The sequence below is a fragment of the Falco biarmicus genome, chromosome 7 (assembly GCF_023638135.1).
Source record: "Falco biarmicus isolate bFalBia1 chromosome 7, bFalBia1.pri, whole genome shotgun sequence".
Classification (NCBI taxonomy): Eukaryota; Metazoa; Chordata; class Aves; order Falconiformes; family Falconidae; genus Falco; species Falco biarmicus.
The window spans coordinates 42,838,250-43,343,014 of record NC_079294.1 but is presented as its reverse complement, the minus strand read 5'-3'; the positions used below and the strand labels follow the sequence as shown (position 1 = coordinate 43,343,014).

The window sequence follows — 504,765 nt, the reverse complement described above, 5'->3', positions numbered from 1 at the left end:
CCCATACTGAAGAGATTTGTCAGACTAGCCTTCTCCATCATGATTGCAAAAGAATCATGCTCATAGCCCTGACAGCTAAAGCCTCGTACTGATAGTGTTACATGAGCCAAGCAGCCTCTGCCACTCTACGTCCCTTCATGCAAAGCGCTGGAATCAGACCTACTGTTCAAAGCACTTTCCTGCGGATATAAGCTGTGTTTCTGCTAGGAGGGTTTGCCAAAACAGTTATACTGGTAAAGCGGCTAAGGTTTCAAAGCCAAAGTCATCTCCTTTTACTTCAAATCAGAGCTACACCGATCTGCACCAGAGAAACAGCTGGCTCTGAAACCAAAATAGCTCATTAGTCAAGGGCATATTCCAAGGCTTGAATCATCTTTAGCAAAGGAAAGGGACTCAGTGTCAGTAAGTTTGACAGGGGACATGGGAAAGGCTAACTGACCTTTATGGAGAATGTCAGCACAGGGAACCAACGCTTAATCCTCAAAAAGCCCTGAGGTATCACTCTGGCTGGTGCCAGGAAATTTGTGTCCCTCTGGACAGGCAGGCATGCTTACCAATAGAGCATGCAGATCCAGATGCTATGTGTGCCCCGATTATTGCATAATATTATCAAATAACATTTTTTAAAACCTTTAAAATGCCTTGGTCAAACAAATTAAGCTTCCTTTTTCAGTGGTTAGCCAAAAGACCAGCTCATTTTTTTTATGTAAATATATAACTAATGAGTATGTTGAATCTGCTCTCTCCCTGTATCATCTCTTTCCTGAGGAGAGTAAAATGGCATGTTGCTGGACACAATTAATTTCCCTTTTGCCAAACTAGAATACCACCACTGGAGCATGAATTGAGTTGAGGAATTTGCTAAGCATGGGATATCTCAGAAAAGTAACTATAAGAAGCACGGTGCTAACAGCTTTGCCTTGTAAGGATGAGAAGCTCTTGACATGCATAGGTCTCTGAATTTCCTATAAACCTACTGTATTCCTTGTAAAACATTTTTAATTGTCTTGGCAAAACCACTAAGCTTTTATGAGGATGCCTTTGTGACTTGCCTTTTTGAGCTTCATCTCCCTCTTTCTGCTTCTTTTCCAGTTAAGAGCAAGCAAGAATTACCCAGTTCTCTGGGATATACTGCTGTCGCCACTGGACAGTCTGCCACTGATGGGGGCCAGCTCTTGCATTTTGCTCACCACTAAAAACGGCATTGCATTGAGAATTAATGATGTTATGAAGGGTGCTACAGTTGTGTGAGTATAAATAAACGCAGTGCTAGTAAAAGACACTCAAGGATAAATAGCAAAGGTACTGCATTTTGCGAGACCAAAAATAACTTCATGCTGTGCACGGAAAGTACCTTCTGCTGGCTGTCGTGTACCTGCTGTTACCAGCCAGGGTTCTTGTCTTCCTCTGAAAGGCAAAAAGCATGTGTGACTTCAAAAGCCATGGGACTTTTCTCTGTCCCTCCAAGACAGTGACACTGAGAAGCTGGGACCCACTTGTACATACACTGTGAGTAACAGTGCTCCACCTCCCAAACCTGTCTATGTTCTGTGCCTCTATTCTACCTATACAGAGCTGTAAAGATCCCAAGCAAATACCAGCACCCATATGGGCTCTTCTTTTCCTCTCCCACCCTTGCAGCCACGGGGTCTCTTCAGCAGCTCCCTCTCACAGGGCCCCATTTGGGGGGTTCAGCCATGCTCTGTGCCCCCAGAGGAGGCTTACAGTTGGCAAAAATGAACTTAAACATACAAATGGCTGATGTCATCGAGAAGCAGAGGCATGACAGAAAGATTTGGGCTAAGCCAAGTGGCATATTTTGCCTGAAGGTATCTCACCAGTTTGAGTGAGAAGGTCTGGGGGTGCTTGGGAAAGTGAGGGGAGAGAAGGATGCAAACAGGTCTGAAATGCCTGTGTTTTGTTGCAGTGGGTGGCTTCAGCAAGAGCCAGGGGTCAGGTCTGCAAATTGGACCAATTAAATACGATTTAATTCTAGACTAATGGGTACTGAAAGAGTCACACTCCTGGCATGTAACTCCATTGATATTAATTCTTTAGGGATGAGCTTGGCTTGGATGATATGTCAGATGAGAACGTGAAACCACAGAAAAGTATTCTGTCTAAATGCAATATAAGGACAAGTTTCTGATCTTCAATGTAACTGACAAAGACATCTAGAAATCATTGGAAAGGTAAAACAATTGTTTTGGCATTAATAATGGTGTTTGTAAATGTCTTCTTAACACTTGAATTCCGTTCTTTCACATGACGAAGTTAGTATTCCACTGCTTCCTTTTTTCTTTGTTTATTCTGTTTTAAATTAGAGCATTATGGGGAAATCCAAAACTAGGAGCCAATTTGTCTGTTTGTTCTCACTCGATAACTCTTGCTCTCCTGGGTACAGTGATGTTTATTTTTAAAGGAATCTTTCAGTGATCTTTGCTAAAAATAAAAAATAAAAAAATGAAGAGACAATTCTTTTCCTGCACTGCTTATTGTATCACATGTAAGCCCATTTAAGCTTGATATTAAGGCTAGATTCATGGTTTTTTACCTGGCTTTCTGCTTTGCTACCAACCTTCTGCTCAGTGTTGTACATCAGTTTTCCCTTCTTTGAAGAGAATGTCCCCTCTTGGGTGGTATTCTAGTCACAACAGTCAGATGTTGTTATGATGTGCAGAGAAGGTCTAAAACTAAAAAAGAAAATAGTTCTACTCATACCAAGTGGACAGGAACACAGCAATCAAGCCTGGTTTGGAAATGAATACTTAGTATTGCATAGAAACCTATTATTTTAATGCATATATGCTCTCAGCAAGGTTTCTGATATTTCCATAGTCACACAACTTCTGCTGGAAGATTATACGTGGGACTGACATTTGGACTTCCATCAACCAGTAATGCAGACTCAACATCAAGAAGGACTACTGTTCCCAGAGATGACATGAACTGTCTACTTAATTGTTAACAGGCACATGCAACTTTGTTCTGTTCGCTTACTGCAAAGTTAAGCTCAGTGTTTGCATGGTTTTGCTCCCCAAGATTTCATCATCCACAGAGAGGTTTCAGAAATTTTGAATTTTGCTCCAGGACATTCATGGCTCCATGTAGTCAGTCAGCAGGGGACAGAGTGTCTCGCTTGTTGAGATACAGTCTGATGCTTATGGGCCTGGAAAATCTGCTCATGCTGCCAACCAGAAGTCTCCAGAGGATTAAGTATCCTCCAAGGCAGCCCTTCTAAAATAGTGTTAAAATAAGGAATGCTAACATGTCCAAAACACTGATTAAACATAAATTAAACCTGAAGTACTTATGGTAGCCTTTCTGTGGATGTGAACCTGCTGAACCAGCAGCTGTGCAACATCTGAAGAAACAGCTGTTCAGAAACAAGGTAAAAGCATCAACGAGAAAGCCAAGGTCTTCTCGGGGTATGTTTGCACTGTGCACTGAAGGTGTGCACATTGCAAGCTCCTAGGATGGGTACCAAGAGCTGTGAAGATACAGTAGCATAGGTGCCAGTCCACCCTAGCAACCTGAATACGTGCCCAGGGTTCTCAGAGAGCTTGTCTGCTGGTGCCTAATCCATGGCAAGACCATGGCACTCTGCTGCTATTGTAACCTCTGCCAGCTCGGCAAAACAAGAACAGATGCATGATCAGCTGCCACAGTTGCTTACACTGATGTCAACACAGTCTCAGGTCTCAGCCTACCCGGGACTCTTGAGAATGATCTGTTAGGGACTCATGAAGTCTTTGGAGAGTGTGACACCAACACCTTGAGCATTAGGACGTTCAAGACAGGAAGTCCTGGAGTACCTGCAGCACACCTAAAGGGTGACAGATCAGAGTGGAGCAGCAGAGAGCACTGTTTAAACCCCACTAAATCTCATGACCACCAGCTAGAGACTTTCCTGGCAGCTGCAGTCCCTGTACCACCACTATTACCCTCTCCTCCAGATTTCCACGACTCATGGGCCATTTGGGGGCTGTATGGCATTTAGGCCACGCTACATTTGATGTTGCACAATTTAAGGCACATTTCCAGGGGATCTTCAGTATATATTCAGATGCTTACTGAGAATCATAGAAAAAAATAGGTTGGAAAGGACTTCTGCAGGACTGTCATGCAATCTTGTGTTTAATGAAACAGAAGGTTTCTCAAGGCCTCATCTAGCTGAGTTATGAGTGCCTCCAAAAATAGAAATTGCACACGCTTTCTGGGCAACTTGCTTTAGTACCTGACAGCCCTCATTATGAAGAGTTTTCTTCCTTATTCCTAGCTGGATGGCATCCCATCTAGTCCCATGGATTTGTGTATATCCAGTTTACTTAAGTGACATCAGCATCACCCTCTTTAAATGTGGGTAGTACCTCTCTCTTCCAAACTATTAGATGTGGATGCCTGGGAGAAGACTCTGCCAGTGAAGACTGAGGCAAATAAAAAGTCTGAGAACCTCAGAGGTTTGTGTGTCTTTCATCACTAGATCACCTGCCCTATTCAGCAGCGGACCCGTATTTTCTTGGTCTTCTTTTCACTACTAATGTACCTGTAGAAGCCCTTCCTGTTGCTTTTCACAGCATCACCAGTTATCACCTCGAGCCCAGCTTTGGCTTTCTTAATCCCATCCCTGCATGCCTGTGTAGTTCTACACTGCTCCTTGATTGCCTGTCCCTTCTTTCCCCTACTACATGTTTTCTTTTTATGTTTGAGCTCAACCAGTAGTTGTCTGTACACCCAAGCTGGCCTCATGCACTGCCTGCTTAGCCTTCTGCATAACGGCATGGACCATTCTTCAGCTTTGAGGAGATGTTCCTTGAAGATCACCTAACCCTCTACATCCCTTCACTCTTCACAGCAATATCCCAAGGGAAGCTGCTTGCTAGTTCCCTGAACAAGTCAAAGTCTACTCTCCTAAACCCAGGGTCATTCTTCTGCCACTCACCTTTCTCTGCTTTCTCATGATTTTAAAATCTACCACCTGTTGGTCTCTCCAAAGCTGCCACTGACCATCACAACCCCAACCACCTCTTCCTTGTTTGTGAGCAGCAAATCAATCAGAGCATCTCCCTACTCAGCCTGTCCAGCACCTGTGTCAAGAAATTGTCCCTGACCCACTCCAGAAATCTGGATTGCTTGTGCCCGACTGTGTTTCCTGCCCAGCAGATTTCAAGTCAGTCAGTGCATCTTATAAAAGCCAGGGCTTGGAACAGCGACCCTTCTTCCACTTGTCTAGAGAAGGCTTCATCTCCTTGGTCATCTTGACCAGGTGATCTGTAGCAGATGCTTACTACCATGATGTTACCTGTGTTGGCCTTCCCTCTGATCCTGGCCCATAAGCTCCTGACAAGCCCATCACACAGTCCATAGCAGATCTCTCTGTGCAGACCATAACCCTCCTGTGCATCTCACCTTCCTCCTTCTAAAGAGCGCATATCCATCCAGCACAGCACTTCAGCTGTTGGAGCTCTTATAGCTTCTAAGTACAAAGAAGCAATGGGTGGGTCAATCCCCTGCCTATCCAGGTCTGCAATACTGTGTCTCCCAATCCAATCAATATAGAGATCTGGGCACTGTCTTGAGATGACTTGCTATGAACACCTAAATTAGACGGTGCACCTTCGGCTCTTGATTATTATGCTACAAAAGGCTAATAACAGCCTTAGGACAAGTCTTTAATCCACAATCCCTACACATCCCATTATAATCAGAAACACATCATGCATGCTCTTCTGGGATCAGTAGAAAGAATAACTATCCTTTTCTCATGTGGTAAAGACAGATGAACCATGGAAGCCCTCTCTCAAAGATCTAGTTTCTGTGGCAGGACTTCACAAAGTCAGGGACTTCCCTGCTTGCTCAGACATGGTTACGGTTGATGTGCTTCTGTTGGCTTGATACAGGAGAGAGAAAACTGAGGAGCCACACAGAGGGGTCTGACCTTTTGAGGTCAGCCCTTGTCAGGACCAGCAGATTTGGGAATGTGTGTGCAGCAACTGCTTGTTTGTGATTGTTTCTACTGTGTTCAAGGAAAGGGGAAAAGGCTTTCTTTATCCTTCTGTAAATAAACAAGATCACAGGAGAAATACACTACATTCATATTAGCAGTTTCTCTTCCAAATAGGAAAGTTGTAACAGGTGACAGTATACTTACAGCCTGTTCTTTGAACCTTTAAATGCTCTCTCTCACAAAAGCATTTTTTCTCTTCAATGGAAGAACCAGGGTAAGAACATCTCCTCATTCTGCAAATTGCGGTTTGGTTTCTTTGATTCAAGCTGTAAAAATCTCACTACAAAATTTCACAATTTAGTCTGAGCCACAGGAGCTGTAACTGGTACATGGTGCTTCCAGTGCAGTTTGTTAACAAGATGAAGGCCTTAGTCCCAGCCAGAGCAGGAATACATATCACAAACATTTGGAAGACTTGCTTAAGGAAATCCAGACTGACAACCTCTCTTCCTACTGCAAATCACTGTCTGGTCTAATTTCCAGTTTGACTGCTGCTCTCTTTCCCCCAGCACACCTGCAGGTAAAAAGTCATCACAAGCAACACGCCTGTCCCCAGGTGAGGAGCAGGCAGGGTGATGGTGCCAGCTGTCTGTACAAAGAAGCTGCTGTTGGTCCTTCTTGGCTGGAAGGACGATTGGTTGGTAGGTGCAGCTTTGGCTTTGAGAGGGCAAGGGAGACAAGCTACAGAACAAACAGGAGGAATAGGAAGCATCTTCAGAGCTCTGTCAAATGTTCATGGAGTGACTTGTCTATTTGAGAGGGGAAAGAAGACGGACTCAAAAAATTTCCCCCCCCCAGACAGGGAGGGGACACTGGCGGGGTCAAGAAACAAAATGGCATCTTTCACCACTGCAGTATCCAGTGAGTCCCCACTTGCCTAGTAGTAACAAAGAGTCACATTCCTGAATGCATATAGGACTGTTAGCCCACTGGTCTCACGGGAGCTTAACACTACTAAAATGCCTGTGTGAGTCCAAGCAAAAATGGATAAAACCTGCTATTTGCTGATTAAATGCTGCTTTGGCCTGTCTGTCTTGCACAGAAAAATGTGCAGGGTCAGACTGCCTTGTTTTCCATGTAGATCAGGCACTGGCCCCTAACAGGACAGGAAGAACAGGACTGAACTGGAGGGACCAGGGACAAGGAACCTGCAAGACCTCCAGGTCCTGCCATGCCAGCTCACAGAGATCTTGCTGAGCCCTGTAGCCCTGCTATGACATAGGTTACTGCTCCAAACCCACCTGCAACACGAGTAGAATGGGCATGAGCTTACTTTGCTTCTTTCCATGCCTCAAGACACTCAACTACACATTATGGCCACACCACATCTAGATGGCTCCCTTTGCGACACTGCCACCCCTCTTCCAGCTATAACACCTGAAACTCCCAAGGGCAAAGTTTCCTTAATTAATCATCAGGCAGTTGTTTTTTTCTCTGTCTTTTTTTCCATTTCTGAGTTGTGCCGCCTCCTGCCAACTTTCTGCTTGGCATGAATTTCTACAACAGAGCAATATAAGTTCTTCTGAAAATAGATACTTAAACTGGAAAGCCTGACACACCCTATATGGAGCCTGTGAGTGGCAGAACCATAATCAAAAGGCAGTCAAGACACCAGGCCATGCTAGCAGCATTCAATTAAGACTCTGAGCAAAGCAGCCCTAAGAGAAGAAAGTAAATGTGAACGCTATAAACACTGTTGCACAGAACCCTCCAGGCTCTTTTCATCACTGAGAGGCATTTGAGTTCGTACTCTTTATGGTAACCCTAGCTCAGGTGTTATTTCAATGTAGCTGGCACATTCAGAACTTCTTTAAAAATAAAAATTCATGGAAATGGCCAACCTGCTGTGATTTCCTGTTATGAAACTGCATGCAAAGCCTATGGGGAAAAAGCCAGTAGCCCTACGATACAAGTCTGAGCTCTGCCTCTCATTAGCAAGGGTGGGTTTTTCAGGATAAAATTCTCCTGGGCCAAATAACAGGAGACGGATAAATAAAGTTTGTCAACTGCCCTTTCTGACTCACTCTCTCCTGCTGGAAGGATGACTCACTGTCATGTGTAAAAGGCTGCCAGGTCTTGCTTACATGCTTAAACAAGCATGGGTTGTCTGTTAGATGTGTATTGCCTCAGAAGAAGCAGACACTTAACGCTGAGAAGGCAGCCCTGGAAAGGACTCTGCTGACTAAAGGATCTGAACTTCAAGGTATTTCTCAGTCCTTTCTGGAAAGTTCAAGGTTGTTGTTCAATTAGCACAGAAAACTTAGACCCAAAGCCATGGCTGAGGGCTTGGCTGAGGATCACAGTGTTTTAAACCAGGGCTCACTAGGACCATCAGATTTTGCCCAGGTAACTCCTGCAGAGTGAGCCAGACAGCATGTTCTAGGTGCAGACAGGAGTAACTCAGACAATGCCTAGTCCAGAACTACCTTTTGACCAAGGAAAACAGTGTGCCAAAAGCAGTCACTTGTTGCTCATTATTTCATGCCAAGAAGTAGCTCCGTGGGGCTGCTCCCCTTAAGGAGACTGTGAGAAACCTGCATTAAATCTGGAGAGGGGCAGACATGGATGTTGAACATCACCTCTCAGTCTGAGTAACTCGTTGACTCTTTTTGAGCAACACCAGTAGCTGCTTAGCGCTTCCTCCTCTCTGCAGTGACACAGACCCTGGAGGTAAGTGATAGTGCACAAAAAGCTTGTTTGCATCCAGGAGCTTTGCTGCCTGCGTAAATGCATGCTCCACCCTTTGGTCTTCTCCTGTTGTCCCGGGCCCACCACAGGCCAAGTGTGCAACTGTGAAATCTCTGCCCCAGGCAGTGCAGTTCACAAATCCCAGTTATTAGCAGGTACCACAGTCGCCCTTGCCCTGCAGGGCTGATGTGGCAAAGGACACTTTTCACTCATACTCTTTCTAAGGCTCCATGCAATGGCTGTTTGCTTGCCATGACAAAGCAACATGTTTTTGCAAGGACTAGTGCACTGGGATGTCAATCCACAGATCTGAGAGGGCGAGAGAGCCCAGTGTCACAGCTAGAGAGGCAAAGCTGTATCCATCCTTTAGCATACAAAGGTCTCCTAATGCAGGAACTGAAAAATTTCTCCCAAGACCAAGAGAAGGGAGCTGTGCTGTAGCCTCCCTCAGCACCAGGTGTTAGGCAACATCTTGCTGCATCATTTGGTAGGGAAACAATGCTGCTGCAGGGCAATGATACCACAACTGCCGGTTGCGTGTTCAGCCAGGTATGTACCATCCAGGAGTCACGCATGCAGCTGGGAAAGACAGCTGTACATGCTTTGGCCCAGCCAGGGTCTCAGAAAACCTGCAACTAAAGAACTGTCTCAAGGTCTCGTCACCATTTTTCAGACCAAATGTGCACTAACCTGCCTGCCCAAAATGGATGTATAACCTATAAATGTTAATTTTTAATAAAGAGTGTACCATTCCACATCATGTATATGAGGAAGATATAGCAGTCTCACCTACAGTTCTAAATATAATTTTTATATTTCTTCTCCTTCGCAAGAGAATATGTGTTTCCATCCCACAAAATTTCAAAGGTGTTATTTTTAAATATTTTTGCTCTATACCAGAACAGATATCTAATGAAAAGCTTGAGAGAGAAACTACAGGCCACAACAGCCTCATGCAATGGTTAAAGGACTGACCTGACACATGAAAACAAGCCTAGGCCACAATGCTACTTAGGCATTAATATAAGAGGTGCCAGTCTAAGTAAAGAGACTAAATGCTAGCTGTGAATCTGCAGTTCAAGTGTCTGTCTCAATAAGGCAGTGCAGGGCCATCCCACATAAGTGATCCAGTCCCTGGACAATTGGTTACTCTAGAAGTATATTTCTCATCATAATCATGCTGCAAAATTTCATCCTTTTAAAAACTGAACCACACATTGCAAGGGAAAATTGTATTATTTTTATCCAGCCTAGATACATTTTGCTGAAAATCTTCCAAGCCAGCACTAACATGTCAAATTTCTTCTCTCAACAATGATGGAAATATTACCTCTCTGGTTTTCTTCCACTGTTTAATCATCCATTATTTTTTCATTGATCCTTATTGACTGTGACAAAGTCAGGTTTTCATCCTAATTTTTCCTCCTGATGCTAATGATTAGCAGGTACATATAGTCTTACAGGTAAAATGATACTGTTTCTTGCCATGAATTCATTTTGTTTCAAGATACTGACATCCCAACTGCATATTTTAAGTTTGAACATCTAAGATCTGCTTTCCCAATCATGCAAACTCAATGATAAAAATAAATATCATTAAAAAGATACAATCAAATGAAGACTTGGTAGATATTTTAAATAACAGCATTTCTCTTTGCTATACTTATTTCACAATGAGTCATAAATTAGACTAGCTGTATTGAAGAACAAAATGAGAAATGATGGAAATAATAAAAAAAAAGGAAACGCAATATATTAAAGATGCCAGAGTAACTTCTTTCAAAAGAAAATTTCAGAAACTTTTAGACTGTAGTAAGTCGTGTCTCCTGGTTGCTTTGCTAATCCTTTAGAAAAAGAGTGTTGACATTAAAATCTATAATCAAATTCATCTGCAGGTGTCAAAGCACTTCCCAAAAAAAGTCAGTAAAATAATCTCAGAAATGGTGCAACAAAGGCATGGAGTTGAAGGAGGAATTGTTAGTGACAGAAACAGGCATTACAGTCCAGGTCTCCAATCACCCAGTCCAGGCCCTTGCGTGCTAAACTAACTCACCTCTGACAAATGAGTTAGGCTTCTTAAGATGCAATTTCAAAATTATTTTACTTAGCAATGTGAAACCATGCCACTCAACACAGATACCACTTCTGCTAGCTGCTCTGATTACAGTCACCTTCTGTCATTGCTCTTGGGAGCACAGTGCTCTGACTACAAAGCATTTCTCCAGATGGAGAAACCATTCCTTAATTCTTTCTTCTTGTTCTTCCTCTTCCTCCTCTTCCTCCATCGTCCCAGCAGGCATGCTTATAAGAGATTTAACTCACTACAATGAGCTCTAGTGATGCCCACCCTGTTAGAAAACATCCTTTTTTTCACTGCTTGACACAATGAAGCAAAGGAAAACAGGAGAAAGGGGGACAGATTTGTAATATTTCCTAGGTAAACCAGCAAGGAACCTTGCCTCCTTTAGCAGAAAATATCTGGTCTCCCCCAGGGAAAAACAAATAACCATGCTTATACCCCTCAGCACCTTGCACAGCATGTCATGTTTCTGTCTGGAGCACACAACACAAATTGCATACATCCAAGTGAAGCTCAGCGCTCCCTGGAAAATTTGGCCCTATTGCATATGAATTACATGACTTCCTGCATAAGCTATAAAGTCAAGATGCTCAGGATGCACCCAGCTTCCAAAGCATGCACAAAACAGTTACATGTGCATTTGTAGTAAATTCCACGCTCTCAAGAAATATCATGGCTGCATGGGAAATGGAATTCCTCTCATATGGTATACCCAGGCTTGAAAGATTTTGGTTTTATCATGAATCAGAAGAAAAGGTTCTATTTCTATTATAATCAAAATTATATTTTAAAAGTACAATGTAGTTAATAAAATCAGGTTTTTTGGAATAAAGTACATCAGTAATATCTGATCAGAACACTATTAAAAAATTAAAAGTCAAGAAGTAAGAAATCAGAATGAATCATGAGAGGGGAGAAAAAATAAACATCCTATTTTGATTTTGAGAGGTTTTGATTAACTTATGTTAAAATTTATTTTAAAGCATAGTTCCTTTCCCCAGAAAACTTTTGAGTTTAAACAAAGCACTGTGATGGACAGTAGCTGCTTTGCCATCAGTTAACCAAGAGTATCACCTCTGCAAGTTCCAGGCTCTCTCAGGACATACTCTCCTGTTCCTTTCTAAGTCTCATAAGTCAGGCCAAATCCTGAGTCCAATGGCCCCTCTCCCAGTGAGGAAGAGCTAGCTGTTGGACATCCTTCCTCATAGCACTACCAAATTTATTTAGGCAAAGGAACAGCCCCTTACTTGGTAGTGAATGATTCTGAGAAGTCCAGCAGGCCATCACATATGCCAGGTCGAGGGTTTCTGCCCCAACAGCAGTGGTTCTAGGAGAGGTACTGAGCACTGTCCTTCAGTGAGGGCAGCAGTGTGCTGAGCACTGGTGAGCGCTGGTGAACCATGCTGTTTATGGAAGGATGCTTGGCATGGACTTTTCTTGGTGGAAAACAAATGCAGGTGTTACCTCAGTGTATTCGGACAGATCAGGTTTCCTAAGGACTCACCAATGTGTCAAACGTGTGCCTCAGATATGGCAAACACACTGTATTTGTATTAGCAGTCCACTCTCCTGGTTTCTGCAAGTCAGCATTGTTCCTGTCTCTTAAGGCAGGATTGAACACGTCAGAGCAAAGAAGCCTGCCAATTTCTTCCTGAATCACTTGGAAGTGCCTCTGTTTGAACACAAGACAAGCCACATAGCTGCAGAAGTTGTAGAGGCCCTAAACTGAAAACACAGGTCCCCTTTTTACTGGGAAAAGGCCCAGAGTCCTGCTGCATCCCAGAGTGCAGGTTGGTGTCACTCCATTAAAATGCCATTTGGCATCAAACTTCACCATGCGTGCATCAGTGAAGATTTTAAACCGTTTTTTTAAAGGTGTGCAGACAGATGAGGCTAGAAATGGAGTTAGCTCAGATGGATTTCATCTTGCTCAACTCTGACCAATTTGGCTTAGTCTTGCTGCTAGAAACTGAGGAGATACGCTGAGATCACCACCCAGATTCCCTCAATAATCAATGGAAAGAGACTGATGGTGAGTCATTCTGGGGGGGGTCCTCTCACACACACCTATCTCAAGAGGCAGCAATTCACCCTCTGGCTGAGCTGCTCTTTTCTGCACTGGCTGTCAAGGCAGCCCAAGGGCATGGTCTGACTGGACAGCTACTGTCTGGGCTGCTGCAGGCAGACAAGATGATCCCCACCCTCAGTGATGACAGTACAACCACAGAAAATATTGCTACCAAAAATGAACTCATTGCCTCTCACCTCCGCATGTCTGCTTGCTGATTAAAAAACCAAAATCTAGCTCTTCACTCCTATTTAACATTTGTGATCCCTGGCACAAGCTGAATCAACTCTCAATAAATGAAATCTCTGCTAAGCCTGTTCTTGAAAAGATGGCATTGTTGGGACTGCTGTGCATCCTTGGAATTCAATCCACAGACCCCTTATTTTAAGGAAAGGCTTCCTAGTTTATGAATTACAAAGCATAATTTGGGCCCAGCTGTTTTGTATTAATTTGCTGAATCCCTGCTACATAGCTGAGTCTCATAAATAGCTGATGGACCTGTATGTGGCAGGCCAGAATAGCTTATTGGCATCTAGAAATGTCGCCAAGGGCAACAGAAATAAAAGAAGGTTGTAAAATTTCTTACCTACAGAGATGAAACTGAGGCCGATCATGAAAAGAAACCTACAGACCAGCCTTCCCAGAGGGACCTCAGGCTGTGGTGGGAACTGCCTGGGGTCCAAGAGCCACAGAGAGACTGAAACCCCTCAGCTGAGGGCTCAAGGGAAAAAGGCTTGGGGTGAAGGGCAAAGAGATAGTATTTTACAGGGACATCCAGGCCCTAGAGGTAAAGCTTTATTCTAGGCGTTCTGCCCTACAAGTAAACTACGGGGGGAACTGAAAAGCAAAGGATTTGGATGTGGGACATGCTCTGGGCTGACACTCAGTCACACTCTCCATTTATCTTTGCGTCTTTCTTACCTCAAAGAAGTTCTGATCTTTCTGCAACATTGTTTTTCTCCTAAGGCAGTGAACAAGAGCACAAAATTAATAGCAGCAGTCATCCTTTCAGTTCTCTGAACAGAGCATTGAATATGAGTCATGGGGCTATGCCAAGCTGGCATTTCACCAAGGCAATAAAGTTGTTGCTGGTCGATCCTCATTACCAGCATGTGGAGACCCACTGTCCAAGAGAAAGGCAGGACTTCTGCATTGCCTCAGAAGGAGAAAATGCAAAATATTGTATGGCTCCGTCAATTAAATCTGACAGAGAACAAAGCTGAATGTGATGAGTGGGTGAGGTTCCCCTGCTATGTTATCTAGACTGAGCTCTCTGCATGGGCCTCTCAAAAGTGGTCAGCACTGATCTAACCCAGTTCCCACTGAAGTCAATAAAAAAATCTCCTCCTGACATCACTGGAAAAGCAACAAGCAGAGTTACCGAGGGCACAAAGCCAGGGCAATGCTGAGACAATAAACTTGAAAACCAGGAAGGAGATGCCTGATGTATCTCCAAGAAGAAATGTAAAACAGGCCCAAGAATGACAAAAGGCCTTTGTTTAAGCAGCAGCAATTTGCCCAGTGGAAGCCTGAGAGATGCTCTTGCCACCCACTTCAGCCTGGGGATTCTCACACAAAGCCAAATGACTGTCTATCATGGAAATGGCCATTAAAGCAGAGGGTGACGAACACATCCCAGCAGCCACTCAGTTCTCTTGGAAATGGCACAACTCACCTTGATGGAAATGAAAGCAAATTTTCCCTGCTAGCCTACAGATCCCCACAGATCTGGCTTGGTCCTGCCAGATGTACAGGGAAGCCTGTCTCTGCATCAGCTCACCAACTCCTGATGTGTCCCTTATCTTCCTGGTAACATCAAGTGTTCCACACATCTAGGGTATCCCCAGCTGTCACGACCCCAGAAATGTCAATGCAGAGCAGATCATGAAGATAAAACCTTTTAGCCCTATCGCTCTATTTGCCAACTGCTGACTTTAATTTATTGATTTTTTGATCAAGAAGACCATGTATCTCCCTACCTGGCTCCCACCAGCCATAATCCTGCTGAAACGTCATATATTGTGCAAGGGAAAAAACCTTGACTGTGCAAGTTTGGCACGGCCATTTGCCAAAGCAGAACTCCCAGAACAACTCTGAAGCTTTTGATTCCTTATGATTTCTGGTAAAGCACAGTATTCTGTCTTCATTCAGAGTACCAGAGTGGAGAAACCTAAAGTGACCTCAGCTTCACCTTTCAACATTATATGGCTCATGCAGAGTCTTAGAACTAGTCCCTAGTTTAGCAGATAAACCTACGTATAGAATCATAGCATCATTTAGGTTGGAAAAGACCTTTAAGATCATCAAGTCCAACTGTTAACCCAGGACTGGCAAGTCCACCACTAAACTATATCCATGTACAGGCCAGCAACAGAAAACTATGCTAATAATTAGAGTAAGGCTGGGGGTCTCTACCTTTCTTTCTCCAAGTGCTTTCTTCCCTGAGGTGAGGTATTAAGCTAAGAGACCTGCTTGAAGTAAAGTTTCCTAAAATAAGTGTTGAACTAGGAGGCACCTCCCACGTCTAGGGCACAGTTGCTAATTACCTAGGAAAATACAGAAAGGGTTGGGAAAACATCAAACTTGCAAGAAGCTTCAGGACAGGACTTGTAAGAAATGTGAAAGAGTGAGCAAAAAGCATCATACCTTCTAGTAATGTAGTAATATTGATTTCTTAGGGCTCTGAGTGGGACAGGATGAGTTCATGCATAAAAGGGGACAGCACAGCCGAGGGCAAACCGTGCAGTAAGCGTGGGGTTTGGATGCAAGTTGATAGCAGCTTCAGACAAGAACTACTGCTGTGCATAGGGGCACACGGTGAAGAAATGCTTCCTGTGACATTTAGCAGCTCCCTCTACTGCAGCTGTGACTCTAATTGCCCATGGATCAAGCTAGCTTCAAGATCAGTAAGGGCTGGCTCGACTGTGTTTGTGCCATTGATGCATACAGCTTTGAGAACTCTCTGTATTTTTCCCATTATGACAAATGCCCATAAGGAAACTGGCACCACAAAAGGTTGCACAATCCCCATCAACTTAAAAGGAGAAAGCCAGACACACCTATTCCTTCCTCAGCGTTGGAGGCACAAAAGGACTAATTCTGACATACACAAATAACAGGCCTGGAAGAACTCTCTCAAATTCCAGTCTGGGACAGTATCAAGATAGGATTTTAATGCTGCATTTTACAAATCATGTAAATTGTTAAGATGAAGATGTTCTCCACCTAAGCCTCCCTTTTTAAAATTTCAGAAAAAAACTTTACATGAAAAATCAATCATTTCATATGAACACATAGACATTTGGCAGATTTGGCTGGGAAAGCAGTTTACCAACATAGTATAAGATTTCATTAAAATGTTGCTATGGTGAATTAGAGTGAAAAGCAAAAGCTTCAACACCATCATGAACCCATAGTTGGTTTGTAAGAAAATATAGTAAAACTGGGGGTGGTACATTATGTGTAGTTTCTCAGCTCTTTAATCTAAACATTTTGCAGGTTAAAAAAAACTCATCAAAAGTAACCTTCCCCACAGTTTCCATTTTGATGATGGATCTTTCCCATCCAAAACCATGTGCGCTCAAAAAATTCCTAACCATCTTTTAGAATCAAGAGTGTTAAACAGTTCTGTCCTGTAGCTCTTGTATTTAGCAGTTCATATAATGGTCTGGGAGGATCCAGATAACATTTAAGGTTAAACTGAGTCAGCCTGGAAAAGATTATATTTATATAATTGCAGTATGGTATGGGAAGTGCCCTATACTATAACATGCTCAGCATTAGCCTAACTCTGAAGTCAGCTGTAGTCAGCTACCGCCACCCTGCTATGAGTAACTCCGTGAGGTCTTTCTTCATACAGCACCTTACATCATGAAGGCTTTAAGGCACAGCTCTTTTCTAGTCTTTCATAAAATCATAGCATGGTTTGCGTTGGAAGGGACCTTAAAAATCATCTAGTTCCAACCCCCTGCCCTGGGCAGGTACACCTTCCACTAGACCACTTGGTTGGTCCAAGCCCCATCCAACCTGGCCTTTGTGTTTTCACAGCCTGGACACCATCCCAACCCAGAGCCAGCCTCTGACCCCCACTGTAATGGAAATATTAAAGAACACAGTTTCTTTTTTCAGCTCTCTGCTCTCACTCCCATGCTGGAGATTTTTGGCTGCAAGACCTCTTGCTCCCCTCAGCCCTGCACATTCCACCCACCAGACAATACAAGTGAGTGAAGAGACAGTAGAGCTAACTAGCTGGGTATACAACAGGTTGTTTAATCTTTAATCCAGCTGCATCCAGTTCTTGGATTCAAGTTACTTTCTACTATAAGTTCCTCCAAGTCTCATTAAGTGCAGACATTAGGCCACCCAATAGAAATAATGAAATGCTGTCGTGACCCTCCCTGTCCAACCAGCAAGAAAGTTAAGAGGATGCCTCTGCTCAGCAGGAATCTGGGAGCAGGGATTTGGCAGAGAAAGCTGCTCCCAGGAGTGCTCAGTGAAATGCCTATGTGCCAGGATGCAGAAGGAACACATTCCTAATTCTCAAGGTCCAGCACCTTGTGGCATGGGGCATGCTAAAATGAAAGCCCTGTTGGGACAGCAATTTCAGCTCCCTTTTAACTCCATCATTTCACAGGTTACCTTCTCCTCTTAATTAGAAGGAAACCAAGGTTGCCCCACCCCAGACAGGAGCAAGGTTACCTGGAGATGTGTTGCAGGAAGGCAGGTGAATGTTTGTGACTCCTCTGGGGGACTGGCAGCAGTTTCACACCGAGTGACTGAAAAAAATGCCTGATACCATTCTGAGAAGATCCCATGGGACTGAGGTGCTGGGTGGGGACTGCCAGGAAAACGAAACATTGTGCAGGAACATACATGGCTGAGGAAAGAGTCCCTAACACTAGCACAGTGCATGATGTCTCTCCATCCACTGACCATTTTTTGTGGTGCTTAGTTGCCAGCTCGGGTTAAAATACAGCACCCTCACCTCTGTTTAAACTCCCCTTTTCTTGTCCTCATCATTCCCTTGGTTTCTCTGCCTTTTCACTCTCCCATCCTCTCCTGCCTTCATCAGTTTCTTTTTAAATTCCCACTATGAGTCTTTCTCCCCTTTCAGTTCATTGCTGGGAGCATTGCATTTAAAGAGCAGTTGGTCTCCACCACTCTGAAAAAAAACATGCACCATCTTCCCTGCTCAGAGGTAGGAGTCCTCCTCTTCCAATGCCCAAGCAGACCTCTTCTTGTCTCTACCCCCTTCACTTGTTGGCCATTGGGAAGATGGTCTCCTTCACTTGCTGACCTAGTCTTACGCTATCTCAGACTTGGCATAACAGAAAATTTATGCAGGGATCAGTGGCAAGCAATAGGTACGTAACATCTGCTTTCAAGATTTAGTTAAGTGGAAGTGGCAGGGGTGAGATCCATGGCTGGCACTGATTTTTGCCCTGCTGACTTTCATGTTGAACCCGTTAAAGTTTCTTGCTCTGTGTATCTAGCAAGGCCTCCACGTACCAGAGCTTTCCAGTCTGGTATCCAGAGCTCTGCTGCAACTCATTGTGCCCAAGTCAGCTGGCAACAGCTCACCAGAAGCACTTTTGGAGTCGGTTATGAGATGAGATAGAGCTGCAGGGAGATCAGGGCACTCTGAGACACTTCTCTGTCTCAGGTCCCTGAGCCCTGCCTGGCTCCTTGGTTCACAAGACGTTTATTACCCTGGGCCTTCACTTGTGCCACCTGGCAGAGGCTTTGGCCCTGGCTGCCGTAGCCCTTGACATAGCAAGAGTCCCCAGAAGGGACGGGCTTACTCTCCACCAGGCCTGTGGTGCTGCTGTGCCATGCCTCACCTGAGGACACAGTCACAGGTACACCCTGGCAAGGTGAACCCTGGCCACCCTAACTTCGCCAGCACATCATCCATGTCTTTCTTCTCTAAAAATATCATAGTCTTGCTTAAAACAAAATGGGAAAAAAAGTTTAGGAAAGGTGTTCTGGACAGAAGGGATGCTAGGAAGACTGGCTGTTCCTGAGAAGTAACACAATTTTTGTGTTACTGATTACAAAATTGTGTTCAGGCACACAAACCACCATGCTGGGTGGCACCGCTGTCAGGGGACCCTCCGCAGCCCAGCCGGGCTGAGGCACTTCCAGCGCAGCTCGGCAGCACTGGTGGGGCCGCAGGGCCTGGGCCCAGACAGCCTCTCTTGCCCCACACAGCTGTAAGCTGCATGCCCACAGCCCATCAGATTGCCATCTTTGATCCTGCATACTTGTGAGCCCTTTCTGCAGCCTGCATGAGAGCCCTGGAGGTGCATTTAAACATCTCCAGGCGCAGGCTCTGTCCTGGGGCGGCCTGGAGCTGCAGGTCTGGCTCACTCAGAGGCAGCACTTACTCCTCTGCAAAAAGGCACACGAGGTGCTTGTGGGACCGCCTCTAAACAAGAACGGCTGCCACCGCAAGCCTGTATTTTAAACCAGCTCAGATCAAACACTAAGGAAATGCCAAACCAAAGGGTTTTCTATTTCCTCTGCTTCCCCTGTAATCCACCCGGCTGTCTGCCAGGGCCTGGGAGTGCTGTCGGCCTCAAAGTTACCAGCCTCCTTTCACGCTCAGGAGAGCTGGTTTTATCTGTCCTATCCCTGATGGCCTCCGGCCCTAAAGCTTCCTACACAACCCACCTTTAATAAATTAGGACAATTACTCTATGCTTCTCAAGGATAATTGCTAATAAAATTCAGCTGATTTTCCCCAAAAGACATGAAAGGGATGGAAGCAGAAACAGAAAATAAAGGGGAAAGAAAATGCAGGACAGAAATAATAGCCCTTTTTCCATTCATGTCTCATCCACTGCTAGTGAGTTTTTGCTCTTAGAGTCACATATTTCAGAGGTGAATACTCCCAAGCTGTCTCCAGTGGGGGAATGCCTCATGCCCACTGTTTTGGAAAACTGTTTGGTTGTTTTTGAAGTTAGTTACAAGATCTTTCTGAACCTCGAAAATGCCAGAAGAGCCTCAGGCTTGGATTTACAAAGAATCAGCATGACATCAACAAAAGACAAAGGCGTAAAAAGTCAAAGATGTCCAGATTAATCCTGACCTTCTCTGACAGGAACCCCTTCCAATACTTTCTTTTCCAAAGGAAGTTTAATGCACAGAAGCAATGACTTCTGAAGGTAGGATGGTCTTAGGTCTTCTCTTGAGGCACTGTGGACACTGATGCTTCTACATGGTCTAGGTTCAAGACAGTTGAGGAGCTACTCAGGCCTGGCTCCCTGTGGACAAAAGGAGGCCCAAAAGATGAGTTAGGCATCTCTCATAGGCAGCCCAAATGGCAGGAACCCCAAAACACACAAACTAGGAGCAGGAATAACCAGCGCTGTGTTACCGGGTTATCACACAGGGTCTACGAGAATAGCAGCTCAGGGACTGCACAGCTGTTGGATGTGACTATCATGTGGGAACATGAGGCTGATAAAGGACTAGGCAGGTCACAAGCCCTGTCTCCAGTTTAACTGGGAGCAAATTATAGGTATTACTAACAAGAAACATGAAATGGTACAGGCGTGTCTTGCCTCCAGCCTGTCTCTACTCGTGGCACATAGCCAGTACTACAGAGGAAAGCAAAAAAGCCTCTGAACCTAAATTATATCTTGGAGGAAGGGGGAGGGAGTTTTCTTCCTGAGCAGGTCACCAGCAACAGCCCTGAGCGTGGGATTTATGTCAGATAGATATAGGAAAATAAATGGCTATGCAGTCTTCTTTCACATTCTCTCAAATATGTAAACATATCACAGACCTAAGGATTCTTATCACAAGTGTAATTTTATGTCATTATGATTCTATTATGTAGTTATAAAATCCCTTTCACAAGCTCACAGAACTCCACCTTCAGAAACAAAGTAGTTTTCTTGGCTGCCCCCACTACTTCCTAGTGGAAGACCATTCTAGAACTTTGCTCCACAGGAGGGAAAAGACAGTCCCTGCTACATTTGGCATGAAATACAGCACATACCAAGTTCAGAATTAGACCAGGTGGATAATAGATGAAATGGAAGGTCTTGAACATGGAAAGAAGATGCAGTATCTGAAAGCTCTTCACACTGTGATTAATACCTCCTGGCTCCTCCAAGTCAGCTAAGATGCTAAAACAATTAAGGATGAACTTCAACATTAAATAGGACCTAAAATTGCCTTTTGTCATTTTATTTCCCTTCCTTTTATTTATTCTTCAGTAGATCAATACCCTGAATTCCTGCTTCTGCATGGTGTCTCTTCTTTAAGCTTCTCTGATGTTAACACTGCATGCAGGTTATCCTGACAACCAAGCCACTTCCCTTCAGGGGATGTAATGAATCTAAATGAAACAGTATTGTAGAAGTGGTAAATCAGCATATGTTTCCCACCAAAAGGCAGGATTCATTCTGGGAGCACTGCATGCCAGAGCACACTGATATGTCTCTCCGGGCAGGATTTATCCAGTGCTTATAGCTGATACCTACTAACCAGAGCCCCCTTGATCCAGGAAACATAATCCTATATTGCAATAGGTCCCAACTCCTCTTTGTTTCAGTCTGTTTCTGTATTTGCCACATCACTAGATGTTATGAGCCACACTGAGGTGTCATGACCCATGGAGGGGCCTTCTTGTCCTTTACCAGCTAAGAATGAGCGGATCATTTCACAAATTGCAGCTCAGAGCACCTCAACTGCATCTGACCTTTGTGTATGAAACTATGCTGATGGTTTTCTTTATTTATGAATTATTCCTTGCACAATGAAAGAAACACCTGTCAATCTATGGATGTAAAACAAATCAATTCCTTAAGGCCAGCAATCCCCCAGCAGTCTTTTCTTCAATCCACTCAGCCCCACTTTATATCAAGGCTTCATAAACTGTGAAGTAAGTAATCACTAAGTGTTTTAAGAAAATGGTTAATCAATTCTTAGAGACTATTATAGGCTCCAGAAAATCATTGAAGTTTCTTGCAATCGTGGTTTGTAACTCTGCAATGCTCTCTCCCGAGGCGTATAACCCTCTAACACAGCAGCTCCTAAACTCTTCCCCTGGCATCTCAACTTCCACTCTGCAAGGCAGCAAGCATGGTCACACACCCTTACTTGGGAACTGCTTTCCTAGCATATATTCCTCATGTTGTAACATGTTTCTAGCACCTAGAAACGAAGTCTTAAAGCAGCGTGACCCACAGTACAAATTAACAACCAGCAGACTGAGCTGCAACTATTTGCTGCTCCGTATTGCAAGCAGCAATGACTGGATGCTAATGTTATTACTGGAAAATGGCATTAAGGGATGGTAATTCAGTCAGAGCACTCACATAGATTTAACATTTGTGGTAGTACTAATGATTTATTCAAATTGCAGCATTACCTTACGGAGCCAAATTGTTTGGTGACCCCATTGCAGCAGGACTGGATACAGCCAGCATCTTGAAAGGGAGACTACAGGGATCTATGCCATGTTAACAACAGTGCATGCTGCTAAGGGCAAGGATAGGGAAAAGCGGGGTTCAAACCCTCCCAGACAATCCATCTTTCTACATATTCAGAGGACCGTATGTCCTGTAGAGCACAGAGGACAAGGGGACAGGAGACACAAACGGTGAGACCCAAGGGGTTTTTCTCCTTAGAGAATCTCTAAGGAGACTCTCGCTAATTCTGACATGAAAGACTGCCCTGTGATTCCACATTTTCTGGGGAAGCTCTGTGTACTTCCACCCCTAAAGTCATGTACTCACGAAATTAAGGACCTGCATGGCAATTTTTTCCAGGTAAAAAGATAGGCAGAAGAGCAAGGCCATGAGGAACTCATCTAGTTTCTCATTCCTAAATGGAAGTTAGAAAGATCACTGTGAAGTCTATGGATTTACAGATATAGACACCACCACACCATTATGAAAAAGAACAAAGTCTCTGCTCAAGGGCCTGCATTACACCGAATACTAGCTGTATGGCTGAGACCTATTCGTAGCAAGCACTCCACCCTACACTAAGACTTTGAAGGCTTTTAGAGAATTACTAACAGAGTCCAATAAACACACTGAGGAGTAGATTGAATTGAATATTACCAGACATAATTCCAAGAAGCATGTTTTCTGCACTGAACATACTAGAAGAGTGGCATGCACATTCAAAGGAAAAGGGGGACAACTCAGACACCTCTCCCCTTCTGAAAAGACAGCATGGCAAAGGCTCAACAAGGTCTAAAAGGCAATGCAGCCGCCGTATGGCCCTGGTGATCTCAGGGATATGCCTCTGAGATATAATGCTCCACCTACTGCCTCCTCACTTTTAGCCTATAGAGAAGTACTGCTGAGAAGTGACAGTACAAATAAAGAGCCCTGTAGCTCTGACAGGAATAGCAGTAGCACAGGAAGGCAGCCCAGATTTCCAGTCACGTTAGCATTACTGGTGCACCCAGTGCTGCAGATGCGCTGGCTAACGTGGAATTTAATTTTGAGTAAAATAGGTAACAACCTTTGGATTTTTAGGCCCAAGTTCTTGGCTTCCTTTAGGTAACAGAGTGGAAGGCTTTCAAACAGATGATAGGATTATTTCTCCACACGTGTCGAGGACAGCATCTATTTGGTATTATTTCCCACTGAACCTCACAGATGAGAGATTTTAAACCTCTGATGTTTCATATTCTACTTCTCATACACCCTGGTCCCTCTGCTACCATCTACATGTACCTAATTCTCAAAACAAACTCTAAATGACATACCTCATAACTGCTGCAAATGATAACATGTGACTCATTTGCTTCTTTCAAAAGCAAAGCAGCACCTGAAAATATACAGAGGAGAAAACAAATATTTTATACAAAAAATTGCTAGTGTTAGTAGTAATAGCTTTCTAACTCACATGGGTGATGCCTTGCTGATATGAAACATGAGCAATTACTCACATTTGACATCATCCAACACCTCATATTCATGCTGTACCCACTTGGACAGCCTATGCAATTTTCCTTCTTTGTCAGCCAGCCTTCTTTCAGGGAGCATTGCACTGCAGTCATCTTGGAAGATGCTAGTGGTTCACCCAATACATAACATTTAAGGACACAGAGTTAATTCTAGTTTAAGAATTAAGATTATCAACCTGGTATGTACTCTCTTCATTGCACTCACTTTCAAAGGGATAGGCAGTGAAATGTGTTTGGCAGGTATCCTGAACTAACTTTCAACTATTATAACCACAAAACAGGCTGGAGATGTTGAGAGAAATAGGACATTTCACCTCTAAGGTTGCGTCTGAAGTTGCTCTTTTAGTTGCTAATATAATAAATTGCTACGGTTTTATTTAGATCAAAGACATTTTAAGTAATGGATGAAAGTCAGCTATACCATGTTGTGAATTTATAAAATTAATAATAATAATAATCATACTTTAATCTTTGAAGTGCCTTACACAGATGAATTAATTACCTCACAATACTCTTTAGAGCAGATGAGAATTATTACCTCGTTCTGAGAGATCTGGAAACAGCAACAAAGACGCTGAATGACTTTACCAAAGTCATAGCAGGCTAGTGCCTGAGCTAGCATTCAACACCAGGCATGTCTGGCTCTGTTTTTACATTCAGACCACTCATCCACCCTGTTGAAATGACAGCTGGCTTCCTGTTTCACATGCTTTGTTCAGGCATGATCCTCAGACAATGGAGGAAAATATTTCCACCCAAATGATCTCGTTTCTTTTTTCAGCTATGCTAGTCAAATTGAAATAACCTCTTTAATGTCTCGACACGCATTTCCTGAAAGTGAATATTTTTTCCTGCCTTCAAGTTTTCCTTTGCTGTGGGACTGGAGCTGAAATACAGAGTATGAGCATGCAGTAATATGAGTTTCAGTTACTAGCAGCAGTACAAAGAGGTCAATATCTCATGATACAAAAGCGTATCTATTTTGGCCTCTAATTGGCACTAAACAAAACATCTGGGTTGTGGTGAGGTCAATATGAGACATTGCTTTCAAGAACACAGAAGCAAAGAGTAAAGGGACTTCCTCAGGTCCTCCTGCTCTGTCTCCTGCTGCCATACGCACTGCACCAGGTAAACCCTTTCAAGCAGTGTCTCAAGTGGCTTTAGAAAGATTTTAAATGTAAACTGTTCCATTCCAGAGCTTTTTGGGGGGATTACTGAGGGCAGAGCCAGGCAGAGGTCACCAGGGAGCTCACACCTCTCCCTGGAGAGCTACCTGGCAGAGTCAGCAGCGTTCCCAAGCCCAACAGAGAAGTTGGTCGGAGCTGCTGAGACACAGACCATGAAAGGTGCCTGCAGTAGCCATGTGACCAGCAGAGAGATGAGCAGCCTGGCTCCACTGTGACAAAGGCTTGGAAAATGCCCAGAAGGGCAGGAGGCAGCAACAGGCAGCGTGTGGCTGACCCACTGCTGCCGTGCTCCACCACGCTCCCTGCCCTGCACTGGAGAAGTCAGCAGCAGGGATATGGTTTGAGTGTTGGGTTTTTTTGCACCAGTGGTTTCAATGGCTTGATACAGTCTTAATCCACAGCTGCCACAGAGATTCAAAGAACAGTTACACGCACTTTGTTCCCTGCAGAGCTGCGGTTTCCCCAAAGTTCTACAGTCCTCTGGTGCTCACCATTGCACAGGGTCATATGTAACACCAGCAACAGGGAACATCACCCTGTGGACCTCCACCTATAGATTACCTGGGGTGGCATTTGGCCCCCGTATTCAGCACTGCTGCCCCAGCGCATGGTGCACATTTCTGACGTGGCAGGACTCACCACACACTTTCACCACCCCGCTGTAGTGGGTTTAGCTTGAGAACAGTATGGAGTAAATGCATATTTCTGATTTTCTCCATTAACAGGATGCCACACAACAGCAGTTAAGGAGCTCCAGTCTCAGTTGAAAAAAAAATAATTAAGAATTTGTCCTGCAGTTGATATTTGGGTAAAACAATATTAGGTTCTGATTTTACCTTACTTGGAACTGCTGTATGAAGGCCTAAACCTGCATAATTTGAAGGTAAACATCATTCTTTTTTTTTTTGCAAAATTTTTTGTGTTTGTATCACCTTTCCAGTACCACACACCTGTAGTTAGTTTTATCGTCTTCAAGAAAACAGCATAGAAAGTTCATGTCATAAATCTATGCTCAAGTTCTCAGCCTAACAAAGAATTTATAATGCAAGCACTGTGGATATGGGCCCACTTTCTATCTTTCATCAGGCTGCTTTTCACCCAGGTTTTGTTTGTTGTTTGAACAGAAGTTGTCTGAAATTAAAGGTTGCCAGCCTAAGAAAGAAAAATGTGTAACCGTCCTTTTTTATGTCTTTCAGGTTATGAATAAATAATTGAAAGTTTGCTAAGGAACATTGATTGACTGCCAGTGAATCAATAAAGACTAAGAAATCAAATGGAGCCACGCATTAAACAACATATGGCTTTTATTTGGTTTTTTTAATAATATTTATGTAATTGTAGTGACTAAGTATCAGGAGAAAGGAAACCTTTGTTTAAAAATGGAATACATTTTGCACTTTCCTGATATCCTGAGAACTTTAAATATACACCAGCTAAACTATTCAGAGGATACTGGACAAAACTACTAGTAACAGCATTTTACAGTATCTATGTATTTTTAAAAAATCCATACCAAAAAACAAATCCCTGGAAATAAATAAGAACTACTAGTCCTTTCTTAATTAGTGAAAGAGACTTGCAAACCCTTCACTACTATTTGCAGGTCACCTTTAAAGCAAAATTGCCCTTATTGCTGAAATCCTTCTGCCTATAAATTTAAACCGAGTGCAACTTCAAGGCTTTCTGTGACTTTTTGCCAGGTACCAGACAGCCAACCAGCCACAAGGCTCTCACAAACTCTTGCTCAACTTAATTTGGTAGTAGAGCACTGGATATGGGACACTGGAATAATTTCATGTCAGCAGCCAGCAGCCTATGCAATGGTTAGATCACAGAGATGAATATTAGGAAACCATGGCTCTAATCCTTTGACAAAAAGTGGTTATTTCAACTTGTCTGTTCTAGTTTTCGGCTCCAGCTTTCTAATACCGGTTTACAACTCACTGATGAAAAGGGCCATGCAAATGCTGTACCTTTTTGTTACACACAAGGGATTATAAGCCGTGAAGGCAAAATAGAAAAGGTGGTAATATGGCATAGCAAGGCCTACCAACACATCACAGGAAGGAGAAAATACAGTTCATGTGTCTTCAAAACACATCTCAGCTGCTTCTCACTAATACAAATGGCTGAATGAGTGTTCCCAGCCACCTTGCTCCCTGGCTGGGGCAGTGGGACAGGTCCCTGCCCTGCCCATGGGACCTCCCATGGGTCCCAGGACCTGCTGCAGAGGCAAATGTAAGCAGCAGCAACAAGATGGTCCTGGGAAAGGTGAGGAGACTAAGAGATAGCATAGTGCTTGGCTGGGGCACATCCAGGAGTGAAGGGGGTAAGGCAGCCACTGTTTATAGCAGTATCCTGGTGACAGTCTGCTGTCCCCTGGGAACTGCAGCTCCCAGCACATAAATCCCCTTTCAGCAGGCTCTGCACTGGCACTCATGATCTGTGTGCTCTGCTCCTTCCCAGCTTTGCTAAGAACCTTCCCTAGGTAACATTTTAGTCCAAGCAGGAAAATTCAGTGCTTTCCACACAATAACATCTCTGCAGGCACTCACTTGGGCTTACTGTGTTTTTGACGGTTGGGAGCTGCAGAGGTTTTCCTGGTTCCTGGCCCAGGGCTGGCAGCAGCGAGGGCAGCTGCACCTGGTCCCTCTGTTATGGACATTAGTGTCTGTTCAGCACTCTGAATGTTAAACATACTTTCGCTTCAGACTTCACAAGACTTAAAAGTGTATCTACCAGGTCACAAGTCTGTGACACGACCTAGGTCCATAGGTGAGCAATCAGCTCAAGATTTGCAAGTTGCCCAAGGAAATAATTCCTGTACGCTAAGGCAGGCATGATTCTGAGGAAGAGGTTTTGATCTTTGGGATACTGTGAAGCATTTGCTTTTGCAAGTGGATAACCTCTCATAGTAGTCATTTGCAGTGGATTAGTGTCATGTATAACCAGGACCGCTTAGATCACACCCAAAATTGGTACAAGTTATATTGACAAAAGCACTTCTTGCCAGTAGAAGTCAAGTCCCCACAAAGAGTGAGGTTTCGTGTTACAGCTAAGCCCGTCCTCGTTGCTAAGCTAATAGCTAGTTGTTGATGGAAGAGGCATTCTTGCTCCCATCAAAGTTTTCCCACCTTTGTGTTGATTATTTATCTTCCCTGTCCCCACAGCAAGGCGGCTCCCTAAACTGTAAAAGAAGTAATCCAGCAAAAATAAATTAGAAGCCTTCTGCTGAGTTAGCATTTTACATCAGTTCATGGTGGAATCCGAGAAGGGCCAGTGGAGATGCAGATAAAGATAAGAGGACAGGGGAAGAAGGCACCTCTCAGGAGATCAGGTCAGCTAGAAGGTGAAAACCAGCCCAAATCTGAGAAAACTTTGCTAGTACAGCTACACTAGGCCAGTTATGTAATTTAAAGAGATTAAAAGACCTGACCTAAGACTTTAGACAGGTCAGCTCAGTAAGACAGAAGGAATGTTTCCTGTGCTTTCAGCTCTTAAAAATGGCATCATTCATTTTTGCAATGGTTTCTAACTAGGGAAAACATTCCTGGAAGCAACACTGAGATGTTCCTGACTACATGGAAGAACAAATGGACAACACAATGTGGGGAAAGAAAATGTCCATAAAGCAACCTGGCCCTAACTTCCTCCCATATCCATAGCCTTCCAAACACTGCATCTTTTCTCCTGTAGGTACTCTTTAAAGGTTTATTCATGCAAACACAATCAGTCCATGGATAGCTAAGCAAGAATCTCAAATCAGCCTGAAAATTCAGCTCTGGCTCTGTTCTCTACACCCAACTCTTTTTTTTTTTTGACAATCATATTGTGTATGTTGTGTTTCCAGTTGCTATTGCAGGCTGCCAAGTACATATCCATGACTTGGCAGCCAAGTTACATATTTAAGAGGATGAGAGAAGCAGGTTTGGGAATGACCTCAGATCTCACCCATGGTAGCCAGGCAGCACTATAGAAATAGGGTCTCCATAAGGGGAAAGGGGGAGGTATGGAACTGATGGCTCATCAGCTCATTTTTATAAAGTGGGGCTGTCACCAGCCTCAGGAGACCATTGACCCATCTTGGCTCCAGTAGAAGTTGTACCAAAAGAACTGGCAAAAGTAAAGGATGTGTTGCAGACACTCAGCACTACCTGTGCTGGCGTTCACGGCGCAGGAGGCAGGGGATACAAGCCTTCAGCTGCACTAGAGTTGGGAGAAAATTGGCACAAAAAGCCCAGATGAAAGATGTAGAGAAACTAAGACTGAGAACTACCTACAGGGAGAACAACAGTGAATGTTAAGACTAGGACTGACAGCTAAGGACAGAGCCAGCTAGGCAGGCAGGGAAGGCCTAGGAATCAGTGCAGCAGATGAGAAAATGAAGACAAATCCAGAAGCAATGTGTGGAGAGTGAGACAGGATTAGCTCTGGCCCAGCACAGGGGCCAGGACAGGCAACAGTGTTAGGGGGAACCCCAAGACTGACTGAGTTACCAGGGCAGGAGACGGGATACTCAGATGCAGCACTGTACTACCCTTAACCAAGTGCTTGCTGGAGATCAGTTCAGCCCAAGTACTTCATGAGCTCAGGCCACAGAGGTGAGCACCAAACATCCCATCTGTGCTGAGGGCCCAAATGGGTATCGGTCTGGAAAAAAAAATTAAAAGCCTGGCATTGTGTTGTAAGAGTTGGAAGCTACAAAATGAGCAAGCCAGAAGATTACAAGAAGTGAAATTAAGGCGTAATGGTTGAAGCTGTTGAAGGCTACGTGGGAAACTGATTTCCACATGGGCTTGGGTCACAGAATGCCAGGCAAATCACTCCAACCCACATTCAACCCTAATGACCATTATTTGCATGCTCTTTTCTTTCTAAGCCAACAGCCCGGCTTCATGGAAGTCTGAAATGCGGACTCAGGATCCACAGCTGTGACCGAAGCCAATGGGAACTTTACTTTAACAGTCCAAGAAATGTATAATATTAAGCTGTCTGAAAAAAAACAGCTCCTTGGCATTTCCAGTGGAAAACCCCATAACAGACAGATGGCATTTGGCTTTTCCTGATTTGTTTATCACCTTCTTTCTGTGGAAATTATAGCCATCTCAGTGGTAAAAACTAAATGGCTAATGTTGTGAAGCACTCAGGATGTAATGTTGATGAGCTCCACAGGCAACATCCTAAGCAATAATTCTTCTCCAGAGCTGGAGCTGCACAACACATAGTAAATAAGGTGTATATTGAACTGGGAAATACTACTTCCCTAGAGCATACACTGCCTGTTGTGTGCACTGACTGAGGCAGGTGTCCTACAGAAGAAAAAAAAAAAAAACACAAACCTGTTACTGTGTAATTAAAAACTGGATTATGAGGCATAAGCGCAAAGAAAGCAAGAAATAGGCTTACTCTGATCGTCATGATTCTGAACAACTGACCTTGCAGCTTTAATAGGCTTCTTTTAATGTTGTTCCTTGTGGTGTTTGTGTGTCCATGTGCGTCCCAGTAGCTGAGAGCACTCCACAGTATGTACATGTATCCATTCTTTAGGTATATCTAATGTTTAATTCAGATATCACACCCAGAAAATAAACACATGCATAAACGCAACAAAAATATCACTGACTCACCATCCAGTCATTCACCTTTTTTCTGCCTCTTGTTTCTTCTTGCTGTGTCAAGTCTCTGTCTTCCATACCCACTGTATTAATTTCCTCTTCTATTCCCAGGGGCAGTTAAACGTCAGCCCTGATTTCTCTGGGAATATTAGACTCTGTGTGTGCACCCTACTGTTTGTATTAGACACACAAGTGCAGAATTCATCTTCACAGTAGCCAATACCTAGTCCATGACTATGCCATTTGCCTGCCAAGTACTTCTGCCTGCCCATTAAAAACAAAATCATGCTATATGAGTGGAATAAATAATGTCCTTAGGCATACTACTATGAACCACTAGTGTGGTTTTTCACTTCAGATTTGTGCAAAATTGAAGCTCCTAATTCCCTGTTTTCAGCAATTTGCACTGTTTTCGCATATCAACACTGCTGCATTTCAGTCCCATTCCTTGAATCATCCGAATCAAAGAGCAGTTAGACAGCTGCACTGTAACTTCTAGAGACATATCATGTCCTCATCTTCCTGTGACACCAGCACCAGCCTTGCCCCATATTCAAAGCCCTGTGGCCTGGCTACCTGCCACATTGCGTGGCAACTACATCCACAGAGGCAAACTGGCTAAAGGTGTTTGATAGGCAAAGGCACAACTAGCTACTGAGTCCAGATCAAAAGTCCAAGGGAAATGGGGAGACAATGATTGCCTAGCACCGCTTACAGGAACACAGGCTGCTTTTGGAAAGCCAGAAAAACCAGCTGCGCATTCTTTTACTGAAATCCTTACGCAATTACTCCCTTTGCATGGTTTTATCAGATGAGATTATTGAACATCAGCAGTTGTCAGCTATTTTCATGCAGCTAGGCATTTGCCTTGTGCTCCTAAAAACCAACCTTTTGTTATTAACATGCCTCTAACAGAAAGAAAGAAGTATTTAAATGTACCTCATATCCAACAGTTATTTTCAATTTTTTTAATTCTCTGAGGTGCTCAGAAATCTATGGATCTTAACAAAAATGTCATAGCCTAGTTTCTAGTTCTTCTGTAGGATATAATAACTTTTCCTGATACAGAATTGGGGGGGGGGGGGGGGGGGGGGGGGCGGGGAGTGAAGATTTAATATAGAAGTACTATAGACAAGATCTTCTCTTTTCAATTCTGTAAGATTTGAAGGTAACTATTGCAGAGAACATTACTTTCAGCTTTTCGTTTATTACAGAGACTTTTTAGCTCATTAGAATTTTTAGTTTAATTGTCTTCCACCTGTAGTGCTGGGGATAGGACTAAGGACTTGCTTAGTCTTTAACCAGGCTGTGCTAGTATGTTTGCAAACATGTTGTGAATGAGGTCTGCAGCAGGAAAATAAGGAGTCTCTGCCAAATGAGAAACAAATGTGGTTTTAAAAGAAACATGTTTACGGTTTTAGATACAGCCTGGCAAAAAGAAATGCTGCTTTCTGCTATGACATGTGATTGCTAGACTGACAGTTCAACTGTGCAACAGCTCTTACAGGGATTGACTGAAAATATTTCATGGTGCTTGCCACTGAATAGCAAGGCAATCAAAACCCCTAAACCCATCAAGTTTTCTATAGAGTCCTGCCTGAAATACATAGCATTAGCACTTCTGGAAGTGTTTTTGTCTCCTTATTCCTATTCAAAATAGATTTTTAACTGCTGATGTGCAATCATTTGGAGCAGTGACATTTTGAACTGCCCCAACAGATAGGGTACAGGAGCTGCTAACTGCTACCTAAGCATGAGCAAGAATGACCTCACGCTTCTTGATCCAGGATGCAACAGCAATCTGTCAACTTTTGCACAGGCCAACACACAAAAACCAATTCCTGAATGTGAAAGAGTTATCTTCAGCAATGAAAAGGAACAAAAATTTCCTATATTGCTCTTGATTTTCTTCAAAGAAAGACTACAAAAACATGTTGGCTTTTAGAGGGAAATTCATCCCCTCTCTAAAATTCCTGACTGGTGCTGCTGTTGGGACGACAAGAGGAACCAGCTCGTCTGTGTCTCCACCCTACTGATGCAGGAGAGAGTAAAGGCAAATGGGTCATGCAAGGGTGGATCAGGAGTTTTTAATACTGCTGTTTCATATGTGGAAGTGAAATATGTTGTTGCATCTGGAAATGCTGGCCTGCCCAACTATATAATCACCATGCTGCTGCAAGCAAAATCTACTCTAGAGGCAGGTCTATGCCATAGGCTTCTGCCTGCATAAATATGTGGATGAGAGTGGCGGAGAGATGTGATACCTGACCCACATAGGTGTGCTAAAGAAGCTTTACTAGCATAACTTGTTTCGCTGTGGGGTAGGGAGGGGTGATAACTTTCCTGTGATGAACAACTACAGAACATAATTTTGCTTCTCTAAGAGCATCCACATGCTTTGCTGGTTTCATTTCCCATGTGCCAAGGTACAGTGTCCCTGATGTAGGCAGAGATTAGACCACTGTGCACTTTCTAAAGGGACACAGTAAAGGAAACTCATGCCAGGCATAGGGCAAAGGAGGAGGAATGTGGAACACCCTTTAAATAAGTAGAACTTGAAATGCTATTACATTGCAATGCACTGACAAGACTGAAAAAAGGAACTTTAAAATTAAGTATGCATGCTGGGTGTGAGTGCATGCTTTTTAACATGATGCCTTGCGTTGAACATAAGTGCCGAGACTGGAAATGTGAATTCCCTGAATATTTTCCCCTTTTCTTCCTCTTCCTCACATGTATGCGTGGGAGTGGCTTGCAATGGGTAAGACAAAATTTATGGTAAAGTCCTGAGCCGTCACTCTCCTTCAGAATTGTCGCCCCTTGGCTGAGCCCCACAATGCCCCAAACCTTCAAGAAGAACCTTTCAAATAAATGACAGCTCCCAAGAGCAAGGCTGCCCAGCCTGCAGGGCTCTACACAGTGTCTCCCAAGAGATAAAAGGAAGGCTGCTGGGATATATTCATTCCTGTCTTTAAGATGGTATCACAAGTGATGAGGAGGGATGCAGCCTGTCTGCTAAGTTCTCTGTGCAAAACTTCAAACAGACGCTCCGGAGGCGGCAGGGCATGGGGCTGACTCACCCGGCCGGCTGGGTGGACGCTGCCTGTCCAAGCACGTTTCAGCTTTCCAGCCCCTGAGTGGGTTGCCCTCAGATAGCTCTCCTGTCCTCAGCTCCCTCTGAGGGCTCTCACATGGCACACATTATTTTAGTAATGCTTTTTGCTTTGTCTTTTTTGGGTCTTCCCTCTCCCCTGCAAAGCAACAGTGGGGAATTGCAGGCCAACCTGCATCGCACACAGAAGCGACTGCTTTGCATTGCCCCACATCTGGCTGCACCGTGAGTGAGGTGCTAAGATGCTTAAGGGTTTTAATTTGAGTGATTAATTCTCCAGTATTAATGCTAAGGGTGTTCCTCTATATGAAATAATACTATCCATATAAACTTGATCAGCAAATATAAGGAGCCATCAAAAGTCAACACTGTAGTTACACAAGTGCTACGAAGTTATAACCACTTTATATCCTTCCTATGGGCTTGGTCTTTTGCACAGCCCTGTTTAAGATTAAGCAAAGTTCAGAAACCCAGGCCGATGGTTTTGGCAGAAGGAGCTGGCTTTCCCTGTGAGTCAGGACAGCACAAAGGATGACAGACACTGAGCATGAAAGCAATGAAACTGCAGATTTTACACAAGATTATTTTCCTGTCTTTGCCAAATCAATTTGAAAAGTGCAACTACTCCCCAGAAGTACATGTACACGCCAAATACACCTCTTTGCAAATGAGGAGCAGCATTTCCCCCTCTCATTTATTTCTTTAAGAAACTGGGGGGAGGGACGGGGGACGGACACATGGGACACGACACGATGAATATAGACCCACTGGAGTCAGTGGGAAGTTCCTACTACAAGGATCAGAGTTCACTCTGAGTGTGAACTCTGAGTATATTGTGAGTACAATATACTAAAAATCAACTCAAAGTTATTTGATTTATAAACTAAGCACATGAATGCAAGGAATCTACCTCTGAGTCCTTCAAGTTTTCTGCCTCTTGCATTTTGGGGGGTTGTTCACATATATGAAAAGCTGCTTTGTCTCTCAAATCCTCAAACCTTTTTCCAACCATGTCACTCAGCAGAAGTTTCTCATCCTTTACATATCCCACACAAAGTCTAGGTGTGTCCATACTAAAAAATATCCCTTTCCTAGGCAAAAAAGAAATAAAATACACAATTACTGCAGTGTTAACCTGTTCATGTCTTCAGCCCCTGGGACACTTTAATGACCTGGACAGGTGCGTCACTTCTATGGTCTCTGTTACTCCCTGCCTGCCCCACTGCTGAAACAGGCACAGAGCAGCAGTGGCTGAGGTGAGGGAAATACCAGATGACAGAGCAGGTGTGTGACAAAGTATCTGCTGTGTGCATTTAGCTACATTAACTCTGCAATACACTTAAATAGACGTTTGGGTAAAACAACAAAAATTGTGTTTAATAACTGGAAGCGACGCTCAGGAATGCACACCAAGGGCTGAAAACTAAAGGAAACTATGTGGCAAGGCCAATTACCAGTCAGGTAATAGAAAAAATAGTTAACCTGCATTTGCAATGAACATGGGTGCTACCTAATCCTTATTGTCATCCCACAAGAGTGGGATTTGGGTTAAGAAGAGCGTATCTGAGAAATTACTACAGTTTGCAGCAAAAACTCTTCACTTACAGATAACCTACTGTTACTCATAAACATACTTATTAGTTCCTAGGGAAAAAAAATTGGAAAGTCATAGTAGCTTCTTGTTCTAAAGGGTCCTGTATATGTTACAGCCTGGTAATCAAGAGGCTGATTGCCAGGAAAATGCTGTGTACATAAACCCCAAAAGCACCCAGCCTGATTACAGCCCTTTGAGGTTTCACTGAAGCAGATGCTAAAGTTGCTGCAATTGACTTCTGCGATCTCGCTGCCATGGCACTGCCCTGTACCTAGAAACTGTTCAATAAACTTGAAGTGGTTTTGAATCACTTGCAACAACAGCTGATCAAACAAGCTTTTTACAAGCCTCGCATTCCCCCATGGCAACTGTAACCCCTTTCTGTAGCCAGCCAAGAGAAACCAGCTTTCAGTGTCCTGGCAAACCAGCCAAGAGAAATCCACACAGTAAACCAGAGGTCTTACACCTCTGCTGATCATTAAATACTAACCAACTTAATTTTTATCCGTCTTCTCACCACAAAGTATTTTTTAGAGATTTCTTTTTGTATACATCCCCTATAAGACATAAGGCATGGGGAGAGCTGGAGGGGCTGGCGGGGCAGGCCGGCCTGCTCATGGCGCAGCACGCCAACGCTAGCAGCAACCTAACACCGCCTAGCCAATGCTTCCCTCAGCTGCCCGCTGCTCTGCGGTTTCTTCCCTGAAAGGACAAGCCAGTCGAAAATGTGCGTGTCATCAGGCTCCTCCATTAGGGCTCATCAATTTGCAGCTCCTCAGACTCCCAGCACTGCGGGTGTTTGCTTTCTTAAACAAATACAGAACCTTGGAGACGGTTTGTAGTAAAGCCAGACAAGTTTAACTACTACAAATTTTGCCTATTCTATCAAGTTCTGGCCTCCCGGCTCTCAGGGAGCCCTTGGCAGCTGCACTTGGGCTCGTTTGCAGAAGGGAAAACGCACATTCTGTACAGTATCGAAAGCTCAGCTTGCACACTAGCCACCCCAGAATAACTCCGCAATTTATACAGCTGGCCCCAAACCGCTCTGTTTTCCCCAGCCCAGGCACCTGCCAAGCAGGACTAACTCCTGTCGCGCCGGTTTCCCCCCCCCATCTGTCGGTGACAGACGCCAGCAGCCTCCCCGCGCCCCGGAGGAAGAGCAGATCCTGCCCGAAAACAGCCCCCAACGAGGGGGAAACCTGTCCCCGCCGCGGCCGCGCTCACACCGGCCCCTGCTGCAGGCTCGGGGCTGCGACATCCCCCCCCCCCCCCCCCCCCCCCCCGCCGGGGGAAACGGCTGAGCCCGGGCTCTGCTCCCCCGAGCCACCCCCCCCCCCGCGCCTCACCCCCACCCCACCCCCACTGCCCCTTCACAGAGATGAGGAGGCTAGGTTTATGCTTTAAATATGTTTTATTTGTTACCAAAATTTCCCGAAGCCAAATTTGGCTTGCCTTTTTTTGTTTTTTAATCTTCCCTAAAGATTTTCATGCATAATTTGAAACTTGCCAACTGCAACAGGCGAGTGGTTACGGAGAGACATTTGAACAGAGACAAACATCCAGAGTACAAACAGCAGTGTCTGAATTAACAAAACTTGTCTATTACTAACCTTATAAAGCAGGACGTGCCTTCCCTTTTATCAAAACCAAGCTGACAGATCTGCCTTTATACACACCCAACAGAATAAACTCTGTTATCGGCAAGGACGTTTTCCTTAAACATTAGGAAAAAAAAAAAATACAAAGCAAAGAACAGAGCGACTGTCCATAAACCAGGTCTATACTTCAGTCCTCTTAATCTACTTCTTCGATGGTTGGGCCACCGGAGCCGCCTGCCCCAGCCCCTCCAGCTCCCTGGTACAATTTTGTGACGATGGGGTTGCAGAGTTTCTCCAGCTCTTTCTGCTTGTGCTCATACTCTTCCTTCTCAGCCATCTGGTTGCGATCGAGCCATGAGACCACCTCCCGGCACTTGTCGAGCACTCGCTGCTTGTCCTGGGTCACTGATCTTTCCCTTCAGTTTATCATCCTCCACCGTCTGCTTCATGTTGTAAGTGTAGGACTCGAGGGAGTTCTTGGCTGCCACCCGATCTCTGTTAGCTTCATCCTCCGCTTTGTATTTTTCCGCCTCTTGCACCATACGGTCAATGTCATCTTTGCTAAGGCGACCCTTGTCATTGGTGATGGTGATCTTGTTCTCCTTACCCGTGCTCTTGTCCACGGCACTGACATTCAGGATACCATTGGCATCGATGTCAAAAGTGACCTCAATCTGGGGGACTCCACGGGGTGCTGGGGGAATGCCCGTTAAGTCGAACTTGCCCAGCAAGTTGTTGTCCTTAGTCATAGCTCTCTCACCCTCGTACACCTGGACCAGGACACTGCTCTGGTTGTCCGAGTAGGTGGTGAAGGTCTGAGTTTGTTTGGTGGGAATAGTGGTGTTGCGCTTGATGAGAGCGGTCATCACTCCACCAGCCGTCTCAATGCCCAGGGACAGAGGGGTGACATCCAACAGCAGCAGATCCTGCACATTCTCAGACTTGTCTCCCATGAGAATAGCTGCTTGCACAGCAGCGCCATAAGCAACAGCTTCATCGGGGTTGATGCTCTTGTTGAGCTCTTTGCCATTGAAGAAGTCCTGTAGCAGCTTTTGGATCTTGGGGATACGGGTAGAGCCACCCACCAGCACAATCTCCTGTATCTGACCCTTGTCAAGCTTGGCATCACGCAGAGCCTTCTCCACAGGCTCCAGGGTGCCACGGAAAAGATCAGCATTGAGCTCCTCGAAGCGGGCACGAGTGATGGAGGTGTAGAAGTCAATGCCCTCGTAGAGGGAATCAATCTCAATGCTAGCTTGTGTGGAAGAGCTGAGGGTGCGCTTTGCCCTCTCACAAGCCGTACGCAGCCGCCTCACTGCTCGCTTGTTGCCAGCAATGTCGCGTTTGTGCTTACGCTTGAATTCTTCCACAAAATGGTTCACCATGCGGTTGTCAAAGTCCTCCCCACCCAGGTGGGTGTCACCAGCTGTGGACTTCACCTCAAAGATTCCATCCTCAATGGTAAGAATGGACACATCAAAAGTACCCCCACCCAAGTCAAAGATGAGAACATTCTTCTCTCCAGCCCGGGTACCTTTCTTGTCCAAGCCATAGGCTATAGCAGCTGCTGTGGGCTCATTGATAATACGCATCACATTAAGGCCAGTGATGGTGCCAGCATCTTTGGTAGCCTGGCGCTGGGAGTCATTGAAGTAAGCAGGCACTGTGATGACAGCATTCTGCACTTTGCGCCCCAGATAGGCCTCAGCAATCTCCTTCATCTTGGTAAGGACCATGGAGCTGATCTCCTCTGGGAAGAAGGTCTTCATCTCACCCTTGTACTCCACTTGCACCTTGGGCTTGCCACCCTCATTCACCACACGGAAGGGCCAGTGCTTCATGTCAGACTGCACTGTGGGGTCATCATACTTGCGGCCGATGAGGCGCTTGGCATCAAAGATGGTGTTGGTAGGGTTCATAGCCACCTGGTTCTTGGCAGCATCACCAATAAGGCGCTCCGTATCAGTGAAGGCCACATAGCTGGGTGTGGTGCGGTTGCCCTGATCGTTGGCGATGATCTCCACCTTGCCATGCTGGAAGACACCCACGCAGGAGTACGTGGTGCCCAAGTCGATGCCGATTGCCGGCCCTTTGCCAGACATGATGACAGGTCTCGCTGCTCAGCTGCTCACTCGCGTCCCCCCGCCGCCCGCTCCCGCTGCTGCTCGCGGTGCGATGTGCCGGCACAGCGCCGTTGGCGCCCGCTTTATAGCCGGCTCAGCCGTCTTCTGGAAGCTGCCAGAACCCTGATGGCCAATCTAGACGCCCGCGCGCCACTACTGACCAATCGCCTCCGTGAATCGCAGAAGAGCGCCCGCCCCTACCTCCTGGCCAATCAGAACCGTGGCGCCCACCCGTCAGCCCAACCCTCCCCGCTGTACCGCGGCCAGACCGTGCTGCTTCCTGTTTTTTCTCGATGCGTCTCGCCTTGCAGCTGTGCGCCGACCGCCCTCGACCAATCACCACTCGCGCTTCGCATTCGGCCCGAAACTCTGCCGGAAAGTTCCAGTAGACTTTCGACGCAAGCTCGAGGATTGACATCACCGTTATCCAATGGAGAGCGGGCAGCCACTGAGGGGCGGGGCGAGGGCCGCCGCGGCGGGGCGGGCTGGGCCGAGGGGGAGCTGCGCGGCTCGCCTGGCGCTCCGCAGGGGCACGGCGCTGGGCGCGGCCCTGCCTCCCCCCGCCGCGGCCGCACGTAGTCCGCCAGCGGCGGCCGCCGGGAGCGCGGGGGGAGGCGGGAGCGCGGCCGCGCCCCGCGCTCGCCTCCCAGTGTTGGTCATTCCTGACGGCTCAGCCCGTGTCCCCGCAGCCAGCCGCCAGCCGGTGCGGGATTTACCCTTATTTGGTTGCAAGGCGGCAGAAACTAAACCCGTGGGCTCCCCCCGCCTCGTCAGGCCGGGGGCCGCCCCCTCCCGCCGGCGGGGCCGCCGGGCCGCCAGCCTGAGCGCCGCGCTGCGCTGCGCCGCGCCGGGGGCTGCGCGCCCTCCCTCGGCGGCGGCGGGGCAGCCAGCACGGGCCGGGCGGGGTGCAGCCGTGTTTGCGCCGGAGCCAGGCCCATAGCCCCCGCGGGGGGCGGCTGGCGGCGGGCAGGGTCCGGCCGCTGCCTGAACACCGCCCAGGGGAGCGGCTGGGGGCTGGCGAGCCCTGCTGGTGCCTGGTGGCCATCGTTGAAACGCCTCCAAATTTTTGTCTGTTGTGCTAATGTAAAATGTCGTCACGCCTACATTTAGCAAAAGCTATGCAGCTGCTAACTCGGAGCTAGGAAAGTGCTTTGATGAAAATACCTTAAATATTAAAATCTGCTGTGCTTCCTCCTCCTTACTTTGAGACAAACACTTAAAAATACTCCAGTTCTAGTAAGGAGAGCAAAATACCACGCTGAGTGAGATCTGTTTTCCTCGGAGGCTTAGGGAGTAGCTCTTTTCCGATAGCTACTTTAAAAGTGCGGCTGAAGTCTGCTACCCGTAAGGCTTTACGTGTTACATGAGAGAAGGATTAAATACACGGTATGGTTAAACCATCTTCCATTAATTCTCTCCCCAGCCTTCAACATTATGCTACAGCAGCCCTCATAGAAAATTACAGCCAGTGTTTTTCCCAGAATTATGAGTTCATGCAGTTACTACAGATACTCTACCTCCCGCTCAAAAACGTCCTTGTTGCAATTAGTGTGTTTTTCAAAGCCTTTGTACAAGACATGAGGATTCCACCTCTTCTGTGTAGTATGTGTGTATGTAGTTTTGAGATGGAAGAGCTTCAGTTTCAGATGGTAAATACTGAACGTGCTTACAAAACTACTTTTCTTCCACAGAACCTGGTCTTTTTTTCACACAAGTCCAGATCTTGGAGAAATCTGAAATAAATCAATGGAAAATGGAAACGGCCAGCTCTCCCTACCTCCAACAGGAGCTGTTCTGTATATAACGTATGCATATTTCTTTGATGGGAAGGGTGCCGATTTCTGTTGTAGTTAAACCAGTGACTGATTCATCACTAAGCTATTCTCCCTGAAATTCACTGCAGCTTCATTCAGTTGACTGTATCATATGGGGCAGGGAGAAATGCCAGAGCAATACAAAGAGAGGTGGTTGATAAATTCCATTTCAGCTGAAAAGTTCATAGTTTTTATTATTTGCGAGGATTGTCCCTTAGGAGCACTAGTAATGCACGAGAACCCTGTTTGGATACCTGCTGTACAAACTCAGACCCTGTTATTTCAGAGTAAAAAGAGGATTCCTGCCTCAAAACCATATGCACAGAAACAAGAGATGGAGAGAACAAATGGACTAAGAAATAACACAAAAATATTAATTAGCACAACAAGTTGTCTTTGCAGCAAAATTAATTTGATATCTCATTTTAAGTGTAGCTGTAATCAAACAGGTCTTGACAGATTTACATGTGGCATTTCATGAATTTGGCCCAAAGCTTTTAGCTACATCAGCCCAGGCACGAAATAGGTCCAACAGCACAAGACAAAACCAGTTTGGGGTTTCCTTGGCCCAATAACCAGTATGGCCCTGATACGGTTGTGCTGATACCCAGATGTCCTGATAACCTGCTAAAGAGGTGTTTGCATTGACTGAATTATACTGCTCACCCTGATAGTACTCCCTGAGTCCTATTCATTTCATCATTTCAATTATTGTTTTGCTATAGCAAATTTGGGGAAAAGATCTTGGAGGAATATATGAGCATAGCATTTTAATGCTAATGGTGTAAATTACACACTTGTGGCCATTCTCAGGAAAAATCAAAAGGTCTTTAGATTCAGGCTACCAAATATTTCATTTAGCCTGTTGCAGAAGTATTTCTTTTCCAGTTGAGCATGCAGATGCTGTTTTCTTCTATATACAACCAATGTATAGGTCTGAGCTGCCTTTTAAGCTTTTGTTCCTAATCACAAGTTCACGTGACGTTCTTGCCATCATCTCTCACCTCTTAACGATGTCCTTAGAGAAAGTCCAGTCTAACTAGAGGGAGCAACCTCTAAAACCTCATTAGACTTATTCTTTCTTCTCAGCAGAGCTATTGCAAGCCTGCTTTTTGTCAGCAGTTCTCTTAAGACTTGCAGCACAATTTGTGAACCAACTCATCTATGCAGTCATCCTCTCATATGGGAAGAGCCACATTATTTTCTTTTATGTTGCTTCATATGCAGTCATGTTATAGGTGAGCCAAACAGACTGGTTCAGAAATTAAAGAGTGAGCTTTATGGTGAGGTCTTGAGCACAAGTTCAATTTTCCCTTTAACAAAGCATTCGCTGTTATTCCCCCATCCTGAATCTGTAAGCCATATCGTCATAGTAACTTCCAGAACTGCAAGTTGGCACCTCTGGAAGTAGCAGGCCTCTTTCTGATCCATTTATTTGTGTTTAGGATTGATAATGCACCCATGTCTCCTGTTTGGCAGCGTTACGTAATACGCTGTAGGCTATTCTCCATTACACCACCCAGCCAGAAATGAAGATGATATTTAGATTTCTTCAGTGAAGCAAGAGCTCAGTATCTGGAGCAGAACTGAGAACTCAACCCTTATCTTTATCTCGATAAAAGGAAGATTTTTTTTTCCTCCACATATTTCATAAGGCAATGTAGTATAAAAAGTAGGGGTGAACACAATTTACAGTTCAATCAGACATCAGCCACTTGGATCATTAAAATTATAAACTTGAAATGCAATGGTCTGTTCAGGTTTGAAAATCAGAAGATCTTAGACCTTAAATTCCGGTATCTGTTTCCCTCATATCCATTTCATCTCCCTAGTAAAACTATACAGAAAATTGCATAAATCAGATTGAATTGGGGAGGCTGAATTATTTTATAATACAGCAATCAGTTCAGAAAAGTCTAAGCAACAGCTGTTCTAAGAATGAATAATAGTTTGTCATAATATCTTTTCATCACTGAAAGTCTTAATCTCGTTTATATTTGTAAATATATGTATAGTAATTGAAAATCAGACAAGAACTACCAGTGTATGAAATGACAAGATTCTTCTGACAAGGTGCTGTTGTGTTAAAAAATTGCAGGGTATGTGGGGGAACTACATACCTTTTTTGTGTTCCTTTGTTTTTATATACCTCCACTTTTTGCACACAGATGAACCTTGTTAATTTGAAAGGCAGCCACATTATATGATCTTTCTTAAGTAAGTGTTCCTTTGTTTTTGTGAATAACAAAATAAAGTCCTGCAAATCAGTATAACATGTTTTTGGCAAGTTACACAAATGTATATCAATAATATGGAAATATTCAGAACAGCAGAATATAGGGCATGGTAATTTGGTATTGCCAAACCAGAAGTTCAAAAACCATGAGTCAGATCTCCTAAAATTATAAACCTAGTTTAAAATTATGAGCTTAAAAAACTCACGTGGCTTTATTCACCTTCTGGCTTTTTAATCTATGGCATATGTTCAGATTATACTTTTACAATTTTCTATATAATTTGCAGAGCTAATTCTTTTTAATAAATAAAATAGCTGATTACACCATCTCACAACTAAAACCAGGCTGCCTCAGATTGATTAGACTCAATAAAATCATTGAAGTTGTCAACACTGATTAAACTAATGCTTGGTGTTTCAAGGAATAATTATTTTATAATTAAGTGGTTTAAAAGCAAATTTATTTACATAGACTTCTGACAGTTTGCTGAGGTGTGATTAAAAGCTGAGGTTAGTATCACTAGAGCTAACTAGATAAACTGGTGTGCTGTGCATTTTAGGCAGTCAGTTCTTTACCTTCTTGTAACTGCAGCCTCCTTTTCTTGCAGCCAGTGCCAGCTCTACTGATAGTAATAAATAAGGGACTTTATTAAAGCAAATAGTTTGCAAGTTATCATAGAATCAGACCAGAAAAGGACCTCAGTAAATCCTTTAGTCTCATTTTGTGTCTAACCAAAATCTCCTTTCTTGCAATTTAAGACAATTATTTCTGTTCCTATCGATTGTGAATATGAGAAATATGAGAAATATGTGAATATAAGAAAAAGTTATTCCATTTTTCTTTGCAACCAGCTTTTATAGATATGAAAATTGTTGTGTTTCCTCTCTACCATCTCTTTCATAACATGACCTAAAATCATGCAATCTGTGCTGAAAGGCAAAGTTTTCTCGCCTTCTAGACATCCTCATTGCTTTCTCCTGGATTCTTTGCATGCAATTTGTATCAAGTCAGTGATCAAAACTGGAGATGTTACTAGCTCACACCTTAGCAGTTTTGAAGGACCAGACTGTACTCCAGTTTAGACATTTCAGTTTTTTAGATTGATTTGCAACAGCATGATGTTGCAGACTCATTTTCAGAATTTGATCCAAAATAACACGCTGATCCTTTTCAATGGAAATTAAGCAGCTGTTCCTTTCCTTGCACGCCTAGTGATCCCAGATTGCACTTGTTCCTATTAAATAACATCTTAGGTTTTTGGATCATGTGTGTACCTTCCCAGGATTATTTTGAATTCTAATCTCATCTTCTAGTATACTTGAAGTCAAACTCAGCTTGGTCTTGTTTGAAGATAGTAAAAAGATACACTATATGGTCCAGGGGGTGAATAAATGAAAACAGAGAATTTTGTCAAGAAGTGCTGTGAATGGGGTTAAACGACATACTGTAATTATTGGCAGTAACTGTAAAGCTGGAAAATTATGCTAAGTCTTAAACATGGGAAACTGTGTAAACACAGGCAAGACCAATACTTCATGCTCAGAGATCAATATAATTTGATTAATCTCTCAAATTAATTAAATGCTTAGTGTGAAGAATTTTTATAATAATTGAACTGCAGCACTGCTATAAATTTCTCTTATCTACTCATTCCAACGATTCTTTGATCTTTACTCATCTCAGTTGTCCCTCTTGTCATTCTTAGCAGGTGAATGGGAAAAACACAGGAGCAGATGAAGCAGCTGGTAAAAGGAACTTCACCCTGTTACCAGGACTGCTATTAACTGAGGTATAAGATGGAATTAAATGAGAATAATAAGCAGATTTGTAAGAATATTTTATTAAAGATACTGTATCAAAGCACAGAATAAGCTTTAAAGATGATGAAAGCTAACCTGGAATGTCTTCACTGATACTCTACAGAGACTACAAATAATTGCTAAGTTACAGAACAGTCACAGCCTGTTCTAGTTGTCCTATACTTAGTGTACCATTGAAGGCCTATCTTTAGGTGATGCTATAAACATATTTCCCTTCTCTTCTCTGCTTTGTGGTGGTCCTACCGTGAAGGTCCTTCCTGTTCCCTGTGGAAAGGCCATCCCATTTTCTATTGGACTTCCCAGCTATATTGTGCCTTCTCCCTGTGGAGTCCCCAGTGGTCTCTGGCTTTACCCAGACATTCACCATCTTCCCCTTTGCTCCAGCACAGCCACTGGGACAGAAGTTGACATTCCAATATTGCACTGAAGGCTTTTAAAATACCTATATTAATGTTTAAGGTGTTATGTGTTAATAGAGCTGCTACCTTCAACATCTATATGCTGAAATAATTGGGACTGTGTAATTAGATTAAGCAACAACATTCAAAGATATCTGAACATCTTTTCTTGCATTTGTATAGCAACTTTATAAACTCAAAAAAGAGTAAAGCAAGCACAGACATATGCCCTATACAAGCTGCAATACAGACAGTATTTTACACACTTCATAACAACAATAATGAAAATTATGCCAATTATAAATAAGATTATAGACAGACTGTTCTTGAGATAACAGTTATACTGAACAAAGAAACATCTTTCTATAGTCATGAGTAGAATTAGTAAGATGCGTAACTACAGCGGAATATAGATCAGCATGTTTAGTCTGCTTACATGTCTCTATCTGATCCAGTGTTGTCTGTGGGAAGCAAAAGAAATTAATATTTTTGTAATCCATGCTGGCCTAATTTGAAACATCTACTGCCTTGGTTTTTTGGTTACGTTTCTCCCCCCGTTATTTTGGCTGGAATTCCTAAAATGCTCAAATCTGAACATGAATACCTGATTCTCCTCTTCAAGCCAGCTTTTGCAAGTTTGGATCTGGAACAAGGTACACCCTGTGCGCTGTGAAGATTATTTCACATTTACTCATCTCTTTTTTGGTAAAAATTTTTCACTGTTCTTGTAATAAGACCAGAGCACCATTTCTTTACTCTCCGCATACAGGCACTGTGCTCCAGGAAGGGGCTCTTCAGCTTGCAAATGATGAACATGGCAGCAGGGGGAATCAGGTCAGCTGGATCTTTCTCACCATCCTGTCCTTCCTCAGGGACCCTTTGTCCTCAGTTTTTAAGATTTTTTTTCACCTCATACTCTTTCCACCCTCCCCTCTTTTTTAACACTGATAGTTTAGCATTGTAACTGTCTGAAAACACACAAGTTTTAGTTCACGAGTATACACTTCTAATGTTTGAACTAAAAAATCTAGACAGCTTTTGACATAAACTCGAAGAAGCCTCATTTCAGAAAAGGAGCACTCCAGCACATGAATAGCATATTCTGCATGCTCATTTCAGCGCAGCCCTTAACACCTGGCATCTGCCTCTTGTGGCTGTCTGCTCCATGAAAGGAGACTTCATATTTGTTTTTTTAACAGGTGTAAATAATAGTCACAAGGAAAAAAGTATTATAATACAGAGAAGAGTCCAAAACAACTTCTACTGCGTGTTCTAATTTGATTGCTTTGGTGCCTTTTGCGACTGCTGCAGTATGCCAAAAAAGCAAAGGTGGTGCCAATTCAGATCTGGCACACGCGGTTCTGAGTTTTTATGAAATCTTTTGCCGACCAGTTCTTCCTCATGTCTTCTTCAAACCTGGTTCTCTCAGTTGTTCAGAAGCTTAGAAGTCCCTATTTCACTACTGCCATGCAGAAAAGAAATGCAAGAAAAGTATTAAAAGTCAGAAGCCCACACTCCAGTACTGTATTTGCTAGCATGATGTGGTCCCTCCCACCTCACAACGGTGTGGCTTTGCTCTAAACACCCATCATTCACTTATATTCAGAGCTCCCACCACAGTCAGGAACTCTGTTTAAAAGCCATATGCTTCATTTCCTTCAACCCCTAGCCCACCAAAACATAATTTAAACAACTTTTTTTTGTTTCAGAAACTTTTGGGTTTTTTCTCCTTTGCCTTCCATTTTCAAAACAGCTAAAGATTTGCTGAAGAAAAACTTTGCCTCCCAAGCCGCCCAGAAGTTATTTTTGATACTGTATTTGTTACTTTCCAGCAGTGGTTTATGGCTTGGCTTAGTGGATGCTCAAAAAACTGCACAAGTATTATTTCCCCTCAGCCTGGACCATAGCTTGGAACATGCTCACCCTGGAATAGTTGCTACCGCTTTATATTTGTCTCTGAGTTTTTTCTTTGTTGGTTTTTTGTTTCATTGCCTAAATCAGAGGTAACTGTTATATATTTACTGAACTCCCCTCCCCAAATTCTTATTTTTGGTTAAATGCAGATAAATGATATAAATATTTACAATTAATGTAAGTCTCTTTTGACCAAACTAATTTATGACAAATATGAGCAGCTTTGCAGCCAACAAGAACAGCTGAGAAATCTGAAACATGTGGATGTAACTTTTAAAGACAGTCCTCAGGGTTTTTTCTTCTCGGTATGCTGACTTCTTTCTCTGGATATGTAAATCACATAGTACAATGTATACGGTTGTCCCGCTTCTGGCTAATTCACACACGATGTCTCTGTGCACGCTATGGAGACCCTGGACCAAAGGGTCGTGTCTACGCTGCAGAGCAGGAAAGGCTTCGAGGCTGCAGGTGAAGCCAGGTTTATCAGCTGTCTGCATTACTTACCTGCTGGTGCATCCTCCAAGCCAGCTCAGGGCTGCATTCCCTGGCACACCTTTGAGAGGAAAGCCTTGAGTGGCGCTCCACACTTCGGTGTGCGTCACAGGCTGCCCTGTGTGACACGTGGCCAGGCCTCGCAGCACAGGCCAGGCTCAGAATTGCCTGTATGTGGTATGTGCCCTCCGTGCCATCGGCACATACTTGATGGGGGGGGCCAAAAAAGCCATCTGGGACAAATGGCTTTTGTTTCATGCCAGGAGGGCGATGTGACCATGGGGAAGCAGGTCTTGGGCAAACTGCTAGCTTCAAAGTACTGCGGGTTCTGGCAGCTGGGCCATGTGCCTAATACCTTCTTCAAATCTTGGAGGGGGGTTCATTGGACTGATGCCGTTATTTCAAAGCAGCTCCTATTTGACTAGCTCAAAGGTCAGGGAATGCTTTTTTTGTTCGTTTGTTTGTAAACTAATGAAGGAGGAAAAAAAAGGTACTGTAACTATAGTATGCACATGAACATTATTTTTCCCCAGGCAACATCAGTGTTTAACGTTACTGTTTGTTATGATGCCAGCCTGCATTTGACAGTCAAAGGTCTCTGTTGCTTACAGATCATACACAGCTCACACGGCATGACTGAGCTTCTATCCACCACCACCACCCTCAAATACACAGACTATGCTGTGTGGGACCACCTCTGAGTGTGGGAAGGTAGGTTGCCCGTGTATATTAAATTACATTTTTCCGATGAGACTGCAAAAATACTGTTGATCAGTGCCAACTGCGGCATACATACACAGAACTGCAAACACCAGGGAGCTGCTGGCACTGGTAACAGCTTTTAGCTTGCAATCCACTAGAGGTAAAATGTCGTGCCCTCCTCCCAGGCTCCCAAACTCGCTAGCTACCCTACAAACAAGCTGGTTCAGGAATGCACAGCTGCAGGAGGATCTGCCGCGCTCCCCCCCGCCCCCCCCTCGCCCTGTGACCTCTGCTCAACTGCGGAAACGCGCTGAGCTTTCCCAACGCCAGGGGCGCGTTTGCGGCTGGCCGCCAGGTGGCGCCGCAGCGCCCGGCCCCCAACGGCCACAGCGCTGCAGGCAGCTTGCGAGGGATGCCGTTTCTCCCACTTCATCAAAGTCAGGAAGTCTGTGATTAACTGGATGTTTACAAATAAAAGGAGGATCTGGAGATAGATCAAGGATAACGCTCCAGATCTGGCGTGATACCAGGTTCCTGTACTAATAGCATCTGCATGGGTTTGACCGTTACATTAAGCGGTTGAACTTGGCGTACGTCATCATGTATTAATAATGCTTTTCTAACGCTTAGTGCATTTATTAGAAGTCCAAAGATTCAGCCAGCTAAGGGCCTGAAAAAAAAACAAAACCAAAAAACCCCAACACCCTCAGCTAACAAGATCTTCAAGGCTCCATTTAAGAGAAGCACCCACTGGGTTCTTCCTCACCCTGCTTTCTGCAATGTAAAGGGAATTGAAAAGCAAAGATAAACCCTGTTCCAAAATCCAAAGGATGTAGTATTTCAAGCTTAGTAAATAGGAGCAGTAGTGCTCAAAGCCTGTTCTCTAATGAACGAAGTAGCTTGGATGGTCCAATCCTACCATATATGCTGCTTTTTACTGAGAAGTCTATAGTTCATCCAGGATCTCGGTGACTTTGGCACAGCCCCAATGACTGGGGAAAAAAGCAGATCTGAGATAAAAGATTGTGGTGTGTGAAATACACTGAGTTAATGTATATGTGTTTTAAGGGACATCTTTGTTTTGACTCTGCGTAACAAACCAACATAGCTTGTGAGGTCTGGAAGGCCACAGACTTCTCCTACTTTCATAGCAGTCCTCTGTTTGAAGCTAATATTTCTATTTGGGGTCTAAGCCACAGTGAACTTGATCAAATAAACATTCTCCAAAGGAAACTGCTTTTGAACTATTTAACTCTTTGCACAGCAAATTAAAGCTGAAAGAACTGTAACAATTACTGTAAGGTTTCTTGTGTCCTAATTACCTTATTTTTCAGTTTTTAAGTTACTGTTCATCGGGACCTTTGTCTCTTCTGGAAGCATTGACCATGTTAGCAACAGCCAGTAAAATCCAAGTGAAACACAACCCTGTCTGAAAGCAGACTAGGTGGGGCTAATCCTCACACTTCCAGGCACGCAGACTGTGCCAGTGTCATGTTTTACAGCGTATGTCAGTGTATACAACTTATATTTAATCTACCTGACAGCAGTGCAGCTCAGAGGTCCGAGCTCTCTCCTGGGCTATGGGATGTAGTAAGACAGTTTCTTCATCAGTTCCAAGGGATCCTACCCTTTATTTTCTCCCACAATACTACTGTATCGAACCTGTTCCTGAAGGAAGGGTATTCTAGATTCATTTCTTAAAATGTTTCCACTTTGCATAAGTAATTAAATAACCAATGGCTAGAAACCAGAGCCCCAGTAGTTTCGTAGCTAGGACTCTACCAGTAGGTACCAGTAGTAACCCCACAGGCAGCGAGGAAACAGGAGCACCATCTTTAGCATCCCGAACAAATGCTCTAACAATGACTTGTGTAAAAGGAAGGAGCATAACCGATACCAGAAGTTCAGTGTATCTATTGCCAAACCCAGAAGTAATCTACGCTATTCTGCAAACTATTTTTAGCCAGCATATCTGCATTTCCACAAACTTTCATGGTCTTGGGGCTTATTGCCATGGAGAGGAAGACATTATATTATTTCTCCCATTCGTTTTCTGGGGGGTCAGAAGCTGAAGTCCCTCTGGTGACCATCCCCAATGTAGTGGGATGGTTACCTAAAAAAGGAGAGAATAGGTATTACTGAGGTGTGTAGGTTCAGTTGAACATGTGAGACTATTAAAAATGGCAAGTTCTTAGGCCTAGTCATTGCTTTAAAACCAGAAGAAAGCACACCTTCCCATTTAAAAAAAAAAAAGCAAACAAAGAGCCAAAAGGATGGATTTTTAAAATAGCAGCCTAATATCTGCGGAAATGGGGAAGAATAGATGGGGAAACACTGATTTTTGCATTTTTCATGTTGGCAGCGCTGCTGCTGCTGCAGAGACCTCGGCAACTGCTGACACTGGTGGCACTATGCCTGGCAGACAGGTTGAGAAGCCAAGGATTTGCACAGTCCTGATTTCCAGTGGATTTCCCACAATCCACACAGCTTCCAGTATATGGAGACCTTTAAGGAATGCTCTCTTCTTATTCCCTGTCAGGAGTCTTGGGGTGCCTAGAGAACCACAAGACATACTTATCTGAGATCAGCTCTTATTTGCAACCCAAAAAAAAAAGCAGACCCCAAAAAACTCACTGATTTAAATCACAGCTAAGAACCACAGCAGCATCAGGACTTCGTCAGAGAGGGAAGTTCTTGAACAGCTCTGAAAGGGCTAATATTTTTTTTTTTCTCCCACAGGAAATGCTAGATGCAGCATCGTTTTTGTGGCTGTAGCTGCTGGAAGATTTGCTATAGTTTTAGTATGCCAGAAGGCACAGGAAAAGATTAAACTTCTTCATTTTCTTGCAAGAGGATCGAAGATACTGACCAATTCTGAAATTCTATGTTCTTGGGATGAGGTGTGCCACACTAGACAGTCAAAATCTGGCCTTGGACTATCTGCTGATTTTTCATCTCATAATTTTGTTATGTTCCCTTGAATACATTAGTATGCAACTTTAAAAACTTCTTTTCAAGTACTTTTACATAGGGAATGTGCACAAATTACTGAAAAAAAGTTTCTCTAAAAGCATGATGTGCAACATTGTTTTCCTATGACCTAAATTAAAAAAAGCCCCTATAAGACATATGAGGGCAAAAACGTCACTGAGAAAGATGGATAGCGTTTGTCTTGTAAAGTTGGCACGGGTCAGTCAAGTACATGAAAAGGAACATGTACATGGAAAGGAACATGGGCTGTTTGTTTCAGAGCTGAATATTTATAGCCATGATGAACTGACTCCTGAGTCATGAGCTCTGTTGCCCTGTAACAAATTAAGATTTGCCTTTCTGCATGAAAAAATAAAATAAAATCACAATCAATTCCAGAATTGTAGAAGTGACTGTAGAAGTGGCAGAAGACACTTAATTTATAAAATGTGTCCTGGTTTTTGGCATCTTCCTCCTTCAAAATCTCAGCTTGCTAACACGTCTCAAGAATACAATGCACAGCAATATTTTAGGAGTTTTTTGGAAGTTGGAAGAAAACACAGAAAACTGGTTTACAGCGCGAACTACAGAAATGTCAGCTTTTAAAAACATGTTCCTAATTTCTAGCCTTCAGCAGACTTTATAAAGTCAAATTAGTCACGCTTCATCTTGTAGGTCTTTAAGTCTGTGACAAGCATCAAACCAACTGAGATTTAGGGAAATCAGAGCATTTGATTTTTAACCCTTTCAGATTAGGAAACACTTAAGTCAGAAGCAGGCACAGGGGGACAGTAACAGATACTGCCAGCATTTCCTTAACTTATGCAGGGAATTATCCTGAGCGTTCAGTATTGGACCGAAAATGAGATGACTCTCTCCCCTTATCGCAACACCCAGAAAAGCAGATGGCATGAGTGGCGAGGGGTGCAGGGCAGCAGCATGGGGCCTGCTGCTGAGCGTGGGCAGCACAGCTGCATCTGGGCCCACAGCTGGAGGGCACAAAGACCAGAGGAAGGTGGGAGCCATTCCTGGTGTTTGGCCAGACAAGGGGCCCAGCTCCTTCCTGGCCTCGGGCCAGGCCAACCACACGAACCCAGTGGTGTGGAGCGCTACGTAGTCTGTTTCAAGAAAGACTGAGAAAGCTCCAGAGCATATTTGAGGGGTGAGTGGAACGCAGGAAGGTTTCCAGTTCTCATAAAGAGGGCAGAGAGCGTAGATGTGCCTCCTTTGTACGTAAGAGGCTGGGCTGCCTTTTTTCCCTTATCAGGAAATAGGAGGTGAATGCAAGAGTTCAGCTTCCAGGAGGATGCTTGGGGGAGACAGAGACCAAGTTAAGCTCAGGATGTGCTTTGAGTTGGCACAGCTGGTTTAGGCAAAGGACCCCCCTCCCAGCCGCTCATCTCCCCTCGTGCCACCCCTTCTATTGTGCTAGCACAAGATCTGACATACAGCTGGAGAGGGGAGCACAGCGGGGAACTGGGCCAGCCAAAAAATAGCCCCACGGGGAATAAAAAAAAGCCTGTTGTTTGATTCAGTTCATTGTGAAGCTACATAAATATGTGATTTTTGACCACGGAGAGGGTGGCACACACAAGATACGAGAGCTGAAACTAGGTGGGGAGGAGACAGGGGCTGCAGGGGCTCAAGGTGGCACTGCCTTCAGGAACAAACTTAGGGCCTCACCAACAGCTGAGATACTCTTGATGGTTTAGCACTAGTGTGTTCAAATACAAAAGTATTCCAAGTATTCACTTTTACAACAACGTATTTTTGATATATTCTCCAGGGCAGTACATTTTCCGTCTTCAGCTTTAAATAAAAAATATGCTGAACTGTATTTTCTCCATTACTTGAAAATATTAAATAGAGAAGTCCCCTAATCAAAGCATAAATTCTTAGAATTCTGTGATATCCTGATCTATTCAAATCTAGATTTCTCCACAGACCTGTTGGCTACCAATATTATTATATACAAATCTAAATACTCTTTGAATTAACAAGTTGTCAATAAGCATTTACAAGTATATTTTTTTTAACATTTGAAACGTCTCCTCTGAAACTGAAAAAGAACCTCAACAGCTTTCTGTGGTATTCTAAAGCTCATTCCAGGTCTTCATGAATTCCCTCTTTTTAACCCTCAGTAAATCCTGAAAGCTAAGAGCTAGGCTGGCTACTTAGAAATTATTTTCAGGGCTGCAGACCGTACCACTGCCAAAATGAGGAAAACAACTGAACAGAGAGGTCTTCCAAAAATCAGAAAAGCAAATCACTTAAAAACCTAAGTCAGAGTATCCAGCCAGTCTTTCTGTTGCTGGCTGTGCCATGTGCAGTGGTACTCTTACACCTCCACTGCCAAAGATCCTTAAGTGCTTTTACACTCTTAGCAGCCCACATCGCACCGTATGGAGATGCAAAGGATCTATGTTATGATGACTGAGAAGTACAAACTTGTCTGAGGAAAGAGGACTCTCAATGAAGTATTCTTGCTTCCCCTTCACTATCTTTCAAGTAACAAGATTTCTAGGATATATATTGGGGGGGCGGGGGGGGGCACGGAGTTAGGTCTGCTTTCATTCTGTCTTGACAGTAGGTAAGGTTTATCACGGTAGGAGCACTGAAACACTGTCATTTCACTCTCCTGTGGCAGTTGTCCCAATCTGAGGAGAACACCCCTGTCCTCAGGGGTGATCAGGCTGCCTCAGCATCCACCCCTTCTCCCCCTTCACAGCAGCCAAATTCCTCCTTTTCTTCCAATAGTCCCATGCTGTTCCCCTGCACGCTTTTACACTCACCACAAACACTCTCCCCATCTACTTGCAAGCCAAGCTGTTCTTGTTTATGCCTTAGTACCTTTGATTTGTTCTGCTGTACTCTCCTTGATCACTCTTCAGGCTACTTCATTCTGTTTTTTTCTGCCTACATACAAGTAGAACCACTCCTAAGCTCCCTTGCAGTGCAGCTCACGCTCTTTTTGAGCCTTAGTTTGGACACTGATACACATGAACTCCAAGGCACTGGGTTTTGTTTCACAAGAACAGGAAAAAACATTAATTCAAGTTTAGATAGAAAGGTTTAACAAACTTTCCTGTGAAAGGCTACTACAACACAGCTTATAATTGAAAAACAAAGGTATTCCAGGGTGTTTATAAAGTTAGTACACATAAATACTATCATTCCTTGTTCCTCCATTTAACTCCTGTAGCTGGCAAGTCTACTTACACTAGGAAGTAGCTTTTTTTGTGAAACATTTTTGGGTCAAGTTCAGACCAATACATTGTAAACTCCTGCTCCCAACCCCGAGTAGGAGTCTCTGTAAATCACCCTTAGCCCTTCACTGTGCTCAGGAACGATCTCTTAGTTCACAGAGGTCACCTCCTCCTTTTCAACACAGTCTTTAATCTAGGCTTTGCTGTGCCACTGCAGTCCTGCAGCACAGGGGCTGGCTGTACTTGGTACGCAATCCGTGCTCGTTTGTGCCATAGCGCTAATCACCCAGGCCGACAGCTCTCCCAGCCAAGCTGAGTCACTCTCACTCCGGTCCCACAGGCATCTACAGGACATGTCATCCACTCCTCCACCCGCCCCCTCCGTGCCACCTTGGGGATTTGCTTCCCACTGCCCAGCTCCAATCCTGCCCCCCAGACTTTGCCACTCCCTCCCACTCCGGATCTCCTCTCCCACTCAGCCCTCCTGCTCCCCTGACGCCACAAGACTCCTCTGCCAACTCCCCCAGCACCCTCCAGTTCTCCCTCACTTCCTTTGGCTGCTTTTCCCAGTCCAGCCATGGCTGATGCCTAAGCGATAGCCTGCATGTCAGAGAATTGCTGTGTGCAGCGTATTAACCCCCCCAACTCTTCCACTACAGCACCTGACTACTTCATCCCCACAATGACCATTCTAGTTAAATAATTTTGTCTTTTGAGGAGTCTTAGAATTGCTTTAGCACAGATTCCAGTGCTAAAAAGTGTTAAAATACCCATCCCACTTATGCTTTGAACTCTTCCATGCTGAGCTGAGCTTTGGTGTGGGTTGGGATGGGGAATGTGGAATAAATCCTAAGAAGGGGGAAGCTCAGAATGAACTAAAATGCTGGAGTGCATTCACGTCCATGGTCTTTTTGGCCTCAGTGTTACTTGGGACTTGGTTGGCTTCTGCAGCATCCAAAGAGATATACGACTGAGCAGTTTTGGCAAAATGCTGACGGCCCGAAGTGCCCGCAGCCATCAGTGCTCGGGGAGCCGGCTGCCGGCTCAGGACTGAAGTCTGCTGGCAGGGTCCTTCTCCATCATCGCAGAACTGCACACATCTAGCAACCAAGAGAAATTCTAATCCACTTTTAAAACTAATTAAATGCAAGGCAGCTCATATAAATTTAAATAGTTATAGTGGAGATTCTTAACTGTATTAATTTCTCTAAACAGTCTAACATTAAAGCTCAATACCCCTCGTAATCCCCAAGAAACAACAAGGGATCAAAACTCAGCTCCGACAGCAACAAGTGTGTGAAAGCCCCAGGCTAGACCCTCAGCTCCTGGCTCCCATTCTCAACGCAAGGTGACAGAACAGAGTATTTCAGTTGGAAGGGACTTACAATGATCATCTAGATCAGCTGCCTTAATTGCTGAGCTAAATTGCTTTCCTCCCTCCACAGCTCAGTAGGAAACAACATTACTAACCCTCTTTGATAAAGCGAGATCTGCTGGGAGAAAGTACTGCTAGGCTTTATTTTTTAATAGTTTTCCTCCACCATTACGTATTAGGATCCTTTCCTCCCCCCATTAAAAATCGTGCACTTAACAAACGTTTAGACAGCTGGTGCCTAAGAGTCAAAGCCAGTAGTTCTCTCAAAGGCAAAAGTGCCTCACTGAATTGATGTCAGCTGGTACTTAGCAGGATTTTTAAATTCAATTAAATTAAGAGACAAGCTATGCAGATTAGGGCTATACTAGAATCAGAAAGGAATCTTAAAAGGCATAAAATGTCTTTACATTTATTAAGTAAACTCTGCAGTCTTTTCTTGTTATATTCTTGTTGAAAAACAGAACATTCAGAAAGTATCATGGAAACAAGAAACAAAAAAGCTAAGGTTCACACCAGCCACACTCCCCCTTCCCCTCCCCGCCCAAGCCATGGGACTATCTTCACGCCCATCCCACTTCCAGCTTTCCAACACAAGCAGCAAGGCACCATTTACAGCTAGGCTGAAAAACGCCGTCTTCAGCGCACGTGGCCATTCTGCATTCCTAGAAATCCACCACCACCACTCGTCCCTTGTACGTCAGGGTGAGCGGGTTATATACACCCGGGTAGGTACAGACGGTAAAAGAAAGGCCAACGTCAGTTGTACAGTTCTGCTAGGACTTCAAGTCTGGAAAATGACCACTGGGAACTCCTCGGTTATCCCGACGGTCATCAACTCCCTTTCCCTTTGCGCACACCAGTCCAAGTCTGCACGGTTTAACTGAGCCTACGTGCTCTCCCCCCTGGGATGCACGTTCCAACAATGCCAAGAAGCAGAGGACCAGGACAGCCAGCTCTGCCCTCACAGCAGAGTCAGACAGCAAAGGATTATTTCTTGGCATTGGGAGGGTTTTTTTTTCATTTTGAAAATTAATTTGGGGATTACGGGCAATTATGCTCTTGCACATTAATTACTGCGATCTAAAATTTTCACATGAAGAAACAACACATGGAAATATTAAAGCACTCATCTTACGGACATGGATCCGAGAACTGTTTAATAGCAGTCAGTGAAGGGGTAACATTGTGCTTTTAATCTACAGTTTAAAAATAATCATTTGTATATCTACTTAGTAAAACAATAAAATTAAGAACAGAAACTGATATTAGGAAACAGTGAAAATGTAATAATTAAACACATAATGCTTTTCAAAGCTATATACTTAATGAGCCTAAATAGACATCTATGGTTAGGAGGGTCTTAAAAAAAATAATAAAAAAGAGACTTATTTTCAATAACTTTTTTTTTTTTAAATGTCTACTATACTGTATGCCTTGCTTTGGTGTTCTCTCTGCTGCCAACTTAACGCTTTAACAGTATGTTTACACTTATGTTCTTTTCAAATGCTTGGCATTATAGTGAGATCTCATATCTTTCCTCAAATTAAATTTTGCTCCACATACTCCACATGTATACAGATGAACATCCATGTGCTGCTCCAGTTGCTCATTATTTGGGAATATCTGAAAGCAGACCTGGCATATAGTCTCTCCAGCTGATAAGTGAGATATCATATGCCGTACATGGTCATGTTTTCGGAAGTTTCCTTGATCACAAATGGAACAGACATACCTGGCCATGCCTTTGTGCATATCATTGTGGAGCCGCAACTGGCGCTCTCTTAAGAACTGCTTCCCACATGTCTGACAAACAAACTGTTTTTCCTTGGTATGAACGGTATAGTGTTCCCGCAAGTGGCACCGCTGATAAAATCCTTTCCCACAAAGATTGCAGAAATGCTTACGTCTGTGATCCCTCTCGTTCTCTTCCATCATGGAGCTCTTGAACAGATCTTGCTCCAGGCAGTTTGACATATGTTCAACCACTAGGTTTTCTGTTTCAAAACGCTGACCACAATTAGGGCATCGGAAAAGACAGGCAGAATGCTTGTATAACTGTCTTTTTTGAAGGCTGTTCATTTGGAAGTGACCGTCCCTGAAGTCCTCTAGCATCTCTGCAAACATCATGTCCCTTATTTCCGATTGCTCCTCAGGGTTTTCTTCCAAGTCCGTTTTCTCCTCAGAATTTCTGATACCGTTCATGGTCAGATCCTGGGGCTCTCCACAGGTCTGTGCATGATCCTGTAACTGCTTGCCTTTGACCAGTATTTGACCGCACTTGCCACAAGCACATATATTTTCTATATGTTTGGATAAATAATGAGAGGACAAATCTTCCTCGGTGATTGTTAGCCCACAAAGTTCACAGGGAGCGTTCTCCACATCTTCCTGCGCTGAAGGAGCCTTCCTGTTAAGGTGCCGCGGACTTTTCAAACACTTTCGTTCGTCATCATCCATGGACAAATGGGGTTTTAAGGTCTTCCGAGCATTTCTCTTCTCTCTGATCTCTTCCTCGACATAGTATCTGTAAAGCGGCTCTTCCTGTTCATCATCTAGGTCGTCATTGTCAGAAGACTCATTGCAGTCTTTATCTGTCACCTTAATAATATTAAAATCCTTCAGCTCATCTGCAGGATTGTCCTCTGGTTCCATCTTGATGATAATCCTCTTCCTTTCAGGGGCTCTGCTTCCTTCTTCACCTGATGTCTCGGAGGCAACTGTGCTGCTTTTTCTGCTCGTGATGTTTGACACAGGAGACGAAGAATCATCCACAGCTTGGCTCGAGTCCCCCTTGTATTTTTCTGTTTGCGTGGAGATTATTTTAGAAGTAGAGTCCTTTTCATTAAAGTCTATTTTTTCAGCCCCGTAGTACCTGGCACTTTGGTAGGAATGCCTGTTAGTGCACGTTAACACGTGCTCATCCAGTAGCTTTTCACAGCTAAAACTAAACCCGCAGCTGTCACAGGTGAAGCTTCTTCCAAAACGGCGCGAGTGGGACACGCGCTCTTTTGTGTGAGAGAATTTGGACGTGGTGCTTTTTTTGCAGACATCAAACAGTTGTTCGGGGAAGCTGCTTAGCTGCAAAGCTTCTTCATCAGGCTCTTTGTTATGGGATGTATTTACTGTTGAACTTGGCGGCTCCATACCCCACCTGTTTGCTTCGCTGCCATTTCTAGCCAGCGTGTCTTCATACATTCTCACGCCAAATATCATTTTACTATTCTGGGTGCTAGAAGCAGAAGATGAACATTTTAAACTAGACGAGTCTGTATCCTGTATATCTTCTAGACATTCAGGTACGTTATACAGCTGTAAATAGTTCATGGCCACTTTAAATTGCTCAAAATTGGCAGGGGCTGTCATAATTTTTCCTAAGTACATGAACTGTAAAATAAGATCAAAGCACTCAGCGCTAATCTTCATGTTGCTTAGATTCAGCTGGGCTGTAGTGTGTTGATGGTTCATAAAAAACATCCTAAAATAGGAGCTGCATGCAGCAAGGACTGCTTTATGTGCTTGAAAATAAATATCATCAATAGCGATACAACAGTCGCACAGAAAGCCCCACTCTCTTTGGTTGTTTAGCTGCTGAAGGACATAGTTGCTGTGGCTGGTTCTTGCCATCTTGTACTTCAGTTATAGTCCTGCATAAAGAAGAAGGCATTTGTTAAACCACGAGCACAAAAAGGAAAACCTACTTAAACACAGGGAGGAACTGCCACCTTTTTCCTCTCTAGATCTTCCCATTCTCACCCCGTTTGCAGTACAGCTTCCTGTCCAGAGATCTTTGCTGGTAACTACTCACGAATATTGATGCCAGTGAAAACATCCGTAATTCCATGTTCTCACCACTCAACTTACAAGACTAGTACACTAATAAATATCACCACCACACGTGTCAATCAGAGCAACCCTGCTAGAATAGAAATTAGCAAATAGATCTCAAAGTCCTACAGCCAAGATTTTTTTCAAGATATGAATTCTGACCGCAGAACTGCAAAAGCTCCACAGGGCAGGCTTCCGTAAGGTGGCCCCAGGACAACACCTATACAAGGTAAGCTGACTGTAAGGAACCACTCCTGAGTCTCAACTTGCCTTTTTCACCTGTCAGTCCAACGGACGTATGATGCGACACACACTGGAAACCAGGCCAGGCTCAAACTGGTCTTTCTCTCCCCATTAAAGGAAATGGAGAAGACACATCAGTGGAGCATCTGCAGAAGCTACATCCCCACACTTTTTGCTCTTTAGAGCAGCTCAGGGATGGCCTCCAGCTTATCTGCAAGGTGTCCTGCAAAGCCGGAAGGAACTGCAGACTCGGATGCATTCTGAGAAGGGCAGGGCGGCCGGGCTGCTGGCATGTCCCCCAAGGACGCCGGCTCAGGGTGGCCAGGCTAGCAGTGCGGCAGCCGCAGAGGCAGGAAGCGGTGCATGCCGTGCCGCCAGCTCTCAGCACCGCTCCTTCAGCGCGCTGGCATCTAACCGAAACGTGCACAGGGGAGACCGGCCAACGTCAAACCCAGCAAGGGCGAGCTGCGAAGGCTAGCGAGCCAGAGCTGGCACCACAGCAAAGTGAAGCCCTGACAAAGGCCAGAGGGGAAGGTCTGAGTCGCTGAGGTTGCTGCCAGTGAAAGGTCTAATCTGTCCTCAAGAGAAAAGAGGAAGAAAACATACTGGTTTGTGTTAACAAAAACATCCAGAAGAAACGTCTTGCACACAGGAGGCGTGCGTTTGATCTACAGAAGATAAACTTGACCAAGTGCGGCCAGATTCAACAGCTAGTCGCTACTCACTTCAGAAAACCTTCACTGAGACATAATCTGTACTAACTGCACAGGGAGGGGGCTGAGAAACCAAAAGAAGGTATGAAGAACACCCTAACTGAAACGAAAACCTACAGCAATAAATAACGAGCATTCTTAACATTTTGAAAGGTTATGGCAAACAATGCCAGTAACTGTAAGAGATTTGTACAAACCAAGTACAGGCTAGCAAACAACATACGTTAAATGGCATTTTACAACTCGATGAAACGCATGGATTGATTTGTAACCATCCTTTCAACTGTCCAAAATTTAAACAAAATACATACACAAATGCTCCCTATTTCTTCTTATTCCCCCAACAGCTTACATCTCCTAGAGGCTGGGAAACGGATGGAGAAATTAAATTCCACAGTGTTGAATTCGCAAGTCGCAGGTGTTGCCTGGCTTGCTAAGTAGGAAACCCGGTGTTAAGTCACTGTTCTTCATTCCACGGAAGACTGCCATGGAAAGGAACACGGTCAAGCTCTCGAGACCAGAACATGCTCACCCCACCTACCAGCCTTCCCTAATACAGCAGCACCTACTGATCACCATCAGCACAGGACCTTGTCCGGCAACAGGAACCTTTAGATTTGGGCTGAACTACACTGATGATGAGCATCTGAATGGCACCATCCACACCTAAAACTCAAGCCGAGCACCCTGCCGCAATTCTCTGACCAGTCTGGCCCAGTGATGTTCGCTGCAGAAACACAACTCATCACATGGAACTCATGTAATGGCTTTCTTACCAAACTGCAAAAGGGGGGCTTTGAAACTAGGAGAGCCTCTTGAAACAGTTTCACATCTTTTCTACAGAAAATCGATTATTGTCCAAGTCACTGGGTAACTTCACTACGGCAACGAAGCTGGGGAAGGGTCTGGTGCACAAGTCTTATGGGGAGCAGCTGAGGGAACTGGGGTCGTTTATCCTGGAGAAAAGGAGGCTCAGGGGGGACCTTCTCGCTTCCTTCAGCTGCCTGACAGGGGCTGTAGGCGGGTGGGGGTCAGTCCCTTCTCCAAGATATTAAGTGACAGGACAAGAGGCAATGGCCTCAAGTTATGCCAGGGAAGTTTAAATTGGGTATCAGGAAAAATGTCTTCACTGGAAGTGTGGCCAACACTGGAACAGCCTGCCCAGGGAGGTGGCAGAATCACCATCCCTGGAATTGTTTAAAAAAACACGCTGATGCGGTGCTTAGGGACATGGTTTAGAGGTGGACTTGGCAGTCCTGGTTTAACGGTTGGACTTGATGATCTTAAAGGTCTTTTCCAACCTAAATGATTCTATGATTCATATGTTTCTGTGAAAAATAACAAAGCCCTCAACATCAAGTAATAACAAAAGTGCATTTTATATTCTTCCAAGTGCAACGTACTTGGGATTTGAAGCAATTCCTTAGGTGCTTAAATGTAATTCAGTATACCATATCAAGTACTAAGAACAGCAGCTGCACAATGACAAAGAATTGACTTCAACTTCCACATTGTAAGGGCAACAAGAAAGTGAGAAGACGCAGTCTGAGACACTACAGGCCTCTTGGTGTGAATTGCCATCAAGACAAGAAAAGTCTCAGGATAGCTCATTTTTAATCTCGTGCTCATAAAGTGTCAAGTTTCAGTGTAAAAAAAAATTCAATAAAACACTTAAAAGTTCTCCATTGTGTCCTCCAATAGCAAAACAGCAGTACAAGCAGCAATCCTGTACCAAAAAGGTGGTCACAAACTACCTGCACACACCTGCAGACTGGGGCATTTCCAAATGGTGGGAACAATCTGGCAGCCATTGGACTGACCACAACTCACCTTTTCTAAGTTTCCTTCTTCTTTGAAAAAGGTAAAAGATACTTCTCCTTTTGCCAGAGGAACTCCTGCAGAGCTTTCAGCCACTGACGTGACTCCCAATAGGCAACAACGACCCCCGGGCAATGCCTGTCCCCTGCCACCACTTGGGGAAAAACCAACCAGAGCACCAGGTCACTTGACCAGGATGGCAAGGTGCTCAGATACGTACCCAGCCTCTACTGCAGTAGTACTACATGTAGGTATTAAAAAAAGAGTGTTTGAAGTTATTTATGTTAATGAAAGTACTGGCATCCTCCCTCTGGATGCTGTTATCAACCTGCTGGATGTAACTATATATTTACAGCTGCCAACACTTCCCACCATGAGCGCCTGTGTTGGGCTATTTAAAACCTTGACACATTTCAACCAGCAGCGGCAAAACTTTCCTTCTGAATTGTCTGCTTTGGACGGATGGGGTTTTTTCCCCTCCACAGAAAATTTCAGTCAAAACGGTTCCAGAAATGAAGCTAAGAAAAATCTTTCGTATGTACAGATCATCACGTTTTCTTTTAAAAATAATAAAAGTTTCTCTTCCAAAATCTTTGAAGAGAGATTTCACACAGGAGAAAGTGCTGTGTCTTGGATATGTCGTCGCGATATAAAAATCTGCCTGACTTTGGCGAAGCTATAAGCTTGAGGGGGAGAAGATAAAAATTACCATTTGTTCGCACTTGGGACTTTCGTTAGTTACTAAAATCTCAGATTACAGCCTCACTGAGAACATTTCACCCCCTTGCAGCTCCTTTGTATGTGGGGGCCTGCCCGAGCCATCCCACCCGTGGCGAAAACCCCCTTTTGCACAGAGCTCTGCCATCGTTTTCACCTGCAAGAGGGTAGACTCAGGCTGGAAACAAGGAAGAAATTTTTTACAAGAAGTGGTAAGCGACTGGAGCAGGTTGCCCAGAGAGGGGGCAGATGCCCCATTCCTGGAAACATTCAAGGTCAGGTTGGATAGGGCTCTGGGCAACCTGCTCTAGCAGGTGTCCCTGCTCATTGCAGGGGGGCTGGACTAGATGGCCTTTAAAGGTCCCAACCCAAACCATTCTGTGGTTCTATGTGCCACCTCCACAAAGACACGAACTGGTAACAGGGCTTGCTGGGGGTTGCTCCGTACCATAACTTGCCGCTGGGTTTTAGCATCCCTCCTGGTAGCTGGATGGAGAAGATGCCCAGCTGCAGCTGATGAGAGCCAGCTCCAGGAGAGGACTTAGTGAAAGCACAGGAAGATTAGGAAATGTAAGAAGGATGTGAGGGAAAACCTCTAGAAGTCAGGAGAGCAGGGAGAGGCAGGCTGGGAGTTGGACTGCTGAGCTGAGAGGAGGGAAGGAGCAGCGGGAATAAAAAGTGGGTTAAATGAGGTTCTACATGGTGGAGGGAAGCTGCCTGAGCAAGGGGCTGGGAAGAGCCAAGTTGCAGGGGCTAGGGCAGATGGGGTAAAAAAAAAAAAAAGACATGCTTTTACTGGGGAATGGGTGGTAAACAATTATAGCATTCACCCCTTCAGAGCTGGGTGAGTTGAACCCCAAATTCCCAATTCGGCCATCCTTTTGCCATCATGGGCTTGCTGACAAACTCCTTCCCACCAAGAGCAAGCTCTCAAAAGATGACAATTTACCATTATTTTGTTTCTTTAATTGCTCAAATGGCAGAGATCTGCATTTATCACCCATGTGGGTGGTTCAGTAACTACAAATTATTTTTGAAGTCTGCTTTGGAAAGAAGCAGAATAAAAACAGGCTCTTTTTACAGAAAAACCATGGTTTCAAAGTTAGAGCACATACCCAAGAGATGCCATAATTAATGCAGGATTAATTCTGCTGCCGATTTATGTATACACCATAATACAGCCTTTCAGCCCTCTTACCAAAGGTTCCCTTCCTTACCCAGTGCATCCTCTGGATCTGTCCAGGCATGGATCTGAGCAGCAACAACACAAGATCACTACTTATTCAGCACAGCATTTAGGGGATGAAGAAGTGAATGAAAGAAGGAGACAACAAGGACTCTCACAGCAACAAACACTGCCTTGGAGAACAGCATCCCACCGCCATCGATGCCAGGGCAAGTAATTTCAACCTTTTTTAAGAAGTCTGGCTTGTATTTTTTGGACGTCCAATGTATGCACACAGGGAAACACCATCAGCAGCAACTGAGGCCAATGGGAGCTATACTCTGCATGTATTCATCTTTGAAAAAAAATCGAAGTCCTACACAGGCAAGTTTGTCAATCCAAAATTTTTTAAGTATTTCTGATCCTCTCTGACTCTTTTTGATTTCAAAAAGAGGAAAAATGCCAGCCACTTGGCCGATGGACTAGCACACTACCTTTGTGAAGCACACTGTGGTCACAAACGTCATGAGGCCACAAGGAACACAAGTAACTCCATCTTCAGCAATGATCATCTGTGCTGTCCACACAGCAATGGGCCATGATGCAAGCAATCCTGAAGGATGCAGAGGTGTTCTGAAAAAATATGCTAGACAAGCATCTAATAGGAAGATGAAAAGTGAAGATATTTGAGTCAGGTATTTTTACTCTGATTTTCAAACTCAAAGTCTCCATATTAATTTTATTTTCCTTCTCTCCCCCCCCCCCCCCCCCCGCCACACTTTGATTTGAGCTGTTTTTCTGCCACCAGATTTTTTCTTTTGAGTCACCACTCAGATACTATTACTATTCAGATGTTACTACGAACAAGGTAAGCTGCACTATTACACTAACCAAACATGTTGTTTGTAAGTCTTGTTAACAAGAAAGAGCAGGTATGTACTATAGTATAGCTCCATGCTTTTTTTTTCACTTCCTCACATTCAATATTTTCTGAGATGTTCTAAAACTAAAGTAGTAAAAGTCCTCAAGCAAAGAACTTTTGCTAACTTCTCAGTCTTTATAAAAGACATACCACAAAGTTCAGAACTTAGCAGCCTTTCGGCTCCTAAAATTAGTAGGTGGTTTCCAAAACCCAGCATTTCCACTGCTGAGCAGGCAAAAATGGAGTGCTTACATGCTCAGTTACTGGCTGCTTTTCTTTGGAAACTAAGAGCAGGCTGGACAAAAGTATAACAAATGAGTGGAGAATTTGGTGCTAATAGAAAATGAGACTGGAAAACCTCAAGAAAACAACGCCCAGTTATTCAAAGAAACAAGCACGTGGGCAGCAGAAAGCAAATTCCCCATCGCAGTCTGACGCCATACCCCACCCTGGCACGGGTATTCTCCTCCCTAAAGGGTTACTTTGCCTCTGCAGGCCAGATCCACCCAAGATTCCCAAATAACAGCACCTAGATGCTTCGGAGAAAATTCTACACGACACATCTAAATCCTCTGTGTGATGCCTGAAAAGTTTAGGCATTGGGCTAGTGCATTGACCACGGAGTTGTCAACAGGCTACAGCTTTTATCTAGACATACTCAATAGGAAGCCACTGAGATTGCTCTGGGACTGTATAGTCCAAGATGGTGCCTCAGTTTACACAAACTTTGCAAAAACGGCAAAGAACTTGGGGCCAGGTGACCACCATCCACCTCAACAGTGGATATGGATAAGATGCAGTTCACGTTGCAAGTGTAGCCTTGATCATGAATTAAAATAATGATAGGAATTCCATGTACTGCCAGGGAAAATCTAATGAAGCTCCATTGTTCAGGCTACGGAGGATCGAAGGTGTAATCCACCCTCTTCCCACAGCCCTTTCCATCAGCTGCCTTCAGGCACACTACTTGTGAAGCCGTTTCCAATGATGTGGATACTCATCTTCAGACCCATCCTAATGGCTGAATCAACTCATTTTTAAGAGATTCATGGCCAGTGTATAGAAAAAACTTTCAGCTGACACTTGGGCTAGATCTGAACCAGGGAAAGGTAAGATGCTCCACAGCCCCCAGCCACGAGCTGCCGGAGCCACTCGATCCCCAGCAGGCAGGTCTCCGCTGATTCAGCATCCACGTCCACAAATGAGAAACAGCAACTTAGCAAGTTATGATTCTCAGCTGCTAACTGAGAATTAGTTAAGATGTATGACATGTTCTTAGGTAAGAATACTCCTCAAAAGACAACGAATAAGGTGTCAGAAAAGCAAGAGTGAATAAATCAAGAAAACAGAGTTTGCACTAAAGCCCCATCTCAACTTCAAACAACTTCAGATCACATCTATAGCCTAAAAGTACCTGAGAGAGCTTATGCAATCTTTTAAAGCAACTTTCTAGCCACAAAGGATTACTCTGGAAAGTCACAGTTATGTTTTATCTAACACCTTTCCAGCTGTAAAAAGTTGTCAAACAACACGGTAATGATATGTTTAAAAGAAGCAATTAGTGGGGGAAAAAATCATGACACCCCATTCATGCCTTGCAGCAGAAAGATGAGCCTTTTTATCTACGCTCTCTGAGTTATACCAACTTTCAACTTCAGAAGGCATCTTGGTGGTTTAGCCAGCTCCTGAGACCCTCAAATGAAGACACACGTGCCTTCCAGGAAAGCATCCTTTGGCATAACAACTTGCTGGATGCACATGAATGAGGCACAGTACCTTGTCACACAGCTTAGCCTACGGCTTTTGTTGACTCTTTCTGGTCTTAAATGCTTCACATTTTACTTGCAGCAATAAAAAACCCAATAACAAAGTCGATAAGGTATTCATCCAATCAAACAGGTTTTATACGGGGGGAAAAAAGGCAACAGCCAACTAATTCTAGGGAGTTTTGCAATGGCACAAACATGCACAAAGAAAAAGTTACCGGACAAATTTGAGGATATAAATGGTCTTCATGCAAATTACGTCAGCTGTTGTGCCCACAGGCTGTGTCTGCAGCAGAACTCTTTGGGTGCTGCTGTTACTGTGCCCATGCAGAGGCAGGGCAGGATAACCCAACCACTGGGGAGCCACTGGTCAAACTGAAAAAAGCACACATGGCTTCTCACGCTACATGCCTGTGGGGTCCGGAAGGACTCCAGTGAGAGGTCCAGCTGTATCAACTAAGAGAAGGGACACCGGGATTTTTATAAGGAAACACTGGTTATCGCAGTCCCATGCGGCTATTTTGTTTCCATACAGCAGATAAGGGGCTCTCCACTGTCCCGCAACAATGGGAAACCGTGAAAGAAGCAATTAACCTCATACACTCAAGGAAGAAAGCATCTAAAGACCAAAATCGCTGGTTGGTATGAGCACTATGAGCACTCTTAACGTAATTGCTGCAAATTCCTGTGCCAGTGACACAATGGTTGCATCTGATGCAGAAGAGGCTTGTGCAAGCAGAGCTGGAGCATCTGTTAAGTCTGTGATCTTAAGTCTACAGAAAACTTTCCGGCTACTAGGAAGAAGGGGCTTCTATTACTTCTCCGAGCTTCCCACGCAGCACTAACCCATGCCTTCATCACCTCAATCCTCCTGCAGCCACCCCCCTATCCACGCAACCCCCCCACCGGCTGGTTCCTGGCTACCTCAAACAGCACAGCAGAGCGCAACGAATACGACTCGTTACCCCTCAGGTTTTCTGGCCGCTCATCCAAAAACCTCTCCGTAACCTTGTCATCTTGCTACGCTGCTGCCGAGGATGCTGCCACCACCAACGATGGGCCGGCGGTCCCCAGGGCCAGGTGGCCACAGCCTTGACTTGTAACTCAGTACTAACTGACAAGCCCGCATCCCTCCTGCTCCCAGCTGCTCTGTGGGTTTTTCCAAGAGCCGTAATGAGGAATGTTAAACAAACACCTTTAATTAAAGGAATGTTTGTTTAATGTAATTAAACGCCTAAGGAAGGCCAGGCTGTGGCAGCCCCGGGAGCGCTCCGCAGTATGTGCTGTACCTCACCATCCCCTAGCGCAAGGGAAATACTCGAGCAAATGACATAATCTGGCAGTAAATACCCAAATATCAAGCAGCATCCAGCCCCTGCTATCCGTTTACCAATGCCTACGTGTCAAGAGGAGCCGGCACTCATCTATCAGCCGACAACCAGGCCAAACTGGGGAATCCGAGTTACCGAAAAAATCCTGGAAAACAGACAGGAATAACCCCCCCTGCCCACGCCCGCGGCCCCCTTCCCTCCACCCCTTTTACTACCTCTCTATCCGAAGAGGGGAGCGGAGTCCTTTGAGGAACGAGACTTTCCGCACCGCTCCCGGAGCGACACTGGGGTTGTTTTGATGTGACAAAACTACTCCCCTTCCTTCCCCGCCGCCTCCGAGGCGATCCCGTGCGCTGCCAGCCCGGAGTGAAACCCAAGTCTCCTGCCTGGCAGGGTGGAGCATTCCCGCCGGGCTGCCGCTCCGCTCGGGCTGGCGCTGAACTACTGCGACTCGCTCGAACTTCGGGGGGTGGGGGCGGGGGGGCTGGTTTTTTGGTTTGGTTTTTTTTCAGAGCAGAGGAGGAGGACGCGGGGCTCGGACCCGCCGGCCTGCTGGCGGGGGGGGTGGTGGGGGTGGATCGGCGGCGGTGGCGGCGCTGGCACCGTGGAGCGCGGTGCCGCCGAGCCCCGCAGGAGCGCGGTGCCCCCCCGCCCCCCCCCGCCCGCGCCTCCGCATCCCCCGCCCGCGCCGCTTCCGCAGGGCCCCGCCGCCCGCAGGTGGAGCGCGGCCCCCGCGCAGCGCCCCGGGAACCGCGCCGGACCCGCCGCCGCGGCGCCGCCGCTCGGCCCCCGCGTAGCCCGGGCGGCGCCGCGCCGTGCCAGGCCGCCGGGCGCAAGGTCACCGCGGCGGCCGCCCGCCAGGGACCGGCCGCGGCCGGAAAGCCCCTACCTGGCAGCGCCGCGCCCCCCCCGCGCCACTATGGCGGGCCATGCCGCGCCGCGCCGGGCCATGCCGCGGCCGGGCCATGCCGCGGCCGGCGCCGCTCGGCACTTCCCACCTCCCGCCGCCGGCGGAGCTGCGGCCGCCGCGCCGCTGCACCGCCTCCCGCCTCCCCCCCCTCCCGGCGCCCGGCGGCGGCCCCCGGGGACGGCGCCGAGGGGCGCGCAGCCCCGCTTACCCGCGGCGCGGGGCGAGGCGGCGGGGCCGAGGGGGAGCTGCCTGCGCCGCTCCCGCTGCTGCTGCCGGCGCGGCTGCAACAAAGGACTTCCGCCCCGCCGCGCCTGCTGCTGCCGCAGCGCCGGCTCCGCCGCGACCGCACGGAGCCGGACCCCTCCCCTCGGCGGCCGGCGGCTCCCGGCCCCGCCGCTGCCAGCGCTGCTGCGCCGCCGCCAATGCCGGGGCCCGGCGGGCGGCTCCCTGCCGCGCTCCCCTCTCCTCCCATGCCGCCGGGGAGGCGGCGGGGCCGGCGCGGCGCGGCCCGGGCTGGCGCTGCCGGCGCCCCCTCCCCATGTGCCGCAAGCCCGGCCCCTCGGCCTCCCCCACCCCCACCCGCCCGGCGCGCAGAGGGGGACCTGGAGCAGGGCTTCGTCCGGCGGTGGGCGCCCGGCCGGGACCCCCGGGGCCGACGGGGCAGAGGCAAAGCCGCCCTCCCCTCCCCGCAGCCGGCCGCGGTCGGCGGGAACCGGGCAGCCCCGGCTGCCGGCCAGCGACTGAGCCTCGGCCCCGCCGGTGGCGGCTTCCTCGGAGGAAAGAGTTGCACCACACAGTACGCCCCGTTTGCTGCAGTTCCAGCGGTAGCATCCCCGCCTTCACTCCTGGAGTTCTGCGATGGTGCAGGGCGCGCAGGGGCTGGCAGCCGCTGCCATGCTTTATCCCGGATCCCGAGGGCAGCACTTCCCCCCCCCATCTTTCTAACGGCTTTCCCAGCCCCTCTCCCCATCCCGCTCTCTGGACTTCTGTCTAATATCCAGCCCCTCCAGAACCGGCCCGTGTGCGCAAAGGGGATTTCCAGAAGCTGCGGGCGGCCCCTCTGCTACCTGCCAGGGGGCTGCAAGCAAACAGGCCAGGGCAGGCTCGCCTTCCCAGCTGCCACTTGACTGCCACCTCCCAAGCCACGTCTGTCATTCCGCACAAGCATCAGAAGCGTTTAATCTGCACGGCTCCTTCATTCTGGCACAGTTTCTACAGATCCCATCGTTTTTTACCTTTGCTGCAACTATCCAAGACCACTCATAGCTCCAGACAAGCCAAAGAGGACAATTTAATTGTGGCAACGCTAAAAGATTTGATTACAAATTTGACAAGGACAAAAGTAACAAAAAAAAGGCAACAAAATAAAATGCCACGACGTTAAAACCTACCAGCATCCATCCCTGCTTCAATGACCCCCCCTCAAGGTTTTCCTGAAGCCCTTTTTCCCCCGCTGACTATATGATGCTGGCTCAGGGGTAGGATGCCCGTGGCAGCACCAAAGCCCTCCGTGGCTGAGGCCCCAGCCCCTGCAAAAGGCAGAGGGACCCTGCACAACCTCTTCCTAGTTTTTCCTGTTTTATAAGAAGTTAAACAGCCTCCACAAGCTGACACGGTTGTGGTTTTCAATTCACGCTGGAAAGTTCTTTTTTCTCATGGTTCAAGGGTCTTTTTCTTTCCAGCTTCTTATGTGTCTCAGGGCAGCACAAGAAAGAGGGCCTGTGCGGGGCTGCGCAGCCCCCTGCTCTGTCCCAGCCCTCCCACATGCCTCACACCAGGAGTTTCTGCCACCTCTAGTAAGACGGGGCACGAGGCAGTCCCCCTTCTTCACAGGTCCCATTCTCTCAGTGCCCTCCCACCACACTTGCTTTTCTAATTTGTTGTATGACGATGATGATTATTATTGCTACTATTACTTATTTATTTTTCTGGCCACAGAGGCGAGCAGAAGCAGTTATGAAGATAGCTGTGATTATGTCCTGCTCCCTTTTTTGACCCATCAGCGTAGGCCGTATCACTGTACTTCTGCCAAGGCGTGTGATGTCATCACCTGTGTCTTATAGCAAAATACCAAATTTAATTTCTCATCATCACTTCCATCCTTTTGGCTTCAGTTTCTCTGAAGCTCTTCGAAGTCCTCTTTGGACCACAGTCAACCTAAATAACATGTAAATAATTAATCTTTTAAATAAATAACGTGCCATCTGCAAATAGCGACTCACTCTGTACGCAGGTTAATAAATATGGTAAATAACCCAGAACAGGGTACAAAACCTTGAGCCACCTGCTGCCAGCCTTTCTGGGGAAGAAAGGGTGCTACCGATATTTACAGGAGCAGCAGGATTGTAGCTCCATCAACTCTCAACCCTGCTGCTGTGCAAACACGGGAGGGAAAGATGGTCCCTGAGCCCTGTGAGCTTTTTATCTAAAACAGAGTAAAATATAGAGCAGTGGAAAAAGAGAAGGCTGTACAGTCAGTGGGATAAGTGGCAAACACTGCATGGAGCAAAACACTTCGGAGTCTACGCTTTGTTTTCCCAGCCTGTCTCCATCCTCCACCTCAAGATGTCACTGGAAACGGCCCGTAAGCTGCTGGATTCCAGGGGGGCAGGGGCATCCTTTGCCCTGAGGATTTGGGAATCACATCAAAACATCGCAATTAGGGGAATGCAACAGGAAAATGAACTGCAAAGTACAAAATGCTGAGAGAAAACCAAGAGGGATGGTCCAAAGCACCACATGCCTTCTGCAGAGGCCCTGGGCCTGGTGGGCACCAGCTGCCCGGGGCTGCCCCGGAGCCGTGACCAAAGCACGAGGGCTGCCATCATCATCATCATCACTGCCTCTTCCAGCCGCAACCCAACCTGCGGCCATCGAATGGACCTGGTGACAGCAAGCGGCTGCGGGGACTGGGACTTTACAGAGGTTCAGAAGGCGATACCACCAAACCCATGGGAAGGAGGAGGAGGCACCGCCGCGATGGCTGCGGCAGCCGGCGGGACCCGGCGGTGATGGGCTGGCCGGGGCAGGGGGCAGCGCCGGTACCCGCACCGACCCGGCCCAGCGCCGCGGCTCTCGCCCGGAACAGCCCAGACTCTGCCAATTAACAGCCCCTGCTCAGATAATTAACAGCCCGGGCTCTGACAACTGGGAAGAGACTGGAGGCGGCCCGGGTGGTCAATGGCGCGGCCGCAGGATCCACCGGCGGTTATAGCAGCGCCGGCGCCGCAGACGCGGGGGGACGAGCCGGACCGGAGGGGAGCCTCAGTTAACACACCCCCGACACCCCCAGAGCAGCCGCGGCCCGCAGCCCCCCACCCCCACCCCGGAGCGCGGCCCTTCCCCGGGGGCTGCGGGCGCACCGCCGGCACCGGCACCGCCCCCGCCAACGCCGGGCAGGGGCCGCGCTGGGGCCGCGCTCCCTTGTTTGCAGGCGCGGCCCGGCCCGGCGCGGCGCAGGAAGCGCGGGGGGGCAGCGCCCACCCCATCCGCCGGGCTGGCAGCGGGGCCGGGCCGGGCTCAGCGCTGCGCTTCCGCGCGGGTAAGCGGCTGCGCGGGGAGCCGCGGGGGGCCGGGCCGGGCCGGGCCGGGGCGGGGCGGGCGCTGGTTACGCTCCCCTGGGAGGCTGCGCTCGCCTTGCCTGCCTGCCTGCCTGCCTGCCTGCCTGCCCGCCTGCCCCCCCGCCCCCCCCCCAGTTTTCAGCGGAAACAATAGCAAATATCAGCATTTCTTTGCTAAGGGGCCGCCGGCAGGGCGGGGGCGGCCCGGCACAATAGCGGCTTTGGGGGGCGGCGCAGGGCCCCTGCGTGGCGCCCCCCCGCCCCCCGCGGCTGCGGGGCCGTGCGCGCGGGGAGCGGCGGCGCGCGCAGCGCGTGCGGCGGGGCCGTGCGCGGGGCTGGGCGCGAGGGAGCGTTGCCGTTAGTGCCGGCACCGGGGGCGGCCGGGCTGCGGGGGGGCGGCCCCGCGCGCAGCGGGCACGTGGGGAGCCCCGGGGTGTGTGTGTGAGCTCAGGGGACGCGGGGTCGGTGGCAGAAATGACGAAATCGGGGTCTCGGGACCTCCCGGGGAGTCCGTGAGGCCGCGCTCCGTGCCGGGGCCCGTCCCGTGTCAGCGGTGAGAAACCCACGGCTGAGCCTTCGGGGGGCTCCGTGACTCCTCCGTGCGGCAGCGGCGCGTTCCCCTGCTCCCAGGTCCGCCATGGACACGAGCGGCCACAGCATCCTCCTCCTCCAGCAGCTGAACATGCAGCGGGAGTTCGGCTTCCTGTGTGACTGCACGGTTGCCATTGGAGATGTTTACTTCAAAGCCCACAGAGCGGTGCTCGCTGCTTTTTCAAACTATTTTAAGATGATATTTATTCATCAGACGAGGTAAGGACACATGGCTTTTCTCCTGCCTTTTAACCTCTCTACTCAACTTGCTGCTTTTTCCCCTCCTCCTTAAAGGTATTAAAGTCTAAAAGAGCATAAGTGGGGATGTTAGATGGCCTGAGATTATTTTCCTAACCCAGCATCCGCCTTGGCTCTCTAAACATTCCCAGTCCAAGATGTGCTGTCCTTTAAAACCACCTTCTTAGTCAGCATACGCCAACATCAGGCCCCGCATTTTGGAGATGAGGCAGTTGTGTGACCAGAGGAAATAAGCACGTAAGTACCACAGCCTCCTGCAGTGAGAAGGGCCCAGATTTGCAATCTAGGGATATCCAGGTACCTCCTGCCCATAAGCAGCATGTGCGTGACATTGCCTTGGCTTGTAGGCGAGCTTGCTGGGCAGGACTGTCCCTTCTGGCAGGATCCACAGGCTTGAGGCAATGGAGGAGCCATCGCCTTATCGCAGTTCTGTGCTTCAGACTCTTGCAGATAAGGGCTGAGACTGAGATCATCAATTTATTTCAAGCTGCTGTCTGGATGCTTCACTCCCCTGGGTCAGGAGTGGTTCTGCAGGTATAACGATGATGGTGGTGCCCAGGTCTAATCTCATCTCTGATCTGGAGCTTGCTGCTTGTAATCTATTACACTCTTCTCCATTCCCCTTCCTTTTTGAGGATCGGGGCCCAGCACCTTTGCAAGATAATCATTAGCCATCGGGCCGCGTAGCCCTTCGGCTGGAAATGAGGAGATCGGCTAACTTCCTTTTCGATAGATGTTGTTTATTGACACTTAAGTGCAAAGCTCATAAAGATTACACAGTAGTGGCAGCTGAATTTATTACTTAAACAAATACTTATTGCTTCGTATTATTGGAGTGGCACACACCGGTGATGTGTAGCTTGCATGGCGTCGCTGTGGTGCCGTACGGCGGCAGTTGGCTGTGCACGCAAGTGTTGAGGTGACCAGGAGCTGGCCACCGTCGCCGTTCCTGGCTGTGGTTGTGCACATGACCTTTAAAATCACAGGGATAAATGCACGCTCAGACACTTTGCTGTGCAAACAGGGCATATGCGCTTCTGCAGGTCTTTGCGGGGAGTGCTGCTCATGAACTGGGAAGCAGGCGGCAGCGCACACGCTCTGATAGCAAACAGCAGCGCAAATAAACGGGCAGGTAATGGATCAGGACTGTAATTTGGAGCCATGTATGTACTTAATGATCTGTCTTGTTTCAGTGAATGTATAAAGATTCAGCCTACAGACATCCAGCCTGACATATTCAGTTACTTGTTGCATATCATGTACACTGGGAAAGGGCCAAAGCAGACTGTCAGCCAGAGCCGACTGGAGGAGGGCATCCGCTTTCTCCACGCAGACCACCTCTCCCATATTGCCATCGAGATGAACCAAGTGTTCTCCCCAGAGCCGGTCCAGTCTTCAAACTTGTATGGGATCCAGATCTCAACTGCACACAAATCGGCCAAGGAGCGCCTGGGAGCGAAGGAGAGTCTGCCCAAGGTGGGCAGCAGGTGTGCTGTCCAGGGCGACCACCCACAGCTGCAGCTCTCTCTGGCCATCGGCCTGGATGACAGCTCCCTGGACCAGCAGGTTGCTCGCGCCTCTGCTCAGCCTGCTGCTCTCACCAAGCCAGCAGAAGAGCGTCCGAAGCTCTCGGTCTCCATAAAGCAGGAGCAGTGTGACACAGAGCCTGTGGTGTCCCAGAGCTGCACCCCTCCTTTTCCGGAGGTGGCGAGCCCCATCTTTGCTAAGGCCAGCCTCAAGGTGCACTTGTGCCACTACTGCGGGGAGCGTTTCGACTCCCGGGGTGGGCTGCGGCAGCACTTGCACACCCACGTCTCGGGCTCGCTGCCATTCGGTGTGCCGGCCTCCATCCTGGAGAGCAGCGATCTGGGGGAGGTGCAGCCTCTGGCTGAGGATAGGGAGGCTGGGGATCGCCACCGGCTCGGGGCCTTCCTCCTCAAGGATGACGAGCATCAGCTGGACCCTCCGAGCTGCAGTGATCTGGAGCCTCTGCAGATCGGCCAGCTCTCGCTCATCTCCAAGGACCACGAGCCGGTGGAGTTGAACTGTAACTTTTCTTTCTCAAGAAAGAGAAAAATCAGTTGCACTGTCTGTGGCCGCACGTTTTTCCGGAAGAGCCAGCTGCTCGAACACATGTACACACACAGAGGGAAACAGCACAAATACAGCCGCTGCCAGCGGCTGGAGAGCCCTGCGACCCCCAGGTTCCATCCTTATTGTGACAGCGAGAGCCTGGGGAAGAGCTCCAGTTTATCCCAGGACCACTTAGATGAATGCATACTGGAGTCTGATCTCATCCAAGAAAGTGTTGATACGATCCTGGTAGAGTAGTTCTCCCCCTGAAGTAGCCTTCAGGTGCTGAAACTCTGAATATTTTGGTGTTTTACCACCTAGCGAGTGGCTGCTCCCCGCAGCTGATTTTCTTTAACAACCATTTCCCACCATCTCTGAGATAACTGTGAAAGACTGTGTACTTTGATTTGTGTACTTGCTTTTTTACTTCTCTAACTTTTACACTCAATTCAGTTCCCATCTAAGTCCTTCTCGGGAAGCTTCTGTGTAACTTGGTTACATTTTTCAGAAATGTGAACTTACTCCTGCTCTGCTTTACTAGAGTTAAGACTGTAGTGCTGGGTGTGAGGTTTAAACATTGTCTCATATGCTGCGTGGTGCCTCAGACGGTTTGTATCCCATAGCATTGCTTTTTTGAAACTAGATGAAGAGAAGCGTAGAGGGAAAGATGTACTGTGTTTCCCAGACAGTTTGTTTTTAATTAAAATAAATATCTCAAGGAGATGAATCCTGAAGTTTGTGTTGTATAACTGCAGTTAATCAATCTCTGCATAAATACATGCAGGAGTTATAAGGCTGGTCTTTTCAAGGCAACTGGCAGTGTTGATGTAGGGGTGGCAGCCTTCACTTTGACAAGCCCTGGAGCCCTCGTCAGTACAATCTTTTAAATTTACTTTTAGACTCGAGGGGTTTGCATATATTTTTCCTCATTCCTACTCCTCCCTCGTCAGCTGCTACTGCATGAGCAGAGACACGTTTTGCCACCCCTCTAGGACCACATCCCATTATGGGACCATCTTCACAAGGAGGAATGAAAGCTGCAAAGGAGCATCCTCTTCCTCTTGGAGAGGAGGCACATCCTAACCTAAGTCCTTTACAGGATTAAATACTGCACATGGATTTTCTCAGTGAAAATGATTTCTGACTCTTTGAACAGCTTGGAGCAAACACATTCTTAAATATTACGATCTGTATATTTGCTAAAAGCAAACATACAATGTGTTACTTCTTCTCTGCTTGCGGCACCACCACAAAATGGTAAAATGCAAGCTTTTTGCCTTTTGTGTATCATTGATAGCTGAAGTGTAAGATCTTAAGCAAGAGGCTTTCAAAATTGTACATGTTCCTCCTGGATTTGTATTTTGTTCCTCTGTAGTTTTTCACCTGAGATACCCCAGGCTTCCTATCAGATGGGTGCCAACCCATCCCCTCAAGAGATGCTCTTAATCAGAAGGCCCTGAAGAGGCACACACAAAGTTCTTACAGTGCAGAAGATTCTTTTGCAACGAAGAGCAAAAGCTTTGTGAGCTGCTTCCGTAATCTCATTACCCAGTTTTTGAGAAGCTGGAGGCTCCCTGCCAGTCCTGGTGGAGTTGAGTCATTGCCTTCGGAAAGGGGGAGCCTGAACAATGGTGAGAACAGTTTACTGTCAAAATGCCCCCTCCAAAGCTCTTTGTAGTCAGGACCCTTGAGCTGTCTGTCCTGGAGCTGCAATTAAATTGCTCCCGAATTAAAAGACCATCTGAGGTCTTTGTAAGGGCGGCTGCTGTTTCTCCTGGGCAGGGAGCTGCACACTCCAGGGGATGGATTGGCCACTGAGAGCTGCCAAATTGTGTTTTAAGACAAAGGAGAAAAACAAACAGCCTCTGAGCCTGCCTGGATGATGTTACAAAATGCACACTGTGGTTTGGTGTGTGCTTGTCTGCTAGGCTGAGTGCTTCTCTCGCTGCGAGTACCCATTAAAGCTGCTCTGGTGTGGATGCATTTTAACTCGGCTTAAAAAGGTTTGCTTTAAAACAAGTGAACAAAATGACACCCAGGCCTGCAAATGCTGCATCTGAACATGGAGCGATTCACATAGAGCATTTCCTAGAAGAGAGCCGCCAGGGTCCGTCCTGGGCTAATAGCATCAGCTAAATCACATCCAGCACAGACTGCTTATAACTGGGGCAAATGCCCTCTGGCTTCCACTGACCTCTATTTCTACATGATGGTTAAAATAAAAATAAAAATGGTATTATATAGTCATTCCCTATTTGTGTGCGACACTTTATCGAGTGGGCTGGCTTCTCCGGGTGCCGCTTGCTTCACTCGGGTTCCTACGTTGAATTTCAGAACAGAGAGGAGTGTCTGCTGGGTTGGGTATAGCTGTAGAGAAGAGCCAAACCTGAGTTTTCAGACTATTCAGTCAGCAGATGAGCCCCTCGGAACTTCACCTAGATGCCTAACTTGCCTGAACTAATTGATTTTGAAAGTCAAATGGCCCTTGATACCTCTGCGAAGATAACCAGGTAGTGGTAATAGAGCTCAGTACTGGGGACAGCAGGGGGGACAGCAAGCAGCAGTGCCTGGAGGCATCTTGGGGACATGCTGCTCAGCTTCAGGTTTGTGGGCAGGATTGTTTGGTTCGCTTTGTGGCCATTAAAAGGGAGCTTTAATAAAAACCATGAACTCATGTAGAAGATCCAAATGTCTATCAGCTATACATGCGTATGTGTCACAGGAGTGACTCTGTGGTACCAACTGCAAAAACATCAGTAAAGCTGAAATCGTCACTGTGTTCTTGTATGTGTTCAGTATGTCTTTGAAAAGTTACAACTGTAAGTGATTTTTTAAAAAATTGTTACACCTCTTTCTAGGGGTAACTCTAGTTAAGCTTTGTGGTACTGAACATCTGTGAAATCAAACATCTGTGAAAGGTATTTTTTGCATAATTTGCAATACAAGAAATGCATTTTCAGCAGTTTTCTACTGCAAGCATTAAAGCCCTGTTATAATTAAAGCAGTAGAAAAAGCTTGAGAGACAGAAGTCATCAGCTCCGAGTTACGTTAACTTGAAAACATCATTCTGTCTAAGTCTTATGAATAGAAAATAATTTTAGAAGACAGTTATGTTTGCTAAGTGAGGGCAGCAGCTGCTCCTGGATACATCATAAGAAGTTTTGTTACTGTATGTATAAGACACTTGAGTTACTGAGTGTTTAACCTTTATGCCGGTAGATGCTTGAAAGTTTGCCTGACTTGCACAGCTGGGCTTGGCAAATACTCATTTCTTGTTATTGTGTTTTGTTTTGTTTTGTTTTTTTTCATGAAAACATAAAATAATTTGTCACAGCGTGCAGAATAATGATGCTGGTGGTTCCTTCCACGTAGCGGCAACTGGCTACTAGATGCACATGGGCTTAGGCAAAGAAAGCCCCAGGGGTGTGATACTTGTCGGATGGAGTCTAAAAGCTCCAGGGGATTCCCAGAGCTTTGCCCTGTGTTGCGGGGTCCCAGCATCAAGGATGCAGAGCTGATGAACCACAGGCATGGAAGTGCCTCATCTGTGGGCTCTGCAGCTCATGTTTCATGAAAACATGTGAAGCCTGGGGCTGAGGCCCCGCCAGAGTCCCACGGCATGAGCAGACCCCTCGGCCAGCTCAAGTTAACCTCTGAAATGGGTCAGTGCTGCAGTGGCAACCAGCACTTTCCCACGTAGCTGGGTGCTGGCCTGAACGTGCCGCCTGGAGGTTAGCTGGCTCAGTGACCAAAGCATGCTAGACAATTTTGAAATGGGTATTTTGAAATATTTTTAGCGCTCTGGTGCTGAAGGGGCCAGGTCCAACAGAAGCCATGATTTCTTGAGCTGCTTAGGGTGCAGTAAAGGGTGTGGGCTAAAGGCTATCTTAATTTCCCCTTGCAGCATGATGTCTAGGGATTTTACTCAGAAACTTGCTTCTCACCACCTGCAGTGCTGGCCGGAGATGCCATTTGGTAGCACGTGTGCAATGAAAGCATTAAGCTGAACTGCTCCTGCGTTACTGGTGCCAGAGGGGCAAGACTTCAATGCTTGTTACTTGTCCAAGTCATCCTTCAAAGGTGACCCATCCCCTCTCAACAGTCACCTGCAAATGTTTGGGTTTTACCTCTTCCACCTTGCATTTTTGGGCAGCTGGGGGAGAGCAATGCCAGCACTTGTCTGCTGGCTGCCCAGGAGGTGATGCTGATGGGTGGGCCGTGCTCGCCCCGTCTTCACATAGGATAAAAACCCCCTTTATCTCATTTTACTTTCTGCACAGACTGTGGTTACAACATGTGTCTTCAGCCATCTGGCTGCACCAGCCACTAAGGCAGGCTCTTCGCTCACATGTTGTCTCTCAGATCACTGCCAAATCAGGCGGCAGCAGAAGGCAGCGGGTGCAGGAGGGCCGGCAGCCCATCCATGGGTGCCATGCCCCTCACCAGAGGGGTTTGGGACATTTGTGCACGCTGAGAAGGTTAAAAAGGGAAAATAAATTTGCTGTCAGGATGTAAACCTGAAGCAGTGAGCATTGCAGTTCAAAGCAAAACCATGAAATAATGCTCTCATCAACTTTCTAGAAGGAGTGTGATGCTGATACTGAATACTTTTCCACTATTTTGGAGGCAGATGGTATAAATCCCGCGTAAGCAAAGCCTCCAGAAGTGCTTTGAAGTGCAGTGAAAAGGGCTTTCAGCACATGCAGTTCAGCATCAGTGCGTTCAGGACCGTGCGCTACAGTGGCCAAGCCAGGAGGTTTTTTCTTGGTTTGTCAAAGTCCTCCCACGGCAACTTGCCAACAACAGGTTGTGCTATATTGCTGCGATTGTCTTCAGCTTCGCTGTTTAATAAAACCCAGCCTCTTCTTTCCCCTTCTTGCCATGGTGTGCCAAAATGGACTGCAATGGAGTGGGCTTCCCAACACTTTCCACTAGGAAAATATATTCTGAGTAATAAGAAATCGTGAGGAAAAAGGTAATGAGGATGGATCTGCCCTAAATTACATGCCAGTTAGATATTTACAGCCGGAGCTGTGTCAGGACTGAATTCCCTGAGACACAATTGCAGCATTTACATGTTTCATTAAGAAAAAGTAATGAGACAACTTCAAAGGCAGCCTAGGAGAGGAAGTGTTTCCAGTAACTTATTCCAAACCAGACGCTGCACCCTCAGAACAGGGGCGTAGCAAAGCTCAAAACCTTCCTGCTGAGCGAGGCTGATTTTCACCTGAGCTGAGATGCCCCTGGGAAGCTTTGCAGGGCTCTGGGCAGCCCAGCAGCCCGCGCATGGTGCCACCCTCCTGGGATGCACAGGGCAATGCTGCTGAAGGCTTCCAGTGGCAGTCGGGCAAAATGTAGTCCACGTTAGCCCACCTGTTACTGGGACAAATGGTGTAAAAAAACATTGTATAAAGCCCTCTGTCCCTCCTGGTGCTGAATTTGCAACCCAGCAGTTGCAGGATGTAAAGCCAGCTATAGGCACTGGGGTGGGGAAACTGGGGCCATGAGTCATCGGGGGTGATGCAGGGGAAGGAACCTCATGGCAGGCAGCAGCACGGTGTCAACCATCGAGCCAGGCCTCTTTGGGGAAGGAACCTCATGGCAGGCAGCAGCATGGTGTCAACCATCGAGCCAGGCCTCTTTGGAGCTGCTGCCAGCACCGGGCAGCCTTGCCAAGCCCCAGCTGCAAGCGCCGTCATGTGGGGGGTGGAGGCTGATGCTCAGCGTCACCCCCCTTTCCCCGCAGCCATCCCGGGAGGGACCCGCTCCGGCAGCAGTCTCCTCCGCCACCCCGCAGCAACCACCACCGCCCCAGCAGAGCAGGCGCCAAAGCCTGTCATTAGGGGCCGAGCATCCCCGGCCAGGCTCTGTTTATCCTGGCGGTGTGGTTGTGAGCCGCTTACTCATGGCTTTAATGAGCAGGGTGCAGGTGTGCATTCCTGTTGTGCCTGTTGCACACGCCTGCCGGCCCCTCGCTGGCGAGCCAGCCAGCCCCCAGCCCGCTGTGTCGTGCCCGCAGGCTCGCAGCTGCTCTACAAACTTCAGGGAGATGCGGGGTGAGAGGCTTCCAGCGCTTCGGCCTTCCCTGCCTTGCTCCAGCTAGTAAAGTACATGCAAATTCAGTTGCAGGCTGCCTGGGCTGCGACAAAGCGCCGCGCAGCGTCCGCCCGCGCTGCACCCGCACCGGCCAAGGCTGTTGAGCAGCAGCAGTCTGGGGGAGCTTTGGGCCTGCAGAAATCAAGTGGCTGAGGCTGCTGGCAGGAGCAAGGGGATGCATCGCTCCTCCTCCCCAGAGGGGATGCTGAGAAAGCACCGTAGGAGTTGGAGTACTTGCGCTTCCCACCCAGCTGCCATCTCCCCAGCCTCACATCACACGGAGCTGTCACGGCACTGAGCCTTGACGCATCGGCACCTCAGCCTCGTGTCTTCATTAAAATGGCAAACAGTGAGAGCAAATGTGACATGAATGACTGTTGTTAGATGACAGAGACTCCCTCCCTCTCAAGATTAAAATTTGCTGGCTGGGACGGCAGCAAAGTGATGCTTGGTGTGGCCGTGCACCTGTGAGGACTCGGTGCTGGAAAGGCACCACCTGGAAGGACACTGTTATCCGCAGAAGGGACCCCACTGGGACACCCCCCTTGGTGGGGGGTTGTCTCCTCTTCCAGATTAAAGAGGTTTGAAAGGATGATCTCTGCTAGGTCTAATTTGAGGACTGATGGGGTGACTGCCAGTCAGCTCTAGCTGCAGATACTTTCATTTTAGCAATCTGAATTGCAAAATGTGTTTTCCTAACGTCTCCCCCCATTTTGTATCCAGCATGTTTGTCAGTTTTTATGTAACAAAATCTATTTTAAAATGCTAGGCTTGGGTATTTTAGCTGAAATCCACTTTCCAGGCAAATGGGCTTTCACCCCACTGCAGAAAAATCCCATCATTTAGCACAGATGATTTGCATGCTTCACCGTTCTCTGCAAAAAGAAAGAAATGTGAACATTCTGCCTCCTAAAAAATGTTGAACTATATTGTTGCTTAAATAACTGTATAAGAAATAACATCTTCAGATTATTTTTTTAAATCACATTTAATGTGAAGATTTTATCTGATGGCAAAAGAAAGTATTTCATTATTTTAATACCACACAACAAGAGCTAACAAGAACCATTTCTCTGGGAAATAAAACTGCAGATGTAAAATAACATTAAAGCAAATTATTTAAATCAATCTGTTTTCTTGGAGCATTTCATTGTTTTGAGTTACTCATGTTGAAAGCCTGTATCTGTAAGACAGGCAGTATTAGGGTTTCACTGCCCTTAACACCCTGGTCCATCAGCAGGGCCTGGCTTCCATCCATCCATCTCAAGCACAGACCAGGATTCCTGTGTATTTCATGACTTTGAAAAACAAATAAACAAAACCAAACAACCCCCCCCAAATGCCTGGATTTTCATTTTTATACATAAGGATGCATACAAAAATGTTGGTCATTCTTGCAGGGACTGCATTGTCAATTCAGACACTAGATTCCTGGCTGCTGATTTGGTCCTTTGAAGCGTACGGAGCTGCAGTGACCTTCGACAGCTGGAGCAGACCTAAGCAGTCCGTGCATTTCTCGGGCACTTTTGGTGTCCCAGGGCAGGAAAGAAAAGGCAACATTTGTTTGTGCCATCATTGTCTACCAGCAGTTTCCAAAAGGAACTTTTCAGTGGATACCTTTGTTTTCCACTGGGCTCAGTGTTGACTTAACAGAAAAGCTTTTTTTCCCCCTGCAAGCCTTTCTGGGCATGAGTTATACTATTTAAACACTCTTTGCTGCTAATACAAAAAAGCTGTAGGAAATGAAAATATTCAAAAGGCCACATCAAAGCAGGGATAGAGGACTTGCTGAATATAAAGCTGAATTGTCCCCACCGAGGACAGCACTGGAAACATCTGGGAGAAAAGCAGCAGCACAGGCAATGGGTTGAGAAGAACCAAATAATTCATTAAGATGATGCTACAAAGCAACCACTTCCATAATTCAGAGGGGCAGCAAGCGATGAATCCCTGGGTAAAGAGCCAGACAGCCCAAAAGCAATCTGAATGGGGCTATAAGAAACAAAGGTTGCGTATTATTCCAGTTTATTTCAGCTGTCGGTGAGGAATGCGGTCCTAAAGCCAGGCCACCCTTTGGTGCTCTGGCACAACCAGGCAGTCACATCCTCGCAGCTTTCCTGGCCCAGTACTCCTTTGCAATAATAATTTTTTCCTTCCTTCTCCAAAAGAATAAATGCTTTATTAATGTTCAACTCTCTAATCATAATGAAGGAGTAGAGAGTCTTAATTAAGCCATTAGGTTCCGTAAACCAGAAGGAATAAATAGTATTAATACTATTACAAATGGATAACTGCCCCCCCCCGGCCCCTCCCATATTTTCTGTGTTATAAAGTGCCTTAAGAAATTACATGAAAGATGTTATGCAAAAAAATATTTCAGGGTGCATGGCCCATTTGAGTCGTAACAGAAAGCACTGAAGCGCCAAACTTGCTGCTCCTCATCCCAAGGTGCTATCCCTTGCCACGGACCTCATTAGCACCAAACCAGGCGCTTGGGAATAGCAGCCTGGAGCCTTGGGAGCAGAAAGGGTGACCCAGCAGCTTGCAGAGAAATCCAAACAACCTGCGCAGGATCAGCAAGAGCTCTGCCACCCCATGCACAGCATCGTACGGGACAGCTGACGGGGAATTTAACCCTTCGGAAGTAGGACAGCTTTTCTTACCCACTGGAGATTTGTGATCCTTCACAAATACTTCACAGCAGCCCCTGGGCAGCCAGGACTCTGCAGTGGAAATGACTGGTCATCCACCGAAAGGAAACCTTATAAAAAGAGCACAGGAGGAGCAAGCCTCCAAAGAATTCAGGTCCGCTACCAACTTTAAGATTTCTTTCTGCTCGCCGTATGGTTTCCTGAATAAGCTGGACACAACAGGGCACCGCTGTGAGTTTATCCTTTCACGTATAAAATCTCTCCTTAGTTGCCCACTCAATCACAAGGCAAGAAAACAACAGGTACATTCAACTTTAATGAAATAATCATCAGTTATATGTAGAGCTATAACAGAGGGAAAAAACAGCCACAGAAAGGATGCAAACACAACCCTGGATGCAGAGCAACAGTCGCAGGGGCCAGGCTGGACCAAAGCATTTCTGCCATTCTCCTCCTCTTCTGAAGATGTGTTTTGCCTAAAAGGCAATACTGAAATACATGAAACCTTCCCAAAACTGCTTAGTGGGCTGGCAGAGCAGGGCAGCCTGGCCCCACAGGGTCAGTTTGTATTTCTTTACTAGAGCCCAGACATCCTCATCCGCAGTTGACACCCGTGGGGCCGCACAGAGCCGCTGTGGCCCATTGCTCAGCGCTGACCTGCCGCCGTGCCCAGTGCAATCCCATAAGCAACCTCCGGCACCAGTATGGCTCTTCTCAGGGTGCTGCAGCAGCTCCAAAGGTACATAGAAAAGTCTTAAAAAGTCCCTTTCGAAGCTATGGCATAATACCTGGAAGGAGTAGTACGAAGTACAAAGCCATTAAAATAGTACACACGGAATTATTGGTATCTGAGAACTTATGGAACCAATTCACAAAAAACAGGACGATGCTTTTTTTTTAACATCCTCTGATTTTTCTTAAGTTTTACTTGCAGAGAAACAAGCGGTGGCACTCACTGCTCACAGTCCTCTTGTAAAAATGGAGATGCTTTATCGAAGTTTAAAACGTGGTTGCACACCAGGTACTGGGAAAGTTTACAGCCCTTGTATTTTAACAGGGATCCAAATCCTACGCTGGGAAGGGAAATCTCGTGCACCGCCTATGGTCAGTGAGCAACCGCCGAGTGCGGCTGCTATTTCTGTACTGGCTGAGAAATACGTAGGAGAATTTTCTCAGAAGAACAGGCTGATTTGCCTGCAGCTGTACGTAAATCCCAGCTGCGCAGATGCAATCCCAAATTATTAAAAGGCTCCTTTCTCTCGGAGAGCTGGTAGGTAGAGGCGATGCTTGCACACACGCTATGCTGGCGCAACCCCCCTCGGAGCAGGGCAGTTTGTGGGTTTTGACAGCGACTGGCCCATCCAGGCATTTCCCAGCCATGTCCCCAGGCCCTCACATCCAGATTTTTTCCCTGAGGACTTCGGTAACATTGCTTTGGCATTTCCCAACGTGTTTCAGAGCAAGCTACATGGCGTGCCAGAGCCAGCCAGAGCCCGGCGGCAGCCAGCCGGCTGTAATGCACGTTTCCCATGGGATGCTCGGGCTCACTGAAGTCAGGCAGGCTTTGCAGCGCGGGGGGAGCTGTGCGAGACAGGCGCTGCCAGCACCCAGGGATGCCAGCAGCGGTCAGACCAAATCCAATCAATTCCAGGGCTGGCAGCGCATCGCAGCTACCCAAACTGTGTCAACACAGAGGCAATAGTTGACTGCTAACACGCATGCAGCTCACTGCTATTTATATCACATGCCATATATCAAAAATATGCTACAGCCGAGGACAGCTTCACCACGAGGACAGCTTCACCACGGAGGAAGGAGAACGAAGGACAGGGGCTGCCTGCAGCAGTGCGCTCCTGCCCAGCCTGCGCCGCTGATGCTGACGGGAATTTTGCCCATTGAGCTTAATGGTGCGAGAACAGCCCCCCTGCCCCCCGCCAGCGAAGCACTGTCATTTTCTTGGCATTCAGGCAGCCCAGGGTCAGCAAGGCGAGCAGCTGATGCTGTGCTTTAACGTGTCTGGAAATGCACAGGCTGCTTGTGACGGGGGAAGAGGCCGAATGACAAACACAGCTCACTGCAACCATCCACCTCCATGCAACGCAAGGGGTGACTATGGTTTCTGGCATCGGCACCTTGCAAGTACCTGTTTGCAATACTAAACACTGGCCTGAGCCTGTCTGGCATCGGTATCTTCGTGTTAACACTGCGGTCACTTCACCCTCCCTTGTCTCCAGTGAACCCCAGCCGCATCCGACGTGCCCCGAATCCAGCCCAGCAGCAGGTTGGGCGCTTGCTGCCTCTCGGGACCTTTCCCTAAATGCACAACACATATAGATCTACAGCATGAACAGCAGGGAAACTTAGCATGGATGACGGCAGAAATGTGGCCTTGACATAAGGATGCCAATAAATGAAAAAACACTCACTGCAACACCTTCATTTTTCTGCAGCTGCAACCACCGGCACTGCCCGGAGCTCCAGCCCCAGGGGACACGCTGTACGTATGGGACTGCCCCATGTCCCACGATCCGTTTCACATAGACACACAACTGAACGGACATGCAGAATTAACTACACCTCAGCCCCGGGAGCCCTTGGAGCTCTCCACACACACCCCAGGCCAAGCGGAGCTTTAAATCACTCCCTGTACTCTTTATTCGGGGGGCATCGCTGCCATCACAGAAAACTGTTGTGTTTATTCTGTTCCAGGGCCATTTCGTTGACCAGCTGCTCTATGGACGACTGAATGGCCGCCTTCACCAGGGAAGACGCGGTTTCTATGAGGAGCAATTCATACTGCTCCCCAGTTCTGTGCCCCTGGTCACCCAGACCTTTCTCCTCTGCCTGGGGGTCGCCACCAGCCTCAGGGCCCTCTTTTTTACCAAAATCAAAGCTCCTGCTTGATTTTTTATTCCCTTTTTGCTTATTTCGGTGCAAAACTGGGGACGGTTCATAGGCCTGGTCGGAGTCGGTGTTGTCAGAGTCCTCAGCTTCGGTGACGGTGATGACAATGCTGACGCCGGCGCCCACATTTGCTTCTAATGTCACCTGATGGCTGGAGCAGCCCTGCAGACTCCCTGCATCATCTTTAAATGCTGACTGACTGAAATCCATCACAGTCTCTTCAGCTTTGCGCTCCTCAGGAAGAATTATGCTTTTTTCTGATCCATCCCCTTCGGGCAGCTCTTTGTGGATACTGGGGATTTCCTGCAGCTCGGTGGTTTCAGGGGTGCTGCTGGGTTGATCCTTGGGAACGGGTGGTTCGGGAGCAACCTGCCCGCCTTCTGCACATGCTGTGGTCTGGGGTCGGCTCTCCTCCTGCAGCTTTTCCTGGGCTGTTTCATTAACTGTCTCTGAATCAGTTATCTCTGACTGAGCGGTACACTCTGTATGCTCCTCTGCATCTGTATGCTCCTCTGCATCAGGTGCGGGCTCTGTCAGGGGCTGACTTTTTCCAACAGAGTCGGCACTTTCCTTTGCCGTATCCTGGTCCTCTGCATCAGGTGTGGGCTCTGTCAAGGGCTGACTTTTTCCAACAGAGTCAGCACTTTCCTCTGCTGTATCCCGGTCCTCCTCCTCTGCATCAGGTGTGGGCTCTGTCAAGGGCTCACTTTTTCCAACAGAGTTGGCACTTTCCTTTGCTGTATCCTGGTCCTCCTCTGCAGAGATTGGGCTGAAGGATTCAGACTTGTCTGCTGGGGCCAAATCCTCTGGTTCTTCACTAGTTTTCTTTGAAATGCCCATCACTTCATTTGCTTGAACGCTGCCCTCCGACTCCTCCACTGCTTCAGAGGGGCTGGGTTTTTTCTTGCCTCTGGAGAACCGTACACAGGGCATCTTCACCCTCGAGCTCGCCCGTTTCTTTGGGAAGCCTTGCACACAGCCCTCCTCAGCATCCACCTCCAGCCGCACTTGGGAATCGGAGGGCACCTTCTTTCGCGATGAGGATTTCTGCTTCCTCTGAGGTCTTGCGAGGCTTTTGATGGCTGCCCAGGCTCCTTTCGAGGACCGCGACTGATGAGAAACTTTTGCCTCCCCTTGGTCAGCGCTGACACATTGGCTTTTCTCCTCTGAGGCTCCTTCACACACATCCTTCAAGGCCAGCCCCTTCTTACAGGACTTCTTCCGCTTCTTAAAACAGAGCATGGAGGGTTTTTCTGCCCGTTCCTCTGACGGGGAGCACGTTGCCCCTGTGCTGTGAGTCTCTGCCTCTCTTGGGTTCTCCATTTGAATTTCCTTAGCTGCCTTCACCATACTCACTCTTTTCCTTCATTTGCATTATAATACCAGTTTTCTTGATGAACGCATCAGACACAAGAACGGCAAAGATGCTCAAAGCGGATTTTTTTTACTCAAATTGTTTTCAAAATAACATCAGTTGCTTTTTCACGAGCGGATATGGTAGTGGAGAGAAGTTCTGCTGAAGCTACCGCATCTGCTTTGTAACTCCCACTTTGCCTTATTACTCACTTCATCACCTCTCCAAGGAATTTCGGGTAGACGTGACGTTGAACAGGCTTCTCCTTGGCTTTGCTGGCCAGAGTCACTCTCACCTCCAGGACCACCCACTTCAAGCTGTGCTCGGTCTAACAGCACGACTATTTAATTGCCAGTCTGACATTACTTTTCTTTTTCCCCCAAAGGATGACAAATCAAGGCAAGAGTTAACAATTTTTATTCACCCCAAGGACCTGGAAAGAACTTGCACTTTTTGAGCTATCTGCAATTCCACACTGCAGAGGGAGCTTGACGGGAGCACCAGTAAAACCAGCGGCAGCCAGTGGCTGTTTTCTGCCCCCCAGTGACAAGGTCAGATGCTGCTTTGTCTCGGCTTGGCTTTCTGCTTCAGTTCCCCTTGCAGGTTATATGAGGTTTGCTGCGAAGCATGGCCAATGCTTCCATCTTTTATCTGTAACACAACAAAAATGGTAAGACCTGTAGAGCAATTAAAAAAAAAAAGTATTGATTCTTTTTTTAAAAAAATATTAAATTTTGAGAGGCGGACCAGGACTGGAAAAGCAGTTCTGCCCCTGGATGTGTTATAGCAGTTTTTTCCACTAATTAACATCAATATGCAAAGGGAAAATAGGGCCACCAAGATGTCAACCCAGCGATGTTCCACGACAGAAAATAATATTTCGCTGTTTTGTGTGGTAAAAGGGGACTGTTGGGTGTTTTTTTTTTAACTGCCCATATTATGGCAAATATGTATTATGCATGCACACGCATATATTTCCTTCTCCTACGGTTAGCTAAATCTTTCCCCCACCGCTCCATATGCACTCATAGTTCCAGCTAGGGAAATTACACCCTGAGACAGCAGATATTTTTATCTTTAATGCACCATATGACAATATGCAAAAACACAGAATACAAAAAGGAGGCTGGTGGAATACAAAAGCGAAATCACATGGCAAGAAGGGCGCTTATTTATACTACGTGCATGCCTTCCATGGCAACCTCAATTAACACCGCATGTCTTCACCAGATAGATGAGACTGTAAGATACATGTCACCCTTTACCGAAAGAAGAAAAAAATAAAATAAATAATAAAAAAAAAGCGCTGCCTGAAAACATCCTCAGAACGTTTTTGGATATAAAGACGCAAAAACGTGCTCCTGCAAACAGCCCAACTTCTGGGGGACCGGCTGAGGGACTCCAGGCAGTTCCTGGCACAGCCGTCCCTGCTCTGCCCTTCAGCAGTGAGACCATTAAAAGGGGGGCTCTGGCGGGGCGCGCTCCCCCGCCGGGCTGATTGCATTTCTTAATTTATTTTTAATTTTTTAAGGAGTAAACGAGCAAGGCTGGCTGAGGCGCGTGTGCGGGAGCGAAGCCCGCAGCTGCCCTACCCCGAGCGCAGCAGCCCGGAGTCCGGCGCCACCGCAGCCCGGGGCGTCCTGGGGGGCGACCTGGAGAGGGTCCTGGGGGGCGACCTGGAGAGGGTCCTGGGGGGTCCTGGGGGCCGCCTGGCGCCGCCGCTCCCCACCCCGCCGCCCCCCCCTGCCCCGGGCAAGGGGGACCCCCGCAAGCCGAACCCCTCCGAGGCGATGGGGGGGCTCCTCGGGCGGCCACCGCGGCTGCAGGGGCCGAGCCGGGACCCCCCGCCTGCCGCCCCCCCCGCGCCGGCGCCCCCCCCCCCCCGCGCCCTCCCCTCCTCACCTGCGGCCCCGCTCCGCACCGCTCCGCACCGCTGCGCCGCCGCCGCCTCCGCCGCAGCCGCGCCCCCCGGGCCGGCGGGGAGGGCGCTGCCGGCAGCCCCCCGCCCCCCGCCGAGGCGGCCCGCTGCCGCCGCCAGCCCCCGGCCCGCCCCCCGGCCCGCTTTACGGCCGCCTGCTCGCAGGCTGCGGAGGGGGGCCCGGGACCCCGGCCCAGCCCCGCCGGCGGGACGGCACCCCCTCCTTGCGGGGCAGCACCCCGCTGCCGGGCCGCCTCTCTCCCTGCCCGGGGGCTGGCATCCCCCCCCGCAGCGCAGCATCCCCCCTGGCGGCCGGGACCCCCCGCACAGGGACCCTCCTTCCCCTCCCAGGTCGCGCACGGTAGCGGCAGACACGCAAACCGCGAAGGCCTTTCCGGGGTCCGGGGCCGGTGGGGGCCCGGGGCCAGCGGGATGCGCCGAGAGCTGGCAGGGTCCCGCGGGAAGGGGCCACTGGCAGCTCCGGCCTTTGCCTGGCTGGGTAGGAAGGAAGGGGGGGGTCTCCCTTTCCACACCTGGAATTTGTTGTGGTTTGTTTTTGTGTCCCACCTGAAGCCCTTGCAGCTTTAAGCAAACGCTGCCTGGCTTGCTGCAGGAGCTACACCTTCTGAGGTGCTGGGCAAGGACAACTAAGTTAAATTAGTTTAGGTTTAAACTAATCCTTGCCTTGCCCAAAACACCGGAGAAAGTGCCTCTTGGTTCTCTTCCATGCATGCCTTTTTTCATCAAAGCAGCTGAGATCAGACTTTAAAAAACCCCTGCATCTCCAACTGTCAGGACTGAGGGGCAGACCTCTGGAAAAAGGACTCCCAAGCGTAGCTCGAGGTGCCCGACTGTCCCCACTCACCCCCACCAGGAGCAACTGATGCCCACAAAGGTTTTAAGAACACAAACTGCTTCACAGCAGGCTGGCACAGAGGAAGCTGGGTAAAGCAGTACACTGAACCTGCCGGTGGTCTGAGTGTAGGCCAGCCTTAGAAAAATACAGGTGCTACCCCACCTTGGCTTCTTTGTAGAAAAAAAAAAAAGGTACAGAGCAGGTTCACCGGGCTGAAACGTTAGCCAGTGGGGCAGAAACGTGGATCCAGCAAGAAGGAATTGCCTTCTCCAAAGCTCCCCTGTGAGATGCGTTTGCATCTTCATTTGGAAATGGCATCTCCCCCGAGGGTGGCCGGTGGGTCCTAATTACAACCCGCTTCTGCATGAAAGCCAGTCGGAGGCAGGAAAGCCGGCAGCAGAAGCCAGGTGGGCTATGCGCACTGCCTTGGCCTTGGGGGTGTCGAGACAGAGGCAGGCTCGCCTCAATCCCATTCAGAAACACCTCGCATGGAATTCAATTATTCCTGCCGCTCCAGGGGAAGACGGCAGCACCGCAACCGGGGCTGCAGCGTGCGGAGCAATGGTCAGAGGGATAAGCTTGAAAGAAGATCCTGGCTAAGCTGTATGCTCTGGTCTTCTTTCTGGGACCAGCACCAAAGAGCTGGTGACATGCAGCAAGACAGACAAACAACACTTTCTCCTTTTTCTTTTGTCCCTATTGTTAGTCCACCAAAAAACACCCTTCAAAACTAAAAATCTTATTTCTTACAGGATGTGATGTAGGACTCTCACCACAGCACAGCTGGGGGAACGGATGCCCATAAAACCATCTAAGGATTCTGGGCCCACAAATAGCCCACAGAGAACAAATTTGTACATAATTAGTTTTTTCTCTAGGCAACAGGAAGAGAAGATAACCTTCCAATATTCAGTTAGAAGAAATTAAGTGTCCTTTGTGTCCCATTTGATTGCATGAGAACTAGCTTGCATACTTAATTGCAAAGGAGAGTTAAGAAAAAACAACCTATTTGTGCATCGGTCCTGCAAGACATACAGCAGGGACACTGGAGAGCTCACATCCCAGCAGGCTGAAAGCACAGGTTAGAAAACCATTCCCCACTAACCTCTAGAGAGGCTTGGGGCTATTTTTTGGCCTCCACACTTTGTTGCTATCAGTTCTGCCATGCATAGCAAATCCTTACAGAGTTTCATGCCTGAGCCACTCTTTGCCTCACTGCAGGAGCTGGACCAGCAACCTCTTGAACCATCTCTCTCAAGCACATGCCTATGATCTCATGCTAAACGAAAAGGAGGCTAATCTTAGCATAAATTTGCACTTATCCCATCTTTCGTAAGCATAAAATGAAGGTGGAACACAGAGCACGCAGAGGAAAGCAGTATAGCAGGAGAGATTAAATGCAGGAACTGACAGCAGATTTGGCAGCATCAGCTCTGGCAACTTGCTTGAAGGGAAGGCTTGACCGAGGTGCTGCAGGTGAAGAGGCACTCAGCCAGGTGTGGGGTCCAGGGCAGCATGTGGGGAACACCCCTTCTGACCCCCCAAAAGTGGCCTGGGTGCGCTCTGGCAAACCTAGCTGCCAAGAAATCCTCAGCTGAATACCATCAAAAAGAAAATTTCAGAAGGTTGTGGATATATCTCAAATGTTCTTATGATGATTTAAGCTGTTCCGTCTGCTTCTGTGACAACCAGGTAATTTCTATATAATTATTCTCCCCTCCTGAATAACTTGAGAGATACAGATCTCGCTCTCTCTCCATATATATATATATACACACACACACACAGAGTATCTGCATACTACAGATGTGCCCTTACATTGGTGCACACCTACATCCTGATGTTCCAGTTCTCACCAAAATTGGAGTATTTTTAGATTCAGTTCTGATGCAAGCACATAGGCTTTGCAAGTCTTAATTCAGATCTTTTACCGTCAACTGCAAGTATCTCAAATCCAGGGAATAATTCAGGTAGTTTGTTTCCTATAGATGACACACATCCTCTAGGAAAGGAAACAAGATTAAATGCACACACACAGTGGTGCATTGCAGGCAACTTATTACTGCAATAATCACTCCTACTTGTCAATACAAGGATTGCTGCTGTGTACAATTAATCACAGAAATAAGTTCTACTTCAGTAATCTCAGTGCGTACATTACAACCCAAAAAGCACCTGAAGTATTTACCAGTTTATTTGTATTAGTTAAAAATTTGGCAGCAACAACATTTTTACGTTACAAAATGATTTCTGGCCTGCTGACAAAACCTACTACAAGTGACTTGATCACTACTCAAGTTCTCTGTTCACCAAAAGGGTACCTTAGGAAACAAGGCTTGTCAACAGTGTAAGTGTACTTATTGTTGAGCATAAAATCGTTCAAAAGACACGTCTGGCAGAAGCCACAGACATGGGCCAGAGATCCAGTCCCTACAGATCTGATATCCAGAGGTTTGATTTCTATAGTCACAGCTAGGCTTTCTAGAAAGGAAATTTGATGTGGCTCAGGTGTCTGCAGGCATAATTCACAGCAGAAGCCAGGGTAAGCACTCCTGGCGAGAGATGCGAAGCAAGGGGAATTCCTCTTTGCTCCCTCTTTTAAATGACACTGGTGGAGTTTCAGAGCCCAGCTGTTTCTCCCACACTGTGAGAAATGGAATACAGAATTCAGTATGGCAAACAGGAATATCCAGTATACAAGATTTTCAAAGATGATATATGCTACAAAACCCCTATGGTTAAGACAGTTACGTCCCAAAATGGTTTCAGAGAGCTCCAGCTTTAGGGTTTTTAACTATTAAAATCATGTCACTGAATCAAAAGAGGTCACTAAACCCAAGCTTCGATACTCCAGCTACAACTATGATGCCAGATGTTTGTAGAGGAAGCGTGCTTTATGTGTCAAGTGCTGCTTGGGATGCAGCAGTTTAAAAATCATTACAGAGTAAGTGGTTGATGCTTTAGCATGCCTCCTTCCAGTCAGTTCTTGCACTATATTCTCAGTCATATCTTGTTTTTACTTAAAAAAAAAATAAAAAAAATCAGGGCATAGTTCCATTTGCATGACTCATCAGGTGTTCTTCTGGGAGCTAAAAAAATAAAAATATTTCATTACTATTTTGTAGTACTGCAGGCAACTTTTAGAATTATAATCAAATGCCATTTGGAAACATATGGCACGAGGTTGGCTTAACTCCATTATCTCAAGATGAGAAATAAAGCCCAAATATTGAAGCCTTCAAGGCAGCACCTACCTTTGGTTAACCACTCCTTTCAGAAGAGCCCCTTTACTTCTCCTGACGCTGTGTCCAAGTCTATATCATAGAAACAGGGTCTTGTAGGAAGTCCTGGCATAGTGCTCATCTGCACAACAACAGATAAAATGTTAAGATGGAAGCAGCGCAGTTTCATGCGGAAGATCTAATACTGATTCACTGCTGAAGACTACAATGGCAACAGCTCATGCAGCTGCTTGTACACATAGATACTAGTTGATGATGGTCACGTACCATTTTGAAGCACACCAGGAGAATCAGCAACTCCTGGCTCAGTAGACAGATCTGTGGGTTTTGGTTTTTGTATTTTTTTTTTTGTTTTTTTGGATGAGGCTTTAGTTTGGCTTCTGCCTCTGCCAGTGACTGAGCCCAAGATTTGGCAAACTACTTAGATATCCAGCTGACCAGTTAATTGTTAGAGGAGAGTTCATGGACCTTGCTGTGGTGAGACAACTACTTGTGACAGTTCCCTGGTTATTAAAATGAGGATATATGTTTTAATACAACTTTGCTGACTGTAAAGTTTCAGTTGATTAGAATTCTTTGAGTCTAGAAGTGTTAAATGCTTAGGAATAATTATTGTTGAGAAGAGAGTTTAAATTGGGTAGGTGGGTGGGTTTTGTGTTTGGTTTGGTTTTGGTTTTTTGGTTTTAACTGGGCTAAAGCTCAAATAGAGATGGAGAGGTCAGTTCTCCAGACTAGAACATTTCTGAAGCATCCAAGTCAGAAGGCAGTGGCAGAACTGAAGCTAGCAAAACAGCTGCCAGCACCATGCCTGCCTCAGCCCAGTCCTCTCCAGTTGTCCCACTGCTGAGTACCCAGTTTCAGAGCCATAGAACGCAAGGCCAGCAGGGACTACACTTGGCCCGATTCACTAATGCAGCTGACAGGATTTCCCCTTCCCTAACTCAGCATTTAGCCCAGCAGCACATGTAGGCTAAACGTGGATGTTCTACAAAGGTGGGCAACTTGTGGCTGCACTTGGTAGTTTGTGCCAGTGGTCACTGACACCTTTAATAAAATAATTCAAGGTCTTGTTTTCCATCTGCATCATCTGGCCTCAGCTTTCACCACCAGTATTGTTATGCCTGTCTCCATTAGATTAAAGATCTCTTTGGCAACCTGGTATTTTCTCCTGGAGCAAGTATTTTGCACGCTAATCAAATTACCGCCCAGTCTTCCATTTGATTATAAGCTAAGCAGCAAGAAGGCAAAGTTCTATTGGCTAGGTGTCTTCTGCAGTTCTCAAAACTGTTCAGGGAGCTTTTGGAGTCCCATCCCATTTTCCTAAGCCGTTTACAAGCGCTAACGCCAGTCCCATATGTACTGTGCCACTGCAGGTCTTGCATGGCTTAAGCGGAGGTAAAAAACATTTCAAGTCTACTCTTTTTAATGAATTCTAGGACAGCACTAGCTTTTTGTCAAGAGCTGCTGCTTTCCCAGACAGAGAACAGAGGGCTACAGAGAAGACCCCTGTTCCTTGTCTTTGTGTTTAGGTGTATAAATATTTTGCCCTCAAGAGCCAAGGTATTAAGAGATTCAAAGTGCCTGGAGGGGTTTTCCCTGCTCTCACCATAGTCGCTGCCAGCCTCCAGTCATGCAGAGCAAAAAAATTCCAATTTATTTATGTACATATCCCTGAAGAATCATACAGCTTTGCAGATCTCCACCTACAGACTCGATTCAGAGGGCCACAGCAGGAGCTGAGACAGTAACATTCAGTAGAGCAGGAGATGCCACATTGCTGAAGATGGGCCTGACTTTACTATTTCTTGCACTTTCTATTTTGAAAGGAATGGTCAGTTTTCCTCCTTTCCTATCCATAGGGCAGCCCACAGTGGCTACTCTGCTACCTATTACTTATCTTAAAGGCAGTCTGCTTAAACCCTGAATTTCTAGGCAGTACAGGATAATTTCCATCCAGGCTACTAATTTTCTGTACAAGTGCCTACAATGCTTAATGCCCCAGTTATTTTCAGAGCTTAAGAAATGGAACTTTTCCTCCATTATCCTCCTCCCCTTCCATACCGCATGTGCTGAAAAAGAACAGGGTAATTCACGCTATTTACTTACATGAAAAAATAAGACCACATGGATCTCTCAATCCCCTTGCAAGTTTTCAAATAAAATCAGTAACAACCAAGCATGTATTATTTATTGCACTTGTGGAACTTCCACCAAAAAGAAAAAAAAAATAAAGTGCCATTTAGGGAAAAAAAAACCCACACCAAAACCAAGAGCTGAATAACTAACTTGTTTTCAATTCATCAGCAATTCCAGAAAAGAAACCCCACCAATCTGACTCCAACAATTAATTTCACTTTCACGTTAAATCTAGATAATCTTTGAAATTATAATTCCTTTAAAACCTCAAAGTATTTTGTACAACAGCTTCAACTTTGAGCCAGAAAGGGAAAACCCCAAAACTGAGAAGCTGAGAAAAAAAAAAAAAGGTGATATATCTTTGTGATTAACTTCAGATAAAAAGAATACACATGCACTGCTGATTAATTTCACCTCAAATTTCTCATAAAAGCTTCTGCATAGAGCTATACATTTGCTGCATTTTCAGCTCTCAGTTCAATGGCTGCTGCCAAAAATTTATTCTGAGGCTAACACACCTCCTGCTGAATGGGTTTAAAATAGTGATCAGATTCAAAATGCCCTGGATTGTTTCTCTTCCCTGGCTTTGTAGGCACCACAGGAGACTGATCTTCATGTCCTTAACTGGAAGACTTACTGTTAATTCGGGCAGAATTAACACCATGAATTACTACATGTCCAAGAAAACATTAGGAACGTGGGAAGGGAGCAGAAAGGAAAGAGTCCAACTTCATAGAAACAGAAGACGTTGGAAGAAGAGCCAAGATGTTAGTTTTAATGTCTGAAAACATCTTTCTCTCTTGTGTAGCTCATTAATGCTGTGTACCCTTTCCTTCTCCAGAACTTGGAAAAAAATATATATATAAGAAGTAATTGTTTGGCTTAAATCTTGGCTTGCAAAAAAATGCCATTAATAACAGGAACAAGCATGCCATCTTTCATTTTATCCCAAAACACACATTACTCTTTATAAAAAGATGGATGACCCAGACATTAATCAGTATGCGGTTATTTTATTTATGTTGGCTAATCTGGAAACCCTTACCTACTTTTTGTTTGTTTGCCTGTTTAGTTTTGGGTTTTTTTAAGAATTAAAAGAAAAAGATATCCTCTATTTGGCTCCAGCCGGCATTTTGAAGAAGGGATTCAACACTTAAATCAGCAAGTTTCATCATTAAGCCATGCACCCTTAGTGCTTTTGAAAGCTTATTAAAATAAACATGTTGCCATAAAGACTTCATAAAAAGGTTCAGGCCCAAAAAATAAGACAGAGCTGCTTGCTCCAACTGCTCCATCCTCTATATTCTAACAAGTTACTTAACGTTTGTCCAGAAGAGATAAGATTTCCAGTGGATGCTTTCATCCTAACATTCTTTCTCTGGATGCAAACCTGAACATTTTTTTTTCAGGTAGCTTCTCTTTCTGCCAGGCAATACATATTAACACTGTTCCAGGATCCTGTTTCCATTGTAGCTACTCTCTCTCCTCTCAGCTAACATTATGCCAATCATGTCAAAGAACAGAAACTAAAAACTCAAGGGCACAGTGAAATGAATTGTCGGAACTTAGGCAAGCTGAACAGCAAACAGATGGTCAGCAAAACTCTTGAGAACCAAAAGGGAGGGGAGACCGACAGACGACTAACGGAACAGGTCAGCTTCTCTTTGGAGGTATATCATCAACAGTTGTTTTGTAAGCTGTGCAGGAGTTGTCTTGTTCTACCCTGACCTGCAGGTGTACACAGAATTCACCTGCAATACTGCAAAGTATTTTCATCAGGAATCCAAGTCACAACAGCGGTTAGGTGGGCCAAGGATTTCTCTCTTTCCCTCTACGAGGCTGCAGTTCCCAGAATTTGTTAGTTACAGAGCTCACCCTTTCCTCAAAATCCAGGAAGCCAGAGATGTGGGACCTGAGGAGTACGGGGGCTTGGTAAATATTCAAATGGTCGGATTGTCTATTGTAGCTACCCTCCTGCCTCTGGAAAAAACAGCTATTAAGGGTATCTAGTACAGCGGACCGTTAAAACATCAACTGTAAACGACAAGGACTCTCCTAATTTAAGACACTTAAAAGTAACTGTTTACTGGAATGCACGTTTTGTTTTTGTTTTTTTCCTCAGCCCACAGCTGAGGGTTTCACTCAATCACATACCGTTCCTACTAGTGGATACAGGAATCCAGCACCAACACTGGCCCGAATGTCTCGGATTGGCAGAATAAAACCTGTAGGTGCTCCTTTTTGTTCAGGGTCATGAGACAACGACAAGTGAGTTTTAGCCATGCAGATTGGCAGGTTTCCAAATCCCTGGGAAAAGCAATGAAAAGAGAGAAAGAGGAGAGAAATAAGTGAAAAAACAGTAACCCCTCCTTTTACGCAAAGGTAATTGCTCTGTTCTGCCATCCACTACAGACATCAGACATTTTATCAGAACGTTTTACTCCTCACCTTCATCCACAGCCTGCCAGATTCATTGACATTTCTTCATCTCCATTCCTCCTCTCTCAAACTCTCTCCCTGCCCCCCTGCTAAGTATTAAAGAACAAACCACCATGGCCCCCAGCACATCCAACTGAGGCAAAAATTAATAGTATGGAAGCGTTAGATATACAACCCTGACAGCTAACTTACTTTCTCAACTCTCTTCCCAAAACATTAAACAGCTCGGAACTAAAGTTCTTGTTCAGCTGAGGTCAGTTGATTAGAAATGTTTGATCAATATAATTGCAGGTTATGAGTAAGTGGCAGCTTCATGCCTACAGTATTTTGATAGACTTGTAAAGGAATATACAAGAAAAATGAAAGTGAGAAACAATACATGCCAGTAGTAAATGGACTGCAAAAGCAAAATTACTCAAGCACACTGTAAACAAAGAATGGCTAGTTCTCACACTTCAAAGCCGTTTACAGACCTTCATTAATACAGAAGCAGGTAAATTCACAAGAGTATCATGTTAGAGAAGAGTAAAAGCAACACAACAACCAGAAAGCATTGAATTCAACAACCAGATGCCAGGTGCAAAACTTACAAGCGTAGAAGTTTTTTCCACCAGAAGTATTTTAACACCTGTGGAACTCTTATCCTGACGCAACTGTGACTGCCAAAAGCCCACACGGGCTCAAAAACGGATCAGACAACTCAGTGGAGAAAGATACAAAAAAACCATCAGAGAATATTTAGCATCAGCATGACCACTTGTAGCTCCCTAATTCCCAAATCGTTGAAGGACTGGAGAGTGCAGCAGAGAAAGATCCCAGTCCTCCGGTCCTTCTCTCCCCGCACACATCACAGATGTGATGGTGGGCCAGATGAGTCCTGCCTCCTCCACTAGAAGCCAAAGCCAGTTTCTTCCTCCCCATACCACCTCCTCTTCCATAGCAGCATCTAATGAGTCTGGACAAGGACATGATTTGAGTAATGATTCCCTTCACGCATAGTTTGACCATCACTGTTCAATATGAACATTTTAACTGAAAAGCACCACTGGTATCAGGTGATGTGGAAAACTTACTTGCTTAGTGTACATGGCGACTTTCTCCTGTGCTTCTGGAAGCAGCTCAATGTCACTTGCCCCATAGATCTGCTTTGCAATAAGCCTGATCTTATCTATAACAGGGAGCTAGGAAAAATAATAATATTAATTAAAAAAAAAGACAGGCAAGTCAGTGTGACCAAACCACAAAGAGCCATAACGTTACAGCAGCTTCACAATCCTCCACGTGTGTTGTATCTGTACATGGGCCCTGCACAAGACCCATTTCCATTTGCTGTAGAACAAAGCTATACAGTAATTTGAGGGTTTTCAAAACAGGCTTCATTTATCTTGTTGCTGTTGTTTCTCTTGGTAAGAGAGCAAAAGTAGTTTACCACAGTCAGAAACAAAATGATACAACAGTATTTCTTACAAGCTGTGCTTACAAGTTAACTACCCCCACTGCAGAAGAGGCACCTTTATTCTCTCTCAAGTCTAAGTCAAATAGTGGACAAAAATAATTTGAGGGAATAGCTCTGTGCCTCATTAGGTTCTTGAATAGGTGCTTGCTATTAAAGGAGGATGCAGGCCATACCCTGGGAACTAACAATGACTTCATCACCTCTAAGTCATCTGTCAAATTTGCTTAATGTACAAAGTCATTAGAAATACACATGCTCTCTCTTCACTCCCCCCCCCCAGCAATCTGCAGTGTGACTCCATAACCCTTACTTGCAAAGAGAGAGAGAGAGAGAGAGAGAGAAAAAAAGTTTTAAATGGACAAACTCTGTTCCATAGCCTGTATAGATTCCCATCCTGAGCCACAAGTGCACCCAGAATCTCTGCAGTTAAGTAACAGTTTGGTCAGGCTTGTTCCAGACCATGCTCTGACAGGAATGCATGCCTCAAGTTCAAGAACTAAACTTCCCCTTAAACCTGGAACACGACTGCCATGGTAGAAACCTCTAGCACAGTCACAGTAGCATCTTTCAGTGTCAAAAGTAAATGGTATTTCACTGGATAGTCAAAACAACGACAACTGACTAGGTCTTTGAGGCTGGTGAAGTAAGTGTTATGTTCTAAACCCCAAATTTTTGTTTCTCAGAGCAGCCTCTCAGCTAGCCTTCAGCAACTTAAGGTACTGAAACCAAGTAAAGTTTATAAGTGCAAGTTCTTACCTCCAAGTTATAGAGGAACCTGAAGTTGCTTGGTGTCTGCGATGCTCTCTGAACAGCTTGGGCCAGTGCAACTGCTCCTTTACCTCCCTCTGCCCAGTGAGTGCACTCCACAGCATCAAACGCTCCCGCTTCCTTTGCCAGTTGTACTACAAGGGCCAGTTCAGCCTTTGTATCTGTTCTGAAAGGAGAAAAGTTTGCACATTTGTACCAGAATGCACACACAGTAAATTAACTGTTCTAACCATTTCCACTCTGGACAAGATCCAGAAGCTGTTCAAAGCAATCGTAGAATCCAGCCATCAGGAAGCTGCTGAGGGGCTATCTACCACAGCTTTCTCCACATTGGTGGAGGAGGCTACTCCACAGAGGAGCAGACAGCAACAGGTAGGTCGGGAATTACATGCAGAAACCCATGGTTAGTGACAGAGCAGTGTTCCAGACTTTCTGCTGTTTCTGTCCTGTATCAACAATGCAACTCCTGTTTTTGTGAGCAAACTCAAAAAGGTGTTAGTATTGCTGATTTAGAGATGCTAAGGTGTGCTATATCATGTGCACACTACAAGCTAAACCCCACAATTTCTCTAGATCAGCCAAGAGGCATTCGTTCCAAATGAAGAATCCTTAGCTGGCTACTCTGTTCCAGCTGGCATCAGCTTTACACACCAGTTCAAAGCCCTTCTGCTTGCATAAAAAGACCACACACAGATGCTATCTCCCGAGCAGTGCAACGTGCAGAGCTGAAAAGCTTCTCAGCGGGGCATAATTACTCCATATAGCAGACCACTGAACACAGCATGGTTGGCAGCACTGGCACCTCACCATCTATTCTGAGCTTAGATTCCACATCATGACAGGCACCTTTCATCCACAGTAATTTGCCCGGTCAGGCTGTAATAGTCATAAAATCTTAAGCTAATTTGAACTAATGAATGCATCTGAAATGACCAAGCAGAGGTCCCCTATTTATTCAGCATCTTCCAACAATGCAAAATGCTGCAAACAATACATAAACAATACCGAAAACAAACATATTTATAAAGTGTCACAATTTTATACTCATGCATCATTTCCACATCCCAGCTCACTTACTTGAAAGCATTCACAGCCACTACTACTGGGACACCAAACATCCGTGCATTTTGGATTTGCTTGTTTAGGTTACTACAGCCTTTTGCCAGTAGTTGAAGATTCTGTAAAGACGAAAGCAAGCAGGAAGCACGTTTTATCCGGGGCAGTGAAACTTTTTTTCCGAATTCACTACATCCACAGCTAATGATAAAAACATCAAAATGGGGATGAAACCACAACTGCAAATCCCCAGTGCTGCTTTCTGAACACTCCAGACCAGGGCATCCCCTTGGATGGAAGACTGCAAAAGGAATGACTGCTTCTAATGATCACTGCTTTCAGCTGCCAACCCAAGGTAAGAGAAATCACTTTTTACCAATTTTTTGTTATTCTTAGTAAGTTAACACCTGGGCTCATTAATTCCCCACAGTAAAGCCTCATTTTCCTCTCTGACACATTTGTCTTTAAGTATTAAATACCATTAGTGTGAATTTCATGACACTTGTTTGAAGTCTATGGCAACAGCTTTTGGTTTATGCATATTTACATTTTGCAGCATCAGAGACTACTCATGGAAACCCAGACATTTCATACCTTCCTATGCAAAGAATAATCCATACAGAAGCCCCACAAGTAAAAAAGCTGCCACAATGTAAAGACAACCAACCCAATAATCCAAGTGTACACTGCCATTCACGGCACAAGGATAGAAGCTCAGACTTCAGTTCGCCTTCCTCTCTGCTTGCAAAGAAGGGGCGTATGTGGAACAAAACCAAAACTGCTGCTGCTAAGAAGAGTGTAATTACAGAGGTATTCTGCATATTTTCAGAGACAGTATTTCAACCAAGCAATTACTCCATACCGAGAGGGTCAGGGGACACAGAGTAGATACTGCTATGAAAAACTGAGTGCACAGACAATTGCATGAGCCCAGGAGAAACAAAAACGCTCCAAATACCAGCTAGGTCAAGTACAACAAATGCTTGAAACAGCACAGCCAAAGTAGCATCATTAAAAAAAAAAAGTAAGAACATTACAGCTTGTATAAGGAAGCATTTCCCTGGCAGCTAAAGAAATGACACACTAGCTATCCAGGCATGCGCTGCATGACAACATTGTGTCATGACCACAGTTAGCTGATTTAACAAGAGCTAATGAAGGTTACCTCTTCCATGTACTCCTTTGGTAAAGGTACCCCAGCAGTGACCTAGAGAAAAAAAAAGAAAAAAAGAGGGAACCTTGTAAGATCTATGACAGCAATCTGTGCTTGAGTCTTATTAAACAGCATCAAGATACAAAATTCTAGTCCAGGCTGATCCTTTTTCTAAGAAAAAAATAAAAGGAAGAACAAAAGACTGCAAGATGCACTCCTAATACAAAAAACAACTGTGGTAGTATCACAAGTGCCCCAGCATACAAGCACTTTGCTGGGACAATTAAACAAGCAGGTATGTACCTGTAACATATTACAACGAAGCAGCTTACAAGAAAGAGGGACATACAGAATCCTTTTACAATTGCAGATCTCGGGACAATTACAAACAGATCAAATGCTAAGGCCTTTAAGCGACAGGATCAGAACAACAGTAACAGCCCCTCGGGCCCAAGGAACACCTTGCCCAGTACTTACTGCAGGCCCTCCGCCATGCATTTTCAGAGCTCGAACAGTAGCAACCAACACCACCACATGAGGCCGGAGACCAGAATAGCGGCACTTAATATTAAAGAATTTCTCCATGCCTATGTCTGCACCAAATCCTGCTTCTGTAACTAGAGTAGGAATTAAAAGAAAAGAAGCTTGTGAGAAGTTGCTGGGTGGAGAAATCATGCCCCAATTATACAAATTGGAAGCTTCTTCCAAGAGGAAAACCCCCAAGCCAGTCATGATAAAAAATGGCAGATCCCTCCCTGCAAAACAAACAAACAAAAAAATGCACTCCACACACTTACCAACAAAACCCTCTTTACCCACAAGCTTCAGTGCTATTTTGTCTGCCAACACGGAAGAATTCCCATGTGCAATATTGGCAAAAGGTCCAGCATGAACAAACACTGGTGTTCCCTAGAAAATGGGGGGGGGGGGGGGGGGGGGGGGGCAGGGAGGGAAGAGAGTGAGAACGAGAAAATCAGAGGACACAATATAGAAAATCTGGAGCATTCAGAAGTTAAGTATTATGGTAGCTGAAGGTAAAGAATAACACTTTTAGAAGACAGATCTTAAAGCCTTCTGATCAAACGTTTGTTATCAGTAATAAGGACTACAGGGCAAACAGGATTATAATAATCTCCACTTGTGCAGATATTAATCTGCTTAGGAAAAGGACAGCTAATGCCATTCTCCTGCATCCACACCATTTAGATTCCCAAAACACTTCCTGGTATTAAAGACAACAGAACAGAGATACAGCAAAGTGTAGTGCATTTTCTTGGAGTCATCCCACATGCCTTCTGCCGTAGCCCTGAACTTCAGGTAAGAAACCACAGTAAATCTCCAACTCTAAGCTGAGTAAGCCCACGCTGATCGTGATGAACGAACCACACTGGTTGCTTTCAGCTTTGAGAATGCACGTACAGCAAATCACCTGTGCTCACCTCTAGCGTCTGCATGAGGTTTGGTTTAACAGCATCTTTCATCAAGACAGCCAGAGCACCAGTCACTCCCTAAAAGAAAAAAAGGGGCAATCAGTTTCCAGATGTACTGAGACCCTGAAACAAGTTCCTATGCAGTGTCAAGGCTCTGCTTTTGTCCTTGTGAGCCTTCAAGACCAGAATCAGCAGTTGCTCTAGATGTAACTAACCCTAGTCAGTGCAAGGCAGAATAATGACCTTTACATCCATGTAAGAGGATCTGTGATTTCTGCTGAGGACAGCCTCTTGGTTGTGACTTTCCTTGGCCGTAACTTTATAGTGAAGGCATAAGAACAATTGGTGTTTCAATGCTATAACAAGGTTAGTAAATAGTAGCAAAAAAAGTAACCCTTATGTACGTATGGTTTACTGGAGCCTATTCAGTGGTACAAAACAGTGTTCTTTGGCTTTGCAGGCAGATTTGTCTTGAACTTCTTCCCTCCCTCAGCAACTAGGCTCTACATACTGACCTTGAAATGTCATAACAAGCTGCTACATACTGCCCAAGTCTCTTGTGCTGAAGTAACTTAAAGTGAACATCTACACTCATAAGAAAGACTATGCTGACATCATGAAAGGCAAACACAGGAGGCCATGTGTCCTCTGAGATGCAGCAATATAACCTGCTGCGATTCTGCTTCCTGCAAGGTGACAGTTTGTGATTCCATCCATGTCTGCCTTGGGAAGAGAAAATGAGGGTCTGGTTATCCTTATGGCTGACAGTCCAGTGGAAACCAAACCAGATGATGCCCAGCATTTGCAGAAGTAACTAGAATCACTATCATGGGTACTGAGCCAAATGGTCACAACAGTTATGAAAAGTGAACCAGATTTCTTTTTCTTCCCTTTCAATTTCAATTGTATTGCAGCACTCAATTATATGAAACTTTTTTTTTTAAAGACATTTACTGCTTTGTTTCATTAGTTTCAATCTTGCCACATGAATGCTTATTTAACATTTAATGGATAAGCTTTAAACTTCCATCATCTCCAGAATAATGAAAACTACAGAGCAAGATTTCCATGGTGACATCTGAGGCTTGCAGCACTCAGTACATCCCATATCTAAAAACCTGTAGTCAATTTTTGATTCTACATTTCTTCCCAGTTTCTTTGCATTTCCTGGTACCACAATCATGACAGTGGTTACATCACAGCAGAAGGATCCAGACATTTCATTGTGCCAGTCTGGTCTCTGCAGTCACTGTGTTTCTGCCTGCATGAGTACGTAGCACAGTCCTAAAGATGAAAGCCAATGGCTGCCATGTGTGCAAACACACAACTTTCAAGAGAACCTGTTCAGCAGGTCTGATACCACCTCCATTCTGCAGTTGCATCGGACAAAATCAAACATAATTAGGTTAAAGTAAAAAAATTGTTGATATTAAAGACTTCTATCACCTGGCCTTTATATAAAACTCGAAGCAACTCCCTGCGCAGGCACCATTTGCCTCCACTGCTGATGGGCAGCAGGAGACTCTCCTGTTTTCCAGAACAGGGTTTAACTTAGGTACTTAAGGTTAAACTGGCAGCGTGCTAGCAGCAGGAATTAAGATCTCAAAGCTGCCTGCAGAACTTTGGCACGTGCCCTCCCTCATTCCCAAGATGTCTCAGATAAGAACATCTACAGACAAATGGTTCCCAGTCTAGCCCTTTTCCTGCAAGGCCAGGGTCAGGCCACATTGCTAACCTGCTGTTTCTTTGGCTTATCCTGAAAGGAAGTAAAACAAAAAGCCCATAGCAAGATAGCAAGAGCTGGGTAAGCCTTAGTACTGTGTGCCACCTTGCTGGAAACACAAGTCAGGATACCCAGGCTGTGGATTTGTCTCTCTCACTGGAAACGTTCATTCAGAAAATGCAAGACAAACCTCATTACCACCACATCATGCAAATTTGTAATACTCTTGTCTTTTGCAAAACAGGCTGTGAAATATCTACTACACGGGACAGCAGTAAGCACCAATACCGTAATTCTATTGACTAGTGCAACAGTCCTAAGCCTGTTCTCTGCCTTCAGGCCAAGCGGCAGGGCACAGTTCACACACAGGGCTCAATTCCCCTTCCCTTCTCCACACAGGGTTGCCGTCTTTAGGACATCTTGGAAGAAGTGTCTAGGTCATAGGCTATTCCTCTGAGAAACCATGTGAAGCATCATTTGGGAGAGTGCTAGCTGACACACTCCACAAACATGCCAAGTACTGTAATAATTATTGCATGGACAGCTGCAAGACAGTGCTGCAGCTAGCAACTGCTGCTTAGGACTGCTTTACACACTGGTAATAGACATCACTAGTGCTACTACATTCAGCATTCCATGCACTGGAAATCAAGGATTTGTGTCCTTCAAAGGCTGCCTTATGGAGACCCTGCACTTTTTGCAAAGGGTTTGGCTTTTATAGCATTCATAGCCTCCCAGAATAAGATACATCCTCACCTACAATTAAATATGCACGAGGTTTTGTTCCTGCTCAGTGCTGTCCTCACTCCAGGGAGCCTGAGAAACAGGATGACCAGCAAGATGCATTTTAAATTCTTCCGACAAGCAAACAGGCTTTTTATTTAGAAGCCACCATGTATTTCCCCATTAATTCCTACGGTGCTAGCTCCAACTCAACACACAGCACATCTCACAGGACCCTTTGCCCCTGCCCAGGTCACACACACACACACTCTGGATAAGGTGCTAGCCACACTGAAGTAAAACACCTTCATTAACTCCAGGGGCTATGATTTCATCTTTAATCTTCTATATGCTAATGTCTTTTCTGTACAGAACTGTCCCTATGCTTTTCAGTCCGAGAACTTTCAGAAGCAATAGGAAAAAGCATTTAAGAACTGAATGACTCTTACAAGGTCATCTGCTGTAACTGGTTCTCCTCTCTTGCTGGAAGCTACTACCATTCTGCCCAGTCGCTTTTTCATATCATCTAGCCCATCAGAGAGAGCCAGAACTGCCATGATTTCACTGCTCACCGTGATGTCAAACTGAGCCTGCAAGAGAAGAATAAAGAATGCAAAGTCATCAAGATTCCCTAGTAGCAATCTTTACTTGCATTAAATTCTTGAAACAAGGCCAATTATTACCATCGTAACAACAACAACAAAAAAATACAGACATACAAATATAAAAGATAAACTAAAGCATTACTCTCAGAACATACTTCATTTAATTTGACCATTTTAAACGGGATTTTTTTTCTGCAGAAGTAAAACCTACCTGTTTCATTGCTATTATATGACTCTCTCCTGGTACATACATTAGTGATTCATGTAAGAACGCCTGAGTAACAAATTTTATTTTTGAAGATTGAGGTTACTAACTCATCTGACTATCACTAAACAGTACAGTAAATGAAAAAAAAATCATATTCTATAGGAAATGAGGGGTAGAACTCATCTGACATAACACAGACACCTCCATCTAAGCTAAGCACCCTGGGGACGTTTCAAGTCAATAGAAAGAGGCTTTTCTGAGCACAATTCATTTGAACTATTAATTTGACAGTTACTTAAGGGATGGGAATAGTCACAGCCCTGACTGCCTATTTTACTCTATTGATTATATAATGAATCTAAAGAACAAGCTCGGATACCGTGTCTAGTTTTGGCCAGATACATCCCACCCAAAGCATCTGCAGTGGTGAAGATTAGCCACTGCCACGTATCATATTATATACCACTGTTACTATGCCAGTTAACCCAGCTTGGGAAGCCAACATTCAGGAGAGAACAGGGAAGGAGGGAACAGACAATGAAACTGAGCACTGCGCTGGTAGCGAACATAACTGCTTGGCTGAAGGGACTTTCTGCTTTCTCTTTAACAAGGTACTGGTAAAAGATGGAAAAATCTGGAGTTACAGAAACTTGCTTCAGGACCTCATTTTTCAAAGAACTTTTAAAAACATGCAAGAAAAGGGAACAATTACCGTTCGTGAGAAACCTTTTTCCGTTGGAGACTGTCCAATAGTGATTTTCCTAAGGAACCTGTCATTTGTATCCAGTACTGTGAGGAATAGAGAGAAAGATGAGAAGTCACGTTTCAAGTCATGTCACATCTGTGCACCATGACAAACACTCAAAACTCAACTAGATCACCTACGAAGGGAGGATGGCAGTTAGAGATACCATCCTCTCCTGAAGAATGGCAAGTGCTACTCAACATGATTCTTTCCCAAAACTGAACTGCAACAAAGTCAGGATACCCACCGTCACACGCGGGCCCTGCACTGCATCCAGAGGGAGCCTACCTCCCTCTGCACCCATGAACCGTAAGTCCAAAGCCTTTCTGAAAAGCAGAGCTGCTAGTATTATTCCAACTGCTTTTCCACCATCATTAGTCAATGTGGAATCAGGAAATTATCACAGCCAAAAAAGAAATGAAAGTATAATTTTAAAAAGTTAAGTGATAAAATGGTCAGATTCTGCCATTTAGTGAGAAAAGTTTCACGCAGCCCCATTAACTCAAATTACCCTGGAAACGCAAACTACCAAATACTGGCTTAAATTTGCTGTTTCTTACTATCTGCTTGAAAAATTCTAAGAATTTTATAAAATATTTCCCATGAGGCAGACTACTTTAGGCCCATTACAAGTTATGAAGCAGATTTTGGAGTACATTTCACACTGTTTTAATAAAAAGAAGAAACTTCTTGAGGTTTAGATCAAAAGAAAAATTTCCATATTTGAGATTTCTTTTGCTAGTGAAGTATGAAGTCTGCCAGACCAGAAACTGATTTTACCTTCAGGTATCTTTTAAAGCCTTTTAAAAATCTGGTCTTTATTTGCTGTCAGCCCCCAACAGAGCAAGTGGGCAGATTCAAACTGAGTTTAATCTCAGAGCAGAACCCTCTCCTTGCCCACCGGGCTTTCTCAGTCAGGTAAAAAGGCTGTTGGCTACAGCTGCCAAACTCAATCCCCTCAGTGACCAACAAATCCAGAAACAAACTTGCACCAATTCAGAGCAGATTCAAGCCCATGCATCAGACCTTTTAGAAATGGGATGCCAGCTACAGGCATCTACCCCACCAAACACTCAGGAGAGGCCAGCCCTGCCCTCTTCCCCATTTTTTCAGTAAACAGTTCCTGCTGCACTTGCAAACCTCTCTTTTGACACACGTTTTGTTTCTTAATAATTCCTTATTTAATGGCTCTTGTACCTCTTTGCCACGTTATGGTGCTTGGGTCAATGTCCAATCTCACAAAGAAGTTTACTTCTTCCTTTGTCAAAGTTGCAGGATCAGTTTTGTTAATGCCTAATTTCTATGGCAGGAAATGACAAATAAAAGAAAAAAGGTATAATGAAAAGATCCACAGAAATGAACCCTTCACTAGAGCAATGAGCCTTCGGCAGTAGCATCTGCATATTCAGAAATAAGGAGGGGCTGCCTTTTCAGTGTCCCTTCTAGACCCCACAACAACGTCAGATGATCCATACCGGTGTGTATCTGGAAGCAGAGCTTGCTGCTGGGCAGCTAGTAAAAGGCAAAGCAAACAACAGAGCTCATTAGGGTAGGTTATCACCAAGCTTTGTGCAAGGTATCTACAGAACGAGTAAGAGAGAGCGCTTTGCAGTTCCTTAACATACCTTGTTCTAACCATTAGTCTCACATGCTTACATCCACTTCTCATTAGTCTGCCTAGGGTCACTGCACGCAGCCATACGTATTTAAAGACACTGCTTTCGGCATGCTGGTTAGGCAGCACAAAGGAGGAATTAAACAATTCAGTCACAAGGCTGTCAGCATCCCAGAAAGCTGATCTTGAACATACTGAGAGGATGGGCAGCTTGCCAAGTTGCTTAATTGAGAGAAGAATTATCTCAAGAAGCCTGACACAAGCGCAAGCTTAGGAATGAGGAAAATGACTGAGTTGATTTATGAACGAGCAGGCTTTTTTTTTTTTAATTAACTAGACAGCTAAGTCATATTTTGCTCCTGAAGTAAAGCAGGCAAGAAGAAAGTCTTTTCCTCTTCAAGCACACAATTTAGAAAAAGAAATAAACGAACCAAACCCACCAACCAAACAAAAAGATATTTTTCTGGAGTATTAGCATCCTGTTCACATCTTGACATTTAATAATGAGAACAGTGGTTAGGGTAGACTTCCCTTAGCCATCCATCAGGAACACCAAGCAATATGATGTAGCTTCTTTGCTCAGCAACGGAAGCAAACCACACGTTCTCTAATGGTTGAGACATTATAGCCAATTAATCAGTTTTAGCTTCCTAAGAGTCTGACTATTGCTCCTGAATTCCAAATGGGCAACTGATCCAGCCTGAATACTGCACAAACGGGTTTGTACTGTGAACGAGCTTAGCAGGCCCCAGGCTGTCCTCCTAGCCAGAAGGTCCAAGCCCACTGCAAAACTATTCCTCTGTCAATTCTCATTTTTGCAGAAGTCAGGGACACATGCTAGTTCATATTAATTTCTAAGGATCAGAAGGGGAGCTGTGGTCTGCTCAGGGACTGCCACTCAGTGACAGGGGTACTCATCTTACTGGGAATCCTTTTTTGGAAAGAGGAGGAGTGGGCAATGTAGGGGACAGGTAGTTTTCAATTTTTTCCCCCATTCAATCTGGGTAAGACAAAATTCTGTATGTTTGCTTTTTGCTGAATTTTATAAATTGCCTTTTTTTGTGCTGTTATTAGCTATATAGCTGTCACATGGGAACTGTTCATCTCTAGCTGTAACTGGCTATAAGGTATGGAGACTGATTCTGGTCCCTTCTTAAACTGCATTAAGGACACTGAATTGACACTATTAACAAAGGGCACTAATCTCTTTGCCTACTCCCACTGAGTTACTCAGCATATGATAAAGAGAGTCCCATCGATGACTCTTCCCCTTGGGGCTGCACCTCACTGTTTTCTGTGCTGTAAGAAGGGCTATGGCTACCACACTTTTGCACTCTTACATAAAAAATAAATTCCAGCAGAATAACCTAGAGGACAACACAAGGGTTTCTGTAACCTATCTCTGCCTATGTTAAGGATGAGTAAATGGAACAGAACCAGAAACCAATGCAAAACCAGTGACCTTACCTGCAGTCTTCGGATCTGAATGTCTGAGAACTTCCTAACACCATTGACAGAAGGTACCAAACGGCTGTAAAGAGCCTTGCAGAATGAAACAGGTAGTTAATTAGCACTGTTGGCACACCCAAAACATCTTGGCCAAAGTGGGCTGGGCTCAAAAACATCACATGAAAGGATTGTACCTGGTCAGTCTGAGTTAGCTCATGGAATATACGTGCATCGACAGCAGCAGCGACCAGGTTGTTGGCTGCAGTGATAGCATGGATGTCACCAGTGAGGTGAAGGTTAAACTAGAAGAGATAAAACATATCAGTTACCTCATCCTGCTGCAATTTTCATTTATTTCAATTCATTGTAGACAGATGGAAAGAGAAGTATTAATAGCAATGTTAAAGTGAATGAGGGTGGAGGGGGAGAGATTGCTCAGTGCAGAATGTGGTAGAGAGGAAAGAATTTCTCTAAAACAGAAAAATGCCTCACCCACATTTATATCATTTTACAAACTTCCAGAATGAAGCTGCCAAATTAAAAGGTTTTTTTTTCCCCACAATAACAGTTTTCACAGGCTCCTTGACACCTGAGAAGGGCACATCTGCATTGCTCCTCCTTCACTTTCCTTCTGACCCCCTCCCATTATAAGCACAACAGGTTTCACACATACATTAGCAGAAGCTGCTGCTCCTACAAAAGTATCTGAGCTAAACTGAAACTAGCAACCTTGTGTAGTGCTAGCAGTAGAGCTGTGGTTGCATGGAGCTCTGCAAAAGCTAACCACTCAAACACTGAGCAGCACAGGCAGAACTTGTAGGCCACATACTACACAGTGACACTGCTAATAGTTTTCTTGATTCTAGCTCATTAAAAGGTGGTTTGTGTCTACATGAGCTATCTGGCTGCACTGTAGCTATACTGACAAATGGCTTGGGATATATAGCTTCCATGACAAACCTGCATTATGGTAAGGGAGTAAAAGGTGTGGTTAAAACAACCTTTTTTTCCTGTGTAGCAGAGCAACAAAGGAGGAAAACGAAAACAGGACATTAGAAAAGGTGGTATGACAGAAGACCTGACAATACTGTTCTGTTGAAGCCTTGCTACTGTGGTCTTAAAAACAGATAGCTCAAAGCAGAATGCAGCTAGTCACATGCTGACAATAAATCTTAATTAGTAAATGCTAATTGCTGTCTCATTCTACATGCACGCAACAAGAAGAAGTTATTACTACCTTGGTTCTGCAGCATGAACTCAAAGTTTTTCACTTGCTAATCTTTTCCTAGGATGAAAGACGCATGCAGAAATACCAAATGACGTATCAAGGTCATTACTGTAACTAGTGACTCCATATACTTCAGGTTTATGAGACATCCACTGATTAAAACACCCCCACAACACTATGTGTATTAATACCACACAGATCATACTTAAAGAAAGTCCTTTCAGCCAGTTTGGTTCCAAGAGCGGGGCTGTTTCCCACTGCTGCACACAGTCAAGTATTTTGGCTCATCTTATTAACACCCCCAAGGAGGAGGAGATTATTTTTCCTGTCACATCTATCATTCACACATGTTCTTGGCACCTGACTAAATCAATATTCTGCTTCCTAACATTTCTTTTTTTTTCATGGACTTGCTGCATCAACTGGAGCAAACAGCCCTTTTGATCATTTCTGCTTTTCTTCCTAAAATTGCCCCGTGTCAATCTATAGTGCATGAGACAAAGGAAGAATTCTACAGGCAATTACTTAGAGAGTTGAGAGAAGCACGAGAGCACGTGCTACACGTGCCTTTCAATTCCCTGCCCCCAGACACAGGATTTTACTTGTTGCCAAGTCACATCAGAAATGTGCTGCAGTGCCAGTCCCCCATGGGCTGAGGTCTTGGCATTACTGACTCCCAACTTCTCTCTTCTCATTTCATGTTAGTAATCTAAAACACAAGTACACCAAAACAGCTCACAGAAAGAGTCGGTAACCACTGCCACTGACAGAACTCCTTAATATGCTTCCAAAATGTATTAAGTCGTCATCATCATCATTTCAGTGCTAGGAAAAAGGGACAGGGGATGTACATTGCTCAAGGGTATACAGAAATTCAAGGCACAGAAGGGGAGGGATCAGAGGAACTGGGAATCCCCAGTCCTGTTAAGTTCCCTAACCATGCAGGCACCCTTCTGAAACAACCAAAGATGCCTGTTGTTTGTTTTGTTTTTTTTTTTTAAAATGTGCTGAAATCAAGCATCTAGTTTTTGGGAGCGCTACACTGGGACATAAAAAGAAAAGATATTTCTAAGTTATCTGACTGCAGACTGCAGTATCTCCTCAAGGTCTGTGAGCTATGTGTGCAATGAGGCTTTGTATAAAGATTTACCTCATCCATGGGGATAACTTGACAATAGCCACCACCTGCAGCTCCACCTACAGAGAGACAATAGTCAAACCATGCAAATAAAGTTGTCTCCAGCCCAGAGTGGTATTACATGTGCTTGCTTAATGGCTTTCAGAAGGCACCTACTGTCGAGCTGCTTAGTTTAAATCCCAGTACAGCACTTGAAGACAACACTGTAGAACTTACCCAAGGTTTTTGTTTCTTAAAAGAAATGCAATCGTAAATATGAATTACGTTAAACTACAAGGCAGCAGAATAAATCTCTGAATGCCACCTTCCCCCATTTAGTTCAACTGCAACCAACAGAATACCTCCTACCTTTTATACCAAAGGTTGGCCCCTGAGAAGGCTGCCGAACACAGGCAAAGACATTCTGATGAAGGTGTGCTCCTAAGGCTTGAACAAGACCGACAGTGGTGGTGCTTTTCCCCTCTCCTAGGGGAGTAGGAGTTATCCTGCAGTGAAAAAGCAGAACAGACACAATTGAACACTTGTAGTGGGTGAGACTCAACAGGGATAAAGCAGTCACCCAGCGATTGCAGTTAATGGCAATTCAAATTCTGGATTGGCTCAGACTTCAGCTAATCTTCATCAGTTTGAAACTGGAATGAGATTGGCAAATTATCCTATTATCTGCTGAAGACTTCCCCCTGAAACAACTTGCTAGTTACTCTTGAAGGCAGGCTACTAGACTAGAACTTTGACTATGATCCAGTCTTTCCTCCATAACCCTGACCTGCAGACCAAAACAATTCATTTCCCAGAGAGAAATGTTGAACTACATTCCACAATTTGCCACAAGAGATAAATCTATTTGCCAAACCACTAGATTTTCACAGTGTGATGTACCGAAAGCCAGAGCACCCCATACAGTCACCTTAACAAAAGACAATACAACAAGAAGCCATGCTAATAAAATTTCTTTCAGCTTGACATCATGTAAGTGATGCCTCTGTTAAGGCAATACCTACCCAGTTACAACAATGTATTTGCCATCTGGCTGGCTCTTCAGCCGTTCCAGAGCTGACAGATGCACCTTGGCTTTAGTTTGGCCATAGAGCTCCACCTCATCAGGGAACAGGCCAACTTCTCTTGCAACTTGATCAATGGGCTTGGGTATGCAAGACTGTGATATTTCAATATCACTTAAAGAAAGAGAGCAAGGTCAATTCATAAGTCAAAGACTTCTCACAAATTCCCCACTTCTGGATGGCACAAACTACACTTAATATATATTTTAAAAGGGAAGCTTTAACCCTTCCTAGTTAATCAATCCCACCCATACTGGCTACAGTAGAATAGACACATCCTCAGGAGTTCCTTTTATTTTTTTTTTTTAAAAAAAGCCAAAAACTCACCACAAACCAAACAACACCCCCCTGCCCAATCCTTTCACTTCAAGAATGCCTTTTTGTAGGCAATGTGTTATGCTCCTTTATGATATTTTCAACTGCTCCTTGGGGACTTGACACCAACTTCTATTTCAAGCTGCTAGGCTTCTGCCATGTCAGCCTGAAAATTTTCCAAAATACAAGTGTCTCGCTATTTGCTCAATCAGCAACTACCTAGCTGGCCTAAGAAGTCTGTGGAAGTCCATGTTCAGGCCTTAATATTATCAGGATGACCCAAGCCTACCCTTCAACATGTCACGGCACCATTGCAGGTTAGCTCTGCACTCTTAGGAAGACCTCACGGAACCTGCTCTCTACTTCTCTCCAAACTTCAATGCCAGCTACAATCTACATACCTGTATGCCCTGTATTACACAAAGCTTGGGAACAGAAGCAAGTATTATGCTGCATGAATACTGCCAGTGGCTTTATTTGAAAGCATTACCTTGGAACAGGCACCTTTAGGGTAAGCTGGTTATATTGGATGTTCCATTTTCCAGGCTGGAACTTCTCCAGAAAACGCTGTGCACTTTCCACTGTGCTCTAAAATGAGCATGAAAATGCGTTATAGCAACCACCACCATACGAACCATGCCGGTTCACAAAGACTCAGAAAGGGTTTCCTGTCCCATTTGTCTCAGTTTGAGATTAACACAAAGTGCTTTGATTAAAGCACATGCTGAAGTCCAAAATGAGATTCTGCTCGTAGTTTTCTTAAGAAGAAAAAAACCCCCACCGTGTCTATCTATCCATCTACCTATTTATCTGCCAGCATGCTGGATTTTTTGGGGTGTTCTGTGCCAGCAGGGTTTCTTAAGCAAAGCAGGAACAGAAGGAGCTGACTTATACTTCTACTCTCCTCCTTTTTATCCAGTCACCCTGTGGACAGTTCTAGAATTACAGCCAGAACACTGTAAGACAAGCCTACTCTTGTAAGATAAGCCTCACTGTTTCATGATACCACACTCAACATCACCCACCCCCCCAGAAGAACCCCAACAAAACCCTAACCAGAAAAATGCTGTCCTAACATTTCCTTAAGCTCCATCTTTTTCCTCAGTTAACTGAATCCAAATTGTTTGGACTAGAAGTTGGAAATCCTAACCAGACCTCTGTAAGAGCAAGAAGGAAGCACCAGTTGCTTTGCTACTATGCTGAAGGACAGCAGCAACATACCCCAATTGTAAAGGCAGAGGAGATGACCAGCAGTCTCAGTCTGCCCACATACCTGCATTAACATGGCCACAGTCATAGGCCCAACACCACCAGGAACTGGGGTGATGTAGGAAGCTCTTTCCTTTGCTGTACTATACGCCACATCTCCTACAACTCTTTTTCCACTGGCCTTTGTGCTGTCTGGGGATATAAGGAAAAAGTAAGTTACACATCACTGTAGGAGGCAGCACTGGCTGAAACTGAAGACTTTTCCTCTGTTGGAGTAAACAAAACAGAAGCTGAGTATCCAGGAAGCTGTAAAAAAAGATAAAAAGTTAGAACAACATCACAAAATGAAGCTGTTATCATCATACTTCACTCAGAGTGTCAACATCTCATGCAACGTGTCTTTCCATTAAGCACCATTTATCCTCAACCAGACAGATCTCCCTTGCCTTGAGACCAAGTGTTTTCTCAGTGGCACATGGCCCATAGGGCAGTCTTAAGATTACTTCAAAACAAATGCAAAGGGACCAAAGCACAGACCAAGCCTTACATCTCTGCACTAATAAACCACAAATGGGACACACAATAGAGATGTCACCTGAATGATTCTCTTACAGCTCCTGCTGCATTGCGCTGAAGGATTAGTACGGCTTCCAGTTTGAAGGAGATATAAGCTAATGGTCTAAAAGGAGTGTGAGAGAAGAAACATGGCTGACTTGTTCCAAAACTCTAGGTTTACATTTGCTCTGTTCCATCTGGGAGGACATCTTGGCCTTACTATTGAACAAAATCACCTGCCTTTACAGAAACTGAATGCAGAAAGTGCTGAACTTTTCAATTACTCCTTGCCGTTCTAATGATGGACTGGTAAATACTGCAGTTCACAGATCAGAGCTGTGTCAAAACAAACCTCACAGGTGGCTTGAGAGCTCCAGTAGAATAATCTCCTTTCTCTCTGACAAAAAAAAGTGAAAAACAAACAAACTATATCCTGGTGCACTACATGACCTGACAACGGAGAAGCAGATACAGCACTTCTTTCCAGTGGTGACCTTCAAGGTCTCCCATAAAGAGAGAAAAAGACAAAATGCATTAGTAAACTAGCACAGTCATCTAAGGAAGTTGCTGATTACGGACACAGCCTATCAAAAAAGGAAAATTTAAGTTCCTCCTGGAGTGGCAGATCCTAATTTCAGATCTGAGGACTCTAGGGAACTTAAGCAGTGTGAAAAACCTGAAGATAGATTTTAATGTTGTTACATTGCGGTATTATATTGCATACAATAAGTGTACATTTGCACAGAACACAATCAGTAAGTTTAACGTACATTTGGCGAGTGGGAGGAGTAGAAGAGAAACGAAACTCCTAAACAGCTGATTATATAAAACCAAAGAGGGAACAAAAGCTGTTCCTGCCAACACTAATTTTTAGCTGCACTGTTGCTGACAATTAACAGCTTGGATGTTTTGCTGTGTTTATGTTTTAATCAACGCTTCTCCCTAAAGTTCAAAGCCTGATCAACATCACAGCTGTTAAACACTGTTTTTACAGCAACTGTCAGCTTTGCTGCCTGAACTGCAAACCAGTCTGGCCTTCCAGCCTAGAGATCAGCTTAATCAAGATTGCAGAAGGCAAATAACATAATCATATTTTCTTCTAAGGTTACCAAGCAGGCTTACCAGCCACCCTGGCCAGGAAGTCTCCAGGCCCAAGAATGAAGAAAACAAGTAGGCACTCCAGACACAAACAGCCTGATCTGTTACACAGACACAGTGATGAGCACAAGCCAAACAAGCCCCCAGACCCTGCCCCTGCATCCTCACCTCACACCAAGCACTGCTGAGCACAACTTGGGAGCTATTCCATTACCTTTAAAATATTCTTTTGCAGGGAAGCTCACATACAACACTTTCTGCCTCTCCCCGTAATTTCACCTTCTCAGTACTCATTATCCCACTCTTAACAAAACAAACAAACCAAACTACAGAGTATCAGTGACACCATAACCATTCCCACTGCCTGTGTCTTCTCTGGTCCAGCAGGTTCTCCGGCCAGCTGGAACACACAAGAGTGCATATCCAAGGACTCTGAAACCAAAGAAGTGAAGGACATGCCTACATGTATGGAATAACAGGTATGATGATATCCATCTGTCTCCAGAGACAGCTGTATGACAGTATGTATGTTGACAGTAAGGTGCTGAGAGTTAGGTATGTTGAGTGCAGCTTCTGGACCACAGCTAATTCACAGTCTTGCTTTCACCAGGCACAGGCTGGGAATATCCACATGACTTCCAAGCAAGCCTGTGCCAACGTACGTGCAACTAACACGTGCAACTACCATGTTTCTCATGGATATATGACTGCAAATATACAAGGCCATACATGACCCTCATCTATAAAACATGATACCACCTGCCTACAGTCCGCTTCTTTTTTTAGACACCATTCTGAAAGGTGTTTCATGAGGTACCCAACACAACCTGACCTTACAGGCCTGTGATGACAGCTTGATTCCTAGTACACAAAGATACAGAGTATCAAGTCAAGGCTTTCTATATCTTTCTAGCTCCTCTGGTATTTAAAGAGCGTGGCCACCACGATCCAGAGGCTGATCCTCCTTTCCTGCTCTCATATCCTACCATTCAAGGTTCCCTCTTGGCTAGGGCTGCAAAATCCCATAGCAGAGAAGAACGTTGAATGAAGTTGCTTCCTCCATCAGGACACAGAGAAAGACACCTCAGGGACTCTGCCATCTCTAGGAATATCCTCTGCCTGCACTGTTCTCTCCTGTAGCAGAGCAATTTCTACAGGCCTGGATTAAGGCATTCAGAACATTTGGAAAGGGAGAAAGACACACTTGTCTGCTCTAATAGAGGTTTCAGGAGATCCTCTCTTGTCTCTCTCTACCTGGAAGAGATTCTGTTCAGCTGTAGAACACATGAACATAAAGCCAGATGTGCTTAAACTGCCTACTCTACCCTCCAAACTGGCAGCCTTGGGGGTATACAGGCCACCCTCCAATTAAACATGTAACAGCTGCATTTGCACAGAGCTACATGGCTGTAACATTTTTTTAACTCTGCCTCAGCAAGTCTGCAAGAGGTTGATGTCCCGATATGTCAAATCATATTGGGATTTAACTGTACAGGGCACCCCGACTTGCAAAGTATAAGCATATCCAGAGATTGCCATGTCCTCCACACAACTCACACCTACACCTAGGAGACACTAGCTGGGTGCACTTACAGCTATGGTAAGATGTATGGCAACTGTGCTATTTTTCCACCCCTGCCATGGTCAAAGCACCACCACAGCTAGCAGCAATATTCTATCTGTACACTGATGCAGCTGCAGAAGCTGGCAAACTAGCCGCTGTTCCTTCTGTAGCATTGCAATTCCCACAATTCTGGCACTGTTTTCCCAAAAGATTAATCTGAAAACTTTTTCACAACCTATTAGAAGAGAAGAAAGAGGCAGGAGAAAATTCAGCAGCTTCAGAAAACCACATGAAAAAAAGAAAGTCTGCAGCATCCATCAATTTGAAATCTGACAGTTTCCACCGTACTCTACCAAGCCCGGATTACCGAGTCTCACAATGCCATTAAGTGCATTGTCATGCAACGCTGACTAGGCTGGGTGTACAAAAAGCTCAGATCTCTGTGCACAGCCCAAGGCAGCCTAATTGCAAAGAAGCAGGGATGTGTCCTCAGAGATGCAGTTTACATCAAGCCTGAAAAAAGGTCATACCATCATATGTCAGAAACACAATGGTCGTTTTATTTGCAGCATGTTAGTGGGGGAGGCTCCAAGCCATTCTGCTTCATGCAAATCAGCAGTGACCCTGTGGGTTTTGGCACACTGCCTAAGTTTGCGTAGCTTAGCACAAATACATCAAGCAACAAACAGCAACAGCAGATGACTTTTTAACTTTAATTAAGACAGAAGAATAATGTTTTAAAATGCAACTCAATGTCATCTGTGAGGAACAAGACCGCCGAACAGAAATTTCTTTACATTCCATTAAATAATGGCAACAAAATGTCTGATTAATTATGAAAACTACCTTTTAAAAGCCTTGTGGGCGTAGCAGAGAGATAGTTGGATGGTGACAAATTTTCCATATCATTCAATATCTGCAATTTGGATTTAAAACAAGATGAAAACAAATTGCCAGACTGTGTGTTCCTCCTCTATAAGGAAGGAGTAGCTAAGTGAAACCCTATCCTAAAATCCAGTATGTTAAAGCACTTTATTCTAGGCCAGAGCCACTGTCACCAAAACTCTTGCAGAAGCTGCTTTGTTTCAAGACAACAGCTATTCAAGCCTAAGAAGTTAATGTTGTAATTCAACAAATCCACAGCTTCTTTAAGAGACCACTTGCCATTTATGTATTTTAAACATGACAGCTTAATCAGATCTAACTGCAAAGTAATGACAGCAAAGTTGTGCACTCACAAGTAACAACAGCCGCAAGACTTCACTATGTAGGTGGGGCGAATTACATTGATACTCTGTTGTAGTATTTCCTAGGCTTCCTCTTTCCTCTACTAATCATTAGCCTTATCAAAGGCAGAAACAAAACTACCCCTGATCTGCTTTAGAACAGTACTTTGGACCAAACTTTTTCTTTACTCTGGCATCTTCAGAGGTTGCCATCATTACCTAAGACAGATTTAAAAGAGAAAGAAGTCTGCATTGACTAGAAACACCAAGGAAACAGTATCCATGTACTTACTTAGCAACTGCATTTATATACAAATAAACACATCCCCACGCTTTATACATTACCCACGCACCTGGCACATGGTTAATTCCACAGTCTATTACGATTGCACCAGGTTTGATCCATTCACCTTTTACCATTTCAGCTTTACCAGCTGCAACCACCAGGATATCAGCTTTACCAACCTATTAAAAAAAAAAAAGTCAAATAAACAACTCCGTATCACACCAGTAGTAGAAAAACACAGAGCTGCTTCAGCAACAACTGAGGTCAACTCCAGTTGCAATGAAACTGTGTGCTCACCCATCACCACTGGAGGAATGAAAGGGCATCATCAGCAATTAAAGGTAGCTAGCAGTTCCTTGGCAAGGACAAATTCTTGCAGGCAGAAATTATGGCCTATTTTCACACTCTGTATACCCTGAACTACTGATAGTCAACACTTCCCAACCTCCTTTGAACTCCTCCATGATTTCAAAGTAGATCACACAGACTACTTTTAGACAAAATTAAAGCCTTCTGCATATTCTTATCTTCCTCCCTTCAAATATCCCTGCATATTCAGCTGCTCTTTTCAATGCTAGAAATAACCCAGCCACTCATCAGACAGCAGCCAAGAACAACCCCTGCACAGGATGTGAAGCGGCACTTCACTTGTGGCAGCACTGCCTTGTGGTTTTTATGTCCAGCACTGTGTAACATGCAACTCCAGGGCAAGCTGATTCTAATTCAGCATTAATATTCATTCAGACAGTAATCAGTAAATTTGACAGATCTGGTCCAAAGCTGGCTGATTAAAGCTCGTTGACAGTTCTTGCACTGCTTCATTCATGTTTGCTTAAGAAGCTGCTATCCCTTGGAATTTTTTGTTTAATCTTCAAGGGAGATAAACTATTTTTAAGATTTCATTAAGAATTAGCACTTCAACTGTTAATCAACCTAATGACAGTCTTATTGAACAGCAACTTAACGGCATGAGGCATTGCAGTGTTTCTGATCATCTTTGTGAGTTATATTCAAATACACCTACCCCCTTTTCAGCTGTAATACTTGCCTACAGAGCCTGGCAATGTTGATTGCTCTACAAAATCCAAGTAGGTGGCAGCACAGCAACACACTATTTCTGTCACTCTCACTGCTAAAGAGGAAAATGGTACCAACTCCCAATCACAGAAAACAGACTGAAGAAAAACCCTGGAGAAAACATTTGGTCTAGCATTTCCCAGCCATTAGAGCAAAAGACCACCTGGCCTTTTCAGAAAAAACCCAAAACATATGCTACCTTGTGGGCCACTACATGGAGATTAGGAAAGGATGATTAAATTCTCAGCTTTTGCCCAAAGAAAACAAAACCAGTAATTTTATCGTTATACTTAAAACACTCTAAAGGGCCAAAAATAATCCAGATCCTATTCCACCAGAAGCACTTACACAACCATGCAATGAACAGGACTAGGAAATTCTTTCAGATGAAAGACAACCCCGACCCAATGAATTAAGAGTATCAACACACCACGTAGCAACACGCAGCTGGCAGCATTGGCTTGCAGCAGGTAACTACAGCCTCGTGCATCCAGCCTGTCCTTACCTCCTCAGCCAGCGTTGTGGTCTTTGAATGGCAAGTGGTTACTGTTGCATGATTCCAGAGCAGCAGGTCATGCATGGGAGCACCAACAATCTTACTGCGACCAACAACTACAGCTCTTTTCCCTGCAACCTGGACACCTGCACCACAGAAAGTAAAAATAAGTCATTGTGCATAACAGTACAAACTAATCCAAATGGCTCTGGAGTCTTTTGGTCAGTTTAAGTCTAGCTCTGGTACTTCAGGATACTCTTTTTCTTCTGGATTGTGTATGACAGGGAATTGGAGTCGGGAGGGAAGAGGGAAGGACCATTTTAAAACTAGTTCTTTTACTACCTGAAAATGCAGAGATGAAATGTGGGATCTTAACAAAAGTTTGCATGTGCAGTCTTGTAATGTGCATAATTTCTCCCCTTACTAGAGATTATTGCACTCAGGAATAATGGATGGAAACCTCCTTACCTGTCTGCCTGATCAGTTCCATGCATCCTTTTGGTGTACAAGGAATAAAGCAGTCTCCAAGGTCCCCTCTAGAGAGTTTCCCGGCATTGATGCTACTTAAGCTGTATTTTGAAAGAACAAAGGCCAAGTAAGATTCCCAGCCTCATGATCACCATTCAAAGGAAAGAAAAGGAAAAGAAGAAAAAAAAAAGTTTTCTTTCTGGAGTAGCTGTCATGCTCTCCAGGGGTAAAGTCAGTTTACCCATCTACATCCTTCTCGGGTGCAACAGCATTGGTTATTTTTTCTGTATTGATGGGTTTATCAGAGTCAAGTGGTAGCTGCACTATAAAGCCATGAACAGCCGGGTCTCCATTCAAAGAAGCAATGCACTTGAGGACCTACAACAAGTAAAAGCCAAAAATCTAATTGCTGATAAACTGAAATATGACTGATGTAAAGGAAAAAGCATAATACTATCTGGATTAAAAGATACACACAATACGTTTAGGTTTTCCACCCAAGAGTACAATTGACTCACTTTTTTTTATTTTTAGAAAAATACCTGTTAAAGTCTTTAAATTTTACATTGTAGTGCTTTAGTTTTCTTTTAAAAACAAACAAAAAAACCTCAGCAGGTTCCAGTTCTTTTTTTCATGAGTTAATATCCATAGGCAAGTATTTTTTTATAAAATGAGAGTACAAATGTAAGTTAATTTCCTGAACCCAACAAAGTTATGTATGTTTTCATTACTGGCTGTATTACTTACGTCAGCTTCTGTTGCTGTGTTTGGCAGTTTTATGTGATTGGCACTGATCCCAATCTGAAAATTAGAACACCAACAAATTATCCGATTTGTGAACTGAAAACAGAGATTGATGTGGCTCTTCTCTCAGTCCAGCCGCGTCACAGCTACATTCTGTCACATTTCCCAGGTCTACCTCCTGTTCCTGTGGCTACAGTCCTATTATTTGGAAATACCATCAATGAAAGGTAAGAGAAAAGATTAGTGCTTTGCCTACTTAGATTGGTCCATACTTCAACTGTCCTATTTGCCTTTTGACATGAGTAACACCATCTTGGCTTGACAGCATACCGTACAGAAATGCCAGCAAAGATGCCAGATGTCACCTAAGGAAACAGGGACTCATCTATGTCCCGTGCCCTGCTGTAGCATGCAATATACCACTCAGTGACAGATGCAAGGTAACTGCAGGTACCAGACATTCAGGGAAGGTAAGCACATGGCCACAGGTCAGGAAAGACAGAGCACCAGCACTTGAGACACAACACGATCTAGGAGATGATCACACAAAAAGCGGCACCAAGCCACGCTGTTGTTACTGGAGCACCCCACTTGGCTAACTGTCAGGCTGCACACCTATACTACTTCTTTAAAACGAAGATACCAGGCTAACGGTGGTTTCTCCGATATGGGCAAAGCTGAGACAAACCTATTGGATTTGCATCTGCTTTTTCATATTCAGATTTGACCTACTGTAGGAGTGTAAAAAGAAATATTTTTGGCAACAAGTTTGGGCATTACCTCAGCAGCAGCCTTCAGCTTCATATTAATGTAGAGGTTCGAATCGTCCCGATTTCCAACCTAAGGATTAAAAGAGTTGAGTCACATTGCAGAAGTGAGACCTAGTCACAGGCTGAGATGGGCTTAACCCTTAGCTTCCTTGGAGCTACACCAAGGAGACAGAGGTATCCTTGAATAACTGTAAAACACACTGACAGAGGCTATAAGTAGCTGGAGCTTACAGGAAAATGTTCTTTCAAGTAACAGGCAGCTACAGACAAGTTGTCTGATCTCCTGCATAAACACATTTACACCTGTTGAAAAACATTAGAAGTTCTCCAAAGGAGAATATACTGCCTGCCATCTCATCTAAGAAAGTTAATTCTCCAGCTAATTAACATGATCAGCAGGTGTTGATAACAGTCAATTATCCGATTAAGGCTTTCAGAAGAGTTGGGCCTCTTTGATACCCAGGAATCTTCATTTCATGCATATGTGTGCGCCTTGATGGACAGATTTCTTCCAATGCTGTTTCGAACCTTGAGAATTTTCTTGCCAAATGAAAAAGCAACAAAACAGGAACAAAGTGATGGGCAAAGAAAAAGCAGTAAGTGGAACAAATGCCTGTAGTTTTTGGCAGTATGGGGATGCTTACAGTACAACTGCATTTCAGAAGACCGTCTGCATCATCCTGTATGTTTTGTTAAAGGTAATACTCCCCATAACCCTAAGAAAAAGAGGGGCAAATAAGGAAAAGCTGACAAGTATATTCTTGAAACCCCATTCCCCGGTACTTGGGAGCTATCCCCAGTTCTCACACAGATTACAAGCTGCAGGGGTGACTGCATTACCTTATCACCCAGCACACACTGCTGCTTCTTCCCTGGGGTTAGACAAAGGGGCTGTCTCCCCTTCAAAGTCTGCTGGGTTTAGGAAAAGGTATGCCTCATACAGGGCAGAAAAGTGCAGGCATCAGGAGATGTCAGCAAATAGACCATACATATATTGTGCAAAAGAGGACCTTCTGGACTACAGCACAAAAAATAAAGATGCACTGACTTATTCTTTGAGGTCAGAGAACACCAGATACCTCCCCAAGACAAGAGCACATATTGTGCAGGGTGCTATATTAACAGAAACAGCTAGCTGCCCTGACTTAACTGAAAAATAGACAGCTGAGAATATCAGTATTAGGAGATGACTCCAAGCCCAGACCATCTGGTAGCTTACAAAAACAGAGAGCCAAAAAGCAAACAGGTTGTAAAGGACTCTGAGACAACTCAGGATTGATGAGAACATAGGCCAACCAAGAAAAAAAATCCAGTAACACTACAAGAAAGCCATTTTTGAAGACAGTTTACAAGGTCAGCAATTCAGCAACTTCCATCAAGGCATTCCTTACTAAATTTTAAATAAAAGACTTTCTTCCTTCCTTTCTAAGCACCTGAGGACAAGTCTTCTCTAGATACGATCTTCTTAAAACTAATGGAAAAAGAAAAACAGAAAAAAACCAAACCACAAACAAAATCATCCCTGGCATTGAAGAGAAGCACGGTCTTTCGTATTGTAGTAGTCTTTAGCACTCTATTCCAGGGACAGGCAATTCAGGAGCCCAAAATACTGAATAAGGACAGAAGCTACTTCTGTAAGCAGCCACTTACTACAGTCCATCAATCCTTTGTGGCTACACAGTTCCTTCCTGTTACATGACACTTGCTACTGCTAGCCACCTTCTGATCTAATAAGCACAAAGAGTTTCCATTTCTTACAGCTGCAAGGAAAAACAAAAATCACCGTAATTCTGCCAAACACAGGCCACATCCCTGTGCCGAAGAGTGCATTTTTCCTCCCGAAGTGTTTCTGTGTAGACTTGAGCCCTTACTCACACTTCTGACAGGCCTCAAGTTCACCAGTGGGATTTTGTTCCACCCTGTGCACTCCAAGTCTTCTTGGCCAAAGGTGGTTTTGGTTGGGGTCTGCCCCTCACCCTCTCTCTCCGTGTTCTGATGTAACAGCAGGCCAAATCCCTTAATAAACACCTATTTCAAAGATTTCTGGTACAAACATCTCTGAAAGCTGACATGCTTGGGGGCTCACACAAACGCAGAGACTTAGAATAGAGGCTACAAGCACTGCTTCCTCTTAATGGGTAAGAAGCCTACTTTCACCATTTCACAAACACAACACTCAGAGAACTGCAAGAGTCTGATGAAAGAAAATAACCCACTCAAAACCCCCAAACTGTTTCTGGGCCTCAATGCTTGGAGAAAAGGCATCACAGAACTGTGTCACCATCCCACAGGGAACTCTGCCCTTCTGTTCCTTACAAAGCGTTATTGTTGCAAGGCAGCTTCAATGGAGCTCGTCAGCTGTACACTTACCATTGCAAAGCAACACAGTTTTTCTGTAGCTGTCATTAAAGAAAACAATACCTGCAAAATTGCGAGTCCTGGTCTGAAGCCTGGAAATTTCTCTTTCATCTCAGCAACTTGCTGCTTTAGTCTCTCTCTCACTTGTCTGAAGAGGAGGGAAAAAAAGAAAAAAGGTAGGAGTTAATCAAGGGGTTGAATTCTCATACAGTGTAAGTCAGGAGTTGAAAAGATGACAGATGGGCAGACAGGCAAACATGTAGTTATGCTTTGAGTACACAAGCCCCAGCCATCTCAAAATAATATTAATGTCCATAAACGATTATGATGCTTTGGAAGTTTCATTTAAACTGATTTTTTTTTTTTAAACTTCACACAGTGTTTCTCCACCCTCCTCTTCATCACCTCATAGGATAAAAGGGTAAAAAAAAAAAAAAGTACAAGATCTGGCATGGCAATTCCTGGGATTTCAAACTCCCTACTCAAAAGTAGATAATCTTTCCACATATGCTGTACCAGATCTAACAGTCTTCCACAGACACCAGTCAACACTGTCACACGTGCTGTCCTGGTAAAGGATGACCAATCTACAATGGTAAAACTCTGGAAAAAAGCTAAGCAAACAGGGGGTACCCAAAGATACACCTCTTCTGCAGCTGGGCAGTACTATGTGTTTCTATTCCCTGCCTGCTTGGCCTAACCCAGGCTGGACAGGCTGCAGTCCTACACCCACCTTCCTGCCACCAGTCTGCTGCTGGGCTTGTCAACACACAAGCAAGAAAATGCCCCCAGCCTAAGGGCTTCCAAACAAGAGGAAGACTTTTCCATGGGAGCAGGAAGAAAAATGGGAGGTGGAGAGAGGTGAAGTAGTCAGGGAAATTAGCTAAACCCTGGGATGCAGTGTGTGGGTCAACTCATCAGTGAAGAATAGTTTAAGGATACAATTACTAAAATACAACTCTGAAATGGAAAGCATGAGAGGATTCCCTGCCTAGTTAATCTAGCTCAGATGTCAGCTCATACCCAGTTTACTATGCAACGTTTTAGAGAGAATAAGCACCCACCACTGATAAGTTAGTCACAGACAGCTCAAAAGCCACTGTCACCACCCTCCCCCGCCTTGTACTGCTCTCTAATTTCTCAACCACTGTGTGCCCCCACATGCATGAACCTTCACTGGGGAAGATGGTGGCGAAGAGGTGCTGGTACAAGGTTCAATGTGCTCATTCCAATTTGAAATTCTGCCTAGATGCAGACCCAGCATCACTGCTCTATCTCCCCACCAGAGGCACTGAGGATTCAGAGAGAACTGACCAGTCATGCCCACCTCAGGCTCACGGTGCTGGAAGGGGCTGCGGCACTTCACTGCAAATGCAGGAGATACTCACTCAGAAGCAAAACCCAGGCAAGCAAACCACACAGAGGCTTGACAGGTCTGTGCTCCACCACATGATCTCCAGCCCATGTCCCACCCACTGTTTATTAAAGAGATGAGAAGGTTCTACCACCACGCTTAGCAAATTTACCCTGCTCCAAACACCCTACCATTTAAAATACAGATGGTCTCCCTCCTTGGGCTCATCTACCCAGCAAACGAGTATCACAAGGTCTGCTACTTCCCAAGCAGAACCAGACTTCCCAGACTGGAGGAGGTGCTGTTGGTGCCAGTTCATTAAAAATGCACAAGTGTACAGGGACAGAGAAAGTAGCTGATGCCAACTGGGAGGCTGTGATTCCTGCTGCCATATAGGAATATTCCAGGATGACAGACAGCCAGTAAAACCAACTCTACCCAGTAAAGATGAGCTCCAAATCAGCAATGCCAGAGGCAAGAAGAAAGGGAAATGGGAGCACATGGCTCTGCTGCAACCCAGCGGCACTGATCCCAGGGGACCGTTGCAGCCAGCCCAGACAGAAGCAGCCCTGAGGGTGGTTAGGTCAGATCTTGGGGGAATCCTGTAATGTCCTAAATCACGCACCTCTTGGCCCGCATCCTGAATCATGCGGTCAGAGCTCTGCTGCACCTGAGGAGTGGGTTCAGAGTATTTATAGGTGTTTGCGTCTGGCCAAGCTGTTCAAAGTCTCTTAACATGCTTTGGTAAAAGAGGCTGTTTTCCACCTTACTTAAGAAACAGTAGTTCCTAGGCTTCCTTTAGATATCACCTCTGTAAAAGACCTGACACTAAGACTGGCTGGTAAGTTCAGAAAACAGTGTCATAACAAGCCTCGTCCTAGCAATTCTCCATGCTGAAGTGACAGAAGTTCATCTGCTGGGTAGCAAAATCACCAACTGCCTCTCCTTACACTCCAGACATAAGCTCCTAGGGAAGGCACCGAATCTACAACTGCAAACACAACAGGGGCTGAGCTCATGAGCAGTCTGTAACAACAATGCAATGATCCCAAGAAGCATCAGAAACCCACTGCACGTGGTCTGTGAGTGGGTACTGCGGGCCAGCTCTTTGATGGAGCTGTTTCTGAGAACTGCCTCCAGTGTTCCAGTAAGGAAAGCACAGCACTGGTTTGTAGTCTGCAAACAAACGTGAAATGTATCATAATTTATGACGCAGTAAAGCCCTCACACGGGACAGTCAACTGGAAAGGGTCTCAGATCTGGGTTTTACTTTTAATCCAGTCTTCTCAGTGCAGGAGAAACAAGCCCTCCCAAGGGTCTAGTTTCCATCTGTCTCCTGTGAAGCAGGGCTGTGGCATGCTTTTACCCCCAGCAGCCATGACTATTCACACACTATATTGCTGTCATTTTCTTTAATTAGGCACTAGCGCACTTCCCCTTCAGCTACAGAAGAAAGGTAGCACACGCTTAAAGTGGTGCTGCCGGTGCCGATCTGCTTCAGAAGCCCTGAATCAAGAAATCACTTGTTAGACAGCCACCTAGTGTTAAGTTCCACTCTAGTTACCACAAAAGCCACAGGTGCAAAGGTTTGAGAGAAAATTAAGGACAAAACCCCCAAATCCTTAACTCTGAAGACTGGCAAATACATTACAAAATAATCTTTGTGAGCCAGCTGCTATTCAGTGATATAGTTTGTGAAGTTTTATTGTAGACTTCAGATCTTCACACAGATAAAAGTTCATGTTGGCAAAACATTTTTTTCCTAGCTGTAGGAAAACACTTTTAGCCTTCAAACATAAATTTGCAATTGTATGTGGCTGTTTTTCCAAAAGCCTTCCCTCTGACGCCAAGACCCCTCCTGTGCCCACATGTCCTTCCATAAACAAACTCACCCTGCAAACAAGGGTCCAGGGTCCACGCAGGTTAAGGACAGCACACAGCTCTAAGCATACAGTGCAAAAGCCAGCTCCAAAGATTAAAGAACTTGTTAGCCTTTCCTTCTCTAGACTGCCAGAGTGAGATGAATTTAAATTCATTAAGTGAATTTCCCAGATCAGCAAAGGACAAAGCACACTCCTCCAGCTCTGCTGTAAATGGAGAGAAGCACAGCTCCCACTCAGTGCCGCCTCAGGCAGACCCCACCACCACACCTATGGGATTATGCACACGCAATGGCCCGGGTGGCAAACATACATATCACCATACTGAAGATGACATCAGGCCGCTTCTGTCCCTCCTGTGAGTAACAGTGTCCAGGGTCTATCTGAATATTGTCGAACATATGACCTGGCAAGTACCTCCTCAGAGACAATGATGCTCTAGAAGAGGTCTGCCCCCAGGAGGGTTTGGCCTTACTGCCTGGATCACAGATTCTCCAAAGGTTTCAGAAACACGCATCAGAAATGCTCTTGCTGCAGCCCTCCAAAAACATCCGTATGAGGCTGATGGCCCTCCCCAAGGTCCTCCACCTCCTGGTCAGAGCTGCTGTCCCTATAGCCATTCCTCCTTACGCCCTGCAGCACTGCCACTGCTCGCTTTCTGTTGCCCCCATAACAAACGAACTGCAGTGTGGAGAGACAAGCTTCCCATTCTCCAAACCATCACGGCACCATGTCCTAGCTAGCAGCACAACTGCACTATCTTCAAATACTCTGAAGATGCTGCAAACAAGCACGCCCTAAAACATCCTACTGGTACACAAAAAGAGACAGAGGGTAGTCTCTCCTCTGGGAAGACACAGGTTGGCTGTCCCAATGGAGTGGCACTGAGATGGGAAATGCCTTGGGGAAGTCCATCTGAACACTGCTGGTAATTCGACAGATGGCTCCAGTTGAGGGAAGACATCATTTAGGCAACAGGGATGGGACCAGTTCACAAGTCTCCTGCCCTCTTATCTCATGTTCCACCACTGCATGATCCTGGCACACTGTCACAATCTCCTAGAAGAACTCCCTACTACTTTCTATCACTTCCACCCTCCCAAGTTTTTTAACTGCTCTTTTGGTTGCATCAGCACAAATACTTGCATGAGCACTCTTCAGGCCAGCTAAATACATGACAATGCTTTTGCTTTTTTAGACAGTTTTTTGTAACGTCCAGAGCATTAATCCAAGGAGGGCTACAAAACGGCTGAGCTGAAGAAGCAATCATCTGTAGGGGATGGGACAGACAGCATTTGAAGACTTCTTAAATGTGGCTGGCTGCCAACAGAACAACAGTTTCAGTTTCACATGAAGGCGAGTCTTTAAAACTTATATATGAGTTTGCCCCAAACATGAGTTATACCATGAACTGTCATGACTGGCTTCCTATGCTGCAACATCAATCACACCAATCAGGTCTGCATACCAAAATGGATGTCATGTGCAACGCCCAACCACCAGGCGATTTAATCAGAGGAAAACGTTAAGAGAAATAGATTAAGGACTCAATCCACCTTTGTGGGGCAGCAAGCACTGCAGACAATACTCTAGGCCATATCTACAATATTCTGTCTTCACAAAGAGTGGTATCAAAATTTTCTTCTTTCCACAAAGGGGACATGGCCGTCCCTACAAGTTTTTTTCCCTTAGGACTCCCCTTTTCCATGTAATCTGGTGGTGATGTGCACAGATCACAGCACTGCGGCTCTGTTATCCACCAGACAATGTTTTCTCCTAGCTTATAACCTCTTTGGAGCAGGGTTCCATTTTTTTTTTTTTTAATTCTGTGTCTATACAGCATCTAACAAAAGGATTTCTGGCTGATATTTGAAGTGGTTTGGTGGCACTGAGCGGTACTGGACCACACAGTTCACCTTAACTTAGCACATCTGCAGTGCAGGACCCTTCGGTGCATGCCTGAAACATTGTGGGTAGAATCTGGAAAACGAGATTTCACAGAATATGGGGTTTTTTTTCAGTTCAGATTAGCTTTAGCTGGAGTTTCAACAGGGAACTCCACAAAACTTTTGAAGCCCAGCCTGAAAAAGCTAAAGAGTTGTCCCTGCACTGTTACCTCCAATTATAAGCTGAGCCTGATCATTGCTATATCCAGTACTTAAAACTCAAAAGTACTACCTGGCCCATCCCCAGGGGCTGCGAGGGGCATTAAGTCTTCCCTGCCACCCCAATTATCAGCCACTCATCCAGTGGGCATTGGTCCACTCCTGGTGCTATCAAACAATTCAGGCCAAGTCAAGGATTTCCAAATCTGGCTACTTCGGATCATAACAACCGAACAAACCTCTCACTGCAGCAGACACAAGCTCTAAAGAACAGCCACTGCAATGTTTTGCTCTGAGTAACTATTTTAGACACAGAAACTGAGTATTTTTATTTTAAGAGAATACTAGTAATAAAATAAAAGGCTGGGAACACTGTATCTTGATTCCCTTCAGCTCTCCATATTCTGCATACTTAAACCACTGTTTCTCTGCCTCTTGTAAGTCATTTGTTACTGTACCGTTACACAATAACTCACCTTTTGCAACTCATTTGACAATGAGGCAAATTTAACTTGCAGCAAAATTGAAGGCTGAATTACTAAACAGACATTCAGAAAAGTAGAGGAAAGCTACACTGAGATAATTAGCCAGCTCAGACTGATGCATAACTCATCCAACATTTAGCATCTTTCAAAGACTGTCAGGTACAAGTTTATTTCTACTGAAAGAAGAACCCTTAATGAAAGGAACATTAACTTAAATACCAAAATCCTACAAACACGTCTGCTGCCCTGTATATTCTCCTTCCCATGCACAACATAAGCACAAGCCACTGAAAATGTCTATTTTCCTTTGTACCTCTTCCAAACCTTTCAAAACTTTCTAAGAGTGAAGTAGCTTTATCTCCTCATCAAGTCTTCCTTATTTATAGAGACAAGGAAGCTTGCTGTCTCTCTCTCAAAGTGTTTATTTTCTTTACATGTTTCACAAAACTAAGAATGCCACTATCTACCTGGATTTTTGTTTAACTAACTTGCATGACTCTGAATCAGTTATTTTTTTACCTCTCTTTGGGGAAGGAGTGGTTGGTGGCAGAAGAATGTTCACCATACTTAAAAGTTTTGATTTAAAATACACACAGAAACCCAGAATTATGTAGCTGGAACACTACTTGATTGATTCACCTAATTTGTTCGTATCTGACTGACTTACAAACAAACATTTTTCTTGATTGAAGGATAAATTAACAAAACCCACCTCCTACAAGATAGCAATTGAAAAGATTTTTGCAATTGATGCAAAGTCAGAAACATTCTCTTTTTAAACAGGCAATTCATTTGAAAATTCCTAGAAAAAACACTTGCCTATTGCATCTGCTGCTGCTGCCAGACTCTTGGCCTGCAGGGGAACTCTGCACAATGAGAACCCTCTGAACCAGCACTTCTCTAGAGGGTCTGGAAAAAAAGGGACAGGTATCTGCACAGCAGATAGCCTATTTCTTCATGCCTCCTTCAAGTACTCCACTAGCAAAAAGCAGAACTACATAAGCCCATTCCCATGGAGCACACAATGGTTTTGTTATACTGGACATAAATACAGCAGAAATAAGGGAACTGGTACATCTGCAATTATTTTTCCATTTTGTGTTTCTTCAGGCCAAGATTTGGTCCCTTTGGAAGACAGGCTTCAGCCAAATACCTCAAGAGACGTGCTGGAAACTAGCAATCCTTTCTCCTGTACATGCCTATTAAAAGCTTATGCCTCTTCCCAAGTATTTGCACATCACCAGGGTCTTCATCTCTGAAAACAGCTGCTACTGTAACACAAAAACCAAACAAAAAATTTCACCACTGCATCTATAAATTTATAAGTAAGTAATACAGTATGCACTGCCAGGGAAGCTAGAGGTTTTAAGGTGAATGCTCAGAATACCTCCAACAGACACTCAATGTATGCAAGTTAGTATCTTTCCAGACTTCTAGTCGCTCTAAAATTGCAATAACATGGATCTTGAAAGGCCCTACTACAGTTCAGGGGCACTTTCTATGCCACAGAAAGGAAACCTGCACTAAGTACCAGCAGCAGCAAACACAGGCATGGCAGAGCGTGCAGGCCTCAAGACTGCCAAGAGCACCAGGCGTAATGATGCACATTAAGACTGAGAGACTGCAATACCCGAGTGGTCCCAGCCCAAAAATGATCAGGTGAAAAACATGCAAACAGCGTTTCACCATGGATATTGAGGTTCAAGACACATTAGGCTTACTTTCCAGAAACGCTCCGCTGCCAGTTAGATGCAGATGTGTTGTACGTAGCAATACCTAAGATCAGGTCTAACAGCTTCTCTGAGATTACTTTAGACTACTTCAAATTTACTCTTTCTGTCCAAATCCCCTGGTTATAGATGGCAAGTACCCAACGAACCTACCTAACCAAACCCTGCTTCCACAGAATATAACAGAAGCGTTACTTTTTGCTAAACACTGCATTTTCCTAGGGTTAGGGGAATTTATTTAGCTTTCTTACAGGATGCGTACGTTTAGTAGCAGCAGGAATAATAAGCAAACTAGAAGACGCAACACCGGCTCACCTATACTCGGGCCTTGCCATCTAAGTAAAACCTGACAAGTGCACGAAAGCCTTTTTCTTTGGGGTCTGCCGAATCCTCCAGCTTTGGCTGGACAACCGTGCACCCCCACTTTTGTGTTACCCGACACACGGGCCAACGTATTTCGGTCTCGGCAGCCGGGACCCGCGGGCACCGCGGCACTGAGGCAGCTCCCGCCGCTGCGGGGCCGGTGCTGCGCGGTGCCGCCCCGCTGGGCTTCTGGGGGGCACTGGCAGTATTCTGCCTTCCCCTGAAGGCTTGTAATGCTACCTTCATTTTAATACCTCCCACAGCTGCCAGCCAGGCAGAAGCGAGCTCTGACTGCAGGGCTGCGGCAGCGCTTCAGGGTGTCTTCAAACCTGCTTCGTCCCGGCAGAGCCGGAGCCAAGGCCAGCACTGCCCCGCTCCCCTGGGCGGCGGGGCTGGGACCCCCCGGCCCGCCAGCCACGCCGCTTTCCTTCCCCATCGCGGCCATCCCGAAGGCTACAACCCCCCGCGGCTCCCACAGACCTTCCCCGCCCGAGGGAGCCCAGGCCCGGCCCGCGGGCGCACGGCGGGAAGGGCGGGCGGGCGGCCCCGCGGTACATACGCGGAGACTATCTTGCCGCTGAGGATCTCGGCGGGAGCCATGGCGAGGGCGGGCTGGCAGCGGCCGAACGCGGTGGGGCTCCTGGCGCGTCTGCGGGACGTGCCGCCCCCCCAGCTGCCCTACTCCGCGCCCCACGTGGCCCCAAACTTTCGGCGCCCACCGGCCGCACCGCGCAAGCGCTGCCCCCGCCCCGCGCCGCGGAGGGAGGCGAAGGGCGCGCACCGAGGGGCACGGCACGGTCGTCTCCTTCCGCCGCCCTGAGGAGCTCGGCACCCGGCCGCGGCTTGGGCTGAGCGGCGCGGCGAAATGGCCGCCAAAACGCTCAGAGGTGCCGCTGCCAGCTCCGGCCTCGGCCTCCCCTGGTGCCCTGCGCTGGGGGGAGCGGGCCTGGGCCGCAGGGCGGCTGGCAGGCTGGCAGGGCGAAAGCTGCCGCCGGGGTGGGGGGCTGAGGGGGGCGGGCTGGTGTCCAGCGCTGGGCTCCTGGCAGTAGGCTCTGCATAGCCAGTTCTCGGCCGTATCTTTTAGAAAATAGCAACTCTGCGTAAGAGTAATCCATGTGTTTCATGCCCTGGTGTTGTAGTACTGTGGTGTAACTCTTGAGAGGTTAGGCTAAAAGCAGTTCTTACTCTAAGGGGTTTCACCACATTAGGCCAGCATCAAGCACCAAACCACTGGCTAGCCAGTGAAGAAAGAGGGCAATGAAGAAGAGGGCAGGACTGTGGCCTAACGTTCACAGGAGGTGGCAAGAGTGAGAAACAAGTTCCTAACGGTGGCTTCCAAGGGATGTACTTGAGGTAAGTAATCCCGTTAGGACTGGTGGAGGCGCAACCTCTTGTTAGATCTGTGCAGCTGACCATGTGTAGTGTTATCTACATAAGCAAGGCTTCTCCTTACTCTGCAGGCCAGCACAGGCATTTTAGGATGTTGCTTAGCGAGTCAGTTCTCAGTGGTTTTCCTCACCCATACGGCAAAGAAGTGATTGGGGCCCAGCCAGAGCTGAGGTGGGGAAAAGCAGTTAAATGTCACCAAGGCAGATTTGGTCAGGCAAGATAATGCCATGACACAGAGAACTTAAGGAACTCATCAGTGTTTCCTGCTAATATCTAGGACACAGTTAAAGAACAGGTCCACAACTCAAGAAACTGACATTTAAAAGGTCAGGACAGGGACCTGGCAAATAGGGATTGATGATGGGTTGGGCCCATGTTGTTGGGTTGCCGTTGAGGGCTAGTAACCCGTTCCTGTGCCCACAGTAAAGCCATACTTACTGTTTTGGGACCTGGCCATGTCTGCTACACATGGTGTAAGTACCGCAAAGAAAGAGGATAACCTCACTGTGAGTTAAGAAGCTATGGAGAATAGAGGTTGGATGCTAAACCAGCAGTGTTCCTGCTGAGAATTTGAGACTGAAAAGGCCCACGTGAAATGCTTTCACACAGATTTTTACTTTGCATAGAATGCATAGGTTTGAAAAAATAAAGAGCCTATTCCAAAGAGTTTGCTGTGAAAGCGTTAAATCCTGCCACTCCATAATGTACTTGGTTCCAAAAGGGGTTTGGGGAACCATCAGATTTTGAGATGGGAGAAGTGCAGGCCTCTCAGCTTCCACCTAGGGCACAGAACTATGAGGATGGAAATATATGGGTCCTTCTGTTTCAGAAGCTTTATGGTTGCTTCTCTGGTATTCTAGAAGGGGAATATAAACCATATATAGTTAAAAACTTATCTGAAGATAAGGCTTTTCTTCTTTGAATTTCCGTTCATAGCCTAACAAGTGACATCTTTTCTGCTTTCTTTTCTATTGAGGGGAGAGTCTGGTACCTTGACTTGATTAAACTACCTTAAATTAACATGTTGTAATTGTAGGATTAAGGGTCAGAAATTTCTCTTTAAAAGTGACCTGGAAAAGACAGAAAATTTGGCATTTAGGGCTTTTATATGCTAAATAGAAAAAGCTAGAAAGAACGTCTTTTTATCTTCTTTCATTATGTATTCCTTGTATTTCTTGGAATGCTCCAACAGGCACTTGCAGTGTTATACAATCAAACCTGAGTTTACACATTTAACTGGGAGAGGGATTTTTCTAGGTTATAATTCTGTGCTTTATTTGTTTCTTCTTTGCCTTTATCTGTACCCTGGGGGGGCGGGGGGAAACCCCGTGTTTAAAAAAATATGCAAAAGATGGACTCCTTCAGTTAAGGACAGGACAAGGTCACAAAAACAACTTTTGCCAAAAAAAGATTTGACACTCAGGATGGTAGTGTAAAAATACCAGGAAATGAAAAAAAAAAAGCAAGCCACCTATTTAAAATATTCAGATGAGCCTTATTTGCAGAGCGAGCAGAAGCTGTTGCCATCAGGAGCTGTGGATTCCTACCCAGAGTTGCTAACTTGCATGATTTGCCTGCGTGTGTGAGCATTAACATCGTATGCTGCTTTTCTTAAGGCCCCAGCTCCTGAAAAAAGATGTCTCATGATGACAGATACAGCTTTGAAGATGACCTGAATTTATTGTAGAGTCTAAAAAATTGGAAAGGAAGTAAAAATAATTCTAAACAACTTATTTCATTATTGTTGAGCCAGAGTCTCATTTTTGGGGACAGGCTCATGAATTTTAAATTATTATGCCAGAAAATCAGACTAGCTAACCTCCTTTTACTGTAGCGTCAAGTTCTTTTGTATTTCTGATTTGTCTCATGTGGCAGTCAAGTACTAAAGCTGAGATTGTTACTTATGCCTTTATGTAAGAACATGTTCTTTAACATTTATTCTTAATTGTCATCCTGAGGTTGAAATACTGAAAATGGGGTGGGAAAGGAACAGAAAAGGGATTATGTGGTGAGAAATGGCTGACAGACCCTTTTGTTCAGTTCATATCAGAGCCTAATCCAGCCCCAAAATGCAGTAAAAAAGTTAAAAGCTACTATTCACATATAGGAAATCTCAAAGGAACACAGTGGTAAAGGAGAAAAATGTTTACAAAGTTTGCAGCAATGATCAATGTTTTATGCTTCCAGTACAATTCTTTTGATCATATTAATGCAAAAGAATGAGGAAAAAAACCCCTAATGCCATGATAAGAACAGACAGAACATAGTCTTTTTTGTACCAAAGCAAACTTATTTTCTAATGGATCAGTTACTTCAGGATGGGCTGAAGCCTCAGAGTAAGAGAGACCTCTCTGCTCCTGAGTATTGCCCCAGAACAGTTGTTCTGCCTCACTCACCTCCCTGCCAGGCATCCCTGGGTTTGATTTGGCAGCTCCCACAGTTTGATTGTTTACCTTTGCATCCACCCCCTCTTACCCAACGTGTCAAAAGTCATGGAGGTTACTCTTTAAAAAAGCCACGAAGGCTGCAAAATGCATGCCAGAAAGACTTTCATTGTTGTTGGTGAGCCAATGGCTGTGCCTCTGATAGCACAGGGCCCCAAAATCTGGAATTTGTTATGAGAAACTGAATCATCAAACTAAGGAGAAACATTAGGCTTTGTTTCACCCCAGAGTGGGACAGTTAGGATAGGACATTGTCTCCAGTTAAGGAGGAGGAACATAAAAGTAAGATTAGCTTAAACCTTGGTCAGAAAAGAGATTTTGAGAAAGCCTGTTTGTGGGAGCATGTCAGAAAAACGGTATTAGACTGATTCTTCAAAGGCTTACAGGGAACCTTTCCTGCTTAGAGAAATGTCCTGCTGAACAAAGCAGGACTGGTTAAGTGAATGTGGTTGCTCTAGAATGTACCTTACCTACCGTGATGGAGAATGCAACTTTGTAATGGGGTAACAGTGACACATTTAAATACATGCTATTGGTGAACTCTCCCTTTGATGAGAAGATGACTGAATTTTGATGTAAGGCTTGAGGCTGACCTCAGTGTACATGCTTTGAAATAGCCCTTATAGCTAAGCTGTGTTAATGTAATAGTCAATAGCATGAGCTAACATTTGTTCCGTCATAAAGTGTCTCCCAAGTGTAGTTAACCCCTAATCTGTGTAGCTGTCTTGTGTGCCCTATTCATTTTAGGCATGTCACAGAAATAACAAGTTGGTGATGCAGCGGGCTGTTGCATAGTCACTGCAGATGTATCTGTCCTGGGTTAAGATTGTATTTGCTCTCTGACCTTCTCCTCAGGGTTCCTGGTCCAGTGCCTGAACTAGCAGAAGAGGGACTTGGAGTGCTCCTCATCCATTTCAGTGCAAAGGCAGACAGGTTAATCAAATCGCTTCTGAGAGCAGTTTTGACTACAATGAACTAATTTTCTATAAAGCAAGTGAAGGGTACTTTCATCACAGGTTTTTCTGGCAGGGAGGTAAAGCTGGTTGTGTCCAACAGAGTGGCGGTAACAAGCAGGCCTCTGAAGTGCTTTTCTGACCCCTGTCTCAAGCTTGCCATTCACTTGCCTACTGTGCAGGGGGTTTGTGTTGACCATGGTTTATCTATCACTCTAAGGACAGCAACAACCAGCTCAGACTATCTCCAGACTTCTACTTGCATTACTGTGCCAGTGACACAAAATGCATACTTGAGTGCATTTTCCATTGGCTGCTTTTCTTGTTGCTCTTTTAGCTAACTTGCTTTAGGTACGTCACCTTACCTTCACTCAGAAATCTTCCGACACTTCTCATTGACCTCCTAGGGATCCTGCAGAAAAAAGATGTCTTGTTAACAGCTTGAAGAATTTTGTGTCACGCTTGATTCCACTGTAAACAGTGCAAGAGTGAATGATAATTATGGGCCCCAGGTTGTCCTGACTCTTTGATGTTAAGAGATAATTCAGAGCAAAGAAACCGTTTTCTAAGTAGTCCTCTCTCTCACATAATAACCATTCCTAATACTTCTACAGCATGTTGTGGCACTCCCTGCAATAAAACAACAGCCTAATCCACTATCCCAGCATGCTTGTGAGTAGTGTATTGCCCCATTTTCCAGATAAGGTAGCTGAGAAAGGATTAATTGATTGCCTAAAGAAAAATACAGGCATAAGCAGTGGAGCTATGATTAACTAGCTTGTCATTTCTACCTCCTCCTAATTCTCCTTGGCTAATAATTTTTAGTTAATGGCTTCTGGCTACATAGGACTTTCCCCCTTTTTTTCCAACTGCTAAATTTTACTAGAAGAATATAAAAAATATATTTCCAATTTTTCTATAGACATACCCATTATACCAGTTCCACCTTTCTAACTGCATAGGAAGTTGCACACGCTGACACCGGCAGAGATAGTCAGGGAGAAGGGTGAGTTTCAGGGCTGCAGGTAGGAGAATGTCCAGAAGACAGATTTTTTCCATTGCAGTTTAATCCACACAGCCTCTTGGATAATTCTCTGAGCCCAAGCAAGGATATCCTTGGCAGAGCAAGTTTGCGTCACTAGTTCTGTGCCGTCTCTGCAAGTACCTTCATAGGGTGCTCTCTCAACCAAGCAAATCCTTCTTTTGCAGTGTCCTGCAGAAACCAGAGGAGGATGAAAAGATCCTGTGAAGTCTATGGTAGGAGAAGTCCAAGGCTGGCATGAAACCAGACACAGACTACAATTCCAGCAAGTGGCGTATTTGGAGTTAAAAACAGGTAAATGGAGTTTTACAGTTCAGACTTGGGTGATACAGTCTTCATGCGTGTTTTAATGTCCAGTTTGGAATACTGAGCAGTGTTTGATGATGTATGCACACAGTTCATAATATGAAGCAGGCTTAAGAAGTTGTACCTTCAATGTGCTTTTACTGATGGCATTCCTGATTCCAATACGTTTATTTCTTTCTATGTAATTGTCTCTAGATCATAGGACTGTCTATACCAGATCAGACAGAAGGTTGTCCCGGCTCAGGATCATGGCTCTAATAGTGGCTAGCTGCAGATGTGTAAGGAAGACTGTAGGAATAGGGCAAAATAGGTTACATTCCTGGTCTCCAACCATTTACAGCTGAAAGAATTTCTAAGACAAACATGATAATGGAAGTGGGGGAGAAACAGGGTAAACTTAGGTGCAAACAGAATGATTTGAAGCCACATGCCTCCTGTTCTCAGAGGTTCATGAGAGACACAGATAATTTCCTTATGATATATAAAATGTCTCAATTTTTCTCAACACACAGGATCTTTGTGTGCTTCCTCTTTAGCATAACACCTCTTGTCCATGTGAATCTGTTGGTTAGTTTTAATGGAAACAGTATTGATAAGGTACCTTCGCATACTATAGTGGAGGATTTTTTTCCTTTATTTGGTGTGTGCATATTTTTTTCTGTCTCTGAAACATGGATATATTTACCCACTGTGCTTCATAATCTCCCTCTTGGGGTTGTTCATAACTATACTTTGATTTCTTAGCATTAAAAATAAAAATCCGTATTTATCCCCCATTACCCATGTTTGATGATTGGTGTTTGTAATTAGAAAGGAGGAGTAAATTGAAGGAGGAAGAAGCCTAACTTAACTGCTCTGGAAAAGCAGACATCTGTGATGTGCTGTTCATATGAGCACATGCCCACACATACATGAAACAAAAAAAAATTTCTTTCCTTGAAGGTCTCCTGATTTAAGTATTGGAGCTGATTTTCAGCTTCTTGTGAGCACAGCTTGAAAGGAGTTAAAAAGTGGTGATGCACAGACTATTTAAGTATCTCATTCTTTTTGACTCTGAACAGTATGAACATATAAGCAAGCTCACTGTAAGCTTGTTCCACACTCATTTATATATGTACCTATATATTTGTGTGTATATTTCCCAGTTTATATGCCTTATATTACAAACCTTTGTATCCCAAAAGTTTGTCGGCTTCTAGTTGGAGCGATCACATTTCTGCCTTTTCCTTTTCCCTAGGAGCTGTGTGATTTGTCTGGTATTTAAAACAAGAACTGCTCCATTTATAAACGAGGCAGAGTCTGGTGGAGGCACCAGATTCAGGACACATTGCTAATGTTTGCCCTGAAGCTGTGCAGTGTGTCTGCTCCTGCATGCTCAGCTGCATCAGAGAAGAGCAGTAAATGAATTAACCTCACAAGTTGTGCAGAGCTCTAGTGTCTGTCCTGTGCATCTCTGGGAGAAAGATTTCTCAAAAGAACAGCAAGGCTTGTCATGTCTACTACTGTGAACTCTCTTTGAGCTTTCTGATTCATAAACCAGCTTGAGATCTGATGAGAAAATCTGTGCTGTGAAATGGTCTGTCCTTTGCTGCTATCTCTGAGAGCTTTAAATAACCCAGCAAGGCAGGATTTTTGTCCTATGACCTGTGTCAGCCGTAGGTGACAAAAAGCGCATTAAGGGCCCTTCTGGTCCCCTCCAGCCATCGTTCTGAAGCTAAGCGTTTTAACATCTCTAGCCTGTGCACCCTGGTGCAGTTGCTGTGCTTGCACATGGAATAGTTTTGCTCTGCAGCCCCAATGCTTTGCAGTGCAAGCCATGATAAGCCTGTGCTGACAAACTGGGCCTAGGGAAGAGACAGTGACTGATGCTTGCCTGGACCACAGGAAGATTCAGAGCCTGTAGACTTGGTGTGGACCACGAAGATGCTGAATTCAGTAGGGTTGGCCTGTGATTCCTCTTAACAGCCTAGAAGCCTGGAGAAGAAAAAGAATAATCCTTCCAAGAGGAGCTGTGCCAAGCTGTGATGTTATTGGTGTCTCTTGTGCCTGCCACAGCAGTGTAAGGACCGGCAGGCAGATTCTGAAGGAGACTGAGTCTCAGTACGAGTCATACAGGGTCAGCAAAGAAGATGCTGTAGCAGCAAGTCAATAAGACATACAAAAGATTTGGCCCTAAGGCCTTTTTTGCATTATAACATTGATGCTAGTGTACGCATTGGCCCTCTAGGACAAGATAAGCAGTATAGTCAGAGCTGCTGCCACAGAAACACATTTGAGGCCTGAGTCTTCCTTCCCTTTTCCTTTGAGGATTCAGTAGCATTCCTGCAGCTTTGTGAAAGGATCTGGTGGATGGAACAAATACTTTTCCACCTTCATGGGCAGTTTTTTATTCCCGGTTCCTTTCACTTTCTATCATTTTTACCAGTTACAGGATAATGGAGGTTTTGTGCTACGGGCAGCCCATGTGACTTTCGTAGAGTAGAATCATAGGACATCTCAGGTTGGAGGGGACCCGTAAGAATTGTCAAGCCCACCTCCCTGCCCCTCACAGGACTACCTAACACTAAATCACAGTGAACTCTGACAGGCTTGGTGCTGTGGGGAGCTTGTTCCTGTGACTAACCACCCTGAACTTTTTCCTAATGTCCATTGTGAACTTCCCCTGATGCAGCTTCATTCCATTCCCTTGTGTCCTATTGCTGGTCACCAGAGAGAGGAGATCAGCAGCTCCCCCTCTGTTGCCCACCTTGAGGAAGCTGTAGGCTGTGATGAGGTTACCCCTCAGCCTTCTCTTCTCCAAGCTGAACAAACCAAGTGACCTCAGCAGCCCCTTGTAAGTCTTGCTCTTGAGACCTTTTACCATTGTGGTTGCCCTTCTCTCAACACACTGTAATAGTTTATGTCCTTCTCCTAATGAGGTGCACAAAACTGCACACAATATTCGAAGTGAGCCAGCACCAGTGTGGTGTAGAGGGGGACAATCACCTCCCTTGACCAGCTTGCTAAGCTGTGCTTGATGCACCCCAGGACAAGGCTGGCCCTTTTGGCTACCAGGGCATGCTGTTGACTCATATTCAACTTGCCATCAACCCAGACGCCCAGTTCTCTTTCCATGGGGCTGCTCCCCTGCCTGTGCCCTCCCAGTTTGTACGTATAACCAGGATTACCCTGTCCCAGGTGGAGATGTGTGTACGACTGTTGAGAAGCTGTTTTCCTGGCTGTCCTGGGATCTGAAGAGGGGTGCCTTGACATTTTAAGCAGAAACATTTTCACACAGGATTCCATGGCAATTTGGATTTTTTCTTTAAAGAAGTCTGATTTTGAGACAGTACACATGATGTCCTTCACTCGAGAAGGTGCCCTTCACCCAGGCATCGCAAGCGTGAGTGCTCATGACAGAGAAGCATTACAGCTTCACATGAGGGGTGATTTCTAAAGCCTGAAGACTTGTCTTGTATTCACTGATTGGAAAATAGTGACACATAGGCAAATAAATCAGTGAAATTTTTTTCAAAGAGAAGAGTGTAACAGTTCTTTAGTTACTGATCAGTATTCAGCTGTCTTCATGTATTCCAGGGAGAGGTTCAGATATCACCAGCTTACACACAGGCAAGAGAGGAGGAGCAATTATTTATTTTGGTTCCCCACCTTACTTTATGCTTTTGATCTGTTAACCTGGTATTGGTGATTGAAAGAGTCTGAACTCTGTATACCACAAATATACATATCAATGACAGCATGTATACACATAGACTTGCTCCCAGCTGGAACTAGGAGAACTTTGAATATGAAGGAAATAGTTTATGGAAAATCAGTAAATGTAAATTCTTGGTATGCTTTCAGGTGATGTTTTAAAGCAGATGTAAAACTAAGTGCTTGATGACATAAATATGAGCCTGTTCCCAAATTTGCTTATTAACAGTTTCTTATGAGAGGAGATTTCCTGGTTGAATATTCAGATTAATGGCAAGTTTATGGCAGTTCAATTTGAGATGTGGTTACTAGGTAGTGTTTCTGTACAGTGGGGATGCACAATGCATGCTAAGACTTAGGACTCCAAAGAAAATTTATTTTTCTTTAGCTCAGCCTTGGAAAAAATCAACATGCCAGAGTGCTGCACACAGCCTGTATCCACAGTGAGGCTAAATGCTCAGAAATGGCTTTGAATTCAAAGGATCAGGCCTTGAGGATGGAGAGAAAGAAAGAAACCTTTGCTGCTTCACCCATCTGTTGTTGTGGCCCTGCTGTGGGGTGGTTTGTGCTCCCATTTCACCTTCCCAGGTGTGGCTGCAGTATCAGGACTGTTCCACCTCTTGCTTTCTGTGGGGGTACACAGCTCTGCAGGAAGGAGTCCAGAATGTGTCAGATGGGACAGCAGTGGCTGTGTTTTTGTTGTTTGTGAAGTGTTGCGTTAAAGGGGATGGAGTAACTTAGCAGAAAATACCCTCCCCCCACCTTCCAACTCTGCTCACCGAGGTGGGAGGTTAGGTGTGGCTAGGTTTAAATTCTAAGTGATGTCCAATTTACCACTACCAGTCCAGTCACAATATATATATTAAACTACCACGGGTTCGGATACACTGATAACAGTCTGCACTGCCGGTCCGGTCATGCTCATGAGCTAGCATGGCCACACTTGAGGGGATGGTCACGTTCAATGAGAAACTGCAATGACCAGCTACTTACCAGTGCAGTTTTATTAGTGCAACAGATATACAGGTTTTTGGATCGCTGGTGATAGTGACTGTCTGCAAAGGGCACATGCAAATAAAATGTTAGAAAGTATAAAACCTGAGGAAAAGTTATAAACTATACAGCCTGGCTACAAATATTAAAAATGACTCTCTAGAGCAGGGGTCCTCAAACTGCGGCCCACGGGCCGGATATGGCCCCCCAGGGTCCTCAATCCGGCCCTCGGTATTTACAGAAACCCCCTGCCCCCCACCCTGCCAGGAGTTGTGGGGGGATACCCCACAGATGACTTCCTGCCACTTAATCCGCGTGCTGGCCCCCTGGTTAAAAAGTTTGAGGACCCCTGCTCTAGAGATATTTCTAAGTCTCCCGAAGAAGCACTGTGTTTGAGTCTCACCCAAGGCATCCCAAGTGGGGGAGAAGAAAGGCTCAGCTGATCCCAGGAGTCAGTCTCGGGTGGTATCTTCCCTTAACTTGTTCTCAGTGGTGTCTTCTCCCTGGTCCCCTCATTCATTCACTTTTTATACTCCTCTTACTCTCAGGTGGAGCTTGGGTGACCCTAGTCATACATTCCTTTATTATGATTGGTGCAAAGTTGTCTTGCTTTCATTTAAAGATACAGTTCATTCTAAATTTACTGCGCATGCTCCGCGAGTGGGGGATTCACTCTCTTTGGGGGGGCCATTTGAATAGGAGGTTGCGATCTCCCACTACCACAATTATTTTACCCTAGCATCCTTGAATTTTATCTTTTCAGCTGTTTGTTTTCTTTTAGCAGTTAGCACGTAATAGTCAGAAGGCTTTGAAGTGCTGAGCAGGCCTAGTTCCTGACCTCTTGCAGATAATGAGGCTTGTGCTTGGTCTTTGCCACAGTTGTTGGCCCAGCAACAGACATCATCTCATATATTTTACAGCCGTTGTGCAGCTTATTGGCTGTATGGTACCATCGTGTTCCCAGTCCTGCAGGGAGTACAGCAGAGCCTGGCCGCAGTGTCTGCACTCCGCTCCACCCTCCACTGCTCCTCCAGGATAGCAGGTTGTGTGGCTTTAGGGAACTGTGGTGATGGAGATTTCATGCATGCCAACCGTCCTGAAGGCGATAGCTGTATTTTACCCTAAAAAGCTTTCTGTAATACTATGCTTCTGTTAGGACCCAATTTTTTTTCTAAATCCCCCCCTCAAGGTGATTTTCCCACATGAAGGAATACTTTTCTAGTTTGGGAAAGCACTTTTTAATATATTTTGGGCAAAATACCTCTCAAGTAATTCTTGCCTTGCCAGATCCAAGTGCTGTTAGAATCAGTAAGGTTAATTCTATGGCTGTTAGTTCAGGAAATTTGTGTGTCAGGCATGCCTACATCCCTTTACCAGTGGACTTCTCTTCAGTTGTTGTTCATCATCATCACTGACATCAGCAAAATTAATGGTATTTTTAAGAGTGAAAGGGATAAAAAATAATAATTGATTATCCTATAAAAAGAAACCACCATCCTTATCCAGACCAAGGCCTTAGATTTTGTTGAAAAAGGATGCTGTCAATGGCATTATTAACATAAATATTTGTCCTGGTTTTGGCTCAAATAATTTTCTTCCTAGTAGCTGGTACAGTGCTGTAGTTTGGATTTAGTATGAGAATAATGTTGATCACACACTGATGTTTTAGTTGTTGCTAAGTCATGCTTACCTTAAGTCTAGGACTTTTCAGTTTCCCACGCTTTGCCAGTGAGCAGGGGCACGAGAAGCTGGGAGGGAGCAGAGCCAGGACAGCTGACCCGAACCAGCCAAAGGGATATTCCATACCATGGACCGTCACACTCAGTATATAAATGAGGGGGTCAGCTGGGGCCTGCTGATCACTGTGCAGGGACTGGCTGAGCATTGGTCAGTGCGGGGTGGGCAGCTGTATTGTGCATCACTCGTCTATCTTGGGTTTTATTCCTCTCTTTTGTTTTATCTCCCTTTTCATTAGTATTGTTATTACATTTTACTTTATTTCAGTTATTAAACTGTTCTTATTTCAACCCATAAGTTTTACCTTTTTCTGATTCTCCTCCCCATCCCACAGGGGGCTAGAGGGGAGTGAGTGAGAGGGCTGCGTGGTAGTTGGTTGCAGTTAAACCACGACAGGATGGGATAGGGGAGAGAATTGCAAGAGAAAAGTGAGAAAATTTGTGGGCTGAGATAGAGACAGTTTAATAGGTAAAGCAAAACCCCACACATAAGCAAAGCAAAACAAGGAATTCATTCACCACTTCCCATCAGCAGGCAGGTGTTCAGCCATCTCCAGGACAGCAGGGCTCCATCACACGTAATGGTTACTTGGGAAGACAAAATAACCCAACTCCAAACATCTTCCCCTTTCTTCTTCTTCCCCCAGCTTTATATTGCTAAGCGTGACGCCATACGGTATGGAATATCCCTTGAGGCAGTTGGGGTCAGCTGTCCTGGCTGTGTCTCTTCCCAGTTTCTTCTACACCCCCAGCCTGCTTGCTGGTTGGGTGGGGTGAGAAGGAGAAAAGGCCTTGACTCTGTGTAAGCACTACTCAGCAACAACTAAAACATCCCTGTATTATCCACAGTTTCCATCACAAATCCAAAACATAGCCCATACTAGCTACTCTGAAGAAGATTAACTCTACCGCAGCCAAACCCAGCACAATATTTCAATTGATTTTATATAAAGAACTTTTTATTTCCACCAATAGCAGGGTGAAGCCTTTTAAATTCAGCATATGCAACTGTGTTACTGCTGTACATCCTGGCTGGATAACTGGGAGTAGGGGAAAGCTGTCTCTGTGCACCTGGCAGCAACCTCTCCTCTCCTGTGGCATTGCTGTCTCCCACAGCTGCAGATAAAGAACCATAAATTCAAGCCAAAAATTACTTTATGCTGGAATTGAGTTGACCAATCTGTCAAGAAACACAGGAAAATATATATTTTGGGTGCTTTTAAATTCTATACTTGCTGTGTCTCTTTCAGTTGATGTAAGTTGAATGCCAAGGTCCACTGTGCTGTAGCTTTCCCCCTTCGCTTCCAGGTGCCATTTGTAAGTGGACTCGTTTTTGCCTGAAAGAGAATACTGTGGCACATGTACTCATGATCCAGTTGTACAAACCAGATCTTTCTTTAGTTTAACGTCAATGTTTCTCATAGATAGACCTTACTGGAAAACTGAAGGAAACTAAGATACATGGTTTCTGAAGGTGAAACAGTGGGGTCTGGCAAGGTGGACAGGCACGTGTCATAGCTGCCACTGAGAGGGAAGGGAGGAGTGGTGGGCTCTGAGGGCAGCCTCTCAGGGGAACGGCTTTTTCTGTGGCTGCTGAAATGAAAACCACCATACGGTAGGTAACACAGATTCTCTTGCTGCATATGGGGAAGCTGTAGGATGGAACAGAGGTGTGAATCCTGAGAGGTCATAGGTCTGTGTGGTTGCAGGTGTGAGTCTGGGCATGGGGAGCTGCGTGTACACCAGCATTACCCTTGGCTTGTATCTCAGCAGTTACAGCTCCTTCCCCACCTTGCTGCACAGTGCGCAGCATTTCACATTCCCTTTTAAATGTAACAACTGATGCTGGTAGCTCTTAGTGTAATATTTATTGTATCTTATTCAAGTGGGATTGTTACAAGGGGATGAACATCCATCTTACTAGCTGAGTTGCTTACAAACACTTCCCTTTAGTCTCTGTGATCTGCCATTTTCAATTGCCCCAGCACTGCTCATGGAGCAGGAACAGCAGTTGGGATATAGAGCTTGGTTTTTGTCCTGGCTGTTTCCCACCAGTACCCCTCTTACAGATTATGCAGGCTTAGACTTGGAAGATTTATGTCATGTTGTAACAGAGGACTTCTATGAAGGAGCCTGTCCAAGTTATCTGCTTGCCATTGGCCTTATGACATCTCTTGAAGGCCCTGGGAAGCAGGGGATGGAGGACTCTGGTGGGCAGCTGGTGTTTGGTGTCCTGCCAAACAGCACTGCAGGGTAGATGGGGCAGAGCCTGTGCTGAGTATCTGGACAAGCTCAGACTTCCCTTCTAACTGTCCCAAATCTCACCACGACATAAACATGCTTCTGAGCTTGGACATGTAACCAGGCAGTTTGACTGAAAGATGAATTTGGGCTTAAAACTGAATAGGCTGGCTGACCTAGAGTGAGTCAACAGCGGTGCACAGGTCCATACCATACCTCCAAGCTCATGGTCTCTTGTGCCAATCGCTGCAGATGTAGCACACACAGTCAGGAAAAAGGTACCGTGTGTGACTGTGTTATTGTACTCATGGCAGCAAGATTTCCTGCAAAGAGACACCAGTTTTCTGTATTTGTGCAGCGGGATGCAGTCAAATATATGTATGTAATCTAACTGCGGACATCCTCATGGGTGGATCAGTGTTCCCAGTGGGCAAAGCCAGTGTTCAACCCATGGGTTCAAGGCATTAGGATGAGTGCCCCTCCTTCCTATCCAAATACATAATTTCTTGCACCTCTGCCTAACCTATTTCGGTCCTCCACATCTTGAGGTCCCAGTAACTGTGTAAAACGGGCATAACAAATGCATAAATTTCTTTATAGTCATTTTTGGATTGGAAGAACAAAAAGGCTGGAGGGAAATGGCCACTTTTGATATCCAGGCTTTGCTCCATCCTTGGAGCCAAGAAAGTTGTGGTGGGGGAAGAAAGAAGAAAATTCATACAAACTGGGAGACATTTAGGGAAAGCACTTTTTGCAGTGACACTTCAAAATGGAACCAAGAGAAAAAAGGAAGTATTTTTCCTCAGCTTTTGGGTTGCATTATACTAATTCTTGCAAAAGGTGACACTGAAGAGAACATGCCCTTCCGCTGACTCAGTGATGACTGTACTCTGGGTTAATGGTAGATTGAGGACAATCTGCTCTAATAACTGCCACCTTTGGCATTGGGCTTTCTTTAATCTAAAACGTAAGGTGTTTACAGCCTTGTTAGCTGGACTACTTTCCAGGTTTTCATGGGAACAGATCTCCCAGCTACCTACTACATGCTCCTTCATTAATCAGTCAGAATACTCAAGGCTGGGAGGACAAAAATACAATCGTGAACTGGTGCTGTTCCTGCAGTGACCCCTATAGCTGTGCTGTTGGTAAAGTCTGAAGGGGAGTGCCTTCATGTGTGAAGAAATTAGAAAATGTGGGCATGGTTCAAGTGTCGATGCCTCCTTGATACTTCCTAAGGAAGACAGGGTGAACTTGGGAGCTCTTAGCACTTCTTATGCAGAGTTGGCTGTTACATATTAGGAATTTGATTGCATTGATGGTCCCTTCAGAAACAGTGTATTGCCGAAAGCATGGATTGAGAGCATCTGAGACATTTCTGTCATCATCTAACAGTGGTCCCTGACCTTATTTTAGCAGGCTTTGCTAATGCCTTTTTGCTAATGCTAGCCCTGGCTGCTGGGTCCAGTTGTTCTCTCTGCTGTTGTGCCAATAGTTGAGGATGGAAGGAACCTCTTGAGAACATCTGGTCAAACGGTTCTACTCAAGTAGGGTCAGCTAGATCAGTTTGCTCAGGACCATGTCCAGTTGGGTTTTGAAGAGCCCCAAGGATGCAGAGTCCATAACCTCTCCGGGCAACCTATTTCAGTGTTTAGCCACCCTCACAGCTACCTTACTATTGTTGCTTTTTCCCCCTTATCGTAGCTGTTGCCCCCTTGAACTAATTCTTCGTGCTAGATTGTGCACTCTGTGCTCTGTTCATCTTTTAACGCTTGCACATCTCCTTCCTGAGGCGCGCCTCATATATAGGAAGCAGTGAGCCAAACCAGAACAGCTGGTGATGCCACCACAATATTCCTAGAATGCTTTTCTTCTTGGTGCTGCTTGAATGTATGCTTGGACCAGTCAAGAAATTATAATGTGTTTTATAAATCAAGAGCTTTGCCTATCAACTGAGAGTAATTTCTGTGCTTTTTCAGCTACAGGCAATCTTCTCAAATTCTTAAATTCAGTAGGTGCCCTGAATGTCATCAAGGCACAAAGACACCTGAAGCTTGCAAGTCCTTAAACAGAGGAAAGCCTTTCTGAGTCAGCCTTACAGAGATAAATGAGCAGTTTATTAGTGCATAAAAAGGACAACATAACTTCCTATCAGTTGCTTCTTGTAAAACTTCATACTTTTTCAGCACTGTATTTTAAGAAGTCCAGAGCATTCTTTTGTTTTCTTTCATGGGCAAGGTTCTGTCAGCAAGCAAAGAGGCTAAAATCAACCCAGCCTGATTACTTTTAAATCTAGAATTTACTGAAGACTTTGTACATACGCTCATGTTAAGTGCCCAGTGAGAGCTAAAGTTTCTGATGGGAGGAAGAGGGATTTTCCTGATGATATGGACATAAAACAGTACTCATTACAGTGCTGAAGTCACAAAATTATGTCCCATGCCCCAGAATTAGTAATCTCAAATACTTCTTTATGGCAGGATTAAGAAACAAACAATAGGAATTGAGCGATATGAAGAGTACCCATACTGAAAATCCATACTTGAGCAGATGCATTCTAACTGGGTCTGCCCAAGGTAACAGGGTAAGAAGTCCCTCATTTTGTTTCAGGTGCCATGGTGCTCTGGCACCCCACTTAGGGTCCTGGTGTGGTGCTGTTCCTGCTGTGGTGTTGTGGTGGTACACACTATGTGAAATCCCAGCCCACTGAAGTTTGTGGGAGTCATTTGTTCTGACTATGTCAGTGACTTCTCTTATCACAGGTGATGCAATATCCAATGTACAACGGTACAAACGTCACAATGTGGGTGCTTGACCCTGTGGCAAAAAAGCAAACAAACAAGCTGGCCAAAGCAAATAAAGAATTGGAGGAAGGTAAGTTGCTCAGTATTTTTTAACTTTTACAAATTGTTCTGGATACACACAGAATTTCTGTTCTTGTTAATTAGCTCTGAAGAATTAGTCGACACTTCTTTAGTGAGAAATGTTTTGACCATAGTAAAACTCCAAAGTAAATGCCTTTTATACAGCAAGAGTAGAAATCAGAGCTTCTTTCCTCAGTGCTGTACAAAGCTGAATTTCACAAATAACTTCTTTAATATTGCTCTGAGGCCTAGATTGGGTTACCTGTCAGCTGTGTCCATAGACATGCTGTTCTTTATGGGCTGAGCCCTCTGAAAGCCCAAGGGCCAGCCAAAAGCAATCACTTCAGATGTGTTTTTAGATTTTCTGCATAGGGCCCTGACTGCACCAGGCATAGCAGATACTGCATCCGGTAATGTTGGAGGTGAGCACGAGATGAAAATCTGCATAGAGCAGAAAGAACATTTTAAGCTGCATGTAATGAACATCACAAGCTCGTTCTCTCAGTGCTTTTTCACAAAACCCCAGCAGCTGTATTTAAATAATACTAAAGGACTGTCTTCGTAAAAAAGCAGTGCTATTGCTTCTAGTTCTGAGGGAGCAATGGATATGAACTGAACCTTTCCTCTGCCCTCTCATGACAAGCAGCAGTGACAGCACATGCTGAACCCATTCAGACAGTGGCAATGTTCCCAGTGCAGCACGTGCCCCCCTGAGCTTCAGGAGTGGAACTCGCTAGGCCAGACAGCATTTTGCCTGCGGCCTTTCCACACTCCCGATTCTAGCTGGAGGGAGCCAGTTATTTGTAGAAAGTGGTATGAGTTCTCTATCAGTCTTTTCCCTGCAAACCATTGGCTTTTCAGATTTTTTTTGGTAGTGCAGTGTCCTGCAAGTGGTAAAATAGTCAGTAGTCTCTCTTGGAAGAGTCTAGATATCCTGCAGCTTTGTTGGAGAGTCCTCTGTACCATTCAAAGAAATGGGAAATATATTAGGCTGAATTCAACAGCCTATGAATTAAGCACAGGCCCACCACTCAAGTCTGTTTTAGGAATATTTACAGTTTTCATTAATTTCAACAAGACCTTTGTGGATCTAGCTGTGTATTCTGCCATTAGTACCAAAACCATTCCTGGACTAAATCTGGTGAAAGATTTACTTGGTAGAGTGTTTTTTCTTGCTATGTGACCTGCCTTTGGTTTTCTCCTCAGAAATCCTCTTACAGTTCTAAAACTGGAATAGGTCTCACCCATTTCCCCCTGAGTATTTCGGTACTGCATTTTCACTCCAGCACGTAGTAAATATGCTCAGCTGTACGCTGAGTTTATTGACCGTATGGCTGGCTCTTGGTGCCAGAATCTGGAAGACGGGACCCGACGTGGACCGCAGATAAACTGCGGCTAAAGCTGGTATTATTCACACGTTGGACACGAAGGGGAGCTCTTGCAACAGAGAAGAGAAACATGCCAGCCCTCCTTTGTGGCCACTGAAACGGGAAAAGATGGTGTAAGGCTGCTTTGCAGCGTTAGGCTAGCCTTACGGCTTTGTTTTGCAAAAGCTAAGTGTATTTATCTCACTGGTTAAAAAAGAGCGCTTTTTAGGCAGGCAGCTAAAGCTTATACAGCTAGTGAAAGAATTGCACGTGCCTGTGTGCTCCTGAGCTCCAGCGTGTCTGGCTGAAGACAAAAGCTTTTTGTCTTTGTAATCTTCTAGGTTTCAGCCACAGTTCTACTGGCTACAAATTAGTTCAGTCCCTATGATCCCTTGGTTTGTGCCTAGTCTAAAAAACAAGGTACATGCTTTATCTGAAGGCAAGATCCTGTGTTGTAAGATGATCTCGTATGTATTGCCCCTGTTGTTATTAACAAAGGAAACAAAGTGCTATAATTTTATTCATTCTTTTCTGTTTTGTTATGGAGGATAAAGGCAGAAGGAAAATTAAGACTTAAATATTTTGGGGGTTGCAAAATAATTGTCAGGGAGCAGCAAGGGCAGGTTTCTTCCTAAGGGAAGGTGGACTGGGAGCTGAGGGTGCCCTCAGCCTGGGCAGCGCAGTCACTGATGGATTGCCATGTCCTGTCTGAACACGGTGGGCAGAGCTGGCTGGTGGTAACACAGTCCATCAACAGTACCAGACCAGGCAAGCGATGAACCAGATCCAGGGTCCAAACAGGGAGTCAGGAGCAAATGGAGACAGGGCCATAGACAGGGCTACTACATGTGTCCAAAGTCCATCCAGGGGACAGGGACAAAGATAGGCTGGATACAAGCTACAATGTACATTCACAGGGTCCATCACCTATGACATAGCTCTGAGGCCCATCCAGGAGGCCGAGCCTGAGAGTGGACTGGAGACAGACTTGCATATAACATAATGTGGATGAGGACTGAAGTCCCTGATGGGTCTGGTCAGGGCAGTTAAGGCTTAGTGCACCGACAGTGGTCTCCCCTTCAGCAGGAGCCAGGGTCCTGCATTCACTGTACAACAGCCACCAGTTTTATAGCATGTAATGAATGGTCAATCCTATGGGTGAAAACATACTGCCTTCATGCTGAGATATAGAAAATAAATATTGTTATGCTGCATTGTGGGTTATAGATTCTTCAGACACATGGTGAAGTAGGGGAAAAATCATTGGTTGGGACTTCTGTGAGTTTAGTTCTAGTCGTGATAGTGATAACTCTGATTATCAATTATGTCTTGTCTGGATTTTTGTTGTGGCATAACAAGGGTTTTTAAAGCACTACAGCATGCATTGCAGGCTTTCCCTGGCTGCAGCATGAATGGCAGGAATTGTTTCCTCATATACACCCAAAAGATAACTTGCTTCATACTTCCCATTTGCTTTTAAACTGAACAGCATAATTTGTGAGAAACAAACTTGCATGTGAGAAGTTTGAACGAGATATTAACTGGTATGACATCATTTGTTGATTGCTCACTTGCTGTACGTTTCCATGGTGGACTAGCCCAAGCTTGAGAAAAAAATAAACTTATCTTGTTCTGGCTGTATTTTCTGTCTAAATCTGATAAACAGCCTGGTCTGGTTTTTTGCTGCAAACTTACACAATTTCTGTCATCTTTTATATGATGGTACTGCAGTTAGCCTAGTAGTACTTGTCTTCTCTGACTGTCCAGGTTGTTTAGGAAGATGCTGCTCAGTGTAAGGGTATCCCCATCTTTGGTATCAGCAAAGATTTTTATCTGTGAGACAAGTCTAGCACCTGTAATCAACAAGATGTGATGGTTTCTTGCTTAGGTAGTACTGTCTTCATCACAGTTAGGTTTCTGACGTTTTCCTGTGGGTCTTACAATCCTCATGTTGTCAGGTGGAATTGTGTGATTAGACAGGTATTGTGGTAGCAAGTAGAGAGATAATGGTGTCTGCATGAAAACCTGGTTAGTTACGGTAAATAAGAATTTTATCTTTGAATAAAGTTGCTTGTGTCCTCCCTATTTTAGATGTCCTGCATTTCCGGTAACATACCTCTTGTTTCTGATGCTAAGCCATGATTGCTTGCTTGTTACATGTATTGCACCAATCTACTTACAGTCAGATATTTAATTTCATATTTCATATCTCATTTTTGCTCTTCAGCAGTCTACTCATGCTCTTAATAGGTATGTAGCTACATTAAGATCAGATGGACAATTACAACCCCCCAGTCTCCCAGATGACATTTGTATATCATTGCTTATATCAGAATTTCACTGGTTTTCTTTCTGGCTAGCTGTTGGCTCCTCTGTTAGATCAGTTTATTTTAAAAGACCCCACAGAGTAGCAGATGTGGTTTTGAAACTAGGAGCTTTTGTAAGCTGAGAGACCAATATTGCTTTTCCGGCCAAAAAGGTCACAGATCATCTGCAGCTGCTTGCCTTACCACTGGCAAGTGCTTCCTGAAAGATGTTACCAGGCTGGCTAAGGCTGCTGTGACTTAGCCAGACCTGATACAAAAATAGTAATGACTTTCAGATACTTAGTAAATAATGAAAGACGCTCTGTTATGGTATGACACTGGTCAACTTTATCAAAAAAAGCAGCCAGCAAATAACTGGGAGTGACTGATTGGATTTTGAATTTAGTAATGTGCTAAAATAGATTACAATTTCAAAATAATTGCAGTAGTGCTAGCAGATTCATACTACATCAGTTATAAAATAGATATGATAAGAACTGGTACTTTGTTACCTGGAGACTGTACCAAGCACTGCAAACATGCACAAATTGTAACTCATTAGCTTTCACTCCAGTGATTGCAAGAGAATAGCAAATAATTGATGGTAGGGTAAATATCTACCAAAGATGATATTTTATAAAAAGAAGAGGGAGGACAGTCATGCCTATACCTAATCATGGTTTCTTAAAGGACTTTTTTTAAAGGAAACGGTGATTAGTTTGAAGTACCTACTTCTGACACCTGTTTCCATGAGAACAAGAGCAGCAGCTAGAAATCACATCATTGGAGTTCTTGTTGGTTGCAGAGATGTAGGAAGCTGCAGATATCACATATACAAGCACTAGGACCAGTCAGCATTGTTCTGGAGAAGAAGAAGGTTTTATGATTTTTTAAAATCCCTTCATATGCTTATAGGGACTCTACAGCTAACATTACTGTTATTTTTTAACTAAAAAATACTTTAAAGGTAATATTCAATTTAAAGCTAAAATGGTTAGTAAGAAGTACATTTACTTTGGAAAACTGCACCTATCAAGCAGCTAATAACATGAGGCCTGAAAAAAAGAAACTAAATGTAACTACATTAATGCAGTATTCTGCACCTGCAATACTGCCTGATAAGCACTTATTTGCCTTGTATCACATCCTTTCCTTAATGGTATTCCATTGCACCTAATTTTAATATGTGCTAGCAAAACATATTTTTATGTGTTAATGAATCATACATTTACTTGGAGTGAGTTACAAAGAACAGTCTTAGTTTTCTGTGTGATTTGCCTAAATATTTTCTTGGACCAGAAGTATTTTGCAATGGAAAATTCAGGCATCAATTTCTGCTCAGTTGGGCAATACTGTAAAATCTGGAAAGAACATAACCAGCATGATGGAGTATTATACTTCTGGGGAAGTTATAATTCAGGTGTTTTTCATGTAAAATGGAGGTGTAGCCATTTGTGCAGTCCTTTAAAAAAAAATAATATTATTTCAGCCATGGGCAGCGAAAAACATAACCCTAAGGTGCAGGCAGGACCTCAGTGACTGCAACTACAGGTACAGGTACTGCAGCAAACCATCAAAACTTACCTGATTTCAACTTTGATTATGAACTGCAAAATCTCTGAATATTTGTAAAATTGCAGATTGGGGCAGCCCTGGACTAAGTATGACAGCTTCCTACTTCTTCCACAAACTGATTATTTCTTCTAAGAAATGCAGACTATTCCTTCATCCAAAAAGTGTAATAAAAAGCATAATTTATGATTCATAACACCTGTGAATTAATATACAGTTCAGAACAAAATTCTGCTTAGAATAATATCTCATTTTTAATACTGGTCAAGAATTGATGTCCAGGGAAAAGTATAAGGAAAGGCTCATGTATGGAGTGATCCTTCCTTGATAAAAGTACTCCTGACAATCAGTAATCTAAGTTTAGTTTTTGTGTGAAGGTGTAAAACCCTTTTTCCTCTATCTGGGTCCAGGTACTTAATTGTGAAATTTGTTTTCTTAAGCTCTTTCTTCTTCCATAAGCTGTTGCATGCCACGTTCAACAGTATTTAATTAACTGCGCTGAGCCTATCTAGAGGCAACTTTTTTCCCTAAAACAAAAACCCACAAGAAAACAAGGAACAAAGCCTGAAGGCTGCAGGTAACTCCTATGCATGTTGCTTTTGCAGGGAGATATTGAACAGCTTGTAATTGATTCCTGACCTTTTGTTGATCACAAAGCAAATGTACTTTTAGTACATCAAGTAAACCCAGATATTGCTCCTATTCCTCTCCTGCTAGTTCTCAAGGATGGTGTTCTATACTAGGCTGCTTAATAAGAAATTTGAATTAAGTAGATCATAACGGAATGTTATATCTGAAGACCACAATGGCCACCAAACAGCTACCTCAATCTTCCTATTTCAGTATATTTTGTATTACAAGCAATAAGAACATTGTATGTATGTATGTGAGAGCAAGGGAGCTGTCAGCATGACATTGAAGAAGGTAACATTTTAATGGATGGAGATTTTTTAAAAATAAGGACACAGGAAATTCATATCTAATTCCTTATGTTAAGTGCCAGGCAGATCCCACAACAAACACTAACAGCCATGTCAAGAAATGATACTGCTACTGCAAGAATTAAGTAGTTCATTCTGCCTGTTGGCACCTGGGAATTGTGCTTTGCAAGATATAAACCCAGGAACAAAGTCCTCAGTTTTAGATGAACCTGGAAAGAAGAAAGGCTCAGGAGATCCAGCTGATTTTCAAAGATCACCAAAAATGGTCCATCCACATGTGCAGAGAATCAAGCAAAGGTTGCAGGAGGCCAGCACGGATGAACAAGGAGCTCCTGAATAAACTCAAACGCAGAAAGGATACATAAAGAGGTGGAAGCAGGGACAGGTGATCTGGGAGGAATATAGAGACACTGTTAAGTATATAGAAATGGGGTTAGGAAAGCCAAAGCCCACCTGGAATGAACTGAATTTGGTTGGGGAAGTGAAAGGCAACAAGAAGGACTTCTATGGGTGTATCAAGAGCAAAGGGCTGACCAACCTGATAGTCTTCTATGATGAAATGACAAGCTTGGTGAGTAAGGGGAGAGCAGTGCATGTTTATTTGGACTTTAGCAAAGCTTTTGACACTGTCTCCGATAATATCCCCATAGATAAGTTGATGAAATACAGGTTAGAGAAACAGACTGTAAAGCAGATTGAGGACTGAACTTCTGGTCTCAAAAGTTGTGAACAATGACATAAAATCCAGCTGGACCAGTGGCTACTGGTGTATTCCAAGGGTCTATACTGGGCCTAGTACTGTGTAACATCTTTGTTAGTGACCTGGATGATGGAATAGACTGTGCTCTCAGCAAATCTGCAGATGTTAAAAACTGGGAGATGGTTGTGCTGCCATTCAGAGGGACCTTAACAGAGTGGAGAAATGGGTAAACGGCAACGTCGTGAAATTCAACAAAGGGCAATGCAAAGTCCCACACCTGATGAGGAAAAAAACCCATGCACTATCTGGGGGCCAACTGGCTGGGAAGAAGCTTTGCAGGAAAAGCCCCAGGGGTCCTGGGGGACAGCAGGCTGGCCACAAGCCAGAAATGTGCTCCTGCAGCAAGGGTGGCTAACAGCACTCTGGGCTGCCTTGGGGGGACTACTGCCAGGAGGACTACTACTATTTCCCCTCTCCTCAGCACTGGTGAGGCAACATCTGGAGTACTGGGCCAGTGCTGGGCATTGTAGCACAAGAGAGACATGGACATACTGGAGTGAATTCACTGAAGGGACTAGAGCACCTGCCATACTAGGAAAGGTTGAGAGAGCTGGGATTATTTAGCATTGTCAAGAAGAGGCTCAGGGGGAGTCTTATCTATGCATATAAATACCTGATGGAAGAAGGATGTAAAGTGGTACCCAGTGAGCAGACAAGAGGCAATGGGCACAAACTGAAAAACAGGAAATTCCACTTAAACATAGGAAGAACTTTTTTTACTGTGAGGGTGGTCAAACACTGGAAAAACTTGCTCAGACAGGTTGTGGAGTCAGCCTCCCTGGAGACTGGGCCAGACCCGACTGGCTATTGCTCTGAGCAACCTGGTCTAGCTGATCTTACTTTGAGCAGGGGGGCTGGATTAGGTGATCTCCAGAGGTCCCCTCCAGCCTCAACTATTCTGTGACTCCGTCTCTTGCAAGTACAGGTATTTCTCCTTTTCTATCATTTTGTTTCTGTGATGTGGCTTCTCCAAAGCCAGATGGTAACTAGAGTCACCTTTGCAAGGGATGAAGTCAGAATTAGGAATCTATAAAAAAAGATCATCCTTGGCAGTCATCTCACATTCCGTCCTTGAAAGCTCATGTCAAGTAGCTGAAAGAAATTGCTGCCTTTGTAACCACTGTAGAGTCACAGTCAAATATCAGTATTTATATACTCAGTAAAGAGAACTGAGTGAAAGAGTCCGAGAACTGAAAAAGTGTCTGAACTAGAATTCCAAAAGTGTCAGTTTTACAGCTATTATGGTTGTTAACAATTTGACTGTAACAGTGGGACACGTGATGCTCTAAATGAAAGGGAACCATGACAGCCTGTTTGGATCCAGCACACTCATGATGTATCTTTGCCAGGAGATGGGAGAGAGTTCAGGCGTCACACAGCCACGTGCATGTTATGGGATGGCACAGGGTGGCTGAGGGATCTACAGGGTGATGGGATTTGGGGTATTGTTACCCTGGAGTTACAAGATGTGGATCATCCAGGCTTTTCCTGTGATTACCATCTTGAACGCCATGTGTAATAATTATAATCAGTTATTATATATCATGTAATTATTCCTTCATGATAGTGTTGCAGTGCCACTAGGCAGGTTTCAGTGGAGTTTCAGAGCAGGTGATGGTGGCTTGGAGAGTCTTTTTCAGTAGGAGTCTGGGACTCTTCCTGGGGACTTTGTTCTGCATTGGAGGTTGCATCATGAGACAGGACTGGGGGCACCAGAACTCCCCCATTCTCCTTGTAATACAGAATTCTTAACTGATCACAACCTCTCCTGCCCTCCTCCCTACTGCTGGAGTGGTGGGTCAACACAAATAATGCTGGCATCCCCTGAACAGCAGGAGACATGAAGAGATAGGGTAGTACTGATTAGAGTCAGGCTAAGCCATGGAAGGCAGCACAGGTGGTATACAAGAATACTCTTTCAAATACCATCAGAGTATGGATACCTCATAATTTTTGGTATTGATTGATATCATGGCATTTAAGAAGTATGATGCTCCCAAAATATCAGTGGATTGCCTCTCACTAGTAGTAACGACTGTGAGAACAGTCTATGAACAATGTAATTTACTGCTTCCTCTAAGGAGATGCAGTTTGAAGAACAGTATTAAAATCTTGACACTACCCTGAAGCTATGTCTTAACATAAATTTTCAAATATTTTAATAAAAAAATAACTATTACAGACTGTTATATATAGTCCTGTGTCTCATATATAAGATCATTCATTCATTGTCTTTGTGAAAATCTAGCTGGAAAGATACTCTAGACCTCACAAACAGGCTTTGCTGCAGCTTGTTATAAACAAAAGTAACTATTCCTTGAAAAGTTTTCCTAACTTAAACCAGCTTTCTTACCCCTGAGAAGCCAAGAAATATCCAAGAGATATGCGAGTCTTAACTTCTTTGATATTTGCTTATCCCTAGATACCATTTTCAGCCAATTTTGTTCTAAGGAGTGCTCATTCATATTTTATTCTCGATGTCTCTATAGAGGGAGAGAAAGAAAAGCAGCAACAGTCTAGAGGAGAATCTGAGAGACCAGAGACAGGTTATCCTCTTATATGATGATAATGACTGGATCTGGTGGGGTTTCTACTAATAAAGGTGAGGGTATTCATCTCCCTCTTTATTTGCAGAGATTATGAGGTGGATCATTACAGTGACTTGCCATGGTACAGTTTTCATGACTATGCTCGTCCATGCTGCCAAAGGAAAGAATCTTTTGTCTATTATAAAACTCTTTCCAGCGGGGATACTTGCTTTTTTTGCTGTCTCTGTTAAGATCCACTAGCACTGATTTAATAGGAGATGGTGAACGAGCATTTGTTCCCAAGTCAGAAGCTCTGGCACATGCGGAGCATTTTTCTGTGTCATTGGATGCAACTGACTTTCAGTGGAAATAGCAGTCCTTCAGGGTGGCAAAGACTGAGTACACACTCCCTGCTATGTGGTTTTGAAGTCTAGTGGCTTAGCTATTAAGGAGGTAAGTTGTGATACCCAACTGTGAGTGACAACACCTGAGTCACAGGTGAATTTAAAGTCTCATGCTCCAAATTTGTACTGATGCTCAATAAACATATCCTTAATCAGTAACAGCTTAATGAAAATCTAAAAAGATGCTCCTAATCATCTCTCTCAACTATTAGTATCAACTCCCACCTGAGACCAGTACTTTCTAAAAGTGCACAAATGGATTTAGCTGTGGGCTAGCTTACCAAATCTTTTTGTACATGCAGTATATCAGCACATATACTGTGTCTGGGAGCAGGGCCTCAGTGAATGTGATGAGTCTCATCCGCTCCTCTAAGAGAAACCAGCAGTATCTCCTCTATAAATGAGTAGCAATTTGTTTCTCTCCATTCCTGCCTGAGGTTAACTGTAGCTGGAAAAGACAGTGATAGAACAGTGCTGGCAGAGCATCCATGGTACCTATTTTTGTGCAGAAAGAAAAGGTTCTAGAGAGACCCAGTGCTCTCATTGAAGCTTTATGTACTTGGATTCTCACTGTAACCAACATGTTCCGGTGCAGCAACTTCTAACTGGTGAAATGTCCCTAGAAGAAACATTGTTACCAGCTGCTCCAGGTTAGAGTATTCAATGGCATCTCAGAGATGCAAAACAACTCCTTTGTTGACTTGCAGTTCACTTGGTAATCCACAAGTACATTAAAGGTTTGTGTAAATAATGAAAGGTGTTTGCTGTTGAATGATAGTGGTGTTCCCATATTGCATTATATACTGTTCGGTATTACTTTCATTCCCTGACTTGAGCCATAAGTAGGACAACAAACTGTAGCACTTTCTTTGGGCATCTGCCTTTTTTAACTATATGATTCACAATATCTTGGTAGAACATTGTCTGAAGAAGATGAGCACTGCACTCTTGAAAAGGCATTGACTACTCAGGAAATTAAATTTAAAATCAGTAGGGAAGCTAAAGTGACTTTTCTTTGAGAAATACAGTAAAGGGAACAAGCAGCAGCAGATGGCTTCATTGAAATACAAGTGATACCAAGAAAAGGTAGGAAATTCTTCTTATTTACCTCTCCTGATAACTATCAGTTAGCTAGCCTCATTGTAAAGAGCTATGTTATTTAGCAAAAAAGGAAAGCAAGGTGCCCTTTTTACCTTGTGAGAAAAATAGCATTAATTTATGGTACTTTGAACTGCTATCTGTTGATGGTCAAGGAAGTACTTATCTAGGGCATAGTACTTGCTGTTCTCAAGTTCAATGGTAGGTCACTTCCCCTTGTTGCTGGGCTTTAGTGCCCAGATACTTCCTGATTAAAAAGTTATGGGGGTACTGGGTGATGCAGAAGGGTCCTGAAACTAACTCTGCAGTAAAGAGCACAAAGTACAGGTGCTGTTCTTGCCTCAGGCATCAGCAAAAAATTGTTTTATAGGACAAAACCAGAATCAAAAGACAGTGAAATATAAAAGGGTTTTAATCGTTTTTGGTGATGTACAACTTGCAAGGTAAGAAAGTACCTTCCTATGAAAATTGCGTTGTGGGAATACTGGTGTATTTAAGAGTCAATAAAAGATTTAGCAAAAAATGCAACAAAGTCACAGCCTTTCTCTTAGAAAACAGCAGTAATGTACCTATTTAATAGGCAGGAGAAAATGATTGCTGTTTTTCTGAGTGAAGTTGGTGTTAGTTGATCGTGACCATCTTCATATCCTGAGAAGCAATGCCTTGATGTAACCTGGTGCTGTTGACAGAGATGAGGCTGTACTAACCATGCAAAATATTGAAAAGAACAATAATATTTTTCTAGAGACAGGCAAAATATTTGCCAGGGTCTAATTCCACAGACTTCCACACAAAGAGGAAAAAAAGCACTAAATTAAAACTTTGCCTCCAAGGACAAGACTAAAACTGCCCAGAGTTTACCTTAGTTGGCCACACTTTTGATCAACAGCTGCATGACTGATTGAGACAAAACCAGCCAAAAAATGATATAATAAATCTGTGGCAATGAAGATTCCAGAAATGTGCAAGATGGATCTGTCTGATTTAAATTGCTGTTTCCTTTAGGACTTATAGTAAGTCCCCAAAGGTAGAACTTTGAATCTTCTGTTTTAATACTGGGTATGTCACTTTTTCTGCAATTCTGCAGTATAAATTATTTCCAGCAGAAGGATTTGAAGTGCTGCAGTTAGAACAGTTGGCAAAATCTGGCATACAGAACCACATGTGTTTTTCTAGAACAGTGTTTGTTTCTGTTTTCTGCTTCACTTCAGTATCATGAAAATCCACAAGCATTTGGGCAGATTTAGACTGGGTTTTTTAGCCCTGTGCTTTTAAGAAAAACTAAAGGGAGGATTTGAGTAGGATATGTGAGACTTACCTCAATGAAGCTTTCTTCCTTTTCAGGCTTCCCTTATACCTGCTACAGCAGCTCTGTTACTTGCTTTTTCTCCACATGTGAGTTTCAGATTGAACAGAATGACTTTGCATAGATGTGGCAGACATCCCTGCTGCTTTTCAGCCTTTCTGATAAATCTGAATGCAATATATCCTGTATGATGTATGACTGTGATGAAAAATGCTTAATCACCAAATGTCTGCCCTGTTAGTTTTTGGAATAACCCAGAGTGACAATGGGCTAAATTCACCTATAGTGAAACTTAACGGATTATGAAGAAAAGGTTAAGATGGATGAATTTTCCCTGAAAACTAGCTAAAATTGTTGCAATAAGTCAGTGTTACTTGGACATACACTTCCACTATCTCCATTTTAGAAATAGCACAAAACCCCAAACCAGTGCAATTTATAATGAAGTGTTAATACAAAATTTCCAGACATTTATAGCCTCTACTAAATATTTTTGTGTAAGTTAGCTGTATTATGGGAAGAAGTCTTATTTTAAAGATATTCTCTTTTCATTGGTACATACTTCCAACGGACAGAGAAGTGAGAGTGTTTTTCTGAGCACAAGTATTTTTTGGTTCTGTGCTGGAAGGACCTCAAACTAGGGAACTTTAGAATCCCCTTCTACTCTCTTTCATAATTGAGTCCAAAGGTGTCACCATGGGTTCAACCAAACAGTTGAAGCCAGCTGTGTCCATTCTGTTCCTTGCCTCTGATACCCACACTGTGTTTTGATAGGAGCATGTCACACAAGCCCGCTGTCCCACACAGCTACACCACCGCTTCTTGGCAGCCTCCTCTGCCATGCACACCATTTTTATGGTGAGTCCTTGCAAGCCTCATAACTCTTCCCTAAGTTCACTGTAGAAGCAAGCTGCTTTGTTCTGATGGCAAAGACCAGTCTCAGGGGCATGAGGGATGCTGGGGGATGAGGAAGTGAAGGGTTGAAAACCTCCTTAGCCCTTACTCTAGCCTAGTTCCCAGGGCACTACGGGTTTTCTGACTGGAAGGATGCTTACTCCTTTCCTAGCCTTATACCATACATTCAGTGGGCCTGCTTCCTGAGAAAAAAATGGTAATCGCTGTGGCCAGTATAGCAACAAGATACACCACAAACTCAAGTAATAATACAAGTTTTGTTGTGGTCCCACACATGGTGTTCTGAATTTTCTCATTTTGCTCTTTCACAGGAAACCATTCTGTCTTCTTCTTTGTTTCCAGAAGTCAGGAAATTTCCTTTCTCATCACCTTCTCCCCTTCTGTTGCTATCCTTTAGTGTCCTCAAAAAATACCTTATTCCCTTTCTTTGTAGTTTTTGGACTAAAAACAATTTGTGGAATGTGATCATAGGATCAGTACAGATACTGTTTGCTCTTAAATAACATATTCGTTACAAAAGGGAAAGGATAGACATAAGCATGCAATGCAATCACTTTGCTTTAAATTACTAATGTATTTTTAAAAGTATTTGATTTTCTGACTAGAACAAATAAAATTCACAGTTGCCGAAATGTTATTGTATTTAGTTCTATCAGATTTTAAAAAGGTCCCCTTTAATCATATTGTTCTTTGAAGTACTTAAATAACATTTTTCTCAGTGATTTTTTGGAGTTTTTTTTCCTTGTCTTCCCCATTGTATTATAAAAGCAGTGGATGAGTAATTCTGTAATATAATTTTGATGAAACTATACTAGAGCTAGTAAGACATTTAACAATATTTTTGCTATTTAATCTATTGCATTTACTCTTGTTCGCAAAATTTTTAAATTAAAAACAAACTCATGGCCAGTTTTCTGTGAAATTTTAAAATAAAATGCACTTGTACAGAAATTAACATAGCATCTGCTGGCATGTAATTAAAAATAATTATGCACACTTCAGAATTTACAACGTAAGTTGCTGGTAACCAGGAAGATACTGTCAATACTGTTAATTCTTGTAGAATGGGGAAGGTTTTCAAAGGGGTGGAAGCAAATGTGCAGAACAGCAGATAAACAAATACAAGAGGAGATCTAAGCAGTCTGAGAAAGACAAAGGGCAACAAGTTTGTTTGAATGCTGAAAGTTTCTCAGAACCTCAAAACTCACAAAGGTGCTGAGAAACTTCAGGAATAGCTCAGTGAAAAGAAGATGCCCAATCACCAGCCACAGGCTCAATTTATAATCCAAACATTAAGTACAGAAATCCTGTTTTACTGACCAGGTAGAGGACATGCTGCAGATTGCTAATACAGTAGCACTAAGGCAGACAATTTTAGGCAGCTTTTATCAAGTTAGATGACTGAGCACGATAATTACCCACATTACAGCAGTATGCAAAAGTGATCAGCTGATGCAGCTTTAACATTTTAACCCAAATCTTTATCAGCTGGAACAAGATGTCTCCATTTGACCATGGGTGCTTTAAGCAAATCAGTAGGTGTGTCTGTTTCTTCTAGCACCTATGTATTTCTCAAAATGTAATAATTTCAAGATTTGCCTTGTCTTATTCTTTTCACTTTAAACTGCTTATTGAATTAATTACACCAAAGATGTGTCTAACAATGCTTCTAATGTGGAGAATTTAGCTCCTTGTTCACAATTTGAATGGGATTTCTGATTTATTTCCTGTCTTTATGAAATATATTCTGCAGAAAAAAATCCCAGCAGAACCCTAAATATTTTGGAAGGATTTTAGAAGACTAGAGAAAAAGAAGTGTTTGGAAAGGTGATCAGTTTGAAAACAGACCAAGTCTCTACAGACTATGAAGTAGAGCAAGATGAAGACAGCATATGCTGGAAGCAGTCACTAATGAGCTGCTCTCAGCCAAAAGAGCACTTGAAGAAATAGCAAGATGAGGAAGAAAACACAAGAACCATGTACTTTTTTCCCCCTCTCTATTGCTATTACAGCAAATCATTAAGGTCTCTTAAGAATCTCTTTTAAAGCTTATTAAACAATTTTTGGGTGCTTTAGCTAATGCAAGTTGACTCTCTGTTCACATGATGTTAGCTTAAGGAGTTTTAAAGAGACTTCTTCAGCATCCCAAAAGAATGATTTTTGTCACAAAGAGATACAATACATTGCAGAAGAACAGTACTGTTTGTAAGAGAGGAGTGACAAGAACTGTATTGTTCCTTTAAAAGGCAATCAGGAGTTGGTTTATCCAGAGTTTTTAAAAATGAACAGTTTTAGAAGTTTAATTAAAAACAATCTTTATCTTTTATGAAAAATTATTCTAGTAACAGTCTCATTGTTTTCATACTACTATTATTAGCACATTGCTGTGAAAGTAACCACATTCATTGGTTCACTACAGCTTGCTGGCTTCACAGAGTAGATTATGAAGATAAGGTACTTTAATATAAATGCATTGGTTGTATCAGATGTAAATATTGGATAAATAGAGTAACTGTTTAAGTTACTTAAAGAATGAATTAGAACTTTCAAACCACTGGGGTTTTTTAGCAGCAGAGCAACCTGTGTATCAGGAAATACGTTCAGTAAAATACGAATTGGGATGATATGGGCACTAGTTTCAAGTGATCAAAATATGAGACTGGATTCTTTGTCTGGCTTTGTTCTTATTTGCAACATACAAAGTAGCTCTCTTTCCCATTGCCTTTCTATTTATTTATATTGAGACTGCAGATGTTCAAAATATTGTGGATCTTTTAAGATAAAGAAAAACCAGGTTATTTTCCTGTGGAATGTAGAGAGATGAAGACTGACTAAAAAAGTTCAGTAAATAGGTACACCTTATGAATAGGATTATTAGAATGTCTCTATATTTATGTTTGTTTGTTTAAACAACTCTATTCTTACTTTTCTGCACCAGTTCAGTCTTACAATTTTTCTGTACCAACATCCATTGCTAATGACATCTCTCTGTGTCGTTCATCCTTTTCACAGCATATAAGGGAGTTAAAAATATTTTGTGAGCATGGTCAAGAAAGTAAATCTACAGAAAAGAACAGAATAAAATAAATAGGTTTAGTTGTGGATCTGGTCAGAAGAAACATTCTAGGGTGTAAAACAGAGAAGGGAACTGAAAACCCAAGAAATGAAGTAATTGTGCCAACTTTTCTTTTGCTAAACTTTTCCTTCTGTCTGACTGCCCTGGTCTGATTTTTGAGAGAGACCTCAAACTACAGGTACCACCAGCAGTGGTATTATGGTCCACATCAATGTCTTCTTAAAGTCTACCAGCTTTCTTTAAAATTGCCAGGGCGTCAGTGAGGTTCATTCCTATTGCTGTTGAATCTGAATACTTCACAGAGGAAGAAAAAGAATGTATTTGAGAAGAATAGCTAACAAGCTGGAAAAATCTCTTAAAAATTTCTTAAATTGGTTAATTTCATCCCATATGTTCTCATTGTTTAAAGCTGGTGAAGAATATGCATAAACCCTAAAGAGAGGAATCAACATCAGTAACTCTGAATTCGATTGACTTTCTAGTTTACTTTCTGACACTGTTCTTCACTGACCAGTTGTCTTGCAGAAATCCTGCAGTTCTGCTGCTCTCCTATCTTATGAGACATATTTAAGTAGACTCCATTCTACTTTCAGTTTTGTGGTCTCTGTCTCAAATATTTGGGCCAAAGTAGGCATTTCTGTGGTCTCAAGAATATAAGACTCTAGTATTTGCAATGGTCATTAACATAAATCATAGTATAGGAACTATGTGTTAGTTGTTCTTGTGTATTTTTGTGATTGGGTTATTTTGATCCAAGGTAGTACAAACAGGTGAATGTAAAATTTCATGAGAGAACATATGCTTGGTAAGTTTTATGTCATATAACTGGTGAAGAACTACATGTATTTTTCTCATGCTTTAAATTTAGTGAATGGATAGCCTTTGGACTTCTGGCAGTTTCTGTAGACTTTAGTCCTGTAGCCCAGCTTAATGTAATGCATTCATCAATAACTGCATTCTTTCCATGTGTGACGAATTCAAAAATACCTAATTCAAAGCATATTACAAAATCAGAGTATTTATTTTAAGCCATTTAAATTACAAAATGTGAGAGGGTCGGTTGTTTGCTTGATAGCACTTCTAGAATTGCAATGCTAATCTCATCTAGATGTAAATTCAGAGATTTACTTTGAAGTACACTCCTTTACTTACTTGCTTATTGCATTTGGTCCCCAAATTTAGTTCTTACACTGCCATCCTTCCTTTGGGAGCATGAATGTTAAAAAAGCAAGCAATATTCCGAAAGAAGCCTTCCTCCTCTTGCCTATTTATCTGCACGTTTTCATGACTCCCACTCTATTGTGTCTGAACAGGAGGTAGAAGATGAAGAAATTATGACAAGTGACCACATGCTGATCCAGAAAACTCAGAGAAACACCCAGGTGGATGTCTTTTCTTTTGTTCTTGTGGAACTATACTACTTAGAATTATATATTGAACTCTATGTAGAAGCAAGTAAAAAACCCCATCTATATGTGTGTATACATATGTATGTTTGATTTTGTGATTCGAGTAGCCTTATTGTTAAGTTGGGTGCATCTTCAGGTTCAGCTGGGTAATGATGATTGTAAGAGATGCAAAGTTGTTTCCAGGAGCAAACTTTCATATTTTAAGACAGTGTTCAGTATCTTTCTTATCTCTGCCTCAGTGCTCTTCATGATACTTCTGGGAACATGACTTGTTGGATGAAAAACATCCAGTTACTGTAACTGTACACGTACCAAAGAACTTCAAATTTATTACTAGAGGAAGAAAGAAAAACCAGGATATATTAGACCATGGGTAGGTTCTTACTTATTATTGACAACTATTATCTTCTTATCCACTAGAAATGCATTTGTGTTAAGGAACATGCCTTAGGCTTTTCATGAGAGAAACCGAGGGATTATGAACTATGTGGAATATTTTAGGATCACTAATAAGAGAGCAAGCAAACACAGTTTAGAAAGTCATTTAAACAAACTTGTATCTAGATTAAACATCTCATATTGCAGAACATGGAAAGTACTTACACTGTGTTCTTCCAATTAAGATTGTATAAATTGTCCTAGTAGCCTAATCCACTTTTCACAGTATGGGAAATTGGAAGGAACTAAAATGAAGTAAAAATCAACATGAATGCAAGTTGGAGTCAGTATATAATTATGTCTATTACATGTAGGTCTAATATATGCATATTTTTCTTCCCCAAAATGCAAGTCAGTAAATAGTAGGCAAGTCGAGTCTTATTGCATGCTATGTCATGGTAAAACAGTCTGTTTCCCCAAAGCTATGAATTGTGACTTCTGGGGAAAAATATTTTTTCTACCTTTGGATCACCTTCAAGATGATATGTTTCTGTCACACTGTGTATGTTAGTAGTGTATCCCAGCTCTGGAAGTTGTGTTTAATCAAGGCTGTTTCACCAATGAGAGCGGAGTTTGTTACAACAGTGCTCCACGTTGGAGGTACTCATCCTGTGACATGAGTGGACCTCGGCAAGTGAGTGCAGTTAAGGGAAAGAAGATGGTTGGCACTGCTGGGGCTGCTCTTGACAGCCCTCTTGCATCCCAGGGTTGGGTTTAGTTTCCTCAAGGCACAGAATTAATCTACAAGCAGCCTTCAAATCAAAACCTTTTATGGTGATAGGAAATTCGTTTTGGTGCGTTCAGCTATCTGGCTTCAGGACATTTAGATGCTGGGAATGTGCATATGCTGTTTGTGCTGCTCTTTGGTTATTTTTGGCACCGAATGCAAGTAAACCCTAATCAATGCAGTCTTGGGATTATTCTGGATTTTCAATGTTAATTTTCCTGCAGTTTAATCCCATATGGAAGTAGAGGTTCTGGCCCTAGTGAATTTACTGGCCAGACTTCCACTGACTTCAGCAAGGAGTGAATTTCTCAGAGAGACCATGCCCTTCCACCAGAGACAGCTTCACACAGCTAAGAATTTGGGGACAGGTCATAAAAAATATCTAGAGAGGAGGTACCTTTCCCAGAAAAAAATCAGTGAAATAGTTTTGAGAATGATTTTCTAACACTAATAAAGAAAATGTAATAGACCATTTTATGCTCCTGTCCTTAGGCTGTGCCTTATACCATGATCAATATAAAAGAAAATCATATTTCCTTGATTACTCATTCAAGCAGAAAATGAGTTCTGTTACCTGAAAATTTAGAAGTTTCCTGAGTAATTGGATAGCCTTTGTACATCTTCAATTTTTGATGTTATTGGGTAGTTTATGGTATTTACTAAGATGTTTTAGCCTAATCATTTTTTTGACAGGATAAAATATCACTATTACAGTGGGAACATTCTCCTGACAGAGGAAACCATTTAACAAATTAGATGCTGAATGCAATTTGCTGGTCAATGATGCAGAATATACAATGCATGTGCAAGAAATAGTTTAAATATCAACCAGAAACTATGTAAATGATACAAAAGCATCCTTCATTGTGCTGGCTTTCTCTTTTTCCAAGACTGCAAAAAGCATTGGCAGAAGTAATTTGAACGTCACAAATACATTGTGTAGAAATCTGTCTGCTTCAGAATTACAGGCTCTTCTTTCAGTGCTGAAGACACTTGAAAAAATAATCTAGTTTAACATTTGGAGGAGAGTGGACCAAACCAGCGCTATTCACTCAATTCCTCCTGGTACTTCTACAACAGTCATCAGCCTTGAGGGGTAGCTACCAAAGACAGGCTCGTATCTTTCAAAGCATTCATGGGAAAGGTCTGCTGCCTTGGCCTGTGAGAGCCTCTTTGAGGCACACTAGCCCTGGTGTGGGTTCTTGTTTGGGTTTGTGACTAGTGCATTACTCAGCAACAACAGCAATTCAGCAAGTGCCTGAGAAAGATCTCCTGGTTCTTCCACCTGCTGAAGTTTCAGTAGTGAGCACAGAGGCAAAACAGAGATGCAATAAAGCACACTCATATTTGCATCTCAGCAACTGGCTAAATGCTTCCAGGCAAGTGTTTGCTTATAGAAATCAGCATGGTAAAGACGCAACAGGACACAGACTACTGTTATTTCTAGATTTTATTTGTGGTCCGAGGAAATGAGTGACTGTCTCATAGTCAGAGCTATACAGGTAGCTGCAGCTGCTCTTCAGTTCCTTAACATGAAACGTGCTGCAGAGTCTAAGAGAGAATAGTTTCACTCCAGCCTCCTTTGTCTCTATGATTCTGTTTCAGTTGTCCTAAATGCTGTCACTTAAAACTTCACAGTTCATAGGATCTCTGTTGAGCCATTTTGAGCATACACACTTCCAAGAGTTAAATGATCTAGTGTGTTCAAGTTTAACTTCTCAAGAAAAAAAACCACCCCGCCCTAGAATGTGCTTGTAAATACTGATCCTAGTACAGCTTTGTTAGATGGTACCTCTCTAGTGTCATCCTATGAGAGACATGATGAGGTGAAAGATCATGAAATTTAGATCCTTACATGCTTTTTGCTTTTTGCCAGGGAGATAAATTTTTTCCTTTATTTTCATCTCACATGGGCCACCCTTGTGAGAACTATTTGAAGCTTTTTTCTGCTTGGTGGTGGGCTCTGCAATTGTACGGAATCATTCTTTGCCAGTGGAGTAAGGAAGTGGGGTAGCCCAAAGGTCTTTTCTAATATAAAACAAGCTGGGACTATATGGTAAATTCTGAGTATGTTTGGAAAATTAATGGTTGTGGGGCTCTTTTAAGTATCTTCAGTGCCTGCTAAATTGAAATGTTGCCAGAAAAATTTAAACTGCATATATATAACTAGAGACTTTGGAATAAATTTGAAGATGCTGCAGGTAGGGAGGGGCGAGACAGGAGAAGTAAAGACAGTTTTATTCTCTAGTTCATGCACAGAATCACAAAAAAAAATAATACTGCCAGGTGAGTATCTGTGCCTTTTATCCCTGTATTTCTTCTTCTCCTAATCCATTTCTGATGTTTTACTTTCTAATTCAGGGAGTGGACTCTGATACTGTTTTCTTGACAATTTCCATGTTAGCCCTAGACTGGATGCATTTTTATAACTTGTTTCTTTTGATTGTGTCTTTGCATAATCGCACTTCTGACTTTTTTTCTGTAAATCTCTCAAGAGGAGTACTAGCCAGATGTCTTTAGTTTGCATGTTACAAAGGTTTCATCTGTATGGAATAATTTACTAGAGTAGTTATTTTATGTTAAATTTGTTCAGGCATGGGCCTCTATCGAGAGCCCTGTTCTATTCCTTCCCAATTCCTACCATCACTATTACTACAACTCTTCATAGTGCTGCCCAGGCAGAGAGCGACAACATAGGAATTAATTGGTGAAGCGTCTCTAATGTTCATGAGTTTTTTGGCTATTCATGATAAAATAGCTTTGAGAGAGAAGTAGGAGTGCTGTTTGCACTCAACTAGAACTGCTGTTGCTACTCCCTAACACCCTCTTTATTACACTCATAATTGGTGCAGCAGTCTGCTGTTCTCAGTGTTCACAAGCCTATGGATCCTGCGATTGTCCTTTCTTCCTGCCTCCTGGTCTCATGTGAGGATCTGTCAGAGCTCTGTCCTTCATTTTGTAAATGAGGAAACTAACAGAAAGAGATTAAGGTTAAAATGTCAGGTTTCTCTCAATTTTGGGTGCTGATTTTCTATGTCCAGGCCCTGATCCTTTCAAGTACACTCTGCATTATTGGACTTCTAGATGGAAGCTGCCCTTTGAAAATGAACCATTGTTGCTTCTTGCTTTTCACATCCTTCAAGGCTGGGTAAAAATCTCCTTGAAGCTGATGAGCGTGCTAGTTGCTTTCCATTCTGGCTGAAAGTGGGAACAATGATGTGCTCCTTTATTTAACAATTGCAAGATGGGAAGTTACTTCTCAGATGGCTCTGAATGCAAGTACAAGCTGGGAAGTTTTGATCTGCTTGTGGGTGCGTCTGTTTAAAAGTAAGCAAGGAAAGAGGCAAGTAAAACCAGAAGTGCTTCTAGTTGAGCAAAAAAAAATTGCTTGGAGCTTTTTGTGCAGAATATTTCTGGAAAAGTAAAGAGAACTTTTGATTGATTACTACCCTGATTGGAGAAGCGATGTTTAATACATATTCTGCAAATAAACAGTCAAAGCAAAATGACTGCAGACCCCACATAGTATAAAAGCATGGGCTTAGCACAGAGGTTGACCATAAATACTTACAACAAAATTGTTTAATGAGGACTTAGATTAAAAACATTACTGTGGTAGTTTGGAAGTCCTGCAGCTGAGCTCACCAAGACAGTCTTCACTCAGGTGCTTTGTAGCTTCTGTATTTACCTTCCTCAAATAGTCCTCTCCCTGAACTGTGCTCCAGGAGTGAATACTGAAGTGCTGAAAGATGCAATTCCCTTGACTGTCTGGCCTCATACCTTATTGAGCTGACATGCTAAAGCATAAGAAAAAGGCTCCTTCTGGAAAAAAGGATAAAGCTAATGACTCCAAAGACTGGATTTTATTTTGCCAATGTATTATGTAGCACTAGGTGACTTTTTAAAATGGAGTGGTCCAGCTGCTTATCTGCTGCTACTCTTCTCCCACTGCTATGCCCCCTCTAGTAGGGAATCTAAGTCCTGTCCTTCCAGCTTTGTGGAACGAGGCAACAGACAGGCAAGAGATTCAACAGAACAAGTGTGAAACCACAGCCAGTCACCCAGCTGATTATCCTTGTTGATCCCCTCAACTGGATAGCCAGACTTCTTTGAGATTAATAGGTGCTTTTTCTTTTCCTTGAAGGTTTATGTTTTTCAACAGTTCGAGCAAATCAGACTCTGCTACTTCCCTTTCCCTCCCATTGCATTTCCTTTAGCAAGGTAATAGGTGAAAAGGGCATGTTCGGTGCCAATACATTGGCAGTAGATTTTCTCTAAATTTCTGTTGCATTTAAAGCCTATTTGCATTAAAGACGTTGCCTAAATTCCTATTGATTCTGGATCAAGAGCAAACCTGATTACTCTTGGAATATACTAGGTCCACCATCCCTCAAGAGTTAGCCTCGTTGAAAATCTGAAGCTGCTTTCTTGGGAGAATGCAGAAGTCATGTCCCCACTGTAGGAATTTAACCCCTTCCAAAATGTTCTGTCTCTGTGTCAGAACACCTCAACTCTAAAGCTTCTCAGTTGTCATGGTTTGACCCCAGATGGCAACTAAGTACCAGGCAGCTGCTCACTCACTACCACCCCGCACCCCAGTGCGATGAGGAGGAGGATCGGAAAAAGGTAAAACCCATGGGTTGAGATAAGAAAAGTTTGACAATTGAAATAAAGTAAAATATACTACTACTACTGATTGTAATGAAAAGGGAGATAAAACAAAAGAGGGGAATAAATTCCAAGAAAGACGAGTGATGCACAATACAGCTGCCCACCCCCCACTGACCAATGCTCAGCCAGTCCCTGCACAGTGATCAGCAGGCCCCAGCTGACCCCCTCATTTATATACTGAGTGTGACGGTCCATGGTATGGAATATCCCTTTGGCTGGTTCGGGTCAGCTGTCCTGGCTCTGCTCCCTCCCAGCTTCTCGTGCCCCTGCTCACTGGCAGAGCGTGGGAAACTGAAAAGTCCTAGACTTAAGGTAAGCATGACTTAGCAACAACTAAAACATCAGTGTGTGATCAACATTATTCTCATACTAAACCCAAACGACAGCACTGTACCAGCTACTAGGAAGAAAATTAACTCTATTTGAGCCAAAACTAGAACATCGGTAAAACAGCAGTGTACATAAAATGCTGTTTTTTTCGTGACTCCACTGAATATGTTATTTACGTTTTATTATTGCATTTATTATGTAGAACTGTTTTAGGTTAGAATTCTATTTGTTGGTTTCCTTGAGCAAGTGATGGCTTTTTTTGTTCATTTTTTTTGGTTTTGTTTTGTTTTTTCCCCACCATGTAAATTTTAATCTGGATCCCTTCTCTGTGCTATAAGGCAATGGGAATCGGAGGAAGAAGGCACTTCTTTTTGGAGGGTGGATGTCAGTCATGGATCAGCTGGCTAGAAAGGTAGGAAAGGGATGTGGTTTGAGAAGTGGGAGAAAGCTGGTGTAGAATGAACTTGAAGTGCAGGAGTATGCTGTGGGAGAACAACACACCAGCACAGCGTAACAACAGGGCCTTCCAAGCTCCAGAGAATAAACCCCTAGCGTTATAGAATAGTTTGGGTTGGAAGGGACCTTTAAGTATCATCCCCTGCAATGAATACCCTGATGTTGTTTTTGTGACACCTCATGCTGGCTCCTGCTGCCTGTCATCCTGCTCTCTTGCTGGATCTTATTTGTAGCTTTAATTCCCTGGGTGGCAAAGGAAGGTTTGCTTGGGGAGCAAGGGAAAGAGGATACGCAATGGTTCTTAATGAGTTTGGGCAGGGAGCTGACTTCTCCACAGTTTGGGATGATGGGGGAAGAGGGGTGCATACAGAATGTGTGGGCCTGACTTGGGTCTAATTTTATCCTCTAATTTTATCCAGTCTGTGCCTCAGCTGTATCTAGAAGTCCTCCTTGCAGAAAGAAAGGAACTGATCTGATCTAACAGTTTGCAGTCAGGCAAAGGAGCAGTCCTTCTTCCCCCGCTCCTGCTTGTGCAGCCCTGTGTTTCTCTTGGTTTGCCGTTTGTCTGACCTTGGTTTGCCATTTGTCTGACCTCTGGAGGAGTAGATTCATCTTACTAGCCCAGCAGTGAGATGAAAAAAGAAAGAAAGAAAAAAATGAAACTCCCTCTCCTTTGCTGGGGTAGCTTTCTGCAGAATTCCCAAGCTGAAGTGACTTCCCCTGGGTCAGGTGAGCTCCAGAGCCAGCACAAGGGACAGGTCCTGAGAAGGCAAGGGAGAGACACTGCTGCTAGTGATGGCAGTCAGCTATCAGAGAGAGGAGATGACCCAGTCTGACCTTAGCCAGTATCTGCTGTCATTAAGACTGATTATTTTTGAAGGGGAAGTTGAAATATACTTGCTGCAAAATGAGGTCTGATTCCAAAACCTGTGAATTAAAGAGATATGTGGGAAGAGTCACCGTTTTATGTATCTACTTTGTTCTGTTGACTTTGAAAAGAGAAACAGGAGTTTTAACCACTGTGGTGTTTGTGGTGGTTTGATTTATTTGTAAACAGACTTCTTAAGGGGCAAGTTGTTTTTAAGTGTCTGCATTGACCAAAGAATAAAGCTAGTTGCTTCAGTTGTTGTAAATACTTTGGGAATCTTTCAGCCACTTCAGGTGGCTTTGTGACTCTCTTTTCTCTTGTTCTTCCGCTGGCATTATCTTCTGCATCTTGAACTTTGCTTTGCTAGTTAGATTCAGATTGTCTGCTGAGGAAAGAAAATATATTTCAGTTTGCATGAGTATATTAGTTATATTGTAAGAGAGAATCTGAATTAAGGACAGCTGCTCTTGATACCTGTTGAAAAGCTATTGAAGAGCAGTGGGTGTGACCAATTGCATTTCAACCCCATACCAAAGCCACTTCATTAGTGATTGCTTTGAGCTAGCAGGCCTCCTCTATCTTGCCCAACTATTCTTCCCCCTCCCATTGCCTACTTTCTCGTAAGATCATAGCAAAAAAAAAAGGAAGCAGCAATCATTTGGAAGCTTAGGTTGAGTAGATCTAATAAACAGATGTATGATATCAGTCATGTCCTTCATAGCAGTTGTTATCTTCTGTAATTGCATGGTTCATCTGCCCACTATATGTAAGGCAGTTAGCTCTGCTGATTCTTTGTGGCTTTAGGGACAGCAGCTTTCTCCGAGGGCTCCTACAGTATAATGATTATATTTCTCTTCTGAACTTGTCTAGTAGACTAAATGTAACTAGATTAGATGAAGAGGAATTGCTAAGACCTCCTCAAAAGATAGTTTTGGCTAGTGTGACTGTAAGGTAGATGGGAAATGAATCCATTGCCTTCAGCTCTGCAGTGCAGGGGGAGGAATTTCTCTAAGGAAAATGTAGCCAGTAGGGGCCCTGGAGAGTATAGGAGGTAGGTGAAAAGGAGGGGAGGGGAGGGAAATGAATGTTTATCTCAAGGTCAGCAAGAAACAAAATCCTCCCCTGTGACCTGACCGTGGCTGTGTATTAGCAAGAAAGAGCTCATGATATAGAAAGGACTTTGTTTCTGTTGTCTCTAGAGGCCAACTTCTTTGGAAGCAGATAGGCTGAAGAAACAAGGCCTAGTTTTGGTTTTGGGGGAGCTGGTTTGCCTCCTTCATAACATCAGTCAGTAAGCTAGGATCTCAGAAGGAGGTTGGTATTTATTTATAATGACTTAATTGCTACTTCAGGACATATGAGTCTTAACAGACATAGTCTACTATAGCAGTATATTCAAGGCCAAGAGGTCCAAAGGAAGATACAGGAATATGCTGCACAACCATGAGCCATGCCTGGGAGCTGTATCAGGAAAGACTTAAATGAGGGCAGAAAGGAATCTGAGCTGTGGCAGTAGGGGAAATCCTTTGAACCCAGCAGACCAAATCTCCTATTCAGTAATATCCCATACTGTATGTGTGATACTGAGACTGCTGGTTTTTTCATGTATGATTTATATGCAAATTTGGGGTTCATGTTGAGTATCTGGAAACCTAGGCTTCCTACATTTAAAAACCAAGGTGAATTCAAAATCACCTATGTTGAACTTATATTGAATGAGGTAGATTGAAGGAAGAGAGAATTCTCTGCTGCACAGAAACAAGAAATGTAAATTCCACATGTTCAGCCAGTGACTTTCAGCCTTTGACCTCCGTTATCTGCTGCTAAGACTGCAACTAATTGGAAAGAGAATAAAATACTACAGCAATCTTGAATCCTAATGTATGTTGCAATAACGTTATACTTAGCATTTAAAACTTTAGATTTCTTTTTCTTCTCCCTCTCTAAAGGATGAACCTACTAGAAATAGTTTTCTTTAATTCCAGTCTACTAGATAAGAGACCTGGGTAAAAATGGAAAAATGGAGATTCCTTGGAATGTAAGCAAGAATGAATCCTTAGCAGTGTGGGCACAAGGTGTTTATCGGTCTCTCCTAGTGCAATGGCAGAGCTGCTTATCACTACAGCTAAGCTTCAAAAAGGTGGACCTTCAGAACCTGCAGCTAGCATTGGATACAGTCTAAATGTATTGCAGCACCCAGACATATCCCTGCTCAGCTTGAAGCTAGGAGCCTCAAGGAGAGGGGTCAGCATGGTGCCTGTAAACTTTATCAGATTTGGAGGTGCTGTGAACCAGGTGGCTGTATTTAAAGCTAATAATTTTTCACGGAAGCTTTTCTGTATGGAGTGGAAATAAGCCTTCCCTTGTGATACTGATTTTTCATTTCTATTGGTAATAGTTAGGGAATAAAGTATAAAGTGCTGAGGTGGCAGCTGTGGTAACAAAGCGAGGTATTTGCCCACTGGATACTCACAGGTGATGAGGAGAATATACCTTTGCCTGAAATACAGGGATGGGTAGATTCTTTCAAATTCTTTTAGGCATAATTGAGGTTTTAATTTGGTTTTGCAAATGTAATATTGCATCCTTCTTTTCCTTAAAGTTTATGTCTTTTTTTTTCTGGATATATGAGCTACTGTGATGAAACTGTGTAGCGCCTTTTTTTTTTTTTTTTTTTTTATATAGCTATCAGCAGGTGTCAGCAATTTAATAATAGGCATGCAAGAACATGTAACCGCTGATGAACATTGTCCAAAAAGATTCCCTCTGCTGTTCTGGCTCTTCTTCTTCATTCTCCTTCAGTGTGATCCTTTTACTGTAACACCTTTAAAATTTGTGGGAGGTTGTAAAAAGATTCTTAGGTGGATCCTCAAGTCAAACCACTCTTCAAATTGCTTACATAGCATTAATTTGCTTGAGACCTGGGGTGCTAAATATAGTGGGAATGCTGAGAAGCAAACTTGGTGCTTTACTTGGGGAGTATACAGACAGTATATACCATACAGTTGGCATGGTGGCTCCTGTGGTCCCAAGAGCTTTATGTGATAATGATGTAAGTAATTCTCTGGGACAAGACAAAATTTATCCGTTCATCAGTGATGGGCCTGGGTTGTCAAGTAGGTGAATTTACCCATTTTGCTAACTACACCACTTTTGTCTAAAGGAAATGTTTTTTGCATCTATTCGCCCTAAGGTATTCTCCTTTGTGCCCTTGTACTCACAGGGGAATGTACTGTCCTATTTTTGTCTTGTGTATTGTCTCAAGGCTCCTTGTAGCTGCTCAATGTGTCTGCTAGACTGGTGCTGCTCCAGTTACAAACTGCTGCAGCTCAGACTCTAACCATCCCTTTATGCATCCTGTCTTGCACTCACCCCTCCAAAAAAAACTATGAGGAAAATAAATTAAAGGCCTTCTCATTTTATATTGTTTTAGGAATCATAGTATACATTACATATATAAAAGAAAGAGAACTTGACTTTTTTGTCTAATGCCAACCTGTTCCTGATTATTTATCTAGTTACTCTTTTATTCCATCTGGTTATCTAACACATAAAATCTTTAATACTATCTTAATTTGCCTTGATTTAAGGTTTTTGTTTATATTGCCCAAAATAGCTCTGACTCCTAACTGAGAGAAGACCTGGATGAGGAGGAAAGATACAATTCACAGGTAACCACTTCATGCTGCTCCTAATGTTTATTTGGCATCCATAGTCTGTGTTCCCCTTTCCCACTTAGATCCGCATTTTGTGCACACATCTGCAGAGGTGCAGATGTATTATTCTAATCTCAGACAGGGCTGTCTGCCAGGCAGAGCGTATATATGAGCTCTTAGCTATGTCTATGGCAACACTTCTTGAAGTTATTGAAGGTGATCAAATGCACAACAGTTTTCTTCTGCAGAAACCTGGTATGCTTAATGTGATGACAGAGACTGCTGTAGTTTCTGGTAAGTTCACCCAAGGAAGGGCAGGTGTCTTGTTTTACTAGATGACTTCCCCTCGATTTCATGGGAGAAGACAGCCATAAGGATCTCTTGATGCCACTGATGTCCTCACAAGTCTCACTTCTGCTGACAGCTATGGCTAGCATCCCCTCTGTCCTTCCTGGCTTTGAAAGTCTTTGCTACCCATTTGCGGAACTCTTTAGAAGTAGAGTCTCTGCTGCTGTCTTGAGAAAGGGGCAGGAGCACAGCTGCTAAAAAAAGAGGGGAGCTTTGGTAAGGGTCAGGTATTTAAAGAGACTTGCAGGATCAGGGCCTGCAGGTGGTTTAGGGGCTATGCCAGGGTGTGAGGGGAAAGCAGCTCCCTTACATGTGTGAACAACTAAGGTGCAATTCTGTAGCAGTTAGCAGTAAACCTTTATGTTCCTGTCCCATTAGTATTGTGGATGGCAGGGAACATGACCTTGCCCTTGAAACAGTGTTTAGGGGTTACCACAGGCATAAATAGGATTGGATTGACACAGGTCTAGCTCCATATAAAACTAATAATCAGAAAGTTCTAGCAGTAGGGGTTTAAATCCCCTGTAACTTGCAAAAGGCATTATCTGTTAAAACAAAAGAAATTTCAGACTAAAAGCAGCTGTGTTTGGACCTACAAAATAGTAACGAGAAGAGATGGGGAGGCTCAAGGAAAAGAACATAGAAACCAAGTAGAAAGGCAAATCTGATGCTGAGAAAAATTGCATTAATATAAAGTAATTATGGGAATGGCTGACTGAGTGAATAGTACTACCTTGGTTTGGTCCTGATAGTGCTTGCAGAGAAGCTGTCGATAGCAAAGAGGCAGGAGTCTTTCAGCTACATGGGTTGGCACAGTTAAATCTCCTAATTCAGACAAGAGACTTCAGAAGGTTGTGTAGACTTGAAGGTATTTTGGGGTCTACAATGCAAGAATGAATAACGTGAGGCTTTATCCAAGAAAATTAGGGAAGCTGACATGCTTGTAAGAGTAAATTATAGGTTAATGTTGTGCAAGTAATCAAGCATTTTGAAAGCAATCCTAATGTATAATTGAGAATTGTACCTTGCTGCATGCCTTCAAAATTTTTTTTTTATTTTTTTTTAAATGTTAACTCCGTATGCTGGTTTGGGCTGGGGTAGAGTTAATTCTCTTCACAGTAGTTAGTGTGGACTGTTTTGGATTTGTGCTGGAAACTGGATGTTTTAGTTATTGCTGAGTAGTGCTTAGACAGAGTCAGGGTCTTTCCTGCTTCTCACCCCACCCCACCAGTGAACAGGCTGGGGGTGCAGAACAAGTTGGAAGGGACACAGCTGACCCTAATTGACCAAAGGGATAGTCCACACTGTATGACATCATGCTCAGTATATAAAGCTGGGGGAAGAAGAAGGAAGGGGGTGGATGTTCAGAGTTGGGTTGTTTTGTCATCCTGAGTAACTGTGAGGTGTGATGGAGCCCTGCTGTCCTGGAGATGGCTGAACACCTGCCTGCCGATGGGAAGTGGTGAATGAATTCCTTGTTTTGCTTTGCTTATGTGTGGGGTTTTGCTTTACCTATTAAACTGTCTCTATCTCAGCCCACAAATTTTCTCATTTTTACTCTTCCAATTCTCTCCCCTATCCCACCAGGGTGGAGTGAGCTGTGTGGGGTTTGGTTGCCAGCTTGGTACATTACACTCGGTAAAATAAAGATATTACCTTAAATGGCTCCCAGTTGATTTCCTTTGTTTGAAAATGAAATTTTTTACATTAAGAAAAAAAGTTGCCCTCATCTGTGTTTATGCATCTGATGTGTTAAAACAATGCCAAAGCAGTTTATTAATTATGCTGCCTAAGATGTCTAAGATAAGTACATTGCTGGTTCACAGCAAATGGTAATTATGTTTCAGGTTTTCCTGTGACAAAGACATAAAAACATTTGATTTAGTTTTTTAAAATCTCAGTATTTGCTTCCAGAATTGCTGGTTAATTAATCATTCATATGTCTTTGCTAAATATGAGAATGCTTGGCTTATAAAATGATTCAGTCATGTAAGAGCTGTAACTGCAGTGAACAACAAATTCAGAAGCTTGTTATGTCAGAAAGGAGGAGGAGGAACTTCTGTTTAGGTCTTGCCTTCACAGGAAAGGAAACACTGATAGTATGTGTGTAACCTTGCACTGATGAGCGGGCATCACATTGCTTTGAAAAGATTCATATTTGAGATCTGATGACTAAGTGGTGGTGGGCACAGCTGCTTTAGAATCAGAGATAAAGGGAAGAAGGAAAACACATCCAGAATTGCTATGTGAAAACCTTGCTGACATGTAATGCTGTCAGAACATTCATAAAAAGCAGAAACCCTATTCAGTATCAATCAGGTACGTGCTATATTGAATGAAATATTTATTATTTTAAATGTTGCCAAAGCTCTGTAATTGATAGCTTGTGGATTTATGAACAATAGCCTAAATGAAATGAGGTAGTTAAATTACTGAGAGTTTTTGTTTTGGTTCCAGTGCAAATTTGTTCTTAAAGTCTAACAGTTTATGCAGATTAAATGATCTTTCAACAGGTTTGTGTTTTAAAAATGCTTTGAGGATTCAGAGGAAGTTGTGGAAGTTTATATATTTTAGGACTTTGGCTTAAGAATCTAATTAGGATAGGATTGCTGGACTAGAAGCAGAAGGAGTATTTTTGAGCACACATTAGGGGCTTGGGTTTTTTAAGGTTTTTGGAAAACTGCACAAATGAATATGCTAATAAAAGGTAAAAGACATTTCTTACAATCATAGTATTTTTTAGGACCTGATCCAAAGCAAATTGGAGTTATTGGAAGTCTCCTCATTGACTTGACTGGACTTTGGATCAGGCTTTTCAAATTCCAGGTCTTACACTGATAAATGTCTGGGGTTTTGTTCTTACAGTAGCTATGTCTACCTAAGTAGTTTTCCCATATTAGTCAGTGATACAGCTTTACATTCTTTTAATGAGAACTCAGTTTTGAAAAGCAACTTCCTAATTAGACAGGAAGATACAAGCCTGTTTCTTAAGTTTACTTTTGGCCATGCTAAAAGGTATATTTAACAATAACTAAAGATGGGACAGCACATGCGTAAATTTTCATCAAACCCATCACAACATCTGCCTGAATGCTAGTAAAGACTTTGGGCTAGCAATGACAAGAATGATCTGGTCTTTTTATCTTGGAGGTTTTATAAGTGAGGTTTTATTAGAGAAAATAAATTTCAAATTGGAGAGAGCAAATTATGCAATTTAGACCTTGGAATAGCTGGTAAATGTGCTATTTCTTTTTGGGAAAGGGTTCAGCCTTGTCATATGGAAAATGATGCACAATTACCATTTATGTGCAGAGAAAGTTTTGATATGGTTATGGGTTGCATGAGAAACCACTTTTGAATGTAAAGTAATTTAGCATTTGATTCTGATGTACTGAGTATTACCAGCAATGTTTTCTCATCCGTATCCTTGAAATTCTTTGCTCATCTGTTGTCTCTCAAAGAGGGGGAGAAATCTTAAGACTGAAGTAGGATGCCTTTACTGAATCACAAATATATTGTGTATTTTTAATTTAAAGTTTTAGAACTTTTATATGCTATTTGAGAACTTTATCGAAATTCCTCTTTGTGAACATAAAGTTTAAACACAGACTCACTTCTCTTTCTATCCTCCTTTTTGCTTTCCTTTCTTTCCTTTCTTATATCTTTCTAAATAAGATGTAACTTACATTTTGCAGATGCAGTGACAGTAACACAGTATTAAGAGGAAGACAGCTGTAGTGTCTCTATTCTGAGACTGGTAATTTTGTGTGTGTGAGTGAACAGCTCAGCTTCCTCAGACTTTCAGAGGAGAAACAACAATAAAAATCTTAGACCTGAAGGGATGGACTAAATCTGATGCTTCTTTACAGTTGCTCTCTTAGGTGCTGTAAATTGTAAGAATAGTTAATGGAGCTTCAAGTGTTGCTGGAAAAAGTGGAATCACAAAAATTATTTTATATCCCAGTGAATTTCTTTGTTAAACTTCAAATATCACAGGATGAAAATACCCATAGTTTCAGAGATATTATTAAAATGTTGCAATTGCAGAATTGCCTTTATAAGTCAGGCACTGTATCTTATGATGATATTATGATAAAGAATGTATTAAAATATGATCATTAAAATCACTATACATCCATGTTAGTGTATGATCTATTTAAATACTTTTTATTTTAGTTCTGGTTCTTGAATATTAACTTAAAGGTACAAGTAGGAAAGAACTTACAGTGAAAAGGAATGGTGATCCATGAGGCTGAATAAATTTTATATCCTCTATGTTATTGTGCTTTTCTTCAGTTATCTGCAACATGCTTTTGCTAGCAGCAAGAAATATTCACATAGAAGAGTTTGGTGATCCGTTCTTCCAGAGGCAGGAAATATGAAGCTCAGAGAACAGAAATCCCAAAAATAATTTCTCAGATTTCTTTTTAATAAGACTAGAAGGATATTAAAGTTTTGTCTTAATTAACATATTAGACAAGTGTCTGTGTGAATCAACAACAAATTTCTTACTCAGTTAAGACAGAATTTTACTCACAGTAAAAGACCGGTTTTCATACCCAGGTTAATGATGAGACAGATCTAGAACAACTTTTTTTGTTTAAGGGGCTAAAACAGATACACAAACTTTTGTTACCTGTGGACAATGTTAAACACACCTGATCTGGGATTTCATGCAGCATTCTAACAGTGTTTCATAGCTTGAAAGGCAAGAATAAGCAATACCTTGGTTTCTGTGTTGAATATTTCAGTGAATTAGTGATGATGAGGGAAAAGTTACAGCATAATTACTAATTTGTCATGCAGTTGTAAGTCTTAAGTCATCAACATTGGGTATGAAACAACTACATTGCAAAACCTTTTTTTAAAGAGGTTAGAATAAAATTGCAGGGGTAAAAATATTTAGTCTTGAATTTTCTGTTAATGTTAAGATGCATAGTGAAATGAATAAAAGTAAAATAGTGTTTTACATAAATTCCAAATAAGGAAACAAATTGACTTATAGCTAAAACCAGAAAAGCGGCTAAAACTGTACTGCATTTCATACATATTCATATATAGATTTAATTTTTATCTAAGTACAGAAAAGGTTGGTTATTCAAGTTTTATGACTAAAAAGACAAAAGTTTGCTTTATGCAGTAAAAGGTAAGGCAACCACATACTGGGTCCTTACCAGCCACATATTTAAGAAGCATGTCATTTGGATACTGACTGAAGCAAGACATAAGCTGGATGCTCCTTGCTGTCACAGTCACACAAATGAAGCAAGTCTCTCAGTGTCTCCCAAAGCACTGTTCAGCTCCGCAGCTTTAGTGGCAGCCTGAGTGGCAGTGATGGAAAAGGCATCTTCTATGTGGCATGTTTTCCTTGGACAGACACAGCAGACTGTCTCGAAAACAAAGCTGAAAAGTGCTATTAGTTGAAGATGCTTTTAGGCTGGTTGCTTAATAAGACCACTGGTGAAACAGACTCTTTTGCTACATAAATTAATCCTACAGCATGAAAAATTTGCATGGTAAAGAGACTGTCTGGAAAAAAGCACAGTAAATGAGATGTTTTATTTGCAGGATGAGAGAGGGGAATAAGTGTACATTGGTCTGACAGGAAAAAGTCTGCTGCTTTTTCAGCACCCTTCGGGTTTCTGATTCCCTGACAGCATACTTACAAGGAAGGTTTTCTTATGCCAAAGATAACTATGGTTATCACAGTTGTCTCTCAAGCTTGTAAAGCAAGAGGTCATTTGAGGAGCCTGAGACATGGCGTGCTCAAGAGAACAGCCAATGCATCATGTCTGCTTAGCCAGGAGACACCAAATCCTCTGTTCACTGACATACGTGCCAAATAGAAAGTCCCACCCTGTGTTTTGGAGCTGTTGCAGGTCAGATCTTTGGGTGATATAGCATATGCTGCAGAAATAAATTAGTTCATGTCATTTGTGGATATGTCTTGTTTGTCTACCTACCTATCTAATCTTGTTGTCTATGGATTGCCGGGGGATCTAGGTTTCAGGGGCAGTTTTGACCTTACAGTATTGTCCACTGGCCAGAGGGCTCTTAATCTCATCACAGGTTTTAATGCCTAGTGGTGGACAGCTGCTGCCAGGGAAAATCTCTCATCCTTACTTTCCTAAGCAAGCAAGACAGTCAGTCTCTCTCCCTGAGGGAGTAGGAAGTTTCAATTCCCGCTCTATTCCTATTGCCCGATTTACTTGTTTTTCTTCACATATTGACTTTTTTTTTTTCCCTCCTTTTCTCTCAGATTTCTGTCTGGCATGAGTGCGTTGCTGCTGGCACTGCTCTGTATATCCTCACAGACCTGCATGGGGGAACTGCTGTGGGAACAGGGAATAAATGAGGTGGTATTTTCAGTCCCCAATGTATTTATTTTTAATATGGGAGATATAAGAGTAAGCAGAAAGAACTTGACTGAAAGATTCTTAGCCTCTGTGCCAGCTCATATCTACATGATACCAATAACTAAAGTTAATCAGTAATCCTCCAAGCTGTGTAAAAGTCTTACTAGGCAAAATGAGGCTATTTATCCATATGTATTTCCCTTTTTGATTGTAGATCACAGAATCCCAGCATGGTCGGGGTTGGAAGGGACCTCTGGAGGTCACCCAGCCCAACCCCATGCTAAAGCAGGGTCACCTACAGCAGGCTGCACAGAACTGCATCCAGGGGTGTTTTTAATCTCTCCATAGGAGACCCCACAGCCTCTCTGGGCAGCCTGTGCCAGTGCTCAGTCACCCTCAAGGTAAAGAAGTTCTTCCTCAACTCAGGTGGAACTTCTTGCTGTTTGTTCTTGTTGCACTTTGTGCCCATTGCCCCTTGTCCTGTCGCTGGGCACCACTGAAAGAGCCCGGCCCCGTCCTCTTGGCACCAGCCCTTCAGGTATTTGCATACAGCGCTAAGGTCCCCTCTCAGTCTTCTCTTCTCCAGGCCAAGCAGCCCCAGCTCTCTCAGTCTTTCCTCAGAAGGGAGATGCTCCAGTACCTTCATCATCCTTGTAGCCCTACAATGGTTGAACGTGGCACTCCGTTTCTCAGCAGAGTCATACAAATTAAGTAAGTTCCTCAGTACAGGCTTTGCTAATGACTAGGAAGTAATGAGGTGGAGGAAGGCTCCTGTATGCTTGTTCCAGGCACTGCAATTAAGGGAGAAATGGTGTCTGAAGGAATTAATTCTTCCTGGATCCGGGGAACTGGTGTACTCCCTGCTGTTGGCACAGAGCTATGTTTTAATTAAATAGTGCGTGCTGAGAGGCCCATGTGTACTTCAGGGATGTTGGCTACAGAGGTACCTCCCAGCTCCATGAAAATCTGAGTCCCAGGTGTAGGCCAGCCTGTACCGCTCTTCCCGCCCTTTCTTGCACCAGAGGTAGATGCTATCTTTTAATAATACTGTTCTTATTGGACAAGGGTATATTCTGTGTACTGGCTTCTGCCATGATACTTCTGTGGATTGAAGTGTGATTACAAAATCCTCAGATAGATCCTTGTAATTGTTACTTGTGTAATAGTTTTAATACATGATTCTTTTCTAGGGAAACATGCTTAAATCTTCATGCAGAAATTCAAATATTGTTTTTGATTGAATACATATTGAATGTCCGTGCTGCACTTTGAAGTAGTGACATGGAGAGTAAGGGAGTTAAGTCTCTCAGTTTGCATTTGTATTCTTGAGCAGGACAGCAGCTTTCCATTTCTGGTCTCTGAATTCCTAAGAAATCCACATCACAGAAAGCTTAAAATCCGTTCTGAGGTCTGGTAACATGTTAAGGGTCTACAGACTGAAAGGCTACACACTGCTGTAGTCCATCTTGACTCTAGCTTGAACTGAGACCTGAAAATCTTTTCCAGTTCTGTGCATACCTTCTAGTGAACTAATCCCGTTGCAGTATATGCAAGACAGCTGTTTTCATGTACCATGAAGTGTTAAATGCTGGCTGTCGTTGGACAGGACACACAGCTCTTACGTTCTTGAACAAAGCTGACAAGATGGCTAGTGTCCATGATCCTTTGTATGTTTCACTCTCTCCAGGACAGGTAAAACAGAATTTCTTCTGCTATGAATGCCTCCAGTAGTGGGAAGGGACATCTGGAGAGCAACTAATCCAGCATCACGCTCAAAGTGAGCTCAGGTCGCTCAGGGCCTTTTCAGTCAAGTGTTTTAATATCTCCAAAGATGAAGGTTTCACAGCCTTTCTATCCTGTTCCTTAATTCTCACCATGGAGGATTTTTTCATATGTCCAACTGGAATTTCCCTTGCTCTGACACTTGTCTTGGCTTGTGCACTTTTTCTGAAAAGAGCCTGGCTTTTTTGCCTCTGTAACTCCACGTCAGGGAGTAGCAGACTTCAGTTACACCCTCCTGGAGTCTTGTGTTCCTCTGGTGGAACAAACAAGAGTTCCCTTGGTGCCCCTGTGTATGTCATATGCATTGAGCTCTGAAATACATTTATAAATGTTTAGAATAACCTAGAAGTTGTCAGTGACCTCAGTAACAAAGGCTAAGACAGGCCAAAGAGAGTGTTCGTTTTGCTCAAGTGTTTTGACATATTCTTGTCCATGTGTTTTTAATCTGCAATATTTTCTTCAGGGGAGGTCTTGATCTCATTGACAACAGGCTGTTATTTTTTTTGCAATGAGTACAACACCTGAGGTCCTGACAGATAGCTTTATTTTTATTTTGCTTCCCTATCTGTCCCCTATTCGTTGCACCTAGTCCTTTGAGGTAATAATAAACTTGTTTACTTATGTGCCTTCTGTTGGCAGTATCTGCACTGCTGTGTTTAATGAGTAATAACTTTTTCACAAAACTTGAAGCACAAGTACCATTTTATGCATCAGGAATGACTTTCCTTTAATGATCAGTTTTTGAGAAAATGATTCAGTTTATTGTTGCAGTGAGTTGCTTAAAATGTAACTTAGCAGAGTATTAATAGAATGTAGTGCGTGATGACTGAGGGACTCGGGCTATGGGGTGTTGGAATGCATGCTTGCTGAATCACTTCTATTGAAATGAAAGGAAGAATGATTGCACTTTAAGCCTAGCAGAGAAAAAGATCATCTTAATTCTCTATTGCAAAAAAAGTGTTTACTCAAAATATATGACTTACCTAGAAAATTCTAAGCCTGTTATACTGTATGTTGATGGAAAGGTGCCTGAGAACATCCATCACTATATTGCTTTTTGCGGTGTTGTGTTTTTCTAGGAAAATATTTTGTATTATATTTCCAAGAAGGCTCTAAAACATGGCAGCCTGCCCGTTCTACTTATTTTTTCCTCTTTCCAAAACTAAAACAAACAAACAAAAAACCCTAAAAAAAATACTGTATTAGTTATTTCAGTCAAGGCTTTTAAAAAGATACTTGTATAGGTAATGTGTAATAACTGGCTTTTCAGTTTGTTCAAATGGGTCAGCTGGCTTAATTATTTACCCGTGTATCTGTTTGACTATGACATCTAAACCAGTTCTTGCGCCTGATCTGGTGTGTCTTGCATTGGTGACTCTCAAGATACACTTCAGTACATAGAGCTGTTTAAAACAAGAAACCCAGTTTTCTCTGGTGGAGAACATTGATAACATCACTTTCTTTTTCCTACATCCTCATGGATAATGGTATCATCCTCTGGGTACTGGAGCCAATGGAACTGTTTTCTCTTGTGCCAGATGTGAACCCTGCCCGTAGTGTCTTAGATTTGTGAATGGTAAGTGTTACTCAAGGAAGTGGATGGAACGACTGTTTACTTAATAATGGCTTTCAGTTGTTGATGGTCTTGCTAAGCTAAACTGACTTAAGTGGATTGAAATATTTACAGTCTCCCAAAAGACTGCAGTGTAAAACTAATGGATACCTGTTTTGTTTCTGTGTCCGGTACAGACATAGTGCAGTGATAATAGACTAGATGTAAATAGCATGCTTTATAGTTGAATCTCACTTTTAAAAAGGAGGAAGTGTTGGGACAAGAGTTCACTTTCTGTGGAATTTTAATTTCTTTTTAATGAATGGTGCTTAAGATATGAGGACATTACACCAGGATGGAACACATTTATTAGCCTATTGCACTACTTGCAGTCCTTGGCTTAAATGTGGTTGTGCTTCCTTCTGAGGTATTGGTGGAGTTTGTTTTCTCCAGCCTTAAATCTGAAGATCTGGTTCCCTCCATCTGCAGTCCTTCTTTAAGACAGAGAACTTCACAACAGTCAATTTTTAGGACCTTCTGAGCAATACTGGATGACTTCAGCAGTTTCATTTTATTTGTGAGGTTCTGGGCTTTCCATTTTAAATTCTCGGCTATAAGGAAATGTGAACAATGTGATCTCAGGTAGATCCATAGTCTACTGTGGCTAAACTATTTCTGCTACCCAAGTTAATTATTTTAAGCCAATGCTGTTATTTTTTCGCTATATTGCAGTCTGCTGAAGACCGTGAGTACAGTTGTGTTTTTTTTTTTTTTAACCTCCTGGAACCGAGTGTCCCTTGTTTTGTAAATAAGTCATGAGCAGTCTGTTTTTGAGGAAGGCTGTACTGACTTTTCAAGCTTGCACGACTCCTCCCTCTAAACCAAACTTCACTCTTGCTTCTCTAAACTCCTGTGTATGTTTCTAAATACTATTTGTTGCCCTGTGGAAACAGTATGGCCTTCTGCTAAATAAGCAGTTATTTTGCAAACCACTCGAGTGGATTACCTGTCCAAAAACCCATGGCCTAAATCTCAGCTTATTTCAGTTTGTAAAATTGTGTAGTACCCATTCTGCATTCTCTCTGCTTCTACAGCGTACATGCATGTTTTTTCCAGATGTTGGAGGGAAGCTACACAACCAGCTGTCTGCTGAAAAAACTATCAAAGTATCAACGCAGAATGCCTGTAGCTGACTGCACGAAGGTGTTGTTGTAATGCCTCTCAGGGCCTTCTCTCCAAAGGGTTTGGGGTTACCCTGCACTGTGGGGCCTTTTGGGGGGAGGGCAGAGGGAGGTGTTAGTGCAGGCAGCTCCTGCTGGATGTTCCCGATGCTCTTGCAGAATGTTCGCGCACACCTTAAATACATGCAGCCCCTGAGATCACAAATGATACGCAGCTTCACCTACACAGAAGCTTTACATGAATTTTGAATTCAGTAAGCTCACTGGGCCCATTTGTAGTAACCACTGAAAACAGTCTTAAAATCATTTTGTAGTTCCATCATCTGCTGCTTAAAAATTTCGTGGGCTACCCGCCCCATAATTTGGGAGTGAAAGCACCTTTGGGATTGTCAGTGCTTTTTGCAGTGAGAACTGAATGATGCTTGATTTCTCTTAGAGGAGACCGTGGAGCATCTGGCGGGGGCAAGCGAAGCGTGTGGATTGTGTGAGGGGTGAGGTCAGACTCTCCTGGTTTGACTGCATCAGCGTTCCAGCGCAACAACTGCTGGATGTAAACAGCTGCTGAGATATCTCATTTTCCTGTTTCCCACAAAGGAAAAAACAGCAGCTGGGTTTGAAGTGCCCAAGATGATTTAAACGAGTTTCTGGTTATTTCTGCAGATATCTTCAGTTTCATCAACAGAAAGTGAGAAGGAAGGACGGACCCTAAACTACCCATTTTATTCAAAAAGTCAGTTTCTTACATTTTATGTTTTTGCCTCCATCGTCCTGGCCTTAGAGAGGAAAAATGTGTCTATGCCCCAAGGTGGCATATTAGAAATGCCATCTGGCTGAGAATTTTAGAGATAGGAAGATTGCTGGTAATTCAGCAAGCCTGTGTTTGAATATTCCTCATCTTGCTTTATGGTCATGTGAGGTGAAAAAAGGTAAGAATATCATCAGTACCTTGCCCGCTTCTGGAATAGCAAAGCTGTGGGTGACTTTTTAATTACTCTGTGATTATTATTGTTTTTTACGTTAAGATCTTATTACCATCTGCAAAAGTACACTACAATATCAGTTTTGGGGGCTGGAACTTGCTGTTTTGGAAACAGAATTGTTTTGGATTGCAAGCTATAAGAGGGCTGCATGTCTGTGTTCAAAGCTGGAATGAGCTGCAGATGAAATCCTTAGTGAAGAATAAAAAGAAATATTTTTAAGTGCTACTGTAAAAGTAATGCTTCCAGGACAGGGTTATGCCTTAGGAGGATAGTTTTGGTGGACCTGTTTTGGTTTTGTTTTGGTTTTTTTTTTCTTTTAAAATTTTTTTCTCTCTTCAGTAATTTGGATATACCTAAATCTGGCAGAGTATTTACAGTGGGCAAATTAAGGTGTCTGTTTTGATAGTTGGTTCGGATGGGAGGAAGGATGGAGAGTATAGTTGGGATGGGGCTCGGGAGTAGCAAGAAATTATAAAACTTCCAGACCTGATGAAATCACTTGAGTTCTGTGGTTTTGGCTCTGGAAATATCTGTATTTTGTGACTTCTACTTTTATAATGGCTCTGTTCAGAGGTGCCATATCCAGGGACCTCTCAGTGATGAAGTTGCATTGCTTACAGACATCCGTTACATGTCTTCCTCCTCTGTGGAGAGGGATGTGCAGTGGAGTTTGGGGGGGTGTGTGTGTGTTTTCAAAATATCTGCTGTTACATGTTTGTGTTGATAAAGGGAGGGCTGAAGTAGTACACTTAGAGGGAGCAGGAGATGGTGAGTTTTATAAAGAGAATTGATTTCTCAGGGCACTCACACCGTAGCTGTGTTTTGCCTCGGCGTAGAGCAGTTTTACCCTCGTTGTAACAAGTTACTTCTGTTAAGATCCAAGTTGTCACCTGTATCTTTGTTTCAGATTTCAAGTGATATTTTTTTTTTTTAATATTTTTCAAATTATTTTTTAAGGGAGTTTGAACTCAATGTGTGTCTTGGCCTTCATTTAAGGAAGTTCTAGAAATCTTTCTTTTTCTTAAAGGTAGTAAATTTGTACCTTGACTGTTGAAGTGCATTTGGTATGTAATCTGTTTTAACAGGATATTCTTATATTCTCTGTTTTACTGATTCCTTTTTTCTTTTCTAGGAAAGACTTAATGCAGAACTTTACTAGTTTTTAATTCAACTTTTTTTATACCTTTACCATCTTAGGATGAATATTTAAACAACAATCTTCAGTCTTGCTTCAAAATGTCCCTGTGTGCATCTTCTCACAAGGACCTTTCTCAGTTGCTGCCACTTCAGGATATTGGATGCAGTAAAACAGAATTGAAAACCTCACCTGCTGGTATCATCTCTCCAGTTCCCTACAGCTGTAATCAGTCCACGTTGACAGCAGAACACAGTCCAGTCTATATTCCCTCATCTTACATGGAAAACAGACATGAATATTCTGCAATGGCATTCTGCAGTCCTGCTATGATGAATTACAACATTGCCAGCAGTTTCGGTGATTCAGAGAGTGTGTCTGTGAGGCAGACATCAAGCCCCAGTGCATTATGGTCTGGTCCTGGCCATCTCTCCCCTCTGACATTGCACTGTCAGTCATCGCTTCTGTATGCAGAGCAGCCAAAGAGTCCCTGGTGTGAGGCAAGCCTGATGGAGCCAGTGCTACCTGTGACCAGGTCAGTCCTACTCGTTTCTTTAAAACTTTGCTGAACATTATTTACAGTTTCTTAAGTTCTTTTAAGTCTTTTTTTTTTTTTTTTTTACATTTGACTTCTATACGTTGGTCTCTCTTTTTTTTTTTAATGTAACTTCTGAAATGGAAGGTTTTTTTCAATAGTTCTCTTGAGCTATTGAACTGTACACCAACACAAAACACTACAACTGCCTTCAATGTGGCAACTCTTTGCTGTGTACAAACAAAAGTTCAAGACTTCTAGGTACTACTCTGTAACTACTCTGGCAAATTAAGTCCTTTGAGTGAAAGAAGTAAAGGTTCATTCTTTTTTTCTTTTCATACAGTGTTTGAATTCCATTTTATCTGGATTTTTTTTCGGTTGGGTGGTTTTTGTTGGTTTTTTTTTACCGCATCTAATAGTTGTGAAGGATTTTCATTGGCTTGGAATTTAAGGGAAATGTTTTCTTTGTCTTTTGGTTTTAATATTAACAGTCACAGAGCAGCATCTTTTCCAACCAGAATGATTCTGTCTGTGAGTCTATGTTCAAAAGGGTGCTGCTACTGAAAAAGTCTGATGACGTTTCTTGTTGCTGTTCTCAACTGACTTTATAAAGATGTTGTAAACAGCAGATTCATGGGCTAAATTTTCAGCTGTAAAGAAACTGTATTTGCAAAAACATGTTCCCATTCTGCACATTTACTTATATTACAAACCATAAGCAGTGCGTAGATCATCAGCTGAGGAAATTACTCCATTCACGGACACACCAGCTGTTGGATGGATAAAAGCTCAGGGTGTTGCAGGTGCTGTTCCTGTTTTAGCAGCTGTATGTTTATTCATAGGGCTCCTTATTTAACTTCAGCAGTTCTTGTTGGTATGAAAACTAGTGTGTCCTGGCAACAGTTTTAGTTCAATTGTTAATAAAGGGTTTGCACTATTTTTGAGACTACCCATGTTCCTTCTGCAATTTGTGGGCCTTATGTTGTCTGCACAGGGCAAAGATGAGATCTGCATCTCCTGACTTGTAGGCTGCACAGATCTTCAGCCTGGCCACCTGGCTAGGCTTTATTTGGAGTCAGCAGAGAGTAGCAGGCAGTTCTGGAGTGCAAATCTACTTTAAGTGGAGGTGTGTGGATTGGGTGTTTGGGTGGCACATACACAGAAAAATTCCCCAAGCAGGTCTAATATGAATAGGGCTAACATCCAAACTCTTCCCACTTTGGCTGATGTTTCAAAACTTTGACAGCTCTGGAAAGGCTGCTGTAGGTCAGTGTTTGAAGCTGTCCAGATGATGGGACAGCAGCTGGAATAGCCCAAGAGCAAGAGCTCCCCATCTGATGCTCTGCAGTGTGCTTCTACACAGACAGAAGGGAAACCAAACCTGCCACACTGGAGTTTTAAGTCAGTCTTCTGCCATCTGTGTAGATTCATACAGACTGTTGCTCTTGTAGCTGATGATGACCTAACTTAAACAGAAGTCAATGAAATCTGGGGTCTAAATTTGTGACCTTTATTGTTCAGCAGCAAGTAACTAATGTGTTGCTTGGTAGCTGGACCTTCTCAATGTTTCATTTGTCTCAGCGTGATGCACTGTAACCCCCTTTTGTGTATAGAAGTTGTAAAAAAGGGGAAAAAATAATTTGACATGGAAACACAAAAAGCAAGAGCTGTAGTTTCATTATTGTGGATATCTGTTCTGAAATAAGGCTGAAAAGAAAAAAAAAAAGGCAAAGCCCTGTGTTTCCTTTTGCTTTATCCTTTGGTGAAGTCTTAAATTAATGTCATGAACGTTATATTTATTGCCATGGGAACAATGACTGTGACACTACAGATTCATAGATTATACCTTGAAGGAAGAATTCTTGAGATTGAAACTTAAAGGAGTAGCTCTGGGGGAAGGGAGGGACTAATGCTTTAAAGTGTAAATAATTTTAAACAGCGTTATAGTTTGAGAAAAGGGTTTTTGTTTGAAAGATGAGTAAGAAAGCATTCCTATGTGTTTAAACCTGTTACACGGTTTATTTTACCTTTCAAAATAAAGCAAGATGTCAGCGTGAGAATAGTTTATTTTCCATTCACATTAGCTAAACTAATGCAGTCTGCTTTGCTGAAGGTGATCACTGGGCAATTTGGATCTCCTTGTAGCTTAAAATAAGGAATCTTGAATTCTCAGCATTCCATTTCCTCATGAATAGGTTCGTTATATGAACACAGAAGAAATGTGTTTAACTTTGTTAAATGCAAATGTTAAGGAGCATAGTATTACTTTGCACCAATAGTTAAACAAAAATTGTATTCCATGTAAAAATAGATGTGAACTTTGAGACCCATTTTTTTGTATGAAATGGCAATATTGGTGATAATAGGTCCTGTATCTAGTGAGGACAATAGAAATAGTCTCATAAATGTTGTTGGAGCAGGATCACTCAATTGATAGTAAAATGACATGAAGAGAAAAGGCATGTGACAATGTAATTATATTTAAAAGCAGTCTGAAATTGATTTCTGCCTTCATCCCCTAAATAAAAGGATTTTAATTGAAGAAACAAAAGGTTTATTTTCAAAATGAACAGATCTATTACTTTCAAAAAAGTATTAGGAAACTTTATGAAGTTGCCAGAGTAATATTTCTAGAACGTAATTTGTTCTTTTCTACTATTTTCCTTGTGCTTCTGACTGATTGCACGTAGACCATGTAAGTAAAGGTTTTGGGGTACACAGGCTAGCAATGCTTGCTTAATTAGAAATTATTTAGTAACTTTGTCTATTTCACAGTGTGCTAATATCATGTTTATATATTGTTTAAAATCTGCTCTTAAGCCATAATTATTTGCATTATTCTCCTATGCTTTTTTATTGTGCTTATTCTGTTGAGCACTTAAAAGTATCGGGAAGCCTCTTTGAGGTGATGGGTTGGCATCTCCATTTTATGATGGAATAGTTACAGACATTAAGCAAAAATATGTCTCTTAGTTTTGAGATATCAATGGCATGATTTTCAGTATATTAATCCATGTTTGGAGCGTAGCAGAATCTGTGCTTTGGGGATACAAATATTGACAACTGTGTGGTATTAACAATTGCAGAAGTTACAGTGGAGGGAGTCTCTAGAAAATGAGAAAGACAGAGACTGAACAGTAGTCTTCAGCTGATTTTTGCCCATTGTCTTGCACACATTCTGGGAGAAAAAGGAAGAGCCTTATTTATCCTACAGCTTAGGCTTGTGTGAGATTGAATTACCTCCAGGCACTGAACACGCCAGTGGCTTGTAGGAGGGAAGGAAGAGTTAACAAGAAATTATAAAATCTGGACTATCATTTTTTTATTTAATGGAAATTTTTTTTCATTTTCTCAGTGGTTTTTTTTTCCTCTCTTCTTCTTATAATGTACAATAGAAAAAAAAAAAACCCACCTGACAGACAATAAAGACTGTGAGCAAATCTTGCTATTTCCTAGGTCAAATCCTTGCCACCCTTCTTAATTTCTAACAAAAAGTTGAGTTTTGGTTCAAGTTTTTGAGGTGTGGCATATGCATCAAACATTTGCCGTGGCAAAGCTAGAGGTAGTTAGAAGGCATGAATAACTTAAATAGTCTTGCTAATTCCTCCTCCTTTAGGGTAATCATCTTGTCACTGTTGGTGCCTAGTAGGAAATCACTGGCTTACTACTTTCAAAAAATATCTTAGTTCTCTTTATGGAAACTTAATATCTCTATATAGAAACCATGGTCATAAAATAGAGAGCAGTACTAGGAGGTGTAAAGCTATAAATCTTTGTCCATGTGGTTCCTCGGTAGCAGCCAGGGTAATATCCCCCATTTTCATGCATCCTTTGGTATAGGATCTCTGTGGGCTTCCAGCCAGTGACCACCAGTTCTTCTGGAGGATCTGGCAGTTCATTTGTCTGCTGAGCATGCTGGCATGGACCAGTCCCAACAGCTCTGGGAGGTGGTCTCTAACCACACGTGGGGCCACCAGCTCTGGTTTGCTGTCTGGTTGCGAGGTTCTCAGGGTAAGGAACATGTACTTTAAAGCCTTCGACTGTTTCCTGGTTCTGTTGTCCTTAAAGACAACAGAAACAAAATGATTGGGTTTGAACCTCCTGCTGCAGCCATCCCAGGCGAGCAGATCTGATGCCTGTTTGGCCTGCAGGAGGAATCCCTTCCAGACGGCTGCTCCGTGTGCAAGCTCTTTGCCAGTCTGCAGAAGTCACGTGGCATGCATGTTGTAAAACTTTTAAGCAGAGGAAGAGGTGGGTTTTAAAACACTTGTCATGGCTGGAAGGTAAAACCCAACACTCCTCAGTGAGAAGTTATGGTGTGTGCTTTTTCTTTATTTTCACCCAAAGTGTCGCAGTGCTTTAACAAGGGCAATAAACATCACAAAACAAAATAAATCTCAGTCACTGAGATGCTCTCTAGCTGGTTTTTATTCTCTTCTGACTCTCACAATTGGATCATGATTCCCAAGTAGAGATTAAAAATATACTGCTTCTACTAATCTGAAAGACCAGATTACTTTTTCCTTCCAAATACAGGGAAACAGGAGGGAATAGCAATGCTTTTTCCTCCTTGTGTTGGCAGCATATGAGGCGTGTGTGATACAGGCCTGTTGTTCTAAGGGCATGTTCCCCCACACTGATCCTCCCAGCGTGGCAGCAGGGGAAATGGAGATTCAGCAACCCATTTACAGGGGCAGGGTATGTGTATGTAATCGAAGGCTGGGCTTGTTAAACATCTAAACACCCATATGCCTTGCCATATCTGAATGAATTAACGTTTTTTTAAAAGCTTGCAATAACTAGCTGTACAACAAATACTTTAAATTTTCGGGTTTGGAAGTTGCTTAGAGAACCACCTTTTTTCCTTTCCAGATTTTCTTCTAGGAAATTGGAGCACATTCTCCTCAAATACTTATAAACTTGGTTTTTAGTTGGCATGTGGGTGTGTTTGACCTTATCTCCTGTCATAAAGCCAGCACAAAGTCTACTTTTAATATGTTAGTTAAAGCTTCTTTGACAGCACTTCCAGCAAGTTTCTACTGTTCTGTTTAAACTTGATCTTGTCGATAAACAAGCTTCTTCTGCTCTGGCAATGTACCCTTGTTCTTTAGAAGCTGTAAACCGTTCTACCTGCTGTTTTATCCCAACCGATACTTCTCCTTCTTAATCCTGCAGAAGGTGGGATGAGGAAGATTATACAGTTTTTAACTTCTGCCTCTGTGCTTAAGTGTACACCTAAAATTGACTATACAGTTTCCTTTTGTCAAACTGCTGCTGACAGTTTGCACATGACACTATTTTCTATCTAAAACTTGTATTGACCATGAAGGTAAGACAAGCTAAAACCACCACGAAAATGAGGTCGAGAGAAAAAATATGCAATGGATGTACTTCCTATACCTAAATACAGCTTTGCAGATAACCCAAGTTCCGTTCCTCTAGCTTTTTGTTTACAGCATCTTGGTGTCAGGAATTGGCTGTTATTTCATGTTTTTATCCTGTTCTAATTTTAATCCAGTCACTAAGAATAGTTCCAGTAAGTTGGAAATATTTGTAGTACTTCAGGAATGCCTATATCTTACCAATTTATATGGAGTGATAATTTCTTAAATGTACGAGAGTATTTTCAATACTTTTTGTATGTAAAAAAATGTGTTTCTCCATTCTTCTTGTCTTCAGACTTCCTTTTAGTTAGCATTTAGGTGATCAACGTGAATCATAACCTTGAACAGAAAACTTTGTCTAACATTGAGTTGGTCTTACAGACTGAGATTCACGTCTCGAGATATTTGTCTCCAGCATCTTATTGAATGAATACAGCCTCGTTTAAAGTGTTAAATAGTTGAGACTAGATGTGTATTGCTCCATCTAGAATTTTGCCTTGCTAACAGTACGAAATAACTGCAGCTCTGTTTGTGGTAATGTTTGTGATGTCAGTCCAAGCTGTCTGAGTTTGCATTTTCCTGGCAAAGCTTCACAGAGGCAAAGCCCACTTGGTCCACAAATTCCTGGACTTGTACATTTCCAAGAATTCTTCAAGATCCATCAGCATTCCATATGATTTTCCCAGAGTTCATGTGAATGACACATCAGCAGTCCAGTTTTATGCCTTTGACTATTTTAAAACTTTATAGCCTGTTGTCATTAAAAGCTGTGGGATCAGGCTATACACTTTAAATAACTTTATCAGAAAAAGGCTTAACAGTGTTTCACACTATCCTGTGTTTGGTAATAAGAAGACTCTATACAGAGAGAACAGGAGGCAATGGAAAATAATGAAACTCTTTGCAACATAGATTAGTTCTCTTTTGTAACCAATGTTTTTCTTTTCTGTCAGAGAAACATTAAAAAGAAAACCTAATGGCAATGACTGTACAAGCCCAATTGCGAATAATCCTGGCTCAAAAAGGGATGCCCACTTCTGTGCAGTCTGCAGTGACTATGCTTCAGGATACCACTATGGAGTCTGGTCGTGTGAAGGATGCAAAGCGTTCTTTAAAAGAAGTATTCAAGGTAGGAGGATCAGCTTCTGATAACTTTGGTCAAATAAGTTGTTTCATATGATTGGGGGCTGCAGCAGTTGATCTAGTAATGAGTTGATCTGAAATCCTGGTGTATGGTACTGCATGCTGAAAATAGAACAAAACATGATTTGATTACTTTATCTTGGCTTTTATGTTCTTCCAAGATCTGGAAACATTACGAAGTGAGCAATTGATCTCTTGAGAGAAGAGGTAGAATACATAGAAGAGGAAGGTCCTGCAGCAAAGGCCTTGGTGGGATGGCACTGCAGACCTGTGAATCGGATTGCAGTTTGTGTCCCAGAGTAGACATAGTAATTGTGAAATTGTTATAATAGATACAGTTAGAGTAGGTAATTGTTTGGAGAGTTTACTTGCCAGGAACTATTCTTGACAAGAGTATGTTGCCTGGAGCTGTTGAGTCATAGCATATAATATCTACACAGTATGTAGGATATAAAAATATGCATGGTGAGTATTCACTACAAACCTGATTATTACTTCTCAGTCCTCCACCCAGTATTTCTTACTCTGCCAGATCTATCTAAAATTTCCATTTCAGTGTTTAAAACCTTAAATATTTGGTATTTAGTTCAAACTTGCCAAGTGGCTGCAGTATGAAGTAAATGTAGGTCTCCATGTTTGTTACCACAGCCTACGAGCAGTGCCTTACACACCGTATTGCAGCATTGGACCACTTCATTACTTTAACCTTTGCTGTAGTTATGCTCTTTGGCCTCATCTGGGGCCTTTTGGTGAAAACTTAATTGGATTGATGTTAGACAGTGCATGCAGATACTAACAGAAAATCCTGATATTTTTCAGTCTGTAATGTTCCCTTCTGCACACCAAGCCTTCAGCAATCTTGAGATATTCTTTTTGGTTCAATATGGCAGAGTTGGCATCACCATTGGAGTAAAATTTAACTCAAAATTTGAGTGCCTTTTCAATTTGTTGTGCAAGTTCTGCATGGGTGAATAACAATTTCTGTTAACCGGTGCAAGTACTTTTGACTTTAAAATAATTGAAGAGGACTTTGTCTCCAGTTTGTCACAAGTGGAGACAGAATTTGATCTCAAAGTGTTTTCTGTCAGGAAAATTATTTGCTTGCTCTGCCTTGCTCACATGTGCTTTGGCCATGAACAAGTTACCCATTGTAGCCGTTTGTACACCTTAATGTACCCTGTCAGGTAACATTGGTTTGTAATTCAAATAAAGTAAGCTCTTGGCATAAAACGCTATCAAGCACTCAGTTGCAACTGTTGTTATGAAGGATGTAAAGGTTATAAAAGTAAAATTCTGGGCCTACCATAGACCAAGATGTTGGGCTAATGTCCAATTAAAATTAGATTATGTGACTGAGCAACTGTGTGTGGTCTCCTCGACTGGTCCAAGTTTGTAGTTTAGTGTATTTGTTCCACATCTCTTAACATCTGCCTGAAAGCTAAATTATCCCAAGGACACAGGAGTTTTAAACCACTTTAGTCCTGTGTGCTTGGCTTATAGTGCAACAGAGAGCTTCCTCCTCCTTTCCCACATGTTGTGTGAAGAGTGATAAACGGTAATTTGTTTTTGGGTCATATCTGCCAGTAGGAAACAGGACAAACTAAGCTGATCTCTTCTTTTTAAAATTGTCGGTTCAAAAATTCAAGGTTAGAATTATTTTAATTTTGCAAGGAAATAGTCACAATGGTTCAGTTAAATAATTACTCCTGGGGACATGAACTCTTGGACTTGCATCAAGTAAAAAAACTCTAGTAGTTGTATCTTTGCCTGATCTACTCTTAAAGTTTGAAAAAAAAGTAACCTAAAACACAACCAGAGAGGAAAGACATTAAGAAATGTAAATGTGTGAATATTTTTTGCCCTTTGATAACAATTGCAAGAGAGATTACCAGTATTTGGCAGGAGACGATCCAACTGTATTTACACCAAGAGCATACGCAAGTCCAGTGTACAGTAATAAACCTTTGGACCAGATTATTGATTAATGAAATAGAATAATGTAAAGGGGTTTGTGTGGGGACAGGGTGAAGTAGGAGAGAAGTAGAGGAGAACAGAAGAGTCTGTAGTGGTAACATGAAAATAAGAGGAAACACTTGTCCAGAATATCTAAAAGTTGTACCTTCTGCTTGTGCTTTCCTTTGTATTATACAGTACAGTAGCTGCTTTTTTTTTTTTTTTTTTTTTTTCATTAACTTTGGTCCAGGGTCAGTCCTCCAAAGGCTTCTTCATTCCTGGAACTTACCATGTCAGAAAGCTCGGTAAATAGAGCTGTAGTTTACTTAAATCCTTGCAGGAGCGAAGCTGTGTGCGCTGCTGTTTTCAACTCTGCTGAGGAAAAAAAAAAAAGCTGCTGTCACCTGCAGAGTCCCAGTATACAGTAAGAAGTTGGAGGCTGGAAGCAAATTTCCACAAGAGTATGTGCCCCATTCTCAAAAATGAGTTAGTTAGAAGGTGCTTGGTTATCTTAACAGTCATCACTAAAAGCTGGCCTGTGTTGGCTGGTTACTTTTTGAGGCCACAGTTCAATGTTTTCAGAATAGGCTTAAATATGCTTTTTTGCATCAGTTGAATGGAGCTTAGATATATGCATGTGAAGAAGTTGAGATGTTTAAAATTGAGAAGGTCCTTATTAGGGGAAAAAAACAAGAGAAACTGCTGGAGATGTTAAATTTTCTCTTCTTACTCTGCTGCAGGACATAATGATTACATCTGCCCAGCTACCAATCAATGCACAATAGATAAAAACAGGCGTAAAAGCTGCCAGGCATGCCGGCTACGGAAATGTTATGAAGTGGGAATGATGAAATGTGGTGAGTTTTGCATGTCTGTGTTGTTTGCTTGGATTTTGCTAGCTTTTTTTTTAAAAAGGCACAACAGGCACTTGGAGGAAAGCTTGAGCTGCTTTTATAGGAAGGAATGTACCAATTCTTAACGCAGAAGGAGGGGTTTCATTTACAGAAGAAAATGTGTGGGAGGGAGTATGGTATAGGTTAAGCACATGAAAGCCATAGTACCTCCCCAGAGCTCTGAGAAGACAGTTTTCTTGCATGCTGTGTTCTGCAGAATGAAAAGACAAGACCTGCTGCTGCCTGAGCCTCAAACCAAACCGAAATCCCTTTTGATATGGGGTAAATGAGCCTGTACTGTGCTCTGTTAGTTAAATGTAATACAAGAACAGCAGTTCTGCATTAAGGCAGTAGTTAATTAACCTGGTATCCTGCCTCCAGCAGTGGCAAGAGTGAATGCCTTGGGAGGAGTGTAAGAGTGAGGCTAGTACTTAAGTGAAACTATTCCTGAAAACTGCCGAGCTTCCAAAAATTAGCATTAGGGGACATCTTGTCCAGAAGAGGTTATTTTCAAATGATGCCCTGTAGCTCCTCATCCAAAGTGCATACCTGCTGTTTGTCTCTGCACCAGTCACAATTATCCAGTCTTTTCTCTTATTCGTATCTTGTACTTGCAGTGATGTGACTTCAATGTAGTTGTACATTTATAGTTGATATTATAAAAGTTACATTTAAGAATAAAATCACTTGAAAGGTATTTCAGTATCTACTATACTTTCACAGTCAAGGTTTGTTGTTGTTTCTTATAGGTTGCCCAATATACATGACAGAAATCATGCTAGAAAACATCACGTAGGACCACTGGAGTGGAAAGGAGAAGATCACTGTGCTTGATCCACTGTGATTTGCAGGCGTGCATCTCATTTCATCCTATTTAGTGTAGATACCTATTTCTATTTCAAGGCTAGGCAGTGTTTTCATCCTCCCAGTGTTTTGATCCAAAGGCTGTTTGCAAAATGGTCTTTCATTCATTAGTAACATACTTTAGAATTCCAGCCTGCATTTATTGCTGGACAATTAATGACTATTTGTTCTTGTGGCAACAGTGTCTTGTTGCTTAGAGGCTCCTCTTGTCTTTACGTTAACAGTCTGGTTAAATAGAATACATCATGCCCTCCACAGCCTTTGTTTTATTAGGCTAAATAAACCAAGAAATCTTCCCCTCTTGCAAAACAGAAAATAGACAGAATCTGGAAGTCGTCAGGGTAGCTTGTCCCTCAATCTGCTCCAGGCAGAAATAATTCGTTTTCACTTGGATGACCAGAATCAGGGACAGTATTCCTGTGAACACTCCTCACTGTAGTAGCATTAATGCGTATCTGTTTCCGTGGAAGCTTTTGTCTGCGTAAGCATCCTAATTGCCTTTTTCATGGTTGCATCATGCCAGCAGCTCATAATCATTCTATGATCTGTTATGATCGCAGCCTCACTGTTCCTTTCTAGCGCGTAACTTCTGGCTTAGAGCTACAATTTCAATTTTTCTTTGTATTATTTTCATACTCCTGAAGTACATTTAGTTTCTGTTGCTCAAATCAACTGGTTCTTTCTATATGAAGCTGTTGTTGTCTTTTGCACTGATAATGTATCTCAACTTTATCGGTGTTTTTCATAAATACGGTCTTAGCTACTTTTGCTGTCTGGCCTCCAGAAAGGAAAGCTTTAAGCTTGCAAATAAGACTCCTTTTGAAACCTTACTTTCTGAACAGCGTCACTGTCTTTTGTTCATCTTTATGACTGAGAATTTTAGTCAAAGTTTTTCCAACAGGGGTTTCTATCAAGCCCCAGTTCTGCAGTTGGAGAGTTTTTGTAAAGACCAATTCCAGTATGATATTATAAGGTGGTCCTCCATAATGCTTTCCTTAAATTACTCCTTTTATTCTAATTGTCCAGGGAGTCCTGGTTTGTGATTAGATCTCATAGACACTATGGTATTACAAGTAGTAAGTAAAAAATATGTACTTATGTCTTAGCCTGTGTTCCTTTTAATCTTGTCACATGTTTATAAACATATTTTCCTGCAGTACTGAATGTTTCTAGGATGTTAATGATGGTGTCAGACCAAAAATGATACTTTGAAACTATAACAAGAAAATAACAGGAATTATATTTTTAAAAAATATTTTTTAAATACTAGCACTGAAATTTGAGACTACTGAGAATTTGATTTGAGAGTCTTAACAATTTAATTTCAGAAAAAGGAACATAAAAAATTGCTCAGAATTGTCTGAGTTGCCCGGTGAATTGTGGCACCTGTGAGTAATGCTGATGCATGGACACACATGGTGACAACATTTAAACCAGACAGATTTTAAGACTGTATTTCTGGCATGAAATGTAAATGCTGTTTCCTGCAGACCACAGTGATTATCTTTCAATTTTTTACTTGTTAGAGGCATGCTTTAATAGCAGTTTTTTTATTGTACAAAGCCATAAAAGAATACATTTTATTTTTAATGAAGTCTTTTCCCCATCTCTGCTCCTTTCCCAGGTCACTCACTGAATGCATTTGTTCACATCTGCTAAAACCCTGGGTAGGATAGAATGGCTTGTAAGTGCATTTTTGCTCAGTGGAGACTTCTTGCCCAGCCGAAGTGATAAAAGAACCTCAATTACCACTTTGTAGTTTATGAAAGCTTTTTATAAAACCTGTACTGTTTGCATCGAAGCTTTAAATTATCATTTTGCATATTATCAATAGACACCTTGAGAAAAAATACACATGTATGTATGTGTGTACGTATAGCATATGTTTCTGTCGGTAAATGTGATAAGGCAGTATGTGCCATTGAACAGTAGGAAGCAGTAAGAAAGTGTTGCTCTGGAGTTTTCTGGTCTGAAATTCTTTTGAATGTCATCATGTTCGTAAGTGTTGAGAAGTCAACCCAACAAGCCATGGGTATTTCAGTGAAGGCTGGCTTGGGAGTGCTTTGTATTAAGGTGATAATGATTTTCTTATGAGACATGCCATCGTTGCCAAAAGCACAATGATGGTCTTAAGACACTGCATCTGCAAATTTCTCTGTGGGAAGTCTGTGTTGCCGACTGTTCCAATTAAGAAAGCTACTGCTAACTTTTGTCACTAGGACTACTAGCAATGATAGAAAAATAATTGCAAAGTGCTGTCACCAGGAACAAGGGAAACAGAAATACTGCAGTAAACCCTGCCCAGCAAACTGGAATAAAACAGATTGGGATAAAATTGATCTTCTCTTGGAGCTTTCTGGTGTTTACCTGGGGAGCTGAAATGAACTGGGCTGTTTGCCAAAGGCAGTTCAGAAGAGGGAAGTTGCTTCATCACTTAGCTATAGCCACTCTTTCATTTTTGCTTCCTGAGGCTCAAATAGACCTTCTTCCATAAGGAGTTTTCAGTTTCCCCGTTGGACTGCTCTTACCTTTTATTCCCCGCTTCCACCCCACTCCTGCATCTTTTGCCCTGTGTGCCAGTTCTCAACATGTTGAAAATGTTCCAAAGATAAAGCTCCTTCCTGCCCCCTCCCCACCCCAGGTGAGGAGGATGAGGGGCCGTACTAAAAAGAGATGGAGAGATACTGCCTTTGAATAGTGGCATCATTTGACAAGTTTGCAGAAAGAAAACCAGCGCTCTGTGGGCTGATACGGCTCAGGATTTGGCACTCTTTCTCCTGTGCTGGCTGCCCTGTGCGGTGCCTGGATAGCACTTTGAAATACTGTAAATGACTTTTCACACAGCAAGCAGGGGAAAATGTTTCACGGCGTTCTCTGGACATCATATGTATTAATTGTATTTTAGCTATTGTAGATATTACTGTAATTTTAGCTCATGTTCTGATGTGTGTATGGCAGATGGCAACTTCTTTGTCAGCAGGTCTGCCCTATGAATACAGGCATACTCACCGGAACATTTGCATTTGCTTTCAAAAGTGACTGGAGTGATAATCATTTACTACTAGGTACTTGAGCAAGTTTTAAGTTCAAACATTTACAAAAACTGATCCTAATATATTCAATGGGTAAAGCTGCAGTTGCTGCTGAACTGGTCAGTTGCATAAGCAGTTCCCAGGGACCAAAATCAGTATTAAGAGCAATGTGCCATGTAACTGCCCGCTGTATGGGATTGGTGATTCTCAAAGAATATGTAAAGCGGGAGTTGCTTTGAGAATACTGTGTTTCACTGCCAATATGAACGAGTGAACAACAGGCTCATTTTAATGACTTTTTTTTCAACGTGTCTTATTTCTTATATTCTTGTGATCAGTTATCCATGTGGTCTATGGTGCTGTAGCTTGAGCTCTGGCCCTTGGTCCAGCATTCTCAGCTGAATGCAGCTGTTTTCTTGCACAAAGGATAGCTCTGAATAAGGAGAGTGCTGTAGGAAGGAGGCATTTGATCATCTCATGCACTTCTGCAGTTACCTGAACTACCTTTACATGAATGAATATTAGCAATTATGTAGTTAGGAAGTTTGTGATAAAGTCAGAAATAGTCACTAGTCTGGGAAGCTATACATCTTTCTTTGCTGTGCCTGTACGCAGATTGATCCACATCTCTGTGTCTAGTTAAGCCAAACATTAAGCTAGTCTATTTACAATATTTTATAAACACTTATACATCCTGTTGGATGTTAGTAGATATACAAGTAAGATTTCTCAGTCCTGCCTAAACTCTGGATTTGAATAGAAAGCATAAAAGTTCCTTTACATTGTTGGAATGTGTTGTTTTAATTGGAAAGGCTGCTACTTTCTGATGTGTCAATTGACTAGCAAGCTTAAATGATGTTTTCTTAGTTGTGTAATCTTACAGTGCAATCTTTTTAAATACAAACAGAATAAATTTTAATGTGGAAATAAATGGTATCTCTTTTAATTACTGACAAGCTGTGTTTTACGCACAGTACTCAGTGAATCAGCCTTTGCCTGCTTTGGCAAAATATGGTGATGATCACAAACAGTAATTCAGAATCTGGTTTGGGTAGGGGTTTTTTTCCATCCATTTTTTTTTGTCACCAACTATATTTTTTTTTTTAGTAACGAGTTTGTTATGCAGAAATGTCAGAACACTTCTACTTTGGCTTTCTGCACTGGAAATGTGATTATAAAACTGGTTTTGTTTTAAATGGAGGGTTTTTTTAATATATATATTTATATATATGAAACTTGATTTAGTTAAATAACGTAAACTAATTTAAAGGGGCTTGCTATTTCCCAGTAAGAACCCTCCACAAATACTGAGACTTTTAATACTGTCAATAAGTATCACAACCAGATTGAATTATTTTAAGATGGAGTATGGAGCGCAGCTGAAAATTGTGCAAGATTTTATCCATTAGCAAAGCATGCTGGATGACTATTTTTAAAAGGTTTTTTTAATTTTTACTGATTTCTTTGATCACCTTTAAAGTACCTGGTCAGTTCCTGGTGTGTTTATATTTTGGGTAGTCTATAAAACGTTACTTAAAAATCTTTACAGCAGTGAATTGGCAGAGATAATTTGGGTCTTGGCACCAAAGGCCTGATATTTTCTGTGCCACTGAGGAGTCTGGGTAACAGTACAACAGAGCTGAGGACAGCTGATCAGTGGATTCGGAGTCCCACAAGAGTGTACTTGATTCACTTCAGTGCCAGGAACTGAACTAGGGTCAATGAGCTGCTTCTAAGTGCTTGCTTGACTACATGTTGCTTCTGGCAGGTGTGTCCAAGCTGCTGGAATTTCCTCCTTGTGTCATCAGGCATCTTCTCCACCCCCCAGTTCCCCCTTAAACCAGTAGTTTTTCTGACTTTATAATTTTAGATATGGTCCTTAACTGAGCAACTTTTCCATGTGTTTAATTAAAAGACTTGTGGTCATGTGTCTCCTTTTTGGGGGCTTCACAGCTCCACCAGCCACTGAAGAACAAAAACTACGCATGTTGTGGAGCAGCAAGTGTTTTCTGATAGCCCAAGAAAACGTCTCTTCTGCCCTGCCTATGGCTTTTAGTCCCTCTGGGCTATTATTCTTGTTCTGTCCTTCAAGGTGCCCATGTTCAATGTGCTTCAGCTTTCTAAATAGTAGAAACGATGTGCAGTGTTGCTTCTTGCTTTAGTTAGATCTCTTTTGGTGGTTGCCATCTCTACCATGCACGTTGATATGGAAATCAGAGCTGTGGATCTCTCTGTAAATAGAGCACCCTGATACCTAGGCATTTCCTCATCTATCTCCAGTTGTACTTTTTTTCCAGTTGCTTAGCTCACTGTTGACCTTTCCTCTTTGTCTTCCCTGATGGAAAATACTTACATACTTTCTGTGCATGACTTCAGAACAGTCTACAGCCCGCTGTGCTATTCTAATGTTTTTCTGAAGGTGACAAAGGACTTTAAGGGTTTCCTCTTGACCTTTGTGCATTAGTCCAAAATGAGGCTTAGCACAGAGTTCACTACAGCATCCAAGTGTATTTGTAGAAATTAGTCACTGTTCTTTGACTCTCTCAGGAAGAAAAGGATTTGCCCAGACAGATCATTGAAGAAATTGCTCTGGGACTTGAGTAGTTCTGCAGGTAACCTTTTTTGTGTGGTATCAAGTCTGCTTTCATGAATCAACCGTAAGATAATGTCTCAAGCTCTGATTGTCTCTGCTGGTATGTTATCTTTCCCTAACTGCTCCGACAACTTCTAGCTAGATGCCATTCAGCTGAGCATTTGGTTCTGCAAATCATTGATTGGTTTCCTTCAATCCATTACTTGTACAAATGTCCTGTCAGTACACCAATTTCATCCTACATATATTCCTTATAAGGTTGCACCCCAAATGGTGCAGACTTTAAGCTGGACTTGTGCTGATAATGCTTCCAGTTCCAAATGCCTTGTTCCACTTGGATTCCTCCATGCCTGAGGACTATTTGTTGAACCAGCTTTGCCTATTCGTCTTCTCCAATCTCTGGGGTTTCCAGGTAGAGGGTGTTCTCCAATGCTGAGAACATCCTGTTATCTTTTACATCTGGGGTGGTTTACTGAACAGGCAGCACATGAGAATGTTGACAATGTGCAGTTCTAAGTTCCACATCCTTAAAGTTCTGGCAGACTGTTAGTCCTTATCCAGTCTTTTCAGTACCTTCAGGTTGTACCTGCCTGGCCTTTGCATCTCACCCTGCTCAAGGGTTGATGCAAATGGTGCTTGGCAGCTGCTGAAGACAAGGCAGGACTATGACCTGAAAAAAACATCTCAGCTGAGGAACCTCCACCACTGAGAGTCTGCATTCACCTAACATCTTATTTAGCAAGACAAAGCCTTGTCAACAGCATCTGAAATTAATTATTTGTGCCCCCACTGTCTTTATTTTTAACTTGGCTTATGTTTTGACCTCTTTGCTAACTGAAACCCCGGATCAGAATTGCATTGCCTTGTTGGAATTCAGACAACTCATGGTCTATGTAACTCTGGATATGGATGAAGAATGGTAGGAATCGCTGAATCCAGCAGCTTGACAAGGTAAACTGCCACACTGCCATTCCCCAGGTCTAGTAGCAAGTCTGTATTTTTAGTAGGCATATCCACTATACCTGTATAGTGTATATGTATACACATATACAATACCTGTATCCACAGTCAGCCACACAGATCAGCACAGACAGAAAATACAGCACTCATGCCAACACAAGCAGTGGAAAATATATGTGTTTATACAATGTGGATCCTTCCAGTAACTGGATTTAGACACTCAGTCTGTCAGACAGTTGGCCTATGGATCCCCACATCTTCCCAGCTGATGGCCTCTGGGTCTGCAGCCTCACCTTAGTGCTGGTTCTCAGCCTTTCTCCCACACAAATGGTCACAGAAACTATGGAACCCTCCAGTAACAGGCTTTAGAAAGTGTTATCCGGTAGCTGGCCCCTGGATCCTCTGTTCTTCCAGGTACCTTGTGTGCACACACACACGCACACGTCTCTGGCAGCTGGTCTAAACCTGTCCTCCTCCTGGTAGCTGACACCCAGATCCTCTGGTCTTCCTAGTAGGTGGTTTGGAATGCTTGGTTGCTCCGGGTGAACTGACAAGCCTTTCCTCTTAACTTATACGCTGGATGTCGTGTCCAGACCACAGGCTGATCATTCTCCTTTGATAGCCCTGACAGTAGCCTGGTCAGTGTCACTGATTATGTTCTTGGGATTCTTCCATCTTCATCGTTCCTTTGCTTCATTGTCTTCGTGCACTTTATGAAGCCTTTAATCACATACCCTAATGAAGAAGAGCCAAAGCATGTGATCAGGGCAAGAAATCTTTAGGCAACACACCAAAAAGACTTCATAAATGTAGTGATGTGAAGATAGCAACAGTAGCCGAAAAGGATGCTTTTGTCAAATCTGTTGTGGATCTGAAACCAAGTGAAACAACTTACTATGCTTTGAGACTCCATGGTCTCTATATGTGCGATCATATGTGTTGGTCTGGCATAGATTTATGTTAGCGCAGACATTTCCCTATCTATGAAAATTCAAGCTTTGAGTATTGTATGTCAGTGAAAGTGCTGATGACCAGCACAAAAAAATTAACTTCTAAAAGATTTAGAGGACAGTTTAGCTGTGTTATTAGAAATGTTAAGTGCTGGAGAACTCCAGTCTAAGGATGTCTTCAGTGACTTTTTAATACGGTACAATCCTGCACATTAGTTACTGCCAAAGATTATTTGTAAATCAGTAAACATAGTCCTTGTTATAGGATATGCTGAAGGATATGAAGTAGAAGCCATGGCTGAATGTTCTAGCAAGTCCCCATACCATGTTTTTTGGAGATGCTGTTAGACTCTTTGCATGGCAGCTATGCAAGAACAGATAACGGTGATCCCACCAATGGCACTGACAGAGCTGGAAAATGTTTCGTGCTGTCAGAATGAACAATAAATTAAGTCCAGGAATTTACAGAACTGCTCTTTGCAATAGAAATAGCCTTCTGCACGCAGAACTCCAAACAGGGGGCTTCCTCCTCCTAGCTGTTGATATCTGAATTAGCTTTGGGGAAACTTCTGCTGGCTTAGTGGGGTGTAGGGAGAAGATGGGTTGCATGTCAGTAGGTCCCTAGCTGAACACCCAGCTAGCAGCGAGGCCCAGCTGTGTTTCTGGCTGAGGTATTTACTCTGTAGCATGGCCCAGACTTTCTGAAGTCTTTTCTTCCCCCAGTTTACATCTAAAACAGAGCTTACAAACAGCTATCTTTATTTGCATTTAAAGATCTGATTTATCTCTTTTGAGGTCAATGGGAATTTTCCCATGGATCTTTAAAGGGGGTTAACTGAAGTTCAAAAATAAGTGTTTTTCAATATATTCTTTGTGTAGTAGAATAAACAAAAGCCCCAGCTGAAGTCAGTGGAAACAAAGTTAGATCGATGCTGAATGCTCTAGAAATTCTGAAACTTAATATTCAATATTACAACAACCCTTATTAAAGGGTTTTCCCCCTTCTCCCCAAACATTTGGATTTACATAATGCAACACTGGGAGAAAAATACTTCAACGCAATCATGTGCCTCTTGTGTCAGGCTCAAGAAGAGAACGCTGTGGATATCGGATCCTGCGTAGCCATCGTCATTCGGAAGATCAGGTGCATTGCATTGGCAAAGCTAAGAAATACGAGACGGCAACCCGTGTAAAAGAGATCCTGCTCAGCACAGTCAGTCCGGAGCAGTTTGTTTTAACACTACTTGAAGCGGAGCCTCCCAATGTGTTGGTGAGTCGTCCCAGCAAACCATTCACGGAGGCCTCCATGATGATGTCCCTGACAAAACTGGCAGACAAAGAACTGGTTCACATGATCGGTTGGGCCAAAAAAATTCCTGGTAAGAACGTCAGCTTTGGTTTTGCTTATTTTAGTCGATGCTTTTACTATCAACATACCATTGTCTACCCAGAAATAATAGCACAGCACAGTAAATGTGCGGTATAAAAAGTCTTAAGCTTTTTATCCTATAAAGTAATGGGCAATTTGTTGCTCTCAGTAATTCACCTGGATGTATTTTGATTTAGAAAATGACCTAGTCCCTCATTTACTATCTGTTGTTAGTCAAATACTTGTTAATTTTGCTAAAAAAGTGTAGTTGGTGTTGCTTGTAATTTCTACCTCATTAACTGTAAGTACCCGATTAATCTGATTTAGAAGGTTCATTAAAAGTGGTATTAACTAGATTGCTATAAAAATGAATTTAAGACCAAATTATTTCCTTGAATCCTGATAGAAGGTTTCTAATAGAGTTGGTGAAAACTGAAAGGCGTCCAAGCACTGAGTGTCTGCAAGCACTTCATTTGACAGAGCTGCTATGCAAGAGCATCACTTTGCAAAGCAGTGCATAGTATTGATCTCAGAATTATCGTGCACTGTCCTTCAAAACAAAAGTCACTGAGGATGCTTTTGAGTGTTGGCAACACAAAGAGCATGCACTGAAGTACAACTACACGTGTTACTGCTTTTAGTGTCCCAAAGGCAACCACAGCGTCATGGCAACGTACCATTTCACTTCTTACAAACTAGAAGTGGTGAGCATTTGCAATTCCTTTTCCATGAAACACCCACAACTAAAACAGTCAGAATAAAGAATAGAAGCCAGAAGAAAAGCAGACAGCACACAGAGATGATACTTGACAAAGCTGTGCAGAAAAACATGCTGTCTGACGTGAACTGAACCACAGCCTGTGACCCTTTAGCGAGAGCGAAGGTGACCGACTAATAGTAGTGAGCTGAAAGGATGGAATAATCGATAGACATATGGCAGCGTGGGGCTTAATCCTTGACTTCAGATACGGTGCTCTGCGAGAAGTGATCCCTATGGCTGCGTTACCCTTGCGTGGCTAACACGTTCTGCAGCGTGCCTGGTAGTCCTAGCCCCACATCCGTTAGGATTGAGGGGCCAGCGCACCGTGGGTCCTAGCTTGGATTTTATGCTGAAGGCGACCAGCGTGTGCTGGTGTGTGCCCTGGTCTGGGCACGCCTGTGTGCTGTGACAGCACTTGCCGCTGCTTCTGTGCGCACACAGAGGGGCATGACACTAATCCTTACGCCTAGAAATAAATGGAGCGTGCACCAGTACAGGAAACAAGCCTGGTGGAGGGTGTTTTGTATAATCCTTAAACAAAGAATTTAGAATAAGGGAAGCGGATCCCGTTTAGGCTCGAGGTGGAGTGGCTGAAGGTGCTACCGACTCCAGCTGCTGGACCGTGTCTCCTAGTTGCAGATCACAGTCTCTGCAGCTCAGCCACCCCGTCAGAGGGCTCGGTTTTAGTGGTAGTTTTAGGGTGTGCAAATTCCAGGTCAGCTGCAGAGCTGCTGGGAGGAGATGCTTGCTCAGCATGAAGCATCTTAAACCGTGCTTCCCATTTGCAAAGCGATCGTGTTTTTGCTGTTAATATGGAATATTTTAAACTGATACTGTGAATCCTTTCCCGATTTAAGAAACTGAAAATAACTGTGAAGTAAATAACCATAAGGGGTTAAATGGTGTCTGTTGCTATAATTTCTTATTTAATCAGAAAACCTGGTAAAAATGTACCATTTCAGAGGACTCGTAGTTATGTTAGTCTGGTAGGAAGTGAGTTGTGAAGGAAAACCAGGGAAGGTCGTAGAAAACAACCTCATTCTAAGCAATATTTGAATGGAGAAAAAAACCAAACCATTTTTTTCTATTTTCTGATTGTTCTTAATTCCTATTTTTTTAACCTGTCAACTTTTTTAGAAAAACCAACAATACAAAATAACCACAAACCAAAAACCTCAGCTGAGATTGTTTTGAATTTTTTAAAAGATCAGTTTCCAAGCCAACCTCAATTTTGACATTGATCACTTTTTAGTTTGTTTTCAACATGTGTCAGAAGTAGAAACTTTTTCTTGGCAATGAGAGACCTGTATGAAGAAAACCCATTAAGGTAATCAAACCCCTTCAAAACAGTTCCTGGGAATGCTGACACTTTAGTGTGTATGTTTTTTCTGATTACTCTGGTTGCACAGAACAGAAATAAACACCATTTTAGAACAATGTCAGTATAGAGGTGGTGTTTGACATGCACCTGGTTATATGTAAAATTGCCATATTATGCGGTGGTTAGAGCATTTACTTCAATGTGGATATATTTATTTGTTTCCATTAAAATAACTGCAATGACTAAAGCTCAGAACATAGAATTTCCATTTGCAAAAATTTTTGCCTGAAGTTAATCATCTTAGATCCATGCCTGGTTCCTGGAGGTAAGGTCTCAGAGAGAAAAGAAAGAAAAAAAAAAAAAAAAAAGTTCTTGACTAATAGCCCAGTGAGCAGTAACTTTACTTTCTATGAAACTGAGTATGTACTTTTGTGTGCCTGGGTTAGAAGCCCATTTTCACCTCTAAGTTATTGTTGTATATTATTTTGACGCTCACCAAAAGTGAAAGAAAATAGTTTTATTTTTCCTTATGGATGCTTATGTTAACAGTAACATTTTTGCTTAAATAGGAAAGATTTTTTTTTCATATTTAATATTTAATGACATTCTTTTGTTACGAATTTTACTCTGTGACTGTTTTTGTCTGTACTTTCAGCTTAATGTTTTTTGGGGTTTTTTTGTTGCTTGGTAAAATAGAAGCTGATACCTAGGGTTTATTTTCCTTCTCCGTTCCAAGTATTTCCAAGTTGTCAGACAGCAGAACACAACTTCTGTAATTGCCTTTTTACTTTGTTGACCTAATCTAAGAGAGTTCAGTGTGGTTCGTAGCTGAACCTGTATTGCTAATTGATAGGATGTTGTCGCAATATTGAAATTTGCATTCATTATGCAACCTAGTGTGTTGCTGGCCAGAGCAGCATGTCTTTCACTAGTTACTGCACATCCAGCACGAGTTTTTTCTTGTCATAGTAATTTATAATTGAATTATTAGGTATAGAGCACATGATTTGAAGGACACATACTACAGCCATAGAAAAACAAGTAGTTTAATGTACTCCGCAGCAAATGAAACAGGACTTCTGACACTGCAGTGAAGCTGTGGTGGTGATGTGCTGTCCTTGATCTTTAAAGCATAAGGTTGTTAGGAAAAGTAAAAGTAAAGCCCTTCTGATAGCTGTGCTCAGTGGTCATAAATCATACTGCTGGTGCTGATAATGTGAATTTAGCAGGTGATATCTGGGGTAAATCTGGATCTTTAAGTATCTGTAGGTGGAACGCTGGGGCTTGGTCTGACATCTCACTCAGCCGAGATGGTTTCTAAACCAAATAACTGGTTGTTTATGCTGGAGAAATTGGCACACGCCTGTGTCAATGTTATTTAAATAAACTTCTGAAATGTCTTTGGGCTGTTGTTTCCCGGGAACTGCCACTGTCAGTTTATACTATTCATGCTCCCATGAACATTTTTCTAAAAGCACTTGTAAAATTATGAGTGTGTGTCTGGCAGATAATCTGTCTGTTGGCTGCGGATTCTGTAGTAAATTCGGTGGCAATGAAATCCAGGAGGGAAGGTACTGCTCATGGGTTCCTGTTTATCTTTCTTAGAAAATAAGGAGCAAGGCTATCAATTTTTAAAGGCAGCATTTCTAGCAATGATAAGGCAGAGTGCACATTACCTAGTTTATGTCAACGCGTGGCTGTCACCAACTGTCTTCCAGCCTACTAGTCTAATAAGATTAAAATAAACGGAGCATTTGTCTAAATTACTGACAGCAGAATTCTTTGACAGCGCAAATGTACTGTGTATTTTAAGACCTCAGACAACTGAGGAGAACTACGGGAAGCCTGTCTCCCATGGCCAGGCTGTAATGATTTTTCACTGTGCAGAATTGTAGATGCCAGCTTGTCTGGAAACGAAGCAAAGGTGCTAAGAGCCCGATGCTGAGCAGCTCTGCTTTGAAAACTGCAGCCTGATCTTGGTTTTGACCACTGATCTGTATCGTATCCCTGTTGTACTCCTGGTCTGAGCAGCCTTTCCCACTTGTGTTTTGATAGTTTAAACTTCTCGTCTTTTGGTTTGGGATGTGTAAATTGTATTTCTCCTTATTTGGTTTCTGCATGTCGTCTTTTCCCCAGTCTTTTTTGGAGGGGAAGGGAAAGGGAAATATTGAAATCTGACACTGTTCTGTAAGTTCTGGAGAGAACTAAATGCTGGAACAGGTTTATGCACAATCACATTAGTTCTGTTCTTACTTCTGGGATGCTGTGTATGGAGGCAATGGGGACACTTACTACCTCCACCAGGTACCCTTGTCTTTTTTTTTTTTCTTTTTTTTTTTTTTTCTCCCTTTTTTTTTTTTACCCCCCTGGTATATTACGGTTTTGGGGAAGGAGGCAGCAGGACAGGGACATGATGGGGTGAACACATACCATTTACAAAGGGCATGGTAACACAGAGGAACTAAGATGTAGGTTCTTCCACAGTTACGCAGCAAACCCAGAAACATGCCTGTCTTACGAGAGAACAAACCCCTGCAAGCAAATGCATTCTGGGGAAACAATTTTTTCTATTTTCTTAGGAGTCCTCCACAGTGTAATGCAGTAATTTCTGACGACTGTGAGTTTCCCACGTGATTCCCTGGTGCCTCTCAGGAGACTGTGGGACTGTTGTCTAAAGAGGTGGCCGAGCATAAGGCAGGTCCTCTGCAGTCACTTGAGTTTCACCAGCTGCCTGGGAGTAATTGCACTTGAACATCACTCTACTCTATTTCAAATGTTTTGTGGAAGACTTGAAAATGAAAATAACAAATGTTTTTGTTCCTATTTGAGATGGCAGCATGGTGCTTCTGATTTCAGCGCTCCCTGTTCTGGCTTTCTTTACAACCCTTAATTCTTCCTGTTTCTTTTTGTTTCTCATATACTCAGTTGTCTTTATCAAAACAGAAATAAACAGGTTGATTTATTTTATGCTTCATTTTAGGTTTCATTGATCTCAGCCTCTATGATCAAGTAAGACTCTTGGAGAGCTGCTGGATGGAAGTTTTAATGGTTGGTTTGATGTGGAGATCAATTGACCATCCTGGGAAACTGATTTTTGCGCCAGACCTTGTATTAGATAGGTAAGAGAAATACATTTCTTGAGAACACTTCATATTAGCATGTTTGGGGGTGGGGTAAGTGGTAAGAGGAAGAGGATTAAGTATGGGAGATGCTATTAATACTTTATCTAACAATATACTTGTATTTGTAACCACAATATCTTGAGCTTCCACATACTTACAGGGGCTTAAGGAATGCCAAGTATCAACAGTATTGTTGAACTTGCAAATTCCTGAATCCCTGCAGCACATGACAGTGTGACGTTTCTCTGTATTTTTCACATCTTTTGTTGTTTTTGTTCTTTTTGATCCACATTTCTAGATGCTGAAACTGTAGATGCATCAAGACAATGCACTACATTGTCAATTTCTTCCCATATCCCTCAAAATTAAAAAAAAGTAGACATAGCATCAGGCCATCTTTTCATTACTTTAAGTAGCTTTTCTACCTTTTTTCCTCCTGCCACTACTGCAGACTTCATAGGTAGCTATTATAATGAACATTGCACCACTAGCCAAAAGAGATTTAAAAAAATCTAGCTCGCTGTTTAATACTGAGATTATTATTTCAAGCTAAAGCAGGGTGTTTGCAAGTTTAAAATACTATCTCCATAACATCATGTACCAGCAGGGAAGAATATGGATTAGTAAGGATGTTTTTCTACAGGAACTTAGAAGGATTTGACATGGGCTTCACACTGGTAAAAAGTCAGGGAAACAATCTACTCTCTTGGGTACACTTAAAATATCTCTGAGCTTTTTCAACCTGGGGAAATTGAGATCTGTATCAGTTTTGTGGCTTGAGCTCAATAATAATCATCATCGTAAATACATAAAGCAAAATGGGTTAGTAAGAGAAAGAAATTTAATTTATAAAAGATATGAAATAGATTATTTGCTCATGTAAAATTCTATGCAAGGACATGCTGCATTGTTCAATATAATGATAAGAAATTGCTGAAAATGTACGATACTCATGAGCTGACATGTGCTGAACAGAATGAGCGTGTTTGATGCATTCCTTAGTCTCCACAAGACACAGTAGAGTGGGAGCTAGCAAGTATCTGGCCATGCTGTAATTTAATTTTTTTTTTTAAGAGATGGGTATATGAAACTGGTCTGTAACTTGATTGTACTTGCATGTGCCTGCTTGAAGGCTCAGCACCTTCCTCCTGGGAAGTCAAGTACAGCAGTGCAGGAGAATTAAAGAACTTGAGTCTGTTTCATCTTAAAAACCCAAAAAACCCAAACCAAAAAAAGGATCAGTAACTTCAGTGGTTTGAAATTTACTGCTGCTTAATTTTACACCCACTGGAATGGCTTTGGGTTGTTTGGGTTTGGGCTTGGGGTTTTTTTTCAGATCAGAAAATGGGACCATTTCTAATATCCAAAATGGAGATAGCTGCCTCCAGTAAACACTTGCAAACATAAAAATAACCAAACCACAAAAACACCAAAACTCCAAGTCCCTTTACTTCTAAATGCCTTTCAAGAAAAAGGTGCTGGCGTATGGGGTTAGAAGTTGTTTCATTCTTTAAAAAAGTCTTATTGTTCCAAGAAACTTGTCTCAGGGGGTCTTTCTTATTCAGTTCTCCAAGTCCTGAGTCCTCTGTGGGGTACAAATAGTGATGTCACCGGCTGTGGTATTAACACCTTGTGAAACAAATCTGGAAAATGATTCATGGTGGTACTCTGCCCTGTGCTGCAGTTCCAAACATTATCCAGAATTATAGTGGCTGTGAGGATAAAGCCTCTTACAGAGATATGGTCATACTTACCTGCAGTCAATCCTGCATGCACTTTAAAGAGAAAATCAGTTTCTTAGAGGTGCTGACCTTTTATACCAGTGTAATTTTCAATTTAGATTTCATGATAGAACCTTTTGAATCCTCCCAAAGATGAGATGGATAGGCCTTTTACACCCTCCTTTGTGCTTTGACTTTTATCTGGCTGAGTCAGAGTTCCTTAATTTTTACTTTTTCAGTAACATTTTCAAATGCCTTTCCATAGGGACGAGGGGAAATGCGTAGAGGGAATTTTGGAGATCTTTGATATGCTCCTGGCCATGACCTCAAGGTTCCGAGAGCTGAAACTGCAGCACAAAGAGTATCTGTGCGTCAAGGCAATGATCCTCCTCAATTCCAGTGAGTATGTGGTTGACTCTGAAACTCACTGAATTGTACTTTTTATTTCAAAGGTGGCTTGGGGATCAGCTGTTAAAAGTGGCAGAAATAGCAAATGAGATAAAGCTGTTGAAAGAAAACAATACAAAAGGAGTTCTAACAGTCAAATTGTAAGGATTTTTGCTCAAAAAACTTCTAAGCTGTATCATTTGCTGGATTTAGGGTCTATGTCCTGTTGCAAGAACTGCATGAAAGACCTGAAGTCTGAAAGCTTCTTACAAGGTGGGCTTAGGGCCCAGGCTGTGGGTATGTCCTTGTCAAGAAGAACTTTTGCTTGTACCTCTGTGGGTTCTGGTCATGTGTAAAGCTGCAGTATGGCATTACAAACTTGTCCTTCAGTCTTAGTTCTGGTAAAACTAGTTACTCATCTGGGTGATGATGAATAGGGCTTACATGTTCCTATTTAATGGTGATTAATTGGTAGAAGTGATTGAAAGTACTCAACAGTTCTGCAAGATGAATTTCAGGGTAGGAGCTTTGCTTTGCAGCCTTTTACACAGGGCAAATAGGAGTGTGTGTTTGCTAGTTTAGGGTACTCTGCAATAAAAGAATTTTATTCCCCTGACCATTTTATAATTAATAGTAAAAAAATCCATCAGTCATAGCTTTTTTTTTCTTCCTCATGAGCAAGGAGTATTTCTTTCTCTTCTCTGGTTAGGCATGTTTCCCTTGTCAGCGGAAGAACCTGAAAGCAACAGGAAACTGCATCACCTGCTTAATGTGGTCACAGATGCTTTGGTGTGGGTCATTGCAAAGAGTGGGATCCCCTTGCAGCAGCAGACAACTCGTCTGGCCAATTTGTTGATGCTCCTCTCTCACGTCAGACACGCAAGGTAAATTTTACAAAAAGTAACACACGAGGTGTTAGTGTTTGTTTATTGCAGTAACAAAGCAGGGCCTGAACTCCCAAGCATTCCTGAGGGAATCCTGGTACTGCTGCTCATCTCATTGTAAGACTTGCCTTCCTGGTGCATCTAAACAGGCAATATGCTCAAGTGCTTAATGGCACTCAAAAATGTGTTGATACTAAGATGTTGTCTTAACTGTGTCACATTAAATTGTTCGTTATGTATCTGCCTGAAATGTTTAACAATAGTAACCAAAGTCAGCCTTTCAGAAAAAAACCCACCTAACCATCAAAACTCTTCTATCCAAAATAGAAGTGTCTTTCAAGACTAATCTGCAGCGTGGGCTTTGGTGGAGCAAAGTGTACTTTGGGTGCCATGTTTGTCCCAGGCCAAACTTACTGTCTTTTATTTGAAACTACAGCGTTTTTGCCAAGTGACTTGTGCTACAGCAATGCCACAGCCCTGCTTTCCCCATGGGAAGCGGCTCCTCTGCTCCCTACCTGTTCCTGGACCTCCTTTGAGCTCTGCTTATCTTTGCTTGCAGTACAGCAGACTCAAACACAGGGTCTTACAAACAGAAGTGTTAATTTCCAGGCTCTTTTTCTTTTTAAATTATTACCCGGAGACCAGCTATTCACAAAGCTGGCTTATATCTTGGCTTTTTGGACTGTGTGTCCAGGGAAGATGTTCCTGGGACCAGGCTGAAGTATGCAAAAGAGAGATGGGCATAGCTGACTTTGGGAAGGGACACTGGAAGAGGGACAGGCACCTTTGGAACAACCTTCCTGTTAGAGCAGGTGGCAGCGGCAGGAACCTGGATGTACTGACAGGCAGCTTTTAACAGCCAGCTCGTGAACTGCGGCGGGGTGTGAGAGCGGGCCCTACAGAAGCTATAGCACCAGCCAGAGCTGCACCCGGCTCACGGCGCTGATGCACTGCCCTCACCTGGGTTGCCTGCTGTGGTGTGACACCGCATTGCAGCATCGCAGGGACTCTTGGTCTGGCATGGCATGAATAAACATTGTGAATTGTGGCAAGATTTTTATATTTTCTTATTAAAACAAGAGTTTTTATGGTGTGCCTACCTCAGCCGAAGTTTGGAGGATACTTGTGACTTGTCTCCTTTTATGTTGCTTAGCATTGGTCAGTCAGCTGACCAATTTTTCTGGAAATATTTGTTACTCTCCAATATTTGGTCTGGAAATAATTGATGCTCTCAGCCTGGATTACCAAATGATGCAGGACTCTCAGGAGTGGGGTGTAGGAGGGGGGCTGCAATTCCTTCTTTTCCATTAAAATATTTATAACTCTTCAATAGTAGCAGAACCTCATTTTTCTGGAAGCATTGCCCCCATCTCAGTCCAATCCATCAGGTCAAGACAAAAATACTTTCAAAGTCTGTAGCCATCCGCAAGATCTGGCACTGGATATGCAGAGAAGAGACAAACTACTTCATGTTAGCCAGGGTACTTTGGTCTTCCTAATCAACGGCAGGAGAGGCAGGTTGTCATTAGAGCTACCTGTTACAAATTTTGCTTCTGTATGAAGCAGGTAAGGCCTCCCATGTTTACAGCATCGAAGAGGTATTCTCTTTGATGTCAATAGGGTCAGTACATCTGAATTATTCTCTGAAGTCAGTTTGTGCAGTCTAAAACAAATCCTGGTTCCCCAAGTGGTGAAACACTCAGGCTTAAAGTTATTGGGATGTTGTTACTGCTGGTAGTGGTAAGTGACCTGAGGGACTACAGCAGCTAAATCCTCTTAACTCCTAATAAAATAAGGATCCTCTTGAAACCATGAGCGTGTTTTCCTTCTCTGCATTGTTGGACCCAGATCGCTGACTTATTTCTGTTGTCTTCACAGCAACAAGGGAATGGAGCATCTCCTGAGCATGAAGTGTAAAAATGTGGTCCCAGTGTATGACTTGCTGCTGGAGATGTTGAATGCGCACACCCTCCGAGGGCAAAGGAAGTCCCTGGTCACACATCCTGAATTTGGCCCGATAGAACAAATGGAGACTGGAGACAGTCTGCGAAACGGGGCAGCCCAGTAATCCTGTTGAGACCTGGAAATGTGAAGCTTGTTCAAAGCTCTGGGAGAAACCAAAACTATTGGGATGGGCTGCTGAAGCGTGACCTAGTGCGAGTCCTCATCTCTTCTAGATTTGCACATCAGTATCTCGGGAAAGGCTTGTGGGGCTCACGCCTCTGTCCGTGTTTCTGATGTAATAGCTGCACTTTTATAGTGCCTTTTCTGAGAGTCTTCAAAAGCACCTTATGAAGTGAAGCTTCAGAACAGTACTGTGAGACAGGGAATTACTGGCTGTCCTTGTCAGAGGCAGCTGAACTGAGGCAGAGAGATAACAGGACTGGATTGAGATGACAGAAGTCTGGGTCAGGGCTGGGAGTGAGCACCTAGGTTGCTGTCTCCCAGACCAAGGCTTTTAAGCGCTGACTAGATGATCTCCTCTCTCACATGAGATTGTATGAACTGTGGAGCAGCATCATTTGGGACAGATCCGTTTACCTGTGTGTGCTGGTCCCTAGGGAATACCTGCTTTGGCTGATCTAGAGGAAGTGCCGAGGTATGTGCAATGTGAAGGAGTTTGTTCTGTTCTTAAATATGCAATGGCTGCAAGGGCCTTCATAGGAAGGCCGCTCAGAATAGCTTCTACAGCCAGTTCGGAGCCTCTTCAGAGATGTTAAACCAAGCTTAAGTTTGCGTTTCGTGAGCTTGTTCTTAACACTCACATTATTATCTGGGTATAGTTCTTCAGTGCTTTTAAACAAAGGCCAAACTGCCTGGATATTTCGGTCAACGCTGACCTTTGAAATGTGTTTTGTCTGTGAGATTAATATGCTGTTATACGTATTTATGAATGATGTTAAATCTATTATAATAATTGGGCACAAGAGGTTGCTCTGTGGATATTAACTGTTTGCATTTGTATATGATCTGCTGATCAGGGCTTGTGAAATCAGCCAGAAACAAACCACCTTCCCTCCCTTTTTGTCTTGCATGTTCGCGTAGGCAGGATCCCTTAAAGAGCAGGGGGGTGATGGTTCTGGCACTTCCTTTGCTTTGCAAGTGTGATGGCTTGTTCAAATTTCACAGACGATGTGGGCTTCAACCCCCCTGCTGTGCTGATTTCTGCATGTGTTTAAGCTGCACTGAGCAAAAAAAACCAGAGGAAGTAGCCTGGCTGATGACCTCCGCCAAGAGCAGGATGGAATAATTCATTCTGGCAACTACCAATATTGCATTTTGATGTGAGCTAGAATGGCAATCACTCTAAATGGATATGCTGAAGTATAATGCATGCATGTTCTGGGCATTTCAGGTACGGTGAGATTAAATTGGGATTACACCAGAGGTCTATTTTGAGCCAGTAAGTCTTTCGGATTAGGGACTTTGCTTAGTATGCCATTTGCATACTTTGAATGTTAGTCAAAACTTTGATCTTGGTGGTTTTTTTAAAGCCAAGAATGGCATTTTTTTATAGGAGGCACGTAAGGAATTTTCAGTGAGTTACGCAAATCTTGTTTTGATCTTGTACTATACCAGATGCTCCTGCTGGTCTAAATTTTTACTAGCTACCTTTTTATTGTTTTTAAGAAACTGTAATATAGTAGTGCCCTTCTAAATAAGTGTAATATTTACTACACAAAAGGGAAAAAAATGTGAGTACAGTCTGGAATTCATTGGTATTTAATTTTGTGGGAAGTTTTGCTGTGAAACAGATGTGTTTCAGTGTTTCTTGGGCTTGATCACGTTATGGGCTCAGTGCCTATTGTGTTGTGCTTTCCCCAATTTTCCGTATCCTGTGTAATCTTTTTGTTTATTACAGTTTTTCAAAGAAATGTTTAAGTGATTTTTTGTTTGTTTGTTTTGCTTTAGAAGTGCTGAAATTATGTGCAATCTTGAAACAAACCTCTTTGAAAGAAAATGGGAAAGAGTGGGTATAAATCGTAAAATTAACTTTCAAATGGGAATTTGCTGTGGTTTGACTCTGTAAAAGAGTGATGCTGCAGATTTGTGCCACGTGTTGTGATTCATATATGCTGTTACTAGGGCAGTGCAAATAGGCAAATGATGTGATCTTAACAGATACGTTTTGTCTTGTGGAACATAATTTTATTAGAAGTTGCTACTAGTGTTTTAAAACGGGGAAAAGCCAATAGCTGCCGACTCTGGATTAATGTAGCTGCGTTCACAGTTGGTAAGGAGGAGGTGCGTGTCTGAAACAGCCCAGTTTGTAAAGAGGGAGCGGTGTGACTGTGCCTGAACAAGGGTGCCTTCGTCGCTGGAGAGCTGCGGGGTTTATCGGGGGTCTGTACCGCACAGGCTCTCTCAGGTGCTGCATTCCTGGCGTGGACCATGTCCGTGTCCCTGCCAGGCCTGAGCAGAGCTGCCACACTGCCTTTCAACTTGGATACTGGGGCTTTTCCAGTCTCAGCATGAATGGGGTGCTGAGCCACTGCCAGGGCTGTGAGGAGGGGAGGAGAGCAAGGCTGGTTTATCGCTTTCCTTCACCGCTCTGCTGTACATCAGCTTCTGCTGCTGAGCCAGGACCTGGCCAGGGTGGCTGTTTCTGCTTGAAGAATTTACACTGCAGTTCTGGGATGTTTGCAGAAGTGAGCAAACTTGGTTCGTGGAGGAGTGCCAGTTGCCATGGGGTTAAAAAAAAAAAAAAAAAAAAAAAAAAAAAAAGCCCAAAATTTATGTGTGTGTTAAACACATGCTGAGGGTCCACTTAACTCTGGAACTACTGGAACTAGAACTGAATGGTAAAACAACCTTAATTTCTTTTTGAAGAAATGTGGTAAGTCTTGGAGCGTTTCAGGCAAGTGAAGTGCTTTGTCTCCAGGAATGCGAGACCTTTTCCTCACCTCCATCTTCTTGCAAATTATGCTTTTTAGTGCTGTCACTCACGTTGCCAGTCAGAGAGGAGAATATGAAGAAAAGATGTGTTGAAACATTCTGCCTTGAGGATAGTGCCCAGCAGGCTGGGTCCTTCTATACAATGTGTAGCAAATTAAGACAGGTAGTACTTAAAGATCTTTTTTCAATAAATATGCATATTTCTATAATAATATTTTAATTCATTACTGATTGAATCTGTACAGAGATCACAAGCGTCCTTTTAAGTGCTGTAACTTTCTCTTTTCCTCCTGGTGGCCTGTGGAATATGGAAGGCATTTGCTGTATTTACATCATTAGAGTGGTTTAACACAGCCCAAAAAGGCAGCGAGCCCCCTGAAAGTTGCCTCTTGGTCCTATTCGAGCTGTCACCAGTGATCAGCCTCTTCTGAGGTAAGAACTTTTGTCTTGTTTGGACTTTATCATAGAATCACAGAACGGTTTGGGTTGGAAGGGACCTTAAAGATCATCCAGTTCCACGCCTCGGCCATGGGCAGGGACCCCTTCCACCAGCCCAGGTTGCTCCAAGCCCTGTCCAACCTGGCCCTGAGCACCCCCAGGGATGGGGCACCCACTGCTGCTCTGGGCAGCCTGTGCCAGTGCCTCATCACCCACAGTGAGAATTTCTTCCTAGTACCTAATGTAAATCTACCGTCTTTCCGTTGAAAGCCATTATCCCTTGTTCTATCTCTGGAATCCCTGATAAAGAGTCCTTCCCCAGCTTTCCTGTAGGTCCCCTTTAAAGTACTGACAGGCTACTGTGAGATCTCCCCAGAGCCTTCTCTTCTCTAGGCTGAACAGCCCCAACCCTCTCAGCCTGTCTTCACAGGGGAGGTGTCCCAGCCCCTGACCATCTTTGTGGCCTCCTCTGGACCAGCTCGAGCAGGTCCATGTCTGTCTTTCCTGTGCTGAGGACTCCGGAGCTGCATGCGGTACTCCAGCTGGGGTCTCATCAGCGCAGAGCAGAGGGGGAGAATCCCCTCCCCCAGCCTGCTGGCCACGCTGCTTTTGATGCGGCCCAGGACACGGCTGGCTTTCTGGGCTGTGAGCGCACATGGCCGGCTCACGTCCAGCTTTTCACCCGCCAGCACCCCCAAGTCCTTCTCCGCAGGGCTGCTCTCCAACCCTTCGTGCCCCAGCCTGTATTGATACTGGGGGCTGCCCTGACCCAGGTGCAGGACCTTGCACTTGGCCTTGTTGAACTTCATGAGGTTCACACGGGCCTGTCTCTCCAGGCTGTCAGGGTCCCTCTGGATGGATACCTCCCCTCTGGAGTATCAACCACACCATTCAGGTTGGTGTCATCCGCAAACTTGCTGAGGGTGCATTCAATCCCATTGTCCATGTTCCCAACAAAGATGTTAAAAAATACTGATCCCGATATGGATTCCTGAGGGACCCCACTTGTCACTGGTTTCCACCCCGACATTGAATGCTTGACTGCAACTCTTTGTGACCATCCAGCCGATTCCTTATCCACTGAGTGGTCCACTGGTCAAATCCATGTCTCGCCATTTTAGAGACAAGGATGTCGCGCAGGACAGTATGAAATGCTTTGCGTGAGTCCAGCTAGATGATGTCAGTCACTCTTTCCTTAACCACCAACGCTGTATCCCCGTTGCAGGAGGCCACCGCATTTGTCAGGCGTGTTTTGCCCTTAGTGAAGCGTGTTGGCCATCATCTATCACTTCTGTTTTCCATGTGCCTTAGCATAGTTTCCAGGAGGATCTGCTCCATGATCTTGCTGGGCACAGAGGTGAGACTGACTGGTCTCCAGTTTCCCAGGTCTTCCTTTTTTCCCTTTTAAAAAATGGGGGTTGTGTTTCCCCTTTTCTGGTCACTGGGAACTTCACCAGTCTGCCATGACTTTTCAGATATGATGGACAATGGCTTAGCCACTTCATCTGCCAGTTCCCTCAAGACCCACGGACGCCTCTCATCAGGCCCCATGGACTTGTGCAAAGCCAGGTTCTTCAGCTGGTCTCGAAGCTGATCTTCTGCGGTGGGCAGTACTTCGTTCTCCCAGTGCCTGCCTTTGGGTTCTGTGAGTTGGCCGGTATGGCTAGAGCACTTGCCAGTGAAGGCCGAGGCAAAACTGTGGAATTCCTCAGCCTTCTTCATCTCGGTTATAGCCAGGTTTCCTGTTTTTTCTCAGTGGGTGGGGGGGTTACAGTTTCTTTGATCTTCCTTTGTTGTCTTGTGTACCTGAAGAAACTGTTCTTGTTACTTTTCACATCCCTAGCCAAGGTCAGCTCCAGCTGTGTCTTGGCTTTCCTGATCCTCTCTATGCCCTTGCTGGCCACATCCCTATAATCTACCCCCAGGACGTATATCCCTGCCTCCACTGCCTGTGCATTTTGGCTTTGTGATTTAGTTTAGCCAAGACATCTTGACTTAGCCAAGCTGGCCTCCTGCCTCCCCTGCCCGACTTGTGCACCTTGGGATTGAGAGCTCTTGTGCCCCAAGAAAAATGTCTTTGAATATCTCCCAGCTCTCATTCGCTCCTTTGCCTCTGAGGGCAGTTTCCCAAGGGATCCCACGCACTAGTGCCCTAAACAGCTCCAGGTTTGCCTTCCTGAGTTTTAGGGTCCTGGCTCTACTTTTTCACCCACCTTGTACCCCTCAAGACTCAATTCCACCAGGCCATAACTGCTGCAGCCCAGGCTGCCTCCAGTCCCGACCTCTCCAGCAAGTTGTTGTGCGTTGGTGAGCAGCAGGTCCAGCAGTGCCTCCCCTCCGGTCGGGCTCTCTGTCGCCTGTACTGGGAAGTTGTCCTCTGCGCACTCCGGTAGCTGCCTGGGGTGCTTACAGTTTGCTGTGGCGCTTTTCCAGCAGGGGTCTGGGTGCCTGAAGTCGGGGTCAGGGCCTGTGAATGTAACTTGGAAATGCTGGCAGAAGGTTCAGAATACGTGTGTATAAATTGGCGCAAAAGTCGCATGTGGAAGCTCAGCCTGAGTGTGCCGAGGAGCGCTACTGGCTGTGAGTTGGATCTTGAAAGGCACAATGCTGCTGCCACCGGGTGCTCTGGTGGCTTTGGAGCCTTAACTATATGGAAAACAAGTCTGAGCTTTTCCCATTAAGCTGGACCTGAATTATTTTTAAAAGCTGACCCAGAGAGCCTGCTTTTGTGCGTCCAGGCTTGCTTCTTTGTCCGAGTGATAGAAGGTAGTTGTGCACTGATTAAATTGCTGCTCTTTCCTAGGATGTGCTTTAACCTGCGTATATTAAAAATACAGTTGTGACTATGGGTCTGTTTTGATCTTAGCGCAGCAAGCATGTGGCACTCCCTCCCTTCCCTGCCCTTCCCCACCAAGGCAAGCGCCCATGGAAGACAAGTTGCTCTTACCTTGACAGCTGAAGGTAAAAACAAGCCTGGATTTGCATGGCTTTGCATGGCACCCTTAAAGTCAGCACAGTCTAAGGGCCTGTCACAGGAATTACTGTTTTACAGGGATGAATACTGATCGTATAGATATTAAATATATCTATCGGTGTATTCTGTCCGGTTCTTTGGATGGCAGAGTAGTTTATAACCCTCACTTCTGGCTGCTGTAAGCTAGCACAGCCAAGGACAGTCGCCACCACGGCAGCTGCTTTTAGTCTCAGCCCAGCTGAGTGTGGTCCTGTGATCCTTCCTTACACTCAGAGCTGGAAGTCATGGGAGTGCCTTTGCTGTTGTCACCATTTGTCTCAGACGAAATCATTGGACGTTATTTATGTCCTGTGAGGTAACAATTCAGCAAAACAGTTAAGGGTGCGGCCGTCTGTTGTGCTGACGCAATGCCTAAACCAATCCTAAAGCAAGCATTGTAAATGGGAAGATGAAAAGCAAGTGGGTTGCTAAAATATGGAAAATAAATACTGTTGACATTTGTTTTTTTACAGTGTTTTACTACTGAACTGAAGTGTGGCGAGTTAGCACATTTTCATAGCTAAGGCTTCATTTCATTTAGGGACATGGTTTAGTTGTGGACTTGATTTGGCGGTGTTAGTTTTATGGCTGGACTTGATGATCTTAACGGCCTTTTCACCTAAATGACTCTACGTTTCTGTGATCTGGGTATTGTTTAACTCTTTCCATCTTCACGCATAGGAGTCACCTGCACTCCTCATGCCTTGTTGAGTGTCAGCCATTTCAATTTAAGTGCGTGAAGATAACGAGTGCTATGCTATAAAAACGCCAGCTGCTGCTGCTACTGCCTCAACAGCCAAAACCTCCTTTGCTCACCAGAATGTCCCGGAGCAGGGAGCTGGCGCAGCCCCACAGTCTTTACCGCGCGGTTCCTACGGCCGCTCTCCGCAGGATTGTCAGAGTCTGATTTTATATGTGATTTTAGTTTCAATGGTTCACCTTCACTGCAAGTTTGTCATGGAAAGGGGTTTATGACTGAAGATGGTGCCTTTTACAGTACTTACTGTATGGATGTTACACTAACACGAAAAACCCCCTCCCCTTCTGAGCTGCTCTTTAGCTCTGTGAACTTAGTGTTTGTCCCGCGCTGCGTTTCACTCAGCTGTAGGTTGCTGTAGCTGAATAAACAGGTATCATGAAACCCAACGATACGGCTTTTTGTCCATGTCTTTCCTGTAGCTGAGCTCCGCCGTGTTCCGTGAGTACATACTGGTGTGACTGGGCGGCCTGAGCGTGTCCCGTCCTTGCCCCGCAGTCACGCCACAACCTGCGGGCTGCTTCCCTTGCCAGGGGCGCGACTTCTGGGCCTGTTTACCAGCACGCAGCGACTGCAGAAGATGCAGGCGGAGCCCTAGTGCCTCAGGGACCAGCAAATGTAACTGGCTGTGGGGACACACTGTAAGGAACAATCAGTCCTCTGCTTCCAAGGCTAGCACAGCTGTTGTTGGCTTATTTCTTTTTGGTGGGGGGTGGGTGGGTGGTGGTGGCCTAGCTGAAAACAGGCTGAGGTCTGTCTCGCCTCCCTGCCAAAGGAGTAAGACTTCAGCTCAAAACTAGTTTTGACCTGGTTTCACTCCTACACACAGTGCGTGTGCAAAAGCATCTCTCACTGTTGCTCTTGCCCTCTTTTTTTAACCTTTTTTTTACCCTTCACTAACAACCCAGTCCTGAGCAATAGGATGACGCTAAGAAAGTGGTAGGTATGTTTAATAACTTGTTTGAAGCGAACTTCAGTGCCAGCCTGCAGTGCAGTGGTTATAATCAGCTGGAAGTAAAACTACTCAAAACTAGGGTTTGGAAGAAGAAACAAGCTTCTTTTTTTTTTTTTTTTTTTGTGACATTTTGAGATAATTTCATGAAAGCTCCTCATTTTATATATTACATCAGCTCAACAATTTGATACAACTGTACTTAATGAAAGGAAATTGCAGGCTATGAAATTTTCTTTGGACCTTTTAACATTGTTCAGGTTTTTTTCTCCTGCATAGGTCCTTGAATGGCAGAGGAACGGAGTATCATGTCAGCAACTGACTATTAGTTCTCGGCAGAAAGGTTTGCATGGGCATTTGTGACAAGCTGGCAATGAAATAATGGTTAGAGGTGGCTGCCTTCTACAGGGACAGAAACTTAAATGAGCTCTATCTGAAAGTAATTGCTTTCCAAATAGAAAATAATGATAGCAGAGGGAGAGGAGAGCGTGTGTGGCGAGGGGCGGGGAGGACCCACCATTTCTCTCTGCATACAGCCCTGCTGCCGGCGCTGTAGCTGTGGAATCGGTCGGTAGCTGATGCACAGCCCTGGCTCCACACATCACAGTTACGAGTATTAGTTTAGTTTAACATCCTGGAAATAAACCACACTTTGCCACCATGGTTGGGAAGAAGCTGTCGGGAGTGCTACAGGTAAGAATGCAAAGCAACTTGTTGCATAAATCCCCCTACCCAAAGATGGGGAATAAGCAGCCACCAGTAGTGAAAAGTGTAGAAAAGGTGGGAGAATTCTTACAGGCTAATCATAAATCCTATTTTCTGTAGGTTAGCATTACAGAAGTTGGCTAGTTCCTGGGTGATTTTCACTGCAACCAAACACAAAAATTCTTAAGTGTTCAACCAAACTGCTTAACTAGCAGCCGGAGCTCTCCTCGACACACGCTTCCCCCTCTCCAGCACTGCTGCTCCCGCTTTAGAAAATCCGTGCCGGAGTGGGGAAATAGTTCAGCATTTTGAACTACTAATAAGCATTGGTTGGTTTACCTTCATGTTCTTCCTCCAGGAAGTTCCAGGCAGTTGCAAAGGAGAGTATCACAGGCTCCACGTCTGAATTTTTCATCTCTTGCTCCAACAAGCAAGAGGGTGGTCATGCTTCTTCTGACACTTGTGTTAGCATGCAAGTAAGTTGACCTGTACAGGAGTGGAAGGGTCAGCACTGTTGGATCGTAGCGCTGGTAGCCGCCCCTCCCCCCCACCCCCCAGATACACTGATAGTCCCTACAGACATGGGCAAAATTTTAATGACAGTACTCCAACCGTACAACCGAGAAGCAATGGCAATGCTGACCGTACACAGTGTTTCTCTAGCCATTGCTCAAGTGTCAGTTTAATTTTAAAGATGAAGCTTATAAAAATGCACAATTCTCTCCCATGATACTGTACATTCTTCAGCAGGTTAAAACCAGAAAAAATCTTTCATTAAAAAAAGTCATTACATTATTTGTATACATCAGGGATAGCTGACATAATCATGTTCATCTAGAAAATATGTGCATTGTAAACCATTTCCAAGCAATGCAGCAATTTCTTATTTCAGAGGTAGTATAAAAAGACGACACAGCAGTCCTAACCACAAAAACGCTGTTTGTTAAACAAAACAAATATGCATCCTTTTATTGAACGTGTCAGATGAATAAAACACAATACTAATAACAAAGATTCAAAGAGACGTCAATTTTTTTGTTTCCACCAAGTGACTACAGACCCAAGAGATACAGGTAACGTGAAATATGTGGGGTAATCATTTTATGCAAAGTGCCTCTTCAACTGCTCGTCTGCATGCTAACCTGAGATAGACTACTGTGTTTAAGATTACTGTGATGTAGTTTCTGCACCTAATAACTCAGTATTCAATCACCTTGCAAGCTTAAGAGTACTGCACCTATAAAATAGTGTACCTATTGCATTAAAGTATAAAGCGGGTTGCTTACAGTTTAAAAATCTATAGAAAAAGTTCATTTTCCTTACAAAACCACTGAAATTTTGTCAAGATATAAATTCTGAGATGTGAAATTTAACACGTTCCCTGCAACAAGAAAAGGAGGCTTATAAACGCGAGGCTTCCTTTAGGATATAAGGGTGCTGTAGGAGTCAACTAACAGCACAAAAGTTCCTTTATCCAATTGTGTGACATCATTGCTTGACGAATGTTGGCAGCACGAAGAAAGCACTGCAGAGATGGTGAAGACTCACACGTTGCTTTCTAAGTCGGTGGAGGCCCGTTGGTGTACACCAGCATGAGAGAGAAAGAACGGGCAAAGTTGTTTGCCCGGGTGCAGCTGTAGTCTTCCTCAGAAAAGGGAACCATGAAAGCCAAAAGTAAAAGGATTAGAAAGGACAACTGGAAAGGTAAAGCTGCTCGTAACACGCGGTAAAAGAAGGAGGAAGACTGAGGAGTTGCTTGATTGTTGTTGCTTTCGCTTCTGAAAAAAAGGGGGGGAAAAAAAGAAAAAAGAATTAAAAAGGCACTTTAAAGTTTGAATTGAACAAGTTGTTTTAACTTCCTCTCTAGGGCTGACCCTACCCTTGCAAGGTGCGTGGCTGCACAGCGACAGGAGAATGCAGCATGCAGTAACCACACTAACTAACTGGAAAGCCCACCAGACTGCTCAACAGGAAGCCAAGCTGCTGGTTTGGGTTTATTGTCCTTTCTACCAAAGAAGAAACATTTATTTCTAATGGCTTAGATCAGTGCATTTTTACCTTCTTTTCAGATGCAAACTTAACTTTTCCCAGGAGACAAACAAATCACCCTAAACACACGTTGAAGTGCAAAGGAAAGCCACCGCTCAGAGCGGCTAGGCTCTGCCCTGCCTCGGCGCTACTGGCGTGTCCTTTGAACAGGTCCTAATGTAATGTAAGGTGAAGGTCTCCCTTTGTCCTTCATGGCCTGTTTTTAATTAGTGGCTCTAAGCTGCAAGTTTTTCTTTTCAGGTATGCTGGTGGAATTAAAGGAAGATTTCAAACGAAAACATTCCCCCCTTTGACACAAAAATGATTTCCTCAAGAGTAAAGAGAAGCCAAGGTTGCAGGTCGGTGCCGAGGTCTAGGAGCAGGAGGGCTAAAGAAAACCATTCACCGTGGTCCAGCCCAGAGCTGGTGGGCAGAGCAGCCACTACAGGTAGGCAGAAACCATCTCCACCTGTATGTCAGCCTGTGAGGAACAGCTGCCAAGGTTTCTGCTGGCACTCGGCCCACCTCTGCCATTTACACTATCCTTCAAGAGATCACAGGTGAATATACAATCATACCTGGTGCTGCTGCCGTTTCTGCCATCTGCCGTTCTCCTTACGCTGTGCTGTTGAGAGAAACAGGTTTTAGTATCCAGGTTTCAGAAACTACAAGGAATTTCTCTTTCTCAAAAAGATTCAAAAGTCCTCTTGTCAATTCTGTAATAACGTACATGCATCTAAAAAGCCATATTTACCTTTGACCATCTGAGGAACTTTCAGGCTAAATGTGTCAAAATATGCTATAAGCTGATAGCAGAATATTAGGAAAAAAACCCAACTTGCCTTTGTCATAGCAGGGCTGGATGAATTATGGACTCTGGAGACCAAGTTGTCTGGAAGCAGCAGGAACGATTTGGTATCCTGAAAGGTAACCACACCATCCCCTTTAAAAATGCATGTTCAAAACTCACAACAGATGAAGTGCAAAGAGCCATCCCACACTGCCCCTCTGCAGGGGCCCGGCCCACTGCCTCTGCAGGTGTACGTAACCAGCGCCTCCACTTCTCCAGCATAAAGAAATGCTTTCCTGTGACAGCCCAAAGGAACTACAATGGAACAGGGGCGTACGGGTACCAACTCGAAAATATCTCCATCTCTGCCCAGGATGGGCAATGCACTGCCACGAGCTACAACTCCTATGTGTTTGCTGCACGCTCCTAGTGTGATACTTGGTATGGATGACAGGGTAATTCAGGCTGGAAGGGACCTCAGGGAAGTTCAGCTAGTCCAACTGCCTGCTCAAAGCAAGGTCAGCTATGAGGCCAGACCAAAAGCCTTACTCAGAGCTTTATCCCACCTCCTCTTCAAGCCCCTCAAGGATGGAGATAGTGCAACCACTCTGGGCAATTCCTTTCGATACCGTACTCGCCTCGTGGTGCTCAGGTTTTTCCTATAGCCAGATGTCCCGTCCCAGACACCAGACTTAACTGGTTTTTTTCAGCTTCTATTGCTGGAAGTACTGAAGTTTTAAGTCAGTCTTTTACAAATACCTTTACTCTTGGTATGTCGTTACTTTTCAGTAAGAAAGATTCATGACTTAAGTATTGAAACGCTGACTCACCAGATTTCCTTGTATTGTTTTTAAGTCATCTGAAACTTGTTCAGTAAGCCGTTTCAGTTTACTTCCAATTACATGGACCTTCTCACCATCTTGAATGCAATCACCTTGGGACTTAGGCAGCAGGGAAGCAGTGAGTTCTTGAAGAGGGCTTATGTTACGCTGTTGTTCCAGCAGCTCTTTCTCCAGTTGCTTAGAACAAACAAACAAAGAACAGGGCAAAAGACTGTTACTTTCAACTTCCCACAGAAAGAGGGATTCAGGAAGGCTTTAAGGAACACTCAACCTGCCTGAGAACCCACAATGCATAGGAATGGCTACTGCAGCTACGTACGAAATGAAGTTCTCTTGATGAGACTGGTTGTACCTGCTTGAAATAACATTTAGAAATAGTTCTAGCAGTAATTAATCCATATGGAAAAGGCAATGACTCTTGGAAATTATAAGCCTTATTCCAGCATAGAGACTGTTCGTAAGGAACCTAATTATGATGCGTAATTATAGAAAAAACCCACCTCATCTAGGCAATCTCTTAATCTATTTCAGAAACCAGCCCCATGCCTGAATACAGCAGGTTTGTGGACAGGCTGCAGGCATCTTGAGAAATAAACATACTGCTCTTCGTTTTGTGGCGAGAGCCACGGACTCACTGGAAGGGCTGAGGCGCTGTATTTAAGACCACACTCACCATGAGCTCCTTCTGGCTTTTTAGTATTGTATTGAGGTCAGCATTTGGATCTGTGATTTGTGCTTCATCCCTTCGCCTATCGGCACTTGCTAACCACAGGGTTAGTTTTTGGCTCTGATCATGGAAGTCCTAGAGAAACAAAAGATTTGCACATATGAGAAAAACCACCTTTACACTGCTTTCACCTGGCTTTGCCTACAAACAGAATTACCAGCCCAGATTAGGCAAAGCCAACAAGAAAATCAGCACTAACGAGGCTACAGCAATCTAGTTAAACTATGTGTAATAAAAGGGTATTATCCAGTCAACAGATATTTTTACCAAATCCTTTAACCCAACACCGTCAAGTTTGTAAGAAAATTAAGTGTCTTGCATTCTGATGTGCAGGAATTACACCTCTGCTCTCGCCCCCCCATATCTACCTCTCAGTAGCACCCAAAAGAGGAGTTTTCCCTTATAAGCTGGCATGTGATATGCACCTGGCAATGCAGTAGGGCTTGTTGTAAACCCTTCTTCCAGTTGTTCAGTACATGAGCGACTGTCTCCCAGTGCAAGTTCACCTTCTGAAGCTTGTTCTGAAGCTCTTTGAGCTCTGTGCTATCCGCTTCCTGGAATTCTTTGCTGCTCCGGTTAATGGAAAGCATCACTGCCCTGTAGTTATCAAATGCCTTAAGAATGTCCTGGTAGAAAAAGATTAGGAGCTTCTATGAATGATGAAAAACATGTTGTTTATTTACAATAAAACTATGCCCTCAAAAGATTCACAGGTATTGGGGAAAGCTGTTTGAATCTGGCAACTTTCCTGATACTGCTAAGGAACATATTAAGGTAGGTGGCTGTTTTTGTGTTATTGTTTTTAATGCCAAAACCTCCACTTCGAAGAAAACAAATCTGCCTGGGCTTGTGCTTCTCCCTAAGTCACAGGCATTATGGCTTAATCCACAGCTGCCCTTCATTCCTCTGAGCTGTTTCTTTCTCTGACATTTGGACAAGAATTCCCATAGGTCATCCCATGGTGTCTCCCCTTGATTTATAAAGGTTTTACCACTTCAGAATCCTAGATAATGCCAGAAGGAATATCTGGAGGTCTGTACTCCATCCTCCTGCTCCAAGCAGGGCCAACTTCCTACTCTGAGCAGGCTGCTCAGGGCCTCATCCTTTGAGTATCTTACAGGATGGAGATTCTCATCCCCTCTGGGCCCCTGGTCCCACACCAGGCCACCCCATCATGAGAAATTTTTTTTTTCCTCCCTAGTCAAGAGTTTCTGTCAGCCCATTTCTCTTGACATTTCCTTGACATGACTTGTCAAGAGTCCCCTGAATTGCAGTCCTGCCTGCTTTCCTCCTCTCCCTTAAAATTGCAGGGGGAAAGAATATGGAATTTGCAAATTCATGGCTGTATCATCTTAACCACCTTTACGTTACAGTAGAGCCTGAAGTATTTTTGAAGTTTTTAAAAAAATAGAATGCCAAACAATACTTCATACCCTCAAGATGTTTACGGTTTGAATCAAGGGTACTCAGTCTTTTTCAAGTTGTAGGCTCTTGCAGTAGAAAAGAGCTTCAGGATGAGTCCTATAATCAACACAGCTCAGATTGCTTTTCTTCACAGCCTTTCTAACTAAGAGTGTCCATCTATATATTCTCAAGATCTGCATCCCACTTGTTGAAAACCACTAGTCTAAATTACATTTCACCCAACAAAGAAACCTGTCTCCCTTCTTCAAACAACAAAGTTTCTTTCAATATCAGACAATACAAACGGTCCATCACAGACTTCTAAACACCAGTAAGCCAGTCTGCAGCCAGACCGGCTTTACCCTTATCCAGGGCAATTGGGATGTCCCGATACCTCATGAAATCCATGTCTTAAAGAGGGTTGGCTCTTTTTGACAGCCATAGGAAAAGAGAAGTGAAGCTCTGCTCCTTGAAGAGGTCAGGCACCCACCTCCAGCCTGAAGGGAAGCTCCTCCCTCCACCTGCAAGGCATCACCAAACCTTCCCTAAGTGCTTGGCACCTAAGCCAGACTGGCTGATGGAATCAGAGTCGTTCTTCCTGGAGTCATGCACTGGGGTGCAGTTATTCTCCCTGGCCTAATGACTGCTCAAGGACCTGTAGGCTTAAGTATGCTCTCAGCACACAGGGAATCCCCCCTCTGCCCTGCAGAGTGTCTTATTTGTGAGCATCATCCCAAAGTGTAACGCCAGACTGACTAGCAGCCTCAGGACTTGGGTGACTCCGTACGAGGCTGCTGGCAGAGGGGTGAGCAGACAGGGTCTGCACTCCCACAAGCATTAGGAACACTTGCTCTCTCCGATTTCAGCCTGAGGCATTTTGTTACTTAAGTCCTGGCAACCTCACACTTATGTGTACCCTGATAACCTGCTGGTTCAACTTGCAGACCTGACCTCGTCCTAATTTATGGAAGCCGAGAGTCATAGCAGGCAACATAACGTGACCATATATGCTGATGAATGTTCACGTTATTGTCTCTCTAACTGTTCTATTACTTGGCTGAAGATTAACAGTGACGGAATTTATTTTGATTTTTAACTAATGCATTATATTCAATGAGAAATCTGCATTTGCTAAGCAAAAAAAGGCAACTGCACATTTTGAAATACTTCAAATACTGGCCAAAGGTGCTATTTAGAGCTAAGATTTTTTGCAGACACCGTATTGCTCAAAAAGACAGCTTTAGAGCAGATCTTTCTCAGTCTCCCTGTTGGAACTACAAACCACCTTCCCCTGCTGCCCCCTGCCAGATTAATTGAACTTTAAAAACCCCAACAACAGCCTAAACTTTGTAGCCTGTAGACCCAAATAATTTTCAGTCTGTTTCTGGTTTGCATAGAGGGGAATGGCACAGAACCAGGAAAAAATGCCAATATTGCTGCTCAGAATACCCAGCCTCCCAAGGCAAGGCCTGACCCTAGGCAGCTGGGGAGTCTTATGCCTTCATTATATAGCTTTTTTGTATGTTTGTTTTCTAAACTAAAAGGCCTAAAAAGAGATGTTTGGGGCTGAATGTTTTGTTTGACAGAGAATAAAGTGTCTGCAGTAAAATAAAGGGAGAGCGCTTCATTTCAGCCTCGCTGCCTGTTGTACGCAGCCACACTGCCGGCAAATCTCTGCAGATGAAGACAGAACCACCCTGCTTAACAACCCTCTCACTCCTCTTGGCTGAAAACAGCTTAGCTCCTTTGTGGCATATGCTGCCGACAGATCCTAGGAGCATAAGGACAATGATAAAGAGCATCGGCATCCTGAAATCCCACTTCTCAGTATGCCATAACTTACTTCCAATTTCTTGACCCTTTGTCCCAATGCCTGTATGCTGGTTGGAGGTTTCATTTTTTGCAGTTCTTCCAACTTTTCCTCAGTTTTATCAAGCCAAGCAGAGACGTCGCCGAGATCTGAGTTCAGCTGCTGCCACTGCTGCCATTTCTGTTTCATCTGAAGTTTATTTCTGAGGTCTTGAGCTTGGATGAGCTCCCATCTATCAATAATGCCTACAAATGATAGAACAACAAACATTTAAATCTTCAGTAAGGTGAAGAGTGTGTGAAACAGATACACAGAGTTTTACCAGCAAATTATTTTCCGGTCTACTCAAGGCCAAATAATTGCTACCATGTATTACTGTTACCCAGACAGTAATGCTACACAGGATTTTCATCACATTAATCGATGTTTTAATTCACATGGAAGAACAGAGCAAATCTAAGGAAACAGAATTCAATGAGCCCAGTTGTGATTTTGCAGACACTAAAATTCATCACGGGACAAAGTATGGTCCAGTAGTTTAGGACTTGGGTTTATGTTTCATCAATTCAGTGCTAAAGGAGCTGGAGATGCCACCTGTGCAATCACTAACACTATTTCTGGAAGGGCATCTAAGCCCTTCTCAGCGGTTTTCCCGTTCATCCCATGCATGGGCCCCAACCCTGGTCCATCTGTGAGACCAAAGACAAAGTGAGCTGGTGCATACAGCTTCAGTCTTCTTTTTATCACTTGATTCGCTTTAGTGATTGCAGTACGGATGTATTACTAGCATCTCAAGCACCTGAAAGCAGGAATGAGATCTTAAAAGGTTAAGAGAACCAGCTTGTTGGCCTCTGTGGAAGAAAGTACCACAGTGAAGACAGTGAAGAACAGAATATATTACCAGCTTTGACAAAACATTTCTGTAAATGGGAGCTGTAGCATCTTGTTATATGGAGTACCAATAACTGAGAAAACCTACAGCAATCTTTTTTTAGACAGAGACACACTTCTTTGGTTTGAAATCTGATTAAAAGTCTTTGAAGTATTCAGTATTACACAAAAGTGAAATTGTTCCCATTCATTCCAAACAGCAAAGAGGCTGAAATATGAGTAATAAAAATCTCAATTCTGTCAGAAATTGCAAAAGCTTAGAACAGCAAACGCAAGTTGGACAGTATCAGGTTGAGAAGGCAGCTCAGTGGATCTTAGCAAAATATATGAATTTAGAGAATAGTGGTTTACTTCTCTCCTTCTCAAGGCAAATGTGCTGCCTTTGTGACACCTCTGCTTTGTGTCCCCGCAGAGCCACAGGACAAACACTACAGCACCAAAGCCACTCCTAATGCTCTGTACCTGGCTGCTTCCCTGCAGCTGCTATATTCACAAGCTCTTGGTCATCTTGGGGTTCTTCATCGCTCATGTTGGCAGAAGGAATTTTCTCCTTATTGCTGCTGCTGCTGCTTGCACAGCTGAGCTGCTTCACCTGGAACAACATTTTGGTGGGTAAGCCCTGCACGTTAACAAGCCGTCAAAGGTCAAACTGAATTTGTGATCCTTTGGGGTGTCTGGGCTGCCACTGAGCTCTTGCGTGTCAGATTTAGCACTGGACTTCTGAATCTTTGCTAACAGCTTATACAATGGCTCTATGTGCCTTCTCAGTAAACAAACACAAACCATAGTGATGCTAATTATTATGAGCCTGGACCCAGTAAATTAATTGCTTTTGCACGACATGTACCAGACGCTCTTTGCTGGCTTTTGGGTCTTGGCAATATTGGCTCTAATGCTCTAAGACTGTATTAATGATGACAAAAGCAACCAGATACCAGTACCAGCTTCGCTGACAACTGGTCCAGATCCACTGAGCCTGGCAGCTGCTGGTGAAGCCACGGCTGGCCCCCAGCCACCAGGGCTGAGGCACCAACAAACAATAGCCACTTGGGCACACTTTTTAGTGCCCAGAAGCAGGTTACATGGTGGCCTGCATGCTAGAAAAGGGCCCTTCAAATTGGCCTGCTTCGGAAAGGGAAGCATGTCAGAAAGTATCAAGGAATGTATTCAGCTCTCTCCTTCTGGGGTGCGGCGGTGGTGGGTGAATTCACCTAGACTTGCCCTATGACAACGGAGGAGCTAATTTGCTCCAGATACTGACTGTGATTAGAAGCTTACCACAATTGTTCTGAATTGCTTTAAAAAAGCTATTTAGTGAGGGGATAGAGACTCTCACTGGTTATCTGACCCACCAGAAATAATGTCTAAGCTTGCATAAAGTGAACATTTGCCCCCACCCCACGGCTGATCTCTTCCTTGATGCTGGAGGAGGGGAGAGGGGGGAGTAACACAGGAACAACAGACTGTGTAGTAGTGGTTCAGTGCCCGTAGAGCCTCCAACTCACATAGTCTGGCTTATAGGGAGTACTTGTCTCTGGACCAGACAACACATTTCCAGCAATCTTTGACTGGTGGTATCGGCGTTTCCTGCAGACTGGGCTATCTGGGGAATGCCAGGGATGAGCTTCTGAAAGAGACTTTTCTGGAACAAATAAAACCAAAACCATATGCCATGAGTGCAAAATTCCAGCTCCACAAGGAAGCTGTTGCTTTGTATTAAGTTAGAAAGCGCTCTGCATAAAATGGCATCAAGTTATGGCATAAAAATGACAGTTTTGCAGCTTTCCTTGCAAAGCATGCACATTTGCAAAACGTCCACAGTGTTTCAAAGGTAATGAGATGAGAGCCATGCAGTTATGGACATTCTGTTTTCTTCTGGAAAATGCCTGAATGCATGTATGAATATTCAAAAAATAAAAGAAAAAGGCTGCACTGTGGGTTTGCAAAGTTTGCATCCCAACAATACTATCACACATCTGCAATGCATGCCAGCAGGGACAAGTATAGACACGTCCCTGTGTGGAGAATGTTTGATCCGGATTTAACAGACAGGACGTACACAGTTCTGTCATGCACAAAACACCAGAAATACTTGCAGAGTTGGAACTAATGTCTTCAGTAATTACGCAATCAAAATCAGAAACAACCAAACAAGTGATACTACCCAGAGCAAACCACCAAGAAAGTACCAAAAGACTTTGGATCAATACAATGAAATGCACGTTAACCACCTTGGCATTTACCAGGCAAAATCTAAATGATATGTTCTTGACTTGTTTTTAATGTACATGTGAATACTGCAGCGTACGAACACCATGACAGGATGAGACATGGTGTCCACACAAGGCAGGAAGTCAGACATTACGTATGAGAGAGGTTGAGGAATATAGCGTGCAGCACAGGGAGATTGCCATGTTCAGACACATGCATTAGCAGGTGCCTACCAGAAGATGCTTTCAAAGTTTTTGTGGTCATTTTAAGATATGCCTCAGGATTTTCAGTGATTTCTACATCTGAAAAAAGAATAATGTCATTTTCCTCACTATTCAATATTTTCCAACTGTTAAAAACAAGTGAAACAATGAGGGACAGCAAAGACAAAGAGCAAAATAGGGTGTTGGTACTACTTTCAAACATTCTTAAAAAGTAATGTTTCTAAAAACCTTGTTTCTGAAAATACAAGTTTGGTTTAGACAATGCCACTCCCTTCATCAAGGCATCCGAGAGATGAGACTGCCCACATCTATTAACAGTACCTCGAAAACCAACCAACAACGTGGGAGCAAGACCTCACCCCCCCTCCCCTCCCACACAGGGACATCCTGCAATTGTCCATGTCGAAACAAACAGCTGGCGATCGGTTCTCACCTGACAGAGCACTGTAGTATGTTGCTTCTTCTTCGTCTTCAGGAGAGGAGGAACCTCCCACATCACCTGTGTGATCCCACTCGAGTGGGATGGAGTCAACACTGACAGGGGTTTCACAGCCTGATCTTTCATGACCTTGAGCAGGGGGCATAAGCTGGCCAAGGGACTGTGCTGCAGAGGCCTTCTTATGCCAGGGATCATTCTGGATTTCTCCAGAGTCTTCTGGATCTGTCTCATTTTCAGAGGACTCTTTTTCATCATCCAATCCCTAAAAATAAGTAACAATTATGCATGTTAATAAGATTTACAATAGATCTAAACTGCTCAATAAGCTAATGACTGAGCCACACAGTACTACTAAGGACTGTTTTGCAGTCAGCTGCAGTAATCAAAGACTATGTGGCTAAAATTAAAGGGAAGCACCATTTCTGCCTCCTTCTTTTGCCAAAATGATCCTTGCATCAGCAGCTACCTCCCTTCTTTCAAGACACTCAACCACCACCATAACATCTCTCTCTAGTTTGCAGGGAAGGGTACCAAGCGCCAAATGGACTGCGCAGGTCAGCAATGAAATGATGCTCAGGCAGGGGTGAACAGCTACTTGCAGATGTTCATGTTACATCCTCTACCCAGCTTTCTAATAGATGTTCGTTCTTTTTGAGCCAAAGCAAACTGAGAATCATCTAGATGTTCCCAGTGAAAAGTAAAGAGCATGCTGTTCCCCATTCAGGGTTCTCACAAGAAAGTGGACAGATGGAGCCTTGCAAACAAATCCATAAAGAGATATTCTAAGTATGCTACTGAAATTAAAGACCACAAAGTGATATTAAAAACACCAAAACCACTTTTAAAACCCTCAAACCACTACTACCTAAATATTAATCCCGTTAACTACTTCCACACTATTAGCCAGATTCTGCTGATGAAGTCCCAACAGGAGACCTGTAAGGAGACAAGGCTGGCGACAAAAATTTAGCAAAGCTGGCACAACTGCTGAAGAGCTCCTGACCCCTTTGAGCTCAAACCACTCAGTCAAGCTGCTAGGGATAAGCAATGAGCATTGCAGTTCAAACACCAAAATCTTGCCAAAGCATCAAAACAACTGTTGCTTCTTACAGGATGCCTTGACGTCAGCCTTTGATGGAATCGAGCAACTCGCCCAAACACCTCCTGACAATAGCGATGAAGTTCCTCCAATTCGCCTTCAATCAGGGTAGCATCCAGAGGCTCACTCTTCTGAATCAACTGCTCCCCGAAAACGATGAGCTGATCAATCTTATTGGTGTTTAGTGTTATTTCCTGCTGGAAACCCTATTTGGAACAGACAAGAAAAATAATTACTTCTGCAATACCCCTTTCCAGCCTAAGGTTTGTCCTTTTCTTGCTCACTACTGTGAAAGAAAAGCAACAATTTGACATTGTTGTTTAACTTCATTGGGCAAATATCTTTTTACTCAAGAGGTACAGAGGTTTGTTTTATTAGCAGTACTACAGTTCCAATGGAAGTGACATTTTCCACCCACGTGTACGTCAATGATTGCAGTGTCCTGAGCCTGCAGGGGATCACGAAACGAGTTTAACTAATCAGTTTATTCTTCTGTCAGGTACATACAATCTTTCCTCAGTAACAAAGAAGTCTGTTTGGCTGGTTGGGCCTCTAGCTTACACAATGGTAAATCTACATCCCAAAACAATTAACAGCAGAGGGGGAAAGGAGAAACCAGCATATAAGCAGGCAGCAAGGAACTAGTATGTTCTTTAGAATCACTCACGTGCCTGCTGTCTTATTTCTGTTGAAAGTCGCAGCTACAAACAATGCACTCAGAGGAGTGATCCTACCTTAATGCTAATTCAGAAAAAATCTCAACAGAAAAAAAGCACCTGAATATAGGAACGTAGCTTTTACTGTTAACACACGTGTGCCAGATGTAACGTCCTTTCCAGGCCAGATATCACTGTCACTGACAGCCGGTGTTGGGAGAAAATGGCAGGATAGAACTGAACACTGAAGCTAAATTTAAATACTGTACAGTTTAATCTTGATTCAGAGGGTAAAAGTCTTAACGATTTACTGGTGTCTTAAAAGAAATATAGCCCTACAGTAATCTGTTGGCAATTGTGAAGTTCCAGAAAAGCAGATGATTCTGTCAAGAGAGGGCAGCCCAGTAAGATCAGCTGGGCTGTATTAAACAACTGCTTTCTAAGAATACGTACATTTAACTGACGCATTTTGTCATCAAAGTTACTTTTTGAGAAGTGCTCCACGTTTGTCAGTTGGAGGTCCATTTCTGTGAGCCAAACAAGGATGCTTTCTCTCAGCCCCTCAAACTCATCTCTCCGACTGGTGAAGTGCTGAACAGGAAGAAGGAAGCCAGTGTTATAAGACTTCAGCTACAAAAAAAGATGGTCATGGGAGCCCTCTGAAAACAGTGTTTTGTTTCAAAACTGCTGTTCACCTTAAAGGCCTTCAGGGCAGCATGCCACGTACAAAAACTGTCCCCTTCGTTACCGACGCTGGAGCAAAGTGTCCTATGTTAGTACGCTATTCATATAGGAGAGGGAACAAAACTTCAGCAATGCAAGATGCTTCTATGGGATTATATTCTTGCTTCCACACCATATACCTTCTCCCACATCATTATAGCAGTGTAACTAACAGTTATTTGGACTCAGGTTTAACATCTAACCTGTTCTAAATTTAGAAGACAGGCAAAGGAAGCAAGCCTCATCTCTAATTACAAGTATTAAGGCTATGACATTAAAATCAGTAAAACAATAGAGAAGCTGGATCATGGATGACCACACCAGTGTAATTAATGCGTCATTTGGCAGGCAGCCAGGAGCTCTCTCTGCTGCCATCTCCCGCAGAAGCTGCCAACAGACATGCAGCTTGCAGTGGATTTGCTGTTCAGGAGGGGCATCGTATGCCACCCCAAACACAACACTCCTGAACTGCACAGACCAAACTCCATCAGCGCTCTCACAGTCTCATCCACAGACTTTCGAGATCTAATAGTTTTCCCTGTCAACCGCTTGCAGCACTGCTGCATTTTAAAATCAGGCAGTGACAAATTTGCCCCGGGGCACAGCACAGAGTATCTGCCCAGAAATCAGTTTACCTCCACAAGCAGGACACCTCTTTAAAGTGTCACAAATACACTCTTTGACAACGTTCCTCTGTCAGGCAGAGCAGAGCAGGAGCTGGTGACAGCATCGTGCCTCTCCATCACATCTCCATGTTTAAAACCTTCTGGGTGAATCACAACAGGGCATAAAATAGAGCCGTGTTGTAAACTCCAAACCCTGCCTGCACTGGGGCCCTTTTGTCTCTCTGCCTCTTATTTACAGAAAGGTGCAAGTGCACAAACACATCCACCCATGACAAGGCTGGGTAAAAGGAGAGTGGGACAGACGCAGTAAGGCCTGCAAGACACCTTCCAAAAATTGCACCCATTCTTCCCTTGTGCTTCTTCAGCTACCAAGAACCCATCTACCAAGGACACACTTATGCCAGGAACTTGGTGACCTTTCCAGAGCTGCTCTCCTACACTGGTAACTCCAGACACAAACCAACGCAAGGGAGTTGCTCCAGGAACATGCATTGCCCTTGGGTAATTCCTACAGAAACTTGCAAGTGCTCCTTACTCTCTCACCCCACTGTGCAATCACCTTGAGTCTCCTCAGAATGGCAGCGACTCGTTTCTGGAGATTATCCCAGCGCTGGTTGCCTTCGTGTACCATCTGCTTCAACTTGCTGGCCGAGTCTGTACGGTTCTCGCGGGCGAGACGCCTGTACTGCTTATTGATCAGCTCCAACTGAGTCAATCGTTCATGAACGTGCCGTTGGAATGCCTGCAAGGCAAATCAAGGAACTCAGTTCCCTTGCTGCTAAGAGAAAGGATCTGTCTGATAATATCCATCAAGAGAGATGATGATGCCCTCCCCTTAAAAAGAGACCTTCCAACTGCCATGACTTCACTTATTAGGAAAAGGAAGGGGGGAAAAAACCCCATAGTCAACCCACAAAGGTCTCCTGCCCATAAAAAACAAACCTTGAACTTACAAGCAGGAGCTTGTCAGTTCAGAGCACTGGATTCTCCACATTAAAAAAAATAAAATCTGGAGACAAATAAATCAGCCAGACACCTAGCAGCCACACACTGGCTGAATTATTTACGTTTTCTATACCACCACTGTCAAACTGGTGTTTTTCAGTGATCCAGGCATTTCACACGGACAAGAAGTATTGAGCAGCCTGACCATGCAGCCTGGTGCTGAGCGTAAAAACAATGAAGTTTTCCACTTTTTCACCTCAAATTTCTTCAGCTCCTCCTTTGCATGTGTGTACAAAACCTCTGAAGAATTAGGCTTTGCGGCTATCATTTCAGATGATTTTAGCCAATCTTCAAAGCGAGAATAGTCATCAAAAAATCTCTGCCACAGGTGCCAGGTTTCCTCAATTCTGGGAGGGAGATGCAAAAATGGAAAGGTTTTATCACAAGCAAACTATTAATTTTGGGGTTTTTTTCTTCTTCAAAATTCAGCTTGTGGCAAAAGCTACAGAGTTTCTTCAAAATGCTGCCACAGGCTCCCTTAGAAGGGGTAAGAAAGAGAGACTTACTTCATTCGCCTTTCCATAGACATGGCGCAAATGTTTCTCCACCGTCTGTCCAAACTCCTGGTAGTCTGCTGGATGGAGTCACACTCTGTCTCATTAGCACACGCATCTGAATCGTGTAGCAGGACTTCACAAATATTAAACACGGATTCCACCCCTGCAGTGTGTTGTTCTATGTCTCGTTGCAGATCCTGCCATTAGCAAAAGAACAGTTTGAGCAGAAGGAAACATGCACTGCTAGACTTCAGACATACCTTTTCAAAATGCTGCAGAGGATGGGGAAACAGTCATTTGTGTGTCAGGAAAAGCTTATTTAGCTTTAGAAAACAGACTTGCAGGATGAGCTGTGCAGATAACAGGCTGATAGGTCAGGACAGAACTGCCATGCAAAAAGGGATTGTCCAGCTTTGGTTTCTTGGTGAAACCTCCATCTTCTCCTTAACAGTCTGGACAATTTTAATGTGTATTCAAAATCCAAACCTTACACATACTGTAAACACATACTGGCCAATTTTGACAGTACAAGATGACCGTGTCTCATATCAGCTTGCTACGCTGTAAGACTTGACAAAGAACTCGTAGTACGTGTACTTTAGTGACCATATATATGATCACAGGCTGGCATCACGAAACACAGCACACAAGCAGCTGGTGTTACACTACCTTTGTTACCCCCTCTTGTAGAGCTCCTGTTTTGACAGACTATTTCAAAAGGTCTGGAAAAGACCCTTTGTCTAATCTACACGACCGTTTTCCTCTCCAGAGCCTGCATCTCCAGCATAGTCTGGCCTTGCATTCTGTACCTGTAACTACTCTAAAGTCAATGTGATTAAATAACAATTGATTAAATAACAAGAAAGCCTTAGCTAAATAGTTCTTATTGAAAAGGCAGCTCTGTACAATGCTACCAACTGTAAATATTAATGAAATTACAATGTCTATACATTTCCATCTTTTTCAACCCATTTCCGGTGTTCATAATGAAGGACAGGGAGACTTTTGCTTGAGTCACACTAAAACAAGAAACCAAACTTTTCCGACAACAGTGAACAGGAACTCCCATTAAATAATGGGATTACTGATTCCAGTGAACAGATGAAGCAGAAGTGGTTTTGCTCTAGACTTACAAAACCAAACCAAAACAAACCAAATAACCCCCCCCCAACAGACACAGCCTGTTGTAAAAAGGAGTTGAAGGAAGATCTTCCCAGAAGTCAACAAGTCGCAAGGAGCTGAGTATCAGCCACTGGCAGTCGTCAGTGGTGTTACATGAGTACCTGAAAGAAGAGCTGAGCCATAACTGGTCAAAATTTGGCTTGTGGGATTTGTGGTAATGTACAGCTTTAAGGAATGTAGAAGCCAAAATCTCTACATACATGAGAGACTGCCAGAAGCAGACACAACATAATTTTTATCAGCTTATTAAGGATTCACAGTTGTTTTATGAGCAAGAAGCAGCAGTGTCTTTTTAACACAGGCTCTACGTTTGAGAGCAGGCTCTACCCCACTACTGCTGCCTGGAGAAACCCTTCTGAATTCCTGAAATTACACTGGATTTATGGCTGTTTTAGTGAAAATAAGAATTTGGACCACAGATTACAAATCCACTCTACCTGCACATGGTAGTGTGGCTGACATGATCTCATTAGTTTTGGTCATACTTGCGTTCATGGAATAATGCTAAGCAGAATCCTTGCTGTTTTCCAAGCTGTTACTCCAAATGACCTGACCCGTATTACAGTGAGACAAACACAACAATCTAAGTAACAGGGCCAGGAAGATACACTGAGCCCAAAAAGGTACTTTTCCTTCAACTCTGCACAGCATTGTGCAGAGAGCTTAAACAGACTAGGTGCTGCTAGAATTCCACATTAGTGAAACAGCTTTGAAATCTTAAAATTAATATTCACCTTTTAATTGAACAAACACGCCATAAAAATCTCTGTGGATGCACAATGCTTTTAAAATGTCATTATTCAAGACTGAACAGGTAAAGCTTTTCCAGTCATGGGTGTCAAATAAAAGAAGCCTGTAGGGCGTATTTCTCACCATCACTCTGCTCTTGCTGAAATAATTGTTTGGCTAAACCCAGGAAAGATCTTTTTACTTGTCATGTTCAGATAAAGGTTTCTTTCATGTGGAGTGAAAGAGGGCTGCTTTTTTTTTTTTTTTTACCGTGGTCTTTTTAGCCAGCTGTCTTCTCCTACTCAGCCTGCTAAAAGGTTAGAGTAGGAGTCTAGAGGTGCCCAGAGGTCTGTGTTTGAAACAGACTCCAAACAACAAAGCAGTATGTAGCTCTGAGCAGCAAATGATGGGTCTTAAAGCAAGCTGAAGCTTGAATGCTCATAATAAGAATAAATTAGTTTGGACACAATTCCTTTGTGCCCCACGTTCTTCTCTGCCTGGCAATTTATCACAGTCTTTGAAAATGCAAGAGGTTTGGATGGGGAGAAAATATTTCCCCGTTGTTTACATCACCATTCACAATGCAGACCAAACTGTCAGAGGCACTCAGCACAGGCCTCTGGTGTTTGACTAACTCCTGCAGTGGAGCGTGGGAGCCATCTCCACTCTGTCACAGAGGAGCTGGCCCTTCCTGGGATGTCTGGGACAGGAGTGGACGGAGAGCCGTATCAAGCAGCAGAGAACACAGCCCTCAGGTCTGGGTCACTCAGGGATCTTTCCTTAAGACACAAAAGCAGCAGCCACAGAGAGAGAAGACAGGAAGGATGGGAAGAACACCCACGGGTGTTCTTAAAGGCAGATGTCAGAAAACTTCCCCACCTGACAGTGTTATTCTTGATCCTCAGTTTTAGGGCAAGTATTCTTGTTTAACACAAAGGCCAGATGACAGCCATGGTCATTCTCAGCCTTCCCAAGGAGGCACTTTGAACCTGGGTGTACTTACAGCACAGCCCTGAGCAAAGGCTGACTCTGCCAGCACGTTTGTGCTTTGGAGAAATTCCTTTTCCTTCCCTGGCTGCTGGAGAGAGAAATGTACTGCAGGACTATCAAACTCATCTCACACTTCTACTTGGCTGGGATAGCTGTGCCCAATCCTTGCCATTTCCAGTACTAGCCTAGATCCTCAGGATCCCCCTGGTAAGCCACCGTCTCAGAGAAATGCCTACACGCGCTCAACCAACACCCAGCAGCGCTAGGCTGGTTCACACTTATGCCTCAGCAGATTCACGCACCATCTCACCCAACCCTGAGGGAATCTTCCGAGCCTGCCCACTGGATCAGGCCTCAGTCAAAGGGCTGTTTGCAAAAGTCCACCCTCCAAAGCTCAAACATCCTGCTCTGCTGTCTGCAAGGAAGGGGACTGAGCCAGTGAGGACAATACATCAAATCACAGCACTTCAATCTGTCACAGCCACTTTGCAGGAGCCCAGGCATTCATTCATGTCAGCCCAAACCGTCCTCGTGTATTTTGCCCACTGCACGTGCCCTGCCTAACCCTTATGAGGTCAGTTGCACTTAATGTAAAAATGCTCTTTTTTGTATTGTGTTTGTCCTCTTTGGGTGGAGGGGGAAAGGGAGAAGTGGGGGTAAGTCAACATAATATTGAACCTACAGCAAGCAAGTAAAATTTTCCCACATAACGCATCTTGGCAGGAACATGCCACGAAAGGCAAACAGAAGGCCTTGCTGAAGAAAAGAAACAGGTGATTTTAAACGAGGACCAATTGTAATCAGCAGCATTTCAGCTCATTTACTCTAGCTGCTGCCATTTCCCACCTGCTGTTCTGCCAATCTCTTCTGGATTTCTTGATCATCACAGATGTCATAAACAACAGGCTTGGAAAGCTCTGACTCAATCCGGGCCAGCCAGGTGCGAAGGTTACTCATGTTTTTGTCCAATAGTTGTATAAAAGCAAATGTTTCCTTCAGTTTCTTCACCCTAAGCAAACCAGGAAGAACATTTTGTTACAAAGATCTGCAATCAGTGGAAAGGATGTTAGCAGAAGGTGATGACAGGCATGGCTTCGCGATGCACTTACTGTCGCACCAAGCTCTTGCCTGTAAATTAGAGCCATGTTTTAGTCAAAATCTACCTAAATTGGCTCAGCAGGCCTTTGCTCTACAGCTGCAAGAAGATCTTGTGTGAATTCTTTAATGAAACTACATAGGCAGAGTGAATTTTCATCTGCTAGTGAGCTCTTCAGCTCTTCCTGGACATTTGTCTAAGCAGGAGTTTGCACCATGACATGCTGCAGTTAATCTACAATGGGTACCTATGGTCTGATTTATCTGCTGTGAATTACGGCCAGTGTCTTCTTCAGCAACCAACAGGCCCACCCTAATCAGCAAGGTACCCCTCCGCCAACGGAGGCAGAATCTGCCCAAACCACAGGTCCAACATGCTGGGAAAATGGTCGCTGACAGGAGAGGAGAAGGCCTGAACAACGGCCACTGCAGAACTTACAGCACCATGATATTAAAAGCTCTTCTAAATAACACACCAACAGGTACGGAGACGTGCCAGACCACCTGGGTGGGTGAAAATGAAAAACACAATCCCGACGAGAGAGCATATCCAACAGCTAGGAAGAGTCGTGCGGCACACAAGCAAGTGAACCATTGAGACTATTTACTTTTCTTACAGCTGTTTGTAACACAGCTCTCAAACCGCTGACAAACTTTTATTTCCAGCCTTTACAGCATATTCCCATGCCAACCCCCCTTATCAGCTCCTCACATTATCCAAGCAGCATGCTTGTACACTTTGTCAAATTTGTCCCCATGTGCTGCAGGAATAGCGGTTGAACTACCTCACTGCTCTCAAATCTTGCCTTGAAATTCTCATTTATTGCAACTCTCATCAAAAATTACTAAAAAGCCCATCACCAGGGTGATGCTTATCTCTTCTGACCTCAGACTGATATCAGAGTTCTCCATTAACTACCAAGGTCTAGATGGCAAAACCAAAACCAAAATCAAACCCACCCTTGACCATGATTTCCATCAGACCTGTCTTAAGCATCCAGATCAAAAGATGAGATGAACTATACCAAAAAAGCATGTCATTTCTCTCCATGAACTGCAGTGGTCTACCGTGCAGTACTCCACCCACATGAGCCACATTATCTAAGTCAAGTGCAGTGCAAAAAGTTAAAGTATGCATCACGAACAGGTCAAAATGTTTCCCATTCATCAGCCACCATGACTGGGAACTGTCACCATCTAAACAAAACCAGCAGCTGGGACTGGAAGGGCAGCTTGTACAAGGGGAACACGGCATGTCCCAAAATGCAGGGGCCTGTTGAGGGGTCTGAGATGAACCCTAATGTACTTGGCCACACCAGCATTCTGCACGCTAGAACTGGGGCAGGCTAGAGGGGATGTAATCTCATCTAGTGCAGGCAGGGGCAGATTACACCAAGTGCACAACAGAAGTGCCCTGACAGCGTACCTGGATGCTGGTGGCATCATGCAAAGGACCTGCCCTTCTTTGCAAAACCAATGAGGAGTTTCCCAGCCACCATCCTGCCTGCTGCCAAACTACCCCAGCAAGTTTTAGAGCAGAGGGGTCCAATCTGCCTGTAACCGAGTGGCTTTTGCAGTTGCCTGTTGCAGCGTATGATACAATGACAGAAGGCATCTAAGATGGCTAATCCATAATGAATATGCCACTCGGTCAGCAACAACTGATCTTATTAGCAACCTTAAGGTAATCAAAGAGGATACGTATGTCAGCTAGACACTTTATCTAAGGTAAAGCACTTACAGAGGAGATGTGGGAATGATCTTGCTGGATTGGTTCAGTCCTGTTGGTTACTGTGAAGGTACAGAGTAAGGCCAGCAAATCTGGGGTCTCATATGGATTAGAAGCCTGGGAAGCACCTTCCCCCACCTCTTGTCCCAAAAGGACCAGGCAGTACTACTAGCTGTTTTACAAGGAGGGTGAGAAAAGCACAGCTCCTACACTAGGAATCCGGGCAGGTATTTAGCAACTCTGTACTCTCCAAAACATAAATTTAGTCTTGTCTGGTTGATGCAACACAGCAAGCCATCTTGAAGGATCTGGCCCAAGTCCATGGCCCACCTTGTTCCATTCTTGCACCCACAAAGCCACCAACATTGGTGTAAAGTGCAAAGCAGATGCCTCTGCCCCTTTATGCTGACAGTGCTTTCCACCGCTACAGCTGATAGAGAGGAAGCCAGCAGATGACAAAAGCATTTAGATTGTTAAGGAAAGCGAGAAGAGCTCTTTTTAGAGCTTTGCTCCCAAGTTCAACCCTGTACTTAGAAGGCATCTGGCCCCCAAGCAAACAGTTGCTATACAAATCTTCCTGTTCCTGGTGTTGCTTCTATTAAGTGGTACTGAATGAACGTGTCATACTCCGGTAACTGTACAGCATTTTCTTATGCTATCATGGGCTGGCAGTAATTTAGCCAGAATATCTAATTCTTCCTCCAGCCTGTCCCCTGTTTCTGTCCCACCAGCCAATTTGGATCCAGTCGGTTACGATGCTCAGCGAGGCCTGTGACTCCCCAGGGCAGGGGCCCACCAAAGACAGGTGACTGAATCCTTCCCCCTGGAGAGATAGGATGATACAGGCTCTGTGTTGAGCACGGAAGGAAAGAACTGCTAGAAGAGCCAGGCCTGAGGAAGAGTCTGAGCCAAACATCTATGCTGTTGCGTTGTTAACTCTGCATAACTTCAAGCTAGTCGGGAGGAAAGCAAGGCTCCATTGCTGCACTGTCCCTGGCTGTATCCAGTGGCCATCTATTTGCTGCATATTCTATAACATTCCCCACTAATGCTTTGGCAATGTCTTTCTGGCAGCTTGCAGGAGATGCACATGCTGGGACCATCTGATGGTACAGCTGAACGGCTGAGACCACAGCTTACTGTGCCGCTCGACATCATCTCTGCTTCCCTGTACTCCTTTTTCTTCTGTGACCACCTGCTTCCCATCCTGAAACTGCATTACAGGAAAATTCATGAATTGCAAGACATCTTTCTTCAGTCTGCCTATTGGATAACAGATAGGTGAACATAGCCAAGGAAGTCCAAAGCAAAAGCAAGAGATATTAGATTATAAATAAATGTCTGAGTGACAGCACATTCAATAAATTAAAAAGCAACAGTTTTAGAATCCAAGAAGGGCGCTTTTTTTTTTGTGCACACACACCCCCCCCCCCCCATTACTTTGGCTTAGAAATCACTCTAAAATTCAAGTTATGAATCATACCTTAAATATGTGGGTCTCTATCTACTGGTGTTCCTAGAAGCAACAGTCTCAAAACCAGAATCACTGTGGTACTGAAAGCTTGTATTTACTTTCTAGCAATTGCCCTTGCAGACACACCATTGTATTTCAGTAATTTAATCTGTTACATATTCTGGATAGAATGTGGCATTTGTCAGTCATTTAACCACCCTTAATGCTCTAAATCATTAATCTCAAACTCTCTGGCTAAGCAGCCAGGGAAGAATAAAAACCAAACAGAAGCCCACATTAGTGCTGTGTGTAAGCAGGAAGGCAGTCTTGTCCAGATGTTTACATTGGCTGCTCTGCTCTTGTTGCAGTCAGCAGACAAAGAGCCCAAGGAAAGGGTAGGGATGTACACTGAAGCAACAGGTGAAATGATGAAACAAACATGTGAGCATCCTCCTTGACCACCCTCAGCTTGCACAGAAGTCACAGGGAACTGCCATTTCTTTGGCTACAGCTCAAAGAAAAATGTAAAACAGACTAATTACATCTGTAAAGGTCTTACATTTGCAACAACCACTCTGAGATGCATTTCTACATTGCAGGTATTCTTGCAAATTATCTGCTCTTTGCATGAAAGAAACCTCAGGGACTCTTTTGAGATACATCCTGAAGGGACTATTTGTTGAAGACAGGCCTCCTGGGAGCCAGGTGGGGGTGCACAATGCAAGCCACCAAGCCTGGAGGCAAAAGCTCCCCCCACATCCAGGTGACCAATTGCCTGACACACACTGAATTAACAGCAATAAAAGTTCAAGTTCAACAGATGAAACACGCTCCTCCCAGTTATCCAGAAGGTGGAAAAGGCTGCCACCACTGTTGATTGAATTCTTCCTCTTCAAAGTATAATTCTCACGTTATTTGGTTATTACAAAGGCCCACCTATCCATTAGCCCACTTCCCAGCGTGAACTCACCTGCCACCATTCAACATGCCCCCAGGAGCAAAATAAAATAGTAATAATTAAAAAAACCAAAACAAACAGTCCAACGAATATCACCACTAATCTAAAAAACCCCAACAGACTCAAACATCTCTTGTACTTTGCAAAGGGCCCAGCTGAAAAGATGTCCAGGTTCAAAGCGGCGCTTAGACACATGCATAAGATGCCAGGGATAAGCCAAACAAGGCCAGTTTCTGAATGTCCTAATCTTTACACCAAAACAGAAGCGGCAGAAGAAGAACAAAACTAGTAGATTATACTAAAAGCTGGCTGCAAAAGTGAACAGAAGGACTAACTGGCCTGACTTGAGATTGGATTTGGGTCTTAATACCCTTGATGAAGTTCCCAGCACTGGGTTACAAGAGAAACGCATTAAGCTCTTTCAGGCTGTGTCATTGCATAGCCCCACAAACACACAGGGCTTGCAGGACTGCTCAGGAAGTACCTAGCAGTAGAAGGCACTTCCAGGTTGCCTGAAACATATTCACACAAACATCAAGAATTGCAAAATGCCTGTCAATTGCACTGCATTAGCTGTCAAAAGGCTGCAGGAAAAGGTACAGGGAGGCTTAAATAAGGTAAAAAGTAACATTCAAATTTTAGTGCCTGAAGGAACGAAAAATACCTTGACGTATATTCCAAATGCTCCTTCATAAGCACAAAGGTCAACAGAAAAAGATACTACAGACCCTTGTTTATAACTGAAGAGGAGCTGAAATCACCTTGCCAGCTGACAGGATTGTTTACCACCCTGTAAAGCAAATGAGATGCACAACCCAGGAAACCTTTGTTCAGTAAGGTGCAGGGCGAGCTTAACCGTGTGAGGGACAAAAGACCCCATCTGGAGAGGATGTCAAAGGCAAATTCTAGGCCTTTGTATAAAAGGCCAAAGACGTTTCTCCCTGCTGCGGCCGCGGGTGCCATGAGGCAGCCCCCGTGTCCGCGGGCTGTCAGCACCGGGAGCAGCGCAAGCGACGGGGCGGTTTTCTCCTCACCCTGCCAGCCAGGCCAAAAGGCCCTGGCCACAGATGGCCGCCGCCGCCGCCGCCTTGGGTGCGAACGCCCGGCACGCAGCCGGCCGCAGGCGAGAGCCCCCGAGCCCCGCTCCCCGGGCTGAGCCCCGCTCCCCGGGCTGAGCCCCGCTCCTCGGGCTGTCGCGTCGCAGCTCCCACTCGCCAGGGCGAGCTGCAGCCGGCGGCGCGGCGGAGCCCTCCCCCCCCCGGGGCCGGCCGCATCGTCCCCGCCCGGCCACGGCCCCCGCCACCCCACCTGCAGCTGCTTACGGGTCCGCACTTACGGTTCGCAAGAAAAAACCATTCCTCGGCTGGCAACCCCCAGCTGCCGGGGGACCGTGCCGACCACGGCAGGCACGGCAGAGGAAACCCCTCCTCCACTGATGCCCTATTTATTCGCCGCGTTAGCATCTCGCGTGGGGGGGGGGGGGGGGGGGGGGGCGGGCTCGCCCATCCTCCTCGACGACCCCCAAGTCCCAGCTTGGGGACACCGTGGCTCTCCCCAGTTTGAACCCCGGGTTTGGGTGGGTGTTTTACCTGGCAAACGGCCGCATCCCTCAGAACAAAACCAGGAGAGCTTCATTCTGACACAAGGGAACTGGCACCGAAGCAGCGCGCACCACTCGGCTGGCAACACAAAGGTTGCGAGCTGGAGCTTCGGCACGGGAGAAGATCGATGCGGTGCTCATTTCTCGTGCAAAAGAGACCTCGGACCCGGATGATTTGCAGCAGAGTCAATTTGAAGTGAATCCCCAAACCCGAGAAAACATACATCCATGCACAGGCACCACGCACAAAGATATCCTTACTTCCTCTACATTCTGCTTTCTCACTCTACCATTATATCCCAGGTATTTAAGTACGAATTAAATCTCCCACACACTAACCTGTCCTCTCTTTAACCTTTCAGTGCAGGTGGAAGGCCTCCAGTGCAAGCAGCCTGGTACACTGGAGAAAAAATTAACCCTTAATGTTCATTTACAACACCCTTCATTTGTGGAAAAACACACTGCTGTGATTTCTGTCTGTTATGACTGTCAGAGATCACGGGGTGGGGGAAAAAAAAAGGCAGAAGTCTGAGAACCTTGGATTAAAACTCACCCAGTCAGTATCAGGAAAAAAAATAAAGAAGTTATGATAATCCCGTCAAAAATGCAAGGAATGATTTTGAAATCAAAGATTTTTCCGTGTTCAGGTAATCTTCCGCAGACCTGTAACGGCTTGCCAGTCGCTCACATTTGATACACGACAGGACAAAAAGTGCCTGGGAAGACACTGCAAGCTGGGAGAGGGCTCCAGACATTTGTACAGGTAAATCAGGCCCCGTCACCTTGACAGTTTAACCTGATTATGGTCCAGGGAGGTTCAAAAAACAAATCTGAAATGGTAGGTCTGAGAAAACACCAAAATAACCCTCCCAGCTTGACAGGCAGACCCCGGGAAAGGCGACAGCATGCAGCAGACAAGGACTCCCCTTTGCCCTGCCAACTCCCCCTGCTCCCGGCACACCTCGGCACATGTTGCATAACCAAAATAAGCTGAAGCATCCTGCCTGATACGATAATGAATTCTGTCACAGCTTCTGCACCAAAGAGGAGAGTAATCCCTAAAGGACAGGGAGCCCAGAGAACATGGAAAGAAAGCTGGCACTTTGCGAGTGAGACTTCAGCCATCCACATTTTTGGGTTTTTGCACCAAACCAAGTACAAGAAGGAGATTTCACAGTGATACTACCACAAACCAGTATAATTCTGTTGAACATGGCTGTATAATTTACCTGAGGGCCCTCCTGCAGCATACTTTGCTTCTCTTGCCATGCAATACTGATCGGCAGCAATTTAAGACCTTTGAACTCAGACTGCACTCAGACTGACCGTGGGCTGCCTGGCCGCAGCTGCGACAGGGTAGGACAGCACACCAACACGTGGTGCCTGACAGCCGGCCCTACCCAAGGGTAAGCAATGTGGCACAAAATAAATAGAGATGAGCTGAGAGGTAGCGCGAACCCGGTCACTCCCTGTACCTACCAACCCAGGGTCTGCTGCCACCAGCGTGGCTACCCAGGCAGCCCAGCCGCAGTGAGGGTGCAGGGGGGAAGGGGAAGCACAGACAGCGGCAACTCACTGGAGCTCCCCAAGAAAACCTCCATGGAGCCCCTGCGCAGCACAAGGTGGTGTCACTGGAGAGCTGCAACTCCTTCCCATATTACCGCAACCTCGGCAGTTCCAGGCTGTTTGGGAATTTCAGATGGAGTATGCAGCAAAGCAGCTGAAAACACCTTGAATCTCCCACATTCAATGTGGGAAGGAAGGGTCTGGCTTTGATTGTGGCAGTTAAAAGATTCCTGGATCCCGCAGTGTGGGCTGGCAGCTTGCAACCACAGGGAAAAGACCTAGTTGCCAAGGATTCACATTTTAAATAAGGCAGTATATTTGACCTTGCTAGCTTCCCTCTATTCTCATGCTTGCATTAAAGATCACCATCTCCTGCTACGTACACAAAACATGTACCTTTCTCCACAAGGCTGAAAGCATGGACCAGACCCACCAAGCAAGAAAACACATCGCAGCGTGCCCACAGCCAGAGCAGCTGAGAAATGGCAGTGGGAAAAGCTGCAGGATGCCCAGAGGTACAGCAGTGTTGTATTTGTTACTGTAGATACTCGTCTGCAGACCCTGATAAAGCTGGTGGCTTTAATAAAGGCTCATGCTTTGCACAACCCCAGGCAGTGCAGACACCCTCCCGTGACATGTGGGTGCTCCTCCAGCCTGCCAGCAGGCACTATGCAAACAGCAGTGCAGAAGGCAAACACTTCCCTGCTGGCTGGGAAGCAAAGCGTGGAGTTAGGATCAGTGGTGGACCGGCCAGGGAAGGACACCAAGGAACGTGGCTGTGTGTAACACAGTTCCTTGCCAGTTAACGCATGGATAGGGAGTGCTGCTCCAGAGCATGTTGGGGATTAATTCCCACTCCACATGTTTTTGGCCATTTACCATTCCGTGGGCAGCCTGTGCGCTCCTACTACTACTGTTTCAGGCCTTCACCTGGGGCATTGTTGCAAGCATGCAGCGGTTTCCTCTGGCAAAGTGCTGCTATGAGGCTGGTGACGAGAGTAAGGTATATTCTGTGTCCAATTTTACAGTCAGCACCAATGCTCCCTTTCTGCCTGTTACTATGTTTGTATTCCTCCTCTATCAACAGAGGCTTCAGCACAAGAACCTCCCCTGCTAAGAGTATCTTCTGAGCTGAACAGAAACTCATTTGTTCTCCTTTCCAGGCATGCTAATGTCTCGATGGTTACTTTATCCCAGGAGAATTAACATTTTGAGACTTTTCCAAGTTTGCACCAAGTCACACTATGGCTGTAACACACACGGCAAAGCTTTTGTCACCACAAACCGAGCACAGGCATATAATGAAAGTGTTAAGTCCTGCAAGTGCAGCCATATGGCAAATCTGAGCTTGTCACCATGAACTAAGAGAATCACTTCAAGGACTAAATGGAGAGGTCACCTAATTTGCCCATCTGTCCCAAGACATGTATTGGTTTAAAAAGGTGAAATAAGCTATCGGGAGAAATGTCCTGTATTGATACACTGGCTGGCAACTGGTTTGGTTCATGTTGGTATCACACAGCCTTACGCTGCACTACAGAAAAGATAAAACATTACTCAGGTTGCAGGGTCTGCCTCAGAGACCTCAGAAACCACTGAACTGAAACTGGCTATAAATCTCAATTAGACTCCTTTGTGGATACTGTTTATTCTATACTTTTATACCACAGGATCATAAAACGCTTGTCTAGTAGAAAGAGTCAGCACCCAGAAAGGAGGACTGGCTTCAAACACACAGCTATTCAATGGACACTTTCTCCTCCTTTGGTGCATGGCTCTGCGGTTCACTCGCTGCCCAAGTCTTGGCCTGCCATGAAGACATGATGAGATTTGGCCCTTGTCCCTGTGATGGAAGCCACTGGGGGCCAGGGCACGGTGCAGTGGGCTGTGGTACACCCAGAAGTATGGATAAAGGCAGCAGCTGGTTAGATGTTTAACAGAAAGTGCTGAAGTTGTACTTGCCAAAAAAAAAAAAAAAAAAAAGCTTCAAGTGGTTGCAGATTTGGAACCCAAAACACTCAGAAAATTTTAATTTCAATTTACTTGCCACAGCCACTTCTCTGAAAAGCCGGGAGCAAAACTACCTCATCATTTCATGGAGGTGCTGCGAAAATAAGCTCCTACAAGTAGTTTTTTCAGAAGCAAGACAAGATCGCCTTCATGCCATGGGTAAAAATAATCATTTCCCTTCAGGTAGATTCTCCTACCTCGATTGCCTCAAACCCTCTGGCAGTCCTGCCCCAAAGCATCTCCTCCATCCCATTTACCTTCCCAGGAAAAGAAGCAGTGTGCAATAACAAGGGCTTTGTCTGGGTGTGCTGCCACAGCCCCCGTTGTGCAGCACTGCAGGCCCTCCTCTGCTGCGTGGCAGTGGGTGCATAGCCCCACACCATGCCCTACCGCCTCCCGCCTCCCCGGAGCCAGCGCATCCTATCCACTGAACGGTGGTGATGGCAGATGTTTGAGATTGCGTGAGGATGTCTAGACTGTGATGGCTTCATGAAACAGGGCCAACATGAATTTTGCCACTGCTCCATTTTCACATGCTCTTTTAACACAACTTGAATACATTTATTTCTTTTCTAAGTTTTTGTGCAAGCAAACCAAAAAGGAAGGAGACGATCTATCAGCAAGGGGACCACAACTCACACTCACAGGTCATCTCACCTCCAGAGCTCCTTGCTCTGCTCCACTCCCCCATGAAGAGGTCCAACTTGTGGCACATCTGTGGTTGGTGGAACTGCTGCCTCCTCCCCATCACCTGAGCTCACGAGAGGCTACCCAAAAGCACAGATGGAGCCTCCTCTTGAGTGCCCCAAAGCACACCTGAGTGAGGCGGGAATTTTAGGCAACTTACGTCTAATTTAATTCCTTCAGAATTCAAATCTCAGTGGCACGCCACCACTATAGCACCAATCTCAAAACGGAAAGTTATAAAGACATGAACAGGGGAAAATAAACTCTTAGAGCCATACTACTCTGAGTGTCTAGCCTGGCAGTTATTTGTGACTGAGCAGCTGAGAACAGCTGAGCTGTGAGCCAGGACCAAGCAAGGTGGATTAGGTGAGGGAGATGCGCTACACCCATGCTGCAAAATGCTGCAATATGCTGAACCTCTGATAGTATTAAATCCAAGAGGACCAGCAGAGCCCACCGGGCTGCCTGACAACTTTGGACAACTGAGGCAGCTGCTTAAAACCACATTTTGTCAGGTTCTTCCAGTTCACTACCCTGGTCCTGAGCACAAAGTTGGCGGAAATCACAAGCAGAAGCTAGCGTGTTCCAGACCTTTTGGGATTAAGAACACAGGAACAAGCATAAACCATCACATCAACTTTCCAGTAGCTGCAATATCCAGTGCTAGGAGCTATGTTGATGCTCTGGGCAAGTCTGCATTAATATACCTCAAATCACCACCATACACTTGTCGGAAAGTAAAGGTTTAAGACATGCCAGGCAGATAAACAAGCGCTCTGTTGTCACAGACTACTTGAGTAAGACCGCCAGATCTCTCTCTAGATATCCCTTCGGTTCTTCAGCATATTTTCCTGACGTTTACTAGAAATGTGCAGTGTTTACCTCAGTTTTAAAATAGTGCATTTTAATCCGCATTTAAAAACTGCTACAACTGAAAACTAACACACAGCAGAACACCAATGGTTGTAGAAGTGCTTGAAAAGTGATGAGTTACCCTCAGATGAGAACAGAAGTGCTGTTGTAAAAGTGAAGCTTTCTTTCCTACACCAGATCAAATGCAAAGACACCTTGAGACAGGGACTGCAAGACTATGTGAAGTGTCAGATCTTAAGGCGGCAACTTCTGCTTAACCATTCAGGGCTCACATGCTGCCATCAATTCAGATCTCATTCCCGATTAAGATCCAGCACACTTTGCACTACCTTGTCACAGCACAACCACCCACCTGATCTGTCCCAAATGTTAACTGAGCAAGAGAGCTTCTAAGGGCCCAGAGGAGGAGGTTACAGGTGAAACAAAACCTTGGGTGAGAAGTTTGGACGAATACTAATCTGGTGTCAGCCTTGCCATTTCTGGATTGCCAATAAACTCAGGCAAGCGGTGAGACCAGCCCAGCATCCTCCTCCCAAGCTGTGGTAGAATAGTGAAATAGGAGAGAATAGTGAAATGGGATCGTCTCAGTAAGGCTAATACTAAAATGATCATGATGCTCTTAACTCTGTCAAGTATAATAAAGGTGTTCAATGCTTTAAGAAGAGGTCGTTGCCTAGACTATGCAGGTTTTTGGTTTAATTTCAACTGATAGTATTTTTCCTCTCACCATCACGCGTAAGATCCTGAATTTAAAAAACAAACTCATGGTATGGTCTTCCAGTTGTTTTTAGGAAAGAGACTGAGTAAAGAAACATGAAGTTTCAAACACTTCTGAATGTAAAAAGGGAACATCATCATTATATAAATCTGACTGTCTACAGACAGGATAGGAATCTATTCCCAAATTCTCTGCATTCACAGACAGGGTGCAACAGAGGCTTGTGTTAATAACGGAGGCTCTCTTTAAGAACCCAGATGAACTCCTCCCATACTGCCTTAAAATTAAGTTGCAATTCAACACATGCAACAGAGAAATCACTTTGGCTCTTCCTTTTTACATAGCTCCCGTGATTAAAATTGTACTTTATAGGAATTCTTACACCCTGCCCTCTACCATTAGATAAATTAAGACATTTGGTGTCATAATTCAGCTATAAGCCATAACAAAGAAGCATTAAATTCAGTTTAATTTGACTCTCAATAATAAATTTCAACAGAACTGAGAAGTCATGACAGTCTGCTTCTGACAATCAAGGACAGTAGCCTCTGACTTTTATCTCATATAAAACATTGAAAATAATTTTCTTACCGTGCTCCAATGACATCGAAGAGATGTTGCCAGCGATCATTGATTTTGTTGAGTTTATCATCTATTTCTGCAACCCGGTTCTTGCTGCTAGCCTTGATTAGCTGATCACCCATTTGTTTCAACTGAAGCTTATTTTCACTGAACAGGTTTATTTCTTCCATGCAATCCTGATAAATATACACAAATATTGCTTAACTCCTGGGCAAAACAAAACAAAACAACACAACACAACAAAACAAAACCAAAACAAAACTATTTGTTTCTTTTCCCAGGTGTGTGACAAAGTCAGGCATGGCTTGCAATGGCTGAGGTTTCTATACTAGCATGTAAAACTCTTTCACTTAACACAAAACAAAAAAAACTTAATAGAAAAGCACTCTCACAATGAAGCCACTATGAAAAAATAAGCAGCTTAAAGACTTGCAAGTGCCAGGAGTAAGTACCCCTAAACCCAGCAGTTTAAATTTTCTAATTTTGTCTCTGCTTTCCTCATTTAATGTGATTTTTCAATAGCTACCTCAAAAGAACCCAAATGCAAGTCTAGGACAGTTGTATTTTGCTGGTATTCTATCCCGAGGAGATCTGGGATTAGATATCAAGACCTTTAAGACACGAGGACAAACACCGCAGCAAATAATGGTCCTATTTAAAACCAAGCTAATATAGAAAAATGAGAAAAGCACTAACTGCATGGACTACCAAGGAGAAGGGGCAGAATTAGGTTTTATTTTTGGTTGTGGTAACTTCTTGCTCACCTGGCATAAGACCTACCCCATCCTTCAATCTCCTCTTTGCCCTCTGACTACCAGGTTCATGACTGCCAACATGGGTGGAGGTGGTGAGAGCCGTGCGACACTCCCAGGGCAGCACTGGTCCCCAGCAGGGAAAGCTCTGAGCACTCTGTATGTGCATGTGTGCCCCACAGCGCTAACAACCCAGCCCGCCCCCACCGCAACTCACATACATCACGCTCCATGCCTAAGTGCAGTCAGGTGGCATTTCTGTTTTGCATTACGCTCCAAGCCTGAACATCAAGAAGATGGTAAGAGCCGACGCTAGAAAAGCTCATCTTCTCACAAAGGCCCGTACGTGCTGGTTTTATATTACATATCGCTTCCAAGAGGCCAGGAAAAAATGAGGCACAGTGTCTCTACAACAAGCTATCAGGCTGCAACTGAAGAAAAGTGGTGTTACCACTTACCTTCTGCAATTTGTCTATCATGTCTTCAATGCTGACATCTGCAGTCTGCAACACTTTGCTTTCCATTTGTACCAGCCAGGAGCACAGCTCCTTGTTCTTTTCATTGAACACAATCCAGGCGTTGAGTCTGTCCTCAATCTCCTGCTTACGCAGAGACACCTATAGATAAGCACACAACATAACTGCTGGCAACAGCTTTCTCAGGAGGGAAACCAGCAGTTATGAGCCTTCTGATTTCTGCATTTCATCATATTCCATTTTGCAGAAGCAATTATCAAATCTCTCTAGCTTTCTTTTCAAAGCCAGCAAGCAGATTGTTATTACATCTTATTTTGGATAGCAGGGCTAAAAAGTTGACTAGCAAACACCAGAGTCTCTCCCTTTGAAGAATTAAATGGAGTGACAGCTTTATAAATAATGAGCTTATACAACAATTTAAATATTACTCAGTGAACACCTGAAAATGCCAAACAAAGAAGGAATATAAAATACGTAATTACTACATACTGTTTAGTATGGTCTCATATATAAAAGAGAAATGACACCTAGGTAACTTCCTTATTTCCTGCAACTGTAAGGGAAACCTTGCAACTACTGACTGCAATTATTTTATCTCTATAAAAACCTCCTTCTTATCTTTCTATTTGCTCACCAGTTCTTGGAGAACTTGAAAAAAATATCAAGCATCAAGAATCCATCCTTTTTATTGAAAACTATGGACTTTTCCCTTCAAAATTACATTTGTCACGACAGATAAACAAATTGTCTACATACAGAAAACAAGATCTGATGCTGCCTGAACCAGCAAAAGCTACTATCACCGCTCAAAGATCTCAGAATGAAGCAGGGTCGCTCTTCTACTACTAGTACTTAGTTCTAGCCTAGGGGTCTTCAGTATTTGTATTCATTTATCTACTTCCATGGATTCCTGTACCAAGATACACGAGACAAAGGAAGTGAAAAAAGGTCAAAGTTCTACTAAAACTAAACGAGACAAACTAACCCCTCACCTGACCCTCACCAATAAACCATGAAAAGACTAAGCATAACATTTTGCTTCCCTTGGCTGCGAATGGCCACTCTAAGGATCATCCCATGGAAGGAAACATTCCCTTGTCACATATCACACGCACCTTATACAGCATATGACTCCTCAAAATTCCATCGGTGATTCTCCTAGACTAATTGCTGCCGCTATTTTGTACCGCAGAGTGAAGGTTAAGTGTATAGTGTGGAAGCAAGACCAGCTCCATGTTAACACCAGGATCAAAACAGGAGGCATCAAGTGATCTCCGGCTATACTGCTTTTGTCCTTTAAATTCTGACTTTTTGTAAGGAGGGGATGGAGAGGTGAAAGTGATTTCTAAATCTTTAATGCTGATCTGAACAAAGGGATGAGGGCTGAGAGCACTGTCTTGGGACACAGGGAAACAATCACCAAAGTTCTCAACAGGAAGAAGTTCCTGGAGATCGCAGGGACCTCTGAAAGTCTCCCTAAGAGGGCCGCTGCTCTGGGAAGCTGCCTCCTACCCTCAACCTCGGAGATATGAAGGGTAAATCCCTCATGCTTCCTCTACCACTTGCAGCATCTCCCATGTATGGAGATGAGTTAAGTTGGTCAGTGGAGGAAGAGATGATGCACATCAGCAAAAACACTGTTACATCCTGAAATGATCCTGACACCATTGTTGCCAGCTAAGCGTGGGGCAAGGCAGGATGCTAAATATAGACAGAGGGTAAAACAGGAATTAGCAAAAAAAAAAAATCCCAGACAAGCTTCTAGGAACATGAACCTTTCAAGCCACTGCTTTGAGCACTTTCTCCTCGGACCAGCTGCCCCAGGACCAGCTCCATTTTGCATCCAGAGAGTGATGCAGGAGCAATCTCAGCGTTCCCAAGAGAGGCTAAAAGATTATCAAGGCCCTGGGCCCAACCTGTTACACTAGCGTTCATTAGAACTGGACACTCGCTGATATGAATGGTTAAATCTTTGACCTACATGTACCTTGCAAGGGCAGCTATGTAAACGCTAATCCCTTGAGTGCATCTGCTCCCTGTGTTTGTCTCTGCTCAGTCCAGCACAGGCATCTGGCTATCCCGCTCATATGGCTGTGACAGCTGCAGCCGCCTCTCGCTCTCAAAGGCTTTCACCTCCCTGTATCTATCTATACTGCAGATTTTTCTTCACACAATACATCCTGACTCCTCTAATTTGCTAGCCAAAACAAAGCAGTCATGCTAGCAGCAGAACCGATGAAGTCTGCTCTCCTACCCTTGTGTCCAGTGCTGAGCATCAGTGCAGGCTCTCCAGAGGCTCATTAGAGCTGCGTAAACATTTCTGTATATCCCTCCACTGCAGCACTAAATAGATTCCTCCCACTACAGACTTCTGTGTGCCTAACAGTGTCACATTAATGTCACCCCTTTCTTCTTTCCCAGACAGACTGAACTAAACATTGCTCCCTCAGGAAATTAAAATGGCAATTTGGAATAAAATCTGAACTTGAATTACTACAAGAAATTACTACGTGCATAGACTGTAGTGGGGTACCTACAAAAGACAGCTTAATTTTCAGGGCTGCTCACCACAGTTGAAACAGCAGCCATCAGCAGTTCGCTAAAAAAGGTAAACCAACAAAGTTCTCTCATGTATAGGCTTAACTAGACATTTCCATTAGGAAAATGGTTCTGGTATTTTGATTTTAAAATAATTGCCTGTATTTCTCAGGAGTGGGGAGGGTGTCTCTAGAACTATTTTCAGAGTTTAGAAACAATAAAAAACACTGGTTGCAGATTAACCATCCAGTTTAAGGCAAGGATACTAAATTATTCTCTCCCATTGCAACACAAAAAATGAACCCAAATAACTTATTTCACCACACCAGTGTGTGAAATAGGCATAGCTGTTCATTACTCTGGCAATATTCCTACCAAGATTGCTTTACCTTTGCCTGAGTAAGGGTTAGACACGAAATACTAACTTGCTTCCATACTTCTTTACAGACTGTAAAATAAAAGCTATTGACTTGTGAGGAAAGAGAACCAAGGGTTTGGCTTGCTGGCATGTGGAGCCATCCAGAGTAACTTAAAGACCCCGAAGTATTTGACTTCTTCCAATCCTGTTAACGAGGTAAAGTAAACACGCATTCAAACTGCATAATAACCTAATGAATCAAGTTCATGTGACTTTGCTGGTAACTGTTCCCCAGCAATTTTACAAGCAGCACTGAATTAAGTGTCATAGAGCAACAAGCCACAAAGAATGCAGACGTTTCACAGTATTTTACTGCTACAGGAAATACAAGCCAATTCTTAATGTGTTTAAGCCCATAGAGTCAGCATTTAAACACATTTAAGTTTTCTTTATAAACTTTCCTGGCATTTTTTTAAACATCAGACTGGAAAGACCTCCCCCTTCCCTCCCCTGCCTTATGCCCTCGGGCAGTTCCCGTCTTTATGCCCCGCCTTGGGCAACCCCGAACAAAGCCACCTATTTCAGCAAACAGCTGCGTTTGAGCTCTGTGCCATTCAGGCACTCACAAAGGGGTTAAAACAACAACCACAACAACAAAATATCTCAGCAGTGAAACAAAGGGCAAACTTCAGCCCCGGCTAGCTACAGCAGGAGCGGCCCCATCCCCCCCCCAGGACTGCAAAAGGGAGCCAGCCCTGAGGGAACCCCGCTGCTCCCCCGCTCCCCAGCAATCCTGCCCGCAGCGCCAGAGCTTACCCGCAAGCAGAGCTCTTCCCACTGCCGGTGCAGGCGCTCAGCTTGCTCCCGGAGCACCTTCATGTCCTCGGTGAAGAAGCAGTAACCCACGTACACCTTGGTGCGCAGCAGATCCTTCATGTTTGGGGTGCAGTCTGCCAGCGACTGCTCCAGCTCCTGCATGGAAAGGCGGCCAGCTCCAGCCTTGGCACTAAGCTCCTCCGGGCTCCCAACCTGCTCGTTAATCCCCTGCCCGGCCGGTGGGGGAGGAGAGGAGGGAGCTCGGCCGCCTGCAGCGCCCTGCGGCGGGGCTGGATGGGGTCGCCCCGTATGCGGCTCAGGGCCCGACTGCGAGCCCACTGGAGAGCTGCTACTGGTCATTAACTGGTGCAGCAGCAGCCCCTGCTGCATCCCACAGTGCAGGAACGCCGCCTGACCCCCTGCAGCTCCCCACGCTCCAGGGCAGCCTCTGGGGTTCCACATCCAGGAAGAGGCATGCCCACTACTTTGGGTTTTCTTTTATTATTGTTATTATTATTATTTTGGCCAAGTTGCCTTCCACCTGCATTTGTCCCAATTTCAGGTTATTTATTTAAATGCTAAAAAATTGAAATTGGTTCCCTTCTCTAATGAATGATTCCACAGGCACTTCATCAGATCAGTCAGAAACATGGAGCTTTTAAACTGCTCATTCACAGAAACACACGCTCGCTTCGGCTTTGTTCCCCTGACTCCCCTTCCTCTTTTTAACAAGGTTATGCATTTTCCTAAACAGGGTTAAAATTGTCACCTAAAAAGCAGAGCACTGCATGCAGCTGGGACACATGCCAATCTACATAGGAGGTACTAGGTCCCATTTTGCAAGGCAGTTGCTGCGAGGTGTCACCAACTCCTCAAACAAAAAAAGCTCTTAGAGAGGATCAAATTTGTCTCATTTTATAGGGAAAAAACCGTGTTTGTACCGGAAGTGTGCTAGGTCCAAGCCCTGTGAGCATCTTCACAGGTCTTTTGATCCAGTCACTTATCTAAATCATAAAAAAATAATAATAAAAAAAAAATCTGATCTGCTTTTAACACTGGAGGCAAATACTCTGTACAGGTATGCACACATGCATTTATCTGTCTTAATACCAGTCAAATCCCTGCATTAATGGAGCTAATGATGAAATTTCATGGGACTTCGCTAGCCTTGTGTAAGGTCCAGGCCTGAGAGAAAAACAGCTTTATTGCACAGAAGAGTTGAAAGTCAGGGAGAAGAAAGGAGATCCCTTCTCCCCCATTCCATTTTGGTCCTTTATTTTATTATTCTGTGACACCCAAAAGCAGCGACTGCACTGGCACTGTGACTGATGCCTCTGCAGCTGAATTTCTCTCACTGGAGAAAGAGGCAGGAGCTGTGTGCTGCCATCTCAGAAATAATACAGGGCTACAGCAAGACAGCTTGCCATGGGAAAGGCAGCCAGCACTCACAAAGAAGATTTCAGACAGTTCATAATGAGTTCAAAGCCCTGACTTGTTAATAAGCTTATTTGTTCCCACCGCATAGGTCAACAATTCACTTCATAAAAGGATGATGAAAGACTGACCAGTGCAGACCAAATGTCTCCTATCCCTTGGAAATGCTTTCCTTGGCATTTAATTTGCACAGTGCAATATGGGCTGCAAGGGATTCTGCCACTCCCTTACTCTTAATTTTCCTCCTCTTTAATTATTCTCAGATCCCACGGGTATGCATGGTGCTTTACAGACTTACAAAGTCTCTCGCCTGAGAAGCTCCCTGTCCACAATGGACTGGAAAGCAAAAAGGGAGATGCAGCCGTTAGGACAGCAGCCAACTGAGCCAAGACCAGGGAGTTTTTGCCCTTTTGTTTGAGGAACTGCTGTTTTTATAAATTCAGACTGTGGAAAGGGAGCAGAAACAGGGAAAAAATACCAAACACTACTACTACTCTTGTAATCATCTTAGTCAGCTAGACTTTGCAGATTGGCAGCTATCGCGATGGTATAAAGGAGAGAAATTCAGCATCACTGAAGAGCAGGTAAGAGGGAAAATTCTTTTCACAGGGAGCAGGTTTTGTGCAAAGATTACATCTATTGAGGTACAAGATGACTGTTCAATACCTTAATGTGTTCCTTGGCTTTGTAGAGCTCTTCATGTTCAACCGGAAGCAGATCTTCGCTTTTCTCCTTAAGCTCCTGCACCCTGCTTTCTAATTCCTTGGTTCGCTTTTCAAAGAGCTCCAAATTCTGCTCAAGAAGACCCAAGAAAATTATAAAAGGTAAAGAGACTTTATCATAACATATTGAATCATATGGATATGTTACAAAATAGCCTTTTCAACCCAGTGAAGTAAAAAGTCACGCGCTTTGGTGATTTGAATTTTCTTTTTGATACACAGTGCCACCCACAAGAATTTGGTGCACTGATTTACAGAACTTGAACCCTGTCTTGTATTTAAGGTTTATCTTACAGAACATTTCTGCTCATTTTGTTTTGTCCAACCTGAGAGGCTTTAGGCATAGGTTTTGGGCTGTGGATTTTATCAATGACAGTATTCAATTTTAAGACATACCTATGTGCTGTCTATCCATGAAAGCAAATTCATTGCTCTTAAGGAAATAAATATGACTTACCCTTCTGCCTAGGGGTGCAATGACAGGAGGAGCAACAAGTCATGCCAACTCCCTCTGAGCTAAATTTTAGCTCAGACCTCACACCCCAAAGCTGGAGAGAGCTCCAGGTCATGAGAGGCGTGAGAACAGAGTGGGAACATCCATTACAGCAACAAATGGATGTTGAGAATCAGAGGACCACAGTTTTAGCTTCCCACAAGCCCTGATGGCACATGACAGGCAATTTCCTCAGAGCCCCTCTGCAGTGAGCAGCAGCTCAGTATTTGCCTTGTTGCTACAGAGCCCAGCCCTGGGGACCGCAGGGCAGGGAATCTCTTGAGACCCAACACCAGAGATGGACATGCCACTCCTCCCTAGCAAGGGCATCATCTACCTGTATGATGTAGATGAATGCCATCTTGTTTTTCTCCAGCAGGGCCTGAACGTTCCCCCAACTCTGCTGTAACTGGCTGAGCTCCTCCTGGAGAACACTGCTGGTCTCGGGATCCGTGACAGTGCGCAGCTTCTCCCCGACGTCAATGGTTAAAGAGTACATGGCTTGCCACCTCTGAAGAATCACTGCCTTAATCTTAAAAACAAAACAAAATAAAAAAAATTAAGTTTCTAAGCTGTTCTTAGCAAGCTTTAGAAGGTGCATTCCTGGCATTTCACTTGGGAAAAAGTGAAGACTCACAAAGAATGTTTCAAGGCACTAGTGTGTTCACATTCATGAAGGAGTAAATTAATAGATCTCCTATCTGCTTTTTTAATTTCAGAAAAATCAGAATCAGATTCTTCAGAATAAAAAAACAGTTTAAGTTCTGTTAACACCTCTAACAGAGATAACAGCTCTGTTAATCGTGACATACTCAAGTGAAGTAAGCCATCAATAACAATTTGCCTACAACACAAATTGGTCTATAACACAAGCAGATATGATCATTGTTTCCTTCTGTAAAACAGCAGCAGGAGGGAAGGGCAATTTGGAGTAGAAGGGAGGTTGCTTTCTCGCTTTTCTCATTGAGGAAAAGCATGAGCGCTAAATTGTAAAATCTGCTGAAAATCATCTTTACACAGCAGGTGAAAATAAAGATGAAATAAATAGGGCAAGTGCCAAATAGAATACTGGTAATGTGTTAATCATCAACATTAGGTCTGTGGGAACACAATAAACCGTGGATCACGCAAATAGGGTTCAATAATACAGTTTTCAAAGGTTTTAGATTGCCATAAGCAACCATCAAGTTCATGGCTTGTTTTTACTTTCTTATAAAACAAAGAGCTCCATAATTACACGGAAAACCAAACCAGCCAAAATTAACAAAGAAAAACATTTTTTTGTACTGCCCTGAAGAACTGCCCAGGTCTGCGCCTGGTGGCTCCAAGGACAGACCCCCTTGCAAGTGCTTTGTCCTCTGCTCCTGACACCTCCTGCCCATCCCTGCACCCACCCCGCCATGGGGCCTGCCTTGCCACATATGTCCTGCTTTCTTCAGGCAAACTGCAAGGCCGGCATTCAGCAGCCATGTCAGTTAGATGCACACAGTTCCAGAGGCTACCTGCTGAGCAGTGGTTTTGCCTAATCTCCCTGGCACCCTGCATTCCCCTGTTCATATCAGTAATATTTTTTTAAGTACACAATATAACAATGTTGATCAGGAAGTCTCCTACTATAAGAAGCCTTTCACAACATTACTGTTTTCTCATCTGTGCTCAGCTTTAACAAAAACTATCAGCAATTGTTTTTCCCCAAAAAGCACATGATTTTAAAGCTTTTTACCTTACTAGGCAGAAGTTGTTACAGTCTGAGAAAAAAACACAGATTTTAGATTTATGAGAAATAAATACAGTACCTTGCAATCATGAATTAGATTTCTAACATGGTGAGGGCTGTAGCGGCCCTGGCTCTTCAGCGCTGCCAAGAAGTTGTTCATATCATCAAGGAATCTGCCGAGGCTCTGCTGGGAACTCCTGAAGAGCTGCCACTGGCTCACAAGTCCATCGATATCTTTCTTCCTCTGCAGAACCGTCTGAGTAAGGTTCTGCCACTGCTCTTTCAGCAACAGGAGCTTGGAAATGAACTCTCTTCTGAAAATGACAAGTGTTGAGTGTTCAGGTATTTTGACCTCAAGGCTGCATTTTACAACAATTGTGATGGATTTCCATTTACAACACTGTATTTCAATTACAATCCTCAACTATGTAAAAAGCTCTATGGAGCCCTAAGCTCAACTCTGCTCTCTGTATTTTGTCTTTTAAGCAAGCCAAAAAACCTTTTACATGACACAAGAAGGGACAATGCAAGTTGTTCTTGCTATCATTGTATAGCAACATATATAGTACAGTAATCACAGAAACAATGTGCACTAAACATGTCTCTGAAGAACAAGAAGGTCAATGTAAGTGAGACAAGGTCTCTGATTATGCTGCAAAACTGATCTGTGCTTTCACCTGTCCGTAAGCGGGAGTTCAGCCATCGCTGCACCTTACAGCAGTGCGACCTGACTGCAAAGTGAAAAGGCTGTGTAGTTATTGAAGCCATTCAAGATTTTTTTGGCCTCTTTACAGCATGGTTAGATGGTCCAGCAGATCTAGCTGGAGTAATTAAGACTACAGTCCGTCTATCAATTCTGCTCCTCTGCAGGAAGCCATGGCCCCCAGATTAACTCTTAGACAAACACTGTATTTCTGGAGCTAGCTTCAACACAAAAATCCAGCAGCTTTGCTCAGTTCAGCCCTACTTTCCTTGGCAGCTTTAAGCGAAGCTATGGACTTCATACCGAAGTGGCTGAGGGGAGCACACATGCTGTCCTGCCAGCTCTCTGGAAGCAGCAAGCTCTGGCAGAGAGGGGTAATGCATTCACAGCAGAAATGCCTGAGGCAGTTGAACCTCCGCTCACAAATATTACTTTCTGCTTCTCACCCTACATTAATTAAAAGTATGAGATCACACATAAAAACAGGTTTAGTTGTCATATGTTTTGGGTTGCGTGGACAGTGACTCAATGCCCTGTCACATGTGCCAGGGGCAATGCTGATAGTCTCACACCTCTGCACTTTTGAAAATAGTAGAGAAATCTAGGAAGACGGAAAGGATCCTTCATATGCAGTATCCTCATCACCCTCTGTAAGAAGGTAGCTTCTCAACAACAGGTAAGAGTTTCAGCAACTGCAGGGTAGCATTAGACAAGAAAGCCTCCTGTTCAGGAGTAATTATTTTTGTTAGCAACATGAAGTTACTATCTAAAATGCAGTCTGGCCAGGGCACCTGTGTTTCTTTCTCACTGGACCTCCTCACACTTCTGTAAAATGGGCCAGGAGATTATTTAAAGAGTGAACCTAGTCAAGAATTTGAGTTTATGTCCTCATGACAGCAAGGATTCAATACCAACTTCATGAAAGAGAGCATATTCACCGAATTACCAGGACCTTAGGGAGAAAAATGGATTACCTCTTTTCTGCCTCTTCAGATGCCAAGGAGTGTAGAACTTTTGCTATGATAGAATTAAATATCTGCTGATTTAAGGAAATCTCAGTTTGCAGCATCTGAAAATACCATGGAAAAAAACAGATTTAATTATTCACTGAACCACCTTTGCTTCTGCTCCTCTAGAGTGACAGCATTTATTTAATTTTAAAAGCTGAAGCTCTATTATTTTCAAGTGCTAGTGTCAAACACATCCTAAAAGATTCCACTCTTTTTGGATGCCAGGGGGAATTTGCACATATGTGATAGGAGAACCCATCAGAAGCCGTATCTTACAGGTAATCTAAAGCCTACAGTTTGCTGGACTCATTCGTGAGAAATGCAATCTAGACAGAAACCCATAGAAAAGGTCTAAAAAAGCTACATGTAAGCATGAATTTACTCTATCACAATGAGCAAAAGTTTGTTCTATAAATAATTCCACTGCAATGAATAAAATTATTTAGAGATGTCTAAGAGAAAAATGCGAAAGAGAGAAAGGAACTTTCTCTGGACCCAAATGAATATCACTAACACGCAGAGACTTAACACCCCATGCAATTAGCTGCAGTATTTTGGCTAGGGTGAAGCTGTGGTCTACCGTGGCAGCACAAAGCTCACCCCAGCAGTTCACGATGTTTAGCATTTACCACGTGATTTTTTTTTTCTTTATTTTGGTTGTTTTTCCATCCTCCTGCCACTAGGATAAAGTCTGTGGATAGACACAGAATTGCATCCACATGCTACTGCTAGCATGCAGTGTACCTTCTGCTCTGAATGGATACTGTCATACGCACGAAGAGCTAGCTCTCTATAACAAGTAGCAAGTGTTCGCAAAAATGCCAGTGAAACAGAATTCCACCAAAACCTAACATTGGTCAAAACGGAGATACGCTGCAAAAATATTTTGATTTAAATGCAGTGCTTCCAAAAACTGGTAGAGTTCCTGCCAATTCGCCAGCAAACTGCCTAGCTAGTCGCCATAAGCTTCAGGGCTCTGGGAAAGGCAGATAGAAAAGTAACCTCAGGCTTGGAAAAATCTAGGACTTCTATGACCCAACACTTGAGGATGCACTCCTAAAGGTCTGATCCCTGCAAAAAGGGATCCATCCGTTTTGGAAAACTATTTTCACATTTCAGAGTTTTTCCTTGAATAAGTACAAGACCACATTCCAAGAGTGAAATGCTCGGCAAAACTCTGCCCATACCTAATTTTCAAAGGCTGAGCATTTTCTAGTGATTTCCCCCCACCTTCACCATTCAAGAAGATGCTTCCATTTTTTAGTTAGCTTTACCTCATATACTCTCTGTTGCTCTTTCAGTTCTTCAAACCGTTCAGGAATATTTGTTTTTAAGGCATCTCTCATTTTTTCTAGGAATTTCATCCAGTTTTCACATTTCTGGAAGATTTTCTTTTCATCATCATTAATTCCTTCACGCTTACTGTAAAACAAAAGAAATAATCAGAAACTATTGTGTTGGTGGTGGTTTTTCTGGATCTGTTTGCATACAGCCTAACACGGTGGTTAGTAATACGAACATAGCAGGGGTTTGCTTGGTACTTTGCTACCTTTTTCATCTATGAACATTCAGATTTTTGCTTCAAGTGACTTGGAATACAAATAGCCACTGAATAATCAAGTAAATTGAAACGGCAGGAATTCAGCTTGGAAAACCCCTGAGAAAGCTGAGAAAAGACTGCAAGACTTCCCATGCTTGAATTTGGTTTTACTTTCCTCACAGGAAAGAAAATGGTTAGTAGTGATTTTTTGTTTGCCTTTCAGACCTCCAGTGTTCCAGAGCAGCGGCTCTTTTCTGACTCCACAGCCGAGTCAGGCTCTGCATTTTCTTCAGGGTGAAGTCACTGAGTGGCAGCTTAACGCTTGTTTCATTCAAACTCTTTACATTTGGAGAAAGCGCAGCAAGCTCCAGTGTGTGATTCTGGAAGTAAAAGAATAAATTAATTGCAAAAAATACTGCCTTTCTTTCATTTCAAAGAAATATAAAGCCTATTCTCCTCTGTAGGAAGTGTCAGAACTTTATGCATCTGAAATGCTAACCTCAAAAGTCCCAACATTTCTGTCTTAACTTCTTTGAAGTTAGGAAACAAAAAAGCCCCAGTTCTCTTACACATGGTCCACTTCTCCAACAGTACTGAGCAGATTACTCAAGAGCTGGTACTTGCACATTTACTTTGTACCCTACGCGGAGGGCCACATGGTAGGCTCCAGAACAAAACTGGGGAAAAAAAACTCCCATCAACCCCAAATCTATGTGGTTTTCCTCCCCTCCATGCAGGCATTTGGCCTGCAAAGCATCTCTAGAGTTTTTACAAACTGAAATCATTGCTTTCGATGTTTTGGATGAAGTTATAGTTACTCAGATGGAAATGCTAGAACTATGATACTGAGGACACGAAGAGTTTCTTGAAGGAGGCAACAGCTGGCATCCTATGGACACTTAAATCCTGAGCAGTATCTTTTGGTATTTGGGAATCCAAACATACCAGGAGCAACTCTGAGCTGTCTGTTTCTCCCCATATACAGAGACTTTCGAAGGCATCGGTGCAATTCTTGACACAACCCTCCAGTGTTTCAAGGCACTTGTTGAAATCCTCCAGTTGTGAAAGACTGAACTAGGGTGAATATTGCATATTTACATTAATTATGATTTAATACACATATTAGTACACATCAAGGAGCAATAAGCAGTATCATCAATAAAACAAACAGACATGAAATCCAAATTCCAATGTATAACTCACACAATGAACTTTTTCTGTTTTTGCACTGGGTAAGGGGAAAATTTAAGCAAAGCAGAAAGCAAGAAACAGTCTCTAAATTCTGAGATTCGTAACTATGTGGAATAGGGGCATCTGTGATCCCTTTTTGTAGCTTTGGGCTGTTTGATTTATTGTTAGACTGGAAAATCAAAACTTATCAGAAGGAAGAAACTTGTGAAAATGAGCTTTCTTTGAGCTATGCACAGAGCCTGCTGCCATGTGCCTACAGCCACAGCTGTAGAACTTATACGAGCTCTGTGGAGATAAATAACTAGAGCTGGAGTTCAACTTCTTTATTCACTTGCTTGGTTTCTTTGGGTCAGAAAAGCACTGGGAAAGCTGCTTCTTTCTTGCAAGAATTAAGAACACTGAAACAGCAACATTTTTATAAGGAACAAATGATGAAAATTGGTACAGGGAAAGAGACAGTTGTGTGGTAATACTACAGGATTACACTAGAGAAAATGTCTACCTAGAAGTGACATTGTTCATGGAGCAAGAAGTTCACAGGGAATAAGAGAAATCTGTTATCTTCACAAAGATATCTGGCTTACAGCCATTGAAATACAGGTAGATGGAGTCATAAATAAAGTTGGCTGAAAATTCTTGATGAATTTGGGTTTTCTTTAGAACAGAACAATTCCTTGAAACCAGACTTTTTCACGGAACAGACTAGTTTTGCATCAGTAACTGTACAGCAGTACATTTGATTGGAAGTTATCTCAGGAATACCTGCACAGAGGGGCAGGCAATCCCACAGCACTCTTGTGAGCAGAGCATCACACGGGGAAACCTCTGTGCAAGTCCCTCCCTGTTCTGCCTGAATGGGGATGTGAATCTGGTCTTCAAAATTACATCAAATGACCACAGTTTCCTGTTGGGTTTGAGGTATGCTGTATGCACTCTTATCAAAGCAAACTGAGGCACTTAGGTTTTTTTCCAAGGCAGAGCTGAGAAAGTTTACAACTTACTTCAAAGTTCATAGAATAAAAATACATTTCCTGAACTGTAATCATCTGAGGGTCCGGTACTGCTTGACTGTACTAGGACCACTTACAAAGGCTTGTTAGAACAACACAAGCAGATAAGAAGGGTGAAATCCTTCCTTCATCTGTCCCTCTAGCTTCCTGTATTATTTCTTCACATAGTTGACCATACTGCCAAGTTTTATTTTATTGAAATTTCATTTCGGTTCAAGATGAAGAAGGTAGTTCACACAGGGCTCTAAGTGAAGAAGTTACCTCACACTGACAGCTAATTTAATAATAAAAAAAATTACCTCAAATTCATTTAACTTCCTCTGCAACATGTTTTCCAAATAGTATGCTCTCTGGAGCGGCTCACACTTCTCCAGCAGAATGGTTTCTGCAGTTGTCCCAGACGTCTGTTTTATCTTATCAGCCTTGAAAGAAATCTCTGCATGGAATACTTGGATGTTTTGAACACGACGCTGTAAATTCTGATGAGGGAAGGGGAAAGAAAAAAAAGTCAGCAAATGAATCAGACCATCATTCATGTGCCACTTTCATTTGGTATCTTTTGTTGCTGTAACTAAGCACTTCTTGTTGATCTGCTCCGGGAGCCAAATTCAGCTATGGTGAAAGCTTCAGTCTTTTACTCTGAGGATAATAGGACCTGCATCCATTGACTGGTGCTGGAAGAGGCAGAATTCAAAGTTCAACAGAACACCAGTGACTTCAGGCAGTGGAATACTAGTGCTACAGAAGACATTAGGGAGAGAAATCAGAAAATCCATCTCTACAGAATGGATGTACACCAGCAGATGGAGAAACTAGCCCATGCTGCAGATGAGAAATGCTACTACGTTACCAGCATACCAGTACTTTGGATCCCTTAGTGACTGAGGACTTTTAGTTTTATTTGTTCCCTTTTACTACAGAAAGGATGCTATACAATTAAGCTCTAAAGGCAGTACAAGAACAAAGGGAGTAATTTTAGACTCCTTCAAGGTACTTGTTTTTCTTCTTTTTGACCTGGACAACTGTAGTTTACTTTTAGCCATGAAACCCCCAGGAATTTGCCACTGTATATTGCCTTTTCTGTGAGTAACAAAGACTTGCGATTGCCAGCAAAGAGCAAGTGTGTTTCCCTAAAAACCAAAATGGCTCTTAGCTCCTGACCCCTGTCTTTGGTATGGATCATACTGCAAACTGCCACTTCAGCCATTTCGTAAATATCCCATTTTGATTTCTTACTCTTTATACAGGACTTTATTTTTATTTATTCTTGTGACAGTGGTCCATAAACCCATCATCTTTCCTAACGTATAGTAGAGGAAAAGATTAGAGATTAAAATACGGTTTTGTAATGCACATGTATTTTCAAAGACATGTAACATATGCCATTATCACCGATCCCCATTCTTCTAACTCACTACTTACAAAAAAACTACCATAAATTCCATGTGTCCTACTCACACATACCAGGACAGGATCTACACTGCTATTGGCACTATAGTAGTCACGCCTTGCTTAGTAGGTGCAAAACTCTTCCCAAAATTTCCAGAAAATGTGATGCCTTTTTGCTGACATATTCATGAATTTATGTCATGGTCATTAACAGGTGAGAATAAACTGAAAATGTTTTGGTCTAAATTTTGCTGCTGTCAGTTGTTTCTGACATAGGAAAAAATATATGAGGTTTTTTTCACATACTGTAAAGTTTCTTGATTGGCCACATGCAAAATGGGGTGCTTTGGACTTCTTCCAATACGTGGCTAGAGGTTCATAAAGCATGATGAATCACTGCTCTGTCCTGAAATAAGTATTATTATACACTTCACTGCAGTCTGAAGAAAATGTCAGAACCTAATGACAGCTTTGCTACCTGACAGAGTCAAATGCACCCTGTGGTGGTCTCAGCATGAGATCTCATTTGCCTAAAGTCAGAAGTATTTAGAATAATCTAATGAGCCTAGAAATTTGTGATCTTACCAGACCAGGCCAAAAAAAAGTAGCAAACCCAAATAAAAAAATCTGAAGAATTCAGAAGACCTCAAGATGTTCCTGTGTTCTGGAAAATTGGTCTTTTCCCTCGGCTATTGTTCTAGTAGACATTCTCTCTCCTACCAAACAGCGTCCCATAAAGTAAACAATTTTTGGTTTAAGGATTCCTTCCAACACAGGCCTGATTCTTTGCATAGAGCAGAAAGGGGCAGGGATGGAGTGAGATTGCTCCCTTTTGCTCTCTTCTCACCCTGTGCTGACTCTAGTTTAGTTTGGTCTCAGGATCTGGCCAAAGTATTTAAAGGAAGTACAAAGGTGCCTGTTAATGGAAAAAACCCACAGGTTTTGTTTTCCACTGACTGGATTTGGGGGAGGAGAGGGGAAGAAGATGTTCTTTTGATTTGTTTCTCAAAAATAAATCCTGGTTTTTACCAGGCAGCAGAAACATAGTCATGTACCCTTATATCCTGTATCCTCTGATGCAGAGTTTCTATCATGTTATCCTCAGGCATGTGAGCATCCAAGAGCTGATTGTACTGCTCTTCGTGCTGTTGTAACTTGGCTGCTGCCTCAGTGCATGAAGTATTCAAGGGCTCCAAAAGCTGCATGGTCGCTTGTGCTGCCCGCAGTTGATCTGTGATGTCTTCATTTACTGAGTTCCACCTGCCGACATATGAAAGGATAAGAGCATTTTCCTAGCAGATTCTCCGCCAGAATATGGTTTGGTGTAGAATTCCTGTGGGAGTTTCTTTGCGTTCATACCCACATTACTGAAAGCCTGCTGACACGGCACCATTTTGCGTTCTGTGATCCATCACTTAAAAGGTAGTATCAGCTACTCCTCACACAGGTACTCTTCGACGGGTGAGTCGTATTAATATAGAGTTAAAAACCTGACAGACAGTTAAGTCCTGCCTCAGCCACTTTTTTTTTTTTTTTGGATACTGGTAACTGGGGGTCTTTTTCATAACCTTACCTAGTGTGTGCCTCCATGCACTTCTGTTCCATAATCTCTGCAAAGGAGGGAGAGCAGTTCTTCTTCAGGTTACTTGCAGCAGCCTGGAGCTTGGCCCAGCTTTCTTCACTGCTCTCTGATTCATCTTGAAGGGACTGCAAAATGGATTATCGCAATTAGTTGCGGAGATGAATGACCTAAGCATAGCTGCCCCATAGACTGGTAGAGTTAGGGTAGCAGTAATGCGACACGTTTGCAGCACACACTAAAATGTGTGTGAAAATAACGCCTGATCCGAAAAATCAGAGAAGTTAAAAGAGAGGTGAAATGGTCCAAGTTCAAAACAATCATATAGGAGGCCTATTTTAAACTGAGGTCATTTATTTGCTCTTAAACAAACAGCTCATTTAACAAACCCACAGCTTTGAACTGATTAAATTAATTCACTAGAAACCAAAAATGTTTTTCTTTTAAGCTATGTTTCAGGGAAATTTCTACTGGCAGTAAAGTTGGCTTGACAGCTCCTGTCCCTGGCTGCGTGTTCCCCCTCCTGATACAGGCAATTGCAGAATCTGCCATGGATCGTATCTGTGACCTGATCCAGATTAAAAATAAAGCAGGTGATGGAAAAAAGGAGGTAAGAAGGTGCCCAGTTACTTCCATTTATTATGTGTCCCTAAGGGAGGGTGGAAAGTGCTTATGCAGGCTTTGCTGCCGAGAGACGTGTACCTGGCATTCACAGCCTCAGTCTGTCCTGTACCACTTCTGATACAACTTGAAAATAAACCAAATCAGGCCTTAATTACAACTGAAACAGGGAGTGTTTACACAGCCTTTCCAGATTTGTTTAAAGCCAGGGAAGGGGATTTTAGCCATATCTGTAAAACATTCAGAACCAGGGCCAGCCTGACTGCCTGCTCCAGATGCCCCACTCAGACGCTGTAATAGCCAAGCAGAGCAGCAGGCTGATCCAGGGCACTTACGCCTGGTGTTTATGCCCAGCCTCATTCAGAGGCTGCGCAGGGAACTCCAGCTCTCTGGAGGGTGACTGAACAGTTCACTTTGCACTAAAGCAACTGGAAATGCCAGGCTCAGGGGTCCCCCTGCTCTGCCCCAGGGCTGCTGCACCCATGCAACCCAAGCCACAGCTTCTAGGAAGGGGAATCCTGGGTCCTGGTCCTTGACTCCAGTGCTGTTTATACGTGGAAAGATGCTTTATCGCAAATAGCACTTTAATGCAAAATGTGTCAGTGGTCACTGGCACAGTGGCTGGGACACAGTACCCCAAGGGCAACGTTCAAACCACAGATCTAGAGACGTGGTCCCTTCGCCAATTTTCTCCCAGGTCCCCTCCATTTTTACGCTGAGTCCCAGCATCGATGCACAGGCATCTCCTTCCAGGTTACGCTACAGCCTTATGGCAGGGCATTTCCCTGAGAATCACAAGTGAAGGGGTAAATTTCCTTTTAACCAACAAGCCGAGAATCAACATCTTTCACCTGAATGGTGAGTAACCTTTAGGCAAACACACGCAATGATGGCATTAGGTTTTCCTTTGCCAGCTGCATTTTCAGCCAGACTTCCTGCTGGTCCACATGGATTAGAGACGGACTGAGTAGACATCAGCATAAGGGATGGTGGTGTAGTGCACATGTCCATCTCGACTCTGCAGGGCAACGGAGCATGAGGACCTGGTGCCTCATATGGAGATGCCTTCCAGCACGTGCAGAAGACTAAAATGTCAAGGCATCTTTGCAATCCAAAGTGGAGGCTCTGCTAGCCCACAGTAAGGCACACATGGTAGCAGCTGACCTGTACGTCTCTCTTGAACCTTGGTACCTAAATCACACCAAAGTTGATCTTACGCGCTAAAGAAAGTAAGAAGCCTCAAAATAGTCCTCAGTGCCTGTGGAGGTTAAAACTAAATAAAAATATTCCACTGACTTCAGTGGCACTATTAATAAAGCGGAAGTTGTTCAGATAAACGTTTCTGTCTTTTTTCAGTGGAGCTGGTTTGTTTGTTTGTTTGTTTAAGGGCACAAAAGGAAGTAGAGAAATAAGACAACATCGGTAGATCTACCTGGAGAGTGTTGACCTGTTTTTCCAAAGCTTCCAAAGATGCCACAGAAGGTTTGCAGTGGTTTATGCAGTACAAATATCTTGTTGTCATCAAGCTGACTTCTGCATAAGCTTCATCATATACTCTCCACTGCTCCAGTATTGACTGCATTGAGGTCTTTAACTGTGCAACCTGCAAACAAACCACTTTTGTCACTATTTCTTGGGCAGTCCTGACATGGAAAACCACCTTCAAATTGACCTAAAAATCTAAGCTCAATGCTTACTCCATGAGGATCCAACAAGAATTTCACAAGTTGGAGTATTTTCCTACTTGGTAAGGAATTGTGCAGGCTTCAAACCAAGCAGTAAACAGTATTTAGAGTGAAGTATACGAGTTTGCTGGAAATAAAAATTTAATCAGAGTTCAAGGTAACGCTATTCTGCCAGCCACAACACCCCAAAATGTAAAAAGTACTGAGATAATGAACTGCTTATTCCTTCCTGCCAAAATCAATCTGAAATGGGAGAAAGTTGAGAGCCTTAATCTTCTTAGGAAGCAGATAGTTTGATCCAGAGATCAAGTTCCCTTTTAAAGAAAATTTAAACAGAAATTGTATGGAAGATGATGCTACTATAATACTCTGGAAGTTTTCATCCCTCTTATGGCACCGTGCTCTAATAATGCAAGCCCACCTGAATCGCAGCCTACGAAACTCAGGGTTCTGATCTAAAATTAAATTATGGATATCCTCTTTGTTTTCTATGTCTCTTTGATTATTACAGTCATTTAATCTATATGGAGGCAAGCATAGTTTCCATTTGCCATGTACTCCTAGACACTGCAAACCAAACGCATAGTCCTCCTTCAGTGCTATTTGTCATTTTTATCCTTCTGTATCAGGTAAGTACGTGTCCTGGGCTAGACAAAACATTCACGTAGTTCAACATCTATTTTCAGTCATGGCAGTACCTGATGCTTTGAGAAAGGCATGAAAACCAGGCAAAGAAACAAGCATGTCTCTATGGGACCAGGCAAACCCAGATGCCAGATTTCAGTTCTGACTGCATCCACACAATGAAAGATGGAAACTCCTACACCATAGTTCACCCTCAATAGACTGCATAGATCATTGTATCCATGTGTTCCAGGCACACATGGGTTGATGGATTAATCACCCCTATTCTCATTTGAATCATGGTAGAAGTGGGAGGAATCTCTAATTGCTTTTTGTGGCCTGCAGCTAATTACTGCCCACACAAGGAAGAAGGAAAGACATCGTCCATATGAAATGTCTCTGGGACATGGACTCACAGTCTTGAGGTCAACCTATGGACATTACAATCATGGTATCACATCTCCTTAGACCTATATTTGAAATCACAGCCTGGATCTGCTGAGAGGTCACCTGTGGGAAGAAAGCTGCACTTGGTGTTTCATTGGACATGCAGACAACTAGGCTGTAAGAACATTCTGCAGTTTATAAGTTTGATAAAATAGTCACAAAAATAAAGTAATAAAAATACTAAAATTAACATGACCCATAATGACTGTAAGAAGAAAAAAGCACTAGGCTGTCAATCCTGCCAATTTCTACCCCCAGCTCTACAGCAGAAGGATAATCTTTCATCTTGTACACAAACAAAAATTTATCTGCTTTCTTGGTAAGAAACAGCCACATGATTTCTGTTGAAAGCCAAAAGAAGCAGCAGCAGACCCATCCTGGACCGACACCTCATGTGGAAGAGTTCAAGCAAAAGAGTTCAGGTTTCACAAAATTCTGAGGAACAAAAGTAAGGCATTTATAATAGAAAGTGTAAGGGAATCTTTAAATACAATCACTGCATCATGTATAATCCTCTAAAGCATATTGTTATTTATATCACAAATTTAAATCTATGAAGGTACTCATTATTGTATCTTCTGTGCCCGTCGGTTACATCTAGATAAAAAATATTAGTTCCAAGTATAAACATAATATAGCAATAAATACAAACTGCTGGGGTGTCAATTTGCATGGGAAACCATCTGCCAGACTCTCCTTGAAGCAACTGGAAACTACAGAGGATTTGAAGATGGCAAAAGCCATCCAGGTGTGTGGACAAAAGAGTAACTGGGAGATGGAAAAGCTGCAGTGAGAATGGGGCAGGAGAAGGCAGCTTCCACGAGAATACTACAGGGGATAAGGACCAGGGTATGAAGAGAAGCAGACTGAGTAAGAGGCTTTCAGGTTTCCATTTTCAACTGGACAAAAAAATAGCAGTTCTGTTTCTTTTCTTGAACTGTATGTAGATGAGGGTCTATCCCTCCTCCCCCTGTATTCAGCCCACTTGGAGATCAGACTTATTGTAAAAACTTAAAAGGAAGTTCTTAAGAAGGTTAAGATGAAAGAATACTTTGCATCTTTTCTGTACCAGCTCCTGCCATCCCATGAAGAAGATCGATAACACTGGTCATAAGGATATGAAGAGGCAGAAATCTGAATGCAAACAAAGCTTTTACCTGGCTTACAACGCCGTCCACCATTTCGCACAGCTCAGCTATCCTGAAAGATGGAGATTCTGGGCTTTGTTCTACACTACCATTCAAAGCCAAACTCTGTTTGAGCTCATCAAGAGTTTTGGATTTAATTGTGAGTTGGTTTTCTAGCTCCTAAATGAAAAAAAAGAAAAAAAAAAAGACAGATAAAGAAGATCTTTCAATGAGACCATAGAAAAAACCTTCTGTGTGACTAGCTTAGGTAAACATTCTTTCTGTAAAACCAGTTCTGTGTAATTCTTCAGCCATGCAACACCACCACCATTTCAACTCTGATAGAGAACAACTGCTTTACAGGAATTCAAGATGACAGTAGCTGCTTTAAACAGTCTCTTGCAGGTAGAGCTAGAATCCGCCCATTTAGCATCAGCATGAGCACTGGACATCATGCTTGGGAAGGAAATTGTTAGGAGCTAATTCCTCAGCCACCATGCAGGCTTCTCTGTACCTCTCCAGATTCAAAAAAGTTTTTCCCTTAATGCAGCTGAACTTCTCCTTGGGCAGGTTAGCATTTTGGGTCCTCCTCTGCTCCAGCAGACAGAGGTAGTATAGGAACTGGTTTTGCAATATGAGAGTTCCTGACATCCTAACAACTTCTAGAAAGTTATTTTCAGCTTGTCCTCTTAGTCAGAGGCTTTCTCCCATGGGAGAAACACCACTGAAATAAGTGGAAATGCCTGGGCGAATAACACTCCCCCAACACAACCAGCAAGACTGGAAGCTAGGCTTGACAAGCTGGGGAAAGCTCAGCAATAAGTTCCTTCCCAACATGAATAAATACCCATACACACAATGGGCCATTACATTTTCCTATAATACTATGCTTATAAGCCACGACCTTTCTTCTCTCCCACTGGCTGTCTCCAAAACATTTTCGAATTTGGACCTCATTTTTATTGAGCAAATCCATTTTAATGAAACCATTTAGCCACCTGCAGCCCAGCACTGTACCTCACTGTGAGCAGGTCAAAGATACTGTGTTTTAGTCAAAGATACCCTGTGTCTTTCTTAGGGTCTGGCCCCTCAATAACGTTTCAGAGTGCTTCAGAGAGACAGGTAATTCAGTGTGTAAGAGAGCACTCTAGGCAATAAAAGCAGCCTACTACAAGACAGAGACATGTAACCATGGCAATGAAAGAACAAATATACCATGTTAAAAAATAGAGACGGAACACTGTACTGGATGAAATCAGCAGAATGTTAGATTAATAGGAGCCAATTATTAGCTGGCTGCACCGGTACTAATTTTGAGGGAGCTGATGTGTAGAAAAACACAACAAAACCAAAGGACACCCAGATTCTTGAGGCTGGTGCAGAGTGACTACGTTCTAGGGCAGCAGTAGAGAGAGCTGCTATTCTTCCAACTGGAGTGTGCAGTTTCCACCACAGAGCTCTTCAGGCTAATGGAACTGATAGCCTTTGCCATGGCTGTGCTGAACTGAGAACTACTTCTTCCAGAGACATCTCAGAATAAGAGCTACACTACTGCTGCACAACACTCACAACACTCCAAATACCACAGAACAGAAGCAAATGCATTGCCAACTGGAGGGAAAAACCCGTAAACTAGCAATTCACATTAAAAGTGGATCTGGCTATCACCTGAACATAACATGCTGTAATTAAAATCACATCGTTGTGTTCTTCCAGGAAATGGCAGCTTCCTTCACATTTTTCCTGTTAAAATCTGTGCAGTTCTTTAGTCTGGATTCAGCAAAAGCCAAATATAGTTTTTTACAATAATACCACATATAATGCTTTACCTTGCAAACATCTAACGTGTTCTGTGCAGAGATGAGACTTGCTGGGGTTTGTAAAGATCTCAGTTGATCACTCTGAGCTTCCAGCCAGTTGTGTAGAGTCTGGGCTTTGTTCTCATTTTCAGTAATATCCTCCAAAATGTATTCCAGGTCTTGTATCTGAAAGTTACAGAACTATTTTAACTTACTTAAACCTAGAGGTGGGCAGAAACAGGGCTCCCCCTTACATGAAAAAAATGGAGATTACAACATTTACGTTGAAAATACTACTTAGAGAAAAGATTTTAAAAGGAAAAGCTAAAAAGGTTTACTGGCTATTCAGGATCTGACCTTTTCCCTGGAAAGAAACCAAGGCAGTGTGGGTTCTCGAGCTGGCAGCCTGTGGACCTGACAAGTTGGCGGACCCTGGGCTAGGTGGACACATTTATGTGAAGTCTGAAAACCTCATTCCCCCTGAAACTCACCAACAAATTTACTAATAAGCAAGGGATCCTAAGTCTCCTATCTTCAGTCTTGGCCCTGAAGATCCATTAAATCCTAGAATGGAGTTTATTGAAAATGGTTAGAGAAGATAATTTTTTCTCTCAAAAAAATTGAAATTTCATCATGGGAATTTTCAATTGGCAAGAACTGAATTTTCCATTTGAAAATGTTTCTGGAAGACTTTCTGATTCAGGAAAAAAATGGGAAATTTCTGTTTGATCAGTAGTCTTTGTATCTGGATGCAGGGAGGGCAGCTTCTCCTAAAGCCTTGTAAATTCATGAGAGAAATAGAGATGAAAGAGGAATGTGCTGGTAGAGGGATTCGTTCCAGCAACCTCATGTTTGCATTTTGGGATGCTAACCTTCCCCTGGTCTTCTCCGTATCACCAGTCACACTAGCTTTTCTGGGCACTAGGGCACACAAAGCAGTGGCATCTAATTCTGGATGCATGGATTATTTCTAGTCTCACTAGAATAAAGTAATTCTGAGGCACTGCCTGAAACAGATTTTCTACAGAGAAACACAAGATGCACTGGTGTAGTCAGTCTACATGTAGAATTTGCGACCAGCTACTGATCTTCAAAGCCCTCCATCGGGAAAGCCTATTTCATTACTGCAGAAGGAGGACACACAAGAGAGTAACCCCTTTCCAGTGTCCCAGAAGGGCTGGACCAGGGCTGGGAATTGATCCCAGCTGTGCCTTTTCCAGCAGGGTCATATGTCCCCATCTGAATACATCTGTCAACACTACTTCCTTAATAATTACTTTTTTTTGCAAATCCAACTGCTACAACAGGAAAATGGGTGGTAGCTTAATATATCCCTATTTCTCGTTCCCATCATATGGCATGTGGAAGGGTTGTTTGCTCTTTCGGTGCTGTGTTTGCTGAGCAGGGCCTGGCTGTTTGCACCAAGCAATGTAGCGCCTCTCCTTTCCACAAACCATCCAGTGTTTCATTAGGTTTTTAATGACCCAGCTTTCACAGTACCCCAAAGCTTCAACAGATTTCACTGACAGGTTCCCCTGCAGACACTACCCTGAATTACTCCTTTTTCATAGCTTTCTCAGCATCTGTTGTCTTTGTTGACATGTCACTGACTATAATTTCTTCATAGGAGGAATCTTATTTTTTCCACCTAATACAGGCAACTAGGGTAAATCCCAGGCTATCAAAAAAAGGTTGTTTTTTTTCTCTTTTCCCTCCCTGCAAGTTACAGGAGAGTTTACCCTTCCAGACCTTGCTGAGGTTTGGATGCCTGCTTACCACCTGATAGCTGATGCACTACGAGACCACTCCACAGGCTGCCCGTGAGACGGCAGCACGGGTGGACAGCATAGAGCACAGGGCGTCTGTGTTCCTCAGTGTTTTCAGACTCAGGGAAAAAGACTGCTTGCAAAATACAGAGCACTGACACAGGCAAGGTCAGAGTTGTGAGAAATAAAGCGGTGAGAACTCAATCAAACCTTTCTGTTCAGAGATGCCTGCAGCCTGTGCCACCGCAGGTTCAGCTCTCCAAGACACTCGGCAAATTCTGTCCTTTCATAGCGCTTGCTCTCCACATCACAAGTGCTCATCTGCAAGAGCGACTGGTTAACAAAATCTACTGTCCACTGTTTAAAGTTCATTTCCATCATATATTCCTGCAGGGGGGGTGGGGAAAAAGAACAAAACCATAAAACAATTAGTTTGGCATTTTTAATCTGATCAGTTCCAACAATGCTTCAATGCATAGTTATGGGACATTCACAGCTTATTTTGAGCCACGGCCTAAAATATTTTTCTGAAAGAGACTTGGCTATAGGAATAATCCTTAATTTTTCCATAACTGAAACTTTGGCAGAAAATGACTATCATTACATGGGTAGCTCAAGGTAAGAACAGGCTAGTGCCAGAGCAGGGAATAAAACCTAGGGGTACCAGACGCAGTACTTTACACCCACTGGACAACACCATCACGCTGCCATGGGCGCAGACTGGGCCTAGACCAAGGCCTTCCCACACTCCTACAGCTCAAAGGCAAGTGCAGACAAGAGCTTGCGGTCCTTTATCAAAATATCTGGTATCAGAATAGAGTATCAGAGTATCTAGGAGAAAAACCTCCAATACCGGAGTGCTAGCCCACAGAGACAAGTAAGAAACTACACACAAAGTGAGAACAACGTAAGGGAATGCCTTTTTACTTCAGAGGGTCTTAGAAGAGGGGAGGAAAGGGCTCCTCATTGTATCTAGTAGCACCTAGAAAAAAGCCACGAGGGAATACCACAGTAAAGCCATAGCTGCTTCCCTGTAGGAATTCGTGACCCACATGCCAGCTTTCTTCTCAGCATACGCATCCCCACATGGCTGACAAGTGCAGAAGACACACCTACAAGCTAATCTCTAAATACCCAAAGGGCTAAAAAATGGCACCTGGCCTACATGTTCCAACTTCCAAATCCAACCGATACAGACAAAATGCTATGTATCTGCTACACTAAGGCACTTTGAAAGAAACGCTTGCGGTGGCACTTGCCTCATGTGCAGTACCAAAGTGCCTGAGAACTGTCATCCTGCCCGAGCCCAGAGCAGCGCTCAGTAGTGAACAGTGAATGCTGTACCACTTATCTAAGGGATAACGCACCTATGTTTAGTTGAAGTCAGGAGATGTCCAACCCTTATTGCAACTCGACGGATGCACAAACTGCTAAGTCCTTGGGTTGGTTATCTTTAAAAGGGACATTTTGTCTTAGATTCTTGTACATGCAACGTGGCAAAGATGGAGACTTTAAACATGACAGCTAAGGAAAAGAGTCTGCATAGAGACAACTCCTCAAGGACATTGTCCAGGCACAAGATATGTTAATGTTGTTAACCTGAAGATATAGTAGGTCCTTGAATGGAATGTGCTAATTGTCCAGGTGTGAGATATGTTAATGTTGTTAACTTGAAGATATAGTAGGTCCTTGAATGGAATGTGCTAATTGTCCAGGTGTGAGATATGTTAATGTTGTTAACTTGAAGATATACTAGGTCCTTGAATGGAATGTGCTAATTGTCCAGGTGTGAGATATGTTAATGAGCTCCCGGAAAGTTAATGAATAGACATGAGTGACTTGTATAAAGAGGGGGCTGAAAGGTTCCCTCGGTGTGCATGATTTTGGTGGAGCGATCCCCCATGCACCCAGTGCTGCCGAACAAAGATAACCTCTGCTCACTCAAATATTGGTAATTGATTCTTCAAATCCGTAGCTCTGCAAGTGCAAAGCAAAATATGGTGCTCTAGGGGTCCATGCTCTGAGGCTGGGCTCCCTGGCACCTATGGAGGTACAAGCATAGCTTGAATCCTTCCTGCGGCTGAGGCAGTCGGCCTCTGTCATTGCTGCTTTAGCATCTGAACAGAGCCAAGAGTCTGCTGCAGCCTCTCTCTGCAGGGATGTTTACCCTGTCCCCCTTTCCTAGCAGGTTATGTCTTTTGATGAAACATAATATTCAAACCCCCTGTTCTCTAGTTAAATGGATCCTGGTTATGGAGCTCTGTTACGAGGCACTGGTGAAAAGGCAGACCAAAATACAGCACAAACAGAGTCTATCTTCCTCAGGAAGCAAAACCTTCCTGCTCAACGCATTTTATAATCTAAATGTAATGATATGGAGAAATAGTGTGAAATGGGGACAATGGACATCGATCGTGATTGTATATGTCTGCTCAAGGAATGTGGGTATGATGACTGGTCATGGGTGTGGTGTATGGTCACATAGCCACACAGCTTTGAGGAGATACCTACCCTTCTTCCTCTAACAAAGGGGCTATTTATAAAAAGGATGAAGGACATTCCAATGTTACCTAGAGGGAGGGAGTGCTAAGGCTTCTTGCTGGAGAAGATCAGATGGTCACAAGGACATGAATCACCTACAAACCTGCAAGACCACCACATTCCAGGCAAAGGACTGATAAGCTACTTAACATACGAAGCGAGAGTAAGCGGGTTTAGGTAACGAATACGTATAGGCGTCAATTGAATATTCATTTGTTTTATTGTATAAATGTGAGATGGTTCGTTCGGGCATGCATGCTTGTGGAGGAGCGATCCCCCATGCATCTGCGCGCAATAAACATACCTACTTTATAACTTTCGAGTTATAGAGTCTAATTCCCTATGTCAGTAAGAGAGAGAGAACAAGCTAGACAAATGGGACAGCCTGAGGAAAAGGAGATTATAGCACAGCAAGCAGTAGCTGTGTTGCAAAGCAGGCATTGTTTTGTGTGGCATGGAAGCAAAAGGGTTTTATAAAGGAAGATGTTAAGGCACCTTTGAGACTGTTTGAGGAACCCTCCCAAAAGCGAGGGGAAGGGTATGACAGTGCCTGTAGGCTGCTTCCATCCTTCTTACAGCCAAACACCTTGCAGAAGGCCTGGACTCACACCTTCCCACTTACCTTGTACTTCTGAAGGAGGCTTTTGACTTGGGCAGCACTATGTTGTGAATTTATTGGCTCCTCATGTCCCAGCTGTTGTTCCACATGGTCCAGCCAGGCCATTAGCTCAGCAATAGCTTCTCGCGATGAAAGTTTTTCCATCTGAAGCTGGGGGTAAAGCATATAATAAATCTTCTATGTTCTGCTTGTTAGAAACATCAATGAAGATGACATCTCTCTTTTTAGAAAGTCTATTATAGCTGCATTATAACTGCAATTATTGGGGTAGGAACGTGAAAGTGAGCCCTGTGCTCCAGAGGTGCATATGACTTAAATTCAGAAAAGTGTGAGAATTCAGAAATTTAAAATAAAATTCTTCCCATATAAAATTCCCACTTTCATATAAAATTGTGAAGATGACAGATATGTGCAAAACAGCCCAGGAAGAACACTGCAATAATTAAACTGCAGTATAATATTGAAGATATTCTAAAAGCAAGACAGTCAGCTAATTAGGAAAGAAGTGCCTTGGGGCCTTATGGAGAAGCCAACCGAATCCCAGAAGCAACACTGTAAAGTAATTATTGAGTTCAAACTGAGAGATGGCAGCAGAGTTTCTCCTCACCTGGTGAAGCTTTTCTTGGATGGCTGAGAGCTGTGTAGTCATTTCTCCCCATTTTTGCTCAAACTTTGCCAAAGACGACCTAAGTGCTGTGGTATCAGCTTGCTTCACATGAAAGAGCTGGTTGGCAGTGCTCACCACAGATGTCTTCAGGGAAGATTTCTCATCAGCTTCCTTAGAGAATGCCTGAGGTGCACAGGACAAATTTAAGAGAGGGTAAATATTTACTTATCTATTTAAACAAAGAAGAGAAACCAGGTTTTCAGTCACAGGATGAACTGCCTCAATGAACTGATCTTAGCAAGTTTGTAAAGTTCAGAAAACCTAAACTCAACATACTGTGGCAGTAGGTAAGGCCTTTTTCTGCCCAGCTTGATACAATGCTGGGTGCTACCTCTTGCTCCACAGGATTGGGAATATCCTGATCCCCACTTCACACCGACATCCAGGGAGTCCGAGTGTCTGGCCAGCTCACACCTACCAGCCCAACGCACGTGGTGATGCTTTGCTTTGCCACTGTGCAAGACTCCTAGCAGGCCTCACACTGGGGCTGAACTTCCTGGCTAGTCATACAAGTGGAGCACAGCACCAGGCGGGCAGCCAAAGACATGAAATGCAGTTCAGCACATTTCTTTTCCCTGACTTTGGCTGACCATCTTCACAGCCCTGCTGTCTTCCCCCCTGTTCCCTGAGCCCACAACTCCAGATTCAGTTGGTAAGTGGCCCACCAGGTTGGCCTAATTGCTGTGTGTGGTATTTGGCATCATACAAGACAGAAACCATGCTATTACACTGTAGGCACAGAAGAGATCCTGTCTGGGCTGTGATGTGCTGCAGTTGGGAGCTCATTATGAGAGGATTCCATTCTAATTTGTGCCCTGTGGCTGGCCTCACAATCTGAAGGAAGGTCTTTGGTGGCCTCCCATGCTCATGGTTCCCCACAGATAACAGGGCAGCTTTGGGGCAGACAGCCATTCACTGCTATATTAGGTGGGTATCTTCTAGGTCATGACAAATACAAAAACCACTCAAAAGGGTCATTTTCACTGGAAGTCACAATGTCTTATCTAACCCTGGCAGGAGAAATGACTTACAAGCAAGCTGTTGATGTTATCCCTGATGGTGGGAAGATCTGGTGACACGTTTAGAGACTGCTCCGTCCAAAAATTAATTCTCTGCTGAGCAGAATCCAGCCATTTCATTAATTCCTCTGAGTCTCTGTTGTAGCTACAAGGAGGAAACAAAACACACAGACACACATCTCCTGAGTCTAGGATACATTTCTCACCCTCCAAGTTGTCCTCCTTATGTGAGGAGGCATGTGCTGTTCTTGCACCCATGCTGCTACATAACCTTGCAGAAGCATGGCTACAGCATGGACCGATGTACCACACAGAAGTTCTGCTGGACCTGCACATGAGACTGTTTGTATCGGCTCTGTGCAGTTGGTTTGCTCTCCCTGAAAACCTCCTCTTTCTGTATTCACCCAACAATTGACAGGACAAGCTCACATGGGTGATATAAGAGCTTTGCCGGAGGTCAAAACCTCCAGAGGAGACCGTGCAGACTCCAAGATATAGTGCAGAATACACAGCAGGGATAAATACGAAGAAAGACTGGGCATGCTCTGTCCACACTAAGGTCCAGCCAGCCTGAGCTCAGAGCACACAGACCAGGTGAAAGGAGAGCTGACCCTGGTGCATCAACTGGTGGACTGGGCTGGAAAGACCCAAACTAACTCTACCTGACTGCCAGGACTGCATTGACAGCTGGCCTGGGGGCATGTGAAAGCACTGAGCATGCTCAGGTCTTCCCCCTTTGGGGAGCTTCAAAACACAAGTCGAGGCAGCCTCCTCATGAATGTCTGTAAGGTGGATAGTGTACATGCACAGACAGGCGCATTATGCCTCTGCTGGGGAATCAAGGCTAGCTTGCATTTGCAGCAGGCTAAAATGTTCAGGGCAGCACGATCAGAGCTTCTGTTCACACTTCCGAAGTACAAACAGCAGCACGATGCAGCTAACTCTCACCGAGAGCATTGACATTGCGATGGCAGCCATCAAAACCTTGTTCCTAGAAAAGCAGGCAGGAAGCGAATCCCCTGTCTACACAGTGAGAGAAGATCAGCTGTGTAATAAAGGGCCACTTTTCTGATCACCACCGCTTTTTTTTCCCCCCCCTTCATTTTTAAGTTAAAGGAGCTATGTTATTTATTAGTTCACTGTTGTATTTCAGAAAAAGCACCTATAGAAGATCAAAAACTAACATCTAGCTGATATCTCTAACTGCTTTCTGAATTACACCCACCTGATCAAGAGTTTGAGTAATGTTTGAAGTCGGTGTAGTTCATGGCCAACTTTTTTGGTTAAAGACAACCTCTGCTCTTCCAGCTTCCCAATCTGGCTTCTTATTTCTGGACAGCTCACAGCAGCCATCAATTTCTTCCCTTCTTTCACCATCTGATACAGCCTGGCATGCTTTTCATCAACACTGCTCTTGATTTGCTGTCAGAATATGGGAAGTTTGCAAAACAGTAATTTATTAAAAACTGAAAACACAGCTAGCAAAACACGTATCATTTGTTCTAAATACTTAATTTCACATGTCCTCTTTGTGTATTTTATTTTCCAAACAGAAGGAACCTGGCTAACAGGACACTGTTGGGTTGGTTTTTTTTTGGTTTTGTTTCCTCTGGACAGATAATTCCAATTTCATACTTTATCAGAATGACTGTGTCATGATTCAATGGGCTTTGTGGACACTTGTAAACCTCAAGCAATGGACAAACACTATCAGAGCTGGCTGCATTGTCCAAACACGACTGACCCCAGCAGAAAGTCATTGCCATCCTGTTTTTAAAGGGCCTTCAGGCTCTATCCTATTAAAAAAAAAGTTACCAGTGTTTTGAAAAAAGCTGTTGGGAGAATTATTTAAGATACCATATCGATATTCAAGGCATGAAGTAAAAGACATCGGCATGGCCTGGTTTGCTTAGACAGCTGAATAAAATCAAAGCATCATTTTATCATTACTACACTTCACTGGAAGGTCAAAACGAGAAAATGGAAAAAAAATACCAGGAAGTAGATCAGTCCCAGGGAGAAGGCAGAAAGTAGTAATTGCGTGATGTGGAAGTATCTCACTTCTCTCCAGATATAAGGGGCTTGTACAATATTATTAACAAGGAAATTTCTCTCACAGAAATTAAGCCCTCGAGAATTTTATTCTGCTCTGTCCTCGAAGCTGTGAAGCTCCAAGACTAGGACTCTCCTCAAAAGCACCTTCTAAAGCTTTACTACTTTGTTTCTGATGTCCTTAAAGACCAATAGACTTAAGAGTGAAGAGCTAGTTAAGAACTTAAAAAACAAGGGAAACCAGGCAACTTCACACTCAACGGCTATGCAAATATTCCATGTCTCCAGTCTCAGTGATAAGCATCAAAAGCACCAGGGGGGCACTATGCTTGTAAATATCTACTGTTGTTGTATTTCAAAAGCTTTACTGTAGCTCAGAGTTTTCTGGGAATGTCGAACGACTAGACTAAATTACAGTAGTCCTTTTTGCCTTTGTGGTCTATGAATCTAAATATCAAACTGGACTCAATACAGATCCAAATACTCATTAATTCAAAAATTTCTAATACAGTGGGTCCTCTGAAGACCGAGAAAGGTCAAACCTCTGAGGAATGCGAGAGCACTCTCTGAAGATACATCACTAAGTTCATTGAACAGCATTTCTTCTTACTTTTATGAAACAACCATAAAGGCTGGTTTCATATCCTTATATTCAAATGTTTTGAAAACATAGATTAAATGTTTCCAGCTGGAGTTGAGGTTCTAAAGCCTCCAAAGCCATCAGAGATGCAGCTATGAACAAAGTAGGAAGCTATTTAACATTCTGTACAAACAGAATTTTACTGTCTTTGGTCAGATAGAAATTTGAACATCTCATTTTGAATTCTCGGGATTTTAAAAGGACCTGGTAAACCTGTAGATCTTCTACTGCAACTAGGGGTTCAGATATTTGAAGGCATTAGGTTGATTCTCCTCTTCCACAGGTTTTATCTCATGGCATGAAAATTGCTCCTGAATTACAGAGAAGTGGCTCTGTGTTCACTCCAAGGCTTCCTGCTGTCCTTGGGAGCCACGTAACCTGCACACCATCTTCTCCCAAATACTTGTACTTGAAGATCAAGTTCTAAAGTAGCTATAGTCATTACTCCCACTTAAATGAACTTGTAGCCCCTGGCTGAAATTAAGAGCCTGATCCCCTGCTACATTTAAAAGTCAGTTTTCAGCTTGCATCCACACAGAGACAAGGACACAAAGGAAGCAGTGCCCTACAAACTGTCTTTTACTCCTATTCTAACTAATTGTTTTGCCAGCTCTACAGATCTACAAAGAAAACCAGAGACAGACACACAAATACCTCTAAAAGTGCAATCCTTTCCATTAATCTTTCTTCTGTTTCTTCAACCAAATTCACAGAAGGCAATGCAGAGGCAAGTGCCTCTAACTCCTTATTGAAAACGAGGCATTCATCATCAAATTCCATCCATTCCTAAAAAATAATTGCATTATTAACACAGCACACATCTCTCTGCATTTTTCCTACACCAGGCTGAGGCCTTAACGCTTATTCTAGCATCTGCAGCTTTTGTTTTAATGAAACAAAACAAAAATAGGTAAATGATATAGAAATATTGAAGTGAGACATGATTTCATCACAGATTAATTCCTTCATTCTCCATTATCTTCAAGGTTTCTTATTTGTAAGTGGTATACTTAATTTTTTATTCTCTAGGGTGTTTTAAGATCAATCGTTAGGTTTTATTTTAAAGTGGCACTGGTATTTTTGTGCCTTAAAGGGCTCTTCTGTCAGTCCAGGCACTCAAAAATTGCTGCAAGAAGTCATGAAGTCAGAGTAATGGGTTGAAATGTCCACTTTCAGAGGTTTTCAAGGAAAAAAGCCAGTTGACTGACACACACAGAACAAGCAACAGACTGTTGCTGTGCAATGGTGACAGGAAAGGAGAACTACTAGTCAAAGAATCACTGGTGTGAAAAGGGCTCCCCTAGATGCAACTCTTCTCCCTTCTTCCTCCCAGCTTTTACTCTGGGTTTCTTTTGGCTCGTTACCTTTAACAGGCTCTCCAAGTGTATGCCATACTGGATGGCCTTCTGCTCCAGCAACTTGACGTCATTCACCAGCTCTTGCCAGAATTCCTCTCTCTTTTGTAGGATGGAAGGAGTCACTTTCTTGGAAAATGCTTGCATGAAAGCCAAGCGGATCATAAGGTTGTGGAAAAAGTCCTGAAAAAAAGAAGTTAAAGCTTTAAGAGAGATCACAAATCCACAGCAGGAGAATGAAGAAGACAGAGAAGACTCGCTGAGAAAAATAGCCAGTTTCAGTCTCTCACAGCTGGACTCGGGAGCCTTCTACCCAAATTCTGCATCACCCCAAGACGGGCAGTTACTGTTTTACAGTTAGTCAGGAACCACCAATAAGTTGCATACACTATTTTCATTTATACATTTCTAAAGAAAAAGGATCTACATTTATACCTTCAGTTTGTGTGAAATATGAAGATGGTGCAGGAAGATGTTGGAAGGAAAAGTTTAACTATGAATAAATTCATAGTTTAGCTTGAGGTAGTTATCACCAGCCATTATCCAGTTTGTTGCACCTGGATGCAAGGCGAATCCAAGCACCAAGGGTATTAGCAGTTCTAAGGCCTAAGTAGTAGGCAGGGCACAATAATCCTTTGGGATAACTGTAAGGGAACAGTTTGATTCAGTTATAGCTCAGCTGAGCTCTTGGGAAATGTCTGATCTCAACAGAACATTTTCCCCACAGAACACAAAATAAAAAAAACTTTGAGGGTTTAAGATTACAGCCTTCAGTCAAGATCATCTTCACTAGGAACTAATAACTAGTACAAGAATTTCACTTGAGGATCATATACCAGGCATTGGCTGTGTGAGCATCCTGATAAGTCTTGATAACCAGGGCAGGGAAAACAGCTTTTGCAGTTTTGTTTCGCTTTTGGAAATCAATGTATGTATATTTGGACTGGAGATACACTATCTGTTTTCTTTTCCAAATAAATTCCTAATATTTTGCTTTGCTAAGGTCAATTTGTGAGTGACAAACAATATTCCTACAACTCTGCTGTAGTGGTTTGCAGTGCTTAGCATCCTGAAGCAATTCTTACAGGAGTTTGAGCTACATGGAACACTTTAAATCAACATGTTGACAATGACACAGACATCTTCAAGTGACTAGCATTGGCCAGGGCTTCTTGCCAAGCAGAAAGACAGGGAGGATGCAGATGCATTCTCAGCCACCTTCCATCAAGCACGTAGCAGCTGGGTACCTGGGACACTGGGCTGCCAAGGGGAGGATCTAAACTATCCCCCCTTTGGAAAAGGAGCTGTTATGGGTAAGTTTCTTCCATCAGATCACAACGGCACAGAACGCTGAAAGCAAAGGCTCAGCTCCCAGTTGCTAGACAGCAACTTCAGGAATCTCACTACTGATTTATTGCCAATAATTACAAAGACGTGTTTTCCTCACAAATCAGTATGTTCTGAGGTAAGCCAAAGGAGTATTGGACTGAAAAAAATGAAATTGTGATCTTAATTTATCACTGAAACCGCAGTTGTAATAACAACCTCTCTCTCATACTTCAGTGGGTCCTATTTTGGTCTACTGAAAATCTTTGCTTTGTTTAATGCATGTACTTCAGTCCCTCCCCTGTGCTGTGACCTAGTTATTCTTCTCCATAACACTGGAGAGAAACCAGTCACAGAAAACAGTGCTCCTGCTATGCTGTTCTGAGCAGTGCTATGATAAGCATCTTATACCTTGTGATTTTCCAGGTGAGACTGTAGAGCTGCTTTGCTTTTCGTTAGCTGCTTTGGATCTTGTGCAATCTTCTCTTGCCCAATGGCTACCAGGTCTGCAAACCCGCGAAGTAAGTCTTCATACTGGCTGTCAATGGTGGAAGGAGAGTACAGCTCCTCATACTTTGCTTTCAGAATCCCCCACATGTCGTCCAAAACATCCTATAATTTAAACATAGTTTAATGATTCATGAAGGACAGAAATTAATCCTACAACCCCGCCACACACACATTCCCAGAACACAATATAACCATCAGCTTGTTGGTGTTAAAAATACATTGCTTAGAAGAATATGGTACTGGGCTCTTACCTCTAATTTATAAACTTCCTGGATTAAGGTGGTAGGTAATTGAAATCTTTCCCCAAAGCCTCTCAGTTTTGCTACTTTGTTTTCAAAGTCTTCCAGCTCCAAAACACAGGCATTAGTTTTCTGAATTAAGGACAAAATAAGCTATTAGGAAGAGTTCTGTTTCATTAAACTTTCTATTTTCACTAGTAGTGCAGCAGATCCAGGGGCTATATCTCTGCCATGCTAGCACTTCGTAAGTTCACCATGAGACACCAAGAGCCGACGATCTTCTAAGCTAAATTGACACGACTGGTCATGACCCAGCTTATTGGGTTCACACAGCACAGCCAGGAAGGGAATTCAGGTCTGGTGTCTCAGTCCAGCGTCCAACATGCATTTCAGTTTACTAATTCAAGAGAGCCATTAAAAGGAATCACGGACTCGGAAAACATCATTTTTTCTTAAGAATTAGAAAGACTTAGGGATGGACTGAGACAGGTTCTCTCTGAAGGAAGGGAAGCTATGTCCTTCTGATATTTCTTTTCCAAGAGTGGTTACTTGCCAGAATATATCTAAGGCAGCAGTCCCTGCTAGGGGATTCAGCAGTTCTGAACATAGCTTTCAGCCTGGCAGAAAGTTATGCCTGTAAACAAGGTTATGAGCCTGTAACAGGAAAGTTCTGGGACACCTTATTTGTTTCATCAACAGCTAAACAGACAGCCGATGGCCATTTTGGGGAGGATATGCTGTCCGTTCATTTTAAATTCTCTGCTAACTTCTATGAAAGCCAAAGAAAAGAGTTCAACTGGTCAAATGATAAATGACTGCCATATGACAAAAGCGCTCATAAATGCTGAATAAGCAGAGACACTAGAGTCCTATTCCCACAAAGGAAAGCTAGTTCTTCATACAAAAAGGCATGATGTGCAAAGTGCTGTACTGTGTGTAGCTTTTTTTCTTCCCTGCTCTAGTGTGGGGTGTATTTGCTTTGAAAGGTTGTTTGTGGACAGACTGGTTCCTCCATTCCAACTATTAAAAGGACTAAAATTAGGTCTGACTACAGGTCAGGGTGTACTAAAAAAAAAAAGGGAGGGTGGTGGTGGCGGCAAGTACTGAACCCTCTCCCCCCCCGCTCTTAAAACCTAACATCCCAGTTTCAGCTAATGCAGAGAGTTTTTCCTCTCCTTTCCTTCGAACAAAACTACCTGAAGCTGTTCAGAAATGTTATGTCCACGTATTGCATTCAAGCTTTGTTGCAGAGCAGCTTTTTTCTCAGTTAACTGGTCATATAGCAGCCTGGTTTCATTCTGCAAAAGAAACAAACGGCAGAAGTACATCACATATCAGGAATATAGTATAGACTAGACAAAATTACACAGCAAACCAAATGGTTACCTCTTACAGCAAAACCACTTTTTCCTCTTAAAAAAAAAAAGACAAAATAGAGCATATGCATTATGAGCTTAAAGCAGTAACTTAGAGAGGGAAATTCTGTAGTCTGTGTAATGTAAGAAAGATTAGTCTGTCACAATGATCCTCTATGACTGTAAAAATCTGTGAAATTCGTAGAGAAACAATTTCTTCTCTTCTGAAATGAGAAAATGAGCCCATTACTGGCAACTGATGGGGCTCCATGGATTCCACATAAGTAAACATTGCAAGACTAGCCCTGCTACTGTTTGGAGACAACATCCCAGTGTTCTTCAAAGGAACTGTTCTATTATTCAGCAGTGAAGGGCTAGGCTGACTTGCAGCTGATGAGCACACTGGAGTTTTGCTGGACATTGGAAACTGTCTTTCAAAGACCATGTTTTTCTTTCCTTACTTCAGCCTAAATACCCAACCTGAACATTGTCAGCAATAGCTAGTAGATTTAGCCCATCACGAGAATCTATAGAAAAGTTTCTCATGATGGGCTTTTCCAAAAAAGAACAAAGAAAAGCAAATTTGCAAAACTATGGCTTCTGCTACCATGGCACACAATCTAAGGGAACAGTAAATACAAAGCGTCAAATCAACCTCCAGCACATAGCTAAAGGTAGCCCAGTGCCAGACACGGCACCAAAAAGGAAGAAGGCTGCCTCTCCTGAGTCCACAGAGCAGCAGAAAGAAAATACGAAACCCTCTTTGGACTAATCTCTACACACAGAAACTTGCTTTAGCCTATAGCTCTGCATGCATGGATCCCAGGTTACTTCCATTTCTTCTGCATGCAAATTCTCTGCTGTGATTAAGGCCTCCATGGCAGTCAGCATTGCAAACGGCATCATAAATAGCAAAATTAATTTGCTTCTTGAGAGGCCAAGACAAGTTTGTTTAGTACCAAAAAGTGAAAGCTCATTATAGATTGCTCATCTGTAACCCAAATGCATTAACACTGACAAGTCTAACAGATGCTGGGAAACAAGATGTGCATTTGGCAGTCGAGTACCTGATAATTGCTATTATGATCCAGCTCATCCTTCATTGAGTTACTCCTTGAAGCAGTGGCAGCTGCAGTTTGTTCCAGCCATGCCTGCAAGTTGTTAAAGCACTTGCAGAACTCATCTGTGCTCCCACCAGTGCAGCCAATACACTTTAGAAGATCATCCTTTTTATCACTCACATAAGCCTGAAGTTTTTGCAGGTCGACAGAAAGAGTCTAAAGGGTCGAAAGAAAGACAACACAAGTGAAAATGGTCTCTGGTCCAAGGACTCTTGCCTGTAAAAGGCAGCAGGAATCAAACTGATAATTGCTGTAAAAGCAACAGGCCCAAATGTGTGCAACACCAAATAGTTTGGTGGTGTTATTCCTAAGTAACACCAGCAAAACAGAGAGGAAATATGTATTGTTGTAACAGAAATCCATTGGGGTTTCTCCTTCCCTGGATGCTTTAGGACAGTTACCTCACAAAAAGCCTGCAGCATGGCTGCCTCTTTGGTGGAGAAGACTGAGGTGGTTAGTATTTCCATGTTCCTCCCTGCCAGAAGTGGCTCAAACAAATTTCTGCTCAAATTGGAAGAGACTTTCTCTACCACATTATCCTGGGTAAAGGCAAGTCAGAAGTCTTCAGTACTTTCACCCAAGGCACAGCTAAGATTTATTCTTATACAAGATATATAAGATTCTTATATAAGGTATATAAGATAAGATTGTATAAGCTTAGAGGTTCAGTCAGCTATTAATGAAACGGAATTAATGAAATAATGAGGGACAGACCTGGATGAGACAGTTACATGCATGTAATACTCTGAGCTGTCAAGGCCAAAGCTGAGACAATGAACCTTTATGTATTGGGAATGGCTGTGGTCTTACAGGTCTCTCACCTCAGGAATGGGCACAACATTGTCTTGCCAGTTCCAGTACTGCAGGTTTACTGAAATCATTCACAGGCTCCTTGCTTTGCACTGTTTGAGGAGTTTCACCCCCATTAGCAAATTTATGGATTCGGGTAGCAGAAGAATCATAACAGAAACTTGTAAAGTTTCCTCTCAAAGTCCTAAGCTGATTCCTAGATAATAGTCCATACTTGATGCAAAAGCTACACTATAGTTTCCAGTAATATTGTTATTGGCTATGTTTCCCAGTGCCCAAACAGTGTCTTGTGTCTAGAATCCCTGCTGCTTTCTGCAATGCTAGGACATGCTACTTTTACCTCTGCATGCACCGCATTTGCTTCTTGGCTTAGGTCTCCCAGCTGGACAGTGTGAGTTTTCAGTTCTTCCACAGCTGAGGTTTCTGCATCAGCAAACGTGCCTTGGGGGGTGATGTTCATCTTTGCCGGAATCTAACATTTGGAAAAAGAACATTGTAATTAGGCAAACAGCTCAACTGGAGACAGGGCTGTGGGCAACTAGATAACACTCCCCTCAAAATGTGTTAAAATGAGAGTTTCAAGGCATTAATATAAAGCACCTGGATAGCAGGATTCCTTTTTTACTGGCAAAAATTAGTTGGGTAGGCTATGCCGTGATGAGAGACTGACTGTAGCTCGTGTTAAGGCAGCCCTGCTGCCTCACTGCAGTGTAAGTCTTGCCTGAAAAAGACCTGACATTCATCCTTTGACATGACTGCTGTTCTCCCATTTAGTGCAGTCATTTCAGAGAACAGGAAACCTAGTCATTCTAATCTAATGTGAACAAAACTATTAATAACAGAAATTACAGTCTTGCCCAAGTAAAATTCTGCACTCTGTTCAGAATATACACATCGCGTGCGCTTGTTGCAGTCCAAACTCTGCTTTTGATATGTGAGAAAGACAGAACATAATGGTGAAGGACAGAACAAAATTTAAGCCAGAGGTTTGTTTTGACCAAAATGATCTCATCTGCAAGAGCTAAGACTTAACCCACATCCATGAAAACCAGCTGGAGCTTGCTCGCTCTCTTAGTTGTCTTCAAAGAATTAAGCAAATAGCACCTAGTCTGAATGTTAACTGCAAGGATTCACTTATGTGCTCCCAAACTATGCTTAGTAGTCACTACTTCAGAGACTTCATTTACCTCAAAGTAAAATGAAAAGACAGTCATGAAATCGCAGTAACAATTTCCTCTGGAGAACACTTGCACGCATTTCAGTTATCTGATAAAGCAACATGAGACGATGATGCAGGAAGATACACTAATTGCCATCTTTACCACAACTAACTGCCTGCAGAAAGAGTGTTTTACCGAATTTAAACGGACCGGAGGTTCCACGAGCTGCCAGAGAGAAGATTTCATCTCTGATGACAGGTCTTGTGGGAAATGTTGCCATTTATTATCTGTTTGGTCCTTTGGAGCGAAGGTGAGATCAGGCTGCTTGCTCTTTGGATCAGATTCTCCGTTGCTGTATTGCGCAAACAGCAATGCAAAAACACTGTTAGAATGGCAAATACTGAAGCAGAATATGCAAAATTAGATTTGTAAGACTTCTTAAGTCTTACAAGATCAGTGTCTATTGCTCCTGCCTCAAAACAAAACTGAAAACAAGTGCATGAAACCTTCCCCTGAAACACTCTAGGGGCATGCTCTGAAATGACAATACGGGGAGCATAATCCTGTAGGGGGTCTTGGCTCCGTGCTGGAAGGTGCACGATCCCAATTCCCCCTTTTCAAAGTTGCTGCCTTTAAATCTGTCTGCGTATCTCCATGCGTTTGTACAGCAATGGCTGTGAACATAGATACCCAACTTGCCTCCAGACGGGCCTGCTTTATTTTATGGCAGGTGTCAGTCCTGTCTGATACCAAGACTGACTCTAAACACTAGAGTCAGCCCAGTAACAAGGAGGTCATCAGCGAAATGAGACTCCATTTCTCTAGACTGTTGATGGCAGAAATCTCCCAGCTTCTGCAGTTTTTCTTCTAAAGGCACACATCCCTGCACAGAACCAATAGTGCCACTGCAAAGTTTGAGCAGGTTTAGGCACTTTTACATCACTGAATCTGGTAACCAATTCTGTTATTTTGTACCTTGATTCTAATTTCTGAGTTACGCTGTCCTCAACCTGTTGCTGCATTTTTTCCATGCACGACTCAATTAAGTCAATGAGGCTTTTCTGCCCAGTTGCTTCCAGATCCTGTACACAGAGAACAGTGTGAACAATCGAATGAGTAATGTGCACTGTATTAATCTGAAATTATAACTGTGCTTTTCCAATCACATTTTACATGCATTCATTTAGCAAAGAAAATAACAATACATCTATCAGAATAAAATGCAGTTTATGTGTAAACATGAGTTTACCAGACAAACAGGTTTCTGAAAATGTGTATTTTTATGGAATATATTTCTGCCTGAGCTAAAGTTTAAAAGCAAAAACCGTCGATCAGAAACAAATTATGCACTTACAGAAATTTAAAGGCCAGTGACTGCCATCCTTGTACAAAGAAAAAGGCAAAGGAAAATGGGGATTTGCTCAAATATGAGGCTGAGTTCCACTCGTTAAAAGGAGAGTGTTGATTTAAAAGTGAGTGATTTTAGCAGCTTAGGCTGGATCATTTTCTCTAATTCTTTTCTAATAATATGACAAGAACAAAAGCTAATTTTCAGTTAGCAAAACAGATCTAGTTTTCAGAGCACAACATGACAGGATTTTTTTCACTGTGTTAACAACCTTAGAGTCATTGTGAGTTAGCCCATGGGAAAATGTTCACAAGGCTTTAGCTTCAAATTAATCTTCAAAAGCAATGTCAATATACAGATTCAGATTTCATAATACATCAGTGCTTCAAAAACAGGAGATTGGAAGGATGGGTGATGCCATCTGAACCACTGGGATACAAGGCAAGTGTCAGGGTTACATCAGTTACAAGGATGTGCAATTTATGCTTATAAATTTGCTCATGCATGGAGTTTCTACCTGCCTGTGTTCACAGAATATTTCAACAGGAGCCTTTACCAGAGCTAATTCTCTCCGGGGCCACGAAAGTTCCCTTTTAGATGGTGCTCCTCCAGCACCAGAAAGACTGTGGCTGCTCTGGCGTCAGGTGAGCTCCTCTGGCCCCTTGCACAACAGAGCAGGAATTAGCTCTGAAGATGGGAGTTACTGTCTGACCCACTGGAAACTCAGCAAAGAGTGTACAGCTGTGGTACAGGACAGCTGGCAGTCACTGCCCTTGCTATTTACACGTTCTTCAAAGAGAAAACTACAGCTTAAAGTCGTCTCTGCTGCGACACTGTCACAGACAAACATCATGGCATTTTGAAGGCATTAAGAAAAAAAAAACCAAAACCAAGCCAAAACAAAACCCCCAATCCTTTTTCTTTACTCCTCACAAAAACTTGACCTGTCATTGAGCACTTAAAGCAGAAAAGATGTTGTTCATAGACTCCTTAAAAATCCACTACTTAGTACAAACTACAAATAATTATACAGCACTGTAGAGTAATAGCAAGGCTGACATTTCTGATTGACTTTTCTCCCTTCCTTGCTTATCATGATGAGCTCTAACTGTTCTTCTGCAACCACAGCACATTAAAGCACCATGACTCTCCCACTCTTGCTCTGCATAGTATTCATATGCTTTACCTGGTCTTCATCGTATGTGTCTTGAAGCATCCTCTGGACTTCTTCCAAATTGGATTTCACTTCCTTCAGCTTCAAGGAGAGTGACTCAGTCTCTTGTTGGTAGTCTGGACTATCTCCATAACCTCCCATTAAAGACAGGACCTTTTGTTCAATATCTGATAACCTCACCTAGAAGGGACAGCAGTCAATTATTCATCCTTAGAAGTACAATACTCCTTTCCTGATAACATTTTGAAGTCAAAGCTCATGCTTCCCCTGTCTAAAAAGAATGGAAAAATGCAGGCAAAAAGAGGAATAGCTGCAAATCCCCTAGATCTCCTCCAATATAGCCTCTCCTTATTCTGAACAATTGAATAGATTTTATACAGAATTAGTCTTAAAACTGTTTCAAACAACAGCCTTTACAGGAAGTTATGTTAATGCAGACACGGAGTAACAAAAGAGAAGAGCAGAAATGATACATGTGGATACAACCAAGACGACAACAAACCTCAATACGGGAGAAGGAGGCAGCGCACAGACTGATCACATCACCCTTTGGGAGGAATGATGCTGAATTACCAAACCACAGGAATGTTTACACATCAGCCAGGCCATTAAGAACTGTTGGGATCTGTTTTCTGACTCAGGCTGCTGTGAATCAAAGTGCATCACTGCATTACTCTAAACTCACCTTTTTAAGATGAGTGTGGAGACAGGTACCATGGCTCAACTACAAAGTGATCAACTGCAATAAATTAACTGCTTTACATCATACGTCCATATCTAGAGCCTGTTTCTGCTTTGGTACTATGCGTATTTTTCTGTGTAGATCTTGACCAGGTTAGAAAAAGCTGCCCTTCCCAAATTCACATCTTAACATTGAGCCAAATTGCTAAATGCTGACAGGAATTCAGCAGTGCTTACAGCTGCCTGAAGCCTACATGCTTTTGCTGGTTGGAATTGCCCTCTTGAAGCCTGTGCTGACACTAACCCTGAATGGGATCCACACACAGCCAGATACTTCGGTGCGTTCCGGATCTGAATTCCCACAGAGTTCAGCACCCGAGCACTTGGCTGAATCATAGCCTAAACTCAGAGGCACTTCTTGGTATGGACTCAGTTCCTATTAAAAAAATCCCCACCCAACAACAACAACAAAACAGCTGGAAATGTCTCCTAGTAATTTAACATGGGGACATTTTGGTATTGGCTCCTTTATGGCGAGTGAAGTTTGTGGCTTTAGGTATTAAGACTCACTGCTTGAAGCAAACTAGTACACCAGACTGGCACTGCAGGGAACTTCAAAGTGACGTGCCCACACATTTTCTTTTAACCTGCACACCAGAGAAAAAAGCTGCATGCCAGGACTCCCACTCATCCAAGCCCCTCATGCCAGTCCTGTTTTCCTCTACCCATTTTCACGCACAGGTACCACCCACTGCCTCCGCTGCCATCCAAGGCTGCCCTAGCACTACTGCAGTAGGTCTAAATATTGCCACTGCTCACAAAGGGCAGAGGAAAAGCCCCTTTCTACCTATGCTGGCAGCTTTTCGCAAAAAGTATACAAGAAGAATTTACCAGCTTGGAAGCTACCTTCTACCAGTCTTTTATATCACTCCAGCAAAAACAGAAATTGAAAATGTCAAAAGAAAAAAATAATTTCTTTTTTCTACCTGATTTATCATGATTGCAAAAAATGAAAAATTGCCTTTTAATAGAGGATTCAAACTATACTAAGCCATATTTCTGAAAATAATCCAAAGAAAAACAGAGCTTTAAAAATACTCAAGAATTCTACCTAAATGCCCTGGATGCATAAAGTTCCCAACTCTATCTGATTTAACTAAGCCCTTCCAAAGCCACACCTGACACCAAAGCCAAGCGGTTACCTGTTTTTGGCCAAGTGTGATGAAGTCAATTAAGCGGGGAGAAGAGAAGCAGTAAGCATAGCTCTTCTGCAGACACATGCTCCAGGGAAGGGGTGACTTTGTTTGGATGGCAGCAGTGAACTGACTGCTCCGACTTACCTGGCAATCAGCAAGCTGCTGTTCCACCATGTGCTGCATTTTGGGGGTCTGAGGGTCTGACCTCAGGGACACTTTGGTTTGATCTAGCCATTGATCCATCTCAGCAACCTGGGCCTGGCACACCTGCAGGATCACTTCCGGCTCAAGCCCGCTGTGAGCTACAGCCTTCCCAGCGTGGGCAGGAGGCGGCTTGTTGCTCTGAAGCAAAGCACATGAAAGAAACGCGGTTATCGGTCTGGATTTTCACACACACACAGCCACCGTGTTTGCCAGATTATTTTTTAATTTATTTTAAAAAAAAAAAAAAAAAAGAAGAAGAAAAGAAAAAGAAAGAGAAACTCAGCAGCCAAGTGATCCCTCATCTGGTGTAACAGGTTTCCAAGCAGCAATTTGCATTGACACAGGTATACCCGAGCCTACAGGAAGCGGGATGACTCACCATCAGCCAGGTCTCCCTGGGGAGAAGTGTTTTTCTCTAGGAGTTAGATGCAAAAGCATTGCAGTTTAGAGACGCAAAGCAAACTGTTGGGCAACACTCAAAAGCTACCTGTGTTCAGCTGCAACAGTCAAATACACTTTATTTGGCTCCAGGTGACACAGAAAAAAAAAAAAAGGTGTATTTTCAAGTATGTCTTGTGCAGTTCTTATTTGCCCTCCCTTAAGAAGCAATACTGCACACTTCTGCTCCAACAGCTCCGTATCTTTCCTGTGCTGAGGACTCCGGAGCTGCATGCGGTACTCCAGCTGGGGTCTCATCAGTGCAGACCAGAGGGGGAGAATCCCCTCCCTCAGCCTGCTGGCCACGCTGCTTTTGATGCGGCCCAGGACACGGCTGGCTTTCTGGGCTGTGAGCGCACATGGCCGGCTCACGTCCAGCTTTTCACCCGCCAGCACCCCCAAGTCCTTCTCCGCAGGGCTGCTCTCCATCCCTTCGTGCCCCAGCCTGTATTGATACTGGGGGCTGCCCTGACCCAGGTGCAGGACCTTGTTGAATCTCATGAGGTTCACACGGGCCCACTTCCCAACCTCATCCAGGCCCCTCTGGATGGTATCCCGTCCCCCAGGCGTGTCACCTGCACCGCTCAGCTTGGTCTTGCCTGCAAACTCGCTGAGGCTGCGCTTGATCCCACTTGTAGTGTTCGAGAAGCCTTAAAGGGCAGCACCCACTCAACCTACAGTGGTCCTGGCCCAAGACCAAGACAATGCTTGTAACATTGATATACAGAAACAAACAATTGCAGCTATCATATTGGGACACTATGGAGAACAGAACACAATGCCAGCAAAATCGTAGCTGACTGCATCTTAGATGCTGATCTTCTCACGTACAAAGACAAGCTCTTCCAAAAATCATCCTCCAACAAAAGGCACATTTTACAGCCTTTCCAGGAATTAGGTGAAACAAATTGCTGCTATCAAGTGTGCCTTTCTATCTTTGGGATTTTTGTCAGACTAACAAGAATTAATATAGAATCATTTAGGTTGGAAAAGACCCTTAAGGTCATTGAGTACAGCCAATATTGTGCCACAGGAAAACAGATTTTAAATGGCAAGATTTAGTGTAATATGGAAGATGGAGGATCTGAATAAGGACATCATGTCCTGCACTTCTGCAGTTCTTCTGCTTTGCAGACTTCAGCAATACTTAGGATTTGCGCAGTTCTTTTCCACAAAGATGCGTTCCCATTGCCATGGAGATAAACCTGACTGTGTTACCTGAACTATGCTATCCAACAAGGTACCAGAAGACCAGGAGACTGCACTGTCTTCCTCGTGCCTTTCATCGTCTCTCCCTGAAGGCCAAAAGCTTGCATCTTTCTCTGCAGCTGTACCATAAGAGTCAGTCTAAAGAGAACGATATTGTCTCAACATTGCTAACAGAGACCTGGAGATGGAATGTGGTCCTCACGGACACTGAGACCCAGAGACCTTGGGAAGGAGGACTGCACAGTACAAGGAGTACTATGCTGCTTCCTGCTACCCAGCACTGGAAGGAACAACTACAATAAGGCCGCATAACAGCTGTCCAGAAGATGGATCACAATCATTGTCATGACAATGAACCAGAAAACATAAACTTCAGGTTAACTTTCTACATTATAATATCATTATAATACAAAAACACACCTCCTGGTCTGAAGCCGCCCGCCTCTAAGGCAAACCACGCCTGGGGCACTCCTCTTTGGACACGCTGGTAACCGGTAACCCTGGTAACCGGTAACCCTGGTAACCGTGCTGGAGAAGGCAGAGACTGGCAACAATCCATGGACCAGAGGAGCAGCAAGGTGTGTTGCTTGGCATAAATGATGGCTCCTTAGCAACCCAACTTCGGAAATCTTCCCCGCCAAGGATCACGAGGATCGGAAGGACCGGTGGGATGCTGCCTGGACCTGGGACCATAGGGACGCCTTGGACCCGTGGTGGTAGCTATAATCCTCTTTCCTTTTCTTTTTTTTCTTTATCTCTTCTTCACTTTCTGTCTTTCTACCTATTGCATGCCGCTTTATGGGCAAACAATAAAATTGTGCTGTTTGACTGAAGCATAACCCTTGGCGTGGTCACCTTGATTTTTTGTGCTTCGAGATCATAGTAAATGAACCACCACGAGTCCACTGAGTGGACCGTGACATGTACTTCCCTTTGAAAGCAGTAACAGCTCAGCATTAGCTTGTGAGCAGGAAGCTCAGATATTCCTTCAGGCAATGTAAATTACTGCAACACCTTTAAGTAACACTTTGATATATTTCTGCCTTGTTTAACTATCTTTATTGTCTTTTCTAAATCCCACCTCTCCCCTTGCTCTATAGCTTCGCTGCAAGGGTAATGGCAGCTGGATGAAACCGATAGATTGCTCTAGAAACCTCAGAGTATCCTCATTGTTTTCACACTATTAAAAAAAATTTAAAAACCCCAAACATCAAGAAATAACCTTTCTCCTGTCCTGGACCCTAAGTGTCATGTATACCAAGAACACTGCACCAGTGAAGGTGCAGAACCAGAAACTTGAAACTGAACTGCTTGGATCAGACCAGTAAGACACAGGTCTATCCAAGCTGTCTGGACTTCTTTGCATGGTCTAGCCATGGAGTTTCATCCTTGCCTGGCCTAAGGCAACCCCTCCAATACTCTTATCACCTCTTTGCCACATTCCCTTTTGATTCTTGTTGCAAGGATGTAGCAAAAAGACTAAATAATATTCATAGCCAGGACTTCAGAGAAATGGAGATTCTTCAAAACCTGGTTGAGGCCACAGTCCCTCCCAGGAGATGCAGATGACAACAGCTGCTCACTACCAGCCGGCTGTAAACTGCTCTACAAGTGGGTAGCCAAGCTATAAGCTCACCAGCACTTCTGCACATTTCTGATTTCATTCGAGTATATCTCATTTAGTCCCTAAGGTGCAGGAAAGTGTGCAGAAGGTTTTATGGGTTAGGTTTTATGGGTTTATTTTTTTTCTTTTTCCAAAAAGCTATAAAGCTAATTTCATGTGAAACTTCACTCCCAGCTTTGCTCCTCTGCAGTTCACCTGGAGTCTGAAAGGGCAACCCAGATTCAGAGCAACCTGTTGAGCAGCATCTCCTGTTCTCCCAGAAATCTCTCCTGTTTTAACTTCATTCCCAACAGTCAGATCATGCCTTTTTTTCTTAACACTTTCATAAAGAGGTATTACTGCATAAGTAATCCCATCAAAAGCAGGATCACACATTACAGAATGAGGTGCTGTGTGATATTGGTATCATAACATCAGTAGGTTGGCCTGAGTGCAATTTCCTAGTATCCTGGAGCAATAACAGATATTTTAATTTGTTCTGACGTATTTCAGATTTATACATTTTTCATAATTTGTCCTGTACCAAAATCTTGTATCTTACATGTATAGCTGTATATGTAAAATATATACTGAACTCACCTTGCTGTGGACAGAACAGTCTTCTGATTCTTCGTCTAAGGAAGGTAGAAGAGACATCATTCCTCTTTTTTTCAACTACAAAAATACACACAAAGAGACAACCCAGTTATTCATGACAAGAACAGTAACATCCTCTTCTCTTTTGCCTGTAAGCCACAAGAAAGTTACCACTTGGAGTCCACTTTTGGAGAAGCACTGAAAATCTGCCACCCTGCATTAAAGTAATTGAAAGCTGCAGGTACTAGGCACCACTGAAAATCAGGACTTGTCTCTATGCTGTAATGTTTCAACATGGCAGCTATAATTGGGACAAATTTCATTTTGCTTCATGAAAACAATTTACCAAAAATCCCAGAACAACTGACTATCAACAAAACTACATATCGAGCATTTTGCTGTTGATTGCTTGGTGCAATCTTCATGTTGGATCTGCTCATGCTAAAAAATAAACAGAGGCACACCTCTCCTGCCTCCTCCTAGACATGCATCACACTTAGTCCTTCTGGGACCATTCAGAAGCACAAAGGGGAGGAGAAATATTGATTCACAGCTGCAAGGGTGCTCCCCTCTCACATGCCACTCCTCCTGGAGGAAAAAGGGTTATTTACCTTCCCGCTTTGGCTCTCAGGTAAGTGATCACAACGTGGTGCTCCACTTACCTGCTGACCAGGAACATCAGACCCCATCAAGTCACTTTGTGCTAATACAGAGGCTGTGGGTTCACTGTCTGATTCAGGCACTTCTTGCTGTAAGCGCTGGTGAAGCTCAGACATTGAATTCTTCATCCCAGTAAGGATATCTTCCTTTCTTTGGCACAACTTTATGATTTCTTCTTTTACAGCTTCCATTTCTCCCTAAGGAGCAACAACATCTGTAAGCATCCATTTTTCTTACTTAACCAAACAGTAATGTAACAGATGATACTAATGATGCATCTTACTGGGACTGGGGCTGTTTCCCCTTTTTCCTTTTTCAGGGCATTGGGACAGTTCCCCATTGTCACTGCAAGAGATGTCCAAAGACATGCAAAACAGCAACAACAGATTCAGCTCAGGACAGCACTTGCTGCCTGTAACACAGAAGTTGGTAGTCTGGAAGGAAATGCGAAAGGCTGGATAACTAATTCTAACTAGGTCCTGCATAGCCATGGGAATACAAGTTTCCTTCAGGACAGAGGGAATGCAGCTGGGTTACATTACTCTGTGTGTCAGCGCAGGTCATGTTACCTGTAACTACCTTCTTTGGGAACCTGACAGAAAACACTTGGGATAGCCTTGATGGGGGCAGACAGCAATAAGGGTAGCCCAGGGCTGAATCTTTGCTGAAGTTGGCCTAAGAGAAGGAAACAAGCCATTTGGTGGGCTCTAGTGACATGGCTAGGGGCAAAACTACCCCACATATTTGAATGAGATATTGGGAGCAATGGTCCCCAACAAAGTACAAGGAAAATATATGATGTTCTGTGGGGATTAAACAATAAACCAAGTAACTCTGTACTAACAAATAACAAGTAACTTTGTACTAACAAAACTAATAAATCAGTCTTGATTGCCTCCTGGGCCATGGCTATTGCTCTAGCCGGTGTTTTGCCCTTCGAGCTTTCTGCTAGAGCCTTTTCTTACCACCCAGTCTCCAGGTGAGCACAGAAAGCACAACAAATAAGAGTAAGGCAGGGCAAGGAATAAAATTACCTACGCCCTGCGTTCCTGGAAGTGCTAAAGCTCTTTGAAGCATTGTTGCTTGCTCAGAAAACTGAAACTTGGGGCTAAATATCCCATTGCACACTGGGCTCAGTCCATCAGAGCAAGCTTTGATGCTAGGCTTGAAATAAGAACCACAGTGATTCCTTATCATGCTCTACCATGAAAAATACTATGCAAGTAATAATCTGTGACAGATGAAAACAGGAAGACTGCTGGTTCTGTCTCAGCTACAGCTTCTTCTCTTAATAACACTAGTGCAGCTGCATGACAGGGAAGGTGGAAGGAGATACCCCAGCAAATTTTCAAAGGGCATGGAAACTCTGCTCAGAAAAGGATGTTGTTTTCCTTTTGTACACTCAAAAACTCAAAAATCTTCCAAAGGTAGAGGCAAGAAAATGTCACTGGAACCAAGAAACAGCCATCCATGGTAATTTGGCAGATTTTAATAAATGTGCACCAAGAACAGTATTTCTATTCATTGCAAGAGGAGACTTTACAGCACATGTTTACCAGCTACTGTTTTGCAAACTTAATTAGCCAAAAACTTCCTCAGACACCAAATTTGTATTAGCATCACTTTTTCACCTGAAGTCCCTCAATAAGATAGGCAATTCCATTGCCCACTTCTATTATGAAACGCTACAATTATGAAACACGTTTTCTTTTAAAACAAGAGCTATTCAACAGTAAGTCCTACGCTCAAAGACAAAAAAAAGCAAGAATCAGGAAATTAGTCATGCTTAGTACTAGCATCAAGTCTCCAACATCCAACCACCTGAAAGCAGAGCAGCTATGTACTTAGGAGCCTACCGAGTTATTATAGTTATTAGGCAAGTATAATGTATGTATAATAACTTTATCGTGACTGACTGCAAACAGCCAAGCATTTCAGAGGCACTTTATAAACAGTTATTACACTTAATTAGTCATTTCCTGACTTCTGCAGTGCTGTCCTTAAAATACATCTTATTTTAGCATTGAATAATCAACTCATCCACTGCAGAAAGCCCCTGACTGTAGAAAGAAAAGCAACACACGTTTATCTGTTGATGAAAACACAGTGTGGCAGTGAGGACAAGGAAAGGAGTGTCAAGAATCTAACCCTAACCAGAAACACCGAGAGCACCAACGCATGGTCAGTGATCAGAAATGGTCTCAGTTCTCTCCTTATGCACTATCCCAAGCTGCTACCTCAGCAACATCAGGAGGATGCTGCACACAGGCAAGCTATCAGTGCTACATATTCTTTCACCAAAACAGCCATCATGAAAATAGCTAAATTTTCCTTATAAGTTGATATAGATACAAATGACACATCAAAATCAGTAAGGAGTAAGTAACAAAAGATAAACCCATCCTGCAAACTAATATTAGTTGTAGCGTCTCTTGGTATACATCAATTTATAGTCACACTATGACATTCAATTGCCTGCTTGACTGTGGCAGGGAGGGGAAGAACACTGGTCTTTCTCAGTGCTCTGCATTGTCATGATTAGCGTTAGTCAGGACAAGTAACACACATGGAGAGAAAACAACGAAACCCACCTCTGGACAATGAGTCTTTTGAGCCAGTGGCTGATCTTCATGTGATATTTCAACCAAGTGGTTCTTTAAGAATTGTTTCAACTTTTCAATTTCTTGCTCACATTCTTCTATTTTCATTACAGCTTCCTGTGAAATAGTAAATAGTAATCCTCATAAATAATTTGGAATTAAGCAGTACAGAAACAAACTAGTCAGTAATGCAACAAACTTGTACTGAGGAGTACTGGAGCCTCCTTTGCATCTGTAGTTACATGTAAAAGAAACTGTGTTTGTTCTGCCAACTTTGCACAACCCTATCGTTACTAAGTTTATTATTCATTTGCTAAAGACAAACAAACCGCTTTATCCATAAGGCAAAGTATGACGGTGTATTCTGCCTAGGAGACATCTTTGCTTACTCCAGAATACAGATACAAATTTGGCTATAAAATGCAAATGGAGCATATTTAACACATTCACTACAATGTAGAACAGGTTGGGGGAAAAAAACCAGAGAAATTACAGGGTTTCATATCAAGTTAGAAAGCCTACCTGTTTTTTATTGGTGCTCACGCCTTTACTACCAGCTAATTCTGCACTGACCAAAAATGAACTGTGCAGTACACTAGGCAGACACTGCAGCTCAGAGGATAAGCCAACCGCAGTATCTGACAATTTGAATATTTCCTATAAGAATGATAAATATTCCCACTTCGGGTGAGCCTCCTCTTCTTACATGGCTTACAGGAAAACATATATTATAAACAGCCAAATTCACTTCTACTCATTTGACAGTGACAGGAAAATCTCCTCAACCCCCATGCTTTACTGTTCGTACAGAAATTGGCATCTCCCCACAAACACTGCTCATGTTTGTCAGCCACAGCCTGTCACAATGTCTCAGGTAATTAGGAATTTGTTACATCTACAAATCAGAATATTTTGTGAAAACATTTAATTTGCAGAACATTTGGTGGCTCTGTGTTTTCTGACCCATGGGCTGAGAACCAAAGAATATCCAAGGACTGACTGTTCCTCAGGTGTCTGCAAAAGGTAATGAAGAAAATGCGGCCTATTGTCAACAGGCTTGAACTTACTCTGCTGATGGCAGCACCTGAACAGCCCAACATGTCAAAGAATCTCTCTGCCAAGTCTGCACAGACTCTGCCTTTCAGAGCAAAGAGTCTCTCCTGCTATGAGCAGTAGTAGCAGTGTTGTTCCTTCAGTCAGTTCTTCATAGGAGCACTCCCTCTCAATAAAATGCAAACTAGTAAGGTTCTAAATGTCTGGGGTTTTTTTCACTTACGGGTTTTAAAAGGAAGAAAAATCTATTTTCCCAACTTTAAAAAAAAAAAAAAAGAAAAAAAAAGCCAAACTGGAGAGGAAGATATTTAATTTCGGCCTATAATCTTAATGTCATAGCTAAAGAATCAGAGAAGGAAAAAAAAAAAAGAGTAGGTCTTCTCCTGCTCAGTTTTAATGAGAAACTAAAAGCCCTTCTAAAAGGGAGATTCTCTTACCCATACCTTCACTTCCATGCAAATAGGACTGCCTAGTGATAGGTAAAATTTCCTTGACTAAGTAAAGAACATGAATATTTTGTTCTCCAAAATGGAGACACTCCAGTGTCTTCCATCACAGGCCAGTGAATATAGCCACTTGCCTGAAGATAACTCATCTGTTCCCTGCCTTCCACTGAAGGGCAAAAAAATCTTTTTGTATCCTTTTCCTAATGCAACTTAAATTATGCCATATATGTGGGGTTGAAACTCTTCCTAGAAGTGTTGCTTCTCTTTTGAGTTATTTCCTGCTTAATATCTGCTCTTTACTTTTCATGTTGTGGTGATACTAGAAGACCTACCCATGGAAAAGGCCCACCTGCCCAGAGTGTACACGCAGGCAGGCACTGTATTTGTTATGGAAGAGGTTACTAAAAATGAGCATAGTACATCATCTGGTATGCAAATACTGCCACTCTCCAGCACAGAAAACCGGTAGAAGCAGCTGTGGCTTCCAGCTCCTCTTCCTGATGACATTTAGGTAACGATAGGTGTGGTGCTTGACAGGGCATAATAAAAAAGAGGGCAACTTCCAACACAGATCTAAGTCACCTAAAATTCTGCCCCGAAGCATTTACACTACTTCTTACAGGTTTTTTTTCTGTTATACTTTTCAGCTGTTACACTGCAACTTAATTATACAACAGTTACTAGTGCAATATCCTATTGCATCACCGATAGGAAAATATGGGCAACTGCATCCAAACACTAACATTTCAAAACTAATCCTCAGGACAAAAATAACTATGTCTATACTTGTACAGGAAGACTGCCTTTCATTTGCTGTCCTCTTTATCAGGATACTTGCTACCTTTTTACTGCAGCACTCAAAATGCCGTCCTTTATTAACTTTATCCTTTGTGGCATCTCAGCTGGTGCTAAACTTCTATTGTAGTACTGCTGCTTTCAACTCATTCAACAGGACTGAAAAAACCTTTTTTTTGCACAGGTTGACATCCTAGCTGCCAAGAACTACAATTTTTCCCATCTGTTTTCTCACAAAGAAATTTCACTCAGCTACAGATTGTTAGATGCCTACAAAATAAAGGCAAATCTTGAGCAAAAAAAGGTTACAGCTCCCTTTCAAAAGGGAGAAAAATCTAGATCTTGACCTAATGCTCCACATAAACCAGTTAGAATTCTTATGATAACACTTCATAATTGCAAAACATCCTGTTTCTGATGGGTTTTGAAAATTCTCGAGTATTTAAACTAGTAAATCTCTGAAAAAGTTACATTTTACCACATCCATTTTTCTGACGTAAGAAACTGTACAGACTTACAAAAAAAAGATCATAGGGATCATATGGATCTCACCTAGTCATTGCTTTTTGGAAAACTCCAAGCATGCATTAGTCGTGTAGCATGTCTGAGTTTTCTCTTGGTGTGGTACTCAATCTCACAAACTGAAAATCAAAGATGGACACTCACATTTTAGTTGCGACTTGTGTCTGCCTGGCCTCTGGAATGCCCAGTAAAAAGTTAGATGTTCTAAAGCATTCTACTTTACTGTAATAGGTTTGGAAAACCAAATCAGCAAAGATACTGTATCATTTTTCTAGGCGCTGCTATCATCCTGCTGAGAAATGGATGGGTCACATGAGAATTTTCCCATCTCTGCTGACACGGGAACACGCATAACTGAACTCCAGATTGCTCCCCGAATTAAAACCTTCCTGAGCTGATACAACCACATCATTCAGTGAAGTGCTGCACAGATACTACTTCAGGTCTGGAGCCAGCATAGCTGTTTCATAAACCTTCCTGCCCACGAGTTAATGCTCACTGACCCTCGAGTTAATGCTCACTGACTCACCAGCACTGCCTTCTTGTACAGCCGTGTGTCAGACCGGTGCTGTTGCATCCCTTCTGTTTCCAAACGTAGCCTAGCAAAAGCACCTCCAAGCCCCCTGTCGCACAATCACTTATGCAGACACATTTGTACATGGGACCTTCTGAGGGCAGGAGTTCACCAGCCTCAACACAATGAATTAACCAAGTGACAGTGGTAGAAAATGCTCACTTCCCTGGCTCACTGATTTGGGGACATCATCTTTAGCAAAAGACTTTCTGCTGTCAGCAGTTTCTATCTGTTGGCTGTCAACAAGAACTGACACGTTCAAGATAAGTTTAAGCACTTGAACGTTGCAGATTTGAATGCCTGCATATAACACCGGACCTCAATCATCAGTTGTGGGTCATAACACACCTGGGCCTTCATTTCTTCTACAATATGCTAAAACACATGGTGTCAACTGTGACTGAACTGGAAAACTGAAATGAATTGCAAGACTATCCAGTGTGCCTTGTTGTAGTATCAAATTACACAGAAAAAACCACCCAGAACAAAAAAATCCCCAAACCACAACATAGAAGACACAGCAGGTGTATTATATACCTGTAAAAATTTTGATCACTAGACAATATTGTTATTATAAAATTAAGGCGGTTTCGGTGACAGAAAAAAAAAGGAAAAAGAAATTAAATCAATTACCTCCAATAGGTCACTTTGTTCCTTAGTAATTTTTTCTAATTTCTTCAGTTCTCTCAAGAGTTGTCTTGCTGTTTGGAAGACTGAGAAAGGTTGCATTTTCACCCCTGGTAGCTGAAGTGATTCTTTGTAGGACTGTATATGAGCAATGGTCTTTTGCATGGGACCAACACGGTCAAGTATAACCTATTAGGATACAGGACAGATGATGGATGTGATTCTGAGCTGGAAAAATCAACACTGAAAATTTATATTACTGTCATGATGTGCAAAAGTTCTGTTTGGTGAGTTTCCCATTTAAGAAGGAAGAATATTTTAGTCTTGGAATAAATAAGTGAAAATGCATGCTGAGGTTGTCAAAAGCAAGACAGAGATACAACTTACATTTACCGTTCTGCTTTTTTTTGCATATACATACATAAGGTTTGCACAACAAAAAAAGATCACATTCAGATTAGTTACTATTTACTAAACATGTAATTTCAAAGTAGTGCATCTTTGGCAGTGAAGACAGTTAAAACACTGGTGCAAACCCTTTGATACCACTCTAGCCATTCTGGTTTTTCTTTCTTATGTTGCAAACCAGCTGTGAAATGTCCTACGCTAAACCTCGCCATTTTATAATGGTCTTACAAACAGCCTTATCAACATAGCTGAGATGATGAACTGGGATGGAAGCCAGGAGAAACCTCTGAAGATGGCTTTCCTGTCAAAGACATTTCATATCAGAACACCCCAAGTGGATGCACAGTTTACAAGCACCTTTATCAGTTCTGGATGAACAGAAATGTGCAGTTTCATACCACAATACACATTTTATGGAAGACTTGGTGATCGATCAACTTAGGCAAGACACAATGGCAATAGCAACTCACAACTTCTAGGCTCTAAAGAAATATGAAATCCTACTGAGGTCTCATTCAGCTGGGAACTCCAGAAGAAAAAAATATAAATACAAAGCACCTCTGGGCCTTTTAATTACTAATATTTTTGTTAAATTCCCTTTCAATGTCATTTCAAAGGTTCCAACCTTTGATGTCATTTCAAAGATGTCATTTCAAAAGGTTCCAACTGGAATAGAGATGTTTATTCTCTCATTCATAAGCAGCCTGTATAAGGATTTTTTTGTTATTAGCATACTATCCAAGCTTCAATTTAAAATAAGGAAGTAGGTGAATGTTATTTCCCAGAAGAAATATTACCTTAGGTTTTCCATATAGCGTAGCCATTACAAAATTGTTCTTTGTATAACAAAGCTATGAGGTATGATGACATTTTTATCCCTCCCCTGAAACTGAAGCCACGCTTTTTGCATTTAAGTCAGCTAATGAGGTGGACTGCACATGGTACGAAAGAGAAGATACCATACTACTTTGCTTTACTTCACTCAAGGAGAGAAAGTAAACAATCTGGCCAAGGTATCTTTGCAGTGAAGTCCCTGCATGACGAAATGGTTTTATGGTAAGTCACCCCAGCCTATGTTTCCAGAAATACCTACTAAATTTTGCCTCCTTTAGGGAAAAACAGGGCCTGATCCTCAGACTTTCAAATTACTTAATGTCTGATGCTAACAGACGGTCGGGCAATCCCTTCAAGAAGCATACTCATGGTTTGAACAAAACCATTCTGCTTTAGTAGGGTTTACATTGAGCAGTTGTCCTGGACCTTGCAAACTGGATTGCTTTCAAATGAAGCTAAAGCAGAAGACACTCTCCAGAAGAGTCTCTGAAGACATCCAGCCACTAATGCATGTCTGTTCTATGGGATCAGTCCAAAGTAAGCCCCCGCAAGGCACATGCAACTATCAGGTCCTCTGCACCAACTGTTTTGCCCTACCAGTATGCTCCTCTTGGATGACACTACTTGCTACTGTAGAAATGTGGAACAGAAACTATGGCTGAAATAATACTTTCACTCTTTGACCTGAGGGTTAGAATTTGTGTGATACTAACATTTCAGTCACATACCAAAAACTTGTTCAGGGAGTCTGCACTCACAAAACAGCCTTATGCTTCTGAAAGCATATTTATGCTAACTTATGCTTAAAGATAGGGGGGGGACACACACACTATACAGGGATTTTCACGGACCTGTCCATGTTGAAGTTGGTCTTTAGGAGAAAACTCTAACAGATCTTCTGATGACAGGATTGTCTTCATTTTGGCAATTTCCTTCTCAAACACTTTCACGTGAGATTCAATGGCATCCAATTCCTAGATTTTTGGGAACAAAGAGAGTATTTGCAGATAGTACAAATGCCAAAGCCAGCTTGCATTTCTGCCTTCTGCTTACATCTAAAAAGAAATACTAAAACACAAGTGCAGCACATGCAGGATATGTGAATGGATGTGACCTGTCAAAAGGCTAGTTATTATAATTCCATATCATCATAACTTCTGGAGGAATTAAGTATCTAAAGTTACCTAGTCTATTTTAAACCTTCAATACAGAAAAGTCACGTTATAAATCACCAGTAGTGATAAGACATTTCTCCAGTGGTGACTGTTGTCAGCATAGGAAACTAATTACTCTGTTGTGGCTTCCTATACAAAGACTATTATGTGAGTTGGAAAACGGATCCACATACAGTACAGCTGCTTCTGAACTCTCACGGAGACAAGAGTCATAGAATAAATTAGGTTGGAAGGGACTTCAGGAGGTCTCTGGTGCCGGTCAGAGCAGGTCATTTGGGGCCTGATCCTGGTGAGATTTGGGTATCTCCTGGGATGGCAATTTTAACACCACTTTGTGCCCTTGATCCAGTGTTTGATCAATCTCACTGAAAAAAAAATCTTCCTAATAGGTAGGTGAAATTTCCTTTGTTATGATTTGGGTCTGTTACTGCTCATCTTTTCTCCGCACACCCCAAGAAGAGTCTGGCTGTATCCTGTCTATGGTCTCCCATTATGTAGCAGTAGACAGCAGTAATACCTGCCCCACCCCCACCCCCCCGCCTCCCCCCCTAACTGTCTCTTCTCCAGGCTGAACTGACCCAGGTTTCCCAGCCTTTCCTCCTACATCCTGTGCTACAGTCCCTTGACCACCTTGGTGACCTTTCTGGACTCTCTCCATGTATGTTTATGTCTTTCTTACACTGGGAAACCTAAAACTGGTCACAGCACTCACATATGATCTCACAGGTGCCAAAAAGAAAGATCACTCCCGTGGACCTCCTGGGTACACTCTTGCTCAGGCAGTCCAGGATGCTGCTGGCCTTCTTGTTGCAAGGCCATGCTCCTTTGTTATGATCAACTTGTCTACCAGGACCACCAGCCCTTTTGGCAGAGCTGCTTTCCAGCTGGTTGGCCCCCTGCCTACACTGGTATTTGGACATATTCCCTCCTGGGTGTAGAACTTTGCATTCACCTCTGTTGAACTTCATGAGGTTTCTGTCAGCCCATTTCTTCAGCCTGTCCAGGTGCCTCTTAAGAGGAGCCCTACCCTCCAGCAAGATAAGCCCTTCTAATTTGCCAGTCAACAAGCCCTGCATTTCTCCTCCTAAACAAGGAGTTTCACCAATACTCCTGAACCTTACAGCTTAATTAGATACAAAACACCTTCCTGATGGTTGGTTTTCAAACAATTAATTTCCTCACATGGCACACCTACTAAAACCAGCACACCCTTTTCTATGCCGGCAATATAATCTGTATTTCATAGCCTATGATGAAGCTCTGATAAAAGGCACTTACAGATCACCCAAACTTACATCAGCCACATGCTGGATCTGCGGAAGAATCTCTGCTATCTCATGCTGTAAAGTTGCTACTTGATCATTTATTTCATTTAACTGCTGCATTATGCTGTCTGTTTCAAAGACTGGCGCTAGCTCTTCCAGCTCCAAGTAAACACTGTGTAGAAGTTTTTGCTTTTGCTCCGAGTCTTCCAAAGCCATCTGGAGACAAAATAAGAGCTTAGTTTCATCCATCAATGGTGAATATGAAACTTTCACAGGTTAGGACCAGAAGGAATCAGTTTTAATTCCCTGTATGTCACTGACCGCTGCATATACTCCCAAAAGCTTAGTTCAGACTAAAACACTTCTAAGGGAACCGAACTGCTGCATCCTGCAGGCAGAAAATGGAGAGACTGCTGCTATATTTTTAAGGCAATCAATTAGATAAAATAAGCCTACATGAGCATCACAAAAGGCATGAAGAGAAAGACTTCAAACTCAGAGAGAGGTTCCACACCAAAAAAAAGGAAAGCATCAGATCCTGGGGAAGATTTCTCTCCAGCTCCTGTGCCACAGTCGGGCTAATCCCAAGTAGATGAACAAGACATGTCAGCCAGAGACATGAAAAGGTTTTCTGCACACCAGCCTGCAGACAGCAGATGTAACAAAGTGCTCCAGAAAATACCTGGCCAGTTGCGTGTGATGGGAAGATTCTTCCCATCTCCTGCAGCTAACTGGATGAGCTTTTGGATTAATTACAGTGAAACATCTTCACGAAGAACAGTAAGGGCTGCAAGAAACGCATGTGATTCACTTGTCTCTGTAGTGTATGAAGGAAAGGACCAAATGCATGTCTCAACTCTAATGCAAGCCTTGGGTGCATTTCCAGATCCACTAGTTTCCCAGCCCACAACACATAAAACAATCCAAATCATAAATGGAGAAGACTATAAGATTTTTCATGAAAATGGTCACAGATTTTGGAAATCACAACCTCCCCATTGTAGCTATTTGCTCTGTAACATACCAGTCCAGAACAGTCAGCTACTTCTTGTGAGGAATTCTTACTAGTTTTAATACAAAAATCTATGTTCAGGGCACCAACTTCTTGGCCTAAGCCAAGGAGTGGATGTATAGAAAACTTGAATTTCAAATATGAAATTGCCAGAAATCCTCTTGACACTTGCCTGGCCCTAATCTTCCCTGTAATATTACAAACATTTGATTCTTGAAATCACCAATCACTATTACTTTCCAGATACAATAAGAAATGCCTTCCAAACCACAACTCACTTCAAAGTTTCCATCTTTACACACAGACATCAAATCTTTATCCTTTTTGGATCACACACACAAAATACAGAAAGAACTGTATATATCCAGGCAGTAAAAACTGATTATAGCCACACAGAAGGGTAACAGAAGACAATCACATATTTTTGGAAGATAGATGTTCTACAGTTCAGCACTTCTACAAGTCAGATATGTTCAACGCCAAAAAGTACCCATCTATCTTTCATGAGTGTCAACTATAACTATTTTTCACTTAAAGGATTTACTGAAAATGGTAAATTATTTATGTCAGTAAGACTTAAGAATGCATTGTTGCATCTGTACAGAGCAATCAGTTCTAACAAGACCATACATCTGCATTAACACTTACCTGAAGGTTATCAGTATGTTTGCGTAAGCTTTTTCCAGAGTTAATTTGAGCATCTGCCTTTAGCAAGCAGTCGGTGTTTTCTATCCAAACTTTCACATTCTTCAAGAGTTCATCATATTCTTCCATCTTGTTGGCAGCCTAGGAAATGACAGGATTTCACAAAAAAGCACATACGCATTTCTATCCCTTGTATAGGATAAATGCATCTATGGACAAGATTAAAAGAAAATAGCATGTATTTTCATCAAGGTCAGTTAAATTAGTATGGTGAAATAAAGATCATAATTTTTTTGAAACAGTTTCATGATTTCAGGCAATCTCCCATAACCAAAGGTAATTTTGGTGCTTACATGCTTACATTTCATGGGGGCATTGTTGCAATTTATATAGCAACGTTACTTTAATAGATAGCACATTAGCAGAGAACCATCCCATCACCTGCCCAGGGGCATGAATTCCCCCCACTAACCCCTGTCAACCACGGTGCAGAGCTGGTTCTTTGGGGTAGCAGCTGGGGGTGATGTTTGCCACTCCAGACGCTCTTAGCTACAATAAGCCAATGAACCTACAGCAGGCTTTTGACTGTTGACTCATTTGACAGCCTTTGATGATGTTTATTGCAAGGCCTTTGTTTTGTTTTTTTATAAAATATGATTTCTTTTTCTAAACTTGTACATTTGCATCTACCTTGTTTAAAATGGCAGTTCTGCGCTCGGCAAGTTGCGAGACCTGTTGGTACTGCTGAAGGGGGGTCACTAAGATATCCATCAACTCCTGTGCGTGGCAGGAATTCTGCTCTACTATATCGTGCACTTCTTCATCCAGTTCATTGAGTTTGTAATGCCAAAGGTCCAGCATATCCCAGATTTGCTGCATGTGGAGGTGGAGAGAGGGGAAATTAAATACAAGGTCTGGCTCAAAGATAACAGAGGAATTACTTGCTTTTCATGTGGAGCACATGGAATTGCAAAGATTTCAGAACTGATACGATGGGAACAGAATGCACTGCATCTAGCAGTGTGATTCACAGTTGAAAAAAACCCAGGTCTTTTCCTGTGAGAAAGAACGGGTAAACATTCACCAGCTAAATGCTTGCTTGTACTTCTCCCTTTACAGACATAAAATGAACGGAGGGCCACTTTACACTCCCGCTAAACCAGGCCCTGTAGAAACAACCAAAAATCTTTTGGCACCCACAAGTTTTTTTGGCAAAATACCTTCTGAACTTCTTTGGCTTTTGCAATGTTTTCACTCTTCTGTTGTAACATCTTTTCAATAGCTTGAAGGCCATTGTTAATAGTTTCTGCTTTTCTTTTCAGCACATACTGAGGAGAGCTCTGCAAGATTTCAAAGCTAACCTGTCAGAGTAAAGAGAAAATGATAGGGAAGATTACAAAGATCTGCTTGTTTCTGTGCACCACATCACCAAAAATATTCAAATTCTTTTAATGTTTCTTTTGACAAGCCATTTTAACACACAGGAATAGAATTACACTTGCAGGTAGAAGCATTAATACGAGCAGGTTCAACATTTACCTGTTGTTCAATCATTTCCCCTCACTTAAAAATGACTGGTCATTTTTAAGTGCAATTCCTGAACAAAGGCAATCCCTGAAGAAACAATAAGACACTGCAACTCCCTGCCTGGGTGCCTGGCTTCAGCTGCTCCTGTTCACATCTGTAACAGAGGCTAATCATTCTGCACTGTGGAAAGGGTCACCTTTAGATTCATGCTGTAAGAAACCTAGAATGACACCTTCATGTCTCAGCTGACAGCTACAACTTCCACATAACAAACAAGGCAATGTAGAAATGCATCCGTGTATAGTGAATTTCTAAATATAAATTTAGAGATCTATTACTAAAATAAAAGGCTCTGAGCCCCGTAAAGCATGCGGAAGTTAATACTCTGCAGAACTCCACAGAAACGAAAACTTGGTACACTGGAGGGCCTGACGTTCTACGTGAAGAGAAAAACTCTTGAGCTGAAGTTGAGTAATTTAATGAGGACAAAACTGAACACAGGAAGGTACCAGGCTACTACAGACTAGATGAAGTGCAGGGAGTGAGAAAGTCCTTGGTCTTAGCCCAAAGTGACATCTTTTCTTCCTAAACCCTGCTAGCTGCTAGGGTCAGCCAAGCACCAGGAAATTGTTAAACCATGGTAAATCTTTTGTGTGCTGCAGGCTTAGGGTTTATGGGGCATATGTACATTGAACAGCTTTATGCTGCATTGACGCAAAAGATTTCTAGTTCAGTAGTTATTTTGGTTTGAAGCTCCTGATACTGAAAGACTTTTTCCTTTTTGTGGGAAGAGGAATTAAGATCATCATTAGTTAATAAATGATTTATCAACTTTTATTTCTCAATTTTATTACCATTATTTATAGATTCCAGCTGTTGTGTCAGACCAATATAATAATGCCCATAGTAAGGTACTGTATTGGTAAAACTGCACTGATAAAAACAAATACATAGCGAAAAACCCTACAGTGCTCCTCTCAAATACTTATGCTTATACAAGAAAGGTATGAAGTTGTCTGTACTTAGTGCCCAAGACTCCTTGGAGAAAGGGACTGACTGTAATCACTAAAAGACCTGACCATTACTACTATCTTGGAGTACATCAAACATGAAAAATCATTGATGTTTGTAGTGCTAGTTTCCAAAACAGAAGGGACTCACGTATCAGCGACGCAACACAGTTGGAAATGAGAAAGCAGCCCGAGCACTGACTTTGTATCTTTCCTCAGAAAAAATACTGCATCTGTCAATGCTCTGGTCATCAGTGGCAGGATTTGAATTTCAAGGCTGCTTACTGGGATAAATTTATTATGTTTTTCCAAATAAAATGGATGGTATCAAAATTACAACTTATTTTAATTTTTAGCTAGCAGATTGAGAAGAAAGCAGAATGCCATTAAAATATGGCAAGTTAATGCAATTTAGCACATGCTGGTATCTCCTAGTTTGTAACTAACTTGGCCTCCAGTTCCACTAGGATTTATTTTGTTTCGTAAATGCATTTTGAAAAAATTTATAGAAATATATATCAAATATATATATTTTTATATTGTTTCCCACTACCTAAAATGTGAAAAGCAAATGTTATCTAGTTTCCAGGACCAGCTCTTTCACTCCAACATGTAATGTGTGCATTGGGATAATCTTTTATCTCAGTAAATGAAACAGTAAACAACCAAAAAAAAAACCACCAACCCAAAGCATAAATACTGTTCTACTTCCCTTCTCCTTCTCTCTCCTACCCAGTTGTTGGTTCTGAAAAGAGTGGTTCCATTTCAAAACAGAAGCTACAATGTTATCCAAATTAAAACTAATAAGCTGTAATGAATATGTCTCTAAATATTTAATGAAACACGGATGAATCATCTGATAGACACTAGCAAGTAACTGGATTTTAGAATGGTTTCATTAAACTTTCATATTTTATCAAATTAACTGAGATTTAGTCTTTAAAATTAGCATTAAATATTATTATTTCTGAAATAAGAGAACGGAAAGATTTTTTTTCTTTTTAAAAGTAACACAAATGAATAAATAACAATGACAATAATTGTACCAGGCTAAAATTTGACCTCAAACTTACAATATTACTCCATTTTCCTTTAACTTTGCTTTCAGTAAACTGTTTATACCCCCTGTAGATAGAAAACATTTAAAAAACCCAATGCAATATTATTTAGTTGTTTAAATGCCCTGCCTGCTTTTAAAGGAATGCAACCATGTCTCAAGGTGTGCTATAAAGAACCATGCTGTGATACCCTACCGTGTGTGCAAATTAGTTTAAAAAATATCTGGTTTCAAAGTCCTCTTTTTACTCAGTTTTGAAAATAGCTTCTCAGTTAAGCTATACAACTTTCCAATCACCTTTGATTACTAGTGTAGTTTAAGAATCAGACTGGATAGAAGACAGCATCCTATATCACATGCAAGACTTTGTTGCTAGCAATTCTGCAATGCCCTCTTCTAACAGAAAAGGAAAATACTATATTCACACTGCTTACTTACTGTAAGGTTATTCTAAAAGGAGAACAATTAACACGAGGAATCTTTCCTCAGGTATACATGTTCCCCAAGAGGAAAACGCAAATGAAAATAATCAATGTTTCAAGTTGAGATTTAGTTACAACATTCATCAAGTATTACTGCACTTATTTATACATTACAAAAAGGTAAATATGAAAATTACAACAGTCACCTTGTCTTCTAGGTCTTGCAATACTTTCTTGCTGTCCTCCAGCTGTGTTTGGATTTCTGCAGGAACTGTTGTATACATTTCAGAATACTTGATCCGGAGTTTCTCCATGATATCCTTTAGAGTTTGATTTTCTTTACCAATCACGCTCTGAACCTCCTACAAAATTAAGAATAACTTCAGCAGTTTAACCCAGTTTTTACTGAGTGCATGTGTGTATATGTACATATGTACATATATATACATACATACTATGCTTTGTATTTCCTACCATGATTATGGTTTGGAAAAGTTGGTTTTGTGATATCAAACCTAATCTGACTACCTCTGCAAGCAGATTAACTTTGAGAAATACTCACTCATTTAATCAAATAATGCTTTTCAATCTGTAAGAATTAATTAAACTTAATACTACTCCATGTCAGGCAACTGACGCACTGATGTTTATTGACAGGTATAGCAATTTAATCATTTGAAGTGCTCCTAAGATTAACCCTGTTAACCCCTGTGCTCTCCCTTTGAATGACGTTTAATAGCCAATGCTCATTTCTTCATTATTATAAACAACACAAAGGCCACAAAAAGCAACAGGTTTCAAGCTGAAGTGTCTGCTTTCAGGCAATTACGCAGAGCAGCACAACAGGCTCCTTTCAAAACAGTAGTTTCCAGTTCTTCACGAAGAATGTAGCTTTTGTGAGATAAAAGAAACTTGAACAACTGACTACAGCCTGTGGCCTAGAAATAAAATCTGATCTAAGTTCTATTGCAGAAAGAATGAAGAAACTTATTTGTTTTGAAAGTTTTCTAGAATTTCAAGTTGGAGAGTTCTGTTTTTTTCCTTTATGGTCCTTTTTCCCAATGTTCAGCTGTTTGAGAAATTCAAACGTTAACTCAGGTTCTTGGGAAAAGTGATCCAAAGCTCCTACCAGGCAATGAAAGACATTAAAATTAACATCCTTTTCTTTTTCAAACAGGGGTAATGACAATCCATTAACTCCTAGTCTTTACATGGGAATCTTTTCCCTCACACAAATACAATGCACAGAAGAGATATGTAAGAGTCCGAGACTGATTTACTTCCTATCACCCCATGACAACTGGGTCTGCTATTAAAAAAACTCAAAGCCATGAAACAGCTGTGTGCCTCTACCACAGAGAAGACTGCTGTTGTCAAATGGTCCGGGTGAGACTGTGCCAACATTTACAGGAGATTAGAGATTCCCTGGCTTGAATTTGGAAGAATCGGTTACAATATTAATCTCAAAAACAAAGCATGCCTCCGCAAACTTGTTTCTGTATATAAATGCATGTTCACAGATTATTTAGCCAGAATGCAGACATCTGTCAAAACTGTCCCAGGTTTGGTTTTTTTTTTCCTAGGGGGCTAGATCTAGATGATATCACTTCCCATTTGCATACCCATCTATGCTGGTGAGTTACAACTTCACCACCCAACTAACGCAGACTTACTATCATCTATAAGTAAAATAGGCATTTCCATTCAAGAAATGCAATGGAGCCCTGCATAATGCTATAGATTTTATAGAAACTAGGTTTTCTTTGGAAGTAGGAATGAAATTGCCCTGCAGATTTTAGCAATACTTTTTCAATCCTTTTGGCTGAATCTTCTCAAAAGGAATAGGCCTGCTGCGATACACTGCTACGAAGAAATCATTTGCCAGGATTGCTGTTAACAATTTGCTTGTGCCTACTGTTGCCGTGATCAGGAACAAAGTCTAAGCTTACTTTTGGGTGACTTTCAGGTGCTCAGAGTAGCACAGTTAGGATGTGAGGGGAAAAAAGCAGGCATCAAACACCTGCAGTGGTAACATTTCCTCATGGATACAAAAAACCTCAGCAAAAGAGCAGACCCAACTCTAACTTCTAATTCTAAATAATTTTAAATGGAAAAATAGCCCTTTCGGACAAATGCTGGTTCATGGGTTTTCAGAACTTCCAAAAGATGTAGTTAACATTCCTCTCCCATGCTAACCCATAGGGAAATGCTCATATCTGCCACCACAGTCTTTGGCTTCTGTGCTTTTCCTAGCCCGTTGCCAGCTTTAAGCATACACCTTCTAAAGAAAATACATGGCAGAGACTCCTATTGGTTTTATACAAGACAGAGAAAAGAGAGTCCAAATTTGTGATAGGCCTTAGTAGGCTAGAATAAATAAATAAATAATGATGTTCTATAGTTAAAAGATAACTGAATATAACTAAAAATAAATTTCTGATCAAGATTTAAAAATTAAGGTAGTAATATAAACAGTAAGACTAAATTGAAACAGATATAATTAAAATAATAAATAAATAACCCCATATTCAGGAAGTATTAGGAATAATAGCATTTCATAAAGTCTGAAGAAGGGTAAAAAAATATACTGAAATCATAGAAATGTATGGACTGGGTTGCTGCAGAGTGCTGGTTGCTGCTGCTGGAGACTGGTCTTGATCACAACTGGATTTCTAAAAAAGCATTTACCAGGTTAACCCCCTGATGTGGGACATCAAATCCAGAGCATCTGAAGCTGCTCTGGCTAGGCATGCAAAGGGGGAAGGGGTGCAGGATGTACACTAAGTAGTCCTTCCTAAAAGGCATGCAACTGACTGTGAATCTCTCTGCAGTCTGGACAGACAGATCTGTTCCTGCTAACCAGACCACGTAGAGGGAGAGGATTGTAAACCAGAGATATGGCAAGGCCAGTCATACTCCACTGAGCCAGATTCATTCTCTTCAAGTCAATGTGCATAGCATATACTAATTGCCACTAATTCTATCTGGAACAAGTTCAAGTCACAGGATAAAAGAGATCATATTCAAAGTGTCCCCACGCAATAACAGAGCCGTTACCAACCTCCAGTTGTCCTGCCTTTCCAGCAGCATCTTGTGATAATCCAGATGCAGCATGCCGTAATGCATTTGTCACAGCACTTATTTCCTCAGTGATCTTGCTCCTCTCTTGAATCTCAGCTTGTACGGAATCCTTATGGTCTTGAGTCTTTTCATATAACCTATGAAAGATTTCCAGCAAGAATACATTACGTGTTAGGCTCTACCCAAGTAGGCATATATTATTTTCTGTAACTAAATCTCAGAGTCCTTTATTTCCTCCGTTTCCTCAAAAATGAGTCTGCAGATATTGCTAAATGAAGTATGCTTGGTAGACCAAATCAGACAGCATGTGTGTTTTAACAGCAAACAGAGCTCAGGTTCTCAAGAGTCTGAAGATGCTGGCAAAACAGAAGATATTCACAAAGATTTCCATGTCAAAAAGCAGGCGTGGAGAAGGGCAAGTACAATCACAGATTTGCAAAAAATATTTGAAGCAAATTTTAAACAGTGGCACTCATTTAGTAAGGCAAAAGTTGCACTGTTGCAAAAAACACAAGGTTCGATTTTCCTAAGAGTGGAAGATCCACATATCTCATTCAAGTTCACAAGAGCCTGAAACCTCCAAAACTGGCTGTCATCCCTTCCGATTACTACTACATTTGAACACAAATTGCAGACTAACATGGTATGGCCAGGCTCAGGTCTTCTCCCTAACTAGTATCTCCCAATGTCCATGCTGGAGACAGCAGATGGGTTAGATGGAGCACTGGTCTCACCCAGTAGGACATTCACTATCTTGTTAAGTGCATTACAGTTTTCATTTATTCTTTAATACCCAATAAAACACTGTGCTTATAAGTAGTCCTATGTCATATCTTCAACAGAAATTTCACACCACTTACTTTTTACATCGATCCTGCATTGCCTTTATCTCGCATAAGGCAGGAAGGGCAGCTTCTGCCTCAGTATTTTCAGATGTATTCAGGATGTTTCTTATTCGGTGAAGAAGTAAGAGTAAGAGGAGCTGTTGCTGGTTGATGTTTTCCTCAAATGAGTTCACAAAATCTAGTAATTCTACCAGTTCCTCTCTGGTAGCCTTTTCTTTCTCTTTTAGACTTTCTGGCTGTTCTTCCTGGAGCTTATCGAGAATTATTGCTTCACGTTCCAGCTAAGTAAACAGTAAGTCAAAGCATGAGGTAAAGTGATTTTTTTATTCCACCATCTTAAGTTACATTATTCATTTACTCATATGCGTGACTAAGTCCTGGGAATTACATAGCCAGAGAGCTTGAACCTCTGAAGTGTGCTAAAACATTCGAGTTTACTCTAACAAAGCACACAACCACAAACAGAGTTGTTCTGGGTTCAGAGAATTTGTACTGTAAATATCCCCATCATTTTTTACTCCGGGTTCAAGAAAGGCTAGGGACAACTGCCTGATCAGCGAGCGGGAAATGATGTTCTACACTGATGTCAGCTGTTTACGTGCCATTTTACTGAGGGCCTCATCCCTACCACATTCCCCCAAACCTACAGTTTGTTGAGCAAGTCACCTCTTCATTGATGAATTTCCATTCCTGCTTTAGTTCTTCACAGTTAATTTCCAGCCCTTTTGCAGCCTCAAGCAAACTCAGCCAATTTTCCCACAGCACTGTTACAATCCTGCCCAGTGCCCTGTCATTTCTGCAGCGTAATTTCATCAGGTCTCCAGAGACCTGCCTCAGCTTCACAAGATCATCTTCAGCCAAGTCAATGTTGGAGACTAAAATCTGACAGGAAAAATAAACAAGTAAATAAATAAAACAATACAGTTAGAAGTGCTAATGAAGCATTCAGTAATATGATTAGGATCCTCTAATAAAATGGCAACAACTCCACTGAGCTGGTTAAAAATGGTTGTAATGAGAGAATTCTGTTGGCTAAGACTGCAGAGAAATATGGGGTAAATAAAACAAACAAACCAAACAGAACAGTGTACCCAGGTGATTAGGTTGTCCTTGCTGCTTTCTAGTTATTTGGAAGGGAAGATAAATGAGCAGGAGCTACAGATATATAAAATGACAAGCCTGTAATATGATGAGTACTAAAAGAGAAGGCAGCAAAGCAGCTGATTATAGCAGAGGTCTGGTGGGGAGGCAGCAAGAGAGTCTTGGGGGGGGGGAAACTGGAAATCCTCTGGTTTTCACTTCTGAGAGAAAACAGCAGCAATATTAGAAATCTGAACAGTCCTGGTCCTGCAAAGAAGCAATGAGGGATCTAAACAAAAATGCAACATTATCTTAAGCACAGACAATGTTTGATTTCTACAGTGTTATGACGTACTCTTTTTATGTGACCTATTATAATCTGGTCTTTTTATAGGTATATATTCTGTGGTTTTATATATACATAAATGCAGGATAAAGGAATTTAACTTCTTTCTACTGTGACACCATACTGTGTGCACAGCTACATCACAGTTTTGTGTAAGTTTTTCAAGTTCTTCAGAGCCTCTCTTACCTTGCTTTCTTCTAAGTGCTCCAAAGCTTCTTTGTAAGACGTTGGTATTTGAGACAAAGACTGTCTAAGCATCTTTTCCAGTTTGTTAAGATTATCACACACCTTATCTTTGGTTTTTGTGTAGCTTTTGTATTTTTCAAAATACCTGTAGGAAACAATTAAGAGACTGATTAAAATCTGTTGTGGTTGCTCCTCTCTCTAACCATAATGCCCACTAGAATAAAAAAAAAAATATTAAAAAGAATCTTCTGAACTAGCAGTCCTTACTATTTGTTATATACTTCAGGTTCGATATCCAAGATACTTTAGAGATGCAGGTACAAATGCCCCAGAGATAAAGAAATATAGGTATGCATATCCATATATCACCCTAGGAGCTGCTCAAAAGAATTGTATGTCTTGATCTAGGTCTCCATCCTCCTCAGACGTTCCCAAAAATTAGTTCCAGTTTGTAACACACATTCTACTTTTCCCTACGATGTGTGCTCTGCACAATTCCAACATCTTATTTCTATATCTTATCATTTCTTTTCTATTACCAAAGCCTTTAAGGTTGTCCAATTCTTTGATTATAAAACCAGATTTTAAGGTTACGCTCAACAGAATCAGAAGCACTGGATCATGAGCAAACAATTTAAAAATCCTTTAATCTATCTCCAAAACTGTTTGTGTACATGTATCTGAAGGCCCTTCAGATCTCCTCTGCACCTGTATTTGAAGGAAGGAAACTATGGCCTGTGTCTTGTTTGGTCTTTACTTTCTCAAGCCATCAGAATAGCTTATGGAAGAGACACATTAAGGCGCCTCCAAAAACCATTCTAACCCACAGCAGCACTGAACTAGAGACTGTGAAAATGTGCTTTACTCTGATTCTGGCACCCTATGACCCTCAGTCAAGCCCCATACACACTTCGTGCAATATACTAAAAACTATTGCATTGTGAATTAGTAGCAATATGCTTATTGCCTGGTAATTTTCCTTCCATTACTATCACGTCTAGAAACAACAGAAATGCTTACAGTTCTTTCTGCTGAATTACCTGGTTCTATGACAGCAGAAACAATACTGCATTTATTATCAGCCAAATTCTTCATAATAAGTAACACAACCCAGGAAGATCTCTTAAACTTACCTCTGTTCATCAGCTTCCTTTCTTTGAGCCTTCTCCCTTAATGCCAAACTCTTACTGACTAGTTCTGTTAAAGTATTTTCCAGGCATATTTTATCTTCTGGTTTCACTACGTTCTTCAGCTTGGAGTACACGTTTTCTATGTCAGCCTTTGCAGAGTTGAACTCTTCTTCATTCCATTGTGGAGTCTGACAGATCTCCTCTGAGCTACCAAGCTCTGCTGTGGCAGACTGGAGTCCAGCTTCATAGTCCTCAAGGAACGTGGCAGCCCTCTGAACAGCCTTGGTATAAAGCTCACCAGCTTTACATGCCTCCTCCAGAGCACTCTGACAGTGTTAAAAAGACAAAGGAACAATTAAGAAAGACCACTGTGCTCCTCTGGACCACCCGATGGTCTTTTCAGAATTTCACACCTGTTTTTGAGACCAGTGCTCCCAGAACTGGCCTAAGGAAGTGAGGGAGGACATGGCAAATGTACTTTGCTACCTAGGCAGTCACAGAGCAGTGCTGTAACCTATGGACTGATTGCTCTCAACCGCAGGAACAGGGGTTATGTAGGAACTGCCAATACTGGAAAAAGCCAGAGAGAAGGATGGCAGAAGACAAAAGCCATAAGACCCCTTACGGACATGGCATCCCATATGTCCTGTTCCGACAAGGAAAGCCCACACGTTGATGCTTTATTCTGCTCCAGGTGGTATACCCACTCTGACTTACCGAACTACTTCTCACTAAACCCTCTTCTTGAATGATGTGTAACTTTGCCAGCTCTTGGATTCCCACAGGGCAGCGGAACTTTGGCATTGTGCTTCCCACACAACACCCAAGCAGTGAAGATGAAGCACAGCAAGCCAGGAAATCTAGCAGCAGGACCGTAAGTCCATCAGTGAAGCAGAGTCCCTCCCCCTGTTATTAGCTACTACCTCATATTTCCTCATTTGTATCCACTGATCCTTTGGGCCATCATGGCACAGGTTGTCTTGACCTGGATGCAGTTCCAGAACCAATCTGCTATGAAGATTACCACTCTTCTGGTTTCCAGTGTAAATTTATTCACTAATTCTTTCTCTGTGTATTAACACTGCCCTTTAGCTTAAGTAGTCCTTTTCCATTCATTAAGTCTACCTCCAGCCTAATTACATTTCTCAACTAGATTTCCCGCTTGCCCTTAGCTTAAGAGGTTGAGCAAATTCAGTTTTATCAGCTACCCTCAACAGTCTTCATCCCTCTAATAGCATCTGTTCCAGTTTGAGTGGACCCTTCCTGACAAACGCATCAAGAATCAGGTGGATCCTCCAGCAATGCTTTATATACTTGTGTTAAAGCCTTGGATCCTGGTTGTCTTTCCTTTGCTTATCCTTCCTGAGCCTGACCACATTGGTGCTTTACTCTCCTTGATCATTCCCAATGAGTAAGCTTTTTCACTATAGTAGGAACAAGGAACTTCTGTATTTTTCATCACTGTCAATACCAAAAATGTTACATAAAACCAGTTCCAAGAATAATTCCAGGACAATTTGCACCCAGTCTTTTTTCAACTCAACATTTTCCTTCCTCCCCTTTACCTTTCTTTTCTTATGCTAAACCCCAGTGCTCAATTATAATCAAACTGAATACAACTAATTTCGTTGTATCCTTGGTTTCTTATCATGATTCCCATCATATCCGTCAATGCAGAGATGATCACCGGCCAATTCAGTTATTAGAATAAAAGAAGCATATAAGTCATTAAAATATAAACACTACAGTCACAGACAGCTGATCTAATTATTGGGAAAAGACATATGGCTATACCTTATTTTTAATAAATATACTTACAACACGGGCAGCAATGTCTATCTTCAGTTGTGTTTCATGATCTTGCAGTTTCTCTAGTTTTGTTTCTATACCAGCCGCAAGAGATTTTTCTTTTGGATTTTTTCTCTCTTTTTCCATTATACAATTAATAGCGGAGAACTTTGCTTGCATCATTTTCTGAATTGCTTCCCATCGTAACTTTTCATACTGCATTATTTTTATGTCTATCAGAAGTGGCTGCTGGAGCTCTAATTGAATATGCTTTATGATGTGAAATATATATTCTACTTCATTCTGGATATCTTCCTTATTTACACAGTGGAGACCAGAGATGAGGTTTTGAAGAAACTGATTCAGTTCCTCAGCATCCTTCTCCAGGCTCTTTATTTCTTTCCTCTTAGATTCTTTGAATCGTGTATCAAGGACATCATTTTTGTTTATTTTACTTGCTACCTCCTGGGTTAAGTACAAGATTTGTTGAACTGCCTGAAACAGAATCTGTGCAGACATAAGATTCTCAGCAGGAGAAGAGCAAGAGCCGTCATTTAGGATGTAAGCTTCTTTTCTTACAGTAGATGTTATAGCCTGGATTTCATTTAGCAACACTTGAATCTTATTGCATTCCCTAACGACATTATCAAAGCGTATTATCTTGCCCTTAATTTTATTTTTTATTTTAAAAAATTTCGTTTGCAATTCATCTAGCTGTAGTGAGTCCCATTTTAGACCTACGCATTCAAATATTTCTTTGTACTTCATTATTTGTGACAAATTGAACTGGAAATCTAATACTTTTTTTTGAAGTGCTTTGCATTTATCCTTTAATTCCTGCTCGGAGCCCAGTAGTTCATCTTCTTCCAAGTTCATTTCACCATACTGCAGGACAAGATCTTGTTGCAATGAAGTTATTCCTTCAGCAAACTCTTTGTAGACAGCTATTTTTTTTTCTACTTCATGAAGTTTACTCTGAATTTGCCTCTGTGTCTTCTTTGCTCTATTCTTCAGACTTCTTAATTGATCAATCAAAAATAGTTGTTCAGACAGGCTCAGTTCCTCAGCTGTGATCTGACTCTCTTTATAGTGGGATGAGATAAGCCCTTCTATTTCCTGTACGTCCTTTAAAATCTCCTTTAAAATGGCTTGTCGATCAATTAATTCTGACCACGTGCTGGTTTGGTTCATATCAGGCCTGGCAAGCATCTCAGCATTTCGAAGCTGACAATGAACTTTTTCTATTTCTGCAATAAGTCTTTGCCTCTCCTCCAGCTGGAACTCTAAGTGCTGTAATCTTTGAGCTGATTTTAAAACCAGAGCCTTGTATGAATCCTGCAATGTTTGTAAAAGAAACTTCATATCAGATACCTCCTCAGGCTTCAAGCTGGGCATGATGTGTTGGAGCCCATAATCCAGCGATACAATCACAGGCTCTCTGTTTAGAACTTCTGTGCTCATAAGCTGACAACTTCTGATCTGTGATTTAACATCACTGGGGAAAAGTGCTGCTTTCTGATCAAGAAAGGACAGTGAATCTCTGACCCATGAAATATTTTCTTTGATCTTCTTCATCATTTCATGTTTCATGAGAGCAGGACCAGTGATCTGAACATCCTCTCGAGGAGTTTGTTGTGCTGATAATGCTTCCAATTTGCTCTGCAGGTCATGTATAGAGCTCTCCAAAGCTACCTTCTCTTGATCACTCCAAATTCTTTTCATCTGCAGTTCAATCCTCCTTGTTAATAGAGAAAGACCATGTTTAATGTCCTGTAGCTCTGTCATCCAAAGTACAGGATATTTGGCTTTTCCTGCAGCAGAGGAATGTAACTCCACTTGTAAACACTGCTCTTGTATCAGTCTCTGAATATCCTGTGCTTTATTCATAAGCAGGTTAAATTCATCAATTTCTGCCACAACTTGATCATGTTTCTTTTGCACTGTTTGCTCCATGTGTTGCCACCATAGCTCCAGTTGCCTCATTTGGCTTTCAGTTAACACTTTATCCATGCCTGTTAAATGCTGAGATAAACTTTCTTGCTGAGTTTTCAACTGGTTTAAGACATCTCTTTCTTTTCGTAAGGACTCTATGCATGCCTTAATTTTCTCCAGAAGAACTGTATTGTTCATAGGACTTCTGTCAAAAATATGAATAGCATTTAAAAATAAACCCTAAGAAGTTCCTAAAACATGGACTAGACACATTTAAAAAAAAAAAGAATTTGACTGTTTCAAAAGTGATTCACTCACTTTATTCATTTAATTACATGTGTCTCTCAATGTTCTCTCACAAATTTCCTAATCACCGTTGTAGTATCATTGTTTCTTGCTTATCTGTACAGCATTAGTTATTTCTAGTTATCTCTGCAGGAGAGGCACATTCTAATGCATTTTATCTAAAATTGCAGTATATGCAAATACAGAATGCATCATTTCCTAAAGAAATGTAGTCTCCTGTTAAAGCTACAATAAATAAAATTTTCAAAATAAAGAATAGTGTTAGAGTCATCTCTAAGCAAATTAACATTTTATGGTAATTTCTGATTTACAATGAAGATAAAGTTAAAAGAAAAACTTAAAAAATTCCCATTCATTCAAGATTAATTTGGAGTTCATCTACTCATCTTTTACCTCCAGGAGTATTTTGAAATTCTCACCTACATTTAGCAGCTAGATTTTTTCAATCTCTGTGCTGTAAATTAACAATTATATAAATTATTTTAAAGATTTTCAAATTATTGTGATTGATAGGCTAGTTCCATGGTTTGAAGGCTAATTCATAGTGGGTACTGAACATTTTGTGTTAACTGATTAACTGTGAATTGGTTCTGCAGACTTATTTATTGCCACAGAATTCTTCTTATCAAAGAAAGTTAATTTTTCAGAGCAATGAGATATTTCCCCCCCTAAAAAAATCAGAACTGATGAGTCCCTGAAAAGAAATTAATATTTCCACATCTGCCATATTTTTTCAATAATATTTTAATATGGCTTTTGTATAGGTTTTTAGCACAGCAACCATTTCTTTGTGCTGCCTAAAAAAAATTAAAAAGAGTAATGATGCTAAAGGATGGCAGAGAACCACCAGACATGCTTCTTTTAAGGGCTGTTTAAACCTACAAATCTATGAGACTTCTCTTGTTGCCTAACATCAATGAGACAGATAAAACACTGTATCTTTGTCTGAGTATTATTGAAGTATGGCAGAAAATTCAGTCTAGGATCACATTTGTTCAACCTACTCACAGAAACCCTCAACTATACTTACATTTTTATGTTATCTTTTTCTGTTGACAAATTTTTCATTGAGGACTGTGCAGCAGAAAGATTTTTCTGGTACTCATTAATTAAACAGTACTGTTGTTGCTTCACTGCCTTAACAGCATCTAGTTCTTGAAGCAGCCTGTCCCAGCAGGGCACCGCAGGCTCTGTGGTTTGCAGCTCTGCTCTGTTTGATCCTGTTGCACTGGGAAATGCTTCTTGACTATGACATAAAGATTTTGCTTTCCATGTTTCCAGTTCAGTTTGTAAATTCTACAACCAAACCCACCACAGAGAAGAGATTAAAAGAGGACCTTAAACACTTTCAGCTTTCAACACAAAATATAGTTAAATACCGATACACCTACAAACATACACTTCCTCATTCACATGCAAATGAGCATGCATGGAAGCACACATGCAATCGAAGGTGTATCTACTACTGCATTCTAGAAGAGCCGTACAATTTACATGGACATACCTGCATTAAGACACTGTGTTTGTAGACTACCTGGTAGACAAACGGACTAATCATGCAGTCAAACCACAGATAAGACTATATGCAAGAATTTTGCTAAGTGAACCATAATTCTGTGTATCAGTACATTAACAATGAGGAATGACTTCGCAATTTCCATACCTCCAGCTCTTTTAGTTGTTCATTTATAAGCACGATATCCAGTTCAGCCACTTTATTTTTCAGCTCATTGACCTTTTGTTCCTCTTCAAAATATTCAGTATTTACTTGCACTCCGGGAAACAATTCTTTCTGAACAACCACTTCTGCACCTGTGTCCTACAACACAAAACAGGATTCTTATTTCTGAGGATCCTAAATCAACAAGTTTTCCGACTGCAACACTTTGCTTCACGTGTTTAAGCCATGCCTAAAGGTTGCTGTGGCTTCCCCCACAGCCTCTGTGGGTAAACCAGGACCCAGAGGCTAGAATCTCCATCACTACCCTCCACCTCACCCTGGCTTGCCAGCACTGCTCAGATACCTATGAAATCTCTGCCCATCATTTTAAGCTTGAAACTCGGACATCCCCACCTTCAAAGAACATCCTCCCTGCACCCACTTCTGCTACTGATAAACTCACAAGTCCATCCTGTCTTCTCCCCCTCCTCCTTACACATTCATGGACTTTTAACTTTTCCTCACAACCACATTCCTTCTGCTCAGCACCTGCCTTAATATACTGCTGTGTCCTTCACCAAGACCATCTCTTCCAACTGTTCTTCAAGGACTCACTCACGCATGAAGCAGCTTGCCTGTGACACAAAGCCACGGCTGCTACTGCCACAAGTGCTATCCAAATTCAGGGGCAAGAGCATTAGGGAGTCATGTCTCAGTCAGGGTGGGGAGGAAGGGAATGAGGGGCTCCAGAGCCAGTCCCTGGCACTGCCATCAATTCCCACAATGGCAGAAGAACAAGTCACCTGTGGTGTGGCCAGGTTGAACAGTCCACCAGCTGAGCCAAGGTCATTGCCCAACTGGATGCTCTTAGACAGCCCCAGTTCAGACGTAAAACGTAATCCTCTAAATCACCTTCAGCTATTGCATACAACAATATAAATGAAATGTCACAGGCTTATTGGGTCACACGGCAATACCTTAAAAATCTTTCTGCATTTCCCTTCCCCCAGTCCTTGTCTCTATCTGGTAAACTGTGATCTGTTCCACATATAGACTTCACGTGAGTGAATGCATACAAATACGCAGATATGACTACAGTGTGAGCTTCCCCATGGTACCAACATATAAAATGAGCAATGATAAATTCTTGTTGGATAAACTTACTGTATTGCTACTTTAGATACTATTTTACTAGGAAGCAGTCAACTATCCCCACAGCCGTATCACTTGTAAACTGTCACGGTCATCTGTTTCTCTGTGGGTCACGAGCTACTAAAACATATACCTGCTCCTAAGCGTGGGAAACATATAGGAGATTGTACATTCAACTCAGACATAAGATTTCATCTTAAAAAGACTTTGGAGTGCCACAGAACTGAAGTAAGCAGAAAAACTGAGCTCAGCTATCACAGAGCGAGGAGAAAATCCACTTTACCAGATAGAAATATAAATGCATCAAAACACACAGAAAAGTGTCCTGACACTAAAAAAAAAAATCAGGATTGCTGTATACATGTTTTGCTTGTTTGTATGACTCAATGTACACTGTAGCACCACCTCTCCGGATACACAGGCACACAGACAGTGTCCACCTCCCAACACAATAATTTTAATGTTTCCCATAGTTTTTCAGTCTACTAGATGGTTGGGGAAGGAGCAAAACATGAGAAGGGAAGAGAATGGGGGCTGCTAACCAGCTACTGTCCTTCAGACAAAGCCAGGGCTCCCCTGTTGACTCTTCACCGTGCAGGCCTCCAGGAAACCACCAAATGTGACTCTGGCTTCAGGCTTGGGTATGACCCATAGTTTAAATCCTTTCTTATCCAACACCTTCCTCAGGAGAACAGCAGAACCTACTTCCCTTTCCCTTTGCAAGCTCCAAATCTTTTGAATATAAACAATCACAGTCAGAAGTGAAAGTCTGTCAGTTTAGAACAGAAGAGTATTTTCAGTTGGAAGAGACCTACAATGATCACCTAGTCCAACAGCCTGAGCAATTCAGGGCTGACCAAATGTTAAAGTATGTTTTTAAGGGCACTGTCCAAATGCCTCTTAAACACCGACAGGCTTGGGGCATCAACCACCTCTCTAGGAAGCCTGTTCCAGTGTTTGACCACCCTCTTGGTAAAGAAAAGCTTCCTAACGTCCAGTCTAAACCTCCCCTGGCACAGCTTTGAACTATTTCCAGTGTCCTGTCACTGGATCCCAGGGAGAAGAGATCAGCACCTCCCTCTGCACTTCCCCAGCTCAGACAGCTGCAGAGAGCAACGAGGTCACCCCTCAGCCTCCTTTTCTCCAAACCAGACAAGCCCAAAGTCCTTCGCCGCTCCCCACAGGACATGCCTTCCAGCCCTTTCACCAGCTGTGTTGCCCTCCCCTGGACACATTCAAGGACCTTCACACCTCAATTGTGGGGCCCAGAACTGCGCACACTATTCAAGGTGAGGCCACACCAACGTAATCACCTCTTTTGACTGACTGTGGTTAATACACCCCAGGATGCAGCCTGCCCTCTTGGCTGCCAGGGCACACTGCTGACTCCTATTGAGCCTGCTGTCAGCCAGCATCTCCAGATCCCTTTCTCTCTCCAGCCACTCCTCTCCCAATTTATACGTGCCCAGTGCTACTCCATACCAGGAGCAGAATCCAGCATTTGGACTTGTTAAATTTCATCCTGTTAACCATCGCCCAATGCTTCAATCTATCTAGAACCCTTTGCAAGGCATCTTGTCCTTCAAGAGAGTTCAACAGCACCTCCCAGTTTGGTATCATCATCAGAATTGCTAACGGTGCATTCAACTCCTGCACCTAGATCATTTATAAATATATCAAACAGAACTGGCTCTAGATTTGAAGCCTGAGGTACACCGCTGGTACAGTCGCCAGCCAAACGTAGTCCCATTCTCTACAACCCTTTGAGCTCTGCCCTTCAGGCACTTCTTCACGCAGTGCACTGTGAACCAGCCCATCCCACAGTTTGACAATTTGTCCAGAAGGATGCTGTGACCAACAGTATCAAAAGTCTTTCTAAAATCCAGAAATTTTACATCTTTTTTTTTTTTTTTTTTTTTTTTTTTTACATCCACCACCTTCCCTTTACCCACTAGGTAAATATCATAGATGGATATCAAATTAGTTAAACAGCACTTTCTCTCCATGAACTCACGTTCACTGTGCCTGATCTGTGCCAGTCCTGTTTAATATCTTTATCAGTGATCTGGATGAGGGGGTTGTGGGCTCCCTCAGTCAGTTTGCAGATGACACCAGGTCAGGGGGCAGTGTTGATCTGATGGAGGGCAGGAAGGCTCTGCAGAGGGGTCCGGACAGGCTGAAACAATGGGCTGAGGCCAGCAGTTTGAGGTTCAACAAGACTCAGTGCCGGGTCCTGCACTTGGGTCACAACACATCCATGCAACGCTACAGGCTTGGGGAATAGTGGCTGGAAAGCTGACTGGTGGGAAAGGACCTGGGGGTACTGGCTGATAGCCAGCTGAACATGAGCCAGCAGTGTGCCCAGGTGGCCAAGAAGGCCAACAGCATCCTGGCTTGTACCAGAAGCCGTGTGGCCAGCAGGACTAGGGAAGTGATTGTGCCCCTGTGGCACTGGTGAGGCCGCATCTTGAATACTGTGCTTGGTTTTAGGCCCCTCACTGCAAGAAAGACACTGTCCAGAGAAGTGCAACAAAACTGGGGATGGGTCTGGAGCACAAGTCTTAAAAAGAGCAGCTGAGGGAACCAGGGTTCTTCAGCCTGGAGAAAAGGAGGCTCAGGGGGGACCTCATTGCTCTCTACAGCTGCCTGAAAGGAGGCTGTAGCGAGGTGGGTGTGGGTCTCTTTTCCCAAGTACAAGTGCCTCAGGTTGCTCCAGGGGAGGTTAGATTGGATGTTGCCCAGCATTGCAATAGGCTGCCCAGGGAAGTGGTTGAGTCAGCATCCCTGGAGGTATTTAAAAAACCATATAGAGGTGGCAATTAGGGACATGGTGGCAATTAGTGGTGGATTTGGCAGTGGCAGGTTTATAGTTGGACTTGATGATCTTAAAGATCTTTTCCAACCTAAATGATTCTATGATTCTATGATGATTGTGTTGTTCTCTAAGAGGATTTCAATAGTACCCAGCATGATCTTCTCCATAATTTTTTCAGGAACTGAGATTAGTGTCCTGGGTCTTCCCTCACCCCCTTCTTGTAAATTTGAATAACACTGGCTAGCTCCCAGTCAGCAGGGACCTCCCCAGGCTCCCAAGACCTTTGGGAGATTTTGTTGAGGCTTCCAGTTACAGCAGATGTGTGCAAGCCCCAGGTAAGACCTGCCAATGGACAGGCCAGCTGTGGAACGGCCCATAGACTTCACTGTGAAGATTAGCTTGGCCCTACCTTCAATTTAAGAATGTGGTGACCAAGGATCAGCAGTCACAGGGCACCTGTGAATGTAATACCCTTACTCTTTAAAGAACAGACTTAGTAATAATGTAATTTAGTAATGCATCTTGTAATTCATTCAGCTTGAATTCATCCTTCTTCCTCTGTTTTATTTTATTTATTTTCTTATGCTGTGTCACTCCTGGATTTCAGTTTTCTGATTTGCCTTCCTTATGGTGGCAAAGACTACCACAGCTAACTATAATGACATGGAAAGAAGCTGTATTGATTAACAGCTTAAAAAGAACCTCTAAATATCATAAAATAAAGACTGATTATGATGGCTCTGAAAACAAATATTGCCCTTTTGAACATATCCACTGAAAAATACAATGTGGCTAGCACTCTGGATAACGTTCAAAACTACCATGAACATAAAGCAGAACTATACACTTGATTTTGTGTACACAAGACAAAAATCTTGATTTTGATGCAGCAGTAATTGCCTCTTCTTTTATAACAGAACTTCAGCTGAAGCCCATGTGGAAACAAAAATTCAGTGACTCTAACAAATATAGCTTGAAATAACAGAATGTGGGTTACCTCACGTGCAGGAACTGGGGGATTAGATTGCAGACCCCCTTTCTCAACTGCTGCAGATTTCAGGACTTGACTCTTTTGGCACACCCTTTGCTGAACCTGCTCCACATCTTCTCTATATGACTGATTCTTGACATCCTCCTTTTGGTGTAAGAAAAATAAAAGAAACAAGTAATCAAAATGCCATAATCAAACCTGCTGAGCAGTAATTACAGTGCTTGAGATGACAAAGTTACAAAGCCCATAATTATAGGTAGATGAGGAAAACCACAACTACATCTCATAATTTATTGTGGGCAAGGTTATGGCAAAGGAAACCATCTAGGAGAAGCAGTGCTGTAATTCTGTTATGAATTTTTAGAAAAATTGCAGACTGCAAATGTGGTTCTTCTACCTACACTGTTCATGCTTTGTTACTCTAAGCATGGGCCTTGAACTGTGTGCCCCTGGATGCAATCTCAAATGCATTTTTAAAAAAGGTTAGACTTTTTCCTGAGGCTCCAATCTTGTACTTGTACTGTAGACAGAGAGTCTGTGGTGAGGCACCCAGCACATTACCAGGCAGGATACTTCCCTGGGCAGCCCAGGAATTTGTTGTATGTACATGCTGAGGTATTTGCTGACTGTAAGTTCTGCCTGAGTTTGTTTATCATCTGGAAACAAGATAAAATAAAACGGCCACCTACACAAAATAAAAGAATGGCAAATCCTTACAGCATGAATCTGCATGGTTATTTGAGCTAGTGGCTGCAAGTCACACAGGATATGTACTGAAAGTAGCCCAACCTGCAACCCAGAATGAACAGATATACCCCAATTCTCGGCAAGCTCATGAGTGCACACCGTGCTCCATCTTGTCACAACCACACTGCTTTCAGCATCTCACACAGTTTGCTGAAACTTAAGGTCTGAAAAGAGCCTGGCTGTTTTCTCTGTAACACCCCTTTCAGGGAGGGGATGACAGCAACAAGAGCCCTGTTAGCGTTAGCTTTTTCATCTCCAGCAAGAACTTTGTTTCTTCCCACTCACTATGGCTCTAGCTCCTCAACACTACTCTACTCTGTCAAAACTTCCCTTGTACCAGGGTGCACAAAACAGGACACAGCATTTCAAATGCAGCCTCCTACGTGCAAAGTAAAGATGTAAATAAAAAATCTAAATAAATGAAATAGACTCAAGCAGAATAACAGTATTGAAGCAAAATGGTAAGAAAACGTCACAAAATGTCCAGGTGACTTGGAATACATTATCCTCAGCAAATCACTAATGGAAAAAAAAATTCCCTCCATACTAATTTTAAATGTACAGGAAAAGATTCAGAGGATTAACACATACTAAGCATACAGCACATCAGACAAAAATAGCTCACTGTAACTTGAGGGTTTTATTATTTATATATTAGTCATATCATCCCCACTGCAACTAAACTGTATACATATACCCTCAAATTCAATCAGTCTTGTGGAATCTCATGTTCAGTTACCTCTGCTGGATGGGTGTCCTTTCTTGTTTCATCACCTTCAATACCAACACCATCCTGATGTCTTTCTAGTTCTGCTTCACCACCCTGAACCGTGTTGTCCAGAATGTCCTCTTGGACCTTCTCATGTTTGTCCATACCTGGGCTCTCTTTATCAACCTCCCCCTGATTTGAAAAATACAAAATGTTCACAACCAGTAAAAGTCACAGTCCAAATTCTAAGTTTACTAAGGAATAACACACTCCACAAGCTGCCTACACTTTCTTCAATTTAGCTTAATGAAGGAAGCTGAAAAGGCTGAGGTAACCCAAACCCAGAGCCTCTTGGAAACGCCTGCTCAGATCAGTTTGCCGTATTGGGACCTCAATCACTATGAAACAATTTCAGGACAAAACAAACAGGAGTAAGGGCTCACATGATTTTTAATACTGTCATAGAAGTTTCTGCTCAGACACACTTGGCAACTCTAACTACTGATCTTGTTCCTTCTCCAGAAAATGCAGTACGGATGGTTTCCACTCTGATACTTTGATGGTCATCTCTCCCAGCTACTGCTACCACTCAATGGTCAGGTCCACGAGGGAATTCTCCAAATCCTTCCCTCAGTTTTGCACATGTGAAGTAATTTACAGTGATAATGTCCTGAGGTCCCCTAAAGATCAATGGTTCCAGGTTAGTGACCTCTCATTACCTACCTAGTGCACGCAGATGACAAAATGTGTTAAATTCACAGGAATGCTGCACATTTTGCATCATGGAGAAAGTAGGTCCAAGCCCTGGGGATGTGCAGAGATCTTGCATACTTCACATGTGCAAGACTGAGGGGATGATTTGGAGAACATAATTTACCATTCCTTTCATTAGACTAGGAAAATACATCTCTAAGACCACAAGTTTTAAGGAATTACATATGCATTTCTGGTGAACAGACACAGGCGTATATATGCATATATATTGACATGTATTAGAACATATTTGTCAGGCACCTGAAGAGTCTGCCCCAATCTGTCCTTGCTTTGATGGATGCCCTGTAACGGATTATCTATCAATACACTGCCTTCCTCCAAAAGCAGACCATTTTGCTTCTCTCTCTGACATATTTCCATTGACGTCTTGATCCAAAGAGAAACAATATAAAAGACAACCAGCTTGTGTGACCGTAAATACTGTGTTTTAACATTAGATCTCTGAAAGGCACAACATTATTTATGAAAACAAATAGCACAAATTGTGTTGCAGTTCTAAACAAGCCCTACTGGTTTAAGAGAAGCTCTCAAAGTCCTTTGGCAGAGGTGTATCTGCAGTTCTCTCATCTATACACCTTCTCCCTTTGTATCCTGACCAAGGATGCCTGCCCTAATCACAAGCAAGAGAAAGCTATGTGCAGGTTGTGTTTCAATGGAAGACTGCAGTTTTGAATAGACATTATTGGCTTGTCACAGACTTGTTAAAGTAAGTTACGGGAGTTCTTCTCCACATCTTTGATTTAAACACATATAATTACAGATGGCTTCATTTCAATGAAATGAAGGATGCAATATAGGATGCAACATACAAAAGGCATCTGAGACACAGATGCCTCCTTAACCAGTCTCCCATTGTGACTGTCATTAAATATACTCACATCATGCATTTCAAAAGGGTCCTTTAACTCCACTGCTGCAGGGCTCTCTTCTGCAGCAACAGGAGTATCAGAAGTGATCTGTGTCTCTCTCTTCAGCATTGCATCTGCCTTATCTTCCATCTGCATTTCATTACCAAACTCATCTTTTAACTCAAGGACTTCAGTGAAAATATTTTCCTCCTTTTGCTCAACATTTTCAAGTCTTTCTTCCAGACTCCTGTGTTTACTCTGAAGTGTTTCAATATCATCCTTAATAAACTTCTGCCCTGGTGAAGAGGTGTTTTGTTTAACAGTTTCTGCTAAAACCAAAATCTTCTTTAACATGTCTTCGCATCGACTAAGAGGTCCTTGTTGTTCCTTTAAACAGAAAGAAAACATTCTATTGAAAAGCATCTTCAATCAATATACTTAATGCTAAGATCTAAAGTCAACCACTAAAGTCATAAATAAACAACAATCTGTGCTGAAAAGTACATGCAGACCTGTTTGCTGCATGCAGAGAGTTAAATACTAAATCAGTAATTTTAGTCAGCCATTTTTATGAACAAAGGACTCCGAAGTTATAAGCATTATGACAATGATAAATAATCAGGTAGTATCCTGTGAGGTGTGTGGTGATCTTTCCAAGTTCTCAACTTGGAAATCCCCTCCCTCTCGTATTCCTTTTTACTTGTTAGAGGTATAGCAAATTCTGGTGGAAGGGAAATTGCAGTGATTCGTATCTGGCTATGGTTTAAGCTTTCAGTAGCTCTCTACACTCACAGCTACAAGACTGTACAAGACTTTTGACGAAGTGCAAAAGAATGCCTACTTATGCATGAAGGACACTTCTTAAAACTGAATTGGTCTCTCTGACATTTTCCTAAGCTTTCCACTCTGGCTAATTTAAAGGCACTTCATAACACCAAATTTAATGATCTCTTTCACCATTACATCCAGAGACACACAAAAAAAACCCCAACCAACCAAACTGAAGAAGCCTGTGTGCTTGAACTTGGACAATTCTACCTTCAGTTCAGCTGACAGCAAAGGTCCTTTCAGTTCATTAAGAGTGGCTTAGGACTACAATTATCTTGATGAATGGAACACCACATGTAGTTTATAAAGTTTATAAGTTTATAAAGGTTTCTTAGTTTTTCAGTTTGACACCATTAGCAGCTCTTTTTATATAAATATGATGGTCTCTACAAGTGCCTAGGGCATGGACCCACTTTCTCCATGATGCAAAACCTGCAACATACCTGTGATTTCAACTGGTTTTTCTCAGCTGATGGTTGTTCTATTGCTGGACCTTTACAAGCAGCAAGCTTCTCAGAGACAGTTTTCAGCTCAGTGCTCAGGCCCGTTACCATATCCTGAAACTGCTGGTGCTCTTGAACGTGACTTTCCAATGTCTGCACTATGGTCTAGAAACAAAGGAGTTTCTAGGATTAGTCCACCATTAGCTCAAATAAATATAACTCATCCACAGCCTGTCACAGCAGCACAAAAAACTTGCTTGTTTCCCTTAAGATACCCAGCTAACCACAGGTGCACAAAAAATATCTTGCCCTCTTCCCAGCACACCGTGGGCTCCACCATGAACAAAATCTTTACTGGTAGCCGGAAGTGGAAGAGTTTGCATTCCATAAGAAGGTACTTTTAAAAGGGATGTTTTCTATTAAAAATTGGTGAAAGATTAAATGCAGTATGCCACATAGGATGCAAACGCAATCTGCACTAATCTGGTTGGAACCAATAACCAACAGGATGCAGGAAAAGCCATTCATCCTTCCAAAAGGAAAAATGAAACTATCGTGGCTTGGAGATTAGGAACATATGCCTCAGTATTACAGCTCCCTGAACCTGTTTATGCAGGTACAAAATGTTCTTCACACTTACCTTGGTCTCATTTGTTTAAACATTTATCCCTCTGCAAAGCATAAGGCAGTGAAAAAATATGAGCTTCCCATGCTCTTTTTCTCACAGTAAGAGACAGAGAGAAATTCCCTGCCCTTCTACGGAAGAACTTCCACCACTCCCAGTTTTACCCACAAACTTGCCTGCTGAATGACACTACAGGCAAACAGTGAGAACCGCAAGCAACAGGCACACCAATAATCTCATAAGGAAAGACAGCGAGGTCCCAACCTGTAGCTGGCTGAGCAGATTTTCATGTTGGTGCTTTAATTCCAACCATTCCATCTCTGGGAAGCAGGAATCCCCAGTGTGACCCTGTAGGCAGTCTTCCTGGCTTTCCAATTCATTGAATCGGGAAGTTAAGTTTTCTGCTTTCTGCAGGAGGTTTGCATAGTTTGTCAGCTGCGCTTGCTTCTCCTTCAAACCAGGCTGAAGGGCAAAACCTATCTCCTGTTGCTGTTTCTCCACTTCAGTCAGAGCCAGTCTCAGATCTTCTTTGCTTTGCTCATATCGCTCCCTCTTGAACTGAAGTTGCTCTTGAGGGCTAGGAAAAAATACTGCACTTAAAAACTTTTTACTTATTACCCAGAAAATGTCAAATTGTGAATAAGTCAACCATTAGAATGAACTTGAGCACACTGAATAATTTTCTTTAGGTTTTAAATTACTGATCAGCTCAGACTGGAATTTTTAAAAGGTGATGAAAATGAAAACCACTGAAGTGACTGCATGATGCTCATGCTCTGTATTTTTCTGCCTTTCATTACAGCAGAAATTCTACAATATGGCTATGAATCTAATTTCCTTGACAACTTTTTATGACAGTCTCCTGAAAGGGAATAATCTGTAGCAGATACACATTGCATTGGTTGAGGTGGCCGTGGGGGAGTTGTAGAAATACAGATAACAAACCCAGCATATGCAATACGGGTTATGTCAGCACAATCCAGTGCCTACTTTCCTGATACTGACACTGGATTTCGATTTGTGTGCTTTGTAAGCACGCAAGCTGATCCACTGCAGGTGAACATGTTGCATTTGTCCACTGCAAATATGCAACTATTATCAGCAAGACAAAAGTAACATTTGTATGTTCACATTTGGTGATGAAGCTCAAATATTTTCCAGATGGAACTTAAATGCCAAGAGTTGAAAATATGATCCCACACAAACAAATCCAAATAAATAAAGTCTGGCTGTAATTCTGTAAAGTACAGCAGGATAAATGAGGACAAAAGCAAAGCTTAAGTGTTTTGGGTTTGGCCCCTCAAGATTCATGTTTTTTGGCAAATGACAAAGCATAGCCTCACATATGTTAAGTACTCTTGTTTCAGCTTCACACTGCTGCTGTTACTGTGTCACTTCTGTTATTCACAGGCCTGATCCTGCAAGGTCCTGAGCATCTCTTCAGATGTGCTGTCTTCAAAAGCTGTGAAAAACGTGCTCTGAATTCTGCTGTGTTGGATCCAGCATAGCCAATGCTCTACCTTTCTGAATGCCACTTGCATTGCTTGTACAGAGTGCTCAGTAGTAACAGAAGGCAACTGAATACTCTCAGAAATACTTATTTTTAATAATTCTTTCCCTGGATATTTTTTAAAAAAGCATACAGTGGGCCTACTCTTGCTTCCATTGCTCTCAACGGCAAAGTTCCCAATGATTTTATTGAAAGTCAGTTCAAGGACATTACGGCAGACAAATACCTTGAAAGCATCTGCATGTGCAAGACCAGTACTTCAGTTTCTGTTTATACAACACATCTGGAATCATCTGACATGTTTTAAAGGATCAAGACGGCTCTCAGACAGAGTTGCCACACTGCCAGCAACACTAAAGTGCCTTTGCTGACTTAACCATACCAGCTGCCACAGCCAAGAAAGCCTCTCTCAGAGCCAGAATAAACCAGCCTTTAAAAACTCTACTTTAAAATCCCAGCCTCCTGGATTTACCCCAAACTCTCTTCTGAAGCAGGACGAATCTCTGCAAAGGCAGATCTTACCTCTGCTGGGGAACCACGCCTGGGGCTGGGGCAGAGACCAGATCACATTGCAGGGAAGGGCTACCACAGTGGTTAAACCAGCGCACCCTCACTGCACAGTCCAACAAAACAAGGAGCACTGGCTGCACTGGTTTTTTTTCTTTCAAGAGTGGCTGAGCTACTTCAGTATCAAACAGGAACCTGAGGCGAGCTAGGCAGATCCCCTCAGCTGTCTTGCCACCCCCTCACGCCTCCTGCTTACAGCCTACGACTGGACTGCTCAATCCAAACTGTGACCTGCCCTTCCACAATACTGCAGAAATACAAGTATTTTTGTAGGTGTCTCGTTCTGCCCACCAAGAACACAAATTCAATCCAACTGATGCAGGAAGAAGAGAAGAAAGTCAATATACCAGTAAGTCAACTGTACTGCCTCTTGGCAAATTCCACATTACCTTCTATATTCAGTGGTTTGCTGACAGATGCTTTCCCACTTGTTCTGGAGCTCAGAAATAGTCTGCTGAACCACTGGCTTCCTACTTTTCTCATTTTTCATTAAAGTTTCTCCTAGAGCTACCATGTTCTGTATTTTGGCCTCTCCCGCATCTCTGAGAGCTGTGATTTCCTGTATTAGGTGAGAAGCAGAAGCAGTACATATACAACTGGGTTTGGTTACAAAATAAAACATATTACCAAAGATTTTTTTCATATTTTGTACATTGCTGTTCAAGACAAAATAATTCTCCTTCCAACTTACCACATAACTGATATATAAATGGATAGATCATCTAGGTTTAGCAAGTCTGGGATAATGAAGCTGATTTTTAAATTATTCTCTACCTAACAGAACCAATATTGTGCTGACCAATAAAGAAAACCTCTCCAAATCTTAGGGAGAGATATTTGTTACAATACTACCCCTTCCACAGAACAAGGCATGTAATCTCAGCATCCCCATCCTATGTAGTCAGAGAATAGAGGACACCAAAAAAAACCCTGACATTGGGGCCTGAGAGACTCGCCCAGGCAGTGGCACAGCCCAGCTGGACACCCAAGAAGCCACACACTTTGCAGAGGCTCTCCAGACGCCCCAGCTGTGTTACTGACCTCCCTCTTCACCTCTGGAGTAAGCTATGATGGGGAGATGCACGGCCACCAGCACCACCTGAGTTCAGTGCTGCTCCACCCAGACATGCAGCAGAGAATCTCATCTTACATAATAAACTATGCAAAACCAAACAAGAACAAAAAACCCCAAACATCTCCCCTCCCCAAATAAGCCACAAAACCACCTGCAGTCAGCAGTGACAGTATCTTACAAGGGACTGACTCATCAAGCATTCCCCTGATACTAGCACAAGCTGTGAAGTGGAAAAGGAATAGATTTAAAACAATACCTTTATCTGATTAATCCTTTTGTCTGATGGCAACTCACTTCCCTGTGAACTCAGGTTATTGACAGCCTCCTCCAGCTTTTTGATCCAGCAAGAAACATCCTGGACAAGTTCTTCAAAATTTTGTCCTTCCCCTGGAAGTCTCTCAGTATTGCCTGTCATTTCACTTACATGTGTTATCAGTGTCTGATATCTACTAAGAAGATGAGCAGCTTCTGAAACAGTTTCATGTTCTGTCAGCCCAGTCTCCCTCAAGGAATTTACTAGCTGAGCCATGGAGTCAAATGGTTTTCTGGAAAACACAAAAAATGTTAATGAACATCTATTTGTTGTAACAACATGGAGCAATCTTCTTTAGAAGACAGTTCTCAGATAGAGACCAAAGAAAACAATACCTCTGTGCTAACAGTGTTTTATAGAAGTTTTCAAGTTTTGTCTCATCTTTTTGGATCTCTTTGAGTTTTTCTTCCTGAGCAATGAGCCATTCTTCTAAGACCGTGCTGCTTTCTTCAAGGCTAAAGAGAGTATAACAATAATAATAATAGAGGTCAAAATGAGAGGCATTACATGACTCGAACCCGCTGACAGCAGTGTTTTGCTGAAAAGGTAACATAAATACAATGCACCCGAACAAGCAGAGTTTTAAGCACAAGCTTAATCTTCAGTATTTCAGATCATCTCACTGAAACTGTCCAGAAGCACGTACTGCCATATAACATTGAGTCTGCTACAAAGCGAACAAACACATAAAGCAAACAACAAAACACTCACTACCCTTTATTAAAATATGATCTTTAAATAAAAAGCAGGGTTGTCTGCTATTCAGTATGGCTGTTTAATAATGAATCATTTTACATCACTTGTGATTAAAATGTCAGAAACTACATTAGTTCCCTACCTACTGAGCTGCTGGAGAGAAGCACCAAGCTCCTTTTCCCGTTTCTGACATTTGGAGACCAGTCTTTGTAGTTCTGCTTCTTGATCTCTCACACAGCTGTTAAGGTGGATAATGCTTGCTTTGGACAAGTAATGCTTCACTTTATCCAATAAAGTTTTAACTTCTTGGATATCTCTGTCTTTGCCTTCAGATGTTAAGAAGCGCTGAGTAAGAGCACAAACACAAGATGCATTTGTCAAATTTGCTGTGGTAGAATAGGTATTTATGTTACAAGAGTTTTTCAACTCCCATTACCTCCACAAATGTTTTCTACAGCAATTTCAGTTCCTGAAAAGGAATATATGTTAATTCACAGTTTGCTTACTATTCCACTCGTGAATGGAAAATTTGCTGTGTGTAAAATCAGGAGAAAGTCAAGTAGATGACTTGGATCTACAGCACAAATACACACAGAAGAAATAAGCAAGCAGCATTCAAATCTAACACTGACGTCACTGTCTTTGGCTGCTTAACTGTGATTGCCTCTTCCAGATGTTGGGGCTTTTCCATCTCTTTCCCGTTGATTCTGTCTGACAGAGGGAAAATCTGGCTAAGCAAAGCAAAGTGAATGCAAATTGTTCACACTGGAGTCCAAGAGGGGTCAGAATTTCATTTTATTCTCTACATACTTGACTTTCTGCATCTTTGCACACTTAAATACTTGGTCAAGGTCCACTGACTTTCACTAACTACTGTCCTGTCTCTTGCTTGCCCAACTATGTCCGAACTTGAAACTGATATTCCATTTTAACAAAGTTTTATTTTCATTCCACTTACTGTCCTAATTCTGTAAGTCACATGAAATGTTCTCGCAGCCTCAAGCTACAAAACCACTGTCAGTGAATTCACTCCCAAGAGTAGTCTTCCGTGTAAAAAATTAAAACTTAAAGAACAACCAGCTTTAGAAATTAGAACATTTTAATGTTTTACCGTTAGCCTCTGCAGTCTTTCTTCCATTATTGGTTTTGTTTCTGACAGGTCAAAGCAGTCCTTCAAAGACAGCTGAGTGCTGCTGAACCAGTCATTAAAATTCTTGCATTGACCTGAAAAAAAGATACATTCCAATTTTCTTCATTAATTGTATTCTGCAAAAGAAAATCCCATTTAACACACAGATTTCAGACAATTTTTAATTACATTTATCAGTGCTACTGTCAAAGGTTGCTTTTCACTACAGACCATGTGACAAAATGCTGAAGGCCATACATGTTTTTACCCAGCATTAATTGACAATAAACATACCTATTCACTTGGGAGGGACAGCCTGCTACACATAGCAGTTTCAATAAAAAAGACTTAGTATTAGCCTTTTGGCAACTTTTCTCATTTCCACACAAATAAGTATTACTCAAAAACTATCTGAAGATGAGACTACCTTTAGGCCTAATTGTACACCTGCAAAATCCCATGTCTGCATAAAATAGAAAGTAATTAATTATGTTATTCCTTCTCACAACCAAGATTAAATAAAAAACTGGAAAAATGAAAATGTTTGATTTCTGTAGTTTTTAATGAAATGCTCTGCCATTTGTTCCTCAGTTATGCTTTATACTACTTTTATCTATTTTTTTAAAATGTAAAAACAAGAAAAAAAATACTTTCATTCAGACTGAGTGGTTTGTTGGAATCAAAAGCCATTTTTAACCAAATTTTTATCTTGTACAGAATCCTGAAGTAGTTTGAGATATTGAAACAGTTTCAGACATCTAAGCAAAAATAAATTCATTGCATACCCTTTAAGTGATTGGCATGGTCAATAAAAGCCTATAAAGCTACATAAATGTGAAATGTGCTTGCTTACGGTTCAAAACTCCTATAAAGTGATCTTGAAACACACGTTTCTTCTTATTAAATAAATCAATAACACATTTAAGCTGCTTATTTAATTCATCCACATCAGGACAATCCGTCTCTTCTTGGAGTAATGTGACAAGGTGTTCTTGTTGCAGAATTTTCTGGTGTATCTCCTAAAGTTAAAAAAAAAAAAAAAAAAGGACAACTGTTAAAAAGAAAATTTTGAAGAGCAATCATAAGTACACTGCACAGAGCTGCTTAGTAGAAACTAGGGTTTTGCAAAAGAGTTTAGTCTTGTCTATGTGTCAGAATAATTTCTTAAACTATATTGACATTAACAAAGCAATCAATAGGTAGATGTAAGCAATAAACTATCCTTGAGCAGTGTGTATGCATTTGTATGAATACATAACCACACACACATTCACTCATGCACATTTTGGTATCACACAAAATAGATACGTGAAGTGCACAGTAACACAGTGTGTTTCAGAGCGGATAATACTACAAGTTGTAATGCCTTAGCTGCCATAGGCACTATTCCACCCCTAAACACTTTAGTCTGTATGTCAGGTTGAAAGGTAACTTAAAAGAAGCTGTGAGAATTCATTAAAAGCTATATCTTTCTTCCAATGCCTGTGATTTCACTGCCCCAAACACTAGTGGTCTGACACCCAGAACGTGCATAATCCACTCAACGTTCAACAGGTTTAAATCTTGCCAGCCTTGAACCTCCAAGCAGGAAGCATCTCTTTCTTCACCTCTCTCCCTGGTGGAAAGAGGATGGAAAGTTGGCTGAAATTTGCCTACTGGGAGTTTCCTTTGCAGGAAGGTTCAGGTGGCACAAAGATAACCTCTGGATATTATCCAGTCCTGGAAAAGATACAACTCAGTACCCCCGCTGCTGCTTCAACATGTGTTGGGTGGTATTCTGTTGTCGTGCCTATCACTTAACCATTTCCAACAGCTGCAAGGGTTAATGAACTACATCTGATAACATCCAGTGAAAACAGTCTTTTTGTTTCATGTTTCTGGCAGCTTAAAGAAATATTCAAGCCAGGCTCATCACTTGAGTTATTCTAGCAGTTTACAACATATACAGGAGAAACACTTACGAAGACTTGCCCAGGAGAGAAATAATGAATGAAATTATAAAAGATGCTCCATTTGTGGCACATTACCTCTAATTTAGTAAAGATCTCTAAGGTGTCAGAAGGAGACAGAGCTTTTAAAAGTGATTCAGTCATTCCAATTTGTGTCTTGGCCAGATCAAGGTCTCCTTTTAGTTCTGATGTATTCATGCTGAGTTCACTGGTCCCCTGCTTCATTGACAAGAGCTCTTTTATTAGCTCCATTTTTTGCACAACAGATGATCTGATGACCTAAAAATTGGAAATAAGCGTATGTAAGAAATTATGCTTCATTGATTTCTTATAATATTACAGAACTCCACAACAGACATAAAAAGCAATGAAATGATCCGAAGTCCAGACATTTCAGTCACAGTTGGTTCCAGTGTCTTGTCTTCCCTTCCCACTCCACAAATTGAAAAAGAATAGTATATAGCTCTCCTTTTCTGAGAGTAATGATCTCAGATCATCTTTATAAGCAATGCATTTACTGGTGCTGCCTTACTAACAGTTTGATTTGTCAGCCTACTCCAGGATCTACTCTCAGCTGGATAAAGGCCTCATATGTGGTTTGGCTACCATGAAGAAGAAAGTACCAGGTCTTTCTGTAACACACTCCCCTGCAGTGACCCCACCAAGGCAAACTCCTCACACTGATCCAAAAAAACAGGCAAGGACAGCAGAGAGGTGGGGACCTCTGGCTCCAGACTAGTCACTAAGGAGGAACAGGCCCTTAACCTTACCCGTAAGGCTCCCGCAGGTTTGCCTAAGACAGCAACTCAACTAGATCACAGCCACCTGCTGAAAGACCACCCAGGGGGCTCAGGGCACCTGCTGCTCCCACGGAGCACAGCGTGCACAGTACAAGGTTGCAGAGTCCTTTCCTAATCTCCTTAGATCACTTTACCCAGTGAAACTCTTCCAAGTTCACTGCCTGCTGAGGATAAACACAAATAGCTAAACTGGGTCAAGCTCAAGGGGCATCTGACACTGGGAGCGGACGCTTAGGGAACTGCTATAGGATCAGGGTAGGCTAACGTGGTCTCAAATGGGGAGGATTTTATTCTTTGCTGTATGAAGGTAACACAAGAAGATGATATTCCTTCTGATGTCCCAAAGAAAAATACCACAGTAAACACCACTTTATGCAAATAGCTACATACTACCAAGCTACATTAAGCCATGTCCAGGTAAAAGGGCGGTTTAAAATAGACAGTCAGCATGCTGAGTTGCTGGGATCCCCAAAGGGATGATGAGGTCCACCACGCCACCTTCTCGGCCAACAGCTAAAAGCCAGATATCACTGATACAGGCCTGCAAACCAGCTGTGTCAGGTCTAAGCCCCTAAAAGCCACAGGACTGAGAGAGGACTATGTGTTTTAAATGACGGGTTTTGGTCTGACAGCTTGAGAAAGACAACAAATGAAATGTCACTGCTAATAGCCAACAAAACAACTCCAATTTTCTTTGGGTAGATTAAGTCAAACCAATCAATGATTGTGCCAAAGGTGATACCAGAAGCAGGGCTGTAGGAATGAGTGCTGGCATATTAGCTGTAAAAGCTTCTTCACACCTGTAGTTCCAGTGGAGGTTCATTACTATTCAGAAGTTCTTCTATCTCAGCCACCGTGTTGTCAAATTTCTGAAGCTTCTGCTCCTGGACTCGTAAGCATGCCTAAAGGTGGAAAAACCCACATCGTTAACTGTGTTTCCCCCTAGGTTGTTTCTATTACCAAATTATATTACTAATATTCTGATTCTGCATTTTAGCATATAACGCTCCCACAACTGGTCCATTGCCTGATTTTCAAATCAGCGAGTTAGATTTTTTTTTTGTATTAGAGCCAGAAACACGCTGTTGCTCAGGCAAAGCAGTTGTTAATGCAAATCCAGCATAAATTTAACAATCTTAATTATTTTACTTCCATATTGTCCCAAGTAAATTTGAAGGAAAATAATCTTAATTTTGTATTTATTTCTTGCTGCTTCTATTAAAAAAGGCTATTCTCAGATGTTAGAGACTTAAAGTCAAGAATTGGCATCCTGATGATACACTTCAGTAGGGATGTGATAAAATACAGCACATGCTGTAAGCACTTTTTTAATGTAAATTCTTTGTATACGAAAAGACTTCTACTCATTTGAATGGATTTTGGAACAAGCCAGTAATGTGAAAGTAAAATACCAGCTTCAACTTATGAAATAGGATATATCTAAAACAATCATATTGTCTCACATTCCCAGATCGATATTCCAAACTCCCTCAGCACAAAGTATTCCTCTGCAGTCTCTGTACAAGCAACCATCAAAACCCATTCACGTGCTGCAGCCCTTAAAAGAGTTCCCATTTGTGTACTGGCTATAGGGGAAAGCAGAACTTCTCTCACGTTATTTATACTGAAGCCATCTTTAAATACGCAGTCAAATAACCATTACTCTGTTCTTTTGTGACAGGCTTCTTGGCAGCACATGCACCAGCGCTTTGCTGGGTGGTCACAAAGGACGCTGGGTTTCAACCATATGGGCCATGATACACGTTGCAACAGTTGGGGGTTTTGTAACATGGTTAACATTTACAGAGATGTTTCAGGATCAACAACAAAAGAAATAATAACAAATTGAGAAATGAACCTGAGGCCTTCTGCACTTTAAATCATTCTACAAAAATACCAATGCACTGAGTTCAGTTTTCTCTCCTATTCTGGTTTTATAGTAGCTCATGGGAAACACGGTTTCTCTTTCCCTTGCCCTCTCCTCCCCTCTCCTTCCAGGATTATCCTCTCAAATAGGAGCAGTGGAGTAACTTTAGCACAGCCACCTCCAGCACGGCCCTTCCTAACCACCCGTAGGGCACATCAGGGGCTTGGTCTCATCACGCCAGGACTGAGCAGTTTCCAGTAACAAATGACTCTTTAAGATGCAGTTGCCAGCTGGTGCATTTTTACTGGAGCCCTCAGTGACCTGAACTACCCCAGGTAAATTCTAACAATACAATAACAAAGGCAATAATAAAGTGACAAAATATCCACCTCTGCATAGTGTGTATACTACTGTTTCACTGAGAAGGTCTATATTCAAATAAAACCTTGGCTTTTTACTGCTCTTCAAATCAAAACAAATGAGCTGTGCTAACAGTAGGAGTAATGCTGCAAATAAGCATAATAAAAATCATGGCATTTTTAGCATGTAAACACCGAGAAAAAACTGCCTACATATTTTCAAACAAGTGGATATGGGATATATGTATGTCTCAACCCCACTCAAGCAGGAAATTATTTTTGTTGAGCTATTACCACAACGAAGCAGGGCAGCTGGTCGATTATGGCCCTTAAGCCAGAAATTAAAATATTTACCTCTGTACGTGAGGCTTTTCAATGGCATAGAACTAGCGCATGTTTTTTCACACCCAGCTGCACCCTGATACCAAGAGTTGATGCTACAGCGTGTGCAACAGGGGCACGGGCAGCCCAGGCTCTGCTGATGGCTACCTGTGTGCAGCCCCTGGAGACCCTCAGCAGCCAGTCACTACTAAGGGTGCTTTAAGTTATACCAGAGAGCACACTGGGACAAGGGTCACAGCAACAAATAAGCCACCTCTGCAACCTCTCCTTGAACACTGCCCAGCCATTTCTGAGGCTCCAGTATCTTCACTGATAGGCATTTTCAAACTAGAGAACTAATCATTAGCCTACGCACACTCTCTTCCCTTTCTTCTCTAGGCACAAGGAAATATGTGCACCACCGTGCTCTAGGCTTCAAGCTTCCCAGGCCTTCTCTTTGCTGTATGTTTGTACAGCACAAAGGAATGAGGGGGCTTTTGTAGGCTAAAGCAGCATTTACAGTGTTGCATTAATTTTAAACAATTTAGTATACAGATATGCCACCAAGTCATGAGTTTCCAAGACCTGTATCCCCAATACATTACGCAGTATCTTCAGTGAATCCATCCATGCAGATATAATTGCAAATGTTACAGCTTCCTCTGCTTTTGCAGTGCTGGCATTTCTATGCAATGTGCATGTTTATATCCTGAAGTATAAGAGTAAAAAATTTCTATTCAAATTACCTTCAGCTGTGTAAGGTCCTCTTCAGTCAGACAATGGGTTTCTGCATTCTTCAGTTCTGCATTTGCCCAAGCATCGATTGCGCCAGATAAACCAAGGAGTTTGTCCCACAAAGCCTGAACTCTTCCCAAATTATCACAGTAGTTTTCAGTCTTTTCATTGATCTACCATGACATTTATACATAGAAAACACACAGAGATTTCAAAAATGTTGAGTTATATTCTAAAATCAAAAGCAGCATAATAAAATCAGAGCAAGATAAAACCAAGCACAAAAACAAGGGCAGCAAGGGGGGAAAAAAAATCTCATGTGTCTTCTCAGTGAACTGGTCATGGAGAACATATTTAAATCCCTGCCACACATGTCACCATCATACCAATCACAATGGCAGCTTGCCAGTTTTAAGGCAGGTTTAGGAAGAAGCCTTGCTCATTAATGTTTATCTACTCTCAGTAAATACCATCTAATCTCAGTATTGATGCACTGCTTAGATCAACAGTGGCAAACATTTCTCACCAAAAGCACCAGCATTGTGATTCTCCAGACTGTCTCCCAAAGCCTAAATCCACAGAGGTTGTTAAGGAAGCTTACAGGTTCATGCAGAAAACACAGATATTGCCTTTCTGCATTTCCTAGAATTATTTACTGTCCAGGAGGACTCATGATATAAACTACCTGAGAGATCAGAAACATTACACCAATAGACACTCTGCAAGCTTTCCTCTGGTAAACACTTGGATTTATCTCTTAAGAATCTTTGCCATATTGCACTTCATTTATTCCAAATATTACACACGCGTCAGACTCAATTACTATAATGCATAACAGATAAGACCACCCTGATAATTTACTTTTTACATACATCCAGCCATCTGTCCACAATAATGTTAGCCTCATTCTCAAATGGAGGCTCCTCAAAGCTTCTCATTTTATTGAGCTGCAATTGAAGGTTTTTGCAGATCTGATTTATTTTGTCTACATCTTCTGAGTGTTCATTAAATTCTTCTTTTGCCTCTTCAATCTGTGAAAAAGACCAAATGGATATTTACCAGCATGTTTGCTTATGACTGTTCATTCAGTAAAACATTTTTCACTGATGTGCTGTTCTTTTTAGTTTAGAGAAACAACAGCATTACTCAAAATCATGTATTTTATATAATATGATGAGACTAGGAATGTATCCATTGTTGTTATATCCCTGTCATGCTGATAGGAACATTTCCCTGTTAGAAATCCTTATTATTCTGGTATCATCTGCAAAACAGCCGAGTGGGAACTACAGATAATATATTTCTCCCTAAAGGCAGCCAAAACCACCGTTTGCTTTAAAAGTCACAATCGCAAGATCCAAGAGGACTGTACATCCATACACAGAACCTCAGTTACAGAAATCAACAATGTATACCTAATAATTGTCTGAGATACTACTACAACTAAAAAATATAACCTGGCATTCTAACCCCCAGGTTTTAAACTACTTTTTTTTTAAAAAAAAAACACAAGCTTAAAGCCTACTTAAACGTAATCATTGTCAAATATGCCATTGCCAGAAATGGAAATGTCCCTTTTTCCTACTTCCTAGTTAAAAACTAGACTGCCTCTTTGTGCTGAATGATGATGGCAGTGTTTACAAACAGCATGGAAGCTGGCTGGAAAAGAAACACTGACCTCTGGTGTTAGGCAATCTGGTACCAAAAGCTCTCCTTATCTCCCAGAGACAAGCGTTACATCTTCCCATACGGATTCTGACAGCCACTGAGAAATGGGGATGGCAGAGCAGCGCTCACAAACCAGAACAAGGCAGTGGACCTTCTCTGCTATTATTTTATATAGTTATAAAGAACAAGTCATCAGCACCCACGGACAGGCCTGTACCGTGCTGCAACTCTTGCAGATCACAGTTCTGAGAGTGGGAATCCCAAGACTCAGGGTGAAGAGGAAGGGTTGTTAGCAGAGAGGGCTGTCCGTACAAGCAGGGGCCGGGGTATGCAGGCAAACTCCTCCTGCAGCAGGAGCCTGAGCCATACAAGGTGCCAGAAGTCTCACTGGTGAAACCAAGAGAAGACTGCCTCAGCTACAGGGTGGGTGCTACATGCTGACACCACCCCATTGCCCAAGGGAAGAAACCACATTGCTTCTTAAATTTAACCATCCCAGGCACTGCCTGAGAGCAAATGTTCCTGAATGACTTGGGTGATGCCTCATCAGAAAGCCTAAACGTGGCATCCAAACAACCAGTTACAAAACCCAGCCAGGAAACGTGAAACCTGCACAGTAAAACGGTCATGACAGACATGCTGCCGTTCCCTAATCCATTAGCTATGGACAACTGTGTCTGGTGGCTGTATTCATTTAGCCAAGAAGAATGTAGCTGGCTGCCAAATTTTTGTCTGAAAAAGCAGTAAACTTTAAACTAAATGAGGGGATGTCCAGCAGGGCATTCATTTACGCTCATTCAGTCTCATCAGCTAATGTAAAAAAACACTGCAAATGTTTAACTGCTGTCAAAGACAGCAGGGAGCAGATGTCAGTTACGGAGGCCAAGGCTCTTATGTAGAAGGTCTGTCATCTACATAGGTTTGTAACACAAGAGAAGCAAGAGGAGAAATACCAAACTACGTTGTTATGGCTTCTGACAGCAACACAGTTCAGTCAGCAAAGTCAGCGTGAGGACAGAGATTCATGCTGCAAATGTAAAAACCAGCTCAAGGAAATACTGTTATCATCAGCCCAAGTCAAAACCATTCTGGCCTGCAGAAGTCCACATCCCAAGGCAGCACCATGCTGGCAGCCCCCACGCTGTCTCTGAGCACAGTGGCAATGACACACAGCGAGGTACACAAGCTCCAGCCTGGGAAGCAGGACAGGTCTGGCATGGCCCAGTCTCTGAGCAGATATGCCAGCTGACAGCCTTACAGTTTCTCTTCCTGATCCAGCTTGCCTGGGGCTAGCTGAGGATCTCTGCACAGCGTTGGATGGTGCAGACAAACCCTGTGGCTCTGCCTGGGACCCAGTGACATGAGCAAGGAGAGGATACACATCTAAATTCTCGGTTATAAGCTAGAGCAACAGCACAGAAACAAGCAGCCCTAAGGAGCTGCGTTACTTTACGTTTGCTCTAAGTGGTACAACATTTTAAAGTATCTTCTTAGTAACAAATGAATTTGCTCTTTTTATATATTTACAAATGGCCCACTATAAGGCTTTTTTTTAACTTGGTAGAAAACACAGAAACGTTCGAAAGGGTATGGGTGAATATGGCTGATTTCAACACGTGCTTTTAGTAGAACAGGATTTCATCTGATTTTTGTACTTGATTATAGTTTTTCTATGGGGTTTTGCTTTTGTTTTTTTTTTAATCCCTCATCTTTAACAAGACCTTGATTCACTAAGCAGAACTGGACTTCAACTTAAAACAAAACCAGAGTATGGTCCCTAAAGTATTTTGGAAGCCAAAGCCAGGTCTTAACATTTGCCCTGAAGTCTAGGCATATAAGGTAAACCCTACAACTGAATGCTCCCAGGAAAGGCTTTTCATCCTTTTCACTCACCTTTGTTATCAGTCTATTCAGATTCTCCTTCCCCATGTAAGAAGCTTGCTGTGAAAGCATAATCTCCTGTTTCTGGATAATGCTGGTCAGACTAGTTTTGCAGCTTTGATATTGCTTCAGGAGCTCCAGAGCCCTTGCACACTGCTCCTGGCTGTTAAAAAGAGATGTATTATTTATGGCCTAAGCACAAACCAGCAGCCTCAGCCTCTTATCTGCTTCCTTCTCCTATATTCAAATATGTAGGGACTTGACTACTATGTTTGGAAGGGAGAAAAGGGGGGCTAAACCGTACCAGTCATAAACCCTGCAATATTGTGGGATACCTGGTGTGGTATTTGGACAGATTTTGGAATCAGAAATGCCCTTCACTATCATATGCCTCTGACTGACATTTAACTGTGATGTGACCTGAATGTGACTCTCCCACCTGAAAGGTGAGCTCAGTCACCAGTAAACTGAAATACAGGTGCAGTAGATATCACAACAGCTTGGGTGGTGGACAGTGGGAAATACCACCTCAGCCCAGCCTTCACTGGCATATGAAAACAGATTACTCCCACTGACACCCGTGCAAGCCATAAGGATTAACCAGAACTGTGCCAGTCCATGCAAAGCCTCTAGGCATCTTGAAAAACTGTAAGAGGAGGACAGATGCCTTGGGTGATCAATCATAGCCTTTCCCAGGCCTCACTCTCACAGACTTATCAAACCAAGCTCCTTTAATCTTTGCCTGCAGAACAGACTGTTTTCCCAGCTGTCCTCTTCCATTTTTTCAGTTTGACTTTTCTTTTTTAATGTGCTGGCATGAAATTTACAGCAAATACGGAAGACACATCATTCCCAGCCACAGACACGTTTTTCTTTTGGTTACCAATTAAGTCCAACACATCACTGCATATCTGCTAAATGATGGGGCTGTGATGTCTTAAAAATATATAAAATTCATGAGCTTTGGCTGCAAATCATTATGTGCAATTCTTGGCTTTATAATAGTTTACAGCATCATAACAGTAAAGTTTGCAACTGTTTCAGGATTTAATTTACTTTAAAGTATGGTCTAAGGCTTTTTTTGCTGTTTCATTTTACCAGCAAAGTTCTTACTTGTACAATACTACTTTAAAATGTAGCTTTTCTCCTTACCATTCAGCAAGCAAGAGTTTTGTATCCTCCCATAACCTCTCTGTAACTCTGCACTGCTCATTTGCTTCCTCTGCTTTTTCCTCTTTGATCTGTAGGAGCTTATTAGCAATTTCTTGCATAGGTTTCATTTCAACAGCAACACGATCCAATTCCTTTTCCAATTCCATTAATGATTTTAGCCTTTATTAGAAAAAATTAAATACAGCCTTATATTAAAGAAAGTCCTTGATTTTTTCCCCAATATAATTATTGAGTTCCCTAGAAATTCACCCCGAGCTGCATATACTGACTGTATTTAATGACATTATAGAAAGTCTAATTTGATCTTCAGCTTGTTGTAATTTGACACAGTCCTTCAAATGAGTTATGCTGACCTAAGCCCTTTGAGAAAGTAATCCAAAATCCTAAAGGCCAACAGGGTCTGTATGAACCTTCTGAATCATTTTGTATTAAAAGTGCGTTCTACCTGTCTTAAAATACAGTCTAACAAAGGAAGGTATGCCATAGTGTGGGATTTCACAACTGAAAAAATGGCACAGCATACAAGCCCCTCTCCCCTCCTCCCTTTTTCCCTCCGCGTAAACAGCAGCGAATTGGTTATTCATCCTTTGCAAGGCTGCAGAGAGATCCTCTGAAACAGTACCAGTGACATACAAATCATGTTAGTGGCTTTCTCGTGGTGTGGTGAATTAACACAAGGCTTCCACACCGCAGAGTTCCAGATCTCAGGCATCAGTGCTCAGGAAGAAGACCCGTTTCTCTGTTTGACAGTTTTCTAACTGAAAACTAAGATCATAACAGTCAACCTCCTTCTATTTTTTTCTTCATCAATGCTGCTTCAAACTCAAAGGAGTTTAAAAGAAAAGATAAAAGGGAGAAGACTTCCTTATTTAGGCTGTGATAGAACAAACAAAGCAAGTTCACAGCTTCTTTCAATGCTCCGCAGATACCTCAAGACACATTCAGGTTTCAGTGCTCTACTGAGAAGGGGCCACAGGCCCTCCAAGTTCATTGGAATTATGGAATAGAAAGAGTTTTAAAAAAGGATTCACCTTTGTTGAACAGCTGGAATCGTTGGATCCTTCAAGCCTATTTTGTTAATTCTGTCACATAGATCCTGAATATTTTTAAGGAGTTCACCGTTTTTTGTGGAAAAGATCTCGTATAAGTCTTTTTCCTCTGAAAGCATCTGTTCACTTGAGGAATCACAAGTTGCCTTTAGGGCTTCAGATAAAGTCAGAACAAGGTTTTCACAGCAAGTCTTTCTCCCACATTCACCATCTTCCAGACAGATATCAACTGTTTTCAAGCATTCATCCAAACATTTAGCCTTTTCTATCATGTGAGAAACTTCTTGTGCAGCCTCTCTCAATGCTTTTCCCTGTGTTTCAGGGTGACCTGGGGGATCTGTGAGGCATTTGATGGAAGACTGACACTTCCTCAATGAGGCCATGAAATCTTCCAGATCTTTGAGGACTGTCTCACGGATCTGCATTTTATGGCTCATTTCTTCAAGCTGGTTTTGATAGTAAATCATGATTTTACTTGCAGCTTGCAGATCTATTGGATTAAATTCATCTCTTGCTGAATTCTCTAGGTGTTCCAATTGTTTGCACACTTCAATCTGATTTAATATGGACCTCTGTAGCTCCTGAAATTGAGAGAATGACAAACAGGGTTAACAAGTGAAAGAAAACTTGTATCCTGCATTCAAGCTAAACCTATGACTGAAAAACAAATCATGCTAGCAATATCTGTTTAGTATGCTAAACAGGGCTGTTCAGAAAAAAAAAACCCCAACTCTTTTATCCTACTCTGGACTTTGGTGGAGGGAAAGAAAAAATAGAAGGAAAAAGAAAAAGGTATTCCACACACAGGGAAATTGGTCAGCACTATAGAAAGCTCAAGCCTCTTTCCAGCAATCAGACAAAAACGAGAGAATGATGGTGATAGTCCTGAGACTGAAACTAGCAGGCTCTTACAGCGGGAGATCACTCAGCACAAGCAGGCACACAGATGTTTGTTACTCTGCCACCTTTTAAGTTCTTTAGGCTACACTTTTTGAGAAGCCTTACACGCATTTAAAAATCTCTTGATGAAGTCTGTGTGCTATCTGGTTACAGATTTCAGACAAACAGCAGTGTGTCAGTGTTGTGAAACTCCAAACATGCAGAGAGCTGGGATAAAACTAAGGGTCCTCCCAGGCAAAGAGTCGTCTCAGGCAGACAGTGCATATCCCCCCTGCCCTAGAGCTTGAGAGGCCTAAATCCTACCTCGCTCAAGAGCCAAGGGCAGACAAACACAATCTTTCAGCTCTGTGTAGCTGTCAGTGTGTTCAGCTCGGAGTGTGTGTCAAGAACAAAAAAATATTCACTCTGCCTAATAGACAGACCAGAGCCTAAGCATAAGAACCTCACAGTAGGCGAACAAGTTATTGCACACGTGCAGAGCTTCCAAAACCATCCTGAGGTGTGCTCAGATACCTCAGCAGATGTGACACAGACAGCTTAGTTTAGCTCACAAATTAACACCAGATTACGTATATGAGTCCACAGAGTGATGTAAAGCCAGGTGGGAACACAGTAAATCTGGATCAAAGGAAAGTCCTAACCTAAGACAAAAAAGTTCATGGCCATGCTTTTTACAGTAGAGCTCATTGAGGGTCCCTGGTTGGCTCTACAGGAACAATGACATTTAAAGCAAAGGGAGTAAAATGCCATTATAGATTTTGGAGGGTTTGGGAAGTCTTGTGAGCAGTCCCAAACTTCTGAATGAAAATCCCATGAAGTTCTCCAGCTCCTAGACATATTAAGAAACACGCTGGCTGGGGTGTGGTCTCTGCATTTTCCCTTACCTTTAGTTCCCTATAAGCAAGATCACTATTCATCAGATTAAACTGCTGGATTTCCTTCTTCTTCAGCCGCTGATCTAATTCACATAGAAGAATGGATTCATTTTCTATTGGCAAAACAATTTCCAAAGCCGTCCTTAAAGAGTTTGTTCTACAAGAAAGGTAACAAACGATGAATGAGGAAAGCAAGCAAGAAAAGACACTCAACATTTTACAGTACAAAAAGCCACAAAGATAATGTAATTGACTGTCTAACAGATCTAATCATCCTCCTCCTGAGGTCAAAAGAGTTTTCCCATCAATTAGAAAGACAAGTAGTGTGAATACTAGTGAATTTAACCAAAAAGTTGAAGGAAATAACAGCAAACTTGAGAATACTGCACAGTGATGTTACACAGATTTGGCTCTGTGCTTCTTGGAGAGATTCACACTATCTGCAATATGTATATGAACCAAGTACAACTAAGAAAAAAATTAATCTTATGCAATTAAAAAAAAAGGTTAAAAACGTACAGGTATTTTCTGTAATGGCATACCATTTCCTTCACAATACACACGTTAGTTAAAATGAACTATTCTTTAGCTATTATCATGAAGTGTTATTTTATACCTGTTACTTATAATATCCTGAAGCTCTTCCCATTCTTCTTTTAATTTGCTTCTTGTCTCAGAGATAGCAGCCTGCTGCACTTCAACTCCAAGATTTTCCAAGGTAGATGAGATGTTTTCGAATTGTGTCCAACCACTAACAGTTTCACTCTCTACCACCTACAAGATAGGCAGCGCTAATTGCATTAATATGATACTGTATTTCTCAATGGACTAGACAGCTCATAAAATTACAGTCACAAGACTCTCTACAAAAAAAGTGAAAACATCACCTGAAAGTAAGAGTATCTAATGCTTTCTTTTTCTTTAAGACTCCATTTTTAGCTGCATGCAGACCTCTACAACCTTTTACGATCAAAATTTCCCTGTCAGATATATGTCTCAGCTGTATTTTATAAAAGGGTCAATAAATATGCTTCAGCCATTTTTACTACAAGAATAAAGAGAAAATACCTCAGCTATGCTCAAAAGAACAAAACACAAACATTCTGAGATGCTAGATAAGCTTCACACTCCTTTCAAGCAAGGACTTGGAAAATTACATTAATAAATTCTCCAACATCAATTATGTGCCTTTTATTATCCTCTTAAGGACCTCACAAACTTAATCAAGTTTTAAGTCCTGCACATACACCCCTACTATTTGATGGCTCAACTCCGTTGACTCCTCCAACCCTGACCGTGGTTCATCACTTACCGCTCCTGCCGATAAAAAGAGCTGCTTTCTGGTTATTTTTACCTTTAGAACTATTTCAGCCTGCAGAACACAAACTGAGAGCCACCCATTTCTTCTTTCAGCAACATTTGCAAACTCCACCACTAAGAATGAATGTAGTTCTGCTGAATGCTAAACCCTTGATTTCCCTTCTACTTCTAATAAACCTGGTCATAAGGATGCTACTTTTCCTAACACAGAGAGGTGAGGGCTCTACATAAGAAAATAACAATTTAGGCACCAGGTAAGTTTTTAAAAGATGAACACTTACCTGTAGCTCAAGCAGCTTATTCTGAAGGCATGAAGTGCCTTTTACTTCATCTGTAAAGCCAGATGCTACTTTATCTCGGCTTATTTGTAAAAGTTCCTCCAGGTTACTTCTTTGTGTGTTATAGCTAAAGAAAGATGCAATCACTGTCACAGAGAATATTACTTCTAATTCAATGGAAGAAGGCAGGGTATGGGACTAGCTGACCAATAGATTACTGCATAAAATAAGCACAGTCTATTGCAAATGCATATTTTTACCTAAGCCCCAAATGAATGGGCATAAATGAGTAACATACAAGAGAGCTGAGAAATTCCTCACCTGGCTGATTTTCAAGTATGAATGTCTGCCTGCAATCTCTAAATTCAGTTTTATGAAAGTAAAAATGTCAGTTCTTTAAAAATGTGCCACTTCTTTTTATTTTGCAATACTTGAAGTTATTAGTAAGGCAGATACAGATTTTTCCAGCCCAAGAAGAGAGCAGAAGAAAAAGTTTCATAGCTCAAAGTGTTCTTGCCACAAAATCCCAATTTTTTTTTTAATTAATTTTGAAGCATTTAGCTACTATAGTTCTTCCTTATCAATTACAGAGCAATGTTAAGTACAGTGTAGTAGAACAAGAACAGAACTCCGCATAGCAGAAGTGCACCCTATGTTCAATAGATTCAATTAATTTATGAATGTCTAGCACAGTACCATCTCTTAATATATAATCATTTTATCCTTTAAAAAGTACCTCTCCAATAAAGCTGGTATGGGCAAATCACTGTCTTCCTCAAATTTCTTTGCACAGCTTTCTCCATTGTGATGTTTCACATCTGGTTCCAAAACTGTATCTGCAGCAGGTCTTGAGGTCTAAGTGAAAATAAAAAAGGCAACAGTGACCTCTGCATCATGCTGCGTTAACACACAGTGAAGACTGACAGACATCTGTGAACCCCTGAAAGAAGCAATCGCTTCATGTTTCCCAAAGGAGAGGAGAGGTACCACTCCTGAATACAAGATGTTTTTAAACTCATCATAACCAAAAGAGCAAATCTTTGAACACTTGCAGCCAGGTCATTCATTCATTCCTTCCACAGATGCTGGGGTCTTTGGCAAGCACAATCCACTTATGCAAGTTTTTGCTGCAGCTCCATGGACATCCTCGGGCAACCCCAAGGCACTGTCTTCTGCAGCTTTTGTCAGGCTGCTTGTACCAGATGGCTTCAGATGCCTCTCGCCCTTGATTCCAGGGTACACTCTACTGCTCGGCTGGAGGCTAGCTTATGTTATACAATTCATACCTTGATTACCCATGAAAGCACAGATTTCATCGTTGTATCAGGGACACTATTAATAGCCTTACAAGAGGTGTCCCTTCATAATACTCAATTCCTACATATCTTCAAACTATGTAAATGCAGTGGGTCCCTTCCTACAAAGCACCGGTCTCGAGGCTGTCTGATGATGAGCTGTCTGCAGCCTTACTTGCATGAATGTTTAAGCTGAACAAGACATCTGTGGCATCCAAACAATGAAGTGCAGTATCTTCTCTCTGAAATTATTTCTAAGAAGATACATGTGTTCCAGTTTTCCCTACTTTTTCTAAAGCAAATGCCTCCAACTCTTCACTAGTTTTTCTCTCTCTATTCTTTGGAACTTGTTCAAATTACAGGGGCACTATGGGTGATTTGCACTTGAACACACATGATGACTCCAGCTAAAAACCACTCTTCAGGAAAATACAATGCAAGGTCAGAGGCTCGCATCTCCTCAGGATGCTTAGAGTTGTCCCTTGCACGCTACTTCTTAGTATTCACTTGGTCTACATTCCCAAGGTGCAACGGGTTTTTGATGTCTGACCAGAGGCCTGAGGTCCTACCACAGTAAGAACAGTAACAGAAATAATCAATTTTTCCTTCTGGCAATGATCTTCCTTACACAGGGCACTGTTTTCTAACAGTAAGTATGGACTTCTTACCTCCTGCACTGAGAAGATACCAATTTGTTGAGAAGAACCAGGCTTTTCTCCATTCTCAGAAACAACAGAGCTCCTGCAGTTTAAAAGAAATCTCAGCTTAAGAACAAAATACGAAATACAAAGGGAAAAAAAGAAATCCTAGCTAATGATTAATAACAGTGCAGCTGTGATGGAGGGTAATCAAACATTGTACTTGCCAGTTTATAAATGCTTAAATGTACAGTTACCTATAGTAGTGTACATAGTAACATACTCGGTAATACATTTACCCGATCACAAAATCTATCCACGTATCCGATTTCTACAATGCTACAACACACCAAGCACTCAGTCACCCACTCTTTTTTAGATGACTGTCCTTTTCCAGCATGAGACAGCAGGGCTGTGTAAGTATCTGCCACACTTTGTTGAAGCTTTTCTAGCTTTTGCTCACAGTCTGCAGTCAGTGTCTGTAACCCTGGGATGATTTCTTCTGATAGTCTTCCCAATATTTTAAGGTTTTCTAATGACTTGCTAAGTTCTCTCTGGCTGCCTTCATGTGAAAAAAAGGCCTAAACAAAGAAAAACAATATAATAAACTCATGTTAAGTCATGAGGATATGCAATTATTCTCATACATTTTTTTCTGTTTCCATTGTCTTCTCAGATGAGTGCACTTAAAGCATAAGCTGTCAAAACCAGGAGAGAAACATTTATCTTCCCTTGATTCTTTTTCAAATAGAGACAGGAAACAGGATTCCTGGCAACATGTTGCTCAGCTGCATTCACAAGACTATACTGACTCTTGCTTGATTATGTTACTATAATTTTAGCTACTTTGGTCCCAAGTCCTCTTCACACTGATATCAGATATACATGTTCCATTGACTACAGAAAAAGAAGAATTGGACAATTTATTTAAAATATTCCCTATCGATAACTATACTTTCTAGGGTAAAATCAAGATATACTAAAAATCTAACAAAAATATGAACAGAAGGAATGCACCTGAGAATGTTTATTTCTCTTTACTCTTGCATATGTAATATTTGCTGAATGTGAACCCATAAGAAGCAAAGACTAAAACTCCACTGAATTCAGCAAAGACCAAAATTTCATCAGGAGAGCAATTTCTTAATCTTTGAAGTGGTAAACTGGCCACACCAATGCATCTCAAAGAGGAAGAGGAAGGAAAACACTAGAAGTAATGAAGTGTAAAACTCGCTGCTTATGGAATATGTAAAATTCACCATGACTCACCCTGGCAAATGAATCATGAATGTCTTATGTCTAACCCTGTAGTTAATTTATATACAGCACAAGCACAGAGGTAAAGTGCAGCTATTGCACTGTGAGAAGATACTCTCACCTGAAGACACCTAACACCATCTATGCAACTGTAACAAATCAAGGGAGTCATACTTAATAATTACAACACTTAACAATTTCTTAGTTTTACATTTTGCACAGCTAAATCTGTTTAAATGCTTCAATGTCTTTTAAAAAAAAAAAAAAAAAGGAAAAAAGATACCATCCATGCAACAAGGAGGTAATCCTAGAAGTCTGCAAAGAGGCTAATATATGCAGTCAAAAAAAGGTAAAGAAATAAATTAGGTAGCCTCTTTATTCTGTATTTACATAGCATAGAGCACAAGGGTCTTGTTCCACAAACACAGACTGCAATAATGTACCTAAAACCGAGCGAGAGGGACAGACAAAGCATTCACAAAGACAGGTAAGTGACCAGATAAGGAATGTGTTAGGTACCTCATGTTCCTTGATGAGCCCTTTGGTTTTATCCATACTTAGGAGTTTCTTCTCTTTGCCTAATTGCTTATTGATTTTTTTAAAAGTTGCATTAAATTTCTTTTTTTCCCTTTCTACTATAAGCTGGACATAGGATATAATTTCATGATGAACTTCCTGCAAAATTCAAAACACATTGTCCCTGTGAGATGGTGAGACAGTATTACAAAGTAAATAAAAACCTCAGAACATACAGTGACCAAAAAAATCATTTTCAAAGATGCAGAGCTTAATGAGAACAGACAGTGGATTCTCCTTCCTATATTATCTCACCTCCCATCTTCTACGAACATCCTTACTCTTTTCTTCCACTACCAGTTTTTCATGATCAGGTGAAATATTTTTCAGTTGTTCTGCTGCTTTCAAAAATTTGTCAAGAACTTTATTGTCCAGAGCATTAAAAGCCTCCTGCAAGAAAAACATCACAATGGAAAATGACCAGAACTGAATGTAGTTTATTTATCTAATAAAATTACACCAGTAGCATACAAAAGCCATGCATAAAGCATGTACACATTGCATGTATGGGCTGTGGTGGCCCTTGCATGGGTGAGTATGAGGGAATTCTCCACCCCTGCATATCTGCAAAAGGTTGCAGACAGTACCACTGTATGCTTTTTGGAGAAAAGAAGATGTTCTTGTAACTCCTCTTTTAGGGGTGAATTTGGTACCAAAGAAGAATGATTAAGGTCCCTGAACTCTGCCTCATTTCTAGGGAATATACCTGGCCACGACCCATGCCTGTCAGAGAGCGGGTGGAGGTCTGCCTCAGTGCGATGGGACCCTGGGAGATGGATGGCCTGGAGTGAGGCTCTGCGCCACGTCTGGCACACGGCCACCCAGGCCTTGCTGTGCAAGGCGAGGCAACACAGATTCTGTGCACCTCCATTTCTGATACCTCACTAAGGACTCCTTTAAGAGATTCAGATTTTGAGATCAAACACTTTACCAGTTAGTCACTGGGAAAAAGAGGAGATTCAGTATTTATAATCACATTTGAAAAACCTGTCCAAGAATTCAGAATGGGATTCTCGATGGGAATCATAATTATTAATTGGGCAAAAACCCATGGCTGTAGTTCAGAACATGATGAGTTCTGATGGGATGATGGAGTAATTTAAGTTAAGAGAGGGCACTGAATAAACTGCCACACAGATTTACATTTCCTCATTCAAGCTGTCTGCCAAGTTTATATATGCAAAAAGTGCTAAATTAAACAGTTGAAAAAAGCATTAATAACTACAAAAAAAAAAAAAAATCTGATATTTTTCTCACTGTGGTACCTTAGACCCTTAGAGACTAAATAGCACTAATACTCAAATTCATCTGGCTCAGAAAACAAACTCACCTCGTATCTGGAAACACATTCTTCAGGACTTAACTTTTGACTGACAAGTTGCACAGCCTTTGAAATAGAAGCCTCAAGTTCTTTCTGGGTTTCTTCAAAATTGAGCAAAGCCTCCTTCTCTGAGGGTCTCTTCTCAGATTTGGACAAGATATTGTTAATGTCACCCATGACAGCCTTTGAAGAAAGAGACTCTTTTCAAAACATGCCTGAGTGTCAGTAACTACATAAAGCTATTGGTTCATAACATCATTCAAGTTTTTCGAGTTGAGATACTGATCTTTGAAATCTTCTAGTTTTTGCCCCAGAAAGAGTCTGGGAGACTGATTCCAATAGTATAAAACCTTTTCCATTTTACCTGACTGACAAGGAGTCTTCCTAATCACATAATGCTAAAATTAGAGATGTCTGTGTGTATAGAGTACAGTAACAATAAAAAAGGAGTACCTCTATTTTGCCTCTGGCTTCTTTAATTCGTGCCTGTAATCCAGGGACGTGAGAATGCTCTTGGAACACCGGACTTGAAACGTTTTGCGTCAGGGATTGCAGGACCTCTTCTGCTGCCACAACTTGTTCTCGACATGAAGTTCCCCTTGCAGCCAGGCTCTGGTTGAATGAAAAGTATTAGAAGTCTCTACAGTGTTTATGTTGTTTTACTTAAAGGAACTGAATGAAAAAGCCAGCCCTGATCATGGGTTATCAACAGTTACTCAAGGAAAAATTCTATATTACAATTATGGTCAGTGTACTGCACTGCAAAAGCTCTGTGTAGAGAGAAAGAAATTTGCTGCCATCCACAGGGGATTCTGTTGGCTGAAACAGTCTTTCTGTCAATGTAACACCTCCCATGTCTTTGCCTTAGAGCCAATTAGACTTATTTTTTAAACAGGGTCTCCCATCCTAACAGCTTTCCAAATGAATGTACAAACTACACATTTGGATATGCATCATCTGATCACAAAGTCATCCAAAAGTAAGTATATACCAAGGCTCAGACTTTCTTGCTGAAGTACTAAAAGACAGGAAGCAGCTGGGTATTTTGCATGCAAAAGTTGTGTGTGATATTTGAATATTTATAATGAATTGTCATTATTAGAGCTGTTTTGATCTATGAATATTCAATACGTTTTCCTGTTTGGTGTTGTCAGTTAGCATTCTTCTAATGATAATCAGTGCTTTATTCTGGATCTCAGCCTATTGTACCACAGGTAATAAGCGATGCATCTCTTCTGCTCACAGACATGGAGATACAGTACGAGTCGCCTTTTTGGAGGCTGTATTTCAGGGTATCTTTTGTTACTTCATTGGTTTTAAAAAACTAGTGTCACACTGCAAAATAAGGCTTCTTTTTTAAACATATGCCCACAACTACAAAAAGATTAATGCATTCTTTTCATAGTCTCATACTCCTAATTCTGTCAACTAAACACAGAGCAAGAAGGCACAAACCAAAGTAAAATAACATTTATTCTGGCTCACAGTTATTGTAGGTGGATTTAATGTACTAAAAAAGATCTCTGTCTAATTTTCATACTTGGAGGAAGCTCCTTTTGGTGGTCACCTTCCTACCATTAGATTATACTGGCCCTGTTGCAGAAATAGCAAAAGGCAACATAAGACAGTGCTTCAACTTCTCCAATGCAAAGCTTGGCATCTTCGTTCAGTCTCACCTTCACTGGCAGGTGAAGAAAATAAACCAGAATTTCTGCTGAAACTGCTAATTTTTCCACCTGCCACCTGCTGGTGGGGGAAACAGTAATCCCTTGCAGAGAGACATGGGAAATAATAGACTACTGGAAGTAATAAGAAATATATCGGTGCTCACTGCAGATGTGTAGAGCAGCTGCCTAGAAGCTGAGATACCCAAATTGCCCAGCATGCCACTGAAAATACTTCAAGCATTCTAGTTTTTGACAGGTAAGCCTTGAATACAGCCAAGTTGTCCTAAACTTTCTCCCTGCGCTGGAGGGCAGATGATAGAAAACACTGTATGACCAGGGGAAATTCTCAACTCTACACCTTGCAAAGTTTTACTGTGCTAGGAAAGCTGTGCTAGACAGGAGGAATTAATATCACTTAAGAGCAAGCTGTTGATCAGTGGCACGAACAGCACTTCCTCAGCACCTGCTCAGCACCTGGAAATGCTGATGTTGGAAGAGTCATTTATAGCTCATCTGGGAGTGATCCTGGGAAATAACACCAAAACACTAATATGTATATGTAATGCCTTGGCTTTTACCAGTGTTACAGCACAAAATCCACATTCATTTCTGCTTCATTGATGACGGCTTATATTACCCCAGCCACAAATCCATGCTGAAAGATGAGAATCTGATGAGCAAGTATTTCAAGCAGTATTATTTCCATTTTCACCTGCAAACGTTCCTTCAGCTCAGGTTCCACAAGCCCCTCATGACTGATCTCACTCAGCAGACACCCAGCCTCTGCTGCCCAGCCGTCCACCCCTCCAAGGAGCTCGTCAGTTTTCTCCAGGCTCCCTGGAAGCTCCCTGGTCTTTTCAGCAGCACCTGTGCTCTCTTCACCACCAACCTATAAACAAAGAGCAGGGTAAGATATTCATTCCCCTCATCGGTTCACAGGGCTCTCCACTACCCTCCTGCAGAGCACAGTCACCACTTGAGTTACTTTCCAGCTTTAGCACCCAACAGGGGTTGAAGAAGAGATAAATGCCAAACACATTGGTAAATAAACCACGTGAGGCTCGGTTCTTCAACCCTGAGAGCAGGTGGGACAGCATAACCTGTGCCAATATGGCCTGCCCCCTCCCCTATAAACAAGCAGCCATAGCCACACTACTATCGAGAGTAACTCCTGGGCTGCAGCATCCCCCAGTCTATGCCAAGGAACTGTCCAGGAGAACAACAGCTGGGGTTGGTCAAATCAAGACCAGGGAGGGTGCTAACAGTTTAACAATACTGGCAGTCACAGGCTACAGCTCAAGCATTTAACCTTGCCTTTTTATATACAAAAATAGATATAATATATATTATAGCCATAATGTCCAAAGCAATGCCAGAAAAATAACTCCTGAAGTCCTTAAGCCCTTGTAAGGGTGCAAGAGGCCTCTTTATCCCTGCTTTCTGAATGTATTTCCTAAAAGCATCTCTTACTAAAGGTTTTTCTAGGAAACTCTCGATTTCCTTCACCCTGGGGAACAGGTTTCCTTTGATCTTCTTGCATTCTCACCAAGCTCATCTGCTACAAAAATGTTGTCATATTTTGCCACCGTCTATTGTCACAGCAATACCTTTAATGAATGTGAATGAAAGGCTCAACTTTGAAAATTAAGAGCTCTAATACTCCCAGGCAGAGTGAAAATGTCATTCTTGTGAAAGCATTCTAGGAAATGTAATATACATAACATTAAGCAGGTTGTATAGGAATTTACAGCAGCCTAAAAACCTGTCAAGTGAGATGGTGTGAAGTCGCACAACCCTAGAAATATCTGTGCAGCAATAATTACTTTCTACTAGCTGAGACACAGATTATAAAATTTAGCAAAGGCTCACAAGCTCTTAACAAATTGATTATTTCTGTCTCTGAACTTGAATAAAGAGCTTCATTCTGCAACAAGACTACCTTTTATAAGTGGTTTTAAAATTTCCATTTAAACAATTGAACACTTTCCATTGTGTTATAAAGAGCATTTAACTGAGTTTAAAAGACTTAAAAATGGGATGCCTCTGTGCATTCTCTGTTCCTCCTGTTTTAAAACTAGCAATACTGAGTTGACTGAAAGATTCATTCATCTCTTATTAGCAAGCTAAGTCTAGAAAACACCACTTTGAAGGCTGCATGGCAAAAGAGTCATATGACACTAGTAACTTACAAAGTGTGTCCTCTTGATGAACTTTGCCCATCTCCTGTTCAGTTTCTTCAGCTCTTTGGCAATATTTGATCCAACTTGCTCTTTGCTAACTTTGATAAGATAATTTCCAGCTTCATTTAAGGAACCATGAACCAAATTCCACTTTGCCAGATTCTCAGCAGGGATCTAGACAGAGACACTGAAATTGTTTAAACAGAACCCTGCCGAAAGTCTATTTCCAAAATGAAGAACAGAAAAGCAACAACAACAGCCACGTATAATGCTTTCTTTCTAGAAGGCTTCCAGGTATCTGTCTGTCATTACAAAGAGAAATCCAGCCACATACCTCTTTCAGATGCTCATCTCTGTTTTCATCCAGCCACATCTTTAGTAAGCGGATGTTTTCTGTATAATTACTCCAGGAAGACAGGACTTTATGTAGGGTGGTATTTACATTGGAAATATAGTCTCTGCACACAGAAATCTTTGACCGCACTGTCTTAAAAAGTTTGCTAATTTCTTGAGGATCTCCAGCTAGGACATCAAATAGGGAATATCGTTATACATTTGGATGGGAACAGATGCTAATTACAAAGAAGCAGTATTTTATACAAAACGTAAGAGGGAGTTAAAACTGATGATGGCACATCGGTTCAAAATAGAGGTCTTCATATCAGTTTATGTGCACAAACTTACCGAAATCAGGACTGCTTATGTTTTTGTTTTTCAAATCTTCACAGATGTGAGTAGCAGTTTCTAGTTGCGTTTCAAGTCTCTTTTCTTCAATGAAATTCTGCCCAAAGTGAAAAGTAATTGGCATGGGTAACACTAACCTACATAAAACTAGGTAGGAAATGTAGCCTGGGATACATTTCTCTAAGTATGAGCCTATAACCTGCATCCCATCCAGCAACTCATCTGCACCCTTTAGTCTGAAACAGACTTGCTCTTTTTTCTGCTCGTGCAGAGAGTAACTTAAATGGGAACATAAATACCTGAATGCCATTGCCTAAGTCACAGCCCTGCATGAGTCAGGACTACCTATTTCAAAAATTCACAGCCCTAGGACAATATTGAAAAATGGTATCTAGAACAAGACAGGCAGAATTTAGTCACATAAGTCAAAAAAGTGATGAAAGTGAAAGGTGGGTTTCTCTGCATGCACAGAAATACCGACATGCCTAGTTCCTGCCACAGATCAAGTAGGATCCAAACTGAGGATGGAAAGGCTGAGGGAGGAAGAAATGAGAGCAGAAAAGGAGACTCGTGCTTTGAACATTCACCCAGGGAATGAGGGTTGATCCTCAGTCCCTCTGTCTGAGCTGCATCTCACCCCAGAGCTCCCCACTCCTACAAATGTATTATCCAGTGGGCTACAAAACAACCCCTCCCGTGGCCATGACAAATCTAGGCCACCACACCACCACTCATCCAGGACTGCACAGCATGGGACCAGAAGAGCCAGCAACAAGCCTTAAACTCCTGGGGAAAGCTCTATATTCTATCAGCTTGAGAAAGATCGCGAACCACAACTGCAGAAATAACATGATAATAAGTATTTAGGAAACCAACTGAACCAAGAAACTCAGTGCAGATTAACTCTGTACTCCCATCTCACCACAGGGTAAGGTTAATACTGTTCAGGAAAACTGGTATTTTACAGAACCTCCTGTTGCCTCCTTCCATAGTTCCGAGGCTGGTGAAATTCCCACTCATTTAGCTAGGGATTGGCCAGGCTGAAAAGCTTCAGAGAAACTCTTTAGAAAATCCACTAAGACGGAATTCACAAGGAGTCCCATTAACTGGAGACAGGGCAAAACTGATGGCATCAGCATTTTCATCTCTCTGCCACTATCCTTGATGCAGTATTCTTTGTCAGTATTTGGGCTAGGGTAATCCATCCCCTACTATAAGCCTACATGTGGCATTATTTTAGTAACTTGAGTCCAGAAGCTGAGCTAAGCACAAAACGTAACAAAATAAGACAATTCGTCATATTCACCCTGAAGGACAAGGGGGTAAGGAAGCTGGGAAAAGGAAGAGACAACAGCAAAAGGCAGTATTACCCAGCACTGTGAGCAATGTTTGTTTTTGAAGATAGCTACTACTGAACTGCCCCAGAGAGGTTGGTATGGATTTGTGCTAGGGAAGGGGTGCTACTGCTGGCTCTATAAATAGTCTAGAAAGAAAGAAATCTTCACAATAAAGAATAAAAAAGGGCAGAGAGAAGATTACAGTCACAGCTTTCTCTACTTCTCCAAACTGAAGAAAGAACCCTCATTCAGAGCAAAATGGGAAGACATGGAGGGGAAAGAAAGCTTCCATGGAAGTCTACCTGTCCTTTGATTAAATCCCAAATCTCACAAGTCTACCACACTTCTGCCAACTATCACAGGATCTTCAGATAAGGACAGACACAAGCTTGAAGCTCAAAGAGAGGTGGGAAAGAAGAATTATTGTCTGGGTGTGATACATATATTTTAAACTTACATTCCAATTTTCCAGCAGTGATTCCACGGACTCTTTTGACCCATATTTCATGTCTGAAATATTCAGCTTTAACATCACCTCATTGGCAATGGCTGAGCACAGTCCATAGTGGTATTCAAGAAAGGTGCTGGACCTTGTGAAACTAATATTGCTGAATCTGCAAACGGTGAAATGTTTCAAAAGTTGATTCAAAATCGTTGGATGTAGAAGACATTAATCTATAAGGTTTCTAGCATAAAAACTCAGAATTACATATATGTAAACATTATTTTGTTAGGACAGGAGTAAAATTTTAAGATAACAGTTCATATTTTTAAGTAGCAACAATTTTGAATCAATACTGACTGCTCAATTTATAAAAAACCTTAAACACCCAGAGAAGGGGCATCTGCCATCTATATGTCATAGCGTCTCAGGTTACCGACACAGATTCGCTGGTGATTTTAGAAAATATCCACCAACCGACATATGGGGTTGCACAACCTGTAGATTTCAGTGATGTTAGAAGGCGGAAATTATTTTCAAAAATGAGAGAATCCCCACCTCCAGAGAAATCTGTACATTCAAAATAGTCATGTTTCCTACCCCTAGTGGGTGTTTCCTATCCACACTAGCAAAGGGCATCTGAAAATGTTCTGTTAATGAGCTCCACTCTGTACACTATGTAATTAGACATTCATTGGACCAATAAGTGACTCTGTGCTTAGGTGTAAAATGCTCTTTTTCTGCAAGGCATAAATAAATTATATGCTTTGTTTCAGAACAGCAGAGCTAGAATACAATGTAGTCAAAGTAGAGGGAATTTGAGTATCACAACCTTCTTTTCATTTCCTCTAACTTTTCAGGCAAGACTAGCGGCATACTCTTCTCATCTTCATTCTTAAATGACTGAAGGGTGTCCAAGTGAGAATCAAAACAATTCATCAAGCCCTGGGGAGAAGAAGACATAGTAAACCAGTCATTTTTATTCTAAGTATTTCATCTGGGAATCTGCAAGTCACGAGCCATTTGGGTGAGAGCTATTAAGAACTAGTCAGCACAAGACAATCTTCCAGTGTCTTTACTCATCAAAGTGTAATGGAACTATTGATCTCATCACCTTCTAAAGTGTATGTTCAGTGCAGTACTATCTGATTTCTCTTACCACTGTGCATCTAGTTAAATATAAGGAACATGAATCTACACTACCCATGCTCTCAGTTTTTTCTGCACTTTCACTGTCACCTTTAGGACAAAAAAAAAAAAGTGTCATTGTAACAGCTTCAGTACATTAAGTTGTTCTGTGCTATGTGTTAGCACAGAGTTGACAGCAAAACCAGATGCATAAACCTATTATGTCACACTTATTTAATATGTCATTTGACTGCTCAACAAATTTACATCTAACACCATACTGATAGCATATCACATTAACTCTCTGATGACCAGTATCACATGATTGAAAACTATTTTACAGCCATGTGTCTTAGCACCAAATTCCCTATGAAAAATAAAATGTAAAATGCATTGCACAGAATATAAGCATATTCATAAATGGCATATAAAGAAATATGCTAAAAGTTCATTTCTGTGTAATAAAGCCTGCCACAAAACATGGTAACGGAAATGGCAAAATCCTGGGGCAGCCCACAACCCCCAATACTGCACAGATTTTAAACACTTTGTGTCCTGGTTTCAGCTGAGATAGTTAATTTTCTTCTTAGTAGCTGGTCCAGTGCTATGTTTTGGATTTGGTGTGAGAACAATGTTGACAGCACACTGATGGTTTTGGTTGTTGCTTGCTAATGTTTATACCAAGTCAAAGACTTTCCAGTTTCTTGGTCCCTGCCAGCCAGAGGGCTGGGGGGGCACAAGAAGTTGGGAGGGGACACAACCAGGACAGCTAACTCCTACTAGCAAAGAGGATATTCCATACCATATGACATCATGCTAAGTATATATAAGCTGGAGGAAGTAGGAGGAGGGGGGGACGTTTGCCATTATGGCATTTGTCTTCCCAAGTAACTGTGAGGTCTGATGGAGCCCTGCTGTCCTGGAGATGGCTGAACACCTGCCTGCTGATGGGAAGTGGTGAATGAATTCTTTGCTTTGCTTCGCTTCGCTTGTGTGTGTGGTTTTTGCTTTACTTATTAAATTGTTTTTATCTCCATCCTTGAGTTTTACATTCCTTTCCAATTCTCCTCCCCATCCCTCTGGGTGAGAGGGAGCAGTGAGTGGCTGCATGGTGCTTAGTTACCAGCGGGGGTTAAGCCACAACAACTTGCTTTTGTAACCTTACAACTATTCCAGTCAGACAGTTATGGACATTGGTGGGTAATTTCCTAGACTTTAAAAGAAAGTAAATTTTCCATTATAAGGCACCACCTTGTCAACAAGATCCCCATTCCAAGACTAAAGGAAGGCGGGTGTGTGTGTGTGTGTGTGTGTGCGTGCGCGGGGGGGGAGCAGAATTCTCAGCAGAATGTCTTCCCATCAGGAAAAGTGGATTTGACAGAAATTAAGTATCTTGGGTTTCTCCTTCTTCAGGAACTTCATGATTTTATCTACATGTTCAATGGGAAAAAAGAAACTCCTAAAGCAATGACATCTCTCTCTCTGTCTCATTCTTAGAAATGCTTTAGCTACTTCAGCTAAACAACAAAAATCACAGATCAAATTGCTTAAGTCTGGCAAAGCTGTCATCAGTTAAAAAGCCATCTTGTAACAGGAACTGACTAGCAACAGTACAAAAACTGGTGTTATTAAGCCATTCACAAGAACCTCTGTTTCCCATTTTTTCAAATTCACTTTAAGGACATGTCACAAAAACATCCAACTTCCCCTTGTTCATTAAAAAAGTACAGCATTATGATGATCAACCAGGCATCACCACAGCTACTCTTTTCAAAGTTTTCACACTCACGAGAATGTTTAAACAATTATCTACATAGAGATTTCAAGATCAGAACAGAAAACTCGCAGGTACCGAGGTATCAAAATACCTTTCATTGCATTGAACGGAATTACACAGCGATTCGGCAAATACTTAACTCTAAATACACAAACTTTGTGAACTCACTGGAATGTAACCCTGAGCCCAAGTGCTTTTCTGAATAGGTATGCAGTAAGACTAGATCTAAAGATAAGCATGCAATTACCTTGTGTTATTACTTAACAAACAAACAAGTTGCAGGAACCACATAAAAGAGACCGTAATTCACTCATTAGATAGTATTCAAATTTAATCTCACCCCAATGAAGTCAGAAACCTTCCTTATAGAACCATGCAGTTATTTAATTAAACTCATCATTGTGCAAAGGTATGTTCACAAGAGCTTTTCATCTTCAGAAGATAAGCATATCCACACCACTTCCCAAAATGTCAAATAGCAATTCCATAACAAATGCTTTGCTAGGTCAGACTGAAGCAGAATGTTTCTTTGTAATCAGCATACCTTAAATACTACAATTATTTCTCTGAAGACAAACATTGCTTTAAACGGGTCCTGCAAATCAGGCAATTCTTCTGCCAGCAGATGTTCTACCTCCTGAAGCCAAGCCTCAATGCTATCCAGAGGGGAGGGCAACATCTGGTCCAGCTTCGCTTTCCATTCATTCATCTTAAAAATGAAAACAAGTGATTACATTTCTCACTATTATTTTCTTCCCCATCCCCAAGATACTGATCCCAGAAAAAACAAAACCAACACCTGTCACTACTCAGAAAAGGAGCTTCCAGTGAAGTCAGCTGCAAATCAGCCATGTTTACCTGAGACCCAGGTTTGCTCCCCAGCCTGCAATCTCTGTAACACTGCAGAGAATTTGGCAGTTACTATCCTTGGCTGGTGACAATGTTGAGGCTCAGCAACGGGGAAACATATAGAAAACCAGTTGCAAAATAGAGGGGAAACAGGGATGCTCTGGACAGCTTTCCATCATGGGGTTAATGGAAACATCTCTTCCATAAAGAGTGATTGCCAGCAAGGCCAAATACATCCCCGCTTGCGGCAGAGGGAGGCAACACAGCCAACGTCATTGCAAAGCACTGACCAACTAGATCTCACTATATCACCATCTGTGCTATGAGAAAGAATATATTAACAGACTTTGCCCAGTTGCATCATTATCTGAACCATAATTACATCCCAAAAGAACCTTTTAAGCATAAATAGGCCAAAAACTTTGATTAGAAGACGTGGGCTGTTTTTTGAAGATGTCTCACAGTCCTGAGGCTCAGGAGGCAGAACGGTAACAACACATAGTCACCTTCTGCCTCTTCTTGGGCACTGTACATCCCTCAGTTTGTCTGGACTTCAGGTTCAGGGTCAATACCTCTTCTATCAATCCAAACAAACATCACCCCTCTGCTTTTCCCTGGGTGAGTTCCTGGGGTAGACTTAGCCGCCTTCACCCACCATACTCAGGCTGGTAATGAGGTGAGCTAGAAACGCCTCTGACCTGAGAGATCAGTTTGTCCCACTCTTCCCTCATCTGCTGGTGGCCTTCACTCAGCTCAGCTTCATTTCTTTTAGGTGACAACACAGGCAGGAAGGGTTTTTTTTCTTGGTTAAATGCTTCCATAAAGGACATCATTTCCTAAGGATAAAAAGGAAGAGTAATTTGTAGAAGACTTCAGATGGAAGCTCATGGAGCCAAGTACTGCCTTTGAACACACTGGTATGACTTCCATTAACTTCAAAGGGTGTGATGCATGGAAAGGTAAGATAGCAGGAAAGAGGCCTATTTCTCTCCAGGCAGTATTTCAGTTTGAAATTATAGGTGCCATTCACTAGCAAGATCTGTATTTAATATAACGTTAGTGCAGTCAGGACATGGTTCTCCCCTCCGACCAAAGGAAAGGGAAAATTATTCCCCTCATATTCCCCACAGGCCATTTTGTTACAAACTCGGGCTACAACATAAACCAAAGGAAATTCTACTTCAGCACAATCTACAACCAACATTTCAACTACTCCTCTACAACATTCGGCTAGCAAAACCTACTGTTATTATCACAGAAATGACAAAGGTAACCCTGTAAAGGGCCTATGTGCTTTAATCTTGTCCAAGTCTTCAACTGTGTCAATTAATTGAAAGACATTACTTTATTCTCTCAAAAAGAACCCTTGCTCTGCTCAGAAACCAAGCAGCATAGATCTTTTTCTTAACAGGAAGAATTTTACCCTACCCTTCTCTCAATCATATGAGAGCATTTACCAAATTCATTGTCAGGTTTCCAACTCTTGTTTAAAAGTGTATTTAACACTTCAGTTTAGGCAACGAAGATGAAAAATATTACAAATATTCCCAGAAACATAGCTTCTTTTCACAGAAGCAGTTAAATATGAAACGTAACTTACTTTGTATTTCTGGTAGTGTGTTTCATTCTCTGTGTCAATCAGCAACTGTGCTAACTTCTTCTCCTGTGCAGCTAACCATCTCGTGGCCTCTCCTACTTTTTCCTGGTAATTAGAGCAGAAAATTTCATTTTTCCATTTTGCAAGCCTTGTTTTTAATTTACATTGTGCTATAAAACAACACACATTGAGCATATGATAAACCCCGTTCAAAGCTACTGAAAACAAATAATAATTCCTGGGAAGTCTACTGAATTTTGCGTCAGGCACTATTATAAGAGCAAGGCCAAAGTTTTAAACCTGGCACCTGGCTATATGAAGGCATCTTAAGAGAGGAGCCTGACTGCAGTCCTACTGAAAGAACATTATCAGTATGGAGATACACAAATAAAATTAATACATAAACTATCATAGGAGAATACAAGGAATAGAAAACTTGGTTTTCCAGCCAGTGTGATGAGAGTGACAACTTTTGTCCACTCTACATGTGAGTTATTAAATTTAAAGCTGGTTGTTCTGCATATTTGCAAATCTGTCTGCCTCTACCCCAGTATTTACATACACACTTCAGAGCACTCATGAGACAATCAGGCTTGAAAATGTCCTCTGTAATAGTTAAATGTAAAACCAAGACAACCTCCACAGCAATTCCACCTGTATCATCAGAAAGTCTCATCACACTGAGTCTTGACTACCACACAGGAACATCAGAAAGTTCAAGCCAATTCAGCCCTATCAGTAGCCGAATCAGAGGTTCTACAATCTAATTGCTAGTGAGTCTGGTTATAAACTGGGCAAAGAAAGTACTAATATTCTTGGCATCCATGATGCACATTCATTTGAAAATACCTCAGTGATAAACCACATGCCATGTCTTTTCCAACCTGAACAATTCTATGATTCCAAGACATACCTGCGTGTCTTCTTCAGACTCACACAAATTCCTGGAGTATTGCAAAAACTGAGCCACATAAGTCATGATTGATTTTTCATCCGGATCCATAATGTCAACATCTACAAGAGCCAATGCACCATTTACATAGTTATGCAGCCTTCTAGGCCTGATCACATAATTACACCCTATACTGCAGTTATTAAAACACATTACCATAAACATGTTTATTTTGCAAGAGCTCAGTTAACATACCATTGACAGAAATTAATATGTAATGAACATTTCTTTTTTCCTTGGGAATATTTTAATATAACATGATTAACTAATGAAAAAGTTTCTCGCATGAACGGGAGAGTTTCATATCCTTTCTTCTGCATATTGTTCCTGCATTTGCTGCCAATTCAAAAATCCTACAAATCTTAAGTACAGTCAGTGTTATAAAATAAAGAACCTCAGGTTCGAGCATTACAGTAAAAATCAATGTTCCATTTCAAAATTAAGCACAGTCTTACTTGTTCCTGTATTACAAGTCAACACATACAGGATTATATTAATTGCACCCCTGATAACAAAGACTAAAAAAAAGCAGATCATTTACCTTCGGGTTCAAGAAGCCGTGGAATATTCAGCTCCAGTTCTGCTATTCTGAAAGCTTCTTTCAGGTTCTCTTTATTGCTTCTAGCTTCTGCCTTCTCCAAATCAACTAGACCTGGTCGTAAGGTTTGGATGATGGCTAAAAAAGGCAGTCCACTTCGCCAGCTTGACTTGAAATCAGTCACATTAATAGAGCCATACCTATCCCAAAAATTATTAGAAACAAAATGTTATAGCCTATTTCCTCAGATGTCCTAAGTAAAAATTCAGAAACAGAATATAAATTAGTAAAATGCAGTATGAACCGAATCCAAGGAGTTATATAGAACCTTGGCACTGAACTTCTGCAGAAGCTGGGTCAGACAGCAATACAGCCAGTACTACCGATCACACGAAGTTATACATTTTTATACTGTCTTTGCAAAATGATTCAATGTTTTTATCTTATGTTGCATTCTGAAGATAAAGCCTTTCTGATCCAATATTCTTGCTGAACATCACCTTTGTGCTCAGTATCTGTGCATTCCATGGGACGGTAGAACACCAATCAAAGTACTGAAGAACATGTAGGTATTTGTAAGGGCACCAAATACTGGAATCACCTCTGGCATTTTACAAAATCCAGACCTCAAAAGTGATCTATTACTGCAAGAAAAGTATTTCAGTTTCTCTGATTTACCTTAGTGTCTTTAAAACATCTTCTATTAAGCAGTGCCTGGACAGTGCTGTGAGGTGCCCAGCTCTGCAAGCCATAGTGAATTCTGGGACAACTTCCCAGAAACAGCCCATATGAGTATGTTATGACATGGAAAAGATGTGGGGTTTCAGGTGATCAAATTTAGTTACAAAACAATGGGCCAGGACTTACAAGATTTGTTCTTTTACCAAAAACTATAGCATTCACTGATAACAAAATCATTCAATGTAACCACTGCTCAGAAGGGACATTACAAAACAGAGAGCAATATTGCTGAAAAACAAAGACAAGGAAAAGAGGAAAATTAAACGGACAAAGAGCTGTTTTTTGCATGCCAATCAATCTTGTCCTGATAAAACACAGCTAAAAGGGAAACTTCAATGCCCAAAACCATTCTCCCAGCAGAAAGTGTCTGATGCGCTGATGAAGGCCTTTATTTCCCACTAACAACATGGAATATTAGTAGGATGTTATTAGAACATAAAGCAGCCAAAGCGCTGGAGAGAAAGGGCTGACATTATTGTAACACACATTTGAAATGTCCTGGAGTTAACTAGTAGCCCTTGAAGAAATTGGAAAACCTGTCCTTCCCAAGAAATATCCGTATCTGCTCTAGGTTGTGTGCTATGAATACTCCTACTGAAATCAACAGAGCTGTGTGTACATCAAGCATGAGGAAACACCTTGTCAGAACTGGGGACTAAGACCTCTAGGACTAGGGTCCTTCTTGGGGATCATGCAGTGTTTTGACAGAAAAGCAGGAGATATGGTAATCTTAGAAATTCTACGTTTTCCAGTTTAAAAAAAAATAATTATTGAAACTTTGTTAACCTGTGCCAACCACAAGGATTAAAACTAACAAGTCATGTAAACATTCCACGAGACTTATTACAGAGATGCCCCTAAAAGAGAAAAGCCAAACAACTCAATTTATGTTGTGGTATTTTACTACTAGGACTAGCTTCATGTCATTATATTTAAAGGGATCATGCCAAAACATTTATGGCCTGATTGATGCTAAAAGCACTGGTAACAACATCGGAAATCTAAAGGATTTTCTGCTAAGCTGTCACTAAGTGATGTTAAAAAACCAGGGGAAACTATCACCACATTTAGAGGAAAGCAGTAAATACAACGTGTAACATACTATTGGTGAGTCTCGGGTGGAACTTACAGTGAACACTGTTCTTTTGCCCACAACAAAAGAGCCTTTGTAGCAGAGATCTTCCACCGTTCCTTAATTTTAGCGCTTTTTTTAGCTGATCGACTTGCCTTTGGAGAGGAGTCAACAGCACTTGAACAATCAAGTGAAGGCTGATTGTAAGTAAAAGCAAGTGTCCTGGCAAGTTCTTCAATCTATCAAAGATGATGGGAGAGTTAATCAGGCTTCAGTGAAAAATTACCAAGACATCAATGGCAGAAAAAAACAGTGAATTAGAAAGGATTCAGTCACAGCTGTAATAGTAAGTTCCCTGCCCCCAACGTTCAGATCAGGTTTTTTTTAATCTGTTCAACCTGAACTATTTCATGCTGAATTCCCATCTTTAGGTGATTTTTTGACAGGAAATACTCACCCAAAGACTTCCATGTTATACTGTGGGTACCAGCAATGGCATCAAGGGACCTCACTCAATGTGCTTTTCTACTCCTACCAGTGAAAGCAGCCAGTGGCAGCTGTGTTCTCTGCTGTCAACACTGGCAGGTATTACACACGCTTAGAGTTTGTCTGAGGTGCAGGAAAACTTACTCGATAGACCTCAGAGATCTACATCTGGTTAGAGAAGCTTGGTTTAGGTTAAAAGATAATGCACAGGCTATGTGCAGCACAAGAATCTTTAGCACCAAAGTATCTTCACCAAGAAAACTCTGGGCTGCAATACTGTTAAATAACTTTGCTTCTCAGTGCTCTCCTGAGCCCAAATCACTCCCAGTGCACCTATGTTAATTCACTGCTGGGCTTTTGGTCAGAGACAATTTGGCTCCATCATCCCCTACAGTCCTACAACATGATTAAAGCAAGGCCCTGTGCTTTCAAACCTTCCCAAGACCTCACGCCACAGAAGATGCATGCTCAGTAACTCGTATAAGAAACATTGCTATGACAGCTTTCATGTTATTTCAGGCACCTGGTACTAAAAAAAAAAGATAGCAAGAATTACACATTGTCAGCACAGCCAACACTGAAGAGGGGAGCTGCCTCTGAGGGAGATGGATATGAGCCATTTTGCACTGTTTGCTCTGTTTGGAGCTTAATCATTACAGGCCTTCGACAGACAGGCAAAGTTTAGCCTATTTTTTAACCGGTTACTTTAGAAAAAAATCTCAATATCTTTCCTTCCTACCATTTGCAGCTAGATACTGTTCAGCAGGCTGTAATGCATCATCGCATTGGTGAAGCAGCTCAGAGACACAGGGAAGACGCACTGCTGTGTCTCTTCCCTGAGCCATAAGTAAATAATCTTCCTCTTTGTACTAATTCATCTCATCTGGCAACCACGTAAATCAACACGTTTTTGTGCTTTCCTCCTCTACTAAAACTCTCTTACATTGCTGAAATACTTACATGAAAATGAAATATAATTGTCCAAATCAGGCCAAGCACAATGGAAGGTTTTCCTTCAATAATGTCAGCAACATGAATATTTATGAGCTTGAGCTAGGGGAAAAAAAAAAAAAAAGGATCATTGTTAACAAAGAAAATGTTCCACCAGCTAAACTGGCTTTAGTTGTGAATTCTGAAGTTAATACTCACTGATCTGCTCTTTAAAAATGTCAAAGCATTTTCTATGTTACTTCTACACTGAAAGGTATTAAATCCTTTTTCCCGTGGCTGTGAAGCAAAAAGAACAGGTTACATCTGCAGTTGTAAAAAATCAATTTTATTTTATATTTTGACAAGGGAAGTCCTTCAAAAATGCACAAATTACTTTGAATCAACTCATTTCAGCATGTTTCAGTATCAGCAGTGTAAGAATAAGTAACTTGCAAATAGCTCTATGACTCCAGAAGGATCACCCATATGATTACAATTAAGCATATCCAGAAATCTTTGCTAGATTTGACAAAGGACTGAGGTAATATTTTTGTTACTCTGTCTTACCAGATGTTGCCCTGAAAGCACTTCCAACAGATCCAAAAGCAAATGTCCTTGCTGTATGTCTGTATATAGGTCTGAGATAACAGAAGGAGGTGTATGCTGCAAAACAAATTTTAATACTTGTCACACCATCTTTCGTCATTTTGAATTCAACACACCACAGAACATCTCAGACTGTTACTAAAAAATGTTTAGCATCCTTTATTTTTTCAATAAGCTGAAATATAAATTTTGCATCTAATCAGCCATATCCTGCTTCTTCTGACTGATTATTGTTTGTTTCTTATTCCTCCTTGCCCTGCCTCTGTGTTTTATAAGGGTTATTTTAGGCCTCATTTTCAAGTATTTACACTTTTTAGGGAGGTATGTGGCAAAAGCCCCCAAAACTTTGAAAAAGGGAAAGTTAAGAGCAGAGTTAATCCACATTTTGACTTCTTAATCAATGTACCCCAAGTACATATCTGACTATAGAGCTGAATAACTAAACGCTCACTCTCTTCACCCACTTTTGGACAACACAAATCTAACATGAGCTCAGCAGCTTCTGGTCAAGGAGGGACCAACACAGGATTTTTTTTTTTTTACCTGAGCAAGTCAGAGCCCCAGCACATACTGCATGAGCTGCTTTGTGAAAGCTTAAAAAGCACCTACACTACTATGTGTTTTGTCTTAATAGTTACCACTCATTCAGGTCATCCCATTAAATTCATGTTCTTGGATTGCATAATAGAATGATACCTACCTAAACATAGTAAAACTAATCATAAATACAGAACCTCATAAAACCCTGAGAAGTGTGCCACGATCCAGCACAAGTACGTTTTACCACATCAGCAAGAAAGATACTGTCATCTACTTAGAAACAGTCTCTTACAAATGTCCTTAGACAATCACCAATACAATTCTGTTGCACCTATTAAATAGATGCCCTCCAGGGGCTACTTTTTCCAGTTGGTGCCTAAAAAGGCAAAAGGCGCCTCTTTTCTAAAGAATCCCCTTCTTACCTTTGCCAATACTGAATTTATCCAGCTAGTGAAGGTTTTCTTCTGTGTAAGCTCTCGCTGCACTGGAGGGAAAAACAAAGGTTAACGGAAAAAAAATGTATCTGGTTTTTTTCCCCAACTTTCTCAAAAAGATACACAGCATCCATCTCAAACCTAAGGTCTGTTCTTCCAGATATTAAGTTACTATTTAATACTAGTTTTTCTCAACTCTTATTTTAGAGTTGATATTTCCTTGCTTGCAGAGATGATACTGCAAGGACCTCTACAAACATCAAGCATATTTCCACATTGGATGCAGCAAACAGCAATTAATGAAGGTTTTCTCAAAAGCTCAGCAAATGCAAACAGCAGTGTGAACACATCATTCTACAGAGCAATACATCTAGAATAACTCCATTCATTCCTAAATGTTCCTTGAAAGACCCAAGGCTACCATCAGTACGAGATCTATCTTGAAATTTGGGAAAAGCCAGGCATGGTGTTGGACGATGAGACCACGATGGAGGCTGTGGTTAGGCAATAAACGCTAATCTGTCGGTGAAGCCACATAAAAGCATGTCTTCGCTAATTGAAGGGCTGAGGAGAATTAATAGGCCATCATCGGGTAATATATCCTCTAAAAGCATCCTTTTCAGTGCTGGGCCCTCCCTGAGGTATACAGACAATTAATCCAGTCAAAAAGGGCCACACAGGTCTTAAAATAGGAGGGAGGAAGAAGGAAGTGCTTGGACCCCATTGCCCCAGTAAAAAACAGTTAAATGGGACTCAAAGCATGACCCGGTCACACAGAGATCCAGCCCTTCAGGGTGGTACACAGTGATAAACTATCAGCAGTCATGAAGGGAGACGGGAAGTTGGTTAAGCCCATATTTGAAAAATCAGAATATTTAAACTGTTTCTTGTACCAGAGTAGAGATCAAGAGAGGGGGCTTCTCCACGCCTTGTGGGTAGCAGAGACAAAAAGAAGTCTCGTTGCCCCAAAAGGTGAAGCAGAGCGTGAGCAGCAGAAGCAGACCAGACCAGCTCCCAGGCCCCGGTCACAGCCTGTGGATCCCATGACTCCCCAAGCCCATGCTCCCTCCCAAAAAACCACCCCATTCCCAAGATGTACTACCACCAAAGCCATGTGTCCCTGCTGCATGTCTGTACACAGGTCTGAGGCAACAGCAGGAGGTGTGCCACCAGCAGCCATCGCAGCGGCTCCTGGGAGCAGGCGTGAACACAAACTCCTTTTTCTCTCCCTTTCCACATTAGTTTTCACTGCAAGTGTTGGGGTTGGCTTCCCAAAAACAGGCCAAAGTGCAGCACTACCACCCTGGGGAGCCAGCCTGGAGCTGCGGAAGGGCGGTCATCCCCTCCTTCTTCCCCATTTGAATTAAAACCCAAAAGGCTGCACTGGTTTTTAACAGCCCAGACATTACAAAGCAAGTCAAATAGACTATGAACTGAGGGAAGGCAAGATTACAGTTAGGAGAGCTGATGTTTTCGTTGCCCAAACCACCATCTTCGGCCTGTGCCAGCTGCACGGCTCTCCCAGCACTTCCCTCTGGAGGCTGAGGCGGGTGCCAGCCCCCCCATGCATGGCCACCGGCAGCCACGCCAGGGGTCAGCCTGCAAGGCTCCTGCCTCTCACTGCAGGCAGCAGAGAAGCAAAGCCTGAGAGGTGGCAGCAAGCTCCTCTCCCCACTGCATCAGGCAGCCCGGGGAAGAGTCTTGGGCCACGGCAACATAGATGCTTGGAGCTCCTGCACACGAGGAGACAGATGGACCAGGGGATGCCAGCCCACCACCCTGCTGGGGAGTAGGAGAGGACAGTGCATGTCCTGCAGCATGGTCCCAGGGCAGTTCCCCAAGGGCAGTTCCTGGAGAAGCAGCGAGTGGTAGGGCAGCATGCACAGCCCAGGCCCGAAGGGAGATGGCAGGCAAGGCAGCTGCAGGGGTACTCGCTGCCCACTTCCCAGCTGGGCCAAATCCTTCCACCACATGGGAGAGACAGCTGGAGACCAGCCAGGCCATCAGCTTGCAAAAAGAAACAAATCTGGGAGATAGGGTGGGAGCAGATGATCCCCTCTGCCCCTGAATGCATGCTCTTGCACAAAAGATCAATGTGGAGGCAAGTTTGACATCATAAGGCAAATGCAAGACTACTCAGCAATAGATGTGTATGTTTCTGTAGGCTGGGCAGGATGAAAGATACCAAAATTATCAACACCTTGGGGGAGGAAAAAAAATCCTGACTGCCCATGAAAATGAAAATGCCATTCAGAGGAAAATGTCCCACACTATTACGCCCTGGGATTTTGTCAAACACAAACCCCAGTCCTGGGTGGCTTTCCATCATCCAAGACAGCCTGAAGTACTTGCCACGCAGAGCTTCAGCAGCTCACAAAGCAGAGCAAGCTGCTCAAGGGTAATGCGGCCTCCTGTTCCTGACCCCACCATCCAACACACAAACCTTCTTCTGCTTCACTGGGTGCTTGAGCAGCAAGAAAAACACTTGAGTATTACGTGTGTCAAGGGCTGTTTTGCATCCGGTAGCTAATGCATCTTTCAACAGTCCTCCTCTGATCTGCAATACTATGATCCTATCGGAGCATGAAACAGTCTATTTCCCCTGCTTGCTGGATTGTTTTATGCTTCTTTTTAAATATCACCAAGATAGTGTTGAGCAGTAAGATAAGGGCAGTCTTAAAGACACGGACACAAATGCAATTTTAAAATTCTCTTTCGTTTGGAAAACAGAAAGTAAGTGCAAACATGCCACACAGACCACTCAACATTGCAACGCTCACAAGGAGGACATAAAACAGCATGGAGATACTGGCTTCATGTTAGCACAGGACCCAGCCACACCCTTTGGTTGAATACCTGTGCAGGAGCCGTTCCAGTTACCTAATGAGCGATTACTGCGTGGCTGTGCTCATTTTATCAGGCAGGCAAGGCTGGTATTGCTGGCACTTGAAAAGGGACGGAAAGCAAATATTGACCACTTTGGCTGACACCAGCGACTCTTCCAGCTATAGCTCTTGCCAAACACACACTACTGCTACTGATTTGGAGAACTTTCTTTTGGGGTCAGTTACAAAAAATGGTTAGGATGAGGACATTTGGTCTTTTCTCGTTGAATGTCTCCATATTAACATACTCCATTATGCAATATGGGCCATTTTGTGATGTGTGTTGATTCATGTGGGCAGCTCCTCAGGCAAATACGTCACCTAGCACAAGGCAGTTATTTCACTGCACAACCTAAGCACACCTCAAACCCCCTCAAGCTACAGCCTCTGCCTAGTGCAACCCACCAGGCTGCCTTGCAAGCAGCTGCCATCTCAGCTGCAATGTGACTTATTTTCCTACCCAAATAAATAATAGTAATAAAATCTCCTCCTGAATTAATAACAGAACTCCATCCTTGCCATTATTTCCACGGACTGTAGTGCAGCACTCCGTTTCCATCCAGACCACACAATGCACAGCTCAGTACAGATGTGTTTCTGGCACCGTGGCAGGCAGTTGTATTGCAATTTTCAGGCTGAGTGTGTTTTCCCTCCCAGCTCCCCTCCGACTCTCCTGCTCAGAGGCACTAATGATTTAATCAAGCTCTCAAATTCTTATCTCTACCATGTGGTTAATTAATACGGATTTTTATTTTTATGAGGATGAATGGATTCTTTGTTAGGCTTTTTTATAGGACTCTAAGTGACCTTGGTTTTCCCTTGCCCTAGTTTTCAAAATGCCACTGACCCAGAATAAAAAAGCTATCAGGAAAAAACTGATCATTTCCTTCACTTTGGGCCAAAGCTCACCAAGCCAAAAAGTGGATTTGAGATAACAAAATAAGAACATGCTAATCTGAAAACAGCCAAAATCTATCACATTTCACCCTGTGCTTTAAAGTTAATCTTCAGAACAACTCTTTAGGGAGGAATAACACACAGAAGCAGCGTGTCACGTAGGCTAGCCAAAAATCAATACACGCTGCTGGACAATGACTGTTTTACCCAGTAATGAGCTATCAACAAGTGCTACAAACCACACTAATCATTAAGGGCTGGAGCATAGGGACACAGCAGGAACCATGGTGGTGCTGGAGTCTCCCAGGAGGAAGAGAAGGGGGCAGGAGCACTGCCAGCTATAGTTTCACTCTCACTCTTCCTTAAACAGTGATACAAAGAGCCAGACTTAACATTAATCTCCTCTCTGCTGCCTTTCATGCCTCCCTTTCTGAGGTGGGAGATGGCAGCTCCCAGGAAAGCACCTTGCCAGGGAGCTGGGGGAAGCAAATCATAGCAGAACAGATGTACCCTGTCTGTCCACCTCACCAAACATCACCAAACAGCGAAGAGGTTTTATTCTATTGTAAGGACTGGTGCGTCACTGCCAGTGAACCATTTACAACTGTGTGGCTTTTTTCTTTTAAAAAAAAATAATTAAACAATTGTTTGAAATTAATGAGTGCAAGCCTGTCTGTCATCTTCCTATCTCTGTTTTGCCACAAAGAGTTAAGCTCTTGTGTATGATATTTTTATATCTTCTTTCCATCATGCTGGTCAGCTGAGGCTGTATCTACAGCAGGATGCAGTGAAGCTCAACAGGAACAGATCAGCAGATCAAAGAAGCTGGCAGTCAGGATGTAGCCTACCCACAGCCAAGAAAGGTTATGTTGGACTACCTCTAGCCTGAATGACCACAGTCAGCCATGGTACCTTCTTGGAGCATTTGTTTTAGTTTCATCCAAAATAACCATTCCCACACTCCCTGACGGCTCAGCAAAATGAACCAAAGCATGGTCAGCAAGGATAACTGGGAAAGCTCCTTTAAGACAGCACTGCTGATAAGAACTAAAACACCAAGCAGGTACATGCTGTAAGTGACAGGAACTATCAGAAGAACTGTTAAGTACTTGCCAAGCCAGGGAGAGGGTGAGCAATTCACCCCTGAGCCCTTTACACAGTCCCTTCCCTTCCACCCACTAACAGTTTCATTTTCTGCAGACAGGAAAGCAGGGAAAAAGGAGTTATTTCCAGCATTTATGTTCAGCAACATGGTGTTAAGCAATTAAAAACAAACACAGGTTTTTTTTGTCAAGATTATGAAGTTTATCCAAAACCCAGTGAAGGTGATGAAAATAATTCTACAGTAACAGGTCTTTTAAATCCAAGTATCATATAAATATTAACTAATTAACTACTACCATGTCTGTGTGGCAAATGGGAACTTTTCTTTCTACACTATTCCTTTCAACCTCCTTTTCCTTTTGTAAACAAATTATCCAATTTACCAAAAGTGCTGCTAACTCAGGAAGCGTGCTCACATCGAGTTTTGCCCTCCTGGCTTTCTTAAACACTTGCTCTTCTCATAGCCAGGATCCTGGAGCTGCTCTGCTCTGAATCACTACTGTCTTTATGGCCACAACAGCCCATGAAGTGAGGCACTGCAGCACTTGTGGGCATAGACAGAGGATGCAGATTAAATTCTTAAAAGTACTAAATCACATCATTTAGATATCAACATAAAGATAAGGGCTTAAGTGGCTTTTCTAACGTTTTAAAGAAAATCCACAGTGAAGCTGGGATTTCAGTGCCCTGTGTGGGTGGCTCAGAAGCCATCCACTCCTTAGACATTTTAATGGCAGATTTTAACCAGTTAAAGCACCTGATAATGCCTTTAACAAACCAAAATTTATCTAGGAGGAAACACATTTATACAACTATATAATCTATTTTTTCATTAGACATGCGAAACAGACCAAAATGTCCATGACCGATTTTTTTTTTAGGCAGTGTCATGTATCAATTGCCTCTCCAGTGCCATCAGCCCTGTCATGTGCCATGGCAGCTGCGCAGTTAGGGGAACTGCAGACCAGCTCCTCACTGGGCAGCAGGCAGCAGAAACAGGGCATAAATTCCTGTGCAGCTCCTATAGGAGCTTTTTGGTTTGTAAAAGCCACTCTTGAAAAAACTTAATAAACATATAACGATCATTCTGGTTAAAGAAAAAAACCTGTAGCTGTAACAACATACTGGCCCCAACAGATGAGGCATACAACTAGAACAAAAAAAAAATACTGCTGTGTAAGTCTACTTGACCTCTGGATAATCGGGTCTCAGATAGATGTCCTCCTTGGAGATGAGTGCAATCTACTATATGTGGCATAACAAAACCTATCCATACATACCACTGTATTTTCAATTTCACTTGAAATCATTCATAAAGGATTAGACGTAATTGCATGGAAACAATATAATTAATTTATATCATTAAACACTCTTCAAAAACAGTTTTAGCAGCCACATTCTGATATGATCATCCTTTGGGGTACAGTAACAAGCAGTAACATGCACATAGATCAATAAGCAGAGCCAAATATTAGGACCCCTGCAGTTAAGTAAACAGTGAAAAAGTAAGTGCAAGCCCCAAACTCCTTGAGCTAAAACACACTCTCTTGCTATCAATTAGCTCAGTAAGCACGGGAAAAAGGGAAAACGGAGTTCTGCACAGGTTTGACGTAAGCTCCACACACAGGTTCTGTCTGTTTTCCTAAGGAAGAACAGGGAAAGATTTGTGCATGGGAGGGAAAGCGGAGGTTGGATCCTTCCACAGGTACAGAGATCTACATCCTGAAAGCAAGAAATATTCCTGCTCCAGAGTGCCACAAACCCTGTTCAGTTTCTGCTGTAGCCACCCATCCACAAGTGGCTGCACATTCTCTTGCTGCAATCCCACCCTCCTGCTCATCGGCAAAGAGTAGTCATACCTACAACAGTTCTCAAAACATTGCCATGAAGCTCTTCTCTTGCCAAAGAAGGTGACAAACCTCCTCATTTCAGGTAGCTGAAAAGAATTTTGGACCCTGACTGTGCCTCTTCCACTAAGGCTGAGGGCCAGACTGGACACGTCTGTGGGGCCAGCCTATAATGCAATGCTGGGAGGGAAGCTATATCCTAATTAACCAAACTAGATAAGTGCTCTATCACCACTGGATGCCTTTCAGGACTAATAGAAGATTGGATCCCAAATAATTTAAATGTAGATTAAAATATGAGCAATTCAGACTAGATCTCACCCCTACTTTTTTCTTTTGCACCAAGTATTTATGCATACCTCCTGTGATTCTGTGTATTATACAAAGCTGGACATACCCTTTGAAGCTACATCTTAATTTGAAAAGCAGCTCATAACAAGTTTTACACCCATCTTTAGTCACCCAAAAAGTAAGCTGCTTTTCTGATAGTTATAAGCAGCTATTCCTTCAATCTGAGATTTCTCTACAACTTATCCAGGTGAACCTGAAGATGTGAAGTAATCAAAGTCTCTGGCTGCTTTGCAAATCTCATCCCAAGATTCTTATTAATGGAAAAACCTGTTTCCTTGAGTGACCCTATTATTCTTATTTGACCTTTGCTACCACAGATCAGCAGGTAGAGTTACTAATGGTTTCTATATGTCACGTCAGGGAATGTGTCTTCGGTGCTTCATTGCAGCTGTGCTGCCATTTATTTGTTTGACCCAGAGCAGATGCTGCAGCATCACAGCTCCATACATAGAACACACCTGTACCATTTGTTGCATCTTTAATTATCACAAAAATTGCTTATATTGCATCTAAGGGATGTCTCTGGATGTTTTACAGCAGTCAGGCACATACAACTTGGCCCCAGATTTGCAGTGTGTTCATTTCAGTGTAATCTAGGAGCTCAAATTACGACAACAAAGAAATATAATTTACTCATTTTAATAAGCAGGGCTCTTTCACTGCGATATTGACCAAAAAGCCCTACTGTTATTCAACACAAACATCAATCCGACTTTTCAGAAAATAGCATAAATATTATTGCAAAATAAAACCCTATTCTAAAATCGCATGTAACTTTAATTCAGCGCCCTCTGCCTTAAATCTAGGCAGTGTTTTCCAAACCCACTTCATGACAACAGCCACCTCAGTCTTTGTACCAAAGGCTGACTTTGACTGGCACAACAAATGTGTGTCTGACAAACTGTGCTTGGTGCAACAGCCAGACTAGCTCCTGTCTGCTAGGAGTTTTTGCTTGCTGTCCTGAAAATGTAATACTGAAGCAAAACGGAAGAAAATTCACCATTAAAGACATTTGGCTTTAGACCACTGTTAACACTCACTCATCAAAACACATGGCTTCAATGACAATATTAGTGCAAATATGGATTGCAGAAGTGACTTGGCAGAATATTCTTTTGCACCATCTGTTTTAAACATATTTTCTCTCAACTAAGCACCATAGTAATTTCATTGCAAGTGAGCTAAAAGGAAATAGCTCTGTGGAAACACGACAGCCCATCCATCCTAGAATAACCAGGCTCTGCATACATCAAAGATGGGCTTTTCAGCAGTGCTAGTCCTGCTGCCTGGACTAGCGTCCTTGGTAGCCTCCATGAATGTTTTCACAAATATGTTCAGAGGAAAAATCAGCCTTCCTAGGAAATTCTTAAAGAAGGAAATTCAACACATGATCAGAAAACCCAGAAAGCCTATCTCAGAGGCCAGCTCTGATGTACTCATTATCACCTAACCATCCCGGTAGCTGCCATTAAATTGGAACAATTAAAAATCATCCAGTGAGTGCTTCCTTAATAAGTTATAACTCATTGCCAGTACAGATGAAAGACTCTGATCTCTAAGAAATTTGTTTAGAAGCCACAAAAATTTTCTACTTGTTTTGGCCACAAGCTATCTTTCTACACTTCCAGGGGATCTAGCAGTAAGAACAGAAAACCAAAACTAAAATCAAATAAAATAGTACTGTGGTTAATAGCCTCATTAAGACAGCTTAATGTAACCACCTAATTGTCAGCAAATTGAAAACAAGGAAACTAATGAAATGGCATAACTGTTTTCATACTGGCAGTTCCCTTGAAAATAGTTTACAGTAACATGTATTCTGAATAACAAAATATAAGAACTAGTGAGCACATCTGTACCAGAGAAGGCAACAGATCTGAAAATATGAGAAAGTACTACAAGAGCTGTTATCTTTCACTGCTGAAGTGCCTCTCACAAAACATAGAAACATCTGCAAAGAAGCACAGACATGAACTAACTACACTGATCATAATGCTAGTTTTAACAGGTTTATCAGAAGTCCCTTCAACTTGTACACACAGTCACAGACTTTTGCCAAAAAAATCTACATTACAAAGGCACAGAAAACTACAGTAACTTACCTTGCAGCGATAGACAGAGATCATCTATTTCAGAGGAAGCCTGCTCCTCTGTTGAAGGAGATAACTGCTTTGATGCCATATTTAACTCCATGGAGATTCTTTAATCAATTTCCAAACTGAAATTATAAACAAAAAAGAAAAAAACCAAAATCACTACAGTTTTACATTAAGTACTGATGATGCTCAAGTGTGTGGTGATGAGATGTGTTTTGGCTTGTGTTTTCTTCCCTTGGTAGGCTGTTTCCTTAGCTTATACAGAATAAAGTAACTTCCTACTGCATGAATCCAAACTTTGGTCCCTTGACTCTTTTCTAATGGTGGCCAGCAGTACTCCACAACACAAACCATGGATCCCAGCGTGTCTTTCCATGAAAAGAAAAGTACTAGGATTAGGAAAATTCAAACACAGTTGCTTTGAGAAAGTCATGGTGACAAAGGCTTACAATGCCTTCTGCAGAACTGTTGCTGCCAAAACCAATTTTTTTAAAAAAATCTTTGTGCTTTTCAGAGTTCTCTTCCTGTCCAGATAAGTTGTTGCAGAACAGCAACAATTTAGGCAGAATCTGCAAAGATTTAAGTAAAATGAAAAAGCAGCGGTTATCATGTGAGAATAATTACAACTGCTGTCTCTGTCTGGTACCTTTGTTACTCCCCAACCCTATGCAGCAGTTTCTTTTTCCAACTCCTCCATTTTCCCCTCCTCTGATAACTCCCCTGTCTCTAATGCAACTTCGTAAACGATATGCTGTAGCTTTCTTAAAAGACTAACATTGTTTCTGGTACTGCAGTAGCTACATTGTTCCATTTGCCACTGCAGGAAAAACTGTATACTTAGATACACTCATGTTTATCAAGAACTTAAGTTCACAACCATATAAAGCTGAAAATTAAACAAGGGTTTACCTTAAACGAGCTTTGTTACCTAAATAACTGTAAGCTTTTCATCAGAAGTACTAGGATTTACACACCATATATTAATAACTCATCCACCAAGTATATGTCAAAATAAAGGGCGTGAATAGAGAGAGGAGCAAGGAAACACAACACTAAAGAATGCCAGAGAAATTTTTATGTTCCCTTGTGCATATGAATTATGAGGCAGCCTTTGTGTACTCCACTACATACTATTTTTCCTCACTCCCTGTCTCCCTCACTGCACAGAAAGGACAACATGTGTTTAATGAGGAGCTATTAAATATTTTGTTTTCCTCACCCTGAACAATGTGTGTCCTTGTGCTTTATCCAAGAGCTGCTCTGATGACAGGATTATTAAGTTCCTCCCAAGACTTTCTATGGCACTCATCACCCTGGCATCTGAACACTTCAGAAACATCAATCAATTCACATTTACAGCATCTATGTGACATCAGGGGTTATTGCCCACATTTAGAATCACAGAATGGTTTGGGCTGGAAGGGACCCTTAGAGATCTTCTAGTCCAACCCCCCACACACCATGGGACATCATTTTATCAACAAGCAAAGGCACAGAGAAAATAAAGGGGAAAAAAAGTCGCTAATTTGCCTCTGGTTTTCCAGAGAAATAATGCTAGTTCGTATGGCTGAAGCACTGATTCCAACAGCTGCAGTGAGTATGCAACATTTCCGAAAGTCACCACCAACTTACGACTAAAAACTCAAGGCACCAGATTCAAGAAAGGGGAGTTCTCGCAGGGGCAGGTAAAGATGAGACCTGACTAAATAATCAGAGAAAAAGGAAAACAAATGTTTTACAAGTTTGGCTTGCTTAGCCTACCAAAAAGAGTATGAAAAGGATTAATTTGATCTTTAGCAGGCACAAGAACAAGATGATATAAGCAAGCCATGCCTTGAGGGTAGAATGGAAATCAGAAAATTTCTAAATAGCCAAGAAAGCCAACAGAACACTGAGTTGCATCAACAAGGGCATCACCAGCAGAGCTAAAGAAGACATTATCCCACTCTACCCAGTGCTCATCAGGCCACACCTGGAATTAATTCTGTGTTCAGTTTTGGTCCCAGCTATACAAAAAAGATGTGGACAGGCTGGAAAGGGTCCAGGGAAGGGTCACAAAGATGATCAAAAGACTGGGAAGCCTGATATATACGGAAAGGCTGAGAGAAATGCGTTTGTTCAGCTTTGAGAAAAGCAGCTTAGGGGACACCTTAACACCATATTCCAGCATATAAAGGGTGCTACACAGAAATTTTACAAGGTGTCACATGGAAAAGATGAGGGGTAATGGGTACAAGTTACTCTTGGGGAGATTCTTGGACAGAAGAGGAAAATTTTTCACAAGAAGAATAATCAGCCATTGCAATAACCTCCCCAGGGAAGTGGTGGATTTCCCCAACATTGGACACTTTTTAAGATTCTGCTGGACAGGGTGCTGGGCCACCTTGTCTAGACTGTGCTTTTCCCCAGAAAGGCTGGACCTGGTGACCCTTGAGGTCCCTTCCAACCTGGTATTCTACGATTCTATGATAAATATTGGGTTCTAATAAAGCCTACTCATATAGGCAAGTGGCACAAAGGGTTTATGTGATTTTAGGATTGGAATTGTTCAGAAGTAGACAACATAAAGTGGTTGCCTTTATTAAAGGGACACTAGGACTTCCAACCCTGGAGAACTCTCAGAAGTTCTCTGTTCTTGAGCTAGAAGTATGAGTCTCAAGTCAGACAATCAAATAAAACCCACACAGTTAGCTGCCACTGATAAAACCTGGGGTTTATATGCCAGGGCTAGCATCTTGCAGGAATTGAGCAAGGGCAAGGGCTGAGCAAGAATCCAGTTCTCCCAGCAATGCTGCCTATACCCAAGCAGATGCAATCCTTCCTGGGAAATTCCTTCCTTTTTCTATCAAGATCAAGCAACACAAAACCAAAGTCTAAAAATGCAAAATGTCAGGTGGCCTTCATATCATTTGGGTATCACTGTATGTCTTGAATTTGATTTTGTGATCACTATACCTTGAAAGATACTAAGTTAGCAGCAAGACCCAAATGGAGAGTATGTAACCAAACCACATCATCAGATCTGTTGCTTTTTGTTCCCAGGACACAGGTATAGTTAACTGCATTCCCTCCACCTTGTATTTTCCAGTGCCCAACTGTAAGCCTTCAGAGACATTTAAGAAATAGTAAAACCTGGGCAACAGTGAATCCACAGGTGAAATGAATAAGCCTGCCTGAATCTGGACTTAAGGTTATAACTCAAATTGGGTGTCCATGTAAAGGGTGAGATTACTTAGAAGCACACAGGTAGACACGTGCCATTGCCACACCAGCATAACCTACAAGCAAGACATCCCCAAAACTATGTATGTTCCTGCGGTTCTGGGGCATGCACTCAACGTCAGAACATCAGTAGCAACACATGTTCTTTTTCTCTTCAACACAAGTTTATTCTCTCTTTTTTTTTTCCATTTTCTTTTAAACTAAGCACTATTTAAGGACTCTCTTTTAAAGGCACAAAAGCAGCACAAAATCCCCAAACAGCAAAAACATACGTATCTCTAGACTTTATTGCATCCAAATTTGAGATGGTGACACAGATGGAGCCAAAGCACGTTCACCTAACTCGCACAATGCTACAGACATTGGGAGCATAGTCTAGCATAAGGATTTGGCATTAAAAAATCTTCTATAATAACTGGAATATATGCAAAAGCCATGAACAGCATTGACAAAAGTTTTGTAATCAAAACAAAATGCAATTTTAACCTTTCTGTGACTGTTCCTCCTCTGTCCCCATCCCCTTGCAGCTACAGCAGCCACACAGTTCATAGCATCTCCTTTTATGTGCTTGTACTGCACGTCATGTGATGGGACCTCAAACTTAGTTCAGATCTCTAAGCATGAAAGTAGCTGAAGTTAATAAAACTTTCAGGATTTTAAAGCAGAAAGTATATTAAGCTTTAAAGCATTAACTTTAATTAAATTATTAAATAAATTATGGCATATGATCATAGAACGTGTATAAATGAAAAAAAGCATATGTTCCTGTTTTCTTTTAAGGTCAAATTAAGGCCTCCTTCCCAAAAGGATGGGACATTTTAAAATGTCTTTTTAAATGCAGAAATCCACTCAACAAATCCACAGTGCAGGTTACAAAATCACACAGCTAATACCAGGTAAGTTTGTGCTAAAGCCTTCACATCCCTGAAACCCCCCAGTCACCATCCAACACGGCACATACATTTTGCCCTGCCTCCAATTCCTGCCCAGCCTGAACAGAAGACTCCGCAGCTGCTCTGAAGGGGAGACACTCACACTCTTGGAGGACATACCTGCAAGGATTAGTATTCTTTAAAAGGTACAAGGTACAGATTGTCTGAGAAGAGATTATACAGGGACGATATGCTAGTCCCTTTGCCCTTCCCCCACCCTGAATTTCATTCAAATAAAGTATATTAAGTATAATTATATCATATCAACCTCTAAAGAGTCTAAAACCATCAAGCTATGGGTAAGATTGCTTAGCAATGCTTTTCATAGGTAATAACAACAACCACCTTTTTTTCTAGTTCATATTTAAGTCAATTATTTTGTTTCATAATTATTCAATGAATGGCAGAGCTAAACCAAATCCTTCATTTCCAGGACAACTAGGAAATACATACCTATAGTGCTGAAAATAAATCAAATGCTTTCAAACGACACCATGCTTTTTCAGTGGGGATAAAACCAAAGGTGAAGAGAATGACCTTGTCTTTCACTCTTTCTCGAGAGTCTAGCATTAATGCAGGAAAGCATTAACTGCTTACACCTTGGGATAACCTGTGAAATACCACAGAGCCAAAAAGACAGTTCCAGGAATGCTGGGACCTTGTTTCCAATGGATTTGTTTCCTGTTTATTAACTTATATGAATTGCACCAGAGCTGTTGGGCGAGGTCATCTTCTCTTCAGTGTGGGAGATGTGTTTCAACACACAAGAAAGGTACATTACAAATGTACTCCTCAAGAGAAAAGCTTTCCATACCATTCTCCAGAGGAGTAAATGGTCAAGACACCCTGGGCTTAACCTATAGCTCATATGTTTCAACCATCAACAAAAGCTTTTCCCATGACAAGAGCACTCATAATCCTCAAACCCAGGCTTGCCTCTACTGGGTATTGGTAGAGTACTTACTTCCTTACCTCTCTAGCTGTTCCCAAAATAGGCATCTAAAAACATAGGTGGAAAACAGATCAACACAGTCATATTATGTAATTTCCACTTAACTTGCTTGGAATCTCTCTTCCTTTCCCAAGTTCAGCTGAAATTAGCCAGCAGAGTGAAAAAAAAAAACCCTGGGTATTAACATACAGACATGGGCACATTGACAGAGAGAAACCTAAGTGCAGGCAGCAGACTAGAAACCTGAAGGAACCAACTTGAAGATAATTCTACCCAAGTTTTACATGTCATTATCATAAGAATAGACAACACTGATTTAAATACCATGTCTCCAGTGAGATGTAAGTCCCAATCAGACCTATGAGATGCTCTTCTTAAGCAGGGTCTTTATAAGGACATTCTTGTCTCAGAAGAAAGGCGGGAAAAAAACATTTCAGATGGATTTGGAGGATTCATTAGCAAGGATTTCACAGCCTTAACATTAGAGTTTGGATCAGGATGGTTTACAAATATGTTTCCACAGTACCAAGCATAGGAAGGTTTCATCATATGAAAAAAAGTTATACAGTATGCTCCTCTACAGTGAAAATGCCATTTTCTAAACAATTATGTAACTACAGTTAAAATATAAAATGTGTATTTCATGTGCATTCTACAAGATATCTGTGCACACTAATTAGGAAGCAAGGTAAACTAGTTGGTGTGATTTCCATACCGCCCCAGGTACGACCGTTTTCAGCTTCTGAGTTTACAGCTAACTCCTGTATGCCACGACACTGTGCCTGCTGCACAGATGTACCCTCAGACCCCTCCCCATGAGCCAATCTTGAAAAATCATATGGCATGAAATTATCTCAGATATGCACTCCTTAAAGCTGAAAGCAGCAGACACCTTGCAAACAAGCCTGGCTAGAGGTAGTTGGATATTATAACCCCACTGTTAGTAAACCCCTGCTTGGCTGGTTTTGCCTTTGCAGACACATGCCCCATATTTTCCCAGTTACGCTGGCTACATGCTTTCCACTGGTGTTGCAATACGAATTACAGACATCTTTGCATGGCATCTCCAGCCGCTTGCTTTTACTTTTCCTCCTTTGAAGTGCCACTGATTATTTATGACCCATCGAGGGACTCAAAAGACTTTCCCTCCACAGAGGCCTCTACATGTAAACTGAAGTCTGTTCCTAGCAACAGATTATTATTACTCATGTATTCACTCGAGCCAACGTCATGAACAGAAACAGCAGATTTTTATCTTTGATGAACTAGTCCAAAGGAAGCAGAGCTGCACAATGCAGACTGACAGAAGACCCTTTTCCTTTTTAGTTATTAACAAAGATCTCAGTTTATTTTATATTCAGAAAGAAGCAGTAACATTCAGAAGTGCAACTCTCAAGCCTTACAAAGTGCTGCTGAGCCACCTTCTTTTGGTAAACTGGTTTTCTGTAAGTCTGTCACAGCCTCCCTAAAGGCAAATTGTTGGCATCCAGATCATAATATGACCTAAAGAATTATCACAGAAAATCCCTCAAGTTGGTTTGGTTTTTTGCTTTTTTATGATATTTTATTTCCCCTCATTTCCAATGTACTCACACCTCTCTTAAGTCAGAGAAGTTCACACAGCACTTAAGTCTGATGGTCATGCTTTCTTCTCAACACTTCATTTACAAGGCTTTCACCATTTTTTCACCCAGTGTCAAGAGTGGGGAAGAAGTTCTGTTCAAAACACACATTTTCCAAGATCTCTGCGCTAAAACGCTCCCTTTTTTTAAGGTCCAACTCCAGAATGAAGTTTATCCCTCCCACATTTAAAATGTTTGCCAACATTGCTCTCGTGGGGGACCTCAGATTGTATACATGTCCACAGCTGGAATAAGATCACACAGCAAACATACTGATCCCCTTCCCTTCAAAGCCACATCCTCAGGTAGCAAAAATCAGGACAGCACCACTGACATCTACTTTGGCCTCCCCACTTGTGCAGCTGACACCTTCTTTTTGGCAAAAAGCCCCAAACTTGTCATCATCCAGTAAGCAATAACAGCACACCCTCTGCATTTTCCTGGAGGAAGAAAAGGGTTTCCATTAGGTTTCCATCCCTTTGAAGGTGATAGGAAAAAAGCGGCTATAGCCTTCTGATCCTACATAATATCCTACAGCAGTCAGATGGGTATCAGCCCATCTTTTAATAAGCACATGCCATTAGAGAGACTCTGCACTGCCTGGGATAATGCAGAAAGAAGTCTAGCCTTGGGTCTTCCTAAGCTATCAGTACAGCTGGAGATGAAGGAATCAGAAAGGGAAAAGCTTGCAAAAGGCGGAACAAGTCTGCTCAGAAAGAACCAAGCCCAGAAAGCACTAGATCTGTGGGAGATACAGAGATGGACACAAAGCTACACCCCATCGCCACCAGAAATAGTCTTGCCTTGTGCGAACTGACACACCTAAACTATATTCACCAGTAAGGACTCCTCCAAAGAATAAAAGCTGCAAGACCAAGACATCTCTTACTAGTTTATTTATGACAACCAGCGGCAGTACACTTTTGTTATCCAGGGACTTCCCAGTGATCTATTTATAATTTTTGAAAACATGCCAGGACAAGCATATGAGTATACAAAAGCCACACCACTTTTTAAGGCCAGCAAATGTTGCTGGTTTGTCTTTGATTTACACATCAGTAACACTGCCTGTTACAGAAGCACAATGGATCTTCTCCTTGCATTAATCAATTTAAAAATGTGGTTAGGAAAGTGTCTTTCTTAACCTTTTCTTTTTCTGAGGGGTGGTAATATATTAGGTGTCCTGGTACAATTACACAGTTTGAAAACTGCACTAACTCCATGCTGTTGTTAACATACACACAAACCCACTTTTATTAACAGAGCTAAGCCTTGTTCCCACATTCACAAAAGTTGACCTGTGGAGATGCACGATGCATTTGCTTGCCCATGAGGGCCTATCTCACATTTATCTATTCCCAAGTGGAAATGCAGGGTCAAAGTACACTTTCTAAAGTCGGAGAAAACATTCAGTTTTCAACTGGCTTCCAAGTTCTCCCACACCGTTAATAAAAACAAGAACTGCTCAGAACTCAAAATCACAGTTGTTAATGAAAAAAGGAAGAGTGATGAATGTCTGGAGGCTCAGAAAGCTGATGCCATGCCCCTCCATCCCTGAAGGGTACACTGCTATGCAGGAAGCCAAAAATACTATGCTGACTTCATGGCTCCTTCAAAGTCAAGGGTTTGGGTGACAACTCAATCTCCAAAACACAAAGCCCATATGCACACCCCAGCCCAAATCTACCTGTGCAATGCCCAAAGTGTAATGCCCAAAAGCCTGCAGTGATGTGCAAAAAGCCATGGTGTTTATGTGGTGTGTTGCCACAAGGCCAGAATGGAAAAGCTCTTTGAAAGCCTTTGTGTGTTTCCCTGCTGACCGGCACGCCAGTTGAGCTGCAGCCCCAAGGCCACCTCCAACAGATAATGGGGACTGCAGGGAAGGGTTATGGTAAAAACAACATGAGAAACACAAGCTGGCTCAAGATCTGCGTGGCTATACCTGGGGAGTACACCCAGTGCATAAACACGACCTCTTCCTACTCGCTTGGTTAACTCAGAAAGCATGCAACACAATAACAATTGCTGTAAAGAAATTGTCCTACAAGCCCTTCTCCATTCCCACACAAGACACCCCTAGCTGACCCCCGTGCCCTGGCAACATGGGCTCAGGCAAGGCGCAGCAGCCAGGCACAGTGGTGAGCAGCCATGCTCTGCCTGGCCTCCTTGGGGAAAGGGTGCAGCGCGGCCGCAGCTGTCCTGGCGCCGCAGGGTGCAGACAGACCTCAGACCTGTAGGCACACAGCTCCCATCTCAAAGGGGAAGGGCTGCTCGCAGCTCATCATACCCCTTCCTCCGCGCTTCCTGGCCCAGAGTCAGTTCTTACAATTGCAAAGGGAAGGGGGAGGGAATTGCCAGCAATCACAGCAAGTTCAATTCTCGTGCAGGGGACTGCCTGATCAGAACAAACCAAACAACGCTTCCAGAACAAACCGAACAACGCTTCCTGCTTCAACCAAGCAAGAAGTATTGCAATAAGTTCTATCTTTTATTTACAAATGTTTCTTTCTTTCCCCTGGACTGCAACTGGAATTCTTCAGTTAGTCTTTTAATAGAGACTCACAGCCAGCTTCTCATTAACACTGGAGCCACTTCACATGGTGTAAAAGGTATTTAAAATAGCAGTACATAATAACTACACCTGCTTTGTATTAATGACACGATATTAATGAGAATCAGACTCCTAGTAATGTTCTGCCTTTGAAGTAATATGAATGTTTCCTTTCTACTGCCTTCCTAATTCCCCTTTTCCCAAAATAAAGGAAACAGTCAGATGGTTAACAAACAGATTATTCTGTTGAGTGAAGCTGGCCTGAGCAATAAAAGGCCTGGAGTTCCTCAATTAAATCATAAGGCCGTGCTTGTTTAGAAAGATCTTCCTGAAGACTAGTAATCTGCTCTTTCAGGAAGTTAAGAAAAGGGGAAGGCAGGGATAACAGCAATCTAGATGCAGGAGTTTTCACTAAAGCAGGGACTTGTTCTTACTGAGCAAAATCACTGGAAGTGTCAGCGCAATGTTTGCACAACAGACCTCTGCAGAGAGAGCCATCGATGCTGTCAGGACAGGGAAGTGAAATGCAATGTGCATTTGGGAGCCAAAAGAGAAAGGGCATGTCTCATGCTAAACCTATCTGCTTTGGCAGTATTCCTGTAAAGATCACAAACTTGTTTTGATCCCTAAATATAGCAGAGAAAAGTAATCTACTCCAAGTAGCTCTCTCCGGCAGCACTTGCTGTTTCACGCAGGCAGCAGAACACAAAAGAGATTTGTCAAGCGAATGGGCAAATGAAGCTTGCCAAATTTGTAGGGCAAATTACAATTTAAATGATAGGTCCCAGCCTGGCAGCTGTGAATTCATCAGCTTCTCTCTCAAGCATGTCCAGCTGAGGCTACAGCAGTGCAAACTACCACTCTTCCCCAGTACACCTCTGCTCTGACCTGGAGGAGCTGTCTCTCCAAAGAGTCAGTTTTTCAGGTCCATATAATTCATCCAGCTAAAAGTTCCCCCCCCAAGTGCTAGTCAGGGTCCTGTGTTTAGTTTTTACACCTTCTGTTCCATGCACTTCAAGGTTTGTGGGCAAAGCAGCCTTCCTCCAAGCACAGCCTGCACATTCGTGTGTCTGTGCTGGTTTTGCACACATGAAAAGGGCCTTTCGACAGTGTCTCCCATGCTGACTGTGCAGGACCCTCTGCTGCAGGAGAAAAACAGGGCTTTGCACAGGCAACTCAGCAGAGCCTCTCCACTACTCCACTAAGTGAAGCACTTTTGTTTACTGATTAAGACAAATAAAATGCCTTTCTCTTTGCTTTCAAAGAATTAGTTGCTTTAGAGGGGAGAAAAAAAACATCACACAAACCTAAATCTCTGATTTACAGCATAGTTTCAAGCCTGTAGAATAACTTTGTGTGTGCAGTGAAAACCAGGCCAAACACTGTTATTCTTACCAGTACGGTTGCCAGAGAGGACCAAACAGCCAAACTGCACATAGACAAGGCAAGAGAAAGAACTGGGTGCTAGGCAGTAACCTGCTAGAATAAACTGTTCACGCTATACAAAATAGATTAAAAAAAATACAGTTGCAATTGCAAAGCCAAAGACTCCAAATCAGAAATAGCCCAGACTAAAGGATGCCTTACTTATTTCACGCATTCCCCTTCTGAGCACGCAGGATGACAGAGCCTCCTCACCAGTGTCTGAATCACAGAGAAGTCCAGGCTGCCTTCTTTGAAAACCGGGATTTTTCACAATAGACATAAAGAGGATGAAGGCCTGTGAGCCCTGTGCATCTCCCTCGCTGAAAGGCAGCAACATTACTAACACAAAAGCTACTTACAGGCAAGTTCAGTCAAGCAACAGAGAACGCATGTTGCGTAAACAGAGCTGCAGTGCCATCCTCTCCTGGGCCAGGCAGGCGCCGCTAGGCCACGGCCAAGCAGGGGAGGTAAGCCGCAAGCCACAACGTCTGGCTGCCCCAGCCAACCCCAGCCCACCGAGGCATGGTTCTGTACATTCTGCAGAGATGTACCTCTCGCAGTCACTCCAGTTGTCCAGGACAAAACTCCAGCAAGGAGATGGCATGTGACCGCCAACGCAATTCCTTGGAACAGGATATGCTTCAATTTCCTTACAATTCCACCGGCTTTCGGGACAGTAAACTCCTGGACTGGCTTTTCAGAGACTCTTTGCAAGAAGAAACATGTTCAGTCACCTCAAGCTTTTCCAACGCGAAGCCTTCCCTCACAAATGTTGTCTGTAAAGCCATTCCAAGTTTACCTACAGCACTAGTAAGGCACAACTGCTCTGCAGGAACAGTGTTTACTCACACCTACATTGCACAGGTATCTGCTTCCTCCCCCTTAGGAACTGCTGAGGTGCCCAGGGCACATAAATAGGAAGAAAATTCAGATTTTTCACCCCTCCAAAACAAAGCCAGCTCTGCTCTTGCTTCCTTCTTACAACAACAAGCTCTGCTTTCTCCATCCCAGGAGTATTTCATCACCAACATCCCACCCACTTCTGCGTAGGAAGCATTTGTTCACAATCAGACACTTTTTTTTTCTTAAAAAAAAAACAAACAACAAACCAAACCAACCTTAAACCTGTCAGTCTGCTACCTGTGAAACCCCTTGTTGCAGTCTAAGTGGTTGGTGATGCCAGATGACAATACCAGGAAATACCAGGAATTGATCTTCAATGTTTATTTTTAGAGACTGGCTTTTCTCCCAGCCCTTATTTAATAGTTTACTCTTTCCCTCCTCTCCCCAGTTGTTCTCTCTGGGATCAAATTGCCATTCGTTTCACTTCCAGAGAGTTCACCCATGGACCCCCTCAGCAGAACTTTAGGAATTGAATCCTGGCTCAGACAACACATTCTTTCTATTTCATGGCTATCGTATTTTTCCTCATTTATCAAAAAGGTAGGAGAATGCTCTGGTATTTGTCTGAAATCCGAAGTGCACAGGATCCATTTAACACTCGGCACTTGTCTGTACTTCCTATCTCTGCTATACAAGCAAATTCCTTCAGCAAATTCTCCCCTTGGACACTCAGCTCACTTAGCAAAAGAAGTCTTTCTGCTGTAAACTAGTTCTCCACACAGGAGGAATTTTATCCTTAACCTACCCTGGTTTCCCTGCACAGATAAATTAGGCTTTTTCCAGAAGAGCTCTTGATTTTATTTTTTTTTCCCCAGGCTGCTAAATAACTCAGCGGTGGCAGCAACACTTCAGATCAGACCAGGTCACAGCTCCCTGTGTGGTTCCAAAACTCCCTGAGTTTTGCATTTAGATATGCACTGCAAGGTTCACATATGTCTGTTTAAAGAGTTCCACACCTACTCTGAACATGACTGAATAATCACACACGCCGTCTTAGGCTACTACGAGCCTGAACTGTAGCACTTTTACTCCAAGGCTTATCTGTTTGTGACAGCACAAGTACAATCATCCTCAGCAGCCTAATGGATACACAGTAATTCAGCTATGTGCCTGAACTATGGATTTTGGGATGAGAAAGGACAGGGAAAGGAGGATGAGTAACAGCCTATATAACTTCGCAAAAAGTTTTCACAAAAAGGAAACTAGTACCTACCAGGCACCATCCACCCCCAAAAGCCAGGCAGCTGGTCTCACCCCCAGGAGAGCAGCAGATTGCAAGGCAGCTGCCAGGAGCATGGGCAGGGGAAGGAACACGCCTGCGGCAGCCTGCAGTCATCCTCACCGCTTCCACCTCTGCCACTAACCTGATGTGCGACCTTGAAAAAGCCACTCCACAAATCCCCTCAGCCCCATATTTATAGCAGAAGATTGTCTGGCGCTGTGGGTCCAGCCCAAAGCTTTTCTGAATCCAATGACTGACCAGGGGAGGAGGATGACTTTGAACTGGGCACTGCTGCCTGCTCTCCAGTCTCGGGTAAAGCCCTCCAGGCACACTGCCTGACACGGTGCAACCTACATGGACGCCAAGTCTGGTAGAAATGAGGACACTAGGAGCCTCCTAGAATCTCCGCTGGGATATGAGACCCTTTGGCCGAGATTCAGCTCTCCTGACACTAAACAGCTACAAGAGAGATGCCTCCATGCACATTCATTGTTTGAACTCTGCAGAAACAATGGAGAGAAACAGGCACTTTTAGGGCAGTTCGTCGGGTGTATTTTTAACTGTTCAATTCAGTGTAGATGAATCATGGTCCAGAACTGTTTGCTCCTCTCTAGTGACTATGAAAGGAGTCTGGAGAACTCTCTCGCAGATAGTTATGTTTTAGCATGGCAAGAGGAATCTCAGCCTTTCAAGTTGGGAGAAAGGAAGTAAGCAACCAGACACATCACACAAGCTCTATGCTTCCCTCCCTCATAAACATCTTGTAGCTAGACAGTATGCATCCACCTTCACCAAGAGGGCTTGGCTTTGCTAGAAGGGTTCCATTCAGTCACTGAACTTGAAGCTTTCACCAAATATGCCTGCAAGCAAAACTCCAAGTTGCTCACCGCATGAGAGCCTCCAAGAAGCAGGACATGCTGCTTGCGGGGCAGCTTTTGTTTCTCTCCCTGCATCATTTAGGTGATGTCACTAAAGCAAACTGAGCTGAACTCACTTCTAAAGTGTCTTTACAACCGCTTCATGGCCAGTTGTACACAGGCCATTTCCTGCAGACCAACAAGGTATGTTCAGCAGTGTATTCACTCCCCTCTCTGCCTCGCCCCTTCATCATTCACCAACTTCTCTTTCTCCTGGCATCCAACAGGCCAAAAGGTCCAGAAAACAAAAGTTTTTTCCTGTAAAACCCACATTTCTGCCTCCTCCCTACACTTCCATCAAAGTAATTACAAGTGCTTTGTTTTACATCTGAATTGTCATTTCCTGTGATAGAACTTGCAGCTTGAGTCTTAAAGCTCAGGTAACTAATACTATTATTTTCTCTTCTTCCCCATCCCTGGCCACAAATAGTACTGCTTGTATCAGTAATATGGGTCAGCAATTCCTTAAAAACCTCTCAAGCCAATTTGCACGGCTGCATTGTGTAGGGAGTTATCAGCACGCTGCAGGAACACTAGAAAGCAAACATGCTTCCCCACAAGAGACCAGTGACCAAAGTTATGGCCAGAGTCAAAGCTCTGCCCCATTTCCCCTCCTGTGGGGAGATAACAGCCTGTTCTGCACCAGCCCTTTCTCCCTTTCTGGGTACGCAGCTGAACTAAACAGAAGTTTTTCCCCCATGCCCTCTTCTGTCCCTGTCCTGGTCCTGTCACATCTCCACAGAAGCGGCTCGCTTTGTCTCCTGCTGTGAACACTCTGAAACAGGTGATCTACAGAGGCTGGCTGCCTCATGGCCTCACTTATACTGGGGTTTGTGTGTGATCCATGAAGGTCACAGAAAGCTGGTCAGTATTCAGAGGCACTGTTTAGCCTTCCCGACCCCACTCTGGAATCCCTTTGCAGATAAAAACACTCCAGACATCAGGGGTCTCTCCCCTCTCAGCATTATCTCAAGCCAAAATACGTTCATACATTTATCCTGCACAGTGACTGCTTGCTGCCGACACCCCTCATGCTCCACAGGATGCAAGTCAGTCCAGGAAGGGTAAGACAGTCAAATCCATGTCCTATGGGGTAACATACACTATACGGTTTGATTCACAGTCCAGTAGTTGTATGTGCTACAGCAGGTATAATCTCCTGCTCCTGCAGGGGAAGCTCCATGTTGGCACGGGAGGGAGTGAGGTGAACGTAGCCTGTGCCTTAGCACAGACATACCACTTGTATTCCCAGACATATATTTACACTCTAGACCAACTCATCCACATCAGCTGAAGTAAAAAAATCCCCCAGACCCCAGCTAGGTCTCAATCCCCTCTAAGGAGCACAGCTGGCAAATCAGATCAACCTGATCTCCCAGTGGCTATGCAGGCTCTGTCTCATTTACAGGAGTATTCCACCCACACTGGCTGGGGATGAAATTCAAGCAAAGAACGATTAGGTGCAAGCTGTAGGAAATGTCACCTTCCCTTTAATCACAGCTTATGGATCCAGTCCCGAAGCGTTACTCATACACCTCATACACACTCCACGTGTATAATCCCACCACTTAATCCAACTACTTGTTCAAACAGGCACGTTGCTAGGAGTGGGTCCCTGCCACCACTGTCTGCATTTCCAGCGTTCCTCCAAGACCAGGTCCTCTCCCACATCTAAAAGTCCCATGACAGTTCAAAATAAACCATGGGAAAGCGAGGGCAAGTGTGGTGGCACACACAGCTCATTCCCTCAACATGAGAAACAACACAGCCCACTGCAACCTGGTATGTGCTCTCCCACACCGCCAGATCATCTTGGGGAAACACTTTAGTTGTGGTAAGCAAGAGATAAGCATCTCTGCACATACACAGAAAAAGCATCTCAGCTGGTAGACTTTTAAAACTAGTACTTATTGTGCCCCAGGGAAGAAAAGAAATTGGGTAAATGGGCTGAAGGGCACAGCTTTGCTAGGACGAGTTTGGATCATCTCTTCGTATCTCTCCGTACAAACCCAGCCATTGAGAGTCCAGATCTGAAACAGAGCCGCAGTTGCTAAGAAAACAACGCTGCAAACAGATGTCAGGAGATGATTCATGGAGTACGGGCATATCCCTGTACTACAGATAAACCCAAATGAATGAGGCTCTTTATACCTGATCTTCCAAGCTGTGCTTCTTCATGCCCTCTTTCGGATTTTTTCTTTAGTTCATTTCTATATTCAGACAGCGAGGAAACCAAGCAGAGCTGAACTCACTGTTAACAGAATTAATTACTGGTAAAGGGGTTTTACAATGTGTATAACAAACCCAGTAAAAGGGCTAAACTCTGGCCCATTTTTCTGCTGAAACACAAAGCAACTTTGCCCAAAATCCTATCAGAAGAAATAACATGAAACCCACAGTTTAAAACTGCAAAGGAACAAATAGCAACAATTTTTGCCTTTTGCTATGTTCCCATACACCATAAAACTTAAAATTAACAGCTAGGGAGATAAAGCATTTGCAACCTATTAGATCATTAGCCAGCAGTGCATGCCACTTCTTGAATTACCTCATTGTCTCTATGCCTAAAATCTTTGCCTGACAAATAAATTAAAAAATCTCTAGCGTGCTACAGGACTGGCCGAGTGCTACTGACACCAACAAAGTTCTCATTTACTTTAATGAGCTTTTAATCAGATTTAATTGGAGAAAAACAGCTCCTTCGGCCCTCTTAAACCATCACAGTCAATTCTTAACACAGTATGATAGGAACAGCACTTCAAATACAGTTTCCTGAGGTTATTTGTAAAGAACTGTTGAAATAAAGGAATTCCGCTACATGTTTTTATAGATAATTAGGGTAAAAAAGCAATTATTCATTACCCTTTATTATGAAGTAGAAAAGAACAAACATAATTTATACACTTCTGAGCACGTGTTTGTACAGCATCTCACACAAGTAGGGTCCAAACATTGCCACAGTATGCATCAGTGCAGGGCAATGCGTTGATTGTGGTTACCGCTGATTTTTCATCACCCCCCCAAACTCCCCCATGTCACTGCCCATCCCCCTCTGCTTCAACTCGTCCCCGCTGCCATCCGCTCCCCTGCCACCTCACACTCACCCCACGTCACCCTGTCCTCTCCCACCAAGGCATGTCACCTTCTGCCTCAGAAATCAGCTATTTAGGCGACCCCGATTTCAACGTGAGGCAGCTGCATGTGTGCCTGTGGGGCAGCAGACACTGTTATTGTGGGCAGCGTTAACAGCCACCACCGTGCCCCTTCCCGGAGCCATAAATCCACCCCAGGAACGGCTGAAGCCCGTGACTCAGCTACCCAGGCGCCAGAGGCCACGTGTGTCCCTCCTGCAGGTATTGCGTTTCAAGCGGGGCTATAAACACGCTACGGTCTTGTTAGCTTGGCCAGCGGTCACAATAACCGGCCCAAATCCTGCACGTGGCACTTACGTCTTTGTCGTAAGTGTCTCTGTGACGTGAGATCGCCCCGAAAGCTGAAGAGAACGTGGGGATGACAGAAAGAGGGGGAGAGGGCAGACGGGACACAAGGCATGCTGAAAGAGGGACACGGAGGTGTGAGGAGCACACGCTCGCTGACCTGACAAAGGCCGTGAGAAACTCGCAGCCAAACTTTAAGTGAAGTTTCCTCGGTGTAGGTACTGAGTAACTCGAGGAGCGCGCACCTGCTCTGCCTCCCAACTCCTCCAGCAGCTCCCAGGCGGGACACAGGAGCAAGAGGAATGACCCTGTTGAGGGGAGGGAGGGCCGAGGCTGGTTTTAGGCATCTAAAAGCCAGGTGACGGCATCTCACCTTCGGTGAGGGGACAGGCCAGAGCGCCCTCCCTTAACCCCGCAGCCCCCGCCCAGAGCCCGCCCCGACCGCAGCCCCAGAGCCCCGGGGGCCGCGGCCCGGGCCCCGCCGCGCCGCCCCGGGAGCGGCTGCAGCCCCACGCGGCGGGAAGCGCCCGCAGCCGGCACCCCTTTACCCGGGCCCAGCGCTACCAAACCGCCGGCGGCAGAACCGCCCGAAAGTAGCAGCTCCTTGTCCCGAGAACTTTGCCTGAGCCAGTACCCGCCATCGGCTCCCAAGCGCGGAACCCAAGGGAGCGCGACTGCCCAGCCCGGCCCGCCCAACCCCAGCCCGGCGCGGGGCGGCCGGTAACCGCCGTTTACCTGAGCGCTCCCCCGCCCCGGCCGCGCTCCCCGCCGCCTCCGAACCAGCCGCTTCCCGCTTCCCGCCGGGGAAACGCTGCCGGCCGCGCCGCCGGACGGGCACCGCTGCGGGGAGGGGAGGGCAGGGCCCGGCGGGGGCGGCAGTTCCCACAGAGCCCGGCTCCCGCCGCCGGCCGTGCCCCGCCAACTCCCGCCGCTGCCTCCGCCCCCCGCGGCCCCTCAGCCGCTTCCCCAGCAAAAGGGCTGGGAGAGGGGGCACTCGCCCCGGGAGCGGGGTCCCCTCCGCGCCCCCCGTGGGGCGTCGCTGCGCAGGGGGCGCGGGCGGTGCCGAAGGTGAAGCCGGCAGAGAGGGAACAAAGGCGGCGGGGAACAAAGAGCGGCAGGTACCGGGGCAACGGAGGGGAGGGCGCCGGGCGGGGCGGCGGCACCGGCGGGCTGGGGCCGGCGGAGCCACCGCTCTCCGCACAAAGACGCGAGCGGGCCGCGCCGCAACTTCCCGCGGGCGGGTCCCGGCGGGGCACACTCACCACGGGCGCAGGCCCGGCGTCGGCGGCGGGCGAGGGGGCGGCGGCAGCAGGAGGAGGAGGAGGCACCGGCGGCACCGGCCGCTCCCCGCCCCGGCCGTTGCCAGCGAGCGAGCGCGCTCTCCGCCCGCGAGCGGGAAGGCGGCGCGGGCGCGCGGCCCCGGCCCCCGCAGCCCGGCCCGGCCGGCGCTCCGCCTCCCCCCGCTGCGGCGGGAGGGCCCGGCGGGCTGCGCGGCCTCCCCGGGCCGCCGCCGACCCCGCAGCCGCGCCGTCCGCCGGGCGGGCGGGGGCTGCCGCCGCCTCGCACCCTCCCGTGCCCCCACCAGCCGGCGGCGCGGGGTGCCCGGGTGGGCCGGGGAACGGGCTCTGCCCCGGCCTGTGCCGCTCCTCAGCGCGCCGGGGGAGGTCCCGGGCCCCGCGGGAAGAGCCCACCGGGCCCTCGCGCCCCGGGCAGCGGCTCGTCCCGGAGCCGGATGGGAAGAGCTGTGCGGTGCTCGGAACCGCTTTCTGGCCTGGGGAGACGGAGACACAAAGCAAGAAAGTACCTCAGTGCTGTCACCGCTCTGCAGCCTCCCAGCCAGCTGTGGAAGGGCGGGAATACGAGCAGGCAACAGCTGGAGACCTCTCCCCTCCCTGCACGGCCTCACAGCCCTGCCCGGCTCAGCTCCCTTCGCCTCAGGCAGCGCTCCCTGGCCCGAGCCAACTTACCCCCTTCCAGGTCCAGGCTTTCCCCAGCCGTAGGGGCAGCGTCATCTGGCCTTGCCTTGCCAGGACTCCGGCAGGGGAAGCAGGGGCCCGGTTACGTGAACATGGAGCAAACCGGGGCTCTTCTAGAGCTTCAGAGGAGGGCTTTTGCAAGGGGGAAAGGAAGGAATTCCTTGGATTGGTTCCACTTGATACTGGCTAGCTTTTGGCTGCAGGCTTCGCGAAGTGAGAGGGTATAAATACTGAGATTTGCTTTACACAACCAGAGGTCAGCCACTATGCAAAGAAAAATACCACTTCCCAAAAGCCTCTTCCTGCCAGCACCAATACATCGGCCGTCTCCTCAACCTGTGCTGATAACACATCAGCCCGCTTAAAATAAGCAGAAGCAAGCAAAGTCTTGCATTTGAAGGCTACAAAGCCAAACGTACCTACTTGTTAAAGTTTCTCTTAATACCCACAGACGTGCAGACACTCAGAGAGACTCTGCCAGATCTGGAGCCCTGATTTTCTGTAAGGAAATCCTTCTTTTCCAGGCAAAAGTGAACCCTGCACCTCTCTGAGTGCTACTTCAGCTCAGCCCAACTTGCAGAAGCACCAGTCAAAGCTGGTTACAACTTTACTGCCCTGCCTTGGCAAACATATGCTCCAGTTCATGCTGTCCTTGCGACAGATTGACCCATGAGCGCTCTTTATGTACTTTTTTTACTTATTTTATTGAAGATTAATTGGTGTTTGTATAGTAAGTAACACCATTGTCTTCGGTACTCCACAGACACAGCTGAAGGTGAAGGGCTGCACTCTGGCTGTGCTGTAGTTTCTTAACTTCTGTGTTATGACTGCTGTAGTGCATGTCCTTGAAGTGAAACAAGCATTTCTGACTGATTTGCTACTTTTCACTGCCAGATCTCAGCCTTGTGTTTAAGGAAGGAGAGAAGAAAATGCACTATCAAAGCCAAGCCCTATTACTTGCAGAATTATGTCAGCCCCCTTCTTGATCATTTGAGACTCTTCCACGTGCCATCAAATTCAGCAGAAAAAGTCTCATGGAGTCTTGACCTTTTGTGCCTTGGAGAACACCACCCCACGTTACTGCTCCATGCTGCTCTTGCTGGCTTAAACCTGCTGTGAATCACACAGCTCCCCATCCCAGTGTGCACAGCATTGCAGGCACCTGCCAGGCTTTGTCAAACACAAGCACAGGTCCCAGCCCAAGGTGCTTGTTTCCACTGAAGTTATGCATTTCCTAACTAGCTTGTGAAGCACTTTGAAGCTATGACACTAAGTATTACTAATACTGAATGGTATTATTGGACAGGCATAATGTGAGTAATTAATTAGTAATACCATAAAACCTGCTGTGAGACACAAAGGTAGAATTAAGCCATATAGGCCTACTTTATATCCAGATCTTCTAGCTGTTGATTACTCAGTACAGCCTGACACTCTGAAAATAAGCTTTCTTCTCTTTTTTTTACACAGCCTCCCAGCTAGGAACTGCTGGAGCCCTGTGCTCAGACTAATGCTCTCACAGGTATATGGGCACTGCCAGCAAGGCTAGCAAGTGACTGCCATGGCTCAGCCACTGTGGAAGGTGACCAGCTAGAAGCTGGGTGAGCAGGGCTCTCACCTACTGCCCACAGGTGTCCGAAATGAGCTGCCTGGATGGATGCACAGGGCGCTGGGCAAAAGCCCTGCAGAGCAGCACTGCAGGCTACAAGCGGCGATGGTGAAGGTAACTGTGGTGGGGATGAGAAGCCCTCACAATTCCTGCATGCCTCCTGAACAAGCGCGTATGATAGTCCAGTGGTGTGTCTTGCCCCAGCCTTCCCACACCACCCTGAAGAGCAAACTCACAGAGCTGGATGTCTTTTGTACAAGGCATGCAGGTATCTCGCACTCGCAGGTCCCATGGATGAACGGCGTGAGCTTCATGGTGGGACATCCCCTTTATAATGCAGAATTTGCACAACTAGATTCCAACATTGGAGGGAAATCAAATGCCCCAAGTCCACTGGATAAAGTGTTAATTCTGAAGGATAGTGATGGCTGCGTAAACTAAGTTTGTTTGGAAACTCCAAGTCATGTTTACTCTGTAGTCTGCCAGAACAAACCTTTGGCCTGGTGACCCTCCTCCTTCCCCTGTGTGCAACCCCCTGGGCCATGCTGGCACGGTGTGTACGCTGGAGCTGGGAGCCATATTGAGGTTAGCCCAGAAGAATACTTTGTTTTCAGCTGGATTGCTCCCAGGACTCGATTGCAGTATGGACACACAAAGAGGTATGTCAGCACGACTGAGGGTGCAGCAGGATCCAGCACAGAGACTGGAAAGCATGGCATAAGCTGGAGCTGGGAACAGGACTGTAGAGCAAAAGAACAAGGGACCAGCACCATGCCAGAAATCTTCCACCCTGCTGGTGCAGCAACACTGAGGAAATAACGCTGTGGTTCTACAGACATCATTTTTGGTGGCAGCACTTTGATGGAGCAGTTGGGTTATGCTCCCTCCCTTGTGCTGGTGCAGCTCTTTGTGCCGTTCTGTCATCAAATGGACCAGAGACTGCTTAAAAAAAGCAGCACCCTCCCCACCGCAGTTATTTTTACCTTGACTCAGTTTCAAGGCACAATTCACCTGTTTCTACCCAGGTGCAACTGGAGGGAGAATGTTGGAGTGGGCAAGTGTAGCCAGGAGCAGGCAAACAGGGGTCTGCCTAAATCCACAGTGCCCCTCAAAAAAAAAAAAATAAAGCCCATGGCCTAATGCCTCAGGGAGCATTTCTTTTCAGCAATCATGGGCAACTTGTTTGTCAGAATTAAGGAGATCAAAAAAGAGAAACAAAAGGTTGAATCCATACAGGCACTTGCAGCATTTGCATACAATTTTCCTCTGCAAAACATAAAAGGAAATCTGACTGTAATCATGTTAGAAATGCTCCCTTTTCCCCTCCCATTTAATCTAAACATCATGTATGACACCATCCCCAGCATGAAAGATGACAATCCAGCAGACCACTTAGGCGTGGACACTGGCTTTAACATCTGATTGTTTCTGATGAAGGCAGTGGAAACACTTAGGTGGTTAAAGTTGCACATGCTTAAATGCTTTGTTAGGTTACAAGCTAATTTAAGGACCGAGAAGCACAGCTCCGGAAGAGAAAAATAGGTTAATAACACTGAAGTCGCAGCAAATCTGTAGGAAGTCTCCTGGAATAGGCTCATAATTAGTAAATTTATACCTCTCAAAGTAAATATCCTCACCTTCAGTTCCCTTTTTCCCCTGATTTTGCCTGCAGACTACGGTTCCTGGCTAAAACCGAAGCCTTCTACACTTACACTTAGAAATTAGCACCTGAACCTTATAGAAGCATATAGGAGCCTGCACCACATGCATCTTTCTATAAAGCATTGCATGAGTGATGTGTTTCAGGGAGGTAAGAGTCCTAAGGTAACCAATGCTGAAAATGCAGTTTGATGTGAACTCCCAAATTTTTCAGAGCAGAGGCACCAGACTGCACTCACCCAGAGGCACAGCCCAGGTTAGTCTCCTGAGGGCAGGGCAGGCTCCTGCAATCTGAACTGAGCAAGGCTTGTTTTGCTCTATTTATAATGCAGGCACTATGCGTGAGTAAACTTTTCCAGTCTACATTTTCCCACCTCCCAAAGCACATCAGCTTCTTAGTTACAGGCAAGGCACAGAGTTGTAACTTCAGGTTCCACTCTGAAAATTGAAATTCAAAGCTGAGCACCCCCAGCCCTCCCTAATAGCTGGGTGGAGTCTCTTGGATCACCGGTTTTTACTGAGGTACCTCTACCTGTCCAAGTCATGCTTCAGGTACTTAAGTGCCTTTTTGGATCCCACTTGAAGCCTTGTATTGATGGGCTTAGTGGGCTTAGCAGACTGTGTTTTAGGAGTCTGTTACACTCCTGGTAAGATCGTGTCAAGGTCTTCCCAACCTTTAGTGGTCCATAAGACCTTGACTCAATCTTGCCAGTAAACTCAGCCAAGGCTTTGGGCTCAGAATAACCTTATCTTAAACTCAAAAGTTTATCCACTTTTTTCACTTACAGTAGTCGGTCTAACAGAAAACTATGACCTCTTCTGTCCTTAGACTGTTGTGGTGCAGCACTTGTGCTGCAGTGTATTTGTAAGAGCATTGTAACAAGGCTGCAGTCGAGATCACACCAGTCCTATCAGCTTTATCCTCATGCTCCAAGGTTGGCTGGTGCCTCCCAAGTACACTGTATCTCACCAGCAGTTTGGCATCTCAGTTTTGGCTCTAGTTTTCCGAAGCTGAGTGAGGGAAACCTGCCAAGAAACACGCATTCAGCTGACTGTAGTAGAAGCTGGAGAAACAAAGTGTAGTGGTCAAATGCCAGGTCTGGGTTCAGGAACCTGCAGGACGTGTGAGGAAATAACAGCGGCTGGGCAAGCAGCTTCTTTGCAAAATAGCTCCAGTGGGCCACCTGCAAGCTCCAGGTGCCTATAAAGCAAATCTGGGCAGCAGAAGGCACCTAAGGGCTTATGCATTTTTCATTTGATGGCCTCCTCTCACCCCCGAAGCCCTTTCACTGATGCTCAGACAAGACCTGCAGTAGTTTCACTTTGAGAAGTGACTGTTTAGTCTCTTGACAGCCTTTCGCTTCCTTGCCACCTCCAGCAAAATGCCCTTTCTCCATAGTTGCAGGTCTTGATGGTTCTAGGACACACCTAGGCTGAGCACTGCCAAAACAACATCAGCACTTGCCTCCTGCTCATGCTGTACCAGGCACCCTTCTCACACCTCCATCCTCCTGCAGGACAAGGCACCCTTGAGCAGCTGTCAGGCAGCAGTGGTTTTATTTGCCTCTGCTTCTACTGGAGGCAGAACAATCCCACATGTCTTGGGTGGCTACAGCCCATTTTCAGCCATGATTCAATGGAGAACAAAAAAGCTCTCAAGGGTAGGAAGCAGGGCTAAGGCTTCTTTGGAAGCAGGATTTAGTAATCCTGATCACCACCTTTAAAAATCAGTGCCCTTGGGCCCCAGCCAGCCCTCAGCTCTGTCAACATCTTTACTGCCAGCTTTACTAACAGTCACACAAATGTAAATCTAGTGTGAGAAGAGGATTAAGCCCATTCTGGTTTTATGGCCTATGAAATGTCTACTGCCCCGCTGCCACTGTGTAGTAGAAAAGGGGAATTCAGGTTGCTATTGCATCTTGAAAATTTTAAAGGAGAAAATGTAATTGTAGAAACTTCACCAGCCAGCGAAGTGTATATGCATACAAGGTTTCTTCTAAGTCAGAAGCTAAAAGCCTGTACCTTGCCAGATGCTGGTTAAGGTACACCATTTTTTTCCTGCGAAATAAGATTAGCAACAGCAATTTTCCATGCATTCAAGTTCAAGATTTCGTCTGCAAGGGGATTACAGCGCAGGCAAACATGAGCCTGCCTGGATACTGCCCTGTGTGCTGCTCTCACTTGGGATGAGACCTGTGCAGGGGGCTATTTTGGAATCTTACTAAAATGATTATTTCTTCACTCATGACTCGGTTGGCTGAGATCTGCAAGAAGGACTAAGGGAATTAGATTTATGGTTTCTAAAAATTTCAGTTCGATGTGGGTACCTGACTCCCTTAGGCTGATATTTTCATACAAAAGGCTAGTAATGTTTTTTTAACTATAAAATTTATGATTGGATTTCAGCACTTGGTTTGGGAATGTATTTTGGTTCCAGATTTCTATAATCTTAAAGCATCGCTTAGACCTCTTAGGAGAATCACAGTACCACTGAATAATTGCTATTGTTTATTAACAGTATAACTCCACTGTTCTGTCAGCAGAAAAACAGCCGGGCTGAATACATAGTTTAAAGATGCAGAATTATGCGCATTTATGCACAAGCCTGAAGAGCAGACAATATTTAAAATGTACTTCAGGGCAAGAGATTAACTTCTCATTACATTCTTTATTTTCCAGTTTATCCTGGTCTCTAGCTTGAAAGTCTCATTCAGTCCTTTCCCGTGTAAAGCTGCCACTGTCTTCAATTGTAAGATTTCCTGGGTGACTGACTTTTTTGGTCACAGCAGGTAGGTAGGGACTACAATGAGATGCTGCACTGACCCTTGAAGGCACAACGGATGGCATTTGCCAAACTGGGATTCCATCTCCCTGGCAGACACTTGCATACGCTCTACCTCTCTGCTTCATCTTTCATTCCTCTCAGTGAAAATCTTTTGCAGATCAGAAAGAAAAGTGGCCCATGGAAGACAGAAGGCAGTGACCTCTTGTTTTGGTATTTAGTGCTGTTTGTTTTGGCATTTCAGGTATATTTAGTGAACTGTCATATGTTATAATTTGCGTGGGGACAAGCTCCCATACTGTGAGAAACATTTGCTGTCCTGCATCACCCAGGGTCCTTAAATTGCTCTTTCATTTTCACACTGGTCTATTTTAAAAGCAGCATTAGGGGGCACATTGTCTCCTGTAAATCCACGGTGAGATCTTGAGCTACCAAACACCTGTGAAGCATCACTGCAGGTTTTTAGCCAAGTCCTCTTCTCCTGAGCAAATAATTTGGTCTTTCTTTATAAATAGTTTTCCTGAAACCAAGGGTAATGCATGCTAAACAAGACACTGTTGTGTTTTCTGACTGTGTGGCAGACTGTCCCTCGAAGCATGGCCCCAGCCTCTGGTGGTATCACCCGCCCTGCGACAGGCCTGGATATTTTTGGCTGTTGAGGCCCTGGTGCCAGGCGCTGAGGGACCTTCTGCTGCGCAGGAGCATGTGTACCACCATCCCATCGCATGCGGGCAGCCACCAGCCACACATCAGTACTGCTCACGGGTTTGCTTATTCATCTGCTGCCCAGGGCTGACTGCAGAGCATGCCTTGCTTGCAATTTACAGGGGGAAAAAACAACCGTTATTTTGTGTTTAGCCTGAACACTGAGTTGTCGGTGATCAGCAGTCACCCTCACATCTTAAAGAAAGGGAAGGAACACAACAACAAAAAGAGCCCCTACCAGCACAAAGCTGGGGCTAAATCATCGGGACAGGCGCAGCGCTGCTGTCATCCCTCCCCAGCCCCTGCAGGGCCCCCCAGGTGGGACCCCGCAACCCCTGCTCTCCCCAATCCTCTCCACAGCCTTGCAACCTGCTGTCCCCACCCTGGGGATGTTGCACCCCACGGCCAGCCTGTCAGGGTGAAGCTCGCCCACTGCACCGGCTGCCAGCCCCAAAGACGAGCCCGGCTCAGAGGCAGCCGATTACACCTCCTGCAGCCAGCTCTGCGCTTCCTCAGCGCTTGTCCCCCTGCCAAAAAGGAATACTCCCGTCAATACCACTCCTGACATGGGCTTTTCCTGCAGCAAGTCCCAGAACATACTCAGATACACACTACCAAGGTGGATCTTGGTGCACAACAGGGAGCCAAGCTGCCCCCTCCAGCTGCTGGACTTCTCCCGGCTGCTGTATAGGGAAGGCCTGGCCCTTATTCTGCAGTAATAAAGTAAATGCTTTTTCCAGATTTTAATTTCTGAGTAATATCTACTGATACGTACGCCAGTGCAATACATTATCAGGTATTGTATACTACTTGCACTGGAAAAAGCAAGGTCAAAGGAGTACGCCTTGCAGGCATGGCAAAAATTCTGTGATGATTGCAGATCTTCCAGTTGTTGTTATTATTAAGGGTTGCAGTGCATAAAATCCAGGACTCTCCTGTGGCAAAGGAGCGAACCGCTGCCACCAGCAGGAAAAGGGTTAGAGAAGCCTGTGCACAGCCCTGGAGGTGTCAGAGGTAGTGGAGTCATTACGGGTGCCGGTGCAGGAGGTCATTCCTGCCAGAGGTAGGACCTGTTCAAGCCTAAGTTGGTCAAACTGATGTCTGAGCCTCCTCAGGGTTTGGTGGGCAGGGAGCAAAATGCTCCCGGCAAGTGTGTGGATGAAGACGGGAGCAAAGGAGTCCCTGTTGGAGCACAAGCTCACACAGGTGAGAAGGAGCAGGCCAAAGATGGGGGAAACATGGCTGTGAAGAGCAACAAAGTCCTGGCAGGGCCAGGGCTCGAGTGGACGGTGGCTGACGCAAGGCCTCACCACTTCTCCAAGAGTTTTCTGTCCTTCCCCACCACCTCTAGCTGGGTGGTCTTTGCATCTCCTCCGCATGGGGACTGGCACTTGTGGGAGCCATAAATTCCAGCTTAAACGAGCCAATGCAGCTGCAGAACAGTCCGGAAAAAGGCATGTGGTTGGGTTTCAGTTGGCTGGCTGGAGCCAGCACAGGGGTCCATGGCTGACGGATTAGAGACGGGGGGGAGCAGGCTGCAGCTTCTGGCAGCTCTGCCCACATAGGGAGCATGAGCCAGCGTTTCGTTTAAGCTGATGTGAGTGGGGCAGGCACAGTAGGGTGATCCCATCCTGCGCCACCCCAGCCGTGCTCTCTCTTTCTGTTCCACATCAGATTTAGGGATGCGAGGCTGCCAAGGTAAGTCAGCTCAACTAGCAGATCTAACAGAAAACTACTAGGAAGCTTTTCTTTACCGAGAGGGTGGTCAAACACTGCAACAATCTTCCTCGAGAGGTGGTCGATGTCCCCAGCCTGTCAGTGGTTAAGAGACATTTAGACAATGCCCTTAATATCATGCTTTCACATTTGGTCAGCCTTGAATTGGTCAGGCAGTTGGGCAAGATGATTGTTGTAGGTCTCTTGCAACTGAAAAATTCTATTCTGTTCTACTGTTTCATGGTGGTACTTTCTGGGATGCTTCCGATCAATCAGATCAGCTCACTGAACAAACTCATCCCATGGTCATGTCAGCACTCGATGCAGTGCAAAGTCTTACGCGTGTGGTTTTGTGATGTGACTGAGCTCATTTACTTGCCCACAGCCCCCGAGGCACATGGTCGGGTCCCTGCTCCCCACCCCATCAAACCTGTGGCTGGGGAGGACTGCAGCACCAGCACCGGTACCCGCTGAATACACCGGTACATGCAGCAATCCTGCCCTTCAGGGAGCTGAAGTAACAAACAGCTCATTGCGAAAAATAAAAATAGCTTCTGGCTGTGCTGGTCCAGCACCCTGACTCACCATGCCGGGGAGCACCAAAGCAAGGGATCGGGGGAAATGGATCTGCTGGCAGTTTGATGCACTCAGCCATACCCTAAAGCCACCCCACCCAGCAGAGTCGGCCCACAGCAAGACTCGCAGTGCCAGCTGGCAGGCAGAAAGCAAGGGTCGCAAGCCGACGTGCAGTGAAGTGTCCTGCTGCAGGGCAGTGTACGCTGCTGTAGCAAGATGCAGCGCAGGGCTCCAGATGTTTCACCAACCCAGAAAAAAAAGCCAGGTCAAGGTCTCTCCAGGCCATACAAAACAAGCTGCAGGCAGATGTGCACGAGCAGACCGTATTTCTAGGAAAGAACACATCTTTTAGGACAAAAGGCAATTCTTGCTGGTACAAGCAAAGGTAAGCTGGATGTGGGAGAGCACGTGCCTGTTGGGGCAGGGAAACAACTCACCTGCAAGTGCCAGATGGGCCCCCAAGAAAGCCCTGTGTGACACAGACATGCTGTTCTTCCACTGCCACCATGGACTAAAACAAAAGGTAAACCTCTGTCAAGGTCAGAGTCTTACTCCTTGCTGTTTTAATAACAAAGTTCACTGTGCAATTCGTCTCCGTGCTCCTTCTTCACTTCAGGCAAGTCCAAAAGTGAAATGGGAATGGGGTAAGAGGCCAGAGCTGAAATGCAAAGAGAAATTGCTCATGGCTAATGTTTAGTTTGTGCCGTTGAGCCTTTCACTTGCAGTGCTACTAATCCATTTTCATGACAACTTCAAAGATCCATTATAATTATAATTTAATGAAAAACTGAATCCAGAGATGTAGCTGCAAAAGGGCAATGGCCTGCTGTGCATTGTATTTACAAGAGGGTATTAACTGTGTATTGCAGGGAGGGACAGAACAGATGAATTTTAACGATGACAGAGTTAAACAATCAGGAAATCTTAATTTTAAACATCTATCTGGCATTTTTATTTTCTTTTTACATGAGGTCTCCATAGTTATTTCAATTTTTAAAGAAAGATTGATTTCAGTGACTGTTAGGAATTAATTAGACGTGACTAACCAGGAGGATACCTGTAGCTTTTACTTATTCAAGTGAGCCTGTATCTTACATGCATTTGTTCAGATGACTAATTATTTTTTTTTAATAAAACTATTACAAATGGTGAATGGTGCTTTTTGTTAAACAAGATTATTTCCACTTAGGTCAGACTGGATGGAGGTTGGGTTGCAATTAGAAATGAACAAACGAGTGGGTTAAAATTTATTTTTAGCTGTCCTGAATATATACAGGAAAAGACACAGAACTTACACTTTTTTAAAAACTAAAACCGATTTATTCAGTAAAGGAGCACTTAATGTAATTTGATTTGGATTTTTTTTTCTGGATTTCAAGGTTTCAGAAGTGCTAGCTCTCATCCTCAGCTGTCTTCCTTTCTTAGGTAAAAGGAAGAAAACTAGTTTTCCTGCTTTTTCACTTGTCAATTAGTTTCTTGAGCTATCCTTAACCAGGTAACTGGATGAACTGAAAATAAGAAACACTCTTTCTGCTCCTGCAGCACCAGCTCTCGTCAACACCAGGACCCTGCCTCGTGCCAGGGTGGCTGCTGTCCCCCCAGAGCAGAGCACCTCATCGGGAGACTGACACCGCCATCTCCAGTGACTGTGGCTGCATTAAACTGGGGGTGCTGTGGGCCGTATTTAGTTATAAGTAGCCTTATTTCCAATAGAGTAAATAAAATTAAACAATTCCAATGATCTGAGTGTTTTTAGAGAATGGCACCAGGCGCTGGGGTAGTAGTAGGTGGGCTCCTGGCGACATGGATCGGCACGACAAACCCTCCTAACGAAGTTAGAAGCGTTTCGGTGCAAATCTCCTCCAGGAAGCATATCATCCAGGTGCCAGCGGGGAGGGGAGTCTCCCACCAGCGCGGTGAAGGCCTGGCTGCACGGGGCACCTTCATTAAAGGCTTTTAATCAAGACCCCCGTGATTTGCAGAAGCAGCGATGACATCTAGCGGGGAAGCGCGACTCGCTCTGCGGGGGAAACTGCAGTTCCTGCTCCGGGCCGGCCAGTAATGCGGGCTTGGGCAGGATTTTTCCAAGGAGGAATTACCACCACTGTTGCTAGCGGTTGGAACGGCACCAACAATGAACGCTTTGAAAGCCTTACTCCAATGATTCGTAAATGTTACGTGACCCTGAGTTTCTTGGGGGGGAGCCGACAGCTAGCACTGAGACCAGCCCAGTTGTTTTTTGCACCGTTTTGAGCACTGTGGAACCAAACCTTCTTGTTCCAGCCTTAAAACCGAAGGGTTAAAGCAGCAGAAGGGAGGGATCTTGCTGTCGAGTTTCACTCTGTGCTTTGTCCATTTTGTACTACCGAGATTAATGTGGCGTGCCCTTATGTGAACACGAGCAGAGGCACGTGCTCCATATTGCCCCTCTGCCGTCATAGCTGACATCAGCTGTGAAAGCCTCAGAAATCGGAATTGTTATGCCTGCAGTCCGTGCCTCTCTGTGCTTTTAAAGGATGGTTTGCCAACAAGTTGGATCAGAAAAGAAGTTAAAGGAGGAGGTGTTTCCCTAGAAACCTGAAAAGGCAATAGCCGGTTTTATAGTCCTGATAAGAAGAAAGATATCGAAGGGAATGATGAGCCTCCCACAGTTTAGAAACGAGGGTGAGACTAAGGAGGGAGAGCCCACAGCAGGCTACCAGGAAAACCTGCTGCCTCCAGAGCCAGCAAGGCGAGGCTGAAAAAACAGGAGCGTGCTGTGCATGTAAGGTTTATTTTGCTTGTTCAACCCAAAGTGCATGAGGTCTACCCATAAGCATCCTGTTTGGAAAACGCTATTGTGTGTCAGAGCAAAGCCTTTAGACTGTGCGGGTTAAGTTTCCTCCAGGATCCTGCTTTCCTACAGGAAATCTGGAGGCAGAAGCGGCTGCCAGGGGCTTCCCTGGGAGAGGGGCAGCGAGGCAGTGGTGGCAGGGCTGCCCGGTCCCACAGACTGCAAAGAGCATGGCCTGGGAACCATGAAAATGCTGCTTTTTCAGACTTGAGTTATAATAGCCCTACAATCAAATAAGGCATGTTCTCAGGCAATGCGTAGGAAAGAATGTCTAGTTTTCACTGACTTAAGGATATTCCTTAAAAAGAAGGGATTCCTATGGCTGCAAAGAAAATTGACAAAACATGCCCTGGTTTTTTGACAAAAAAAAAATTAATGAAGACCTTAAACAATGAGTTCAGTTACACAGAGAGCTAAAGCATTCCTCAGTTTAGGCTTGTTCATTAAAACCTTAACAGAGAACTTGGGGATTGTTGAGGATTACTGTAGTGCTCAGCCTAAATCTCAGGGTAAATATTGACTCATGTTTTAGGCTCTGGGAGTATATTAAATACTTCTCCCCGTACTTCTCCCGAATAAAGGGTCCCGTGTCTCACAAGATCCCTTGAAGCTGTGGCAGAAAGCTTGCAGACCCTGCAGGGCTCCTTGCCTGACTTGGTTGGAGAATAGCAGGACTTAGATGTAGAGGGATGCTGAATCCTCTTCATCCATGCACTGCAGATGCCCACAGAAACACTGGAAAGCAGGAGTGCTTTTCTGAAGTGATTTCCACTGCAATAGCTTCTTTTAAAGCAAACTTCTTCACCAGCAGTTCCCAGTGTCCCCACGTTCTGGTGGTCACACATGATTTTACTCGCTACCTTTCGGTGTCTTTTTTTTCCTCTCTTTTGTTTGCCTTTGCAGTTCGGTGCTTTGTTAAAGCTTTATTGGGACCCTAACTTGAAACTTGGCAAAGCCACTCACAGACAAAGCAAAGATGCAGCTGCTGGAAGAGGACAAAAAGTAATCCCTGCCAGCGCTGAGGTGTGTTTGTTCGGAGCAGAGTCAAGCGGACTGCATGGAAATAGTAACGCATATCACACAGGCGATCACGTCTGCATTTGACTGCCTTGCACTGTTCTCTTCCAGTCTCACACGCCAGATCTAGGGACTGAAAACCAATTCCTAGCATTGCCTCTTTGGCCAGAACAGTATCAGTACTTCAGACTCGCCGTATATGCCTCTGTACTGATTTTCTCTTTCCAGCCACCCAGACAAGGCAGCCCAGCACCCACCGCAGGGCCTAGGGCAGCAGCAGACACAGGCACAGCAGCACTGCGCTCTGCCTCGCGTGGGTACGCTGCTGCCATCTCACACGCGCCAGCTCGTGTCTTACAGTTCCCAGCAGCTTTTGGGCAACCTTGAATGTTACTGACCAAACGCCTTCCAGTCCCACCCCTCTTCCCCATTAACATTATCGCTCAGGGCGCCCTTTTCCCCGCACAACACGAGCTGCCCGCACAGATAACCGAGCTCGTCGCTGAGGCTTGGGAAATCTCCACTCTCCGCTCGAAGCGACTTCAGCTGCAGTGCTCCTTTTTCATTTATTTACCAACAGCGGCTTATTTTTGTCCCTACTGCTTGCCCATAAAGCACAGGCCAGTGAACAAGAAGTAGGAAAGCAACGAAAGCAGGAGGGTTCCTCTCCCGGTTGGGTATTCGGGGCTGGGCGGAAGCAGACAGACGCACAGCTCCCAAGGGACAGCCCCCCTCTATCCTTACTCAAAGCTCGCAGTAGTTGGTTAAGGATCAGTAACTTCTCATACGTTATACTTGTATCCTTGCTGTCCTTGCCAAGCAGCGCTCTACTCCAGGATTAGCCCAACGGATTTGAACAGGCTCACGTAAAGCTCAGCACAAACCACGAGGGGTGCGGTGCACAAGTACCACTGGAAAGCTGCCAGCCTGTGTTACGCAGCTTGGCAGAGCGGATCGTCAGGAGGGGGGGTCGAAAGCTCCGAGGCCCATGTCAGTGAGGGGGTTTTGTGTAAATGGTTGGAGAACTTGCCCCCTGGAAGGGCAGCAAAGAAACTTCACTGAAAAAACAGACAGTGGTATGGTAACGGCTTGGTGGAAGAGGTTTTGGTTTACCTTTCCTCCCTTGAAGTAAGCAGGAGGCTGTTACATTTCTACTGGTGACATTTTTTGGTGACAGACGCAGGAAACGCATTTAAAGGAGAAGGAGGGATCTGCATTGGGGAAGATTTGGGAATCTGGGCATGCCAGGAAAAGCTACCGCAGAAATTTCAACAGTGTTTGCTCATAGATTTCCACATTTCTCTTGACCATCACCAAAGTGAATGGAGCGCAGAGCAACTTTCCAAGGTCTTTCCAAAGCTTTATGGAAGCTTAGAAATAGGTGAGATATGAGGCTGCTCTGCCTGTAAAGCGTCGTAAGGATGCTAGCATCGTGTGGGATTTGGTGCCCGTGTGGGTGAGACTTGCTCGTAGATCCCGTGGCTCTGGGCACGCACCAGCTGGACTGAATGTGGCCGCAGCGGCTGAGGTTTTCTGGGGAGCGGGGGACCCGCGGCACAGGCGTGTGCACCGCGGTGCGCGGGCCCTGCAGTCATGCAGGGTGTCTCGGCCCATGGAAAGTACTCGGAGATCTTTCACGGAGATTTCGGCTACTGCACCTCTGGCAATCTTCAGCACAGAAAGGACTTAACCAGAGAAAAGCAGCAGATGTACAGGGGCCTTGAGTCCATCTACAAATGCAAGCGCTTTCAGGCACTCTGACACACACACCCACACCCCAAATCAGCCTCCTCTTCTGATTAGCTCTAATGAGCACAGACAGCCAAATATGAGTGTCCTGGGAGGGCTGGCGTGTGCCTTCTCACAGCCACGCAGGTTCCTCTTTACCTTCATCTGGAAAGCTGACGAATTTACTCGAAGCTATGTGTAACGTTTTGTGCTCGCAAGCTGCGAACACTGCTCCTCACAACCCTACAAATGGGGCACATTTCCAGAATTTCCTTCCCAGATCCCTTTTATTTTTTGCCACAGATTTCCATCCCCCTGGTTTAGGTTTCTCTTTGCCCATGCCATACCTGCCTCAAGGATGCCTAAAAGGCTCATGGCAGCCATGTGCCGCAGAAAGAAGAAAGTAATTAGTGCCTTCAGAGCAATACCCCATGACCTGGGGCAGGTCTCAGTGTGCACAAGCCAGCTGTTGGTTAGTTGTCCTTGCTCCCTGCTCCTGCATCCTGACCTCCCTGGCTACCAAGCTCCATGTTGGCTGGGGCAATGCCAGCACTTAGAGATATTTCCCTGCACATCTTTGCTCCTCCTTTAGCTCAGCAGATGCAGTTCTGTCGGTGCACATTCATAAATGCTGTGATTTACAGATTGGCACATTTATGCACTTACTACATGTAGTAAACCCCATGCCTGGTGTGTATGTACAGATGCATTTATGTAATTAAACACTATGGGGTAATTACTCTAATTGCCTAGCTTGACTTGTTAAGCCTCCCATTCTGAAGATGAAATTCATTTACCTAAAGAGGCTCCATCTTCACAGCCTCTTTCATTCATATATCTCTGCCTTACACATATCTCGCTCCTTACATTAGAGGGAGGCCGTGACTAGGGCTGCTTAATTCCCGGAGCTGGCTGCACGTCTCACAGGTGGCCTGCAATAAGGTGTGTTTGCTTACACAGTCCCACAATTTCTAGCCACAGCTTGGCATGGTGCCCCCTTCTCCCTCCCTCTGTCACCACTCATCAACCAGCACAGGCTAAGGAATCCTGTAAGGTCTGACTGTGTGATGTGGCCATCTGCATATGTGCATGAGCTAATCCCTCTGTTTGCAAAACTCCCTGATCTGTGTGTTCACAGATGAATGTGACAATGAGAAATCACTATCGTTTGAGGGCAAAGCTGCAAAGACCCTGACGTTATAAAACCCAGGCCTCCAGCATGTGGGTTGTAACTTTGCATTTTGACTCTTTACATAAGAACACGCCACCTATGTCATTACTCTTTACAAAGGCTCAGGTTTAATCATTGATGTGCTGAAAGGAGATAGGCCTCCATTCTTGCAACAGCTCTCCACTGCTTGCACTGAGGTGAAGGGTCCTGAAGGAACGGAGCTGTTATAACCGTTTGCCAGCTCCTCTCAGCCTTTCCAAAGAGGCAGACTTTCACACATCAATCATACATGGTCCTGATCTGCCTCACCCAGCAGCTTTTTGCTAGAAGGGTTAATATTTGTTTTCCCAAATTGGATGCCTTTCCCATTTCTTTTCAACAGACATAGAAATTATCCTCAAAAAAAGTAACCAGTGGGACCCTGAACAGAGCTACAGCTAACCAGTGCCCTTCCCTAGCTCTGCAAATGTTATTGTGCTTTAAAGCCATGACATAATGAAGATTAAAACAAATAGTACAGATGCTTTATGTGCTTTCTTCTCTTCCTGGGCTCTGGCCAGCTGTACTTAACAGTAACTCCTGCATTTATTTGGACAGGTGGGAAGAAAAACGGGGCAAACTCATTCACCCTCTTTTAATTCTCTGAAATAGCTCTAAATGAGATTTTGTTGTTTACACAGCATATATAAAACAGGCAATGATCCAACATAAAGTTTCATGGTACTGTCCTCTGACAAATTTATTCAGTAAGTTTGTGGGTTTCCTGCTTGTGTGTACTACACATACCAGACTCCCACGAGTAATAACAAAACACCTTTATAGCATGCCACAGCACCGTGGCCCTGTAGGAGAACAAATCTTTCCTTGGAATTCAGAGGTGCCTGCTCCTGCTTGGCACCATTTCTCTGTATACCACTAGGTGGCTTTTCCACCCCGTAGTTTGTATCTTTCTTCAAAGTCACTACAAGTACAAGGAATCTGCTCCTAAGCGCAACAATCAAACGGGTGGAAAAGAGAGGCGGCTAAGTCATCCTTCAGCAGATGAACTCTTAAATATCCCATACTTTCACAATGTAATCTTTACTGAGCCCTTGTCTGTCTTTCTGATGTTTTGTTTCAAGTTGGTTACAGCTAGCTAGCTTACTGCTAGATTTTGAGTAGCATAGGTATCTGCTCAGATACATTTTTGTACAGCTATGAAACTTTGCAGAGTAGTGCATGCGTCTAATTTTATGATAGACATTTTTGTAATTCATCAGAATAAACCTATTAGTAACACAGAAACAGGATGCGTACTATTTAATGAAATGCACTGTCTCAACATATTCTCAGGAAGAGTAAATCCAGGTTTGCCTTTTCAGATATTTTACTCCCATTTTTAATTTACCTTCAACTTTTTAACTACAGATCTTTACTCACACCGAAACGCTTCAACTACCTGGTTACTGGTAGTATTTTTTTTCAGGTAACACTCAATGTCTCAAACTCTCTCCAAAAATAACAGCTCTGAGGGGCTCATTTGAGTACAGAACAGTATGAGGGGGAAGGAGGAGGGTCACAAATCCACAGCTGTGTTAAAAAAACATAAATACCTCCCCCATTAGTTTTTCTTTAAGTTTGGCACTATTGAGTATCAAGTACTTTACTGGAAGCACAACACAGCTGAGTTGGGCAGAGACAGACCTAAGAGATATTACAAATCCGGCAGAGAAACTCAGGAATTTGCATTTTTCATTTATTTCAGACATTTTTTTCTTTTCACACATTTAACTCTTGTTTTCTATTACAGAAATGGCCATATATTCACTGGAGAGAAACCATGGAGCTCTCTCCTGACGAGCACCCTTCAGTGGTATGAAAAGCTGCATCAACAGCTCTTTCAGGCTGAACAGTGACACACATGGGATTGACAAGCAAATTTTAGGAGGCTAATCCTGCAACTAGTTTTACACACATCAGGTGAGACTTCAAAGAGGAAAGCCAGCTGCTGATGAAAAGGCTGGAGAAAGCTCCTGCTTTCGCAAATGGCAGAGAGCAGCGTCTGGACTCGATTACCTGTGTAAAAGCCAGTTCCCACCTCCACATAATCAGCAAAGCTGGACCCAGACTGGCAAGAGGCTGAGAAAAATGCACTGGAAGCTGCTCTGCGTGGATGCAGAACTACTCACTCTTGGTTGCCATGTGCCAGTTCGCCCTGTTTCGATCCAAGTCTCTGCCCTGATAGTAGCAGCCAGCTTTTTACACCAACTGGTTTTCGATACACAGTTTTCCCAGAGCCCCTGGGCTAACAGCAGATTTCTGAGGGAAGAGGAGGATAATAGTTAAATTTATTGGAGTAAACTGGTGCTCAGTAAAATGGAGTAGTAATATAGCTGAATAAATAAAGCCATTAGGAATATGTGATGCCTTTTTTCATTACACAAGTACCTTTCCAGCAGCGTTTATATAGCATAACTGGCCATGGCATAATCCCCTCAGACCCACGCGAGCTCTGCCTGAGCAGCCAACTAAAATGTTATTATATTAGCCTGGTGCTGATTCACAGTCAATATATTCTACTCCCAGGGGGCTTTTCTGCTGTGGCTCAGCACTGCATGAATGCAGGCACACAGCTTTTGGTGGGCATGGAGCACGGGCAAGAGCTGTCTGCAGTATCTCAGTGCGTGCCACACCGGAATACTCAGACCTACCTGCAGTGCACTATGCAGGTGCATGTCTAGGCTGATCTTTAAGTTACAAGAATCCTAATCAAAACAAGAAACGTTTCGATTTGTCATGCTCAAGTCCATCATAATCTGTGCCTTTGCTTTGGCCCAGCAAAGTTTAAAGCACCTGCACAGCATGAATGTAAAGCCCTGCCAGTCGGTGCCGGCAGTATTTCGCTCCCAAGGAGAGCTGCACTATGCAGCTTCACCAGTTGAATGGCACTGGACGGCTGGTAAAGCTCAGGACAACCTCCAACCTCTTGGCTGTCCCTCAAGCTGTATTATCTCTGCAAACATGCACTTCCCTTAATCTCTGTGTAATCTTTCCCCAGACAGCAATCAAAAAACAGTTCCATGTCTTTTCCCTGGCTTCTTTTAGCTGCGCATTTTGCAGCCTCCCCTCCTTGTGCCAACACTCCATACATTTTGTCCTGCGCTTCTTTTTTTAATGAAACTTCGTACTCCTCTGTCAGCTCTGCTCTTTACACAAAAGAATTGCAGGTGAAATGCTCTTTTTCCCTCTCCACCTTGTGCAGCTTTATTCACATGCCTGAAGAGTCCTTGTGGAAGCAAGCTCTGATCCCAGCCCTGCATGGCTTTTAAACGGTCGCCTCTACAAATTTCTACCATCTCTTCTTACCTCGCTGTGCCCACAAGCCAGAGCAGATGGCTGCAGCACAGGAGCAATGCGAGGGGGGGTCTTGGTGCCAGGGCTGTTTCCTGACCTGCTGCAGGTCTGCATGCACAAAGGGATTTCAGTACGATGGCTGCCAGCGCGTACAAGCCCCGGCAGAGGAAGCATCACCCAGATGGGTATGTCAAAGTGACAGCCTGGGGCTGCTGTGGGAGGCAGCTGGACACCTCTCCCGGCCTTGCCCAGCCTCAGAAGCCAGGGCCACCTCCTGCCCACGAGGGCCCTGCCCTTCTCCCAGCCCTTGGAGATACCCACTATGGAGGCTGTGGCTCTTGGTCAGGGTAAGATTCGATATGCTTTCTGTAGGGTCAGTATTTCTGTTAGATATCCCTCTTGAAAGCTTCTCTCCTGCCATCTTCAGGATTATGCTCTTTGGTTTTATGCCTTTGTGAAATACTTCTATGCTAAACATGGGAAATATGCATGCTGTGGTGTGATGGTTTTTAACGTTTTGGTATAGTTAGAGGACGTGTATAGGACTGACATCAATTTTCCAGCACAACAAACAAACAAACATTGTTATAATCCTATATTCTCAATGATTTTCCCCTGAGTGTGGTTAGACCATATGGGGAGAAGTATGAAAACAGCTTTTGCAAAGCATCAATTTTGTTTTATCAAGGACTGTGCTGGCAGCTTACACCTCATATTTTAATTGTTCGCAGTAAGGAAACATAAGTGGATTCAATGCAATTATATTTTTCTATGTGGGTGCCAAGGTTCCTGCATCTGAAAGGCTAAGTGGAAATTATTCATAAATGCAGGTATTCATTGATAACAGCTTTTCTAGTGCTTTTCACCCGCTATCTACAAAGGAAATCAGTGTCCTTATTTCCCTGTTATTGGTACAGAATCACAGAGAGGAAAAAGAACTAGATAAGGTTTATGCCTGCTAACAACATAATAGCTTGCAGAGCTGCTAAAGACTTCGGACTTGGCTTGACTTTATTTGGAGTTAAGAGAGCCCTGAAGGCCCATTAAGCAACTATCAACCTTGACCTAAATAATTTCTTTACATTTCAATCTATTTATTGCCTTTACTGAGAGTATTTCAACACTAAGAAAGGAAGCTGCATTTTAATTCTATTAGCAGTGTCCCACAGGCTTCTCAAAACTCATTTCAAACATTTTATGTCCTTGCCAGGATACAGACATGTTCAGCTTTCAGCACTGAACCACGTGCAAGCTCCATGACTCCAAAGGGATGCGTGAGCATGATGCATAAAGAAAAGTCCTTGCAGAATCAGAGCACTGGTCAGAGTCGTCACTAGAAATTAAACATCTCATGGTGAGGTACTACAAAGAGGTATTTTTTTGTAATTATGCATTTGGGAATATAGTGTGGCTGCTTTAATTCGGAGATCATTTTATACCGAGAACCTACACAGACTGCCCTGTAAGAAATAACCCTTAAAGTAAAAGACAGAACTTTCTAACTATTTAAGTGCCACCCAGATTCATGCATACAGGCTTCCTCCATCTCTGCATGAAATGAGTATTTATATTAGTAACTGTATGTGGTCAACAAAGCAGCTGAAGCCACAAGGCTATAAATTACTATTTATACAAACTTTTCAAATTTCAGGTTTTTGAACCATTTAAGCCAAAATACATAAATCAAGCCAGATTTGTTGAACACATGGCTCAGGTTCAGTGATACAGATCATAAAACTTAGGCAGCCTTACAGAGAATCTGATCTGAGTTTCAGATTTGTGATTTACACTGGTTTCAGGTTTTTTTCCAAGTATTTTGCATGTCCTAACAAATACAACTGCATTTTAGTTTTCAGACTGTCAGGATCCTTCATGCACCAATACACTCTGTAACCTCTTTCCACTGTTCTGAGGGATTTGGCGTCCATGTTCAGGACCAGCTCTATAACCTGGAACAAGCCTGCAGGGAAAAGAGCTATGAGAAGTCTCCTCCAGGCTGGGCTATGCCTGACCTTGGACCTGACCCTGCCCTTGCCTCCTTGACTTGCCTTCCTGGTTTCACTGTGGCCCTACCTCCTCGCTGTGGCTTTGCCCCACCATCCTTGGGCTGCTATCACCAGGGCTGCTCTGCTCAGCCTGTTAGGGTGCTGCAAGTATGCACCCCAACAAACACCCAGCTCACATTAAGAGAGCCTAACACCTGGCTTTTCCAAGCACTCGTTTCAAAGATCAAACCGGCTTGTTAAGTTACAGATAAAAACTACTGCACCTTCACTAAAAGTCTTGCAGGCAGTAGTCATTTAGTTAAACAGTAGGGTCTGCCACTTGGGTGAAATTTGCCAGGATTTCACTGAACGTGACATGCAATAGCACCATGATGAACAGTCTCTTGCACCATTTAGATGCCTTTTTTTGTGAGGGTTTTGTTGGAGGGCAGTGATTTTGTTGAGCTAAGAAGGTGTTTTTATTAAATCTATACGTGAAATAGGGCTGTAAGTCATTGCTAAACTGTGTTTGTCTTGCTCTCTCCGTTATTCTTTGGACACAACACAGAGTAAGCTGCTACTAGCGTGAACACCAAATCTTGCGGACTCAGAGGCTGGAACTTTCTCTAGAGCAGGAAGGGTAAGCTCCATTTACATACTGGACAATATGCAGAAATCTGCGATTCTATCTATGAAGCTTTAACATTTCAGTTAGGTTTCGTTTATGATTGTGCTTGTGTAAACGACATTGGTTAATTATTTTCATACTCATCCAAGGATATGTCTTCAAGCAACCGCATCACTCTGACTTTTGTGTCTCCAGTTTCTTAATGAAGTCCAAGCTCACCAGGAAAAACACGGGGAAGTCCTGCCCTAGGTAGGACTTACAAGCCATATCCCACAAAGAAATGACTCTACTAAGGGAGTGATTCTGTCAGGATTTTTATTTCCCCCAGAACAAATCCAATTTTACCCTTGTTATTCTCATTCTTAGGAAGACTCTGCCAGTGCTTTTCTTCAGCTGGCACTTAAAGGGTGAGGAAAATATGGTGAAATGTAGTAATATGGCCCTGATACTACCATATGACCAGATGTGTGAGCACTCCCAACAGTGCTGGTAGGATTAAAGAGTAGGACAGAAGTGGTTGTACAGTTTGTGGCTGCAGAAGCTCTGTCAGACACAATAAGTACACAAAACCAAAAAGAGTTTTAAGAGTTCTGACTGCACACATGGGTTAAGTATCAACCAAACAAATACAGGAGAGAAAGCAGACAGAGCTAATGATAACAAAGCATATTAAAAGAGGTGTACAGACATATATATACATTTATATCTACATATACAGAGATGGAAAGCAGGACAGTCATAAGGCAAAACCACATTACAGAAAGTACGCATTTTCAACCTACAAGAAACAAGGAGAAAATGATCTGATTAGCCAAAAAACCTGCAAAATTTAAGATGAAGTGAGCATGACAACTCCAGCCCCCTCATGAATAGTGTTTTGTCTTCCTTTGTTGTCTGGCTAAGCTGGTTGTAAAAGCCCCTTCATCAGCAGTATGTAATTTCTACACAATAAAGGTGCAAAACTAAACAGTCCTTAGAACACTCAGGCTCTTAACTGATGAACCTACATTGCAAGTTCTTCCAGTCCTGTTTAGTTTCTTTTTTTTTTTTTGAAATACAGTGATCCAAAAGATATGCAGCCTCCCACTTCCTCCAAAATTAGTAACTTCTTTAAAAAATGCTTCTTTTACTATACATCATATTATATTGCTTGCCTTTCAGCAGGCACAGCAGATCATGAGGGTGCTGTTAGAAAACGTACAGTCAAACTAACGAAGAGCTCCTGGATCCTAAAGTTACGCTTTGAGCGCAGTTGCACCATAGCTCTGTGAATCAGCAGTCTTGCATTCTTGACCAACTTCTACCATTTACATATCCTGACTCCAAATCTACAGCTGCTTTTGTTGCATGACTAATCTCACCGAACTCCAAGGGCAGGACTCAGGGGGCCTCCAATACAAGTACTGCAACTCCCAATACCTGTTGATTCAGATCACCTATGCTCCCTTTTCAGCCAAAACGGTTAAGCTCCATCAAATGCAGATCTCCTACATCCCAATCACATGCACTCTCTTGCTAGATCTTTTTCTAGCCCTCTGTATTTTACAGCCAACAGTCTAAATTCAAGAGGAGGGACAGAAGATGCAATGCCATGGATTAAGCAATAAGCTAGTGACTAGCAGCCTTCTGAGTCACGAATGGGTTGCATCCCATCAGGCCAAGGTGAAACTGAATTTAGATTTCCCACTCCCTAGTTGACTATGTTTACTAAGCTGCTATGGGAAGGAGAAGCTCTGGTGCTTCCCTTCCCTCATCCTTTTCACAGAAGCCTGTGGTTTCTCTGTGGACTCAGCACTACGAGACTCTGAGCACGCATAGCAGAGTAGGCTTCTCCAGGAATTCAGGTGGAATATAGACACGTGTTTGCTGTGCTCCTGATCCATGGCAGGATTCAGCCAAGAGCCTGGCCCTACCTGTCACTGCCACCTGTGCAGTCATGGGCATTCCAGTTTAGTGAACTAGGGAACTGCCAGGACAAATGCGTAGGTGGTAGGAATTTTTGCATGCCTCTAGGGTCAGACAGCTGCCACAGCAGGAGATGACAGGTAGTTTTCTTGAACTTGGCCAAATGAATCCATATAAGTTCCATTTCTGGTGCCCAAAGTAAATACTGTAGAACTTATCCATTGGGACAATGCACCTTTTTAAGGACTTGGATGTCTGAGAGCAATCCCATGTATTTTAACTCATCACTCCTAAAATTTTAATTAGTTACTTCATGATGATACTTTAAGGGTTAATTTACATTTGAGGAAATATCACGTACACCCACATAATTCTGAGCACTTTTTGTGTAATTAAGAAAAGCAGCAATGTTCATGCTATCCTGAGAGTGAGAGCCTGCAGAACTACCGGTTACATTCAAAATACTTGTCATACAGGTTCTGAATTGCCCTGGGATGCATGGGCTGCATTACCTGGAACAGGGTGCAGCGGTAAGGCAAGCAAGTTGTTCCCAGTACCATCACATGTGTTGAGCACACCTGGCCTTTTCCTGAGAACCTCCCCACGACTGGGATCACGTAACATCCCGAAGACAGAAGACTGAGGGAGGTGGCTCATTGGCATCTTCAGCAGATTGGAAGGAGAAGGCTCTTGGTGATGTTGTGGATATTCTCAATTGACCTGCAACAAACAGCACCATAGCGAGAGTAAATGAATATTGGCTATCACATTGTTAAAAGGGCTTAGAAAGGTTCTTCCCAGCCAAGAGCTCTGACCACTAGGCATTTACATCAAAAGCAGGCCTCCTATCCTGCAACAAAGTGAGATCTACCCAATTATTTATAAAAATACTCATGACTGACTACCACCGGTAGATCCTGTATCACACATAATTCAAGGTATCTCTCTTCTAGTTCCGTGTGAGGTGTGGGATGGAATTTCAGAGCTGTCCTCACATTTGGTTTGTTATCAGCCTACTCCAAACAGCTCTCTCATCAGCCTGTAGACTTTCCGGTCTGTCTGGCAAGGGATCTGCCTTTTCTGATGGATTGCAGAAGGAGCATAAGGGCTTAATTTTGCTCTCTAGATTGTAGTTTGAAGGGTAGGAGTTAAAACGAAAATACTACAGTGCTTAATATACACACACATATTTTTTTTATTGGCTGCAGATCAGATCTTCATTCAAATGTGGATGACCTCATTTGTAGTAACAGCCATGGTTACAAATGGTGCTCCTGAAACCCAAGAGAATTCATAATTAGTATGAATTAGGAACATATTCCTCCAATTGTGGCTTCTTTTCCACCTCTGAATAGAAAATTAACAAATGTTATCAGAAAGAACCCCAGGGAAGCTTTCACTCCTCCTACTCTAATGGCAAGCAACTTGACACACCCTTGAGGATGAATCAGCTCCATTTCATAATCTTGGCACTGTGGTTTTCTAAGAAAAAAAGTCCAGAACTGATTAAAACATGCGTCTGTGCATGCAAAGGCAAATTCCCATCTGCTGTGTATCTTATACTTCGTATCCTAAGTCTCTCATCCTATCAAATCTGTCTTCCCTAGTCATTTATATGGCACATACATGGTCTTGCCTAGTTTCCTGCAAATGAACATTTGAACCTGATGGTAGGATTTGAACATGCTACCTTTCTCCTACCTTTCATGTCCTAGGACATCATGTGGTAAACTCTCTGCTCCTGCTATTCAGGTTGACTCCCATGATTTCCTTCCCATTAGTGTAGTGTGGGGTGCAACCCTTTGATGAGTTTGAGTAATCAAAATGGGTCTAGCCTCTTGAAAAGGCACTTATTTTCTGTGAAGCTGTAACTGTCAGGATGTGATCACCCTGTCTCGGAGTCCTGGGTGCCTCCCAACTCTGCAATGCCCCATGGAGAGGCTTGCTTTCATCCTTGGACTGGGGATATGCGCTTTGAACTGGCCCATCAACGAGTGGGTTCTGCCGCAGCTGCTCTCAGCATGCTCCAACAAGAAGCTTCCCGCTGCCAAGAGTTCTCAGTACTTGTCTGCCCCTGCAGCACAGCTGGCTTGCAGACATGGATGTAACTCCCACTCTTGCACACAAAATTCGATCTAAAATGCAGTAATTGCAGTTGATGCAAGTCAGCATGAAAGAACTTACTCCCTTCTTAAATGACAAATATCTTTAAGGGATCTGCAGAAATTACAGTGATAAAATGGCTGCTAGTATTGTATAATCACCAAAATTCACAATGTATGAAAGAAGGAACCCTCTAATGCTGGGCTTTAGGTTAATGAAAGCTATGTGCAAGTTTTGGCATTTTATTTTTTTTTTACTATATCGCTCCTCTGCTTTCTTGCTAGTAGCAATATTTAGCTATAAAATAATGCAGTGATGGTACCCAAACAGGTGCATGCCTTGGGTTAGTGCCTTGTCTCTTCCATAGACAAATGGAGTGGATAATAAAGGAGAGCATGGGAATGAAGGCACAGTCAGCTATTCCAAGTAAAAACAAGCCATCCTATGATTTAATCCCTAGTAGCCACAGTGAAGAAATACCTTCCAGAAATCGGTTTCACCCACAACTAGGCATCATTAACCCAAGCTTTTGAAAAAGCGGGAATCTAAACCTCTTCCTCCTCTTTGATTTCTTGTTTCTGAAAAAAGAGCAAGCAAACCCTACCCACCCACAATGCAGCCATCCTCTCCCCTGCCTCCCTAAATGTAACTGTTTTCAATTCCAAATCCTGGGATGACGAGGCAAAAAGACCAAGGATTTGTTGTTGCTTTAGGATTTGTTAATCTCTATAGACACCACAGGGGGAAAAAAATACCTCCATTTTCTCACCATATAGACAACAGATGACAAAATTAGAAAATTAAAATTACGGGAACGTGGGAAAATGGAAGAAATGGAAGTATAATGAAACTGCTATCAAATGTGTATCTCTTTCCCAGTTGAGAAATGAAGGGGGTGGTAACTATACATTCCAGTCCCTCACAGAGCTGTTCTGAGGAGTTAATGAATGTAAGACACAATCATGCTATAAATGAGGACATACAATAATTTAAAATAATGTAAAAAATGGAACAATCTCATTTTTAACACAATAGAAACACTCCTTAAATAATGTTACCTTTATCTGAATTATGTTTGAAATGGCAGGTGACATAGATTTAAGTTCATAGATGAATGAAAAGACTATAATTGCATTCCTGAAATGACTTTACAGAGGAGATCCTATCACTGCAGTCACTTTTATTACTTAGTTTCAACTTTTTTATTCTTTTTTGTTATAACAAATCACAACACTGTACACTTTGCATCTGCATACAATTAACCTGGTCAATACAATTTTGCACCTTTCCAAGATTACGCGCCAATATAGACACGTGGAGAAAAAAGAAAAAACAACCCAAACAGCTGGGCAGATTCTGAAACGATGAGCGTACTTGGCCCTCATCTAAATGAGGTGGCAATATAATAAGAAGTATATCTTGTGACATGAGAACATGTGCTCCTGTGGCCCCCAGTGCTAAAATAGCAACACACCAAAGCCACCTGATTCCATTCCCTGGAAAATCCAGGCCTGTAACTCTGAAGCAAACTACCCACGACTTAAACAAAGCCTGTACTTTCTGCTTCTGTTGCTCGTGGGACTATAGCCAAGTGAGTGTTATTTGGGCCTTCGTGTTTCAGTTTAGCTAGTCTGCCAACAGATCAGATTTCTGAGGCGCCCAGTGTCCTTCCCCTATCATACCAAATGCTACAGCAATTCAATACTTGTGTTAGTATTAATACCTTTATTATTATTAATAATGTTATTGATATTAATATTAATAAATTAATGAATTGTGAACAATTTAACAAATTTACAGAAGTAAATAATACAGGGAAAGGGTTAGAAAACCAAACAAAAACCACAAAAGCACTCCCGTATGGAACTTTGAACATTATCCTGCAGAAATAAATCCATAACCAGGCTAAACTGAAATCAGGGGATTACAGCAAGTCATCGAGCTCATATTGCAGTTGGTAAAGTTTTTAGCACAGCAATCAGAGTACCAACAAAAAGAGACAAGATCCAAGCCTTATTCTTTCCAAACCACAAACTTTTTTTAACCCATGGAGAGTAGCATAGCTGTTAGACCTTACCTAAAAGAAGTGCTCAACTGGCTCATTAAATACACTTTTACTAAAGACAGCTAAGTTCTTTTAAGTTCTATTGAAAAAGCTGGAATTCATGAGCGGTAACTTGTACAGAGATAAGCTGTATTTTAGTATCTTACATTGTTCACTAAGAAAGTACTGTGCAGAACCCAGCACTGTCCAAGTACAGCGTAAGCAAGTCAGAAAGCCTTCAGCACGTTCTTTCTCCCACTGCTGTAACAGAACATTAGCACTTGCCCAGTGTTCCTGCACTGTGCTATTGCAATAGCTCATACTCACGAACAAATTAAAGCACTCTTTCATTTTTGCTTAGAGTAATATGTATTAATTGGAAGTAAAATACATTTCCTTATTCTCCCATCTACTTTTCAAGACGAAATCTTACAATAAATACACTCTTGCCTTCTCAAATCTGGATACTCAACTCACCAATTACTTCAAAAAATAATGATAAACCTAGTATGATTAGCACTAGGTTTTATTCATTTGCATTCAAAATTATCTCAAATGAAGCCTTCCTCTAACTCTAGGCACTTTAACATCATTAATAATATAACAAAACCCTAGCAGCATTGGAATGATTATTTCAACAGCAAACTAACCATTCAGACCTCTACAGATACTCCTTTCCATCCTTCATTCACCAGGAAATAATTTTAATTCTCTTCACAAAATGCTATCAAACAGACGTCTTTTGCACAAAAAGATGACCAGATCCAAGCTATTTCAGATGATGACAGAAGACAAGTCCCACAGTCCTGGACAATGTCCTGCCACCTGCTCCTTCAGAGCCAGAGGGAAAAACAACTGGCTGCTGTTGACTCAGATAAATTGGTCTCCAGTTGTTTGAAGATTTACAAGGCAGAACCAGTACCTTAAATACACGCAGTAACCAGTGGTGACCCAAACAGATGCCAAGCAAGATGTTCTGCTTCAAAAAACAGCTCCTGGTTCTGCTCCTGTCCCTTGGGCAGGGTGATCACGGCAGATCACCTCACTTGCCATCGATTCCCACAGCTGTCTTGTCAAATAGGTACAGTCTGTGGGAATGCGGCTGCAAGCACCCTGGTTTGCCAGACATCCTTGAAAATGCCTGTGTTGCGGGTGTCATGCTCAGACAGCACTTCTGCAGCAAGCTGCAACGTATTTCGAACAGCTTTGGGGCCATCTATGGCAGACAGTACAATAAAACACATTTTCTGGAAAAGTTCTGTTAGAGGGTGTACTCTACACTCCTCTTGGAATGCCCACTGCAGTTGTCACTTACTTCAACGCACAAAGGTAATTCAAAAGCTACTCTAGTATTAATATCATGTAATTTTTGCACCAAGTTCAAAGTCAAGGTAAACAAGTTTCAACCACACACACAAACACTTTCTACTTTTTCAAGTTACCAGGTACATACCATAAACAAGTCTTGCTTTATCCTTTGTAATCTCTGCAATTTTTTTCCCCTGTACAGTTATTCAGATCTCATTCCAGAACTCCGCATCAAGTTAATTAACAGATTTCAGTTTGTACTGTGTTGAAGGGGAGACTGTTTGTGGCTTGACTCTGGGAAAATGCACAAAAGAAGGTGGCAGCTTGTTTTTCAGCTCCTCTCTTTACTTTTTCTGCTCAAGAGCCAGGGAAGTATGTAAATTAGGAAGCACATGTATCTTGCAGGATTAGCATCACATGTTTCTCAGAAGGCAGGGAAATGACAGCACACTTTCCATTCTTGAGACAGAAAAATTGATCATGTACCCTTTCAGGGGTGGTGTTTTCACATTTCTCTGCCAAGCTGCTGATCTGAAATCTTATTTATATTTCATTCATCCCTTTTCAGTAATAGCAGCTCTGCCACTGGTAATATAATTGTTTATATTATGATAACGCCTTAAGTGAGGTTAAGATTGTAACATGCAAGCACACACAACATACAAATATATGTAATGTACAATATAGGAAATCTATCAGGCTTAATTTGGTGCAGTTACCTGAGCACTCTGGATAATAAACCTCCAAGAAATATTTCACAGTGTGAACATCAATTATGTAAAACTGCCCCAAGGCCAAGAGAATCAGAATGTACCAAATGAATTTTCTTGTAAGGATCTATTCCCTTAGAAATTTAAATGAAAATGCAGATAAATATTTCCAAGTAATCCCAAGAGTGTAAATTTAGGAAGCAAAAGGCCAAAACCTTTAGATATTGTCTTAGCAAGTATATTCTGCAACCAAAAACTTCATTTAGATCAGCTTTTTTATGGCTTATAGGTATTTCAAGACAAAAACAATAATTTTATTCTAATGCTCATGGTTATTAACGGAATGTCTTCTGGCATTTAAAATTTAAACCATGATGGTCCCACTAGATTAACCTGACACTATGCATCTCACGGATCATCAGACTTCAACCTGTATTCATCCAATAAAATAAAGCATAACTTCTGCTCTGCTAAAAAATAATTTTCAGAAATACATATAATTTTCATCGGAAGACATAAAACGATGGAAAATCCTCAGCTTCTCTTGGGAATGTGTTCTGGTGGTTAACCATGTAAAAATGCGTGTCTTATTTCCTATTTGAATTTGTCTGGCTTTTGCCTCTGGCCATTACTTCTTATTATGCCTTTCTTCAAGTAGATTAAAGAGCCCTTTCATATCCTGTACTTCCCCCTAGGAACGTTCCTATACACCACAATCAAGTCACCTCCCTATCTTCTTTTAGATAACTTTTGACAGCCTGAGCTCTTAAAATCTCCCAGTGTAATGTATTTTCTACAACCATCGGAGCATTTTCCTTCACTCTTTTGCTCTCTCATATTTTCCAATGTGCTTCTTAAAATCCAAAAATCAGAACTGCATGCATTATCCTGTGGATGGCATTGCTGAGGCTAAACATGAGATGTAAAATACACATTCCTTTTTTTACACGTTGATTAATCCTTTTCTGCCACAGCAGCCTACAGAAGAGCCCTTATCTGATTGTTTACTTATTCTGACCCTTAAATCCTTCTCAAAGTCATTACTTTTCCAAGCTATAGCTTCTATTGTCCAGTTACAGTCTCCACGCTTGGTTCTTAAGATAGACAACTTTATAGTTGGCTAGATTAAAATTCACTGAGTATGAATGGGCTGCTTCTACCAACCATTCTGATCAGTGCCTCGTCCTTCATCACTATTTACAACTCTATTAATCCTGGAGCTGAATTTTTGCAGCAGCAGGTTTAGATCTGCTTCCAGATCATTGCTAAGAATGTAGGACAACACAGAACCTACTACCGGAACCTGTTTAGACACCACCTCTTCCAGCTGAGTTCTCCTACAGACTTACTCTTCTTGAGAACTGGCAGCAAATTCCATTTGCATGGTTTATTGACGCTGCATGCACCCAATGTTAATGAAGATACCATGCAGCAGCAGTAAGTCTGAGTCAAGTACCTCCTCAAAACAGTATCAATAGCTACTTTTAATACAATGCTGTGTAGACTTGATTACATTCCTTCGTTTCAACTTTTTATTATTTGAATTCCAGATGCTCAGATGCTCTATTTTGGTTAGGACAGCCATCAAGCTAACTAGTTGCTTGGGTCATACTGATCACCCTTTTCAAAAACGGCACAAAGCAGCACATTTATCACTTGTTTAACCTCCTAATTTTAAGATCTGAACACACTGGAGTGTTAGCAAGCCATAGATCAGCACCAGTTGGACAGGCACAAGCATCAGCGAGCACCTGTGACCAAATCTCATGTTTCTCATGGCATTTCCAGGACGGAAACCCCTGCAACTGTGGCCTGTCAAAGCACCTGACTGCAAATTTTCTGGCCCTGCTGAAATTTAAGCCATGCACCCCCACGCCGGCGGGGGTGTGGAACCTCCTCCTGACCACGGAGAGCTGGGGTAAGGCACAGGCCCTTCCCTCAGGCCCAGGAGAAGCCTCCCCGAGCGGCCGGCTGCTCCAGTCCCTGCGGGTAACTGACTGCCTCCGCCGCTTACCCGGCCTCACCGGTGGGGCTCAGACCTCTCACGGCCTCTGCTTGAAACCACCGTTCCCTCTCGCGTGCACACCACCAGATTCAGGCTCCTGGGGCCGCCCCGGACAGCAGGGCAGGCGGAGGGCCGGGGCGGCCGGGCGCAGGCCGCGGGGGTGCTGGTGCCGGACAGGGTGGCCAAGGCGAGGGGTGCAGCAGCTCACCCTGAGCCAGAAGGACGGGCTCGCCAGGGGGCGGCCGGGCCGGTGAGCGTGCTGCAGCCGGCGAGAAGGAAGCGCCCCCCTCACCCGCCGCTCCCCTCGCCGCCGCCCGCGGCCGCCTCCGCGCCTCACGCTCGAGGCCGAGGCACGCCGCCCGCTGCCTCCCGCAATGCCAAGTCCTGATTGGTTCCCTCTGCCAGCGGGGGCGGGATCGGGAGAGACCCACGGCCAATCCGCGCCGCGATGAGGTTTCCCGGGGGGTCCCCGCGCGTGCGAGTGCGGGTTGGGCGCAGGCGCAGCAGTGACGGCGGCGGGCGCGCGCGCGAAGGAGGGAGTGAGCGAGCGGGCGATCGCGCGATCGGCGGGCGGAGCGGAGCAGGGGCCGGGGCCGGGCGGCCGAGCTGAGGCGGGGGCAGCGGCAGCCCGAGCCCGGGGGAGCTGGGCGGTGCCCGTCGCATCGCGACGCCTCGCCCTCGAGCGGGTTTCTCCTCAGGGAACGGCTCCCCTCCCTGCGGCGGGCGCGCCCGGGAGCCCCCGTCCCTCCCGCCGCCCCTCAGGTGAAGCCCCCTCGGCTCCGCGCCCGCCGCCCTGCGCCCGCCCCTCGCGGGCGGCCTCGTCCTCCCGCCATGGCTCTCTGCCGGCGCCTGGCCCGGCTGGCCGCCCACCTGCAGGACCCGCGGAAAGTGGCCGCCTTCCAGCGGCTTTGCGGGGTGGAGGGGCCTTCGGGCTGGGCCGACGCGGAGCAGCAAGCCGGAGGCCGGGAGCCGGTGGCTAACGGCGGCCCCCCGGCCGCGGAGCATCCCGCCGGCAACGGGACCGTGCCCGGCCGGGCGGGCCCCTCGCGGCCGTGGAGGAGGAGGCCGCGCCGCAACTCCCTGACGGAGGAGGACGGCAGCCAGGAGTTCTCCACCCGCAGCCGTTTCCTTTACTATCTCTTCAGCCTGGGCACGGAGCTGGGCAACGAGCTCTTCTACATCCTCTTCTTCCCCTTCTGCATCTGGAACGTGGACGCCTGGCTGGGCCGGAGGCTTATCATCATCTGGGTGTGGGTGATGTACCTGGGGCAGTGCACCAAGGATGTCATCCGCTGGCCGCGGCCTGCCTCCCCGCCCGCGGTGAAGCTGGAAGTCTTCTACAACTCCGAGTACAGCATGCCCTCCACCCACGCCATGTCGGGCACTGCCATCCCCCTGGCGCTGCTGCTGCTCAGCTACGGCCGATGGCAGGTAATGCTCACCTCCTTGTCCTTCTCCGTGGGTTTTCCAGCCCTAGAGTATAAGGTTGTGACAGACTTAATCTCTTTTGTGAGGGGAGGTGGCTGAGTTTTGGGATAATGTGAAATTCGTGCCTTCCCCCCCCCCCCCCCCCCCCCCGCGATCCCTTTTTTGTATTTTTTTTCTATGATCTAAGTGAGTGCTGAGGTAACAAGAACTGTTCTAACAATTCTGTCTTCTGAATGGAAGTTCTGCTCCCTTTGGGACTGGCTAGCTCAGTGTGCATTAGAAGTCTGCACTAACAATCTGCATTTTGTCCTTGTGCAGTTGTTTTTAACTTATTTCTGGTAGGGTGAGCGCTTTGCACAAAGTTTGGATAGGCGTTTGGTTTTACTGACTGAAAATTTGGTACAGAGCCAGGAGCTAAAGGGCTTTTTGCTGATCCTTCTTTGCCTTGAGTCACTTTGTAGCTTGACTCAGTCTGTGGCTTTAGCTTTTTCTTTTTAACGCTTTTAGTTTCGTCACCCACAAACTGGAAATTATTATTTCTGTTTTGAGGAGTACCTCTACTTTCAGATGGTTTTGCAACTATTCATGTGCAAATAATTAGTAAGAACTGATAATCTGATCTTTTCAGTACCTTTATTCAGCAAAGTCTTAAGATCTGGCTATTGCACTTTGGGTTAATAGATTGAATTAAAATAACACAGTTGACCATCTGGTTGACGCAAGCTGTGGCATGTGCTTTGGCGCTTGCTGTTAGCACTATGGGCAACACTAAGAACTCCAAAGAAAGTGTAACACGTTCAGCTCTCTAAATCACTGCACCAAGTTCAGAAGTAGATGAGGGAGAAGGATTTCCTAGGCAACAAATGTTCAATGTAGGGTTTTAAGGGCTGCGTGTGTAATGATTAAGAAGTTATGCAGTAAGTCTACTATTAAGTTGTTAATGTTAACAGATTCTAATTATAATACCTATCTGTTTTGAAACAGATGTATGTCATCTCTGTAGGGAGAACCTTTTGTTTTGTTTTTTTTTTTAAAGCTTTATGCAGGGCCTGAACTCTTGTCTTCCCAGTTACTGTTAATCACGAGTTGTCTGCTGTTACAGTGTAACACTTTGGGGCTCTGTCTCAATATATAGAATGGGTGCCTGAAAGGGAAGACAGTTGAAGGTCAGGGATTGTATTGGGCCTCTCTTTAACCAAAGTTTATATATCTGCTTCTGCAAGGTCATCCAGCATGCTCAAAAGCAAGCTCTTAGGGTTTCATATTCTTTGCTAGGAAAATGTGAAGTAACAACTCTCTGTGAGAGTTGTAGGCATCAGATAATGCCATGTTTTGTGGGTGTTTGAAATAAGTATTTGGAGTTCTGTCACCTAGATGCTTGATCTTAAAGTTGGTTTTGTTTTTATTTTTTCAATGACTACTCTGAATATGTGATTTTTAGTTCTTGTATGTGTAGGGCTGATGTCAGTTGAAAGAATGAACTGGATTTCTATTTCTTTGCATGTGGGAAACCTTATTTAGGAGTATCAGTTGGTTAGTTTTGTACAGGCTGATGTCTTGTACAAAGGAGAACCTGGCCTCATTGCTTTTATAGAACCAACAAACTGACAAATGTGTGAAATGGTATTTTTGCCAGTGAACCAAGTTCGATCTCAGCTTTGCCAGCCCTGCAACTGTGGTCTCTGAAATACTGTGCTAATTGACTAAATATGTTTATAATGAATGCATATTAAGAAATCATAAACATGCAGCCTTGTTATTATTCATTTAGAACCGTGCTTAAGAAATGAGGAAGCAAAGTGGTTTAGGCTTAATTTTAACTCCTTTTTTCCTATGAAACGGCTATGAAAAACAGAACTCTCTGAAACCAACTTCTACCATTTTGAAATGTTAATTAAAAAAACCACAACAAACTCCATGTGATTTTAAAATTATTTACGCATATTAATCAAAAGTTGGCATGTTGAGTATCTTTTGATTCACCTCTAAAGAGAGTTAAGTTTTCATCTAATGCTGCTTCTGTTCTCCATATTTTGCTTTCGTTGAAAGGGAATAGAATCTATATGACAACTTTTCGTCATGCTTTTCTGGAAATAGATGGGGTTAAAAAAGACTGAGTGTAGAAATTCCTGGAAAGCTATTAACAGTAAAGGAACTTGTAATAACTCTGATTTTTATTAAATTATACCTATTTATCAGTAGATACAGATCATTAGATTCAAACTTGTTTGTAAATGTTGGGATATAGTCTTTCTATATATTCAGTATAACAAGCATTCACAGACCCGATTCTGATGAGTCCACATCTTAGTACTGTTTGTTCAGCAAAATCATAGTGGAGCAAGGCTGAGTATGAATTCAAGCAGATACAGCTATAACTCTCTGCAGGGACTTTTACGCTGGAATACAGGTAACTTTAATTGAGTTTAGCTTAGCTTAAACTTCAAAGGGACAAAGAAAGCCACTCTTGCTCTAAAAGAGGTTACTCCGGTGAGAAGGGAATCACTTTCCTGTATAGCTTATTTGGAGTTTGCTTTCATTAGGCTATGACTTCCTACTATTGTATCATGGTTCTTTTCTATCAAAGACAATCTATGAGTCTTTCCCTTGAACAAGATAAAGAACAGAGAAATCTGTTGGTATGCAAATTTAGGTATGGCCCAAATTGTCCATTTAAAAACAAATATTTTTTTATTCCAGTAGGTTTTCTTTTGACCTGCTGAATTAAGTTTGTGCTTTCCAAGTTTTCAATGCCTGTCAGTAATCCTATTACAATTATTTTCCTTTCATGTAGTATTCCAAAGGATTTTTGGCTATACATAGTAAAACTAAAATGCTTCCTTATAAATGCAGTTGTTCAAGTAAAGTATTTTCGGAGATGATGTATTTAAGATGGTTGTGACAAATTTTCACAATTAGAGACTTTGGACATAGGGAATATTCAATGCAACTGACTTTCAGACAAACAAATGTTAAGATAATTTTCATAATAGCTAACTGTACTGTCCATTGTGGAGTATTACGTTTCAGTTTCTCCTTGTATTATGAGAGCTTGCCTGAAACTTTTTGATTCTGCTGGTGTAATCCTTATTTATTTATTTTATATTTCAGGGAAAACCACTTGTTTCAAAGAAACTTCAGTAACCTTGAAATATAAAGCTCATGGCAAAACCTCATGAGAATTTAGGAGTGTTACAGATGCTGATGTTTTTCTTTCTGTCTTTGAAGCTCTGTTACCCTGAAAGAGGAGGACAAACACTTAAAAGACAGTGAAGTTATACATCTTGATATGATGTAGGAAAAAGTATACCTTTATCACATTGGGAAAAGTGCTTTCTTTGAAATATTGACAGCTTGAGCCAGGCTGGCTTATATTGTGTCATGAATGGGGAGGAAGAGAGTGTGAGCTACTAATTCTCTAGAAAATCTGCAGAAGCCTCAGGCTGAGACTACTGAGAAAAGTCTTTTTTGTATTTGTGATGACTTTGAACTGCTGATTTCAGATAACAACACATTTTATTAGAAGTGGTGCTTGACTTAGGATGGTACTTGATTGTGTCATAACCCCGCTGTTTTATTTGGGGAGTGGGGTGGGGCAGAATCAGTCAGGGAGACAGAAAGCACACTTTTCTCTCAGAGTTCCTCTGGGATGCAGCTGGCTGTAGCAGTAGCTGTGCGGATTAGGAAGTAATGGGTTTGCACTCCTTCCTGAGCTCTGCATGAATGAGCTGAGTGAGGAACTGCTGACTCTCACTGTAGGCCATTGAATGAACTTTGTTAAGTTGATATTCAGCAGGAGCCCAGAGCCCTGATTGATGAGTAGCTGGCCTCTATAACTATATTAACCAACGTTGTTTGAATGGACTTATCTGATGAAGCAGTTTAGATAGCTAAATATGACAGCGTTGTCCTCCCTATGTACTTGTCTGCCAATGTTTTATATGCAAATCCTATGATCAGTGACTGTCTTTCCACCCCACTGATGATAATGGCAACCTTAATAAGCACTACTGCTATACCCTTAGTAGAGTGCCTCTATTCTGTAATGGTTTGATTAACAAATCTAAAAGTATTTTTCAGTTTTCATTTATGTAGTGCTCTATTGACTCTCCGTAGTACCAATTTTGTAAGGCTGTCATGTGGTACCATGTCAAACACCCTTCCAGAAACCTTTCATCTGCACCATTACTTCTACCAACCAAAGCTGATGAATCTAGTCAAATGTGATGAGTTTGACAAGATCTGTATTGGGATTTCAGAGAGATGCATCGTTGTGTGATTCTGATTGACTGCTACTAAGTACTACCTCTAGAATTATCTGCCTGCCCTCTCATTTCAAAAGGGTAACTTCTCTCAGATCCTCATTTAGGATGGGGAATAATTGGTTATTGGGGTTGGATGAGTACTCCAACCATGATACTGCTGTGGAGAGAATTTTACAGGAAGTGGGCAAATACTAGTTCTAAGTGTCTGTCCTTGTTGAAAAACTTGCATAATCAGTGAGAGTGTTGTAATAATAAAACTGGAAGCTACACATAGGAAGCCATCTCCTTATATATGTGTATATACAGTACAGACTCCTTTCAGAAAGAGTTGCCTCACCTCTCAGAGAAGTTCAAATGAATTTTCACTGAAATACTAAAATGTTGTGAAGAAACTTAAGCAAAGAAATGCGTGCTTGTCTGATTGGTTTTCTTACGTGTTTCTTAAACAGTGAAAAAAACCCTCTTCTGACATGAGAAGCATAGCTGAAGGGGTGATCTGAAAACCCAGAATTGCCCACACAACGAAGAGCTCTTGAGAAAGAGCAATGGGAATTTGGAGGGTCAGCACTGGCCTTGTCTTGTGTATTTGGGTTGTAAGGTTGTCTTTTGTGAGCCATATTAATGCCTGTAGTTTATTTTTAAAGGAAGCTGGGAAAAGTTGAGGCCTGTTTGATTCGGGTGCTCTTAAAAATTTGAAAAGAGCACAGCCAGTTCTTACAAATCTCACTGGGGAATCTCTGCCATAGGAATGCAACAGCTTGTCCTATTAAACTGTGTTGACTGGCATTAAATACATTTTTCAGTTTTGCATAAACAAATCTTTAATTCATGTAAAGGAACTTGGGGGGGATATGTAAAACCAAATGCCGTAAGGTTAGATGCAGAGTTTTTGATAAAGAAAGGAATCAAAGGAGATACTTTACTTCTCAAGCAGGTTTTTTTTCTTAGTGGACTGTGCACATGTAAAGCACTCCTTGTACTTTCACATAGCATGTCTTGATTAAACCTGAGAACTTCAGTTTGTAGAAAAATTATTTTTTAGCTGTTGGGGGCATAAGCAGAGCAAGCTGTAGATGATTCTGGCTGTTTGTGGTCAGGGAGGGTTTGTGTTTGTTTTATTTTTCTGATGACTGCAAGAAAAAGAAGTAAGAGGCTCTATTTCCTCCTGTAACTCCTTAATTTCTTTTCAGGTGATGTGTAGCAGAAAATTAAATCTTTTAACTCCCAGCATGGCTGGCACTGAAAGCTTTATTTTGGAATTTAAAGAAGAGGTTCTTGTCGTGACATGTAGCACTCTCAACTTTTTATGCTTTTCAATGTTAAGGTTGGTTAGTGGAAGAAAGAAGGAAATAATTGATAAATGTAGCTTAATCAGTGTTATTTATCACTTGGTCTCTTTTGAAAAGATAGATTTCCTGTTCATTTTTCCTAAAATAATTGATAAGTTGTCTTTCCTTTTAAACCATCCTTTTCTCCCTTTTCTTCTGTTCCCTCCGCAAAATCATTTATATGCTGTGCTTTTTGTACTCTGCTGTCCAACCAGGGTCTCGGGGTCATTCCCGTAAACATTGGTTGTAGCTTTTTGTATGACAACTGCCAATATATAGCCCAAATATCTTATTAAATAAAGCATGAAGTTGCAAGTGCTGCTTGGATTGTTTCTGTGAACTCTGACCCAAAATAATTGTCTCAAACTCAGGCTGAACTTCTTGAGTTATCATATGATTAAAAAAGATCATTGAGAAATACTGTAGAACACTGAAAATATTAGAAGACTAGTTTGGAACCCTTTGTGGATGCTGGAAACATCTCCGGTGTAGAATGTGCTTTAAAAAAGTAAAGACATGAGCATCTAGAGTGTGTTTTAGGAATGTTCCGTTATGAAAGAAATAATTTTCTGACCTAGGTCAAAGCTTTTAGGACAGATTGTTTCCTTATGAGCATTTTAAAACAATGGTTATGTTATTAAGACTCTTGGCAAAAAGTCAGATTAAGGGGAGGGAGGAGGATAGGCATTTGAGGGAAACGTTCTATGGAATTTAGTCAGAAGCTTGCAAGCCTGTTTTAGAGGATATATTTTAATAAAATGGGAATTTCCTATTAAAAAATAGGGCATAAAATTGTCAAAGACTTACTGGGAGTAGTTTCACTGCTTTTTTCCAAATATGATCAAGTTAATTCTGTTTCTTTGATTAAAATGAGATTCTGGACATGGGAACAAAATTGAGGCCTGGAAGAAGATGAGTAGTCTACTTGATGAGCTTTATTCTTTTTTCTTTAACTTAATATGTGAGTTTAGAGAAATCAATTAACCCTTTTTATCTTTTTTTTTTTTAATAACATGCTTGGTGATCTGTCCCTTAATCATACACATCAAGACTGGGAAATTTTTCTTAATGGGTAGGATGCCCTCAAAGAAACATATCTATTCAAACATTTAAAAGCCAAAATGTTAATGAAGGTATCTTTTCAACCTGTATGTTGCATTTGTTTCTATCTCCAGTCTCTACCTTGCTGTCAGTTCCATCTGCTTCTACTTCATCTTCTAATATTGTGTTTTTATACTACATGCTTATGCACATTATCAAAGTTTTATTCTGGCCTTTGGAAAACTATTTGTGCAAGCTGGATAGCAGGGATTTGATCTAATGTGTTGTGGGGTACTTAAGGAGAAAAATTGCAAGTTAATGTTGGTTTTGAGTCAACATGTGATTCTGAAATGCAGATTGAGTACTATGCGAGTGTCTTTACTTTCGTATAAGGTTAAGATTTTCAAATTGCAAGTGGTTTGGTTTGGTTTTGTGTTTGTTTGTTTTTTTTAATTTAGAAAAAAGAAAGCAGTATGCAGTTCATTAAATGCTCCCCATACTTCAAATTATTGAGGTGGCATGGTAGCTATGGAGGCATAATGAGTTTTTGAGGATAAAGAGAGACCACAGGATGGTCTTAGTAGAGAAATGGAGACAGGGTTTGAGATATGTGTGTCTGAAAATGGGCTGTTCCTGAATATTTGACTTAAGTGACTCTTTAAGTGTGGCCAGGAATGAAGAGATGTCAATTCTGTTATCAGAAAGAACAAGCTGAGAGAATGAAACCTGGTTTTTACATCTACTTCTGCCAGCTGTGATCTCTGACAACTTTTCAGACCTTCATCTTTTCTTACAAGGATCAAGGTGATGTGCCCTGTCGGTGTTACGGCTTGGCATGCTGCTGAGAAGACTTCTTGCTGAGCTAAAAGGTGTGTGGGAGTGTTAATATTCTCCTTTACTCACCTTGTACACTTATCCCTATGCGTGAGGACAAAATATGTGGTTGCCTTATCACCTCAAGGCAGACTTTAAGCAGGTGCTACCAGTTCTATGTTTAAGGAATCTTTGAACCCAGTAGCTACTTTTAAAAGGTGAGTGAAAACAGGCCAAGGAGGCACCAGGGTATTGTGCTTTATTTGTGTGGAAGTAGGGGAGGAGTTTTGCTTGATTTGTGCTAGTGCCTAAGGAGGCTGGTGAACTGTGGAGCCCCAAAGGGTACATACAGCTTTGTGATGCTATGCAGGTGGGTACTGGGGCTGTGAGAAGAAAATCAGATCGGTTATATGAGAAATTCAGGAAGGTATGGATATAACACTGGAAGAAACCAGGACAGGTAAAGGTTAAAACCTTCTTTAGATTAAATTTTATTTCTGTACATTATACATAAAGGTGTCTTTACCTAAACTGATAGTTATTTTACTGACTGGTAAGTAAGCTGCAAATGTAAACTGACAGTTGTCAAAGTGTGCCGGTTACATAGTGGGAGCGTAGAGGAGAATGCTTTGTGTGGGAACTCAACACAAGAATCGACTTAACTGTTGTATTGTGGAACATTATTCCAGACAAAATTAGAATAATTGCTTCAGCCTTTTGCTTTTTTTATAGTGGATTGGATATAGTACAGGTAGGTATGCTGTAGTGAATAAGTTTGCATGGGTGGAAAGAAACTGGCTTTAGTACTTATGTAATTATTGTGCATTAAAAATACCATAAATCAGCAGGTGCCTAATACTGCAGACACATCTGTGAACATGTCATTCTAAAGCTATTTCAGTAAGAATTGCTTGTCTAGGTTTAAGTTAAAGATTTAAGAATATATGAATCAGGATTAAATGTATAATTGGCTTTTTATTGGGGATACAGTAGGGAAGTGTTTGAGCTGTTGGATACAGATGCTTTGCTACTAAGGAACTAAACTAGCCAGTGCTTTCAGATGTTTTTATGGGTATTTAGTCTCAGTGCTACTAAAAGCAGATTTAGTGAGATATGACAGAACCAAGTGTTCTTTCCAATATTTTCCTCCAAGTTGAAGTTTCTGATGGTCCTTCTTCCTCAGACATTCCTCCCTTGAGAGTTCCTAACTGGGAGTGAGCATGTATTTTCATTTTCAGAATTTATCCTACTCTTCATGCTGTTTACAACGACCTGCCCAGGACTCCTCACATGCACCTTTCATACTCTTTGTTATTGGGGTCTTGCTCTTTACTGCTCTAACCTCCCCCACAATCCCAATTTCTTACCCACAGTATTGTTGACTGCTATAGCCTGCTAAGCCTGGCATTTCATTGGTCTTCCTGCTAAAGCTCCAGCTTCTGTTTCTGTCAGGTATTTAAGAGATACAGGAAAAATCTTTTATTTAAGGAAAGCTTTACACCTGATTTGAGCCTGAAAGCACAAAAGATGTGACCCTGGAAACAAGAATGGACATATGGTATGGAGTGATGGGCAGAACGGTTTGAAACTTTTGACACATGCAAGCTCATTCTACCATCAAGTAATTGCAATGCCGTTAATTTTCTGGTCAAGAGGTTTGCATTGCTGCTGGAGGTAGTAGATCTTCCCTTGCTAGTCTGACAAACAAGAAGACTGTTTTACCAGGCTTTGATCTTGCAGAGCATGTAAAGAGGTGCTAGAAGCTCCTCTTTACTTCAGAGGATATAGGGTATACCTATGCCTGTATATACAGCATTTCTGCTCTGGTAGTCCTCTGGGGGGTGTGAGTGGAGCAGCACCATGCAGGGGGGGTTGGGTGGCCTGAGTGTCTTCCTGGTAATGCTCTGCCTGCACTTCTGTGCTGAATTTGATGGAAACGGTGGTAGAGGCATGCATAATGGGGATGAGTGATGAGGCTGCACTTGTAATGTGTTTTGGTGGTGCAGCACAGGGTACAAGGATTACTTTGGATTGCTCCAAGGGTAACTCCAATCGTGTCTTGAGTGTGACCTAGTAACAGGTATATTGCCCATTATTAGCATAATTCCGAAAGGCAGGAATCTTAATTTGTTCCTCCATAATTTCTGTTAGGAATGAATCATTAAGTACATAATTTAGGTACAATTTGTAGGTGAATGTAGTAGAAGCACAGACAAATGTTGCTACAGAAATTAGAGTACTAGATGTAACACAACTGTGAGCTAGGCATTTAGAATTGATTTTAATGTGAAATAAATTTATGTGAAGTGTAAGCTTCCTCATTTTCTGTTGGCTTGAGAGAACTTTTTAGGTTTGTCATGCTAACATGATCCTGGAGCTGAGAATTCAAAGAATGTTGGAATAATGCAGAAGATTGATAATCTTCTCTCAAACCTTTTATTGAAAGACTGGTCAATCTGTTAAGTGGCCTTCACAGAGGACACAGAACTCTCTCAAATAAGTTTAAAAATACTTTCTATAGTTTGTTGGATATTCTACCCTTCAGGATACCCGTAAGAGGAACAAGGGAAAGGGCAAGAAAACTGAATGCAATTCTTATTTTTTATTCTGAGATTTGAGTACGTCTAGATGGCCTCTTTGTATTGAAAATGTTTATCGTTGCTTTCATGTAGGAAGTGAAGCAGTTTTGGAAATGTGCCATTTTGTCTTGTGACTGCTGCTTTGATAGAACTAATAATTATTTTTAATACTGAAAAAAGGAAAGCGTATCCTGTCTTGTACAGCATTTTGCAATATGGTAGTCTGGAAAGTATTTCTTTCTTTCTGTGCTCCAAGATGTGAATTAGCATACTTTTATCCAAAACTGAAGAGACTTAAAATACTAAGTTTCTACACATGCTGATATGATATGTGCTTATTAAAACAAAGTATTTTGTTTGTTCCTGGTAAACAGTCCTTATTAATAAGGACTCTCAGAAGACGAAAAATAATTGGAAATAATTACTTGAAGTTTTTTGTTTAATAAATGTGGATTGTAAGAGGAAGTTTATATGGGTTTGTAGAGAACAAAAAAGATTACTGTTCTAGGGAGTTTAATACTGATGCTCAGAGACTGCCTCAAGGATTGCGCAAATTCTGAAACTGTGTAAGGAAATTTAATTTATTCCTTTTCAGCAGAAAGGTAAAGCTACTAGATTCTGCCTGGATAATTGTTAACAGTACTAGTATATTATGTAGCTGCTTCACCCACTGTAAAACTGTTCCACAATTTAGAACACAAGGCTTGTCTCTGCCGATATTGCCAATTCAGGATATCATAACATGGCAAGACTAACCGCTACAAAAATCTACTAACTTGTAACTGCTTTGTCTGAAAAGATATGACCAACGCCCTGGAATTCATATATCCTGAATGCAGATGAAGAGGACAAGGAAAAAGTTTGACTTAATGTTTTGTTTATGAAAAGTGGATTTACTTGAGGTAGTCTAATAGGCTTGGTTGGGCTAGGGTAAAGAAAAGGGTAAGCATAAATTGCATTAATTGGAATTAATTATAGGATTCTTACAGATTTATTTTTAATTTTTTGCCCCCCGAATTTTAATACAATCTCTCAATTTTTTTCTACCAGTACCCCCTTATGTTTGGACTGATCCTTGCATTCTGCTGGTGCTCTTTGGTTTGCTGTAGTCGAATTTATATGGGAATGCATTCAATTTTGGTAAGAAAATAATTCTACTAAACTTTAATGTTGTTCTGATTTCATAAACTTCCATCACAGTTAAGTTTTTACAGTAATTATATATAGATTTTTTTTTTTAGAATGTCCTGCCATATAAGAACAGAATACATAACATTTCTTCAGAGAAATTGATAGAGTAGCTAAAAGTGGATGTCAAACTTCTGTTTATGTATACTTTTCTTTCATAAACTTAGTCCACAGTTGTAACTTAAAAAGATATTTAATAGCAATTTTAGTGTGGAAATTTATGACTGCACTTAACAGTGGCCTTTCAATACTTAAAGGGGGCTTATAGGAAAGATGGAGACAGACTTTTTAGTAGTGCTTGTAGCAATAGGACAAGGGGTAATGGTTTTAAACTGAAAGAGGGTAGATTTAGATTACGTACTAGGAAGAAATTATTTACTATGAGGGTGGTGGGGCACTGGAACAGGTTGCCCAGAGAAGTTGTGGATGCCCACAGTGTGGAAGATGTGGAAGAGTGTTCAGGGCCAGGTTGGATGTGGCTTGGAGCAACCTGGTCTGGTGGAAGGTGTCCCTGCCCATGGCAGGGGGGTTGGAACTACATGGTCTTTAAGGTTCATTCCAACCCAAACCATTCTGTGATTCCATGATTCTGTGAAATTCCTCTTCAACAACAAAAGGTGACAAAAGTTGCACAGATAATTCTGTGCAACTGATTAATCAACAGTAACTGAAATTTAATACTACCTTAAAGTGTAATCTTTTTCTAATTCATAAAACACATTTTTAAAACAATAATAAATCTGAAAGTCAAGTATGAAGCCACAGAAGTTACCTCTTCCTGTCCTTTGATAGCTGAAAGCAGTTCTCCATTTTTCTGGTATTGTTAATTCTGAAGCTAGAGTTGAAAGTGTAAGCTGCTCTAATGCTTAGCTGCAGCTGTTGCTGCCAGCGTGCCTGTGTGTTGGCACCCAAGCACTTAGATCCAGCGTTGAACTGTTCCAGCAAACTAAGTTGGCAGATTTATTTAGCTGGACTATCTTTGTGCTGACCAAGTTGGAATGCTCCGGTCCTGGACAAGGACTGTTGTAACCAGCAAATCGAATCATAGAAGAATCATTGGACGGGTTGGAAGTGACCTTTAAAGGCAATCTAGTCCAACCCCCCTGCAATTAGCAGGGACATCTTCTGACCGTGAATGTTTCCAGGGATGGGGCATCTACCATCCCTCTGGGCAACCTGCTCCAGTGTTTCACCACCCTCATAATTTAAAAAAAAAAAAAAAAGTCTTATATCTGGTGTGAATCTACCTTCAGTTTAAAACCATTACCCCCTGTCCTATTGCTACAGGCCCTATTAAAAAGTCCGTAGATCTACAGCTTTGTTTGATCATGGATCGTTTCATCATAGCTTCATTCATGATCTGATTATGATGCAGGTGTTGTGTTAATAGGTGATCAAATGCAATTCCTTACCTTAACATAAAACAGATTTAATCTTGTACAGTAAATGGGAAAAGAAGGGGATCCATAAGTAACTTTTAGAAACAGAGCAACTAGGCTTGTTGTCTTGTGAATGTAACTCTAATTATTTTTTGAAATAGTTATTGCACTGAAACAGTGTCTCTCTCTTCAACAGGATGTTATTGCTGGATTTCTGTATGCTATTCTTATCTTGGTTGTCTTCCATCCAGTTGTGGACCTAATTGATAACTTCAACTTAACTTACAAATATGCACCCTTAATTATCATCAGTCTCCATTTAGCCCTGGGCATCTTCTCTTTTACTCTGGACACCTGGAGCACATCGCGAGGAGACACAGCTCAGATACTGGGCTGCGGTGCTGGAGTAGCCTGTGGCTCTCACGTTAACTACATAATGGGTCTAAAGCTAGATCCTCCTCCCGAGACATTACCTTTATCCCTTTCCTCTCTCAGTGTAACTGTGTTTGGAAAAGCCATATTGCGGTTATTGATTGGAGTAATAGTGCTGCTGTTAACAAAAGTAGCGATGAAAAAAGCCACTATTCCACTGGCATGTAAGATATTTCGCATACCACATGACGATGTACGGAAAGCAAGGCAACGCATGGAAGTCGAGCTTCCCTATCGCTATATTACGTATGGAATGGTTGGGTTCTCCCTCATGTTTATTGTTCCATGCCTCTTCCATTTTATTGGTCTGTCTTGATGCAGTTTTATCACTTCAGGCAGGGAGAACAGAGGTAATTGCTTTTTGAAGAGGTCCACTAGTTTGCTGAGGGAAGGCCAGTGAGCTTGGCTTTAGCAGGCTCTTCACTTTAACAGCAATACATAGCAGGCAAAGCATTTGAAGAACTTTGCACGTCTTTGGGCATGGTATGGGGCCAGAAGTCAAATACCATCCATGAGAAGTGCCAAACTCTATAAATGCTCTGTCTAGACTTACTGTTGTAACAAAGTCTCTGTGTGAGTGTGATGCAAGGAATGTGTCTGGGATGTCTGTTATCCAGTACCTGTATACGCTGACATTTTAACAGGTATGTCTGACAGCTGATCAGAAAGCTCCATTGACGATCTGTTTGCCATTTCATAGTAACTTATTCAAGTTGTTGGACCATAAGACTGCTAAATTTGCTTTCTTCTTCTTTCCTGAACTCCTGGTTCAAGATGTTTCAGTTAATAGGCATTTCTAACGGACCAAACTTGCAATGAGATTGAATTTTTCTAAATAAACAAACAGAAGCCTTTTTCTTTAGCCCCCTCTACAGAGTAAAATGTCTGGATTTGCATTGGTAGATATCACTAGAATATATATGATTCACGTACTGTATTTTATGGTTTAATAACTGTGCCTTTTTGTTGCTAAATGAAGAAATGCCATATATACTGTGATGTAAAAATGCTGAATTTTATTTAAAATCCTACATAATTAGGTAGATACTTTTAAATGTTAGCTTATCCATGTTGCTGGCATGGTTCAGGTTAACCAGAATATTTAGTTTAGCCTGATCAAAATTGCATCAATGAAATGACCCAAGAATCGTGTCCTTAAGCTCAAGATGTTGTAAATGGACAATAATCCCTTTTGTAAGTGTTTTTAATGTGTATTGTAAGTTACTGGAAGAGGATATATTTTTCTGGAGATTGTTTATACAGTGGACAGATATTCAAAGTTAATTGTCTAAAAATATAAACAATAAACCAACCCCATTTTGCAAAGAAATGGGCTTCACTTATTATTCCAAACTAATCTAGAAGGACCATTGTTTTTAGATACTTGCTTAGAAAATATAATAGATTCTAGAAAAAAAAAGTATTTTTATGCATTAACATTATATTTGAAGGTGATAATCACTTTTACCCAATTTAGATAGCTATAAGACAATATAATGATCAAATTAAATTTTTAATCATTCTTATAGATTGTTAGCAGTCAAGACAGTACAGTCAATGCGTAAATGGTTTGTGCATATCTAAATTTTACTGAATTATTATGCACTTCTCAGCCTTTCATGATCCTTTTTCCAGTGATGAGTGGAATATGACCCTTCAACTGTAACTTCATGTGCCTCTCTTGTGTTTCCTTTTGTCTATGTTAATGTTTTGCCTAATCTGTTCTTTCCATGTCAGGAACCGTCGTATTGCAGCAAGAGCTGTCTTATTGTCTGATTAGACATGACTTATGTAGTTTTGTATTGTATGTTTTTTTTCAGGAAAAACATAATTTGGTTGGGAAGCGTAGTGATTATATAGAATACAAAGCTTACATTTTTTGTAAACAGTATTTGGAATTGGAAAATTTTTTGTATTGGAGCTTGTATCTCCAAACTGTTAATATATAAATTAACAAAATTAACTTTGTATTTCTTCAAAGCAGTTGAAGTTATGGTATGCTGCCATTAGATGATGTGTAAAGCTAACTTTTCTGGTGCATTTCTTCAGTGCATTCAGAACGCAGCCCTATGAATGTATTCAGAACTGATAGTGTGTTAACTTCTAGAGCTGAAAAGACCTTACCCAGTAGAAAATGGTTAGCTTGTTTCAGTGCATTTCTGGATTTGATTTTTCTGTGAGTTCCTTGTTAGCAGTTTCATACAATAAGTGCAGTAAAAGGTAAATTGATTTCCATGGGTTTGGCTTTGCACACTTAAGATAGTAATTACATAAATAGTTGGGGGGAATGTACACAAAATGCCTTACGCTTAAAGCCCTGAGCAAGTGGTATAGTTCCAATTACATTAAATTACTCTTGAGGACTGGTGAAATAATAGTATAACTTTCTCTGAAATTTGGGGCATACTCTCCTTAAATATCCTAGCTTTACAGTTTATAAAGAAAAATGTTTAAAATCTAGCACAGAAGAGACAGGTGAGCAAAACTAATTTTTTTAAGGTACATGTTTGACTTCTAAAGAACTCCAAGTTTACAGCATGAGAGTGTTCTTATAGCTGTCTTTTCTAGCTGTGCTTGCACTGTTGTACTATTAAAGAAAATAATCTACTGTGGAAGATCTAGAATGAGTGAAAAAAATCATATGCAGATAGGGCTTTCAACGGGCTAAGGAAAATTGCACTGTAGCTTATTCTACTGTTACTCATAAATACATATTTTATATTTTTGTACATTACACTGGGTAACTTGGAAATGTCATGTTCCATGTACCATGTAGTCTAGTACACAGGAAATGTATATCAGAATGTTTATATAGCACCTTTACAACCCTGTCTCTAAGACTGCAACTACTTTACTGAAGTTTACATGAAAAAGTTTTAGTATTCTATTTTCATGTTTTATAAGGGGCTAGGCTCAAGAGGGCAGTTTAGCACAAAATGTCATGCAATATGAATACTGTTACAGAAAAAAGAATCTAAGACATGCAAAAATTCAGAAATCCAACTTAAAACTTGTATTTTAGTATATTTTTGTTCAGTAATAAGCTAGGATTTCTTCAAACAGGGCATAACAAAACAGCAGGTAAAATTGGAGCACTTTCTTTGCCCTAAGCTATTCTTAGAGTTGAACATGAAAAATGTTTCTAGTATGAGCATCAGCTAGTACCAAATTATTTCTAAATAAATCTAACATAGCTTTAAAAGATAGGTAAATGTCTTTTCAGAAGGACAGTGCACTTGAAACCTTTCATGAAGTGGTGCAAAACCATATTCATATGTCACTGCTAGTGAACTTCCTTAGATCCAGGTTGTATAGTTCTAACGAGAGAAATGCTACTGTTTTATAGAAGCAGATATAAATACACATTTATTACAAAAACTCTACTGATTTGATTACTGTACGAAATAAGCCCTGAAACTGTGTGGAGTGTAATGTGGCACAAAATTCTTGCCAAGAGGCTGAAGAGACTTGAATTAGTCTTAGACTGCCTTAAACATAGGAGCAGGATTTTTTTCTGACCGTGGCCCTCAATCAGAACTAACATACACATTGCATCTTGGGTAAGTCTGAAAATCTATAATTTTTAAAAAAGTTTCATGTTTATAAAAAAGCTATTACTTTGGCTTCCCATACCGTGAACTGGGGTTGAAGCATCTTTCTCCTGTGTGATCACCCAGTCTCTGATCACATTTGCCTTACCATTTACCTTGCAAATTGGGGGTGGGGGGGAGGTGGAGAAGATATTTTAAGGTAAATTGGCAAAATAAAGGGAATTGTATTTTGTTTATTTACTTGGGTTTTGGTTTTTTTAAGCTTATGTTTAGCTTTTCTCCTGGAAAAAAACCCAACAAATGCATTTCTTCTAAAATGGTATCTCTAAATGTGATACATGGCTTTATATTTTTTTTACTAGAACAGTGTTAAATTGTCTGGATTTTAAAAGCTATTATGCTTTCCTTTGCTACTATTTTTTATTACTGCTTTCAGTACTTTTTACTCCATTTCTTGCTTATTTCCCAGAGTGTCCTGAATTTTTCGTAAGCAGTTGCTACTTATGTGAAGATTGTAATTTTGAACTTGTAAATACTTAAGGGCTGTTGGTGGCTGTTAGCTGCTCAAATACATAAAAACAAACCTTGCATGTTGTAAGTAAATACATCTGTTGTGCTAAGAGTTGTTTCTATTTCAGTATTTGCTTTCTCAATACAAAAATGAGATATTTTTTTTCCCACACACAATACATAAGATATTTAATAATTCAATGGTGTGAAGGGGCATTGCTGTCTAAGTCCTGTTAAATTTACTTCGAGTTCTGCACCTAGTTCCTTCCATATTACATTGAGAACGAACCCTGAAGGTCATGTCCATGCTCTGACAGGTTTATAGACAGTAACTTACCTTCTAAGGAGTAAATGTAATATCCTTGCTTTTGAGGTCCGAGAGGTGGTTTTTTTAAAAATCATACTAGGCCCAGTTTTTACAAGACTTTTAAAGGGCTTAACTTGGAAGCTGTTTCTTAGTAGCTGGAACTGGCTGTACCTTTGCAACACTCGATGCTTTCCCCTCTGTACCATAACTGTGCTGAATTATGAGATCCCAGAATAATGTCTGTATATAAAATAATGACAGGAGAATTGATTTCTTGGGGTACTGTGACTCAACTGTAATTGATTCTTGGGTGGTTTTTTTGGTCTAACGTAGAATGTTTCTAGGTTATACAGTGTATTTCTGTATTCTACAAATAACTTTGAGGAAAAGGACTTTTGTGGGATGAAGTCTCATTGAATGACTTCAGAACTTTATTCTGGAAAAGCTGAAGTGGCCTTTTTGTTTCAGTAAAAATATATAAGCCTATTTTAAAATTTACTGTAAATAACATATTTGTCAAATTGATAGATTAGTTGGGTCACTAATGTTGTTTTTCTTCCTGTAGTACTTTTTGAAACAAAGGAAAACAAAGCTTAATATGGAAACAAAATGTGATATCGTGTAGCAGAGAGGATGTAACTCTTTAGGTAATCTCTAAAAAGTAAGTATTGCATGCAGGAAGTGAAGTAAATTTAACTATGCATTAGAAGAATTTCTTTGCACTCCATTCTGCACCAGAAATAATTTGCATGTTGGTAAGTGTCCATTTAACAAAGTGAAGCAAAGCAGTATGTGCGTGCAGTGTATAATTAGTAACTGTTCCTGTAGGATCAAAGAAGAATAGAGGGGTATGTAGGAGAAAACTATGTTAAAGGTATCGACTAGCAAGTGTAAATAAAAAGTCTTATCAAGTTGGAGCATTTTATTAGTCACTAAACATTGACTAAATTAGTCACTAAGTTTTTCCCACAACTTTATTTTTGTTAGAAAGTATAATGAAAGACAAGGGTGATATTCCTGAAATGGAAATTAGATCTTAAGACAATTCTAGATGTCTAAAGTATCATAACTGAAAAAGATCAGTTCAGGAGCTAGTAACTTGAAAAATAAGAACAAAGTTTGAGGGGGATTTTATATTAAACTTAATGCACTTAAAAATTATGCCAAAATTTGGCCTATACTTGATTTATATGAAATCTGTAGTACAATATATATATAGAGAGAGATATATACATAATATATTACATAGTGGAGTTTAATTTTTTATGTATAGATTTTTTTCTTGTTACTGCATACTCTGTTAAAAGCAAGTGTTTATAAAATATAGAACAGCTTTGTCTGTGTGAGGTAAGGCTTATGTTAGTATTCTGGAAAATAATGCAGTTGTAACCCCCAGTCTCTCAACCTCTTGCAGAACTTTATTGAAAAACAAACAAACAAAACAAAAACAAACAAAAAAAACCCCCAAAAACCCTTTCAAATGCAGGCCCTGTGCTAGTTGAGGATCATGTAATGGTTGCTGTAAAATAGTGTACAACTGAAGTTTTAAATACATTGTAACTTTTTGTTATATTTTTGTTAATGATTTTGTACTTATTGTACACTTCTGCAGTTGTCAACTAATGTTTAAATTCATATTGACTGGTAACTGAAGTGTCTAACTTCATCTGCAATGAGTGGGTAATAAACTACTATTGGATTCAATTGTATTCTGTTTTCTCTGTTCCTTCCAGTGCTAAGGAAGATGTGGTTGGACGTGTACCACAAGTGTAAAACACTGATCACAAGAAAACTTACATTCACATCAGTAATAGTAATAATATTGTCTTTTAAGGTGTGGGCTTTAGATCCAAAAGTTTAGGAAAAAGAATGAGGAAATACTGAAATGAGGTTTTTCTTTTTCCACTGCCTTAAAATCTGGACTCTCCAGTTTCATATACTAAATAAGAAATCAAGTCATTGAGCAAACTGTATACAAAGATTGAAGTTGTATCTTTCTATAGCTTTTGTCAGTTCTATGCTGATAAATGAGTATGGAAGCATGCTGTTACTCCGCCAGAAAACTTGTTTTCTGGGAAAGCGTGTGTTGTGGGGAAAGAAGAAATAGTTCCACAAGTTCTGGAACTACTGAAACTGGGGTTTCCAGTGGGTATCTGATGGCTGCTTTGACTTACACTGCAGGGTTAGCTCTGTGAGAGAGCTCAGTCCTTTACTTCAGAATTCTCACAGAAAACAACCATGTGAGTTTGTATCCTGTTGGGTCACCTTCCAGTAACTTCTGCTCACCTCACAAATCAGCTTTGAAAATTGGCCAGCTGTGGGTATTTTTCCCCCCCCCAGACTACTGAATATCTACAGATCTTCATGGAATGCATGTAAGCAGCATATTTACATGAGCTTTACTTCCTTAGTAATCAGAGTAACTGGAGAAAATTATTTATTTAAAACACTGTGAATTTTGTTTTACCATGGTCCCAAGATGTTTTAATTGCTATGTGATATACTAACATGAGAAAGTATTAGTTCATTTGTATATCTGTATGAACTTTAGGTAGCCTTAAGTTGCTTGGAAGAAGTGCAGCAAAAAAAATACTAGCATAACTCTTGCTTCCTCTCTTTCTGTAGTTGTACAATGCCCAGTGAGGAAGTTGGAGCAGTTGAGTAATGTATCTGAACAGTACTGCAGAACACACTAGAAGAGGTGGGAACTGCCTTTTAAAAGGAAGCTGTTAGGCCATTTCAAATCTGTTTATTGGGCACTGTACAATATTCCTCCTTGTTTTGGTAACTAGAAGGGTTTACTTGGAGCCAGTGCACAAATTCTACTTTTTACACAAGGTAAAAACTTATATATTTATGCCAAGGAAATCCCCTACAGCTTGCAGAGGTTGCTGTGATTTTTATTTTGTCTACCAAGGCCTTTTTGTCCTGTTAAAGCTGCCAAAAACGTAGATAAACCAGGATGTTAATGCCGAGGACCACAGAAATGTATGATCTGATGGTTGTTAGTTTGTTCTATAAGTTTGAAGGTAATTTTCAAGATGTGGAAACAAAAACATCAAAAAAGCAACTGACACTTGAAGAACCCCAGAAAAGATAAACTCAGAAGAAAGTACATGATTAAAACCTCAGCAAATGTAAGTAAACCACACCTCTGTGGCAAGATTTTAATTCATATTCCACTGATGTTTCTGTTTATGGCCTTTGCTGGGGAAACAGTGGTTTATTACAAGCACGTAACTTGTTACCAAAGCTAGTCTTTGGTCCCTTGCTTCATAAAATGTTTCATAAGTGCTTGGTCTTTCTAATTCCTGATTCTAAATAAAATAACATTGAAGGAGTTTGGAGTAAGCATTCCTTCTCTACTTAAACAGCTGACGGAGCTTAATTGACAGACTCATGGCAGTTCCAGTTTATGCCATAAGCTGAAATTTGAAAGATGTAATTGAAAAACTTCTGATCAGCCCATCCTAGCCAAATATTGCTAAACTGATAACTAAATCTCCATAGACCAAAGATTTGGATCTTCCTCAATTGTGTATGGTTTGTTGCTCTTTCCATGAGACATTAGATGACAAGAGTGGACCAGATACAGAAGTGCATAAGCCTTTATAGATACAAATCATCTTTAGTAGTCAGTTTAGCCATGATTTGCACATGTATTATCTAATCTGATTGGACTTCCTGCTTGCTAACTACTTTCTGCAAAGTAAAACCAAGTTCCTCCCAACAGTTTAAATTTGCAGTGCACTAGTAATTGTCCCTTCCTCCACTTTACATTTTGTAATAGAGCTTTCCCTGTGTTTTAAGATCAGTCTGTGAAGAACAGTTGGATAGAAACACTTAATGTTTTCTGAAATATTTTCTTATTGCTCCTTTTAATTGTCAAATATTTATTACTCCTTTTATTATTGACTTAACTGACTGCTCTAGCTTTTTACAGGTGACTTATTCTGACCACATGCTGTGGCATTTTTGGATGGCGTGGCAAGTACTTGGTGTACAGATGATGTGGTTTTGATACAGTATGTAACAGCCTTTTTGAAGTGTGGCTGGTATGTTTGCTTTTACTTCACTCTGATGTTCTGACCCTCCCTCCCATTTCTGGGACAAATACCACCTTCTCCTGTTCCCACAACTATAGAACATGGATCATATCCTAAAGAGAAATCTTTTTTAACTATGTGGTAGATCTTTCAGGGAAATCTAAATTTGTGGTGTTTGTCATCACCCCCCACCCCAAGTGCATATGCATTGCAGCAGTTTGCAGGGGAGCCAAACGTCTTTTCTTAATCTTAGGAGGAAAATAGCAAACTTCCTTTATGCTGCTTTAAAAATCAGTGAAAGACCACTGTTTAAATAGATGCTTCATAATGAAATTCAGTGAAGTTCAGACAACAGCAAACTCAACAAAAGGATCTCATTTTGGTGGATACTATCCTAAACTCGTTAGTTCAACAGAACTAAAGCACAAGTTCTACTCTAGAAAACACTACAAATTGGTGACAGAAAGCAGCCAGACTGCAATTAGGTGAGATTACCTTTAACTAGATTCTGATCAGCCTTTCCTGGGTGGGAAAGCAATGATACCTGATTCTGTACAACTGGCCACAATTGCCTCCCAGCTCTCTGGTGCTTTCCTATGTGCAGCTTTCCCACGTGCTACAAGCCATTTTTCCTCACTTTCAGGGATGCCTACTTCTTATCTACTCTTCAGTTTTTTCCCTTCAAGCAGCTCCAGAGACCAGCATCCTACCAAGCTTTGCAGCTGTATTTCATGCCTGGTGATACGCTACACCACAAGGCTCCTCCAGCTCACAACAGACAGCATTCATGGGCCAAACTGGTTTCATTAGGGTGGCCATCCTCTGCGTAGTTGGGTATCTCCATTCTGTGTTAAACACTGTGGCTGGTCTTAAATGTGTAGAGTAAGATGGTTGAAGGTGAGAAACAGCAAAGTATGTCACTGGGGCATTGCAGAAAGCAAGCAGGGGAGGAAGCTGTGTGTGGCAGAGGTAAGATGTTGGCATATGGAGGAGAAATGGTTGTGGGAATAGGTAAGGGGAGGACATAAGGGATTAACAGAGGCGTTGGGAAGTGGTAGGCTGAGGAAGAAATTGACAGGTGTAAACAAGGCATGAGCTGTAAACACTTTGCTCTCTTCAGAACATCCTTGGAGCAAAATTCCATCTTTATAGTCTTCTCATAACTTTAATTCCTTTTTTTTCCTTTTTTTTTTTTCTCCCTAGCGGATATGCAGTCTGGATATACTTAATAATCAAAAAGGAACTACTAAGAGTTTTCCAAAGTTGGAGAGTGGGGAGCTATTTTGGCTTAAAGTTGTGGCTATTTGTTACAGTAGCAGGAGAGCAGTTCATCGCCTGTACCAACTCTAATGCAGTTCAGTTCCAAGTAATCTCAGATTTGAGTTTGTAGATGGATTCAGCAGTCAATCTTCTCAGAATCTTAAAAAAAAAAAAATCCCCAAAACAAAACGGCAACAAGAAAACCCAAAGCTTGTTTTCTGGAAGTTCTTTTCCCCTTAAATGTGTAAGGCTAATTTGACATGACAGCTTAGCAGCATAAGCAGAAATACATTCTGCTTCCATATCAGTTAAAGACAAAACCTTCCCCTGAATTACTTAACCCATTACATGTTTGATCATCTCTCCTGATATGCCAGTAGCTGTGTTTGGGCAATTCCTGTTGTAAATTCAGTCCTGGTGGCTGATAAAGTGCAGAACTGCCTTGGGAGGATTGCCAAACAACCGCTGTTATGAAGAGTTACTTTGCAATTGCTAATCTTGTGCTCTTAAGCAAAGGGATGTTATCATATTTGTCTCGTACACAATGATTAAATTTCAGAACATGATGACCCAGATTTCTACTAACTTGCAAAGATTTTTAAACTGAAAATTTAGAGAGGCTGCTACCTGTGCTTCCACTGTGCAGCATGTCCTTTAGTCATTCATTTTGGTGATCTACTGTTTACAGCATTATTCATGCTGTTAATAGCTCCTAATTGCTTAGTGGACATTGCTGTGGACTATAGTAGATCACTTGCAGGTGCTGGAACTATAAATTAAATACAGTTATTACTCAAAATTGGTGCTTGCTGCCTTTAGAGTTGAGAGTGTTTATAGGACATAATGCTGTCTGACAAATTTTAATGGAAGTTTGAAGGACTAAAGTTGCCAACATCTTTAAGACAGTGGTAAAAGCACAAAGTTAACCAGTTCAGCATTCAGGCTGATTTCATACCAACACTAGCACTGCATCGTGCTTGCCTTGCAGCAGTAGCTGTTGGCCTTGTGAGTGTTGGTGCTGCGTCTATAGACAACAGGCCACATGTGTGCACTAGCCCATTGAATTGCAAGTAAAAAAAAAAGCAAAAAAGAGTATTATTTGGAATTTGTAAAAACCCAGGGGTCTGGAAAAACGTAACAGCAAGCTCCAGGAAAAGGAAATATAATTAATTCTTCTTGTTTGGATCCCTCCTGGGAAATCGCCCTGCACAGGCTTCATTTCCAGCCGCTGTCAGTCGCTTATAAAAAGCTATAAAGGAAAATCAGCCCCCGGGCCCCGTCCGCTCTCGCGTGCGGCGGAGCAGGCTCTGCCCACCGGCCTTTCGGGTGCCGCCAGACGATCGCTTCCCCCCCGCGGCGCCCGGGGAGGGGACTGGCGCACCAGGGCCGTGTCCGAGAGCAGGCCCGGCTCCAGCCGCCCGGGCTGCGTCGGAAGATGGAGGCCGCGGCCTGGTACCCGCCCCGGGCCCGCAGCCCCGCGCGCCCCTCTCCGCGATCCCACGGCGCGGCGCCAGCCCGCCCTTCCTCTCTACGGGCCGCTAATGGCGCCCGGCTCCCTCGGCCGCGGCGCTGCCTGGCGGAAAGGCCGCGCCCTCGCTGCCATGGCAACGGGGCGGGGCGCCAGTGTGTCGCGCGCCGCCCCGGCAGCCAATGAAACTGGCGACCGTAGAGCGGGCAGCCACGCCCCCGCCACCTGCACCACCCCCCTTCCCGTGCGTCGCTTCCTTTCCCCGCTGCCAAGGAGGGAAGATGGCCGCTGGAGAGCCGCCGGAGCAGCCAATGGGAGGGCCGGGGAGGGCTCCGGGGGCGGGCCGTGCAGGGGGCAGGGCAGGGCGCACGCGGCGGCGGCAGGCTGTGGCGCGTGGCATGGCGGGAGCGGGCGGCTCTCAGGGGCCGGGGTACGGAGCCCGCGTACGGACCCCCGGGGGGGCCGGGCCAGGGTAAGGGACGGCCGCGGCGGTGGCGGGGTCCCTGGGGCGAGGGGGCAGCCGTGGGTAGGGCAGGGACGGCCGCGCTGGCGTCGCTGTGAGGAGGGCGAGGGGGGCGCCCCTCGGAGGGCGGGCGTATGTGGGGGCGAGAGTGGGGGTGTAGGGGAGGGCTGTGCTGCGGCTGGGGGCGGCCCGGTGGGTCTGCGGTGGGCGAGGGCAGGGGCTGCCCACAGCCCGTGGTTTGGGTTGGGAGAGCGACGGCCCGGCGGTGGCCCTGCCCCGCCGCCGTGCGCCCGGGTCGGGCATCGCTGGGCCTGCGGTGCCTGCGGCCCCGGGGAGGGGAGCGGGGCCTGCGGAGCCTTCCCGCCCTCACCGCTGCCTGGTCTTCTCCGTTAGGCTGAACTGAAGCGTCCCTGGCTTGGCTGCTGGCGGGGCTGCTGCGTTGCAGGTGCAGCGTGAATTGACACACTCCACTTACACGTGAGTTTACCTCGTTGCTCGTTGAAGCCTAGAAGCGTGGCAAGGCCAGCTGTGCGCTCAGAGCACCGGGCAGGGGGCAGGGGGCTGGTGGGGCGTTGGCACTGGCCTGGGCACCCTCACTGGCTTTCGTGGTTTAACCCGGCCAGCAACCAAGCCCCACGCAGCCGCTTGCTCTCTCACCCCCACCCAGAGGGATGGGAAGGAGGATCAGAAAGGGATGTAAAACTCCAGCGTTGAGATAAGAACAATTTAATATGTAAAGCAAAAGCTGCACAGGCAAGCAAAGCAAAGCAAGGAATTCATTCACCACTTCCCATGGGCAGGCAGGTGTTTGGCCACCCCCAGGAGCGCAGGGCTCCATCACACATAACGGTTACTCAGGAAGACAAACGCCATAGTGCCAGATATCCACCCCTTCCTTCTTCTTCCCCCAGTTTATATACTCAGCATGACGCCATATGGTATGGAATAACTTTTTGATTAGCTTGGGTCACCTGTCCTGGCTGTGTCCCCTCCCAGTTCCCTGGGCCCCCCCAGCCCTCTGGCTGGCAGGGCCCAGGAAACTGAAAAGTCCTTGATTTAGCATAAACACCACCCAGCAACAACTAACAACATCAGTATGCTACCAACATTGTTCTCGCATCAGAGCCAAAACACTACTGTACCAGCTACTAAGAAGAAAATTAGCTCTATCCCAGCTGCAACCAGGACACTGGCTTTGACGCTGTGTTTGTGAGAGACTGGGCTAGGACTGAGTCTGGCACAAGGATTCGGTCAGTGTGTTGCTATTCTGGGCAGGCACATCTGATTAGAGTTGTGACTGGCCACTTCAGGGCTGTCAGGGTTGAAGTTAGGACCTGTATTGGAAGATAAAATACATTTATTAAGAAGTTATGCTGGTAAGTACCAGCTGACTTCGCCTACATTTGGTGAAGATGGGGATCTTTTTTACTAATAGTCTAAATAACAGTCTAAAACAAAAAAATCAATCTGGAAAAGGTCAGAAGAACTAAAGAGTTTAGTTTTATTTTTTCATTTGGTTGTTTTATTCCCTTGGGAAAAAGTGGAAAGAAACTTTTAAATGTTTTTGAAAAAAAACCTCAACAAACTACTGCTAAAGCTGTAATACGTGTATCTTAAAATGATGTTTTATATAACCAACAGGTGTTTTAAAATATGCTATGTTGGAGAACTAACTTTTTCTTACGAGATAAGGGAAGTGAATTGTCAATGCTGTGTTATGTTACTGACTCATGGGTTACAGTTCTACAATTCCAAATTCATTTTCCCTAGAAATGTACTGTATATTCAGAAGAACGCAGAAACACAAGGTCTTTTCTTAATGCGCTGTTTTTTTGGATCTGTAAAAACTTCAGAACTAAGCTATGTTAATGCCTTTTATTTCCTAAAATTTTAAATGGGTTACCTGTTTGAGAGCAATCCACAGATTCAGTGAAGTGTATGTACAGAGCAGCTTCTGTAAGATAATTGTCATTGTCAGCAGAGTAACTGAAAAGGTTTCTCTTTGTCTGTATCCCAAGGATTGCTTTCTGGCTGCTAACTTTATGCAATGCTGCTTTAAAGTTTACATGTTGGTTTCTGTTTGTTCAGAGTTAAGGACTACAGTAGCTATTTGCACTTCCCCCAAATAACTTTTTATGGGATCAGGGAACAGCCCTGTAGGGAAGGTGAGCCGAGGCTCCTCGGAAGCCTCTGCATAGAGAGGGACGTGGGGCCTGGCTGTTCTTGTGTGTTCTCAAACTGTTTTGGAAACAGTTATCTTTTTTTTTGCCCCATAAGTGGTCTGCTGTGCATGGGGTGACGGATGATGTCCAGGTAGTTTTTTAAATGCCCTAAGTATAAGATGATTTTTTAAATATTTTTTTTTCTTTCACTGTATCAGTCTTGGGGACAAGAGTTGTTTGATGGGCAGCCCTAAGGTCTGGTCTGTACCTGACTGCGTGGGAGGTCTTGTGTAGTACCAGATTGTTATGTGCTGGCAGCACTTCCTGGCTGGGTTCTGCAGCTTTGACGTGCTTTTACTGTAACTGTACATGTAACGGGATTGCTTTTATTAAAAAAAAAAAAAAAGGGCAAAGCAGAAGGAAATTGGCACTACCATGCAGATTAGCTGTGTTGATGTGAAGTCACCTGTGCAGACTTCTAGGACTTGCTTTTAATTGGTGAGTAAAAAGACATCTGTGTGGGTCAGCATCTCCTGTGTGATGACAAGTTTGTTAGTGGGCTCCACACCAAACATAAAACAAGAAAGTTGAGACTTGGCAAGGCCAGGTTTTGGAGGTGTGTGCTTGGTGACTGGCAAACAGTTTTAAGTGCAAGATGGACAGTGGAGGGCATAAGGAAGGCAGTAAGAGAGTGTGTTGCCTATAGGCATGTAGGGTTAGAAAATTCAACTTCAAACATGCCTTTGCCCTCTTCAGACTTTAGCCTGACCCACTGTCCTCTTCTCCCTCAGCTCTTTCCCTTTCTTGTGTTCCTGTACTGTCTCTTTTCCTGTAACAGAACGGTGACATAAATTCTTGCTGGTGCATTTTCCTGTCATTTCCTCCTGCCATCTCCTTTTTCTTCCCCTCAAAGCTGCCCTCAGACTGTTCCCTCCTTCCTGCTTGCAGCTGTTGAAGCTCTAGGAGAGGACGGCTCTGCTGCAGCACTTTGCACCTACAAACCAAGCAGAGCCGGCACTGGTTCAGATCTCGCAGAAGCATGTTCTGTTAATTTGTGGGGCTGGTACAGTCAGCATGTAGAGACAGGACATGTTCAGCGCAGTCTGCGAAGAAGCTTAGAACATTTAATTTACAGCTGGTTAGTTAAATATATGTGGAAGTAATCTGGTGGATGAACGTGACTGACCAGAGAATCTTGTATTAGCTTCTAAAATAAACGAGAGGGCAAGGAATTGTGAAATTATATGTAGAAGATGGTTGCTTTGGTAGAAAAGCTTTAGGTTGGGAGTGAAGGATGTCTGATGCTGAAATACTGCCTTCAGATTAAATTTCAGTAGCGTGGATGCGTTGCTTCTATGACGTATTTTTGCCTTAGCTGATATCTTGATGCAAGTTTCAAGAAAGTATTTTAGTGAGAACAAAGCAGGAGATGGGTGTGGACAGCTCCCTGGAAGAAGAAAGTAATCCAATCTGTAGCACTGAAAAAAATCATGCTCAAATACTGAATAATTTCATTAGACTGTTCTGAAGGGCCCAGCACAGAATGTGTTTTCTGTCCCATTTCTAGGCCTTACAGGTTATTTGCGTGTTTTCAACAATCAAAATATTTTCTAAGAGTGGCAAGAAACAAATATTGTGCAGCTGTCCATTTTGACAGGTTCACATTAATATTTCTTAAAAACCCTTCAGTCTGATACATTTTTATTTTGTTCCATTATGTTATATGTTTAAGCCCAGAAGGACTATTGTGTTAGCTGTCTGATCTCCTTTGCAAGATAAACCATCTGTAGTGTTGTTTATACCTTTTACAGACTTTACATAAATTTATCTCCCCTTTTCATATTAATCTGAAGGCACTTCTTGCAGACTGTTAATATTCTGAAGGTTTTGTTTTTTGGGTTTTTTTATGCTGTTTGTATTGTTGAAAATGTTTTGAGGTGACCTTAATATTTAGTTTCAGGATAAAAGTTGCAACAGATGGAGGAATGAGAATATTTTAAAACCTCTTACTCCCTATTAGTTTGCTCTTTGAGGATTCTTGGTTTATATGAGACTTCACTGTGGCCTTACAAGGGCACTTGCTACTTTTCTTTAGTTCTCTAGTTTTCCAGCTAAATGAAAAACTCATCATGAAAAATCCAAACTAAAGGGTTCTGAAAATCCCTCATTTAATATAGTGACTGAATCATATCTGTGAAACAACAGATGCATTGAAACACTCGCTGTTCTTATACTGGATTAAACCAACTGAGTCAAAAAAATTAAAGTAAAATAATTTTTTTGCTGTGTTGTTAATAATCTTTTGTGCAATTTCTTTTTTTTTCAGCAGTATCTTCATCTTTTTTTTCTTTTTTTTTTTTTAGTTGATTAGCAACTTTTCACTTGCACCTTTCTCTACATCTAGCCATAACTACTGTGATCTTTCTTTTTTCCCTGTGCCTGCTATTTCAAGGCAAAACCATTGCTCAGCTTCTCAGTAGAAATAAGATGTAAGCATGTTGTATAACTGGTAAGCAGGTAACCTGGGGAAAAGACAACCTAGCGTTTAACTAAAATTGGCGAACTGCTTGCTAGGTGGAGTTGTGTGCTGGCAGGGTGGGAAATTGGTACTTTCAGATATTGATCACTTTTCAATAATTTGAAGATCTGCTTGTAATAAGGTCTTTTGTATGTTTGTTGCTATGGGAATGACTGTGCTGGACTTATGTGTTACTATTCCTTTATGGAATCAGAAGGGATAAGCAGATGGCTGTGAAACCAAAAATTCTTGTTCAGAAACATACATCTCTTTCACTAGCAAAGCTGATGTACTCAAGTTTTGTACATGGTTTGTGGAGGATGTTTTTGAGGTAAGTGGATTTTAGTTTACTGAACGTCTGTCATTAAGGAAGGAATTAATGAATTTTATGTAATTAAGGAAATACACATAAGGAAGTACATGACTTAGTTTTGAAAGGGGGGACAAACAGATTTAAGGAAAAATTTATTCTAGTGGTTCCATGTCTTTGGTAACTATTACCGTGTGTTTGTATTGAATGTTCCTGCTTCAGGAGTGTTCATAGCAGCCAGTCAGGAGTGTAACAGATTGAGAGAGGAGGGGTTTTGAGTTATGGGATTTGGTTTGTTTTGTGGCTGTCCCCCCTGCCCCTTCCCTGGGAAAATAAAGTAATGGATGTTCCTGGACTTGACACTTGCTGGATGCTCGAAGACCAAATACAAACACACAAAAGTCAGTTATTCCCTCTGTGCTTCTGTGTCCATTGCAGGGAAATAAGGGAGTCATGTCTTGCATTATCATGAACTCTGAAAGCTCAAAAAGCTTTGAATTAAATTCACAATTAAAAAAAAAAAGTCTTTAAAAAAACCCATGTACTTCTTAAATCTCCTTGACAGATCAGAAAGAAAAAGTTGCAAGTAGTTGAATTTAGGTGTGTGTTTTTCTTCTCCAGTTTTTGGTGCTAGACCATTGTAAGTGAAGGGTATGATTTTTGATTAAAGTCTGATTTGAGGAACTGAAGCCTTTGAAAGGAAGAAAAAAATGCTGGTACCCGAGTAACATAATGTCAGGCTTATTTCCTCTGCCTTGCAATGTAAATTAAGTTTTCGTTTCCTCGATCGCCACTCTGTTAAGGCGATAATCAGCCTATCGTAAGTGATTAAAATGAGAGGCGGGATATGTAGATGCACTAAGAAGACTTTAGTGCTCTGCTGCTGGATTGCGTGATCTGAATGGGACCGCGCCGGTCGTTGCTGACATCCAGCGGGCTGGGTGCGGAACGGCAGCCTCCCGCTGCCGGCGGGGGTGCCCTGCACGTGTTCCCAGCCACCCTGATGTCATCTTCATGTGACGCCGAGAGATGCAGTCACCGCGGGACAAAAAAAAAAAAAAAAACACCAAAAAAACCCCACAACACAAAGACTTCAGTTCGGCGTTGCAGTGACTGATAAAACCTTCACACCTGAGAGTTTTCCACGCGACAGCCTTTGCAAAAAGATGTGGTGTTGCAGCATGAACTCACTCACCGGCTGCAACAAGGCTTTTACCATCCCAAACCAGGTTAACTTCAATAAGTAGCTGTCACGCCTTGCCCTGGCACAGCCACCAATCCCCCACAAGGTTTCAACAGTTCATCTGCTCTCCATGCTGTTTCTTCATACTCTTCAGGCCAGTCCACTCTGCTTCTTGCCTCTGCTGCATCCTTCTCCTTATCTCTCCTACATCCAGGCACTCTCTCCTCCCTCTGTTTCTTCCAGCACTCTCTTCCTCCCCTGCTCCTCTTCATACAGTCCATCTCTTTCATACCCATTAAAGCTATTTAACCACTTAGAAGGAACCAGCCACAGCTGCACCTTATCCACATCAGCCAACCCACCGCCCCTGAAGCCAGCCCACAGCTGTATATCATCAATGATAATTAACCTGCCTTCATTCCTCTACAATTCCTCTACACTGTGGCTGGTCAGAGGAGCATGAGCAAGTCCTTAGACTTTTATCCCAACGATTTCAGGGGTATTGAGAGAGGAAGCCACCTTAAGCTAGAAGTTGCATTCTCTCTGTGCACACAGATACCTGCTTATTATGGTCTTAATATTGCTTTTGAAACTATGCAGTAAATGTGTTGTGTCTTGCTATTGTCTGTCTGGCAACGTGGTATCTTCCAGAAAGAAATGATGTGCCAGCTTATCTCGTAGTTGCTTGTTTTTCAGTCTGCCTTCCTATCTGTGTTCTTTGCTGTGCAAGGGCAGTCGTGGGTGTCAGGCTGATGAGGTTATAAAAGTAGATGAAGACAGTCAAAGGTTTTGCCCCCGCTGGTCTAATTGGAAACTATTTTGAAAGACAAAGTTTATAATTTCTGCTCTAAATTTTATTTATGGTCAGTTTATATTCTTAAACTGTTGTGCCAGTATTGTTCTTGAATAGCTCCCCTCCCTCCTCAGCTTTTATTCCTTTGATGTGTTTGTAGATAGTAATCATATCCCCTCTCAGTCTCTGTCTTTGCCAAGCTATACAAGGCAAAACATCCCAGCTACTTCTTGCAAAATAAACAGTCGATTACCTGGGTCATCTAACCCATTTGCCTCTGCACTTGATTGTGATTTAGTTATCAAGAGGTTGGCTTCAGCAAAGAGCCCTGCTGGCAACCTGCTAAATACGAATTGACTAAAATATTGAGAACAAACATGGTTTGAGTGCAGGATTATTAAATTACATAAAGCTCTTGACTTTGCTTTCTGTCCTCATCTTGTTTTGGGGTAACACTGTCTGCCAAAGATGTTAGAAGGGTCTTTGTGGATGTCGGAAAAACAAATTCCCCACCCAGATCTTAGGGGCTTGTGGGTGCTAAGAAAAGTGTAGTTTTTGTTGTGATGTGCCAGAAGGGATTGTCTGTGTGGCTGCATATAGTAGATCTCTTGATCAGAAAGTGGTAGAGTATCCATACCTACGCACTTGCTCTTTTGTCCTTCCCTTTTGCGATTCCATTTCTAATGACCGAGTCCTACATCAGTCTCATAATGAAAAAGCAGTTGAACGTGAACTTCCAGTGCAGTGTGGTGGAAAGTCACTGTGCAGTTGGATATTATAAACAGGGAAAAATGATTATTTTTAATCTGTGTATGGCATTGATGAAGCTAGTACTGGAGTGCTGCATATGGTTCGAGTATAAACACTGTCTAAAGGCTTTTGAAAACAAAGAGCTGAAGCGAGTGCTTTGCACGGGTACAATGAGCACATACTTGATGCCTTAGCATCATTTATGGAGACTGAAAAGTAAATTCTCTTGAACAGGATAGAGTCAACATAGCTCTAAACCCTTTTATTTCAGCCTCTTCTCTCCTACTGTTGTCACTGAGATGACATCTTTTCCTTTTGTCTGCTACAAAGCATTGAAAACTGAGCTTAGGGCATGATAAGGATTCAGTAGAGCCTCCAGCTGTCAGGCTGTGCACAAAGAGCATGTTTTGGAAATTGATAGTCTGTGAACTGTCATAGGCACGCAAGGATCTCCAGTTTCTCCTGTTGCTCTGATACTGGAGAGGGTCTGACAAATTACCTTGACATGGTGGTGTCCTGGATTAGCTGAATATAGAAAATGGATATTGTAGGATGTGACTGGCGAAGATACCTTAGTGATCTGCATATTCCTGGGGAAGCAAATGAGGAAAACGAGAAGTCATTTCCCCTGCTTAGGCTTGACGGATGTTTGTGCTTGTGCAATACATCTGGAACTGCAGAGAACTGCTTGGGTAGTGATGTTGGTATAATGTTAAAAATCAGTAAGCATGCAAAGGTTGTGTTTGGAAAACACTGGTGCCATATCTGCACATGTAGGGGAATATCTTCTTAGCTGTTCAGCAGCAACATCCCCAGTGAGGCTGAGAACTGTAGTAGCTGATTTAAACCTGGGTTTTAAGAAAAGAGTCTTGAAAACATAATAGTTGTGTTTTGTAGTATGAGCTCTGATAATGAAGTGTACTTAAGCTAAATTACTGTTGTGAAAGAATGTTTTTATTCTGGTAAATAAAACATTTTATCTCATTATAGGTATTTTGGCACCAGTGTGTGGCAGTAGGAGCTATTTTTCCTGCTGTAGCTGTTTCTTTACATCCTTTTATTACAGTTGCTGCTAAATTTAGGCTGAAATTTCCCAAGCTTTTGGTGCTGTAGAAACAATTCCTTTGGAAGAATTTCAGAAAAATTTATTAATACTTGGGAACAATATTCTTAGTTATTTCCAGGGTTTTTTAATATGAAGATGTTGGTACCAAGTATCAATGTATTAATTGAAGGAAATAAGTGGTGTTATTTTGGAGACGCTAAATTATTCATGCAGCTTCATACATAATTTTTTCCTTTCACCTTTCTCTGTAGGGTGGATCATGGGGGTTGCCCATTCATGTGGTGGTTTTGCTCACCTTAAAATGACCGCGAATATCACTCTTGGAGTCCTTTCTTGTAATACCAAACTTGACAGGACATCAAAGTACTTTTTGATTGTGGAATTCGCAGGTGCATTGCAACTTTACTGTGACTTTTACATTTGATCTTGTAGAGTAGATGTTTAGAACAAGGCTTTTTTTTAAAAAAAGCCTGCTGCTCACTGTACTTAATAATGTTTGTGTACGTAAGTGTTATGAGTTAGGCAGATACTGGTTTTGTTTCACTAATTAAGAAAGTAAAGAGTGAATGTTGCCTCTTGCTGGGAATTACTCAGTAAGCTGTTCTGCCAGAATCCGGGCTAGTAAATGTTTGTAGGCCAGCCTTTTCTTTTGTTCCAGTCCACTCAGATGAACACCATTATTTCTGTCGTCTTTATCTGTGAGATGACCATCTTGGTGCGTAACTCAAGTGCCAAGTCAAACAGCTTGCTGTTCGACCTTTTAACAAAAGAAAATGCTGTTAGTGAGGAGGCGTGTGAGGAATAGTTCAGAGAAAGGTATGAATCTTCGCTGAGGTGCTTACGGCTGTATTACAGAAATGTGAATGGAGAAGAACTTCATACTACCCACAGAACATTGTACCCTACATGTTTGATTTTCAGCAGTTGCTGGCTGTACGTAATTGAGAGACTGATTAGTTCTGTCTCTTCTTTCCTATGTTTGTGGTTACGGAAAGTAATGTCAATATGGTGTCTACGATGGGAGGTGCTCACAAGAGAAAGGAAATTACTTTTCTGTGGTCACTGAGGTCTGATGAGATAAGCACAAATGCAGAAGGCGAGACTTGGATTCTCTTCAAGTTTTGCAGCGGGTTGGCTGTACAGCCATGGTTACATTACAGACAGACACCAGGACACAAAGGTGCTGTGTTCTGAAGCTGTGAATTATCTAGCATCTGCTGCAGTTGGGAGCATCGATGTTTGCATAGCACTTGGACAGTGAAGTCTTCTGGAGTGGCTGGGCACCCACATCCACCTTCTGTTCCTCGCGGGGGTGTTAACCAGGGTCCTGGCTCACATCACAGGGGGAGGTGGTTGTCAGAGAAAGAGTGAGTGTGGCAGAACCGGCCACGACTTTCCTCATAGACACTTACTCTTCTTTGAGAGGGCGATCCGGATGTCTCACTCCATACGTTGTTAGTGTGCTGGGCTGGAGTAACAGGTTAGGCACCGCTTGTGCCTGAGAGGAAGGGGGAGAAGGGAGGAGGAGGAATAGGCACAAACCTCATGTTTGACCCTCATCTCAGAGAGTCAGTCCAGTGCGAAAGCCAGGGCCCAGTGCTGGGACAGTTTTCCTGGCACCTCTTGCCTGTTCTCCCAAATCCACCTGAGGATGCACTGTTGGTTTTCCTGTTCAGAGGCTGTGAGCATGCAATTTAGGCATAGATTAGCTTTCACGGGTGGTTTTAAATACAGTATCCTTTACAAAAATAAAGGAGAATATATAAAATTCAGAAGATAAAGACCCAAATACAGTATCTCTTTCAGTAATTTAACCTTTGCCTGGGACTCTTTCAGATCTGTCTTTATAAAATAGGATTGCTTCTGCTGCAGCTTCTGTCAGCTTGACCTGAGAATAGCCAGGAGAGTAAAATAGAGCATCTTTTATCCTCTTATTACTTTGCAGTCTCCTTTATTGGCTGACCACCTCATCAATACCCGGATGCAATATCTACCTGATGCAATACGCGGAGCATCCTCTACCTGGTGAGGTCACTACTAGGAAACCTCCTCCTTGCAGGAAAGTTCTCAGCTGGATCCAGCTGCTCATCTCAGTGTGATTTCAGTGACAGAGCTTACTTTGCCGCTCCTCTCTTAGTAGGTCTGTCTCACTGGCATGGAGTTGGATGAAAGGAGAAGATTGAAAAAGGAAAGTTCTCAAATATGTTTGAAATAATGTTTGACACGGCTTCTTAAGCGTATTTAGAAACTGTTTCTCCCATGTTTTATGTTAGGGTTCTCCTAAACTGGTATAGATAAGGTAGTTTAGGTATCCAAGTATCAGATTTTAATCATGTTGACTGAAATTTCAAGCCAAAATTAGTAATTCGAGCATCTTTATGGTTTTATAGGGCGTGTTCTGGCTTACTTGAATTTTTAAATTGTGTGTTGGATTGTTCTACACTTAGAATTTTCTTACAGTGGCTTGTCATCTGGGTTCTTTGCAGCTCTCTGCCATCTCTTTAGTTCACGCATTTATATCAGTAGGTTTTCAGTTACTCAAGTTTGAATGTTCATTCATTTGGGCATTCATTGCAATTTGGACTTGAAAGCATGCCTAAATTTTCTAAATCTCACCTGACTCCACCATATTTTCCAGTATAGGATGCAAAATCAGAATTGGTCTTTCTACTTGGAATGCAAAATCTTACACCAAACCCCTAATTTTTAAAGTTTTATTTTGATGAAAATATTCGGTGTATTGGTTTGATGATTTATGCATTTAAAACTACACCTGGTCAAATCCAAAAGTTGTTTTTGTGTTTTCTCTCTATGGACGTCTGGTATAATATTCAAAAAGAGGTTTTATTTCTGTACTGACATAAACACCTGCTTATGTCCCCAAAGGATGAGTGCACAAAAATTGTGGTTTCTTTTTTTAAAATTATTGAAGCCCAAAGCACTGAGCACCTGTGACTTTTTCCCTTTGTTCATTCCTAGCTGACTTTTATTAATTTTTTCCCTCTAAACAATACTGTCGTTTAAAGCTATTTCCTTGCTTCTCTGGCCCACCTACAACTCTTCTCTCCATTGCTGAGCAGGACTGTACCCCTAAGGTCCATGCTGGTGGGAGGGTAGGAATTGATTTCACGGAAGCAGATAGTTCGGTAGACCTAATTTTTTTGCTCTTCCCATTGACATTTTTGTGGCAGTGTTTTATCTTTTTCTTCCTTTCTCCTCTTGATATAATATTTTTCTCTTTACTGCAAATACAAAATTACGTGGAGTTTTTTTCTTGCTGCACTTTATGTTTGGAAAGGAGATGTAGCTGATTTGAAAGAATGAAATAATTCTCTTGGCAGTTTACATCTTGTCTCTGCTCTTTAGCGTAGCCTCTCACGCATGTTATTCCTTTCCTGCTTGATAGCCTAAATGCTATTCTCTGTGCCTTAAAATGGCTTTGTGGGAATGCTGGAAAAACACCTTATCTCTCTGCTTTGGTAAAATAACAAAATCAACTATAGGAGTTTATATCCTGCAGAAATTATGCATGCCTGATGGGTGTTTTGTGCTTCCTTTCAGTGCTTAGATCATTTGGCTGATCCATCTTCTGTTGTGAAGTGGTGCCAGTGAGGAGAGGTCTCTACAGGCATTTTGCATTAGTGAAGTGCGGCGTGCTAATGCGTTCTCCTCAGCCAAGCTTGCGCTTTGCATTTTTATTTTAAAATGCAAACCACATGTAGTGTTGCATGCATGAATTGCTTTCTGCTGCCCAGAGCTCCAGGTTTGTTTTTAGTGTGTTCTTGAACTTTTAATAATCAAGAAAATAAAGGGAGGGTCTGTTTGTATTGTTTATGATAGGAAAGAACAGTGCAAGATTTCATCTAGTGCTGTTCAAATCCCTTGCTATTTTTGGTATTTGACCTCTGCAGAGAAGATTGCCAAAACTACAGGTTGTTTTCATTTTTATTATGTGTTCCTATCCTCCTACTCATAAGTTAACCTTACGTTGCTGATTGAATCTTTGTGAAAGTTCCATTTCTCCCACATTTTCCATGGTATTTTCCAGAGAGGTAATTCTATGTTTCTATGTGTTGTTGATTCTCTTTTGGAAATTAGAACTATGCAATTTGGCAGCATTTCGTGTACACCACTAAAAGGAGAAGAACAATAACTTATTAATTACTAGTTTATATTTTAAAAAAAATTTCTGGATTGAAGAGGACTCATGAGCCTGTTGGCTTGAGTTGAGACTACAACGTTTAGAATACTGCACAAAGAGCACTGTTGTATATACTGAGATGTATTAAATATTTAGGTTGTGCGGGTAGGTGTGTACCTTTCATTTCTCCATCATGGTAGAGGCCTGCTTTCGGCTCTCCCGGCTGTTGGCTTCTAGTCTTGCCATGTAGTTGTTTCCACCCTCCACTAGTGAGAAATGCAAAACTAAGGCATCTGAAAATCCTGTCCTGCCTCTTTGGCACCGCTTCCACGTCATGCTTTCTATTCTAAAAATCAGGCCTTGAAGGATGCCCTGGAGGTCAAAATATTTTAGGTTATTTCAGAGTACTCTGTTTATTCTGAGTTCCCAAGATGTGGGTGTCCTTTGAGAAGCTTACTGTTTCTGGCAGTTGTGATGTCAGGGAGATGTGCAGGGGTTGTATCTAACTGCGAGGTTAATTCATAGAGAAGATTGCATGAATGTGCTTCCAGAGGACTAGATACAATAACATGGACGTTTCAGGGTTACTTTGTAAAAGGTGCCTTTACCTTGTTCAGGGGATGCAGATGTGAACGCAGATGAGAGGTGCAGCCATTACAGAAGAGGAATGGTGATCACTGAGGATGGGACTGGACTTCTTTTTCAAACACAGGTGACTAGCCATGCCAGACACCTTCAGCAGGTATTTGTGTGTCATACAGGTAGTGTTGTTTTCCTGGCACCTGAACATCACCTGGATTTTGTTTATGTTGAGACTGTAGACCCAGACTATGGACCACTGTGAGCTTGAATAAGTGAGGAACCTGAATTTGCCTGCCTGCCTTATGTTCTGAGCACAAGAGGGACCTTGGGGAAAGAAGAGGTTTCGGCCAGTGCTCTCTGCGGTTTCTTCTGAGACTGGAACAGTTCAAAAGCAAGCCGCCTGTGCCCTGCAAAGTCTTTGTGTCAGTTTGTCACATCATTATGAGCAGTTTTCATCACTGATCATCACACTTGGCGGTTGTGCTATATCCATAGTATGTCAGGTTTCAAAGAGACTCAGTTTGCCCGAGGTTTCTTTGTGGCACAAACGAAACAGATACCCGTGTTGTTGAAGTTAAGGAGCGCTAAACTAAAAGTGCTTCACGTCGGCGGTGCAGAGCACCATGCGCTTTGTAGGTGGCTGCAGTCCAATCCTTAGTTATCTCCTATTGTGTTTGGAAGACCATTGTTTCCTATTTGTCTCATAAATTTAACACAGATCCTATTCCTGCCATTTAAACTTTCCCATCAAAATACAACAGTGACTTCCCCTTCTGAAAAGGAAGGGCTGGCAGCTACACCCTGAAGTTTGAGCATGAATTGTTTATGTAACCTTCAATCACAATTTCATAATAGTCTGAAGGCTTTCTTATTAAGGCAGACATTTTACTGACTTTTTAGCAAAAACCTGGCTGCCATCAAATGCAATATGAAGGCTTCTTAGTTGTTGTGGTGGAAATAGAATTGAAAACCATACCTTCCAGCTTCCTGACGGTATAAATTGCACATCTATCTGGAAACATGAACAGCATTTTCTGGTATTTCAGAATAGCTGTACCTATGTCGTTTGAGGGTAAAAGCTTAAGAGCTATCTTGGGCTAATTTTATTTCCTGGAAAATATTATTAAATCTGAATGAACACGCTTTTGCAGACTGGCTTTCTAGAACTTCTGGGTACTTGTGGAGTTCCCTCACCCTTTCCTCCCCAGCAGTAAAAGCTCTGATGTGAGTGTTGTAGAAACTGCTCATTGAGTAATATTATCGAAGTCAGTAATATTTAAACAACTGCAGCTTACTTTCCAAATGGATGACGTTTGTCAGGAGCATGCCTGTTTTGAGTTCACTTGGCCTTTTGAGTATAAAAAGTCTGAATATTTAGCGCTTGAAATTCAGGTCAGTCTGGAAAACTACATTTTTCTTACAAAATGTTTACAGAGAGAACCCAATTTTTCAGTAACCGTAGCACTACAGGATAGCTGGTTTATGAAAACTCTACCTCCAAGCACGTGTTTTTGAAACAGTATTTAAATAGGAGCTTCCATTGTAATTCTTCAGTATATTGGATTAAGTAGAAGTTGTCATTAAAAATAGGAGAATGTTTTATTTCTTAAACTATTAATTTGCATGAGAGTTCAATAGTTTTACGTTTAAGCAGTGTAGCAAACAGTGTTTGAGGACAGTTTGCTTTATATAATAGTTCTGGTAAAAGCTTGTTCCATTTGAGGACATACCCAGACAAGTAAGGAGCAAGCAAGCTCTGTGGGTAGGGTTGTACAGAGGCTAATGCCAGAAAACATGTTGAACTTCTCTTTAGAGGGGAAAGGAGTTTCCACAGGATGTCTGCGTTTTATGGCAAAAATTACTTGTAGATGTGCTCTGAAAGGCTGCTTTGATGTAGAAGATTAAGCTGGGGACCTCATTGTCAGGATATTACTGAGGCAAATAGCTTAGTGAGATTATTTGTGACTTGGGAATTAAGTTTTTATGAGTGTGCCTACTTAAGCTGTTTCTTAAGAATTTGCTCATTTGTCACATGGTATCATGAATATCTGTATGTACCGAATAGGAGGGAAAGCAAAACCCTGAAACAACAAGCGACACCAAGAAGAAAGAAAAGCAGAATGCATTTTTGTCATAGCAACTTTTCCTTTGATGCCAGTCTCTCGTGGACCGTTAAAATAATTACCCTAAATCAAATAATACATGGAAACTTGCTCATTCCATCCCCCAAAATCCAACCTGTAATTTTAACAGAAGTCATTCGTGTGGATGGTTATGCTTACTTAACATACCCAGCCTACGTCTTTCTATTAAAAACGGTTGTAGTTTGTGAACTCACTAAAACCATGTATTGTTTATGTTGGCAAATGTGTCTTTTAAATTTAAATGCTTCAGTACTTTTTCTGACACTAAATTGATGAAAGCATTTACTGCAATTACAGAATTGAATTTTCCTTTGTGTTATAGAAAGGAAACTTTTTTTGTTTAGAGCACACAGTTTTTTAAAGTGAATCTACGTATGCGAGGATTAAGGGAGTATTGGTTAATTTTGGTTGGTTTTGCTTGGCAAAATTTGAATTTGAGTAACATCACTGAAATAGTTTGGTTTTCTAAGAGGTTTCAGTAGTGCCAGAGGAGAATTACCTCTGAAGGGAAGATTTTTATCAGTTGCACTAAGAGCCAGCATTATGTGGTTTTATAGGAGGCTGGAAAAACATTTAGGTTCTTAGGAGAATTGATGAAAAAGGCAAAGGTGCTTAATTCCAGTGAATTCCACTGATGTCATGTAACCTGTTTAGGTGGTCCATGGTATGCCAGCAGGTGTTTATGTGCGTCATTGGGCACCTAAATACTTGTAAAATTTACTTATCTGGCCATTTCAGGCTGTAGTTCTGTGTAATTTTGGTCTTGTTCTCTGCCTACTCTTTGCACGCCCCTCAGCAGGGAAGTTCACCAAAGTGTCCTGCGGTTGTACTGATGCAACTATTTGTGGGCTGTGCCTCCTAGCAACTTTTTAGAACAAAAATTACTCCTCCTTACGCAGGTAGTGGTGATGGCTTCATTTTCTTTCCGCTTGTGGAGAACAACACTTTATTCTTTACTTTATAAAAATAATAAAGCAAATTTAGCTAAGTGACTTTCACGAGATTCACAGACAGACTATTTAATCTTTTAAGGGGATTATATGATATAGTGCTTACAGTCACAAGAGACTGAACTCCTTAACTCAGGGAGCCCTTTCCGGTTCTCTGTTTCTCTAAATTAAGTTGCAGGGGGTAGGACATCAGGATAATTGAATTTTGACTTCATGCATCATTTCTGTGCAGGATGCTTGTTCATACGTGATTTTTAAAGCTAGTATTATTTATGAATGTTGTAATTAAAACTCACCTTGGATTTTATTTATTACAGGTTTCTGACAACATTAGGAACAGCATTTGGGATGACTGCAGTGGAGAAGATTGAGGAGCAGCTTGCCAGTCTGCGCATAGCAAAACGTTCTGTGCTAAGAGAGGAACCTGCTTACTTACTGGATATAGACATTTCCAAACCTGCTCAATCTGAAAGCAATCGCTTTGTGGCAGTTTCGTGTTCCAATAAGTCAATTAGGGTATATAACAGGGAAACATTAAACTTCCTGCGGGAGTACAGTAGCTGTCCTGGGATACTAAATGGTGTCCGATTTGCACACATGTGTGACAGCGTAGTGTTCTCAGCGTGCAGTGACGGTACAGTAAAATGTTGGGATATTCGTTCAGCAACTCAGAAAGCTGTGCAGATATTTAGTGGCTATCCTTCCAACATTTTCATCAGTTTTGATATCAACTGCAGTGATATCATAATTTGTGCTGGAACAGAACAGGTTGAAAAGGACACGTTTCTGGTGTTTTGGGATGCAAGAGGCGTTACAAACTCTGCCAGTGCAACTAAAGAACCCTTGGGAGTCTATTCTGAGTGTCACAATGATGATATCACTAAAATTTGTTTTCATCCAATCAAACCCAATTTGGTAGTTTCTGGGGCAACTGATGGATTGGTTAATGTATTTGACATTAACAAGGATAATGAAGAAGATGCTTTGATATCAACTTGCAATTCAGATTCATCAGTAAGTTTTATTGGCTGGTCTGGGAAAGATTATAAACAGGTCTACTGCATGACACATGATGAGGGATTTTGTTGGTGGGACATTGCTCAGGTAGATACCGAAGAACCGATAACACTATTGCACGTTCTGGATGTCAGAGACACCGTCTGTGTTGAAAACAACAGCTTACATTACCTGGTAGGTGGGCTGTACCATGAAAAGGCAGACAAACTCTTTCTTATTGGGGGAACATCCACAGGAAACATTCACCTCATCAGCTGCGGCGCCAACGGGCTGAGCTGGGTGGGTAGCCTTTGTGGAGGACACTCTGCCACGGTTCGTTCCTTCTGCTGGAACCTGACAGAGGAGTCTCTGCTGACGGGTGGAGAGGATGCTCAGCTGTTGCTATGGAAACCCGGAGCTGTGGAAAGGTCCCTCGCAAAGAAAGCATCTATGAAGATTGGTTCTTCCGTGCAGAACAGAGTAAGAGTTCACAACAGCTCCCTCAAAAGCAGGAAAAAGTAAAATTCTGAAAGTGGGTATCTCTGCTGTGTAGAGTTTTCCTGGTGTTTAGTCTCTCAGGCAATACTTGGCTGTGCTTTATTTGGGGGTGTTCTGTGGAAAGAACTATGATGCTTGAATTCTACCGGGGAGTGTATTTCAGTCAGCAGAAAAATGCCTTTGTTTCTTTCTTTCTTTCTTTCTTTCTTTCTTTCTTTTAAAGTTGCTAATATTAATCAGAAAAGAGTAAATATTTGCTCTCGGGTTCTTGAACAATAGATCTTAAATCATATTATAGAAAAATGTTTCTGTGGTTGTTTAATGCCTCAGCCAACATTTTTAATGTGGAATATAGGCCTGTGGCTTGCATAATTTGTTACCTTCCCACTGAAATTCCCTGGCATGTTTTAAAAGCTTTTGTATTTCATGTTGTATTTTGCTTTCTTTACAGAGAACTTAATGAAATTGCTCAATATATTAAAAGATTTTATGTCAGTTCTTAATGCCTGAAGGAATTACTTCTTAATGAAACAAAAAATAACAACTGTTTTGCACTGTCATATTATTGGTTTATTGCAAGCTCATAAAGAAGCAGTTGATAGAGCTGTATTTTTCATAGTGAAGATACGAATGTATTCAACCAAACAGGAACATGTGATTCCAAGCAGCTAATTATTAAACGTATAAGAACTGTTAAACTGGTGTTATTTAGGGCATATTTCCTGCATGAAAATACCCAAGAACCTCGCAAGCAGCTTCATCCTCTCCTGGTTAAGTGCATCTCAGGGGGGTGCACCTGGAAGACTGGAGAGATCTGCAGTGGGTTAAAGAAATAATAGGTATAATTACACCAGTGGTGCTCAAAATCCCAGGTCCTGCGTTTGAAATAACCTGGTATCACATTCTTATCACATGCTAAGTGGGAAGCTTAAAAATGAAAAATGAACATTGCCTTCTGAGACTGTAGTTACGGAGTAACAGACCAGTATGAGGAGACTTTAACAAAACCTTGTAGAGGTTAGTGTGTGTCCTTTAAGAAATGAGACGTTTTATGCTTAGGCATATCCCTAGGACAGCTTTGGTTTAGTATTCTGTGAAATACCTATGAAGTGGTACTTCATACCACTTTATAGGTATTTCACGGAATACTAAGATAAGTACATTACCCGGTACTTCTGAAATGGTTGTGCCTTTACGCTTACTCTGCCCCGCTGGCAGACTACGCCCTGAGCGTCTGGCTCTGCGTACAGTCACCTTCAGCCTCCTGAGGACCACTGCAGCCATGGTGTTGGCAATTAAGCCATGCTTAACATATGTGGACTACAACTGAAAATGCACGAGCGTATTTAAGAATTGCTGTGTTATAGAATAGTTGGCCAAGGAATTTATTTTTATTTATTATTTTGCCTGAGGATGGATAGGTAATTCTTTCCAAACAAGTTTTGAATGTCAAGTCTGAAGGAATAGCCTTGTTCAGAAACGGTTTCTGAGGTACAGAAGATACCTCTAGTATATGGTTACTGCTGTGCTGAAAATGTCTTGATCATCTCTGGAAACGAATCCTATTCAACCAGAAGTATCAAGATTCCACATAATGTTTTACAAACTTAATGTCCTTCAGCCACAACTATGCATCCACAGTTGTTTTGTGTCTGCCTGTTAGTGATAATTAAAATGACTCACTTGCTTTTGATACTGCTGGTTATTTAAAACTGTGACTTCCATATAAAAATCACATTTCTCTAAACTTTTTATATTACTTGTGTTAAACTCAAGTTATGCCCGACAGCTGTATCTGTTACTTTTCAAATTACTTTGTGCTATTTTGAAACAACTTGGGCAGCAAGTGTCAGGGCTGTGACGCACCTGGCTCATGTGCCCTTTCAAGATTTATTCTCCCCTGTCA

The 504,765-nt window shown here is 43.0% G+C and overlaps 10 protein-coding genes and 2 long non-coding RNA genes across 26 annotated transcripts; 5 read left to right on the top strand and 7 right to left on the bottom strand.

Moving 5' to 3' along the window:
• Nucleotides 1-10,872: 10,872 nt before the first annotated feature.
• Nucleotides 10,873-30,659, bottom strand: PPP1R36 (protein phosphatase 1 regulatory subunit 36). The gene is given in 14 exon segments (XM_056345990.1): nucleotides 10,873-11,012; nucleotides 12,108-12,218; nucleotides 12,306-12,495; nucleotides 13,765-13,804; nucleotides 18,645-18,788; nucleotides 19,345-19,364; nucleotides 22,605-22,680; nucleotides 23,579-23,602; nucleotides 23,604-23,640; nucleotides 23,762-23,883; nucleotides 24,585-24,665; nucleotides 25,856-25,957; nucleotides 29,121-29,242; nucleotides 30,594-30,659. Coding segments are annotated over 14 exon segments (1,275 nt in total).
• A 6,020-nt stretch (nucleotides 30,660-36,679) lies between these two features.
• Nucleotides 36,680-39,169, bottom strand: HSPA2 (heat shock protein family A (Hsp70) member 2). The gene is given in 2 exon segments (XM_056347264.1): nucleotides 36,680-37,285; nucleotides 37,287-39,169. Coding segments are annotated over 2 exon segments (1,905 nt in total). The 5' UTR covers nucleotides 38,988-39,169; the 3' UTR covers nucleotides 36,680-37,081.
• A 17,907-nt stretch (nucleotides 39,170-57,076) lies between these two features.
• On the bottom strand, nucleotides 57,077-70,207 carry ZBTB1 (zinc finger and BTB domain containing 1). 7 transcript variants are annotated; one of them, XM_056346465.1, is made up of 3 exons: nucleotides 69,555-69,869; nucleotides 64,912-65,075; nucleotides 57,077-59,580 (listed from the first exon to the last, which is right to left on the bottom strand). In XM_056346465.1, exon 3 carries the CDS (start codon nucleotides 59,558-59,560, stop codon nucleotides 57,425-57,427), a length of 2,136 nt encoding a protein of 711 aa, XP_056202440.1. In that variant the 5' UTR covers nucleotides 59,561-59,580; nucleotides 64,912-65,075; nucleotides 69,555-69,869; the 3' UTR covers nucleotides 57,077-57,424. The 7 variants fall into 7 exon arrangements, with proteins under 7 accessions (XP_056202440.1, XP_056202441.1, XP_056202442.1 ...); XM_056346466.1 differs by lacking the exon at nucleotides 69,555-69,869 and adding an exon at nucleotides 69,326-69,417; XM_056346467.1 differs by lacking the exon at nucleotides 69,555-69,869 and adding an exon at nucleotides 68,652-68,907.
• Nucleotides 70,208-73,019: 2,812 nt separating this feature from the next.
• ZBTB25 (zinc finger and BTB domain containing 25) lies at nucleotides 73,020-76,555 on the top strand. Its single transcript, XM_056347265.1, has 2 exons — nucleotides 73,020-73,716; nucleotides 74,949-76,555. The coding sequence occupies exons 1-2, from the start codon at nucleotides 73,544-73,546 to the stop codon at nucleotides 76,084-76,086; spliced, it is 1,311 nt and encodes a 436-aa protein (XP_056203240.1). The 5' UTR covers nucleotides 73,020-73,543; the 3' UTR covers nucleotides 76,087-76,555.
• Nucleotides 76,556-84,889: 8,334 nt separating this feature from the next.
• On the bottom strand, nucleotides 84,890-90,848 carry AKAP5 (A-kinase anchoring protein 5). The gene is made up of 2 exons (XM_056347788.1): nucleotides 90,736-90,848; nucleotides 84,890-89,484 (listed from the first exon to the last, which is right to left on the bottom strand). Exon 2 carries the CDS (start codon nucleotides 88,827-88,829, stop codon nucleotides 87,252-87,254), a length of 1,578 nt encoding a protein of 525 aa, XP_056203763.1. The 5' UTR covers nucleotides 88,830-89,484; nucleotides 90,736-90,848; the 3' UTR covers nucleotides 84,890-87,251.
• Nucleotides 90,849-93,783: 2,935 nt separating this feature from the next.
• MTHFD1 (methylenetetrahydrofolate dehydrogenase, cyclohydrolase and formyltetrahydrofolate synthetase 1) lies at nucleotides 93,784-136,582 on the bottom strand. Of its 2 annotated transcripts, none has more exons than XM_056346106.1 (28): nucleotides 136,425-136,582; nucleotides 128,012-128,096; nucleotides 125,601-125,660; nucleotides 124,824-124,877; nucleotides 124,318-124,454; nucleotides 124,077-124,177; nucleotides 123,618-123,754; nucleotides 122,103-122,214; nucleotides 117,371-117,498; nucleotides 116,588-116,685; nucleotides 115,723-115,896; nucleotides 115,070-115,206; nucleotides 114,734-114,780; nucleotides 112,550-112,657; nucleotides 112,374-112,448; nucleotides 110,489-110,591; nucleotides 109,259-109,335; nucleotides 108,183-108,323; nucleotides 105,297-105,365; nucleotides 104,655-104,766; nucleotides 104,335-104,474; nucleotides 103,870-103,911; nucleotides 102,726-102,826; nucleotides 101,637-101,814; nucleotides 100,498-100,605; nucleotides 99,140-99,292; nucleotides 94,862-94,970; nucleotides 93,784-94,696 (listed from the first exon to the last, which is right to left on the bottom strand). In XM_056346106.1, exons 1-27 carry the CDS (start codon nucleotides 136,463-136,465, stop codon nucleotides 94,881-94,883), a joined length of 2,808 nt encoding a protein of 935 aa, XP_056202081.1. In that variant the 5' UTR covers nucleotides 136,466-136,582; the 3' UTR covers nucleotides 93,784-94,696; nucleotides 94,862-94,880. The 2 variants fall into 2 exon arrangements, with proteins under 2 accessions (XP_056202081.1, XP_056202082.1); XM_056346107.1 differs by lacking the exon at nucleotides 136,425-136,582 and adding an exon at nucleotides 131,195-131,213.
• A 311-nt stretch (nucleotides 136,583-136,893) lies between these two features.
• ESR2 (estrogen receptor 2) lies at nucleotides 136,894-227,679 on the top strand. Of its 5 annotated transcripts, XM_056346109.1 has the most exons (10): nucleotides 136,894-137,218; nucleotides 141,861-141,987; nucleotides 195,748-196,220; nucleotides 202,558-202,733; nucleotides 205,441-205,557; nucleotides 215,075-215,371; nucleotides 220,423-220,561; nucleotides 222,551-222,684; nucleotides 223,382-223,556; nucleotides 225,435-227,679. In XM_056346109.1, the coding sequence occupies exons 3-10, from the start codon at nucleotides 195,787-195,789 to the stop codon at nucleotides 225,622-225,624; spliced, it is 1,662 nt and encodes a 553-aa protein (XP_056202084.1). In that variant the 5' UTR covers nucleotides 136,894-137,218; nucleotides 141,861-141,987; nucleotides 195,748-195,786; the 3' UTR covers nucleotides 225,625-227,679. The 5 variants fall into 5 exon arrangements, with proteins under 5 accessions (XP_056202084.1, XP_056202087.1, XP_056202083.1 ...); XM_056346108.1 differs by lacking the exons at nucleotides 136,894-137,218; nucleotides 141,861-141,987 and adding an exon at nucleotides 192,173-192,413; XM_056346111.1 differs by lacking the exons at nucleotides 136,894-137,218; nucleotides 141,861-141,987 and adding an exon at nucleotides 192,442-194,300.
• Nucleotides 227,680-234,895: 7,216 nt separating this feature from the next.
• Nucleotides 234,896-426,321, bottom strand: SYNE2 (spectrin repeat containing nuclear envelope protein 2). 2 transcript variants are annotated; one of them, XM_056346104.1, is made up of 113 exons: nucleotides 426,178-426,321; nucleotides 407,739-407,854; nucleotides 398,541-398,602; nucleotides 397,540-397,635; nucleotides 397,192-397,269; nucleotides 397,003-397,095; nucleotides 395,614-395,795; nucleotides 393,747-393,943; nucleotides 393,167-393,267; nucleotides 392,257-392,358; nucleotides 391,355-391,492; nucleotides 390,352-390,516; nucleotides 387,735-387,847; nucleotides 386,918-387,074; nucleotides 385,124-385,220; nucleotides 384,774-384,961; nucleotides 384,449-384,613; nucleotides 382,972-383,148; nucleotides 381,046-381,204; nucleotides 380,602-380,775; nucleotides 379,527-379,661; nucleotides 379,215-379,370; nucleotides 377,808-378,019; nucleotides 377,469-377,541; nucleotides 376,242-376,360; nucleotides 375,509-375,632; nucleotides 374,524-374,681; nucleotides 373,917-374,064; nucleotides 372,115-372,713; nucleotides 371,063-371,242; nucleotides 369,923-370,073; nucleotides 367,234-367,392; nucleotides 366,373-366,534; nucleotides 363,880-363,981; nucleotides 362,358-362,558; nucleotides 361,184-361,349; nucleotides 360,313-360,425; nucleotides 359,344-359,546; nucleotides 358,841-358,960; nucleotides 358,449-358,737; nucleotides 357,507-357,676; nucleotides 355,305-355,617; nucleotides 354,416-354,580; nucleotides 353,175-353,531; nucleotides 351,553-351,714; nucleotides 350,073-350,210; nucleotides 345,112-345,267; nucleotides 344,479-344,744; nucleotides 341,241-343,347; nucleotides 339,426-339,748; nucleotides 338,293-338,437; nucleotides 337,347-337,562; nucleotides 336,696-336,961; nucleotides 335,816-335,972; nucleotides 332,961-333,116; nucleotides 329,959-330,099; nucleotides 329,429-329,611; nucleotides 328,742-328,879; nucleotides 327,112-327,297; nucleotides 325,493-325,615; nucleotides 323,406-323,588; nucleotides 319,374-319,499; nucleotides 316,785-316,979; nucleotides 316,126-316,200; nucleotides 312,216-312,413; nucleotides 310,207-310,374; nucleotides 308,648-308,754; nucleotides 307,868-308,024; nucleotides 306,853-306,984; nucleotides 305,649-305,858; nucleotides 304,423-304,524; nucleotides 303,239-303,358; nucleotides 302,889-303,089; nucleotides 301,161-301,334; nucleotides 300,451-300,582; nucleotides 298,330-298,526; nucleotides 297,117-297,249; nucleotides 296,026-296,208; nucleotides 295,422-295,568; nucleotides 292,469-292,645; nucleotides 290,523-290,678; nucleotides 288,724-288,873; nucleotides 286,243-286,413; nucleotides 284,184-284,317; nucleotides 283,666-283,870; nucleotides 281,521-281,700; nucleotides 279,966-280,094; nucleotides 279,246-279,400; nucleotides 278,755-278,902; nucleotides 277,445-277,539; nucleotides 275,847-276,081; nucleotides 274,388-274,582; nucleotides 273,502-273,627; nucleotides 271,402-271,557; nucleotides 267,672-267,830; nucleotides 266,471-266,637; nucleotides 254,037-254,199; nucleotides 250,299-250,486; nucleotides 249,989-250,139; nucleotides 249,347-249,529; nucleotides 247,892-248,029; nucleotides 246,794-246,988; nucleotides 245,678-245,945; nucleotides 245,254-245,322; nucleotides 244,315-244,451; nucleotides 243,272-243,401; nucleotides 241,952-242,163; nucleotides 239,130-239,330; nucleotides 238,651-238,779; nucleotides 237,966-238,154; nucleotides 237,188-237,265; nucleotides 236,924-236,970; nucleotides 234,896-236,095 (listed from the first exon to the last, which is right to left on the bottom strand). In XM_056346104.1, the coding sequence occupies exons 2-113, from the start codon at nucleotides 407,827-407,829 to the stop codon at nucleotides 235,876-235,878; spliced, it is 20,349 nt and encodes a 6,782-aa protein (XP_056202079.1). In that variant the 5' UTR covers nucleotides 407,830-407,854; nucleotides 426,178-426,321; the 3' UTR covers nucleotides 234,896-235,875. The 2 variants fall into 2 exon arrangements, with proteins under 2 accessions (XP_056202079.1, XP_056202080.1); XM_056346105.1 differs by lacking the exons at nucleotides 234,896-236,095; nucleotides 236,924-236,970; nucleotides 237,188-237,265; ... (12 more) ...; nucleotides 254,037-254,199; nucleotides 426,178-426,321 and adding an exon at nucleotides 420,553-420,692 and having other exon boundaries at nucleotides 250,321-250,486.
• LOC130152494 (uncharacterized) lies at nucleotides 425,879-429,642 on the top strand. Its single transcript, XR_008822990.1, has 2 exons — nucleotides 425,879-426,033; nucleotides 428,362-429,642. It is a non-coding gene; the product is annotated as an uncharacterized LOC130152494 (long non-coding RNA).
• Nucleotides 429,643-444,466: 14,824 nt separating this feature from the next.
• LOC130152025 (uncharacterized) lies at nucleotides 444,467-459,089 on the bottom strand. Its single transcript, XR_008822856.1, has 3 exons — nucleotides 458,718-459,089; nucleotides 451,051-451,258; nucleotides 444,467-444,985 (listed from the first exon to the last, which is right to left on the bottom strand). It is a non-coding gene; the product is annotated as an uncharacterized LOC130152025 (long non-coding RNA).
• Nucleotides 459,090-459,243: 154 nt separating this feature from the next.
• SGPP1 (sphingosine-1-phosphate phosphatase 1) lies at nucleotides 459,244-479,233 on the top strand. The gene is made up of 3 exons (XM_056346607.1): nucleotides 459,244-460,139; nucleotides 471,213-471,302; nucleotides 472,926-479,233. Exons 1-3 carry the CDS (start codon nucleotides 459,540-459,542, stop codon nucleotides 473,475-473,477), a joined length of 1,242 nt encoding a protein of 413 aa, XP_056202582.1. The 5' UTR covers nucleotides 459,244-459,539; the 3' UTR covers nucleotides 473,478-479,233.
• A 5,429-nt stretch (nucleotides 479,234-484,662) lies between these two features.
• WDR89 (WD repeat domain 89) lies at nucleotides 484,663-503,358 on the top strand. 3 transcript variants are annotated; one of them, XM_056346916.1, is made up of 3 exons: nucleotides 484,663-484,775; nucleotides 485,160-485,243; nucleotides 501,683-503,358. In XM_056346916.1, the coding sequence occupies exon 3, from the start codon at nucleotides 501,714-501,716 to the stop codon at nucleotides 502,881-502,883; it is 1,170 nt and encodes a 389-aa protein (XP_056202891.1). In that variant the 5' UTR covers nucleotides 484,663-484,775; nucleotides 485,160-485,243; nucleotides 501,683-501,713; the 3' UTR covers nucleotides 502,884-503,358. The 3 variants fall into 3 exon arrangements, with proteins under 3 accessions (XP_056202891.1, XP_056202889.1, XP_056202890.1); XM_056346914.1 differs by lacking the exon at nucleotides 485,160-485,243 and having other exon boundaries at nucleotides 484,667-484,775; XM_056346915.1 differs by lacking the exons at nucleotides 484,663-484,775; nucleotides 485,160-485,243 and adding an exon at nucleotides 498,377-498,401.
• The last annotated feature ends 1,407 nt before the right edge of the window (nucleotides 503,359-504,765 follow it).

Bases quoted from the DNA above. Each gene is read 5' to 3' on its own strand.
- WDR89 (XM_056346914.1), top strand. From the start codon at position 484,702: ATGGCGGGAGCGGGCGGCTCTCAGGGGCCGGGGTACGGAGCCCGCGTA. The intron at 484,776-501,682 runs GTAAGGGACGGC...TATTTATTACAG, and splicing joins CCCGGGGGGGCCGGGCCAGG to GTTTCTGACAACATTAGGAA.
- SGPP1 (XM_056346607.1), top strand. From the start codon at position 459,540: ATGGCTCTCTGCCGGCGCCTGGCCCGGCTGGCCGCCCACCTGCAGGAC. The intron at 460,140-471,212 runs GTAATGCTCACC...TTTTTCTACCAG, and splicing joins TCAGCTACGGCCGATGGCAG to TACCCCCTTATGTTTGGACT. The intron at 471,303-472,925 runs GTAAGAAAATAA...TCTCTTCAACAG, and splicing joins TGGGAATGCATTCAATTTTG to GATGTTATTGCTGGATTTCT.
- ZBTB1 (XM_056346471.1), bottom strand. From the start codon at position 59,560: ATGGCAAGAACCAGCCACAGCAACTATGTCCTTCAGCAGCTAAACAAC.
- SYNE2 (XM_056346104.1), bottom strand. From the start codon at position 407,829: ATGGAGTTAAATATGGCATCAAAGCAGTTATCTCCTTCAACAGAGGAG. The intron at 360,426-361,183 runs GTAAGCAAGCAC...TCTTTTTTTCAG, and splicing joins CTTTATAGGAGTTTTGAACC to GTCAATGCAAGAATTTTAAT. The intron at 245,946-246,793 runs GTAAGAAGCAAC...ACTTATTTTTAG, and splicing joins GGCTGACGTCAAGGCATCCT to GGATTGGATGATGAAAAAGA.
- AKAP5 (XM_056347788.1), bottom strand. From the start codon at position 88,829: ATGGTGAAGGCAGCTAAGGAAATTCAAATGGAGAACCCAAGAGAGGCA.
- ESR2 (XM_056346108.1), top strand. The intron at 220,562-222,550 runs GTAAGAGAAATA...GCCTTTCCATAG, and splicing joins CCAGACCTTGTATTAGATAG to GGACGAGGGGAAATGCGTAG. The intron at 222,685-223,381 runs GTGAGTATGTGG...TTCTCTGGTTAG, and splicing joins AATGATCCTCCTCAATTCCA to GCATGTTTCCCTTGTCAGCG.
- MTHFD1 (XM_056346106.1), bottom strand. From the start codon at position 136,465: ATGGCTCCCGCCGAGATCCTCAGCGGCAAGATAGTCTCCGC. The intron at 117,499-122,102 runs GTGCGTGGGTAA...TTATATCCCCAG, and splicing joins TGGAATTAACCATGTGCCAG to ACAGCACAAAGGCCAGTGGA. The intron at 101,815-102,725 runs GTAAGTGAGCTG...TTCTCCTTTCAG, and splicing joins GTGGCTGTGAATGCTTTCAA to AACAGATACAAAGGCTGAAC.
- ZBTB25 (XM_056347265.1), top strand. From the start codon at position 73,544: ATGGACACGAGCGGCCACAGCATCCTCCTCCTCCAGCAGCTGAACATG. The intron at 73,717-74,948 runs GTAAGGACACAT...GTCTTGTTTCAG, and splicing joins ATATTTATTCATCAGACGAG to TGAATGTATAAAGATTCAGC.